General features: G+C 40.9%; 1 protein-coding gene across 3 annotated transcripts; it reads left to right on the top strand.

Moving 5' to 3' along the window:
* The first annotated feature begins 11,063 nt into the window (after window positions 1–11,063).
* On the top strand, window positions 11,064–477,661 carry LOC125885762 (zeta-sarcoglycan). Of its 3 annotated transcripts, none has more exons than XM_049571525.1 (8): window positions 11,064–11,902; window positions 264,960–265,169; window positions 335,272–335,373; window positions 382,147–382,234; window positions 412,601–412,723; window positions 416,899–416,971; window positions 453,187–453,310; window positions 474,930–477,661. In XM_049571525.1, exons 1-8 carry the CDS (start codon window positions 11,864–11,866, stop codon window positions 475,134–475,136), a joined length of 966 nt encoding a protein of 321 aa, XP_049427482.1. In that variant the 5' UTR covers window positions 11,064–11,863; the 3' UTR covers window positions 475,137–477,661. The 3 variants fall into 3 exon arrangements, with proteins under 3 accessions (XP_049427482.1, XP_049427483.1, XP_049427481.1); XM_049571526.1 differs by lacking the exon at window positions 11,064–11,902 and adding an exon at window positions 30,935–31,367; XM_049571524.1 differs by lacking the exon at window positions 11,064–11,902 and adding an exon at window positions 123,799–124,324.
* The last annotated feature ends 2,733 nt before the right edge of the window (window positions 477,662–480,394 follow it).

Below are 480,394 nucleotides of genomic sequence, written 5' to 3'. Positions count from 1 at the left end.
CCTGGTAGGCTTCATGGCTTTCCACATCAGCTGTCAGACAAAAACATTATATGAATATGTTCATCCAAAGTTATTATATAAATTTTCAGTACTATTTTAATCTACATGCTGTCATTTTTAAGTTTATTTCTTCCTTTATTTTATTTTTTTTAACTGGGAATGTGTTTCACTCTCAGAAAACACTGAGTGAATAAGATGGCTGAGTGAAAATTTCCCCCTGATTAAGTTACTGGTCTGCAGCTTGGCCTGCTATTTGTCAAAAGTGTGAACAAATATGATGTCTGAACCAAGGACTGCAGAATTTGTCTCTCTGTTTCTCCCTCTCATATGTTCTGGGAGCGGTGAGATAGTCACACACACTTCATAGAGTTAATTGAGGGGGACAAATGATTTATGTGAAATCACTGGGGGTGACATGTCTCTCTGTCTCGCCATGAAATTACACCTCAGCACTTTGTGACTAATGTAATGCAGTACATTAGCCTCGCAATAAACATTACTATTACCTGTGTAAAACTTCTCATTGGCGGAGCAGTGGTGACTTTTTGTGGGTAGAGTGTATGCAGATGCCATACTCCTTTCAATATAATGGAGTCTAATGCAGCGTCACAGGAAACCACAGCTTTATTATCTTGACACACTTTCAGCAAAAGTTACTTCATGGCCTTACATGGGTCAAAGTTCAGCTTTATTGACATTATGAAATACAGGTTTGTACAATGAAATGTAGCCCCCTCCACACTAAACACAGATTTTCAAATATTCAAATTAGATAAAAACAGTTAAATTGGAAACAAAAAGAACATATATATATAGGCTATAAAAGTATATAAAGTATATAAAAGTTACAATACAGAAAGAAATACAAAGGGAAACTAAATCCTTTTTAAAAGGAAGATATACAGTTACATGGAAAATCTGTAAAATGCAGTACAATATAAGTGATATTTTACTGGACTACACTTCACTGGACATGCGGTTTCTATCGCTTTAGCCAATTGGTGTAATTCTCTGGCTGTAACCCAAAGGTAAGGCAGAGGAAGTAGCTAATTTAGTTTGCACTGTTTCATTCACTCTCTGTGGTGCTAAACAGCTTTCAGTCTGACTCTCTGATTGTATGCCTACTCAGGAGGTACATCCATTACTGATGAAATTCTCTTAAGTAGCCACATGATTTTACTTTCAGGTTGTGAATCGTGCTGAAAATGAATTGATAGACCTTTTTCATCTTAAATTAGAATAAAGAATGCAAACAAAAAAAGGTATTTTCTTTGCGGGCGGGGGGGGGGTTAATGGCCTGATGCCTAAGTGGCTCGTGCAAGTCTAATAACCTGTTAGAAGAAACCAATGCTCTAGGATCTTCTGCTGAATGGTAGTGAGAGCAATACTTTTGAAGTGAGACTGAATGGCATATTAATAAGACAAGCACACAAATGAACACAAGAATTGTCAATTACCAAGGGATAAAGTCAGTATGTATGAAAGAGGGAAGTCTTGTCTCAAACTCTTCCCATTTTTCACCCCCCCCCCAAACACACACACACACACACACACACACACACACACACACACACACAATGCTGAAATGAAACGCATGTTGGAATATTAAAGCCAATGCACCGTGAAACAATCAGTACGTGTTGCAGTCTTGTTAAACCACAGTTCATTCCTGCTATAGCAGCTCAATCACAGAAACATCCCCGGCCTTATTGGGCTCTGTTGCAGAATTTGTCAAATGATTCCCTTGCAATTTCTCCGCACAAGTTCCTGAATTTCTTAATACACAGGTCACATAAGTTCATAAGTGATACTGCAGATTGCATCTGGTAAATATTTTGTTTTGGTGATGGCTATTCAGACTATTTTTTCTCTCTCTCTCTATCTGAAGCAGTTTTTGGTTTATAAGAAAATAATTAAAAATTCCCATCACTAGCTGAGCGTTTTTAGTTTTGCTCTTTAATTTTCGTTTCAATTATTTTTTTTAGAAGTACATTTCCCAAAACCCAAGTCAACATACTGAAATTGCTTGTTTTGCCCAAACCCAAAGATATTGAGTGCAATACAGAGGACTAAGAAAACCAGAAAATATCCACATTAAAGAAGCAATAGGCAGAGAAGTTCAGGCAGTTTTGCTTACTTCAACATTTAATTAATCTTTAAACTTGGTTTTAAATTTAAGATGAAATCATGGATAAATCAACCCAATCATGTACCCATCCATCACGCATAAACTCAAACACTTGATCTAACATTATGAAATCTTGTTATATATTAATGTTGTAGTTGTATTGTTGTTGCTGCAATAACTTGATGTTGTGTTGTCTTGCTATTGATATTGCTGAAACCGTTGTGTCATGAACATGTTCTCTTTTGTAATTGTGTTTTTTAAATGATAGCCTCCTTTAGCAGAGAAACTACTCTCTGTTTCCTGCCCAGGGACTACGGATGAAAATTAGCTTATTGCTAACTCTGGTGCAGCTAAGTAGCTGTGAACTGTCCCTGTTCAATAAATAAATAAACTGTTTAAGATTAGTTCTATGCAAATCAAGAAATCACATAATAGACTTATCATTTCAGTACGATAACTGCTCTGATCATTTTGCTATCATGGAGAAATATCAATGGGGAGACATGCTCAAAGATTTCTATTGATTGTCTGATAATCGTTTGATCAAATCACATCTCTTTTAGGTTATACTTTTAGTTTATGATAAAGTGCTGAAGGAGACTTGTGATCATGATAGTATATCGAAACAGGAACACTAATTGTCCTTGCGTCATGAATGAAATACCAGTGAAATAAACAATTCTTAAGTTAATTGTTGAAACCAGTAACTTCCTCAATGACCCCCTCATCCTTCTTAAATAGCAAGCAAAGCGACTGCCAATGTTGGAGCCCACTGACTATCGTCTGTCGAAGATCCTGTCTTGAAGATTTCAGGAAATCCAGTGTCCCCAATCATCTCTTTCAACAAATATTTGCATTTGAATGTTGATACATTCTTTTTAAAAGCTAATATAAACTTGTCGTCAGACCATAACCAGTAAGTTCCCAGATTTCAGTTCGGCTAATGCGTTCTGCCTCCTCACACGGACTGTTTGTCTGCCTCAAACATGATTGGTCAATACTACTCGGACTACAAACGGGAACCAGAACACTTATGACACCAAAGTTGTCTCCCGTCACCCACAGATTTCGCATACATATGCAGATATACGTTTATAGAGATTAAGGAATCGCTAACTTCCTCATCTCCATTTTCACACGTATCCCCTGTGTTATCTCAGATTAGTTATGGTAACCAGTAAACTTCGAAGTTGTCGTCAAACTTTGTGCTGCAGGGAATTTTTTTTTAAAGTGACCCTCCCATAGGCTTTGCTCTCTCTGTAGCTAGCAAAGCAAACAGCTGCACTTTAAGCAGAAGAATAAAGCTCTTATCTGATCACAGCCTGGAAGAGTGTTGTAAGAGGGAGAGAGCAGAGGGACGGAGAGACAGACAGAGAGGCCTGTTAAAGTCGGTTGCTGCTGCTGCACAGCTGCATCGTGATTCTGTAAAGTGGCGGGGCAGGTAAAATAACACACTGCTGGTTGGGATGGATATTTCAGTATAAAGTTATTAAGTAATGAGGAGAGATACACAGAAAAGAAGAGCCACATGTGCCTGTGTGAAAAATATCCTGTGGGAAATGGTGGCTCACATGCAATAAATCCTTTTGCATTTTCTTTCATGAGTGAAATGACATCAGTATAGTGCTTATAGCTATCTTTGCTTCTGATGAACAGTTGTGAGGTCGTAAGTGAGAGGGATTCTGTGCATTTGCATTTCTGTAAACAGCAGATATATAAAGCCAAGTATAATGAGAAACAGTATGGAGGGGGAGAAAAACTGTTTATGGTGTTTTAAAATGCAGGGGGAAAAGGCAGGGGGAGGATTGGAGGCAGAGGGGGAGGGAGAGAGAAGGAGGGGGGAGATGGGTGATGTCATATCCAGCTGGCACAGGACTGGGTGCCCGTATCTGATGTCAGCCGCTCCCTTATAAAAAATAACGAGTCCTCGGAAAAATGATTAATTGCCCGACAGCACAAAGTTTATAGAAAAGAAAAAAAGAGAGATGGTGGTGGGGAGGTGGAGGTGGCGGGGGTCCCTGAGTTACAGAGGAGCAGAAAATAGCAAAAGAGCACGAGTGAGAGAGAGGTTGGGAGAGTGCAACATCAAAAGAGAAACGGAGAAAGAGAGGGAGAGACGTTGGGGTGGAGGCGGGGTGGTTGGAGGCAAAGCAGTAACAGAGAGACAGTGAGAGGGATGAAGAGGGGAAGTGAGAGAAGAGCGGAGAGAAGAAGAGACTCAGACAAACAGAGAGGGAGGAGCAGAGAGAAGGAGTGAAGCATTCATTAATATGATGTTCGTTATCTCTGACCGACTCCCTCAACAAATGTTCCTCTGTGTTCTCTAGTGTGCTATTCAGTAGGCCTATAGCTGTGTGTGTGTGTGTGTGTGTGTGTGTGTGTGTGTGTGTTTCATTAAGTGTATGAGTTCTGTACAGCACAAGTGTGTGAATGCATGCGTGACCACTCTCGTAGGCAAATCCATTAAGTTGAACACACGCCTATTGCACTTGCAGTCTATAGGACATTGCACTGATGTGAAGTGGAAAGGACTTGAAATTGTCCTTAATATAAAGGTCCTTAATATTAAGGACATTCATTGTCCTTAATAAAAATTGTCCTTAATATAAACATAATGTTGAAACGGAAGAAATACTGTACATTCGGCTCCAAATTCTGATTCTGTCCCTTCACAAACATACTGTACATCTGTAACCATAATTATTTATTACTTAAGTTACTGTGCTATTTAATAATGGGTGCATTATTTATATTTAAAGTTACAATGTGTAATTTACATGGTTGTTTATTAGCAAATATCAACTATTGCTTTCATAAATATATATTTACTAAAGTGTAATGCAATTCACATACAAATGTAAGCTTTCTCATAGGCTTAGAATGATTTCTCTACATATACACAGGCAGGGCGCGGTCTGCTGGAGGCTGCCATCTTGCGTTGCCATATTTGAATACAGTGGCCGAAAGAGATACACGCACTTCGCCTTTCGCATTTACCTAGAACTTGCCGTCACTGGAGACAGAGAAGGTGAAGCTCAATCCGGGGCGCTTCTGCGTGAACCTGCTTTGTACTTTTATGATTCTGTCTCACTTTAAATGGAGGACCACACATATGTTTTGCCCCGTAAGAGGGAAACCACGCCACCAAATAAAAGAAAAAGATCAGATAAGCGAGGACGGGACAAAACACGAGTGAATATCGGCGTTGTTTATTCCAGGTGGAAAGAACTCCTGTAGAAGAACACTCTGGAAACGCATATATTATGCCATGACTATCACATAAACATGTTATTTTAGCATTACTGTGTTAATGTTTGCTCGTGTTACCAAAACAATTAGAGATAAAACACTCCTAACATAACGTTATATCTCACAGATAACCTATATGTCTCTGGTAAGCTGTAACATACTGTGGCGTCCGCCAAGATGTGTGGAAAGGATGATGCAGTTATTCGGCAAACCACTGTTTATTACTGAACAGTACAGGTTACTGTTGGCCGTAACCACGCCAAAACAACCAACAAACAAGAACTTAGCAGTAACTCCAACTGTGCACTGCTGCTCTCTCCTCCAGCTCGCTCCTACACACACCAGCACACGCACTCACACAGCCCTCATCCCCGTCACACTCGCACCCCGCCCCCCTACCTATACTCATTCAATCCCAAACATGCCATTAACTCACAGAACATTGGCATTATAACAGAACATTTACTGCAGGGTCGCTACAATGTCGTAATATGATTTAGATTCCTAAATAAATATTCACCTCATCGCTAGATAGGCCTACTCCTGAGAAACTTGAAAAACTCGTGGATGATGCCATCTCTGTCTGCGCAAGGCTTTCTGTCCTACAAGGCCACCGTCACTTACCCGACGGGAGGGGTGAGCGAGTGAGCACTCTAGAATCTAGAATTGCACTGTTACTCACCATTTTTACACACTGAGGCTTTAAGTAGCAACAGATTCAACATTATTGAGTCACTGGTAAATTATTATTTCATTGTCATTTATTGTGCTTTGTATATTGTTTAATTTGTATTTTCATGTGCAGTGACTAAGTGGAGTCATTGTGTTCCCTTGGTTATGAGCTAATTGGTTCCCACCTGCCCTTGTTTTGTGGGGACAGGTATGAGTGATACACAAAAGAGGATGAGTGCCTCGTGCTTAACAGCAAAGGGAAGCTGCTGTACCCCAAAGTTGGGATGTGTTAGTACTGTCTTGCCATGTTGTAATCCGTTTAAAGAAATAGAATGAAATAAAATAAATAAACAGACAATCATCCATGTACAAAAATACTATATTTGTATATATATATATATATATATACACACACACATATATATACACACACATATATATAAAAGACATAAAATACCCAACAACACATTATACAAGTTCATAATAATGGGCAAAATTCAATAAACTGCACCCAAATACAAGCTGAAGAGCCAGTTGTCCCACAGTTTAGATGAAAACCTGACTGAGCTCAGTGCAAGGTTGATTCTATTTTCTCAGTCAGAGAGTCTGCGCATATATCAATAAATAAGATTTCATATTAAAGCAGGGCAAGTAGGCACATCAACATCTCCAAACATTTGGCTGGCACTACACCTTTGTGAAAGTTTAAGAAATAGCCTTATGCCATCGTTGTGGGCCACATCGAGTCTCTGCATATTGCTCTTCCTTTATTTTTTATTTTTTCTCATTACCCACACACACATGGAAAGAGGGTTTCACACCCATAAGTTTTGGTACATGCTGTGGTCCATTTACTTAACATTAAGCCTGTGCATCTGAGAAATAAATATATGTTCTTTTAATTTTATACTACACTCTGGTATACCAGTCCAGTCACCAGAATAAAATGTTGGCATTACACATTTCTGCAAAGCATTTGTACATTGCGTTCACATTTGGGATTTGAGATATTTGTTCGTAGCTCAGATTGAACTATACCATACCCATTGAGTGCACAGTTGCCCACGTACAGTTTCACATGATGTGTGTTTGGGATACAGGTCATAGGAAACTGCAAACTAAATAGTCAACTGAACCCATTAAGAAGAGCAATGTATTCAGACAGAGTTTTTGTGAATTTGATAGTACGATTGCTTTATTGAAAGTACAGTAGTACCATTGCCAATTAGTAGTTGAGGTAGCACATTGAAAGGCAAATAGTTAAAGTCACTGCCTTATAGAAGCTCAGTTTTAGTAAGTTTTCCAACTTTTGCCAAAAGGGAACTTTAGATATTGGTCCTAGTTCCATGCAGATCGGTCAAACTTCCTAGGAAGAGATCGATATGGGTCGTTATGGCTTCTTGGGGCAAATTTGTTCCTCATGAGGAGAGGCATCTCTGTGCAAAGTTTCATGTCTCTACGACATACGGGGCATGAGATATGCCCATTCAAAGTTTGCAATTTCAATCGGTTGCTATAGCGCCCCCCTTTGGCCAATTGATGTAATATTGCTTCATTCGCATCCTCCCATGACCCTCTACCACTGTGCCAAATTTCACAGCTTATTTCTTATTAATCTCTCAAGACAGATTCTGCAATCTACATTGTAGAATCTGTCGGCAGCCCTGTGTGAAAGACGACTGGGGGGGGGGCTTTGAGTCTGAACATGCTGCGCTTTAGCCAATCACAATGGAGGGGGTGTGGCCGAGACGTGCAGGTGTCCCCAGGAAATGTGTACCTACAGAAACAGCAAGCTCCGCGTCCATAGCGACCGCTCCAGTAATGCAGTCTCGTCAACGTGAAAAAAAATATTTTTTCCAGCAGATGTCTGACTTTCAACATGATTGAGCTAACTGGAGTAGTTTCATGTCGTATCCGGCAACGGGAGGCTTTTAACAGATGATGTCCTGACGTTAGCTTTGCTAACTGTCCCTGTCAGCTGCAGCCACTGATGCTTTCTAGACATCGTGATTTCCCATAACTGAATAAATACCACACATAGCAACACAAAACTGCTTTGCTACCTCAATCATGTTGTAACTAAGATATTCGCTGGATAAAATATTTTATTCACGGACCGTTTATTGAGTTATTACCTTATTTTTATACAGTCTATGGTTATAGACAACACTAACGGCTAACGTTAACAGCTAATGGTTACCCCAGCTAATCTACGATAATCATATTAATAATGTGCACACAGAAATAGTAACATTTGTTCATCATTGTGTTTATAGACTTAACAAACATCAGATTAGTCTACACGGTGATATAGTGACGTGAAAATGTGATATATAACTAAACTCTGCTGGTTTTCTACCCGAAGTATTTGTAAACAACACGGCGATTCCCTGGGGGCACCGCCGGAAGTGAAGGGCGTGAGGCCCCTGCACTTCTGATTAGTCAAAAAACTCCGGGCTGTGCCTCCAGAGGTAAAGGAAGAATTTTTTTTTTCCAATGGATTTCCAGATTGATTTCTTATTGGAAGGGGAGGGGAAGGTGGATTGCATGACACTTACAAAAGACGGCTGCCACACAGCAGACAGCAGCAGACCACTGTTCCAGACCAACAAAAGTGAATATGTTCTAACAACAGATTGAGACATTTCCAGCTGTGTTTGTAGCGGCCAAAGCAGTGTGTTTGTGCCTAAACCTAAATTAAAAAACTGCAAAAAAGAAGTTTCAATAAATCTGCTACATATCTGTGTTTTGAAGAACCATACAATGCCAACATTTATTCTATCGACTGGATTGCCTCTACACTGTTTTTGGAACTAAAAGGTAACTGCAGCTGAACACGCTGCATCTGAGCTTTGCAGACTTACAGAATATTGATCGGTTATAAAACAGATAATAGTTTTTGTGGTTTACATCCTCAGCAGAATGTGATTGGCTGAAGTGATAATCATATCCCTTCTTGTTACAGCGTGGCAAGGTGTTTTCCGCTTGGCTAGCTGAGGAGGTCCGAGTCTATGGGCAGACACTATTCAGCATATCCTACCTGTCTTGTCTCGACTGCAGTCATCACATCTGATACGACAAGTTGGGAGACAGTAGTAAAAGTTTATTTGAGTAAATTGCAACTGATGAAGATCGCAGAGGTCTGCAGATTTGTACACTGTGGCTGGTAATTAAAAAACAACAATTAAATCTCATACTTGTCTTAAAAATACCGCTCTAATCAGTTATTCAAGGACAATGAAAATATGCCCTTCACAGACTAACTAACTAATAACTTATTCTTTGTTTGTTTTTTCACACAATACTCTGAATTGTGTGACATGTTACCACAAAAGTCAGGGCATATACCAGCACTGTAGACCTTGAAGAGAACAATGTGCCATAAAGTGAGGTAATAGACTGTTGTTCAGAACTTGTCTCTATCAGAGAATGACACTAGAAGCTCAGGGTGAGACCTTAACAGTGCCTCCTCTTCTCTCTCTGTCAGCTTGCCATGTTTCTTTTCCTCCTCTGCTCTCCTCTCCTGTTTTGTTACCCTCTCCCCTCCTCCTTTCCTCTCCTTTGCCCTTTTTTTATTGTCTCCTCTCCTACTTTTGTCATCATAGCGTATCTCCTCCCCTCGCTTTTCCTTCTCTTCTCTTCTCTCTACTGCTGTCTTCCCCTTGGTTTGTCTCCTCTCCTCCTTCTGTCAACACGCCTCCTATCATCCTCTCCGACCCACTCTTCTTTTCTCCTCTTTCCCTCGCTGTTCTTTCCTTCATTTGTGACCTCTCCTCTCCACTCCACTGCTATCTTCTCCTTAATGTCTCCTTGCCTCCCTCTGTCAACACACCTCTTCTCATCCTCTCTACCCACTCTTCTCTTCTGCTTCTCCCCACTCCTTTCCTCTCCTCTCCACTGCTATCTTCTCCTTGGTTTGTCTCCTCTCCTCCTCCTCCTGTCAGCACACCTCCTATCATCCTCTCTGACCCACTCTTTTCGTCTCCTTCTCCCCACTGCTCTTCCCTCCTTTATTTGTGACCTCTCCTCTCCTCTCCACTTCTCTGCTATCTCCTCCTTATTTGTCTCCTCTCCTCCTCCTTCTGTCAGCACACCTCCTATCATCCTCTCTGACTCACTCTTTTCTTCTCCTTCTCCCCACTGCTCTTCCCTCCTTTATTTGTGACCTCTCTTCTCCTCTCCACTGCTATCTCCTCCTTAATTTGTCCCCTCTCCTCCTTCTGTCAACACACCTCCTCTCATCCTCTTCTCTTCTCCTCCCCTCTGCTCCTCTCGTCTTCATTTATGATCTCTCCTCTCCTCCTCCTTCTGTCCACACATTTCCCCTTATCCTCTCTAACCCACTCTTCTCCTCCTTCCCACTGCTCTTCTCTCCTTTATTTGTCTCCTCTCCTCTCCTCTGCTCTTCTCCTTATTCAGAAGGTGTGTGACAGATAAAGCCCTGGTGGTCGGCAGGCGGCGACACCTTATTATGCAGGGGAACAAAGAAGACAATTTGCACAATAAAAAAGAAAGAAAGAAAGAGAGAGAGAGAGAGAGAGAAAGAAAGGAAAGTTTTTGTCAGCATTTTAAAGTAAATATGATCTATTTATCTTTATTCTTCACCCACAGTTACAATATGATTATCTTTCTGTAATACTCAGAGGCACACTGTGTCAGTTCAGTGCCTCTCTGTTTGTGTGCACACAGAGAAACACACTATACACACACACACACACACACACACCCACACTGAGGCAGAAACCAGCCAGACTTTCTGCAACAGCCCTCCAACAGCCTCTGCATTTAAATCTCTTTCTTGTCTTCAGTGGCAAAGCAGCATTTTCGATTCATCTACTTGATTAGAAGGAGCCTTTACCTCTCCCCTCCCTCCCTCTCACTCTTTCTCTGTCACACACACAAACACACACACGCACACACACACACACACACACGCACGCACACACACCGGTGCGTCAGTCATTGGAATAATATACAGCATAAACCTTCCTTCCCTCTCTCCTCTCGTCTCAACTCTCGCAGCTCTCCTCATCTTCTCTCTTCAGCATTTCTCCCACCACGTCTCTCTCTCTCTCTCTCTCTCTCTCTCTCTCTCTCCATCTCACCCTCCCTCTTTCTCTCTCTGACCCCCCCCTCTCTCTCTCTCTTTCCCTTTTCTTTCGGGGAGAGCTGATATCTCTGGCGGTTTGCCGCATGGAAGTCGCCCAGGCAAGGCAGAATATCATCTGTCTGATCCGGACTCCTTCTCTCCAGTTGCCGACCACTGCGCGAGCAGACACAACATCACATTCACATTTACTGGGATCCAACGGGATATAACGGCATTTATCCGCTGACCGACTGACAGGAGAGTCTTAAGCCCGGCTTCATTCCTGCAGTGTGGGGGAATATTTCTTACTCAGATGTAGCAACAGCAACTAAAAAAAGACGTACCGGATCGTCAAGTGTGCAAAAGCCGCAGCTTGAAACATTACGCACAGCTAAGTCTGTTCTATTTCTGTGTATTTGTTTTTATTCTCTCCATCCCCTGCACGGACTAACCGGGGACCGGAGGTGGGGGGGGACTTCTACGGTATGGAGTCCTGATTTTACCAAGCGACCCACCGGGAGGAATGAAACTGAGAAAATCCGTCGCCGTGGTGGAATATTAATAACCTAATCCTGACAATAATTCAAGGGATGTTGCGGCAGAGTTTGGGACTCTAGAGAGCATTCCAACTTTTTTTGGTCGTTTTTAATCTCTTTCCCTGTCATCTTCCTCGCCTGTGGGACTTCTATTTTCGTGACTGATTTGCAGCACTTCACTTCTCCATCATGGACCGGTCGACGTCTTTGGATATAGAGGCGCTCAAGGTAAGACGCTCCGCAGCCGGTGCAGCGCGCACTTTCTCCAGGGGGGTGAGTTGCGATCTTCCGCTGGGTGGGTGGATGACTGGGTGGCCTGCTGGGTGACTGGGTATGATGATGGGTGGCTGGTCGGAGGACTGTTATCACTGGGTGGCAGGTTGGATTAATCCGCGGCAGAGTGGCTGGTGATGGAGGGGAGGGCGACTGCTTGGTTAGCTGGGTGACCGGCTGACTGGCTGGGTGACCCAGTGGCTTTAAGATGCTGGGAGGGCAGCCGGATGTTGGACGTCTCGAAGTGCAATAATCAGATGGGGTTTACCACTGTCGGGGTACCCAGCTCTGGGTTGTTGCAACACGATCCAAGAGCATCTCTCCCGCTCTGTCTCTCCATCACACACACATGCATAAATACACTCTTTCTATATCGGTTAGGGAATAAAGAGAGGAGGAGAGAGAGGGGGAGTGTGTATGTCAGTATTCGGAGCGTGGGGTGAATTTCAATATGCTTTGCTTGCATGGAGAGTTGTTGCAGAGAGCTGTTGTGGGCGTCGGTGGGACGCTCGATAGACGGGACGGATTTTCCCGACGGGGCGGCATCTTCGTGCAGAGGGTCTGGGTAAAAATTAAAAGGAGAGCAGAGAGTGGAGGAGGATATAGGACGCCACCCCTCTCTGAATTTATTTCCCCTTCATTTTAATTTACCAGCTCAGTCTAATTTGTAGCCTATCACCTGCCTAAAAGTGAAGTCTGTTTTCGAACTGTCAAGACAAAAATAAACATTCGACGACCTGTGCGCTTGTGCCCTTCGGCTTGTGTATAGGCTACGTGCCTGTGTGCGTATTCCTGAGTGTGTGTGTAGACGCTGGGGGGTCTGGGTCGCTGTTAATACAGATCTTCTCTCTCTATCCGGAATGAAGTTTTTCCCCCATCTCCTAACACCCCCATGTGGATGTCATATCAATGTGTAGAGGATAAATGCGCAAATCCATTCCATGTCACCAATGATCTGTGGGCCAAATGATGTACAGGTGAAGATATAGCCTATGCACAGGTGTGTATGTATGTGCGTGGTTATCTTGCACAAACACTGTAAAATCCATTTGGAAGTGGGTGCACCAGGGGAGCCATTTAGCACCTGTTTCCTCTGTAACCAATAGTTTCGAAATGTATGCAAATCACTCATTCATTGCTCAAATTTTCTTGTAGACTTAAGATATACAAGTGTTTGGTGTTCATGTGTGTTGTATTTGTGTGCGTGCACATGTCACTGGAAGCAAATCAAAGCTTGGTGTTAACATTTGAGCACAGTAATGAAAACAGCAGAAAAACGATAGGACCCTATAGGAATAGAATAAGGAGCACACACTGTGGAAATATTTCAGTGATGCAATTATAAATAATAAGCCAACAAGTTCCAGCAGGTCACTATTAGTACAGGCGTTAAAGCCACAGGCGTACTGTAAGAATGTCACACTTCCATCAGGGAACAGGATATGTAGGTGGAAATGTCCGTTTCCTATGTGTTGCTGCTGTTACTGATAACCAGTGATTGGATAAATCAGCAAATCAATGAGATACCCCGGGGTGTTTGACATTTCAAGTAGCATTTTATGTGATCACATCTCAGAGAAGGAAGCCTCCGTACTGCCATCATGCAGAGCTCCAAATTGACTTTGACATTCTGATTTAAAAAATTACCTTCGCTGTAAGCCAATGAGCTTGACCTGTAGAACTGTTGGAGTATTGATGTTTTTGTCCCAGGTATGAGCCGTATGGTCTTTTCTGATGTCATGTTTGGTACAACCAGTAGACTGTAATTACAATTGCAACATACTGTATCAGAGAGTAACACACAAATATGAAAGTAAACATCTTGTATTTAGTCCAACATAACTTATGTTACCATGAATAATATATTATGACTTTAAAATGAGGCACTATTGGAGTTCTCTCTTAATCAAAGCTGTGTTATCCACACATTTGTCATCTCCAAAGCTCTTCATGCTTGTGTCATGTTTGAGTAGACTACATAAGGCAGCATTAGGATCACTAAGTTTTGCTGCTGTATCTTGTTGGTTGGTTTTTGGCAGTTTGTCATAAGCTTCAAGGAGACCAAGTCGTGAGCGAGAGAGAGAAAATCACTTACTGTGTTTGGTCATGAATTCAGTGTGTACGCAGCACCAGCCTCAGGTTACCAGCTGAAAGAAGACAGGTTACCGCGAGGCAAAAGAGCCTATCATGGGAGTGAAGTGAAGAAAATAAATAAATGAACAGAATTACGTTAGTTTTAAACAGTTGTCATGTATGAAAGGACCCAAAAATGAAGACTGCAAGTGGTATACTTGATGACTACAAGCACATTTTTTAAAACCGCACATATATACATATGGGAATGATTCTCTGCTGTTTTGATCACTACAAGCAGTTATATAATATGAGACTAAACCCTCTGTTGAAAAATGAATTATTAAGTGTTGGTGTTACCTGGGTACACACCTTCTACCAAGTTGACTGATTCATCTGGCATTGTGACATGAAACAGCAATGACTGCTGGGGAGGGGGGACTACAGCAGGGCAGCACCAAAGGCGGGACTAATGTCATTGTCAGGCTTTTGTCAAGCAGTGCACCAGCCAAGATAGACAGTACTATCAGGGCTGTTCTAAATCAACATGCCTTCTATCTGTCTATCTATTTATTTCATCTTTTGCCGAGCATCATAGTTTGTTTTTACTTTGCTCCTCTACACTCTTAAAAAAATAGGTATGCTGGCATGGCTATATATCAGTGTGGACATAAAATGACGTTGCAGCAAATGCAGAATGGCAAATACGTGGGTCTCTAACAATTGGTTAGGGATAATCTAAATGAAAATCAGCCACAGTGGACTCATTGTCAGACTGAAGATGGAAACAGTGTAATGAGCTGACAGTTCTGTCTGATATCAGGCAACTGTTGATGGGTTATAGCTCCAAATTTGGAGAACATTGCCATCGCCACTTCTTTTTAATAAGTAAGTAGTCAATATGATTGTGCGAAATCTCCTGCTTTGGGCCCCAAGAACTACCTTTCACCCCCCCAGATGTCAGCACTGGGTGTCCACCAATCCAGTCCTAACCCTGGCAGTATTAATCCATCGCTCTGCCCGTTGAGTTTAAAGAATTTCCATCCACTTCCACCAGTCCATCTATCCATCCATCTGCTGGTTGTTTTTTGCAGAGCTGGTGTCATATCCTTGGCAGTGCAGACAATCCCTGAGTCCTAGTTCATTGGTAGTTGGCACTCAAATGCATGCGTACACACACACACACACACACACACACACAGTCTCCTGCTGCAGTGTTCACCATTTGAAGGTCGCAAATGTGTGTGTTTGCCATGTTCATCTATACTCTTGAGCATCAATCCTTCACAACCAGCCCTACTTTTAAATATTAATGTAAGTCAATACAATTTCCTTTCAAAAATAGCAAAACTGCGTGTGTGTGTGTGTGTGTGTGTGTGTGTGAGAGAGAGAGAGAGAGAGAGAGAGAGAGAGAGAGAGAGAGTGAGTACAGGTTTAGGTTTGTTGGCCAGCTGGCCTCTCAAACTTTGGAAGTAAACTGGAGACAAACAGACACACTCACAGCAATCCAATCTAATGGAAAGCCATTTTTTTTTTCAGTCAGTCAAGTGTGTGTGTCTGAGTGTGTGTGGGTGTGTGTGCCTCCAAGAGCAATCACAGGAAATGAACAGCGAACAAGGACAACATTGGGACATTGGGAAGTCACTGCATTATATCAAATATACAAGTGGTATGAGTGTGTGTGTGTGTGTGTTTGTGTGTGTGTTTGTGTATGTGTGTGTGTGGATTTGACCAAAGACCTATCTGCTTGTAAATCAGTGCAGGTTTCAATATCAATGGAGCAGTTTAAGTGCTATTGATCTTTAGTAATAGCTGCACCATAAATTATATGCAGTATAATAAAGGCAGTCAGATTGAATTTGACCCTCTAGATCAGAGGCTCTCAACTTGTAACAGGGACAGGTACTCGGAAAACCAAGAGTAGTTTAATTTGGGGAGTGCTAGATCAAAAGTATTATTTAACCCTGATGTAACCAGACAAGACCAAACAAAAGGAGTCCATACCTAATGGCACCACCGTGTGATAGCAGGACACAAATGTTTTGGTGACTGGTCACTGTGATGGGCAAAAATGTCACAAAATACAAGGCCCTTAGCCAAATGAAAATGAAAGACCCTGTATTAGAATAAGACCTCTAAATGACGGTTGGCTACCTGACAATGTGGCTGCTAGTCCAGACATATTTTTCAGATCCTTTGTTATACACAAGCCAACTAGATTTTCAAAATAGAGCAGAACCTCCGATTGATGGTTAGTTACCTGCCAAAGTGGCTGGCAAAGTAAACCAACTTATGGTACAAGTCTCAGCCAGAATGAACCGGCATTTGCATGGTGGCTGCTTTCCCACCCTGGTTGCACTCTTTCACACAACCCCATTTGGTAACCACCCAGTGCAGCCACAGTTTTGCATTTCTGGCCACTGAGCAGCTCAATTGGAGCAATTGGGGGTTCAGTGCCTCTTCCAAGGGCACTTCAACAGTAGCTGCTGAGGGATGGGAGAACATTACTCATTCATTTAAGGCAGCCAGCCCCAAGCCTGCCTCTCTAACCTTCAGGCAAGCACAATTCCTCATCTGTGTATTAGCAGGCACCCGTTCAGCTTAACCATCTAACACACACGCACAGGCATAAACCACGTTTGAACTGATGACTTAGCGTGCTGCAGTATTAAATATATTATATTTTGGTGACAGTTATGTTTGTTAAAGCTTCCAATGTGGCAGCTGCACAAATTGAAAAGTGGGCGCCTCACTCGGAGCCAAACAGACTTCATTCCTGTTACGGTGGAGCTTTCCCAAACATCTGCATGTGAAAGCCATGGCAGATAGGCCATGATGTATTGAGTTTACTGAGGGTGATATCTCATTAATAACAAAGCCTCCAGAGTGCCAAATGATTCTACAGCTGTGTATTTATAAACAGTCACATGTGAGTTTAACTGCTTGGCAGTTTCTCAACGGTTTGGATTGGGACCCCATATGGGATCACCTAATATGCAAATAAGCTGTAGAAAACTTCTAGGACTGATATACTGATGCATGTCTGTGTTAGTTATTGTTTAAAATGAATAAATTGAACATTCATAATTCATTTTGAGGTCCCTCAATCCTTTTGCTAAAAGTATGGTCAAGAATGCCATATCCAAACTAATAACATATTTAAAATTAAATATACATGGCTGTGATCATGAAAATATTGGGACTTAGTAAAGACCAAGACCAACATCACACCTTATGCCATTAATTTGCATGTAGTAATGTAACATCACTTGAGAGGACTCTGATGAACAGTGTTTTAAAGGCCACAGGCCCATGTTTAAAGGTGCAGGAGAAAGACAGTTGATTTTTGAGTCTCATTCTCAGGTTGTCAAATACAGATGCTTTGGGCTGGCACTTTGGTCCAACTACTAACCCAAACCAACAAACACTGACACACTGAAAGACCATTGTTTGAACATCCAATCAAGATGTCCATCCTGTCATGGTTCAAAAATAGTTCTGCAATGAAAGTTGTGCCAATGTTGCAAAGTTACCTGGCCATCAGCTGGCTGTCTTTCTTGAGTGTCGCAGCAATAGCCCAGTCTCCTGGTTGAAAGCCCTGTGCTGAACCCATTCATCCACCACAACTGTCTATCTATGTCGACTTTGTCGCTCTTTATAATACATCACCAGACTTTCTGGTAGAGATCCCAGCTCCTTCTGCCATGTGCAATCAAAAACAGCTTGGAAAAAGACTTGTGGCTCTTCATTTATTCATTCAATGGGGGTCGCGGGGGGGCTGGAGCCTATCCCAGCTGACATTGGGTGAGAGGCAGGGTACCCCCTGGACAGGCTGCCAGATTATCACAGGGCTAACACAGAGACAGACAACCATTCACACTTACATTCACAACTATGACCAATTTAGACTCATCAGTGAACCTAATTTGCAAGTTTTTGGACTGTGGCAGGAAGCCAGAAAACCTGGAGAAAACCCACACTGACATGGGGAGAACATGCAAACTCTGCACAGAAGGGCTCCCCCACCCCGAGGTTCAAACAGCAATATAACGTTGTTGTACATATATATATATATATATATATATATATATATATATAAATGGCATAAATGTCATTTGAATGTTTAAAAAAAGGGGTGTTGAGTAGCTAATACTAGTCTTTGGGAGTGGTGGGGAGGACACAGTACGACTGTCTGATCACGGCCACCTTACAACCAACAAATGAACTGTTAATACAGTGTTGTTGTATTTAAAAAAACAAAACAGACCAAAACAAAAAGAAATACACATGCATTTGCTTTTTACATAGTAATATTATTAGTTGTGGATACATTGTCACCATTTGACCTTTGTGCCTCATAACCACGTTACAGGTTTTGGTGTCCAGGCAGGACCATTATTGGCCAGGGACAAAATGTCACCGTGTTCCATGTTTGCTGGGAAGGTTGCCGATATTTGATGACCTGAGAATGAGACTCAACCATCAGCTATCTTTCTCCAGAACTGTATATTGAACTTTTAAGTTACAGTATGATTTCATTTCATTTTATAACATTAGGGCAGCTGTTAGTCGCCAGCTAGAGTAGTTAGCTAATGGTTGCAATATAAAGTTGATTTAGTCTGTTATCACTGTAACAGTTTTATTCCCTTTGTCATCCAGGATGAAACAAACATCTCAATCAGGCTGATTAACATTCTGCCCATCCCTACAACAGCTTTCAGCTGATATCCTCTCTTCATTTCTTTTATCATTTAAACTGAAAATCTTTGGCTTCACCAAAGTAAAACTCAGAGAAAAAGAGATTAAACACATTCCCTCGCAAGCAGCACTTGTTACTGTCACTAGTGCATTTATCATAGGCACTACTGGCAGAAATCTGAAATTTAAGAAGCCGGTCCTTCGATTTGTCACGCAAAAGTGCATCCTCATCCAGATGTCTAGGCTGAGCAAATGTAACATTCTAGGGTTTTACTATGCTGAAGAGGCAGTGCAAGGAAGCGCTGAGAATGTTTGATCTTGTTTTGATCACACCCCCTTGAGAGCTGCAAAACAGCCCGAACTTGATTTTGAACAAGTTAGGAACGTTGAAGTGGACAGACAAAATGTCTTTACTGTAAAGGCAAGGTTGAAAAGGAAGCCGTCCTTTCCTCTAGGCTCTCTTATACTTTCCCTTACTTTCTCAACCACACACACACACACACACACACACACATGCAGCCTGGAGCGTGAACATACAGTACTCAAGGTAAGTTGCAATGTCCAGGAGTCAGTCACCTTCTTCATCCACATCGGTCCACTTTACAGGTAATTAGCTGTTCCTTGCAGAAAGGCCACCTCCATTACACAGTGGTGTGTGTGTGTGCTTTTATTTAATGAGAAAAACAAAGTATAAGATTTTTTACTTTGGAGCACTTCCTGTATTTATGTGTGTCTTATGTGTGTGCGCGTGCTGCTCAAGTAGCATTGTTTAAAGGTCTAATAGCTAGCGGGCTACTGTTGGCCTTCTAAAGGTTAACTTACAGTATTTAGTCTGTGTGTATGTGTGTGTGTGTGTGTGTGCCTAAATATGTGCGTGATAGCAATTTTGTTATGTTTGCTGAGCAACAGAGTGAAGTAATTCACACTGTGGGACCCCTCACCTCCGCACTGCCTGCAAGTGTATGTTTACTTTCTGTGTGTGAGCTCCACACCACTCCAAATAATGAAGTGGCTGTAGGTTAACTTAACCACAACATTTTGGAAAGTAATATTATGGGCTCTCTTTGTGGGAGTCAGTTTGAAATCAATTTCCTCTCTGTGCGTTTCCTGCAGAAGTTTCTCTGTGATATGTTTAGCTTAGCTTACCCCAAATGGTGGAAACAGAGGGCAAGAGCTAACCTAGCTCCATCAAAAGAGCCCTCACTGTTGTCTTATGTGTGTGTTGTTTCTGTATTAAACACGGGTAGAAACAAGACAAAGTGCATTAGTGAGTGGTTAGTGGGCCATATTTACTAATACGTGCATAGAAACGTTCTTACACTGCACATAAAATAATGCGAAATCACCATTAGATTCCTGACACGTGCACACCAGCTGATTTGGTTCTAACCACCATGCATATGTTGGTGAATCACCATCATTCTAAATTGATAGGTGTGTGCCTGCTATCTGCAATCAGCATACAGCCCAGAGGTGAATCATGGAGAAAGCAGTGACGATGTTTCTACGCATATCTTAAGGCCCTGGCACACCAGTATCCGACCATCAGTCAGCAGCTGTGAATGTGAAGGCAGTCAGAAACAGCTTATAAGCCATTTGTTACTCTCATCAAATATGTTCAAACATGTCTGTCTCTGATGCGCTCTCTCCTAAAGGCACAGACTGCAAAATCCAGCAACATTAGATATGCCATCTTAATAGCTGCATGGCGGTAAAACAGAATCTTTAATATATCTAATCATGCCTGTTAATAGGCTACCAATTAACCAGTTGGCTACAAATGAACATATGTGTCATTTCTATAAAATAAAAACGAGGACACTCTGTTTTCACTGATGAATTTAATGGATGAGGATGAAAGGGTGTCAAGTTCATAGTTAGTTAATACATTTGACCAAAACATTTGTAAATGAATTAACAAGTAAACTTAAAATATTGTCTATTAAAGTCTTTTAGATAATTACAAGTTTTTGGCGATTCTAAGATGTATTTCTGGCTAGCTTGCTCCATAACGAGATACCTAATGTAAAAACAAAATCCTCAGCCTGACTGAAAGTGTACCTTTTTGTGTTTTGGTGAAGGCTAGCTTTTTCTCTCTTTCCAAACTGTGGTAAACTAAGCCTAAACATAGCCTGGACCCGTTGTACACTCTGTATACTGAAAGCACAAAGTCAATCTTTTCATCCAACTCTTGGCACAGCAACAAACCAGTGTATTTCCCAAAATGTTCCAAAAAGCTGTTGTAGGCTTGTGACAGGCACGCATGCACACTAATACACAAACACACAAAAGAAATACATCTTTTTCCAGCCCACCGTCATTCCCAGAGCGCCAAATACTGATGCTTTGTCGCACCCCTTGGCATGTGATATCAACATCAAAGGCACCTTTTAGTGTCTTGATGAGACGCACTGGGCTTTGTAATAACTCCATGTAAATCCATCCGTGAAAATATTTGACACTGATAGCAACTGATGTAGTATAAAGAGGAAGCAGGGCATAAGCGAGAGGAGATGGATGGGTCAAACAATCTTTCACCCTGGTGGCCACAGTTTGTGTCCCACGTAAAACCAAAAGTCAAAAGTACAGTCGTTGAGCACTGACGCCATATTCACTTCACGTTACAATATGTTATGTAACAAAGTATTTATTTTAACTTAAAACATGATCTTTTTCTAAACCTAATGAGGTAGTTTTGTTGTCTAAACCCAACCACACAGCATTAACCATGTGTTACAATGTGTTCTGGATGTGCATTACACAGATGCACTAATGAGTGCCCTATGAGTCACTATTAAACACAAAGTGGCATGACAAAGTGTTGGTATTTGACAACCTGGGAGCTAGAACAGATTGCTTTTTTGTCAAACGCACATGTCAGTGTAAAAATCAGAATAACAATAAAACGTATGTCAATTAATTGTTGGATTGATGCATTAACTTCCTTCCACATGTCAGTCAGTACATTACAAGATAAATGAGTGCAAGCTGACAAAGAGCCCTTTCAATTATTTCTTTTTGTTTTTAGGGCCTCTGCATCCATGGAATTAATTTCTTGAAACTTGCCTTAGGCGGCATACAATATTAAATGTGAGTTTTAGAGTGTGTGTGTGTGTGTTGGGGTGCACTGAATATTTTTTTTTTGGTATTTTATAGTGTTTATCCCACAACTGACTGTAGTTGTGTTTAACTAGTTTATCTACTATTAACTCTAGAAAGGGCTGTGGATGGTTGTTGTCTAAGAGAAAAACACCCAGCTGTCATATGCAAAGGGTTAGTATAACCCTGAAATACATTTTTAACCTGATGATATGGCTTCTGCACAGAGGGGATCATTGAAGAATTAGATGGGCAATCATGTTGTTTTGGAGGGCTGGATAGCCTACTGTTTGTGTGGCATACTGTAGCTCACCACCCACAGAACAGATGCTTAATGTGGCATCAGCTGGTTACATCTTTAAGACACCCAAACAGCATGTTTTATCCCATACCAATGCCCTTACAACTCTTCAAATTCTGACAGTCAAAATTTATTTGGTGAAATTTGATGATAACTGGCAGAGAATGCAGATTCCCAGCTCACTTGGTCGAATGGATTATGGACCAGATGGGTGCTTTGAAAATCCTATGGATGCAGGCAGGTGGTGAATAAAGCAGCAGGTGTACAGGGGGGTGTGATGTTGAGAAAAGGGGCCCGTGCAGACCACTAACCTACATGCCATCTATTACCATTATTAGTATAACGTCCAAAAGACTTTGGGGGTCAAAGTGAAGGTTAATGAGCTGCGGGCTGAATAGGGCAAATTTAATTATTTTCAAGAAACACTGGCACTGCCAGGCCAATGTTTTACAGAAACCAGCAAGTGCTGCCAGTTAGGCTGTGTGCTCCGCAAGTAAATGGTGTTGGAAGCTAAACACACTTTGCATGACATTACACGGTGGACAATGGCTACATTCAAGTAGAATTTACTCGACCATCTGAGATGTTTTGGGGATGCAGGCAGCATCCTCTGAGTCACAGTTACTGATATAGAGAACTTTATCATTTAATTGTGGACAGGGTATGTGTGTGTATGTGTGTGTGTGTGTGGGGGGGGGGGACTGGAAGTGAGGGCAGAGTGGACTGTAGAGGTGTTTTGTGAGAGGAGAGAAAACATGATGGTGTTGAACTTGGCCCTGGGGAAGCTTCAGGGTCCACATCGCTGCACAGTGGTATAGTTACACACACACATACACACACAGCCCTGCAGACCATCACTTAATGCTAATAATACCTTGTGGGGAGAAATGCTTGTGGATGCATTAACATATAACCCTCTGCGTTCAAAAAAAGATGCAGAGACAAACACAAACACGTTTGCCTCAGGCATATTTACTTTGCACCTTGGCCTGAGATTGCCACTCATGGCAGTCATCACACACACACACACACGCACACACACACACACACACACACACACACACACACATTCCCAGTCTTAACAGTGACTGATGCTTCACCTCACTACCTGCCACTCAACCTTTCCTCTGTAAGCCTCAGGGTGTGTGTGACCGGTGTGCATGTGTTTCTATGTATGTGTGCCTTTTATTTCCCATGTTAGCTAACCTTGATTTGACGCTTTGTCCGTTCTGACGTACTGTTGCAGCTACATAGTCCCTCCTGCATTGCAATCATTTTGACACGTGTATGTGTGTGCTTGGGAGCAAGCAAATATATGTGTTCCCAGAGCTAATGTACTGTATGAGCGTCTCCATGTATATACAGTAATTCAACTGCAAATCATATGGCACTATACTCTCTCTGCAGCAAATTTGAGCCTATATAAAGCATTCAGTGCTCTGCTCCTGCTCCATTTTCACATGATGATTGTTCTGCTTGTTATCTGCACAGTCCTGTTTTGACTTTCCTTGCTGTCACTCAGTATGCTAGTTTTTCCTGTTCTGACAGTGTATGTGGGTGGGCTCAGCACCAACCCTTTAAGTGGCATCTCCTTACTCTCTGTCCCGGCAAAAGCAAAATAGCTACAACCACAACAATAATAATAAACTGGTTTACATGTTTGGAGAGGATATGAGTTTCCCTCCATGACCTGGGTGAAATGTCTGCTGAAGTGCCGACTGGAGGTGTATGTATTATTGCTTTAATAAACCAGTTACCCAAATCTGTCATTTCAGCTTGGCATTTGGAGGAAATGTGGATGAAGTTGGCCTATGGTTACAGCTGCAGTCGGCAAGATTTTGATATGCAATTACAGCCACTCTGCTTGCCTAAATCACAACGTAGAGCTGCAACAGAGAATAGCTGAATGAATAAAAACTTGAGAGGAAAATACAAGCCGTCACTGTGCTCACAGCAGTGAGAAAGCACTCCAAACAGAGAAAAGGATGGCTCAGCAGCACTAGATCTGTTCCCTTGTTTCTTTGGTATTCTGGGCTGGATGCAGTTTACCTAAATCATCAGCAATCCTGGGTACATGTAGTTTAAAGTAGTCTGCCACCACTTGGAGCTTAGAGTCATCCAGTTGGAATCCAGATAGAGTATACAAACAGTATCGTTCATCTGCCACTATTCTTACACACCATTTTATCATGTTACAACAAGAAATATTGTATGTGCTTAATCTGGTTTGCTGCTTGTTAAAAACATATTACAGGGATCATATAAAATGCTATCTTGATTCATATATTTCAGGGATGCGGGATATACAGAGATGCTAGGCTGCTAAATGCTTCCAACAGCATGACAACATAGGATCATTCGTAGGATCAGTCATTAGCACATGCCTTAGGTCCTGCGTCACCAGTCAGCATTTGTATGTGGGGCCCATGAGGGTAGTAAATAGGCTGAAAAATGGGCCCTATATGGGATTGTCCATGGGCTCCAGATAAGATGCCCATTTTGGGCACATACCCACTTGGTGCCCAGACAGCCCTGGGATAACCCATCTCTAACCATATGGGCCCCACATACAAATGTTGGCTGCACATGTTGATTGGCTCACAGTGGGTCATCTCTTCACTTTTCTGATAATCTAGCAAAACCTTAAATTTTGTTCATTAACCTAAACATTGCCTTGACCTGAAAATATAACCCAGAGAATACATTATTCAACTTCAAATTGAGATTTTTGTTTGTTTGTTTTAGCAGTCATTGATTTACTAAGATACCTTCAGATTTTTGGTTCTTGTGGCGCTGGTATGGCTGGCTGTGGTGAACGTTAGACTTCCCTGCAGATATTTAAAGGGCTTTTACATGACTCCTTATAAATTCTCAAATTCACCATCATAAGGTTATACTAAAAATATGTACAAATAAACAGTGCTAAAATATATCAACACTGAGATTAAATACATTTTGCCCATAACCAAAATCTACTCAGGTGGAGGGGTGTCTGTATTCTGATATCACTGTAGTATTTGGCATCATGCCCGGCTCAAACAGGCTTACAAGGCAGACATCAGTTTCCATGTATATTAGCGTGAGACCAAATATACTAGTTATAGGAAAACATGAATATTATATTTTGTATGCCTTTATACATCAAATTAATTGACCTCTATTGTATATGTGTATTATCCAGTCTAGTTTGCCTTATTTTCCAAGCTTTAGAAGTAAAACTAGTCCATACTGTGCCACACAGTCAAACTTCTCAGTTTCAATCATCCAAAAAAACATAAATAATTCAGGATTTTTGTTCTGCCTTCTAACAAAGTTGCACACAGGTTATATAAAGTAGGAGGCATGCACTGATGCGTCCTGCAAAACCACACCCTTCTGTGCCAGGGGATCACCAAAGTCAGTAGAATTTATCCCACAGGGACTATTACTGTCTCTACAAACTTTCATGTCTGGACCAAAGTGATCGACCAACCCGGCACTGCTACACCAAAAGCTGTGCTGCTAGGATGACTAACAAACCTTCGCTTTATCTGCCTGAATGAATCAACAAGTTGCCATAAATAAATGAGACCATACAAGAACTGTCCTTGCTTATCAATGGGTGGGATATTTTAGAAATCAAACTTTTCTTTTCTGGTGAACTAGCTTAATGAGGAGCAATATCTGTGTGCTGATTCAGGCAGTCTGCACTGGAATGGCACATTAATGAGATTTCAATATTAGTGATCAAGGCTCCTGGCAACAGTCATCCTTGATATGTGAAATTGGTTGATTGCTTGCAGGCGATTTAACATCAGCACAATCTATTGCTCTGATTCTGGCATTGACAGTCAAATGCTTATATCAGCTTGCGTGCCACCGACGTGATGCATAAATTGTTAATATTGCAACTTCAAGCTATATTTGCTGACAGTCTGTCTATACCTTATGTATGACATTTCAGAGAAAGATTTCAGCTGCAGGTTTTGGGTTACATCTACATGAGCTTTTCCTCCTGCCTCCCTTTAAGTCCTTTCACAGCAAGGTAATAATTTTGTTCCTGTCCATAAGACTCCATTTCATTCGCTGCCCAAATCCATGCCCCTGCCACAATCCTGTTCACTATATATGGAGTATTAGACTTTAATATGAGGTGTATCCCACCATGAAGGAACATTTACATTTGTCATTATGTGCACTGCCGCAGGCTATGTCCCCCTGTCCAGCAGTGACAAGTTAATAGACTGCTTTGCCCCAGGGCTAAACAGGGACTTACATTCATTATTAATCTCAGTCATTTAACTCTGCCCAAATTGCCATGATCATTTGGAGATTATTGCAATATGACTCAATTTGTCAACAACATTATAGGTTGAAATTAAATTATGCTACAATGACAAGGTAATCATGATCCGGTAATTATTACCTGATCCTGCTATGACAGGTTAATGATCACCTGTGTTTTTGTCAGTTACACAGATCAATGCCTCTTTATTGTGGCTTTATTGCAAACAGAGCCTGATTAAGCATTTTTTTAACTGAATTATAAATTAAGGTGAATGTTTTTAGCTGCAGAGGCACATTTGCTTTTCTGTTCATTATGATTCACATCATGTGTACCGTCTGTAAACTTAATTATTTATTTGAAATAAAGGTATGTTTAGGTTTGGGAGCTTTTTATAAACCAAATGAAATTATGATAGCATTGCTTTCTTGTGCATTGACTCTGTACAGTATTTTACTCATTTCTAACCAAAGACCTTGAAGATCCAAAGTGCTCTTCCCAGATTTATGTTAATGACATGGGAGATGCACATTACTCAAAGCCGAAAAGGGGCTCGTTGTACCTTTTTCATTCCCCCGTTTCTTCAACCTCCACCTCACATGTGTGGTACTTTATTCCCCTGATAACATTTAGTTTGTCATTTCCCTGCAGCAAGCCAGCTATCATGTGCCCCCAGCCCAGCTATCAGTTACAGAGACTGTGGAAGTGACACCGGAATGACAGGCTAATATTCGTCTTTTCAGCCGCCATCTTGTCCTGTCTCTCACCATCCAAGCCACAGCCTCTGCTGCCACTCATGACATGAACTCAACTCAAGATCACAGTCAGAGAAACTACTAGGGTGGCAGAATGTTTTGCATTGGTGATAATTAACTATGTTTCCACAGTCAACAAGGAAGAAAAAACAAACTAGTCCAGCACAGTTGTGTTCATTTCAGAACAGAACGCCACTGCAGTGCAAATTCAGATTTATACACTCAGAGCCGGACCTAGCTCATTCGTCGCCCTTGGCAAGCTTCCCCTTGTCTTCCCCAGGAAATATAGAAATAAGCTAATGAGAAATCAATGAAATCAAGACAAATTAACAACACCTTTACTACACACTGACTATTAGCATTACATCTTTGGATCATTTTTTATTAGTAGGATTCCCCATTGGAGTCACTCTTGATCAATTGGCAACCTCAGGGGCTGAAAACGTGAAGCCAATGCATAAGTGCCCAAAACTGCAGTTCCTCTAATGGCCACTTGAGGCTGATTCCAGCAGCTAATCAATCTGCCCATCTTAACAGCAGAAATAAACATGTTTACAGCCTGATAGAAAAAGTCCGTTTTGGTCTCTATAGCTAATTCCTCCCTTCATGACAACTGTGCACGTCCACAAATCCACGGATGATGTCATGAAAGTTACGTCCATTAGTTTAACAGTCTATGTTCTTGATCCACTAATGTTCAAGTTGAGCTTGTTTATCTAGTTTAATTACAAGCATAATGCATTCACCGGGTTTCTCTGAATCAATGACATTATTTTCACAGAATAAATAAAAAAAAGATCTCATGAAATAAAAAACAGCTCTTTTTTCTGAATTAATGAGATACTTGTAAGTTTAGAAAAACAAGATTGGAAATTGTGTCTCCCATGAAAAATGTTCTCATAATTCTGAGGTAATAATCTCATTAATTAAACAAAATGACAATTGTACATTTCTGTTAAGTCCAGCCAGTTTATTCAGTCCTGTTCTGTCCAGGCAAGGTTAGATCAGACCAGGCCAGTTTAGGTCTTCATAACAGTCCAGTCCAGTTTAGTGTTAATAGTACTTCAGCTTTATTTGACATTGTGCAATGAGTACTTTCAGCCAAGCATCATACCACATGATCATTTGAGAATACCTCTCCAGGGACGAGAGTGAAATACAGACAGAAATACCAGAGAGACAAGGGGGTGACATGATGTGAGTCCTGATAAAACAAACATGTGTCCGAGTTCACTCTGCTTCAATGGTCCTTCACACTATACAGTATATGTCCCAGCAGTGTACCTAGCATCTTTACATTATCCCATCAGCGGCACAGTGCATTTATCTGTACGCTGTATCTGCCTTCCTGTCCCTCAGCCCCCTGACAAGTAAATCATCTCTTCTCCTGCTGTGACAGCACAATCCTGATGTCTGTCACTTCCACGGCCCAGGCTGGGCCACACACATGCTGAACATACAGATATACAGCGCCGCACAGGAACAGGCAATCACTTTACACACGCGCCGGCATCCGCACGCACACACAGATACTTTTTTGTCAGAGGGGATTCTCGCCCACTCAAGGGCAGAGCGGTGACACCTCATCATGAGCCAAATGAAGCAAGAGTGGCAAGGGGAGGAGGAGGAGAAGAGGAGAGATGGAGGGATGTATGGAGCGGAACGATGGAGCAATATGGAGGGGGATGAGTGGAGCTATATGCCAGCGAGGCGACCGGCGCCAGGCGACAGATTTCAGGGGCATGAAATAGGCTCTGGAAAACATGGAGGGACAGACAGAGAGTGTGAGGGTGGGGAGCTGGGAGGGGTGGGGGATTAATAGGGTTGAAAAGTAAAGGAAAAAAACCTTTGTAAAATCTAAATCATAGTTAATAAACAAAACCTTTCCTCGAAAGCATTAGGTGATTTGAGGGGGACTGAGGGGGCATGGCATCCCCCTTGTTAGCTAAATGACCAGAATGTGTCAGCCTTGTTTTATATGCATTCCTTTCCATCCCCGCAGCATTTATAACCTTCACAGTACTGGTTTAGTGGCCCAGGAAACTCTCAGAGCAAGCATGCATCGGAAATCATCTCACGTGATCCTACTTAGCAAACCAGACACCAAAATAAATGTTGGCTTTGTACATTTCTGTAAACTGTGGATACATTACTATGTAGTGGATACAGGGAAACTTTACATTTCTTTACATTTCAAGAATGCAATGGCTAATGTTTGGTAAGGTTTAGACACAAAAAACCCTGGTTATGGCCAAGAAAACATCACATTTTGGTGGCATCAATGACTCGCTAAATAACAATTGGTTGTGTAGTTTGTCCGTTTCAAACAGTGGTGTGCAGGAGTTTGTAGCTTGAACTAATGAACTAATCTAATATGGTCTCATGCCAACTCGTCATATACCACCGTTTTGTCAGTGGACCCACATATCAAAATTTGATGCACTTGGTACTCTGCTGCGTCCATATTGGATGTTCAGGGACAGCGTGTCAATTTACAGTCATTCTGTCTTTTCAGAATACACTTTCACTTTCCAGGAAATGTGCAGTCTCTGCTCACTAAATCTATACAGGCTTTTTCCAAAATATACAAGGAAGGTTAAATACAGGTTTTTAGGTTTACTCACGTAAGTTTAGGCAACAAAAGTCCATGGTTAGTTTCTTGTAAAAAACATCATGGTTTGGCCTAAAGTAAGTACAATTGTTACAAACATCATGTAACGTCACGTGACATGCATGACATTCGTCACAGCGTAGCATGGTACACATACTAGCACACTGTGTTGTTATTAAAAAACTTGATTGACCTTTGGTTTTACATGACTTAAAGAGTAACAAACAGCTGGTTCCCGCATAAAAGTCTGGAGTTTATTCAACCTATCCATCTCCTTTCCTGTCTGACCTATTAGGACTTTCTTGCTACTCATACTATGGTAGTTACTTATAGAGTCAGAAACAGCCGCGGTACAGTGAGTGTCATACCGCTGCAAAGGGTGCCTCTGTGCGTTGGTGTCCGCCACCAAGGTCCACTGACAAAGCGATGGTATCTGACGAGTTGGTGATGAGAACGGGCTGACAAATCGCCTACTGCTCCATTGCATGAAAGTATCTTACAAGTATAGTCTCCAAGCACGTATCAACATCTTTGCTGGGTATAAATAACATATGGGAGTGAAGTAAGATGTACTGAGCAGTAACTGATCAAGCGATCATCTGGTGTGACATTTTGAACCATTCTGTTATTAACATGACACTGTCAAGGTTGCCGTCTATCTGGTTTAATCATCTGTCGCGTGTTTCTGTTTTTGCTTTTACAGTGATTTGAACAGATTTCATGCCAGCAAACTATAATTGACTTTAATCGAGAGCGAGTGGGTGGAAGCATAAAAGAAAATAGGGGATAACATCATTTCATATGTGTGTGAGGCAGACAACCAGACTGTGAGAAAGAGAGCAAGAGAAAAGATAGGTTGGTGTCTCTTCCCAGCTCACATTAACATGCTTTCCACACTGCGCTTCTCCTTTAATTCATTTGGATTACATTCACACCTGACATTAAAATATGCTTCTTGTATACACAATGAATTGGATTTCTTTTTCCTTCGCTAAAATGCAGATGTCACTTCCTTTCTAACACTCTCATCATGTAAAAGTGATTATAAGCATATCTCTTCTGCTCGTGCATGTACTGATATCCTGACTATCCATTCTGACAAGTGGGCTGCCTGATGCCTGTCTGAATTGCATTAGTGTTTTGATTGAATATGTGCATAAAGACTGATATTTTTCACAGTCTATACGTGGAGTGGGTTTTTAATATGCCCAAATGCTCCTGTGATTACGCTCAGATGCTGTTTAGCTCTGAAATGCATTTTAGAGACATTTAAATCTGCATTTATAATGATTACACTTTGATCTTGGAGGATCTTGAGATGGAGGAACTGAAAATATTAATTGTCAAAATGAAGAGCAAAATGCTTAAAAAGAGGCAAAGTGAATGTGTAAGAGAAATGAAGCAGAATGGGACAAGGTCCTTGTCAACGCCTGTCCCCGTCATTCCGAAAAGAGAGAGTGAGGGATCGGGAGAGATGGAGTGATGGAGAGGAGGACAGAGGGCTGTGTTGCGCCTCAGAGAGCCACAGATGGAGACTGATGATATTGCAGCAATAGACAGAGAGGACAGAGAGAAGAGGAGAGAGGGGTGAGGAGAAGGAAGAAGATGGAGAGAAAGAGGTGAGCACAGAGAGGTTTAGATAATGCAGGTGGAGAGACAGAGCCGAATTCAAGGTAAGTAAAAAAACAGTGAAGGCCAGAATGAATAGACTAGAGCAGGTGTCCAAAGCAATGAAAACAGGACACAGACAATATAGCTTGAAAAAGCGACACAAAACCCACAGCTATCATCAGAATCATCATCCTTGGCAATCTGTTAAACTTAGTGGATTGTTTGCCATATTTAAGCCTGATTCTAGCAGGTAAATTGACAAAGACTTTGTAAACTAACTTGCATAACCATGTGTCTCATCTCTATCTAGTTTGATACCTGATTTATTGCTTGTATGAAGATACAATCTGTTTTCACATATGTTATTTGGATAATGATCAGTCCGATCATTACTGTTGCATTGAAAGCTGGTATTTATTAGCAATCTCCTTACAGTCCGGTAGCTGTGCATTCTGTGTGTGAGCTGAAAAAAATATCTACCTAATTTTTTGGAGTGTTGACTTCAAATATCAACAAATGTCAACTTTCTCAAGAATCCCATTATCACCTTTAATTGTGTATATCTTCATCCTGATCGCCAGACTAAAGGTTGCAATTGTGCGTTTCTGCAAACCATGGATATGTTGAATTTGTTTCTTTATGTGGTTAATGTGTGGTTAAGTTTAAGCACAAAAACCAATTGGTTAGGTTTAGTAAAACATTATGTGTTGGTTTAAAGTACGCTGTTTGGTCCATGCAAACAGTGGAAATGTCCTTAAAAAGATGCAGTTTCACCTGCTGCTGCTGCTACTGCTGCTTGGCAGCCATGTCACCTACGTCATGCCATTCACCATCCTCTCTTCATATTCATGAGAAACTTCATATACATTTAATCTGAACTACGTCACTTTAGAAACTGTGATATGAAGCCTGCAAATGTAATACGTCCGTAGTTTGCAGAAACATATAATGGCAACATTTTATTCTGGTGACAGGGCTGGTGTTATGCGGGAAAATGAAGGCACCATGATCTGTAACGAACACAGCAGGTGTAGGGCGCAGAGATGGGAGATTGAAGCCTTAATCAAATCTTCATTTGAAATGGGCAGAGTCATGTTTTATCATTCTTTTGAAGGAGGCAACAGAAATGATGAACACAGCTACACTTTCCCCATTGAGGATGAGGGAAATGAGTAATGACTGATGGGAACAGATCGTGCATGAGCTCTTCAGCGAGTGGCTGGCAAACTTCAGAGTGAGGCTTCTACCCAGAGGGCAGGACTCTCTCGCAAATGAGAACATCGAGTACTGAGTGCACACACTCCTGGCTGAGATCTGACCACCCACAGAGGTGGTCTGGCATCACATCCCTTCGTATTTTGATTGTGGATGGAGCCATGTGTGTGTGTGTGTGTGTGTGTGTGTGTGTTCACACCTCGTATGTACTTCTTTTTAATTTGAGATATCCAACTGCTAATACAGATACACATTCTGTACATTTTAATAGCATGTTTGATGTTATGGATGGATTGACACAAATTTACCTCACCATGAAATCATATTTTAGTCACTACCTGCCTTTTAGTACCTAAAAGTTTTTAATGCAGACAAATGTCCGACCTGAGAGTTGTATTTAGTCATTATTACAGATGCATTAAGTGGACGTAGCATTTTAAATTTTGAATATTTTGAAAACTATTTGATCTGTGATAGTCATTACTTGATGATGTTATTTTTTTGTGTGTAATACCTTAATTTGTAAGGTAACCAGTAACTATGGCTGTTTATGTAGTTGTGTAAAATGTACAGTATTTCCTTCTGAAATCCAGTGGGGTATAAAGTATAAAGTGGCACAGAAAGGAAACTCTCAAAAGCTCTGAAATTTTGAGGTTTTTAAAAAATCGGCACAGTGGTGTAGTGATTAGCACTGTCGCCTCACAGCAAGAGGGTTCCTGGTTGGAGGGGGGCATCTGTGTGGAGTTTGCATGTTCTCCCCGTGTCAGCGTGGGTTTTCTCCTGGTACTCCAGCTTCCTCCCACAGTCCAAAGACATGCAGGTTAATTGGTGACTCTAAACTGCCCATAGGTGTGAATGTGAGTGTGAATGGTTGTCTGTCTCTATGTGTCAACCCTGCGATAGTGTAGCGTCCTATCCAGGGTGTACCCTGCCTCTCACCCAATGTCAGCTGGGATAGGCTCCAGCCCCGCCCATGACCCTCAAGAGGATAAGTGGTTCCGGAAAATGAATGAATGAATGAATGTTGTTTATCCTCCTATGTTATTCCCTAAAGAAATCTAATGTAATTGAATAAATGTTCTGCTGTTGGCCAGTACTCAGTTCAGAACACATTTACTCGGCTTTGTTGGCGATCTTTGATTTGCAGTTAGAGCAGCCCAGATTATTATGGCTTTGATTCAAATGTGGCAGATTGTCCACTGAACATTAATTCTGTGAACTCTACTCCAGCATAGTAAAACAAAAATAGGTTCAATAAGACAAGATGAGTATGCTGTTTTGTTAATGATAGTAACAACAGACAATTTTTGCCTCTTTTCAGCTTGCAAGAGTGAAAATTAAGCATCCTAAACATTTGTTGTGTTATGGTTTCAGAATGATGAAGAAAGGTGGAGAACAAATAGATACAAGATAGGATGGCATGGGAAAAAAGTGCATACAGTTGCTGTAAATGACCCTGTCTTGCTCCGCCCTTGCTGCAAGATAAATTTATAGTCAGAGAAAAATAAACCTAAAGCATATGTGTAAGTGACCGCACACTTAGCCTGTGAAAGTATATGATCAAGGGACTTCTATGAGTAATGATGCGACGGTCACATGAAGAAGCTCCCATGTTTGATGTCCTCCATGACCCTAAAAGCAGCAGTGTCCACCCCAGCTCTAGGGATTATTTCATGTTGCTCCCATTGTGTCATTATGTGTACAGTATGTGTGCGTGGGGGGGGTCTGTTCCAAGGAACTGGAGGATTAATCTTCCCTTTAGAGATCAATTGAGTAAGATGTAAAGAGAAGAATAACAAAGCAGGAACACACACAGTATGGGGAACCACCATGGTGGTTGTAGTGTAAGATTTGAGTTTGATCCATGTGCTTCTGCTCAATCTTATTACTTCTGCACTTGTTTGCTCTAAAATAGCTCTACATATTGTTTTTGCCACAAAAGAGGATGGGCAGTTCATGTGCCTTTCATTCTTGGAATCGAAAAGTGCATTGTGGGAAAATAACTTATTCCCTTTTCTTCTTGACATGAAAGAGACTTATTTTGATATTGTGTTGCTGATGTTATTTCATTTTTTTTCATGTCAAGATTCTCTTGATCTTGTCCTCATACCTGCTTTTGATGCTTTGTGTGCATTTGTCTGCGCAGTGTGTGTGTGTGTGTGTGTGTGTGTGTGTGTGTGTGTATATTTATGAATTTGCGGGCATATGCCTGTATTTGAATGGTTTGATGTCAGCTGTTTGTTCTGTTGTATGGGTTGAGCTGTTTCTATTCCTTCTACCCTTTCCATCCCTTCCCAGCATGCCGCAAATAAATGTGAACTTGTAAAGACTGCAGGCGTTCTCAAATCAAAATCTCCAGTCATCTTTGAGAGTGGTGTGCTGCAGCCTACCTCTCTGTCCCAAAGTCACCCCGACTTGTCTACAAAGAGAGCCCCTTAACAAGGGGATTGTTCCCTCTCAGCGGCAAACAACCGCCTCTTGGAATAACAAGCCTCTATCAAGATGTACAGCTGAACAACACCTGCCGTTGCTGGTTGTGATTGTGCTGACAAACAGCACCATTGCAGAAAAAGCCAGTGCAATATATAAATATATATTTATATGTATATATCTCCCATTTTTCTTCCAATTACCAACCATCACACAGACATGAGCGTGGGATGGTGCTTATAGCTTTTGCACATGAGCCAAGTGTCACTTTCCATCTCCATTTCATCCTCATTACATTTCATTCCAAATATGGCTAACGATGGTTTTCTACTAGGCTGGACTGTAAAAAAAAAAATGTTGGCATGAGGCATGGCAGATATATCCTACAGAATCCAGCAGTAATGTGGGCTCAGTCTGTCTCTCAAGCTGCAGAAAGACGTGACACACAGTTTAAAAGCTTAAAAGGTGACCATACAGAGAATGAAAGATGTGAAACTCTCTAAATCCATATTTATTAGAGTTTGCAATTCAGTTCTCATTTAAGAGCATGTAAGGTTGAGCGTCGGCTAAGCCTTTATGTCTGCGTGCATGCCCTCAGAGCTACATGTGTTCCAGCCTATTTATGTTCATGTTATACTTAATGCGCCAGAGAAATAATCCATCAGAGTTGTAAGTGCACCACCGTGTGTCTCTCCCCGTTCCCACCACGACTCTCCGCCACATTCTCCCCCTCCCTGCCTTTTATTCCTTTCATTGCCAGTTTCAAACCTATTCTCTTTATTGGAGGCAAACAGAGCAAAGAGAGAGAAAAGAGGGTGAAATGGCTTTGATGTGTAATAGATACTCTACTATTCCTTTTGAGGGGCAGCTCCTTAGAAATGGTGCTTTTTTCATTCTTCCTTCCTTCCGTTCTGTCTTTCTTTCTTTCCTTCTCTCCTCTTGCATACTTTTTGTCTGTATTGATTTTTCCTCAGACATGAAAGCCGGTGCAGATAGCGTCGGTATTGGATGGGTTTGATGTGTGTGTGTGCCTCTACGCGTGTGTGTGTTTGACTTTCAGTTTGCATCTGTGTGTACGTGTGTGTCTCGCATCCCTACACTTCTGCCTGATTCCTTTCAAGGGCATTATGCATACAACGCTTGTAATTTTACCAAGAAGAGGCAGTCTTTACCGTCCTCCTTCCATTTGAAAGTGATGCCACAAGAAAGAAGTGGCTTCTTTGAAAAAGCCTAAAGAGTTTTCCTTTTTTTTTAACCTTCGCAGTCATGAAGGGGCATTCATTCAGCGGTATGCTTTTACTTGCCTCTCAGAGGCCGAGGTCTGGGAACAAAATAGTGCTGATGACTTTAGATGTGTCTGGGAGGATAGTGGAGGGGGGGGCTGCCTCAGAGCAAAATAAAAGCAGAACAGTAGAGTGGTCTGCCCCGCTTGTGTTGGTTGAAAAGGAACTTGTGATTTTTGCTCTGTCTATTGATCTGTCTTTGTAACAGCATTAAACTCACACACAAAAACCACACACACACACACACACACACACACACACACATACACACACACACACACACACACTGTTTTTGAGTATGCCTACTAGCTAACTAGCACATGTATTAAAAACTCCTGACACACAGCATGTACATGCACATGAAAACTCCACTTTACCTCAGTCACATATGAGTATTTGGAGGTGTCACACTATTGTTCCGAAAAGCCAAAATTCTTAAGCCCCATTACTCCAAAAAATGTCCCAGTGAACCAAAGCCCATTCTTCTACAGTTAGTTCCACTTTCCCAGCAGCGTTTTAGCCACCAATTCGGGGTGTTTTTTGACTGACCCCTTCCTGCTTTTCTAATGGCTTTTGTGCCACCACATTTGGGTGTGTTAAGCCAAAACATGATCTTTTCCTAATTATAACCAAGTGGTTGGTGGCTCAAATGCCACCGGGTAACTGGAACTAACTAAAGGGAGTGTGTATTTTCAAAAATAATGGGACCCTTGAGCAATGGTCATTTATTTTTTGGGATAACGGGCTAATAGAGGATTGGGCTTTGGTCGACTGGGACATTGGGACTAATGTGGCCTTAACCAAACCACGCATTGACCACAGCATCGCTGAAAAACATAAAACCATAAACTTATCCACTACAAAATAATGTACAAATGTAATGTTTGCATGGTGGACAGAAATGTATGTACGAATGACAACTCTATGTGTGGTGATTGGGTTGTGTAACTGCAGGAAGTGTGTATTTTTGGAGAAACAGGACTTTGGAGCAATGGGCCTTTTGAGATAACAGGCTGTCAGAGAAATGGATTTTCAGTTCGATGGGACATTTGTCGGACCAACAGGGCTTCAGAAATTTGCTCCGTCTAAACAAAGGGCAGTCCCCTCTTTGTCATGGTACATTACTTTGATGCAATGAGACTTCCATATTTAGTATACACATACAAACACACCCACCCACACACACAAACACACACATAGGTGATACTAGGTTTAGAACATATTACGTTGATGTAGAAAGATTCAAGGTATTCACCTGATCACACACAGAAGCAAAGCGTCCAACAATGCCAGGCAATCTCAAAAATGATGGTAACATGAAAGAAAGTAAATTAAAGAGACAGTGAAGATGCAACGATGAAGGGATAGAGGATTGTGTGTATAGATTAAGAGAGGAGAAAGAGAAAGCCCTGTATGGGAGCGAAGGAGTGCTGTATGCAAGCCACGAAACAGTGACACATTTCTGTGGGATATACATAAAGTGTGTGTGTGTGTGTGTGTGTGTGTGTGTGTGTGTGTGTGTGTGTGTGGAGGTGGTCAGGCAGTCAGGAACAGTGTCATCCTGTTGCTATGAGACAGCTGGTCTCACCAGAGGGGGCGAGAGAGAGGGAGTGAGAGATAGAGGGAGAGACAATGGCAGGGAGAGAGCGGGAGGTTTGGCAGGACCAGCTGAACACTTTTAGAGCCCCTCGGCTAGATTTTCTTTGGAGGCCAACTTTGGGTTAGAATTTACCAATTACCATTCAGTAAACATGGTGTTTAAAGCATTGTGTTTGTACAATGACAGATTTAGAGAACAAACAGGTACATTTGAAACCTGACTGGTTTGCTGCAGTGCTGTGACACAGATATGCCACTTTTTTCCTTGTTGTCAGAGTCACTGACAGCTTATTTTTTTCACTCTGACATACATGCTCTATAGCATGTACTGTATATGTTTCATAACCCAGAACTATGACCCAAATATTCTGTGTTTCCTTATCAGCACCAAACAAAAGGACTGAGATATCTCACAGCATATTTTTTTAACATTAAAGCCCCTACAAGGAACTTTCATTTTGAGTTGATTTTGGCGACCCTGTAGACAAAAGCGGTAGTGTTTTGCCGGAATGAAGCCTACATTTCCCATGAACTCTAGTGTGTATTGTCGTAAAGAAGCTTACCTGGCTCGCGCATGTGTTTGTTTTGGGGATGAATGAAACAACAAGACTGAAAAACTTTGCCCCCGCTCCTATCGCGGATCCCAGCTCCACCTCTCCGGCGTAAGCGCCACCACCGCCGGGGTAAACGCAGCGGTCGGCTGGTAAGGCTGAAAGCCTGTTTGGCGAGCACTTCCACGGTTTCTTGGACTGAGTATGGAGCAGTGCCTCGCCTCTTTATTTCTCGGCACTCACTGGACCCTGTCAACGCCTGGCTGGTACCTGTCATCAGCCCGGATGCGGTGTTCAGCCCTGCAGGCCCTGCTCTCCTCATCCCCGCTGGCGCGGTGAATCTGCGCAACCTGCGGCCTCTGTGTGTGGCTCCTCAAACAACTAACGCCGTGGACCCGCTGGCTCCTGCCAGGATTGCGCTGGTAAATGCTAGATCGCTAGCGAACAAAACGTTTATCCTGAAGGATTTCCTGACTTCCCGAGGATTGGATTTTCTCTGTGTGACTGAGACATGGCTGACTGTTGGTGAGTCCAGTGCTTTCACAGAACTTTTACCCGATGATTGCTGCTATTTTAACTCCCCGCGGACGTCGGGTTGAGGAGGAGGAGTAGCGACTATTTATAAGAGTCACTATAAATGTAAGCAGCTAGGTAAGATGACGTGTGCCGTCTGAGTGCCGTAAATCGTTTCGTCCTGGAAGTGACCTTGGGCAGACTCGGAGACAGTTTCCTAAAGGTACGGATATACAATATATAGAAATAGCTTATCTTCACACGATGCTCTCATTTGCTGTTGTAGGTCACACACAGACATCAGCAGAAACGAGAGACTTTTGCATATCCAGTTAAAAGTTCCTTGTAGCGGCTTTAATGTAACATTACCCATTGTATGGTAATGTGATAACAATGTGCGTGATTCAACCAAACACTTTCAGATTGGTACCCTTGGAACCAAAAGTAACCCTTCAGTCAGGGCACCTAGAACAAAGGTCAGCCTAATGTGAACATTACTCTTTCATGTGGGCGGGGCTGTTGTTACTCACTGCTCCCTCCAGCACTCAGTGTATTTCCTCCGAATGATGTCCGGTTGCACATTTTCAGAACATGCAGTTCACGTAACCTGGTCAAAATTGATGAATATTTTTAGACATTTGAAAATCCACTCATTACTGGTATTACACTCATAAGTGTCTGTCATCCGAGAGAGAGAGAATAAAAACTAACGGTCAAAGTTATCATATTGAAATTTTAGGTTTGCTGACGGATTATTCCCCCGTCAACTCATACGCTGAGCAACATAAGTAATTTTCAATTTTTTTTTTATATACTTTATTAATCAACTTTTTCACTCTTTTGTCATTAACACACAGGTCCGAAATACACACACATGCACAAACAGGACCTATACATGCACAAAGTGGAGAGATGTCAGAGTGAGGGAGCTGCCTTGGTCAGGTGCCCCGAGCGGTTGCTCAACGGCACCTCGGCAGTGCCCAGGAGGTGAACTGGTGCCTCTCCAGCCACCAGTCCACGCTTCATAGTTTGTCCAGACGGGGACTTGAACAGGCGACCCTCCGGTTCCCAACCCAAGTCCCTATGGACTGAGCTTAACTTTTTCTGCTACAGTACAATGGTTTTAACTCTGTTTATCACTTGTGTATAATTACCATTAGCATTATCACAGTTAACCACAGCTGTAAATGCATCATGCTAACCAAGCTAGCAGCTAGCATGAGCCTTAGCTCCACTCTCATCCAAATATGGTCACTTCTGGCTCCAAAAATCTCACATGGCGTCCAAAATGCTACACAAACCAGTTGGTGGCTATGTCCCTTAAGCTATATTTTACAGCCTACCTGTTGAATCAGTGCTGTTTATTGGTATGATATTCATAGTATTTTTAAAGAAATCAATAATGTGCTTATGATTATATTCCAGTAAAGCTCACTGAAGTCAGCCTGTATTTTTTTAACATAACCAACAAGAGTAAGACAAACATGGGAGCCATTCCCTTTCTCTTCTCACCCATGCACCACCCACCTCCTGCTTCTGCCGAGCCCCGCTGTCATCAGTTGTTGCTACTGTAGTTCTTGCAAATGTCTGAAGTGGGTGGGTTGAATTTGAGTTCAAATTCTAGAAGGGACTGATAATAAAAGTTCATATTTAAAGTGGGTGTTAAAAAAAAGAGCAGAACAGTTGGATGGTGGGACAAAATTATGAAAGCAGCCAAAAGACGAGAAGGGAGGAGGGAGAGGGAGATGGTGGGGGGGTAGACGGCAAGTAAATGGGAAGTGTATTCGAGGATTTAAGGAAGGGAGAGTGTGCGTCTGGGTGTGTGTATGTGTGTGTTTGAGGGAGAGAGAGAGAGAGAGAGAGAGAGAGAGAGGCCGTTAAACTGTTTTGTTCATATCTCCCTCTCTCTTTCATCTCGAGCTGAAGGCAATAATATGATGATTGGGATATGATCTATATAGGTTTGGCCTTGAGCAGGGATTGCTGTCTGGTTAGACTGCACACGCACACACACACACACACACACACACACACACACACACACACACACACACACACACACACACACACACACACAGAGGTCTCTCTTTAATCTAGCATGCATTTAGACGAGACAGACGATTTTGTCTTGTCCTGTAAATATGTCAGCCGGTGCTTCTCTCTCCTCCGTTTCTCTCATTTACTTTTCTGTCCATTCTTCCTCTCCATTTTGCATCCCTCTCTTCCTCCATCCTTCACTGATTTTTTTCCCTTCCTCTCTTGCCTAGTTCACCCTTGTGACTGCTGTGCACCCACACCATCTTCACCTTCTCTCCCACCTTTCCGCCCCTTCCTCCTTTTTCCATCTAATCTCTTCTTCCCTTCCACCACCTTTTTGCCGTCCTGTCATCCATTTATCTTCCTACCCCCACCTTGTGCACACCACATGTACCCATGCACACACACACACACACACACACACACACACACACACACACACACACACACAGAAGTGATGAGAAGGCCAAGAGTGTGCATGTGTGCGTGTATGTCTAAGCTTGTGTGAGCCAAGATTCTGTCACAGCTTGAGCGGTCTGACTTTTCTTGCCGTGGATCAATGAACACAAAGAATGGTGTCCCACACTGCCCCTAGGAATCTGTGTGTGTCAGTGTGTGTGTGTGTGTGTGTGTGCATGTGCGTGTTTGCTTCTTGTTTGGATTGAACTCCCCAAACAAGTATATCTAACATATTTCCTGTCAACACTGCTGTAGTTAGAATTGCCGTTGTGGGTTTTTTTGGTGTGTGTGTGCCCATATGTTTGTGTGTGTTTGTGTGACCAGTGACCTATGTGGTTTGAGGCCTGTAGCAGTAATCCATGCTGGGGGCTGGAGGAAGAAGTGGGAGGGTGGTCACTATATGGATCAATATGTCAGCAGTGCACTGTTGTTCTCTGCCTCTCTCTTTCCTTCCATCATGTCTGCCTCAGTCCGACTTTCCCCTCTCCGTCGCCATCTCTTACTTTTCTGCATCCCACCTATTCCCTCATTTGAATTCTCTTTTTTATTTCACTTCCTTTCTACTCCTCCTCTCTCCTCTCATTTTTCAGTCCCGCCCTCCCTCCCCCCCTTCACTTATCTTTCTTCGATGCCAGCTTCCTTCCCCACATTCCTCTCCCATGGCCACTTGCCATTCCGTAAATCTATTTATCTCACTCTAAATCACTGTCTTCATCACCTCTTGCCATCCTCCATCTCTCCTTCTTTCTTCTAAGCTAGCCAGCCTCCGTCTTTCCTCCTCACTCCCTCCCTCTCTCTCTCTCCTGCTCTCTTTCGAAGGCGTGAGTCTATTTCTGTGCATTACCAATCTGTCATTGCTGTCCTCTGACAAAAAGACATATTCCAGTTTTTGCTCTCTCTTTCCCTCTCTCAGCTCACTTCCACAACTTTATTGGCACGACTGTACAAAATGAAAATGAGTGTCTCTCCTCATATTCTCTATCTTCTTTAATAAACTGGTCCAACAGCGTCACCACAGTCCTATGATGTCTCTATGTGGACTTCAGGTGTGTCTCTGGTTCTTTCAAAGTGTTTTTAATGGTGAGCTATGATGACATTTCTTATCTCATCCTTGTCTCTCATCCTTATCAAGACTGTCCTTTAAAGAAACCTCCCCCCTCGCTTAAATAATCGAAAATAATTGGAGGGCTCTCTGTGGTGCTTTTAAAATTGAGAGGGCTTGTTCCAAGTAAATAGCTTGTTCCTTACAATCAATGTACCAAAGTTGTATATTTGTCTTTTAAAGAAAAGGACAACCAGACTATTTGATGAACTTTAACAATAGGTGTAGTAGATCAAAAACAATCATATGAATCATACCTTTAAAAGGGGATTCACAATGTTATTGGTAGGAGGTGCAGGTTCTTGTGAAAGGACTTACACATGGATTTTAACATCAGACTTAAAGATGGGAAACAACTGTTTCCTGTTTCGAACCAACACTCAGTGCTGCTTTTCATTTTTCAAAGATGCCCAAACCTAACAAAATTGTCCTTAATAAAATAATGATTTACCATAACTTGACAGGACATGCTTAGAAGCCACAGGTTATAGTGGACCTCCCCAAAATAAAATAACATAGAATAAAATAAAGTAAAATAAAAATGAAACAAAATAAAATAACAATAATACATCAATTGCAATAACATCAATTGATAAGAAAAGAGGTAGAAAATAGGAGACAGATTGTATAAAAAGAGAAAAAAAGATTTGAACGCAGGAGAATAAAGTAACCCCATAACAAATTGAATTATTGACCATTTTCTTTTGCGCCATGAACACTGTGTATGTCTGGCTTCACGGAAAATAAGAAGCACATAGTTTGTGACTAGGGCAATGAATTTGAGAATTACAGTAAATTTGAAGTTACCAAATGGTGATGAGATAGTGACAATAAGTGGCAATAATATATAATTATACATATAAATTCTTGTCATTATTATTTTTTTTTTCACAAACCATTGACAATGCATTGTAGAAAACCTTACCCGCTAATTCCTCTGTTGTTTTCACCTCATTCGCTCTCTCCACCTCTCCTTCCCTCCTTGCTCTCCCCTTTGCTGCGGCCCTCCATTTAAAGTGCTTTTGAGGAAAGAGTGAAAAAGAAGAGATGTTTGATCAAAGGAATATTTTGGATAAGACATGACAACCCAAATCACTGATGACTGGTGCATGCACACACGGGGCAGGTGCATATGAACAAGTGTAATGCACTTACACACTCTTTCACGTCTCACATTCTCCCTTTTTTTTGTTGGAGGCAGATTCAAAGATTCGCCCGAGGCACTTTCTCTCCTTCAGCACCCCTAGCCTCTAGTCTTCTCTCTCTTCCCCATCCTATCTCTCTCTCGGAGACTATGATAGTCATTATTTAACTCCGTGCTCTGAGAATCTGACACTCACATCTGTGCTCATGAACACGTGCACATGCCTTAACACCCCGCGTGAGTCTACATGTTTGCTATATGACACCAAATGATCATGCAGTCTGAGATATGGCATCTCTGGGGCTCCTCTCATACATTTTGACTTTCATCTGCCTCCTCTGCTCTTCTCTCTCCTTTTGTTCCTCAGGGACAGAGCTGCTTATGCTTTTCTAATTCCAATAAGCCCCGAGCAATGTTTTCTGAATTAATTACTCTTTCTGACATGCAACATGAAGACAATGTCCCTTAAAGAGACATTTTAAATATACATGTTTTTTAATTTTGTTTTTAATTAAAAGATACTAATAATTTCTATAAGGCATTCAGTCAACCCCTGATATTAACCACTCTAGAGAGCCACAGTCAGTATGGCTAAGACTGTTTGCATTCTAAATATCATATTTCTATCTCATATATAAACATCTCCAGGTCTTGTATGTGCTTCCGTGCCTTTGGGCTCTATGTTGAAGCATTTCTTCACGAGAATCACGAAAACATGCAGCAGAAACATTGAAGTAATGAATCCAGAACTATCCGTCATCTTGGTCTTGTCTCCAGTCCTCCATCCTGATTAATATTCTGCTCACTTCAGCTACAGAAACACACACAGTAACCTCCACTCACAGTATAGATGCTCCAAATACCAACAAAATCAGCTAGCTGGCTGCACAGCATACACACATATGGAAAGCTCCTGTCTGATGTCTTCAGGCTAGCCCCAAACTACTATAGCTTCTGTAAGTCTTATGTTGAAAATTTCTTTTCATTGTCTTTCTCATTTACTTTTCATATTCAGAACATTAGTTGTGGATTCATTACTTCAATATTTCTGTTATGTGTTTCCGTGATTCTCGTAAATGAACATCTTTTACAGCACATCCTATGAACAATAAACAGTTAACTTGTTTGCATACAAAAAACTACAGCGCCAAAGAAAATGTACTTCTATAGCACTATGCATACTTACAACATTTTTATATAACTACAGACCCATTTGCTAGCTTTATATTCAAGCTAAGGTTCTCGGAGGGCTGGTAAATGACCAAATCTACTAATGACCAAAGGAATACTCGTGCTTGGACATTTTATCTAAAAAAAATGTATTGCCTTTCATATTGCTTTGTTGATCATGGTATTTTATGCCAGAGATAATCAGACACAGGCCTTTGACACCAAGCTGTTAAGTGGTTCTCAAATGACCTCTTCAACCGTGAGTGATGTGTGTAGTTCACCAAGGGTGTGCCACAAGGCTCAGTTTTAAGACCCACCCTTTTTTAAGAACCAAGAGACATGATAACATCATTACAGTTTTAATCTCTTAACAGTGGCTCCCTGTATATTTTTAAACAGATTTTAAGTTTAGTTTAGTTTAATTTACTTTATTAATCCCCCTGAGGGGAAATTCAGTGTTTTCACTCTTGCTTGTCAATTACACACAGGTCCGAAAGACACACACATGCACAAATTGGAGAGATGTCAGAGTGAGGGGGCTGCCCTTGGTGAGGCGCCCCAAGTGGTTGGAGGGTTCGGTACCTTGCTCAAGGGCACCTCGGCAGTGCCCAGGAGGTGAACTGGCACCTCTCCAGCCACCAGTCCATGCTCCATATTTTGGTCCGGACGGAGACTCGAACACGCGACCCTCCGGTTCCCAACCCAAGTCCCTATGGACTGAGCCACTGCCGCTTAGGTTTTGCTAATTACTTTTAAGGCTCATTCATGGTCTCTCTCACAGCAATGTCTCCGACCTCTGAGTACCATAAACGCCAGGACGTACTTTGAGGTCCTTGGCCAGAGGTCTTTTGTCTGTTCCAGAGGCCCGGCTGAAAAAACTAAAGGGGACAGAGCATTTGCTGTCAGGGCCCCGAGGCTTTGCAACAGTCTGTCTGAGGAAATCAGGCCGGCTGAGTCAGTGATCTCTTTTAAGTCCCTTCTTGAAACATACTTTTTTCTAATAGCCTTTCCTGATTTTACTTGAATTTTAAGTTTATTTAAACTGTCTTTTGTTTCCTTAGTTTTCATATATATAAATGTTTTATCAGTTCTTTAAAAAGTTGTTTTCATGTCTGTTTTAATTATTGGCATGTAAAGCACTTTGTAACTGTTTTGAAAAGCACTTTATTATTTTCATTATTTATTTAAATAATGTCAGTCAAAATATTAATGCAACTGTACATCTTTATGCCAATGATGTCATTGTTTATTTGAGTGCAAGCACCATCCTGGTATTATAACATCTACAGCCTGTATTTGACACTGTTCATTCGCACCTGTCACCCCTCAGACGAATGTTAAATACAGATGAAACCAAGGCTATGTTCTTCTCTAACAAAAAGAAGATACCCGCTGTTCGTCCCTGCTTCATGTCTTCACAAGGCAAAGTTCCAAAACCTGATGTGTAATAACGTGTGATATTTCACATACCATTGTTATTTCTTAATGAGGTCTTCTTACTTTTGGAAAAGATCTGTATTTAGGTCTACATAGCAGCCGTTTAGACATCCAGTTCCTCAGCAGCATAGGTAAATGAGATTGGCCCATTTCTGGATCAACCTGGGCCTCATACTGAGAATCTGTGTCTCATTGCTAATTCTGAAGTAGGACACGCATGTTAAAAACAAATGCGAAGAAAGATATTATTCATTTTGATGTGGTGAACTACTTTGTACCGACAGCGGAATGTGGTCCGACTTGATGTTCATTAGGAAGCGTAAGTTGACGTGGCAGATGCTGCATCCTCTCTGGCCTTCATCCGATTAAGACAGCTGAGTCTGTGGTGTAAAAAAGGGACACGGGGGAACCGTGTAACTCAGCTGCTGACTAAGGTCTTCGGCTACAAGGAACTGTTTTAGAAGACACATTAATTCAGACTCCTTCAGCTGTAGTTCATGAGGAGGTGAGTACATTTATAATGAAATGCTTTCTTTTTAATTAGCTGTACAAACTGCGTGTCAGCATGCCTTTGTTTCCGGTCGCTATAGCTTATCAAGCGCGGCCCGAGCCTCGTCCTGTTTTGTCACAGGAAATGGAACCCAGGCACCGACCCCATCGCTTTTTTTTTTTGAGTTGTCAAACTAATTTCAAGCATTTGAAGACAAAGGGGATCAATTTGTTTGTGAGAATGGGCTCATCGCTGTCAGCAGGGTGCTATTTCAGGGGTAATGAAGAAGGATATGGCTTCCAATGATAAAGTGAATCCTCCTCTCATTAAAATGACATCTCTCTATACTGGAAGGAAGTAGTCTCTCTACAGCCGGCACACTTCATTGAAGTTTGGGATCAGGGGAAGCATGACATAAAGCTTGTCTGAATTAAAATCCATTATCTACTCACACTGCTATTTCTCTGCTACCATAGATGTTTCCCCTTCTTGTACAGCTTCTTCTGTCCCACCATTGCTATCTCCTTTTCCATCTCACCATCCCTCCATCCCTCCCACTCTCTGGCCTGGTTTGCAGTCCCTCTCGCCATCTCCCTGTGAAAACAGTAGCAAGGCCCTCCTCCCACACACTCTTTCACACACACACATATGTTCTTTTGGAGAGAGGGAAGAGGAGGAAGAGAGAGATGAAAATGAATTGTGAAGAAGCAGAACATTATGTGTCTGCACAGGTTAGTAAAGTCTTGAGATTTCCATCACCTGCCCATCAACTCACGTTTTCAGCACTGTGATGTCTTTTTATGGTGTTTATCTGCTGATGATATCTGAGTTGCTGCAGGTGGCCCTTTTTTCTTTGTCCGTTCAGCCATGATGAGCGTCGCTGCTGAATACCCAGCTCTTCTTTTATTCATTCCAAACAAACCAAAAAATAGAAACACATCACTACCTGCACACCCGACTCCCAGACACCAGGCACTTGTCAATAATGGAAAGGTATCGCGTTGAGAGGACCAGTCATCTCACAATGGTGCTAGCTGAAATTGAAAGGATTTTTTTAGGTTGAGATATTTCTGGATTTAAGGAAATATTTATGCAAGCATGGAAATGGATGTCTACAAAAAGTAAACCCGGTGAGGCAAAATGTTCATTTAAAAAAGAACAGAAAATAACCGATGCATTGGCATATATTATTAGATGGAGATTAACAAGAAATATTTAGAGAGATACCCTTTTGCCCTCAGAACTGCCTTAATTCTAGGTGACACAGATGCAACAAGGTGCTGGAAACATTCCTCAGAGATTTTGGTCCATATTGACATGATAGCATCACACAGTTGCTGCAGATTTGTCGGCAAAGGTGTTCTATTGGATTGAGATCTGGTGACTGTGGAGGCCATTGGAGTACAGTGAACTCATTGTTATGTTCAAGAAACCAGTCTGACATGATTTGAGCTTTGTGACATGGTGCGTTATCCTGCTGGAAGTAGCCATCAGAAGATGGGTACACTGTGGTCATAAAGGGATGGACACGGTCGGCAACAATACTCAGGTAGGCTGTGGTGTTTGAACCATGCTCAGTTGGTACTAAGGGGCCCAAAGTGTGCCAAGAAAATATCCCCCACACCATTACACCACCAGCAGCCTGAACCGTTGATACAAGGCAGGATGGATCCATGCTTTTCATTTTTCCAGTTTTGGTGAATCTATGTGAATTGTGGCTTCAGTTTCCTGTTGTTAGCTGACAGGAGTGGCACCCAGTGTGGTCTTCTGCTGCTGTATCTGCTTCCAGGTTCAGTGTGTTGTTGGTTCAGAGATGGTCTTCTGCAGACCTTGGTTGTAACGAGTGGTTATTTGAGTTACTGTTGCCTTTCCATCATCTTGAACCAGACTGGCCATTCTCCTCTGACCTCTGGCATCAACGAGGCATTTTCACCCAGAGAACTGCTGCTCACTGGGTATTTTCTCTTTTTCGGACCATCCTCTGTAAACACTAGAGATGGTTGTGTGTGAAAATCCCAGTGGATCAGCAGTTTCTGAAATACTCAGACCAGCCCGTCTGGCAACAACAACCATGCCATGTTCAAAGTCACTTAAATCACCTTTCTTCCCCATTCTGATGCTCAGTTTTGACCTTCAGCAGGTTGTGTTGACCATGTCTACATGCCAAGATGCATTGAGTTGCTGCCACGTCTGTTGCTGCAGATTTGTCGACTGCACATTCATGATTGGCATCTCCTGTTCTACCACATCCCAAAGGTGCTCTATTGGATTGAGATCTAGTGACTGTTGTAGTGATCATGTCTACATGCCTAAATGTATTGAGTTGCTGCCACATGATTGGCTGATTAGACATCTGTGTTAATGAGCAGTTGAACAGGTGTAATTAATAAAGTGGCCGGTGAGTGTATTTTGCACACACTGACAAGTGTATCATTCATCTTTAAAATGCTCTACTCAGTATAATGTTCATAGTTACCAAATATTGATAAATCACTTCATTTAAGTGATAGAGAAAGAATACCAACAGGACCACTATCTGATTTACTTTTAGGTCTCAAATATCTATATTGGTGTCAGTCTCAAAAATCGCGCACTTGTCTGGCTCTACGAAACAGTCAGAGTATTTATTAATGTAGTTTATGGCTATATTATAGCCATGATTGATGGACCAGATTTAGCCAACAATGTGTCTGTTATCATAGCACTCCAATAACAGTGCTGGATGTTTTTTTGTTTGTTTGTTTATTTGTTTGTTTTTTGTTCCATGCATTCCTCTTCCTTATCAAAACCTGACACCTTCCCACAACGCAACCATGAGTGTGGAGATTTGGGCTATGTGCTATGGTAGCAGCAGTTAATGTAGCCTTGAGCCTCTAGCCTTAAGCGGAGAGAAGAAGCAAGCTACACAGGAGCATAATTCATGTGTTTGTGTGATGTGCGCTTTGAGCGTTTCTTGGTTTGATATTGCTTGTGTGTGCGCTTGAATATTGTGTGCACACATGAGAGTGTCTCTAAAACTGTGAGTGTCTGTGTAGCAGATTATAGTTTTTCACCCATCTCTGAGCACACAGCACCCGTGGGCGCAGTTACTCATCTCGGTTCTTTCCCCAGTTTAGCTGGTAACGCACCACGGTTGCCAGTTTGTCAATACTTATCTTACAGTAGCAAAAACCTGCCAGTCACACACACTCATTCACACCTCTTACAAATGTTGTCACATAAATGTTCTATATTTTCCATCATACACTACTCAGGACTGTATTCTTTTCCTGCAATGAGTCCATTTCCAGTCTCAGGTGCAGATTCTGTAATTTTGTCAATTTAGAAATATGTTCCTGAGATAACTGTGTGAGACAAAATGTTACTGACTTTGTGCAGCTCTGTGGCCAACAGCAGATCTTTAGATGCAATACAGAGCTCCCAGATGTCTTTCATGTTACAATCTAAATTGCCTGACCTCCAAAGTTCAAAACACAGGATTTAACACTGGCAACAATCTCAAATGATTTAGAGCTTCCTTAAAAACAGCAGTAACACACGACAAGGCCTTAAACCTCGGTAATAATGTTTGATAGTTTTGAAGCAGAACCCATTTCCAATCATAATAAATAACGAAAAGTGTCAATCAGTCTTATGGAAATTCAGCTCAAAAAAATAACCATGTGCGTTCTCACTGTCTGAACATGAAGGACATTAAGAACACAGCTCCCTGGATAAATCCATGGTACTGAAAAAGACAGCATAAAGGAACTGCTGTTCAATAAATATTTATAAAGTATATAAACTTGTTAAAAATTCTATTTGTAGCAGACCATTATCTCCCCAATTACTGTCTGGCACAACAAGCATCAATAAACCTGACTTTGTGTTGTAACTCGAGCTGAAATGACACACTTCATTACTGTATATCATTTACAGTACACTTCAACAAATGCCCATTAAATGTGTGAATATAGTGCCCCAAATCTTACCCGAGTCACTGGTTCACAGTACATACAGAGAGTAATTAATGCAAAGACATGACCGAAATTCATTAAGTTGCCTTTGCTGATCTAATTAACAGGTATATATTTCGGAGTTTGTAGCATCTGAAATCAAAAGGTCAATACATGAAATGATCATGACCTCTTAACACCACATTATGTTTTGCAGGCAGGTAATGTGTTGAAGTTACGTGTGGGCACCACAGAGACAATGCCAATGGAAAGTCAAGTATGATCCTTTGTCCAGGAGGACACAAGAATTAACTGGTTCAACAACTTTGTTATGACCCCACAGATCAGGGGTAGGCAACCTGTGGCTCCTGAGCCAAATGCAGCTCTTGCAGAAAAATAATGAATAAAAAAGAATAACTGTTTTGTTTTTTTGTTTTGTTTTGGGTTTTTTTTTTTTTCAATTTTTATTCGTGATTGTTGTAGGCCTAAAGTGACTCTCTTATTCTCCTAATGTAAAAATGTGGATCCTATACACAGGGGGAAAAAAGTTTTAACATTTCATCATCCACAATGTGTGTATTAAGCTTTGACAAGCCTCAGTAGTGGTGACTAGTACTGAGTCTCACGGGAAAATAGAGAATTTAACTCTGTGTAGACGGATTCATTTGCTTTCACCGCAAATGTAGCAAAGTTAAAGTGCCAAATAATCATAAATAGCCTACTGCTCAGTAGCCACCATGTGGTAAAACATATTCATAAATGCTGATTTAGACCTATTGCTAATGTTGATTGGTTAATTTAGAATTAATGGGCCGTGTTACCTTCATTATAAGGCTCAATATATTTTGCTGCTTAATACCGTTTTTTTAATTTATTTTTTTCATTTCATTTTATGAGGGAGAGAGGTTGGCCAAACAAACATAGGACTTTTACCCATGAGACAGGTTTGTTTGTGTCCCACCAAAAGTCAAAAGTTATTTTTTTTTAACTTTACATGCATACGTCCTTTACATTGTTTTGCCACACTACATGATGTAACTTACATCATTTAAACAACCTAACAAACATACTTATTTTACCTGAAACCATAATCTTTCTCTGAAACTAACCAAGTAGTTGTAATAAATACTACATGCCACCACCGTGTGATGGGGTATTAAGAGGTCATAGTCTTTCTCTGTATATCTGTGAGATCAGTTTGAAAAAGGTAGACTTTCCCAGCAAACAGAGACACACTATGGTGATCAGCATGGTTGTTTAACTACACCTTGACACATAGGAAGATTGAAAAAAGGGAGGAAAAGAAAAATATGTAGGTTGCCTAACAGAGTCTTTCAAATCAAATGACAATATTTATGTTGGTCCATGTACTCCAGAAGAACACATAAAAGCGTTTCCTTATTTGACGCAACCTATTGCGTCATCTGTCCAAGCCTTTCAAAGCTGCTAAAAATAAAAAATAATTCTGTTTGGTTAGGTTGAGACACCAATACGACTTGGTAAGGTTTGGGTTAAAATCAATGAAGCAAATAGGGGGACATGAAGTTGAAAAAAAATACCAACACAAATAGAACAAATCAGGATCATTTGAGCATGTACACTATCAGAGTCAATTACACATGGACATGTTATATTAACCAGAACAAATTAGTTGAAAGTACATACATAGATCATGAGATAACTATGATACCATCACCATGACGATCGAGCAACTCTATCCACCGAGAAAGGCGGTGAAACATGCTTACGTGCTTTGAAGACGTCAATTTGTCTTGAGTGTTTCTTTTCCAAGCTTTGGTTTCTAAGGTCAAGAATGAACGTACAAAGTCAACATATCCTTATTTTGTTCTGAAAGAGGAATTTGCCACATACTGCAGTATGTAAGTGCTGTACAGCAGACTGCACGTCAGGCAATTCATACACATCAAGACATCATAAGAACAGGTTGAGTTCTGCTCATAGACACTCTAAGCTTGGTATGACCATTTTGATGACATGAACTCAACATTGCATTGTGCTTTCTGCATCAGTCTGGACTCAGTGCCACCTTAAATTCTTTCCATAAATTAAAATCCAATTGGAGCCAATCAGGGATCCCCACTGTAGTTGACAACATAAGCAGCCAATCAGGGATTGCACTGTAGCTAATGAAGTAAAATGCAGGCCGAATCTTGCAGAACAGCAATAGTGCCTCTCGAAACAACAAGTGCTCGTTTTAAAGTTGTTAGACCAAATAGCGATAAGTAGAGTTATTGTTCTAGAGTTTCTCGGAGGAAAAGACATTTTCGCCGTTCTTATGACTGGATTTGGCAAAAGCTTGATTTGTCAACTGGCACTGTTGATGGCGAAGAAGATGTTTCCCAGTGTTTGGCTGAAGGAGTTTGTCTGTCAAGGTGAGTACTCCACTGAAAGTGTTTGGGATGGCACTGAGTCCAGACTGAAACAGAATGTTGAGCTCAGGTCATCGGGATGGTCTTAACCAGGTAACACAGTCTGTAATGCTAAGAAGACGCAGTGGATTCCCACACTGTCATAATATAGGTACTCAGATAAGGAGGTGGATTCGTTCATCATAAGGTGTTTGGTAGTTGAAACCCTATTGTACGCTACTGATTGTCAAATAGAAAGCATAAACTAAACAAGGTTGCAGGATCAGTCTGTAGTGATGTGTTATGGAACTCAGTTAAGTACATGACTTCATAATTTACACATTTCCAACTGTCATACCCATGATAATATGTTATAAAGGCACATTATTTATGAATGTAATCAGTTCCTGGTTGCACTTTAAATTGATTTTTATTTTAAATTGATTGAATTGACCCCCAGACCCAGCGGAGACAGACACTGACTTGATGATGTAAGCGAGGGTCCAAATAGCAATCAGTCAGTGTCTATCTCAATCAGACCATATCCTGCCCATACGCTGACTCCAGGAACTTCTCCTTTCAACTTATCTCTTCACTTCCCCTTGTCTGCCTGCCAGACTGGAAGAAAGAGCATTGGACTGGGCAAATGCCTCAGCCTCTACAGGGTATTCAGACGTACAGTACACAAACACACACGCGCGCACACACACGCACGCACGCACGCACACAACGTGTTTTTTGTTCGGAAACGGTTTCATCTCCAGCCTATTATTTACAGTCTGCTGGTGACAGCTCGCTACACTGTATACAGATCTGGAGCGTGTGTGTGTGTGTGTGTGTGTGTGTGTGTGTGTGTGTGTGTGTGTGTGATGTGGCACTCAGCACCTTGACTCCGAGTATTGATGTAAGCTTTCTATCTCTTTCTACACCAGAGACTGGGGAAAGTGCTCTTGGTTAAAAACTTTCTGTTACAAACATGCAGAGTTGTGCATATGTGTGTGTGTGTGTTAGTGGACTAACAATGGTGTAGTAGAAGTTGGTGAGGTGAGTGGAGCTACTCAGTAGAGGTTACCAAGCAGTGAGTGGGTATACTCCCCTATGTTATTCTGATAGGTGGGTATACTGTAAGCAACCAAAGGAAAAAAAGTAGAATAACATGAAGAACATGTGTTGCTGGCAAACAATATATATTATATTATGATATTATATATAGCCTCTATTCTGATCTGCTGATACGAACAAAGCACACTGAGTAAAAGATGATCTTGCGGTGAGAGACAGATGTTTCTTATCGATTCATGCACATAAGAGGCTCTAAAAGATATCTCTGGTTTTCTCAAGCGATTTACTTCCAATGTTCCCTGTGATTATGTGATCTCTGCGGGCCCCTTTGAAGTACTTTTCTCTCACTGTATGTTTCATGCTTACTTTAGTGGATCAAAATGAAGCTGAATGCACGCACATTACACCACTGAAGATAACAGCTTCACTGGGAGATTTTCAGAGCTAGAATCGTGTTCTGAAGCAACGCATCTGTCATTATCTAAGGAGGGAGTATTTCATGTTCCGTGGAGTTGAAATGAATTTCCCCACCAGTTTGGGTATTCAGACACCCTACATAAACCTCACTTGTGGATTGCCGCAATTGCAATTCTATCAGGTTGTCAAACATAAAATCAAGACCGTGTATTTCATTCGTGACTCACGGATCCTTGGATTATTCTGTCTCCTAGTGCATGTCAGGCTCACAAAGACAGAATGACACCAAAGTCATGATGAAAATAGCTTTGTTAGCAAGTTTAGAAGAAGAGCAGGTGCTGCAAACCTATTTCATGGCAGCCAACTGGTGTATTGACAGCTTAATGCTTTAAAGCCATTACTGTCCTCTTACAGTAATAAGGAACTGCACAACAGCTGCTTTTACTGTGTTTTTGTCTCTATGGTGAAATACAGTTGTTTTAAAGTCCTGCTTGGGGCGTCGGTAGCATAGTGGATAGTGCTGGTGCCCCATGTACAGAGGTGATGCCTTGCTGCAGCGGTCGCAGGTTCATTTCAATCTGTCCTGTCCATTAAAGGCAAAAAGCCCAAAAAAAAGTCCTGGCTTGTGCTTGAGCCTAAAGCATGGACTGGATTGATGATGTCATCTCGAACATGGCCAGCATCCAGCATATCCTCCTTATGGATTGTGTCAGATTAAAGACGCTGTCTGTTTAACAGATCCAGATGTTCTTGTCTTACCATGAAGTCGCACATTTGTATGTCACATATTGTTAATTACAGAAATGTGTGAATGTGTGAGCTTGTTAGTGCAGGGGTCGATTGCACACATCTGTGGGAGAGAAAATAACAGGAACTGAAGTTGAAACCAAGGTATGCAAACACAGTAGCTCGTAGATTCGCCCTGAATACAAGCAGCGTCGGATCACAGTTGTATGGAGCTGGTCCAGCCGTGGATGAGCTGGTTTTCATTGGTGATCTAATTCAGCTTATTCAAGTATTGATCAAGTGCGTACTTGAAATACACCTTTGCCTTTACAAATCCCCTCCCTGAGCACCTCAAGGCAGCCTCATCTGTCTATGTATTAGGCTGCCCGAAGGTCATGGGTTCAGAAAACTGTTTTTTAAATGCAACTGTGAAGATGTAAATGTAATGTCCCTTTGAGGCTCATGCAGTCTGCCAGGATAGGGGCAATAATGTAAATGGTAGACCTATCAATCAGCTTAATTAGGATTATACAACATTTCTATCCATTTGATTTCTATCACCGACTTAATGTTACTGGGCTCTTTGGCCGTCATCTTTCTACATCATCTCCATTAGTCCAGCAACACAGACACATAACGAGCGCACTATATTTGCCTCTTCTGACTGTTGCAGCCAATTAGAAACTTCCGTCCTGGCCTCAATGCAGTATCGTTGTCAGTCAATAGTGTATTTAAATGTAACTCGGGGCACTGCAAGCAGTTTGTTAAATTTAAGTTATTTTTTTAAAAAACAGTACCGAATGTACTGTAGAAAACATGAGGACTGTAGAGAGAGTCTGAGTCTCTCTTTCCTTCTTTCCTCGTGATCATTGTTTCTATTGATGAGCGAAGTGAGTCAGTACGTCAATAAGATCTCCAGTAAGAACTCTTCTATCGATTACACCGCCTGGATGAGAGGGTTGCTGAACAAGTGCAAGGATGGAGGGACGCAGTTAGACAGGGAAAGAAAGAGACAGGAGGACAGTCTGAGGCTGGCAGAGCTCATAGCTCGTCTCCTCTGAAGAGAGCAGTGAACAAGTAATAACTCCACTCCCTCTAGTTGTCACTCCCTTTCCTCCCTTCCATTTTTTACTTTGTGAGGGGAAAGACAGACCTTATCAAGTACATCAAAGGCCATCCAGGATTTTGCCTTTTTCGCTGCACTTTAATTAAAGTAAATGAGGAGAGAGGAGAACAGGTGATGAAGGGACAAAGAAAGGAGATGGGAGGAGGGAATGAGGTTGGAAGGAGGGGGAGAGGGAATTGGAAGAAAGATGATGAAGAAGGGAGGCGGGGTGAGAAGAGAAGACAGGTGAGGATGAGACAGATAGGGAAGGAGACTGACATTTCTTTTTCCTTTGTACCAGGACTGTAAATGCATCTGCACCTGATTTGTGTTATCAGCCCATTAAATACTCATTATCTGTGTTTTTTAGCCTCACAGATATGGGTAAGAAGGGGTCTGCCACACATACCACTAGGCTGAAAGTACATTATTTGCCCATTAAATGGCTGCTTGCATATCAAACAAGGAGCAATGAAACAGGAGCGGTTTTGTTAGGTTTGGGTGCATGTGCTCCTTTGCTCCTGTTATAACTATTAAAACTACGATAAAACTACTGCCTGATAAAAGAAAACAGCAATTTCATGGCCTGACAACAGCCTTCTGAACCCAATAGTAGGAGTGGCAGGCCTATTCAAACTCTAGCTATGACATTTATAACTGCTGATAACAGCCATTTAATGGCCTGATAACAGCCGAACCAGCAAGTAAATCTAAACTAAAACAACATACAGACACGATGCCTACATTATGCAAATTAGGGCAGCTAACACTTCCCCCAAAAAACTCTTTACTGTCTGTTAGTTGTCTGTGCACCAAAACAACTAACTAGTACATTGCATACAGGAACTGCTCACTAATTTGGCATACTTTTAATGGTTCCAGTTTTCCAAAATGTTGAACAATAAAAAACAGAACAAATATAGTTGTAGTCCTCAGCTAACTCTAAAACTAAATCCATGGCAGCATTATACTGCTTAAATACATCACCCAAAGCATTATGGGAACAGCAGTTCCAAAACATGATTGTCTCTCAAATAGAAGTAAGACACAGAAATACAAGGAGTGACAAAAGTTGTCTGCCTGGCTTCGACAATGACTCTTAAAATTAAAACAAATAAAAGTCTGCGCTCATTTAGTAACTGTACCTGATCGTCTGACTGAGTAAAAGTTAGAAATAAAAAAACTAACAATAAATATTTGCTAGGACTACTGGCTTTTCCTCTCTCTGGGGTCTTTATGCTTACATGGCTGCTGAGTAAAGTACATCCTCGAAGACCACTAAAATAACTTATATGGCTGCCATCCTATATCCCCATATCATGTGGTTTATGTGGATAAATGTGTGTATGTGTGTTTGTCTATGTGTGTGTGTGTGTGTGATACTGGAGATACAGTATATAGATCTTATTTACTTGCTCCCACTCACTGGCCTTCATAACAGTATTATGAGCGTGTAGTCAGAAAAAGGTGCTGGATATATTGATAATCCTGCTGCTGTCCTTTATGTTTCCTTTTTTTTGTTTATGTAATGTATTTGTAATGTATTGCATGTAATTTGCAGCTGACATCATCTGTCATGTCTGCAGAGTGCTTCAGCACCCTGGGAGACTGAAGCAAATCATCAGTAATGTATTGTGGATGCCAGAGATGTAGCACCACAGGGAGCATTTACTAGATTTTCTGAACATCACATTGTCTTGTTAACTGCAATACCTTGGTATAATTACTTCCAACAAATGAGACCACTGTGAAGACGATTTGTAGGTTCTTTCAAAAGCATTAACATTGCTACGGCAGAGATAATTGACAAATCTGGCTCCTTCATATTTTTCAAATGAACATGCTTCCTGGTGCCCATCCTCCAGTTATTTCTTTGACAAGATCAGTGATCAAGTGCAGAGCGTTTGAGGCACAGTCACCAAGGACTTTCCACGTCCAGATACGACATGAAAGGTACCCTGGGTGTGTTGGTGTGTTCTGGGATGCCGTGTCAAGTTCTGTCTGTTACATGCATTGTCTTCTTTCAAAATACACTTCAGTTTTCACAGGAAATTTAACGTTTACGTACAGTCTCTTTTGAGTTAAACACACTACAAACACATGGTTGGGTTTAGGCAACAAAACAAGACAAAAATATTTATTTTGGCTTTATATTCTCATGGGGCATGAACATCGCTCTCCTGATTGAAAGTTGGTGTTGGTTGGACCCATCTACCACCACCTGGACTTTTGCCGCCTTATTTTCCTCCTTGTCCAGCGGTGTCTCCCTCTGACACCGCTGGATGCCGTGAAACTAGAACGGCCAATGTCTGCCTATCATGCCAATGTTTAGGGACAGCTTTTTTCATTGGTGTCTGACACTACAAGCCACTGCCAAAGCGCTGGATTTCGGTAACTTTGGACTGAGACCTAGTTGGGCAGCACAATTGTGGCTGGAAATTCTGCCAATGCCTTGGCATAAAGCAACCAGTGTCATGTCATCTCCTGTCCGCTCCACTTCCAGATGACAAAGTCAGCTCATACACAGGTATTTAGAGTTACGTCTCTTTAGAAATGTTGATATGATGCGAATGAAGCAAACAGATATTGACATAACTGTTATTTCAGCATGTGTGTTTTCCTGCTATACCTGGACACATCTGAAGATCAAGAATGGAAGTCAGTTTCCAAGAAAAGTCTTCCACATTAAATGACAAAATATGCTGTTGGTCCATGCACTTCAAAATGCATAGACATGTTTCCTGCTTTGATGCAACCTTTCAGCAGAATGACATCACTGTTTGCGCCTACGACAACTGCTAAAAATTACTGTTGTAAAATAAAACTGCTTGGTTGGGTCGAGGCACAAAAACAACTTGGTTAGGTTTGGGTTAAAATCAATGAAGTAAATAGCTGGACTTAAAAACATGAGAGAAATCACCAACTAAAAGGTCAATCAATGAAACAAATTAGTATAATTTGAGCATGTATCACCATCAAACACACATGGAAATACACTTTTTTTTTCAACCAGAAAAAATTAGATGGAGCATTGCGCTTCTACCAGTGCTATCAAATCCTAGTTTAAAACAGACCCGCCAGAGGGTCCAATCTGGCCCTCTAGATGACTTTACACACCCAATGTTGATGCACATGTGACGGCTGAGAGGTTTCAGGAGCATTTTAAACAGTGAGCAGATACTTCATGTAACACACTGCCTTAGAGGCTTTTCCACTCTGACCAGAATACAGCTCTCTGAAATAACAATAAGTACTTTCTATGGTCATATTTAAAGATTTTGAACACTGTGCAAAATATAAAATATATAACAGCAGCAGCTTCAGTACAAAAGAATCTGTATCAGACTTCTGTCTTAAAACAGTATGTGAACAGTGGAACCCTGCTGCTGAGGCACTGACAAAACTTCAGATTGTAAATGGTTTGTAAGGCAACGGATGACTTAACCTGCTTCTTCAGTAGCTTCCACTTTAAAAGAAAAACTTATGTAAAAGTCACATGTAATGAAAGTGAGTAGACTGGCTGAATGTGGAAAGACTAAGACATGCTGTTGAATTTGCACATCATTTTTCTTTCTTCTTTGTTTGGTAAATGGATTGATGTTTTTAGAATGGAAGAAAAATTTGAAGGTCTTGATATTTATAGGTTATTATGCAGTGGTTTCAGGGGTCATGTCCACTCGAGACCAAATTAGCTCTCCTAGTTTAAATGTTGATATCATGAACCATAATAACACCGTTTCAGAAAACGCAGATTGACCACCTCCTGTAAATAATCTGATTTTTGTTACTTGCTGTTTTGAATGGGGAAAGAAACCTTACCCATGTGCATTTGAGAAAGTTGTCCCACCAGCAGCTGCCGGTATGTTTGTTTCATTTCTCATAATTGCCATATTTCAAATACAGAATCCCAACCAAAGGCTAATCAGGCTGCAGGAGCATGAAGTAAAATAAATGACTCTTTCCTTTGCTGCATTTCTGCTTAGCTGTGCTTTACTGTTCATCAAGCATGATAGCAATCTTGCTTTGTGTGACTAATAGACGCTTGAAACCCCAGTTAATACATCAGTTCCAAAAAACGATGACGTACAAGAAAGAAAGATGATTGCTTTTCATTTTTGCATAATTGTGCACTATTGTTAAAGAACCACAGTTTTGTTGATGAACTTTTTTTCCCATATATGCAAATGAAGTCATTCAGGAAAGCCATCATATTTGTATTGCTGCTGTAGTTCATATAAAAGAACAAATAATTTTTTTTTCATCTCAGATTTATTCTACTTGATTGTTCAGGAAGCGTGACAGTGCATTCACTTGAAGACAAACAGACAAACACAAGCCTTCCGTGCTGCTGTGAAGTCCTAGATATGTTGCCATGACGTCGACGTGAGAAAGACTTTTGTTTTATCTCCGCTTAATTGCTCGGTATTTATATTTCATGATGCCTAATGGGGCTCCCACTGATCTAATAACACTTGTTTGACACATTAATAAACACATCCGTCTTACCAATGTGACCACGGGGATGCTTCAGAGTCTACAGTAAAGATCCTGATTCTATTTTGTTTTACGTAATTACTTCTGCTTCATGGTTCACAAAGCCTGATAGCACACAAACTGGTTGATTGTTGAGGCACAGTACAGTGAATCATGACCTTTAGTATTCTGTTTCTTCATATCCATCAGAATAACAAGTGCGTTACATTCTTTATGAACAATTAATAGCTGTTTGTAGACAAGAAACGGAAATGATTTATTTGCAAATGTGATATAAATACCTACTTCCTCTCCTCTGTTCCTTTAGTATTCTTGCCCATCATCTGCTACATGGTTAAATGCATGATTCAGCAGTCGCACTCGTCGTGATTACTTTGTCGTTATTGCACATCTGTCAGCCACAGAAGAACTAATTCCATCTAATGTTTCCCGATACGTTTTAATTATTAATGCAGCTCTATGACATTCTTGCATTCTTGATATTGACAATTAGAGACAGTTGCTGAGGGGTGCTTTCGGTAGCATTGCACTGAACAGCAGTAGCACAGGTTTTCATTCCTAGAAAGACTGCAGGATCAGATGTTTTCAGGGCTTTTGGCAAAACTAAATTCTCTCTTTATGACTGACAAGCATATCTTCTGAATTTTTTTTTTTTTTTTTTTTTTTTTTTACCGTGGGGTAAAGATTATGGGTTGATTCTCAGCGCATTAGGATGCTTAAAGTAAAGTCTTCAACATCAGACTTGAGTAAATATCACTCTGAGAGCTGACGTCTATTTGGCTCAGGCATCAGACATAAAGGTAATAATGCAGAAATCACATATCTTTGAATCATAGTTCCTGAATACACGACAATGAGATTTAGAAAGAGAGAAGGAGATGAGGAGGAATAGAAGGGTTGTGCGTCTTTTGAGAATGCACTTAAAGCATTTAGAAATGGAGTGAAACATATCCTTTGGGTGCAGGACCTCACCAATGAAACCACATAACTAACATTGAGTATCATTGAATTTGACTGCCTGTCCCTTTGACCTGATTATAAGAGCAGCAATGATTGCTTTTAGGAAAGGAGTCGTAATAATGGAAGCTCTTGGAAGTGGAAGCACTGCATCAAACTACTAATAAGGTGGTATTCATCCTGGCAGCCATTTTTGGTTTCATTTGTCTAAAATGTTGGGAGCTTTGGGTTACATCCAGTTTCATCCACTTTAGTTTTACGATTTATGGGGATGGTCTTAGCCCGTAGCCTTAAAACTCCTCTTTTCTTAATAACAATAAATATGACTAGAGTCAAGGACAAAGTCTGCCTCAAATAGATGTAACTTCACATGGATGCATAAAGTCTCTCAAGACTCTTTATATGCAAATAAGGGTTTCATAACCTTTTTTGTCTTCAAAATCCAACATCAACAGTTTCCTGCAAATCTAAGTTGTATAAATTATGAACTTTGTGTGAAAAACAAACATGACGTTATGTTTTTCTGTAACTGTAATTGATCTGTCTTTCTATGTTTGCTCCAGGATTTTGCATCATTTTTCATTCAGGGAAATGTGCGACTTTTTTTAACCTTAAAATAACAGTACAGGTAGGATCAACTGGGAGAAGAGCTTAAAGCTTAACGTGACTACGGTTCAAGTTGTACAGAAAGTGCTGTAAAGTTGTTGTATAATTGTATTGAAAAGGTTGCTTAAAGAGTAACTAAACCCTAAAACCATTTTTTTCAGCTGATAATCATTGTTTCTGGTTGTATAGTGTTACTGACTGATCCTGCTCAAAATCTTGACAGTTTAGTGCAAACTGTTGAAAATCTACATTTTATTTTAAAAATGTGCTATGGAGTGCCCTCTACAGCTTGAAACCTGGTTACTACATTTGAATTTACATTACATTACATTGGGGGCGAATGACATCACTAACCGTCCATGCTAAAGCCTGCCCTCCTCCCTTTACTCCTCCCCTTACTATAAAACCATTCTGTCAGCAGTTATCAAACTGATAGCGAGTAGGTTGGATCAGAGCAGAGAGAGTAGTAGAGCAGAGAGAATAGCTAGTAATTTGTCGAATTGTATTGTTAGCATAGTGTATTTTAGTGTACGTTTACAGTTAGTAGTGTGTTTATAGTATTTAGGTTAGTTGGTCAAGGAGGGGCACTGAGGCTCAGGAGTATATGTGCGGGGCTGCGAGGGAGGGATGGATGGATGGATGGATGGATGGATGGATGGATGGATGGATGGATGGATGGATGGATGGATGCGGTGGGCTGCTGTGCGGTGAGCCCAGGCTCCCAGAGAGGGTGAAATAGAACCAAGTAGGATAAAATAAGTCAAAGTGTGGAGAAGGGGACCGGCTGAGCTCCGGCCGCCTTCCCTTCTGCCCGTGTGACACAGTTAGGGGCGGTTTTCCAAGCCACCATTGGCACAATGAAAATAAGTCGAAGTGTGGAGGAGAGAGACCGGGTAAAGAGGCCAATCTCCGGGGAAGCCCTCTCCTCTCTCCCCACAGCGAGGGACAATCTTCACTCCCCCCCCTCTTAGGCTGTAACTATATTGGTGTCATCCCAGCCTCACTAAGTTTTGTAGTCTTTTGTAGTTTCAGATATTTAGCAAACTATGTATATGGGCTGAAAACACCAGCAGTATTTCAGAAAAACTACAACTTTCTGTCAGTCTCTTATGTTATTCAGTTTCTTTAGATTTGTTCTACAGTGTCACAATAAATAAAACTATGCAGAGGCATATTTGTTTAAAATCCTGTAACATTACTTTACCCTGTCAGTGGACTACATTCTTTGTCTTATGACGTCATATTCAGCGCTTCAAAATCCTTCAGCTTGTCAGCAAAGGTTAAGGTAAGGTTACAGCCCATGTCGCAATCTGTCATGAATGATATTGGCAGGAACGTACTCTCTGCTGTTGGATCATCCTTTTTCCTCTTAGCCATGAGACAGATCACTAAAGCTTATGTCAGGACAGTTTAAACAAACTGCAACCTGCAGGCACAATTTGTATATATTGCAGTGGTGTACCACTCTGAAACTGTAGGGGCGCCAAATTGCAAAATACCAAATCTTGTATTTTAATGTTGGAGTGAGGAGTCACTACAGCAAATGTTAGTTTTCACCCCAGCACAGAGGAACAGCTTAGAAGTTATACTGGACCTAATCCATGATTTTTTTTTTTTTTTTTAATCAAGGATTTCTGTACTCTTTCTCTTACTTTGAACTTAAGAGTGGATGCATGTGTCACACACACACACACACATGCTCACATTTATACTCACACATACACTAACTTTCAGGGTAGTGGAGTCCTAGAGGGTGTGGAACGATGACAGTCAGAGGATGAATGACCCAGCGGAGTATCACAGAGCTGACACTCTGATAATTACATGCCAATCTCACACACTCTCATTTCCGCCATCGACACACACACTAACACGCACAAATGCACTATGTATGTATGCCTGGGTTCACAGATGTAACACAGACACACACACACACAGATCCCAGACAGCCACGGTCGCTTGTGCTCCGACTCATGTAACACACAAGCACTCATTCTGCACTGACAAACAAATAGCATTCAGTGTGTTTTTGGTCGGAGCAAATTTTGACAGCATGGCACACACACACACACAGACTTGATGTATTTTCCGCATTGCGTCTCTCCAAATTCCTAACTGTGTTCATTTACAAGCAGAGGTCTCATCAAACTTTAACCAGGCAGCATAAACAGCTTCAAATGGAATAAAACACCACAGCCGGTTACACTGGGACTACAGACACGCACATTACACACAGAAGCACATACTGTATGACACACAAACTGTAGCTTTATACACTACGTAAATAGTAACACGCACACACAAATATGCGCAGAGGAGCACAGTATGAGATAATAAGGAAATGTAGGCAGGAGAATATATTCAGAGTAGTCTGTCTCATATCAGCTGTTAATGTTGCTTTGTGTGTGTGTGTGTGTGTGTGTGTGTGTGTGTCATGGAAAGACAAACTGAAGCAGCTGAGAGGATGTCTCTCATCAGCCTGTGTGCATTTGAATTGTTTTATTTCCAACATTGCTCGCTATTATTTGGTGCCACACTCACAGCTCGAGCTCTTATTGTTTCCGTCTCTTATTTTCCCTCAAAAAGCCTCCGTTTTGTTCTCCCTATCTCCTCCACTCTATCTTTCTGACTCACCCGTGTCTTATCAGAGGAGGAGTTGAGACTGAGTACCCACAATCCTGCGCTGTGATTGGTGTTTTCCTGTCTTACGTTCAACCAATGGCGTGTCAGCATAACCATTAAGGGTCCGTCTCATTAATCACAGCTAAACTCATTCACCCGGAGGCCTACCTCATGACTTTATTGATGCTTGGCTCTTTAGAAGCCCATTGGCCCCCCTTTGTGACTCAGAGGAGAACATATGATTGGTTGTCCCAGAGGTGAAGGTGGATATCCATTGGCTGTCATGATCAATGCAGGATGTCTCTGAAAATGAATGACTGCGTTCACCTGTCAAATCACTCTTGCTCACTGGTTGAGGCGCCTGCTGGAAACGTGATATACCAGTTGGAGGCAGTTTACATTCATATTAATGCTTTATTCCATTCAAGTGGCATAAATCACAGACTGTATAAAAATAATGGAGGTATCCATTGTTCTGTGGACTCCCATTGATTTCAGCAATTTGGTCACGGCCATTTTGCAAAATTGACCATATCTGTAAGAAAGGGTGGAGCAGTAGAGGAGCGAGGAGTCGATCTGACTTAGAACCTTAGGTGACCTTAGGCTGTCTCACAGTGCCCACGCTCTTAATTATACGTAACTTGAAGCCCCAACAATATTATATATACTTTATAAACAGGTGGGTGGGGAAATTAGCTATAGAGACCAAAGCCTTTTATGTGCCAGACTGTAAACATATTTATTTCTGCTGTAAAGCTGGGCATTTTTACATGGGGGTCTATGGAGACTGGCTTGGTTTTGAAGCCAGCCTCAAATGGCCCTTGGGGAGCTGCAGTTTTTGGCACTTGTATGTTGGCTTCCTTTTTTCCTTCCTGGAGGTTACCGCTTAGTCTAGACTGGCATCAAGCCACAACCCTACATGAAATCAGCTTTTTCAAACAATGAAAGCATTGCACAATTGGAGTTGTCTTTACATTTTTTTGTTACTTTTAATCCAGCCAACATTCATTACATACATGCCAGCTGCATGGACCTAACCTAACCATAAAGTCTAGCCTTGTGGTCCTGAATCATGGAAGTAGATCCCAAAACAATATTGTTTGGTCTTCTTGACAATATTTAATATAATAATCCAGTGCATTTCCTTGTTGGTGACATCACAAGACCTCCAGAAACGTCAGGTGTTTATCAGTTAACCCATGTGATAATTTTTACATGGAGTACATTTGCATCATAAAAAAAAGTTGATGCAGAAGAGTAATATTGCTATCAATCCAATGAGTTAAGCTATGGGCTACAACTTGAGGCCCATCTTTTTTTAGTCAGTATTTTTTTATATTTTGGCAATAAAAGTATGCAAAATTAACTATTATAATTTCCTGTCTGTAGTGTACCCATGATTGTATAGACACACATTACTAAATTACTTTGAAACTGAAGAAAATGTTAAAACATTATGATTCACAGTCAAATTTTAGTGGTACAACTATAATTTCTAAGCATCTCATGGATGTGTAATGACTCACAGAAGTACAAGTTGTGATGCAAATTGCAGCATTTAGGTGCTAAGGGTCGTAAAGTACCTCAAATGCCACAATGAATTGTGCGCCAAACTCACTGCTGCTGCTTTTACTGCTGACCATGTTGGTGAATGAGTCAAATCATTGGTCAGAACTACAATGACAAACTTTATGTTGGCTGGCCGTCCTTTCAACCTCTTGCAATATCTTTACTTTCCCATGCGCCTGCAACCCTCCCACACACCTCTGAGAAGGTGGGCCTCACAGTTTGAAAACCTCCCTCTAAGCAGTGGTTCCCATATTGGGTGCTACAACACCCTTTGGTGTCTTGAGGACAGGCGAAAGGCACGGCAAGATTTGTTCAGTTCATTTATTTTGCATTTCTAATAATGTTTCACCACATTAAAAAACAAGGGGGCATTCACATAAACCACAAATCACTGTATTTAAAACCCTGTTAAATATGCAGCTATACCCCAGCTAACAACCTGACAGCTCACGACTGCCAGTTGTCATGGCAACAGAACACGTTTTGTGCTCTGGATCGAACATGAGTCAGCCAAAAGAACTTAAATCAGGCTGCACAGTGGAACAAATTTCTGTGAAGGGATGCCGTGGTTTAAAATAGTTTGGGAACCACTGGTCTACAGTATGTGCCTCCTCACACAGTACATAAACAGACTTTATACCACATTGATTACTGAATTCATTCTCTGCTCACTGAGCTGGTTTATTAAATGACTGTGAGCGCATGTTATTATTTTAAGCTGACACAAAATTCCTTTTTACCAAACCATCTTTTTGAATGATAAAAACGGCTAATGACAACCAGCTGCTGGCAGCTCCACTTTAGTTTAGCATATTGTCTTTAATGTTATATTAATACAACTGCCTCCTCTCTTATCATTTGTCATGCTTAACAGTGGCCTCATATTGCAGGTTTATTGGACTGAATTACTGCCACTGCGAGAGTCAGGTCGGTCGTCTAACAGGGAAAAGTGCGCTCTTTCTTTGGCGAATGGAAGCTCTGCAGTGTGGTAGGACACGTAAAGGTTACTAGACAAATGTCCTACAGTGTGCAAGGAGAAACAGAAGAAGGGAAAGCTGAGTGTTGTGATCTGCTGAGGTAATTTAGCCAGGTCTGAAAATAAAAAGAAAATAGGTATCATTATGGCACCATGCCGAGAAGGGGCATACCATCTTCTTTTATGTCCCCAGCTCGAGCCTGTATTGTGGAAGGACCAATTGACAATGTCATATGTCACAGAGACAACAACTCCAAAACACTTCACACTTTTTGCCTTCGTAACTGGAATCTTCATATCACTATGTTTTTCACCCACCATCTGCCACTTTCTGTACCTGAAATGCATTTCACATGATTCAACAAGGCTTTTAAGTTCAGTACTGCACTCATACGTCTTCATTCTGATCTGTATTCTATATGATAGGAATGTCCAAACATGACCAAGTTCAAATGGCTTCACTGCTTCCTAAATGTCTGCTGTTTAATCCATTCACTTCCTGGGCTGAAATTACTGGTTGTATAATTCAGTTTATCGTTTGGCAGAGTCCCACAATATGAAGTCAGTGTTTGTTTTCAGTCCAGCTGGCTCACTGGTTTGGCTTACCTGTCTGATGTAACTCACTGTAACCACTGACTTCACTGTGCCACCATATGGCACTCAGGTGCATTTGTGGCATGACGTAATGAAATATTCACCTTTGCCAAAACCAAATGTGTGCAGGTGACTAAATATGACTCATATCACCGTAGGTATCTTTGTCTTTATTTCTCTGTCTTTTAGCAGTTATGACCACGTGGCTGGCTGTAAACTGACTTACTGTGTTTGTCTGGAAGAGTGCTCAGAGTGAAGTTTGGAGAAAAGGTCAGGGGAGTTGGTTTGCGTGTGAAGAAATCTGTTAAAGCAGACATGAATCCATTTCTACACTATTGCTTTGGCATATGAGGTAAAGAGGCAGCCTTGCCCATAGAGAGAAGGTAAGCTGCAGTGTTTTGTCAAGCAGCAAATTTGTTGAAATCTCAGGGTTAGTGCTGTGTGACTCAGCTGGGCCCTGAGGAGGAAAGTATGAGGGCCAGTACACCCATGCAGATTTTATCTTCTGTCTCCAGCAGCTTGGAGAGCAAGAAAAAAACTACTCTGTAACAAAGTAAAAACTGTTTTATTGTTGGTCTTCTTTTATGTGTCATCTCCCAGGCAGACAACACATTTTCATTCCTAACTCTACAAATACAGCGGCTTGGTCAGTGGCCCTACACTTCAAACCATGGCATCATATGTACTCCTCTAGCATCAGTTTTGGATGTGTTAGTTTACACTCACTTAGGTTTAGGCAAAAAAAACCTACTTGGTAAGGTTTAGAAAAAGATCATGGTTTAGGTCAGTGTATCCTCAGACAATGGTTCGTATGATATCTTATAAATTAGTGCCCTACAAGTGATGTTACATACTTAATGTAAAGTTACATATTTGACATAAAGTTATGTAGATTATGTTTAGAAAAAGAAACAAGGTGGCGACATACCTTAAAAAGACTCAGTATTCATATGATTTCACACAGTCCCAAACACCAGTCTCCTGGGGGAAAGTCTTATGTTTGTTTGACCCATTCACCACCCTAACCTACCTCCTTACACCCTGATCACACAGAAAGCTTTTGGCAGGTTGCAAAACTCGAGGCACACAGCACTGCCTTTTTGTTTAAATTGAAGGCCACTAGTGAAAAAAAAACAAAAAAAAAACAGGCAAGGCTTGCTGCGCCTTTTTATTGTTGCCAGGCAACCACACCAACGCGTCCTGACACTAACCTTCCCATGTAATCAAGCTACCATTTCCTAAAATGTTCAGGCAGAGGGAACCTGCTGTAGCTCTGGTTGAGAATGAGAGGCTGTCAGCAAATACTTTGTTGGGCACAGGGAACCTGAGATCTTTGTGGGTACATGAGACCCTAAAAAAGAGGGTGGATCACGGGGAGTACCCCCAGTTGGTCCAGGAGCTTCACCTCCATGATTGCTGTTTCCGGGCATATTTTAGGAGGACTCAGGGGCAGTTTGACAACCTGCTGTTTATCGTCAGGCCGTATAGCTCTGGGTATCCAGCAACCCCTGCCGCCAGTTTCTCCTCCATTGTTTACCAACTGTAAACTTCTTGCTATGACCATGAAGAAAAAGAGATGATGTGAGGTTTTTTTCTACTCTGAGTTGAAGTTTTTTCAGTCACTTGAGTTAAGGATACTGATGGCACTTAGGATGAAGGACTTCTTAAATACACTTTTATATAGCGCCGCCCAGAGCTAAGAGCCCAAATGGGTTAAAACTTACTCTTTATACTACCTAATTCTTAACTCGCATCAGCACAGTGGTCACATGATCACAGCCTTCTCTCTGACATGGGTTTAATACAAATTGCAGTGCATTTCTTTTTATATGTATACATGCAAACAGTGCATAAGAACTGTCTGTTTGGGTTAAAATGACATTGACTTTTGCTTTCACACAAGGCAAGAACAGGTGTCAACTGGGTTAAAATCCTATGTTTCTTTGACCCATCCTTTCACCCCAACCTCCTCCCTGCGCAGACTCTTTATACTACATCAGTTGTTCTGAGCATCTAATATTGCCACTTTTAAATACCTTGGAGTTAGCTGAAAGCATGGTGCATTAGACACTAAAGGTGTATCAGATGTCGAGGACGAGCTGCCATATTTGATGACTTGGAAATTAGAACAGGTTGAAGCAGACCAGGGGGTCTAGGATGCTGTGTTAATGCAGGGATTCAAGGTGAAACCATGGCGATTGAGTGAGTTAAGTCTTTTGATTATGTCCAGTTTATCCTTACTTTGAATTAACCTATTTTGGTTCAGTATAATTGCTCATTCTAAATGGTAAATGGACTCTCATGCCACTTATTCACAGCCATGCAAGGCTCTGCCAATCTGGAGGAACCTGTTCAGTGCCTTGTCCTTGCTCAAGGACGCTTGGACAAGTGAACGGAAGAAGGAGAGGATTTAATGACCACCCCTGTGTTCAAGGGATGACCTCGCTCTACTTTCACGAGCCGCAGTGGCCACCGCTAATGCAACTTCGCATTTCAATGTTGTCCTCCCTGGAAAGGCTTTGTTTTACACATGAAAGAGTTCAACTTAAGCTCACAAATTCTGGGTGTATGTCGTGGAAACCAATGAACACACTCTGCATTTGCATTATTTACCAGCCCATTAGTTAGAAACCTCACATGTCTAAGCACATCACAGCCGTGGAAAGTGATGGATGAATTTGCTGCTCTCTTCAACCACTTAAAGTAATGCTTTTGTTTCTTCTTTTTTTAAGCGACCCAAAATAGACGCTAATCTATTAAAAATCTGGGATTGTGTGGTGGTTATTTTTATGCTGCCTTTGTGGAGGTAATATTTCACTTGTAGTTTAGAGCTGTTTCCATTTATTCCTCACCCTCAGCTCAAATATCACATTTGTAAATGTGCAAATACTCCTGTCTGCAGTCTGTGTTGCAGTTAGATTGCAAGTGTGTCTGTTTGCCTAGAGACACACACACCCTCGATCCCCGTATCAAATGTCACATCTGCCTGTTTAAATGGCACTGACTTCACTTAACACAGAGACACTGCTGGGTACCACTTCTACTTTAATACGATTGGTGCTGTGTGTCGGGAGGAAAAGCACACACACTCTCAAATATACTGACACGGACATGTACGACAGAAGCCACTGATAGCTTCATTTTTAGTTCTTCTTCCCTTTTCTCTTTTTCTTGACACGTAGACGCACACACACCTACACACACACACACACACACACACACACACACCAGCGTGGCATGTCTTTCTGTGTTAAAGCTTAGGTCCACTTGGTCTAAAGTGAGTCTTTCTCAGCAGCTGCTCAGGTCTCCATCAAAATCAATACAGAGAATTGGTCTCCTGAATCCTCTGGGGAAAGTTACAATATAGGAGTGTGTCTAGGTGTATGTGTGTATATGTGCTCGAAGACATGGTATTGAGTCCAGGAGGCAGGAGTGAAGAGAGTAAGCTTACTGGATGCCATAATGGATTCCTGTTCACACTCCCCCTCCTCCTTACTCTCTCACACACACTTTCTCTCTGTCTCCGCTCTCTCACCATGCAACTCTTGAGATGACCTCACCTCCTCAGACTCCAGTCTTAAGACCTTAAGCTGTCTAATCTCCTCCTCTCCTCACTCTCATCTTCCTCCTCTCCTCCCGTCCCCATCCTCCTTGCTCTACTCCCCGTACTCCCTCCTCTTGTACCTCTCTCCACGTCTGACCTCCTGGAGATGTCAAATGCAAAGTACCAGGGATGGCTTTATCCTTTGTTGAGAGACCCACATCCTACTTAGAGGCTCCTTTTGTGTCTGGATAGGCAATTCAAGTGCAACACAAGTGGTTCATTTATTAAGAACTACTATAGGTGTTCCCAAGACATAGAGTAAAGTATCCCATTACGAGCCTCTTTTAAGAAAATAAGCCCGTAATTCATCATTCCATATGGGCCCCTTTAGTATTGCTGCACACTGAGTGTCCCTCTTAGGACTGACACTAATCTGATGGTGCTTACATGATTCCAGTGGGAGAGTGTGTTATTGCAGCAACTGCAGGAATATATGATAAGAAACGAACACATGAAGAGTGTTTACGTTTGTGCAATAGGTAGTTAAAATAAAGGCTAATGAGCTAAAAGAAGTCAAAGTATCCTTGCTGATACATTTACAGGTTAAAGGCTCTGAAAAAAATACACCTTGTAAGGACTACAGTTCCCCTTCATGAAACATCTGGCCAATAATGACATGCTCTAATGAGAAAGAGTCTGGTGTAGAAACTGCATCAGTGTCTGCTTTTTGTGTAGGAACCCAGTCAATCTTTCTGATAGGCAACAAACATTTATTACAATAGGTCATCAATGTGTTGACACCAAGAGCCTTTTACATATCAATAAATACGACGCTGTCATTGTTGAGTCAGTGTGAGTCAGTGTAACAATGCACAATGATGATATCGTCTCATCTCGTCTCGTCTTCACCCACAGAATGACCATTTGATTATCAATAACTCAGCTTGTTATCCTTGAATTGATGAAGAAACCTTAGTTTTTCCTGCACGTCTCCACAGTGAATGGAGAATACAACAAAGGCAAACAGGTAAAACTTAAATTAAAAACCTAGTCCCAATTATATGCCCAGTCCTTTGTACTAGCCTGGTGTGGCCACACATTTTGACAAATGAACACCTGTCTCAATTAGAGGTCTGGTCTGGTTGCCAAGCAGTTTTATTTTGTTTATAGAGGTTCTCCGGACGTATAAAAGTGGGGTGTGGGCTACCTCAAATTACCCTGCAAATTATTTATATTCTGTTTGTCCATAAGAGTCCTCAGATCAAAAGAATCAAAAGGGTTTTCATTAAAATTAATCCAAGTTGTGAGTATTGTTTTAACAGGATGCAGTGGTGTTGTGTTGGTATGCCAGGCGCCGTAATCCTCATTTGATCTGACTGGGAACTAGATCAAATGAAGGATTCATAACTGATATATTATCTGCAGCCCAATTTAAAAACAAGTAAAATTCAAACTGGTTTAACTAAACAATTTGATTATAATTCCCCATTTGTTGAGCAACAGTTTTGTGTGAAAGGCCTCCCATATAGACACCCGTCCCAGATATAGGCCCTTAGATTTCAGTGATTTAAGCAAATAATAGCCTGGGCTACTAATTGAAGTTTTACTGTATTCATAACTTGAACACAACTTGTGCAGTATAATCCAAGCCTCATTTATCCAGTTGTATGCTCAGTACTTCCCAAACACATGCATTTTCACTCAAAAGTTACAATAAAAAAACACTTCCACCGACAAGTATTGCACCCTGGGTGTGCCTGAGCACTAACATGCATATAAGCTCCATTTGAGCAGAGTTTAAATGCGTGCCCAGGCACACTACTCCGCCCTGCATGAGACTGTTTGTACTGACTTGTTTCAAATTGGAATGTTTCGGTAAAAATGCATGTGGGAAATACTGAGTGTACAAATGGATAAGTGAGGGGCGCCGGTGGCTTAGTGGTAGAGCAGGCGCCCCATGTATAAGGCTGTTGCCACGGCGGCCCAGGTTCGACTCCAGCCTGTGGCCCTTTGCTGCATGTCACTCCCTCTCTCTCTCCCCCTTTCACACTTGTCTGTCCTATCCATTAAAGGCTAAAAAGCCCCAAAAAATATCAAAAAAAAAAAAAATGGATAAGTGAGACTCCGATTATACTGCACGAGTTGTGTGAGAGCTTGTAAATGGAGGTTTTGCGGGGCGCCACAAGTTCACCTGGTAGAGCAGGCACCCCATGTACAAAGGCTGTGTCCCTGCCGTAGCAGCCGCAGGCTCAGTTCTGACCCATGGCCCCTTACTGCATGTAATTCCTCCTCTCTTTACCCCCTCCACACTGTAGCTGTCCTATCAAATAAGGCAAAAGGCGCCAAAAATATCTTTAAAAAAAGGGAGGTTTTGTTTTGCTGATGTTAAATGCGGCCCATGTTTGCTTTCTATTATGAAGAATGAAGAATGTCCGCCATGTTGGATATTCCGTTCACCACATGCAAGGAAAATAAGTTTTAGTAGATGCTATAAAAATGGTCATTTTGCACGTTAAGTATTCCATTAAAGAAGAAATGTGCCATGTGTCCAAAATGTATTCCTCAATTTTTGGTTATATGGTAATATTTTTCAGTATGAGCAAATGTAAGCAAAAGGCTCAACTCAAACAGATTTCAGTATCACCACAGTCAACAGATACATGCCAGAGTCATCCGTGATAATTATCAATATTTTGAAAAAATGCTCATTACTTTTCAAAGGAAACCTTCATATTTTTTAATTAAACAGCATCTGCCTGCTCTGTGGGTTGATATTGATTAAGTGAGCCAATACACTTGAGAAAAACCAATATCAACTTAATTATTTCTGCCAAAGAGGTTATGTTTTCACATAACCTTTGTTAATATTTCTGTCTGTCAGTATTAATGGATTTCCAAAGTGTCTGCTGGGCAGACAGCCTTTGGGCCAAGATGCAACTGATTAGATTTTAATACTGATATGGATTTGGGATTTTTACCATCATCAACTTTTAGTAGTAATTATGACTCTAATGAGATAGCAACTTTGTACTAAATGTTTAAGGTATGTTGTCAGGGGAAAGAATTACATTTCTTAGAGAACTATTCGCTGCTCTGTTTACCGAGGTTTGTGTTCTCTAAGCACTTCTAATTTCACACTAATTAAATGCACTACATGAGGAAGAGCATCTGTGTCAACCATCGGGAATTTAAACCTGGCATCATTTGAGCTCGGAAGCTTCCATCGGACACGGTGCAATGGGCAGTGCAACAGCTTTTATGGATTTCACAGTGAGCATTTCCTCAGTGGCTGTAGTGGAATTTGTGGTTAATGCTCTGACTGTCCTCCAGGTTTGCCTTCCAGAAAGCGCTCGTGTTGGTTTCAATACGTCAAGACTTACTGGAAGGGAGCTTAAGATATAGCTTCCCAGAAGTGAGTTCAGATGTCTTAATGTGGCGCCTGAAGTTTATGTGGTGAGGTGTAAATGCTGGATGGGCCATTTGTGGGCAGTAAATGTACAGTTCCTTTCTGCAGTAGGTGTTGTAAATTTGTCATTATTATTCTCTGTCTCTTGTGCTGCTCCTTCTCCCACTTGTACTTCTCTCTCTTTTTTCTGTCACTTCCTAAAACACACCCAAAGGATGCTATTCGCCCATTAAAAGGCCCGAGTACCAATCAGCTTCACTCAGCTCGAGTGATGTGTTGATGAACACACTAATGAGCATTCTCCACATGTCGGACCTTGAGCATTCACCTTATGTTCTGGTGCTGGGTGGTGATGAAAGAAGAGGGTGCCATCACTGCTTCGCACCAACTTCCCTTCGAACGCCATAGCACTGGCCAAACACACACCTCCTTCTGAGGTCTGTGTTCAAGGCCATTGCCCTTGCAATCCTGACCCATACTGCCATGTTGCCCCGGCGACCCAGCTCCAGATGTCTGTCTCTGTTGGACTCCGTAGTAACCAGCCGTCGTAGCTGGCAACAAACACAGCCAACGCTAATCACTAACAACATGGAAGCTGTGGGGTAGCTAGACTGTCAGCAGGGTGGGCTGAAAGGTCCATGAACTATTAGACTGAGTCTTCATCTGCAGGCGCAACTTGTTGGCTAACATGGGATGAGCCATGTTTGAGTTCTGCCATTATTTCCAAATATTAGACCACAGTGATTTTGAGGCATGCATAAATGTAAAATAAAATAAAATAAAATAAAATGAACCAGTAAAAAAAAACAAAAAAGCACTTTTCTTTCTAGTTCCATTATACCATCTCAAAAAGACTCATGAGTAAATTCAGCTCAGTCTGCTAATGGACATTCCTTTATGAGGTTATTGGTCACTTCACACACTCTTCACACACTTCACACACTTTGCACACTGAGGGCTCAGATGCAAACGATTTTGTCAGTTCTGCAGTACTTTGAAGACTCTGTGTTTGGGCTTGCATTCTTCTCTCATCTGAAATTTTGTGACACCTTTTTTTTGCCACTTAGTAAGTTACATGATTCCTTTATTGCCGTGATCTTAAAATAGCTGTGATAACTATGTCGAGCCATGGTTAACTTGGACTCCATCTGAGCAATGGAGTCTAATTGCACAGTAGCTTGACTGGATGTGCAGTATTATATTATTATTGGCTTTATTTCCTATGGTAAGCACGAAAAACGATTCAGAAAGACATCCTGTTATTGTCAAATAACCTTGATGATTTTGTGGCCAATCACTTTTCAGGCAGGCTAGTCATGTCCTCCTGAAAATTGCATGTCATGTGTTTCAACCCTCTGATAGTTAAAGTGTTCCAAGCGTGTCCTTGGAAAGTTTAAAAAGAGGCCATTAAAAATGAAATAAAAGTCCTCAGATGCTGCCCAAATTTACTGCTGTGTGCAGTGGGCGCAGTAAAAAGTTGCGCCCGTTAAACGGCAACACCTGTGCACAGACAGGAGAACACGTGTGTCGACTTTATTGTTAACTAATTTGCTAATGGGGATTATAAAGGTTGAGTTACTCGGCACTGACACCATTCGACATTTAGATTACCTAATGAATGTGACTCTTTATAATACCCCACAGGTAATTTATTAAGCATATTCTGTTTTCTGGTGCACTACTCTGCAAGGAGGTCACAGGTTACGATGAACGACAGAGCAGCACCCAGGAGCTGGAGCTGGCTCAGTGTTCTGTTCGAGGATAGTTCATCAGGGTGGATGCTTGCCAAAACATTAGCTTGAATCTGGATCCTCTTGAACCTGCATGATGCACACACACACTCACAAACACTCTGAAGGGACTGTTAGTAAGGTTGATCATGGGTAGATTATTAGACAATGGGCCCCTGGGCACAGGCATGCAAAGATACACAGGAGCAAGACACTTTGTGTTGGTTTAGCCACTTTTTGTTTTTGTTTTGCGTCTGTTTGTAGTCATTTTGTGTCTCCTTGTGATGATTTTCATAGACGATTTGTGTCTCTTGAGTATCCTTTTGTAGACTTTTTGTGTCACTTTGTAGTCGTTTTCATGCTTCTTTGTAGGCTTTTTGAGTCTCTTGCTGCTTGGTATGTGTCTCTTTATCCCTGTTTCCATCAAACACTTTCGGTATGGTGTCTTCAGAAAAAGTAACCCAAAAGTAGCCCTTCAGAAATGGTACCTAGACCCTAGCATTTCCACCGCAAACAGTACTCTTAAATGTGGGCGGGGTTGTTGTCACTCACTGCTCCATCCAGCACTCACTATACTTCCTCATTACCGGTGACACAGATGGAAGTCTGCACCTCATTCATCGTCCACAGAACGAGGCTGCATGCCAACATTTTCAGAACAAAATAGAACAGGCTGCAGTGAGAGTCTCTCTCCATGGGATATTCAACAATAGTGGGTTTGTGCATTTAGTCCTTTTGAGGCAAGCTCAGGGGTTTAGTCTTGCTGGAGTCAACAGGAACGACGGGCAGCAAAACATCCTTTTATTCTTTTAGTTACAGTTTACTAATAAAAGTGTGTGACCATCCGCTACTGACCAATGAGAACAGACTGAAGTGTTCACAGCTCCACCTTTTAGTACCAGATCTGTGTGCTAGGTGCCCCAACAGAGGGGGGACCAACAATGAGTATGGTACGGAACCGTTCCATTGTTACCATCCACAACTTTTCACAGTGGATAGTGGACACTGAAAAAAAAAGCATGCCGAACTGAACTGTACTGTACTGCTTGGTGAAACTGAGCTTTTGAGTGACATTTTGCATTTGAAGACCCAGGGGCCCTTGACACTTTGGGCCCCTAGGCCTGTGCCCAGTAGGCCTATTCAGTAATCCATCAATGGATGCTAAAAAAAATCTAACATGCAAGCCACATTTTGCAAAAAAATTAAAACCAATCCAAATTAACTTTATTCAGGATTGGTGACAGAAGCCCCTGACAAGTCAGCTCAACCCTAGCATTCAGTTTCAGTGCAATTACCGCCTTACTCACAAAAAGCACAGGTTGCACACTGAGATGAGCGCTGATAGCTGTCGCGCTAGCCGTTAAAATGGTTAAAGCCTCAGCAAGCAGCAAACATACGCACACACATTCACACGCTATGAGGCAGCTCGAGGCCTTTCTGTGGTTTTGACATGGGCTCTTGTGATGTGTAACAGTATGCCAGCTAGCTGGGTGGGAGGATAGAGATGTGTTTTTCTACGCCTCAGAAAGGCTGTAATCCATGACTCACACTGCGTGTGTGCGCGCGTGTCGTGAGATAAACAATAAAGTAGCAGCTTGTGTGAAGGTAAACTTATCTCTTACCACTTATGTGTGTGCCTAAACACACACTGGAGGGTGACAAAGTGTAGAACACTGACAACAGTAATGAAACGGTAGCTCTGCTTCTCTACTGTTGTCGGCGGTGTCACGTTGTTTACAGCACAGTCGCTTCTCCGAACTTCCTTCTTCATTAAGGTCACATGTCATTCTACTTGACAGCAACATATATTTAGCTCCATGTATCCATCATTTGCACATGTTCCTGTTAGAACTACTACAGTGTGTATCTGTCAGACTGAATATGTCAGCGTGCTTTGGTTTGGTAAGTGATGTAAAAACACGAAAGAGAGAAAGATGAAAATGTATTATTTTTAAACAGTGGATGCTTGTGTTTCTTATTACCAAGGGATGGTCAACTGTGCTGGCAGTTTTGAAGCAGTGCTGCTTCAAATTCATACAACTAAACACCCACTCACCTTGAAGCAGCCCAACACAACAGGAGGTCTCTATTTGTTGGACTCTGTTTGGGGGGGGGGGGGCTTGCTCAAGGGCACCCACACAGTTTTTGTTAAGGAAGGAGTGAGTTACACTTATTTCTCTGTTGAGAAATTGAACTGGATATCTTTCTCATAAGCTTGCTCATCTTCTGCTGTTAATTATTTGTCTGTAATCAACAATAAGGAGGATCTTTAATCAGGCACAATAGTGTGTATTAAGTTCACAGAACAGTACGTTTGCTGCTGAACGTTATCACACATATTTAAAGGTTCAGAAATAAACTATGGTTTTATCTTGGCAGCAAAATAATAAAACTTGTGAACAAAGAGTCTTGACCTCCACCTCCATATAAACAGATAAAAGAGATGAAGAGATGATGAAGTAAAAGAATAGAGTAGAATGGATTGAATGATAAAAGGCAGGATAGTAGGAAGCATAATGGTTTACAGCAGCAATATATTATCAGTTGACTTCTTTCCTCAGTAAAATCCAAAGACAAAGAAGGAAAGGGAGCCACAAGATTGGGGGGATGACAAAGGGGAACAACAGGATTAATAAATTAGAAGAGGGTGTGATGAAGTAAATTGTGAGAAAATTATGTCTGACCCTAGAAATAGCTCTCACATAATCAACTGGAAAAGTACACTCAGTAGAGTGCAGATCATGGTCAGGCGGCCGCCCAAGCTGATCGCAGCCACTTGAGACAAGTCTTGTAATTCCGGCAGATGCACTGCAGTGTCTTTCAAAATTATCCCAGAAGCTAATAAAAAATACACACCTTGCCTACTTTCAACAGAGCAGCAGCACGTTGCACAGAGCAGGTCTATTTATTCTGCAAACAGACACTGTATGTGATGTAGATCTCCTACAATATAGCTGTGAGGATGGATGGATTTTTAAACAGTAAAATACAAAGCTTTGATCCATGTTGTTCATAACTGGACTTTGAAGGGTATTAGCTTTGTCTGTGGGGTACAGCACAACATAACAACCAATAAATATAGTGAATGTGTGTGGCTAGTCGGACAGGAGTCATACTGAATAGGCGATTTGAAAGAGGTGAGTTCTGAGGCGGGATTTGTAAGTGGAGAGAGAGTTGATGCTTGAATGTCCGATGGGAGGGAGTTCCAGAAGCGGGGAGCAGAGTAGCTGTAGGCACTAGACTCCATGGTGGTCAGGTGGGCTGGTAGGACAGCGAGGTGGATGGAAAAGGAAGACCTGAGAGTGAGGGCGGGGGTGTGGATGGCCTTAAAGGTGAGGAGTAAGAAGTCAATGGGGTATTTAACTGGGAGTCAGTGAAGCTGCTGAAGGACAGGAGTGATGTGATTGATGGAGGGGGTTCTGGTGATGATGCGAGTGGCAGAGTTCAGGACCAGCAGAAGTTTGTGGATGGATTCGAGAGGAAGACCAAAAAGGAGCGAGTTACAGTAATCAGCTATAGCCAGGTATGTAACCAAATCTGCAAGTCTACAAAAAGCTCCACTTAATGCATTCGGAGATGCCATATTTCAGACAGAACAAAAGCGGGTCAAAGGCGAACTGCTGAGAGTTGCAGCTGGTGGAATTGTTCCACCCAGCTCCCTTACAGTTTAGATGGTGGCAAAGATAACAAAAACAGGGACTAATTCATCTGGTATCATGCTCATGTCAGTGGACGATAACATATTGGATAAGGAATTCATCTGCAGATGCTCCAGTTCAAAATAAGTCTAGATTTTTCAAGGGGTGTCAGTTAAACCACAATGACAGCCAAAATATCTCTCTCAGCAGACAGTAAGGCTAGTTATTTTTAGCTGAGCTGGTTCCCAGAAAATTTGAGGCCCCTACTGGCAGGTTGAACTCTTAAGGAGTGAGGTGTCAGCAGTCAATGACAGTTTGAAACAACTGTGAATCACTGTAACCCCAAGAGATCCTTGAGCATACAGTCATAAATGTGCCCACAAAATATTAGGCTGATTGGTCCAGTAGTTTGGCAGATTAGCTGCTGACAGACAGATAAACAGACTTTCTCACACACATATACACAACCAAAGGCATGATCCCCTCCAGGTTTACGCCCAGTGGAGATAATAAGGAAAGGCAGCAACAAGACTGGGGAGAGACAAAGGGAAAAGACAGTGGTAGTTAAATGGAGGAGGCTGTGATGAAGTAATTTTAAGAAAATGATGTCCGACCCCCAGAACAGTTCTCACATACTAAAAAAGAAAGGAAAGAAAAAGAAGGGAATGCAATAGGTAAAGGGATGGATGGATGATGGAAAGCACAGAATCTAAAGGGAACGTAAAGTCAGTACAGCATAACTCAGGTTAAAAAAAAAATCATATTTTATTTTTAGTTTTCTGACTCACTTTATTGGTTTGTTTCATAATTTATTGCGCTCATATTTTTTCCCTCTCTGGAGGTTATTTTGTGACTTAACAGCACAGTCAGTGCGTTACAAGTATTTTTTGAACCACCTGATCAAAATTGTTCTATTTTAAATGTGAGCTTTATAAAACAATATCCAATCTGTATGTTGAAGAGCAGATGTGACAACCATCAAACACTAATGAAGGACGGCTAATAGTGTTAAAAGTATGACTCAGAGGAACAAAAGGAAATAGAATGTAATAAAACCAAAATATAAAGTAGGAAAGGAATTGCAACAGAAAGATCAGAGGCATGCAGAAGCTTACGGGTGTGACTTGAATAGTAATAATCCAAGAGACAAAAAGCAGAGTGAAGGGACAGAGAGATGAGGGTAGTTTGACTCTGGCCCTCAGTAACAACAGACAAAGGCACAGAAAGGGAAATCCATGAATAGGAATGTTATCCAATGACTGTGGTTTCTCTTCCTGCACGTTGCGAGCTCTATAATCATATGACGATGTGCTGAATCCACTGCAGCGAACATTATCTGACTAACTGCACTTCCTCTCGCTGTTGATGATATTACAGCATCACTCCGGTGTGTTAATCATACACTGTAACTGCATTTCCACTGGTTTTAGACTCAAAAGCTGTGCTGAGGTGAGCCGAAAATGTGCACGCTCAGAAAATGAATGAACGTAATACAACGCATATGCAACACGGGCAGGGAAGCAGGTGCCGTTCATTTCAAAAGAGGTATTCCCTATGGGGAGAGAGACTGATGGATGGAGAGACAGAAACGCACACACACACACACACACACACACACACACACACACACACAAAAGAGAGAGAAATTCATCCGTAACCTTGCAGTATTCCCTCTCAGGCATTTTTTTTTTCTCTTTTCATTGTCAATAAATTCTATTAAAATCTGGCTGAGGGTGTCTGATCTGCTGATTCCACTTCTATAGAGGCTCTTCTCATTTTTTTTTATCCCACCAAAGGCTCAAGTGATTGGGCACTGATAATTAATTGTAAAAGTGAAATTGGTGGCTCTCAAATAGTTATTTCATTTAACTCGTTAAAATTTCATTTAATGAACTCATAATCAGCGGTTTCCCCTCCCTGCTGTCATTAAGGCAGTCCATCAGCACAACCTCTCTTGTATGACCACAGAAAAAATGAGTGTGACACTTTTTAGGCATTTAATTTAGCTTGCTGTGGAATTCCTGTTGATTTAAATCAGTTAATCGCTCTAAATAGCTGAGACCCTGCCTCGTCATATACAGTATATAGTATAGGAAGCCCTTGGCGGAAGTGTCTGGTGTGTTGAGTAATGAGACTCAGCCAGTAATGTTTACTGTAGGAGGGTAATTTTTATCAGTGACATGCTGAGGTTTGCCTCTGTAGCAACAACAAAATGTCTCGTTTAATCAATGTCACATAGTTTTCCATTGCGTTAAAGTAATGCCAACACTGTAGCATTGTGGTGATGCTTCTACTCAGAGCGACTTCAGAGGGGATATGGAGATATTTTTTCTTTCCACAGCCACGCTTTCTAGCCTGGCGTGATGCCTCCCTGACCTCATCCATACATGCAGAGGACAAAAGTCCTCTTTCTTTTATCCGTTCAGCTGGCCTGTAAAGAAAGAAAAAATCTGATTTCCATAGTCTCTACAGTTCAGTGGACAGGAGTAGAGGCATTTATATTGAGGGTGTTTTCCCATTTTCCCATGCAGATGAGGAATTTGACACACTTGAAGATCTCTGACAGGTGTGTGTGTGTGTGTGTGTGTGTGAGTGTGTGTATGTGTGCATCTATGACGGAGCTCCATCTGTGTGTGGACACACATCATTCACCATGCCACCAGCTGAAGCAGAACATGGAGGAAATTTTAATCAAGGCTCTCAGCGAGCCTGGTGGGCCTGTAGAGGTGCATGTGTGTGTGCGAGTGTGTGTGTACGAGTGTGTGTGTGTGTGTGTGTGTGTGTGTGTGTGTGTGTGTGTGTGTGTGTGTGTGTGTGTGCGCGCGTGCAGGTGGGCGCAGGTATATTAGAAATTGTGTCTGGGGTATTGTGATGAAACATTAAGACTACACCCACCAATGATAAAGAAGCAGATAGTCCTGTGTGACCTCAGAGTGGCTTCTTGTTAGAGTAAAGAATAGAGTCTGGTTCACTTCTGATAGTTACAAGATATATATGCATGTTGGGGGACTTCTGCCACGACCACCTCTGTGGATCACATCCAAATTTTTAGTTTTACAAGCTCTCCTTAACCTTGTGATAAAAACCTCTTATGGTTAAGTCAGAAAAAAAGCCCCTCGATCTCTCCCAGTGGGCTTTTAATTCTCCTTTTCTTCTCAAAAAGCTCTCAATTTAACAGGAATATTGTCAGGGCACACTGGCTCTGACTCCTACATTATTGATTTTTACAAGGTTACTTGTCTCTCTACGGATTTAGGAATTCACAATTTTTGTTTTCTTACTTACTTTACAGGCTGTTAAGCAAACATTGGCCTCATATATGAAAAAGTGGCTTCCCTAAGGTGTGGGGGTAATAAAAGTCACATGAGGAGACACATTCATTTTCTATTTGGCGTGTTGTTTAGTTCTAGCTGACTGTAGTAAGTTCTCTCTCCCGAGGAAGTGCGCTGGGCTTTGAAGCCAATTTTCGTAGTGGCCAAACAGTGGTACTGCAATTTTAGGGGTCCGTCACGTGATGCCCTTGGCCCCAAAAAGACTCATCTCATAGACGTACACTGAGAAAGAGATGAGAATTTTTTAATGTCACAACCCTAGCAAAATGATTCATTCCACCGTCAAGATTAAATCCATTTGGAATGATAACATTTTGTAGGTCTGAAAGAGCTGCAAGATTTGATTACTTTATCCCCATTCAAGTTAGCAGAGCGCTAAATCTGGAAGTTGGCTCAATGGCCACAAGTCTCGAGTGCAACTGCTCTATGGGTGCAATGATGGACAGGCAGAGGCAATTATCTGAGATATTTCATACCACCAAAAGAACCACTGAGCAGCTTGCATAGAAATAAATGGGAGCCAGTCACCAATGCTGTATCCAGGTCTCTTAATACATCCATGCATTTGCCCCAGTTTAGGATTTTGCCTAAGCCAGTGTTGCCCCAAGCACTCTCGGGGCCATATTCGGAGCTCAAAAAGACATGGAGCAGGGACCCCCTCCAACATATGTTGTATAAATTAAGTTGCACTGGAGATAATTCTTTGAATATTTTTGGGTCTTCTTTCATTTGTGCTTGCCTTTAGCATTAGAGGCAGCTGTAGCATGTCTAAGTGTATTAGCCTCAGCCTCTGCCTTTCATTGGTGGATTCAGAGGTGGATGGTATGTTAGAGTCTCTTTCTCGAAAAGTTAACCAAATGATCCATTGTGCTTCACAAGAATGTCTACGCACTTGTAATAATAATACAGCTAATTGGCCAGTATGTTTCAATAGTACATAAATGCAAACTTACTTACTTACGCCTTTTCATCCCCTATGGGACATAAGCTTCAGGGAGCTCTTTCCATTGCATTTGATCCATGGCAGCATGTTGCGCCTCTCCCCCATTTACAGCTCTAGTGTCACAGTCCTGCACCAGGTGGTTTTGGCCTCCCAGGTTTTCTTTTGCCCGGTGGTGTTCATCTTAAGACGACTCTCATGACCCAGCTCATTCCATTCTCAGCACATGACTTAGCCATCTCAAACATCTGTATGTCATGTCCTTGGTGATGCTTCAGCTGTTTCTTTTCTTGTACAGTTGAAGGTTGGAGATTTTGTTTGGCCATAAGAGCTGACATATTTATCTGAGGCTCTTCCACTCTCCTCATGTCTGTTTGGACCACTTGTCAACTCTCCAACTCGGCACTCGCCACTTACCACTTTAGTGGTTTAGCATTAGCTGACTCACATGATTGCACAAGCATTCATGGATAACAGTTAGCCAATCATTTATTATTTTTGTGAATAATTAGACTGATCTATTTTTGGTGATAATATGTTGGATTCATGTTGAAGTGTACTTTTAGACATTTTAATTTAAAAAAAAAAATAAATAAACTGAAGTAAATTATTAAGCAATAATAAACTGAGTTTTGTGTGTCTGTAATTAAAGAGTTAAATTTAGTGGGTAGCTTGGATGGGAACAGGCATTAAAATGCTATTCAAGTCTGTAGTGGAAATTTTCTCTCCATTCGAATTCTGTGAACTCCATCATGACAACTATCCCAGCAGTCATGGCTGCGGATCTTCATCCACTGCTCGCTTGTTCTGGTGGCAGTGAAAGTGAAACTGGACAAAGTTGAGGACCTGAGTAAAATTTCCTGTCCTCATCCTCCATTGCTGACAATCAGGTGAAGAAGCCAAGTCCACAGCACTCTGTTGGCATTTAGTAGCGCTAAGCCCGATAAAAGCGAAAGCTGATTCATTTTAGCCAGAGTCAAACGGTTACAAAATTGGTAGCTTGTTTTGCCCCTGCTCAAATAGAATGCAGTAATCAGTAACGGGGACAGTAGTATTTATCATGTACTGTATAGGGGGAATATGAATAACCTCATTTCTCTGCGCTCATGTAAACACCATATCTGGAATATGACTGTGACCAGGAAAAGCCTACAGTACATGGGTTGGTCACATGCATGTAAACGCACTTTATGATGATCTAGATGGACTACAGGTGGTACTCCTACTATAGGCCAACCGCTACTATTAGATCTTTAGATCATTTTTCCCTTATGTTCAGTTTCCTACAAGGCGCCCTATAGACAGCCTCCAGTGTCATTTACAGGAAAATCCTGGCTGCTGCTGCGGTAACTCCTGCTGCACTTATGAAAAAGGTGCATAAAGATAAACTCCAAAGGTTGAAGCTTCATTCTGTATCCTGCCATGTTTAAAGATGAACTGGCCTTTAAACTCCTTACTATTAGTTGCTTATAAAACTGGAGATATCACGCGCTTTTAGCCTTTGAATACAGAGGGTACCCTCTGATGTTTTATGTTTCCCTCCATTCAGCTCAGATAAAATGCTCTCACCTTGACCTTTGTGCTCTGTAGCATCTTTTATCTGACTCTCAACTGATGCGGGCCAACTCACTGAAGTAGAGATGTCAGCCGTCGTCATTGAAGAATCTGTCAAGGTCAGCACTACTGGGAAGAGGGTTTTTACAGCTTATCAGATTAATTTTGGTCCTTTTTAATCTCTCTCCAGGGAGTGAGGAGCAGAGTGCTTTTACTCAAGGGCTTCGAGTCTTAATATGTAGTACTCATCAAGTCAAAGTTTACAAATCATCAGTGTGTCCAAAGTAAGTGTACGGGACACACAAACACACACAACCATGTTTGAAAGGACGAAGCTGCCAATGTACAAACTTGCTTTTCTTTTATGATTTTATTCTCAATTCACGGTGACTTGACAGTCAACTTTCAAACTGTGGAGAGAGTCCTTGAAGGTTTCTGCTTTGCTGCTTTACTACAAAACAGCAATGAAGCTTTGACATTCATAACATTAATAATGGCTCAAAATATACCTTGTCTTTGCTTGTTATTGTATTATCGTATTGTAACGCTTCTATGAAAGTTAGAAATCAATTTAAAAACTTGTGTGCTTCGGTAAATGGTTGGCAACAATTAATCTACAGAATATTTCATTTGTAAAAGGCTAAAAATGCAAAACCAACAGCATGGTCCGTTAAATGGCATCAAATGCCAGTTAACACAAATTACTTTTTTTTTTAATTCTCATGCACTTGGGCATACACAAGCAGAACCCTCCAAACATATGCACACACATACACAAAATACAATTATTTCTCCATCAGCGTTGCCAAGAGGAATAATTTGCAAGCTGTGCTTTTTTTTTTTTTTTTTTTTTTTAACCACTTGGTTTTGTGCAATTAACATTTTGAGATGGCCCCGTTCCACGCTCTGGTTCATCCCAGTCGGCTGTGTGAGGACACAAGTTGCAATTCCCTTGGACCTTGTGTTGGGCTTGTTACCTATAACTAAGCTCTCAAAAGTTTAATTTTATAATCTGCCCTCATGTATGTTGGCTACCTTTTTTCTTAACGGCAGTATGTAATGAATTTCACGTTCAGTCTCCCAGAATGGAAAAGCCACGTTTTGGAGTTAGGAGGTTTTCACACCTCCTTCACTCCCTCCTTATTAACTCATGCTCGGTCGACGCTAACCTCCTACCCCCTGCCGTCTGTATTAATTATGCTCCTGTGTGGATCAGGGAGGATTTATTAGATAGAGGAAGGCTTAGGGTTGCTGGCATTTTGCTTATTAATGATGATCATGATAATCCCCTTTTCTACTAGACTGGGATTTAGTGTCTGAGGACATGAGGCCTGTTTTCATACTGTTCGAGGTAAACTGATGTCTTCTTGCAACTTCCGATGTTTTGACTGTGTCTCCATCTTTCTGTCCCTCCTTTGTTTTATCAGGTAGTTTAGACTCCTCCCTGGCTGTCTCACTCCTCTTCTTATTTTGGCCCTTCTTTCTTTCCTGCCACCTGTTCCTCTTTCATGATTTCTTGTGTTCTTGCATTTCCTCCTTACCACTGAGCTCTACATCCTTGAGGCATCGTTTCAGGCTTTGGATTGTAGTTCCTTCCATGGCTCCTTCCTTCCTGCAGCCCTCTTTCCTCCTCATTATCTTTGACAGGTGAAGCTTTACAGCTTATTCCTTCAGTCCTTCCTTCACTGTCTCCTTCCTTCCCTTCATACAGGCATGTTTTATCACTCTTTCCAGCCCCATGTGGTCAAACATACAGAGTAGTTAAAAGCAACATGCCTTTTGCTTTCTCTTAATTCCTCCATCCTTCCATCGCTCCAATTCTTACCTTCACTCTCCCCATGCAGTGCTTTGTTTGCTGGCTTCACAATGTCAGTCCCTCTCCTTCGCTCCTTCCTTCCCTCCCCCTAGCTATGCCCTCCCTCATCCTCACATTTGCTCCCACCGTCCCCATCCCTTCTTTCCTTCATCGATTTCTTCATTCTCTCAATGTCAGCCCTTCTGCTTCCCTCTCCCCTTGTCACCCCCACATCTATCTACACCGTCCCTTCTTCTTCCACAGCTTCCCTTCATTTATTCCTCTCCCCCCACCCCCCCACCCCCATTTCTTCCTCCTTACCAGAAGTCCTTGCCACTGGGCCAAGCATGCCTATTTACATTGGAATAAATCTACCTCATCACACGGCCGCTTCTCAGTTGTTTCTTTTTTTCAACCACTGCAATCCTTTTAGCCACCAGCCTGAAGAATTAATAAAACACAGCTATAAACTCTCCCTCCCTCTTTTCTCCACCCTCTCCTTCTCTTTCCCCCCTCTGCCTCAATGTCAAATGATGGATGGCTGGTAGAAGTGGGTGCCAGCTGTGATGTAATGACACTACAGCTATGTCCTTATTTTAACTCTGGCCTCCATCAGAGTATTTGTCAACATGGGGCTCCTTCAAAGACACAAATAACAGTGAAAGCTAATAAAGGGGGAGCGAAATAGCAAAATTATACAGAGACTGTAATAAGTAATCAAAAATGACAGTTAATTGGACGCAGCTCTAACGTCTCCTACAGGGACATAATGAAAAAAAGAAATGAAATGAATGTAGTTTAAAGAGAAGTGAACACTGTTTCTAAACAAGCAAAAGATTTCCCAGCAGCCCTGCTTTACTGCTGCAGTTTTTCAGTGGCACAATGTTACGTCCAGGTTTTCCTGCTCTGCCTTCAAATATTTCTGTAAGAAAAGTCTGGGCTATTGTTGTTTCTCTGTAACAAACATTGCCCTGAACTCTCTCTGTTAAAGCTACATTGGAAGTTTTTCGTCAACACTGAATCAAGGAGGGACTGAATGTGTTGTTTTTGGAAAGTGATGAACAGAAAAAGACCTTGTAATGTCAAAGTGAAAACAGACAATAGCACCCTCAAGAAGAGGCCAGGTGGGTTACATGAATTCCTTGAATTCAGCGATGGCCTTTGATATTTGTGTGCCACCCCAAGATTTTCAGTGGTCCCATCAAGCCACCCTTGTAAAAAAATTGTAATGTAATAACTTAAATGGAGATCAAATGTGTGTAGTTTCACTGGGATTTCAATTGATTGTGCTGTAATTACACCTGCACCTGGAAGGCCCAATTTTAGTGAGTCTGTATCGTGGCAAAATCTGCATCATAAAAGGTGGGGAAAAAATCTACTCAAATCAGACCAGCCTTCACGAGAAAAAAGGAAACAGTGTCCACTCTCAATATCAACAAAGGAAACTTTGGACAACAGGAAGCGTGTGGTCAGGTTATGTGTTCCTTCTCTTGTAAGCAGCAGACCTTTGTCGCTGCAGGTATTTTGACTCGTCATAGCCCGAAAAGCACAGGTGAAACCAATCTTATTATTGATGGCTCACTTCCATCAAGTGTCCCAGTAAGCCATGGCAATGAGCCAGTGTGAAGGATACTAGGACCCTGAAACTAGCTTACCCCAAATGAATGCTGTCACTTTTAATGTATCAGTTACACATGTGCTTTTTCCCACCACGACAAGCCAAAATGTCTGCTGTGGAAAAAAAAGCTCTACTGACATCGGCTTTTCTTAGTAGTTAATCATGGCATTGATCTTTCCCTAACTAAATGTTGGAGTTGCCTTAGCATTACCGAAGCTCAACCTTCCTGCAGCTTCTATGTGTGGCAACAACTGTAAAATGAAATAAAAATTCCTTCAAGGAGTTTTCAAATATGTCAAGGTGAATGTGTAGTTTTAGGTGTTTGAAAACTTTCTCTACAATCAGACATAAAAGCACACACAGTGCACTATCTCACATACACAAATACACCTGCTTATACACAAAAATTAAATGGAAACTTGCAGCGCACGCATCCTGTCGCAATGGGAAGGATGCACACTTTCAGACAATCACACACACACACACACACACACACATACAACAACTACTCTGTGCCCAGCACTTCGGCTCATTAGTCATGTACAGCAGGAGCAGTTGACACTTTATACTCTTGTAATAAAGAAGTGGGGTTATGTGCGTGTGTGTGTGTGTGTGTGTGTGTCTCTCACCCGTGGAGTAATTAGATCTAGGAAAAACGAGCAAGCCTTATCTCTCACACATGCACATGCGAACACAAAGAGAATAAGAGAGTGAGAAACACCCTGAAAAGTACACAGCATTTGTGCATTTCCTGTGACACGTGGTTTTACTGTTATTCCACTCTGAGGCAGACTCTGAGTGTAACACTGACGTTCGCTGTGGATCCAAAATCAAATGTCAGTACCACCTGCTGATGATTCGAGCAAATGGGCCAACAGCATCCGCAGCTTTCATCTAACGTTTTGCGCGGTCACGTAAGGAGTCGGCCTTGTTAATGCAGAGAGCGAACGACGCAGTCGACCTGTACGTCTGGTGCAGACGTTCTGGAAGGCGGCGGAGGCTTTGGTATTCAAATGACAGATGATAGAGAATTCACAAGCAGGAGACGAGCGGAGCAGCCCTGTACTTGAGGTAGATGAGACAGGGCGACCTTTTCAAACCACTGTGACTCTGCCGCCATCGAATGCTCATTTGTCATACTTTGCTGACTCTACTTTGAAATGACACGGATCAGCATCAGGCTGAGAAAGGGTACCGCTGAGTTTCACATTTGTAATGTCTTACTCTTCTGCTGTGAGGCAATTTGTATGTGTAGGACTTTTTAAACTCGATCCCTATCCACTTATAAATGTTCTTAAAGGGTCTTTTCGCCCACCTGCGTCTGTTAGTGCCTGTGTTACTCTGGATAATAGACAGGGGGTTTGTTTCTTTGATAGAAAGTAGTTCCTATAAAAACTCATCACTGTAGAGTATGAAAAAAATTAATGTTTGGTAGAATGAAGATAAAGAAACAAATAAAGAGCAGTGTGTTTGATTTTGTGACATCTATCAGTGAGGACTGCACATTGTAAGAAGCTGAAACTTCTCCAGTGCACCAAACATGAGCTCCTGGTTAGGATTCCTTCACTGTTTACTGTTAATGGGTTTTTACCGGGAGCCGAATGATCCACAGAGGTCTCCTCCACTCCAAAACAAACAAACCAGGTGACTGAAACGAGTAAAAACACTGAATAAGTTAGTTTCATGTTAAAAATCAATGTTTCTCTGACACTGCTCAGATTGTTGCAGATGGGCCACTAGCGCAGCAACTGTGCTCACCTTTATTCTCTGATAACTCAAAAACCAGAGGTTCAGGAAGTTTTTACCAGGAGCTGAATTATCCACAGAGGTCTCTTTCTCTCCAAAATAAATTGATCCGGTGTTTTAAACCAGTAAAATGCCTAAATCAAGCAATTTCATGTTAAAAATCAGTGGTTTTCTAAGGCTGTTCGGCCTATCGTGGACAAGAACCGGCTCTGTCTGTACATATAAATGGCTCTTTCTGAGGTAACAAAAACAGAGCTTTTCTTATTTTCAGTTGATTATATACTAAAAAAAATGTACTTATTATGTTATATTCCATTTGTGCCATTTTATCCCCCTAAATCCGACACACTGGACCTTTAACTGCTCTCAGCCACACCCCACCCATCCCAGAGAAAAGATGAAGTTTATTAGACTCTCCACCTCTTGTCTGCCATCTCTCTCTTTCACTCTTTCTCCTTCTTTCTGTCAGCAGGGAAAACAAATTGAATATGCTGAATGGGTTTGCTTGACCCTGTAAATGGAGACCTGTCAGGCCAATCCAATTTGCACACATTCCAACCCTTACGCACACACACAAATGTACACGCATCGAATAGAAGATGTACCGTATTGAGCAGCGAGTGTTCGTGTGAGTCTCTGAGCGCATCTCTCTGTGCATGTGACCTTGAGAGAGCGCCTGGCTTCTGTTGAGTGATGCATATGCGGCTGTGTTACCATAGCCGTTAACCTCACCGTATGTTGATGCGCAGAGTCAGATTAAAGGGGATTATAGGAGCTCAAATGTAGCGCCCCGACACCCCTCCTTCCCCGCTTCCAATGCGGGCCATTCATCACGGATTCCTGTGTGTGATCTTGTGATTACCCAGCGGAGGCTGCATGGTGATGGGCATGTCTCGATTCCAGACGTTCGCCGAACAAGGCAGACAGGTTACATTCACGAAACAAAGCAGATGTGATTCACTCATCAAATAAAGTAGGCGGGTGACATTCACTTAACAAAGCCTTTGGGTAAGATTCAGCAACAGGATGGGCGGGTTGCATTCACTAAAGAGACAGGTGTGCTACATTCATTTAAAAGGATGGTTGTATTGCCATTAACAAACAAGATGGCTGTGTGATGTTTATGAAGTGCTAGTGGAAAAAAACAGAAAAGGAGACATGAGGAATACTCATAGAGTGCATTTCCATTTGTTATCTCTGGTGTCCAAGATCCACATGAAATGCAGATGCAATTTAATACACTTTCATTTACACTTAGCCACATATTGTGTATGTGTCTCCACATCACAAATCTTGATTGCAATCTGTCTTGGTTTTCCTGAGCTACATGTAAATTAGGGTAAGTTGCATTCCAGCCTAATGGGTTGATGGTAATGCACCTGAGGCTGTTTAAAGGGAGGAATATAAATTGTGTTTAGTTACAACGATAACATTTTAGCAATCAATAAAAAAAGAACTCAGGAAGTAACACAAACACATGGATCATTTAAGGTTTAATCAGTGTCACATAAGATGCCTTTATCACGAGGGTTCCAGTTTCCAGAGCCAAGTATATATTGCATATCATGGTAAACAACCACCTATCCACTCATTTTCCATGTCTGCTCTTTCTGTGCAGGGGTGGGAGGTGGGGGTAAATGTTAGACAAGATGTTAGTCCATCACAAGGTTAAAGCCGTAGTATAGTATGTAAAAAAAAAAAAAAAAAAAAAAAAAAATGGATGTTGCCACCATGATGCCACCCACTGGTTTGTGATCTCCCATTTTGATGCTACCAGTTTGGCATTTTGGCTTTGGCCATCTTGGATTATTAGACCAAGAAGTGGCCATATTTGGACTGAACATCATGTTGGAAGACGTTTGGAAGACCAACAAAATTCCATTATCTTTCGTCAGTATTCTACGTCAATTGGCGCTGGCATTAGATGCTGTCCTGCCATTGAATTTTGGTTACCTGACAATGTAAATTCAACCAAACATCGACATCTAATGACGTGGGTGGTTAGCTGGGGTGGACTGTTTTGGGGCCTCGCATACAGCCTGTCAATAAAACCAGCTACCCACTTAATTATGTGTAACTTTAAGCCATAATAGAATTGATAAATAAAAAATTATCACGTACAATTGTCAAAAAGGTTGACATTAGTTAGAGACCAAAACCATGTTTTGTACCAGGCTGTCAACATGTTTATTTCTGCTGTAAAGCTGAGCATTTTAGCATGGGGGTCTATGGCGATCAACCTGCTTTTGAAGCCAGCATCAAGTAGCTATTCAAGGAATGGCAGTTTCTGGCACCTCATTTTCCAGCCCTGGTTGCTGCTTGGTTTAGCCTTTTCTCAGACTGGGTAGCTATCAGCATGAAGACCCATAAAGCAGTGTAACTGGGATGATTATGACCCAGTTATAGCTATGGTGTATAACCTCACGTGTATAACAGTCAAATGCTTGCCATTTTTTTGATGAGCATAAAAAAGGGTGGTCTTATCTCAGAGAGCAAAATGCTAATCTGTTCTTTGAGACCGCAATGGACATTTAATGCATCTACTTATCCCTCAGGTAAGATTCAAACACTTTATTCTTCTTCTGACTGAAAGCTATAGCACTTAGCGTATACCTCAGCCTGTGAGTGGCTGGTAAGAGCAGCTGCAAGGCTGAGTGCTCTTTTCCCTACATGTAAAAAAATCTTTACTCCAGTTCTACTAGCTGTGACACCAGTCACATGACATCAAAAGGGACTTCTTCAGGATGACTTTGGTGTCCCACCTCTAGGTTTAGATCCACTATTTGAAAAGCAGAGTGGTGCCACAGTGCAATAGGATCATAATCCTGTAGTTCTAAAAATATACAGTATAGTGGTTTATATTTATACTTTGCATAAGAGTGGGTCAACTTTACCAGCTGCTATTCTAAAGTAGTTCATTATGGTGTAATGTTGTGACTGTAATTAATGAGCTCATTTTAATGTTGTTGTGACCTTGCTTTAGGTCCCAGTGCAGACTGATGGTAAATATATACGTTTTTTTTTTTTTTTTTAAAGGCCTGCTGATGCTGTGTTGTTTAGTTGCTCCGAGCTGCGGCTGGTGATTAATTACTCCAAAGACAACATGGATGGCATTGTGCAAATTACACGCACTCAAATATGTGCACACATACACACAAACATGCTGGCATTCGCACATATTTGCTCTCAAGTGGGCACACATATGTTCCATCATCATTCCTTTCCTGTGGGTGTTTATATGTCCGACTGTGTGTGTGTGTGTGTGTGTGTGTGTGTGTGTGTGTGTGTGTGTGTGCGCGGGTATATCTGGGGAGGGGTGACATTTCCTGTATCACGTACCACCGCTTGTTTGATCTTCCCCCTTTCATCTTCTCAGCAAAGAAACCTGACATTACAGGGTCTCTCTCTACTCTCCTCTCGCTTCATCTGAAGTCTTAAGTGTAGTTGACCGTGTGTGTGTGTGTGTGTGTGTGTGAAAGCTAAGTAGAGGGATAAATAAGTGTGTCCTCTCCACCTTAGGGTGAAAAAGAGTAAGGTGTACATTCCCTCCTTCTCCACACAACCTGCATTAGTAAAGGTAAGGGATGTAGTGGTGTGTGGTAGGTGTGAACGTTCTCTGCAGATAGCGTAGCCACTTTGAGAGTGTGTGTGCATATGTACAGTATGTGTGTTATCAGTAGCTATATTATTCTGTCTGATTCCATTGCTGATTGTCTAACCTCACGACTATGGTGGAACATTGAAGGAAATTCAGGTGACTTGCCAGGGGAAAAAAGCCTCCTAACCTTGGGAGTTTCTGAGAATAAACAGTTACAATGTAAAACTGTAACCTTGAAATTCCTTAACAATGGAGTGAAACAGACATTTGTAAACAACTCCTCATTATTATAGTAATTGCTCAGTGCGCTGGGGCTTTTATATCAGTTGGACAAGATAAATACAAGGTAGCATATGCAGCAGAGCAGAGAATTGTTCTGCAGAGCTGAATATGCAGCCGCATTGGTGCTTCATTAGCAGTAGCTTGGGAGGATGTTTGTGTTTGCCTTCACAAATCAAAGGTCCCTGACATGAAACCTCTCTCTCAGTGTAGTGATTCGGAAATTGCCTTTTCACTTAAAGGACACAGCTTTAAGTCCCCGTGTCAGCAGCCATTCACCTTTCTTTAATGTCCTTAAGTATGACATTGAATCAGTGCCAGCTGCAGTGGTGCTATTCTGGAAATGACACTGACCTCTGACCTCCATGTGGACTCGCCAGAGATAAAGAAAAAAGAATTTCTCTACAGGGAGCAATTAAGTATCAAAATACAACCAGGAAGAGATGGGAATAGTGTAATGACTTCAGCATAAATACAACTGTGGCCTTCATTATGCTCAGTATAAAGTACAAACATTTTACCTTCTTTTTTTAAATTTTGACATTGGTGAGGAAGCAGCGTGTTTGAATAAGCTTTATTTGAGGTGTTACTGGACACTTCGACACGGTGCTTATGTTCAGTGTAAGCAGCCACCAGTGGCTGGTTAATAGATCCACACAGCATGAGCATAAAAGTCATTCTGGCTGTGCTGAAAGGCTGACTAAAATGTGTAGTGTGAGTTAATACAACATAAAAGATCAATAAAAATGCACACTGTTTGCCTAGCTTTATGTAAACAGGTTAATATTTTAGTCTTTGGGATCTCTATGTAGAGTATTAAGTACTCTGCCAATAATAAGTCCCAATGTCCAATTCACACTGCTCAAAAAATGAAGGGAAGACTTAATCGTCACAGTATAACACCAAGTCAGTTAAACTACAGTGATATCAATCTGTCCGTGTAGGAAGCACAAGTGATTGTGAATCAGTCTCACCTGCTTTGGTGCAAATAAAAGTGACAGCAGGTGCAATGGAGAGGCAAACACAAGACAACCCCCAGAAACGGAATGGTTTTACGTGTGGTGGCCACAGACAGTTGCTCTCTCCTTATCCCTCCTGAATCTAGTTTTGTGTTCTGCTGGTGTCCCTGTCACTGCTGGTAGCATGAGGCAGTACCTGCAGCCTAATCAGGTTGCACAAGTAGTCCAGCTCCTCCAGGGTGGCAAATCCATACGTGTAGTCGTGAGAAGGTTTGCTGTGTCTCCCAGCACAGTCTCAAGAGCATGGAGGAGATACCAGGAGACCGGGCCGTACACGAGGAGAAGCAGTATCTGCTCCTTTGTGTGAGGAGTAACAGGAGGAGCACTGCCAGAGCCCTACATGTTTCTGACCCAACTGTCAGAAACAGACTCCATGAGGGTGGCATGACGGCCTGACGTCCTCTAGTGGGACTTGTGCTCACAGCCCAGCACCATGCAGCTGGATTGGCATTGGCCAGAGAACACCAGAATTTGGTAGGTCCGTGACTGGTTCCCTGTTCTCTTCACAGATGAGAGCAGGTTCATACTGAGCACATGTGACAGGCGTGAAAGAGTCTAGAGACGTTGTGGTGAATGTTATGCTGCCTGTAACATCATCCAGCATGACAGGTTTGGTAGTGGGTCAGTGATGGTCTGGGGAGGCATATCCTTGGAGGGTCACAGCCTGACTGCTGTTAGGCTAGTGACTAGTTTTAATTAATTTCTTTTGCAAATTCCTGCCTTACAAGGTATCAGGCAATAAAAATCTCAAAAATAGCTTTGTGAACTGGTTGTATGCACAACCATCTGTTAATGCCATTGGCAGTGGCATCGCAGACGTTGCAGGTGGCTGTTTAGACTGATTTAATTTGCCAATTTAGACCAATTCCACGCTGTAGAAACCAGTGTGGAATTTAGCAGCTTATTAACTTTCAAAAACACATGTCTGAATGTTGCATCTCATGAATACTGTCAGTTTGTGACACATATGACAGCTAGGATTAACTTAAGACAGTGGGGTGAAATATATATAAAACAGGATCATAATTTGATCAGTCTCACACACATCAAGTGAAATATGTCGCCTTCTTCTGCTGGCTCTGATACCAGCTTTTCCTGGCTTCTCTTTAGAGTTACAAAGTGGGAAGGGCCACTTGTTCACGAAGTGTTTCTCTCCTTTCTGTATTGCAATTATTGCTTTTTTTCTTTAGGCAATATCCTGTCTAATAATGCAGGAGTCAGTGTAATGAAACAGTGATATAGATTTACATTGGGACCACTATTTATAATTATTTTAACTTTGTTTCTGAGATATCATGTTTTATCTATAATTCTGGCATGACAGATAGCTCTTCACATTACACTGTATCAAAGCACCATGAGACTCATCCACTGTTGCCAATGAGCAGGGGCTTGATCAAGATGACAGCAAGTTTGAAATGCTTCATTGGCGTAGTTCTTAACAAAATAAGGTGCAGTAGTTGCTGAATTCAACCACAATTGACTCAAAAATCATAAGTTAACCTGTTTAAGCTGCATACTGTGAAACCAGTTTGGTCAAAAGTTCAGTCTTTAGCCTCCGCCTCCCAGAATTTTAAGCCCAATGACTGGAAGTTTGTTGCAGTTTCTTGCCTGTACCTTTGAGTTTTTATTAAAGAAGATATTTTACAATGCAGTTATTAATATTTTGGACATATTTCTGATTCAGTTTGTCAGTCAATCTTATTACTTTCTTCTATCTTCTTATTTTAGTATCTCTTTTTCTGGGTGATATATATACTCATTTCATACAAAATCAGAGATATAATGAACACTTATTGTTTCTGGTTCAGTACTATTACTTTTAGCAGACTTCTGCATTTCCTCTACATTGACTGTATCCCATGATTTCTCATTCCTCTCAATAGTCTCTTCTTCTCCCTCAGAAACACTGTAGAAAAGAGAGACATTATGTAATGCACACACACGAAAACAAAACCACCCCTGCAGGCATCTCCCGAAAAAAAAACCCTTACAATAATGATGCTAATATTTTGTGTATTCACAGCAAGTAGTCATGGAGGTGAGAGACACAGGCTTGATTGCATGCACACACACAGACAGTGTGAAACACACACACCCAGTATGAAGCAGACACACAGCTATCATGCTGTGAAAGGCTGTTGTCAGGGTGTTGTTAGTGTCATAATGCTGTTTGTATCTCTGCACACGCAGCAAAATGAAAACACTACTTAGGTGACAGGGCTGTGCCTCTGTTTCTTTATCACTCTCCCTTTTTTCTCTCCACCCTTCACTGTTTTTACCCGATATTCTTCTCCTCCCTCTGTGCCCCGTCAATCTCTTATTACACCGTGCCTGTCGTTCTTTACTCATCTCAATCCCCCTCTGTCTCCCTCTCTCCCTTTGTCCTGGCTGAATGTCATTTTGTCAGCCAGTTGTCATTTCCGCCTGCTGTCTCTCTCTCACCCTCTTTCTCTTTTTGCAACCCTGCTGAAAGACTAATGAGTGACTGCATGCGGAGGGATGGGAGGTTAAAACAGGAGAAAGAGGGTAATCAGAGGTAAGCTGTGAACAGGGACAGAGGACAGGAATTTGCTAAAAGATGAATTGAATGGAAATGAAAGCAGAAATGAGTATGATGTGAAAATAGCATTAGAATTAGAAGAGCAAGACCAATACACAATCAGCTCTACACTATTTTGGAATTATTAAAGCTGGCCATCATAATGTACGTGACATTCCCGAACAATAAAGGCTAAAAACTAACTTGCACAGCAAATAAATGGTTTTAGACACATTAACACACAAGTTTAAAATGATCACATGCCAATTAAGTTTCATTAATCAAACAGGAGTCTAGAAGAATATCGTTAGGCCATTCACATTTAACAGCACTCATGAACAAAGACAGTGGTGCTGATCACTCTGCTACACTCAGTCACTTGTCACTTCATGACCATGTTCAATAGTTTCATATTTTGGTCGTGAATGCAAGTCAACGTAAACACAAGTTAAACCTGCTTTAATAGATTCTTTGTTCACTTTGGCTGTTGAATCGTAACACTGGCATATTATCACCTTATAAGTTGTTAGGATGCATTTGTTAGCAACAGTTACACATGTAGCAGACACAGCGCAACATTAAGCGTTCATCGTCAACATAAATGTGATATTAACTGTTGTTTAAGCTCTGGTTTTGGCCTCCACCCACTCCTGAGAAATACATCTGGTATTTCAGCTGCTGTAGTCGCTAACTGTGTCTCTCTGCTGTTTGGTGTTTGACAAGTGAGTTTTAAAGTCATACTTCACCCACACAACCACCATTTTTATATCAGTTATTCACCCTATTTTACACTGAATTTGAGAAGAAAACTTTTTCTTTTTCTCGTATGCCTCCACCGTGACCGAAGAATCTATAAATGGAGAAAAGCCTTGATGGATTGGAGTAGAAGCAGACTGCCTTTAACAACAGCACAAATAAATCAAAATGCCTGTTTACAAACTCTCATGCAGTATAATCCAAGTCTCATTCCTCCAGTCGTATGCTCAGTGCTTCCCAAACCCATGCATCTTCCCTAAATCCTTACTGTTTAAAACACCTTCACATTATGACACAGGGACGAGCAGTGTGCCTGGGCAAGAATGTGTGTTTGAACTCTGCTCAATGGAATGCACAAGCAGAGTGTTTTGAAAGATACAGACACAATAATGGATATGGATATTTTGTTTGCAGTTGTTAAATGCAGCCTCTTTTACTCTGTCAAGCACTTCCTATAAATTATCATTTTGTGGTATCCTTTTAAGACATTTGACCTATAACCAGCCAGCTGCTGTGGCTAAAAATGTGCAACCACTTTTACATACGCATGATTGACAATATAAAAATATTCATGATAACCCCTCTGAGATGTAACACACACTAACTAGGTGCACTCAGGCAAGAACCTCCACCCCATGAGAGGTAAGAGACTAACTTAATCACATCCAGTTAGCAATAAATCACCAGTATTGGTTTTGTTGTTTTCCAAATGTAAACACCTTCCCAAAGCATAATGGGGAAGCCATATTCATTTTTATATCCAGCCTGTATATTAACGAGTGTGTGTATAAGACAGGAAGTACAATAGCTGTAATCTGGCGCTTAGCTACCTCATTTTATTCAATTTTATTGTTTATTGGCAGCCAAAATATTGCTTTTCTCTGCATTGCTAAAGCCATAACATTGGCATTAAAAACCCATTTTACACACACAAGCATTGTCACACAAAAAGCACTTGCCCTCTTACTCATACTGCCGTCTCTGTCTCATACTCGTAAACACACGCACACATACAAAAACACACACACAGACACACACTCCAGGGAGTGTGTTGGCATTTCACTACAGCTCATTCTGTCATGACGGCGTTACGGAGCCTTCCAGACACCTCTCAGACAGATTGGCTTCTCATCTTTAAGACAGCTGATAATGAATTTAAAGCACGGCCCTTGGCTTTGGCATACCTGTGGAAAAGCACAATCCCAGACGATGAAAGAGGCAGACAGACACTATGTGCCTTGGCAAGACATCATAGCGGAAATGAAAATAACTTGTGCTGGTGTGAGGGTAAATTGGCAGGTTTCATAAAAGGCAGCCTTTTCTCCATTGCAAGGTGCCCCGAGGAATGAATGAGATTTGCCTTTCAGCGTTGTCCTGCAGAAACGTGGAATCTGTGAAATGACAGCTCGGTTAGAAAACACAATATCTGGTTGACTTTTCCATCCTCTGTGTGTGTTTTGACAATCTCCAGTGAGATTCAGTTATTTGGCGTGGTGTGGTCTCAAAGCTTTTCATATGGAAGACAAATTCAGCTGTTATTTATATTATGAGAGACTGGAGACAACGTATACAGCTTCTCCAGGCAACAGAGAATAAGGACCAATCTCGGTATTTTTAAGTACCGCTGTGTATGGTAGGGCGTCCTGTTTCTTTTTGGGTGGTAGCAGGGTAGTGGTCATCCAGCCCTCCTCCGTTTGGCCCTCCAAACAAAGTGTTCTTAGATGCAAACAGAGAGGTAAGAGAAAATTCCCAGAATGCTTTGCTAACTCAGCCTTGCTTCTAAACTTTCCCAATCGCCACTGAAGGTATTGCAGTGAAAATGTCCCCTGCAGCCCAGAAAGCATTTTCTCCATAGAAATGGATTGTAAAAGACACCTTGAAGAGCGAGCAAGGTAAACTATGACTCTTTCCATAATGAATTTTTGATCCATGGAAGTTTTACATTAGTACATTTCCTTGAGCCAAGAAAAAGAATTGGAGCTGAGTGGGAAATTGTGGGTGGGGAAAGCAGGAGAAACACTACTGTGCATATTCAGGGGAAGTAAACCTGAATGCTAGAACATTTTTGGCATATGATGAGCAATTGCATAGCACTAAATAGGCACCATCTTGGCATCCAGTGTCTTGGAATTATTGTAGATCTATGACCTAGATCTAAACAAGCAACATGGCTGCTACTGGTGCTGGGAAAGAAAGCCCATACTTGTAAGTATATATTTCCAAATAATCCTGTAAAAATTTTAAAATCCATCAGGAGATCTTAGTTGAACTTGAAGACAAAGGAATAAGTAATTTGATTGTGATAACAAGTATTCCAGAAAAATCGCTATTGTATAAACAGTTAGATGTTTCAACTGTTGATCTGTTACATTAATCTAACTATTTCAACATTTATTCATTACTTCCAGTTAACTAAAGCTAAAGTTACTTTTAGCTAACTGTAAAAAAGGTTCTTCATTACTTTAAGCTAGCCAATCCTATTACAATGGTTTATTTGGTACTTTTAGCCAACAATTTCAACCGTTAACTTGCTCCCCATTTTTTTGCCAGTAGATTAATTTGTCTTGTTCCATCCTGCAAATCTGGTCAGATGATGATGTAACGAGTGGCGTCCCAGTTCTTACATTAAGATTTCAAACCTTGCCTTCTGTGGCTCCATTCTGAATGGCCACCGCTCAGATGAGGGTACTCAAACACTCCAACGCCTTCCCATTGCCAACGGGGGAGAACTGACCTTTTGCTAAATCCTGCCCCTGGACGCCGACTGGCCAATCATAACGTAGCATCGGGCTGGCTCAGACGAAGGTCAGACAGTAACATAGCAGTGCTTCATTGACTGTAATACAATCAGATTTTCTTCATTTTCAGGCTGGTTTTGTGGATTTGGAGCTAAATGTTGTGCCTGGGGCACATCGTGTATTAATGATACTCATTACCTGGAGAGGTTGGAGAAAGATACACATTTCTTCCCTGTTCCAAAACCAAAATCAAACCCTGAAAGGTGTAGGGTTACCTAGCTAGCTACTGAAGATATAGTCTAATGAATGTATACACATGCTAATTTTGCTTCTTAATGATTATAACAGTGGAAAAAAAGAACCAGTGAAGGGAAGCAGGGAAACTTTGCAATGTTGTTTGACCTTCCCTGGAGAGCCCTGCCTGTCTTGCGGCAGAGGTCCAGGTGCTGGTTGTGGCACGGGGGCGAAGCCAAACATCGTTCATCTGCACACACTGCGATGCCACACAGCTGGTTCACTTTTACACTGTGATCTGTAGCCTATAGTTCGGCTTTAGCTTCTAGCTATCTTTGTTTTTTTTTAACCTGTTGTTGCTGCTGAGTCAGTTTGACTGGATATATCCTTTAATCACAGACCGTATACCCCTCTGTCTGCTTCTCTCTGGAATCACTATTTCATTTCATTTTTCATTAGTTACAGTGTGGGCTCAATGCTTACTCCGACAGTTTGTCGGACCACCTCAAGGGGTGGGGCTAAGTGAAAAGTCAATTAGACTGGATCTATGTCTTTATATTTGACTGATGCAGATGTGGCAATACCACTTGAACTGCGAGAGGCAGATCTGGAGAATTAGCACCAACAACGCCACCTTAGGACTTGCACCTAAAGAATCTACTTTTCACTTTAATTTCTCAGAGGGTTTCCCAAAAATCACCCATACACAGGTAAGTTACACAAATGAATACAGGCACGATGTAAGAAGTTTAACAAGTTTTATTACTCCCAATAAAATAATTTCTTTATTAAGTTATTTCTCTTTTTAAAAAACAGTTATATAGTTATTTTTTTTTCCAAAGGGTACAATATTAATCTGTACCAGTGACTCAAAAGTTAGAAAGAGAGAGTCAACAACTTTAGCTGTTTTTGAGGTCAACTGCGCAAATAAACAAAAAGAAAGAAAAGAAACCAAACAAAATATCTATATACAAAACAACTGCAAACTCAAATCAAAACGAAAGAAAAACAAAAATATACATGCTACATGCATAAATTTAGCAGGTCCTCAATGCTGTGTTAACTTCCCACCCCCAACTAAGGAGTCACGGTCTGAGGTCAGTCTTGAACTACAGTACACTACTTTAAAAAAAGGGCTTTTAAAGGACGAAGGCAGAGCGGCAGAGCGGCTGTCTAAGTGAGCCAGGCAAAACAAAAAGAAAACAAATATGGAGGTAAGAGGCAAGGCAGGGCAAAACAGCAGCCTAACGCCAGGCAAACTTTAAAAGAGACACAGAGTGAGCGTTAGTAACCAATACATAAGCTACATAAGCACTAGCAGACAAAATAACATTGGGCTTGTGGCACTGTTTACCTGCGTGGTCAGCTGTAGCCTGCACAAATCAATAATCTAGCTGTTAGAAGCTAACGGCGGCAGCGGCGGCTAACCGGAAGGACACACACACACACATACACCTCGGCTCAACACGCCAACCTACGACAGAGAACTGTCAACATGGCACCTCATAACATCTTCACAGCATCATGAGACTGTGCTACACATACCTGGAGAACGAACACACAGCACATACTATGCCGGGAAACCACGGCTCGGCGGAGCTGCATGCCAGCCAGCACTGCTTCAGCAGGGGAGAGAGGTGACTAAACGACAGCGGGGGGTATATGAACAGGTCTGCATTAGCAGCCAATAACGCAGCTGCACTACAGGTGCCGGTAAGGGCCGCGACACACACCTGCCACGATTGCCATGCCTGCTGCAACATAAACAGGCTGAGGGACACAGAAGAGAAATGCAATATATACACTGTAAATAACCACCCGGTTACACAGAGACATGTTGACAAAGCAAAATCCCATTGAAGAGGCAATGAACTGATCAAAATGTACTGAATCGTAGAACAGATGTCTTTGTGGGCAAGGTTGTAGTAACCAATGTACTGCCAGTTCCTAAAATTTAGCATGCAGGCAGCAATGCACCGTAACTTATGTTAATGAACGTCTAAGTGTTTTTCTAATACGCTCTTATGATAATTGTGACTGCATGGGGTGCAAAGCCTTTACCAGCAATTTTAATGATAACTAGTTGCAAGCTTTTAAATCCCCTGGATTATTTGTGTTGCACTTGTAAAGCATTATTTTCCATTTTTCCTCCAGAAGGAGTATTAACTTTTGTATCCAGGTCAGAAGCATGCAGGTGTGATCCGCTTTATACCCCAATCATGGTGTTGTTATGCTTATTTGGCTGCGTCTAAGTGTTTGAAACCAAGCAAAAAACAAACATCTCACTTTACCGTTCATCCTGCTTGTGTTAAAGTAAGAGGATATTTTCTTTCTGATTTATTTATGATGAATCTTAATTCAACCGAGTGTGTCAACTGAGAACAAATGATTATTAACAACAGCTGCATCTTTGCATGACAACAAGATGCTGTTCCAACCCCTGGCTCACCTAGTATTTTATAGCTGGAACTTAAATGGATAGTGATTAATTTACCAAACATTTCATGGCATCTAAACTAACTAATCAGTGGAGAAAGAGTGAACCTAACCCCCTGATAGAATACATTTTTTAGACAATGGATTAGAGAAATAAAAACCTTTCAGTAGGCTGGTCTATTTGGTAAATGAGTTAGCATTAGTGCAGATTGTGTAATGAAGCTGCCTGCTACTGTAGAGAGAGGACATTAATAACATGCAATTGGCTTCAGGCAGTGGTAGCCATGAGTAGTCATAGCATTTACACATTCATTTACTTAACATCAGGCCATTCAATCACAAATTCAATTAGGCCTGATTTTAAAAACCAGGAATTGTAAATGGGACATTTTTTGCTTGTGGTGATGACAACTTTTAAACAAATGCAAAGGAATGTAGCATAAATAAATGTCAGTGTTTTACTGGCATTTATTCATTTCATTTTACTTTTGACATAGAAAAGTAAATATATTTGGTCACATTTCTGAGCAAGGCATGCAACAAAGTGCAGAAAGAGAATACAATAGATCCATGCGTTCTATAAAAGCACAGGACCATAACAAGTGGTAAAAACAATAACCAATAATACACACTGTCTCTCCCTACCCATATCTCTCTCCCATCTTCTCCTCTCTCTGCCCCACACACGGACACACACCTTACCTCATGATGATTTCCATCAAGGTCATGGAGAGTGTTTAGGAAAAGACATAGCACACATTATTCTGAATATTCGACCACAGCCCAGATGTTCTGAGAAGTCACCATGCGTGGTCAGAGCTCCATCACATGAGAAAATGTTTTGTTAGAAATATGATTTGTGATGTCACAATACCAAGCTATACATCGTGCCCAGGAAGGAAGCAAGAAATCTCACTCGTTAGCTACTTCCAAACACTACATGTATTTAACATATTTTATCATACGAGTAAATCAGATTTATGTATGAATGTATGAATAGGCCTGCTTTACATACTTAAAACCGGCACAACCATTCTGTCATTGTTGGCAGCCAGTGTAGCGACAAGGACAAGTGGTTTTCTCAAAGGCGCAGCAAGACTATGTGATGATAAGGAGGAGAATGAAAAGTATCATCTGTTGTAACTTGATTGCGGATTCACACTAGCATCCTTCAGGTCACAGGTCTTTTGAATTATGTGTTTTTATTGGCTCTTTAGCCACCTCCTGCACAAGTATCTGAGGATAGAGAGGCTACCACACATCTACCAGCCTTCTTGGACTTATTAAAATCAGTGTAATCAATGACAGTCTCAATGGGAGTCTCATGCTAAGTAGCTTCAATTAAGCCATTCATTCATTCATTTTCCGGAATGACTTATCCTGTTGGGGGTCGCAGGGGGGCTGGAGCCTATCCCAGCTGACACTGGGCAAGAGGCAGGGTACACCTTGGACAGGTCGCCAGACTATTGCAGGGCTAACGCATAGAGACAAACAACCATTCATGCTCACACTCACACCTATGGGCAATTTAGAGTCACCAATTAACCTGCATGTCTTTGGACTGTGGGAGGAAGCTGGAGTACCTGGAGAAAACCCACACTGACATGGGAGAACATACAAACCCTGCACAGAGGGGCTCCCCCCATCCCAGATTTGAACTCCCCGCCCTGGGTTCAAACCAGGAACCCTCTTGCTTTGAGGCAACAGTGCTAGCCACTGCACCACTGTGCCTCCACATCAATTAAGCCAACCATTATTTTATTCTATTTAACCTCTATTTAACCAGCAAAACTTATTGAGATAAAAATCTGTTTTACAAGACTGTCCTGGCCAAGACAGGCAGCAACATAAATTACAGACAGACGACACAGAACACAAATTCATATATAAAATTGTAAAGCTCTAAAACAAACACTATAAAACACAAAATAAGATTACTACAAAGAAAAGCCAAAAAAATATGTTAATATATAAAAGAAATGAACCATAAAAACGCAGAAATGACAGCTACACTTGGTGCCAAAGCCCAGCTAAGACACACCTTAACATTGGCATACGGAAGACTGTGTACAAAAATCCTGCAACAGTGCTTTCAAACAGCCGAGAGGAACCAATGAGTGCGTTATAGATGAGTATAGATTCTGGTTGGCAGATTCTTTTAACTTTGGTCAGAACCAGGTTAGTTGTTTCCCACTGTTTGCGGTCTTTAAGCTAAGTTAACCATTTCCATGCTGTAGCTTCGTAATTAGCATACGAGTGTGGTATCAATCAAGAATGCAAATACCTACCTTATGGTATCACTAACTGTGTGTTATGATTTTTCTTTGATCAGGTAAGTAAGTTAAGTTTGACAGGTTCCTGCCACTGACGTTATTTCCACCTCTGTCAAATGCTGCTCTGCTCATAGTACATTAACTTTGACATTTTATAGTTTAAATTACAGAAGAGGATTGTGGAGGAGGGTGATTTTTTTGAAAATGTAAAATAAAAAAGTTAGTGTCCGCAATAGCTCAACTTTTACTGCCTTTAATTAGCCTGATTCGGCTCTATATAGAGCAGACATGATTTGCAGAAAAGTGTTTCAAGTGCTGCAAGTAATGTAAGGTATGGAGAAGTGAACTGTCTCAACTCTGACTGACCTGAAAGTTCTGGAAAATTGTCTGAATGATAACTTCCTGCTTAATTAGTTCAAAGAAAGTGCAATAACTTGGTACATTTATCCCCCTCTAAATCTAATGGCGTACTGTGTGTTGTGATGATAGAAAGACCAGAGGGAAATCAGAAATGGGTTGAGTGAGAGGCACAGACACAGAGAATGCGACACTTACTTAGTCCAAGAAAGAAAAAATAACCGATATATTGGAGTAGAGAGTCAAAGAGAGATTTAAATGAGATTTCCATGGGATGAAAGGCAGCTCTCAGATAATGAAGTGCCCTCTTTGACCAGTCGCCAGAATAAAAAGGGACACAAAGGCACACACACGCTCTCTGACATACACACACACTGTATGAGGACTAGAACCATAAACAAGCATACACCATTATCAAGTGGATACTGGCTTTTACACACTAATCCCAGTCAAATCCCCTTGGAAAGCAATGAGACTGGCACCATCACACAGCATGTGTGTGTGTGTGTGTGTGTTTGTGTGTTTGTGTCTGTGTGGGATAAAGCGGCAAAGTGATCATGCAGAGTGTAAATCCCGGAGTTGAGTGTTAACCATCCCCGAGGTTGTGTTAGTCTGTTGGAACAGCATTTCACAAACTCCTGGGAACCAAAAGCAGTAAATTTAGTCTATCCCCAGGGGTGGTGAGCGAGGGAGGTGAGGGAGGGAGGAGCATGTGGTGGCGGGCTGGTGAGCCTCTGAAAGCATACAGCTCAATTGTGAAGTGAGGAGACACTAGAAAATAGCCTGCCACACACACTTCATACACGCTGTGCCATTTTAGAACAGGGAGTCTCGAACATCCCTTTTAGCCTGAGATCAAAGTGGATCAAAATATGGGTAATTTGAAAACATACAGTATGTGCGCTTATTTTTGGATACATCAGCAAGATCCTCAGAACACAGGACAGATTCTGAAAACTGAGGGATCTAATCGATACGGTCGCTAAAAACACTGATGCAGCATCAAATCATCAAAAGCAACACATAGGAGGGATGCTTAATGGCTGTTTAAGAAAATAAAAGTAATTACAGCAACCAATCATGTTGAAGACAATACAGCACACATTAAGTAAAGACACTGGGTCTCACTCACTAATATCTTCCTAAGTTTGTTTCTTAAAGTTGTTCTTAAGAAAAGTTCTAAGAAAAGTCTACGTCAGACTCATGATGCGTCCATAAACCCCAGAGTTGTTCGCATCTGTGTTCTAATCACGATAAATCCCATTGTCCTCATAAACTGACAGCGCATGCCAGTTGATCCTAATAAGCATAGGTAAACATCCTGCAAATCCCCTTAAAGGGGCATGAGACTGCACACAAACAGATTGAAGATGAAGAAAAGTTGAGAGAATCAAGTCAAGAATGCACAAGTCTAAACAGGTAGGAGGACCGGACTCACAACATAGTAAGGTAAGGTAAGGTAAAACTTTAATGTCCCCGAAAGGGCAATTTGGGATACATACAGTAGTCATAAGTAAAACAAAACAGACAGTACAATACATAACACACAGAATCCAGAATCACACACTGTCAGAGGTAAATCATGGACAATAAGTGGTCACTGCAGTTAAGATAAGCAATAGCAGATGAGACAAAGGACAATCTGTGGCGCTTAGTGCTAGGGAGGCAAAACTCCACCCCGATGGAAGCATCTAAAATCTCAACATGGAGAGGATGTTGAGAGTCTTAAGCCCCTTTTACACTGCCAGATTTTCCGCAAATGTTGGGCCGTTGTGCCGGCAAGCTGCGAGCGTTTAGACACACGGAGGCGGAATGGCGAGTTGATCCGAGGTGCCCAATTTTCCGTCTCATAGGGTAGTCATATAGGCAGAACCCTTTTAGTTTAAACAGACCAAGGCGGCCTTCCGCAATGGTAGGGGCTGTTGAAGACTTGTGGGAGGAGCTGTTGATGACGCTGCACATGTGAGCCACTGGTGGTGGATAAACAGGAAACAGCTGATAGCAGGAATTAGCGAGCAGCTCGTAGCAAGAGGGAAACACAAACCTGAAAGACACTCTAAAGATGAGCAACTGGGGAGACAAGGAATTGTGCGCCTTCCTTGCTCTCGCAAACAAAGAGGCCATTGACTGTCAGATGTCGGGAACGGTGAAGAACAGGCCGACTTACGAGAGAATCGCCGAAGGACTGACCAGCCGCGGCTTCGCTCCCACGTCACTGTTTACGTCACACGCTGAGCTACACATTTTGTCACTTGCTCACGCCCCCATTGCCCCAAAAATGGCACATTCTGTATGAACAAAAGTAGGCAGGCGGCACTTTGCTGCACTCCCTGATTTTGTTTTTATACTGACAATGCTGAAAAAAGACTGATTGGGCTTTCCTGCAAATTTGCACAATTCCTATCCAAAAAGGGCTTTAGACAAGAGGTGGCCCTCTCTTCATACAGATGCTGTAGGTTATTAAAAATAACACCACCACATAAAAAAAGAAAACTTTTGTTTTGAAGTGGAGGAGCTTCTGCAGAGTGAACAGTGAGCTGTCATATTAAGCAGTGGCAGGAGTAGATTTAAAATAATACAAACAGATACATTGGATGCTAATAATACCTATTAATCAACCGCCTGACCCCCTAACTGCAAACTTTATGCATTATAGTAGCACAAATGTCAGGACAGAGGACAGAGAGAGGCGGCGAGCAGGTGAAGGTAGACACACGCTAGGTTCCTGTAGGCTAAGTCAACCTATTAATATAATAACTTACACGGAACGCTGCTTTGTCTTTTTTTGTCCTGCCTGCCTGACCCACCAGTGATACTTTCTGGTGTGATCAGCCACTATTCTATGGCTTGGTTCCTATAACTTCCCATAACTGATATGATGAGTTAGTGCAGTGTTCATTTTAAAAGGCCAGAATGCTTTTGTAAAATATTTTTAAAATATTAAATATCAAAAATATAAAAATTTCAAAATATTTTAAAAATACAGTTTAAAAAAAACATTTTAAATATATTAAATAAATAACCAATTATTCTGTACCGCACAAAATTTGTGTAAGAGTGCTCTTGAGTGCACGCATTCCGTTCTTACCTAAGAACAAATCCCAGATAAGAAAACATTGGTGAATGTCAGAAGCTTCTTGAAAACTGCATGGGTGGATTTTAAGAAGAAAATTCTTCTCAAGAACATTTGGTGAATGAGACCCATATTACCTTTCTTCCCTGAAGCTGAAGGGCTGCTCATATTCTGTAAGACCCAGATGAAATGATAGGAAAGTGAAATAAGAGTTACTGGAGGAGAGCAAGAAGGGAGAGCAAAGTTAATGCAAATGAGTAAAGAGGGGGAAAACCAAAGAAAACTTGAGTAAAATTAAAGAAAAAAGTTTTCAGGTCAAAGAGGGCTAACGCTGCCCCGCAAGCATGCAGGGGAAAGGAGAATGAGAAGGAGGAGAGGAACAAGGGAGGAGATGGATGCATAAAAAGCAAGTCCTGTCTGCTTGTGCCGCTCCCCCCTCGCCCTCCCCCCAGAGGATGGTGTGATGGGGTGGAGATGAAAGAGAGACTTTGAAGAAGGAGTGATCCTTCCCTCGCTCCCTCGAAGGAGGAGGAGAGGGATCAGAGCAGAGGCCCCTGACACAGCGAGAGATGTCAAGATACGCGCACACACAGTACTTTTCGCATTATGCACTTGACTTCTTTCAGAAGTACTTTCGAAGGTGACTTCACAGTCCATTTTATTTTGCCTCTCGCACAGCTTTCTGAAACTGACCATATGGGCTACCTTTTTTCACGCTTTCTCAGTGCTGACAGCACTGAACTGCTGACAAAAGTCATCTCTACTTGCGGCAGGATGGCAGCTAAAGCTAAGATCTTCGGCTTCCCCTGAATTTGAAAATATTTGACAATGACAGAAGTTACTCCCTCTTTGTCATAAATAACCTGCTTCATATTATTTGAACAGTCACACCTCTGAGCTACATTGTGCAACCACAGCCTTTGAACACAAGTGGCTATTTAGGTCTTCTTTCACTGGGTATGAGTGTGAAGAAGAATGATTAGCCTTGAGCTTTTCTGTAGCTTGTGGGGCATGTTCAATAAGTTGACAAGATAAGAGAACTTGGAGAAGTATGACACAAAGAGCTCTGCTTCACCCCAGATACAATGAGCTTGACAAGTTTTGGCAATAATGGATTTTTACATGACTTCTGCCTCAATGTGATTACATATTCTGACTTGACATGTTTGTGATGTGCTATGATGATTATCCAAAACAGACCTTTTTACTTTAACAACTTCTCAGTTGATTTTATCAGAAAAAAATACATTTTAGGGAGCATCAATCAAGACCATACAGGGGTGTTTTTCTGGCTAAGAGCAGACCCTTTTCACAGCAGACATTTTGGCCTGTCATAGTAGGAAAAACACAAGTGCTGTCTAATGAGACTAGATGGTCCTGTTCTATTCAATAGTCCTAATGTGACAGTGAGCAAGCCTGCAACACCAGGACCCTAAAATAAAAGCAGCTAAGTGGAATTCAGCCCTTCATTTCTTTCATTATTTACACCTGTGCTTTTCCTAAAATGCTTTTTGTTAAAAAGGTCAATGAGTAGGAAGTGGTGCCATCCTGATCATGTGCGTATACATGCCTTCAACTGGCTCAAGGAAACACTTTGTCAACCAACGTGTCTTAGGAATTGACATTGACATCAGTTAGCAGCCTCTCTGAGCTAAACAGTGTAGGAAAAACACTTTGTAAGTTAAACTGTTTTATTTATTGTTTTTTACCAGTTTAAATCACAAGATCTGTTTGTTTCGAGAGGAAGAGTCCTCCATGTATGATTCGGCTCTCAGGAAAAACCTCCTGAGCACCTGGATCTTAAGTCATCAGAGAAAAAAAAGCTGAGCACACATTAAATTATCAGAGAAAAAAGCTGAGCACACATTAGCAGGTGCTGGGCTAGCAGCATGTTTGCAACAGCCCAACAGCATCAGAGAGACTGACCTGTAACGTAAAGCAGGATTTATACTTGTGCGTCAGCTCTATGCAGAGCCTACGCCGTCGCCTGCGCATGTCGCCTTTGCTGTTGCAAGAATTCATACTTGTGCAGTGGTGTGTCTGGGTCACTCTGCAGTTACACCTCCAAAACACTAATCAGGGTTTGGGTTCCTGTGAAGTGCTGTAAAGTTTAGTTGATTCAAAACACACCCCAAACACACATCAAACATGGCTTCAAGACAATTTCATACACAAGTACATCAGCGTCACTAAAACTTGCAGCATTCACAGACAAAGCTCTTGTCTTTATCTGGATAGATTTTCCCCTCAAATCCAACATGCTAATGTAATTAGCACAAGCCTATGGCATTTTACATTCTATAAATTAGCCTAGCAGCTTGTGGACATTTCCTCTGCTCATATGAAGCCAGGGACAACAGCTACATTTAAAAAAAGGTAACTTTACAAAATTGGGTTCCACTACAACTCACAAGGTTCACTGACAAAACAAATGTCTTTTACTAAACACGTTTTCCAAACACATATAAAATGCTAACATTATTAGCACAAGCCTGTGGCATTTTACATTGTAGAAATTAGCCTAGTGACTAGCACACTTTTCCTTTACTCATATGAAACCCGGATAAAATGCTTAAAATACTATTTTTGGAGGCTTTATTGTCTTTACAATTCATTGTTTCTTATCTGTGAAATTAAGGTAAATAAATGTTTCCTTTCCACTGAGGGAAATAGTTTTCATCTTACAAAAATAGACAGGGGGTCTGCCTTGCTGCAACGTATAGTTACATTTCTGGGGAGGTGCACGTCAGGCTATGGTGTAGACTCTACGTCAGTGCAGAGCCTACTCTGTAGAAATGGCATCGATTCGACACAGAAGTATAAATCCTGCTTTAAACTGCTTCATGCAGTGTTCATTAACAGTTTTAACAACTTGGTTTGTTTGCTATGGAGAGGAAGAGGCCTCTGCGGATAATTCAGCTCCCGGTAAAAACATCCTGAACAACAACAGTGAATAAATCTTTACGGGGAGCCCAAGCTTGGCAGTTTCAGCTGGTTGCAATTTGCAGCCCTCAGCACTAGATGCCTCTAAGTCCCACACACCGCTCTTTCAAGACCACTCTTTAAATTAAGCATAATACTAGGTTGTGGCTGCAGTGCACCATCATCTGTAATTTCACTTTGTCAAATCCTGGACGATAATCATTGCTTTATCTAGAGCATGTATCCTTTATGTTTACGGGAACAGTGAGTTGAAGGTTTGCAGGAACAAAGGCTGTTTCCTGGGTAGTCAGTTCCGACAGCTCCACACACAACAAATACTTTCAAATCCCTGCTGGTGTCCTCATATTTTTACACATTTCCTCCAAATAGCTCAATCATTTTATGTATCCTACCTCAGAAATGTCCTCTTCAATCTTACAGTCAGTTTGTCTGTCAGCATGTGAATTCCTCCAATCATCCAGCCACCCATCCAAAAATCTAACTATTGATTTCATTTTCAACTCATCCCTTTTTATGCCCGGCCCTCTTAATGTCTCTGTCATTTTGTGCTGTCAGCATGCAGTTTCATTTAATCTAACTCTCTTCTATTGATTCGGCCGTGTGTGGCCTTTCTCTGGTGCTGCCACTGAGAAAATTCCATGCTCTGTGATTCCATCCTTTAACTCAGAGTCAATGATGAATCAGTCCAAGATCCCATACACACCTTTTCAAACACATTCTCCTTTCATAATATCACTCATTTCAATCTAGCCTTAATTGCTTAGCCTTTCCACGTTTCACTTGAAGACCTTAGTATTCACACTCATGCTATTCACAGTGGCAATCAGCCTTTCTGATGTGCTCACAGCAGTGATGGTGTGGCAAGTTCTAAAATTCTAAGGTAAGCCAAATTTTTAATTGCTCTGAAGTGTCACAGTAAAAATGAGAAGGAAAAAAAAGCCCCTGTGGGAACACCCAAGAGGGTCGGCAAATACAAAGGGCTGATGGATTGGAATTGAGGAAAATATGATTTTAAGCACATTTAATTAAATCTGAATAGAATTAAATTGGATTTTTAGTGTTAAATGAGATTTGATGTTCCATTTGCTACAAGAGGCCCAGTGATTAGAGAGATTGTCCTTAAAGGTTTTGTGTTCAGTGTCCTGTGCTAGAGGACATCAACCCCTTTGTATTTATTTTCAGCAGAACTCTGAGAGTGGTCTGTGGTTGACCATGACCTCTGACCTTTTAGTGTAGGAAAGCAGAACAACTCCCATATGGGAGTAATTATCATTGGAGATTTTCCACGTGGAGCATCTCCAAAAATGACCATTATCTCATGAACTCTAGTACATTTAGTATAAGTAGCGAAAACCATTATCCAGATGCCTAGAAACCTGCACCACATTGCAATTTACAATGTGTATACATGCTTAGACTTTCTATTGAATCAAGTAAATTGCTTTACAGCACAAAGGTAAATTGCTACAAGGCACAAAAGACAAACAGGATTGCTCATGGTACTATGAAAAGGGTTCAGGTATTCACGAATTATGAGTGTTTGCTCAAGAGTTGTGACTTATGCTGTTTTACTTGTATGTCTTTGTTGAGAATTTAATTTTTGTATCACTTTTATTTTGTCTAGTCTTACCATTTCTAAACATGACTTGTATAAAAAAAAATACTTGAAAGGAGTATTAGACTTTGCATTTCAAAACACAACCTCACCAGTTTTATTGCGATAAGTCATGGTTATGTGATTACGGTGCGGTGGTGCAGTGGTTAGCACTGTTCCAACCCTGGGTTGGGGGAGCCCTTTTGTGTGGAGTTTGCATGCTCTCCCTGTGTCAGCGTGGTTTATTCCCACAATCCAAAGACATGCAGGTATAGGCTCTAGCCTTCCCCATGACCCCCAACAGGATAAGCGGTTACGGAAAATGAATGAATGAATGAGTAATGACTAGTGTAAGAAGTTAGTGTAAGTTGTAAAATTCCAATTGTTTTTTTTGTCAGCAAGATTTTGCACAAATCAAAACAAAAAAAAACTACTTGCCCAGTTCTGATAAGTCTTGGTGGAGCGGTGTAGCATGGGCCAAGGAAGAACCCATGACATTTTAGAGTGGGTCCAAATCACAATGCAGATACACGGCTTATTTTTCCACTTTTGTGAACATTGGGAGATCGGGCATTTGGCCTCGGTGGACATCTGTACTCTCCAAGTGCTCTTCTAGTTACATTAAATTATTAATTGTCCCAGTCAGGCTCTTTAACTTTAAAATATTGGGACTAGACTTGTTGGCTACCTCACGTTCTTCCTCCATTGTATTGACTGACGTCCAGTGTGACCAGTGCTAATGTGTTTGGATGTATCCTAGATGACTGATTCACATTCTGTAAGAAGCCACATGATTTCTTTAAGCATCTATGGGTTCCCTCACAGGCTGGTCCTTCTTCTTCCTCAGTTTCACATAGTTTTCCATTATAAAACCTCCGTTGCTGTGAGAAGATTGGATGGGAACAAGTATTGTATGTATCTGGAACCAGAGATGACTGTGAGATTATATATTCTGCATCAGTACATATACACCAATGCTGGTTCTGCCATTAAGCTGATGATTAGCCCTCATAACACCGTTATCTCATCCAATAATTATTGTTTGATGCTGCTTTTCCTGACATTTAAGCAGCAACTGATGTCACGCTTCCAGCTCCCTCCATGTTAAGTGTCCCACTGCATATTGATTGAGAACCTGTTACACTGCAAAGCCTTTGAATCCCAATCAAGGGAGCTGCAAGTGAGTGTGTGTGTGATGAGATGGATGTTGAAAAGTCCATGTTGATATATCACCATGAAAACCATAGCTAAACTGACTTTATATGCAGTAGGTTTTGATCCATAAAGATAGCACAAAGCCTGCTGATTAAGGTTTGTGACTCCTTCCGTGATGAAAGACAGCACACAGCAGGTAGCGAGGACAGATAACGGCCTTGCTTTTATTATTTTGCAGACACACACACACACACACACACACACACACACACACACAAGCAAGCTTGGGGAATAGATGAATAGGGTGTCAGTAACAGGGGGTCGATAAGTCTACAGATAATCACAGCTGGGCTTGTTATGTATTGGTGTGTTGGGGTGGATTGAGATTAAAGGGAACTATGGATGATTGTATTTTGGGAGGAAGATTATGTTTTGCTCCAATTGAGATGTTACATGTCAGTGTGTGTGTGTGTGTGTGTGTGTATATGTGTGTTGGGTGCATGGCTTCAGTTAGATCCCATGGGAAGGCAGGGGGGAAGAATGAATGTAGGGAAGCAGAAAGGCCGTAGATTAAAAAATATAACTTACTCTTCTCTTAGACTCTCTTGTCTTCTCTTCTCTTCTTTCACACTGCTTTTTCTACTTTCCCGTCTTGACATTTCTGAAGTCTTGGTCATATTGCCACAAAGATGTGCATGGAAACATACTTTCACTGAGGGGTATTCACAGTATAAGTGCACGCACAATTACACTACAGCTACAGGAAAACTGCTCAGACATCAGTGCTTCTATCAGCCTTTAATCCCCAAAATTGTACGCTGGCTCGCCTCAGACACAACTTCTCTCGTCTGCATGTGCCAAAATTTTCACTATTTAATTTTGAATGGTGTCTGACATCAAGTTGTCTCTTGCTGAAGCCACTCGCATGCCTTGGTCAAATCATAAGTCAGCTCGTCACTCGCTCCACTGCCATAAAACTCCATCCTATTGGCTATGCCCCTGCAGTGTAGGTCCCTCCAGTCCAAGGAATTTTATGGATCTAAAAAGCAGCTCCAAAACTGTCCTGGCAATTTTCCGGTCTTTCTCTGCCTGTTCAGTGTGTCTGCACTATTGATTATTTTCCACTATGGCAAATTTCTCCCCAAGTTTAGCTGACCTATGAGGTACCCCAACCCTTTTACTTCGGCCTGATGTAATGAAGCTGTCACATCAGATCAGAGGAATTATTTAAATTTGCACATTTAAACATCTTTTTTTTCATAAATTTTCCAACAGGCACCTTATCATATGCATTTCAGTAAATATATGTTCAGACAGCACATTAGTTATAGTAAAATAGCTTGTGTACAAAGATATAATTTTCCTGGGAAAGTAAGGAAATATCAGTGGGCAGACAACATCACAGAGTAGTCGTTAGATGTCTAAAAACTTAAATTAAAACCAAATAATAACTCTTACTATGCTAAGAATTAACAAAAAATAATTGACAAAGCCCATTTAAAACTGTATAAAGTAAAAAAAAAATAGAACCCCCCAAAAAATAATGTGTTTTTCTTCTAGATTTTCAACTTATAATTTTGACTTTGTTGGATCATTTGAAGTGTGCTCATTAATTAGTTCAGATATTTGCACCAGGATTTGAAGGCAGCACACTGACTTTAAGGAGAGGTCATTAACAGAACAATGCTACATCAGAACAAAGGAAAATCCACTGTCTTTGCCAGCGACAATTGTTTCTCATTAAAATATCTTCATATGTCACATTGATTCTACTTTGATGTGGACTTTGAGTTACACAAAGTAAACAGTCAGTCTGCATGTCTGTGTCTTTCTGCAACTTTCTCTCTCTCTCTCTCTCTCTCTCTCTCTCTCTCAGGGGCCACATACAGACCACTTTCATCTCAAGTGGGCCAGACCAGTAAAACCATTACATAATCTATTAGGTCTACTAGAAGCTATTAACGAAGCAGATTAAGTAATTCGCTGCCTTACAAACCATTTACAATCTTAAGTTTTGTCAGTGTAATGTGTTCGCACTGCAACACTGCATTACTTGCGTGAGTTTGAATGCCAGAATATTTTATACTGACTTGCTTCACACATGTAAATAACTTGTGTCATACATGCATGACATCGCTGAATCAATGACTGTCCTTCCGCCGGTATGTCCTCACTGTCATATGTCCTCGGAGGATCTCAATGCTGATAGACATTACATGTAATTCACTTATGGGAATTGTTTTAACCGTGCTTGGTGTGAACACATCAGGCACTGAACAGGGCTCTACCCATATCATTTTAGGACAGAAGTCTGACACAAATTCTTTTGTACTGAAGCTGCTGATTGACAATATTTCACACAATTTTCAATCTGTTTAACTCTGACCACAGGAAGTGTTCATTGTTATTTCAGAGAGTTATATTCTGGTTGGGGTGAAAAAGCCTCTGAGGCAGCATTTTACATTATGTATCTACTCACTGTTTAAACCTGACACCTCTTAGCCTTCAATATGAGGTGTGCAAAGTCATCTAGTGGGCCAGATTGGACTCTTTGGCAGGCCAGTTCTGGAGCCTGGGCTGTATGTTTGACACCCCTGCTGTACGATATTGGATAGTAATAGTGAAAACATCAGTAAAATGAAGAAAGCATAACATTATTGGCAGCGGAGTGGGGGAAAATTGTGTCTTTGAACATTTTTGGTCTGATTTATTAAAAATGTGACTCTGGAGTAATACACATAAGAACATTCATTTACCACATGAGCCTGCTGCACATTCATGTAATCCGAGTCTCTCTCAGTGACTCTGTTTTGCTTTGTGTGTGTGAATGTGTGTGTGTGCGCACTGCAGTAGCTACCGCAGCCCAACTGAAAGCTGAACACACGGTGGATTCCTTCCTGCGAATGTAGTGAATACATCCAAAAAGAGGGAGAGGGAGAGAGAGAGAGAGAGAGAGAGAGAGAGAGTGCTGATTTATTCAGTGGAACAGCAGGAGGTAGGGAGTGTGAAAGTCAATAATTTCAAAGTTTATTTGCTTATTCAACAGCTCCACACTCTGATCTTCATCATCCTTCAAACTTGGTTCAGTATGAAACCTACAGACTGCGGGCCTGTAAGTTTTGTTGTGTGAATGCTATGTTGTTGTTCCTGCCTAAGTGTGTCTTTTTGTATGCGATCCAATATATGTGCTTTGTTGTGTGTGTGAATATGTATGTGTGTGTGTCTTTGAGGTGAATAATAACTTTTTTCTTATTACCCTGGATACGGCACGGTGCTTCCAAGCTTCGCTCACTGGAGTTCAATTACTGGGTTCCCTCTGGCTCGCCTTTTATCACTGAATAAGTAGCTCCCCGATACTGTGTGTGTGTGTGTGTGTGTGTGTGTGTGTGTGTGTGTGTGTGTGTGTGTGTGTCTGTGTGGTCAAAGTCACACAGTTGCATAAGAAAGTGTGAAAACATGCAGCGAGGTTTCTTCACACAGCATGTACAAAAACAGCCAGCCATGCCAGGAACACACAGGTTTGTGAAGAGGTTGTCAGGGTACACTGACACATTCATGCAGATAAGCACAGGTACCGGTAGTCACACATATGCAAAACACAGATGCACACTCATTATTTTTTTTTTTTTAGTTCTCTCCCTTGGTGAAAAGCATTAGTTTTTCTCCCCCCTTCAGTTTAAAAGCACAGTGTTCACCTCACAAACACACACACAGGCACGCAAAGCACACGCACACACACACACACACACACACACACACACACACACACACACACATACACACACGCACAAGCACTGCAATGGCTCTGAACTGTGGGGACTTAGATTTGGGTCATCAACTCCACAATGAATGCCTGCAAAAGAGAGATAAATAGTGTCTTACTTGTTTTCACCTATTGTGATGTTGGTACACTGATTGTCCTATTAAAATGAATAGAGCATTTTCACAGAGCAACCTGCTGGGTAGAAGTAATGAGCAGAGCCAGAAGCACAAATGGGGAAAAACACTACACTTTACTCTCAGTCGGGTGACATTTATAGATACATCTGTCTGAATAGTTTGAAGTGTTGCTGCCGTAAGTACAGTATATTTGTCTAGTAAAGTACCTGTAAGAAGTAACACTTGAAGGGATTTACTCTTTATGAGTGACATTTATTGAAAATTCCATGGTCTGAATAAATGTCAGGCAATCGAGAGATAAGGTTGGGCAGCTGCGTTTTAAAAAAAAGCTTTCACGCTTTATCTTTCTCTTCAAACACACTTACATATAACCTTGTAAATTTAATATGATTGGCTGGCTGGAAATCCAAACAGTGACTGTCATTTAAAATGGTAACATTTAAAGTCCACCATTGTTCGATATTCATTGTCATTCATCTTCTGCAGTAATTTTATCCTTAAACTCCATTTACCAGCAATATTATTTTGACAGTAAAGGTGCAACATTCAGAGCATTAACATAGCAGTAAAACACTATTTGCTTTGTAAATATATATTAGAGAAACGGTGTCCTGAGCCGAGAATGAACTCATGCTGCCTATGTATGTGTGTCATAATCCGATCTCCTCTGTGGTTTGTAAGGGTAGGCATGTGAGGTTGTTATTAATGCACTGGCTAGCTCATCGCTGATGCTTTGCACTGTGCTAACACCGTGTAAGAACCAGGTCATTCTGACTTTCATAAAGAGCCCATTATAGTTTGGATTATATATTATTATGCAAAGAAAACATTGCTCGTAAAGGTAACAGAATAAGTGCTAACAGGAGTTTATATCTGAATAGCCATGTTATATTACTTATTTATTCTTGAGTATTCTTAGTCATGTCCTTGCTCCCATTATTAGCATAAAGATGATGCTTATCTTTACATATGAAGTACATTTTCACAGGGAACTATGTCACTGCAGAAAAAAAAAAACAGATGCTACATGTGCATTACTTACACTGCTAACAGCTACTGCACAAAGCTCAAAATGAACCTATTGACATTTCCATAGATACAGTGCCTCATGCTCCATAATGAACTGCGGCTATGGAAGTGTGGCAACGTTTACAATAACAAATATTAAGCGAAAAGACTAAGCAAGGAAGAAATCAGAAAGATGAGGCAAGAAGTAGGGGAGGAATGGTGGGAAGAAAAGATAGAGAGGAAAAAGGAAACAAGCTAGACGAGGAAAGAGATGAAGGGAAACGTATGAGAGATAAAAGAGAATCCATACCCTGACCCTATAGATTGGAGCTTTCTGTTGCACATATTATTCTGCTCTGCATGTGCAGTGCATATAATAGGATAATAAAGAACTCACAGTATAACTCCACATGTAAAGAAATAGCTCACCCATTGGCTATGGAAAACCTCCTTCCATCCTTATGAAGGACTTGTGTCAAAGGTTAATATTAAAGGGAAAACCACCAAAATGAATAATTACAATATGTTATTTCCATGACCTAGGAAAGTTCAATTGACTGTTTGGTAAGCTATGCCCTTTTGTGATGGTCCAACAAGCTGTCAGAGTAAGCATTGAGCCCACACTGTAACTAACTGCGCTCCCTGAAGAAATATTATCATATTTTTTGAAAAAATGAAACAGTGATCCCAGAGAGAAGCAGACACTTTCTTCACTTTCTTTGCTGATATTGAACCAGCTGTGTGGTATCCCAGTGTGTGCAGATGAACAGTGTTTGGCTTCGCCTCCGTGCCGGTGCCAGTGGCCGGACCACCGCCGCTGGACGGGCAGGGATCGCCGGGGGAAGTCAAACAATGTTCATCTGTACACAATGTGATGACACACTGCTGGTTGAATATCAATAAAGTTTCCCTGCTTCCCTTCACTGGTTCCTGTACAGCAGGGTAGGTTGTTTTTTCACTGTTATAATCATAAAAAAGCCAAAGCAGCATGTGTATACATTCAGTATGCTATATCTTCAGTAGCTAGCTAGCTAGCCCCACACTTTTCAGGGTCTGATTTTGGTTTCCGAACAGGGAAGAAATGTGTATCTCTTTCTAACTTCTCCAGGTGATGAGTACCATTAATACACGACATGCCCCACAGCTGTGTTGTTGACGGACCCTGGTCTGAGCCAGCCCAATGCTGTTATTAATGACCAGTCTGCGTCAGGGGACATGACTTAGTGAAGGGCCAATTAATAGTTGTGTACATCAGTTACTCTCTCTCAAAGCTAGAAACTGGGGAGGCAAGTCTCAGACCAGTTCAAGTTTTCAAGTTTAAGACGAAATGAAAATTCAGTTCACACATCAAAAAGTTTAAATTGACTGGGCAGTTAGCCAATTATCATAGGGTGGCACCTGAGGTAGCCAATCAGATTTTAGTGGTGGCTCGGGCCACCCCAAGCCACTCCCTAGACCTGCCCCTGATGGGAGCCTGATTTTGTGGACTGACAGAATATTTCCTCGCTTTTTCCCCCCCCCAAATTAGCCTAATTCTGTTGTTGGGTTCTCAGTTTTAAAAAATAGAAAATGTACCCATATCCTGAGAACATTCCCCTGGGTGCTGTCAGTATCATCTAGAACAGTGGTTCCCAACTGGTGCAGCCACGGGGAAAGATTATTTTCTTAAGGTCCACATAGTTTAATATATTCAGCATCACACTTGTGTTTGGCCATGCCATCGAGCTGGATTGCTGTCTGTCAGGAAGTTGTCCATTATTCACCAACTCTACAGCAGGAACTCTACAACTGCCCTTTGAAATAAAAGCTTGGTGCCAGTAAATCACTGTACTTCAAAAAAAGTGTGTTAGTTATAAAAATTTGACACCTTTGCAAGTCACTTACGGTCCATTCAGAATAGACCCACGACCCAATTTTGGACCGGGACCCACCAGTTGGGAACCACTGATATAGAACATCTTTCCCAGTTAATTAACTATAGAGCAGCTCCAGACTTTATACCCTATGACATCACAAATTTGAGATTTAGCACTCATCACTAATTTTTGGATTTGGGAGGGAGTTGCTCATGTATACTCACATTTTTTGGACTGTTTTAGATAATAGTAATAACATGTATGAATTTTGAATTTTAGCGTAGTTTCCCTGAAAGCATTAAGTAATTTGACTGGCAATGTTTTATTTACATATATACATTAACATAGTTTATATTAGGTCATAGCAATAAAAATTAAAATGCCATAATGGTTGTAATGCTGTTTTCCATAAAATGCAGCCTACTTTATTTTTATTATTGTCAAATATATTTCATTATTTACATTGTCTAGCCTACATTATTATGCACTCCACATTCCCTTACTGTACTTCGGGCTCTGAGCGGCACAGCTGCACTCAATAACTCAGTAATTAGACGGACCCCGTTAGCGCGAGGACGACACGCCTGGTAAACCAGAAGGAGAAGAAGAAACGGACTACAACGATGATAAACCGGAGCACGGTGGGAGGATAGACTTGGGCGAAACTACAAGGCACTAGGAGGAAAGTTAATATACTCTGCAACTCTGGAGCTGACATTTATGGTAGCGTTTTTATACCTCCGCTGTAGCCGTGGCTGGAGGTAACGTGTTTTCGGGGTGTAGTCCGGTCCGTCCCTCCCTTTTTCGTCGACGCCATATTTGAGGAGCACCGTTAGGAACACCCATTTTCCCCCAAAACATACTCTTAATATTTTTAATTAACGTGCGGTATTCAAAATCTTCATGGAGTGACAAGAATGTAAACTGCAACTTGCTCAACCCAGCTAGCTTAACTGTTAAACTTTTGAAGAAGTTGCTGTAACCAATATTTGGATGGATGCCTCTATGCAGAAAGCAAAGAACAAACACCTTGTTGAAGGTAAGACTGCTGACTGTGTTATTGTGTGTTTGTATTTAACTGTGACGCAGATTTAATGCGTGGTGCTGTTAGCTAACTCAGGTGTGATAGAGTTGGCATATTGATTGATTTTGATGCGAGGTACAGCATTTTGTCATGATTTATCAGAGAAAGTCACCAACAGATGTACTGAGTGATTTACTTGTGAAGACAGCACAGGTCTCCTTTTCTGTAACAGCTGCAGCTGATTTCACTGATTAGGTATATTGAGCATACAGGTGTTCACGAGTAAAGCTTTGCCTTTACACTGTGCAGCCATCTAGACATTTGATTTGTAGCTGTTTTCTTGTTGGCAAGCAGCATACATTTTATATAGGCTTCATGGGCTGTCTCCACTTTTTGTTGGCTGACAGGTTTTTGTGTGTTTAATCTGTGATTTGATGGCAAACATTTTTATTGCATTAAAATTATTCATGTTTCCTGCTTTATATGTCATATACACACACCAGCCACTTTATAAGGTACACCATGCTAGTACCAGGTTGGACCCCCTTTTGCCTTTAGAACTGTCTTAATTCTTCATGGCATAGATTCAACAAGGTGCTGGAAACATTCCTCAGAGATTTTGGTCCACACTTACATGATAGCATCACGCTGTAGCTGCTGATTTGTCAGCTGCCCGTTCCACCACATCCCAAAAGTGCTTTACTGGATTGAGATCTGGTGACTGTGGAGGCCGTTGGAGTACAGTGAAGTCATTGTCATGTTCAAGAAACCAGTTTGAGATGATTTGAGCTTTGTGTCATGGTGCGTTATCCTGCTGGAAGTAGTCATCAGAAGATGGGTACACTGTGGTCATAAAGGGATGGACACGGTCGGCAACAATACTCAGGTAGGCTGTGGTGTTTGAACCATGCTCAGTTGGTACTAAGGGGCCCAAAGTGTGCCAAGAAAATATCCCCCACACCATTACACCACCAGCAGCCTGAACCGTTGATACAAGGCAGGATGGATCCATGCTGTCATGTTGTTTACACCAAATTCTGACCCTACCATCTGAATGTTGCAGCAGAAATCCAGACTCATCAGTCCAGGCAACATTTTCCAATCTTCTATTGTCCAGTTTTGGTGAGTCTATGTGAACTGTAGCCTCAGTTTCCAGTTGTTAGCTGACAGGAGTGGCACCTGGTGTGGTCTTCTACTGCTGTAGCCCATCTGCTTCAAGGTTCAATGTGTTGTTGGTTCAGAGATGGTCTTCTGCAGACCTTGGTTGTAACACCAGGTGGTCTTGACCATGTCTACATGCCTAAATGCACTGATTTGCTGCCATGTGATTAGCTGATTATCCATTTGCGTTAATGAGCAGTTGAACAGGTGTGCCTAATAGCGTGGCCCGTGAGTGTATTGAGCAGTTGCAGTTATTTGTGTTTCAGAGTTGTGCAGACACTCTCTGGGGTTTTAGTTTAACTTTTAAGGGGCATTATTTAAAAGTAGCATGAAGAGCCCAATTTAAATTTATTTTTCAACTTCTCCAAAGCAGCCTTATCAACACAACAGATCTAACTCTTGTAGAAAGGAAAAGGGGAGACATTGTGGCTGACCCAGGGAGAAAAAAAAGTGGGGTACAGAATGTGCTGTGAGGAGGTTGCGTTTCAGTCAGTTGGTGGACATTTTGCTATGACACATTTAGCTCTCCTCAATAATACATAAAAGTATTAGTCATTATCTATGTTGGAGATTTTTAAATAGGCTGAATAACAGAAAGATTTTAGTCACTGACGAGTTAAAAGGAACAGAGGAGCCATATGAGGGAAGGAATCAATAGAGGAGAGAGTGAATAAAGGTGAACAACAAAAGGAAAGACAGAGGGAGGTTAGTAGAGGGGAGGACAGGAGCATGCAGGAGAGGAGGAAGAGGAGCAGGAAAGGGATGAGAAGGTAGACTGGAGTGGAAGGAGAAAGACAAATGAGAGGGAATGGCTAAGAAAAGAGAGACCCTGATTCATGTCAGCTGGGCTACTCTGCATCATCCTGTATTCACCAGCTCATGATCTACCACTGCCTCAGACAAGTGTGTGTGTGTGTGTGTGTGTGTGTGTGTGTGTGTGTTGGGGTGGTTGTGAGAGAGTGTACACACTTTATATTGTGTCTACTCTCTGAGGAAATGGTGCCAAGGTTTGGATAAGGATACAGATAAAGACAGGGGAGATGGGGTTGTAAATCACACACACACACACACACACACACACACACACGCACACACCACACGCAGTTCGACCTTGACTTCGGCTGCTACCCTCCACCTCTCATGAACATGTTGTGTATTATTCTCCCTCTCCTCCCGCTGCTGGAAACTGATGTTTATCTACTTTACAGAAGATAACGGAGAGCACACGAGAGAGAGAGGGGGAGAGAGAGAGAGATAGAGAGAGAGTGAGCGAGCAAAAAAGCAAAAAAGACGAAGAGATACGGAGTGTGTGTGTGTGTGTGAGTGTGTGAGAGAGAGAGAGAGAGAGAGAGAGAGAGAGAGAGAGAGAAATGTAGAAGGAGAAATGAGAGGGGTTGCAGCTAGAGAGTGAGAGAGGAGGAAAGATATAGGAATGAAACAGAGAGGGGTCTAAATAATAGATAATATTCCCAAATAATAGATAGAGAGACAGGCAAAACTGATGTGCTGCTGAGTGTGTCCTACATTTGTTCATTTGCTGAAGGAAAGGCAGAAATGAAAATCGAGTGTGTGTGTGTGTGCGTGCGTGCGTGCGTGCGTGCTTCCCTGTGAGTTCTCATAGGCATAAAATGGGGAAAATCCATTGCAGGGCTGGGTGTCCAGTCTCACGATCAACGGTATCAATGGAAATGTGCCTATAGCAATGACTATTAAAAATGGTCAGATACTGAAAATTGGCATTGCTTGACTAGTCTGATTCATAATCCTGTTTACTTATTCTTTGATGGGTCACATTTAAAAGCGCCACAATTTTGGTTCTGGAGGCAGCTTTCCAAGTATGAAAAACTAACCCTGATGATGTTCAGACTTAAGAACTTTTAATAAAAAACCTGCATTGTAATGCGCATGAGCGTGAGTGACGTAAATGTTTACAGGCAGGCAGGGAAGGGTCTAATGAAAGTCATCTCGGCTTCTGCTGCTTTGATTTTGACCTATTTCCATTTGCAGTCTGTCTCCCTCAACTTTATGGAAGTGTCATACTGACTTTCCTGCATTTCTTTAAAGTTTTTCATGTTGGGTATGAATGATTCGTACCGTTTCAGAGTGCGATTGCCGCCCCTCTTCACTCCCCTGCCACTCAGCTTTCACATTCACATTCATAATGTTGTTTGGTACCCTAGTACACATGCATCATCATCATCTTAGTGACATTTTATTGTGCCACAGTGTAGAAAATGGCACTGCAGACAGACTCTTTGCCCCAGGGGCTGTCATCAGCAAGGCAAGGCTCTGCTCCTGGCCGGAGGAGGGGCTGCTGCTATCGGGCGTGGGGCTCTCTGCCTCCCCCGAAGCCCCAACTGCAGATTTAAGGCAGCAGCAAAGCTGGATCTAAGTTGGTCCATAATAGCTTGCGCTGGTGTCTGATACAGAGGTAGAGCTTAGATTCTGTGCCTGAGCCCGAGTCCGGCCTGACCCGGCCCGTGGGCCCAAGCCGGGTTGGGCCGGGAGCCCCCCTCCCTCTGACGGGCCCAGGCCGGGCCGGTCAGATATGTCGTTTTTTTTTTTTTTAAAGCTATGATTTGATAATGTTATAGGCTATGTATTGTAGCGACCCTGCAGTAAATGTTCTGTTATAATGTCAATGTTCTGTGAGTTAGTGGCATGTTTGGGATTGAATGAGGTGTGGGGTGCGAGTGTGACGGGGATGAGGAGGGCTGTGTGAGTGCGCGTGCTGGTGTGTGTATGAGCGAGCTGGAGGAGAGAGCAGGAGTGCACAGATGGAGTTACAGCTAAGTTGTTGTTTGTTGGTTGTTTTGGCGTGGTTACGGCCAACAGTAACCTGTACTGTTCAGTAATAAACGGTGGTTTAATTGCCGAATAACTGCGTCATCCTTTCCACATGTCCAATGTTGCAACATTGTGCGCGCACAGCCCTTCACCACCTGGATCCTAAAATAGCCTAAACACCTGTTTTATTGTGTTGCGCCATTCATTAAGATCCTATATTTCTGTCATTCAGATAACAAGAATTGTGGTTTAATACTCTTAATTATAACAGCCAACTTATTGAAAAATGTCAGGTTTAAATCGGGCTTGGGCTCATAATTACAGTTAATTGGACGGGCCGGGCCGGTTCCCGACATAATGTGCACGGGCTCGGGCCGGGTCGGGCTGGATTTTTTGGGCCCGATCTAAGCTCTATACAGAGGCATCAGTATTAAACTGAGACTGTTTCATAACTGGTTAAAACTCCTCTTAGTCATGTTAAACAGCAGGCCACTTCCATGATTTGGTACAGCTGGTGTTCACACCTGATGTGTACCATACCAGAGCACACACCAATCATACTCGAGACATTCTTTTCAAGCAGACTTGGGCACAGATCGGCGTACTGTTCCCAGTTACAGTGCACAGTGTTACTGAATTATTTCTAACCCTACCCTGCCCCACACAGCAAAGATGATATCTAACTTGTCCACAGACTATACTTCGCACATGGTGTGTGTCCTTTCTATGTCCTTCCCAGGCTAATGCCATGAACACACTTAGCTTCTTGTCGTCTGCTCTATTCATCATTGCTGGAGAGATCCCATAGCCATGTTTTTTTTTTTTTTTTAACCAACCCCAATGATAACACATTAGTGTGAAGTACAGTATGTCCTGGTTAAAAGTCAGTGTGTCTTTGAGCCTGGAAGGCAGCGTACAGTGTTTGAGGTATGCACCATTGTTGTATTCTTGTTGGAAAGACATTTGGAATTAAATTTGTTCATGCCTGTTCTCCTCCACTGTGCAGTGTTTGAATAGGTTATCATGCTCACCGCAGTGTTACCTCAGTGCTGTTCTGTATGCAGCCGGGTGCATTCAAGTGCCCAATTATTTAAAACGTACAAAATTACTAACAATAGTGAGCATGATATGGCAATCAAATTTATTTTAATTGTGTTTGCACTGCTGTATATGCATGTGTGTGCATATGTATGTGACCAGCTGCCTCCCACACTGGATCTATTAATAAAAGTATTATCCATTGTGACTCATTCTAACGCCAACTCTGGCATGCTGACTCACACATATCATACTCCACTGGCACAAGTTGTTCCTCACTTTCAAACATTAGTAGCTTCTTTTGACCTTGTGCAATAGTCCCTCTTCCAAAGGTAGTGTGGTTTTTCTCAAAGTGGACTGAGACTAATTAATCAGGAAGTCAATAGTCCCTTGGCTAACGTAAACCTGGGTTTTCTCAGAATAGTACTAATTTGCAAGGAGTTCAACAGTCCCTTGGTCTTCTCCAGATAAAATAGTGCAACTCATTAGGACTTCAATAGTCCCCTGGCTAGAGTTTCCTCGCGATAAAATGAGACAAATTTGTTCAGACTTGAGAGTGTTCCCTTGGCCAAAGCGGTATAATTTCTTCAACTGAAATGCTACTAATTCATTAAGATTTCAGTAGTCCCTTAGCTAAAGAAGATCTGGCTTTCGTTGGAATGAAGTAGCACTGATTTATGACAACACAGCCAAAGCCAAACTGTTTTTACTGCAATGAAAATAAACTAAATGGTCACTAATAATGTCCCAAGTACAGGCTTCATTTGAAACACAAGATTTGTTAATGTAGCCAATAAATACTGAGGAAAGATGGGATGAACAGCAGCCTGTTAGCAACAAGAGAACATTTATGCAGCCTACAGGATAAGGGAAGCATGGTTTAAGTATAACTATGTGTCATCTCATACAGTTTTTTCCTTTTATTGGTTCTTCTGAATTTACTCATTTGTTACATCTTACATCACTTGATGACAATGACAATCAATCATTGCAGTGTCTTGAGTTATTTTCAACTTCTCATAGTGACAAACGTCTGCTATTTAAACAGAAAATGCTCATTCTTCACTTCAAAATACTCTCATTGTTAGTTCCTTCTCTGTTTTAATGTTTTATTTTCTTTCAAGGTGAAAAAACAGAATATAATCACTAAATAAACAGACATGGCTGCACAGAAACATACACAGACACCACTTAAATGAAGACACACACATACACATACACACACACACACACACACACACACACACACACACACACACACACACACACACAGACGGTGTGGTGCTGACTCATGGAGATTAGAGGAGAATAATAATCCTATTATCCTGTTGTCTTTCCCCCATGTCTTCTATTACACTTGACAACAGCAGAATGGATGTGTTTGTGTGTGAGTGTGTGTGATAGGCAAAGAGTGAGAGGCACAGTGTGCCAGCGCATCTTTGAGTGTTTGCTGTCTGTAGACATACACATGGCACATGGCATGTTTGTGCGTTTAGAGTGTGAGCTATGGTGACCCTTCCTGTTTGTGCACATTCAGCTGCGAGTACACTCAGAACGGAATGCATGCTGACAGGGATACAGAGTGACGTAAAACAACATAATTTTGTTCTGCTCCTTACTGAGTTAAGTTTGACTGCTGGTGTCTGTGTGTGTGTGTGGCCCAGAAGCTAATGGTTTAATGGTTATAGATGAATATATAGGGCCCATAATGTCCATTAGAGTCAATGGAAAATCAATAGTTGTCATATGATGGACTTTAATGTGAGCTCTAAAAGCATTCAAATGTTTTCTTCTCTCTAGCTCTCCTGATGTCCACGTCTTTGCTTCACTCACCCTCCTTCCCCCATCACTTTTTCATGTCTCACCCTCCCCCTTTCACTCTGTCCATCTCTTTGATTTATGCCTCTAGCCCTCCTCTATACTCCTTTCTTTATTGTCAAGTCATTTGTTTGTAATTCTACGGCCTCTTCTTAACAACCATCCTCACTCCCCTCCTTTTTTCTCCGTTCTCCATCTTGTTCCCCATCCTTCTTGCTCCTTCCTCCACCATCAAGGTGTTTAAGTATGTGTTTATCTCTATCCATTGCTCAGTGTCCACAAAATAAATATCATCAATAGCCCTTTAAAATATATGGCAAAGGCACAGGCGGCAATGGCAGCTAAATTGCTTCATTTTACACACTCCAACACACACACACACACACACACACACACACACACACACACACACACACACACAGTACAATTACCCGTGAAGGTGCAAATGGTGATGGCAGACTACTTGACACTTGCAGCTAAGTGTTGACCTCTTGACCTAGAGCTTCGTGCTATAGCTGCTTTCTAATGATTTTATCTTCCAGTCTCCCCCTCTCCCTCACTCAACCTGTCAATATCTCTCTCTCTATTTCTATCAATTCTGACCTCCATCTTCCTTTCTCTCCCTCTTTGTCTTATCCAGACAGCAGTATATGTCTTGTTTCCCCCACCTGCCTACAACCAAAGCATAAACCGATTATCATGTCATCTATCTGTTAGTGTGCACACATGTACACTCACACAGTAACTCAAATAACCACTCACACTGACACCTACTGTGGCAGCACACATATTTTTACCAGAAACATATAGTAAAGATCAGTCATTTATGCTGCATGCAGTGTCTGTCCCACATCATTCAGATCCTCGTACCATCACAAGAGTCAGACAAAGTGTGTGTTTTACTCGGGAGCATCAGCAGGGTCGACCTCTTGTCTTTCACGCAAGCAGGAGCCTCTCAACATAAAACAGGCTAAGTGCGAAGGCAGTGATGCTTCATAGGTCAACTACTGCAATGCACAAATCAAGCATTTCTTTATGACCCAAAAGTCAATCACACTCCTCACACTCATCCTCTAATCCACCTGTAAGCTCCCGGTCAGGCATACTTTGCATATACACTCAGAACCAAGCAAGTAGGTTGTCGGCCACTGAACCAGACAGGACACTGCATTTCCTGTGAGTTCCATCGATACTGTTTTCTTTGTTTTGATTCCCATGATAATATGCCTTTGATGGAGACAGTAATGGCAACCATAGCAATTTAGCACTAATCCTTCACCTTGTGTCTGTGTTTCAGTGTTTCATTCAGTAGTTGGTTTGTACAGAACAGGTTTTGTGTGCATCTGCTTTAGTTTATGTAAACTACATGTCTCTTCCTGTGTAATTTCCTTTGTCTTTATTTTTATGCTAAACATTTAGTCAATGTGGACTAGGAAATAACCACCTATTCTCTTCTGCACTCACTGTGTATATTGCTGCTTAGCTATACAGCGAGCTTCAAATAATAGTGCGCTTTTCAGGTAGCAGTTGTAAACTGTATTGGATGAAACACAACAAATTCATTAACATCAATCACAGAAAAGATGAGGTTCCATAACAACCGTTAGAACACACGTATCATAAAAAAATACTTGATGAATACTAATGAAGTAACAAGAAAACGTACGGAGTATAGACAAGCTGTCTGATTAGTTCGATTATTCTTCCCAGGAAGGAACAAATTAATTATCAGTTAAAAGATAGCCCCGAGTCACCATAGGAAGAGCAATACTGTAATTTAGCTAGTAAACATATATAGAGACCACAAGAGTAAAATTACAGTAATGTTATCAATTTAAATTATTTTTAATTTTATTAGACACATGCAGCTGCCTTAGTTAGCATTAAGATAAGATAAAATATAGGATACACCTTTATTAATCCCACAATTGAGAAATTCCAGTGTTGTAGCAGTCAAGAAGAGAAAGAGTCAGATTAAGAATTTAAATAAACTAGGCATACAAAAGATACAAAAAATACAAGAAACAGCAGTAAATAATATTACGCATAAGCAGTGGCCTGAAAGAGAGAGAGCTAAACTGTTAAGAGAAAAACTGAGTTAAGAAAATTTCAAATCTATAGAACCGTAATGCATTCATTTGAAAAAAACAATCTGCTCTGTTTTTCTAAATTAGTAAGATTATTATCTCAGAATTCTGAGAAAGTTTTAATGGCCGAAAAATGCTCTTGTTTTTTTTGAATTAACGAGATAGTAATCTTGATTATTCCAAAAAATAGAATGTATGAGATTATGATCTTGTTAATTTAGAAAAAGAGACATTTTTTCTGGGAAAACTTATCTCTTAATGTTGAGATTATTATCTCATTATTAAAAAAGAAAAAAGGCATTTTTTTTTCGGAGTGGGGGGTGGGGGGGGGGGGGGTCAGTGTGGTGGTGCAGTAGTTATCACTGTCACCTAACAGCAAGAGGTTTCTGGGTTCTAACCCGCTGGCTGTTTTGCACGTCCTCCTTGTGTCCATGTGGCTTTTATCCAGGTTCTCTGGCTCCCCAAACACTCCAAAGAAGTGCAGGTTAGATTAATTGGCCACTTTAAATTGCCTGTAGGTGTAAATGTGAGTGTAAATGGTTGTCTTAATGTTTCAGCCCTGTAATAGTCTGGTGACCTTTCCAGAGTGTAACCCGCCTCTCGTCGTGTCAGCTGGGATAGGCTCTAGCCCCCTGTGACCCTTAACAGAATAAGCGGTTATGGATAATGAATGAATAAATAAATGAATTAATTTTTTCTCAAGTGCATGCATAACATTTTACAATGACCACAACACAGCTATAGTAACAGAATCAATGGATCTACAGTACTTATAATTAACTAAGTGAGTAGAAGCTAAGTAAGATGCTCGTCAGTGTTTGGCGCTCACAGATCTGACAAATGGTTGGATGTTAGTTAAACAGCAACTCCAGTGGATCTGTGCCAGTAGGGGTTGCTACTAGCAACAGAGTGTTTCACAGAAACAAGCTGCTGCTGACAGAACATATTCATTCAATCAGTCATTTACTCACACACAGTTAGCCTATAGATGAATTCGGCGAGCGATTTTTGTATGCTGCCATCTTGCTGCGGCGCCATTGCTGCGGTGACATGTATCAGTCATCAATTCATTATGCTGTCATTGTGAACTGACTCTCTACAGTGACAGCATCATGATTAGCTGGATTGATGATGTTAGACAGTGGCCTCCAGTAACTGATGAAGGCATCTTAAATGAGCACCGATATTAATTTAGAAATTAATCATTTGTTTGAGCAATAAGCAGGAAAGATTATAGTAATAGGGAGATAACAGACTGTATCATTAAACACTGTGTAATATAACATTAGCATACGTTACGTGCGCTGACGTTAGCAAGCTAGCAGCGTGACATTTAATCATTATGGACAGGCTACGTGACTAAAAACAACAACAACAACAACACGTGGTTGTAGTTTGTTTTAGGTATTCAAGAATATTTTATTGATTGCCTGGCCTCCAATGACCAGAAAAAGGGCAATTACAGGTCTCTGATTGAGGGTCAAAATCACCTGAGCTCTGGAAGGGTCGGGCAAATTTTATACCACCTTTTAGATGACCATCACATCATATTGAAAGCGATCAATATTGATCGCCTTCAATATGATGTGATGGTCACGTAGCCTGTCCATAATGATTAAATGTCACGCTGCTAGCTTGCTAACGTCAGCACACGTAACGTATGCTAACGTTATATTACACAGTGTTTAATGATACAGTCTGTTATCTCCCTATTACTCTAATCTTTCCTGCTCATCGCTCAAACAAATGATTAATTTCTATAATAATATCGGTACTCATTTAAGATACCTTCATCAGTTACTGGAGGCCACTGTCTAACATCATCAATCCAGCTATACATGATGCTGTCACTGTAGAGAGTCAGTTCACAATGACAGCATAATGAATTGATGACTGACATATGTCACTGCAGCAATGGCGCCGCCGCAAGATGGCGGCATACACAAATCGCTCGCCGAATTCGTCTATAGAAATGTCAACAGATGGCCAGGATCATTTATTCTGTCCCTCTGTGTGTAGTTACCATCTCTGAACATGTGTCCTTGGCATTATTAGGTGTGTTCAGGTGTTAGTTGACTCATCCTTAAACTTGCCATCACTGAATGTATCTGGTCATTTTTGTCTGTGTATGTTTGCTTGTATATTAAAATCAGCTTCAGTGCTAGCATTTGACTTGTGCAGTATATAGGCCTATATATGAGTATGTGTATGGCATGTGTGTGTAGCAGTTGATTAAACAGACAATGCCCAACATGGTGAGCTGTCCCTAATGAGAGAGCAACCTGGCAACAGGGGCTAATGTTGGCCACAGAGAGCCTGCATGTTGCTTTGCCTCAGTTGTTTAATGCTACAGATCTAATAGGCCAACACACATGACGGGTGCCGGGGCTGGACTGGGGCAGAGGAGAAGGCAGATAACAGCCTCCCCTGCTGCCTACCATGGTTAAAAGTCTGGACATTACAAATGGTTTGAACTTGCATTGAAGGAATTACAAGGTTTTATGGACCTGCCTGCTTGTGTGTGTATGCGTGTCTATGTGTGTTTAGTACAAGGTAAGATTTTATAGTACCATCTAGTGCTTGTAAAAGGAGGCAGTTTTATCTTCACACCTTCTTGGAACGTGTTCACACTGTCTCCTTTGTCCTATCTGCGTGTCCTTCCTCCTCCTCTCTCTCTCTGATCCCACTTGTTTTTTTCCTTAACCTCTTCCTCTGTTTCACTGAATAAAAGCAGATGTTGACCCTCTAGTTGTGCATTCACACATCGACATCACAAAATGTATGTTTGTTTTTTTCCCTGGCAACATTGAATTCTCTTAGAGTGAATGAGCTAGGATAGTTTCAGTTTATTACAACTTGGATCTTATTTTTGCAGGACTGGCTATCGTGTATAGCTAGATTTATGGTCGACTTGTTTGCAGGTCCCAAGTTGTTCATTGCTGAGATCTGGAAATGTGGCAAGATTGCTAAAAACAAGCCGAATGGGGCATTGAGTGCAGAGCCAGTGGACCATCCAGGCTGAAAAAAAAGCTGCAGGTTAGCTGAACTTATTTGAAGAGAAAATAAAGGCAAACTGTAAAGTCAGTAGTTTTCTGTAGTTTCAAGCACATTTTTCCTGTGCATTGAGGGACAGTTAGCAGTTTTTCATATTATTGGTTCACAGTTTGTAAGATTAAATGGACTCTAATGTTTTCATTTTCTATTAGCAATGTTGCTGTGTTCCTAGATCTCAATAACTACTTGGCTGAATACAATGTTATCATAACCAACGATAAAAACAGCTACAAATTCAAGATCCAAATTGTCATAAACAACAATTAACCTTTAAATCAGAGCACTTTGACACACAGTGTAATAAGGGATGAAGTTGCGGACATACTTGTCATCTTTTTGACTCTAGTTCTTTCAGCAGATGAAGTTGGTAGTCCTTCATTCATTTATTCCAATGGGAATTTTCCAACTTACACTAACTTCTTACACTAGTCATTACTCATTCATTCATTCATTCATTTTCTGTAACCTGTTGGGGGTCGCGGGGGGGCTGGAGCCTATCCCATATGACATTGGGCGAAAGGCAGGGTACATTCTGGACAGGTCTCCAGACTATCATAGGGCTGACATATAGAGACAGACAACGATTCACACCTACGTCCAATTTAAAGTCACCAGTTAACCTGCATGTCTTTGGACTGTGGCAGTACACTAGGGCACGTTATCATCTAAAAAATACCAGTACCCTTAAAGTGATACTGATTCCAAAAGAGTTAATCATTCGTTGCCTTTTTTCCATCTTTATCTTGTGTAAATTGAAGCATTCAGTTGTATTAAAAAAAAACAGCATAGCCATAATAACAACCAGTTTTTTGCCATATTGGCTTGCAGAACAGCCAACCCTACCAACATCCCGCTGGACTTCACCAGATCACAGACTGTATGGGTTGCAGCTGATGCGGTCACATTTTGCACTATATCGAAGAATGCTTGGGGTGATTGGTTGCACGTTAAACTACATAAACAGCCTTTTTTTGTAGTGAGTACAAAAAGAATCAAATACAGGTATCATTTGACTGGAGAAGTTACAAAACTACTTGGTTCTGGGTTATTTTGGTCAGTACTTTAAAGGTCAAATACCATCACCCAACCTTACAACACACAGACACAAGATGAAAGTGAGGCACAGCCACAATTACACTTAAGCTTTACAAACATAAATCCACATGGTTTTGTTCTGAGTGCATTATGAAGTGGTTGCATAGAAAGTGTCTTGTCTGGGATAATTGATGGTTATACTTTGTCTACCTTTTATATTAACACTATGCCGGAGAAAGAGAGAAGATGATGGAGAAAGAAAAACAAGTTTAGATCTAAAATCAGTCAAACCAGCCACATGACCTGAATTCTACGAAGGCCTGTATTCACTTCATGTATTATAGATTGAGTCTGTTATATAGAAAACACCAGGTGGGCCAGTATCATTACCTACCGCAGAGGCAGACAGCAAACATGTATCTGCTGAGTAAATATTAGGCTGCTTGGATGGGCATGCAGTGGTTGTCATGGTAACTGACCCATATGGGATGTTGGAAACTGGATGCCATATTTAGAGTTGCGAGCCAGACGTTTTTGCCTGCTGTAGCGGGTGACTGAGAAATTGATGGTACCTCAAGTTGTGTGTGTGTCTGTGTGTGTGTGTGTGTGTGTGTGTGGTTGGATAATTGTGTGTCTGTTCACCATGTATAAATGCACCTGAGTGCATATTGGTGTGGGTTTGTGCTGACATTTTAGTATTGTTGTATCACGTGAACACAAAGCATTTTTTTTAGGGTGTGTGTGTGTTTGACAGAGAACTGTGTATAAACTGTAGATCTGCTGAATCTCTTTTTCTTGCCTCCATACTGTAAGAGCAGTGCAGAAACTGGGCCAGGGCTACAGGGGCAGAACAGATGGACTGTCAAGGCTCTAAGTCTCTTTTCCTCAAGTCACTCTCCTTTATTAGCATGCATGTTAAATGAGCACTAATGACAAAGCATGTAAATACTGTTAAATAAAGTTGTAAACCTGTATAGTAGTAATATGTGCTAAAATAATGTTTTAAGTCTCTGTTTACTCAGTGAGTAAAACACAGTGCATACAGTAAGTGTATTTTCTACAAACTGCAGCGTCAGACGTATAAAGAGAGAGACCAGGAGGAGGCTAACATGGCAAGTCTGGCAGAGAGAAGGGGATGGGAGGGAGGAACAGTAGTATTGTGAAGGTTGGAAACCAATTATCTACTAACAGTGGATTCTCCTTAGGGACCACTCGAAGACCAGCATGAGAAGCTTTGTGTGTGTGTGTGTGTGTGTGTGTGTGTGTGTGTGCGCGCGCGCGTGTCTGTGTGGGTCTTGTTCTGAATCGGTGTCTGGACAGGGCAGCTGAGGCAATTATAAGTTAAAAGTTCCCATTCAGGGCTGTTGTTTAAGATCACGTCTGGGGAGAGAGAGAGAGAGGGAGATGAAGTGAGTGTGCATTAAAGGACAAGGCTGCCAATTCTCTGTATTTCTCTTATAGTCAACCAATCCCATGAAGAGTCCCAAAACAAAGCCACCATACCTCAGACTTTTTCTCCTTTCCCCATCACCTGACTGCCCCACCCATCTACACACCTGTTCCCACTTTCCTCATTTGCTTTCATGCTCTGCTTTCTTGACCTATGGTCTCATCAGCACTCATTTCCTGTGCCTCTTTCATTGTTTGCCAGCCCGCCTGTCTGTATGCTACAGTATGTTTTTACAGTATACCACTGAAATTGTCCCGCTGCCTCGACTGTCAGCTTTTGGATCCTTCGCTCCCACACAATCATGACATACCCTTATTTTTACCTTCCATATAACACATCTCGCCTTGGTCAAGATAAAAAGACAAACACCCTATTTCTTTTCCATACAGTCATGTTACTTCAATCTTATTGTAGTGTGTTTTCAGATCTGAAAGATTATAGCATATTGAACTATTACAGCCAAGGCTCCATGTTGCAACAGCATAACTCGAGGTTCCTTCTAAAACGTGACGACTAGTGAAATATATACTTTAAAATACATTCAACATAAATTCCTATACCGAAACATGTGTTCTTCCAAAAATGATTAGCTACAGTGATTACAACTTGTTTCCCCAACATTGTCCCATATAGATATAAAGCACCTTTTGAGGGAAACACCTAAAGAGCACTTGGCTGTTACAGTTGCTCAGAGTGGTGTGAGGAGAGGGTGTTTACAGAGATTTTTACAGTCATATTGACAATCTGGAGTTGTGAGTAGAGGACACAGTGTACCAGACACAGTCGGCCATATTGACTATATAAAACGCGTTTATGAGCCCTGTAAACGTACTTGAAAATAACAGTGGGGGGATGACGGAGAAGGTTTCTGTCTGCATGTGAATGGAGCGTAGGCTCTTTGTGTGTATGGGAAACAGAAGGTGGCTTTATTTGTTTGTGCGCTTGGGCAGTTAGGTGCAGTTGTATGTGTTGAAGATTATGTCTTTGTTTATATGTGTGTGTGCGGCTGTGTGAAACTGTAAAATTAAAAAGGGAGCTGTGTGTGTGCAAATGAGCATGAAGCACAGGTGGTGAAGTCTGTATCTCCACAGCCACCCTTACTTGCAGGCAAGAGGGAGGGATGCAAGGATGACAGAGGAAGCAAGATGTTTTTGCCCAATGAGAGATGCTTGTACAGTCTAGTCATGTACTCATGATGCACAACAGTCACTTGACTTTAGCTTGGTTTACCTCAAGTGTCGTGATGGGGACCTACATTCTTGTCAGCTGGATATTCGGGGTTTCCCCCGAAAAGTTGTTAGGCCAGGTGGCAAGTAGCTTTTGACGGGGCCGGTGGCAGACTTTGTTTTGATTCTAATGTTAATAATGCAGTTAAGTTAAATGATCTTTTTTTTAATTTGTAAAAAAAAATGCATATGGAATATGATGCAGATTTGGGTGTATACATGAGTGATTGAAATAGGAGGGCAAAACAATACCCTGCATCAGATCCTCAAAAAGCTAGAAACAGCCCTGCTAGATTGTTTGTATACAGGACAAGATGTAGGTGCAGCATGTAGCCAAAGACAAAATGAATTTTCCATTAGCTGCGGTTGTTATGGGGTTAGAGGCTGGTGGCCCTATGCTGCGTGCGTTTGCTTGTGTGTGCAGTCAGTTTCATTATTATCGCTGCTCATTGTAAAGTTAGCAGGGTGTGTTTCTTAACTCTGTGGGCTACTGTAGTTTTAAACCATCTTAAAATCCCTGATGCTTACATCAGTCCTGCGTCACCTTAGGCTGGTTGGGCCGCCCGGCTTGTAGTATGATGGCGGAAACCCTGATGTTATTGGTTAAGGTTGATGACAGTTTACTCCCGCTACAATTCTCTGTTGACTTGTAAAGTCCACAACTTACACTTGTTAAATGAAAAGTCTACAGGATAAATTTCCTGTAATAGGATCATTAATTATTTAATTAATATGTTGATTTGTTTATTAATTTGCTCAGTCATTCATTCATGGAGGAGAGAAGTTATGTGATTCACCTCAGTGAAAGTCATTGAGAGAGACAACTTCTCTTTATAGAACCAGCTTTTATTTAAAAGTATGTGTGCAGACATGTACACATGCATGACTTCTGTCCTTTTTGTCTAAGTTTTTCCTGTATGCAACTATCTGTGTCTATGTGTGTACTCGATCCTGTGAGAGGTGCATCTGCAGTGTGTCTGTCTCTGACTGTGGGGCTTCATGTTTACCTAAAGGAGAAGTGATAATCAGGCCATGCATATGTATGAGGGTTTGCGAAAGCTCCTCTAAACGTTGCAGAGGCGTTACCAGGACATTGTGGATCAGGGTCTCTGAATGTTATGCCTCGCTGCCTCGTCACTGGCATGCTAATGTTTAGAAATGAGGTTACGATGTATGGAGTACATTTGTGTGTGTGCGTGTGTATATATATACATATATATATATATATATATATATATATATATATATATATATATATCTATATCTATATATGTATATATATATATATATATATACTTATATATATATAGATATATATATAGATATATCTATATATATATATATATGTATATATATAGATATATATATATATATATATATATATATAGATATATATATAGATATATATATAGATATATAGATACACACACACACACACAGTACAGGCCCAAAGTTTGGACACACCTTCTCATTCAATGCGTTTTCTTTATTTTCATGACTATTTACATTGTAGATTCTCACTGAAGGCATCAAAACTATGAATGAACACATGTGGAGTTATGTACTTAACAACACAAGGTGAAATAACTGAAAACATGTTTTATATTCTAGTTTCTTCAAAATAGCCACCCTTTGCTCTGATTACTGCTTTGCACACTCTTGGCATTCTCTCCATGAGCTTCAAGAGGTAGTCACCTGAAATGGTTTTCCAACAGTCTTGAAGGAGTTCCCAGAGGTGTTTAGCACTTGTTGGCCCCTTTGCCTTCACTCTGCGGTCCAGCTCACCCCAAACCATCTCGATTGGGTTCAGGTCCGGTGACTGTGGAGGCCACGTCATCTGCCGCAGCACTCCATCACTCTCCTTCATGGCCAAATAGCCCTTACACAGCCTGGAGGTGTGTTTGGGGTCATTGTCCTGTTGAAAAATAAATGATCGTCCAACAAAACGCAAACCGGATGGGATGGCATGTCGCTGCAGGATGCTGTGGTAGCCATGCTGGTTCAGTGTGCCTTCAATTTTGAATAAATCCCCAACAGTGTCACCAGCAAAACACCCCCACACCATCACACCTCCTCCTCCATGCTTCACAGTGGGAACCAGGCATGTGGAATCCATCCGTTCACCTTTTCTGCGTCTCACAAAGACACTCAAATTTGGACTCATCAGACCAAAGCACAGATTTCCACTGGTCTAATGTCCATTCCTTGTGTTTCTTGGCCCAAACAAATCTCTTCTGCTTGTTGCCTCTCCTTAGCAGTGGTTTCCTAGCAGCTATTTGACCATGAAGGCCTGATTCGCGCAGTCTCCTCTTAACAGTTGTTCTAGAGATGGGTCTGCTGCTAGAACTCTGTGTGGCATTCATCTGGTCTCTGATCTGAGCTGCTGTTAACTTGCGATTTCTGAGGCTGGTGACTCGGATGAACTTATCCTCAGAAGCAGAGGTGACTCTTGGTCTTCCTTTCCTGGGTCGGTCCTCATGTGTGCCAGTTTCGTTGTAGCGCTTGATGGTTTTTGCGACTCCAGTTGGGGACACATTTAAAGTTTTTGCAATTTTCCGGACTGACTGACCTTCATTTCTTAAAGTAATGATGGCCACTCGTTTTTCTTTAGTTAGCTGATTGGTTCTTGCCATAATATGAATTTTAACAGTTGTCCAATAGGGCTGTCGGCTGTGTATTAACCTGACTTCTGCACAACACAACTGATGGTCCCAACCCCATTGATAAAGCAAGAAATTCCACTAATTAACCCTGATAAGGCACACCTGAAGTGGAAACCATTTCAGGTGACTACCTCTTGAAGCTCATGGAGAGAATGCCAAGAGTGTGCAAAGCAGTAATCAGAGCAAAGGGTGGCTATTTTGAAGAAACTAGAATATAAAACATGTTTTCAGTTATTTCACCTTTTTTGTTAAGTACATAACTCCACATGTGTTCATTCATAGTTTTGATGCCTTCAGTGAGAATCTACAATGTAAATAGTCATGAAAATAAAGAAAACGCATTGAATGAGAAGGTGTGTCCAAACTTTTGGCCTGTACTGTATATATACAGCGCTCGACAGTGCGAGCGTTTCACTCGCATTTGCGACTAAAAATAGGTGTGTGCGAACTGTAAAAAATATTTAGGGGCACATGTGCGCATAAAAAAATCAGCCGAAGCAGCCTATATTTTTGTCAATAAAAAAAAATATGATAATCTAACCGCAACTGTTGGAGGAACTCCAGCCGCCTTCCCTCTTCCCTCTTCCCTGTGTGACACGGTTATGGGCGGTTTTCCAAGCAACTGTTGGCACAATGAATATCGTGCGCGACGCCAAGGGTAGCGGTGCCGCTTTGTCAGGCGTTGCGGCGCGCGCTGCCAGCCTGCGCTCGAATTGGATATTAATAACATTATATAAGATAATCATATTACAAAGATAATATATATAAGATAATAACATTAAAGACAAAATTAAATTGCAATACTTTTTCAAAACTTGATGATTTTACCTTTCTGTACATTTTGTATACAAATTCATTAAATAATTTTGCTTGTAAATGTCTATTTGCATCACGTTTATTACGGAAAACACATTATTTGATCAATTTACATTGTGCCCCTAAAGTTCTTTGTGCGCTCCTTACTTTTTCAACTTAGGAGCACATGTGCTTCTTGGGGAAAAAAGTCAAGCCCTGATATATATATATATATATATATATATATATATATATATATATATAAACAGGCACATGAGTGCGTTAATAGACTCGCAGGTTGATCAGGAGCGCTAAAGAGAGACAGAGCGAAAGAGAGAGAGAGAGACTGCGAGAGCACTGTGTTCTTGAGTGGAAAAACAGATAAGATGTGAGTCAGGATAATAGCTTCATGTCTATATATGTGTGTGTGAGAGAGAATACAGTGTGCAGACTTGGCGAGGTCTGATTATCATTGTCAAGTTAATAATACCTCATCTTTCTCTGTTTAAATGTCTGTCTGGCTACAAGCAACATGGCCACGTTGGAATAAATGAGTGTCACCCACACGTACACATCCAGAAATTAAGTGAGAATCGTTGGCGGTTGCTATAATGAAAAGCTGATGTTTGTGATTTAAACACTCCTTTGTTTTGGAGGGGAGGGCTCGTACGTCTGCTTCACAGCTTCTCGGCTCTGTTCTCCTCCTTCTTTTCCTTTTTTGAATAAGACAGAGTTCATTAGGAAATGTGTTGACCATATCAAAGGGTAAAATATTGAGAGAAAATTGAAGGCATTGAAATTCCAAGACAAAGTGCAGCAGAAACATAAAATCATTCTGTTCTGTTAGACAATAAAAAATAGCCACTGTTCATCTGTGTGGTCTGATTGTGTTTTAAAGATCCTTTCAGGGTCTCTCAGGTTACTTAATTTCTTTTCTCAATACATGTTGTGACAAAGGCAGTATTTAAAATCTACTTTGTCTTTCAGCTGCACACCTCTCATTTGACATATTACCAGTTTTGTGTCTTAGAAGACAAAACCTATCTCTGGTTTTCCCAAGCAGTATATGGAGAAAGATATTTGGGGGAAAAATTAGCACAAAATCCTAAAGATGTGCATGTGAATCCACGAGTGAATGGAATTGGCTCTGAACTCAACAGCATGAGCTGACAGGAAGAAGCTAGAGAAACAGCTTGTGCTACAGGAGCTTCCCAGAGGTCAGTGAAGGAGGGGATGCCCCCGCTTTCTTGGAAGGAGAAGAACTCCCTCTGAGAACCCTTGTTTCTGACCTCCTATGATGCTCAGTGTATTTTGGCTGCTGCCAGGGAGAAGAACATGTATACGCCTATTTTGGGACTTTATTAATTATTATTAAACTTCAGAGTGCAAGAATGAACTTCATGAACAAGGAACTAGGTTTCCCCTCAGTTATCCTGCTGTTCTGCAGATTCTCATGGAAAAAGGAGAAAAAATGAGACAGCAATGCAATTAATTTCCCCCCTGTGACAATCTAGATTGGATACCATGGAGGTATAATTGAGCTTACTATAAGACGTCTGAGATGACTTAAAATTAAATTTTGCTGCCCCTTATTAAAAGCTCATAGTGTAAGCGTGTGCTCTAGATCTTATCTTTACAGATCCTGACCTCAAATGTTCTCTTATTGCAGATTTTGGGCCTATCAGGAGCATAACAGGGCTTTGTTATATCAAGCAAACTATAGACCCCATGTGGTTTTTTTTAACGCAATTCACGTTAGAAATTGACTGGGGCGACTTCAGTTGTGAATTTTTAACTACTTCTTTGTTTGGATTGAATGGAATAATAAATGTTGCCATTGTTTTGCAAATCAATTATATAGACTGTATGCCAGTTATATGGACATTTTATGTTTACAGTTTAGTTTAATGCGGTACCACCAACTGGAGCCAGGAAAATGGAGTTTCACAGACCTTTTTTTTTTTGACCTTTTTTTTTTTTTTTTTTTGTTTGGAATACCATGGGGAGGATGTTGTTCCTCACCTAGGGGTGGCTTTTTTGTATTTATTTAGTTAATGGGTAAAACAAATTGTAAGGAACTGAGCTTTATCGTTGGAATGTATGGGGGAAAATGAAGGTACTAGTAAGAAAAACTGCCAAGCTCAAGGAAGTGTGATGTGGTGCTATATTCCTGTAAGAGGCCCACGTCACTGATAATGACATCTCTAAGCGTCATTGATATGACATGGATAGGGCATGTTTTTGTCTCTTCCAGTAGCAGTAGGGGTGTTACAATCTTAGCTCATAGAAACCTGCAATTCAAGATTAATTAACTATTTAAAGATCTTAGTGGCAGATTGTTCTTAGTGGCAGATTGTTAATCATTCATTTTGAGATTCAGGGATTGTTCTTAAACCTGGCTAATATCACACCTAATGTAGATGTTTTTAGAAAATTAGAGGTCAGAGTGTAGGAAACGGCAGATGGTGGCAGTTACCCTATAAATGCTGGTGGAGGTTGATAATATATTAGACAGAAGCTCCTCCTTTTCTGTCACAGCATAATGTGACACTGTTTTTTATCCATCTGTAATCTGTAAAACTCAGTATTTTTTAAAAAGTCAGCTTATCTGGCTGCCACAGTGTTTAAGTCAGCTGACTTGTTTTTCACAACTTTCAATGGTATTATCAGGTTTCACAGATAAGGAGGAGAATCTTGATAAAGTGGTATCTCTTCTGAAACTTTGGTCATCTGTGGAAAAACTTCCATGGAAACAATCACAGATCTTTCATCAGTCCTGAAGTGTCTCTTACCAAAACACTGCTTCCTTACACTGGCTGCAGTGGTGCTGATCTGCAGCTGACCCTGACCTGTGCAAGGATCGATAATGTTGTGCATTATTTAAGCTAACCGTGTGTCACTGAAGTGAAAATTGCTCACTTGTTCTGTTATCTTTGTCACATACGTTAATGCCTCACACTGTCTGTACCAAAAGCACAGCTTCTACAGACAATTTGGTCCCTAACTGAACACTAATGTTCGTGTTTTTCGGCTCTTCTGTCTTCTTCACCTTTTTTTTTTATGTGACAACAAAGTAACTTCTAAAAGGAGCAAACCTTTTGCCTGACTTCACCTGACTTGATTTCTCAACAGGGAATGTTTTAACCATTATGTGGGACCTAGATGTGCCTGTCTGCTGTATTTTAGCGTAACATGGTTTAAAAGTAGCTTTTATACAGTTTGTCAGTTTAGTTGTCATTTACCACAGTTAAGTGCAGTTAATACTGAGCATTGTTTCTATGGTTACAGAAATCCTGCCTTTGTTTGCAGCATCTGCAGTGCATTTAAGAAAGCAAGTTTTGGAAACAAGTGCATTTCTCATTAGTGTAAACCCAAATCTGTACTTGAAGACATATTTTGGGGTGTGTGTGCGCGCGTTCGTGCGTGCGTGCGTGCGTGTATGTGAGAGAGAGAGAGAGAGAATATACTTGATTGACTGAGGTGATTGTTGTTGATGTTGTTGTTTCATAGCACTGTGTCCTTTCACATCACACTGGATGCTCTCTGTCCACTCTGAATCAGTTAAGTATCCATAAATGTTACATTGTGTGAACAAACCAAGTACCTTCCGGCTGTGTGCTCGATGATTAGACTAGAGGCGGATGAGAATCACTCAAAAGATGGTTGAGTAAGAAGAGCAGGGTCGGTTGGGACACTTTTTTTTATCAACATAAGGTAACCTCCCATTAATTAAGGACTGCTTGAACAGCTGGTTGCTCAGACTTACAGCTTGTCGTCTACTAACCAGAAGATTGGCGGTTCGATCCCCGGCTCCGCCAGTCTGCATATTGAAGTATCCTTGAGCAAGATACTGAACCCAAAGTTGCTCCCGATGGCTGTTCCATTGGTGTGTGAGTGTGTGTGAATGGTTACTGAGTAGCAGGTGATGCCGTGTATGGTAGCCTTGGCCACCAGTGTGTGACTGTGTGAGTGGATGGGTGAATGTGTTAAGTATGTGTTAATAAGTTAAGTATTGTAAAAACGTGGTTGGGAGACGAGAAAAAGTGCCATACAAGTGCAGACCATTTGTCATTTACCATAATGAAAAGAATTTGCCATCACCCTCCTCCATAGGATTTTGTAGTGAAATGAAGACGAATGTGTACATTGCGTCATTTCGATTTCACTAATCAGCCGTTTGTTGTCCATTGCAGTGCTTTTAACCCAAGTGACAGGAATGTGAATAAACGTGGCATCCAAAAAGATTTCAGTTCAAAACGGCATACTGTGCAATGCTGCATCAATTGTGGCCAGTTAGAACATTCAAATAGAAAACGATGCAGTCAAACTGATTTTGTAGCCGACAGTCAATCACATCGCATTCAGTTCGGACACAGTGTAAGACAGCTGCTATTGCTTTCTTTGTCGCAAGACTGATGTTGCATAATGTCTGTGTTTCCATTTTTGTCCCAAGAGATTTGACTTGTGCTTTAATCCTCTATTGTTGAAAAAATTATCCAAGACATCAGCATCAAAAACACAATAAAGTATATTTTACTTATCTACTGCTTTCAATAGTTTGCAGTTTATGTAATGCATAAGTCATCTCATAAAGAGATGTCATTTTATGGTCATGTGGTTTGTACTTAATTTTTATATGTTGTTTTTCTTTGGTCATCTTAAATTATGTAAATTTATCGCCCAGTTTTACGTAAAATCATGAGGATTTTGACCAAAAACATGAACTGGAGTCCAAGTGCTAGTTTTTCTGTTTTTGTTGGCTCTTTTCAAGTCAAATAATTCTCAAAAGTGCTTATACTGTAACCACTGTAAAAAAAAACCCCACAATGTCAATAATTTTAATTAACCTCCCCTGACTGAAGCAGCAACATAGTTTCAGTTGAAAAGTTTCAGATAAATCTGTGTGCAGTGTATACCTTGCATTTATTTCCATTTGAGTTGTGAATCAAACAGAACATAATCATCTGCGTGACTTTTAATGCCACAAATTCAACCGGAGCTTTTCATTGTGTGATGAGCTTTTAATGTTTATCCAAGTTATTGTACTCTATTGTGTTACAGACCTCAGACAATAACACAAATTTCATTATACACTCAGTATAAGTGAATTATACTTTATTTTCCCTTTTGAAAAATGGGCTGCAGCTATGTTGTATCATAGAAAGAAATAACAAAAACCCAATAAGTCACCATCACAAGGAATTTAATCTCATTCTACATTTGAACTGGAGCACTTAAAACTTTCTCTTTTTTCAGCCTGGGGAAAGGAATTGAGCAAATTAATCCTCTCCTGAGACCCACACACTTTAAATCATGCTAATACCTTTTGTCAAGCGGATACCCATCAGAAAAAAGCCTGGTTCTATTAAACTACATGCTGAATTCTATAATAAAGGAAGGCAAGCAGTTCAGAGTGTTTTGATGATGACGTATTGAACTGCAGTGTACTTTAGGAATTAAAAAAAAAAAAGCTCCCATCCAGCTTCTTATTTTGTGGTTCAGCTCTATCAGGAAACCCATTACAAGGCAGCTTTTTTAGGGGGCAAATACAGAAGGTCCACAGTGACTTCTTAATCGCTGGTTACACAGCACTCCTTATTGATAACTTCTCCTTTTAAGTTGTTCCCCTGAGTATGGCTTATCATCCGCTTATGTAAGCCATTATGGCTTCCTCAACAATTCAGTTCTGTGGGTGCAGCACTGCTAGTCAATAACCAATAAAACCAGATCAATTCAGCTTACAGAGCAATCTAGCACTCTGAAGGCCTTGTCTGAATCATTACTGTGAGAAACCAGGTGTGCCTATTTTTAGAATATGGCTGCACCCTAAAGCTCAGTGAGGTTGTGTTTGTCACGGGTAGGATGGCCTGTTGAACCTCCGGACTGACTTCAGGAATGGTTGTCAGGGGATTCATGGTGCTATACACTGAGCAACGTATTGAATTCATTGACTGTGAAATGAATGTTTAAGCAAGAGCACCCTAGTTTTGCCTTACTGTATTGAGATATTCACTCTTGACTGTGGTCAGTATAGCTTATGCACTCTTTGACTACCAGCTACAAGCATTTAAGTTGACAATGATGACTATTTCTGATTACACTGTATTGATTATATTCAATGAGCATGGAGGCGAGATATCTACTTGGCAAGTGGTTAAGTAATGACTGTGGCAATTAAAGTCAGCTGGTTAAAATCGATGACTCCTCATAGGAAAGGCCATAGTTCACTGTGCCCATTACTGAGCATGGATGAAGATAAAGAAATGAAGACGTTTAAGAGGTGGGATGGAACCCGATTAAATATAAAAATATTAATGGGATCAGTGTTGATGATAATGCTTAAAAAGCAATCAATTATTCTTTACTCAAATACCATAACATTCAGGCAAATATATATTTATTTTTTTCAACACATTTTTTATTTCATGAGGCATCTTCAGAAATAATATTACAATTAGTGAAGCATTTAGGCTGTTAGCATTTTAAAGCGTTAACCTCATTAGCATTAGCCTAATATCTACCAATACCTTTCAGTTCTGTCTATCAATCTATCAGAGGATGCAGGCCTTACTTGAAGTGGACTCAACTAGCTCTACACTGTCCCTCGATTCGTTTCCTGGAGTGCTACTCATTTGACTGTTTGGTCAGACTGGTCCACTCTGGCAATGTGCTCGGCGTTGGGTTCAGTTCAGTTATGTTAACCAATGGATGCTGACAAAAACTAAACCAAATAGTTCAAGGATGTGCTCCACCACGCTCTAAACAAACAGTTTCCTTTATGTCTATCTGCAACACACAACTCTCCATGTCACTCCTGCCCTGGCATCTGCTTTCAGACTGGCTCATATTACCTGTAGGCCTGTAAGACCTGTAAAAGAGTTTTCATATCAAGCAGCAGTACCACACAATGATAAAATTAAAAGGAGAAAAAAAAAATACATTTCATGTGATGAACTGCACATCTTGAGCATTAGCTGCTAATAGGTTTTCCTGGTGTATGGGCTATAAATTGAAACCCATGGCTGGGAAACGTACATCCAAAATTGTACAGCACGCATTCAAAAATGGCTAGAAAAAATACTAAGTGTATATAATTTGTAGTTGAGGAGCTGCAAGTTGCAGACATACTGGAATAGTCATTTTCCTCCTATAGTACTGACTAAAATAACTGTTACAGGATGTGGTTCAAAAGTAATATCACCAAGGTAACTCCTTAGCTGTCTCGTTATTAAAGAGTAAAGCAATTATACTTTCAAGAAGAGTCATGTGTTCACTCACTGTGAGCCAGTGTTCCTACCTACATTATCATAAACGATACATGGCCACAGTCACAGCAGCTGCTTTTATCTCCTGTTAGTGCTATGATCAATGCAAATGTTTCCATAAACCATGTAGCATGTTCTCCGCTTGTCTCTGACATTGATGTGTGTTTGCTTTTATCTTTGACTTAATTTACCAGACCTCACACATTGGGAATTATGTATTCCATCCGTTCTCCACGTGTTCAACCATCTGCCATTACCAGAAACTCTTAAATCTTTAGCTCTGTCAGCGCCTCCAGGACAGCACTCTGTTCCCGTGTTGTGGCGTAAAGCAATTAAGATCCCCAGTCATTTCATTTTTGTCATCAAACAAATGTCTCAGAATGAATGTTGCAACGATTGCTTGATTTTTAAACTCTGCATGAAGTGCCTGTAAAATAATGCAGCAGATTGTTTGGCAAAAGAGTATTTGCATATCAGTGTTATATAATGAGAGGAGGAGCTTTGGTCTCAGCCTTGTGACACATACAGTCACACATAAAGGCTGATATGCCAAAACTGTATTTCTTTTAAGCTTTTGGGAACTAGTCTATTTGGCTACCATGAACTGTATATAGCCTGTTAACAAACCTCCAATAAAATTCTGATCAACTTTTCTGAGGAAAGTTTAAGACTGGTCAGAATACACAGATGTGGTCAGAGAGGTCAGTTCAGTATCATCAAGGTCAGACTATCTGAGTTCTTAACCTTTTTGAGTCGTGACCCCTCCGAATCAGGTTGGTGTTTGCGTGTTTTAGCCCCACATATACCAGTAGATACACTGTATGTTTGCAAAGGGTTAAATGGGTTTGGTGTGTAAAAATTTTGGCATATGATTATTGTAAGCCCCATAGCTAAGCAAGTGGGTGTTTGTGCTGTGACATGAGTATCACTAAACACAACAGAGCTGTACCTAGTGGGCTACTGAAATGGACCACAGATCAATAGACAGACATACAGACAGAGCATGTTACTGTTTCTTTTGGCTATGCATGTAAGTCCCACCTTGCAGAAAGTCAGGCTGATATTTTTGAAGCTTGTTGGGAGCTTGGGGCTCTGTTGGCAATGTCTTGTGTTTCTCAGTTGATGGTGCTGCTGTCAGGCTTTCAGGCTGGAGACACCTCTGTTTTGCCTGAGTCGTGAACCGGATTAATTTTGTGAAGCTATCGCTCCGAGGTCATTTAATGTGATAGCTAGCAGAACTGGCCATGGCTGCTTGATTAAGCACAATACTGTGGCACAAAAGCAGCAAAATAAAAGAGTTTCTTTTGTTGTTTTTTGTGTGCCTAATCAGAACTTCATGTGCACACACCCAGACAGTCAGTAAATTGTATTAACGGTGCAGTGATGTAATTTAAAAACTGTTCCACAGTCTAAAATATGTTATATTATTTTTGATGTTATTTTTTTTCCTACACAACCATTTGGTGACCCCTGAAAATGATCTTGTGACACCCCTTGGGGTTCAGGACGGCCAGGTTAAAAACCACTGGTTAATAGAGAGGCTAAGAGTCATTTAAAGTATTGATGTATGTCAAGGCTCTGCATCTGGTCATCTGGTCTGTGTGTGTGTGTGTGTGTGTGTGTGTGTGTGTGTGTGTGTGTGTGTGAGATTTTGCTGAGTGTCACAGAAAGACAATGACAAACACATGCTTGTTAGCATACAGTACACCCACACATATATGTGCAGAGACAGTGAGAGACTGACTCACCCACCCACACATGCGCACACACATGCGCACACACACACACACACACGCACACACACACACACACACACACACACATACACGGCATCATACAGAGGTCTGCCTGGAGTCTCCCAATAATGGCAGATGGTCTTTTTGCTCTACCATCTTTCTCTCTCTGTCTCTCTGTTGCTCACTCCACCAATCTCTTTCCTGTCTTTCTCCCTCTCTGTTTTCCTCTCTCTGTCCATCTGTTGCTGTATTGCTCACTCTACCAATCTTTTTGCTGTCCCTCTCCCGGGCTCATCCTCTTGCTTTGTTGGTCTTGTCTCTGCCTTCTTCCTCCCTCTTTTTGTTTTACTTCCTCTGTCTCTGTATGCCTCTCTGTCCCCCAAAAATTCACTCTGGCTCTCGTTCCATTCCCTCTCCTGCATATGATCTGTGCTTTTGGGGCTGTATGTCTGTGTGTTTCCTGTGGGAGGTTACTTGAGTTGACAAGGCCACTAGCAGTGCCTTGCCATGCCACCTTGATGCTGTGCCAGTGAGTGTGTTTGTGTGTATGTGTGTGCCCTCTGGACTAAGAAAACATCAGAAGTGTGTGTGTGTTTTAGTGTTTGTGCGTGTCTATGTGTGTGAGTGTAGTGTGTGTGTGTGTGTGTGTGTGTGTGTAATCGGGTTGACAGGGTTGGCAGCAGGCCCTTGCCACCTTGTCTGCATGCCAGTGTGGCTCAGCCTTTTTCAGTGTATTATTTTCAGGCTGCATTTGATGAATCTGAATTTAATATGAAGACTGTTTCATCTATCTGCCTATCTGCCTATCTATCTGCATGTCTATCTGTGCCCCTCATGTTTCGATAAATGTGTAATTAATCCCAAAAATTCAGCACATGACACGCTGATAATTAGATTTTTGATAAATTGCCAATTTTATCCTGATATATTGGCCTAGCAGTGTCAGCCTCACCTCAGTTTACTTTATTCCTCAGCAGTCTTTATTCCATATTCAACCAATTTCAACACTCTCACAGTAGAAATTACCGCAATTGTTCTGAATGCCTAAAAAACAGAGGCGCAGCAGCAGAAAATATTGGAAAATGAGGTGTTAAATGCCGGAGCTGGTATTCACACTGCTGTAATGTCAAACTGCATTTTCTCTGCTCTCACATTCTGTCTCGTCACGCTTTCCTAAAATATAGCACAAGGAGTGAACCAACCAAAATGGCTTGGAGCTAAGAAGAAAAAAAAACTCTAAGGCTTCCTCTTTTCCTCTGCCACTTTATTCCCCATCAGCCTCTCTCCCTCTGCTTATTCATCTTTCCATTCCTCCCCTCTGCTCTCTGTCGTCCCCCCTTTTTCTTTTCTCCCTATCTTTGTCTTCTCCTTTGCCTCCCACCTGGCATCTTTTCTCTCTATCTGCCTCCTTTACTCTTTTCATCCCTCTCCCTCTGAATCATTAATGCCTGCCATGTCATGATCTGTGTGGATGTGAGCTGCGTTCAGAATGATGATTATTCCTTCTTACTGTGTTCACTTGATCTCCCACTTGCTGCTGCACACAGGCAGCAAACTCCCGACTTCTAACACAGCTTATCATCAAATATTCACTAAAAGGCTCAAATTAACATAAAATGACATAAACGTGTAGATGTGGTTGCATGCACGCTCTTGCTGTGTCTCTCTCTTCATTAAACAACTGCTTAGTATCATTTCATGTGTATTTTGTTGGAGCAAATTTAAAGGCTTCACCAAGTCAGTCACTGAACAACCTTATATGACAGTAACCACACCATCACTAAACATTGTTCTGTTTTTTGTGTGTGTGTCTGTGTGTGTCTGTGTGTCACTAAGCCTCGCCTCAAGTGAACCATTTTCAGATTTTACTGCAGCACATTATGCAACAGCCTACATTATCTGAAGTGACTTTTTCAATCAGACAATCTTTCTTTTCTCATTTTCTTGGTGAATCATGGTCACAACACTTGCACATACAGTATCTGGTTGATACACTATGTTTATTTAGAAACAACAATACCCTACTTCAGTGCCCTTATTAAGCATGAAAAAAGGACACACTCCATTATGTCTTTCTGTGACATTGTTCAGTGGGACTGTAGGTCAGGCACACACAGTGTGAAGCATTAGAAACTCTAACAACAAGTGTTACACCTAAATAAAAATCACAAGCACAAATCAGTATGGAAAAGCATGATATGGATATTTCTTATGGTTACATTTAGGCTGTGACAACTTCTTGATTTGGTACTGAATGTGAACCAAGTCCCCAGGAACAATGGCAGACATTGAAGCCAATCTAACATTGTGGCCAGACTGTGGAATTACAACCTTCAGGTCCGTCACGTCATGCCATTTGGCCCAAAAAGTATTACCCACAGACTTGCACTGTGAAACAGACGCCTGTAAATTAGAAGACACATTTTTTTGAGCATCATAACCCAATGTGAAATGACTCATTTCACTTTTCCATTAGTTCCAATAACATTCCGAAGGTCTAGAAGTGCTGCACCGTTAAATTATTTTATCCTTATTTAAGTTAACGTATACTGTATAACTGTATCCAGTTCTTGTTCTACATCCATGATGTCAACATGAGCCATTTGAAGCAGTTTGGAGTCCGAAATATAAACAATTTCCTCATGAATTTGACGACAACAAAATAAATGGTAGTAAAACAGTGGTACCTTAATGAGCAATCAATTCATGCAGAAATAATCTTACATTTACTGTTAGCTGGTTGCAGGGGTGTATATTCAAATCAGCTGTTGCACACATTCACACCAGAAGTCGTACAGTATGCAGAGTCAGGTTGAGCTGCAGTCTTATATAAGAGCTTAAAACATCTAAAAAACCTGTGCTGCTCTGCCAGTACGAGTGGCTGGGGAAGGAAGACGGACAGAATTAAGGAGGAAAAACGGGGGATGCATAAGACAGAACGAGGCAGAAAGGGACAGAAATAACAGACTGATAATCAGTGAGAGGAGGAGGAAGTATTTCGTCAGAAAAGACAAGATGAAAAGAAAAGAAGAGGAGTGATGAAGGAGGGACTCTGGAGGGAGGAGGTCTGCGGTATGCTGCTAGATGGGCATTTAACTGCAGTAACAAACTGATAAATTTGACAAACAAGAGGACTGACCAGGTCATTCATTAAAGACATTACAAATATCCTTTTTTTAGATAGCATTGTGAGACGTCAGTTTTTCCTGTTAAAATGTCAATTTCAGGTTATAATTCAGGAGGAAGCAAATATGTGAAATGGCTCAATCAAACCAGAATTTGTCTGTAAAATATGCCCTCCCAGATGCCATTGTTCAATCATAGGATCAGATGGTTGTTGCTCATTTCGCCCTTAACTTTAATTAAGGAGCAGTGCCAAGACAAAATTAAACATCTGGTTGCCTTTGCCACGGAAAAAGAAAGCAAAGTTATCCAAAAGTCATTTTGGTGTCTACAGATGCAGTAGGCGTCACTTTACAGCAGCACTGATGGATTTACTGCCGCTCTACTCTTGACAACAGTGAACATCAGGTAAACTTTCTACCATCTACAAACACAGTGTCAATGCAACATTGGTGAGAGTCATAAATAAGATGGATGGGGATCCAGGGGTGGAGAGGAGAGGGCGAGAAGGGGAGGAGGGAGGGAGACTAAGATGATAAAATGATCACATTCAAAGCTGAAAAACAGCGGAAGAAAGAGGCAGAAGGCTGGCTGGAAAATGGGAATAAGAAGGTGGCGGAGAGTGACAAAAGGAATGGAGGTATCTGAAATACAAAGAGGAGAAGAATGCAAAAGGAAAAGTTTTGGACAGTAGGAGGGGTGATATGTTGAGGATTAGAAAGGTAGAGAAGCAGAGACAGAACAATAAAACAGAAAAAAGAATGTAGTCTTAGTAAGTAACAATCACTTGAAAGTACAATTTATCCTTGCTTTTATCAGTGAGCTGAAGGAGAACACTATTGATCACCTCAAATCACAAAGAACACCTTGTCCTCTTTGCATTAATAAGAATCCATTGTTTAGTATACACAGACTGATAGACTGCCTGACTGATCATTTATATGTAAGAATCTTTAGAATTGATATCATTCTTCAAAGGAGGAAAGTTGTGGTGTGTGCATCTTTGTGTGTGCGCGCTCAGTGTGTTGCCGCAACTCCTTCAAAGTTGATTTTTAGTCTTCTGAAAAGTTGTGCTCAGTGATTTCACAGCCCTTGCCAGTGTCTTTTGTTGAAAAGTCAGCTGAATGTCAGCTTAATGTGTTACTTTTTTGAGATGAATAAAGAAAAAAAAAATCGCTTTAACAGCAGTAGTAGCTGCATCTTAAGGTGCCATATGCATGTCTTTGTGTGTGTCAGTGTGTCTGTGTGTGTGTATATGTGTCTCTGCGCCTGGCTTGCTGTCTGTCTGCCCAATTAAGCGGCTGTGTTTTTTTCTACACTCTGGTCTTAAGGCACACTTTGTTGTCAAACTTCCTATAATCCCTTTCAGGCTGCATCTCATGACAGCAGCTGACCAGAAATCTCTCTCTTTCTCTCCAGCTTTCTTTTTGATCCCCTCATCTCTCTCAAATTCCTACACCCTCCTCTTCTTCCACTCACACATCCACACACACACACACACACACACACACACACACACACACACACACCCCCTCCCTCTCCGCTGCCTAAATCACTTGCTGTGTTTTTATGTTTCACACAATAACAGCACTTTGTGTTGTTTCCTTTCCCTTTCATTGCTTTTCATATCTCCTGAGTGGACAATTAATGTCTGGGAAGTTATGATCGGTCTTGACATGGGAACTGAACCAGGGAGAACATCATCATTTATTAAAAATGCAGCCTCCCCCGACCTTTTGTTTGCATTTTGAAAACAACATGTCGCAAACTACTTCACCTGAAATCTATCTTTACACCCTAATGTGAAAATGGGTCTTGACGCAGAAAATGAGCTGCATTCAAAATAATTTATCGCAGCGCAGCTCCTCTGACCTCCTGTTTGGTTATCATTACAGCAGCTCTGCGTGAAACAAACTGTTTCATCCGAAAACATTCTTCTCTCTCTTTGTCTCTCTTTTGAGATAATGACACATGGGCGGCAATTTTCAGCGTGTACAGAATATTGCCAAATGGCCACAGTGTAGATAGTGGAGCACGCTGTACAGAAGCAAAGTAATAATAGAGAGAATAGCTACATAATTTGCATTATTGATTAATATGTTGATTATTTTTCCAGTAACTGACAAATTATTCACTCTATAAAATGTCACAAAATTGTGAAGTCACACTCTCCCAGGGTGCAAATTGATGTTTTGTAACTGCTTATTTTCTCTGATTAACAGTGCAAAGATATTTAATTTACAAAGATATAAAACAAGCAGCAAAACCTTCAATATGAGGCTTAAACCATCTAGGGGATTTGTAATGCTTTAACTTTATTAATCCCTTGGAGGATATTAAATTCTTTAACTCTTTGTTTTTTTACATGAACACACAGGCGTGAAAAACACTAACACATAGGACTCATAAACATGTAGTTTGAGAGATGTTAGGGGCTCAGGGCCTCGCTCATGGGCACCTCGGCAGTGCCCAGAACGTGAACTGACACCTCTCCAGCTATCAGTCCACAGTTGATAAGTTATCAGTAATGTAAATATAATGACTACGTGGGTAAAGGCAGATGCTAGAATAGCTGAAACTGGTATGTCTGGTAAGTTCAGAACAGTACGTAACTTTACTGTAATGTAGCCTTTAAAACCAGGAAAAGACGACACTTCCAGTAATATGATATCACAAATTGAAGATAACATCTAGGCCTCTAGTTTCCCGGTGCAGCGCAGGTGGTGCAGGGTAGCAAACCCTGCGCAGAGCTAGTTTCGAGCAGCGCAACCCGAGGCGCGCTCAGTATGGTAGTTTGGCAGACTGAGGTGCGCTGAGATGGGTGTGGCGGCGCAGCAGGGGGAGGTGTCGACAGATCCAGCTTGCTGCAGTGACAGTTTCGTGCCAAAAGGCTTCGCTGAAGGTGTGCTAAAAGCTCGCCAGCTGAAACCAGGTCTACTGTCAGCGCAGGCGGAGCGTAGCTGGTGTAAGTGGAAGTTTGGCTGACCGGCAGACAGTGCGCACACGTCACCAAAGCCTCACAGGCAGGTTTCCAGAATATCAGGCACATTAACGATGCAATAAATAGCCAGAAAACCACTATTCAACGCAACTATCTGCAATCAGCACATAAATGTATCTCTGTATCGACTGTCCCGTCACATCTGATGTCAGATCAAAGGGGATTGTCACGCGTAATGGAAACCCAACCTGATGTGATTAACACAGCTGCAAACTTTGTTCACATCCCTCTCAGCCAACCACAAACAGCCACAGCATCAGATACGGAGTATATATTCAGCATCTGTCATCTTAGAAAAGTCAAAAGAAAAGAAACAGAGTGAGAGTGCGAGAGAGAAAGAGAGAGCGCGCGCACGCACGCACGCATGAGAGAAATGCAACATTGATTTACAATTGTGCATCATCAGCCCGTGGAGGTCTACTCGCAGTTCCGTATATTCGGACACTGCGAGCTTGGACCTCCCGGACCAAAACATCAGTTTCCTCCTGGGAGAAGTTTGGCTGTCTGACGCTGCTGCTCTCTTCTGCCATGGCAAATTGAGTAAACTCTCATTACGTCTTTGCGCGGCGCATTTAAGGGCGAGGAGAGGGGCTCATTTGATTGGTGTGATGTGTGTAAAACCCACTCCACGCCTTCTCTCCTCCCTCTTTCCGACTTGCGCAGGTAGGAGGGACAGAGGTGGGAAAGAGGAGTAGCTGCGCCAGTGCGCATGGTGTGCCAAACTTGCAAAATCCGCCTGGCCACACCCAGTTGGCGAAGTGCAGGTACGCTGCGCCCCCGCCTCGCCCGGTCTGCGAAACTAGAGCCCTTAGTCTCATATCATGTTATCGATATTATATCAATATATTGCCCAGCCTTAGATCGAACCCATTTTGCTGCTTTTGGCCACATGGAACTTCCAGCACCGATGGAACAAATGAGACTGTGGCTGCCCTTGGACTAGCTCTGTTTCAGACAGATGTTTGTGTAACTACACCTCTGACACAGTCACCAGCAACCTTTTTCTCCGTCCTCTTACTCATCCTTGCTCTGAGGACATCTCTCAGTTGATATGTACTAACACAATTGCACAATTATTGTGATTCGTATTCATCGCCTGTCTTGGCTCACTCACCCTTCCACTAGAAAGGCTAATGTATGGCTTTAGTTCCATCTCCTAGAATTAACTTCCACTGTGAATGCTGTTGCCTTGCCCCTACCTGACATTTCCATCGTTTCCTTTCGTATTCGCTCGCTCTCATCATTTGATTGTTGTGTATTTATGTGACGGGGTACTACTCTCAGAGTTGTGGCTACTCACCCTTACAATATGGAAGATAATGTGCAAGTTTGAATCTTTCAACCAGGATTTACTTTTCTTCCTCTTCACCCCACTGGCTCATTCATTCTATCTTTCTCTTTTGGGCCCCTTGCTGTGTTTCTCTCCTTTACTGCCATATTTAAAGTGCCCGAAGATAGATTTTCCTTGACTCTATTGCGGTCACTTTATTACTAAATGGTTGAAAGCTTTCAATACTTTTCAATACTCAGTACCTTTTTTTTAATAATAATTGCTTGTGATATAGATATTTCCAGTCACTTAATGGGCAAATTCAACCCAGAAAAGTCCCAAATGAGTCTTAAAGGATCTTCAGGGCTAGAGTTGCAAACACAGACAGTTTGCCACTACTTTAATGTGTCAGTCGTCGTAATTTCACAGTGATTTATAAATGAGGGGAATCTACAGATAGCATTTTTAATGTGACAGTAACATCCCAATGTGCTGTGTGGCAGTCCGCCCATTTTCTTAGTTTAATGTGGGGATTTTGAATTCTTCACTCCCTTGCATTTGCTCCTTCTCCACTCCACCTCTCTAAAATATTCTTATTCTTTTCAGTCCCTTGTCTATCTTCTGTTTTATGTCTTACATACTAATGTGATGAGGCTGTTGCTCTGTTTTGTGTCTGATCACCCATGTACAAAAGGGTGCAATGGAGGAGTTTAACAACTTAGTAGAACTTTTTTTCTTTTCATCTCAACTAAGTTTAAGCCTAACTCAAGATGTGTTTATGTCATCTTCCTACAAGAAACTTTTATCCAGTTACAGTGATGAATATTTTAAATACTCAGCTTTCTTGTCACATGTCAGCAACTCTCAAATGGACTGCACTATGGCTTAATCTGTTGATGGAGGACTGATGGTAATATCATAATTATTTAGACCATGGTATCAAGTTTCATGCCAGTGCACAGACAGTAGGGATCAGTAATTCTGTAGCAGTGTGTGTATTCCTGTTTGCACTTGGGTGCAGTGGCGATCATGATGCATTTCAAATAGCATCTGTGACAGTACTAAAAATACTTGTCCCTTCTTGGGAGAATCTGAACAGGATGCGCAGACTGACTTATGATGTATGATATTATACTCTTATCATTAGGGCTGCAACCAACAAGTTTTTTTCTATTATTGATTAGTTTGTTCTATAAAATGTCAGAAAACAGAGAAACATCCCCTCCAGAATTTTCTGAACCCATTGTGATTACAACAAGGTATTCAGTTTACATGTATGAGACAAGGTAAATCTTTAAATTCTCACATCTGAAAAGTGTAAAACTGGGGGGAAAGTTTGACATTTTTGCTTGGCAGATTGACCAGATTGAAATTAATCAATTATCCAAATAGTTGGCGATTCATTTCTGATTGATGAGAGTGGTAGCCACCAAACTCCAAGGCTGAAAAGTAAAGCCAATGGTACCAAAAACTGCAGTTCCTTGAATGGCCACAAAAAAAAAATTGCTCATAACAACTCTCCTGTGGGTACATAGGGCTGGGCAATATAGCTTAAAAATAATATCCTGATATTTTTAGGCTATATCACAGGTGTCGGCAGCCTCGGGCACATGTGCCACCGTTGGCATGCTTTAGCTTAACTGATGGCACACTAGCAATAAGCAGGGTCCAAAACTAACACTCGCCAATTACGGGTAGATTTTGTCTCTGGCTGGTAAATTTTTAAGACCACTCGCCACTCTGGCGAGATATTTTTTTACCAGCAAAAAATGCATTTTTTTGTTACTGTAGAACGGTGCTGGTATCGGCTGGTTTCCTGGCAGAGTAATGTGTATTTCAGGCAGAGACGATCTTTGGTCACGTAACGCCAGGGCCACACCGCCCGCGGAAGCACTGTGAATAGCCTCGAAGCGAAGCCAGTTTCCTTTCGGCGCCCATGTTAACCGATTGTGTCATCCACACCGGCCGCAGAGCTGCCCTGCAGTGATCGTTTCGGTGTCTGGTCTATTTACTGCGCGAGCCGCAAGCGAATGTGTTAAGCTGGGCAGTTATCCATGATGGAAAAACAGCCCCAAAGGTGACGGAGACAACAGCTGGGAGCAGATCCGCTTGTCGACTGGCGTGGAGAAATGCGCTTCTGATGTGAACGGGCTTGCGCAAGAATTTCAGTGCGCTGCGATCGCTGCCCAAACGTACCTGAACAGCCGAGCACACAGGTATGTGTTGTGTCAGAGGAGAAACGTTCACATTTCTGTCTTTGTGGCAGGTAACCATCCACAAACTTCACCGCACTTTAGGGACTGTTCTTTACTTATGAAGGCACTGTTCTTTACTTGTATGTTAATCAGTTGATGCAGTTTCACTTAAGTAAAAAAAAAAAAAAAAAAAAAAAAAAAAGACTGAACAACTTTCACTTGTATTGGAGTAATATTTGACCAAGAGTATCTTTACTTTCACTCAAGTCATGTCGTTTAATACTTTGTCCACCACTGGTCAGACATTCATGTTTATATAGGGCAGGCCCTGCTGTTGCAGTCTGGTCGAGCTAAAATCTTATGTCTCAACTGTCCAAAGGAGACTGAAGTCAGTGATTCATGTAAAATTCCTTAATGAAAGATTCTTTTTGCACTGTAGTAAGAATATTACAGAATTTATTAACCCAAATATTACACTTAACTGTTGAAACAGTTATTCATATTTTAGCATACATTATTACTAATATTAGTGCACACTATTAAAATATTGATTGAGAATTGCATACAAGACCCAAATGACATACTAAATAATACTGATAGCAAATTACAACACTTAAAAGCAATTTTTATTTGGTTGGCTGGTAAAATATGTGCCTGGCTGGTAAAAAATTTCACTTACCAGTCAGCCTGGCTGGTAAGTGACCCTGGCAATAAGTATGCACAATAGTTTTTTGAAATGTTTTAGTGCAGGGTTTCCTACACATTTTTTTTATTTGAGGCGTCCCGTCACAATAACAACATCTGCTGCCATGTATTGATTTTCTATTTTAGGGGTTGGACTATTCATTAGGAGCACTGTTGCAATATATAAAGCCTACCGTTCGGTTGTTCATTGTACGTGTACTCAGGTGGACAGATGGATTAGCAGAATGCCTAGTGTAATGACAGTGAAACTTAACCGTCCATTGTGTTGGTTCTAAAAATTTGCTTTTACTCACAAACAGCTGCTCCTCTCATCCATCGATCTGATCTGATCAGCATTGATCGACTGATCTCTTATTCACCCTGCGATTCAAACTTGTCATTATATCGATATGGCACACTGATTAACAAGAAAATTGATAGTACTGTATATCAAAAGGTTGCTGATCTCTGCTACATCACGATACACGATATATATCTAGATATTTTGACATCTCTTCTAAACTACTGTAAGCTACTAGAATGCTACATTATTAAGTACACTACAGTTACAGTAAAGTTAGATAAGTAGCAACTTTTGTAATAAAGTTAAATAAAATACTGTCATAATAAACATCAATAAAGTATTGTTGTAGCTAAATAAATCAAAGAGGAACCCCTTGTGCTTTTATTTTGAAGCACCCGGCTTGTCTTTTTCTGGAAGTGTTGATGATTTTGCTGTGGACTTGAAGCTTTGGGTCAACAGATGTTGTTAACAGTCAGCAGAAAGTTAAGGTTGCCTCTGCACCTTTAAATGTGAGGATTTATTCACTTTGAGCTGGAAACACATCAACAGCTCTCCAGTTCATAAATTAGTAGTATTTGTCCAAATATGGTCACTTCTGGCTCTAAAAATCTAAGATAGCAAAGGCTAAAATGTCAGACCCGGAGCTTCAAAACAAGACTCCACAAACCGGTGGGTGATGTATGGTGGCTATATATGTCCATTATTTTAATACAGTCTATGACAGCTAGTATATACAACCTTCATAACGCAGGGTTTTACAAAGGAAACTGTAATCTTATCAAAATGCAGGAGTGGCAACTGTCTGTGTTTTTTTTCCTCAGAAGTTTTGTGCATTCAGATAAAAAAAAGAAAAAAGAAACAGCAGAGAATTAATAGAGTATTTTTGTTTTTCTCCCTGTCGTTTCTTTTTCACTCTCCTTATGGGAGGATTGTTGATTTGGACAGTCAGGGATGTTGGGATTGTTCTGTTGACTTGATAGCAATATTGCTTTCTGTGACAGCAAATTGAGGGCCAATTGTTCTATTCTTTTTGTTTTTTGTATGTTGAGCCCCCCCAACCCATACATACACACACAAATCCACACAAACACTTTTTTCTCCTTATTTGTAACGCTCTGTTTTTCTTTTCTTTTCTCCATTGTTCAGCTGAAAGAGGGCCTGCTACAAAATGTGCCTGCGGCTGTACTATCAGCACTTAAGGACAGGAAAAGGCTTTTATGTTTGTTTTTTACCCTTACATTTAACACAGGGATTGGATCAGAGCTCCATGTGAATTGCCCTTAAATCTGAGAATACATTCGAAAACTGAGGTTTGCTGATATTGCGTAAAATTTTGTGGATAAAAAAAAAGGTCTTCATTTTTTATGACAAAGCCCTCATCACAAGTCTTTTTCATACAATAAAACACGCAGCGATATGTCACAAACCTGTGCATAGTGACGTACCAACAGGGACGCACACATGCATAGCTGTATCTATATCAAGAAATGCAAATGCACAAATGCTCATACAAAACACTCAAACACATCACACACAAATGAGGAATCGCACAACAAAAACACAATCTTGCACGTCAGATTTTTCTTAAGGTAGAGCACATTATGAAAAAGTCACGCACTTTCTCCTCTAACGAAGCAGCACACACTTACCCTGCACACAAACCAAACACATACACACACACACACACACACACACACACATTATTCAAATCAGCTCCAGTTGATTAAACCCGTCACATCAGACCTGTCTAAACAGAGAAAGTATGAAGGGAGTGAAAAAAGAGGTGAAACATAATCAAAGGGAGAAAGAGAGAAGAATATGACAAGCTGTCCTTCACATCTTTTAGTGATTGAAGAGATCAGAGAGGCAAAGGCCATGCACAAACAGCCACTCCAGCTCACTTTGGCTTTAAAACCTTGAAGGTAATTGCTTCACTCTGAAAAAATGAAGTTGTGAACAGCTAAGGCTGAAACGTCTAATGTCTCCGCTGTCTCAGTCACTAAGCCTTTCAGTCATAAGTCATTAATAGCAGTAAATATCAAATGTAATGGTTGTATCACCCAAACATATCATCAGAATTACAGACACTACCTGTTTTTTATGTCATAGTTTTTAGCCAGAGTGCCCCCATAAGTCAGACTCTGCCAGCCATCCCATATCTTCAAATCGTAATACAAGAAATGGTTGGGAAGTGGGTAAACTCTTACAGCACATCCTCTCATTCTCCCTTGCTTTGTCTTTCTGTCATATCAACACAGCCACACACACTCAAGTAAACAACAATGGGCAGGCCGATGCAGGGACATTGAGTAAGAAATATTAGCTTTGTGGTCCCCATCCTTTGTGCAGTCAATATACATTGTTCCCTGGCCCCAGTCTTGGGACACATTTGTCATCTGTTACCTCTAACTTTGTCAAACAACATTATATTTCTTTTTCTCTGCTTTTCTAAATGTCTACAAGTCCCAAAAAGAGTTTGTAAGGTGAAATGTGGAATCTTGTTTCATGCGTGTCATTTTTTGGTTGTTTGGCTGCTATCTTCTGAGGGCCATATGTCAGCAGAATGGAAAGAAAAAATATTTTTAGATGTTTTTATATGTCAGGAGGAAAACTGTTTGTGCATGTGGTGGCAGAAGCCCTGGCAGACAAGCAGACTGACCAAGAGTTAAACAGGAGACAGTTGGGAAGATAAAGCGGCAAGTCTGAGGGCAGATAAAGAGCGAGATCAAGGTGCACTGACATTTGATAACAGATCCGAGGCTGATGGCATCTGACTCCGACTGACAGAATTGCTCTTATTATCCCTCATTAGACAGGTGAGGAGTGAATGGCAAACAAGTTAGAAACTCAGTAGACCAAAACAGATGTAATCTCTGACACAATCAGATTATATAAACTTTAAAATAAATTATATAAAGTTACAGCTCTCTGTAGCTTATTAGATTAGATCAAGTTAGTAACTATCAGCCTTCCCTAATACAGCAACACATTTCCTGCAAAGAATTTTGATTAAAAAAGTTTGATCCAGTGTTTGAACAAAAATGTGGAACAAACTTCAGATTGGAAATCGCTTTGCTTTCAAAAAAGGTCTCCACTCGTATGGAAGTTTGAGTCAGCATGGACTTACGGTGCAGCATAGTAAATCAGGCGTTAGAGAAAGTATTGTTATTAGACCATATTTTGACGGCAACGTAGTATTTACAGCCACATATTTCACTTTAAAATGTATACCCTTTGAGAAAACATTTTGTCAAGGCCTACATTGCCGCACGCTCTCTATGACAGTTCGCGGTTGCCTGGCTCTGTAGGACGAGGTCCAGGATCTTTTTTGCAGATCCATTATGCACAGTCATGCGCTCCTTGGTCTGGGTCAATTATTGGATTTTATAGAAATATCATAACAATATCAATATTATGTAACAAATGGGCTAATATTATTAATGTAGGCCAGCGGTTAGTACTAACATTCCAATCTTGTGTTTGATTGTTCACTGCAATGCTAGTGACTGCAGCACGTTAGATTAATAAATGAGGGCCAATGTGATGTGTTGTTGTGGATGTCTTAAGATAGGTAACAGTGAGACAGTTCAATGAGATTAGGAACTTCGGTTTGATCCAAAGTTATGTAGCAGCCTATTAGTAGAGCTGTGAAGTTTTGATCGGTTGGTCGATTGTTTGGTCATTAAGCTCTTGTCCGACCTAATTCTCATTGGTAGGACAATCACTGCCGTTACTTTAATAAGGCTTTGTGTCCACTAAAGTGTTTCTTTACCCAGCTGAAAAATGCCAGCTGTTGTTGATTAGCACTTGTATTTGTCCTCTGTGACGGATGGTCTTTGCTATGTTTCTCCCGCCCTTTCTCCACAATGATTGGACAGCTGGTGACAGTGATGAGCGCAGCAGTTTACCCAAAGTCAAACATTTTTCACATCTTTTCTTAAATTGGAAAATAGATAAATCATCACAGAAGACATTCGGTGTCAGATTTATCATTATGGATTTATTTTACTAAGTCTCCAAAAAGACTCTGCATTATAAAGCTCCTGAAAGGAATACAATCACACCGGAGCCCTTGTTGGAGTGGCAGGATGGCTAATGTTAGCTTCTTGGCTAAAAATAAAGAGTCTCTCTCTCATGTGCAGCGTTACAGATACATTTAACATTAGTAATGTTGTGTTGTTTATGACATTGTCAATCCCAGAGTTAACTTCTGTAGTGTCCATTAAGTCAGATTTTTCTCGTCAGTCCTGATCAGCACCCCTGATCAAACATTATTACATTGAGATCACATTTATGTTTCACTCAGGACATTCCAGAGTTTACTTGCCTTGAGCAAATGTTAATGTGGAGCCATTTGGCATGAAAAAAAAAAACCCTTTGGTGGACACGCAATTCTACCAGGTAGAGCACCCAGTGCAGTATGGTGATTTAGTTAATAGATAAACCGTGCAGTTTTTTTCCGCTATCAACCAATCGATTGGTCGAAGAGTAGGTACAATTTCAGTCAACCCAGATTGACTTTGGTTGATTACAGCCCTACTTATTAGACAATAAACTTCTGTACAGATGTTTATGATACTTGCACATAAATGATTGGCCAATGCAGTGCAAAATGATGTTGCACAAAAAGTTAAGATCAGCATATTTGGTAGACATCCCAGTTTGAGACTTGAGCTGCTCTTTCAGGGGATAACATTTGGCACCACCGGCCACTTTATTTGATCGACCAGAGATGTCTGGGAAGGTGCAATAAGCAGCAATAAGTGCTTGCACCAAAAACCAGATAAACCTAGAGCTACCACTTTAACACTTTGTCACTACATTTTCACTCTGGTACTAGGAGCCTTTGCACCCAAGAGCCTGAAATCATTGCAGTCCATTTCTACACTTGCATAAACAGTTTAATCCAAAGCCACAAGGTACATTCTTCTTAAATATATGAGCTCGCTCTATTTCTGTCTATTTCTCTGGGCTGTTTTTTAAAGCGTCAACTTATTTTTGACCAATTCCTGAATGTGTCTGAGACAATAAATTGAGCCTTGGGGCATTTTCCGCCATTCTGCTGTGCTGCTTCTTGTCCATATTTGACTAAGGGGATTCGGTAATGGCTTCTCCCCGTGTCCCAGAACCAAATACAGTTTCCAACAGTGGCTGGCACATAGCATGACTGGGTATGCAACCGAGACGCAGTTATGGCCTTAACACAATGCCATTATCGCTGTAACACAGTGCTAATGCTCTCTCTTGCTTGTTCTCTCTTTCTCTCACACACACACACGCACACACACACACAAACACACTTTTTTTACACACTAAAGCTGTGTCTCTCTGGAAACTAATGGGTTGTGCTCCTAGAAAGACACGGATACTTAAGAGCTGGTTAGGGGCTGAACACAGATGGTGTGTGTATGCATGTGTATGAAAGAGAAAGAGAGACATATTTAAGTCCTGTTGTTTGTTTGTTTGTAGTTTTTCTTCGGTAGGTCTGATTGCTTGTGCATGTGAATGGCTAACTTGCACTTGGGTTTGTATGTGTGTGGCTGAATGTCTGCCTAAACAACACTGTGATCTTATATCCACAAACAGCTACACATCTTGTGCTAATTGTTATTTCTTTCTGTTTGTGTGTGTCCATGTTTCTTTGTGTGTGTTTCCTAAGCTGCTTCTCTGCCCTTGCTTTACCCCCACAACACCATGTGTGTTTGTGTGTGTGTACCTTCTATGTAAATAGATGTTTCCAAGTTATGTGCTCTGGCATGAAATGCACACGAGTCCAGACACACAATCAGGCCCAGTTGACAGCAGTGCAGTCATCCATCCATTCTAAACACTGGGCTCAGGGCAGCATGGGGACCCTTACTAGAGATGATAAAGCACGGACACACACAGGCAGACACAATTACAAGTGTAAGTATACAAAATGTAGACACATAAACACACAGAGGCGGCATATTATATCCTCACTATACATCCCTATTCCACAGTTTGCATTAGTTTAAATGGGCTCTGGTGTGCATTTAATGTTTAAATAGAGGACTGGGACCAGGCACTGGGACCAGCTGTATAGCCTGAATCTCTCCTCTCGACTCTGATGACTCTACTCATGGTGGTTAAAAGAGCAAAGAAGAGGATGACAAGAGAGAGTATTGAAGAAGAATTGTCCAGAGAGTGAGAGGTGTTTTTTGTCATCATCTCACCGGTGCATGTACAAATGGCTCCGCAGTAGTCCAGCCCTGGGTGATATACAGTATCGTATGTCCTTGTAAAACAGTAATTCAGTGATGGGAATCTAATTTGAATGTTGCAGCTTCCATCTGTTTGCAGTCTGTATTTGCATTCTGATACCAATTTAACATAAAATGCGGTTGCTTGGGAACTTGAGCAAGTTTAACTGACTGTTTCATTGCTAATCTTGTTCTGTGCACCAATGGCTCCACATTTGGCTTTCAAACAGAACGATTTGGCTCGTGTGGCTCACTTCCCACTATAGCTAGAAGACCTGTGGTTCACTGGGTTTCTATATTCTCCCCATGTTCACGTGGGTTTCCTCTGGGTCATCCAGATTCCACACACGGTCCAAAGACATGTAAGTGCAAAAGGATTTGAGGAAATGAATTGCCCATAGGTGTGACTCTGAGTGTGAGTGCTTTTCTGTCCATTGGTGTTACCTGTGACAGACGACAGGCGCTCTGTCCTGGGTGTATTTGTGTCTTCTACTCAGTGCATGCTTGAGTACACTCTAAATCCTTGTGAGGCTGAATAACAAAATGCAGGTAAAGAAACTGAATTCACAAGTTACCTTTATTTTCTCTTTGGTTTTGATTTATTTATTAATATTTTTTGGAGTTTAGTATTCTCAGTCACACAATCTCTTTACGGATATAGGAATAAAATCCTGACCACAGACTTGGGCTGAAATTTCACAGTACTGTGAGCCAATCTTACCAGATAATGAAGTGATACAACAGCTGCTCGTTGACTGGATTTAGCATTAAAGACCAACTGTCACACACTGAGGAGGAAATAAGCATGGCTTGCCTTGGATATTTGTGTGTGCATGGAGAAAATTGGCACAGCATAGAAACAGAATGAATAGAAAAGATTTTGAACTGTTTTCATTTGGCTAGTTTAAAAGATCAGTCTCTGGAGTGGGGAACCCCTTCTGTGCAGAGTTAGCATGTTCTCCCTCTGTCAGCGTGGGTACTCCAGCTTCCTCCCACAGTCCAAAGACATGCAGGTTAACGGGTGACTCTAATTTGGCTGTAGGTGTGAATGTGAGTGTGAATGGTTGTCTGTCTCTCTGTGTCAGCCCTGTGATAGTCTGGTGACCTGTCCAGGGTGTACCCTGCCTCTCACCCAATGTCAGCTGGGATAGGCTCCAGCCCCCCATAACACCTAACAGGATAAGCCATTATGGAAAATGAATGGATGAATGAATTGTTCAAAAGAATATAGCTGTTATTCCAACTTGCTATGGTGACAACACTTAAGTGCAATGTAGCAATCCTGCTACGCTGATATGACCGAGAATGTCCATTCTACTGTCATTTTGTTTCTATGGGGCAGACACACTAACACATCATTGCTCTGAGTGTATATTGGTTTGAGAGGCATCACCACCACCTGCCACACTTTGCCTGATCGGTGGAGGAAAGACAGAGAGACTTAAATGAAAAAGACACAGATTGTGGATGGCAGCGGGGATTCATGCACGATTCCATTTGCCTTCAAATAATGCTCAATTCTGATGGAGATATTGACAGTTTATCACATTAATAAATAAAGGGAGTGGACAATAAGATGGAAATGACAGTACTACAGCACTATGACACAGAGCCAGGATGGCAAAGAGAGATGAGAGCCGTGGAAAAGGAGTGGGTGGATGACACGGTAAAAAGAAAAGGGCAGATGACTGTATCAACTATATAGAAACACATCTGTGGATAGACTTTGTTTTATAATTGAGTATATTTTGTAATCTAGCCTAGCAGTGTGGTCTTGTAGTATCTACAGTAGTTAAGTATAAGAAGGCATGGTCTTGTAAATTTATGTGTATGTGAAAGTCAGGGTAATTCAGTGTGCAGAAGCAAAATGTCAGACTTTAAACAGACCATAAATCAAGCAAAAGCATTGACTTCACTGCAAGATTTCTTTATGACAAAAAAGAGATTCTTTCATGGTACAAAACAGGAGTGTGCCCTTTGCTGCGTGAACATGGTTTAAGTTTTTAGAGATGTTGTTGATGGCAGATGGTGGAGGTGGATTGAAAGTATTTATCCTAATCCTTCAAGACACAGAAAATGAATGCACCCGGAGATGTCAGCAGGAACATACTGTTTGCTGCAGGATGGATCAAGATTTATGGGAAATATGAACTTAGTTTTCTTGAGCCTTTGCAGCACTTGTGTGAGCTCTAGCCTACCACTGTTTGCCGCGATTGTTATTTTGTTGTAGTATTTTGCAAATGGTATATCTTGGCAGATGTAGGCTGTATGTAGGCTGTAAATATCAACCAGGGTGCATGAGGAATGGTGCTATAGTGGCCCTTCTAGAAGTCAGGCCCTTTTTGTTCTGTTTTGGGTGAGGTTAGACACTTGTGATTCATTTTCTTCTTAGTGAATTGACTAATCCCTGTAGCTTTAGGCCAGAGCACTTGATTCTTATCACTTTCATTAAATCATTCAGTTACCCCTCGTTTGGAGGCATCAGCATTTGTTATGTTTCTCTAGTAATTTGTTTTGGGGTTTTCCTTTAATATGTCAAATAATGAATGTGCAACCCTTGATCATCATAGCAATTTGTATCGTCAGCTAAGAAGACACTTTAAGTCGTGTAAATGCTGTGAAAACACTCAAGAGACGCCTGCTTTCTCTGCAGTGCACACCAATAAAGCCTCCCACTGTTAACAGCACTTGAAGCTAATTTTGAAACTAAAAGAGTTATTGCTGTCATGAAAGAATATTAAGAACTTAAGGAGTAAAACAACTTTGATCCACTGCTGTGAATGATTTAGGGTATGAGGGGAATGGCATCCATTTCAATATTTAAAAAAAAAAAAAAAAAAAAAAAAAGACATGCAGCTCCTTGTTAACTCTAGACCTCCGAAGCCAAAATGTGTCAAGAAATGATAATTAACCTCCTCCCTGTCCTCCTTATTAAATTTCAACAAAGCATCTACTGGTAATATCCCAGAGTTCACTGGGGGAGGGACAGAATGGTTGATGGGATACGAAAGAGGGAAGCACATCTGGTGTTAGAATACACCCACTGAGATGCTGAGAGGTTTATGGGGCTACACTGATTAGGAAACACACACACACTCGCACATGCACACACTGTCACCAACACACACACACACACACACAAACACACACGCACACGCACAAACAATCAAATTTGAACCCAGATGCCGACAGGAAGAGTGTACATCATAAATAACTTTGTGTGTATCGACTTACTGCTGTACCGTATCTGCAAGTGTATGCACTTGGACTGAAATGTGTGTGTGATTATGTTTTCCTGCCTTTGTGCATATACTGTATGTACAGATGGGACAAATTAAAGGGAAAAACCTTAAATCCCTTCAACAGGAACAGTGAAAGTGGCTCTGTTGTGCTGTGGGGGCATTTTGCTGGCATAGTTTGGTTCCACTTGTCTCTTTAGGGAAAGGTCACTGCAAATCAATACAATGTTGCTGCGAGTGATCACCTTAAAGGCCCTGACACACCAAGCTGACGGTTGGCCATCGACCAAAGTCGGCCCGTTGGTGAGCATCTGTCGGCCTAGTTTTTGCAGTGTGTCCTGCACCGTTGGCCCTTTGGTGTCGGCAGCTTTTCAGCTGATTGAGTATGTTGAATTGGCGGCGGAGCTAGTCGGTGAAAGATATCACTCTGATCGGCTGTTCAGGTTTTATTCCCTTGCCCCTGTAGCAAGTGAATCTGCCTGTAGTGAAACCGGGGCTAACCGGTGCTTCCTCCTCAGGCTCCACTTCACTCAACTGCCTGACAGACCCGCTGCTTCTGCCCACTTTAACCTAGTTAAAGGTTAAAGTGGCCCTGCAGGCGCAGAACATACGTGCCACTTGGCCGTCGGATGTAGTCCGTGTAGTGTGTTCAAATGCAACTGACACAGTGCGACGTAGATGACACAACAGTTGGCTTTCGTCACTGCTAGTTCTTGGATGTCGGTTTGGTGTGTCCGCACCTTTATACCATGATGGAGCACTTCTTTCCTTACGGGAGTGGTCTCTTCCAGGAGCACAATGCCCTCAAATGTAGGGCACAAGGGGTCACTGAAAGGTTTGAGTATGAAAATGATGTCAAGTCATATAATGTAGCCGTTGCCATCAGCAACCCAATATCCAATATCTGTTGGTTGAATGGTGTTCATCCCTCCGGCAGAGGTCCAGAGATTCAATGCCAAGCTATATTGAAGCTCTTCTGGTGACCCAACACTTTACTAAGACACTATACTGTATGTTGTTGTTTTCACTTTAATTTGCCATTCATATGTAAATATGTTAATGTAAGGATGGTTAATATGAAGAAGATCAAGTATCAGAGCATTTTTGACTAAATACTTCGTTATCGATATTAAGACAATAATGTACGGTTGACTGTTGGTGCTTCACAAAATATTTACACAGTAAGACCTTTGAAAATAAACATAATTAATTTGGATATAATGACTAAATAAGTAAAGGCAAATAAAAGAACAACTAAAACAGTCTGGTAAGTTCAGAAAATGACATCACTTTATTGTAATGCAGCCTTTAAAACAGAAAAAAGACAAGTGTTTATGACATTACAATATGCAAAATCTAAGTCGATATGTAGTCTCTTATTACAATTTCAATATAATATCAATAAATTGTGTGTGTGCTGTGTTCACATGCATGAATTTGCATGTGTGTGCAAGTGTGTGAGGGTGAAAAAAGCTCCTACTGCAATTCTTATTACAATAGCAGATTGCAGATCATGAAAATTCCTCCTGTCTTAATCATTAAATCATTAAACACTGAAAAAGAACCAGTGGATGCAATGTGTGTCTACACCTTAACAATTTAGCTCAGATCTTTTGAAGTGATGTTGTATGAGGTACTCATCCATAGTCAGTGTATCATGTACAGTAGATGTAAGTCGGCACGCCCCCACTTTGGAGAAGCAGGCATTACCACCACAGGAGCTAAGCAATATATTGCTAAAATCAATAGCAGTTTAAGTGCATGCTATACTGAGAATATTTCACTGCTTTGTGCAACACAGACAGCCTGTTCCATCAGGGAAGCCATTAACAGCTTGAGCTCCTCATCTATGCTCTCGACAAAGCCACCAGACTCCATTGTCAAAAACAATAATCTTAGTTTAGTGAACACAGGGGCTGCTGGTCTACCGCTGCTTCAATCAGTTAGTTTGTGTCATTGTGTGACTTTGGTGAATCCAAACTAACCCCTTTAAATGCCAAAGTCACACAATAACACAAACAAGCTAACTGATTGAAGCAATGGCAAACCAGCGGCTCCTGTGTTCAGTAACGTTTAATTACTGTTTATCTCAGTGGAGTCTGGCTTTGAAGAGACAAATGTATTAGCTTCAGTTCCCTGTTGGAAATTGCTGTCTGTATCAAGGTAAAGTGGAGAAAGAATTCTACATTTACCGCACACTTACACTGATATTGTTTTTTTTTTTTAGGTGTCTGAAATAAGTTTTGTTGCTGACCCCTCCACACCAGTTCATATTTTATCTTTTGTGTTGGTACTCCTGCCTGCTGCTTCAAACTGACAGTGGGCTGAGCAACATCAGCTGTATCTAATACAGTGACTACAGACAACCGCCGTCCAAACTTCTTTAATAGAACATACAGTCATTGTGTGTGCCTCAGTTCTGACTCAGTTTGTAACCTTGAAATGGATCCAGACTCTATAAGTTACTGTGTGTTTTCCCCACACATTTAAATCATGTATATGGCATTGTGTCTCCAGTCTCACTCCAGCAGACATTTGTGTATTCCCAGTTTATAGCATGAGTGGGAGATCAGTGAGCTGAAGCTAATATGGCTTTTTAATATATTTTACAAAGCTTGACATGAAGGACAATGATTCACCCAAGATCAAATGCTTGTCACATTATGTTTTCTTGTGCTTCATAATCATTTGTTACAGCCATATTGCAGTGAGTCAACTACAGGGACTGAGTTGAGCCCACTGTCCCAATTCTTTAACTTTTGACTGCAGCTGGGAAACACTCCCGGGGTAGCCATTAGTGGCTGGAGAGGCTGTAATGAAAAGCTGGAGGGGGTCCCAAAAAGTCTAGATGAAGCACTTGCCACTTTACACTGCATAGGCGTGAAATAATAGCTTCCTGTAATTGCCCCGGATACTTTATGGGGGTGCGGGACGAGGTCTGAGAGCTTTAATGATACAGCTGGAGTATTGAATCCATTGCTGCTCTTCACTGGGTTTGTCTTGGATCCTTTTTTCATGTTTGTGTAAGGTTATGCAAAATTGAGATCCTTCAAAGATTCCTTTGAGGTTGAAGTAGGTGATGCTTGTTAAACTTTTAGGCTATCCAGGGAAAGTCAAGTGAGTGCACTTTGTCTCGGAACACTTCCTGCTGCTCCACATTCAAACACATTCATACTCGTTAGCTACTGAGTACAGTGATCCGTTTCTTTTTTTAAGGAAAGGGATAGTGTCACTGTCGGTTGTCCCAGCACACACGCTGTCCAGCTGGTCTCGGCCTTTCTGCCGCCACCAACTTTACAGTATGTTTGTAAAATCTGCTAGATAAAAAAGTATCATGTGTTCACAATTTGAACTTGAGAAGTAAGTCACGATACAGGAAAACACATTCAGTTGTTATATAAGTTGTATTAAAGCTTCATCCTACAGAACAACAGGCTGCCAAATAATAAGCTGGAGTTGCAGTTTGCGTGGGAGTATATGCATAATGTGTGCTGGTGCCTTGTTCTCTTTTTTGATCTTAAACACACACACAAATGACTCCAGATTACATAAAAATGAGCTCAAAAGGCAGCGTAAGATGAACAGCCCAATTAATGAGGTTTATTAATGACGCTTTAGAAATGGAGACGGAGACAAAAATGATCGTGTTTATCTTTTGATTCCTGGAGGGCACATTTTTTTTCTTTTCTATCTGTCTTCTTTTTAATTTTTGCTTCTGCTACTTAATTTTAATGGGAAGTTGCTCTGCCTCTGAGTCACGGCCTGTCTGTCTATCTGTGTGCCTTCCCTGTTTCACCTGTCTTCTCTCATCCGTCTTTGTCTCACTCTGTTGTTACATAAATTATATTAGCGCTTGGTGCTTTGTTCTCCAGCAGATACCTGATGAGAAAAGATGCAGCGTATCCTCCACAATCCTCTAAAGGCTCCACACAGCCATGGTTTTCTAACACTCTGGTTTGTAAACCCATAGAGGTCCAGATAACAAACTGAGGCTTCAACAACATTCATCCCATTTGCCCGCTGCTGGTCCCCAGACCCATTAGTTTACTAACAGCATCTGACATTAATTCCAGTTAATTAAGTACCTCCAAATTTCTAGAAATTCACTCTTTCCAAACTGCAGTCCCTTGTACGTATAGTTATTTTCAGTTGCTGACATTTGCTTGTTCTGTCTCTACACCAGCGAGGTATAAAGGTTGCAATGTACTATTTTTGCAGAAGTTTATGCAGGAAGACAAAGCAGCAGCTGCATACATGTCAGACAATATATATATTACTGCATAAATTAAGCAACATGTGAATATAAAATACAAATGTATTGTAAATCCCTCACTTGAACAGAGAGACTGCCAGTAACACCTTTTGCATGAATAGCTATTGTATATTCCTCAGGGAAATCAAATCATGTAGTTGCGGTATGGGCAGTGCCACAAAAGCAATTTAAAATGTAACATACATCTATATATAGAGAACAACAAAATGATGAAATGTTACAATCTATTTTTTATGAAGACTGACAAGTATCGGCAGCTGCTGACTTTTTATGCATCAGGTTCTCAGTAGAATTTCACAAAGCAGTACATTCTTGATATGACAGCGGGCGTGATAAAATATTGAACTGTTCATCTGGATAGGTTGTCTATTTGAACGAGACAGATAGTCATGCAGATAGACAGATCTGCACAGCCACAGATTTGTGTTGAGGGATTTCTGTGGGTACAGCGCGAGTGATGTAAAGTGATGCGCTAACACACTGAAATGTCATAGAAAGCCACAACAAAGTGATAAAGTAAATTACAAAAGCTGCTCAGACGTTGAAATGCCACTTTCCTGCATGAGCGACTCGATATATGACTTGTAATCGTAAAACTCTGTGACAGCTCATTCCCAGTGTATTGTCAGTAGCCTGAATTTTTTTTTTCCCCCAGTTTTGTGTTTTTTAATTGTATTTGATAGCAGACACTATCTAACATGTCTAGATGCATGTAATATGACACCACCCAAAGCAAATGCTGTCAGAACCACTTGATCATCAGTTGGAGAGATATATTTAATATACTGTACATTTAAAATCAATTCATGCATGAAAGCTACAGCAGTGACTGCCAAAGACAAAGCATACATTATTAACTCGCTGGAGGCAGAGAGTGAATGTTTGATTACTATTGGACATGAGAGAAGTTGGGAATATGCTGAGGTGTTGTAAAATGTTAATGTTTGCCGGGACAGAAAGACACTGCATTGTTCAACACATCAGACTGATGCAGCATGATGTCAGTGTCCTCTCGAAACCTTGTACATCCATGCGTTTCTTTGTTTAACTTTCCGAGGCAGAGACAGCAGAGAGGAGAGCGATGATATAATGTCCTGTGGTTAAAAGATGTTTGAAGCTATTGGAACAAAGTACTGATCATGTGGTATGAATGAATTATTTAAAAATGAGCCCTTGAAATTAAACACAGAGAATTTAGATGAAAGAACACACTTAGCCTGATACTGTGTTACAAAATGCAGATTTTGGAAAACTGGACAGACGGTGGCCAACTGGGTATGCTCAGGCCAAATTCCATCTTTTGTAGGCAGTCTTGATGTGGTTGTTTTGTCTGCATCAGACTTGAAAAAGACAATGTTCTGAACAATTTACATAAAAAAACGGACCACACGGGAAAACTGACCAGAGTGTGCTTGAACTGCACCAACAGTTTAGGAGTGACACAGTCTACATCCAAATAAATGGATGGACTGCACCCTTCAGTGTTAGTGGGTATGTAACATGACAGCATTTAAAAAATTGCAGGTGTTGTACAGGATAGGATTATTACAAATAAAAGGACTGTGAGCACATTGAGTTGTTTGTTGAACTGCCGCCCGTTTGAACAAAAACAAGGCAGACGTGCACAGCACATTTTTCCCGTCTAAGCAGGCACAGTCGCACAGTGGGACGGCAATGTCAAAACACAGATGACTTTGTTATCAAAGTGTTGACATGATGTGATGCAGTGTGATTGTCAGTGAACTGCGGCGGAGTCTGGGTGAAAATGAATCACAGCCGGAGACAGACGCAGCGGTTGGTCTGAGCGGAAGCAGCATGGACGACACTTAATGACTGTACTGTATGTATTATTTACAGGCGGTGGACTAAATACCAGCAGCAGCTTAAACTGTCAGGCGATCTTGTTTTAGTGTAACAGAGGTGTATTAAGCTTTATGGTCATTTTTGAGGCTGCAGATTGTAGTGTTGATTGCCTTATATTTTAAATTGGGCTTGAAGTTTTGTCTGGAAACAGAAATGCAGTTTGAAGTCTGTGCTGGCGAGAGAAAACCCTGGAATAACTGCAAGAAGAAAGAAAACCAGCTTACTTTAAGGCCTGATTACTTTAAGATGACTGGTATAGGTAATCTGTCAGCGTTTGGGCATCATATGGTTTTGATTTATGTTTACTGTAATATTGTACTGTATATTAGTGTATAGAGATATAACGATGGATTGATCCAATTGATGCGCTGATTCAGTAATCAGCGATCCAACATTATCAATGCAAAGTGAAAACATTGATTAATACTGTCATCTTTAAGATGTGTCACTATTTCTGTCTTTCCCAAACATTAAAATAGAGCTAATGGCCAAGCACCAAGCAGACAATGGTAAGTAGCCAAGAAGTAGACAATGAGTATATTTACTGATAGAGTGTCATATTGATCACAGGCCTCTGAATCTAATGAAATCGAAATCATATTGTGACTGACTTTGTGATAACATCTAATTTTGTATTATAGTCCAAAGAATCATTATGATATTGTAATGTGGTGAAACTAGGGTTAGGGTTAGCACATTGTTCACAAATACTAATAATCCCTCCAACCATCTGGGATAAATTAACAAGAACACTTAAGTTTAAAGCAAGATTCATAACAGTAAAACTAAAATCATTTCGAAATGAAATCATTAAGGACCATGAGAACAATAATTTCAACAGGTTTCTGCATTTACAACTAACTAACTAAACTAACCAACCCAACCATACTAGCCTGTTAGAGGAGGAGTAGGGCGAGTCATACCTTTGCTATCCTAGGAAGGGCAAATTTGCACCGTCAATAGCTCCGGGGGTAGAAGTGGTATTGTTAGATCTCTACCAATGGCAGAGGCTGGCTAGTTTTACGCCCTGGGCGAATGATGCTTCTTTGGACAAAATGAAAGGGAGGATGGATTTTAAACTGGGTTTCTATAATGCTTTGCTTTGCGATAAAACAGGTACAATGGAAACACACACACACACACACACACACACACACACACACCTACTTCACATAAGTAAGACATTGATTACGTTTTACAATTAGCAAGCCACAAGTGCGGACAGCATAAACACACGCACATACCAACACACGTACACACACACACACACACACACACATGCACACCTCACTTATAGATGACTGCCAAAGAATGCTTGGAGCACACAGACAGATCAATGAACACGGGTTTTTACACACCTGTAAACAAATCTCTTTCATGAGTTTAACACAGCAGTGAAAGCAGGCGGGGCTGTGCTCCCATTCCTTAAGCTGTTGATTTTACAATTATTAAGGCGCTAACAGGAGAGGAGGGGGAGGAGAGGGAGGGAAAATTGATGGATGTGTTCATATTTGAGATGGTGTTTGCTTTTGAAATTGTGCTTTCATGTAGAAGTCAAAACACATTAATTTGCGGCAGAATTAAGAGACAGAGTGAGAGAGAGCTTTTAGCAATGGGATTTACTTTGTTTATTCGAAGGCTCTGACTCCAACTGTGGCCTCAAACCTGACCAAACTTAACTTTGATCTTAAGTATTTTAGGGTCTTGTTGAGGGCAGTGTGAGGTTCAGTTTAAGGAATGCATTTCTTTACCAACACCACCACAATTTAAAGTACATAAAACAAAGTATAGTGGGAAAAAGATTGTCGTTTCCAGATTTGTACATCTCCCTTAATTTGAATTGCCCATAATGTTCCAGAAGTCCACAATATATTGTGTGTATTGTAGCAGTCTCTTGTTGGTGATGGCTGTAGGCAGAATGGGTTAACACAATAATAGGGACATAATGAGAATTCATTATAAGATTACATTTTTTTCCAGGTGTAAACAAAAACACCTTAGAAGCTGCACCAATAAAGCTACTTAGAAAAAGGATGCATATGTGTGTGTGCGTGTGTGTGTGTGTGTGTGTGTGTGTGTGTGTGTGTGTGTGTGTGTGTGTGAGTGAAAGTGTGAAAGAGAGGGATCAACACAGTCCCACAATGTCATTTAAACAGGATTATTTAGCGTGTGGTTTAGAGCTGCATCACAACCCTTCGTCTTGTCTATTCATTTTTTCACACACACGTGCGCACACACACACACACACACACACACACACACACACACACACAGAGTATTTTCAGTATGTTTTTATTCTGGGAACAAATGGCAATGATGGATATCCCAAAGTAGTGTTCCTGTGTGAATGAAATAGAAAGATTTATGTAATCTGTGAGATATGTAATCTGCTTTTGAACATACACAATATACATAGACACATGCAGCCACAGAATTATGACATATGTGACACTATTTAGGGAAGTGGATTTAAAATACTGCGACACAAAGTGTTCTTCTAATCTATTGTAAAAATCCATGTTAACTCTCCAAGTATACTTTTACTTCTTTATTCCTTGCTTGCTTGAGTGGGCAAGACCACCTCCTCCACTAATTACATTACTAAACTCAGAAATCGGATATTACTAAAAATTAAATAAAAGGGAACGCCATTTTGTATCCATCAGATTATTCCAGTTTAATTAATGAAAGTGCACGGAATACACAATAAAGAAAGAGCGCTAAAAAGTGGGATTTGATGTGGGATTGTGAATGCATGCATAAATACAAAAAAACCCTTACATCTCTGTAGGTCCCCTTACTTCTTTATATTTTGATGTCTATTGTTTTATTATATTCTCTCCTGATTCCCTGTGTATTTCACAGACGCTGATTCTTTACTTTTTTGTATATAACCCCGTGTTTACTTATTCTGCAGTTGAAAATCCCCAGCTGGATTTTCAAGATACTATATACACTTTGGAGCGGCTGAACAGTTATATGCATTTAAATAGTTCATGCATTTAAATGCACTTAAACTGGTTTTGACATGCAGTTCATGCATTTATAAGAGAACAGCTCCGTGGTGCTGATGGTAGGCTGAGGCTTTTTACTTCCACCCAAGGCCAATGCAAATGATATCCCACGAACAGATAGCTGGTATGATCTTAATAAAGTGCTTCCTAACCATTCATTACCCCACTGACTGTTTACCCTGGTAACCCTGACACCGCTCTTAATACTGCTCAGTGATATTTCCCACGCTGTATTATTCTTCTACTGTTACACATGTGCTTAGATAAATGTGGGCTCACGTGTTTCAATTTTACAACTATTGCCAATTTGACAAGCCACACACACGTCAGGCTGGATGCCACTGCTCACAGAGGAAGCAGCATAAACAGTCCCCAGGCGTAAAATATTAGCCTTACTTCTAAAGCTTGCACTGCGAAGCTGTTTAAACTCTAAAATATGCCAGTCTCCATTACCAGCTGTCTGCACTGGCATCTCGCACTTCTCTGACAATTTCTCCAAATGCCACTCTTTAAGCTATCAGTACGCCTATCAGTAAACTGGGCTGATAACTAGATGGGCAATCAGTCTTTTTTTGTCTACTCCCGTCTCTGTTTCAATCAGTCTTAAAGTTGCCGGGCCAAGTAAGTCATGGTACACAAGATAATTAGTGTCTTTCCATATATCTCTGCAACTGAGCATCATGGCTGGTACACCCAGAGATCACCTCCAAAACAGCAGCTGTCTTTCTTAATTAGTGGTTTGAGAAAACAAATTCACCAGCCATCTCGCACCAATATTTGGCTGCAGCGACTGCCGCTCTTGTCGGAAGGTAAACATTGCCAGGATCTGTTGTCATTTGCAGTGCTGTGTTGCCTATTTAAATCAGTTTTGCTGTGTGCATTTTGTATCTTTCTCAGAAGCGATTCAGTTTGATTCCTGTGAGGGTGCAATATGGCATGAACGAACAGTCCCGTTAGGCAAGCGGAGCCGACACCAGCTACTAAAATGGTCCAAAGACAGTTGGCAGAAAAAAATATATAATCATAATAAAAATAGGATCTCCAAAGGCAGTGCTTGTTGCAGTTTGCTGATGTCAAATGTGACACTTCTGCAGATCACATCAGATGATGCCACTACATGTTGCCATCTAAAACCAGTGCACACAATTCACAGCTTATAACCAGTGCACACACCTGACTAATATAAGTTGTTGTGGGAAGCAGATTGCTTCTTTTGCTGTAACCGTTCTTTAAACAGAAGGGCAAACAGCTTTATCCTTGTTAAACTGGAACAAATCACCCCATGACCAGTCCTCATCAGTATGGATCCACACAGTTAAACTTCCTCTCCCGACCCTTTGGCAGAGTGCTTTGTCAGTCCAATTCTTTAGCAAGACAGTTGGCAGCGGTGTCTAAATTCAGGATGGGACTGCTTGTTCTCCATCAGGTTTTTCACATATTCCTATTGATCGTAATTCCTGTGACTCCAGCTGTGGAGAATTAGCATAAATATATTCCAAAACATTTTCTTTCTTGCCTGAAACAGTGCCAATAAAGAGAGAGTGAATGTTTGAAGTATTTTGGGGATTTGGCTCGGGTACAGAATTGGAGAGGGGGGGATTTCTCAGAGGAATGACTCTGTTTTAATGATTTTTGCATCTTTCCAGAATACTCAGTCACACACAGTCAGGCATGGCCCAGTGTTGGGAATACACATCCACATAATGTATAAATGCACCCACCCTTGTGTGCTCACTACGTTCAAGATGAACTATCCAACCCTCAGACATACATACTACATCTTAATATGCGTTGTTCATTGAACAGTAGTTAACACAATTGTGTATTCTGTGGTTTACCAAAGTAACTGTGATTGAAGGGGTGTCTTTGTATATCACATACAGAAAATGGCCACACATCACATTTGGATTCAATGCCAACAAATGCACTAAAAAAACAAACAAAAAAGCAAGTGAAATCAACTGAAAATGTAGAAGACTGCTTTCCCATTGAACTGAAGATGCTGTAAGGGCCACAGACCCCCCACTACCGCCAGCTAATGAGAGCAATGACTCATGTTCTTTACTTTGAATTATTAAAAGTAATCTAAAACATTTATAATGAAGCAAAAAACTCACCAAAATGTTTTATAAATGCTAAAAAAATTACATGACATTGCTGAAAAAAACTTGATATTTAAAAAAAAAAAAAAAAAGATATTTTGAACTCGCTAATTATCAGTCTAGATTTTTTTTGGTGGAAGTTCACAAGTGTTGGAGATATTGGCCCCAGATTTGGCTGCCTTCTCTGGAATATAATGGAACCAAATGGCACTCGGCACAGAAAAAACACAGAAAAACTTAACAGTCCTTTTCCTGAACTCATGACCCAGTTACTAAAAATAGCCCACAGACCTTGTTGCAAGCAGATTCATGTAGGAACTGTTTTCTTTCTATCAAGCTACACCCACAAACCATATCACCACACAGAAGGAGGCGCTCATCTACTGTCAGCTCTCCTAGCACCTCTGAGCTAGCTAACGTCACAGCTCAGCTGAGGAGGATGCCATTGATGTTTTAATTTTAATCTCGCCTATGAATAGATGTGCGCATCCTTTTGTGTGGTGATATGGTCGGCAGGTGCGGGTCAGTAGAAAGAAAATAGTTTCTACATAAAACTGCTCACAACAAGGTTTGTGTCTTCTGGAAAGAGACATTGCTGTTGAGTTTTTTAAATGTATTTTTTGGGTACCTTGACCACCATCAGCCATAAGTGCCAACTAGTTCAATTATATGAGAGAAGACTGACATCTCTGTGGCTGATATCTACAACACTCAGCAACTCACACCGAAACAAATAGCACCACAGGTAAGAAGATAATTATAGTTTTTGATTTGGAGGTTAATTGTCCCGTTGATTTTATGTAAAAGTACCCATATCAAAATCAGAGAGCTCCCATGAAAACCCTCACATTCAAATTATGGAGCTTAAACACAATCACAGTAATGCAAATCCACATGCATGTATGTGCACTCACGTTTAGATGGATTCATGTCTTAACACAATGCTCCTTTGTTAATGTGAATTATTCAATGCAAATCGCATTATTGTAACTGTAGAACCATCTTTTATCTGTTTGTCTCCTCTGACTTTTTTTTATTTTTAAGATGGCCTTATCCCTGTGCAAACACACATACTGTACATATACACCCACACACACACACACACACACACACACACACGTCACTCATATATTAAATATGGATAAGACAGACTTGACATGCATTGGTTATCCATGCTGGCACATGTGGATGGTTGTTAGATAGATTGCAGTAACTGGAGGAATGAGGAGATGTCACTGCTCTTCAGCACTTTAGCACCTCTTGCGCATGGATGAATAAAACATAACACGTTGCCACACACTCAGACATGCTAGCAAGCACATACACATAGAGTGATTAATAAAACATTAATCCATCTATTGCATACTCATTGTAGTTATCTGGATCAGCATGTACAGTATATGGTTTAGGAGACTGTTAAAGAGTCAAATGCAGCTGGATGCTGCTGTGTGTGTTGTGTTGCGGTATCAGAGGAAGAGAGTGTGTGTTTGTGTGTGTGTGTGTGTTTGTGTGTGTGGTATTTAGAGACAGGTCTTAGAATTGAAAAATTGATGAACTTAACCTACTAATTGCAGCCTTGCCTTGGGGCAACACTTCAAATTGCACTTTCTTTCCCTCTACATCTGTCTAATTTTCTCTTCCACCCTCGCTGCCTTTTTACTCTTGTCTCCACATCCTTCTTTGTATCCATCGGATACACTGACTTTGTGTTTTGTATGCACATATCTCATTTACAGTGTGTTCCATCCCCTCTTTCTCGCTTCCAAACAAATGGCTATACAAGGTTTTGAGCATTCATGATTTGTTGTCTGCTCTCAGTAGTCTGATGGATACAAGATGTAGTTTGGCCTAAAGTGCTGCTTTGCAAATTGTGCTTTACAAACACTGGATAAACAAGAGGTGGAGCGGAGCCTGTTTGCTTTTGAAGGATGGGACTTGAGATGGTGCTGCTCTTCATATCATCTTGTTTGAGCAGGGTTACATGTCTTATTAAAGAGGCCCTGCAATACAAAACCAGTCTTCATTTCACCTCATTTGAGCAGTGTGCCAGTCTGGAGGCAAAGAGAGGCCGGGGCCCAGAGATAATAAAATCGAAAGAGCACTTGTGTTGCTGCAACAAATCCCCCGTCTGATGTTGCAGTTACAGCTGCTGTGGGGAAGCTTAAATGACCTCAATGCAATCTATCTGTTTTTACCTGCATTCAGAGTCTGAGCATGTTTTGATTGCCTTTGCACTTTCACGGGATGCAATGATTGAGCGAAGATCAAGGTGTGGCTGTGGCAGTAGATTTGACTTCTTAGCAGTAGATTGTTGTAATTCTCCTTAAAAACACCTCTTGAGTCAAATTTGTTTGAACAAATCAATAAGGACGTGCTGTTATATGTAATTATTATTCTAGTATGACTTAGAGGAATATTTTTGTGTGTGGTGATTTGGTTTTGAAGTGGGAGCAGTTAATTGGACAATGAGTCAGGAATTTGAAAGAAAAAAAAAGGAATGAAGGCAGCAAACATTTCAGCTTTGTATTTGTCACCAGTTAGTGAAATATGCAGATGGAGTTGCTGAAAGTAGGGCTGGGCAAAATCAGACTGGATATCGTCTTCGATTTTGGATATCATAATGTCGTTAAGTGTTGTCCTTTCATGGTTTTAGAGGCTGCATTACAGTAAAGTGATGTCATTTTCTGAGCTTAGCAGACTGTTCTAGCTGTTCTATTATTTGCCTTTATTTACATAGTCATATTATCCACATTGGTTTTTTTTCAACCCTGCAATGTCTTCACAATACTGACTTTGAGATCCATCCATCCATCCATTTTCGTAACCGCTTCATCCTCTTGAGGGTCGCGGGGGGGCTGGAGCCTATCCCAGCTGACATTGGGTGAGAGGCAGGGTACACCCTGGACAGGTCGCCAGACTATCACAGGGCTGACACATAGAGACAGACAACCATTCACGCTCACATTCACACCTACGGACAATTTAGAGTCACCAATGAACCTGCATGTCTTTGGACTGTGGGAGGAAGCCGGAGTACCCGGAGAGAACCCATGCTGACATGGGGAGAACATGCAAACTCCGCACAGAAGGGCTCCCTCCTGGGATCGAACCAGGAACCCCCTTGCTGTGAGGCGACAGTGCTAACCAACACACCACCGTGCCGCCCTTGATTTTGAGATATTTGGTAAAAATATTGTGACATTTAAGTTTAAGTTTAATTTGATTTTCTTCATATCACCCACCCCTAGCTGAAAGCATCTTCTCCTGACTGTACTTTATATAGCATGCACACCTTTGTGAATGAATAAGTTGAAGGCTCAATGAATTTTACATTCAGTTCAATAATGGCAGGAGATTTTAAAGGCTAGGCTAGATTTCCTGCCCCTGACCTCTCAAAGTCCTCTTTTATATGTGTGAAATTCTGTACTTCCATTTTACATTTTTCATGAAAGGAGAAGTGCCCTGAAGAGAAAACTTTTTCTCTGATCACCTTCTTCACCTATCATTTCTCTTTTCTTTCCTCATCTTATTTCCCTTTCCGTGACAGTACAATCAGGTTAAAATCATGCTGTTCTCCACTGTCTCTGACTGAACCTTAAGCACTTCCTCTACTCTACATATGTGTTTTAAGTGTTATATTCTATTTATCTCTCTGTGTCAATTCTGCTATAAATTTTTAAAAAGGTCTTCCCACTAGATTTTCTGGATTTTTCCAACTACATCTTGCGGTCTTTTTCAGTACACAGAGTTTGCTCAGCTTTCATGGGAATAGCTCAGTTGTCAGGAATGCTATATAAATATGATTTAGATCTGCCTTTGAACATCAGATACTCACTTTGTGGCAGCACTGTACACACATACAGAGACATATACAGTACAAAGGCATAAACGTGCTACACACACATACACACACACATACAGGCTAGAGCTTAACAGCTCCACAGGTGAGCCTCGTCTCTTGGGTCAGTGCACACACACACTGGCAGTCATACTGACACTGCCCATTAGCAGGAGATGAACTCCTGTGGCAAGAGAGAAAAAGAGGGCGAGCACAGTGGGGAAAAAGTTAAGAGTCACGGGGGGAGAGAGAGAGGGGGACTCTATCTGAATGATTGATGCTGATCCCTGATGTGCCATCCATAGCTGGTAGTTGGCAGATGGAAACACACACACACACACACACACACACACACATGCACACACAGCTGGTGTCAGCGCGGTTTCAGGCTGATTGGCAGTTATTTCTCAGGCTGTATCTAATGGCTAATTAGCATGCAGTTAATGATCTCCAGCTCTCAGTAGCTCCCTCTTTCTCTCCTTCTCTCCTCTGTAGAAGATGGAGGGAGGGTTTCCTCCAAAGGGCAGGAGGGGGTCAGGAAGCTTACCAAGACTTCCACTCTGTGTTTCTTTCAGAAACAGATGGGTAGACAAAGATGGAAGGGAATTGCAGCTGCTCCGAATTCTCTTCACTTTGAAGGTGGAGGGATGAATGGATAGAGTGGCACTGTTTGGAAAGATGTTCCACCTGGCAACTGTTTCGGCAGTATGCTGTCCAAATGAGGGTTTAGCTTTTTAGAGAGGTCCCTATGTTGTAAACAACATTTTACATGGGTTGTTCTTTCACAGCACAGAGGAATTGGATTTTGATGTCATGGAGACGCTCATCTTCTTTTAAAAAACTCAAACATGCACACGGCAATATGAGAATAAATTGCTGATTTAAACCCTACTTGTATTTGACTATTGAACAAAATGGCATCACTTTGGTAGCAAGAGAAAAAAATCTGTTTAAAAGAAGTTATTTTTTATGGTAGTTGTTCACAATAACGTCCAGCCAGCTTTCATTTGCTAAAAAGCAGAAATATGTGAACAAGCCCTTATTGTTCGGCTGCACTATGCTTCAAACATAAATGCAGCATAATGTGAAATGGATCCCATACTCCCCCGTGACTTGCTCCCTTCTGTAGAGTCTAGAAGAGCAACAGAGAGGTTAGGAAGCAGAGCTGAAAAAGGAGTCGACTCGTTTATTTCAGACTATACCACAGCCTTTTTGATCTGTTTTTCTAGCTTACTTGGATAGTGGCTATAGTATCATATTTTTTTCTCATACAAACAGTATAAATAAAATGTTTGAGAAATATAAAGGTGGATTTGTTGTAGCAGTAGTTTGACAAACAGCAGCGGCACTGGCAGTTACTATATATTAACAATTGCATTTACCATGGTTTAGGTTTGCTTAAAAGGCCAGACATGAGGACACATTTACTGTACTGCTCTTTCCTCGTGCAGCTCTGATGTAGAAGCGTCTTGCAATTGCTAGGTGACCCATTAATCTTCTGACTTGTGTGCAAGCGAGCCACACACAATGACTCTCAATAGCAACAATGTTTAGGCAATGAGGAACACACTGGTTAGCCTACATTACCTGCACCACTGATGTTCCAACAAGCTTTTTATGCTAATTTTTGCATGCAAGATTGAATAACTGGGTTTATGATTTTACAATTTTTAATTTTCATTACTTACCCGGGCTCCTTTGATAGCGTAGAGAAAAAGTCATAGAGAGATAGACCATTTTGCCGCTCAGATGTAAACATTTTTCACCTTGAACCACTCAGACGACTATCCCTAAAAATGGAAGTGGATTAGTGACATGTAAAATGCTCCAAACCCTTTGAGAACAATGAGGAAAAAGACACTTTTGGGTCTTGAAATGTGTCCAGTCTTTATAGAATTACACCTGTTTGCAGGATAATAGTAGATGGACTGGAAGGAAAAAAAAACACAAGACATGAAAGACGAAGGAAAAAGTAAAGTAAACGAGAACTAGAGCGACCAGGCCTTGGCAGGAGGTAGTGATTAAGATAATAACAGTCGACCAAGATGTGAATCATTTTTGTCTTGTGAAAGATCCACTGACTGGATCACTGACACATAAAATTGCTGCTATTCCCCTTAAAAAGTTAAACCGAGACAATCCTTTTATCTCACTGGCAGTACTCTCTATGTCTTACTGTACTCTTTATATCAATCACTTTCTGCACTCTTCACTTTCTCCTGCCTCCACCCTCCTCTGCTTCTGTGTGTCCCTCTTTATCACTTTCTGCCACAATCTACCAATCTTTCTCAGCCTTTCAACTCCCAAACGCTTCACCATCTTTTTGTGAATAAAAACTTGTCATCTTTGAGGTGAGAAAGGTGCAGGAGGGAGCTCAAAAAGAACCCCCCTAAGTCCGGCTGCTGGGGAATAGAGGCCGATAAGGTGGGAGGTGAGGTAAAGAACAGACGAGGGAGCGAGAGAGAGCGGGAGTGAGAGAGAGGTGAGGACTCAGGAGGTCCTAAAAGAGGCCAGAGCAGTGGTGGAACAATTGGCTGAGTTTCTGAGAACCAAAATGTTGAACTGAGTCATCCTCACATCATTCTTTCACACAGTTGCTGACACTGTCCATATGTGGACATTAATGATATTCTCAGCATTTCATGGGCGCCTGCGGGAAAGGTTTGGCTTTTTGATTGTATCAAGTTCTGGCAGCTCCCAGAACTAATTTTGCTTTTTGCAAGAACCACCAGGTGCAGTGCATATGGTTGAATCCCAGTGCATTTAATTTGGCTTTCAATCAGAACTCAAACAGCTTTCTGTGATGTTATTTTTACCCATAGAATTGTCACAGGTGTGTGTGTGTCTCTGTGTGTGTGTGTGTGTGTGTGTGTGTGTGTGTGTGTGTGTGTGTGTGTGTTTAAATTTGTGCGTGCATGCTGGTAAGCTGTCAGTTTGATGCAGGGGTAATCAGCCCGGCTAATGGAGTCCTCGGGCAATTAATGAGTGTCTTAACTCTAAGATGGAGACATACCGAACACACACACCCACACAAACAAGCGTAAACACACATAAACTAATCACACAGGAACGTCTGCACACACAATAACCACCACACTAAACTTCTCAAACCACCCAAGTCAGCATTTCCATTTAAAACCAATTACTGAAGCCATATTTCATTTTCTAGTAGATCTCCACTCGCTACACAGAACAAGAAAACAACTCATTGCAGCCATCAGTTATCAATGACAATTAATCAATACAATAATGCAACCCGGTATAGGGAGTTGGTGAACGCACCCATGGGGAACATGCGGGGACACATAGCACACATACACAAACACAGTGGTACACACATGGACACACACACACACACACGCTGATGGATTAATGGACACAGTATATAGAGAACATTTAATGAGATTCAAACACACACATGCTTTTACCATGAGAAGTGCATTAATGTATGTTTCAGATACATTTAATAATGTCCCTGAGCGTGACCTCTTTGGTATTCTGTACTATCTTTCCTTTTTTCTCCTTTTCCTCCCCCTCCCCACATCACAGAATTGATAGCTGATACGTTTTTAATTACTTCCCCTGACAGTTTGACAATAAGACATGTACAGTCTGTCAGTTGCCTCTGCTGCCTCTTACTTCCACTTTCTTCAATTACAGATTCACCTCAGTTCATTTCCACAGTCGGCTTCTTCCCAGTCCTGTCTTCATTTGCTTTCTTATTGGTGGTTGGGATACTGCAATACTCATAGGGTCAATATCTTCACAGTTGCCTTGTTTCAAACAAATGCAAATTTCTGCAAATGTGTCATGTTTCTTTTTTGAAGCTGGTATTCATGAGGGAATGGCAAATTAGTTTTTTTGTTAAGTGTCATCTTATAGAAAAAAAGACCTGCAATGTGACAGAAAGCCACAGGAGCCTCTTTAGGTGCCAAAAGGGATCAATTTATTTCATTTTCATTGTGTGAAAAATGTGAAATGATAGTGAATGTTTTGGCTACGGGACTAAGGTCAGAACAGCTTACAGACCATGCACGTAGAAGTCTTAAATGGAACAAACCTAAATTGCCAGTCAGGAGAAAATTTGTTGAAGGCACAACCTGCTGGTCAAGCCTGGTATCTGAATTAATGTATGATGTCTGATGATGTATGTAGCTGTGAGTCACATCAACTTGATGCAAGTATGGTTAGCAAACAGGACCTATACATGAACAATATACAGTAAGATGGAGCACACAGGACAGTCTTAGAAAGTCTGCAATAATGAGGGTTGCACGCACAAAGAGCTCTTAGACGATAATCTCCATGTAATTTAGTGATGTTTTGGATCAAATGAAATTAAAGTGCTCTCAGAATCAAAATAGCAGCTTGAACAGACTTCAAGACAGTTTTCAAGATCCTTTTAAAACTTTACTGAGCAAGTTAAAAATGCATTCTAGACAGCTTGAGATGAGAGTTGTTTCTAGTTCCTCTGAAAAATATTCCTTTGGATGAGGGAGATTTTCTTCTGATAGCATAGACTGTGTGTCCTGAATTGAAATCCAATGAGACCTGTTTATTCTGTCATTCATTCTTCTTGCCTTTCCCTTTTCCTCATACCAACTATAGATTAAACAAAAGCTGTTCTCCGTGCTTTGTGTCTTAGTTTCTCTGAAGTTGGTGTCATAGTCACATAGTCTATCAAGGCATTGGATGAACTTCACATTACCCCTTAAATATTTAATTTGTTCAGTTTACAACAGAATGTAGAAATAACAATCATCAGTGTGGTGCTAAGTTCAGATATTCACACATTTTATACTGTATGAGAAACTCTCAGCACAGCTACAATGGCAAACTATTGGTTCTGCCAAACACACACATTTTGATGTCTTCGAAGCCTAATCCACCATTTCTCACCTATTAGAGTCACACAGTGACTGCAGGGAGTAAAAAAGTAATAAAAAGGATATAACCCAGATGAAAATACTGTATGCATGAGTTTCAGAATGTAAGACAATCGAGGGAACTCTTTTTACGCCTCCTCTGGAGCATAAAGATGAGCTGATTCTGCTGTAAACATTATTCCAAAGTATGCTGATACAGTGTTGTTTTTTTTCTGATGCTGCACATACACACACTGTCACATTACCTTTGTTCTGTACACAAGCTGTCTCTACAGACACACATACAACCTGTGATACCCTGTTTTTGCTCAGAGACAACCATTTGCACTTTCATGTTAACTCATGCTGACACATGCCTTTGGTTATTTTTTTTTTTTTGGACACAACTCAGATTTACAGAAAGCTTATGTATTATTTCCATTTATAAACTCACTGCAAAGGGTGTTAGACAGATACTGTACACTTGACTACACATGTTTTGTTACTATAGTTTGTATGTCTAAGGGTTAGAGTTTAAGCTAAAGCCTCGACATCATTGAATATATGTTAACTGAAAACTCCACAGCTACAGAGCAGCATTATTACTTTGCCAATAGGTGAGGAACAAATGTGAGTACATCCAAATTTGCATTCTTTGAGCAAATTTATTGCCCTGAGTAAAGCAAGGTATTAACACTGTGGTTAGAAGGTCAGTTTCCACTGGGAGCCACCCGTATTGAAATACAGGGTCCGACGTTAAGGTTTTTTCCTACTTGCCCTGCCAGGCAAGTACTTCTCAACTCTACTTGCCCCATCTACATTCTTACTTGCCCTGCTTAAGAGGTTCTTTTTCTGGCTGTGTGGTGCATATTTTCGCTCATGACTTATATCTTACATCAGCAGAGACGCTCAGCCAATGGAGGCAGCAGCACTTAAAAAAGCAGCACACTGCAACTGGCCCTTCTGAGGACAGAAACAGGAGAGGAAATACACGATTACAGGCCTGGAATTAAGTCATTTTTAGGGCAAGGCCACTTTGGCCTTTGATAAATACAAATTTATTGGGGCATCACAGCCAAAATGTGGGGCACTAAGGCCAAAACCAATGGCGCAATAACAATATGTGCTAACTACACTGAATGAAGACAAAACAATATATGTGTTGAAAAACAGTACTGAGTTTATTAAAACTGGGTGTGCATGACTGGGGATATATCTCGTTTCTTGTTGTTTTGATTCATGTCCCTTATTTTTTAAATCTTTGAAATCTCTTTACTCTTTTGTTATCTCCTAGTTATTCTTTATTGTCCTTTCTCAGCACATTACATCCATTTGACCTCTGCATTTGACCCATCCTACTGTATACACTAGGAGCAGTGGGCAGCCGCAGTGCAGCGTCCGGGGACCAACTCCAGTTCTTTTGCCAATGCCAGTGGTCAGGGTCACTGACAGGAGTATTCACCTAACATAGCCTACATATCTTTAATTTTATAATTATTTATATGTCTCTATGTATATTTTTACATAAATCCACAATATTTAATTTGCCTTTAAAAAACCCCTCTTCCTTCATTTAATTTGACAGTGTTTATTGTATTGTATTATGTGTATTAATTCTCTACAGGATCTTGTATGTTCTTTAATGTGTGTTCAATTTATTAAAAGAAAAAAAACAAAAAAACATTTTGGTGAACCCTGCAGCAAAGTGAACCCTCTTCCTCAGAGAGGATCTTTGCCTCCCAGTTTGTTCCTGGCGGCAGAGCAGAGTGAACCGTCTTCCTTCTCAGAGGATCTTTGTCCCATGAGAGCAGGCACAAATGGCCGTTCTCCGTGTCCGCATTTTAAACATCTTTCACTGGCGATGTGACAGTCACTAGAAGCACATTATGACCCTTTGTAAAAGTTTCTGTGTGGTGCCTGTGTTGTGCATGAGCTAACATTAGCGGGTAAGGACTGAGAGGCTGTCCAGTATGTGTGTGTGTGTGTGTGTGTGTGTGTGTGTGTCCGAGTCGGTGCTGCTTGCCCAAATGGGCATGTCTGCGCAGGGTCTGCTGGCCAGCCGGCTATTTTTACTTGCCCCGGGCATTCGGGCAACCGTTAATGTCGGACCCTGAAATATATGCTTTATTTGAATACAGGTGACCAATAAATGCACCTGTACAAGGTTTCCTGTTTGAGTGTCAGACCAACTGGGAATATCCAAGGAAAAGGAATGAGCATCAGTTTCTCATGTCAAAATACTCTGTAGGTCCTGGCAATTATATAAACCCAATCTCCAGAATAAATGTTGGTATTGTACATTTATGCAAACTAGGGCTGCAACGATTAGTCGACTAATCGATGACTAATCGACTATTAAAATAATCTGTGACTATTTTAGTATGACGGTGAACAAAAACCCTTTGGCGTAAGTACGAAACAAGACATTAGATAACATAATTTTGGGGTTTGGGAGAGACAGACCGACATTTTTCAACATTTTAACACATTTTTCGATAAAATGATTCGTCGACTAATCGAAGAAATAATGGTCAGATTAGTCGACAATGAAAATAATCGTTAGTTGCAGCCCTAATGCAAACCACAAATTCTTTACTTGTCGGTGAAGATTCTCAGTCATCCAAGTCATGGTAATTGTAAGTGCTATGTCGTAGGCAACCGGACCTGCTTGTGTTTCTTGACACAACACAGATTCTTTACTTTTTTAGATTAGTATGTAATGGATACGTTTAATTTACATTGAAACTTTACATTTCAACAACCCTGGTTAAGGAGTGGTTAGGTTTCGGCAAGAGCACCACTTAGTTATGGTTCGGAAAAGACCTTATTGGTGCTTAAAATACCTTCTTTCTGTGGCACTATTCTGGCAGGAAACGCAGTGATGTCCCTGTGAAAAACAACTGTTTTTGTGGCACTATCCCCAGTAGAAACACAGCGACAGGACGCTTAAAAATACCTTTGTTTGGTGGCTAAAAACCTGCTAGGAGACACAGCAATGATTTCCTAAGAAACAACCAGTTTTGCTGTTTGTTGGTCTGGAACAGTGGTGTGCAGCTTAGAAGGCATCTTGTCTAGGTGCAGTGCTATCCACCATTCTCTCCACCTCCCAATGACAGAGCCAGCTCATATACTACATCACTTTGTAAACGCTGATATGATGTGTATAATACATACAAATGTAATGTAACTGTTGTTGAGAGCCACCATTTTCTCCTGACCACTGGGCTGATTATACCCAAGCAGCTGTAGAAAAGTGTTTGTACCTATCGGCCATTGTAAATGTATTTAACAATGTGCATATGAAGCAGGGCTTTTCTACAAATGCTAGCCTTAGTAAATCTCATTAAATTAATTAAATTCACAAGTATTTTGTGCTTGTACTTTTAACGCTGCTCTATATAGTGTACTTACTTGCAAGATGTAATCACAAAGTGACGTTAATGGTGGCACTGGAGATTATTTTCAGCATATGCTTCCATATTCAGAAGAATATTATGGATCCTTACACCCGCACTACTTCCTATTGTGAGCGATGGCCTCATCACCAAGCAAGTGGTGTGTATTTACCAAGAGCTATTATCCACCCTACTAGAGTGTGAATTTTACACCAGCCGTGTGACTTGTACACTGGTGGAGTAATTACTCATCGTGCTCACCGTGAACTGAAGAGGATAATGAGATTTGTAAACAAAAGGCAGCCATTTTGGCAGCAGCCGACTCACTTACCATCCTCAATGGTCTCCTTTGACAGGTGTGTGTGTGTGAGTGGATGTGTGTTAGTGTGCGCTGGCGTTATGTGTCTGCGTGCTTTGAGCTTCCCTCAAAGCAACAATGGAAGGAGATAAAGAGCAAGTTAGCAATAGGGACTTGCCATTAATCCTCTCTTGCTCGTTTTCTCCCTCCCTGTCTTTCTTCCTCTCTCTGACCAGATTAACTCTCACCAAGGGGGTTTCAACAATCATCAAACAAATAGGTGTGGTGGATAGAGGCCAGGGTCACAGGTGTGCTTTTATGTATGTATGTGTGTGTTACCTTTTCACATGTTGAAACTGTTCCCAGTTATTACTTCCTCTGAACTGATCTGTGAGTGCAGTGGTGTTTTTTTTAAACTCCATTCTTGCCAGCTAAAAATTCTTAATGTTGAATATTTAACACATATTGGGTTACATATATTTGTAATCCCCTGCTCAGCTCTGCATGTTTTCATTCCGACCCTCCAATTTCTTTCTACCAGCTGTTTTCCTCCTCTCATTCGCCTTCGCCCTCGCCACAAGCTGGGTTACTCCATTGTCAGAAACAGCTTGAACAAAAGGGTGACTATGGAATAAAAAGATTAGGGAAAAAAAAAAAAAAAAACCTACAAAAAACTAGGAGAAAAAATTAGCCTAAAAATAGGGCCTCCATTTATGGATGATGAGGTGTCCTGTGAAGTGTCTGACTGTAATCAGCACTTTGGAGAAGGAAGAAAAATCATCTGGCATCAGCAGGGACGACTATGGATAATAAGAATGAGTGGGAGGCGTTCAGATTAATAGGATATTTTAGTGCTGTGAGATTCTTCTAACAAAAGTAGTATAGACAAAATCTGTGCACTCTATGCATGTAAATACAGTCATCCTCGTCGAATTGCTGTGCTACAGTAGATGAGTTCAAGCTTTGGGTATTCAGCATTGTTAATACTGCAGTGTGAGGGAGTACATGGTCATCTGGATTTGGAGGAAATTGCCAGACTTTGTTTGAAAGCAGAGGAACCAGACTTAAACCTTTGGCAGCCCTCTGCATTACTCTAGAAAAGACAGCTGATGGGATTCTAACTCTGAATGTTTAAAACCAGTGTATCGTCTTCAGTGATTCTTGAGGTTGTGTCATGTTTACTCTGAAATAATAGGCTCAAAAAGTACTGTGTGCTGCTTAAAGCTTACTGTGCATTCACACCAAAAGCGTCATGAGCGTCATAAGCGGCCGGCAGCCATTCATTTTCAATGTACGCTTGCTACAAAGGGTGTCAGGGGCGTCGGCTGCAGCGAGCGGCGCGATGCCAGCGACCGGAGCGTCAAGTAGAAGTTGAGAGAAGCTGAACTTTATGCAAATGAGCAGCGCCGCTGCCGAAGCAGCAGCCAATTGTAGACCGGGATTCGGGTACGGAGGTCTGGGCTCTCCCGGAGCTGTACGAGCCGGTGAAATTCACCGTGGAGTTGCCGGGTTTGCAGGACTCTGTGGACCCAGACAGCCCGACGGCTCCGGTCCCTGTGTTTCCTCAGCAAATACGCCGATGCAGTACAAAGCAGGCTTCCGAAAGTGCGATTAAAGAGCTCCCACTTATTTACCACCAATTACATTTCTCAGTGGTCCTACGTGCCAACAGAAGAGTAAAATCATAATTATAAAGGACTCTATATTGACTGTGTTTATTAGCGTTATTTTAATTGTGTAATGAAAGTCATGGATAATACAAAGTGAAGACATATATGATATATTTGTTCATCCTTGTAAAGTGAACAGCCGTGTCAGCCTTGATGGACACATCTGCAGCAGCCGGCCCCGCCCCTTTGGCCGCTGCAAGCGCCTGCTGGAGCTGCTGCCAAGCAGCGCGATGCCAGCGACCTGAGCGACCGCTGGCGCTCAGGTCGCTTTTGGTGTGAATGTACCATTAGTCCACGAATAGGATTCTGTCGGCCTTATTCATGATTCCATCTCAGGCTTACTTGGACTTATGACTTGTCTGGGTTCAGTCTTGGATGGTTTTGTTTGTATTTATTTGCAGTAGGGCTGAGCAGTTATAATGTATTGCATATTACTTTATGGTTCTTAAGGAGGACCTATTATGCTAATTTTCAGCTTTATGCTTGTATTTAAGGTTTCTAATAGATTTTCCTCACACTGTCTGTGCTGGAACACCTGTATTTACCCTCTGTCTGAAACGCTCATTTTTAGCACCTGTCTCTTTAACTCCTCCTCCCTAAAAAGCCCAGTCTGCTCTGACTAGTCAGTGTTTTCAGGTCTACCGTATCTCAGAGTCTCTGTACCATCAATGCAGCTGGGGTAGGACTGTAACTGAGAATAAGGCTACTCTCTATCATGAAAAACAATCAATACAAGCTTCAAAGCCAAAATCTCCACAACCAGACATGTTCCAGCAAGAATATGACCCAAATTCAAGGAGAAATTTACAACATCAGCAACCTTATATGGTTCACTGACACTAGCACGTAGCTTCATGTAACAGTGAAGGCTACGTAATGTTAGCACTTGCAGGAGTGTGCCTGGAGCAAATGACCATATAAAGAAATCCAACACACTGTGATGTTGTAAAGAGGATGGGTCTTCAGGATGGTAGGAAACCTGAGGTTTTTGCTCAAAGGTATTATTTCTGCATTAGTTTACCTCATTATTTGAAACGTTGGCTATGTTTAGTATGAGCATCCTTCAGTGCAACACTATGTAGAAGACAGAAAATATTGAAAAGCATAATAGGTCTTGGAAAGGACATCATAATGAGTGACCCCCTGTCACAATGTCACATTGTCCTGATACATTGTAATTATAAAATTACTGATTTTAGGCTTCAAGAAAACCAAAGTTGACCGTAGACATGCTGCAATCCGCAGTCAGGTTTAGGTGACATGCTTTGCAGTCTCCACCACTCACCCCAACCACCTCTTCAAGCCATATCACTTGCACCTTTGCTGCTCAGACTGGCCTTTCATTATTCACACAACGCTTTTCAGGAGAAGGTAAGCTCATTTTTCTTGTGAGCAAACTCTCCAGTGTGTGTTGTGGACCCAGTCATGGCTCATTTGCCATCCCATGTCCCTCTGTGGGTTTCTGTCCTCTGGAAATCACCTGACCTGATCACCTGCCTGCTCAGCCGTCTCTCATTCCATCTACCAGCCTTCTATTGTGGACAGTTTTCACCAGTAGTTTACCAGATTGCCCATTGTTCTTTGCCAAGCTGCTGTAGTGTTCCAGACTTTTCTTTTACCTTCAACTGTTTGCCTGTTACCTGCCCATGATCTGTTTCCTGCTTTTCTACTGGTTGCCAATATCCAACTGGCAGACTGATTACATGCTTGCCTCATCCACTTTGGAGTTGTTTGCCTGATTTAATTTTTGGCACTTGGCCAAATGCTCTACTTTTTATAGGTTACTTTGGAACTTGCGAATGAAGTATGCATTTAGGTCCAGTAACCTGTTGCCATGCAGCAACATGCAAAGTATGACACATAGAGCTTGTATATGTTTTTCTGCAATTATCCATACAGAGTATACCTTTCATTGCCTAATCCTAATGTTGATCAAAGCATCCTTTGGCATTTTTCAGCTGGACCCCCAGGCAACGATGAAGGGCATAATGCATATTTGTTGTTCTCATCAATATACTGCATATAAATATTTCCACACTGTTGCTGTAAAAACAGCAGGATGACTCAGGTTTGGTAACACAAGAAAGCTGAGAGAGGATATTAGAGAATGTCCTTGCTTTGTGGTCTAGTAACTTTATTTTTTAAATTGCTTACGAAAACATGAAAAAAAAAAGTCAGATTCAAACTTGGAGTCTGTTCAAAGCGGCCTTCAGCAGAAATACCTTGGGATAAACCACTACTCTCACAATGCTTCCTCCTGTTTATTGAAAGATGGGTTCATAATTTTTGCCAGTTGGTGTTTTGAACATTTTCACAAATATAAATCAGATCCAGTTCAAAGTTTTTACTCTAGAAACTTGTCTGAAAGTTGTGCAACTTTGAAAAGCAAACTTAAGGATGCGCCACAACCTTTTTGTGTGTTTCTACCTCATGCCGCCACATTAGGTGTGTGCATGGATCTTCAGAATGTTTATAGACAGGATCACAAAGTACAAAGAAGCTTGTGTCTAAATACCAGCTGTCATGACTACCTGTCTATGCACACATCCTCCTTTCTGTCTGCCTCCTTTCCTTCCTGCTTGGGCTTTTGATTCCTGAACAGTGCATTCTGTCCATTTTTAAATTTCCTCCAGCTCACTGGGCCCCTTCGTCTTTATGTTGCATTTCTGAAGCTGATTTCATGTTACATTTTGAGGTGCATTGCAGACTGGAAGTCTGTTTTCAGTATGATTATCCACTTTTTGGAGACTGCTGTTCAGTTTGGTTGATTTGCAAATACAAGTTGGAAGTTGAAGTTTTGCAACTTTTGCAAATAAAACTACTGATTTAGTTTTACTGCATTGGTGGAGATAAATCATAAGAATGTTGCAGAATCAATTATGTGTTTTCAAATAAAGCAAATAAAACCTAAACTGAGCTGATGGATTTAACTCCAGACACCTGAAACTACAGGTGGTAACTTGTGTATAAAAACAAGAAGGTTTTTGACCCGGCTACTATATTTGAAACAGTTAAATGGAAGTACCAAGCATCGCCTGCCAGCTGGACCAGCTTTCTCATTTTACAGCTAAACAGTACACTAAAATATGTCTCTGAAAACATCTGAGGTGAGAAACAGGCAATGAAGTAACAGAATCTGGATTCATCTTTTAGCAGCCCTGCCTAGTTGGACAATTTGACTGCAGTTCACAGAGTGATTGACAATGTTGACAGCTGAGTTAGAGGCTCCTGGGCTGTGATTGGTTGTTTGAGTGTGGCGAATGCCATTTTTAGGACTGGCTATCTGACTCATGTACTTCTCTCAGAATATAGTCACAATTTCAGCAAACATGACAAGTTATTTTCATACAAGTTATTAACCATAGTTTTTTTTAATCTGTTTCAATTGCCTGACTAGGTGCCCTTCCGTAAAATGCACCATATTAGAGTAATGTTAAATGACACTGTTAAAGCATTTTCCCAAGATGCTCCGTGAGTCCACATTTGATATCATCATGTTGCTTAGAAACATTTGATTTGACTTTTCAGCTGTCTCCTGCTGAGCTATCTTTTCTTTCAGTTGTCTTGGCAAAAGTAACTGTTCAAATCATCTTGTTACCAAGGTGATTTTGGGCTCGTGATCACCTTTTGACCACTTTTACAGTTTACAGTTATTTGCTCAATTTCATTCTTGCTGCATGAAATACACTCTTACGTAGATATGATAAAGTAATGCAGCAGAGAATACAAGTGTTTCATCTTGTGTCGAACCCTGATGAAACTGGGCATAATCATGTTTGACATGACCATCAGACATTGGTCAGAACAGTATACAGAATAGAAATTTACATTTTACAAATTCTTTTATTTATAGTGGTTTTCTGTCATCCACTCCTGCTTCCTCCCATTCTATAAGTCTATAAATTTTACTTACGTCATTCGTCTTGTGTTGATCCCTTTGCCTGTCTTCTGTCTCTATTCTCTCCCCATCATCCCTTTTTTCATAACTTTAGTTCGTGCACTGGGATTTTCTCTGCCCTATTTTCTCTCTCTCTCTTTCTCCCCTGTTCCGTTTCTCTCCTTCCCACATTATGAGGCTTTATGTGCACTTCAGTACAACAGTGTGAGGGCTTGATATATTTACACACAGTCATGCAGGAACTCCTTGTCTGTGATCAATGCCAGGCCAAGACCAACAAAAGAGAAATGGTCATTTGTATGAAGAATGCCCACTGGTTAGTAACTGATGCTGATGAATGAACACTCCTCTTTGGGGTTTGTTTTTCTTGTGGTCACGATGAAGGCCAGACCAGTGTTTTATTTGCTCAGCTGCCCGTGGGATTTTCTCTTTCTGTTGGCATGTTAAACTCTGGTGAACCCCAAAACAGGTCAGTAGTAGTCAGCCATCTTGACTCAACATCTCCAGGGAATGGGTGCTATTATTCATCAAGTATGCTCCAAATTCTTGCCGACTTACATACACACCCACCCACAACCACCCACACATATAGACAGAAATGTTTTTCCTCTCTCTGTTTTAGTGTTGTTACCGACCAAACTGCCTTTAAAAATCTGTTATTTGTTGTAGTTTGTTGGGTGTACAGTCGTGATTCAGGTAATGAGTCATTGTGGTGATGCATCTTGGCGCAGTTTCCTGATAACAACCAATCGTAGAGACCAAGTGGTTTCTAAAGGCGTTTGTGTGAGTGCTCCTAAATTTTTACACTGTTTTACCAAAACAGAGCTTTCAGTTGGAGTAAGTGGACACACAAGAGTTAAGAGCATCCTTATGTTTACTGGTTTGGTATGAAAGTACCTCAACGGGTCTAACTGCCTGTAAGCAATGTTAGAAATATGTGCTCATATAGTATATACCTTTATCAAATTCCCCAGTGAGACAAAGCTCAGTTATTAGCTTAACTGCAGCTAAGGTTTTAAATGTTTTGTTTGCGACAAATTACATCTCTTAAATGACTTCACGAATCACATTTTAACTGCGCTTCTTGCTTCTGTCTGATGGAAATCATTTGAGTCCCATAGAGCTTGCTGTATCTGGGGTTACAGTAATCCTTGTGCACATGTGGTTGGGTTTTTAGATCACAAGGCTTAAAAAAACTGTTTCAGGGGAAATTTATATGGCTCAGTTGAATTTATTAATTTGCACCATTTAGGCTAATATCTTCCACCTCCTGTAACCTCATACATAAAGCAAGTTTGAACCAAATGGAAGTGTGTAACTACATCTGATTGTGTTACATTTGCCCAGGGGTGTAGTGCTGTAAGTGCAAGAGCACACCTCTGACATACACACATGTGCATAGTTAAGTTGTGGCTAGTTTCCATGGTTATATCTTCCTCTCTATCTATAAAATGAAAGGATGTTTTGCTGACTTTTAATATTCACTAGTACTATTTAAGTATTTTGGTTTTTTGGCATTTTTGTCATTATTGTTAGGACAGCCAGACAGGAAAGGTCAATGTGTGAGTTGATGTGAATCAGTCAACACACCTTAAATGTCAATATGTCAACTCTGATCATTCCATTTGTTTATATTCTCTCTACTGTATGATACACACTTTAGTGATGAATGGATTTTCAAGGGCTTAAAAATGTACATGAATTTCAACCGTACTATGCAAACTACAGGCAATACACTGGAAAAGATGGCACTGAGAGCACCCAGGGGAATGTTATGAGTGTTGTGGGGTGCATTTTCTGTTTGAGAACTCTCTATGGAGCAGTTCCACGCTTTAAACTTAATGACATCACAAGTCTGAGACTTACTTATGTGGTCTCTGGCTTTGAGAGAGAGAGTAGCTCATGTTCACAAATATTGATTAGACTTTCCTATACCATAGAAATACATTATTTGAAATTCTTAATTTAGGAGAAGTTCCCCAGTAAGTCTTGGCTTCAATCCACTTGTTGCTCCCTCCACAAACCATACTCAGTTGCCTGTTCATTAGGTACGCCTAGCTGAAACTAGGTAGAAAGGTGCTATACAAGTGCAAGTCCATTTACCTCTTTGAAGTTTACCATATCTTTTTCTTCATCTGGTGCAAGTTGCTGAAAGTTTAAGTCATGTTAATCTATATAGCCCAACATTTTCAATGGGCTTGTCTCCCCTTTATTGTCTATGAAGTAACTCCACACTTTATACCCTATGACATTAGTTTTACACTCACTTCTCTGGTCTCTGGCTTTGAGAGAGTAGCTCACAAATATTGATTTAACTGTTCTAGGCCATGGAAATAACATGTTGAAATTCTTGTTGGTGTTCCCCTTTAACGAATGCACAATCACAAGACCATACATGCAAATGGCATTCAGTGTTTACAGGAAATATAGACAGGTGAGCCATTTATGAGCTTTTAGGTGACCTGAAGCTCTGCATAAGTTATGAACACCCAGCTACTCACACATACACACCAAAAATAACAAATGCATTGTTAGGTTAATGCAGCTGACCAACTATTGATAGAAGTATATTGTAACAAGAATGGCTCCTGTGAGATTCATTCATTCATTCATCTTCTAAGCGCTTCATCCTCTTGAGGGTCGCGGGGGGGCTGGAGCCTATCCCAGCTAACATCGGGCAAGAGGCAGGGTACACCCTGGACAGGTCGCCAGACTATCGCAGGGCTGACACATAGAGACAAACAACCATTCACGCTCACATTCACACCTATGGACAATTTAGAGTTATCAATTAACCTGGTCCCCAATCTGCATGTCTTTGGACTGTGGGAGGAAGCCGGAGTGCCCGGAGAGAACCCACGCTGACACAGGGAGAACATGCAAACTCCGCACAGAAGGGCTCCCACACCCGGGATCGAACAGGCAACCCTCTTGCTGTGAGGCGAGAGTGCTAACCACCACACCACCGTGCCGCCCCCTGTGAGATTCAGTGCCAGATTTTTCAGCTGGATATTGTTATGCTGTACCAGCTCCCCCTCAATCATACGCACATGATATAGAGAGCTAGAATGTTTACAGGACAATAGCAGAGTGCTGTTGTGTTTGCAAGAGAAATGGAGAGGCAGGGAATGAGACAGAAAGTCAGTAAGTAAGCAGAGATAGTGCTGAAAAATGTTCAGACCTGTACATTTTTTTTACTGCAGCACTTTCACAGTTACTAAAACGTATCTGCATATCTGGGCTCCTTGCAGAGAAGGAGAAATAGACTAAGGCAGACGGAAATCAAGACAGAAAGTGGGAGAGAGAGGGAGACAAAGAGAGATAAGAGAGGTCAGTGTGTATTTAAAGTGATTCGAAGTTATTTTGTCCTTCAGAACAACACAAGCTCAGCGAGTTCACTCCAAAGACCTTAATCTAAAAGTTTTTGCTGTTCTTCTAAGCCTCCTAATAGTTACAATTCAATCATTCATTCAACAACACTCTAATTTTACTTCCTGTTTACTTCCTCTCCGCATCTACCTCTTTACATATCTCCTACTCGCTGAACTTGGTCTTTTTTTAAAACCTGAAGCGTGTCCTTTCCCTCTGTGTTTGCACTGAGGTGAGACAGCTGCAAAGCTGTGTGTAGCCTGTGTGTGTCTTTTCATGGCACAGGTGGAGCTGACAGCAGGCACTGGCAGAAAAACAAGGTTTAACAGTTGGCAGGGCTCGAGAATTCTGTACCAAACACTCACCATGCTCTTAAAGAACACACATACACACTGATTTACACGCACTCATTGATGCACTACTGCTCGCCCCGTTTCTAAAATACACACTCGCATGCACAACACGCCCACTTGTAAGTACATACTCTTAAACACTGCCAGAGTCGTGCCCACACACACTGTTCGGGTCGGCAGAAGCTGTGTCATAAGAATCTGATTTCTGATTCTTATATAAGACTGTGGACTAAATACACTTCATATTTTTTATGGTAACATTTTAGTTGCATTTGTATTTCATTATTAAAACATGCAGCCATGCCTCACTTACTGTGTGGCCTTCCTGTTTGTATATTCCGTTGAAATGATATGAGAGACTATAAATCTCCTTGTAGCATTGGGACAGCATTAGGTTTGTCTTACCTGTGCATTTGCTGTGATGTACGGGCCCAATCTCCTCTCACACACTCCCACATAGCAACTTGAGACCCCTATTTATTCTCCCTCTCTCCCTCTGCCTTTTTATTGTAGTGAAGTCATGAGAGATGACTTGATTACAGTATCAGTCAACTATGATTCATACAGAAAATAAGCATGCATCAGGCTCTAAAGGTGGCTGGACAGCAGCACATTATATCTGATGTTGTTTTGTACTGGAGTGATCATTATGTTGGTTGTTGGAATAGCTCAGTGTCTGAGAGTTTAAATGGCTGTCTGTCGAAATGTTAAGATATTTCCTGTCTTATCAAAACAAGTGTGGTGTGTGAATATTTTGCACAATCAGACAGGTCGAGTGTTTGATTTGTTGTACTGTTTTTTGGGGACACTGCCCCATTTATTACATTCTGCAACTCTGGTTTATGCATTACAGACAATAGGCCTCAAGCAAGGAGCGATGAAGGAGCAAATTTTCTCTTCCTTTTGTTCTTATCAACAGTTCTTATTTTCTTACTACCCATCAATTTCTAGGAATCACCAAAGTTTGTATTTTTGCTTGTTTTTTTAGGTAAGATAAGATTTTACATGTGGTTGACAGCACGGGTCCATGTCATTGGTTCGACATCCCATTAGTCCGACTGTCCGCGGTGCTGAACGGCTCGCGGTGGGCGTATGGTGCGCTGCGACCGGCTTGAGGCGGAGCAGGCTCACAGCTTATGTGTATGCCACTTTCTTTTTCATTTTAACCCACACCATGATCTTTTCCTGACCCTAACCAAGTGGTTTTTGTGCCTAAACCTAACCAGACCTTAACCACAGGGCATCATGATGATTTCGGAAAGGACTTCGGAACAATAAGTTTAATATGGTTGGAACAATGGGCTGTTGAACCAATGGGCAATTCCCGACAGCACTCTTACAAAGAGAAACAAGATGAGAGAGACATGTTAACACAGATTGAAAACCAATGTGACTAAACACAAGTTTTTAATTTAAGGAACATTAAATAAATAAATAAAATAAAATGCATGAATACTGTATTATCAAGTTTATATTATGTGTTTTAGAGTAATTTTCGTGATATTATTATTATTGTCTTTATGGCCTAAAGAAAGGCTATTGGGCCACTGATCCCAATTTTCTTGTAACACTGATGCCCTGGAGAATCATGTTGACTTTAAGTTAATTTAACAGTATGTTGATTTCACTATTGCAGAAGTTCTTCGTCTTCGTACAGCCTTCTTTTACTAGCATATCTCCAATTCTTGGCCATGTACCTGAGTATTTCCACACAGCACAACACCTGCCCTTATACAGTGGTTATGGGGTGTTACCTATGCTAATAATTCACTTATGATCGAGTGGGACTCATTGTTCAGCAAACCCAGGTACAAGCAGATGTGGATGGTCAAGAGCATTTGGTGCATCTGGAGTTGCCGTCTTTAATGTTTTCGCTTTACCAGAAAGTCAAGAGAAACCATAGGAGAAATTTAAGAGGATGCTACATAAGGCTCAATGTATGTAGCATACATTTAGTAAGAATAGTGACCTTCAAGTAATGACAAGTTTATTAGTGTATTTTTCTTACAGATGGCATTTATGGCTTATTTTTAAAGCTGTTTATGGTATTATAGTTTATTTTTTCATTTTATTTCCATTTGATTTTCACCTTTAGTTCCAACATGAGCAGACTGGTTGATAAGCTATTTTAAGATGAATCTAATGTATGTGTGTGTTTTGAAGGATACAAGAGTGCTTGTGCGTGCTGTTTGTCAGTAGATTATGTGTAAAGTTGTGGCATAGATGGAATGAAATGACATTTGTTTTTAAAGTTTATGATAAATTTTTGCACAGAGCCTATGCATCTGCTGCCTTTAACGTAGATGTGACATGTAGAGACATGCCAAGGATTTGAGTTAACTTCTAAATCTCCCTAAATGGTAGGGTGGCAATCATCAGAGGCCCCACAAATCCGATATTATCACAATACTCTAGTCATGATACAAGATTTTTGTCATTTCAAATATTTTGTGATATACCCAGTTTTGCGAGAACATATATTGAAATTCATTAATAGACCTACCTTTTTTCAACTAAATTAACTTAACGACTAAATTATGCCAAAGGTTAAATGTGTAGACATCTGTTTTATCTAACAAGATGAAGTTTAAAAGATAAAGTTAGATCTTTTTTTTCAGCAAAATGTATCTAGTAGACTGCTATTCTAGTAGGCCACCAAAGGTTTAATCTGAATTTGCAATATTAATGATTTATACAATTAAAAGAAAGATAGCAGGCATCCATGTATCAATAATGTTGCCCCCCCCCCCCCCCCACGCCTACAAAATGGCATTTCTGTAGTTTTTTTATACTCTTACATTTCACTTTCTGAATTGCTCCCGCTACGTGGCTTCAAGCTAAAAATGGATCTGTGTGTTTCTTCTTTCCCAACAGACTGCAGTGGATAAATTAGTTAATTGATTTCCTGTGTAATATTTGACAATGTTTTGCTGTTAATGTCTGCCATAATGTTGACATTAACTGATGCTGTTCATTCCCCATATGTGCTTGCGTGTGTATGTCAATCTGTATATGCTTCCGTCTGCATTTGTGAAGTACTAAGCATGACTTTATGGAAATGAATCCACTGCGTATGCGCATACATGTTATTCCATCTCGATGAGGTTGTATGACAACGTGCTCTCCGGGGAGTGTGTGTGTTGATGTGTGCTATCTAAAGCTTGTTAGCCTCTGATTGCTGCCTAATCACAACACTGGCATTGTGGTGCAGCCTATTACCTACACACAAACACACACACACATGCACAAAGACATGCTGATGGCAGAAACACACACACACACACACACACACGCACACGCAGACACTCACACACACACACATCCATACACAGCTGCGTGCGCTTAGACACAGACACGGTTGCCCACTCATGCACTTTCCCACACTCATATGCCTCATGTGGAAGCTGCTATTATGCCATATTACAGGTAATGAACCAGTCCATATGTCTCCAGTCAGTTTGAAAGTGAGGGAGAGGGAGAGACAGAGAGCTCCACTGCAGCATCACTGCTGCTCTGCTGAGGCTGTGCTACTCTGTCTGCTCATACCTCCAGTTTTCTCCACTGTTTTATCCTATGCAGCAACTCCCTGTATTAAAGACTATGAGGCTGTCCTGGCTTTAAGGCATTTAGTCGAATGTTTTCACAACCATTAAATATGTAAAACACTCATAGCCTCCCTGTCCATTCAAGGCTGCATGCTCTTAAAGGGGAACTACGCCCATTTTTAAAAATCGAAATGTTATGACTATAACTTCTGTTCCCTGAAGGAGAGGAACGAGGTACAACACATATAGTATGGGATATCACGCCCCCGCGTGGCCTGACTGAAGAAACCTCTATTCACGCCTTTAAGGCAGATGATCTGTGGTGACGCATGTGAGGCCCCACCCGCACATATATACCTGCGTCGCCACAGTCATTCTTCAGTTCGATAGCCGCTCTTCACCGAGCCCAGCTGCGCAGCGGGGCAACCTAGTGTTGTACCTCGTTCCTCTCCTTCAGGGAACAGAAGTTATAACATTTCGTCATTCGTCATAACATTTCGTTCCCTTTCAGTCGATTCACTCGGTACAACACATATAGTATGGGACATGTATACACGCCCCGCAGAGCAGCTACCGAACCGGAGTCCACTTCCAGCACTTCAGTGCATCGTGGACCCAGCAGAAAGGACAGAGTGAGCCACCGAAGGGGCTGTCACATCCAAACGATAAAACTGGACAAAAGTGTGCGGTGATGACCAACTGGCTGCAGCACAGATATCACTCACAGATACCCCTTTAAATAAAGCCCATGATGCTGCCATGCCCCTGGTCGAATGTGCCCTCACACCGAGAGGCATTGAAAGACCCCTGCTGTTGTATGCTAGGGAGATAGCCTCCACAATCCAGTGAGAAAGCCGCTGCTTAGACAGAGCTTTACCCTTAGCCGGATTAGCAAAACAGACAAACAATTGGTCACATAAACGCACACTCTGTGTGTGGTCTATGTAAAATGCGTAGCGCACGCACGGGGCACAAGAAATGTAACCTCCTCTGCTCCTCAGAAGCAAACGGAGGGGAACAGAAGCTCAAAAGCTCAAACGACATAGAGCTATAGGCTGCAGGGATAATTTTAGGCAAATACGCTGCATTTGGGCGCAACGTAACCTTAGAGCCATCCGAAGTGAACTGAGTACACGAGGGTTGTACAGATAACGCATGAAGGTCGCCCACCCGCTTTGCAGAAGCCAAAGCGAGAAGTAGTGCTGTCTTATATGAAAGAAACTTCATATCTGCAGACTCAATAGGCTCAAATGGGGGTCCACATAGCGCCTCAAGCACCAAAGCTAAATCCCATGAGGGAACGCTGGGTTTAATCACAGGCCTCAGGCTGCGGACTCCCTTTAGGAAACGCATGGCAAGAGGATGAGCGCCTGGTGTCACTCCATCAAAACCAACATGGCAAGCAGATATAGCGGCCAAATAAACCTTAATTGTGGAGAAAGAGAGACCCTTATCCAGCAGTTCCTGGAGGAATGTCAAAACATCCACAACAGAGCACTGAAATGGGAGTACATTTCGGTCTTGACACCACTGCTCGAACGCCCGCCATTTGTAAGCATACAAACCCCTCGTTGACGACGCCCTCGCACTCTGGATCGTTGCCACCACACTTGGGGGCAGACCCTTAGCTATTAGATTGGACCTTTCAACAGGTAGGCATGCAACCGCCACAGCAGTGGGTATTTGCTCTGGAGGCAAAAAGGTCCACTTCCGCCCTGCCAAACCGGTCCCATATTTGAGTCACCACCAATGGGTGCAACCTCCACTCCCTCACAAGAGGACCTCCCCTGGAGAGGAGGTCCGGTCCCAGGTTCAGGTGGCCCGGGACATGGGTGGCTCTGAGAGACAGAAAATGAGCACTGCACCATAGCAACAGAGAGCGAGCCAGTTTCAACAGGGGAAGTGAGCGGGTCCCTCCCTGCCTGTTTATGTAGGAAACCACCGTTGTATTGTCTGTCCTGATCAGAACATGATGGCCTGTCAGAACCGGACGAAAATGCCTTAGAGCTAAGAAAGTTGCTAACAGGTCCAGGTGGTTGATGTGGAGCCTGCATTGTACCGACGTCCACACCCCTCTCACTGCTGCACCTTCGCACAGAGCCCCCCACCCCCTCAGGGAGGCATCTGTGGACACCACCTTGCGAAAAGACACTCTCCCTATAGGGGAGCCCTGTTGTAATAAACCGGGTTCCCTCCACGGGAGGAGCGCCGAAGGAGAAGGAGATATCGTCAGCCTCCTCTGGAGAAGACGCGGTGCGCACAGCCGATGAGATTGAGTCCAGCGTTGCAACGCTCGCATCTTTAACAGCCCGAGAGGCACTACAGCGATCACAGATGCCATCATGCCTAACAGCTGTAAGACCGTCCGAAAACATAGTTTGCGTCCCAACTGAAACTGAGCGAGGCAGCGGTGAAACGCAGCCACCCTGTGCTCTGACAGACGCGCTTGGTTTGAAACCGAACATATTTCCAGCCCGAGAAAAGAAAACTGCTGACTTGGGATCAGTGAACTTTTCCGTAAATTCACCGAGAAGCCCAGTGCTTGGACGTGCGACAGAGTCAGCGACGGGTGCGCCGCTGTCCTCTCTCTGGAGCTTGCGATCAAAGCCCAGTCGTCTAGATAGGCTAATATGCGAACACCTTTCTCCCGGAGCGGAGCTAACGCCGCCTCGACACATTTTGTGAAGGTGCAGGGGGCGAGTGACAAGCCGAACGGCAGCACCAGGTATTCGTAGGCCGTGCCCTTGAATGCAAACCTTAGAAACTGCCTGTGGTCTGGGTGTATCGCTTTGTGAAAGTAAGCGTCCGTAAGATCGATAGTTGTAAACCAATCTCCCGGTCCGATCGCGCTCAGTAGCTGTCTGAGTGTTAGTATTTTGAACCTGTAAGTTCGTAGATACTTGTTTAACACTTGCAGGTCTAAAATAGGACGAAGTCCCCCCCCCTTTCTTCGGAACAACGAAATAGCGGCTGTACCAACCTTTGTTCGCCTCCGAAGCGGGAACAACTCGTATTGCTCTCTTGTTCAACAAGTTGTTTATTTCTTCACTCAGTACTGCAGCTGCCTCGTCCCCTACAACTGTGTTTGTTATAGAGTGGAAACGGGGTGGCCGGGCACTGAACTGTAACCGGTAACCCATGGCAACAGTCCTCTCTACCCACGGTGAGACTGCGCATGCACGCCATTGAGGGAGCTGGACAGCTAGCCGACTGACCTGCAGCACTGTAGGGAATGGGCTGTCGCCCCCTGGCGTGCCAGAGGGGAACGGCACCACCAGTTTGACCTGGTTTATTTGTTTGGTATTGTTTTGGGTTAGGGTTAGAGTTAGAGTTAGAGTTCAATAAATGCACATTTACAACATTCACACAGTGAACAGAAGGCACCAACACTGGGGCACTTGTGTGTGTGGGGGGGGTTGTGCTTGGGAGACTGTGTCAGGGGAGTGCAATGCTTCTCGCCCAGAACTAAACATGAACGCGGCCTCTTTGGCGGCAACAGATAAGGGGCAGCAGTGTCTCCCTGCTGCTGGAGCCCCTCTCGGCCCACTCCCGGAGCTAGGATGAGTGTGGCTTCTTCCTCCTAGGCGCTGAACCCTTCTGGAGGCCTGGTGGCGGACCCTTGCTCCAAGCCGACTGGCATGGGGTTTGGCCCGGCGCTTGCTGCTTCACCGGCTGGGAGCCCAAACTCGCAGGCGGCGCTGCCCTCTTGGGGGGAGGCGGCGGTGTTGGCTTGGCAAGCCGCCGCTGTTTCGCATCACGTCTGGGGATGATGCTGCGCAGGGCTTCTGTCTGCTTCTTTCTCAGCTCAAATTTTGTCTGAATAGCGTCGAGCGACTGTCCAAACAGGCCTTCAGCAGACACTGGCTCGTCCAAATAAACAGCCCTGTCCCTCTCCGGAACGTCGGAAAGAGTCAGCCACAGGTGCCTCTGCGCAACCACTGTAGAAGCCATCCCTCTGCCCAGGGAGAGCGCTGCACAGCAGGACACGCGGAGGATGTAATCCGTAGCGACTCTAACCTCGTTGAGAAGAGGGGCCAGTGGACTGTCGGAAGGCATGAGTGACCCAAGCTCCGCCAGACATGTGGCTTGATATGTCTGGAGCATAGTGACCGAGCTCAGCGCACGGGCCGTGCCTGCCTGTGCCCGATAAATCTTCTCCAGCTGCGGAGAACCTGCAGTGGTTGGATGGGAGCGTAGTGGGGCCGCCGACACCGTGGTTTTGGGCCGGGGCCAGATAGGCAGCCAGGGACGGCTCCATAGGCGGAGGGTTGACCAGACCCGCTTTTTCAGCTCCATCCAGGTCCAAATACTATCCATAGCCGGGCACCGTGACGCGGGTAGACAGCGGCTTGTTCCACGTCGAGGTTAGCTTCGCGACAAAATCAGGGAACAAGGGCAGACTATTTTTAATAGTCGTCGGCTCGAGGGGAAGGAAAAATCCCGCAAACCGCGACGGTTTCTGAGCCGGTGGGGGAGAGGGCCACTCCACCTCCAGCTTCTCGGCTGCACGGCGGTACAGCGAGAGGAAGGATGTGTCGTCCTGGTCAACCGACGCAGCAGCGGCGGCGTACTGGCCCGACGATAAAGCCTCCTGTTCATCCTCCGACAAGCTGTGCACGTCCAAACCGATGTCCAGCACGTCATTGTCATCATGGCAAGCGGCTAGCTGAAGCGGCGGCTGGCTAGCGCCCTCGGAGGGATCCGTTTCACACTCGGCTAACCCGTCAACATACTCCATTTGGTCCACCCAGTCACCAGCAGGGACTTCGGCCAAAAACTCCTCGCCGCCGGACTCAGACGAAGCTGGGTCCCTCGACTCGGAGAGGAGGGGGTCCTGCCGTGAAACGGTTGTCTTCCCCAGCACTTTCTCCACAAACGTGACCCGCCTCTCCAGGGTTGAGCTCCGGAGCTGGCGACAAGACGCACAAGACCCGGGCTCAATCAACGCCCTCCTAGCATGGAGGACTCCCAGACAGACGGGATACGCTTCATGCTGGTCCTTGTCGTGCAAAGAGAAGCCGCACCCCTGAGGACAGGGGCGAACAGAAAACTTCTTCTTCGCCTGTTTAGGCTTGGTGCTCATACCGAGACACAAAACCCTTCGATGAATAGCACTCGAAAATACACACGAAATTAGCGCTTTGCGGGTAGCTGATGGCTAACACCAACAGGGGCTGTTAAGCTAATCTCGCATTGGCAGTAGCCTATAGAACAGAGTTAACTAGCAGCAGCTAGCTAACCCACTTGGTAGAGGTGTTCTTAGCGAGATGAAGAGCGTAAGAACTGAAGAATGACTGTGGCGACGCAGGTATAGATGTGCGGGCGGGGCCTCACAAGCGTCACCACACATCATCTGCCTTAAAGGCGTTTCTTCAGTCAGGCCATGCGGGGGCGTGATATCCCATACTATATGTGTTGTACCGAGTGAATCGACTGAAAGGGAACATGTTACAACTCTTCAAAACTAAGGCAGTCCAGAAACATCAATGTGCTAAAACAAAATTTGTGCAGGGCTTGACGCTAACTTTGTTCCCAAGGAGTGCACTCCTAAGTTGAAAAAGTAAAAAGTGCACAAAGAACTTTAGGAGCAAAATGTAAATTGATCAAATAATGTGTTTTCCGTAATAAACGTGATGCAAATAGACATTTACAAGCAAAATTATTTAATGAATTTGTATACAAAATGTACAGAAAGGTAAAATCATCAAGTTTTGAAAAAGTATTCCAATTTAATTTTGTCTTTAATATTATTATCTTATATATATTATCTTTGCAATATGATTATCTTATATAATGTTATTACTATCCTAAAACATTCTCCAGGTCCTCTGAAACTCTGCAGGACTTAAGCCTCTTTCACACAGAGCTTTCGCGGCGCCCACCGCGGGGTAGGGCGCAGAGGACAGGATTTGGGGGAGCAGAGGCTCGTTCAGGAGCTACAGCTCCATGGTGACCACTTCCGGGTCTACTTCAGGCTCTTCTCTGCTATTGGATGTGCGGCGCCGAGGTGTCGTCACAGCGCGCAGACGCCACGACATGCGCCCTCTCGCACGCCGCTCAGCTCGGCGGCAGAGCGGTGTGCACTTGCGGCAAGGTAGCACATACACTATGAATGGGTTCGTCGGCGGAGGTCTGCGCTTTGCACGCTCTGTGTGAAAAGGGCTTTATTTGCACCCTGCCCAGCAGCGGTACCGTGGCGAACGGTCCCTAAAGGCCTCTACACATGATCAGCTGTAAAACCGCTTTGCGCTGGCTTTCCCATTGTTTTTCTATGGAGAGGGCGTCGCGCACCGCTCTGATTTTCCGCCCGAGGGCTGCGCTCAGAGTTGAAATTATTTGAATTACGGGGAGAACGGAGCAGGCTTCCCTGGAGATCCGCCGCCTAACCCGGTCCATCTCCTCCGCACTTTGACTTATTTCCATGCTGCCGACAGTGGGACTTAAGCCCTTTTCACGCAGAGCGCGCAAAGCGCAGACCTCCGCTGACGAACCCATTCATTGTGTGTGTGCTACCGCGGCGCAAGAGTGCATTGTGCCGACAGTGGCTTGGAAAACCGCCCATAACCATGTCACACAGGGAAGAGGGAAGGCGGCTGGAGTTCCTCCAACATTTGCGGTTAGATTATCATATTTTTTTATTGACAAAAATATAGGCTGCTTCGGCTGATTTTTTTTATGCGCACGTGCCCCTAAATATTTTTTACAGTTCGCACACACCTATTTTTAGTCGCAAATGCGAGTGAAAAGCTCGCACTGTCGAGCCCTGTTGTGATGTCACAACTATCATGTCAGAAACTGCTCTATAGGCAATGAATTGGAAACTGGTAAAAGGGAAATGGACTTGCATTTATATAGTGTTTTTCTAGTCTTCCAACCACTCAAAGTGCTTTAACACCACATGCCACATTCACCCATCCACACCCATTTATTCACTGGTGGCCAAGGCTATCATACAAGGTACTTCTTTATACTAAGTAAAACATTTGTCGGTAGGTATTTGGGGTTTAGTATCTTGCTCAAGAACACTTCAGCATGTAGGCTAGAGGAGCTGGGGATCAATCTGCCGCTGGACAACAACCCTCTGAGCCACAGCCATCACTGACAGTGACACTGAGAGCACTCAGGGAAATGTTCTTAGTATAGGTGTGCATTTTTTGTTTCAGAACTGAGAACACTACAATAGGATGAAGCTTGTTTGAGTATACATAGGAGAACAAGCAGGCTCTCATTTACCGTGTATGGAGCAGCTCCAGACTTCATAGTTATCCCTCATCACATCACAAGTTTGAGATGTCTGTGGTGTCTGACTTTGGAAGACAGAAGCTCACGTTCACAAATATTAATTTAACTTTCCTTTGCCATGGAAATTAACTATTTGAAATTCTTAATTTAGGTGGAGTTCCCCTTTAAGTCTCGGCTTCAGTCCACTTTGACGTTTATCACATCTTTTTCCTAATTTGAAGCAAGTTGCTCTGGTCTCTCTAACTTTAAGTCAAGTCAATATATTTATATAGCCCGACATTACCAGTGTGCCTTGAGGGGCTTTAACCACCTGGTCTTCAAATCGACTTTGACTTCAATACAGCTGCAATTATGTCAAAAAGTAAAAGCAGCACATGGTCAGGATCAGTGATGCACAGGTCAATAGCAGGGTGGGTTAGCTGTAATTTCTAGTATTTAAGGCGAGCAGCCAAGTACAAATAAAATTCACATTTTCAGAAAATCTTACACTTTGTCTACACAACATATCTCTCAATAATGCATTAGGCAATGGTTCAAAGTGTACCGGACTTGAAACACAAGTACAAGTGCCCCAAGACAAAATTTAGAGGCACTTATTGAATAAAAGCAAAAACAAAGAGAAAGTTTTATTGCACCTTAATTCTAGTTTGCAAAGTTCTACTCAGGGAGTTTAGTTAAAATGTCGAAAATTGAATTGGAAGCAACTTTTCCTTTACCTTAATAAAACGATAAGACTGCAAAATTAGACTGCATCATTAATTATAGATCATTACCTGACTAGACTACGAAGTCTGCAATAGGGCTGCAAAGCTGAACACACACACACACACACACTCTCTCTCTCTCTCTCTCTCTCTCTCTCTCTCTCTCTCTCTCTCACACACACACACGCATGCACACACACGCACACACCCATCAACATGCTATGTGAGGAACCCTGGGAGCCCTGAACACCGCCAGTGCTTGTTAGGTATAGGTAATTAATCATGTAAATTACCTCCTCCTCACTCGCCCCAGGGACAGATGGAGGGTCCTATGTTTGCATTTAAGTAGGTGTTCGGCATCACATTCCTGGTGATTAGCATATAGCTCGGCATATTAAAATCCAGTATATCCTAGATTAGTCAAGCATAGGTTGGTTTAACTCCGCCATGATGTTTTTACCTTGGGGGGGAGAAAAAGTAGGACTAGTGAGAGTTTCAATATAGGAGAGTGAAATGGACAGGAGAAGCAAAGGATGGAAACAGATTACTGAGCAGCAGGATGACATGGAGAGCACAATTTTCTTATTCAGTCTATTATATGCATTAGTCAGGGAAAAACAATTAAACACTAATTGGTCTATACCTGCTAAGACAAGTTCCCAATGTGGTGACCACGCTGCATTTTTTATCCTCTTGGCCTGAAGTGTTTTCCATCAAAACTGTGAACATATGGAAGTGAACATATGGCAGGGAGTCACTGCCTTGATACATAATTTTGTTCACTGTGTAAGATTTTAAATATATGTTCACACAGGTTTGTAAAGATGATGAAAAGGGTTTTTTTTTTTCTTATTTTTGCTTTACAATTAACAAAACTTACTTACAGATCTTAATATTTAAATTGACATTCATTCTGTAGCCCGCCTGTATCTAGCCTTTCAAAGTTCACATCCGTAGTCTTGCAACAAAAAAACATCAGAATCAGTCACAAATCTCTCTTTAATCCAAGGATGCACCAAATGAATCTCTCCACAAATATCTCCATTTATCTCACATTGAATAAGCCTTTGTACTTTCATCCCTGCTGCCAACTATAGAGAGATCCTGCCATTTAATTCCTTTGCTATTGTGTGTGTGACATGCTCATATTGTCCCACCTTTTTTGTCACATTTGTCATTTTCGAGAAGAAAGTAATAATTCCATCCTCTCTTCCCTTTCTGCTAAGTGAACATTTGGCATCAGTGTCTCTGACTCTCTTCTGTGAGGACAGAATAAAGCTAAATCCTTATGGTGGCTGGGCATGTTGCCCTCTTTGCCGCTCCATTCATGGTTTTGATGCTTTGTGCTACAACCTGTCCTACCACCAAATCATTTGGCAGAGAGGTCTTCATGTAATTATCACTTTTGCCAGCAGCAAACTGTGTACCAGTGTGGTGTGGGTAATCAGCAGGAAAAAACAAAAGAAAGAAAATAAATAAAAAAAACTAACTAACAAAAAACAAATGTGCAGCTTTACTATATTTCCTCGCAATCAACAACTTTTCCATTGTCAAATCTTAAAGGTCCAGTGTGTGGGATTTAGTGGCATCTAGTGGTGGCACATTGCAACCATCTGTAACTTCTCTCGTATGGCAAGTGTGTAGAAGAACTATGGTGGAGGACGTGAAAACGCAAATGGCAATATCTCAACCAGTATTTAGTTTGTCTTTACTGGCCTACTGTAGAGGCAATATGGCAGACTCTATATATATGTATATATTTAATGTTAATAAAACACACAACAGTTCTTAGTTTCAGGTGATAACACAATAATAAAAATAGGGATGCACCGAAATGAAAATTTGTGGCCGAAGCCGAATAATATTAAACGCTTGGCCGAATACCGAATGCCGTTTTTTTAGTTTTTCATTAGTTTTTGCAGATGAACACCCTCCAGATTAGCATTGTCACGGTACCAAAATTGGGACCCACTGTGTGATACCAGTGAAAGTATCACGGTTCTGAGTAGTATCAGGATACCACAGCAAAAATGAGGCAGATGTGCCTTTTGTCATTTATAAAAAGATAAATCACTTTTCTACAATACATCAATGATATTTCAATGGAATAAGTTACTTACTGATTTATTCATACTTCAAAAACAGCATCAATAAGTGATTAACATAGGGGGGATCAAAATAAAATAAATAAATAAAATAAAAATCAACCAGCCACCCTCCTCCCCTGACAAGTCCCTTCGTAAGTAAAGAACAGTCCCTAAAGTGCGGTGAGGTTTGTGGACCGTTACTGCCACAAAGAGAGAAATGTGAACGGCTCGTTTCTCCTCTGATACGCCACATACCTGTGTGCTGCCATGGCTCGGCTGTTCAGGTACTTTTGGGCAGTCATGACAATGAGTTATTCACCTGGAGCCGGACCTCTCCGTCGCCGGTAAGCCGTTATCATGTGTCGCCGTATTTGACAGGAATACGTATTCCTGTCTGTGTCTGTGACCCCCGTTCAACCCACAACCGGCGGGATTCGCCATTTCGTTTCTGCTGCTGGTTGAAATCTGTACTCACAATATCGGCACACTGCCAACATTTTAATCCGTCCATCACTGCACGCTGTCTGATTGCGTTATCAAAACACGCCGCTATTATTCGGCCTTGCTTTTCACTTATTCCACCGAATACCGGATATATTCGGTTACCTAATATTCGGTGCATCCCTAAATAAAAACATGTACTACATTTCTGCCCATAGATACTTCTAAATCTCAACATTGGACCCTTAACTTGTTCTGGTCCTTTCATGGACACAAAGTTTTTCTTTTTGATCCTAGAAAGGCCATAAATTACTGCACAGACAGTCATCATCAAATTATTAGTATGTCAAAGTAGTATGGAGCGTCATTACTGGCTTCCAAAAACAGTTGCAAATGTCACCAGTGGACTAAGGGCTAAGGTGGAACGGTATTTATTGTGAAAGACCAGAATATTTTGTTTTGTATGTTTGCCCTGTAGCTGTAGATCATAAATTAGATGCAGCATGTAGTTTTCTGTCATATTTTCTCTGTGAAAAAATATGAAAGCGTATCAAGGCTTTTTCATTGCAGGGAGAAACTTCTCATTAACAGATAAATAGTTCTTACATTGAAAGGGTCAGGGTGCATAACAAAAGAATAACTTAGACTGGAGGAATGCATGTGGAGTCAGTTTATTATGGGACTAGTAATTAGCTCGGTCCTTTACCATTGAATGATTTACTGTATAAACAGCAGAGGTCGTACTCCAAAATAAATTCTGTGATGTAATAATTGAAGGCCAGTGCTTCGTTTTCTTATGTTGTTAGGACTCAAACAACAGCTGTCTGAATGAGCTGTAGCTTCCTGTCAGCTTTTTTTGAAGGACCCTTAAAATGTCCTAGCTTTCGCCAATGAAGCCATTTTCTTCCTTATATGTTTTCTCAGCTGAATTATATAACTTGCATGAATATTTGTAACTGGTGGTGTTTTTCAGGTGGTTTAACAAGTTAGGCGTTTTACTTTGTGGCGCAGACACAAGCCTCATGCACTCGTTGAGAATGATTTCTTCTCTCTTAAATCTGAAGTGCTTCTAAACAACAGATGATGATGGTTGAAGAACGGATGATTTTAGTTAGCCCGTCTGCAGTCACAATATTCATTTAGGGTTTTCTCAGGCTGCCGCTGCATGGTGCGAGCGCAGTGGCATCACAGCTCTTTAAAAGTGGAGACTGTCTTTTCATTTTGGAAGCTCTTGATTTGTTTCTCGGGAGTCTTCTATGTGGGGAGCATGCATTTTAAACGTCAGTATCGCAGCTGATCATGTTCATTTAATTGCGGTGAACAAAATCGTGATTGCAGTTAATATTCGATTAATGATGAAGCACTGGTGACAGGCTGATCTTTTTATTATCATTCTGCCATTATAACTTTTCTGAGGTTCTAGAGCTACGATTGCACAAAGTTTTTATTTTGAGTTTTAGCCTTGGGGAGCCAAGCTGAGCAGTGACTTTCAGCCTTTCTTCATTCCTAACAACAAAGATATATTCTCAACTTGGAGTTCGTTAAATGGAGGGAGAGATATTTCAGCACATCTACTCATTGATTTTCCTCATAGAAAACAAAAGGTCCAGTGTTGCAGTGTTGCGAGAGTAGTTTTTATAATTGCAATGCAAAACAAAAAGTTATTAAGAGACCTTCAAAAATCACCTCCACAAAAAAGGGGAAAAAAGTGGAGTAAATTCCTCATACCTTAGAGTTTAAAAAGTTGATGCCCTTGGTAAAAACAATAATAATTGCTACTTGCTATACTCATGGAGTCTATTCATAAAGTCTGATTCTTACACACCTTTGCAGTTTCACCCTTCTTCTGGGAATCTTTTATTCTGAAATGACTTCTGCTTCTTTTGTGTTAAATGTTAAATCCCAACAGTATCTAGTGTTTTATATGAATAATACTCTAACTTTTAGCTGCTGCGCTTCACACACATTCTTATTAGTCTCATAGCATTAGCAGGAGCTGTTACTGTAGCAGCAATCTCCCCGAGCATCTGTTTAGTGCTGCTGGCTAAAAAGAAGAACCTGGTGGGTACATGGGTACCAATACACCAAAGCACAGTCCTGGTGTGTGAAAACCTAGCGGGCAATAAACCATATTCTGAGTCTTGTTATCTACCACATCCATTTCAAAACATGAGGAAATATGGATAATTTGGTTTAAATGTGGTGTTTAATCAGGGGAGGACGAGCAAGGGAGGGATGATACGGAGAGAGGATGCGAGCAAGCAAACAGGAAGCGGAGAACTGAGGAAGGAAGGAAAAGAGGATATAAAGGACATGTCTCAAGGCTTGCATCAGCATCCATGAGGGTGCTTTCCCCTCGCTCTCTTTACAGCGCCAGATGGCCTTGGTCTTTAATCACGGTGTGCGTGTGTGTGTGTGTGTGTGTGTGTGTGTGTGTGTGTGTGTGTGTGTGTGTGACTGTCTCAGAGAAGTGTGTGGCTGACGCATCTTGGTATCTGTATGTGTGTGCGTCTGTCTACCTGGGCGCAAAGTCTAATTAAGTGCATGTGTTTGTGTGTCAGGACTTGGTTTTATGTTGTTTTCATTTAAGACCTAAGAGAATCCCTTTTCACCAGTAACAGTGCCAATGGAGCTGTTAATATGGTGGCACTTAAAAAAACAAAAAAAAACAAAACGAGATGTGATCTTTTTTATTAGTTGTCTGCTTTTGACCATTAACCTGTGAAAATGGCAATGCAGCAGGCAGGTCTGGTTACAAACTAGCAGTTGGATTGACAGTGTTAACAGCTGCTTTATATTGTTTTGACTCTCGTATCCATTAAGTGGTTTAATGTGTGTTTGATTGTGTCTGGACTGTTATGGCCACTGTGACAGCGGGAGTGTGTCTGGTCTGTTGTGATTGTCACGGCTGGAATACCAGCAATGCACATTAAAGACCTGGAAGAATAAGCGACTCAAATTGTTCTTTATCAGATGCATGCTGAAGGGCAATATAATGCAAGTGAATGATGCACAAATGGACCACTGTCATTGATGGTCAATAAAAACAGTGAAGCACACGTTGACTACATTGTGTGCTTACATTAAATGAGTCTACAACTGGAAGACACAGAGGTGGGAAACGAGAATGGTCAACCATAGTCTGTGAGATTTAAGGAGTGGAAAGACAAATATTTAACCCAAACTAGTTATTGCAAATTCATAGAAAGATACCTTCTGTTTTGTTTCAGGCTGTCTGTGTATATATACCTACAAAAAGTAATGTTCCAGAGTTTGTACATAACCCTCGTAATCATGAGCCAGTGATTTGTGTATAACCCTTGTATTTGTTGCCATCACGTGACTGATACACTGGCGGGAGTGAAGAAGGAAGTAGTATTAAGAGTGAAAGTCCATGAAAGGAGGTGGATTGGGCTGGTGGATGAGTCGAATAATCCCATGCAATACTTTACCTTAGGAGACCAGTGTTCATGCCCCATGTGAATCTGAGTGAACTTTGAGTTATTTTAACGTACATCGTGGCATTATGTTAAGTATGTAATGTGTGTGTGCTTGACCATATTTCTTCTCTTAAACCTAACCTATGCAACTTTGTTAAGTGTGTAACATTACAATGTCCAACCATGATTCTTTTCCTAAACCTAACCTACGCAAGTTTAGTCTCCTAAACCCAACCTTTATAACTTTATTTTCCTAAAACATACTTATGTAACTGAAGTTTCCTAAACCTAATCTACGTAACTTTAGCTTCCCAAAACCTAACCTACGTAACTTAAGTTTCCAAAACCTAACTTGCGTAACTTTAGTTTCTTAAACCTAACCTACGTAACTTAAATCTCCTGAACCTAACCTACGCAAGTTTAGTTTCCTAAACCCAACCTTTGTAACTTTATTTTCCTAAATCTAACCAACATAACTTAAGTTTCCTAAACCTAACTTACGTAACTTTAGTTTCCTAAACCTTACCTACATAACTTAAGTTTGCAAAACCTAGCCTACGTAACTTTAGTTTCTTAAACCTAACCTACATAACTTTAGTTTCCTAAATCTAACCTACATAACTTTAGCTTCCTAAACCTAACCCACATCACTTCAGTTTCCTGAACCCAACCTACGTAACTTTAGTTTCCTGAACCTGAGCTAAGTAACTTTAGTTTCCTAAACCTTACCTACATAACTTAAGTTTCCAAAACCTAACCTACCTAACTTTAGTTTCTTAAACCTAACCTTCATAACTTTAGTTTCCTAAACCTAACCTACATAACTTTAGTTTCCTAAACCTAACCCACATCACTTCAGTTTCCTGAACCCAACCTATGTAACTTTAGTTTCCTGAACCTGACCTAAGTAACTTTAGTTTCCTCAACCCAACCTACGTAAATTAAGTTTCTTAAACATAACCTACGTAACTTTAGTTCCCTAAACCTAACCTACATAACTTTAGCTCCCGAAACGTAACCTACATAATTTTAGTTTCCTAAACCTAATCTTTGTAACTTTAGTTTCCTAAACCTTACCTACGTAACTTTAGTTTCCTGAACCCAACCTGCGTAACTTTAGTTTCCTAAACCTAACCTACCTAACTTTAGTTTCCTGAACCTGACCTATTTACTTTGCAAAGCCTAACCTATGCAAGTTTAGTTTCCTAATCCTAACCTACGTGACTATGTTATGTATGTAACTTCCAGTCAAGTATGTAATGTGATGATGCTCAGCCATGATTCTTTTCCTAAACCTTACCTAACTGAACAGGCGCTAATTTATTGGGCTAATACACTAGATATCATACAAGCCATTATATGAAGATATATTGTTTATATTGTTTTTTATGTATTTATTACATAAAAAAAGACAATACAGACTACAGAACACACACACACACACACACACACACGTTCCTTCCATGCAGAGAGTCTACAGCTGGTTAACTGGCATCTCTCGTATGTTATGTGACATTTTATATATGAAACTGACACAGGAATTGCACACACATATACTACAGATGTCGACTATGTAATGAATGAAAGTCTATGTAATGAAGCAACCTCCCCCGCATTACGTGCACACACACACACACACACACACACACACTCTTATACGCACACCTGCCAGACTGGTGGATGCCAGCATGTTTTAACCCTAGGGCTCTGCTGGCGAGTAGACAGAACAGAAGGAGGGAGGGAGGGAGGGAGAGAGAGGGAGAGAGAGAGAGAGAGAGAGAGAGAGAGAGAGAGAGAGAGGCCAATACAGGTAGAGTGAGGGGGAGAACAAGAGGGCAAGAAACACATAGCAGAGTGTAAGGGATGATGGTGCGCAACAAAAAAAATAAAGATAAGAGATGGGGAACAGGAGAGAAGTGAGTCAGAGAGACAGAGGCAGAGAGGAGAGCATGCAGCTGACCCTGAGCTGGGCTGCATTTGTAGTCAGAGATACAGAAAGGAGGAGACAGCGGCTGGGAAAGACAGATGGAGGAAGAGCGAGGGCTGATGGAGCACAGAGAGAGAGATAGAGAGAGGTTTATGATGTATTGTATGTTGCTGACCCTGGGCTGGGCTGAGCTGGTCCAGTCTGGCACATTTTGACCACAGAAAGACAGATGTCTGGGATGACTGCCAACTACGTACATCTGATAGGAGAGTGTGTGTGTGTGTGTGTGTGTGTGTGTGTGTGTGTGTGTGTGTGTGTGCGTGCGTGCGTGCGTGCGTGCGTGTGTGTGAGAGTTTGTGTTTGTGGGTATGAAGGGCTGGAGGAGAGTTAGGTGTAGACGGGCAAGGTCTTACCTGAGAAATATCTTTTGCTGCACTGGAAGTTTAATGTTTTCTTAACTTTTTTTTTTTTTTTTTGCTTGGAGTAAATATAAGACAGCTAGCACCTGTAATAAAGCACTGCATAAAATAAAGAACTTGAATAACAGTGCCACTTCATTAATGAAGATTTATCACTCACCTTTCCCACCCCAAAATCCTATTTCAAAATAACGCAAAAATAAAGCTGCTGGATACAGTAGTTTAACATTAATAATGGATGAAATTGATAAGACACTCCTTTTTTTTTTTTCTTCTTTTTTTTTTCACAACTTGTCTGCATTGGTCTTCATAGCTTAGCACCACAAAAGGGTGTAAGCTTCTTGTGAAGATTGATGCACTGTTAATCTTGCAGTCAAGTATTTTATACCCATAATGCGTGGTTGTGACCGCCACCCACCCTCCCTGGAGACTAGCCTAACAGCCTTTACTGGAAAAACTTCCTAATATGAGTCAGAGAGGGCTGTGATACACCAAAGTGTGTCAAGGGGGAAGTAAGGAAACAAGCAAGGGGGAGGGGGCAGGTGCTTAAGTCCTGAGTTGTATAGTGACAGTGCATGCGGAGAAGAAGGAGGAAAAACAAACAAACAAATAAACAAACAAACAAACAAAAAAATAGAGGAGAAACAGGCAGTGTAGCTGATGTATTGTGGCCTTGAGGTGGTTGTGCTCCATGCAGATTATCAAAAATAAACATATACATGTCTACTATACTGTACTGAAAAACAAAAGAGAAGTCTATACTGAACACCAAAAATGTGAAAGTCTTGGTGGAGGGGGAAAGCCCGATTGTAGAGAAGAGCTGCCAGCACGGTGTGGTAGGTTTGAGACACAAGTGGGCCCCTTTGGAGTGATCCCATCGGTTCTTTGCGATGCGTCACGGAGCTGAAGTATCAAACATGCATGCGTGTATTTGAACCCTCCCAATGTGTTTATGAAAACCATCACCAGGGTCCAGGGCCAGCCCTACGGGAGAAGGGGAGCGGTATGGCACCCCAAGCCCGCAGGAGCGCCCAGACCCCAAGACCAGGGAGCCACAGAGGCTGCAGGACACCACGCAGGCCCAGGGACCCGGGGCGGCAATGGCCGGCACCCCCAGAGAGACAGAGACACGCCCCAGACAGGTGGGGCAGGAGGGCCCACCCACCCACCACCCGACGTGGACCGCCCCCCCATGGTGGCATGATGGCTGCTTGCGTAGGCTACCACAGAGCTCACATCCGCCTCCTAAATTATTTAACTACACATTAGGGTGTGGTGTTGTGGTGTTGACAGAGGTACCACGTGGGGACTGCTGCTTGTGTTTCCCCCTAAACGTTTGTCATGTCTGTTGAGCTTATTGAGACATATCTATTAAAGCTATTACCATGTAAACTTCCTGCACACTGCTATCAATGCTCTGTATGAATCAGCGAACGTAAAGACAGTGTTGCACAGTGTCTCCTATTCAGCAACAAGACACAGCAAAATGTTATGAGTTATAAATTATTTATTGTAAATCACAGTCGCCCTGTAATGCTAAGTAATTTAAATACTGTAAACACAGTTACTGTGGGGACTATAAAGCATGGTACAACCCAGTCATATACAACGCATGCTTCCAGCATACGTGATAACAATGCGTGAAATCCATTGCTCAGTTCAGCTGTTGTACATAGTGGAGCATGGAGCAGCTAGAGCCAGATTTCTATCAAGATTTTAGGGGAAGTGAATATTGGACTTCTATTCATGTGTTCACAGCTTGTTGCGCTGCTCCCAAGTAGCAGAGAAATCAATAAATACACGTTGACGTAATGATGCCATACTGTGGGACATTTCAAAATCTAAGACACAAGTCTAATCTGAGAGAATGTCCTCAAACATGCTGCCATATTCTTTCAGTTGATTGCTAAATGAGCACAGAACAGAAATAGGTGGGGGGTGGATGGATGGGAGAAGAAAGGCTGTTGTGAATGGATTCGGCAGGATCAGAGAGAAAGAAAGAAATAACAAAGGTGCAAGATTTTTGCCTCCTGCCTCCTGACTTTGTCCATTCCTGCGTCTCTTTTGTGCCTAAGAATCCTTCTTTGATGAAAAACGAGCGGTCAGCAGAGAGTAACAGGGGTGTACCCATCTGCTACCCATCCCCTCTATCCATTTCTCTTTCTCTCTCCCTCTTTTCACCCTCCATAACTCTTTCAGCCCAATCAGTTTCACTTTTATCCAGCCAATAGCTCTATTCTGCCCAGCTGAAGTCTCATCATCGTTATCCCTTTCTCTTCCTCCCTCCAGCCCTCTATTTCATTTTACCCTCCATCTGTCCATCTCCTATTTTTCCTTCTTTCTCAATCTCCTCTTTTCTCTGCTCTTTTTTGACTTGTGCCAGGTCCTCATCCAGGGTACCAGCTGCGACCCCTGCAGCCCTACCTCCTCTCCGCTCTGCCAAGCTTTGGGTCTTTTTTCTAATGAGAGATGGAGGGACAGGGAGAGAATAGGGATGGCTGAAAGAGGAGAGGAGGCAAATGAATCAAAGATCACATTTCCATTTGGCAACACCAAATACTGTGTGAAAATCCCCATGTTCACATGAGGGGGACCAAGCTGTAGTGAAATTGTGAATGTTTGGAATGATGATTCAAATACCTAGCTTTGTTTGTACTCCTGACAATTTCGAATTGAAGGATGCAGGAGAGAGGAAGATGAATAACAAAGACTGTGCTGATTTGAATGAAATGGACCAAAGTGCTAAAGACACTGTTTTGCTGTGCACTACTTAATGGTATACCATGCAGGAATTGTTGTGATGTGTAAACTGTATCGCCAGTGAAAGTGAAAGTCAACCCTAGATTCACTATATTTGCATTTTCTTTTGCGCTTCATGCACGATTTTTGTAGCTTCCTTTTTGATGCAAGCTGCTTGGAGTCTTGCACCTGGTTGCTACCTTTTTATTAAGTTCTGACCTCACATGCCTGTGTGCACATGAATGTCCCGACTACAGCATAAAAACAAAATAAGAAAATACAGGCAGAGGGAAGGTCCCTGCAGATAAATACACCGCAACCCACTTCTGGTGGGTCATAAGTGGTGATTGAGAGAGCCTACTATTGTATGAGTCTATACTTATGTTAGTGACATGGTGAAGAAGGGAACATAAAAATTCAGTGATTTCGATGAACAGAAATCACACTTAGTCATCCCTTTTTGTAGGTAAGAATATTTCCAGCAACTTTTCTTTTTTTCTGAATGTGTTAAAAGTTATCATTTTCAAAGGGAAGAATAAAGATATTTCGGGAAATATCAGAAGTACTCTTTTTTTGTCTGAGCTGGTTGGAGGGCATATCTGAGTTTAACTGACAGCAGCTGGCAGGCTGGAGAGTACCAGTGTTACACCATAATGAACGGGAGACAGAGTAAACAAACTTGTAGCTTAGCCTTCATGTTTTGGGAGGGTGTGTTGTTAGTAGTATTGTAAGGCAAGGCACACCAGCGTCTAACCGAAGTGACCTTTACAGGTACGTTTAAATGCTGTTTACTGCACTGAAGGTCAGCAGCTAACTGACTACCTAGCCTGCAAACTATTAGCAGTCCACTTTATCGGAAATGTTTAGTTTGGTCACTTGTTGAAGAAGTGAAGTTGCAGGTCAAGATCTGTATTCACTTGTAAGTTAGATCAGAAGGACACTTGCTGGAAATGAATGTGTTTGTTGTTCAGAGTCTGTGGCTCTTGTGCTGTGTAACAGGCTGCTGTCTGGCTCATTGTGACCATCTGCTCAGCCTATCAGCAGTAACGTCAGCTTTATGCAATAAGGTTTCCATATATGTAGGAAGAGAACTATTTTCTTTTAATGCAAAACCAGGGGGCTACATCAGGGAATCAAAGAACAGTCACAGCAGGAGGCTGTTCCTGCAGACAAAGAATATGCAAAGCTCTACTGACATCAGTAGTTGACATTGACGTTTAATTGTTTTTTTGAACAATAAACCAATACAAGCCCATTTTCCACATTTTCACCGTTTCACATTAATGTCCCATACGTCAGAAATGTGTTAATTTCAACTTTCTAGTTGTCAAAGGGACAGAAAACACTCAGCTTGTTTCCATCGAGGATTTTGTTTGTTCCTTCAGCAATATGAGATTTTTGATAAGCAGCAAAGCTGCTCTGCACTGATCCATCACCCCAAAATCAACTGTATGTAATCAACTGTGTCACTGTAACTGATAAGGACCCCAGGGTGATAAACCAGAACATTGTCAGTCCTGAAAACAAACATTAAGTGATGTAGAAGAGCAGCCCTAAGGACAGACTACTCCAGTAAATCTGAAAAATGTAATTGTAATATGGTAAACAAGATTTTACCAGTGACACAAAATGACACAATAAACAATTACCAGAGGGGGATCCTGCTGATCTGAACTTTCTTGGACGGCCCAAACAAACTCTAAAAATCAATAAGCAAGCTCGGCCAAGGCCAGACTGTATCTTTAACAAAGAGCTGAAAGGAGTCTGAGATTAGTTTAAAACGTCTTGACCCCTGAGATGTGACAGCCATAGATAGGGTTGATAAAAATTGAAATAATGACAGAAGGAAAATGAGTCTGTTTAGAAAACAGTTGAAGAAAAATGGAGTGGAATAAAAACAGGAACTGCATTTAAACTGAGGGATAGGGGGACGGCTGGAGACAGTGGAGGCCAGCTGTTTGCTAGCCAGGACAAAAGGGTGAGGGACAAGCAGCTCAAATAAAACACCCAGATGCACATTTCAGTTGCAGTGAGGTATCAAAACTGTGTAAAATTAAGGTAAGCAAGCAAAATGCTGTAGATTGATTGGCACTAAAACTGCAAAGCTTGCGGTTGCGATCTCTGCTGGAGCCACCCTCGCTGAAAACAGGCACTCATGAAAGTTCTTTGGATAAATGCATCCATAAAATTATGTGTGCCAAATTATGTGCATACACAAAAAAACATTAGAGGCAAATTAGAGCTGATGGACCATGCATGTCTCCACTGACCTAGTAAGAGGTCATTGCTTTGATTATGGCCCGGCTGTCTCGTTCTCTCCCTCACACACAGAGAAAAGTTTGTGTTTCGGGCCAGAGTTGCAAGAAAATTGGCTTTTTGATTTTGTTTCCCATGGCTGTGAAACCAGTATGAGACCAGACACTTCTGAAGCTTCTCTGTTGTCAGATGATGTTGTGCTGAAATGAGCCGGAACATTGGACTACTGTGTGTGTGTGTGTGTGTGTGTGTGTGTGTGTGTGTGTGTGCGCGCCATGCATTCTACATCTCTGTCCTGGTCCAGCCCTCATCCCCTCTCCCCCCTGCCTTCATTGTATATTCTCATATCTCTCAAAGCCTTGCTTGTTGTTCTGCACTGCAATATCCATCTCTTGCAGTGTAGCCATCCCTCTGCCATGCTTGTATCTGACAAGACAGAGACCAGCTGAAATGGGATGACACTGGCCCCCAGCATGTCACTTTGTTTGGGAAAGCAGCCATTTTGCCTCCAAACTAATAATTCATTTTGAGTTAAAGAGAGGGTGTTTCAAGGCAAATAGACGCCAGGACAATGGCGCCATGTTTAACCTCATTAATTACAATGTTTATGTGGAGCAGGGCACTCGGGCAGTGGGACTGGACATTATCTTTCTTATTCACAGCCAAGAAGCCGCTGTTGCTTGTGAGTAATTATATGAGGGTATTTCTGTTTAGTCAGGTGTCTCCAAGCAAAGCTGGTCTATAGCGATAGCAACACAACCCAGTAGTTGTTTGTATTTTGTTTATTTTAAAACTACTCACTTTTAATAAAACACAGCTTTGTATAACAGATTAAGCAGCGCCTCTTTCATGGGACCGTGTTTATTAATATTGGGGATTATGAAGCTCTGTCTTCCAATGCAAGAAAAACACAGATCGAGGACTTTCATCACCAGCGAGAGATGCTCTGTTGACAGCGACCTCTGATGAGGATTCATACAATGAATGCAAAATATCTGGTATTGCCTTACATGCTCAAGCGCTCGTCAGAATTAGTTTGGCACTTCAGTGATCTCAGGGACTGGCAGAGAAAATGATTTTCATTATAGCCATCTCAACCATGTTAATTAAGCAAATAACTTGGGTGATTATGGCCTTTTGGCTGCACGCTACTGAGCCCTGCATATTATGAACCATAGGTAAACTTGTCCCTTCGGTAAAGGTATCTCATGGAGCCTGTCATGCTGCATTTGGCCAACATCTTTAATAAACATACAGTACAGGCCAAAAGTTTGGACACACCTTCTCATTCAATGCGTTTTCTTTATTTTCATGACTATTTACATTGTAGATTCTCACTGAAGGCATCAAAACTATGAATGAACACATGTGGAGTTATGTACTTAACAAAAAAAGGTGAAATAACTGAAAACATGTTTTATATTCTAGTTTCTTCAAAATAGCCACCCTTTGCTCTGATTACTGCTTTGCACACTCTTGGCATTCTCTCCATGAGCTTCAAGAGGTAGTCACCTGAAATGGTTTTCCAACAGTCTTGAAGGAGTTCCCAGAGGTGTTTAGCACTTGTTGGCCCCTTTGCCTTCACTCTGCGGTCCAGCTCACCCCAAACCATCTCGATTGGGTTCAGGTCCGGTGACTGTGGAGGCCAGGTCATCTGCCGCAGCACTCCATCACTCTCCTTCTTGGTCAAATAGCCCTTACACAGCCTGGAGGTGTGTTTGGGGTCATTGTCCTGTTGAAAAATAAATGATCGTCCAACTAAACGCAAACCGGATGGGATGGCATATCACTGCAGGATGCTGTGGTAGCCATGCTGGTTCAGTGTGCCTTCAATTTTCAATAAATCCCCAACAGTGTCACCAGCAAAACACCCCCACACCATCACACCTCCTCCATGCTTCACAGTGGGGACCAGGCATGTGGAATCCATCCGTTCACCTTTTCTGCGTCTCACAAAGACACGGCGGTTGGAACCAAAGATCTCAAATTTGGACTCATCAGACCAAAGCACAGATTTCCACTGGTCTAATGTCCATTCCTTGTGTTTCTTGGCCCAAATAAATCTCTTCTGCTTGTTGCCTCTCCTTAGCAGTGGTTTCCTAGCAGCTATTTGACCATGAAGGCCTGATTCGCGCAGTCTCCTCTTAACAGTTGTTCTAGAGATGGGTCTGCTGCTAGAACTCTGTGTGGCATTCATCTGGTCTCTGATCTGAGCTGCTGTTAACTTGCCATTTCTGAGGCTGGTGACTCGGATGAACTTATCCTCAAAGTAGAGGTGACTCTTGGTCTTCCTTTCCTGGGTCGGTCCTCATGTGTGCCAGTTTGTAGCGCTTGATGGTTTCGACTCCACTTGGGGACACATTTAAAGTTTTGCAATTTTCCGGACTGACTGACCTTCATTTCTTAAAGTAATGATGGCCACTCGTTTTTCTTTAGTTAGCTGATTGGTTCTTGCCATAATATGAATTTTAACAGTTGTCCAATAGGGCTGTCGGCTGTGTATTAACCTGACTTCTGCACAACACAACTGATGGTCCCAACCCCATTGATAAAGCAAGAAATTCCACTAATTAACCCTGATAAGGCACACCTGTGAAGTGGAAACCATTTCAGGTGACTACCTCTTGAAGCTCATGGAGAGAATGCCAAGAGTGTGCAAAGCAGTAATCAGAGCAAAGGTTGGCTATTTTGAAGAAACTAGAATATAAAACATGTTTTCAGTTATTTCACCTTTTTTTGTTAAGTACATAACTCCACATGTGTTCATTCATAGTTTTGATGCCTTCAGTGAGAATCTACAATGTAAATAGTCATGAAAATAAAGAAAACGCATTGAATGAGAAGGTGTGTCCAAACTTTTGGCCTGTACTGTACCTAATAATTACATATAATAGTAATCATAGGACAGCGGAATATACGTAGCACAGGGTAATATTCAGTGTCGTACACTTAACATCAATATCTCTAATGAGTGGGAGCTTGCCAGAAGGTTCCCTGCTGCCATAAAATTATAAGGGAACTGAACTAGTAATCTTCATCATCATTAGCAGCGCTTTCTTTTCATCAGAGAAAATCCCTGCGACTCATCATAAAATGTATGTAAAAAAGAAAAGACACATAGCAAGGCTCTGTGATGTAGCGTTATTCAAACTAGAGGAGGAAAAGTTGACTGTGGAAGTGTGTGGAATTTTATTATTTGATCTGATACCTGACCCCAAGATGGTGCCTATTCAGTCCGGTGAGAATTGCTCGCCTGGGGCACAAGATAAAAAAGTTTCTAGCTTCTGGGTTTACTTGCAGGGCATGCAGCCTACTTAATGTTAGAACAGTAGAGTTTCTCCCACTGGCCCAGCCTGTGAGTTTGAGCTTGGTCCATAGACTTAACATTGTGGTGACTTCACTGATATTTTATCACTTTTCTTGGCTCTAGACATGTTTTACAAATATAACACATCGATGGATCAAAAAATCATAATAGAAAGAGTCATAATTGATCTTCACTGCAATTTGAGGTGTTCTCTCAACAGGTGCACAGTTGTTTGTGTATAATGGCGGCTGTTGGTGGCAATATTGATGTTAGAGCTAATGCATTTTGGACCACAGATGATTTTTGTCACTGCAATACACAAAATGGCCACTGGGATTAGTTGGAAGCAAAGCTGCGTGGCATTCCTGGGGGCCTAAGTTTAACTTACAGACTGTATATGAAATTGCAGGAGGCGTCCCACTCACTGTCACTCAATGGAGCCAAAATATCCTGGATACAGCCACTGCTATCTTGCGCGTCATTTTGAGCCAGAGTCTGTGCAGTAGCAATCTGTGTGGTATTGAATTCAAATTGTTTTGCCTCTACGTTTGGGTCATGTCATCCATCTTTATTGTAAAGTCTCTGGTCTTGGCATGTTGAATGGACATGGAAAGAAATGCCCACTAGAGAAAGTGTACTAACCAATGTAATTTTGGCGCCAGTTTGCAAGTCTGTAGCAGTCTGTAGCAGTCTGGCTGTGAGGAGCTGAAATATCTTGCAGATATCAAGATCACACAGATCTTTTCAGTCTTTTCAACAGCACTGCTAACGTTACACCGTCTGTTCCTCATCTTGTAAACCCCAGTGAGAGAGAGTGGCTTTATGTTGTTTGTCCATACCCCTGCTGGCTCAGCTGTCAGTCAAACATCCTCACCAGCCTGAGCCCTTCAGAGGCCCAGCTTCTACAGGGATATTTTTGAATGTCTTTCTTTCTTTCGTCCAATAAGTTAACTTTGATGTGATTTTTGCAAAAATATCTACCTATTGATAGACTGTCTTCCACTGTAGGCTTGTAAAATACACAACATCTGTGATTTCATTTGGTTCTGTGTGCATGTGTGTGTGTGTGTATTTGTAAGTTGTGTGATAAATGCCCCTTCTAAGGACACCAAATCACTCCTTCTCTCCCTTTGGTCTCTCTGTCGTTCTGTTCTTGTCTCTGGTGTTATGCCAATAGCCCTCTCAGCACTCAATCAATTCTGTGTGTGTGTGTGTGTGTGTGTGTGTGTGCTTCCTTACTGTACGATTAAGTGTTGTTGGTCTTTACCAGCTGTCTCAAGGTTTTTGTTCTTTTTGTGTAACCCCGTTTTGTTTATCTACCTAGTTGTTGGTGCTCTGGACAGAGATACACAACAAACACACTGTAACTATATCGCACATGCAAGGACACGAAAGCATATGAAAATGCAGTGAGTCATGAATGCACACTGATGTAGCCATATTTGTTTTCATTAAAACAACATGAACATGAAAGGGCCATAATTAACACAATCATAACAGATGCACACTGAGGCAAAACAGCAGATTTTGTGTTGGATCATATTTAGTCCCATTTTTCTCTCTGCAGTGACTTGTAGGCTGTGGTAACCAATAAATTTACTTATGAAGAAGATAGCACTTCTAGGATATTTTAAAGGCTATTTAATCGGAGATCTCACTGCAATTTTTCTGTGTTTTGATTTATAACAGCTAAATACTATCACAGTGTGAAAGTGTCCAATTTTGTATTTTATAATTAGATCTCCAAAATCTATCCGCCAATTTGTCCCAAAGCCAGTCACCAGAAAAAAAAAATAGTTTTTGTTGTGTTGTGCATCTCTAAAACCACGCATACATTACATTTGCTTGGTATTTTAAACTTAATATTTCCACAACATTGTTAACATGTGGTAAGGTAACCAAAAAACACTTGGCTATGATTAGGAAAAGCTCATGAATCATGGATCATGGATCATGGATCATGGAACTTCCTGTCTACAACGGGCTTGAGATGCGCCCTTGTTTTTGAGGACTTGGCTCAAATTCTGACATTACTCCTTAAGGAATCTGATCCTGTTTGATTCGAGGGTTGGAGCCTCTTGCGACCACATGACTTTGCTGACGTTGACCCCAGCAGGGTTCGGACCCTGGGCCTTCTGTATGGAATACGAGTGTTGTAACCACTACACTAGGGAGGCCCCCTGGGAAAAGATCATGCTTGGGCTTAATATACCAGGTTTTGGGGGCACAATCCCAGTGGAAAAAGCAGCCATGTCTCAGTAAAAAAAACAACTGCTTTTGTGCCACTATCCTGACAGGAAAAGCAGTAATGTCTTGGTAGAAAAACAACCCCTTTTAGTGACACTATCCCCACTGGAAAAATGGCAATGGGTCACTACAAAACACTGACGATTGGTGCCTCAGAGGCCAATGGAAACACAGCAATGGCTAAATCATAATGGGTTTTGCTGATCATTGGTCTTGAACATTGGTCCTTAACTTTGTGGATGTCTCCCCGAGGTGACGTGCAATTCAGCCATCTTCTCCACCTCCCAGTGACAGAGTCAGCTCATATACTACATCACTTGAGAAATGTTGAGATACAGATGAAGCATGCAGATGTTACGTATTCCTGGTTTGCAGAAACATACAATGCCAACAGTTTCTTCTGGTGACTGGGCTGATCATCTCACATGTTTTTTAGTTTGTAATTACAGTTACGCAACAACACATTGTAGCAAAAAGGTTGGCGTCCAGTTCAGTTCTCAGCACTTGTTCCTTTTTTTTGTGGCGTTCTAGTGTACTTGCACAGTGTGCCATGATCAAACGACATGCAATTCATCTGCCAATGTGATGTTGAATACCACAGCTGATCACAAAATGCTGCTTTCAATAAACATCTCAGAAATAAATGATATAACATTTGACTTCATTTTAGAGTCTCAACTTTTAAAACCTAAGCGTGTGAGACCTACTGGATTTTTCATTTGTGATCAAAGTTGAAACATTTGGTTTTCTGTACAGCATGACTCACAGGGTGGACGTCTCTGAAGTGTGTAACTGCACACCTAACCCTGAATCTTAAAACTTCTTTAAACAAATACTTAAGTCATTTTGGATGACCTCAAGTTTATTTATTTTTTATTTTTTGTTTTACTGACAAGTCATTCTGAGAGTTATTCCAAATATAATTTGAGGGTATCATCAGTCTGCTGGAGAAAACCTACAGATGATGCACTTGGCACATTTATAACTTAAGTTTGGGATTTGGACTCTACTTAAAGTTATGGCAATTTCATGTAATTATCATGTAATATGGTACTCTGTTGTCTATATATGGCCATATTTGTTTGCTTTTATTATTATCTGTTGTTGGAGTAACCTATTTCTTAACATGGTCATGGGGATAAATAAAAATAGCCTGTTAAACCATGACCCCAGCTGATGCTCCTTTTCTAGTAAATGTTTTTTACAGATATGTGTGTTTGGATAAAAGCCTGTTACCATGAGGACACAGGAAGCTGCTGTATCCATTCACATTGCATGCTGGGAACATGCAGTTATCCCAATGCTACCAGTGGTACTCAAAGGTCCTAAAAATTGTAGGGTTGCTGCATCCTTAATCACCCATAGGCCAATGTGTTTCAATTATTAATCTCCTAAACATTTTATAATGCAAGTAAAGCTGCTACACCAGGTTCACGAGTTCACTCCAGTGTTTTTTCTTGCCTTAAACATTTTAAAAGGACACTGTTTTTAATTAAAAGGTGATGATCTCTGCGTTATTAAGAGTGCTTTAAATAGGTTTGCAAAACCAGTGTTTGGACTGACCTGGAATGACCTATACACATGAGAGAATCTACTTTGCAATGTTTTTACTCTCGTACTAACAACCAAGTTGGCCTTTTTTTTAAAAAATAAAACACATGAATAAATGTGCAAAGATCCCTTGTTTCTATTTCAGTTTAGAGATTTTACTTAAAATAAGGTAAATTTGACCAACAAAACAACAAGAAGCTTCATAATGAGATATATTTTAGAGTGTTTGTAGTACACTCATACAGTAGAGGTGCTTCTGTTGTAGATCTAATATGTGTAGCATCATTCCAGCTATTAGTGTCAGAGTAACCTCAGCCAGAATTATATTTTTTTTTCTGTAATTGACATAGGTATTCTGGCATTTCCTCCCAGTACACCACAGCTTAAGATTCTTCCTAACAACCTCCCCAGTTGGATCAGGCTGCGGTGGTTAGTGCAAGGTTTAAACGCAGCTTTGCCCTCCTGCAAGTGGCTATATCAGCTGAGAGCTGACACCTGAGTTCTCTACTTGTTACTTACCATTAGGTTTCTAAGTAGAGGTAACAGGACAAACCCAGTGGAACCTCTCCTTACAGTGCAGTTTCAGCTTCTCATCCACCAAGGTCAAGTTCTTTACACCTCGGACAACTCAGAGCTCTTCCTGTTCTCTTCCTCTAATACCAACTCCCCCTTGGATGCCACCTCTTACATCGGTTTCCTCTTAGATTGGTGCTGGTTTCATTTGGTACCCTATGTGCCCCACATGGTTCACATTGACATGTTGACCAGACTCACAATTTCCCTGTTAGTGCTTTGAGAGGTGTGGACTTTTCTGATTTTCACCCCTGGCTTCGTGCTCATTTACAGCTTGGCAGTCTTTCCCAGGGACATAGTGCTCATTGTCTTCCTTTCACACACCCGATGCTACATAGTTTGGGTTTGAGAGAAGCTCAATGTCGTTGGAGGCCATTTCTCTTATGGTCCAGGGATTTGTTGTCCTCACTTAAATCAGGTCAGAGCTGTAGAGGAATTGTCCCTTTTCCCAAAGTACAGCAGAAGAAAACCCCTGCTTCATAGTTTATTGTTATTACTGAGTGAGGCAGAGCTTAGGTTTTGGAAGCGGCTTTATATAGAATGATGATGATGATGGTAATAATTATTACTGTTATCAATCTTAATAATAGTAGTTCCTTCTTTTAGATATTTACTTGGCACCTTACTGCATTCTATTTTCGCCAGACAGTAGTGTGTGTTGTGCCTGTGTGTGTGTATCAGGGTTTGCGTGTTTATTCATGTAATGTATGTTATGCTCTATCATTAGATTATTAATGAACAGAAGGAGAGAAGCAGGCAGGTTGGCTCAAAAGGGACGGCTAGAAGGGTAATTTTGGATGGATTGACTTGATGGAGTAAAAGGGACGAAGAGAATCAAACTAAGAGGAGACAAGAAAACAGAGAGAAACAAGAAGAACAACAACAAAAATAAATGATCATCAGAGACAGGTTGGAGGGATAGAGGGCACAAAGGTAGTAGGGAGGCAACGATAACAAATTCAGGATGTAGTTTGTGTGTGTCCGTCTGTGCGTGCATGCGTGTGATTGCATGTGTGTGTGTGCGTGCACGCGTGTGTGTTGTTGCAAGGGCACCAGATGCTTGGATGATGAATGGGTTGCTATCACAGCACAGGCAGTGTAGTGACACTGAAGACCTTAGATCACATGGCTGTTACGCACACACATTCACACATGCGTGTGCACAGTTTCTGCCCTGACAGTGCAGGAAAAGAGCTGAAGTTAGTCCTCATCTTTCATCTCGCCGGCTTTTTTCCAATCCTCAGTCTTCCTTTTCTCTTCCCCATTTTGTTTTTTCCTTCCAACTCTTTACCTCTTTTATGTTCCCTCTTCTTGTCGCCTCTCCACTTGTGTCCTCTCCTTTAGTCTTCTCTTTTGCACTTGACATCTTTCCTTTCTTACCTCCTCTGTCTTTGTCTCCGTACCTGTACATCCTTCATTGTTCACTCTCCTTTTAGTTCATCCCCTACCTGCCACTTACCTTATCCCTTTCTTTATCTTTTGTGTTTCTGTCACTTTTCAGCATGTCACAACTTCTTCCCTCCCTTCCTCTTTTCTCCTTGAGTCTCTGTCCTCTCTGCCTTTTGTTTTACTGTCAACTGCTCTTGTCTTTCTCTACCTCCTTCTCCATTTCTCCTCTCAGTTGGGGACCAATTTAATTAAAAGAACTGACAATAAGCCTTGCTAGACATAACGCTCATGCAAGATTTTTTTTTTTTTTTTTTTTTTTGGCAACACATTCACACATCCTCCTGGGGTATACACATACAGGAAGAATGCAGATATACACAGATACACAAATACACCCTCACATGCAGATTTGTGTACCCTAATACGTACACTGAGCCTGTGTATCTGGTCAATGGCTGGCATGCAGAGTGTATTCACACTCGCCTACACAGAAACCACACGTTCTCACAGTGGGAGAGAACAAAACCATGTCGGGTTGTTTTTTATTTGTTAATTTTTATTTTTGCTAAATCCCAACATGTCTCTGGCCACTAGAGAAAGTGGGGAAATGCCAAACAAGCTATTAAGATTCAACAGCCACTCATTGAAATCAGCATTTTGATACTCAGAGGGCAGCACGGGGAATCACATAATGTGTGTATGTGTGTATGTATGTATTTGTATGTATATGAGGCAGATAGAATGCTTTTCTATGTGTGCAGCAACGATGAAAAGTAAAAGCTGTCTGTGGTTTGAGGAGGTCAAAGATGAAGAAGTAGATGGATGATGAAGAAGCGAGGAGCAAAGAAAAAGAGGAGGAATGTATAGTAGCTTGAAAGTGTTTGAATGGTTTCAAAGTAACTGATTGACCCTAACCTTCACCTTCTCGCTTGTCTCAAACTTTGTCTCTCAAATAAGAGACAGACATTTTATAGAAATAGTACAAGATGATCTCATATCAGCTACTGACTAAATGAAAGGAACTGATTGTGGTTGTATTTCTTTCGGCGCTTTTAAGTGATGTGTGGGCTTATGCTTGATTTTGATATTTGAAATTGCAAATGTAGTGTGAAATGAGTCACTTTCAGTGCATTGGCTCAGTTTTGAGCAGAATGCATTGTCACCCACCTCGGATTCCATTGAACAAGCATGAAACACGATACTTCATTCACACAAATGATAGATTTTCTTGATTAAGAAACAGCAATACCAGTTTCATTTGTATGCTATATTGTAAGGTCACAATGTCACTAAAATCTACAATTGTCACCACATATTTTTGCTGTCCAGTGAAAGCCACGTGCCTCAAAATTTGGAGATTAAATTATTTGATGATTGGCTGGATTGGACTGCAGTGGTACACATTCCTTTGTGGGTTGAGAAAAAAAACTATACTTTTTAAGCAAAATAAATCATTAAAAAATTCAGTAAAAAATAAAACATAATGTCAGAAAACATAAAGTTTCTGGTTGTTACATGCATAGAGTGTCTTTTTCAAAATAAACTTCCTTAGTTAGGCAATAAAAGTACTTGGTTAGGTTTGGGAAATAGATTGTGGTTTTGGTTAAAATGACATTGACTATTGGTTTCACATGGGACACAAACAGCGACCTCCTGAGTTCAAGTCCTTTGTTTAATCTATCCATCTGCCCCCATCTTTCCCTACGCAGGCTTTCTGGCTGTTTATATTGTGTGAGATGCTTTGATGCTGTGAATCTGTTTAGATTGGAGTTAGTTGTAAGCCCGAGGCATCTCAGATGCATTGTGCGTCTGTTTCAGATGTCGCACTGGGATTTGATGCCATGGGAATGAAAAGGATTGTTTTTTTCAGTCACTGTAACTTACCATCACAAACCTGTATTTACCTTGAAGCTGCAACCTTTTTCTTGAAAGTCTTAAAAATACTAAAAAACTGACTGCAGCACCTCAAAAAGGGTCAGTTTTTGCAAAATTCTTCATGTGTGAGTCTTGTTGATGCTACAGTGCAGTTCACTATCTTCCTCAGCCAACTGTTGCTGGTTCATTATTTCTAAATAGTTGGTCTGACTGGGCCAGATCATGTTGTAGGTACACACCTGGGGCACCTGCTGCGACCCCACAGCTGAAACGGGAGCACCTTGTCCATGTTGAGGGTCAACGCTGTTGGAGTGGAATGTTAAATGAGTGTTGCATGTGTGACTCTGCGAATGTGTGTGTTCGTGTCTACAGGCCCCTCATCTGTGTGTATTGCTGGGGTGATTGGCGTCAGTGATAAATCACTTCCACCTCTCTCATCTACAAGTACCTCATTAGATTTGTCCTTTAACAAGCCAATCAAACAGCAGACTAATTAATAAATCATATCACCACGGTAACAGCAGGCACAGGTCAACGCTGCATGCTGGGAAAGAGGCATCTGTTTGTTGTTTTTAGTAGCAGGTGTATTTGTGTGTGCATGTTAGTGGTGTTGGTGTGTTTGTTTGGGATTTTTTTTTAGGTGAAATTAGGGATGCACAAGATGCCATTTAAACACACTAAGCTTTGGGACATTGGCATGTTTTGAAAGGGTATAGTGAAGTAGGCAAAAACTGTCTCAGTCACATGTTTCGTATTAGCCCTGGTGCTACAAGCTAACAGCTTGTCACATTAAGGGCTATTAGAAAAGTGATGGGGGCACTAACAATCGGCAGCTATTTCGATAATCCATTGATTCATTAATTGTCCGTAATCACTTATCTGGTCAGGGTTGTGGGTGTGGTGGAGCCTGTCCCGGCTGACACTGGGGGAGAGGCGATGTACATCCTGGACAGGTCACCAGACTGTCGCAGGGCCGATTCAGAATTTATTAATATTTAAGATTATTGTTATAGAAAAAAGCCCAAGGTTGTGATGGTTTAAGCTTCTGCACCTTGATTGTTTGCCCTTTTTGAATGTTTTGGGGTTTTTGACTATTGACCCGACGACAAAACAAGACATTTGGTGGCATCATCTTGGACTATTTACATAGTTTTCAGATGTTTTGTAGACCAAACACTTACTTGATTAATGGAGAAAATAATCAGTTGATGATTGATAATCGCACTAATTGTTAGTTGCAGCCCAAAATGATACTGCAGTCGGTGCTGGCATTGCTCACAGGTGAGGAAATGAAATTGTTGCAACCTTGATAATAAGATAATGGCAGCTGTTCATCAGAGACAACACAGCTGGGTAGTAGATGTGGCAAAGTGTATGTACATCTTGCATAAATCTGTTTTAGCTGTATCCACTTTATTGAGTTTATGTTTGTGGATTAATCAATACGGAAGGCCAAACAAAAAGTCTCTGTCTGACAATAATGATCTACCACCTGATCTGTGCTCCTAAAATTAATATATGAATTGGATATTGTGCCAAATGCTTGTAGTTCATTTTAGTGCAAATAAATATTAATCACTAGATTTAGTAAGTGGTGTGCCTTCTTATGTTTATAACTTTATAATGAAGAAAATGGCACAGTACTCAAGCTTCTGTCCACACTAGGTTTCTCTTGACCTCTGTTTTAGCTAATTTATTTCCGTCCATCTGGCCATACGCCCATGTCAGCTTTTAAACCAGCAACTCAGCTCTGACTGCTTTGCTGACACACACACTAGCAACCCATGTAATGTGTGTATGCAGCAATTGAGTTTTCAGCAATGCCATTCATCAGTGTGTGTGTGTGTGGGTGTGTGTGTGTGTGTGTGTTTGTGTGTGTGTGTGTAATGCCCATGTCCTTTCAACCTGATGTACTATTCCTATACACTGTCGGTATTCAAGATGCAGGGGAACACAAAAAGCTTTAAGTCAAAGTGGCTGAAAGCCAATACGGCGGTAGAGGCCAGGATGTCCTTGAAGAAGACAGTATATAAAGGGTGGGTACACATGCTGTTGCCAAAAATCCACTGAAACACATCATCAGAGCTGCACACACTTAACCCAACACATGTTTGCTCTCCTTTATATCTAAAAGAAAGAGAGAAATAAAGAAAATAAATTACATCAGACAGGACGGGGAGAAGTGATAGCAAGAGGAAATAGCTGTTTGACACCTACAAGCTTTGGCATTTCCATAGCTTCACAGCACCAACTCAGGGGATAGAAAAAGGGGGAAGATGTGGAGAAAGTGAGTGTCCATCAGACACACTTATTGATTGTAATTAAATCCTTGATGTTAATTTATGCTTACAGAGTTCCTATGGTCATGGTGAACCTGGGAAAATCATGGAATTTCACAATCTTGTTTTTCAGGCTTGGAAGAGTCACAAAATTAGTGAAGTTCTTGAAAGTTTTTGAAAGGTCATGGCATTTGGTTGTGTGTAGTGATCTGTGGATAACCATCCATGTAATGTAACATAACAGCTAATGAATTTATGTAGCTGTTGATGTGATGTAACTCGAAAATGCACTGATGTGTGACAGCATTGTGGTTACCATGATTCGCTCCATGTATGCCAGCTAGCTGGAGTTCACATGTAGGGTCATGAATCCAAAAGTTTCCATACCTATGCTATTCCCCAATGATACTTTTAAACTGCACTGCAGTTCTGAGATGGAGCAATGTTCGTGTGATACATTGTGAACGATCATGCACATTTTGTAATGGGTCCTTGAAAAGTCTAATATGTGTAGGAACCCTGTGCTTAGATTTTATTGGTGTTTGCTCAAACATAGGTTATTTACATTTCCATGATGATGAAGCATTATAATGTCTGTCAGTGTTTGTGGTTGAGTTTGGATGAGGGACAAACTGTGCTGCAAGGTAGAATTTTAAAATGGAGTTTAATGTTGCATTTCAGTAGTAAGCATTTTGATTTGTTTGGTACATTACTCTCCTAGAGGGAAATATTTCTGTTTGCAAAGCACATATTACTACTGTGTTTGTTTTGGCCCAAATTTTGAAGGGGAACTGGTCATTAATTTTTATGTCAGCTGGCATTAAAATCTGATGAAAAGCCTCAGAATTAGATTCCAGTAGAAATTAGACAGATATAAAGAGAGAGACCCTTTTTAAAGCATGTCAATGTGGGGCTGAAAAGGTAAACAGCAAGTTCAGAGACTTGGAGTATAGCCACAGTCAGATCATTCTAAAGGTTATGAGTGAAAAGATTTTTAAGTTTGTATGTGTGGAATATTTCTTCCGAAATGAAGGACGTAATTCTCATAATGACAAGCATGACGTTAGACAGAATTGGCTGGAGTAGCCATTTTAAAGGAAAAGGCATTTCAGAGAGGAGCTGGGCGGTGCTTTGTGGGTGGAATGTGGAAGGTGACAATGGCAGGAAAAAAGATGAATGAAATAGAGGGGGCTGTGAATACCTCGAGTCACATGCAATCAATTGGCTGTCTCACTGTCACTAATTTCCTTATCTCCCAGCACTTTCCCCTTTCTCTCTTTCATCCCCCCTTTGTCAGCCAGCCTCTGCTCATTCCATTACATTGTGCAGGGCTCAGGGGTTGATATATGAGTGCTCCATAGAGGGACTTGGACATGAGTGACTGCTGGACATACATCACACACATCACTCACACATACACTCTTTGGTCAGAGCCATGAAAGGGAGCTTTGAGTAGGGCTGCTGGACTGACAACACACAACTCAATTAGAAGTCAGAAAGAAATGCAAGTAGAGTGAGTGATGCCAATACAGATAGAGGGAGGAAGGGGGGAGGGGAGTGGGTGAGAGGAAAGGAGAGGTGTAGGTAATGCTAAAGACAGGGATACACTATTAGTGCAAGGTGGGATGGAAAGTGCTTCCTGCTAAAGAATCTATTGTAGATTGTGCTGTATATAAAAGCAAATGATTGTCTTATGTCTTTGCATTGCACTGCCCCCGACTAAGAATTTTCCTTGTCGACCAACAGTCGTCATTTAGGGCCATCAGTCGACTAGTCGCCTTTATGTTTACGATGTCAATTTAATTATTAAATTATATATTTTGGGTGGGGCAACACAATGATTTGAGCTCAAGGTCTGAGAAGGAATAGTATCGCTAATACTAATGAACACTAATGCTAATGAACCTACTGGCATGAAAGCAGCAAGAATACTTATTGAAATTCAAGACCCTAATGGGTGGAGTCAAAACAAGACCAAGTTTTCTGCTTTACTTTGATCCGACGCAAGTATATATGCCAAATTTGCCAACTTGGCTAGGCAAATGGTGGAGAACAGCTACAGCTGCGATCAGATCTCAGTGGACATTGGAGAGGCCATTAAATACCAGGCGTACATGTAAACAGGTCACATCATATCTAGGTACAGTCTGGATACAAGATGCAGTTTAACACCAGAGATGTCTTTAAGTCTTTTAATGCTTTGCTCAAAGGGTCAGACAATCACACAGAGTGGCAGGCAGTCTGCAGAGTGTGGACAAAAAGGTATCCTTGCTGGGACTCGTTTATAGACAAGTTAGGGAGGAGACTGTTAAGAAGGGACATGAGGCTGCAAGGACGTCAACCGGCTAGGACCGGTTCTGTGGTTAACAAGTCGACTTAGCCTTGAACAAATGTCAGAACAAAATATCAGAGGAGAATGAAACAAACATAACAAATCATGTATGGTATTTGATTGTGTAAGCATTTGGACATGGAAGATAGTCATTGACGAGTTCTATCAGTGAGCAACTTACAAAAGGCATTGGAGCAAAGTTGATGCAAGTGAAGGGTTATACAGTTATATATCAGTTTCCCATTACAGAAGTGAAAAGACATTTGGAGAAATGGGGGCAGAAAACTGTTAAAGTAACATGAAGACAATAAAATAAAGCAGCTTGATGGAAAATAATAATGTTCAAAGAGAATAGGTTAATGTGCCAATGCAAGTGGGGCAAATTGCATGTTTGTGTGTGTCTTGGTGACTAATCCTTTGAGGCATGCAGCCGCAAGGGTAAGGTTCATTATTAACACACCCAAGCTTTTTTGTATTGTACACTCATTTTTGAAAGATAATTGGGGACATTTTACCAGAATCCAATTTATATGGTAGATATTTTAACCACTACCAAACCAGGATGACTCCTTTTAACTGCCAGTGTTAAAGTTTTGTGTGCATGTGTATGTTTCAACTCTAGAGTGAAAGGCACATGCCAAAAGAGTAAGCATGAAGACAGGAGAAAATGAGGCACAAACATTGTGTGTGTGTGTGTGTGTGTGTGTGTGTGTGTGTGTGTGTGTGTGATAATGTGTGCTGGGGGTTGGTGGTGATGATGAAGGAGGCCAGCTCACTGAGCAGGGTCATAAAGCCTGTGTGCTGATTCTGTCACCAGGAAAGATTTACTTACTCTCTCTCTCTCTCTCTCTCTCTCTCTCTCTCTCTCACACACACACGCACACACAAAATACACACACACAAAATCATATGTACACACACATACACACATTCACGAGCATGTGACGCACTTACAGCAGGCGTCCATCACATCTCTCACAGCGTGTCTGCCCTTGGAAATCGTCTTTCTTCCCCTCTCCATGTGATTCCTCAATGCATTTCCCTCTCAAGTGTCACTGTCTCCTACACACACACACACACACACACACTCACACACTCACACACATAAACACATGCCGGCGTCTATACCATTGTTTCACCCCCCCTAAGAAATAACACAGTAGGAGAGAGAGACGGTTATTTTCTCGTCCTCTTTTCAAAGTCACAGCGCTTATCTTCTCTACAGTAACAACCCCCACACACACAAATTCCTCAGTATAACTTCTGTTCCTGCTCTCACTTCCAGCCTTTCTGCCGATCTCCGTGTTCCCGGGTCTGTAAGTGAAGTATGACGTCCCTTGTTGAAACACTGTCACCACATCACTAGCTTTATTTACACAGTGATTTAGCATAGTGAAGACTTCTTCTGCACGCCAAGCGTTTTGTAATAGGCTTTCAATACAAGAGTTGACTGTGTGTGACAATGGAGATAGGAGTTGACATGTTTTTGTGGTTGAAAATGGGTTGCATAACTTCGATAAAAAGGCCTGTGTTTGGAGGATTTCTCAAGGAACTTTCTAAACAGGTTATGTGTCTCAAATGAAGTAGCAGATGGTGGCATGTGTCAACCTTCAAGAGATGAATTTATTTAACAATCTATTTATGTCAGCAGTTATTGTAGCTCCTTTAAAGCCATTTTTGTCTTGCAGGTTATGACATGGAGGTTCTCCATCACCAATAGGATTTCATAAGAAGCACCATTATATTAATCAGTGATAAGTGACTCCTACAGTGGTAATGGAATGAACACTTCCTATTTTCCTATTTGCTGTAATTGTGACCAATTATATGCACACAACAGACAACTTCTGATTGTTTAGTGAGTGAAGCATTGATGTTTTAATTGGGAAATATGTTTTTCATGAATGATGAATCGCCTTTATGTTGTGCAATCGGATGTGATACCACCTACACACCACACCAACAAACGACATACTCACTCATCAGCTTTTGTTGTGAGTTTCAAAGAGCTGTAAGAAAAAAAAAAGCAGACTGCATCGCCAGCAAACTCTCTTTCCATGATGCTTTCCATCTATCTCTTCAGGAGGAGGAAAAACCCGAGCTCGAGTCTGTTGTTGTTGTTGGCGGTGTTTAACAGTGCCGGCTTTTTGATTGACAGATACTGACTCAGCGGGAGGCAGCATGCCAGAGAGAAGGAGAGGGAGGGAGGGAGGCTGAGGAAAAGAAGTCAATGATATTGGAAGAACAAGAATGGGGCTGAAACAGAATTCAAGGAGAGAGAGACAAACAAACATAATGACAGAGAGAGAAACAGAAAGAGAGGGAAAGAGGAGAGAGAAACTGCTAACCCCAGGAAGGCTCAACATCTATTTGAGGCAGCACTGAACAGCAGTGTTGCTTTGCAGATCTTACGCACACAGACCCACACATAATGACAAGCAAACTAGAACCAGTTTGCCTTATTATTTTACAGACTCACCCTGCACTGCATGTGTACATGAACGTATGTGACTCTGTTGGTACTGTGCCAATACAATACTGCTGCCATTGTGTTGTTTTATACCTATGTGTGATGCAGAAAAGAATTACAGCACGTTGTAGCAACTGGAGACTCAGGCTGTATTCCAAATCCCATACAAACATACTATTCATGCTAACACTACACAACATTTTTGTCTATTCCGATGCTCACTATGTCAGATTAGATGATAGCAGAGTCATAAAATCATGCTGTGGCTTGGCCTACAGGCATGACACACTACACAGTGATCCACACCAATCATCCCCAGTCATCTTTCACGACGTGTGTGATGTCATCGGGTTATTCTTTTATATTATTACACTGTGGCTGTTCATGTGCCAGCTGAAATGTTATTGTAGTAACGTTAAAACCGTGCTACAATAAAAATTTGTTTCGAAAAGAGATTCTCTCACTTGAAATTATAATCAGCTTTTAATTTTATACAGCTACAGGAAGTTTTGAGTTTGAGATGATGGCATGATGTGTTAAATTTAACTCGACAAATGGGAGCGGATTAAAAGTAAAAATATAAAAAACACAGAGGGAATAAGACTTTCTTTCGGGACGTCATGAGGTGCCCCAGACATGGCGACAGTTGTCATCTACTACGACACACTACACAAGATGAAACAATGGATTATCACATACAAGACTCATTGTCGTTCACGATCCAAGCCGACACCGTATGATGCTGCGACACAGCATCGGGCTGTAGTGTGTACCCGGCATAAATATATTTAGTGTATGTGCGAAAAGCCTGGGTGTATACTACATTAGCAAGAATATCAGAGTATGAGACATGAGCTTAATGGACATACTGAACTGCCCCATAATGCATTGCATCTCTTCAGACTGACAAACAGCGAGCTAGGCTTAGATTTTGTGCAAGGCAAAAACTTTTCTACACTTTCACTGAAGTCTTAATATTTTTGCAAGTGGGAAACTATTTATATCCCCAATGTGTAGTCAATGCATCCAAATAGCACCTGTAGTTCTTCCAGTGTTAACAGCATACTTAACTGTTCATTTGGTGGGCAGTATGCAGCACACACAGACTGAGTGTGTAGTAGGCCGTACTGTACATTAGTGTGTGATTCCAAACACAGCCTCAGTGTGGCTGCATGGCTTCTGTAAAACAAAGGCTGACTGTGTCACAGCACTGCACATCTAAGAAGCACATAAACAAGGTCTGTCACTTTGTGAACATGTGAGAAAGTGTTGACAACCACATCCTCTCAATATTCCAACAGTAGATGCTGCTTCAGCACTATGGAGAGCTCCTTGTCCAGTACTGTGTCGACTACAGAGCTGTCCACGGTCCTGAAATACTGCTGTGAACCAGCACTGGTTATGTTGGGCAGAATTAATCATTGTGACTCCATGCACTGTTTAAGCAAGTGCTACAAATTAACACTCACTAAAGCAAAGGAACCACAATGAAAATTCAGTTTAAGCTTTTGAAATGAAGTGTTTAACATATGATCTGCTTATTGTACTCATACTGAACTAATTACCAATACACCACCACACCATCCTTTTTTTAACTGGTTACAGAAATAGAAGAGATACATGCTCAAAATATTATTATGAATGTTCAACAGTAGAAATGTCACGGTGCGTCATGATGAATAGGCCGTAGCGTGTGGGGAAACCACTGAGTCTTTACCAGCTACGAATGAACAAGAGAGAAGCATGATGAATGTCAAGCCTCCGTAACTAGAATTCATAGCCACGGCCCATCCAGGAACTGGAGTTGCTGAGTCCAGCCATCAGTCTCACTTTGTTCCTGCTAGCATTACGAAACTGTCATCCCTTAATAATTTACAGGCAGGTGGCAGCAGACACTGCAGAACAGTCTGTATAAACTGGGATTGGAAGGCTGTAGGTGTAGTGATATCATTATTTTGACAGCCAGGCGGACATGGAGTACTTTATATCCTTTCAAATATTTAAGAAAACATGGACTTTCAAAAGTGATGATGAGTTAGTGGCTACCTCAGTTTGTAAGAACACTAAAACTCAAAGCTCACAGATTTGCTGGTAGGGATATATTTTTCTTTTTGTATGTTTTTTTGTTGGTTTTTTTTTTTTTTTTTTTAGCTTAGCTCTACCTCCATACTGATAAAACAGTGCCCTATTGTCCATCTTTTGTGTCGTTGGCTAAACGTTTTCCTCTGATAGTAGCTATAACCGCATGCCTGCCAAGATGCACCCAAACCTGCTGCTGGAAAGTGGCAAAATATAGCACTTTCAACCACCAATTTTCAACCACTTTTAGCAACTAGGCAATTCAAAAAACCTTTATTCCTTCAACTACCTGCTAAGGCAAATGTCATTTATAGCAGCATGTAATTGGATAGTGCCATGAGATGACAACTGGTCCAAAGCGGGGAAGCTTCCCTACTGACCACGTTCGGGACTGATCTGGGCAGTGAACCTGCCAATCAAACATCAACATCATGATCTCTATTCTCCCTTTGCTTTACCTGCTGTTTTTTCCCCAGTCTTTATACTGTATTTGTCTCTCATCTGGCCTCTCTCGTTTTCCCTCTCCATTTCCATCATCCACTAATTAGTCTCGGGGGTCCTAGAAAAACGAAAGACATCATTGGATGGAGATAAATCTAGACGGAGACAAATGAGAACAACTTTTCACTCCGGAGCCTCTATAAATAGAGGCGGCAGTAGAAAGCAGCCCCTTTAGCACCAAAGCAGACTTTCAACAAACATCACCAACATCAGATGAACGTGAGAACACACCGATGAAGGAGGCTGTACTCCTCAGAAAGGCCGCAGTGTGGCTTGTTTTTTAAACAGCTTAAAGACATTGCGTGTTTTAGTTTGGTGCCAAATCATGAAGCCAAAAGTGTGTGGAGGTGGGGTTGGACGGATGGTTGTACAAAGCATTAGACTTCAAAAGGTAAAGGAGACCAGGGCCTCCCTGCCTCTCACCAACAGTCAACTTGGTTTCCTTTAAACATGAAAGCAATCTTCCTCCTGCCTTAACCATGCAAGCTTACTTTATGTGCTCTTTCTAGAAGTTGGACAGTGAGCTTTATTTTAAGAAGCTGTACACGACCTTTAGGGCATCAGTATAGCAGCAAAGCACTATTTGCCATGTAAAGATATAGTATAGTAATGGCATCCAAAGAAGGATGGAATCCTGCTCCCTCTGTGTGTAGCAGTTACTGCTGATATTGGGATAGCAGCATTGCGGAAGCTTAGCGCACACCCTCCAGTTTCCCCCTGGTTAACACTGTTAGCTCTGTCAGCACTGTTGCAGATGTTTAGCACTAATTATAGTGTCAGCACCATTAGCTTCTATCTGCTAGCTCAGCCACCTCCATGTTAAGAGCTGTGTGCAGACAACTCATATGCTCAGACTTTCAAATAGGGACTCTTCAAAAAGAACAATAATTTAATATGAAATATGGAATTCAAAGATTCACCAAAACAGGAGATAGGATAAATATGAAGTACTGTTATCATTTCTGTTATTTAGTATATTTAAATAAGAATAAAGGTTTCTCTATTATTCTGAAAGCCTGTGGTTGTAGTAATGGGACAAGTATCACCACATTGTTAGGCCAGAACAGTTTATATTAAAAACTAGGCATGTCCCGATCCGATCACGTGATCAGAAATCGGGGCCGATCACGTGGTTTCAGACTCGATCGGAATTGGAAGTTACATCCCGATCAGGGATCGGATATAGGCCTATGACATATCAGATACATGTCAGGGTTTTCCCTATTTGTCTAAAGCAAGACGGGCCGCATGGGGGCGTTCAGATGTAGCTCTTTTGCACTCTCAAACCCATTACTTTTACTGTAGACGTGCGTCATGTGCGCTCATAACCCAAAGCGACGCCAGCGGCGCGCCTTCGGTGCAACGCGCTTGTTTTTCGTGCACGTCCGTGTGTATGTGGCTGCGTTGTCGCGGACATGTAACGATATGAAATGACGGCACTTGCGAGAGTGTGAGAGACGATCGTCCGTGTCACCGTGTCAGCTGACTGTTTAGTACGTGTGTGTGGCTGAATTGTTTCACTGCTGACTTCCAAGCAGCTGTTGTTGTTGATGTTTGAGCGCTACAGACCCCAGCAGCAACAACAGTCACTGCAGCTTCTACTGAGAGCGAGTCAGACGTAATGCACGTGAGACAGACACACGGACAGACTGCGCAGATGTCGCGGACATCGTTAAACTTCTCATACTGTTGTGTGACGGCAGATACAGAACCAGGTATTTAGGAGTGAGTGAGGTGGGGGCAGACAGGCAGGTGAGGGAGGGATAAAGGGAAAGAGGCTGGTGATTGAGAAAGGCATTATAAGCTATTTTATTTTTGACCAAATGTTCTTGTTGTTGACTAATGGATAATGGAATTAATATTATACCGTGGAGCTACTGTACTATTATCATACAGTGAGGTTTTGATATCATGACATGTCTTACAATACTGCAATAAATGTCATGGGCTTGTTATTGGGGTACAGTATTGTAATATTGTGATATTGTTACATCCCTAGTAGAGCACAAAGAACAGAAAAATAGTGGGATGATACAGTTAATCTACAGTAAAAAATTTTACTGCATTGCCAAAGTATCGGATCGGGACTCGGTATCGGCAGATACTCAAAATCAAATGACTTGGACTCGGACTCGGGGGCAAAAAAACGTGATCGGGACATCCCTATTAAAAACCTAGGCTTCACTGAAGCATGGGTTGTCCTACTGAGGGTTATATAGGCACAAAGGCCACCACACCACTCCCAAAATACAGCAGCACAAGTCATACAGTGACCTTTCCTTCATCCACTATTATACCTCTTTGTTTACTTACTTTGTTTACTCTTTGCTTTTTTGGTTTCTGTCCTTCTCTCTAATGCTGCTATGCCTTTTGTCCTCTCTGTCTGTCTGGTGCAGGTTGTTTATATGGGGACAGCTGTTGTGCTTTTGGCTTAGTTATAGCTTTGGCTTGTGCGTGTATGTGTTTGTGTGTGTGTGTGTGTGTGAGAGAGAGAGAGAGAGAGAGAGAGAGAGAGAGATAGAGAGGAAGAGCGACAGGGAGCAAGAGAGAGAGCGAGCAAGAGTTATCCTTTTAAGTCTTCTCTTTTTACACTAGGCCTGCAGCAGAACCTCGTAAATCTGTTGGAATAGTGAACGCCTCACCGCACAGGAACCCTGTTTGTGTGTGCGTGCGCCTGTGTGTGTTCAAGTGTGTACACTTGCTTTGTTTGCCGATGTTCCTGTGTGTTTGCCGGTGCATGTAGCTGCAGTGTGATTTTGCCTGTCCATACGTGTGTTTGCTTGTTGCTTGTGTGCTTTTTTTTTTTGTTTTTGTGCATGTGCGTTCGAATTCCTCGGACTTTGTGCACGAGTGTGAGTGTGAGTGTGCGAGTGTGTGTGATCCATCCACTGGCTGAACACCTGAGTGCCCACAGTGACAGAGAGGGATGGCATGCTGTCCAAACCAACAACCTACAGCCAACACAGAGCGCTCCCAATTCGGCTGGCTTAGTGTTTTATCACGCTGGCACAAACACACACACACACACACACACACACACACACACACACACACGCCAACGTACACACACATATATGAAAAACAAATGTACATGCCTGGAAACACCAACACTTTGTTGCATGTGTAAGTATTTGACATGAAATCCCTTGTTGAGTTTTCCGTCACGCAAATGCTCACCTGCTCTCGTACGGTGTTGCAAGTGTTGTTTTTATTCATGTATCTTAACACTTATCTGACCCAGAGAACTGACTGTCTCTACATAGAATAAGGTGACATGATGCATGTTAATACAGAATTTGACTAAATATGATTGAAAACGTTTATGAAATCCCTCACAAAGAATATAAGTAGACAATCAGTATTGAGAAAGTTAAATAGGGTTGAGAGAGGGATATTTCATCTGTCATTACAGTTAATATTAGAAGTAATAACGGATGATTGTCCCTTCATCTGAGAGAGATTTGATGGCTGTGCCACTGCCTCATTTGAAAGCAGAGGGCGTAAACAGTTGGAGTAAATATTATAAATTATGAATGATTATTAATTTCAATCAGAAGCACACCATGTAGACATTAAAACCTTGAACTGATATAATAGGCGAATGAAAAGTGTGTGCAGCAATTACACAGATGAGATGGGCAGAAATTATAAAACAACACACACACACACACACACACACACACACATATATATATATATATATATATATATATATATATATATATGTGTGTGTGTATATATGTATATGTATAGCATAGAAACACTAGCTTGGTGACTTTGGACTGGTCAGTCCCATTCTGTACACATAAACACAACATTATTGATTGTTAAACATATTTTGTGAACAGTGCAAAATTATTAAATCCATTGTAGTGTATAAACCCCCCCCCCCATGTCCACGCTTGGCTACAGCCTCATGTTTCACCTAATGCTCAGTATGGCACCACATAGTGACATGACACAGCTCAATGAGTGTTTTGCTTTATTTAAAATTGGTTGACTGAGTCATTATTAAATTGCTGGCACATGTGACTCACCACAGGTGAGCTCGGGGTTAACCATCTGCTTGAAAACCAATTATTCCGTGCAACTTCTAAAAAGGTGCCAATTACATAAGCCAGTCCATTTTTGGATTTTTGTCTTTTTTTTTTTTTGTCCTTTTTTTTTAATTTTTAAAGGGTGGACACTCCTAAACGTAATAATCCAGCAACAGTTTTTGAAGTTGTAAAGTTTTTGAAAGTTCATGAAGTTGTTAGGATTAGCAGCTAAAGCCACCGTGGCCAGCAAATAGCTAAATAAAACCCCGTAAACAGAAAGTCCATGTCACAGTAATGGCCTCACTGTCTGATTGACAGGATGTTCAGTTCAAGAACAAAACACACTTTACAGCAAGGCAAGTAACTTTAGTGGAGGTACATCTAAATAAGGAAAACCTAATTCTCCTGCAGTTATTTCAGGAGCCTCGCTCAACATTTGCAGCACTTATGTTTACACTTATGTTCATTTTTAGGCATTTTGGGCATTTGGTTTTAAATTTGTTTTAATGGGTGCACAACAGAATAATTATCCCTGGGAAAAATCTAAATCTTTTGATAATATTTCAGCCCAATAACATTCTAGCAACTATTGTGGAGATAAGAAAGAAGGGCCTCTGAGCCAGTGCATTTTTCACCACACTATTTAAAGCTAGTTAATAAGTATAGAAAGGGAACATCCAACACTCATAACTAACAATTGTCCCAAGGTCACAATACTTTCCCAATAGCTTCAATGTGTCTACATTTTCTCTGTTCTTCTCTCTGCAGTAATCTGTCTCTATGTCTGTCTGAATAATATAATATAATATATCATATCAATCCCACATGGTGAAGTAGTGTCACATAACAGTCTGACTGGGTGAAACAGTAGGATTCGACTAACACCACCTGCATTTCCTATAATATGTTAAAGAAGTTCATATTTGATGAAACAGCATTGAATATCGATACAAAGTGTTGGCTTCCTCCACCTTAAATCTAAATATCATGCTCGCTCTTAAAAACCCCCACAGTGGTTGATCTTTACCACTCTGCTATGTATAGTAAATGCTCTCCTTGGGAGCTTGCATTAAAGAGGCTGATAGAAAGAGAAACAGAGAAAGAATGTCAAGGCCATCAGACGTGGAGAGATATTGAAGCGGTGGTATTGATTGAGTATAAGCAGATGAGAGGAGAGCCGGGCCGTGTGATGCTGCCTGACAGATACATTGGATTGCCCCCAGCGCTGCACATATAGCAGCAGCACCAATCGGCCGTGCGCGCATACTGATTACACTTTGATACGCATTTCAGCCATGAAGCGCGATCTTAAGCTGTCTGACTTTCTGCTTACAAGTCCTTCTATCCATCCTTTTATTCATTATCCACCCCTGTGTCCACGTCAAATCCATCCACATCCACCCGTCCGTCAATTTATCAAGCTTTCACATACATTATCCAACAGCACACGTGTATATCTGTTTCCCCTCTCCTCGCCTCTTGCCTTTTGGCAACGTCCACCAGGCTGAATATGACTTGACACAAACTTCACATCCCACATGCATTAACATTCATGTAGTTGCATAATGCGGGTGGATGACACTGTGCATCAGGGTGCGATTTTTATACCGGACATGTAGGCTTCATTTTACATCAGAAAAAGGAGATGCCCACGGAAATGCAATCACAGCAGGCGACTGAAACACAATTTATAATGAAGTTTTACATATCCGTCATTATAATGATATCCAGACTCATATTGCTTCCAGCCTGAACCAAACCATCATCTCTTATCTACTGCAAGGAACCCCTGTGACTCATCATATGGGGGCAAATGTGTGATTGATTTGTCATGATGAATTTGAAAACCTTTGTGTGTGTGTGTGTGTGTGTGTGTGTGAGGGAGAGATGGAGCTGCCTTGAAGATAAAAGACAATGTCACACAACATCTCCTGTCCTCTCATCTCCTGTTATTAGCTTTTATTAAAGTAATGCAGTTTATTTTGCATTTCTTCGAGGAGTTGCAGTGGATAAGTCACATGTACTTATCAAGATCATATATTTTTCTCCCTACTTCATGTCTCTCATCTGCCTTTTTCTTCTTTCCCCTGCTCTTCTTCATCTTCTCTCATCTCACCATCTGATCCTCAAAGTAAAGAGCTGAGCTTCAGTATGGTGTCACATGGGGATACTGTGTATGAGTGTGTTATGGTGTCTACTTATCTAGATTTGTCATACAGATGTGTGTCCACTACCTGATGTTGACAGACTGTTAACCAATTTGTCATGTTGACATTTGATTTAATGTGACAGTGCATATGTGCCACCCTCAAACGGTAATGTTACAAAATATTTAAAAGGATCTAAGGTGTTATAAATTCACAAATGTTGCATTTTGGCCCTAATCCTAGTTTATGGGGCATTTTTTATGTCTTAATGTGCTGCTTTCCGTTTTGCCAAGTTACACATAGTTAGGCAAAAAAAATTGCTCTAAGTTTTATCTTGTACAGTATAAGAGGCTATTTATCTTTTGATTGAGAAGTCACAGTTTACCGACTTCTACCTGTACCGCCATTACCGAACATGAGAAATCATGCCATTTATATGCTGTATACAGTCTAGTTGAGAGTATTGGCTCTGCTGAGGTCATTGTTCGATCACAGTTGACAGTATGCTGTAATGGTTTCCATGGTGACGTGGCTCCTATAGCTGTTGTTTTTATGGCTGTCAAGACATTATGATGTTAATAAAGTTGGGTCATGCTGTGCAGGGCCTCCAGGCTGTGGTGCACCATGGGATTGATTGATGATTCTGTTGTCAGTTCAATCTCAGAAATGCATTGGAAGAGGGAGGGAGGGAGTGTGGGATAGAGGAAGGGAGGGAGGAAAAGAGGGGGAACAAAATGGCTTGGTTAAAGGGAAATTTCGGTTTATTTCAACCTGTCTCCTATCGTCCTAAATTTATTTCAAGTGACTAGTGACATAAAAAATAATAGTTAGCATGTTAGCCGTTAGCCTAGATACAGCTGGGGCGCATAGTAGCGTCAGACCTGTTAAAGTGTAAGTGAACGGGCATACCTTCAAGTGCAAAGTTAGTCCACTAAACAAGCTTTTTTTCCACAAAGACCACCTCATATTGTTAGGATAAATGTCAGAGAACATATAGAAAACGACATGTAAACGTGTTGTCTTACCTTACTGGTGTGCTGCCATGTTTGTTTACCATCTAGCTCTGCTTTCCAAAGCGTGACCAAAATATTGCGAGAACAAGCAGCGATCTCATACCCTGCCTGAAATCTCGCGAGAACAAGCAGCAACAGCTGGAAGGCAGAACCGGACAGTAGTCTGAAAAGTTCATTCATTTATTTTATGAAAGATTTATAGAATAATGGCTGACTTTTTGCCAGACTTCGACTTTGTGGAGGAGGAATTTGATTTTGCAGAGTTTGATGGCCGCCCTTATTTATTTGAGCCAGAATACACTGACGAAGAGCTTCGTGAAATTGAAGAATGGAGGAGGGGGGAGAGAAAGGCGCAACAGGTAGAGGACGAGAGAGGAGGAATGGCTGCTGCAAGGCTGCGTAGCTCTGGAGATTGGTGGTGTACCTGTGAATGCTGTGCCCCAGTGCCCACAGAAGAGGAGTGCCTCTGTTGCAAGGAATGGGACCGGTTACAGCCTTATTTTCAAGGTCTGGATGTGACCAAGGATGAGACACCTCCACCTGGAGTAACGTTAGTATCCAGCTATGCTTTATCTAGAGCTCGCGAGATTTATTTCGGCCGCGTTTTGGAAAGCAGAGCTAGATGGTAAACAAACATGGCAGCACACCAGTAAGGTAAGACAACACGTTTACATGTCGTTTTCTATATGTTCTCTGACATTTATCCTAACGATATAAGGGGGTCTTTGTGGAAAAAAAGCTTGTTTAGTGGACTAACTTTGCACTTGAAGTATGCCCGTTCACTTAGGTTTTAACAGGTCTGATGCCACTGTGCACCCCGGCTGTATCTAGGCTAACGGCTAACATGCTAACTATAATTTTTATGTCACTAGTCACTTGAAACAAATTTAGGACGATAGGAGACGTGTTGAAATACACCGAAATTTCCCTTTAAGAACAGAGAGTGGAAAGAAAGACATGAAGTGAGTGAGGAAAGCTGGAGTAGACAGAAAATAAAAATGGAGAAAAGCATAAAGTTAATAAAGGGAAAACAGTGGACGTGTGATGGGTGAGGGGGAGATTGAGGGCAAGGACAGAAAAATGCTTTTAATTTGAATTAAGGGGGAAGGAAATGACTGAAGAGTTTGAGAAATGCCAAATAAAGAAGAAAATACGAATGAATGAAGGGATAGGGAGAAGGAAAGCATAAAGCTCAGGGAAGGAGTGCTACGTATGGAAAGGGTGACAAAGGGCAGGAGGTGGAGCATTTTCTGTGACAAAAGCTGTGTGAAAAAGTAAGACAAATACTGCACACAGAATAGGGGAACTATGGGGGTGGAGAAAATTTTGTCAGGATGTTGAGTTGAGTTGATAACCATGCATAGCTGTGAGTTAAATGAGACACAAGAAACAAATACACACTCAAGGCAATGGCTGAGTCAGCGACAGCATAAATGAAGATTCAAATCACAATGTAACTGAGAAATTGAAAAAGTCACAAAAGTGACCACACACAATCTCAGTGCCACTTGTGGATATTTCTTAACATTTAAAGGTGCCCTGTGTAGGATTTAGTGGCATTGAACGCTGGGTAAGGACAAAAATTCATATCTCGGTATTCTTACGCTGACTGGCGATACACAATTAATATATTTTGGTATGGGCCAAATGTTTCCAGTTGCAAGTCAGAGCCACATTTGAGATGTCACAAGCACTTTTATTAAAACAGACTGTGATGAAAAAACAATGCAAAGACAGGGATTATACTCCTCTGTTTAAAAAATATGTGGCTGCACAAGTAAAAATTATATAAAATAAATAGCAGGGCTGTACATTAGAGTTTTTGCCCATAGCACTGGAGCTACAGAGGTTTAAAGGTTTGCAGCACAGCACTCAAAACTATAACATTATTATTAAAGTATCAAGTAGGCCTAAATCTACTGAAGTATGAACAATGAAAAATCTTTGTGGGGGGAGTTAAAAATCATTTTCCATGGCCTTTTAAATAAATCTAGTGCTGGAAAATATCTGAATCTTTTTATTTATTTAAGCAGTCAGTCTTATTTAAATAGATCTGTCGCCTGCATCCAGACACTATCTCCAGGTCACACAATAGACTACAACTACCAAGAAAAAGGTGACGCGCTGTGGTCCACTTCACACACAAACTAGCAGCGCAGTGCTGTACTGCACGTGTGCTGCAGTAATTTCATTGATCTCACAGACTGATTTAGCATAGCCAGGGCTCAACAGTAACGACTGCCCGATTGCCCGGGGCAAGTAAAACTCAAGGTTGGGCATGTAAACTAACAACTCACTTGCCCGATCGGGCAAGTTGCTAAAAAAAGTAAAAGTTAATAACTAATTGATAAAATAAATGTATTTTAAAACGTGCTCTTCGGCTCTGATGCAGCGGTCTCTCTGCCTGAAGTCACAGGCACAGCTGTGTAACAATGTCCTGCCCACAGCCCCCATTGATATTATTTTGCGCGACGGACGCTTCATATAATAACATAAAAATATACTATTTATGGTGTTATGTCATCGTGTCATTTCTGTTTCTACATGGTCACACGTTAACATTTCTCCTCTGCTCTCTGTATCGCGCACGGCGGAGTTCCGCCACACACACAGGTGAGCATACTAGAGCGGCTCGGGCCGCATTTTCCTGACCAAACCTGACCCCGAACCCGGTGCAGTTTGTCAGCTGACAAAGTTATTGTTGTGGACAGTGCGTAAATAACCAGCAACAGACTGCTGTTACGCACAGACGAACAGCTGCTTGCACAGCAGCACAGCACGGCCCTCTTGCTGAGCTTGTGTTGCGTTCAGGTGTTGTCACGTAAATAACAACTTCCAACACTTAAATAGGTCATAGCACAAAACAGCGGCATGTCATGTGACTTTTTACTTTTATCATATTCAATAAAATTGTATGTTCCTAAATCTTGAGACACCTCATATTTAAGCCAGACAGACATTTCACCTGCTCATACTGTGCACACATGTACTGTATGTACTTCGTCCTAAAGAGCCCTTCTGGTGCCAGTAGATACATAGAAACATTCCAGCAGGCTGTGCTTTGCAAGCATACAAAAAAGTTTCACATATGTGAATTTTTTTTTTCATATGTGTGCTTCATCTCCGCTGCTTCAACTCCATCCTAGAGGAAACTCTCTCTCTTAGTGTTGCTGGAGAACTTGTGAGTGAATGAGTGGGACGGAGCTGTCCAGAGTGTGTGATAAAGGACACACTCTGGTATGCGTTATGTAACTTAACTTGACCCTACATCAGTATAAATTATGTTTAAATTTATATTTTGCATGAAAAGGGAAGATGGTGAAGATGCAGAACTGAAACTTCTCCTGTATGCCGAGTATGCAGGAGAACATTGGTAGCTAATGTGAAATGCGAATGGCCCTATCTAGAGACAGTGATTGATCTGTCCGTTCTGGATAACTGTAAACCACAAGGCAGACTCTGTGGCAGAGGACCCACTCCATATGTACTGTACATAAAACAGCTCATTGTAAGGTAACTAAAACACAAGGTGATTTACAAGGTTTTAGGTGATTATCAATTTATGAAAATGTAGTTGTATTACCATATTCTGTTTCTGCTCATAGGTGCCCCTGACTGGACCTTTGAATAATGCAACAAAATACCATGTCAAATTCTTTGTATGTGCAAACCTACTTGGCAATAAAACTGTTTCTGATTTTAATTCAGCGGGGGAAAATAAAAACTACAAAAACCCCCAAAACATTACATTGCATTGATCCTTGGCTGATTGACATGCTTGTCCTTGAGAAATGCCCATTCAAATACATACACCCACACTCACAGATATGTGTGCACCTATTGATTCCAACTGTTGATACATGCAGGGGGAAAAAAAAAAAAAAGATTGCCATTCCAGGGCACTTGAGAAAACTCCAGCACGCAGGTATGCACACACACGCACGCACGCACGCACGCACACATACACACACACACACACACACACACACACTCCTATTGATTCACGCTGAATACTGAGATACAATTATCACCAGCCCATTCCAGTGCTCTACTCCACAACAATGCTATCAGTTCATATGCATTGTGTCTGCGCAGACTGAACAGATGCACCCGACAAGTGCAACAGATGAACCAGCTGAGAATATTGCAGGAGAATTTCTTCACTGTGAAAAGGAAAAACAACATCAATGCATTTACCACATTAAGCCCTTTCCAGTTGGCATTAATATGAGACTCATATCCAGCTTGTGCCTAAATTAATTGGATTGCATTGAGACCAAATATTAAATGCATATTTAGTATGCACATTAAAAGGAGCTCCATCCTCTCTTTGCCAGAAAAGCAGATTGTGATATATATATCATATTCTTTCATCACCTCCTTTCAGTCTGGTATTAAATGCTGTGTTTTTCTTGTTCTCCATTTTTAACAAATATATTGCCCTGGTAAAGTTTTAATAATAGCTACACCTAGACTCACTGAATTCACTCTTCATAGTAAATGCAACCAAACGTGTGTCTGTGTATCTCCGAAGATGTTTTGGTTGATTGGTCTTCATTGCATCTGGGTGCATTTCCGTTTGGATTTAATGTGTTTTTGCTCTGTCTTATCAAAGTTCAGTCACCCAGTATCTCTGTTAATTCAGGTGGAAAATGGCTCCTGAAATGTAAAGGAAAACACACCACTGAGTTAGGGTCTGTAACACATCATCACACCATGGGACTGGTTAGACTGGTATTGTAGACTGGTATTGTAGCGAGAACACTGGCTTCGTTTTGGTTTGCCTATAACAGGTTTTTTGCAAAGTGAAATGCTGTTAATATTCCATCCATCCATCCATCCATCCATCCATTTTCATCTGCTTTTGCGGGGCCAGATCATAGGGGCAGCAGGCCAAGCAAAGCCCCCCCAGATGTCCCTCACCCCAGCGACACTTTCCAGCTCCTCCTGGGGGACCCCAAGTTCCCAAGAGTTCCCAGGCCAGATGAGATATGTAATCCCTCCCCTTAACGCGAAGCTGTAGCAGCTTTACTCTGAGCTCCTTATGGTTGTCTGAGCTCCTCACCCCAGCCACCCCACGCACCTGTATCCGCAACCTCGTTCTATCGGTCATTACCCAGAACTCATGACCATAGGTGAGGGTTGGGACATAGATGGACCAGTAAATCAAAAGCCCTTTTCACCACGACAGTGCGGCGCAGTGCCTGCATCACTGCAAAAGCCGCACCAAACCGCCGATCCATCTCATGCTCCATTCTACCCTCACTCTTGAAAAAAAACCCAAGATAATTGAACTCCCTCGCTTGAGGCAGTAACTCTCCCCAACCTGGAGGAAGCAATTCACCGGTTTCTGGCAGAGAACCATGACTCTCAACCTGACCGCTTCACACTTGGCTGCAAACCGCCCCAGTACATGCTGAGGGTCATGGTGTGATCAAGCCAACAGAACCACATCGTCTGCAAAAAGCAGAGATGCAATTCTGAGTTCCCCAGCCCGGATCCCTTTCCTCCCCCCAGCTGCGCCTGGAGATCCTATCCATGAAAATCACAAACTGGATCAGTGACAAGTGACAAGCCTGGCCAAGGCCAATACCCACTGGCCAATACCCCCACCCCCCCCACCCCTTTATATCCACACAAAATCTATGCATACCAATCTCATAACTTCTTGCAACAGAGGCATTTTTAAGATTTAAAAGTGTTTATGCATTGTCATAACATCAGTGGCTCTATGAGACCTTGGGCTTTGCTTTTCTGTGTATGAGAAACAGGGCCCATGTGGAGACACAGATTACAGATTGATATTTGCTTCTGAGACTCTTCCACTGAAAAAGCCAACAAAAGTTAAACAGGCCAAGTCTGCATTTTCTTTTCTGTTCTTTTTTTTTCCCTGCAGGCAAAGCAAGAGTCAGCATTTTTGTTTCCCATCAAGGCTTGTTGGTATCATCATGTGAGACTATATGGAGAAAAAGCATTGCAGGGAGGGGGGGAATCAACAGTCAGTGAGGTGTTAAGGTCATGCAGCCTCAGCAAATAAAGACATAATGTGTGTGTGAGAGAGAGACTGATAAAGAGGGAGAGAGGTGCAGAAGCGAGATAGGAAGTGAATTAGAGAGCGAGAGAGGGAGAATTTGAGGTAGAGAGAGCAAGGTGAAGAGAGTAAGAGGACTTAGAGAGTCAGAGATGGACTGAGATAGTAGTGCCTTGCAGCTAGTGTCCATATCTCTTGCCACCAATGACTCCTCCTGCTGCACTACAACTAATGGACTCTGTCCTCCTCTGCCATCTTATCTGCCCCTTCTCACTCTTTCTCTCTCTCTTACTCCATCCTCCGTTTCTATCTCTTACTACTTGGTGCCGTGCTATCTCTCCACTTCACCGCTCCACCTCTATCTTGTTTTTATCATGCTTCGGTCTTTCCCTCCTCTGCGCTACGCCCTGCTCTCTCACTTCCAAACTTCTGCTCTTTCTCCCATCTTTTCTCTGTTCTGCGTTTCTTCTTTATTTTCACCTGTTTAATGCCGTTTCCATCCTCCCCACCACGACTGAAATGTAAAAGTTCACCCTCTCCTCCTCCTGCCTTATCTTTGTCTGCACTGCATGGATGAGAAAGGGCAGGAATAAACATGCCGTTTCTATCTTCTTTCTCCCTTTTTGGCCCTGAAATCAAGCGATGCTTGTCTAGTATCTGCACAGAGCAGATTTTCATTCCAGAATGAAAAATATATAGAGAGAGAAATGAAAAAAGGAAGAAGTGATCTGTGAATGAAGCTACTATGTAACTTTGGTTGATAAATGGCAATAATTCAGGTGAATCTAGCCTCTGTTTTCAGAATTAATTAATGATTTCAGGAAAGGTATTTCCTCAAAATCCATGCACAGATGTAACTCTCAGAAAAATATCTAACAAAAATCAGCAATTCTTACATATATTCTACATATTTGTATCCCTTTCAGATGACCCAGGAGCAGTATATCCTCGCAGCACAGCCCAACCCGCTCCACCAGCGGGGGGCGTCAGTGTGTGGCACCCAGGTTTACCCAGCAGTGGGAATCTATGGCTGGAGGAAGAGATGCTTGTACTTTTTCATCCTCCTCCTCCTTGTCACCATGATCGTCAACCTGGCACTGACCATCTGGATCCTCAAAGTCATGAACTTCACTCCGGTAAGAGGCGTGCTTGTGTATATGTCACTTAAATGTCAGGGTGTTATACGGTTTAGTGCTCAGTTTTATGTGAGAAAGCTATAAGAGGTGGTTTAAAAGGTTTGCTGTAATGTAATGCAACATGAGAGTGATGATAAAATCAACAGAGGTTCAACTGGAGTGCACGTATGTGTGTTCACACACCTACACATATGCCTGTATGTATACCATGGCAGCACTAACATATTAAGTGGATGTCCTTTGATTTCAAATGATCTCATCCAATTAGTGGTGTCCACTGTTGATGAACATGCAGTTGCATATTATTAATTCATTAGCAATCCAGAATTTAAACTTACTTCAGCAGTAATATCCTCAAACACAGTATGTATTAAGGTGTTTTGCCTGGCTTTATTTTTCTTCATGTGTTTTTGTGCGCCCATTCAAATATGTTTTCAGAAATAATTTGTTGGAGGAAAATGTTGATGATTTTCAACATGGCAGTGTGTTGAGATGACTGGTGTTTGGCTTCCCCTTGTGTCGAGAGCTCCTATAACCCCCAACGTCTTTGCTATTGGACTTTGATGAGGCATTTTAAGTCAGATGGCAGACTTCTGCCAGCAAGTGGGCAGGGAGCATAGGGCTGCAACACCAAACTGTGATGACACAGAGCTGGTTAAACATCTGCGAAGTTTCCATTTAATATATGTAATGCTTACATGCTTACAAGTTCTTTGGTCAACAAGGAGATTTGCACATTGTTCATGCCGCCAGGCTGCTTTGCTCAATCACTTACAGTCTCTAGTGCCCTTGGTATAGTATAGTCTTTATTGTTCCAATCCTCAGTATAGCCTACACTTACATTTAACCAATAAGAACCTCTAGTAGTTTTTATTTGTATTCATTTATTCTCCGTAGTAACTCATTTGATTCATTTGTGTAACCATCTGTTGCAAAGCATGCATTTCTTTGGAAGGCAGCGACAAAGGACATACTGGTTCAGTTTAGTTTGGTGGTCTTGGTTGATACAGGTGGTTAAAGGCCATTTGCAATGACTGCGTTTTGGAATCAACATCTATGAAACACTGAAAATTGCTGAATTAGTCCAAATATTAAAAACTCATCTCAAAGCCTCTTTTGATTCATTGGCTTTTCAATGTGGCTGACATCCTTTTTTATGCTCTAATGCTCTTATTTTGTGAATTTAACTACATCCTTTTTTTCAAAATGTTTTGTTATTGCTTTAGATGTCCAGCCGGTGCTTCTTTTCCACCCACATTGTAAGCACCTTGTTTTTTGGAAGCACTGTGATATAAAATGATTTTATACTTTTAAAATGCTTTAGGACACAAAGTACATTTGACTTGACTGATTGAGGGAAGAGCTGTGAAGCAGCCACTGTAGAAAACATTAAAATGTTGTTTTGATCTGAGAAAATACGAACCAAGAGCACAAAATAGTAGCAACAGGCACTTTTCAGCTAAAAACATGTCTAGCCACTGCTAAGCTTTCCATGTGTTTATACATCTCTTTTCACACTAGGTATTCTGAGCATGTCATCCAGGGGTTACAGCATTGATACATCTAATATCCCATATTGCCTTGGGGCTGAAGGAAGTACACTGTGATAGTATATATGCAAATGAAGCAGAATCTGACCCCTGGAAACCTCTAGTAAAGCCTCCCCACATCATGCCTTATGTTTCAATAAGGGGCTTCACAATATAGGAGAGGTGGGGGGAAAGAAGAGGGAAAGACAGCTAAGTATGCCTGAGGGGAGGCAGCCAGCACTAAGCATGAAAGAGCAAAAGATATTTCAAAGGCCATATACTGTGTGTGAAAACAGACAGTGTGAGGGACCAAGAGACATGAGGAGTTATAAAGGCAGGGTGGGAGGGAGTTAAAAGAATATGAAACTGTGCAGAAGTACTGTAAATAAGTTAAGTGTTTCTGCGCTATTCAAAGTGAGTGAGTGTGATACATAAAACAATGATTATAAAGGCTATGCATATGATTAAAGCTCATACATTTTTCATAAATCCATCTGGCAGTTAAAAGAATTGCTGAAATTATGTTATATGAACACTTCTGTCTCTTGCATGCATTCATCAGTAATATGGAGGTCAAGGCGATTGTTGGGTTTAGGGCTGCCCCTGACAAGAATTTTCCTAGTCGACCTATAGTCATCATTTAGGGCCATTAGTCAACTAGTCGCCTGCATGTTTACGATATCAATTTAATTATTAAATGATATATTTTGGGCGGGGCAACACAATGGTTTTAGTTCAAGGTCTGAGAAAGAGTAGTATCAGTAACATTTTTAACACTGTGCTACATTACAAGGAAATACAAAACTGTACTAACTGTACTTTTATCAAGTACAAGTGGCCTACCTATTGTAGTGGTTTGAGCACTCGACTTCCATGCAGAAGGTCCAGGGTTCGAATCCTGTTGGGGTCAGCATCAGCAAAAGCGTGCGGTCGCAAGAGGGTTCCCACCGCCAAATCACATGTGATCAGATTCCTTAAGGAGGCTTCAGGATAAGAGAGAAATCCTGGATTGTGAGCCAAGTCCTCAAAACGAGGGCGCCTCTCAAGCCTGTTGTAGATGGGAGGTTGCAGATGTAAAAAGGGATTCATTCATTTTTTCAAGTGCAAGTCACACCTGTTAATGACGCTGTCGGCAAAGCAGTAATGATTGTACTAAGTGGCTAATGGGCATGTAGCTACTTACACGTTTCAGATGACACATCGTGTGTAGTCGACGAATGATCAGCAAATGTTTGCCTGCAGAGTTTACATATCACCTTGGGTTCGTCCTTCACCTTCTCAGAATGATCCCACACTTTGGATTTCCTGCCTGACATGTTATTAACTAGCCTGTGTAATAACTGCAGGTACCAGCCCTGGAAATTAGGAGCTGTACGCATGCTATATTTAACCAAGTGGAAAACACGAGGACGGGAGCTGGGCGCTACTCTTGTGACTTTATTGGGCCAGTTTTCAAGAGCATGGCGGCAGGTTGTGTCTGAGGTTGCTAATCTTCTGATCTTCTTCCAGGCATTGTTTATAAGTGTGTAGACCTATTGTCCATGGGACAGATGTAAAGCTCTGGGTAGCCCTGTGCTAAAATAATCAACTTTTCCGTATCCATCAGACTGATCAGACAGATCTTCCACATGGTCCAGTCATATAGGTTTTGAAGGCACAGCTCCTTCTACAATTTCATGTTTGTTTGTTTTTGTTTTTTTCTGCGACTAAGCGGCTAATGAAATCTTGCCGACTAATGACCTTTCTGGTCGACTAACATTTGGTCGACTATTGGGGGGCAGCCCTAGTTGGGTTCATAATCATTTGCGTCCCGTCTTGTACAAGTAGTCGTCTTTAACATTTTTATTATTTCAACTGGACCAAATGTCTCTTTAATCTAAATCAAGTGCTTTTCAGTAAATGAAAAATGTTTTCAAATGCAGAAAGTGAGTATTTTACAGATGATAATAAGGAAATGAGAACTTTCTTTGTTGATTCTTAAATGAAACACACAATCTAAGTAGCACTTCATTTCCACTGATATATGAAAACACATTTGTTCATTTTTGTTACACTGAAAGGAATATGAGAGACGATGTGTCAAGACAGAAACAAATAACTGTAGTACAAATTAAGCCTGCAGATGTGAAAATGGACTTCTGAGATGGCAAAAAAGAACAATCACAATATTCTAGATTTTTTTTTTCTGCATGCACATAAAATCAGGATAGTGAGAAAACCAAACAAAACAAACAAAAAATGTGTCAGGAGAGGTCAAGAAGCCACTGGCTTTTACAACGGACCTCCCCTCAACTTAAGGAGGAAAACAAACAATAACAAAAAAAAGAGACAAAAGTTAAAAAAACAGCTAAGCTAACAAAATTCATTCCAAATATAACAAAAGATAACAAGACAGACAACAAGAAGCAGACTGAGCTGAAAAACTAACCGATGAGTGGAGAAGAATCCAATAAAAACAAAGAAACACATAAAACAAACTGCACAATAGAAGACAAAGCAACATTAAAAAAACCAAACATTTATTTAAAGAAATGCAGATGACCTCTGTTGTGCCCTGTCTTCTGTCAGCTGTCAGAGTTTTAAGTGCTCTTGATATAGGTGTTGTGGAGATTAATATCCTGTGTGTTATCCTGCAACAGCATCTCCTCAGTCCCTCAGCCTAATCTAGTCCCGAGCAGTGCTACATGTTGCTGTTTGAAGTAGCTAGTGGCGCAGACATCAGTATGGTTGACGGAGAAGGGTAAAACAAAGCCAGACAAAACAAAAACAAAAACAAAAACAAGCAAAAAATAATAAGTAAGATGAGCAGAGAAAGATTGAGAAAGACTGGATTATTGTGGAGGCCTGGAGGAAGGAACAGCATGGGGTGGTGGATGATGCGCTGAAGAAGAGTGAGTGATGAATACAGGAAAGGACTGAGAGGGCTGATAAGGTTGAGAAAGTGTCTGTCTACATGTGGCTTAAATATAGTGTCTGAAGATCCACACTGAGCTCCCTCCTGTCCTCTTCCTCTTAGGTCCTCAGAGACCTGGAGAGGTGTCTATATCACTGCCTCATGGAGGGGAAGTCAGGGGATGATTTGACAGAGACAGTCTGGAGTGCCTATCACCCAAAAATATTTTCCTCAAACATATTCCTAACCTGTACACTGTTTGTAGGGAACATCAGATAGAACATATACAGTATTTACGAGAGCAACAGTATCCATTTATAGTTCAGAGTAAGTGTCCCAAATACCCACAGTCAATATAACAGTGGAAAACACTATCAGACGCTCCATATGTCATAGGACAAAGGTTTTTTGAACCAACTGTGACCCCACACTTGCTTCTGCACTCGTTAAACAAGCATGCAATACATTCTCAGTACACACACGTGGTGATATTTGGTAGAAGCTTCATCAAAAATGTCACATAGCAACAGTATTAGCATTTCAAAGAATGTTTACAGCTCGTGTTTGACTTCATTAAGCTGTAAAATCGACCTGTGGAAGAAGTAAAGAAAAGATCACAAGAGTGAGAAAAGTGGTGTTCCCTCCAGCAGAGATATGTTGGTGAGGGCAGAAGTGTTCATAGTCAATCAGCAGTTAGCATAATTAGGAATTCTGCTGCATAATGATTAAAAATTGAAACAAAGGTAGTCTTAATTAAACTAGTGTAACCTTTATGTGTTTGTATCACAAATACGAATAAAAAAAAAATCCAGGTAGATAGACCTTTGTTTGCACGGCGGACATTTTGAGAGGGACAGGTTTGTAACTTAAAACATTAATTGGATTGGAATAATGACTGAAATAGAGCCACAATTCATTTTTTTATTAATTGGACTTGTAGAGGAGTAGAGGATGGATGGATTTTGACAGGCAAGAAACAAACAAGCAAGCAAACACACAGGTGACACGCATCCAGCAAACATTTGACTTAATTCCAAAATTTGACTATCTGGTTCCTATTTCACGACCGATTTATTGACTTTATCTTAGTTTAACTTGCATTTTTGATTTAAACAACAGAAACCAAAAAGTACTTGGTAAAAGAACTTGAACTTGGCTCCTTTGTCCTTTTTCCCACTCTCATTATGCTTCTGTAACTTTTAAGAAGAGAAGGGGCAAAGCATACTTTTATCTAGAGTCTTGTGATGTGCACAATACAGAGCAAAGTACTGGAGACTGAAAGCATCCGTCCTGTTATCATGTACCATCATGATTAATTGACCGAAGTTCCTCGGAGACCTCTAATTGAGCATTCACATACGGATACAAAAAAAGACAGGCTGTCTCTCGCCTTTCACTGTCACTATCTGTATCTTTCGGGCATGTTTGTGCTCAGCATATAATTGACAGATTCAGATCCAATCGCACAATTGGGCTTTTCATTTGTACTTTACTGCATGTTTGTTTTCAGTCGCAATCAACGCAAGTATATTTGTTTCATCCGAGGTGTCAGTCTTTTCTCAATTTACTGTTGTCGTGCTGCTTGTTGCTGCTTTGCACCTTCACACCTCTGATGCATGAGCCTCCTCGTAGAGCAGATTTCCATCAGAAGCCTCCAGCTGCTCTCTGAGTCTGTGCGGTTGTATATTTGAACATTACCTATGGCTCATCATTATTATGAGTCTTAACTTAAAAGCAAGGAACATCAAAAAGTAAAATCTCTCACTCCTTCAAACGCACACTTCTTCATCATTTCTCATTTCAGATCCACTATAGGGAGTCGCTGCTTCTATGGCTCCGAGATTTGTCATTTCCATTTATCGTCATTCAAATCACGTCGAACCGGCTGCAGCATAATGGAGGCCTTTCTCAAACTTTTTGTTTTGTTTGGAGTTGCCAGATGCGATTCTCATTGTGATGGTGTGGAAAGAAAAAGAGATTTGCTTTTGAAGCGACAGCTCTGGCAGTAAATTGGAGAGGAGGGACTTGTGGGAAAAGGAGTTTACGTGTGTGTGTGTGTGTGTGTGTGACAGACAGACAGACAGAGAGAGGGAAACAGATAGAGAGTCTACGTGTACTGTATGTGCCAGCAATTATTCAGCAAATGGTCATGCTGATGTGTGTGTGTGTGTGTGTGTGTGTGTGTGTGTGTGTGTGTGCGTTTGAGAGTATGGGCCTTTTCATGCTTGAGTGTGTGTCTGTACCCACATTTGTATGTCTGTGTGTGTGTGTGTGTGTGTGTGTGTGTGTGTGTGCACGCGCGTCCCCTCCCCTGAGTCCTTTGGGCTTTCACTGCAGAGAAATTCAATTTCAGTTGTCACTCACCAATCAGCCTGCCTAATTCCTGGTCTGGACTAGACTGTGGTGTGTGTGTGTGTGTGTGTGTGTGTGTGTGTGTGTGTGTGTGTGTGTGTGTGTGCGCTTGTGTGTTTGTGTGTTAGAGTGTGCAATTTGTTCACTGTGTTTGTCATCTCAGTACCTGCTTAATCCACGAGGTTGTGTCTCTGTGTCCCGGTTTGTAGTGCGCTGCCCTGCATGCTGGCATAATGGCCTCTTACAATATGTGCATAACATTTTTTGAATGCTCCTCTTGCACACTGATGTCATAAACCAGATGTGATTTATTAACATCCAGATTTTTATTTCCACTACAATGAACTCTGGCTCCACTAACACAATATGGGTGTCAAAATGTCCTCAGTGCTCAGGACGGTAAAATATCAGTATCTGTCTTTATAGCGACATTTAAAAACTCAAAGAAGAAAGATTCACGTTTATACCTTTGTGCACTTTTAATTCCTAACCACATCAAACTGATAAATACCACATCAATGTGATTAATGACAGAGGAATGACAATAAAGCTGCCGTTGGCCTTTCAGCAGGCTCACACATAGATGATGACAGTAAACTTTTACTGGCACTGTGCGATTGTGCTTTTTTATTTTTTAATGTTGATTGGCTGCCAATCAGAGTGAGGCTACAGTAAAACTTTATTCTTTTGGTACTTTTGAGATGATATTAAAACAACAATCGGAAAATCAATAAAAATGACCAACATTAATTAGAGAAGGGGTTATGGCTGCATAAAATAGGGATGCAACAGGGGAATATAACTAGAATAAAAACAGATCAGCTTATGAGAAGCTCATAAAATGGAGGCAAGCGAGACAGACAGAGTTCATGTCGACAGGTCAGTGTCTCACAGGTTTCTATAAAAATGAACAGTGTTAATTTGCTCCTCAATCCACTGGTCCACTCTGAATTTCAGAATGGATGAAATAAAGTGAATTTTTCATGGACATCATACCACATCTAGCATGATTTACGTTAGTCTTAAACCTCATGTGCAGGGTTATATAGGTACACAGAGACAGAGCATGAATAAGTCCAAACATGTACTTGATTGCTGTGGGATAAAGTAAGGACGGGAAATAGAGTTGTTAAGGTTGTAAGCATTAACTCTTGGTGCTAGCAGACTAACAATGGTATTCTACAGGTTTCAAATTGTACAGCTTCTTATAAAACACTTGACTTTTATTAACATCTGTTTCTGTCCTTACATTCTGTGCACCTAGGCAGCATTCGTGTATTATTTGAGTGTTCAGTTACATGAATAACTAGAAGAGCACTCAGAGAACGCCGACCTTGTCGAGGACAATAGTCTAGTTCTCTATGAAACACAAATCTGCAAGCGCAACCACTGTACATGTGTGGATATATTTTCAAAACTACAGTATTAGAATGATGTCAAACTAGTGCTTTATAACCATTGCTTTGTGTATGAGGTTTTTGCAGCTAAATGTGTAGGTCTCAGAGGTACCTTTGAATGGAGATTGTGAGACAGAGTCATTGTATTTCGATAATTGGATGTGAACTATTCTACCACCGACTGGATTTTAAAATGTATGGCATTTTTTCTTTCAGCCAAGGCTAAATGCCTTATCTCGCAATACCAAAAGTGAATAATAATTCGAGTATCTGCCCAGTGATTCAAATCCACTTTAGAATTTATTGGGTTCTTCCTATGGCCCATGTTACACCCTTCACCAAGATTCCTGAAACTCAGGCCAGCAGTTTTTCTGCAACCCAGCTTACAAACAGACAAATTAACCAAACCAATAACATAACCTGCTTGGTGAAGGGAATTGTATCCTCCTGAGACCTGAACTTTTGTTTGGTATGCATTTTTAATTTCTCCTAGCTATTTGGGATCAGTAAGACGATAAGTATAAAAAACTGAAGACTGTCAACAATAATTAGGTCCCAATGTCTTCAAATGAGACGATAATAAAGGTAAGGTAAAATAAGGTAAGATAAAACTTTAATGTCCCCATAGGGAACATTTGGTTTGCAGTCAGTAAAGGGAGACATAACAATACAATATGACAATACAGCTTACATACAGAACACCAAGACCACACACAGGACAAAAAACAACAACATGACCTGGCGTCAGTGACTATTAAGGGCAACGATTGCAGATGGGACAAAGGAATATCTGTACCTATTGGTAGAGCATTTTGGAAGGATAAACCTCCGCCCTGAAGGAAGCAGCTGAAACTCAGCATGTAAAGGATGGACAGGATGGACTGAGCCCTTGACATGCGCCTCTCCTCATAAAGCTGTGTAAGATTTTTTAAGTTTAACCCCAGAGATCTTAGAACACAGGTTGACCATCTTTTCCAATTTGTTTTTTGGTTTTTCAGACTAAAATGGCCGAACCAACAAATGACATTAAAAGAAAGAACCGATTCAATAAAAGCAGAGAAAAACATTCTCATCAGAGTCACAAAGTTCACAAAAGTCCCAGTGTCCTCAAACAAGTCAGTAATTAAGTCCCAATGTCTTGAAACAATTACTTCCAAATTAACAGTGTCTTAGTGTGTTACTGTTGCTAACATTGGTCAAATTTGTTGCCATATCAGATATAAACATATTAAACATAATAATTCAGCCATAAAATGTGATCAGGTTTTGGACTTTGTCCACTTTATTGCCAGGATCGGCTGTAGACTGACTTGGCAGAGATGGTTGCCATCGTGTTTTTACATCAATTAGTGTAGTGTGCTCATACTATCACAAGATGGCTCAAAAAAGCGTCCACGAACAAGGACAACAGGTCTAAGTTAAAGCCTTTGGAAACACAGCTTGAAATAGTAAAAATGCATATATTATATCAAAGTCGAGTGTCTAATTAATCATCCACAAAAGTCTGAGTGAAAATAACCATTAATAACTATTAGAAAACCTGGTTTAAAAACAGCTCATGTTGCTGTTTAGACCACTTGCCAGGACAGAGTGGACGTGGCAGATAACGCTCTGATTGACAGCTCCCACGTTTTGATTGACATCTCCCTGGCTCAGCAATGGCTGCCACAAATTAATCCAGCCGTACATGTTTGAGCCCTCTGATGATTCAGAGGACGAAGCAGAAGCTGAAAATGATTCCTTCCAGGTGGTCACTGAATGGTAAGTTTCAAAATGTTTTGTGATTCATATTAATGTTACTTCGTAGAATAGTTAGCATAACTTTTACATGCAATGTTATGGCCAGGCTCCACCGGCTGCAAACGTACAGCGTAGCGTCGCGGCGTATTCATTTGGGCTCCACTGACTGCGTACGGAAGTGACACGTAGAGAAGCCAGCAGGGTTGTTTACCGTTTGCTGAGCCGAGAGGCTGCATGTAGGCTGCATGAAATGTTAAAGCATTTTCCACCTAAGTTATTACATATATTTGAGTTATCTACAAGTTTACTGTACTGTTTGTCATCTACTCGCTTTCAAATGTCCGCCATGGACACAGTGTCACGGATAAACAATGGAAGAGCCGCGTAAAATAGAGTTGTCGCGCTGCTCTCGTTGCCGGTGGAGCCGCTGTAATTGATTAACAGGGGGGCGAGCTGCTATGGGGCTCGCGCTGCAGACGTGCCCGGTTGAGCCCGGCCGTTAGCTGAGATGAATGACAACAGGAGGCTAGCGCTTTGCCTTTCTTCATTGAGATACTTTTTCATTGAAAACATAAATCTGCTCCGTTTTTCTGATAATAGCCTTTTTCATTCAAACACATCCAGTCTTAATAGATTAAATATGTCTTCACTCTGACACACACACCGACCCTCAAAGCGGGAGAGACCGGTACCGGCCGGCCGTCTCTCTCGATTTAGCTGGAGCAGAAAGGTTTTGTTGCACTGCCACTGGGGGGCGGGATGAGACAACTGACTGATGATTTATGATTGGTTTGGAATTTATTGCGTAATAAATCTGAGCGATAACCATGGCCAAATCAAACCCAATTTCAAGAATGTACAAAAACTTAAAAGACAGATATTTCGAATTTGGATGGAAACAGATTTCTAATTGTTTTACATGTTTAATATTATGTACATAAGACCCTAAATTACATAGTTAGAAGGCTATTGTGGATTTGGGTTTCCAGAGGCTTTAAGTAGAATGAAGTATAAGGTCAGGTAAACCCAAAATGTGATGTCCTCACATGAGGACACGGTCTCAGGAGGATATAGGCTATTTCAGTCAGATTAAATTAGGGAGGGTGCAGCACCTTTACCTAGCTACATGCCCACACCCTGCAAGCTCTTCCTTGTATTTGAAGACCCAGGTTCCTTTCTCTTCTTAGCCTTGCTGTCTGTTTTTCCTGTCAGTATGCTGTTTTGCTGATTTGGCTTGCCGAACAGACTACAGAGTGGAACATGGGTACATGTGGGTGAATGTGCATGGGGATGTTTGTATGGCTGTTATTTTTCATTTCTAAAAAATATACTTTTTGGGTTTGCACTTAGAGTATAATGGTGACAGGTTTTTTGTTTGTTTGGTTTTGTTTGCTGTTTCATACCCACCTACCAACAGGAGATGGATGAACAGTCAGCTTGCTTGATGCTCAGGTCCTTATGGTACCTTGTTGAGTTTTGGAGGTGTGTACATCAGCTCCTCTGTGAGCCTGTGCAACCTACAGTTACCCATAACACACAGACCCATGTAAACTTTTATGTTTAAATCTAGCGTAACTTTTTGTAATCTCCTCTGTTGACAAAACTTTGCATCTTTGTCCTCTAGGGTGAGCTTGAATATTTGCCTCCATTGACTGCCTTTTTATATCTTTACACTTAATTTTACATTGCATATAAACACACCATAGGAATACAGAAATGCTTTGAGAAAACTGGCACCAAAGAAGCAATTTACTTTAGTTTTGATTTGGATTAAATCATACAAAATCCCAGTTAATTTCACTGCATTTACTATAGCTTTAACATTGTAAATGCCATTGCATTAATTCAAAGTGAACTGTTGTTAAAGTGCACTTACAAATCTGTGTAAGTGACTTCAGATTTATCTGAAAATGGTACTATCTTAAAATGTCAATGTGATTTTATTCAATACATTTCTTACTTGTTTGTTAAAGGAAGTACAAATTGAGCTGAATAAAATAAAGATGCTTTATACCAAAGGATTTTAAAGGGAAGCTAGCGAGGAGGAAGATCCTGCTTTCTCTATGTTTAGCATTTATTCACTGCTGTTTAGCAGACAGTTTGAATTTGTCATTTCCTTCAGGCAAATAGGGCAATAGGTACATGATCTCAATTAGCGGGCAAGGTGCTCTTTGCTGTCACGGGTTTTCTTGTGATTTATGTTTAAGAGATATGTGTGTGAGTTTTTTCTCCATTAAAGCCCTGCCTGTTATAGCTTTACATTTCTTTAGAAATAAGCTAATCTGAGAGATGAGTGTGGTAAAGACAGAAAGAGAAAGATTGGAGTGAGGGAGGCGAGCAGGCAGGATGGTGTTGAATGATGCATGGAAGAAGACAGATAGGAAAACGGAGAGTCGTGTGTGTGTGTGTGTGTGTGTGTGTGTGTGTGTGTGTGTGTGTGTGTGTGTGCGTGCGCGTGTACGTGCGCATGTGCGTGGTTTAAATAGAGTGTCCCATCATCCACGCTCAGCTTCTCCCTCCTGTCCTCTGCCTCTGGGGTCCTTAGGGACTTGGAGAGGTGTCTGTTTCACTGCCTCATGGAGTGGAAGTGAGTGGATGAAGGGCTGGCAGAGACAGGCAGTGTGGAGTGTGATGTGTGGCTGTGTGAGTGTTACAGTGTTCATCAAGGTAACGTCACCTTCACTATCTTTTAGTTTAGGATCCCTTCAAACCTGTAGTCTGTGAGCTCTTGTTTTGTTTTGTCCACACATTGGTCCATTTTTGTGTGTGTTTTTAACCACAATTCATCAGCCATATTACACATTTGGTTTAAGTTTTTTGTTTGGAGTAGTAGTTGTGTTTAACAACTTCAAAAGGTTACAGATCTGTTTTAGTTTAATTAGTGTATCTGACCTCTGACTCTGAAATTATCAGGCACCCTAAATAGCTTTTCATTAGCACCTAAAACGATTGAATCAAAATAAGGAAAAATAATTTGCCCATGCTGTTAAAATCTTGCATTTTGTTTATTATTCCATCATCTGTTATTATTATCATTATTAACATCTAGAATTATTTATTATAAATTACAGGGAATTATGCACTCTACATTATCATGTACTGAATATGAGGTCTGTGATTAATTTGATGGTAATGACCAAAAGTGCAACAACAAAAAACTCTGTTGTAATTTAATGCTCAGAAGTGCATCATAAGTATGCCAAAATTCACCTGGAAAAAATTCAACCATAACTCAAAGTCTGATAGAAATGAAATCTATCGTTATAATAGATTTCATATGACCAAGAATGTCACCTCTGCATGTACTAGGTTAAAGAGCGTGACTGTGTTTTGTTTTGTTTTGTTGTTGTTGGTTTTTGCTTGGATGTTGGTTTTGTTTGCTTATAATTTGCTACTTGTCTCACTTGTCATTTTTGTCAGGGATTGTGTTTGTGGAATTATTATTATTATTAGTAGTATTTTTTTTAATTTAATTTTATTTATTTATTTATTTATTTTTTTTCTGTAAAAAAAACCCCCAGAGGAAACGTAACTGTCGATTGTCAATTTCACTGTTTATTGACTGGTTTTCCAATAAACATATTTGAAAGAGAAAGAGCGTGACTGTAATAGTGTGACAGGTCACCGTTTCTTTTCTTTTCTTTTTTTTTTCAGTGTGTATGTGTTTATTTGTTTGTGTGCATGCTGGGGTGCCAGTGTTTGTGTGTGAGAGGGTAAAATGTGCTGCTGAAGACAGTATGTGCTCCCAAACCTGCTGTACTCAGCTCCTCGTCTAGACCAGCCACTGTCATTATGGCTGTTCACACCTGCACCGTGTAATTTATCGCACACACACACACACACACACACACACACACACACACACATTTTTCTCACTTTGTCAGTAACAGTGCTGACCTCAGGTAATGGGAGAGTCCAGCGTGAAATACTCTGTCCTCCTGTGTCACACACGCACCCACACACACGCACTCGTATACACACAAACACTCACACACACACAGTGGAGATGGGTTAATGTGACATATCCATCAGACTTAGAGTGCTGACACACCTGATGTTAATCGCTTGAATAGTCAGTGGGCACGCGCGCACACACAGACGCACACACGCGCACACACACGCACGCACGCACACACACACACACACACACACACGTACACACACACATGCGTACACTCACACACAGCATACAAAGACAATAGAAATGTTTGATAATATTTGCAGGATATGTGGTGGGAATGAGAGTTATACATGATTGAGTTTATGTCTCCCTCAATGATAAAGCTTTGTTTTCACTAATATAGAGCGGGGAAATGTAACAATAATCTGTTAGTTATGATGTCTGGATTATATTATTGCAGGGGAATCCATATGGTACCTAAGAGATGATGAAACGCGTCTGCAAGTCGTTCAACATGCTACAGATCTCTTAAGCAGCTTATATTTCAATTAGATGTCAACTATCTCACTATGGGGGGGGGGGGGGCTATAAGATTTAATTTGAAACAGATTATCTGACTTATATATCAAACCACATTTGTATAGTTATGCCGAATGGCCATGTGGGTCTCACTTATTCTTATACTTTATGTAATTGATCATGTTTTTACAAGAACATACAGTAGGCTGTACGATACCCATGGGAGCATCGGATTTTGAACTATTGCCCATTTTCCCATAGATTAAACCACTGAACTCAGTGAATCTCCCTCTTCCCTTCTATTGGACTTGGCTTGTACAGTGTAATTTGCTTGACATGTTGAATAACTATAATAACTATAAATATCCTGTCATATTTCTTTGTAAGATGAATGGAATTATTATTGTGGCTACAAAAAATGTTCAGTAATCATGTAAGCAGGTGGCATTTGCATTGTTGACAGCACACAGGTGAACATTTTTGCACGATTTTGCTGATAAGAAGTATTCCATAGTGTCTCTGCTTTTCTTCTGCTGTTAAAGTGTTAACCTTTTTTATACTTTTGATGTTTTAATGAGTTATGCTCGGTCCACACTGCCTGTGTAAGCAGCGCATGACAGCTACCTTGCTGAAGACCTGTGACGTGTATGCATGCATTGTTACATAGACAGCATTGTTGCTTCAAAGCTGCCTGCCAGCACTATCCTTCCTCAATGAGTTTCCTTGATAATGGCTGCAATGACTATTGTATTTTCACAATTATAAGCCCGTACTTTACTAATTTACGGAGCCGTGCAAGCCACTAGATTTCGAACAACACGGTCCTGCAAATATTTAAAACAAACAAACAGTAAGCCAAAAAGCCTTGTGTTAAGAAATGAAGGGATTCTCTCCACAGAAACATTGTCAGATGTTTTGTTATTTTGAAACAGACACAGGAAGTGTTGAGGTAAAATAGATATTTATGTTTTTCATGTGTGTGACAGACACAAACATTGAAACTTTAGAGAAAGGTGGTATGATGTCAATATGATTATTAAAACATGTGAGGTGCCACAAATAGGCGAGACTCAGAATCTTTAGATGTTCTGCAGCTGAGGAGCAGCTGGCCTGCGCCTGACCTGCTGTGCTCATGCTGGGAGTGTGGCTGCACTGAAAAATCTCCCCCCCAAAAAACAAAAGGTTCTGCAATGCAAATACACTGCTATTGCAGGCAGTGTGGCCTGGGCGTTAATCTTCATGTTGTTTGTATTTTTTCGCACACATGCACACACGCTAGAAGCATGACGGCAATTAAGAAGGCATTTTCACTGTCTGCACATGGCGGCAGTTTGCTTACTTTTTGTTAAGCCCCATGGGTAGCATTTACAATATTAAAAATAAACCAAATTGTTTACAGTGAAAATCCCAAGGTTTTCCCTTAGGCTTTAATGTCCTCCACGCCAGGCCAAAACCACCTCAGCAGTGAATTTATATCAACAAAGAATAGATTTTTTAAGGAAAAAAGGAAAACAAATCTTTATGATCACCACTTTAAATCTCTGTCTGCACAAAACAAAGATGTCTTTTGATAGAGTCAGCAACTTTTTCCAGTTTAAAGTCACTGAGAGAGGCAAGAACTTTAACATTTAATCACTTTGATGTGTATTTTCATGCATTGACCCAAGGGTATTTTTGTGTGTGTGTGTGTGTGTGTGTGTGTGTGTGTGTGTGTGTGTGTGTGTAAGACAACCAAGTAGTGTCTGGGTAAATATGTGACACCTAAATCTGAATCAGTCAGCACTTTACTCCCATTATTTTCAGTGGCAATATGTCAGACAATGATGAATAAGAAACACACACCAAAACACACACAGCTGACCCCTTACTTGTTTGTACAGCTCTATAAGCTCAGTGTGCATGTGTGCATGTGTGTGCGTGTGTGTGTGTGTGTGTGTAGCAGGGGGATGTTCCATCGAGCGTGTAAGTGTGTCCATACTGTATATGTGTGAAGGCAAAATATCCATCAGTCAGCAGTTTTAGCCTTGTTATCTCCGCTGGCACTCTATCAAAGATATAAACAATGATAAATAATGAACACACACACTCATCTTAATGGAGTCTGTGTGTGTGTGTGTGTGTGTGTGTGTGTGTGTGTGTGTGTGTGTGCATGCCTGTTGGGTGGAGACTATACTGTTTGTGCCTAGACAATCAAATGGAACATTCATTTGTGTGAGTGTCCTCAGGGATATGGGGGTTTGCTGTTGCTGTTACGCTCCCCTGCGTGTGTGTGTGTACATGCGTGTTAGTAAATGTGCGGAGGTTTCATGAGACAGGAAGTCTTAAAGAAACTTAAATCACAAACCAAACACAATCCCTGCTGCGTGGGCATCTTCTTTGCATGATTACCCACATTTACAGTGCATGTTTACACTTTTGCATAAGTCTCTGTTTATTCCACACGTTATATATTCCCTGTTTGCTCGCTTCTTTTGAAATATAAAGGACTAAAAGAGTGTTTGTTGCAGCAAGTGAAGCAAAGGTGGTCACACATTAAAAGAGAAAAGTGGATGAGATGATCTTGTGCTGAACTTTTTTCTCTTGCACAAGCAATCGCTCTGTATTTACTCTGTTGTACTGATGTGGATAATGATTGCAGTGAAGACCAGGGTTGTCTGAACGTTCAAGCACGCATGCTGTATCGGCCTTCTGACTGAAGTTACATAGATAGAAGCTACCTTATAGTTGACCTCAAAGAGTCTCTTAGTGATGACCCATAGTTCAATGCATTCAGCTGTTACTCTGATTCTGCCACATTGCACCACTGAGTAATTCAGTCAGGTAGACCCTTGTCTCAAACTTCTTTAAGCTTCCATACTGCTTCAAACCTATAAGAAACATGAATGGGTATGTGTTGTGATTTCGTATAATGGAATAGCACGAGAAAAGCTTTCACAAAAAAAAAACAAAAAAAAACATTAACTGTAGAGAATATCTTCATTAGTTTGCTAACGGGCATTGATTGTCAACACTGAAGGCAGATATAGATATTTTACGACACTATGTCAGACCACTAATGTTTTTCAGTCTTTTTTACATAACCTTTAGGTGTCAAAGAAAAATAGTGCTCATATTTCATCAAAATAAATTATTTCAGGGCCTACTGTCTTATACCTTCAGTTAGTGCTAGTCTTTTCCCAAAATGTGCTGCCATTTTTGAGCTTGTTTAATATTTTGGCAACCTGTTTTCCAAATGAAATGTTTAGGTTAGGGTTGGGCGATGTTTACTGAATCAGTACATGACAATATTCACGATCAAAATACCCCAGAGGGGAGGGTGACACAAAAATTTGTGTTAATCAACCAACCAAACTGGACCCGACCAGTTTAGAGAAGTTAGTAGAACAATTGTCAGGACTAGGGGGGCTGTGGCTCAGAGATAGAGGGGGTCGTCCACCAATCGGAAGATCACCGGTTCGATCCCCGACTCTTCCAGTCTGCATATCTAAGTATCCTTGAGCAAGATACTGAACAAGATCCTGATGATGCTTCCGTCGGTGTGTGAGTGTGAAAAAAACTGAATAGTAGGTGCCACCTTGTATGGTAGCCTCAGCCACCAGTGTATGAATGTGTGTTTAAATGGGTGAATGTGACTCGGATGACTAGAAGGGTGCTATACAAATGTAGGTTACAGTCCATTTACTTAGGACTGAGACAAGGACAGAGAGAGAGAGACAGAGACACTTGAGACTGAGACTTGAGACTGAGCTCTCTCCACAGTGTGTGTGTGTGTGTGTGTGTGTTTGGCGTCAACATGACCTTCGAAATGTCCCATTCATAGCAGCAAAAATACTGTTGCTGCATGTCTTAAAACTCCACCAACTGCTGCCGTCTGTTGGTCCCAATGTTTTGATTGATCTGATGATGTAGCAGCAGTGTCCCCTAGGGATGCATGATAATATCAGCACAACAACAGTATTGGCAGCTAAAGGCTTCAAAATGAAATATCACATTGGTTGAAATGAACATTTCTGCCAATATGACAGGCCAGTAAGATGATCCTTTAATTATGTACGTGTAGTTATTTGAAATAGGTCTAGAAGGGACTTGATGTTCTCTGCAGTAAGGTCAGAAAAATGATGTGCATATATTGGTATCGGCAACAGCAATTACCCAAAATGAAGTATGAAAGTATCGCGATTTTGGATATTGGCACACATCCAATTTTGTACACCCCTAGTGTTCTCTCTTCCTACCTGTTCACAGTCCACGGGCACCATTTCCTTGTCTGTAAACTGTGGCTCAAAGGGATGCGGTACAACATTCGTTCAGTAGAAAGTGTGATCGTCCTCTTGTTGGAGCTCAACGTCATGATAGTTGCTGTCTGACATTTTCTTGTGATTGTGTCACTACTGTGCAGAGTTACTTTTTAGTTTACTACCTTTATTTTTTATAGTGTGCAGGATCGCTGTTATCCAGTGATTGTAAACATCTGAGTTTGACGTAGAGGAACATTGTGTTGTAAAACTGTTCCTAAACTCAGCTAAATAGCTTCATAAACTATGCAATACAGCTTGCAGTCAAAGTCTTGACAATATTCATGTCAATGAAAAGGCTGCCGAATGTGGCACCTGATTGATGAAGCTCTATTGTCACAACGTCACTTATCACCAGGAAGAATTAATTGATCATCCCCAGATTTTAACACTATCAAAACTCTAAAATTAAATAAGTTTAACTAAAGTCAGTACCAACTGTTTCATGGTATAGCTCGGCTATGTTGAGCAAGTTGCAAGATTCTGCAAGTAGATTTTAATAGGGCACTAAAGCCAATTGGCCCAATGGAAGGCAGGGGAAATGGATCCAAAAATTACAGCACCACTTGCATGAAGTGGGAAATGGTTGTCAGTCATGCAAGCTGTAAACACATGGGATTTACTGGTGCTGATTATCCAAAATCACTGGAATGGTACATTAACAGATGTCTACATGTTGCACAAGGACACTATAGCAGGCTGGATGCCACCTGACAAGTGAGCTGCACCCTGATTGTCTCTTTACAGTAAACTCTTTAACCACCAGTGCACTCCAACACTATTAGCAGTATATAAGCACTGGAAAACTGGATAGCCTCTTTGGGCTTTAGATTAAGCCATCTGAAACCAACGGTGAGCTCAAGTCCTTTGTTGTTTGGACAGCCGTTACACATCAGATGTATTCCACAAAGAGTTAAAAGATCCATTCTCTGTTCCATTGTGCATTAAATGATTTCCAGAGGAGATGAAACTCTAATGACCCCCGTGGGGAAATTGGATCGTTGCAGCGGCAAATAAGATACAGCGAAGGAAAAGACCAGGTTATAAATAAAAATAGAGCAAATGAGGTGATATGAGACATAACAAAGCATACAATTACAACACTACAGCATGTTGGGTGAAGTCAGATGTATCAGGTGGTGTATGTAATGTAACGGCATAATACGAAGTCTATAAATAAACAACACGTTATTAAAATATATGTAGAAAATTTGCAGTAGAAAAAAATCAAAGTGTCTTTTATGCAATATGTATCAGGCAGGTAGCATTAATTTGAAGAATAAATCGCAAATAAGCAGGTCCAAGGCTGCAGATCCTCTAAAATGCATGAATCAATATGAGCTGAAAGAATGAAAGAATTAGGCAACAGACGAAGCTTTAATGTTACAAATCAGTGCTTTTCCACTGAAATAGTCTTCATCCTGTTAACTGAATTGCTTGCATAGGTTAAAAAAAAAAACAAAAAACATATTCTCTAATCGTGACGGAAGACAAGTGTATGGGCCCTGAGGTGACAATTTTATATGTTATGGTACATACTTCAACGTCAACTGTGGATGCAATACTGAAGGCTATCATAGCAGACACCAATGCTCTATTTCCTAAGGGTAGCATTTTTCTTTTCTTCCACTCTTAACTGTAGATTATATACAACTGCATGAAATGAATGTCTTGCTTTATAAACATCCTGTAATACATATATTTTGTGTAGGTTTGAATGTGTGCATTTGCGGCTGTTTACGTGTAGCTGTCTGCAAAATTCTAACCATATGTATTGAAAATGGTTGCACAAGATTTATACTGACTTGAAAGAGTACACTTAAATATCTGAAGTTTAAATATCAAATCACACAGAATAAAGATGTCCAAAGTGGGTCCTTAATATTGTTAGTGTAGTGAGGCTAAATTGGCATATTTTGAAGTATCGCTAACAGCTAAATTAAAGCCAGTCAATATCGGTATTTTAGTGTTTCCCACTTTAGCCTGCTAGTGCTGCAATGCTGCTTACTCTTACCATAGCTGGACTTCACAGTGCAAATGTGAATGTGAATGCATTTTTGTGTATTGGCATGAATTACACAGAGTTCCAACGTTCAGATTGGCAAAATACACAGATTTAGTAAGCTCCTGCATCCAACCTTATACCTAACACGAACCTGACCATGACCTATAACCCAAGCTCTAAACCCAACTGCGAAGGTGGGCACTATGATAAACGTAATTGTAATGGAATGTAAACGCTGTTCTAGAGGGGGACAGACTTCGACACAGGACCTGCTTGTGTCTGTACTCCTTAGGCAATCAGAGTGGACTGTGTTGCTGTATTTCCATCTTCTCCTTTAACATCAGTGATACATCTTCTTTCCTCTGTCACATCTATTTCAGGTGTAACATCACCCAGATATATTTTCCTTCACATCAACTATTTACGCTAATAAATTTAATAGATCTGGAACAGATTAAAATAGAATCCCCCAATGCCTTCTGAAAAAGGCATTTTCTTTAAGCTGAAGCAGCATTACGACTTTTTATTTAATCTTTTATTATTTCATGTTGAGTATTATTTTTCTCCTTTCTCTAATCCATTAGGGAGCTTACCTGTAGCATGAAAAAAGTTGTTACTAAAATTAAGCTATGGTAGGATCAATTATTTGTTGACCCTGAAGCCCATAAAAGCAATAACTGTAAACAATGTATTATTTGAATCAAACATCTTCACTGTTATCAGAAGTCAACGTGATTCTCCAGTGCTGAGAATCTGCAAAACTGTTTAAAACTTTTAAATGTACTTTGATGTACTTTGTTGCACTCTCGGTGCTGTTGGTGCTGGTACAAATTATGACTGAGTGGTTAGTAAGATCAGTGATTGTGTTAACACACTTGCAGATTCTGTACTTTTATATTTATTTCATGTCTTGCCCTGTATGATCTTTTATTCATGTTGTCTTTTGATTTCTCTCTTTATTCTGTGCAATGAGGAGACTTCCAAAATGATCCTTGGAAAAAAGTTTGGACCCTTGACAAGTGTATAACTATTTGTAATTTAGCTCTCTTTGATTTAGGAGAATAAGAGGTTTGTGCCTGCACCTTGGTTGGTGTCATAATGCTGTGATACATGAAGGTCGTTCTATGAAAATGTGTGAAGCCGGGTTAGCAAATACACCCAGTAGTCCTGTTTGTCTCAGTAATACTGTACCTTTGAGATGCCTTTGCTGTGTGTTAAAGGACATTTCTATTTAAAAGCACTCTGTTGAAGTTTTAGAAACCATAATAGCTTTCACTGTAGTTTTATGAGTTTAGAGGTTATGAAACAATATGCAGCCCTAATGCACCGTTATTGTGCTGCTGAGGTGGATGAAAGAAAATGTTAAAAATTCATTAAGGCTTGTAAATGAAACTTTTTATTTTAGTCAAGAGAAGACTTTACATCACATTTGTTTACATTCAACTCAATTATCACCCTGACTTTGTTTTTTCCTAACGACAAACCAGTTGTTGGCTTTGGATCTCACCAGTAACCTATGGCCCTGTGCACATATGATATTAACATGTGTCTTGGTTAATTAGACCACAAGGGGACAGCACTAAAAATGAAAGTGTAAACCACCACCAAGACGCCTGGAGATCTGGTCACTCAGACCACTTTCCGAGGTGGTATCTTTTGTACTGTAAATGCAAATGTGTTCTGATGTTGCCCCATGACTATGACATTAATGCAGGACATGGTGGTTGTTTTGGTAACAACAGGCCAGCGCTCTATAATTTGCCCATTTTACAAGTTGGAGGAAGTGTTGCATGACCTTCCATCGTTTTACCCAGTGGAAAGAGACGTGTTAATTCTGCTGATAGGGATAACTCCAGCTGACCGAGGGCACTGGGTTAATGGGTTGGTGTGTGTGTGTGTGTGTGTGTGTGTGTGTGTGTGTGTGTTTCACCCAACCACACAACAACGCGTCACTTGCGCCTACTTAGGACACATCAGATCTAATCAAACCGCGTGAGCGCACGCCTACATTTTACATAGGGTTACTAGGGAGACACGAGTGTTACACACACGCCCGCTACATGACGCGCAGGCGTTGTTCGCTCCACTCACATGACGCGCTCACACGTCTTTTCAGGACGCGTGCCCAATGTGTTACAAACGCCGCACATACACTACACCTGCGTGTGCGTGTGAATCTTGCACACACACACTGCATGTACACATCATTAACACCTGAACGTGTCAAATTACTTTGGCAAACTGTCTGTCTCTATAGTTTACACGTACAGGCAGGCGTGTGTGTGTGTGCTTCGCAAGAGTGGAATGAATGAATGTATGAATCAAGTCGCTGCAGACATACGCCTGCATATACACACTCATGATTTTTTTTAAATTTTTATTTTATCCTCACAAATCAGAGCTACTGACCACCCTCGATGTCTGGCTGTGATTTAAAAATATTTAACTAAGATAATATATAGGCTACAACAGCCTAATTGTGAATATATAGCCTATTATTGAATTGGATCCTAAATGCTGCAAACCTCCATCTGTATGTTTTTAACATTGTTGATGTTCATGCTGATGTCTTGTCAAGTCCTTCCTTACTTGTAAAATCTAGATTTATATTTTATTCCTGTTTGCTGTAATAAGCCTATATGCCTGAGGGACATTCAGTTTTGGGATGACGTAAAGAAGCTAGAGAGATTCCGGATATCCACGGATTTGGGTCATTCAGTTTTAATTATTAGGCTAATTAATAGTGGATAGGGTACGGGCGGATTAAAACTAGCAGACCTCTGTGTTATACTTTCCCAAACTATAGGCTTTATTGTGTGTAGGACCACTTTCTACAGGTGGCGGCTGGCTTAACTCGCCAATAATGTGCTGAGAAAAATGTTCAAAATCAAAAAAAAAAAGTAATTTATTACAAAAAAAGTCAACAAAACAGGTTTCAAAATTCAAATTAAATTTTGTTCAAACGAAATCTTCAATATGACACCTTATCTTTGGTTACTTTTCTGTCAAACATTTTTTTTTAAAGATGTGCACTCCACAGACAGAAAGCACCGCACAGAGCGAGGTTTTTGAGCACGCTTGGTTTTCAGTTATAACTGACAGGACTGCAAATATAACACAAACACTTAAGATGTCATACTTTAAAACAAACTCTTAACTGGCCGGATCAACAAGACCCTCCCTCGGGGTCTAGACTTGTGGTGCTGGTCTGACCCAGCTGTATGCAGTGGAGGTTCCAGCGCTGGAACACCGAGCAGCTGACAGCGTGACAGATGCCCGCACACACAAAGCTGGAAAGCGGGAGGACACTCCTAATTCCCCGGTCCTTAACTAACCTCCACCCTAACCCCGGAACTTCTCCACCTACGCTGGCTGTCTTCGCCCCCTCCTCCCAGCCGTGAATGCGATAAAGGTGGCTTCGTCGGGCACTTTACAGCAGCTCAGCTTCCCAGAGCCAAACTGTCGCTCGCTCGGATCTCCTTTCTCAGTTCGTGCCCTGCAATCAAGTCCAGCTGTGTATGATCAGTCCAGAGTATCTGTCAGATCCACAGGTGAACGCATTGTCTTTGATTACTTGTCGCCATGGCAACCGGTCTGCTCAACCCCATTTCATTAGCCTGCAGTATGAATAAATATTTGACGGTGATTAGAAATTCCTCCAACATGGTGCAGGGAAACTATTTTTCGGGTCGACCCAGGAGAGAGAGACTAGGATTTTTTTCCCCTTGATGTAAAGCTGTGAGTATCTTATTGTTATAACAAATGATCTGATGTAGAATTGTTAAAAATAGTGCCTGAACAAGGAAAGAAAATAAAATGATAGATAGATAGAGAGATAGATAGATATTGTGTAAAAATATAGATACACTACTACCTAGCATAGCGATGTTATGTGTCACACGTCCATCACACAACACGTTGTTGTTTCACTTTTGACACTTTTGACCCCTTTGATCACATGACGTGTCTACGCACGCACGTCTGATTAGCAGAGTTAGCATTGCAAGCTAGTTAGCATAGCGTTGCTATGTGTCACACATCCGTAACACGAAGTGTTGTTGCTTCAAGAGCTGACACTTTTGACCCCTGCGATCACATGACGTGTCAACGCATGCACGTCTAATAACCACACGTCTAGGCGTGTGCAGGCATTGCACGCGCATTGCATGTGTAACAAGTACACGATGAGTGCACGCGCAGTGCACGCGAAGCAAGTACACGGTGATGGTTGCACACGCAATGTACACGTATCAAGTACGCAGTGAATGCACTGTGTGTGTGTGTTCGCTGATACGTTTCACCCCTCATAATCAGTGTACTGGTGTTTACAAGATCATCTGTGTGTGTGTGTGTGTGTGTGTGTGTGTGTGTGTGTGTCTCAAGCATACACACACACACACAAGGCCCACCAAGGTCTCCAGTCTCATGCCCTGTCTTCGCCCCTGTCATCTAGTGTGTGTGTGTGTGTGTGTGTGTGTGTGTGTGTGTGTGTGTGTGTGCGCGCGTGCGTGCGTGTGTGTAGAACTTTACTCTCAGCAGCAGTGTCTCCGCTCTTCATGCAGCAGTGATGTTCTTCTGAGTCCAGTAATCTTTACGTCAAGAGCAATTGAAAAATTTTATTCAAAATGCTGTGCATTCATTTTTGAAAAAATATTGCCTGATGTTCATTTCACAGTATTTCATTGAGGTGAGTAATTGCGTTCTCCCAGAAGTCATTACAAAGTGACGGTCTCAAGATAGAAAATAACTTAACACTCCTGCACAGACTGTTTTTTGACAGCGTGCATTCTGCCAGATTTCAATATCTGAGCATACTCTTTTACAATACACTTTAAAACAAAACTTTTCACAAATCTTGGAATCACTAATCTTTCCACTGTAAATAGTGGTTAAAAGATTGTTTACGTGTTGCCCCAACATTATGTTCCAACTCGTTAATTATCCTACAGTCAACTACAGCCAAAAGTTCATCTGCAGCTTTTTTGATGAACGATTTATCAAGTCATTTATATTTTATGGTTTTCTTATTTTCCTGTAAAGTAAATTTACTTTATCTATGTTTGATCTGTCAAAGCAAGCAATTTGCAAAGGTCATCTTGGGCTGTGGCGAATGTGATGGACATCAATTAGCTAAATAAATAGATAATGAAATAAATAGATAATGAAATAAATCATTTGTTGAAGCCTCTGTTGTACTGTTGTGATGTGTAGTAGTTTTTAACCTTAGCAGGAACATCATGAAAACGAGCCAGGTAAAGTTTATATATAAGTAAACCCACTTGGTGCTTTGAATTTAGTGTGTATTAGGAGTATCACCCAATTTAAAGCTGAATAAAAAGCAAAAAATCTAAGATTTTGTTGACATATAAAAATTTAATGTAACAATCTTCAGTTCTTACAATTCATTCATTCATTCAAATTTTGCTTTTACAAGGCTTTTAATTTCCATAAAAACCAAATACCAGTTAAATGAAACGTAAAATCATTTGTTAACTTTAAACAAACACACACACACCAAGGCAGAGAGATTGATTATTTTTGAGCGACCTTCAAAAAGCAGATAAAGTATTTTTCATTACTGTGGTGTAGGGCTATTATTGTGGCATCCACAACACTCACAATAGTTTTCCCCCTTTACAAAACCTTTCTATTGACAAAATATAATTAGAAGCATGGCTAAGTGGGTGACTTGGTTGTAAAGATGCACGGTACTGATTTTAAACACAGCGCACATAATAGTTAATCTATCTCTGCACAATAGAGCCTGCTTTGACATTGTTGCTGTGGTATATTACACTGAAAGAATATGTGCTGTTGCCATGCGTGGGATAATAACCATTTATATTTACATAAAAGTATATACAGAAATACACACAAGCACTGGAACAAAGATGTTTTTCCCTTCCATGTGTAAGACAAAAGCGTCGGCTGCGGTCATGATCATTTTGTATTGAGCATGATTATATGCTTTCACTGTCTTTTGTCACTTTTATTGTCCTATTGCATTTTTCATCGCTCCTCTTGCACCCGGCAACTTTACTCCCCCTATTTTGCCTCATCTCACCCTATTCTTGTCTCCTCATTCCTCCTCCTCTTCCTCTCCTACCTCTCCTTCCTCCCCCTTTCTTCCCTATTTCTCTTCTTCTCCTGCTTCCGTCCCCTCCAGGGCCCTCATGGCAGATTCCCCTCATCTTCCTTTCATGCTTAATCTTTTCTTGTCTTTTATCCCTCAGCCCTCTGCTTTTCCTCCCCTCTACATTCTTGTCTTTGGAGGCTACTCAGTCTCTGTGGAAAATCTGTGTGTGTGTGTGTGTGTGTGTGTGTGTGTGTGTGTGTGTGTGTGTGTGTGTGTGTGTGGGACAGATTGCCAGACTTCCTGCCTGAAAACAGAGGGGATCAAAATAGATCAGTTTGATTTCCCGGTCCTCCTCCTGTTTTTACTCCTCCATTCTCTGCGTGGAAGAAGAGGAGGAGACAGGAGTGTTGTGTTTTCCCTGTGAGATGCCCTCTTCTGGTGGAGGAGAAGACTGAAAGATGAGGGAACACATAGGTGATGGATGATGTACAAGAGGAAAATAAAGACAAAGAGAAAAGAGCAGGGTTTTGGATTGGAGGAGGCATGGGGAAAGGAATGAGGGCAGAATGTGAGGAACAGAAGAAACGATATGATTGGAGGTAAGAGAGAGGAATAAAGAAAGAAGATGATAATACAGAAGGAAATGGAGAACACAGGAAGTGAAGAGAACAAATTATGATTGTGGGTGAGGGAAGAAGAGAGACGATGGCGAGACAGTGTAAGATGAAGTGATTAGGGAAAAGGAAAAAAAGTTGTACAAGTGATGATCTGATTGCATCTATTGTATCAATGGAACAAAACTGAAAAGACTGCAAAGCATTTGATTTCAGCTGGCTCTGTAGTCAATTTCCTCTCCTTTGTTTTTCTCACAAAACACACACACATACAGTACCCACACACACACTCAGGTCCCAGGTGCATTATTGCTGATCAGCAGCATATTATTGCCATTATTATGTTCCCCACATTGTGTGACATTAATTTTTAAAAGGGAAGTTGTCCTGTATTGGCTACTGTGTAAATCCAATAAAGAATTGATCGCGGTGCAGGGCCCCTTTAACATGGCAATTTTGTTCAAAGTGGAAAGAAGCCAGGCTTTTTAAAAGAGGCAAAACAATAGCCTGCACTTGATGAAGGAGTATTCTTATTAAAATGTTCTCCTGTGTGTTTGTCTTTGATTATAGATGTGTTTCTTTGAACACACAAGTATGGACTGTATTTTGCCTGCAATTACAATTTGATCAAACCCAAGTGCTGCCGGGGAACAAGCCAGGACACAGACACTTACTTATGCAGACTCAAACACTGACCTCCACTTTGACTATCAGCACTTTAATATTTCATTTTCATTATTTTCCAATCCCTTACCCAGTTTACCATTCCCTGGTTCCAATAATTGGCCATTGCAAAAAATCTCTTACATTATTATGCTCAATCAAGACAAAAAAAAAAAAAAAGACAGACCTAGACCGAGAGACAGATATGGTAGAGAGAATGAACAGAGATGGATGGGTTGAAAGATTGAAGGGAAGGATGGGGAAGTGCTGTGCAGAGAATTTGCCCTGCAAAGTGCACCTTTAAAATTTACTTTAGGCCTCTCCAGTCCAGTTTCCAGTTTAGAGCAGAGCTTTCGGTAGGACCCGGTGCTCAATTAAATGCCCAGTATACTGAATGATAGGCAGTATTCTAATTTTCATACTTAGGAGCTACCTACTGTACGTATCCATCATGTGGCTCTTGAATATAGCAAAAATCCAACTAACTTGCAGAAATCCCTGAAAAAAACAACCAGAAATGCGCAACGTTTCTTTTTCAGCATTTTGATACTCAGTGCATTTGCATGTTTTTTAATTTACACTAAAGATATGACCTGAAAGATTTCACAAATCATTTAGCACCACACTTTGCATGTAGACAGTTAGTAATGTGTGAACAAAGATGTGGTGAGTGAGTGTTGGAGGTGGCATCAACACATAGGAAAAAGCAGAGCTAAGTTAAGTTTCATTGACATCTTCCCAATGGCATACCTCATAAAAGCAATACTGAAATTGTGAGCCAATTGACTTGCTATACTTTTATGCTGTACTGAAGCAGTTCATTAGGTTTTTAGTTGTTGCTATATGATCTAACTACACACCTAAATGGTAGAAAGCAGATGGGAGAAATGCTTTAAGCTATGACGCCCAATACCAGAAGAAAAGTACTTGATTTATCAATGACTTGATTTTCAGCATGACAGTGTGAATTTTGTTCTATAATAGGAAAAACAGACAGATGCAGGGGCTTTGCCATGGTTTAGAGGTTAGTGGATTTATCTCCTGACTACCAATTCATTTGTAGATTGTGACATTTTACAAGGCATGTTTAGTGTTTGGATTTGGTCCAGTGGTTGTATAAATCTTTTTTTGTAAATGTGGTGGACAAATTTATTTACTTGACATTTAAAATAAAGATGGAGAACAAACAGCTTGATGGCAGAAGACAGGAGATTGCTAGATACAGATGATAAATGATGATAGATGGTGAGAAGAATTAAGGCATTGTGTTATCGAGGGGAATTCCTCTTCTTCTTTTGTCTTTGTGTAGGACGGCAGGTTGACATTTATTGTCTATTGCTGTCTAATGGGGATACCCTTCATTTGTTGGGAAGCTGTATTCAATCACAGTCGCTGTGGCGTAAAGGGAAGGGAGGTTATGCCCCATGGACTGAATGTGAGCACATTAATCTTCCAATCTCCTTATGATTTATTCCATCTCAGGTAATACCCAATCTCCAATTCTATATGTTTAAGTTTGGTGGATATGCCCATCACAGATCCCTGCACAACAAGAGAGTTACTGTCACTTAAAAGAGCTGTATGAAGCTCTCAGAGCAGCAAACCACTATTTGCTATGAAAAGGTATAGTTGAGTAATGGCGTCCAGAGCAGAGAAAGAAGTCAGGCTTCTTCTGTGTGTGCTGTGAGCCAAGCTTCTCTGTTTCTTGTTGTGGTGGACGGTCCAGCAGTGCATGAATGCTAGTGTATGTGAGCCCCTGTGTGTGTATCCCACTGACAAGCTAATTGCCACCACTCTACACTGTGCTTATACGACAGTCACTGCTGATAAAGCTGTCCCGACCCAAGGTGCCAGAACAGTATTATCAAAGAAGCATAACGCCAACCCTTTGGTTAGCTCAACAGCACTTACTGTTGTTAGCACTATTTGTGCTGTTAGCACAGTTAGCTCTGACTCAGCCACCTCCATGTTGAGAGCCATTTGTAGACAATTCCGGCTCAGACTCTTAATCACAAATGATGCTTGTATACAGATCCTTTAATTAGTTAGAATGACATTACGTGGACTTATCTAGGTTGAGCTTAATCAATTTGCAGCACTACCAATGAGGACAATGTACAGCCTGAGTTTATGGGTATGAATGTGGCGAAAGTCTGTAATGTCTGTAGTGACAAATAATACAAAGAGAAAACATGACTCATCAGTGGATGGCATAGCAACCAATAAACACAGCAAGCTATGAATTATGAGGTATGGGAACATGTGCATCACCTATCAAATGACTTTTGTAGAACTACCTGTTGTATAACACAAGGTAAATGCGGGTTTATAGATCTGTTACAGCTAAATGTCTTAGGTAATAGTGGACGCAGAAGGTCAAGTTGAAAATGACTGTTTACAGGGTAGGGGGCTGCTTGTGTTATTAACAGGAGAATCCTCCTCTCTCTGTCTCAAAGTCATCTCAGTTTCACATTGTCACAGAGGCTTGATGGTGAATTTCAAAAAGAAAATTGCTCTAACCTTTACGACGCAAACTTGGTACAACAAACTTTGAAAGCAAAGCAGAGACAATACAGGGGAAATCAGGATAATGAGGCCAAATGGCCTTCTTTGAAATGGAAATGGGAAATATAAACCAGCCTAATGAGTAGTCTTTATTTTTGATCTGTTATTGGGGACCAATCTATTCTAGTATGGTCCTGTATTGGAAAAAGATGAGCCCCTTTTCATCTTCTATGGAAACCAGGCAATGAGTAGCCCTGTTTAATTCTGCAGTGCAGCACTTGTTAAATCTGTCCTCAAGTGACACCTGTCCTGCTTTTTTGCTCCAGCCGTGTTCTTACACATCTGACTGAATTTAGGGCTGCACAGTCCAGTTACTACAGACAGCTGGGCTTCAAAACACTGTAATGGAGACCAGGCAAAACATGTGTCGTGTTAAAGTGGCAACCAGGCTGGTTCTCTTTGCATCTGTGTTGGAGAAGAGGCATGCTTGTCTTGCCTGTGAGGCATTGGTCCTGTAATAAATAGCAGACAGCAATAGCACTACAAAGCCTGAGTGACTGTTGAGTTTAGCCCCGTTTAAACAGGATTCTCCAACATGGTAGCTCGCAGTGAATAAAGTTTTTGAGCTGTCCCCGCTTCTGAAATGGCCTGTACAGCTCTGACTTCCCTCCAAAACAATGCAGTATAGGGCAAACAGCATATTCGCCATTTGGAAAGGACCTTGGAGACCAGACATTTTCATTTGACAGATACAGATGATAAAAATACTCCCCTCTGACGCCCAACAGGGAGCAACTTGCCATCCAATTTCTTACCATTTCAGACAGAGAGAGAGAGGAAGGAGAATCCCTCTTGACACCTGCTGGCATCATATTTATTTTCTTTTATGTCAGATAGAGAGGGATACTGTCAGAGTGAGGGATTGATGGAGGTTATGGGGGGAAAAAGACGAGAATCATCGGCACAAACTTTGCAAGGTCAGACCAAAAAAAGGGAAAAACAGCTTTGCAACAGACGCAGCAGGAGGCCTTTGTACACACATCCACTGCTGACTGGAGTTCCTGAGTGAGGCTGACTTTGACTATGGCACAGGACCAATATACAAGTGGTGAGATAACAAACCACTAGGACTAAACTTCAAATTTACATTTTACACAATCACTTTAAAATCATTAAGATCTGATACTTTAAATAAGTGTGTAGCCAAATTCAAATCTACATAATAATACAATTTAAAATGCTTGTGGGTATATTATTTAGATGCTTTTAAAGTTTGTATATAATAAGAAAAAGTAACAGTAGTTCTGCATGAGTTGGCTTTCTCTCCAGGTGTACAGCGTTATTAATTAACATATTCTGTGTCTCTCGATAGTGGCTGCTGTTCTGAACACCTGCATTACTGACACCTTCTATTTGGTATTTATATGTCAGACACCTGTTGTTTGCCTATCTGGACAGAGTCACCGTTGAATACCATCAGTACCTCAGAGAGAATCTCCACTGAAAACAATAAACAGTGTTAGATTCGCATTTAAACACCAAGGGCAGGAATTCCCATGGAAAAAGAAAGAAAATGATATTGTTGCCCTGCAAGAGGAGAGACTAGATATCTCCATTGGCTACATAGTTCTTTACGCTGGGTTTGAATATGAATCTTCTTGGTATCATTTTATTTTCACAGCCATTCTTCAGTAGCCAGTGAAGAGTGACAGGGAAAGTGGGAAAAGAGGGATGTTATGCTGCAGAAGTCATGAACCGCTTTATAAACTTTGGTGTCATCAATCTGTATTATGTGCCTTTTAGGGAAGTCACAGCAGCAGAATCGAAAAAAAAGCCATCCTGCTCAGTCTGGCATCACATTCTGCTAAGCCTGCAAGGCTGCACATTTTTACACAGCACACATTTTAACCAGCATCGCTTCAATTCAGCATCATTATTTTTTTTTTTTTTTACTATTTTTTTTACAGACATCATCAGACTACTCTGGAAGTTAAAGATTACCGATCACTACATTAGTATATCAAAGCTATTACCTTGGATTGTCAGGCAGCTGCCGCCGAAGAGATAGCAGATTTTCTAATGAAGAGCTGGGTTTTAATAGAAATATATCAGAGGTGGGACACTGGAAACTGGCAGAAAGCTCCCTTATCTTTTGCAGTCAGTGTCACATTTTACTGTGATCCAACATTGACAGTCAGTAAATATTACTTGATTTGCCAGCTGCAATTTCATGCACCAGTCCGAAAAATCAAAGGTTAGCTTATGAAGTAGTTTATGGATAAATGCATAATGTAACACCAAGTGATGCATTTAGCTGATATGACTTATTTGAAGCCCTTTCATAAAACTCTCCTGTACAGTGGGAAAACACATACCGATAATGAACCTATTAATCCTACTCATATCAGACCTTTGTCATAGGTTACTGCAAAACCATATCCTTATAAGGCTGAATTGCTATTTTGTTGTACTTAACTTAACAAGGGACCTCCCACCAACACATACCTTGCTAGCAGTCAACTTTAAGGGACAGTTCATCCCCAAATCAAAAATACATCTGTTTTGTCTTACCTGAAGTGCTGTTTATCCATCTAGATTGTTTTGGTGTGAGTTGCAGAGTGTTGGAAATATCGGCTGTTGAGATGTCTGCCTTCTCTTGAATATAATGGAACTAGATGGCACTCAGCTTGTGGTGTTCAAACGCTAAAAAAATACATTTGAAAAACTCAACAGCAATGTCTCTTTCCAGAAATCATGACCTGGTTACTCAAGATAATCCACAGACCTTGTTGTGAGCAGTTTCATGTGAGAACTATTTTCTTTCTACTGAACTACACCTGCTGATGGTATCACCACGCAGAAGGAAGTGGGTATTTACCCAATGACAAGAGGCTTGTGCTCATGACAGACTGAAATGTATTTATTCATGGCATCCTCCTTGGATTTACTTTTAATCAATCTCAATTCAATTTCAATTCCTGCCATGGCAGTGAGGCCATGTCAGGGCTAAACGTGGGCCTGAGAGCACTACAGGTAAGAGGAAAAATAGTTATCTCTGATTTTGTGGTCAAGAGTCTCTTTACTGTTATTATATCCAGATTAAAGATTACAACAAACTTAAAGACTGTGTCACTGTCATCCATGCTTATCATTTTTGTGATTGATATACTGTAGCTAGGTAGCAAGCTACCATTAAAAACAATTATATCATCATTCTTCTCTCATCTCAAAGGTTGCCAATTGACATTCAACATAAAAAAAATGTGATTATGATATTTCAAAAGTGAAATTTCTTTGATGTGGCGTAAACATTATTTATTTTCTTGCCCTTGTATGTTTTTTACTGCTGAGTCATAGGACACATGGATCTAGTTGTCACACAAACATCAACAGACTGCAAAGGTAATCTTCCAATTTGCAATAATAGACAACAGCCTTCATCCTGTTCCATCAGTCTAGAGGGATTACTGCAGGTTAATTGAACATGTTAAGGCCAGATGAAGCTCATACTTCTGCCCAAAGTATGCTGATAACAGCCATCACTCAATCTGCATGTGTATGCCAGCTTGTGTGTTAGGAAAGGAGAGCGATTAAGTGATAAAAGAAAGGGAGAGAGAATGTGACATCTCTTGTCTCCTCTATGAACAACCTCCTCATTATTGCTGTAAAGGTCCTCTCGGTTGTTTTGTTGGTTCATTGTCACCGGAACAGACTCCGGGCTGGATTACACCACCCACCGCCTCCAAGAGGAAAATTACATGCCGCCACTGTTTTGTTATACAATCACACCAAGGGACAAAATAGATACGGCTAGAAATTTAATACCAGCCTCCAATTGTTTTCCATTTGTCGGAGGAATCTCTTTTAAATGTCCACAAGACTGTGTGTTCCAATAGATTTACTCCTTCTACAGTATTTCTTTTATTGCCATCTGGGCCTAACGAGCGGAGAAAAGATGAGTTTTGTTTTCTCTGTGACAAGTAATGTAATTGATTTTTGTTTTCAGGGAGTAGACAGTGTGTTAATAGGATATGAGAAGTGTTTGATTTGTATTTATTTGAAAGTAAGTAAAGATTCTAGCTATGAAACAACTTCTGTGCCTTTGGGGGAGGTGACATACTGTATAATATGCCATTTCCCAGTTGTAATGAGTGTTTCGGTCTAAATGTGCCTGTTGTCTCAAGCTGTTGTTTAAGTAAAATTAAGTAGAACTCATATCCACTGGTAATATGTCTTGGGACGCAGCGTTAGATCTAAGGCCAGCAATTTGTTCAAGGGTAATGGCAGTACAGTGTGATCCTTGCATGCAGAGCAGTTCTGGGAAAAACAGAAAGAAAACAGAGATAATATAAAAAGTCTACATGTAAAGGACTGCAGATGGGGCTTGATCCAGGGCCCTCTATGAGCTATTGTGGCAGCAAGAGCCCAGGCAGATATATCTGTTTTTGTAAATTAAGAATAAGATTATCAATATATAAGAGTAACCTATTGTCTATAACAAAAGCTTTCATTTTGCCAGGATCAGACATGTCTCCATTATTTTAATGGTGTAACATAAAAGGGGGAAAATGGTACAAGCTAGTATAAACACAGCGAATTGAAACCAGAGACCATCGATATGTCAAACTGCTAGTTATTGTTTGCCAATTTATTGATGACACTTTGGATAATATATTTGTGGGGCTGGGGTTTTAGTATGGCACTATTTGAAGAGGCATAGCTCTCTTTATTTAAAAGTATGGTTCATACACAGTAGTATAATCGTATAAAGTCGCAGATAATGGAAATACTCAAAGTAAAGTACACATACCACAAAATTATAGTTAAGTGCAGTACTTATTCAACTTTGCCAGGGCCTGTTACACAACATCACCCCTGGGGCTGATACGGGCTTTGTGTTGTGGTCAAGAATACTTGAAGTCTACCTACAGTACTTTCTAGACTGCTCTGCTGTACCCTTTTAAATTAGAGGGGGATCAAGTTATGTGAAGCCCCTTGTGCCAGTTACTCTCAGGAAAGAACCAAAATGTTCTGGATTCATAATCTTTACTAAAATGGCTGCAGTTTCAAGCCTTCAGTAGTATTTTGATAGACTGATAGAACCAGAACTACCAATAGCAGTCAAGCTGCAAGGTTTCTTTTGAAGGTGTGCTAGTCATAAACCATAGTAGGAGCTTTTTACCTGCAGCCCCTTTCAGCTCACTGTTACTGTTCATACCATTTCTCCCTGCAGTATATTAAACTGATCCTCTGACCAAATAGTGCAAAATAAGGCCTTATGGTTTATTAGACCTGTTTTATGTAACAGTAGCATTACTAATGAAGCTCTGCTAACTTAGTGACAAACGTACTGCATTTTCTTCAACTTCTTCTTAAAGCATCCCGCCATATCATCACTGCTTGGCTTGGCACACCTCGGCCAAAATGGACAGACCGGGGCCCATGGAGGAACACTTAAAAAATTGTAACTCTGCAACTTGACTTGAGTTCAGATTTGTCATGGTCAAACAGAACACTTGATATTAAAGAGGCAGTGTGTAGGATCTAGAGCCATCTAGTGGTGGAGATGGCAGATTGCAAAGAGCTGAAACTTCTCAAAGATTTCTTCAGTATTTTTACTGGGAGCCCATTTATCCACTTGGGGGTGGCAGTAGCTCAGTCCATAGGGACTTAGCTTGGGCACTTGCTTGTTCAGGTCCCTGTATGGATCAAGCCTGGAGTCTGGACTGGTAGCTGGAGAGGTGCCAGTTTGCCCCCTGGTTACCGCAAAGGTGCTCCTGAGCAAGGCACTGAACCTCCAGTGGCTCAGGGTGCCTGTCCAAGGCAGTCCCCCCACTCTGACATATCTCCATTTAATGCACGTTTATGAATTTCCCCTCCATCATTAATAAAGTCTTCTTCTTCTATCTCTTCCTCTCCAATACAAACTGACCAGGTGATTAAAGCCCATAAAACACAGAATAAAAGAGTTTCATATCACAATTCACTACTTCTGCAATGTTGTTCAGCTCGTCATAGACAGGTCACTAGCCCAGCTAATGACCACTAATGTGTACTTACCTCTGTGATAGCAGCTTCACATAAAAAAGTGTTTTTTCAGTGCTGCATGTCACAAAGGGACAGCTAATTAAGGTGGCCAATGCTAAAACATGAATAGCCCTATCGAGAGCCAGGGTTTGGTTTATCCATACTGGGCTACATGGCGGTGCAACATGGAAGACTCCATGGACAAGGACCTGTACCTTATGTAGATATAAACCGCTCATTCAAAGATAATGAAAACATGACAATTCTTCTTTTCATGTGATTATACATTAAAGATAAAAATACTTATATTCCATTTCAGCCAGTATATCCCCCTAAACCCTACACACTGGACCTTCACTGTGTGTATGCTCTGTGTAAATTGCCACCTTTGACCATTTTTTTTATTTTTTCCGCTATAAAAGAAAAATATCAGAGAATCTGCTCTCTCTGAAATCACTTTTGTTTTTAATGCATGCTCTATGTTCATAGGCTGCACTCAGATGTTGATGACCTTTTATTCAGTTATTGTATATCGTGCAAAAGCCTTGAATTTGGTGCACAATTTTTCCAGCTATTGGCTGACTTGCACCAGCTTATGTGACAGCTTTACACTGAAGCACACCTCTTGTAAAGAGACAAGTAGACCTTGGGGAAAGAGGCTTACAGCACCAAGGTGACTCTATATATGCGTGTGTGTGTGTGTATGTGCATGTGTCTTCAATGCTCATGACTCATCCCTCATAATGTACGGAGCCTGCACCCTTGAGGAACCCCCCTCGCCCCCCTCACCCGCCACACAGAGACACTCTGTCTCTCTTTTTAAGTTCCTGCCATTGTTGCCCTCTCTTTCTCTCTGTCTCTCACAGCTCTCTCAATCTGTCTCCAACTTCCTTTGTCTCATTTTTTTTCTCTTCCTCCTTTCTCCCATGTGTATATCTCCCCACTTTCTTTCATCTCGCCTTCCTTCCTACCACTTCTCTCTCCATCTCTCTCAATACCTCTCTCTCGTGTTGTTTAGCCAATGGCTGTCTGCAGTGACTGACAGCATACAAACAAGACTCTTGGGTTGTAGGCTAGAGGCGTACACACACACACACACGCAAACACACACACTCACTTAGTCTCACTTACCGAGATGATTATACAAGTCATATAGGAAATTTGAACACACAAAAGCATTCATGTGCACTTCAACTCACATGGAGTATTTAATACACACGCCATGTCACTGCTGTGCATTGGCAAACGCTCTTTCACACACAGGCGTACACCACATACACAGACACACATTTTCCCATCTGTCTACACACTGCCATGTACACACTGCACTGATGGCTTGCCCAGAGGCGCACACACACACACACACACACACACACACACACACAAACAAACACACACCCACAAATACCCACCACATAAAAGAGACTCAAACATAAGCCACATTAACACTTTTGTATTCAGACAAGTAAACACACAAACACACACACATACACACTTTCCCTATCTGTATGGCAGGCCATTTTAACATTTAATCGCTAAGTTTGACTATCCGGAATTACCATTATAGATATCAACAACGTCATTTTGGCTAGTAGCAATGTCATTGTGACTAGTATGAATTTTAATTGAAGACATCTATAACGTCATTTTGACTAGTCAAAAGTGAATGACAGATATCTATGACGTCATTCTGACTAGTCAAAACTACAGTTACAGATATCTGTAATTCAGTTTTGACTAGTAAGATTCAAACTATTTTTGCCATTCATGTGTATGGGGTTTGTCATTATAGATATCTCCAATTACATTATGACTATCTATAATTCCAGTTTGAGATATCTACAACGTCATTTTGACTAGTTGTAATTCAGTTGCGGATATCTACAACGTCATTTTGACTAGTAATAATTCAGATGCAGATATCCACAATGTCATTTTGACTAGTCATAATTCAGTTGTAGATATCTACAACGTCATTTTGACTAGTCATAATTCAGATGGAGATATCCACAATGTCATTTTGACTATCTGAAACTCAATTCAAGATATCTAGAAAGGACCATGTAGATATCTTCAATTGATGATAATTAAAGATATCTTGAACTTGAATTATGACTAGTCAAAATGACGTTGTAGATATCTCAAACTGGAATTACAGATATCCACAATTCAGTTGCAGATATCTGCAATAAGAATTGCAGATATCTGCAACTACATTGGAGATATCTATAATGACAAACCCCATACACATGAATGGCAAAAGTAGTTTGAATCTTACTAGTCAAAACTGAATTACAGATATCTGTAATTAGAGTTTTGACTAATCAAAATCTAATTAGGGATATCTTGAATAAGAGTTTTGACGAGGCAAAATTATGTTGCAGATATCAGTAATGAATATCCAGTCTAGCGATTAAATGTTAAAACGGCTTGCCATATATCTGCACATAGTGCTGCCACACATACTTGTGCTGATGGATGGACATGGATCTGATAACCTCATCACCTGATGTCACTCAAGTCAAGTTTTTTTACACACACACACACACACACACACACACACACACACACACACACACACACACACGCGCACACACACACACACACACACTCGCACACACTCGCACTACTTTACTACACTCAGAGAAATTCCTTTTCAGTTGCTTGTCTGCCTCTTTTTGTTAACCGTTTGTACTGCATGTCAAACAACTCAGCTTATCTTGTTCCAATAGGCTTAACTTGCTTAAGAGGTCATTGTAGTTAATTTGTTTTTGCTTGATATCTGTGAAGTGCTCGTTCAAAAACGACATCTCGACCACACTGCGATAAAAGACGTTAAGATCTAATCTAATGTTATGACCGACACCCAAACACTTCTATTCATTATTGAAGTCTATTTTAAATTTCTCACATACAGAAAAAAAGAAAACATGAGAAACCAGATCCAAATTCAACTCTCTATCAAATCTTATAAATACAGCCTGTCACACTTGTACAGTGATGTTAAGTACCCCAAACAAAGAATATTTCACTTAAGCACTGATTCTGTTTTGACTACATATTTGTTATGAACCTAATCTGACAAGTAAACACTGTTGGCTTCCATTCACATTATAAAAAAGACAACAAATAAACAAAACTCTACACTTAAATATGCTGAGAGGGTTAAAAAAAAAAAAAAGCATTTGGCATTGCCATATGATTTGATGAGTAAAAAAACAATGCTTTGGCCATGTGGTCACCAACTTAACACCTATGGGGCATTTTTGAGTTTAAAAATGTACAAATGTTGCCAGTGAACATTTTCCTAATAGGTTTAGTATCATTATTTTTTTTAAACTTGCCAGTTTGATTTGATTTAATTGATTTCATATTTTTGTGTCATGCACTCAGACGTGGTTTACAAGACACCATTACAACATTGTAGTAGTGATCAATCTAAAATACATGGTATCTCTCAGTCCCAAAGAAAGTGCTTTGCCCTCTCAGGCCTGGTAAACAAAGTGTGCCACAAAAAAAAGTTCTCTTTCTGAAACATAACATAAACATAACAAAAGGAATTAACTTAAATGAAGGTAATTTTACTAAAAAGTACATCCCTTATGTCTTAGTAGGCAGGGCAGTGGACATAAAAATGAACCCCATTCTTAGTTTCATCTATCTTACAAAACAAACAGAGTCTGTCCCCTTTTGTGGTGTGGCGTTAAACCTTCTGGTCTCTAAGGGTAATGGTAATGTTTCTGATTGTAACTGTGCACATAGGAATCTTTGTCTTTTGTTAGATCATACCTCACATAAGGGTCTTTACTGTAGCTGTTAATGAGACAGTAAGTTTGTAATATTGGTTTATACCATATCTCAACAGGTGATTATTCTCTATACCGAGGAAACCTTTTGCTCCTAATTGTTGGAATATCATAAAGTAACCTTGTTCAAAATAAATAAAGATTTCAGCTCATTAGCCCGGGGATGAGGATGCAAAATGATCCAATTAAATATCTGTTTCATGAGTCTCTGATCATAGATCTTTGCAAGTCTATTGCCAGATATGTTAATGAACAGCATTTCCCAATTCTTAATTCCAGCATTATCTTCCTTCAAAACATCAAACATCAAATATCTTCTGTTGCAGTTTTGATGTATATAAATGTAGTCTGTATTAGACAGGGCTGGCCATCTTATGACCACTTCTATATCCCTGATCCAGGACATACATCCACAATGTGCTGTCACTTTAGATGGGTTCTCATCTGTCCATAACACAAGATGAAGGACACATGCACGGAAAAGTTATGCACCCTGATATTAACATGGACAGGCACACCCAAACATCTACCGTAACTTGTCCGTCAGCAGTGTAGCCAGTCATGATATTTTCCACTCTGTTTGGTATTCAGGTCACATCAGTTCCAAGCAGACAAGTGACCAAGTAGTTGGCATGGGATTCATAAAAACAGAAGCAGTCACTTGTCCCTCAAGAGGGCCACTGTCACATGTCGTACTTGTTATTGTGTGTTACCTTTAGGGTGATAGCAGAAGTTAGTATTTAGCATATATTTTTACACACCTATACACATTTTACAACACAAACTCTTCTGTTTTCTCATCCTTGTCCTTTTCACTTACACCATTTATGAACAGTATAAAACATCAGTGATAAGTTATGGCGTGGAGTTTCATCTTATCAGACAGGCAGGAAAAAATACACATTCTTGGCAGTTCCAAACAGTAGGCAGAAATAACTGACAGAAATGAATACGTGATGGATGAAGCCAGACATGTTTTGTCACTTGTTACTCAGTGTGTCACTCAAAAATTTTGAAGCATCACAGACACTTAAGATAGTTAACGCCATCCCTTTATTTTCTGCCTGTTCTGTAGCTGTGGATCAATATAGACCCTATAGATGAAAGTAGATGTATTTTTGTTATGCCTGTCACTCAGAAACAGTCCCAACAGTTGAAGAAGACATGCTCTCTGTGTGGGTGCTCTTCGGAGGCGAGTGATTGGCAGACGGGGGAGCTGGTGGCCACAGCATCCAGCAATGATGATACTGTCACCTACTACCCATTACACCAGTCACATATTTGGTGGCAGGGACGGGATGGATGCTCGGTCACCTGGTTTATTTTTCTGCTCTGTGCATGAGCGATGCAGACAGACACACACTGGCTCTGCGAGCATAAGTCAGGCATCATGACACGCCAGTCTTTAATGATATATCCGAAGTGGTGGGGCAGATAAAATGCAGCAGTTGTTATTGTTATACAAACACAGTTAAAATGTGCTTGAAGTATGCATAGTTTAGTTATGATCTTAAATGCACAACATGATATTTTGTTGCATTTCCGTCTGCTCAGTGGTGATCATGTTCTAGCAATGCATCTCAGTGCACCAAAATATACATTTATACAGTCAACAGCATGACAAATCATAAATAATTGCATTCTAAATTATCCTTGGCATAGGTATAAAAAGGAATAAAATCCAAGCATATTATGTGAAACATTCAAATCTAAAATAAGTAAAACCTCCAACTAAATTTTTGAATTGCCCTATTGATTTCAGAGCTTAGAGTTTCAGTCTACTCTATAATTTATTCCTTTATTCCATACAAATGGGGTGAAATATCTGACGTCTGCTGTTCCAAGGTTAGTATTTACTGCAGGAATACTGTATTATAGTCTTACCCACTTTTCACTCTAAAGCCATAGAAACAAAAACAGTGTGTTTTTCCCCGTAGTCTGCATCTTGACAGTGAGTGTGTGAGAGAATGGACTGGATATAAGACAGGGGTTGAATAGATGGAGTCTTTGCAGTTCCAGTGGGATAGTTATAATGCATGGCATACAGCACCGCATCACACATGCACCATGTGTGTTGTCAAGCCATCAGTCACCTGCTACCTAGCCAATGATGACTCTATATTGAGCTGTATTATTAGTCTCCACAGGTGATGGTGGAGAGGGATCAAGGTCATGGAAACTGATTCAAGAGTAGACTTTGCCCCTGCCTGGCCCCTTTGTTTAAGCTTACACTCTTGACTAAGTTGAAGAGGAAATAAGCGTTCAGTTGGATGGTTTAAAGGAAGAAGCGAGGAAGCAATCAAGAAAGAAACTCCCTTGCTCACTGAGCTCAGCTTTACGTACCATTTTAGCCACGTTTCCACCTTAAACTTTAATATAGTACCCTTACAACCGTACATAACCTGAATCGATATGTACTGTACATCCACCCTAGATTTGTTTAGCCTTTTTACTGCAGACAGTACTTTTAAATGTGGGCAGTGTTGTTGTTACTCACTGCTTCATCCAGCTCTTATTTCCTCTTCACCAGTGATGCAAAGGAATGCCTTCACCTTGTTTACTGGAGACAAATGGATTGTTCAAAGTAACACCTGCTCACTCTGACCTCGTCACATACTGATGTTTTGGTCATGGATTTTCCACGTCCACATATGGCATGCAAGGTACCCTGGGTGCATTGGTTTTTGACGTTCTGGGACACTGTGTCAAGTTCTCTTCTTTAAAGATACACTTCCATTTTCACAGGAAATGTAACATTTACATACAGTCTCTTTCAAAAATAAACGCACTGTCGGTACAACACCGCAAATTGACATTTTTTTTTTCCTTCAACAACAAACACACATGGTTGGGTTTAGGAAAAAAAGAACAGGGTTTGGTTTTCTTATGGGATGCAAACACGGCTCTCTCGGGTGAAAGTTGGTGTCACTTGGACCCACTGACCACCCCTCCCGCCTGCCCCACTCGGACTTTCTCCACCTTAACTTTCATCCTTGTCCTGACATGTTTCCCCTTAATGCCGCCCGGCACCATTGAACTATAACGGCAACTGAATGCATATCATGCCAACATTAACGGACGCCTTTTTTCGCTGGTTACAGGCAAGCAAGATTGGTACACGTAAGGCAATAATATCTGGCAGAGGTACAAAAGGGCTAGGCTAGAGGCAAACACAGGAAGGCAAAAAAGGTCTTACATGGACGATCTGATCACAGGAAAGAATGCTGGAAACGCTGGACACGGGACACAAGACGATCTGGCAACAGGACACATGAGGGAGGGTGCTTATATGCACACAGAGGGATGATTAGACAGTGAGACACAGGTGAGGCACACGGGGGAGGGGACCCAGGTGAGTTTTTGGAGGGAATCAGACAAAGACAGGAAGTGAAGTCACCTGAAACAAGACACAACAGTGAGTACCAAAGCAAGACAGGAAGTGAATGAAAATAATGAAACACAAGACAGGGGAATGATAAACACAAACTTGACTAATAACTGGGAGAGGCAGAGCGGCTGAGAGGCCTGACAAAGAGTGCACATTCTCTACTGACCAATCAACAGACTGCAGTGTTTCTAGCTCCACTTTTTAGTATCGGATCAGCGTGCTACTATAGGTACCTCAACAGAGGGGTGAAGAAAAATGGGAACAGCATGGAATGGTTCTCTTGGTATCATCCATGACTTTTAACGATGGAAACAGAAAAGTGACTGTTCTAATGTGTACCAGACTGAACTCAGCTGAACCAGACTGTTTTGTGGAAACGAGCCTATAGAGGTGATTGTGAGCAATACCAGAAACCTGTTACAAGGTTATAATGAACTAAGGTCCCTGAAATGTTTTAAATAAAAGTCAGAGATGTCTGGCTGCCAGGGTTCAATCACAGTTGCAGTGAATATATGAGTCTCCAAACAAAGTTGTTTTTTTTGGGGTTTTTTTTTTTTTTTCAATAAAAATGCACTACTGTTACTTTTTTTTTGTTGTGGATGCACTGTTGTAATGAAAAGTATGCAGGTGACTTTCCATGTTACAGTGCATTGGGGTGGGGGTGGGGAAAAGTAATTTAATCTACTTTTGAATTGCATCTTTGTTGCAAAAACGTGTGACCACAGTCAGATTCGATACAGTTATACCTTGGAAATGTTACAGTTGAGCTGAGTATTAATATGCCTGTGCTGCAGAATCCTTGTGTGGCACACTGCACGCAATTTTCAGCGACACAAATGCATTATGGATTAAATGTGATCCTTGTGTTAGGAAGGCAAATAAATGACTGCAGCCGTACTGAATATCAGCAAGTCAATATTAGCAGTCTCACTTATCACCTTTTAAATAGTCCCTGTTCAGACTGTTAAGCTAATGCAGAACATGGATGTGTGGGCTGAAACGCTGTTGGGATTTGTGTGTTGCTTTCTTAATGTCTACCCTTGAAACTAGAGAAACTAGAGGAGTCACTGCAGACTCAGACAGTACATGTCTGACACTTCCTCAGTTGGCTTTTTTTCTGATTATGCATGCTACTCCATAAAAAAAATAAACAGATATAACTGTGAATGTAAAGTAACACAAAGTAATCATATTGTCTTTTATTCTGGCATTACTCAGTGTGTGCCTTCAACCATGGATCTAACTCTAACCCACATTATACTTGTCTCTTATTTAAAAACGCATTCAACCTCAGCTGTTTTTACATTATAGAGATGTAACTTTAGCATCCACAGCTACATCATTTTCACAAGTAAGAGGTCAGTACTGATTTATCACCAGACTATGCCTAACGTAAGTAAGGAGTTTAATACCAGAGTTTGCATTGAAGGCAGAGTGTAAGTTTGATCCAACAGACATGAAACTGCTCCGTTTCTCCTCCCGACATCAGTGTTTCAGCCTGTTTACAATTTTGTCTTAGACCATGTTTTGCAGCTCAGATGGGCTGAAGAGGAAGCACTGAAGTGTGAGGACAGAAAGATACTGATAAAGAACCTGTCACTGTTTCCTGAGACTAGTCGTGTCACTCTTACAATCACTTAAAGCAGGCAGAGGACATCCAAGCTCTCTTTCTATCTGTGCCAAGAATTAAGTCAGTAACTTACTACAGGCAGCAACGTGTTTCTCTGAATTAAAAACAAATTTAAAGTGACTTGTAGCGAACATGCTTCTTTTAAGGGTACAGACTGGATTACATTGGTAGTGCTGAGTGCCGATTCACATCAAATATCAGTGCCAAATTTTGGTACCTGAGAACGCAGTGTGTTGTGTGTGTGGGTAAGTAGTGTGTTGGGCGAGAGAGAGAGATGGACAGTGGCTGCACTCACAGCAGGCAGATGTTGATGACTGGAGCAGGGGGTGAGGTTAGCAGTGAAGTTGTCTTGTGACAGTAAATGTACAGTAAAGGTTACAGTTTGCCCATGAATAAACACTGCAGCTCCTCAATACCCAGGATGTTCCCGTGTCTTGCTTCCAAGCTTCTGGGCGAAGCTCTGGGAAACTGTACTGCTCTCCGGCTATGCTCCCACATAGCACACTCTCCTCCACCTTGGTTGCAAAATGTAGATAAATATATTGATCAGGGGCGTTTCTTGGGACTGAGAACATTGGGGGCTGAGCCCAGAACCTTATAGGGAAGTCTAGGGGATCCTACCTGGGAAAAAAGCTCTATGCTTTCTTGAGCCTTATTGCGTCTTGTCTACAGCCAAATACTGCCAACATGTACTTCAAAATGTGTCAAAATAAAATTATATTATATTGATAGAAACAGGATGATGCACTTATAGATAACACAGGAATTAAAGCCAAAAAAATAAATATTTTGTAAATATTTTGACTGAAGCCAAGTCATATTCCCCCTCAATTTTTAAAAAATGTTAGAGGTTACATGATTTGCGATTTTTAGTTTGCTTTTTTTTTTTAACACCAGACCATGTGAAAAAGTTGAGTGATGATGCCTACAGACTATATCAGGAGCCATATTTTCCCCAAAAAATGCACATTACATGAGTCAGTTTAATTTTTGGTATTTTATTTTTCCTTCCTTGCTAAAGTGGCACTCACTGGGCTCAATTATATTGTTTTAATTATGAAATACAAGAGATGGTAGTAAAGAGTTTAAATGTTGCAACAATATATGAGTAGCCTAATCAATAACAACATTGACAAATATCTACATGAATAACTGTATACATGCAGGCAAAATGAGATAGAGGTGCTCGGCAGCCCTTCGGAAGTCCTCGGGAGTTTTATTGTGAAAGCTCAGCTTTCACAATAAAAAGAAAAAGGCCAACACTTCAACCCACACAGCAACGTTAGAAGGACATAACAACAGTTACGTAGTTGTGTGCGGTATCTTTGGTAACTTATGTGAGAAAAATATCACTGAATTTATGTGTGGGAAAAGTCGCCAGCCGTACCGAGCCTTCATTGATTTTCAGCCCGCCTAAGACCTTCTATCACCGGGGAGGACTGTCCCGCAGCTCCGCCGGCACGCCCCCCTAACACTACACGTTTCACATAATTTTGAAGGAATAAACAGAATTTAAATTATTCATTTACCTGTTTCTGGTAACGGCTCCCCGGAGACGTGAGCCTCAGCCGAGTCAGCCTCCTTGTTTTTGAAAAAACGTCTTATATCCATGATCTTTCATGTTGTTGCTAAAACGTCTCCCTCCAGCACGCCAACGGTTTAGATACCGGAAGAGCCTGGTGACGCGAGGCTATCAGCCAATAAAACACGGATGCTTCACGCAACCCCTCTCTCTGATTAACCAGTCTCGACGTCATCCTGTGTTGCATTCACTGAAAATGGAAAACTACAACTTATTTAGTGGCTCGTTAATGTACAGTTATCATTATTTCTTCTGAAGTTGAATTATCCGGGGCTTAAGAAAAAACGTTCGGGGCTAAAGCCCCGGATGCCCAGGCCAGGCGACGCCACTGATATTGATACTGTGCTTTTATATTGGGCATCAACATTGTGTTGCTGCATGTATTGTTGAAAAATAGACTTAAAGTTTAGTTTAGTTTATTTAGTTTGTCAAGGGACAGTGTGCAATAGCATTAATCATTTACAAGAGATGAGGAGATGGTTGCACCAGATTTAGCAATAACTGCTATTTTCCATCTGTAGTCCCAACATATATTTTACAGTATACACAGACCACAATCTAAAAAACAAAGAAACCTAAAATACAAATGAACAGAGGACAGCACAGAGACAATACAGACATACAATTTCCACATTTAAAATACCCAAGTTGTTACAGTGCAGGGAGGAACAACTTACAAAACACTAAAAGGCAGTCCAAGTAGCAAATAAAGCATAATAAATGCTTCAGGTGGTGGTTACATCTGTGAGTAAGTTAAGTATGCACGTGTGAGAGAGAACGCTTCTGACTTCAACTATATTTTCATATTTCCAGCAGAAATTAAATGTGTTGCACCAGAGTTAGCTACATGTCATTCTTGACTGTGTAAGACGTGTGAGTGAAAAACGCATCCAAAATGCTTGCAGTGCAGAAACAGAGGACAGTGGTGATCCAAAAGTGCTCACAAGTGTGGTTACACATGTCAAAACTTGATGCAGATAGCGCTTGCTGCAATGTTTGTACAGCAAATAGCAAAGCTTGCCAACTTAAGGGAAAATATTCTAAATAAATGAAAAAGGATCTAAACAAAGAGCAGTTTTTGAATTCAGAAATGTGGACTTATTGCTTAACAACAGATATAACATTTTTGTTATTACAGGGAGAGTAAAGTACAGAAAAAACAGAGTCAGTGATGCATTTCTGAAGATATGCTTAGGACTTAAATATACAGAAGAGTATTCTGTGATGTAAATAGTATCACTGCTTGAATATGTACTCCAAATATCTTGAGGGTCATTGGGAAGCCTTGCAGGATTCCTTCCTTAGTCTCCCCATCGATCTAACATTTTAGATTTTTTTTTTTTTTTTTTTTTTACGACAACAGAGAGAGAGAGAGACAGGGGTGACAGCACTGAGGCAAGCAGACAAACACCAGTGTGAAGAGGCATTAGACCTTTGCTGTCATTTGTCACTCAGACTGTGTCTGCGGCTGTAGAGGTGAAGTGGGACACAGCTGTTGGTGAAAGCCAGGTGATGTTAACTGCACTTGTCAACTTGTTCCTTTGTGATTTTGTGTGTGATTTGAGCGGGTGAGAGGTTTGTGCGAAACAAGCGAAGCAGCGGGAAACTCTTCTGTCATTTGTCAGTCAGAGGTGATTCAGGACGCAGGTGCTGGGCTCGTAGAGTGGAGACAAGTGTGTGTTTGTGGACATTGAGGGCTGTCTGTTCATGTATAGCCACGGTCAAACACAGAGCACAGCACAGTGCTTTGGAAAGGTTCATATCTGTCCTCTTGGGAAAGCTGACACATCATATAGTATCTCCCCTGAGCTACATTATTTTCACTGATCCTACAAATGCAGACATCATTGAGAAAATCCTGTTAGGTGTGTACAGAAGTTGGATTTACACTTTTAGATAAAAAAAATCCAAAATGAGACAAACTGTCACATAACAGATAAACATATAGCATATCAATACACATATACTGTACTTTACAAAAGTTCTCATTGCTGGCAAAATAGAGGGTTGGGTTTGCCTTAACCACGATACGTTCTGGAAAAACCTGTTCTGTAACTTTTTTAATTCATTCATATAAGTGTCAGTGTGTAGAATTGAGGGTGTTATAGTGGCAGAAATAGACGTTTTTTGTTTTGTTTTGTTTTGTTTTTTTTATCTAGGGTTGTAACAATGCACATATTTGTATTGAACCATTCGGTACAAGGCTTTTGGTTTGGTACACATTACAAACCGAACAACCTTTAAAACTATCCTTTTACATTTGGAAAATAAAATATACAGCTTAAATTGTGTTTAATATAGTGTTCTCAGTGCCGTTGGGCTCAACAAGGAATCCCACATGACCGAACAGACAACATGTTGTCTGCCCCTCCCACCCCAAACCAAAACACTCCATTGAGACACACTGGGGTGCAGCTATGCTGACCTGGCTCGTTGAAAGATGGTTAATAATGCCATTACCATAAAAAAAAGATCCTCCCAATAAGCTACAGGTCTGGCATGGGGAGCCACTTTGGTTTTGCTGTGACTTTTGGGGACGATGGAGAGTGTTGTGGATTAAAAAAAAAACAAAAACAACTGTTTGTCACATCTGCTTCATGACAGTTGGTTACATCAGTGGGAATACTTAAAACATGTCAACTGATTTACACCGCCACCACCCCAGTTTGTCAGTCAGTGGAACTAGATGAAAATGAGGGGCAACACAAGCTACAAGCAAGCTTTATCCCTGCAGCATTTAGGCAGCCATTACTGATTCAAACTGAGAAAAAGAAACTGACCCAGGGACTGTTATATTTAAAGCTGCAGATATGAGACTCTTCTCTGCCGTGGAAAATACAGGCTTTACAAGAATGCTTATTATACAACAGTTAGTTCCGGCCCCGCAATCTGATTGGTCGAGAGACAGTAAAACTGTGACGATATTGGAGTACAACATCACGGTTATTTCACTGTGTATGTATCACTCCGCCTCACAGCTGATTACAATCAACAATCAAATCAAAACTGACGGTTAGTGTCAGTTAGGTCAGCAGTTGCGTTGTAGGCTAATTAATTCATCCACTGTCAAACAGCCAAAAATATGGATTTATTTCCTGAAATAAGTTTTGAATTGAACTATGAATGGTCATCAGAGGAAGATGAGGGAGAGGAGAAGCTGAATCCATCTGAGCACACATCCAGGTTTGTCAGTGTTTCATCAGTGGAGCTCAATGACTTGGAGAAAAGCAACATACTGTCAGATCAGAAGGCAGAGTCGGCTGTGCCTGTGAAGCGACAGTCCACTATGCAGTCACTAGATACTTATTTCACCGGCTGCACAATTAATGGAAATGTGCACATAAATGTGTATAAAGAGTAAGTGCCTGGCGCACCATGTCTGCGTTACATAGCAACGGTGACAGCGGAGTCCTGAGGGAACTATTTTTGTTGGCGGAAGACAAATAAAATGCTTAAATTATCTATTTTGTCCTCATTTTTCAACATTTCTTAATCAGCCTTGCTTATTTAACTGTTGAACTGTTGTATAAAAGCAATATCACACTCGAGCTCGTGATGTTATACTCGTATATCGTCACGGCTGTGATTGTCTTCGGCACGAGGCCGCAGACCGAGTGCCTATGACCGAATCACAGCCGTGACGATATCACAGTACAACATCACTCCCTCTCGTGTGATATTGCTTAAATGAAACCCCTGTTACAATATCCCCTCACAAAACCTTTTCAGACCGACTCAGCTGTTTTGTTTTTACTATATAATATTAGTATACATTAAAAGGTTAAAAGTCAAGGCAATTTCTCTGGCATTTCTACTTTTTTAAGCTGTATCCAAATTGTATAAAACAGTGACACCACCATATCGCTTTGGACTGAACTGTAAATTTTGTGGACCGATCTGCAGCAATAGTTTACGTGTCTGGTCAGTGTTTTCTCTGAGCCACTAGTGAATCCGGCAAAAAAACACACAAACACTTTTATGAATAATATAAAAGATTTATTAGATATGAATTATCTGAATCTGATAAATATGCATCCAGTGCTTCCACATATTTGTCAGTTGTGTCAAAACAGAGCAAGAGAGATGAGCAGACACACACACACACACACACACGTAAACAAATACACACCCACAAATACCCACCACATAAAAGAGACTCATACATAAGTCACATTACCACTTTTGCACAGGCAGACAGAGACAGAAATGTATGTGTGATGACCCGCCCAGAAAAATTGGCTTCTAGTGTGATCGCACAGGCAGCTCCTGACGGGCAGCTGTGTGACAGCCTTCCATCCAGTGTGAACATGGTGTAGCTGTGATCTCAAACATGGACTTGCTCCAGAATTCACTGCCATTGTCTCATAAGCAAATGTAGCCTGTAGAGGTGAGACTGGTGCCATGAGTTAGTCTACTCATCGGTTGTGCTGCTGCAAGAATATCAGAGTGAAGTGAGCACATATCAGAGGTAGTGGGAGCAGCACCATGTTTATGCCCGGGACAGATTACCTGATCTAACTAAGTCAGCATTCAAAACACTTTCTCATTTATGTAATGGCTAATATACAGTAGTTATAATTTAGATTTTTTTGTGTTGAGTTTTTACTTATTGGGTTTTGTTCATTTATAGAAGTAGAACAGAATCACATCAACCTAACTTAGCTAAGGTTAAGCTTAGAGGACATAAGGTATGAAATGCATTTATGTAATTTTTGACAAGAAAATACAAGAGTTTATGCATGGTGTCTTTCTCAGTATACAGAAAAGCCTGTCAAATTCTTATTAACCTAATCTAATAATTTGTCTGCTGTTGCTACTTTAGCTGTCCTTTAATAAAAAGCTCCAGATGGACGCACCATGTGTGCAGAAAAGAGACTGTTGTCAAAGCACATTTGGTTTGTTGTCTGTTCTTACACTTACTATCATTTGAACAAATATCTAAATAGAAGAAGAAAACAGTTAGAGAATAAGACAATATATGTGCCAAGTTAAAACAGATCAAGCCAAGACATATGATCAGTGAGAATCCATATGAGCAAATGTCAAGTGGGGACACTTTGGTGCTCATCACGAAAAAATGTGCTATCATTGCTATAACAGAGCATCAGAGACATCAGCGTATGCTGTTGGGGTCAGAGCATACAAAACATACGCAAAGGTGCCGATTGCTTATGTAGTTTTTAGTTTAAGGTCTAAAAACCTAGATCCTAATGAAGGAAGGTCACAGTTAAATTATTATTTTTGAGGAGTTCAGTCAAGGACAGATGAAACTGGTGTCTTTACAGACTTCTCAAACTATATTCAAAGCTTGAATTTGCACATTTAGTCTTTTACGCAGGAAGTGTGCTGATAGTTTTGTCGTGTTCCCACTCAGTGGGTCAAGTTCATGTTTGAGCACTTGTCTGTCATCTCGATGAGACATCTGTCTTATTTGATCCAATGCTGAGGAAGCAGACTGTGATCACAGCAAGTCTGTTCACTGCTGGTGGCCATATTTGTGATTTGACTTGTTTATTGCGAGGTTATTTTTTCCATCTTGTGTCTTTATACGTTTTGCCATTGCCCCCTTCTTTCCTGCTTTTGGCTGCTAACTCATATTATTTAGCCATTAGTGTCTCACTGCTGGCCTCACAGGGAGGTGAAGGAATTCTACCCCCTGAACTTCTTCAAGTGTTTTAATGTGAAACAGATGAAGGAAGTGCTGAGTTTGCTTAAACAGCAAATGGCAGCAACAGCAAATTAACACAGCTTATAGGAGCAGATCAACAGTGTCTACTTTTAAAACATCGGTAACTCGAAATAAAGGCATGTCTCTAAAAATGAAGGCCTGTGCTCTCTGCAGTAGTTGAGATTTGAAGCTATTACAGCTTTTACTCTTGCTTAATTTGAGATCTGAAATCTTTTTTTAACCTACCTTAAACTCTTGGTACAGGAAATTACTTTAGCTATATGACTTGCTGCAGCATACCACACTTGCTTTAATTTTTGAACATGGTTTAGCAGAGTTAGAGCTTAATCCAACTTTGGCAGCATCAGTGCCATGCCAGAGCACCACAAGATCGAGGAAGTTGTGCAATTTGAGGAAAGAGCGAAGAGGAAAGATAAGAAGTGCAGTGGAAGAGGGAGAGAGGTAGAGAGGAGAAAGATAAAGAAAAAGATGCTATACATGCACTGGCTGTTGGCCTACAGCCCTGAGGGAGCCGTTAAGGTAGCTTGACTTTCTGAGAAAACTGCCTCTTGTGAGGCAGTCAATAATTTCAATAAGGTGGTTTCCTCTAAAATGGATTTTGGGGACATGCAGTATGAGGTTGAAATTTCCAGATTGACCTAATTCAAGTCACTCCTCATCCTACATACAACAAACTACATTCTGAATAGTAAGTGATACAGGAAATATTTAAAAATAGAGTTTGTATCATGATAAATAAATAATAAGGTGAACTACAAGTTAATGAAGCATGAAAGATCACATAGAGAAGGTTGATTAGGTATGCTATAGATTTTGTCCTCACTTTGTACTTGCAAGAGAACTCACACAGTTTCACACAACCCATGCAGTATAACTTAAGTCTCATTTGTCCAGTTGTAAGCTCAGTACTTCCGAAATATGCATTTTCAGTAAAACGGTAATTTTACCTGGCACAACACAGGAGCTGCTTGTTTATCTCTGCTTCAACTGGTGAGTTTGTTTGTGTAAATATGACTTTGGTGTTAGAAATGATGAATTTGGATTCACCAAAGTCAGACAATAACACAAAAAACTAACAGATAGAGACAATATGAGACACAATATTATATTTGGCGGTATGCCTCTTTTCTGGGGCCTCTCTGACTTTCCTAGAGCCTCTGCAGAAAGCCTCTTTCACATGCCTACGTGGAAAGCGTAAGGTGGGGAGAGCACACCTCTCTGCCCTTCCATGTGCAAACGAGGAAAGCCTGAGGCAGAGAGAGCAAACCTCCCTGCCCTTCCACGCACCTGCATAGAAAGTCTAAGGCAGGGAGAGCAGCAGCAAAGACCCAAAGGGAACAGAACAGAGCAGCATCAATGACAAACAGAAATGACAATGATAAGTCAGACACAGCATGAAAAGGAGGAGCTGGGGTGGAGGTGGGTTGTAAAGCTGCTTGCAGAGGACGCAGCAACAGTAGACAGACCAGAGCAGTTTAAATAGGGTGCCCTGGATGAGATTCACCAATTGGTTGCATAGAAAGGAATCATGTGATCTATCAGCTTACTCCCTTCCATCAATCAGCTGATCCATCAGTTGAATTGCTGTTTAAGATCAGCTGTTGTAGCTGGGATGTGAGCTGAGCTTGACACCATGAACGGCCTGAATAACACTGTGCTCAATTTTGTTGAATTTCATACACTAATAATTTAACATGCTATTTGCCCAAAGGACCATGTGAAATGCACTGGCTTAAGGAAAAGTTGTAAAAAAGCAACTCAAAGTCATTTCTTTCTCAGCCAGGACCTTCAGAAACAGTAGTGTCTGTAAATGGTCAAACAGGCAAAGGATGACCAAAGCACTTTCTGAGTTTCCTAATTTGTGCATCCCTTCAGCCATTTCCTCACCTGTTTTCCCTCCACAAAGGTGACACTGCTCCCTCCCTCCTTTCTTCCCTCCCTTGCTGACATAAAAGGTTGTGTGAAAAATTACAAGAGACCTTAATATTAGAAATGCCTGCAAAATAGTTTCCCAACCTATCCATCACCACAGGGACACATGGGTTTATTATCTGTGTGTGTGTCCGTGTTTATGTACATCGGTATTTTGTGTATAACAAAAAACTCTGTCATGAATATGCATTCTTTTTGTCACTGGCATTAAGATGTTTTCATCTGGATCTGGATCATCCGGTCTAGATGTGATTTAGATGTATAGTGTGCATGGTAATACTGCCATTTCACCCATTTACACTGCAGATCGATTCCTGGTCATATTCAGATCTTTTTTTTTTTCTTCTTCTTTTTTTGAATTGAAAGTATTAAAAATACCTCATCTTGCTCAACTGTAGGCCTCCCAAAAGATCTCTATGGAAACATACTTTGCCACTGAGTTGTCAAAAATAACTCCCCAATTATTTGAGCACCAGAAAGCAAATGCTGTTTACTTACATTTCTTCCATGGAGTGGGGTCCCAGTCTGCTTTCATGAATGACTGTGTTTTTCATTTTGGACGTATGGCGTAGTCTTTTTCATTATTGAAGACAGTGCTGTTGCTGCTAGGCAACCTGTTATCCAGAGGGCAAATTTATTTGTTTGGCACCTTTCAACAACAAGGCACAAGGTACATGTAATACAAAAACACAGGAAGAGACACTCATGAAAAATATTTTTAAAAGAGTGAAGATCAAAGATAATAAGATAAGTCAAACAGTACAATAAAAATCACAGTGCAGCTACAGTGCAGTGTAATATATAGTCTCAAGGTTTACTTGATAAAAGACACTGGCACACAGAATAAAATTAAATAAAAAATATAATAAAAAATAAAATAAGCACCGATTTTAAAGTCCTCTGGGAGTATGTTCCAGATGTATGGTGCATAAAAACAAAATGTTGCATTTCCATGTTTGGTTTTGTTTCAGACAATCTGAGAGGTCTGGATGGTTCATTACAGAGCAGCAGATCATAAAATGTACTTTGGCCCAAAACCATTCATTGCTTCATAAACCAACAGGAGTATTTAAAATCAATTATTTGATATTGAAGTGTTCCTATTTATTAAGTGTGTGGGTGCATGTGATCTTTAAAGATGAGTTTTTATCCGTGGTAGTATTTCTTGTTATATTTTTCTATTTGTCTTTCACTGCTCTCTCTGTTGCTCTAAAGTAAGTAGTATTACTGTGTTCTAACTTAACCCCGAGGTCCTTTGTATTTCAAGGTTTATTGTTTCTGAAAATCTCCCTCAAGTGCTTTTCAGTATGTGCCAGGAGATGTGGGCGAGTGGGGTAGAATGATATAGGGAGATGGAGAAAATGACTACCGCCTATGGAGGAAAAAGAAACATGGTCCATAATTTAGGCCGCATGGAATTTGTTCCAGTCAATTAGTTTGTTCTACAGCTGTCTGCAGTTTCCACAACAGGTCTCTGTTGGTGTTTGATTGTGTTTGGGATTACAATGTATCTGCATGCCCATTGTATGCGTCGTCGGAGTGTGTATGTGCCGCTGTGCATGCTTTCATTCAGTGCACCAGATGGGCCATTCTATATTTTTTCAATATTGCATACAAACAAATATATGTGTGGATAGCATACACCTTGTAATACACCAAAAAAATAACCTGCAATGGATGGACTGATATTGTTACTGGTAACTTCAGCACTGCAGCCATTTATCATAATAGACTTTAGAAAAGAAAGTCAAACCAATGCTTCTTTAAAACTTTGTGAGACTAGGGCAATCTACCAGCCAAGAGTTATGACTCCTTTGACCCACTTCTAAAACCTCTTGGAGGCAAATTGTTGGTCCAATTTATCTGACATGTGCAGCAAAGTCTGTGTTGATCACCCTAATTCATTTCAGATTAACTTTTTTTGTCTTTAACATAAACTGCTGTCTTTTTTTTGTCTTTTTTGCTGATAAATGGGGGCCAGGGTTCTGTTGGAGAAGAGTTTGACACTCACTGTGACCTACAGGTCCACACATTGTAAGTGCCACAGGTATAAAATATATCTCACACACTCACTTACAGACATACAACATCAAAAGAACATTTACACAGTTCAGTGCATAAATATGCAAGATATGCAGAAGCTTGCTGAATGCAAATCGACACTGACTCAAACTTGCGGACAAGTGGAGACCTGATGTGAGATTTGATCATAGCCTCCGCTCACATCCACATTGATAAATGCCGAGTTTTGCGTGGAAATGACCGAACGCCCAGTTTTCTGTCTGTAAATGAGGGCCATTGTGTAATGTGTGTGTCATTAGCATTGTGCTGGGAGTTCTTTGGCAAACACTTGTAGAGTTTATATCAACAAGGCACATTTCAGCTGGCAGAGAAGGAGAAACACACACACTGTACAGACAAAGCCAAGCAGAAGATTGTTTGTTTTCTGATTAGTTATTGTTATTGGTGCCAAACTGACTGATTCACCAGCATTACGCTGATTATTTATATTTGTTGATTTTGCATTATTACAAAGAAATACGTGATTGTTGCCAATAGAGCCAAACTAAAATGTTAAAAGAGAAAATGCACAGGAGAAAAAAAAGTGTGTGTGTGTGTGTGTGTGTGTGTGTGTGGCCTTTCTGTATTGTATTACATCTCCCCATCTATCTAAAATGCCCCCAGCAATGGAGCCCCTGTGTGTTTTTGGTACACACAGTGTTGCATGTATAGTAAATCATTATATCACCATAAAATCCGACAAAATTTATCAGGGTCAAGCCTGATTTTGTCAAAGTGCCGGCTTTGTTTCTTAAACAACAGCTCAACTTCAGGCTGACAACAAAGAGAGCGGTCCTGACCAATACTGAGATTCATACTCAGCTCAGTAGCTTCTTCTTAAAATGTGTAAAGACATTTTTCAAAAATGTAGAGTCTGAATTTGTGCAGGAGCATAAAGGTAATTAGAAATAACATCAGCAAAAAAGCAAGCACTTGCACCACTCACATTTTGACCTAGACAGTTTAAAAAGAATTTATAAGAATAGAGGTCCCATGTCTGATCCCTGGGGCACACCAATACATAGTGTCAGGAAACAGGTGATGCTGTTGGTTTGTGTACACACTGCTTAATATTTGATATCAAACAGTATGTTTCATAATTGTATGGTTACTGCCTCACAAATCAAAAGCTGCTCAGTGAAGCCTAACATCTAAATGATGAACCTAATCATTACCTACTTTAAAGACAGCTGTGCTAGTGCCGTTTTTTTTCCCTCATAAAACAGATTGATTACCACATAGAAAGTCAATAGTGAATAGAAAATGCTTTTAGCTGCTCACAAAGGATTTGAGATTTTAGGTAGGGATGACAGTTTGGAAATTAGCCTATTATGTTTCAACAATGTAGAGCTACCATCTTTTAGCAGTGGTAGGACAAAAACAGACTTCCAGATAAGAGGGATGTAATTTTAGGCTAAAGATATATTAAAAACGATATGTCAGTGGAGGTGCAGCATCACCTGCTAACTGTAATAAGTAAGGCTAAGGATTGTGAAGACCTGCCAGTTTGCCAGTGTCTAAAAGCTTAAGTACTTTCTGTACCTCCATTGCAGTGAACACTTCTAAATTATAGGCTGCCAGATAGTAATAGGGGAACTGACAGGTGGTTGTGATGTTAAAAGAGAAAAAGGTAGACGTTTCAAATAAAGTCAGTGACGTGGATGTTAAAATATTGATAAACCTTGTAACTGCTATTATCCATAAACTGTTGACTAAATAGGGTGGGAGCACAACATTTGATATGTTTACTGATTCAAGGCCATTTTGAAATTTGATCATCAAAAGTATTAATGTTAAAATACAACAGCTTTTCAGAACAATGTACTGCTTGTATCCCAGTAGATAGTATGAGATATACACTTGCAAAACAATAGATATAGCGTTATAGCAACCGACTGAAATTGCATACTTTGAATGGGCATATGTCATGTCCCTTATGTTGTAGAGACATGAAACTTTGAGCGGAACAGAGATGCCTCTCCTCATGAGGAACAAATTTGCCTAGAACCCATAACTTCTGGTTATATAGATTTTCTGCCATTTTGAATTTTTTGAAAAACACATAAAATCGATCTAGTCCTAGAGAGTTTGACCGATCTGCATGAAACTCGGTGAACATAATCCAGGGACCAATCTCTCAAGTTCCCTTTTGGCAAAAGTTGGAAAACTTACTAAAACTGAGCTTCTACAAGGCAATGAATATTGCAGAGGGCGTGGCTCATCACATAAAGGTATATAACATCTCAAGGGTTTCACCAATCACCACGCAACTTTGTAGGCATATGACCACACATAATCTGAGAGGACCCCTCCATTATTGACCCGAACAAACAAAATGGGGGCGCTAGAGAGCTAATTTCTTACCTAGGCCTAGCTGCCATATCGATTTTTACTACACCTGGTAGATATGTAGAACAGGACGCCTCAAGGTGACTGGAGAAATTTAACTCTAATTGGCAACTGGGTGGCGCTATAACAACAGAAAAATGCTTAAAAATGGCTAAAATACGACCGATTGCTGTGGCTCCCCCTGTGGCCAAATGTTTTTTTTTTTCTTTTTCTAATTTTTGGTATGACTAAGTCATGGTATGGTATGCTGTACATAATCACAGAAACTGTCAGTGTGTCAGTCAGTCAGTCATTCTACCAGCGCGCCCCACTTTTAAGTCAATACAACATATAAACACTATCTACTAACTATCTGCCTTTCAGCGTGCTACCTCAACTACTAATGTACAGTTTTAGCCCACTAACTATCCCACTATTGGCAATGGTACTACTGTACTTTCAATAAAGCAATCGTACTATCACATTCACAAAAACTCTGTCTGAATACATTGCTCTTCGTAATGGGTTCAGTTGACTATTTAATCTGCAATCTTCTATGACCTGTATCCCAAACACACACCATGTGAAACTGTGCATGAGCAACTGTGCACTCAGTGGGTATGGACTAGTAGATAGATATTCATATCACAGTATATAACTACAAATAACCCACCACAAGCAAACAGGTAGTCACAACAACAAACCAAGAAGCCTGAAAGGCACAACTGTAGACGGACCATGACCCCACCAGGCTGCAGTAGTTCACCAGGGAGGTAAAACAGTCTCCAGTGATCTTAGTAAAATAAAACATCTGCTGACATCTAAATGGGAAAAGCCTGAAGAGAGATACAGAGGGACAATCGATATTTGTAAGATCTCAAGAAAAACACTAAGTATGAACACTGTTAAGGTGCTTTCACAGAGAATTAATAAACAGTATAATTTTAAAAAAACATTAACACATATTTGACCAACCTTAAAATTATTCTAAGTCTTTTGCAGCATAACACATAAAGTATTGATACAAAGGGCCAGTTGTCTTCTTACCTTGGCTTTGTAAAACTACAATTACCTATGGGCTGAAAATATTTAACTTAAATATATTTTAAAAATCCTGCTGTATTTATTTCATCCTTTACTTGCCCTGAATTCCAGGTGGCTGAAATGAATTAAAGTCAGCGTTTGTAACTTTTAATTATGAATAATAAAAGGGTTTATTATCAATTATAAATGCCTTTCCACATGATTACCAGAGTCTGCTTTAAATTCAAGAAGAACGAAGCCCTGCTGAAAGGCACATTACAACCTCTGATCTGTTTTCCAAAACTAATTTACAATTGAGAAAGGGAGATGAAGAGATGGGTGGAAAGAAGTGGGACAAAACCAAGACTCAACAAACAGATTTAAGGAGAGAGAGAGAGAGCTGAACAATGAATGGAAAGATTTCCTCATTTTCTTGTGTTTGTTGATGAATTCCCATTGTATTCAGGGCTTTGGCAATAATGTTCATGTACCATTCATGCCAATAATGCATACTGGATTGAAAATGAAACAAAAAGATGAGCGGTGTGCAAGATGCAGCGAAAGAGGGAGAGCTGTCGTGTTCAATCAGAATGTGGCTTCAGTGTTGGACGGTGGAGCAGTGAGGTGGAATAAAAACCACCTGATTAATTTTAACATCAGCGTCTTCATGTTTTTGGAATTGAGAGACAGAGAGTGTGACTGAGAGAGGGAGGGCTGGAGAGGTATTGTAGGGAATGTGTGGATGTGTTCAACATCAGTGTGTGCACCAGTGTGTGTGTGTGTGTGTGTGTGTGTGTGTGTGTGTGTTCCACAATAGTATCTGTGTTTCTATATATGAAGGTATACACTGGTGTTTTTGTGTACTGAAATTTGTGTATTTTTATATTCCAGTGAGTGAACGACTTTGTGATTCCCCAGGCCTGTGGTGTTACGGCTTATTGAATAAGCTCCATGCTCCACTGTATATTCAGTGTAATGACTATAGATCTGACAACAACACTGGAAACCTCTGGCTGGTTTAAGTTATCGATCTGACACTCTTACCGCTTTTGCTATGCTCCCATTTGTAAGTTTGTGCGTGTGAGTGGATTACATATAGACCAATATATGGGGTTAGAATTTGCCTTTTGTTAAAAATCACATAGATGTCAAGGGTGCATGGATCAATGCTGATCATATGTGAAGAACCATCACCCTGAACTGTTTCTAATTCAAACTTTTGTGTTGAGGTCACACAAATATCCACAAATAAAGTATTTTGCATTTGATATTATTGTTTTAGAATTCACAGTTTTAGTGTTGTGACTGCTATTGTCTTAAACTTTGGTTTCTCTTAAAAAAATCCAACTAATTTGCTTTACATTTAGCACATATAGCTTTTAGTAAGATTTATTTGTTGCGCACTAGTAATCCATGCATGTAAAGCTAACCAGTTTGGGAGTTATTCAAAATCAAGTGGTAAACTTCAGGATACTGCCAGAAATCAGTAGCATTAGCATTAGCATTAGAGTGACAATCTGAAATACATCTTTTATTAAAGTCACAGGCTGCAACCATCAGTCAAGACAGGAGTCAAATTACAAGTTACTGTGGCACTGTGAGAGTGTTATCAATAATTGATAAGACGAGCCAGTTGTCTCAAGATGTATACTCCCAAAAGAAACCAAGAAATACAAAGACAGTATTTATAAAGAAAGAAAATATTTACAAAAGTTGAAGTAAACTTTTTCTTAGCTTAACAGTTTAAAAAAAAAAAAGTGAAATACAAAAGCATACACATCACGCATCTAGGTGCAATGCAATATCAATAGCAGCAGAAGGAAACTGCATTAGCTTATTTTTTTAGTATGGCATTTATGTTGTTCCTGCTTTCTCCTTACAAGATGATATGTTTTTTTGTTTTTGTAAAATGCCTTTAGGAAGGAGACAAAAGAGGAGAGGTTGGTGTGAGAGACTTGTAATTCACTCCTCCATAAGTTTTGTATTTCCCAAGCTGTACTTCCTTTGCCTTCTCTTCCATCTCCTCCTTTGCTCTCCTCATTGTCTTTCTCTCTCTCGCTGCCTCTTCCCTCTCATGCCTTGAGTACATTTCTAATTTGAAAGGCTTTGTTGGTTTGTTGCACCTAACAATTAATGATAATCCGCTGCAGCACTCGGAACAGAATTCCTATCTTCACGGACAGTTTCATCAATATTTGTGAACATGAAAAGAAAGCTGGGAACCAGGGAAGCAAGACTAATTTGTTGTCATCGAGCGAAGCATTCTGTGGGAGAGTTACTCCAATTGAAGGCTAAATTAGTTCAATCCACATTGTTTGTTTGAGGTTTTGCCCCCAAATATAACTTTCTCATACTGGTAACAACTTCTTGAGCCTGAAAATGTTTTACCTCAGTAAGGTTATTTCAGAATAACCTGGACGCACCTGCCATGCTTGTTTCTATTAATACCTTAAAGAATAAGGTTATGATTATTATACTCACATTGTTTACAGTTTTGTAACCCACAATATATCACAGTACTCTTTTGGTTAACTAAAACATTAAACTGTCTTACTGTCATGGTTTTCGCCTTAAATGTTAATCATCCAACTCCTTTCTGTTGCTGATGCAGCTAAACTGTTATCAGCTCAGCTAATTATATAAATAAGGCAATAATATCAGTGTCTATGAAACTTCTGTTGAAGAATTTGGTTTATCAACAGACATATGTTTCCTATACCCATAAGCCTCATCAAAATCTGACCGAGCACATGATCGCAGCAGCTGTTGCAGTGCTGCCTCTCCTAAGCACAGATTTGACATGGTACAGTAGCTGCTTCTTCGCTCTGTAAAAGCCCCCACTATCCTAATACCCTGCATGGCTGTTTGAAAGGAATTTAATCTTACCATGTAAGTCTGAGCCAACAATCTTTCAAGCATTCACTCATGTGGAATCTGTAAAATGTGACACTAGTGATTACAAACCGACACAAAGCCATTTTTATCACATCAGGCTGGTCAGCTGATCAGATCAGTGCTGTAATGTAAAGCACAGGATGTAAATGTGTTTACAGGGCTCACTGTCTCATATTGATATTTCTGTGTCTCCGCAACGGTGACAGCCGTGGCCAGAGTTATTGCTTTTGGTATCTCCGCCCATCCCTCTGTTTGTCTGCCATCTGTCCCAGTCTCGTTAACACAATATCTCAGGAATGCCTTCAGGTTATTTCTTTAAATTTGGCACAAACATCCACTTGAATGCAAGGATGAACTGATTAAAATTAGGGGGTCAAAAGTCAAGGTCACTGTGACCTCACGTCCGTCCCATTCTCTTGTAGTTGATATCTCAAGAACTCCTGAAGGGACTTTCCTAAAATCTGGCACAAATGTCCATTTGGACTGAAGGATTAGCTAATTAGATTAAGGTGGTCAAAGGTCATTGTGACTTCACAAAACATGTTTTGGCAAGAACCCAAGAATTATATGCTAATTATGACAAAACACTAGGATAAAATAATTAGGGGTGAAAATGGACATCCAAAAGGTCAAAGGTTAATAACTCTGTGACACCATAATGCTTTCTGGCCATTATTTAATATCGTAACTCAGGAACAGAAGGGGAGACATTTGCTCAGACACTGAATTGGTGACACTAATTTTGAGTGCCCATCTTAAAACTGTGATGATTGTATAGATCGTCTTTTAGAGTACGTAGTTCTTTGTGGCAACATCCATATTTGAAGCACTGTCAACTGTCATGGCTACGGCCTTGTGCTCTACCCTGTTCCTCTTGTAGTCCACTACAGGCTTATAGACCTTTTTCACAGCAGACATTTTGACTACTCATCGGAGGAAAAGCACGGGTGAAACTGATAACATTAACATTGGCTGAGTTCCAATTAGTGTCCCAGTAAGCTATTCCAGTGTGCCAGCATGCACAGTGTCAAAGCCCGTCATGAGTGGAATGCAGCCATCATTGATGCCATTTAATACACCTGTGCTTTTCCTACAATGACGAGGCAAAATGTCTGCTGTAAAAAAGGTCTATAGGATTTGCTGATATTATGTATTGTCTTTTGTACCATATGACTCATGTAGTTCTCTATTAGTCCTCTGTAAATATAGCCTCTAAGTAAAGGCAGCATGTTACTCACTGAGAATTATTAAGTAGAATCATGTGTGTCAATACAGTGATAACTTCCATATTATTTAAAAACACACACCACCTTTTATTGAATTCCTTTAAAGTCTTCACTACATAGATTGTATGAGTCTGGACAGACATGTTAGCATGCAACTTGACTGGTTGGTGGAGGCATACAACTGCAGGGTTGGAATTTTAATTTTCCTTTATTTTTTTTGTGACTAAGTATTTGATGAAATGCTCTGTGATTAATAAATCTAAATTAATGGAATACATCAACTTTTGCTGTGAAATTATTTTGAAAATTGTAATTGAAATGAATTTTCGCAGAGTTGTCATAAAGCTGCTGGATTTTGGACAAAATTGTCCCCCTATCCTCTACCACAAAAAACTGAAATCCATCCCCTTCAGCTGGCTTGGTCACCACAAATGCAATGGAGCAACACCAAATTTATGCATTCTGCCCACGAGACATTTTCGCCCTGTTGGCTTTGTTTTTTTTCTACCCAAACGAACCAAACTATCCGTGGAAGCGGACCAGGGTTTGTTTAAAGTGTACCAAATAGCGCCAGTGTGAATTAGATTAGATTAGATTAACTTTATTGTCCACCTTAGTGGAAAATTGTCTTTGGCTCCTCCAACATTAAGTTACATTACAAACAAAGTCACAAGACACTTCCCATCATACATCACGTACCACCATACAATGCATCCTAAATGTAAATGTTTGATTCACAGGGCCAAGCAGCATCGTCTCGTCTGCTTTCATCATGTGACAAAGCCACTGTGGCCTTCAATGACGCACCAGGTCAAAGGCCACCATGCCATCAATCGGCGTTAATTTTTTAACACATTTTTCTGTGATAAAGTCATCGAAATTAACGTGCTATTTTGACACCTCTAGTCTAAACATGTATTTTTTTGACCATTCAGTGATCCAATGAGGCTGAGAGAAAGATAAAGAATAAACCAGTTTCAGTCCTCACCATCACACTTTTTTCATTTTGGTTACTTTGAGTGTTGATGAATAAGGAAATGAAGAATATTTGTTAATAATTCAGAGTCATTGCAAATTGAGACCAAAGCTCCAAAGAATAAAGACAAATGAATTCATATGTAAAACCTGTCAGAGCTTCAGACTTGTCTGATGTAACTAAGACTTTTATTTCAAATTGTGTAATTTGTGATTTTAGTGCATTGACCTTTGTTTGAAGAGGCGCCCCGCTGAGAGCCAAATCCTCCCCCTTTCCCCAACCAACCCCTGTTCCAGTCTCTTCTGTAACTCAATTGGTTTTCTCGGCAGGGTTTTTTTACATCTGTCTTTCTGACAAGCTGAAATGTGTTCCTGGGGTTTTTCTCTCTGAATTGTAGGCTAAATGGTTTTCTAAAATTTCAGCACCCTGACAAAGATACAACAGCAATTGTGTTAGGATTTCAAAACTACAGCTCTAATGAGGCTTTGACAGTGTGCCGATGGCTAAGACCCCTGGGATATGTTGTGGCTGAATGATATCAAAGCAAGCACAACATGTACATCAAGTGTAACTTGTTATTTTCCTCCTGTTGCCTGTCCTTTCTGTTTTGTTTTTTTTCTTTGAGTGGTTGTTGTATGATACTCTTTGATGTGGAATATATATATATTAATAATCACATGCTTACATAAAAAATATATTCGTAGACGGTTAAGAATGTTCTCTGTGAAAAAGGATCTGACTGTGGATGAAGCAGACCTGTGTGGATACCTGATGTTTCCATCTCTCATCTTATCTTACTATATAATGACAAAAACTCTGTCTGTGGGTGTATCTGTGTGTCTGTTCCACGTTTTTCTCCTGACTGACTTGGTCAATCTATGTAGAATTTGGCACAGTGGTAGAGGGTCATGGAAGGATGCGAATGAAGCAATATTATGTCAATTGGCCAAAGGGGGGCGCTCTAGCAACCGATTGAAATTGCAAACTTTGAATGGGCATATCTCATGCCCCGTATGTCGTATAACTTCCGGTTATATAGATTTTCTGCCATTTTGAATTTTTTGAAAAACACTTAAAATCAATCTCTTCCTAGGAAGTTTGACCGATCTGCATGAAACTCGGTGACCATAATCTAGGGACCAATATCTAAAGTTCCCTCTTGGCAAAAGTTGGAAAACTAACTAAAACTGAGCTTCTACAAGGCAATGAATATTGAAGAGGGCGTGGCTCATCACATAAAGGTGTATAACATCTCAAGGGTTTCACTGATCACCACGCAACTTTGTAGGCATATGACCACACATAATCTGAGGGGACCCCTCCATTATTGACCCCATCAAACAAAATGGGGGCGCTAGAGAGCTAATTTCTTATCTAGGCCTAGCTGCCATATCGATTTTTATTACACTTGGTAGATATGTAGAACAGGACGCCTCAAGGTGAATGGAGAAGTTTAACTCTAATTGGCAACTGGGTGGCGCTATAACAACAGAAAAATGCTTAAAAATGGCTAAAATGCGACCGATCGCTGTGGCTCCCCCTGTGGCCAAATGTTTGGGGGTTTTTTTGTAATTTTTGGTATGACTAAGTCATGGTATGGTATGCTGTACATAATCACGGAGACCGGTAAAAATGGAGCAAACAGATACCGTCTAATTCACAAAGCACGCACAGATGGTGAAATGCTCCACTAACTGCGCTGCCAAGCAGATTGCGTCTCGGTGCTCTGGTGTTATTTGCACGTATTTAAATGAGGTAATATGCATATATTTGGCATAAAAATTGCCCCTTTCTATGCAAATGAGCCTCATTGATAAACAACGTCTAATTCACTAACACCAGCGCTAATAGCCACACGCAGTTTGAGTGAAGTAAATAACGTCTTTAGAAAGCTGGTGCAAACTGGGCGCTCCTGTGTGGAAGCCTCTCGCCCAGACTTTCCAGTGATCGTGGCAGCAGTGATCGTCTGTTAAATCAGTCTGTAAATAATATTTTGACATTATTATTATATTATATTATTATTATTACATTATTATTATTACTTTAATGGCATCCGAAGATATTTATGCGTTGAACAGGTGACAGTCTGCAGTCATTCTCAAAACGCACTTCTGTCACACACTTCAAAAGCAACTTTAAGTAATTTATTTTACGAAACGGGGGAAACAAACGTGAACAAAAACGGTTCCATAATTCATATTAAATTCAAAAGATAACGAAAAAACAGCTACAAGTGAGAGGGAATAGTGATAAAGTGGTCAAACTTGGTCAAATCCACAGCCTCAACCCATCCGACACTGTTAGACTGACTCACCAGCAGACATCACTACATGAGGGTAGGCCGATACAGTTTTCAGTACTTTGCCAGACAAAGTCTGCCATTGTTCTGCCACAGTGTTCTTGGTGCAAAGCCAGCATTTATACTTTGCCATGTGGCTAATTGCAGTCAGGGGCAAATCAGGGGCAAACTGCACTCAGCTGCCAAACTTTGTGGGCATCTTTGCGCTGGTATATCATTAGCGCAATATCCTTTGTGAATAGGACGTTAAGACGGAGCAAACTGCGGGTGCAAGTGAAGTGCAATTCAAGGTGCTATCAGTGGCCGCAGTTCATTCTTTGTGAATTCGGCCCTTAGTGTGTCATTCTATCTGTCCCACATTTTTCTACTTACTGACGTGGTCAATCTATGTGAAACTGCACATAGGCATTGAGGATTGGCATAGATAGAAGGTGACAAAGCTACCAATGGGTCAATATAACACTGCTCATCAGTGACTCATTTTAACTACTGCTGAGTCGGGGCATTGGTGGCATAGTGGTAGAGCAGGCACCCCATGTACAAGGCTGTTGCCGCAGCGGCCCGGGTTCAACTCCAGCCTGCGGCCATGCTCCATGTCACTCCCTCTCTCTCTCTCCCCCCTTCACGCTTGTGTGTCCTGTCAAATAAAGGCTAAAAATGCCCAAAAATATCTTAAAAAAAAAAAAAAAAAAAAACTAGTGCTGAGTATCTGGAGGTCCTTAAAAGCTCTGAACTCTGTCTCGAATGGTCTAAACCTAAGACATTAAATAGTGTAGATGTCTTAAAGACAACATTTAGTTAAGGCACATTTGCAAGAGGAACGCCATTCGTTTTGTATTTTCTTACTGTAAGATGTGAATTGGACAGACAGCAGTAAAATTGTTCCAAAATTAAATTTTCTGAAATGAAGCCACTTTTGATGGGTCAATACTCTGATGGGTTGAGTTTTGACAACTTTGTGTCCTTACTCTGGTTCTGTCATTTTAATTTAATTTACTTTTACTTTATAATTGTACTTTGTAATTGGCTTCAATTCCAGGTAGCACTTACAAATTTTTATCTTAAAAGTCACAGTGAAATGATACAGAGCTGTGATGAGATAAGCCTTGTTTCCAGCAGGTAGTCAGGTTCAGATCAGTTAGTTACACATTGGAAATTTTATTTTTGCGTTTTCGTTGTTCAAAGCTGCGGATGGTACCAACAGAACCGTTCCATTCTGTACCGTTTTTTGTCACCCCTCTGTTGAGAGAACCTAGTACACTAATCTGATACTGAAAGTTGGAGCTAGAAATACTACAGTCTGTTAATTGGTCAGAAGGACCACAGTGAACTGTAACTATTGTTCCTACAGTGGCAAGTTTACACACATTAGTCAACAGTAACTGTAAAATGAAAGGATATTTTGCTGCCTGTTCATCTTTACCAGTTAACAGTTAGCAAGCTATAGACTTAGAAGATATAATAAAATCCACTGTAAAGTTTACCGTAGGCAGCTATCAGCAACTTTTTCAAGGTGAAATTTTGCATGTTTGCTTGTTTTCATTGGCTCTCTTACATGACATACACTTTAGTGATGGTTGCTTTAAGTGCTTAATCGGGAATATGCAAACTGCTTTTCCTCACATAGAGAGGCAGCAGAACATTGTTTCTTTGCACTACACCCCTGTTCTGCTCCAAACACTCAAGCCTGTTCTTATTGTGCTGAAAATGACATAAAACCCCACTCCACGTAGGATCGGCGAGGTGCAGCTGTTCTTCCGCATCATCAGTGAAGAGGAAGGCTACTGTATCACCATCTGCTAACCCTGCCTACATTTAAAACCCCTGTCTGCAGTGTAAAAAAAAACACTAGTTCTACAGTTTAGACACGTTTCTGTACAGGTTACATCCGGTTCTGAGGATACTATATGGAAAGTGTTTGGTGGAAACGCAGCTATACAGAGCTGTAAGGGGCTGTTGGCCTTCACCCACACATTGATGGTTACAATGACAGATTAAATGAGTACATTTTTCAACTAACATTCAAATACACAACTCCGACCCATGACGTAAGCTTATGGTCAAGTGTGGCTTTATTTGACGGACAGGGTTAGCTGTTTGTCCCAAATAACATTTGATTGGGTAATTATTTGCATAAAGACATATATTTACACACACATACACACACCTGGGTTCAAGATGGGTTATCATTTTACATGGGAAGAAAAAAGATGGATATTGTTATAAAAGCACTCAAACGGGATATTTTTTAACATGTGTTTGGCTTGAAAAAAAAAACAAAACAACTGAGTATTTAATGCACACACACGCACACAGACACACACAGGAGTAGAACTTGCAAAATGTATTTTAGGCTGTACAAAACCCCAGAGATATATTAATCATAATGTATCTTCTTCTATAACTGATTCCAAGTCTGTTTCACCTGCAACCTCAGGTGTACTTGAGTGAATAACTGATTAACATCGCAACTGTGTCTTACCGGTGTTTTCTGCCTCGTCTGTAAGTATCAGCAATGTAATAATATTCATGCAGTTATATATTTTTGAATCATTTCTAAATATGACTTACAGAAAACTCATCAGAATATAGATGAGCAGAGCAAATCAGTGGATTCTCTGACTCCGTAGAAATGAGGAAACTATTTGCGGGCAAAATCATTTTGACTGTTTCCACTTGACTCGTCATTTATTGTGTGAATAACACCAATGTGCTCTCTGTCTGTCTCTGCATGTATCTCCATCTTTTCAGGATGGCATGGGCAATCTGCGGGTGACCAAGGAAGGTGTCAGATTGGAGGGAGTGTCCGAATTCTTATTGCCTCTATACGTCAAAGAGATCCAGTCTCGCAGGGTAAGATAAGTTGATATGTGTTTGTGTGTTTGTGTGTGTGTTTGTGTGTGCTTCTGTAGCTTCTATAGCTCATAAGAAGGCCATGCTGTGATATGGAACAAAATACCCATGGATCATCATAGTTATCCTTCAATCAGTTCAATCAGTCAGTCTCTTCATGTTAAACTGCTTTTATTTTTTCAGTATGTGTTGTACTGAATATTGCATGAATTCTCTGTAAAGTTTTGTGGTGAGGATGTACACGTGTGTGTGTGTGTGTGTGTGTGTGTGTGTGTGTGAGCACCTACACTCCAACCCCTATAATGAACAGAAATTAGATGTTGTCCCCAGCAGTCAGGGTCTATTTGTCATGTATGTGACACACTATGGCACTGCATATAATCCGGCACACTTCCATATCACCATTCATCACACAGAATCATCATTGATCCCGTCATCTGAGGCAACACAGACACTATGTCACTCTATATAGGACAATCCATGAGACACTGTGTGTGTGTGTGTGTGTGTGTGTGTGTGTGTGTGTGTGTGTGTGTGTGTGCTTGATTTTGTGCATATATGTGTTCATATGTATGAGTAGTGAGCAGAGTGAGGGGTGTAATTGTGCTCATGCTCTCACAAACACATTGTGTGTGGGTGTGTGTGTGTGTGTGTATTGTGGCGGGGAGTGGAATTTCAGTTGCACAGCAAGAGATTAATGGCGTGGGAGTAGGATAGAACGGTATCTGACAATTGATAGACAGCAAATTTATGAAAGATGTAGTCCACCACTCAGGTGTGGTTTTGTTTTCCATTATTGTAAAACTAAAAAAAAGGGTGAAGAGAAATGTGTGTAATATCGAAATCTGACATTTCTTGTAAAAGTTCTATCCCTCCTGTCTTTGGACCAACTTTTTTATGAAACCAAAAATAACAAATCAGTCCCTCTAGGGCTTTGGGGGATTGGTTTTCTGATAGTTGCCGCTCAAAATGCTTGATTGATGAGCATATTATTATAAGCATTCAGTGTTTCCTACAGAATTAAAATGTATATCTGATGGTAGGGAGGTGAAAGGGTCTTACGTGTTCAAAGCTCACACAGCGGTAGCAACAAACATTGAGCCATAAACTGTCCCAACAATCTCACACCAACACCAAAATGGCTCAACTCTGTTGTAAAAACTCATTAATAAATGAAGGGTACTGTTTGATGCTAACAGTTATACCTATCAATGTGTGTCACTCTGACCCAAGTGCAGCAGTAGGCTCATTATAAAAAGAGAGATGTGGGCAAGGAGGGCCTCAGCCAATCAATATACTGTACAGAGATCTACAATGAAATAAGATTTTACCTGTTTTAGAAGAGCTGCAGTGGTTGGACAAAGTTGCAAGGTCATGTAGAAATCTCAGAGATTGGTTGAATTTGTGTTAATTGTTGCGATCACAACATCCTGGAGGTACTGACAAATCATACAGCAATCATACAGCATGTGGCACCCTCTATCCTTGTTAAAACCAAATGAATTAATTTAAAACTAATGAGCACTCCAGCAGTAACAGGTTACAGTGATTGGAGGATGTGTTCATATCACTAATTTCAGAGAAATTGGAGCCAATATCCTCATTCCCATCTTACTATCCATCATCTGAAAGTGGATTTTAATGGTATTCCCATGTAGGAAGTGCCTCTCACTACACAGGTATTTCCAGTGGGACATAAATTTAGATCACACTCACATCAACATAATTAAACATGAAGCAGTCGCATCACATTGAATTTCTTTCCAGATGACAGTGAATCAAATGCAACTCTCTGGCTTTAAACTATTACATTATTCAACTGAGAATAACATGACACAACAGTAGGGTTGTGTGAATGTGTGTCACATCTGATCACCACAAAGTGTCTTCAGAAACTTTCATTTTTATGTCATGCAGATCATCTCCCCCTGTTAAGAGGAACAGGTTTAAGAACTCCTTCATTCCCTACTGCCATTTCTCTCTTGAATGCAGGGCAGAGGAAGAGTCCACCTCAGTACTGAGGCTGCTCTCTTGGCTGGTTGTTATTGTTGTTGTAATTATGTGATGATTGATGATGACAATGACAATGGTGATGATAATGATGGTAGTGAAGGTTGTTGCTGACCACGTTTTTATAGATGTTTATGGATACCTAGGTTTTTTAATGTTGGAAACAGCGTCATGATGGACAGCTGGTGATCTAACCCCATTGCAATGCCTATATTCACCCAAATAAAGTTGAGGCTGATCTCTGCACTGCTCACCTGAAAACATGGACAGAACCAAACCATTGCTTCAGACAACTTGAAGATGTGACAATAAATTTGCTAAAAACTATTAAATACAAGACAGACGGGAGCGTAAGTGCTAGATAGTAAACCATAAGTAATAGTTCCAGTAAATCTATGAATAGAAACCTCTGTGGTAGGTCTACACTGTAGTTACAGTGATGGAAGAGTGGCACACAAAAAGATGAGAAACTACTCTTTTTTTATCACATTGTGCTTTTATGCTGTGTGATAACAGCTCGAGTGTGCGCTTGTCTGTCTTTGTATACTGTATGTGTGTATCCGTCAAGTGTGATTGTCAGCCATTGTGTTTTTGGGTCTGTGTGAAAATTTGTGCGAGGGTTGCATGTGCCTGTCTAAGTATCTATTGATATTTTGCTTTCCAAACTTCATTTTTTTACTTTATTGTGAGCAGATATTGAAGTTTGGTGCCTGTGTGGAAACCAGTGCATATTTGTGTATGTGCAAGTTTGAGAGCATTTGAGTGTGTGTATGAGGCAGAGCTTATCTTCTTACATGAAAGCAAACAGCAGGTCGCCCTCACATTTTCTAAACAGCAGGCATGCTCTTATTTTGATATTGACAGTCGCTGCACTTTTACTGTGAAGTGTGGTTGAATTGGGGTGGGAGCATGCTGAATCAGAAGTATCCATTGAACTTCCCGAGGACACGATAGTCTACTGCTTGTTTTGTGAAGAAATACTGTAGAGAGATGGGGCATTGAAAGACAGTACCATAGAGAAGAAAAGGGGGGAAGAAGAAGATATAGAAAAATCAGGGTTGTGAAAAGGGAAATTAGCACAGTTAATTCTCTAAAATGCAAATGTTTTTGCACCTCACATCATTTGTTACCTAGTGGACAACACACACATTTGTATTTATCACAATTCAGAGCACCAAACTAAGCACAGCAAAACCTTTCATAGGCACATAGAAAACACAGAGGCAGTAACTCTGCACCTGGCCAAAGTTACGGCTGAGATTAGTCCTGATCAGGGCCATCGTCTCATGGTCCTGGACAGCTGCTTAAGTGAAGCACCCTTTTCTGATATTTTATGCTCCTTAAAGGTTCTGTATATCACCATAAAACTTCAATTAAAAGTCTAGTCCTAAGTAAACGCCCAGTCCCTTTCACTAGCCCAGTGTGGCTACACATTTTGACAAATAGGAGTATTGTTTTAACAGGATAAAGTGGTGTTGTGTCAGTGTGCCATGTGTAATATTCCTCTAGAATATTATAGAGAGAGAGAGACTCCCTCTCTCTCTCTCTCTCTCTCTCTCTCTCTCTCTCTCTCTCTCTCTCTCTCTCTCTCTCTCTCTGATGCGCTGTCTGTTGGAGCTAGATCAAATGAATAATTCATGATTCATAACTGATATATAATCTGAAGCCTAATTTTTATACAAAAAAATATTCTTATTGACTTAAATAGAAAATTTGATTATATTCCCCGATCTTTACTGAGCAACAGTTTTGTGTGAAAGGAATTAAAGGCCTGTCCCATATATAGGCTGTTATTTCTGTGATTTTAGCAAATACTAGCCCAGGCTATTAATTTAAGTTTTACGGTAAATTTTGAGTGTTAGTATAGCAGCAAACAACTTACTGCTTTGTAAAGATATAGTGGCAAAATAACGTTTTGAGCACAGAAGAAAGTCATGGTCCCTCTGTATGTTTTGTAGCCCAAGCATGCAAGTTAGTGCGTGTGAGTCCCTCCTTTCATTTTCCACTGGCTAGCTAATTGTGGCAGCTCTGCACTACACTGATACAGCGGTTACTGATGATAACGTTGTCCGACCCACTGCAGTGGGACAGCGTAATATTGCGGATAATACCTAGGGATGCACAATAACTTTTCTTTTAAACCAATACCGATAACCGATAACTTTCAGCTCCTAACGGCCGATAACTGATAACCGATAACCGATAACACATAATATATACCGAAGATCATGACGTCAATACTATGAACAAAACCAAAACAGTTTTGACTCTTTAAATGAAGAGGTATTTATTTAAATAAGGTGCATTAGTTACTGACAGTTCATTCAAGAAGTTCAAAAAAATAAATATAGATAGAAAATTATTGCACTGACACAAGTTAGATTCAAACATTTCTTTGTAAACACTGAAAAAGTGCATTCCTCAATAACAATAATAATGCACTGAACAAGTTAGACTTGTCTGTGTTAACAAATTAAAGAAAGTGCATTCCTCAATAACAATAAAAAATACTGACAAGTTAGACTTTTCTATGTAAACAAACTGAAAGGTGTGTGTGCGAGAGAGAGAGTGCGTGTCTGTGTGTGAGAGAGAGAAAAAGAGAGAGGGTTCTGACCTGGTATCGCACTGTATTCTCAACACTCAAACTTTTGGTTCCTTTAAGACTTAGAGGGGAACTATTTATCTACCCTTCTACCTCTTGATGGATCAGGGGAAGATTTTTTTTTAATGAAAAGCAGCATCTCCGCCTTTTCGCATGCAAGTCTGTTTCTTTCCTCGGTCATCACGTGTCCAGCAGCAGAAAACAAGTGCTCGCTGTCAACGCTAGTGCAAGGCGCTGACAGATATTTCCGAGCAAGCTGGGCCATGCACTCAAAACGGGACTGGTTGCTCCTCCAGTATTCCAGTGGGCAACGGCTCACGTGAAGCGTTGGCTCCGACAGATATGACTGGAGCTAAAAGTTAACAAAACAGCAAAAATACAAAAAAAATACAGAAAAATACAATCTTATTATGATGGTGTTCTGACCATTAACGCGAGTTATAAGTTGTGCCTTCAGAAAATGTTAAATCTATACACTTACTTCTGCATCCACTCTGCTGTCTTCCTGGTGAATGGCAGCTTCAGTGTTTTCTTCCAGTATTGCCTCAAACATTCCCAACAATGAGTTATTCCCGTCTTCCCTGCTCCTCTTTTCTGGTGGCTCCTCTGGCTGGGGAGTGCCAGCTGTGGCACCATCAGTCTCCTCCAGCAACTTTTCCCGCAGCATACCTGTTGCTTGCCGTTTTGATACGAGGGTGAAGTAGCGGTCCTTATACCTTGGGTCCAGTATTGTTGCCAGATAGTACAGGTGCTGCTCCTCGATGTGACCAAAACGTGATTGCACTGCATTTAACAGGGTGTCCTTTGATGTCTTCACTCCTTGGTCTGTTGGAAGAGTTTGCTTAAGCAGACACGTCAAAGCTTGGATGGAGGGGATAACATCTGCAGCTGTGGCCTTGCTGATGTTTCTAGTCAGCTGTTCACCTGGATTGAGGATGGTCAGCATGTTTTCGACCAGGGTCCATTGGTGGGCGTTGAGTGTTGCGGGCAAATGGTGTCCAGCTGCATATGCTGCAATAGCTTGCTTCTGTGCCACTAGACTCTTAAGCATGTAAAACGTGCTGTTCCATCGCATAGCTATGTCTTGTTGGAGTCGTGTTTGTGGCACTTGCAGCCGTTCTTGTAACTTCCTCAGGGTGGAGGACGCTACTTGAGACTGTCTAAAATGTCCAACAGTCAGACACAGCTCTTTGACTTAACACAGCCTCGTTCATAGCAAGTTGTAAAGAGTGGGCCATGCAGCCCAGGCTTGCAACACCGCACTCATTCATTGCCTTTTCCATATTACGCACATTATCTCGTAAGACAACATGCACCATCTCCTTCTTAATATTCCACCGCTGTAGCATAGTTTCAAAAGTCTGGTGAATCATTGTACCTGTGTGTGAGCCGGGCAGCTCCTGGGACTGCAACACTGCTCTGTATAGTTTGAAGTCTGTATTTAACCACTGTGCGGTCAGACTCATCATGCTTACAGCGCTGACATCACAAGTCCATATATCCATGGTGAAGCTTATGTCTTTCACGTTGTTATCAATCAATGTGTGAATACATTTGGTGATCGCATCATACTTAGCTGGAAGGCACACATCAGAAAAGTAGCGGCAGCTCGGCACTGTAAACCGTGGCTCCAAGTGATTAATCAGACGAGAAAAGCCTCTGTCCTCAACGAGGGTGAAGGGCTGGTCGTCAAGCGCCATCATTTCTATGACTAAATCTTCAATAGCCTTAGCCCATGGGTCATTTCTGGCAAATTTCTTGGATTTTTTGAAAGCCTTGCCGATGTGTGTAAGTCCCGGTGGCTGCTTTGCGGCTGGCTTTAAGTTGCTAGCGTCTTTAGCAGCCCGGCGTCCTCATATGCTTTCAATACTCCGTTGAAGTGATGGGTATGTTTCAGGTGACTGATCATGTTTGAAGTATTGAAGCTCGTGCTACTTTTCCCTCCTCGTGGAACTTGCCTGGAACATTTGTTACAAATAACCAGCGAACTGTCTTGTTCGGAAACTTTGAAGAAGTCCCACACAATCGACGCCATATTCTCTGTTTTCAAACGTAAGCACGCTGACGCTGTGCTTTGTGCTCGTTGTGCTGCATTCACGGTGTGACGGAAATTCCCCGTTCCCACGTTTGTTAGTCGTTCTTTCGGCCTTTTTAAGTCCATGTTTCTATTGCTGATGTGTAATGTGGAAAAATATTTGTGGATATCAATTCAAGTCAGCAACTACCAAAATTATGACCGAGTTAATGAGTTGTTTTCAGACATGAGGGGGTATTCTTGAATTTTCCCAGTCAGAAAGAGTTTTTCTGATTATGCCGACGTCACTTGAACGCATGTTATCGAGGCTATTCGTCCTGATATTGGACTTATCGGAATGACGTATAATTTCCTGTTATCTGCCCGATAATTATCGGCCCGATAGTTATCGTGCACCCTTAACCTTTAAATTCTGCTTTGATCTAAGTTACAAATGCAGATTCACCAAAGGGAAAGTCAACTTTTAGCTACAGTTCAGGAAAAATGACCTTGCTGCAGAGGTGGTGACTAGAAATCTTAACTACACTTTATATGTCCTTGGATTTTACTTGAGCTCTCATACAAACAGTGTCAGAAGATATTTGTCTTTTTCATCAGAGAAAACATAAAAGAAATAGATCCATGAAATAAACACAGTCATCTTGCAGTGTCGGCTCCAAAAGCTTTTGGTAAACTGGCCTGGACTGTGGTGGGAATAGACTTACAGCTTAACCAGAAACCTAATTGCATGGACACACACCAAGAACCCATTGAAATGATACCATGTCATTAGCCAAGACACATCTGAAAAAAGAGAGACACAAACATACTCACCAATCTAAAGAGGATCCCTTGGGCCTGGATAACTAGAGGAGATAAGAGTACTTCAGCATGGAGAGTGATAGTGAAGTGGAAAATAGAGATATGGACCAAACATTGCACGAGGAAGAGAAACCTACAAAGGCAGGAAGCAATGACAGACAGAATACTAGAATGAAAAGAAGGGAGAGAAAAGACACAATATGTTGATACATGTTTGAGGCATCAGTACAGACAGTGAAGCAGCACAAGAAAGGGGGAAGAGAAGAGGGAGAGAGATGAGAAGAGGAAGGATTTTAATGCCTGATGCAGTGAAGAGGAGACAGAGGTTAAATCTGTTTTTCAGACACACATTTTTCAGTAAATAAGGTGATATAAGTGATGTAGGGGTAAACAACGAGATTGCAGAACTACAACAACAACTTAAAGTTTGTTGTGGTTCCCGGCCTCAGGGAGCCACGATGAGCCAATTACAGTTTGGCACACCTCAACAAGGCGAAGAAGACGCCGCACTAGAACACATACTTGGACAAGTTACACAAAGGTGAGATTTATGCTTTACAGGGAATGTTTTCAAACAGTATTTTTTTGATTTTCTAAGAGAAAAGTCTGATGAAGACGAACCGGTTTGTTTTGTGAATGTTTGTCTGGCCTGCTTTCCTGAGCTTTTCTATGGGACCCTCAGGGACTGTCTCCCACACATTGGATGAGAGGGTCCTACCTAACTTTTATGTACAGCCTTTAACATCTCTCCTGTCAGCCCGTTCTTATTCCCAGGGCGTCACATACACTTGGTCAGTGGCCTTCGGCATCTGATTTCGACACACAAGGCACCTTTACCATCTGTGTGAGACTTTTTTTGTTAAATTATAATGTAAACCCATTTCCAACAATGACTTAGTATAAAGAGCAAGAAAGTCCAAGTAGGGCGGGGGGGTGTGGTGAATGGGTCAAACAAAGACAGGACTTTTAACCAGGAGCCCAGCTTTTGTTTCCAGTGTGAAACTTCATGAGGCATACTCGTTATCTTACTTAAGTTATGAAACAGACGTACTTATTTTAATTCAAACTATGATCCTTTTTCTGAACCTAACCATGTAGTTTTGGTGACAAAACCTTTTTCTGTGAACACAGAAGTTTATTTTGAAAAGACTGCATGGAGTGAGGAAAAATTGACATGCCACCCACCCAAAACTGATGCTAGAGGGGTACCTAAAGTGTTTGTGTGTGTGTGCTTTGTGTGTGATGATTGAGTGTTATAACTCAACACCCCTGAATTCACTACTTGTCGTATCTTTACGCTTGAGAGGCCATTATTGCATTCACTCTATGATCCCTTACGACGACAAAAAAGGAAACTTTCCAAATTCAACACTTGTTTTTTTTTTTAAACTTTCTTTGGCTGATGTTGTGAGTTTGTTTTAACAATCCATGCAATTGCTGATGTTCATTCATTCATTCATTCATTCATTCATTCATTTCCTGTAACAGCTTATCCTGTTGGTAGTTGCAGGGGGGGCTGGAGCCTATCCCACCTGACGTTGGGCGAGAGGCAGGGTACACCCTGGACAGGTCGCCAGACTATCACAGGGTGACATGTAGAGACTGACAACCATTCACACTCACATTCACATCTATGGCTAATTTAGAGTCACCAATTAACCTATCCCCAACCTGCATGTCTTTGGACTGTGGGAGGAAGCTGGAGCACCTGGAGAAAACTGACGCTGACTCGGGGAGAACATGCACACTCTGCACTGAAGGGCAATTGCTGATGTGATATTTTTAGGCATCTCAGATTTTAACACCTGGCAACTAATTAGTGTGTTCTGCTAAAATTGTAATAACACAAAACAAGATTGTTTTGTAATAGTTTAGTTTATAGTTTGTTTGGGGTTTTTTTGCACTTTTTAAGTACAAAAAAGGCAACAAAAATTAATAATGAAATACAGTGCAGGGCTGGCAAAAACAAACAAAAAAAAAAAAAACAGAGGGCTTATTTAAAGCCTCCACCTAATGAAATTTTCACAAAGTTATTAAGAACTCAAAAGTACAAAAAGGTAAAGAACAATACATAAAATAATATGTGGTGACAAACTATGTATGCAGAATGTATGCTATTTGCTATTTTCTGCTGTCTGAAAATACCTCATACGCATTGGAACTTACCTCAGTTTCATGCCACACAGCAAGATTCACAGCCATTAAGATTTCCGAAAGATAAACTTTGTTGTGCAAATGGTGAGGAAGCTGAAGATAAGTTAGATGGGTTTACCTACCCTACCAGGGTCCTTGTCACAAACCTGATTGCTTGGGATGATGGTTTGCTGTCTCAGTAGCAAGAGTGCACAAACATTGCTGTAGAAAAAATAAAAAAAAGAACCATTTAAGCTCTCTTTAATCAAATTTTTGAGAAAATAAATTTGAGATGTAGGAGAACGGAGGAGAAGATGAAGATGACATCCCTCCCACGCAGCTGTATTATGCGTTATTCAAAAATATCACATACACACATATCCAAATTTTGCATAATCGGGGCCATCCCCCAGCAGTGCATTGTGGTATAGGTAAATGGAACATTGTGACTCCCGGAGAGAGCTAAATACAGAACTCTGCACATAAACCACACACTAACAACAACCACGACACACTGAGAAATTAGATTGGCTGGGTGGGAGGGAAAAAGACAGGGTGCAGGAGAGAGAAAGATAACTCTGGAGAGGAAGTGAAGGTACAACGATAAAGCAAAGAGGTCTGTAGGCAGTAAAGAGGTCAGAGGGTGGAGAAAAAGGTGGAGAAAAGGTCTAAATACCTGATAAGTGAGAGTGCAAAGAGAAACAAAGGAAAACAGGAAGGGTGAGGAGACATAGAGATAGAGAAACTAACTGGTGGAATAAAGACAGGTTTAACACCTCAACAAATTTTGGTTTTTTATGTTCTTAGAGTCAGAGTTGTTTTTCACATTTTTTACATGGTGGCCTTAATTTCCCTATCTGCTTGAAGGGTCAAACGGTTTAATTATGGCCTTGTTTTATTTTGTTTTACCTGCCTCGCAGGTAAAAAGATATTACCGGGATGTTTGAGAGTGAGGTCAAATACATCAACATTTGCTAGTAAATCTTGCCACAAATGTGTTTGGATTTGTTGTAAAATTGGCTCAGATTTTTTTAATGCATAGTACCTGTGAGAGTTAGTGCTTGGCTGCTTGCGTTTCATAATCTATGAATTTCTCTTGATTCTCCAGTAAGCATGGATGACAGATGAATACCTTCCCATATAGAAGGGAACACAGCAGATGCAGCAGTGTATAAAAATTAAATCTACAGTAGTCAAACAACCACAGGATAACTGAACCAGTACAAAATAATTTGATCTCATTTTGCTAAGCACTGCAAACTAATAATATCAGAATCAGGCAGCAGGTTTGAGTCAGATGATCAAACACAAAATCATTCAGGCAGAACATCAGCAAAATGTAGGGAGGATTTTTAATGCAACCATCCAGCAAACACATAGCAGATAGCAGGCAGGTGTATAGCTTGTGCTTTTGGCAGCCAGGCAACATAGATGATCTGGCAAGGAAGTACTACTAGGCACCGGGCAGCAACAGGAAGGCAGTGGAGTACTCGACAGGCATTTGGAGGCACCAGGGAAGCTTTGATAGACACAGAACCTGGAGCTATGACAGTGTGGCCACAGAATAAAGCCAAAAATCTCTGCCAGCCCTGGGAGAAACATCACAAGCCATTGCTTGGAGGATACCGTACACAGCACACTACACGCCTTCTGACAATACGTGTAATTTGTGACAAGTTCACTCACATTTGCCATGGAAAATCCAGGGTGCAGAGCATTGATGGATCATATTGAAATAAATGTGGTAGAGATCAACAAGAAAGGTGTAGCTGCAGACATAACAATAGGGCTGTAGTCAGCCAAAGAAAATCTTGGTCAATTGAAATTCTACTTACTCTTCAACCAATCAGGCTCAACATTAAGATTTGCCATGGGCAAGTAAACTTTGTGTTAAGGCAAGTGGAATGCTTCAAGTTAAAAATTAATCTCATCTCCAATGTAATATTATTCAAAAATAAATTGTGCACTGTATTGCTTTTCCAACTGAGCTTCATGCGAGAGTGTTTCTCACCACTAGCCATTGAACGTGACTAATGGGAAGAATCTGACATATTGGACACTATAGAAATTAACTTTGAGGTTGATGATGACATATACAACATAACATTAAAAACGCTAAGTATCCCTGTAATGCTGCACGTGAGAGAAAGAGACGTACTTTTTTTAGCCCAGAAGCTAACGTTAGCTATCCTGCCTCTCCAACAAGGGTTCTGGTGTGATCGTATCCCTTTCAGAAGCTTTATAATCCGGCCTTGAACTGCTCTGTCTTTTTTGGGACTTAGGAAAATAAATCCATAGTGATAAATCCAACACCGAATGTCTTCTGTGATTATTTAGCTGTTTTTCCAGTTAAAAATGAGAGTTGAAAAATGTTTAGCATTGGATTAAACACTACGTTCATCCCTGTCACCAGCTGTCAAATCACAGTAGAAAAGGGGCAGGACAAACACCACAAAGACCAAGCATCACAGAGGACATCTATAAATGCTGAACAACAGCAACTGCCATTCTCAGCTGGGAAAAGGAACACCTTGGTGAACATGTGGCCTTTTTAAAATAACACCAGCAATTGCCCGACCAGTGAGGATTTGGTTGGACGAGAGCATACTGACCAACCAACTGACCAATTGATCAGAGGGTGGCAGCTCTACAGAACAGGCTGGGTGAAAGGTGCTTAACTGACTGATCTTATAGGCTGGTTGATCAGTTATATCAATTCGTATATGTTTTATTTGATTTTTTTTTTTTTTTTTGGTGAAAATTATTGCTTTGTTGAGTTTATTGTCATGGTTACAGTAATAAACATGGTTAAGGTCAGGAGCTGACTGAGGAATGGAAACGAGACACAGTCTATTAAACTGTGATGATTTGCTGACCCACCCATCTACCCTTACCTCCTCTCTCTGTGGACTTTGTCACTGTATGAAAACCTTTCCTGCCTCCCTTTTTTTGCTTCTGTCATAATTCATATGGCCGCCAGAAGGCTTTGTTGCTTGAAGGTGAACATGTCGTTTAGGCAAAGCAACATTGATTATCTGGCAAATATTACATGACAATCAGCAAATGAGCTGCACATCTATGGGATCCAAAGAGGAGGGTTATTCACTGCCATCTGGTGGGCAGGTATGGTATTATTGAGTTTAACAATTTCCAGAGCTCCTTACATTTGTTACTGATGATTTTCAGTAATTTTTTTAAAGCCTTTGCACCAGAGATATTATGTTTTTGGGATGTCTGTCCATCCAACACATTTTCATGAATGCGAAATTTCCTCAACTCTGCCACAATCATCCTCTTGGACTCAAAACAGAACTGATAGATTTTAGTGGTCAAAAGTCAAAGGTCAAGGTCACTGTGACCTCATCTGTCTCATTCTCTTGAATGAGATATCTCAAGAAGGCCTTAAGAAAGTTTCAACAAATTTGCCACTTACATCCACTTGGATTTTAAATTTTTAGATTTTGGCAGTTAAAGGTCAAGGTCATTGTGACCTCATCTGTCTCAAACATGATAGCTCAAGAAGGCCTTAAGGGAGTTTCCTCAAATTTGGCACAAACGTCCACTTAAACTCAAGGATAAACTGTGTGGTTTTTGGTGGTCAGAGGTCACTGTGATCTAACATAGCATGTGTTTGGCCATAACTTAAGAATTTACGTACTGATTATGACACAATTTGACACAAATGTCTAATCAGATAAAATTATGGCTATATGGCATTTTTTTATCCAAATGGTCATAATTCAATGTCATAACCCAGGAACAGAAGGGCAAACGTTTTGTTGGATACTGAAGTGGTGACACTAATCTTGGATGCCAACCTTGAAACTGTGTTGACTGTGTAGATTCTCTGTGCTGATAGGTTGAAGATGTGTGTGAAGCATCAGTGTTTTAGAATATGTAGCTTATTTGCAGCTACATCCATATCGTATATGAAGCACTGTTAACAGTCATGGCTACATATGAGTCTGGACAGACATTTTTTTACAGTCTGTAAACATGGGGGATTTACATAGTTTATGTCCTGTATGTAAAAGTATGCATTTACTTGGAAGATGATTGCGTTGTAAGCCAGTGACTGTAGGATTATCTTCAGAGCAGCAGGAATTTTAAGGTATTTCAAGCTGTGTTGGTGTATTTTGCACACCATGGATGCAATGTTCTCTCTGTGTCTCGCCCTCGCTGTTCTAGTCCCACAAAGGCCTGTCTTCAGTAGCACACACACACACACACACAAACACTGACTCTTGCCACTAGGCCCTGTAATTGTCCCCATAGGGACCCCATGACGACCTATCACCACCACAGGAGGCACAAAGAAAACTTCATTTATTCTGCTCTCTTGCTGTCTCTCTCCATCTTTTTGATTTGACTTTTCTTTTTATGTGGCTTTTTTCCCTTTTATTAGGGCTTTTCTTCCTCTACCCCCTGTCTATGACATTTCTTTCTCACACTCTATATCGGCTTCTTTCTATGTTGTTTTTGTTCTGTCTTTCTCTCTCACCCCTGTAGTGATACCCGCTCCCCGGAGAGAGGCCTAGTTATGTGCAGTAGACTGCCTGGATAAGGGCTTCACTTCCTAGGGAGAGGGAAAAAAAAACCAAAAAACATAGGCACACACAGTGGAGATAGTGTAGATGTATGAATGTAAAGGGAGATGGTTAATGTATAAAATAAGGCATGTGGTAGTAGGTGAAGCTCAGCAAAAGAATAATTAAAACTGCAAAAAATAGTGAGGCTGAAAAGCAAAACTAAACGTATAGGGGACGTAATGAAAAAGTTAAAAGCAGCAATAATTGAAGAACTCCTCTCATCCATACCACAACCTAAACAAAGACTGAAAAATATGGGTGGGTGGGTGAAGGTGGTAGGATGCCATAACTTTATTTTTGCTGTTTGTCAGTTTTAGATTTATTACTCCCTCTGTCTGCCTCATACTTTCTCTGTGCTTCTCCTCTGGGGACCTGAGCTAGCTGAAACTTCTCCAACTCTGGAGCTGTAATTGAATAGCAGAGAGTTCTAATGGAACATTAGGCTGTTCCCGTCTTGGCAGGCCCTATTGATTTTGACTTTGCAGCATTGTAAACAATCTGGGGTAAATGTAACTGAACGGATGCAGACCTTGGTATAGACTATAATTCCAGGGCTATTGCTGTGGAACTGTTGCGCTGTGGCAAGTAACTGTTACAGTGTGGTTTTGTTTGACTCTAATAGCATGTTACCCGGGGTGGCTTAGCGCCTGCGACTTTCCTTAAAGAAGAATAGCAGGTAATTTTTGTTTGTTTGACTTTCCACCCATGACTTTTCTTTGCAATAAAGAAAAGGATGCCTCAAAGTCCAACTGTCAAGCACGCTTGATTTTAATTGCGTGTCACCTGAGGTGCGTGATGCTGGAGGGTTACTCCACAGAATAATAGCTATTTTTTAATGTTATTTTCTTTTGTTTGTGGCTGTGTCTTGAATAGAGTGGCATGTTTTATTGTCCATGACACTTTTCATCTTTGTGAAGGCGATACCCTTCATGTAAAGAAATCCTAAGCTATTTCCTGGACATACTGTCAACAGGAAGTCCAATAGCTAGGAACGTTAGAGTCGAATCGTGTGTCATCCTCAGTGGATGTGATTTGCTACATAAATAGTCTCTTGTGGGGAGGGGCTCAGATGCAATTTAAGTGATATTACCTACTGTCAATGTATCAGTATGTGTGCTGAATTATCTTACACAAAGAAAACATTCTCTTCACTATTGAGATGAGATATGTATAAATGCTGCTTGGTGCATTTGGCGGCACTTGACCTGGCTGATAACGGCAATAAAATCTGTTCAAAACAAGTCGAGCACACTCACAGTAACACTTTTACGCCAGGCCTTTATGTTTTTCTTTTGCCTCTCTTGTGAATAACATTCTACTGTGCTACAGCTACTTGTAATCTGCCGCTGATCTTTCTGCTACAGCTATGCTCACTACAAACAGCTTTAATGTAACGCAGTGGGCGACAATGTTATATTTTGAAACTGTTAAGGAAAGCCTCTAAAGGTTGAAGCTCAGTGTTTGAAAGCTTGAAATCTAATAAAAAATGTTTTGAAAGATTGAAACTAAGTTTTGAAGGCTGACAACTTTTTGAAAGTCTAAACAAAAAAAAAATCTCAACAAAATGTTGGTATATCAGTTTTTCTTGTTCACAAGTGCAGCTCTCTTTGGTCCCTTTGGTTTCAAAATCCGTGGTCTCCCTATGTATGTATTTATCTTTTTCTTTCAAGGATTGAAACCTTGCAAATGCTGGTCTAATATCTGGTGAGCATAGGTAGGGAAACAAGTTTCAAAGCATTGGTACTTGAGTTTTTAAATCCTTTTCTTTTTTTTCTTTTGAAAATTTGCAGATGTACATTTGCACTTTTATTCCAGAGCTGAGTTTACAGCACACACTCTTTTAGAGATCTGCCAACACAGTTGCACAGCTCTGGTCTGAAACGCCAAAACAGACAGTCTATGGGCATTTGCTCTTTACCTAGTGTTTGCTCTCTGCTGAAGAACAGAAACTCAAGTTGCAACGTTGCAAACTTTTTTCTCCCAATATATGCACACCAGTTTTCAGTTACCACTGACATGGTTTCAGACCTTGAAAATAAATTTGAAACACTGAAAATGTGTTGGAGGTGCACTGCATAGAGTGCTGCATTCATGAGGAAGGTAAAATTCAAAGACAACAGTAATGACAAAGTTTGCAGGCCTTTTAAAATTATGTTCAGTCTATCAAAACATTATGCAAACCTTCAAAGCTTAGTTTAAATCATGCAAAACCCTTTTTATGCTTTAAAACAGTGCTTTTTCTTCAGTTCATGCTCATCCCATTAGTTAGAGGCACCGGGGGATATTGTACTTACTGTGTAACAGTTCATTACACTAGTCTAGTAACACATCTGTCAAAAGTTATCCCCTTATTGCTGACATCATTTCCATAATTGGTCATGGCTTAGTTCTTTGTTGTGCTAGAAAGTGACATGGCTGCACCAGAAGGACATAAATTGTTGACACTTTAACCAGTTCACTTGTTTGTATCACAAAGTCACCCTTGACTTTTGATACTGAATTCATGCTCTCACCTAGCATGTATTCACAATGCTTTAAGTTAAAATGAGCTGCTGCTTTCTTTCACCATATTTTATTATTCCTCTACCCTATTGCTTATAAGTGTAACTCACAGTGTACCATAAGAGAACACTCAACGTGTGGCATCTGCGAGTCCAACAAATGTAAAGTGTATTGATTTAAACAGCGTGTCACCTTTAGCGGGTGGTGCTCGCTACATGAGAATTTCTCTAGCCTTCAGCCTGTGGAAAGGAATGACTAAGACACGCTGTCGGTGATAATAAGTGTCGACGTCAGAAGATGAGAGCTCCACCATGCAGACACATGCAGAGGGCTTGTCAGATGTCTACGCTTTTCCCGTGTCCCCCACAACATTAAAAAAGATATCAAATAAGAAGTCTACGCTGCGAGTGAAGTTAAATTGAAGATAATAGAAAAAAAGAAGAAAGAAAAGTTTGAGGTTTGCAGAGGTTAGCGGGGTGAGGGAGAGTGGTGGTTATTTAATCATTTTTCTGGAAGCAAAAATACAGTCACTCTTTTTTTTATTCAAGATTGAGAGTGTATGAATGGTGTGTAGTCGAGCCTGTGGGTGTGTACCTGTGTGTGTGTGTGTGTGTGTGTGTGTGTGTGTGTGTGTGTGTGTGTGTGTGTGTGTGCATGGGTCTACATGTTTATCTGTCTGCGTGGGCAAATGTCCAAAGTTCTTGTGTGTCCGGTTTGCGAGTATCCGGACATGCGGGTATGTGTTCCAGACGTGGTCGCGACCCATGTAAAAATAGTCTCCATTAACATTTAACAGCATTTTTCAGAATGTCAGGAGAATGAAAGTCACATTGGCCCTGAAAGGGGGAGAGGAAACGAGACAAAATGAATGAGAATATTAATCCCTTGTTTCAAAAGATCATTCCATCCCTCCCTCCAGCTGCTGTCTCGGAGGTCACATCACCCCAAAAGCCACAACAAATCCCCTCATCACAAAACTTGACCGAAGAAAAAGGGCATGCCATGCCACACCATGTTAAATCCAAGACTTTTGTTAATGCTGTCATGAAGATGGATATTGCTTTACCAAAAGTCAATCAAAAATAAGCTTGTGACTTCCAAATATTGCCTCTACCTTTAAGAGTTTCTCGCACCGAACTGAGAGTACAATCGTTGGCCAACAGTGGAGCAGGACGCATCTCATTACATTCTTGTAGTGTGGACAACCTCAGAATAGATTAACCCCCTTCAAGCCATGTGTCATAAATGCAACATCGATTGTACGTTTCTCCGATTTAGCAAAGCGCACCTTCTAACAGGAGGTAGCATGTTGCACGTGTGCTGTTTTCTCAACCACAGAGGCTGTCAGGATGAATTTAATCTAAAAGAAAATACTGGTACGTGATTCATTATTTGTATAGTGAGGTTTCTTTGCTTTATGGTGTTCAGCCTCTGCTATTTTAAACCTATACCAACAGAAATAAAATGTGTAGTCATTTATTTTTAAGAATTTTTCTCCTCCTGTCTTACAAAACCCCATGGGGATGCCCGAGAGATGATACGCCTTTCTTAATAAACTATTTTTAAAAAAAGCAATACCTGCTCTTGAACACCGTACCCTCCCCGTAACTAATCCTGGCTCTAGGCAGTATATATTCCCCCACATCCATAAATGCTGCATTGCTGGCATAAAGACAGTAGTAACCGTTGAGCACAAGGCCATCAGCTGTGTGCCAACACTCCATTTAACATTTGATTTAGTGAACTACACACACTCAGGGTCGTTGATAGTTGGCTGGGTTTCTTCTTGAGTGCAGTTTTATTTTAGACTTTATTACCTAAACCTGAAGTTACTGTGTACTTTTTAGCTCAATATAGCACCGTGTTTGTGCTATGCCTCTGTAACATGGCTTCAGCATTAATATGACAGCCACAGTTTAAAGCAAAAAGGATTGTGATGCTTTGCTTTAAAGCGTGCAAAGCTGAGTACCCTCTGTATATTCAAGTTTAAACACCTCCCCCTCCAAATCCTGGTTTCTGCGCAGTAATTGGCATAATGATTAGGCGAGCAGATAGCTTTGTACAGACAAATTTATCTTTTAGCCCACAGCTAGTTTCAGTAATAGCATCAGTGGGAAAATGAGGGCCTATATTAGGTAAAGGGACAGTCAAGACAGAGATGTTTCATTCCACAGACAGCTATACTGAAGAGCGTTAAAGCATTTGTTCAGTGTAATCACCATGTCACCAAATTAAGTGTGTAGAATGTATGCTCTAACATGAGAGGGATTCATGTTAACTACTCTGGCTTAAACCCATTACATGAATCACAGTGTAATTGAAGACACATTTAAAGTGTTGTATGACCAAAGCCAGTCTAGCACAGCCCCTCATCTGCGTACATCCCTCCTACTACAGACGTACACTTAAACACACACAACTATGAAAGACAGAACAAAGTAATATGTAAATTGATATAATACACTTAACAGCTCACCCTGGTAATATAAAGCTCCCTTTACACACACACTAACAGACACGTTTTTACACAAATATCTGCCTTCTCACATAAACGAAAAGATGAGATGCATTCACAACCTGCACTGTACGCAGACAGTGAATTGTCTCTTTCTTCCACATGTTAACACGCACAAATATCCCTCCCTTTGTGTTTATACAAAATATACTATGCATTTAATTATGTTCATTTAAATGCATATAAGCAATAGACATGTTGATGTCCTCCTGTTGAAAACACTCTCACTTACATGCAAAAATACCCCGAATGTCACTGACGGTGCATTTTCACACAGCCCAGCACACACCTTGTCATTGCCGCTATTATGTATTCACAGGTTGTTTCCAGGGGAACGGTCACAATCCACTGTGTGAAATTAATTAAGGGTGGACATTTGAATTAATTAACTGGACGGGAGTGTGGCATTACACTTCTCTGACCTTATGACATTAAACACACACTCATGCACACACGCACGCAAAGACACACATGTTTGCACTGAGGGAGACACACAGATTAGATTTAATTACCAGTGTGTAGATCACTGGTACAATGTGGTTCAGCCTTAATTACATATTGTACTGTTCCTCTCTATGTGTGTGTGCGTATGAGAGGAAGTGCATGACAAAAAGGAGACAGAAAGTGGATCAGTTGCATTTCAGTTACATGACCGTGAGTGCAAAGTAAGCAGGTTTAATTTTTCTGCTGCTCTGGTGTAACATCCACATATTGGCAATTGTTACTTCTTATGCTAACTCAGCTGGAAAGGCAAGCCTTCACAGTTGCAATACTTGTCTCCACTGAAACAAACAAAATTCCCAAACGGCATATTTTATCAAACACCTGTGTTTTGAGAATAATGCTCTCACCCCCTGTAGGCTTAAAAGGTGTCACTAAAAAGTTGGTAGTTTGCTGCCTCACAAAGGATGGCAGCTGGAGTCTGCTGGGATTCACATCAGTTACAATACATGGCAAATGTGAACCAGTTTCACAGCAAAAAAATGTCCTCCAATGTACATAGAAATCTCTCAACACTCCTACAGTGAAACCTACTATAATCCACTTTCCACTTGGGATATTCAAAACACAGTTTGGTATTCAAATTGAATTAGCATTTGCCACATAGTTACACAGTTTCTGAGACAATATCACAATGTCCAAGCTATATGGCAGTCAAACAGAGAAAAGCCATATGGTCACTCTTAGGTGCCAAAGTGAATGGGAAGCTCTTGTAATAGTTAAAGACGAATTTGCTGGGAAGGTGGTCTTTTTGACTAATAGGTAGATATACTGTAAAAAGACAGAAAAACAGGTGTTTGTTCCTAGTATACCTGGGTATACTGTCCACTACACCACTGGCTATATGACCAAAGCAAAAAAATGGATGTGGCATTTGCTTTTGTTCACAAGGTAGAAAACCTGCAACTATCAGAAAGCACTGATCCGCATGGGGCCAATGAACACTCTCACTGTTGGGTGACATAATGTGAGTTGCTCAGCTTATTACAGAACTGTATTACAGTTGAACAGTAAGCTAAACTATATTTTAAAACACTTTACGTGAGAAATGGGCATTGCAGTAACAGAACCTTGTTTCATATTTGATCAGCACTACCCAGTTTTACCGTTTGAGACAGAGAGAGAGGGCAGATCTCTCTCCACCAGCTTCAGTGCTCTTGTGTCCATGGTGGTGGCAGCCATACAAAAATCAAGGAGGTATAATCTCTAGTACAAGCAACAGCCCAAGAGCCAATGAAAATTTGAGCACGGAAATCTTGGTGCTGGAAAGATATGTTATTATACAAAGCTGGTTGAAAATCAGCATAGTGTTCCTTTAACAAGTGTAAATTTTGCAACAGCTGCGACTACATAGGCATGTGCACTCATGTACTATCCATTTTTGCCCGTTAGCATGAACAGTTAATCAGCTGTCCTTTGGCTCATAAACAATATCCTAAAAATATTGGTTAAGTCTGTAAAAACATTTAAACTGTATGCGCCTTTTGTGATAGACCACTTCCATTGTCACGTCTCCTTTTAGCCAACTGCATGAACACAAACACACCTTCACAAACACACACACACTTGACCTCCAAGCCCAATGTCAGCCTCCTGGCCGCCAAAAGGTGGTGAAATTTTCTGAGGCCAATCAACCGACCCACTGACAGAGCAAGCTAAAGAGCTGCTGGTCACATCTAAAAAGCAAATTTTCCAAAGTTTTATTAGCGTAGGGCAGGAAGTGGTTGATAAGATTTTGATGAGTCCTTGTTAAAAGTACAGTATGCAAGTTCCCTGCCATGGTGAAAAACAACCTCAGGATGAGTATCCCTGTGCATTTATAATCTGCATGTTTAATCGCAGAGCAGAACTCCTGTAATAAATTGAAGGGACAACACCCAGTGGTTAAGTGCTCCAGGTCTGGTGAATAATTTGAGTAAAGTACTGTGACAGCAGTGCACCAGATTTGTTGATTAAGTAGCACACTCTTCCACTCTGGTGGTGGCCTACATGTGGCTTCTTTCTACTGAAGCTGCCAAAACGGTGAAACTGTTGTGTCTGGAGTGTTGGGTTGTCGCCATTTTTCTGTACAAACAGTTGGCAGATGAGGCAGCGTGTGCAGTTCACTTTGCTTGTAGTCTGTGGACACATATCTAACCATAGAACCAGCAATAGTCTCGATGCATTCAACCATTACTTCTTTCTGCCTGTATCAGAAGAAATCTGCAAAAACTATTTGAGCTCCAGAGACACATCCAAAGAGGAGAAAAATAAAAGTGGGTTGAGCAGTGGATGGGAAAATGATAGGCCCTGCAGATATGTATGAGCAGGGTTCACACAATCCCTGGAGTAGCTACAGTTTTCCTATTCCACCCTGCCAACCCCAGCACTTTTAAATGAGGATGAATTTCTTACCGTGATTTGCTAGAATTCAAAAAGCTACTTCTTTTCATTAAAAACTGGGGGAGTTAGTGAATAGGTTTTCATCTGTTCCTAAGTTTTGGTCATAAACTATTTGTTTTATCCTTCATTATTAATTCCAGTATGTGTTTAAAGAATGAGTCTTATTTTTGATAGCTGCTGGTGGTTTTGAATGTATGAAATGAAGTCAGGCACTTGGTTTTATATTCAAGTGAAATGGGTAACTGAATTTTTGCTTTTCTTGATGATGAATGACTCTATATGGAGCATACAATCTGACTGGAGAGCAACAACAGTTGTTGTCAAGGCATCGCAGCCTTTACATAAAGGAACTTGTACTGTATGAGAAAATTGCTTCCAGCACTTGGACTGCCTCTGCTTCTTTCTTAAAGCACGAAGTGCAGCAATATTCAGGCATGTTTCCCTCCTTGATTACCTTGATGAGGTGTTCTTCCTGGTAAACTCATTAAGGATTAAGGTTGCCTAGATTTGAAGGTCTACTTTCTCTGAGGCCAGCACAATGACAGCAATAGATCTGCCACTGAGAGTATCCCAGTGCTATACTCAAATATCAGCTTGGCACAGCTAAGGTGATAACTGAAGATCCTTTTCTCCCCTAAGATGTTGGAGCCTGGCATAACTGTAGCACAGAAAAGCCCAGTATCATACCGAAACAATGGGAAGCTTTGACAATGCACTGTTCCAAAGATCATGTCTGTGGAAGCCAGCATTTCAGACAAAAGGCTCCAATCTAAATTGAAACCTGCAAGCAGTTGCTTAGGTCTTTGGTCCTACCATATGCAGCAACATACACAACTTTAACCAGTGTACTAAAATCACAAAACACGTGACATGTGGCAGTCCTTGATGACCAAATGCATCCTGTCAAAGTATGTGAGGCAGGTGGCAAATTTGAGTTGATGGAACTCCTCTACAGCCATCCTCCATTGTTGATTTGGGTGTTATTATCAATTGTAGTAAAGCTACCAATCACATCTGGGACAAATGTACCATTGGTTTTCTTGCCAAAACAGTAGCTGTGGCAATTCAAGTTATGTTAAGGAGCTGTCTGTAACATTCAGAGCACTGGCAATTACCCAGCAGCAGCAGCCAATGTAAAAAGAGGCAAAAGGACTAAACTTTCTGCTTCCGACTTTCTTACAGTGCAGACGCTCTGCTGCTTGCGTTCCGCTTACATTCTTTTGTGGATATACTTGTTTTTTTCCTGCTAAAAGCTACAGAAATTAGATCCTGGATACTTATAAAGCACTGGGACTTTAATTTGTGAAAGATACAGAGGACTTCTGCCATATTTTCACCACTTTTTCACCACTTTAGTACTGTGTGAGCAGGGCTGAGGCACAGTGCAAGCCTTTTGCTGTGTCTGTGACTGGAAACCTGTGATTAGGACAAGTACAAGATGGCAAAATATGTGAGCTGCACAGAGTGTGAGCGACTAACCGAGACGATAAGGCAGCTTCAAAAGAAGAATGAAACGCTACAACAGATTCATGAGAGTGAGCAATTCATTGACTCTGTGGCAGCTAACATACAAGGTGCTGATTGACACACTGTTATATATGGAAATACAACAAATGTGGAGCATACCATCTCTGACTTGGCTGACACAATCCCATGGATATGTCCTAACACCACTGGATCAGCTGCAGAGGCTCCCAAACTGGCCTTCCCTAATGACCCTTCCTACTGGCACAGGACTGGTGCTTGACCAAAAGCATCAACTCCAGCCAGGACTTGGGCTGATGTCACTAGACGCAAAGGCAAATCCAGCAGGAAATCAGTCAAGAGAGCCCCAGCACTCACCCCTCCACTTGAACTCTCTCTGCAGAACAGGTACGATGCACTGGCTCCAAATGAAATGTGTGACAATACCAACTACACTGAACCCAGGCAGGCCAATCACACTTATGGTATTAAGGCTATCCAAAATGCAAGCAATAGCCCCAAAACCACTGCTAGACCCAGGGCCAGAAAAAAACTATGGTAACTCCACACCTGAGAAGCCAAGGGCCAGGAGAAGTATCGCTAACATCACACCTGATCAGCCAGACACCATCCTGATCGGGGACTCAATAACCAAGCTTGTAAGAATGGCAAAGACTGAAAATCTAACAGTGTCTGACAGGTCTGTCAGGGACCTAACCACTGTTGCCAGTGATCCCCTCTACACACCCAAGTAGCATGAGGATTATCATCCATGCTGGGTCTTTTGACATTCTACGACGAAAAACTGGCTCTGAGATCCTGAAGAAACTGAGTGACTGTCAGTCACAAAATGTGTTCATTTCGGGCCCCATTCCAACCCTGGGGAAAGGAATCGAGTCTTTTACCAGACTCCTTGCCCTGAATACTTGGCTGACATCGGCATGCTTCACTCATGGGATAAAGTTTATTGACAATTTTAACATCTTTTGGAACTGTAAGGATCGCTTTCAGCGTGATGGGATTCATCCGAACATCACTGGATGCAGACTACTCGGGGCCAACCTACATCATGCTCTTGGAATGCCATACCAAAACAAGAATGGACAGATAAGAGCCAAGGACAAGTATGGGGCACAGAGACAGACAGCCTATATCTCTCCCCCTTCACCTGACCCTTTGCTCCACATCACCCAAGGCATTCAGAGGATGTCCCTGTCCCAGTCAGGGATCCAACAACTTAGCTTTATTAAATATCAGATCTCTGGCTGGCAAGTCACTATTAATTAATGATTTTATTATCAAGAGAAACCTTGATTTTATGTTTTTAACTGAAACTTGGTTAAATGAAAACAACAGTGCAGCAGTACTAATTGAATCAGCCCCCCCAAACTTCCATTTTATCAGCTCAGTTAGAGAACTTAGGAAAGGAGGTGGAGTAGCCACTTTATTTAAGGATGTTTACCAGTGCAAACAGTTGTCATATGGGAAGTTTGAGTCTTTTGAATATGTTGCACTGCAGTTGACATCCTCCTGTCAAGCAGTATTAGTAACCATTTACAGGCCTCCAAAATATAGTGTACACTTTGTTGATGACTTTTCTAAACTATTGTCTGTTGTCTGTATTGATTTTGACTGTGTTGTTATAGTAGGTGATTTTAATATTCATATTGATAATCCCAAAGATGGCAGTGTGAAAGAACTTTTCTACATCCTGGACAATTTTGAACTTTCCCAGCATGTAACAGAGCCAACACACAATAAGGGACATATTTTAGATCTAATTATCTCCAAAGGGCTCAACATTTCTGAGGTTGTGGTGACTGATGTTGCCTTTTCCGATCATTACTGTGTTTTCTTTAAAATGGCTATCTCCGCTGACACCAGTAAAATTACAACAGAGGTAATCAGGAAACGCTATATCAACAAAAACACCTGCACACTATTCACCCAGGATTTTATACCCACACCAGCTCTGCCCCCAGTCTCTGTCAGTGATCTGGTTCATAGTTTCAGCTCTAAAGCTATGAATATTATGGACAACATTGCCCCCATGAAGGTCAAAGTTGTCTCTGGTAAGAAAAAAACACCAGGGAGGAACGCCACACAGCTAAAAGCTCAAAAAAGAGCATTTAGAAAAGCAGAACGCAGGTGGCGAAAAACCAAACTCCAGGTTCATTATGACATCTATAAGGAAAGTCTGCACATCTATAGCTTGGAGCTAAAAAGGGCGCGGCAGTCCTTTTTCTCTGAGATTATCAACAAAAATAACAACAATGCACGGACCTTATTTACTGTTGTTGACAGACTGACAAACCCATCAGCGTCAGTCCCTCCTGAACTGCTATCCACCAAGGCATGCAATGACTTTGCTTCTTTTTTCACAGACAAGATTTTAAAGATAAGACAGACAGTCTGTAACTGCAACACAGTGGCTATTTCAATTTGGCACTTTTTCACCCATTAAATTATGCTACTTTGACAGACATAGTTAGAAATCTTAGGTCCACTACCTGCTGCCTTGACACTCTGCCTACAAGCTTTTTTAAAGATGTTTTTAACTGCATAGCATCAGATATACTACAGATAGTCAACTGTTCTCTTCAGTCAGGACTTTTTCCAACGGCCCTGAAGACCGCAGTCATTAAACCTCTCTTAAAAAAGCCTAATCTGGATGCCTCAGTAATAAATAACTACAGGCCCATATCAAACCTACCATTTTTAGGAAAGATCATTGAAAAGGTTGTTTTTCAGCAACTTAACACCTTCTTGGAGCAAAACAATTCCTTTGATGCCTTTCAGTCTGGATTTCGAGCACGTGACAGCACTGAGACTGCATTTGTAAAAGTTTTAAATGACATTCATCTGAGCAGTGATGCATCAAAGATTTCGGTTCTGGTATTACTGGACCTCAGTGCTGCATTCGACACAGTCGACCATAAGATACTGCTTGACAGACTAGAAAAGACTGTGGGACTTTCTGGCACTGTGCTAAATTGGTTTAAATCTTATTTACAAGACAGGGATTTCTTTGTGTCACTTGGCAATTATGAATCTGCGCGAACAAAAATTACATGTGGAGTTCCTCAAGGGTCCATTCTTGGGCCTCTTCTGTTCAACATCTATGTGCTCCCTCTTGCTCAGATTATGGAATATCATAACATCTCCTACCATACTTATGCAGATGACACACAACTTTACATAACAGTGTCTCCAGATGACTACAGTCCCCTACATCTGCTAAATAAGTGCACTGACGAAATCAGTACGTGGATGTGCCAGAATTTTCTACAACTAAACACAGACAAAACTGAGATAGTTGTTTTTGGCCCCAAAGAACAAAGATCAGTAGTCAGTGCTCACCTTGATGCCATGACACTAAAACCTATAAATCAAGCCAGAAATCTTGGAGTAGTTCTGGACTCAGACCTAAATTTCAATAGTCACATTAAGACAATTACTAAATCAGCCTACTACCACCTTAAAAACATAGCAAGAATAAAAGAATTTCTGTCTAAACAGATACAGAAAAACTTGTTCATGCTTTCATTTTCAGCAGGTTGGACCATTGTAACGGTGTCTTCACAGGCCTGAGTAAAAAATCAATCAGACAACTGCAGCTCGTCCAGAACACTGCTGCCAGAGTCTTCACCAACACCAAGAGAGTGGAGCACATCACACCAGTGCTTAAGTCACTGCACTGGCTTCCTGTGTGTCAAAGGATAGACTTTAAAATCTTGTTACTTGTCTATAAAGCACTAAATGGTCTCGGGCCTAAATACATCTCTGATATACTTGTACGTTATGAAGCATCCAGACACCTCAGATCATCTGGAACAGGTTTACTTAGTGTTCCCAGGATCAAAACCAAATAAGGTGAAGCAGCCTTTAGTTTCTATGCTCCCCGGCTGTGGAACAAGCTTCCAGGATATCTGAGGTTGGCTGAAACTGTCAAATCATTTAAATCAGGGCTTAAAACATTACTATTTACTGCAGCTTACCAGTGAACTAGATATGTAACTTATTGTTAGGATAATCTGTAGCTATTGTTTTTATATTTGTCTGCTGTTGCTTTTGCTTTATGTTTGCTTTTTAAATGCATTTTCTGCACTGTTTTTAACTATTTATTTTCTTGCTTTTAGCTCTTGTTTTTAATGATCTATTGTTTTTAATGTATTTCTCTTGTAAAGCACATTGAAATGCCTTGTGTATGAATGGTGCTATATAAATAAAATTGCCTTGCCTTGCCGAAACTGATATGCACAGTTTAAAGGATCTGATGGAATCGCACCTCACTGTCGTATGTACTGCACAGAAGACCATCTTTCAGGATAATGTCCTTGAACAGAAATACCATGGGTAGAATGCAATGTAGAGAAACAGATTTGCAAGATAGAATCAAATACTTTCAATGTCCAAAATTACAAGAGTATAACCTTCTGAGACCCCGCTTACTAATACGAGGACATTTCATTTTGGGCTTGCTACATCTTATACTTCATTCTGCGTAACTGAGACCTGTTGTCCTCGTTTATGGACACTTTTATGCTCAGTCTATAGCTTATCCAACACAAAAGTGGGCATGGCGCAAAACCTGATCAAATATTATGGTTGAAACTTGTTTAGTTTAATATTGCATACAAATGTCACCAAATTGTAGCAATTTTAACAAGTTTAAATGCTGTCTATTAAAAAAATTCTCACTTGAGGACATTGGGACTTATTTACCATTTTGTGTGAGGACACTAGGACTTTATTATTGTATTATTGCAGCATTTTATAAAGGCCAGTAAGGTGTGACAGACTAGCTTGGAGTGGAGCAAGGAGAATTCATTCAGAGCTACAAAGTGAACAAATTACAGGACTTTTAGAAATGTTACATTATTTGCAATTTGTTTTGTACAGCCATGTTCAGGTATTGAAGTGAACAGTTTTAGACTTCAACAGTGACCCCCTAACCCATATAGTTACAAAATGTTGCATTGTTTTCAGGCACTGAAATAAACTGTTTTATAGTTCATTACACACTTCTGACTATTAAAAATACATCTTTGCCAGATCCTACTAATCCCAAAAAGCTAGGAGAAATTGAAAGTCCATACCAAACAAAAGCTGTAGTCTCAGGGGGACAAAGTAAATGAGGTACAATATAGTACTAACAAAGCAATAAACCTACCACTAAAGACTTTTAACTGTATTAAGTTGCAATGTGGTATGTATTTGTCTATGGACTGAAGAAAATGGTTCAATAACAGGGCTTCCAGCAAACTGGAACTGCTGGTAGTATGTACAGTGTGTGTGGCAATGGCCACAAAACCAGCTCCATTACACACATTGAAGGAGGATAGACATATGGTACATATAAGAGGCAAACTCAGTGATATACCATTCACATAGAGGGAGAACAAAGAGATTAGAGGTGCTGAGAGTGGGTGCTGCAGTTTGTCATTAACAACACACAATGCAAAAACAGCCATGGAGAAAGACCAAAAAAAAAAAAAAAAAGAAAAGAAAAACGGCAAACACTGGCTGAGTCTCAAGGAGGATAAAGACCCAGATCAAAGGACAGTGGATGAAACACAGACAGGAACCATGAACCAAAACTGACGGGCAGTCCTGAGAAAAAAAGAGAGGAAAAGTGAAAAGGGGATAGAGGGAGAGGGAGGACTTGAAATCCCAAGACAACAGCCAGTAGAGCTATTCACAGCTAAAACAAATTGCTGCAAAGGAGTCTCCCAGTTGGAGATCTCTGCAACCAAAAGATCATAAAAACTGAATTCTCACACCATATCCACTCTTCACACATCAGTCTGACAGCATAGTTCAGACTGCAAATACAATATGATCTGCATTAATTTTGTATAGAGTTTATCACTTTGAGATGCTTTTGTTGTCCAAAATCATACTTGGAAAAAATTAATGACTGACTGGCAGATCTTTCAGAGGGAGTCGCAATGTGTAGAAGGGAAGTATAGGAAGGTAAGTAACACTGCAGAGGGAACTAAGATTAAGGATAGAGAACTGGATGGAGATCAAAGGAAGATATAACAAGAATGTAAATAAGCAGGGGGTCTTCAGTTGCTTGGAAACCTGAGCGTTGAATATTAATTGAAGACAGTCAAAAGAGACATCAAGGAAAAAGTAAAAAGAAAAATTGATAAAAAGAGAGATGAAAGAAGTGATTTTGTGATTTATCCTTAGAGAAAATACTGCATGCTTTCCCTGTCCCATCCTTGGATACTGTTTACTTTGTAGAAATAGCACCATTTTGAAAGTTAGCACTCTATTAAATAGATGTCAATAGTGGTTATCAGTGTTATAAATAAAGGCCAAAAGGATCTTGCTACACAGAATAGCATCTTCAGAATGCTATTATAACCTGCCAAAACTTTGTTTCTTTATGTTTTAACAACACTATGGTTAACGTGTGGTTATATTTGGGCACAAACGTACATGGTTATAGTTAGGAAAAGATTATGTTTTGACTTAAAATACCCATGTTTGGTAGCACAAAAACAGGTAGCTGAAAAACACATTTGGGGGCAGAAACACTGCTGTAAATGCAACAACAGGATGTCATGCATAATGACAGACTCGACCATTTAATAGTTGTTAAGAGCATTCTTAACATGCTTTTTGGTGTGGCAGGAGCCTTCTGTCTTATATCTTTAATGCTGATAACTCCTGCCAACACCTTTGGGAAGTCCAAAATTATAGCCTATCAATGGCAGAGAAATAGTAGTCAACAGCTCTACACTGAAGGACCTAAATTTTATTGTGATTCTGCAGCAGTAGCTGTGCTCCTTATGGTAGTATATATACAGGATGTTTAGGCAAATAAACAACTTGAGGTACTGCAGGCTTGTGTTCTGTGTATTTTGCAGTTTATTATATTCAAACATTAAACCCTCTAAAAGTGTCTATAATCAGTATTTTCAATAGTTATGTATCAAATGTCATCGTGAAAACAATGTGACCGTGTGAAAGGGGCCACTTGTGCCTGAACTTCAGATCATTGTTTAGCTGCACAGCCTGCAACTTTACTGTTTTGATTCACTATCACCGCTCTCACAGCAGGCAGTTGTTTTCAGTAAATAAAGCTCTTAAATCCACTGAGCACTTCACATTGAGGAGCATTTAGTAGCTGAAAATGGATACCTCCCTCAGGAGTTGGTATATGTGACCAAAACATCAGTTATTGCAAGTTTATGATCATGTGTGTGATCATTATCAAATCCTTTGCTTTCTTATTTGTGGCACGTGGTAAAGAATAATTAAATGGCCTCTTGTATGTGGCTCTTGCCTTCTGTCTAGTGTTAACTTCAAATATCATCAATTCTTTTTTTTTTCTGAGAAAAATATTGTATTTCCAAGATTATTATTATTTTACATGCTTGAAAACCAGTTCTAGCTCACTCATGTGTCTCTCTCTGCTCTCAATGTCTCAGGGGCCATTTAAAGTTATTCCAAGGCCTCTTCATGGCCTTTGCCCCATTTTTGAAAACTGTTATTGTTGAGTTGAACCTTTCCATTCGGGTTGAGAATGGAAATCTTTCAAAAGAATACGGTAGATGTTGTTTCGTGCATATGCAGACAAAGAATCCAGGGCCAGATGCATAAAACTCTGTGTAGATTCACGACTATAACTGTGTGTATGCACAAAGACGGACATATGCATACACATTATTTTCATCAGATTCATGAAGTTGTGCATATGCCTGGTTCCATTTTATAAATCTTGATCGTAACACAATTGTGAAATTGGCAAACAGCCTGTTATTCGTCTCTCACCAGAGTCTGTATTTAAGGTTGTACCTGTCATGTCACCTGCAGCTATCTCAGTTGAAAGAGTGCGCATGTCTGGTCTTAAGAGTGCGTGAGGTGCAGACATTGTCACTGCACATTCTTGGCAAACACATGTTTTGTTGTGCGTACACATTGTTAATGCATCTGCCCCCTGGTCTTAATCATTTCAGTGTCTTTCATATCTTACTGTACCACTTAAACTCCTCATTGTGGACTAGTGGTGACAAAGTCATCTCTCTGGTCTCTCTAGTCCCTTGGCTGCTGTTGTGTATTGTCAAACAGAAATTCAATGCGAATATGCATTCCAATAGGTTCATTTAGCTCCATGGGTTGAAACCACTCTCTGTCCCTTCTATCTCCATCATGTCTTATCTCTTAGATCAATTCTCAGCTGTCTCTCCCACACTCTCCTCTCATCTCCGTCAACCATTCCCATGTCCCATTTTATGCAACGTTTCCCCATCAAGAGAATCCACTTCATCTCTCTCATGTCCCGTCCTTGTAAACCATTCCTAGTAATTATGGAGGCAAGCTACTCGACTGGGGATTTCATCACATGGCTGAGAGCTCTGCAGAGATGCCAACATCAGGAAATCCTTGTCACAGCAGTGAGACACTAACAGACCGCAAGACATACTGAACTGCTAGAAAATGAGCCAAAAAGCCCAGAGGACCTTTGATTAAAGCCCCAGTTCGGAGACCCAAATGCAAACACAAAGGTTGCCCCTCTAAAGAACATAAGAAATGAGGTTTGGAAAAAAAACAACAACAATTATTTCCCTCCTTGATTGTCTTTATGCAAATAGTGATAAAATTGCACCAAATTTGCACGGCTAAACAAGCTTAGTGATTTATCATCTCACAGCAAATGAGCTAATTGTTACACTTGATTGGCTTTTGGCATAGCATAAATTCTCAAGGATCCTGTGCGACAAACACTCAAACTTTTAGTTCATCTGAAAAACTTGTGAAAAATCTGCTTGATTCCCTCTTCAAAGTGTTTCTTAGCAGACAAAGAATTATGCATTTTTTTTCTTGTGCTATTAAACAGGATTGGGTTTTAATAGAAAATAAGAACGTGAAAACTCCCACCAGCCACAAGCCCCCAGTGAATCACAGTATTCAGTTTGAAGCAGCCACTTCCCTTCCAACATTGCTCCTTTGGGATACATTATTCAATAGCTATGACTATGGGATAACAAGCTGGTGAGGCTGAGCTGGATAAAAGACACATGAGTAAGTGTCGAGAGGAGAGAGAAAGAGATCTATATAATTGACCGGTCACTTAGGGAGCACAACATATTTTGGTGCATTTAGGTACTCAGCATGACATTACTCCCTCTCCTCTGTGCATCTGTAACTGGTAGAACAAGAGCTGTCTGTGTTGAAAGCTATATCCTTGTCAATTCTGATGTTGTTTTTCCCCCTCTCTTTCGTTTGTTTTCTTTTTAACTACAGCCGCACTGTCTGTGATGTAGATCAGGTTTGAAACCGATAACCTTGAGGCAGAAGATAAGCCAGTGCATTCCTGTGTTATATTTCCCCTAGCAATGATAAGTGTGATCTAGATTAGCTCTGGAACCTACAGCATTTAGGCTAGTAATAGACCAGTAATGTAAGTGTTATTTATCTCTGCTAGCTATGATAGCTATTTGATCTCCCTTGCTTTTGATTGTCCTGACTTTGTAGAGGTGACAGGGTTAAAGAGAAAAAGTCTGTATCACCATTAAATGAAAGTGGGCTTTAAACACACACATATACACACACTAGCACCCGTACATGGCTGGTTCAGTACAAATGAAAAAGGATCTGTTATGATCCCCCGGGGAATTGGATGGAACAGAGACAGCAAAGAAACTACAGGACAAAAGAGGGATACCGGAGCAATAAAACACATATAAGGATGTATCAGATTTTAAATGAATTTTGAAATACGCAATATCAATCCAAAGATTGCTATTTGGAATCCATGACTCTGCAGGACCCGTCTCAAAGCCAATGTGCCAACGGAAGTGATGTTTGAGTGATGAGGAAGAGAGAAACAAACAAAAACTAATTTTGGAAGTAGTTGTCTTAAGTTGTTTTCAATAAAGGTATACTGGAGACTGCAAGCCTTGGGTGTGTGTGTGTGTGTGTGTGTGTGTGTGTGTGTGTGTGTGTGTGTGTGTGTGTGTGTGCGTGCGTGCGTGCATGCGTGCCAGTACAGATCTCGGGAACTGACCCTGATCAATAATCTATTAGCAGCAAGGCATGTCTGCTTGGGCAGGCGTAAATACACACCCACAACACAAGCACACATACATTTTGACACACACAGGTCAACAGGGTCAACTATTGTCACATTTTTAATGTACACATACATTACATACACCTATTATCTCAGACAACGGGCATTCTCCTTCCACAGTTGCACACCTACACACACACACACAAACTCTCCCCTTCACACGTACACACAAACTTCTCCAGAGTTAACTTATTCCTCTTTCACCTCAAGTATTTGTACCACGGGGGAATATTTCATGGCAAATGGAGCATTGCAACTTTATCTGCTCCGCTCTGCTCTACTCCTCCGTCCTCTCCACTTATCTTGTCTCTTCTCCTCTCCTCAAGCATGCCACAGGACACAGGACTTGAGGGAAAATTTGCTCCTATAGAGACAAATATGGCCGTTATGTAGCCATAGACGTTTCTCCACGTGGTTCCTGTCTATGCGTGTGCTTAAATGAGAATTCTGTATGAACACAAGCTACAGATCTAATAACGTTTTACATTAAAGTATATTGACCTTGAGTGTGTTATGCAGATCAGTGGGTGCGGTATCTTGAGGTTGAGCGTGCATGTCTGCATATGTGTTTTACATCACAGATCAGTTCTTCTGGTTTATATTGCAGACCCACAGTGCAGTATCATGATTCAACACCTCACTGCTTCATTGCCATAACAACAGGATTGATTTCACTTTGCCTTCATGCAAGTTTAAAACAGACACAGCCAGGGTAGATATATGGTGTTCAAGAATACTGAGTCACATATATGCATTTACATTTTTCATGGCTGGATCTGCTCTGTATGTATGCAGGGGCTAATGTACACTAATGTACAGGTTATATGCTGGTGGTTATGCTGTTGGAAGTCCCTTTAGATTAGCATTTAAGCTAACCCTGCTTGACTAGAAAAAAATGATGTTACTGGCTATGATTTGATATGTTTGTTAAGCTCATTAGTCAGCGGTTCAGTGGTGAGACTCGAATGCCTCATAGCAAGAAAGTGTGTTTGGGTTTTTTCAGCTTATAGAATTGCCCATAAAATGTTTTCCATAAATGTAAATGTGTTGTGCTTTAATCAAACGGCGAACCCCAGGGCTGAAAAATGAAGCCAGCATGAAAGTGCCAAAAACTGCCATTTCCTTGAATGACCATTTGAGGCTGCCTCTAAAAATGCTCAACTACAGCATGGTACAGAAAGACAGTTTTGGTCTCTATAACTAATTTCCCCATTCATGACAACTGTAGAGGGGTAGACCAGGGTGTCCTACATATTCATTATTTTTGGTGGCCCACAGTATCAGCATTTGTGGACAGATTTCTAAGAGCTGGTGGAATATATATACCATCAAAGCTTTTCAAAGCACCACACTCTCAGAGCGCAAAGTGTACTCTGGGCACAGACAAAGCAGAAGAACGGCAGGCACAGTGAAAGTATAGCTTAACCGTCCATTTATTCATACAGAAATAGAACACTTACAACAACAGCATTCTCATTTTAGATTTGTCTAGCATTTTTTCAGCCTACTCTACAGTAAATGACATGTTTCCATGGAAAAAGCACACCACATGGTCCAGTCCTGGGTCTTAAAAGTTTGTTTTCACCTGCCTCCGCAGCAGCTGCTCCTCTTATCTAATCCATCAACTTGATCTGATAAGCGCTGATCAATCCGACCACAAACCAGTTCTAAACACCGTGACTCAAACTCAACAATGTGCTGCTGAGGGAGAAAAACAAAGGAGAAAAAAAAAAAAAAAAGCCTGTGCTGCGTTCACCACCAAAACCTCTAAATTCAGCTTGCTTCTTTTTCAGCTACTGCCAGACATAAACTCTAGTTCTGTGGTACTTTTTATAAAAGTCAACCAGTTAAATTTGTCAAACTGTGGTCATCCTGTGTCACTACTGGCTCCAAAAATCCATGATGTCGACAGCCAATATGCCACACTCAATGTTTCAAAGTGGGAGTCCACTGCAGTGTGATATCTAAGTGGCTACATCCATTATTTTTATACAGTCTATGGCTTTAACCCTATGAAGGACTACTGGCGACTTGAGCATATTAAATATGAATGGATTGGTGGTTGTCTATCAAAACTTGTAATATATACTTAGCTCTTGAAATATCATTCTTAAAACAAAAAATGTTTTAAAATTGCTAAATATTTGAGTTTATTTTACTAATTTCCAAAGGACTTAAAATATTTAAGTTTAGACATCAAACATAAACAGCCCATCAAACATTGCAGATATCTTTCAGTGTATATGTGGAGTACACCAAAAGTTACATGCAGTTGCTAGCTTTGCATCTTATTCTTTCTACTGTTTCTTATCCTCTGTCCTGACAGGTTTTGTTCAGCCTCAGCAGAAACTGACAAAAATATTTGACTAACAGGACCAACAGTATCCTCAGACTGTGTGCATAAGACCATTGTATGAAGATGTATTCCTGAGCGCTAATCTGAAACGTTACGTAAAAATCCCTCAGATGTATTTTATCTCTAAGCCCTCAGGTTGGAAGGTATCATTTGTAAAACCTCACTTGCAGGATAGTTTTTGCAAAGCTCTGGAATATGAAATACATGGGTAGAAAGTCGATAAGCATTATTACCGGAGGCTACAGCAGTATGCTCCTTTCACCACTGATCAGATGTACTGTATTTATAGAAACGCATTAATATAGGCTACTTAATTTTAGTTTTAACCAGATGTCATTTAGATGTTGGAGTGAACAAGGCAAGTCAAATCGTTTGGTGAGAGCAGCCACACCCTGTATCAAATAACCATGCACAAATACCAGATTTAGCAAGGGTAGCTGTCTGAATTCTGCATAGTAATAATATTTTGACACAAATAATCTCCAATTTGTGGTGCGATAGAGCAAAGGTGGATCATCTAAATTCAATCTCCTTGAGTATTTCTTTCCAGCTGGCATTTTTTCCTCGAGCTGTGTGACTTTGTTGACTGCTCCCTTAAGCACCATACATTATCGTGGAGAAGCAGAAAGTAGAGGGCTGACGTGGCGGCTTCTGTTTATAGATCTATTTGGTGTATCTATCTCTAAAACAAATGTTCTGCGGTTTACCCTCCTCTGCTTTCCATCTCTATCTTGCTCTACCCTCCTTTTTTCCTCTCCACTCATTTCAAGATTTATCGCTCTGCAATCCTGAAGCCGGGAGGTCCCTGCTTATACCTCTGCCTCCCGTTCCCGCCCTCCAACTCTCTCTTTCTATACCCCTGTACCTACATTCTTCCCTTCGATCAACCTCTTTTTACCCTAAGCCTTCCACCTCCACCTCTCCATCTCTCCATCCTCTCTATCTTTATGTGTCCATTTCCACCTCCCCCCCCCTCTGGTAAAGAACAATCCATTCTTTGGGTGTTGGTCTGGCAGAAAGAGAAATGGGGCTTGGTGGCACAGCAGAGCCTGTCACCCCCCAAAAAAACACTACTAGAACATCCATTAAATTGATTTGTCATTGTCTTGCCAAAAAGCTGTATCTCCGCTCAGTAAACTTTCCAGGAATAGGAACAAAAGCAGCAGTTTATTCTATCTTTGTAGGACATGTAGTTGGATTACAGTAAAAAACGCATGTTTCTACAGGATTTTACAACACTGCAGTTCAAGTCTATAAATTTTTAGGTGAATCATGAAGAGATCACCTGAAAAGTGTGAAAAGACAGCAGATTATTTGTCATCTAGCTGGAGAGCGGGATTAATGGTTTCACTTGTTTTATGATGGTGTCTGGAGAGCTGCAAATAGCACACACCTGTACTTGTTGTGGCAAAATAGTAGCTTACTGTGCTGTATATGTAAATATAAAAAGCATTAGCATGTGTTGGCAGAAAAGCACACACACAAGCTAATGAATGTTTTCTTAAGGATGCTGAAAAACTCAAACTATGACCTCATACAAAAGCAAGATGCTCAAGTACACAAAGTACAGTATTAGTTCTTTGCTGACATGTTTTCACCAAAATTTTGAGGGGTTAGCTGGGATGATGTTTGAATCTGATTTTGAAAGGCACTAGACGCACCTCTTGTAATGCTGTTTTTATTGCCCAGCCTTAATTTGGATATGCCTTTAAGCTACATTTGGTAATTTTCATAAATAATAACTTTAAATATTTGCTTAAATTGTCTCTATATTTACACAGCACCAAATGAGATAGATAGTCTTTGGAAAAAAAAATCTAAATTCTGTTATTGCCTTATTCTCACCTCAAATGTTTTCAGAAACATTTTTTAGTGTACTGTTTAGTTGTAAAATGAGAACATTTGTCACATGGCTGCCATGTTGGATACAGTTAAACAGGAGAACCTTGCACCACCCACAGCTGCACAAACGTTCTCATTTTACAGCTAAACAGTACACTACACGTCTTGGCTTTGATTGGTTGTTATCGTCTGCAACACACTCAGACTAGAGGCAGTAGGAGCGAAGGAGGGACATCATTTGTTATTTCCACAGACTGTCTAATGTCCTTTTTCAGAATACAGTGACAGTTTCAACAAATATGACACAAAGTTAATTTCATAAAAATTACCAACTGTATATTTACGACAGGCTTATCACACTTCTGATTATCTGAGATGTTTTCGGTTCTTGATTCAGACCTCAGCGTTCCTGAGACAGCTCTGCCCAAAGTAATAAACCTTTTCACCTCAATGTTCTTGACTGTAATGCAGCCATTGACGTTATTAATTACACATCCAACTTGACGGTTCAGAAAATCTTTATGCAGTGCTACTGTTACCTCATTTCCTTTATGTTTACCTAAGAATTTGATTGGTTATCCTACATCTAGCTGCCTGATTCAAGTTGAAACAGAGTCTTGTTTATTCATAAACTCACTCATCCCCAAATGGACCAAAAAATAAATAAAAAAACCCTCATCTGATCCACAGAAAAGTTACATACAACACAGAGACTCCTAATGAGGTGAGAGGATGAGAAGTCAACGCCTAACACTGCAGTCCTAGAGGGCCCCTGAGGTACAAGGGCCCTGAAATTAGCAATCTCAGTTCATACTTTTTTTTAGCCAGCAATCTGCTTGCTAAATCTCCAGCAACTCTGAACCTTGCTAGCCAGAGCCATCCACCTTGCTTACCAGTTATAGGGCTTTAACCACAGTTCCCAGCAGCAGCCTTAAGATAAACCAGAAAGAGCCAGTGTAGTTGCTCAACAAGATTAATTAATTCAGTTTTGGAGAAGATCTTACCGTGACACTGGAGACAATGACATTAGACTATTTGGCCATGGAATAGTAATTAAAGCTGGAATTCAAATTATGGTTTGAATTGCGTAATTTAACATCCTAGATCAATATAACTCAATTTCAAATGATTTTGTTAAGAAACCATGAATAGACTTTATATTCAGCAATTCAATCAGGCAGTACCATGACTTGTGTTATTGTTTCTGACACAGAGATCCACAGTAATTGCAGTAATTTACGCAGGGCCCTGACCTTCAATCATAGGCTTGGGCCTTGAAAATTTGTACTATGCCATTTCACAGACACACACACACACGCACACACACACACACACACACACACACACACACACACACACACACTCCCACAGATAAACAATGATCTGACACATCTTGACCGGCTCAGTCTTCTGCCAGCTGTCACTTTTCTATTTAAATGGATTAAAATTGATCTCAAAACTGTTGACACAAGGCTTTTACCGGTCACAGATGACATGCTAAATAGATGATAAGGCCCCCGAGCGCGCGGGAAGACCCTTGAACATATTAAATCCAAGTACCCAGGGAGTAAGATTGTGAGCAACTCTGGTTTATTTTCTGTTGTTACATGGCCGTGGGGACTGAAAACAACAAATTAGCACCGCACACCAACAAACACATCACTTATTTAATAGTCCTTGCTAATTAGCTGAATTAAAGTCGAAAGAGGAATTGGGGGGGGGGGGGGGGTGGGCACTTTATCACACACTGTTTGATTGGTATTCTGTTTTAGCTTGGACTATATACTATGTACTGGCCTTTACTGATTAATTACAACAACTTTCTCTGTCTGTCTTACTGACTTATTCACCACTTCTCTGAACATTTCTTACCACTATCTCTCTATCGTCGCGGTCTAGCTGTTGTTGTTCAGAGTATCTTTCTAGTACCAGATAATTATCTTCAACGATGGGACTCTAACGAATGAACAAAATGCAATATATAGGTGCGGCGGCAGTGGGTCAGTCTGTGGGCACTGAACTGAAGAGTCATCGGTTCAAGTCCCCATATGGACCAAGCACAGAATGCGGACTGGTAGCTGGAGAGGTGCCAGTTCCCCTCATGGGCACTGCTGATGTGCCCTTGAGCAAGGCGCTGAACCCTCAACTGCTCAGGACACATCTCCAAAAGCAGATCAGGAGCCAGAGCCTTTAGCTATCAGGCTCCTCTCCTGTGGAATCATCTTCCTGTTGCGGTCCGGGAGGCAGACACCGTCTTCACATTTAAGACTAGACTTAAGACTTTCCTCTTTGATAAAGCTTATAGTTAGGGCTGGCTCAGGCTTGCCCTGTACCAGCCCCTAGTTAGGCTGACTTAGGCCTAGTCTGCCGGAGGACCCCCCTATAATACACCGGGCACCTTCTCTCCTTCTCTCTCTCTCTCGTATCCTATTACTGCATCTTGCTAACTCGGCCATTCTGGATGTCACTAACTCGGCTTCTTCTCCGGAGCCTTTGTGCTCCACTGTCTCTCAGGTTAACTTATATCGCAGCGGTGCCTGGACAGCGTGACGTGTGTGGTTGTGCTGCTTCCGTGGTCCTGCCAGATGCCTCCTGCTGCTGCTGCCATCATTAGTCATTAGTCATACTTCTACTGTTATTATACACATATGACTATTGTCACACATGTATACTGCCAGGTATTAATACATACTTTCAACATATTGTACCACAGTAGCCAGAACTATAACTATAATATTATTACTTTCAATAATGTTGTTGTAAGCTACTGTCATTACCTGCATCTCTCTCTCTCTCTCTCTCTCTCTCTCTCTCTCTGTGTCACATTGTGTCATATGGATTACTGTTAATTTATTATGCTGATCTGTTCTGTACGACATCTATTGCACGTCTGTCCGTCCTGGAAGAGGGATCCCTCCTCAGTTGCTCTTCCTGAGGTTTCTACCGTTTTTTTTTCCCGTTAAAGGGTTTTTTTTGGGGAGTTTTTCCTTATCGGCTGAGAGGGTCTTAAGGACAGAGGGATGTTGTATGCTGTAAAGCCCTGTGAGGCAAATTGTGATTTGTGATATTGGGCTTTATAAATAAAATTGATTGATTGATTGATGGGCAGCCCCCTCACTTTGACATCACTTCATTTAATGCATGGCCGTGTTTGGGCGTGTGTGTTTTGTGTTAAAATAAAGTAACATAAGAGTAAAAAAAAAAAAAAAGAAGAAGAATTTTCCCAGGAGGGACTAATGACATGCTTTCTTCTTTCTTAGGTACCTGAAGTTCTGCTGTTCACTTAAACTAAGATTTTAATCCTCTCTCAAACAGCCTCCAGTTTAAATGTCAGGTGAATCACGACATTGGCCTTTTATTGAAGTCTGTACTTCATTTGGTTGTGTAAAAGCTTCAGGCTACGAAGTCTAGATTTCCATCTTTTGAAGTAGCCACTGGTTCCTTTTCATGTTTGCACACAGTGATGAAATCAGGCTGTAGAGACTTAAAGTGGTTATAATCAATATTTTTTATAGTTTATCAAGTGGCCATGCAAAAACAACTTGACAGTGTGATATAGGTCACAACAATGAGCTCTGTGTTACTGACCTTTATAATGAGTTTTGGCTCATTTTTAGCTGCCTGCTCCACATCTTCACCATTTTAGTTTACTCTTTACGCTGTCATGGTGTCAGTGAGAAAGCTCTGGTAAAATTGCTGTGCACTATCTGCTCAAAAGGCAGACAGGCAGTTAGAGACTAGCTGGTGAACAGAGAATGAATATTAGACTTACACTTGTTGGGTGGCCAGAAACACAACTCCAAATGCTTCATAGCTGCCGGATGTGTAAATAAGCAATGATTTCATAACAAGTTCGTCACATCAACTTGAAAGGGTGTCTTGTAATGTGCCACCCACCCATGGTGCTCCAGATCCACTGAGTGACGGCACAAGACTTTGGACCAAAACAGACTTCGCCTAGGGCTTCAGAAATGCTAGAGCCGGCCCTGGTGACATATTTGATTTCTCTAACCACAGAGTCAGATCTGCAGAGTTGCCAACAGGCAGGCAGACTGGCTAAAGAGGTGGTGGCTTTTTGGACCGTCAGAGAGACAGGCGGGGAATAAGACAGATCGGAGATAGGAGAGCTGAAAGCTTTTGGATTAATTGACATCTCCTGTTAAGTGCATGTCCATGTCTTTTACAGGTAGATAGACAAATAGACAGTCAGTGAGACAGGCGATTGCAGAGATATAGTCAGGAAAACTAAAAGGAGTTATTAGGCTGATGGCAAAGATGAATCAACCAAATGTATCTTGTATGAGGCTCGGGTACATTGCTGCCGAGATGGATACGATGTTAGACAGCCAGTGAGACAGACAGGAGAGCTGAAAGCTGTTATTAGAGTGATGACTAAACACAAATAACCAATCAGATCACTTATGAACCATCAGTCCAGACCTGTTAAGGGTGTCAGTCAGACAGGCGGTCAGTTAGTGAGACAGCCAGTGAGACAGGCGAGCTGTAAGCTGTTATTAGGACCCATCTGTACTGGTGGCTGGAGGCTGTGATGATGAGCTACCAGTCCACAGCTTATTATTACCTGACTAATTACACTGGCTACCTCAGGCTGGCAGCTCTGTGCCTGTATTTATAATCAAAGTGAAATTAAACTATTAACTGAATTAATGGCACCGTGGTGTATGTTGTGTCAGCTCACAAGAGAGAGCATGATGCGTGAGCCTTTAGTGTATTTATTTGTGCCTCTATGCACATGTCACACGATGAGGGGAGATTTATGAGCCAGACTCTGAACACAAAAGCCAGAGGGACAATGCAGGGAGCGGGAGAGGGAGATAAAGAGAGATGTGAACTGAGCACAAAGTAAACATCACAAATGATATATGGTACATGTGAGGAAATGCTGCATGTGCTCACCAAACCATATTTTGACATTTTTCTTACAACCATCTGTTGGTCCTACCAGCACCACCCCGGTACCAGATGTCTCTCACTTATCCAAGGATTTGGATTTTCAGGTGTATTTCTCTACATGGGGATTGGCTAGCTGTGCAGAGCTAAGAGAGGAGCCAGGGTTTGAATTTCTTTCTCAGGCTCTGAGTTTTTGTTGTTTACACAACTGCTTCTGTCACTTTTTATGTGCACAACCAAGTGCAACACTGTGAAAACCTTCCAGGAAAGGTAAATCCCTGTATTTCATTTCACCCCTCTCTATGACAGCTGGCTTCTCACCCCATCTTTGAGTGTGGCCTTTTGGAACAGCTGTAACCACTTCTGTCTTCCCACGACATACTAACTGGTTCCTTTTGAGCACACCCCTGCCTCAAATCTTACACTGCTGTACTTGAATCTGCTGCAGCAAAATTGTCCTGCAAACCTAATCTAATCTAATTGTATCATATATCTTGACAAATGAAGCCAAAATAAATGGTTTTGAATGTGATTTGAATATGCTTTTGTATCTAGTTTACTGTTGCTCGTTGTTATTCCATTGTTAAACTTTAATTGTTTTCTTTAAATTTCTAAATGGGCTCGCTTTAATCATCTCCCTGTGGCTGCCCGAGGATATTTACCCGCCGCGACAGCCAGGCTGTTGTTGTTTTCACATTGTGAGTCTGTGTGTGTGTGTGTGTGTGTGTGTGTGTGTGTGTGTGTGTGTGTGTGTGTGTGTGATCATGGCAAAATATGGTCCTGGAGACACTTTTTGTTGCGGGAACTACCACAGAAGCAATTCTGAATACTTTGCCAGGTGTTTATATTTCTGTCTGTCTGTAGGCAGGTTTTGTCAAAGCAATAGTGTCACAACCATGTAAGATGCAGTCACGAAATTTTACAGGCGTGTAGTTGAGATCACAATGAACACTGACTTTGAGGATAGGTGTTGTCCGTATATGGAGGCCAGAAGCAGGGGGGTAGGAAGTACCCCTCTACACACACACACACACACTTTACGCTCCTGGCTCACATTCATTTTAAGCTGTGAATCAGCTTCGCAGCTGCTGTGATCCCATCGCAGGATGGGCTCTGGCTCTGTCTGTAGACAGAATATGAATCATGTTACTATGATGCATATAGCTGGTGTAGAAATATGTGGTGTGTTTTATGTGGAAATGCTGCAGGGTGCTTTCATATTGTACTGTTTAATCAGTGCTCTTATGCATAATTTTAGTGTGTGAGCAGGGTGTTGGATGGAGTCGAAGCTTATCTGAGGTGGACGTATCTGTAATCATTGTTAGCCTGCCACAAATTGGCCACATAAAGATTTGTTGGCAGTCAATATAAGAGTGTATGTGTATGTGTTCATCATTGGCACGTGGGCACACTGCAGCTGTGGTCTGCCATTGGCATGAAAAAGTGGCAATGCCATATTGTCATTTATCATATGTCAGTGTCAATGCAAATAAGTAAGAATACTAGACACACAGTAGAAACGTTGCCTTCATACACACACACTACACTGAGTGTTCTGGTATTTCATCACAGACTGGATTTCTAACATCAAACAATGTTACAGATGATGAATGCATCACCTGATGGATTCATGTCTAAGACATGAAATGATTACAGCAGTGCAAAAAAGTTTTCAGTATAACTCTTAAAGGATGAACATCAAACTAATATTAAAATGAGAAAAACATCAAACCATCATCAAACATCACGCAGACCTCACTGAAGATCAGAGCTTTCATGGATAGAAATGATCCTTTAATGTCACAGAACACTAACACTTTCATATAAGCAGCAGCTCATCTACAAGTCACTTTTAACAAATATGTATCTTGTCAGTTTACATGTGGATTTTTCTGGTAATATGAAGCCACTGTCTATGGTCCAGTCTTTAAACTGTGTGATCGACTCCCAGCGCCCAGCTCGTTGGTGCAGTGCCCGTTGATTGATGCAGAGTATGCATCACAAAAGCTCTCCACGTCTCTTTATTTTCCACAATCATCGTAAAGACTACACACTCGAGAATGATGGATTCTATAACCGAGTTATTAATAGTATCTGCAATGCCTGAATGGATTTCATCGGGGCATCGTGTGCCAGCATGAGTCTAAACCAAACAAGCACAGGCGCTGTCCATTCTTTGCAGTTGTGTATGATGACATATAGTTAGTTCTGAATGCAATACGTGTGTATATGTTAAAATTCTTAATTAAAATTATAAGTAGCCTCCCAGTAGAACTGACTATTTCCTCATCAAGAAGGACCGATATTGTTACCTGCTCCTATGTTTCACTCAGTCAGATTGTTTGTCTTCAATCAGCTGTTGTATAAATAGACATTAGCAGCTGTTTAATATGCAGCAATTATTTACAGCCCTTATTTCCATGCATTTGCATATGAGTGCTTAATCAAATATGATTTTCCCATCTATGGATGTACTTCTGAATGACGGAGTCCTGCAGTAAATGAATGGGATCGGGCCTGCTCATGCACGCTGCCCACTGAGCTGGAATGATTCAGAGCACATTACATCTGCCATGCTTTACAAAGCGCCCATCCCTTTAAACAGAGTGGAAAGATAATATAGTGAAGCCTATCACACGCCCCGCTGACAAGGATCCATCCAGCATACATGCGTTAGGAGGCAGATGAGAGAGGCAATGCACAGTAAACCGTGAGGAGCACTCATTTGTTGTTTAGCAAATTTGTTACCTGGCTGTGTAAGTGGGTGGTGTCTGTGTGTCTGTGTGTATGTGGCATGTGTGTGACTTTGGGTATTGGTGTGTCCACATGTAAAATATGTGTATGTGTACATTACCCACATGTAGTCACACACTCCAGGCACTCATGTCTTGTTTGTTGCCTCTTTTGTTGTGTTTGTGTGTGGTTTTTTTTATTGCTTGTGTGTTTACTGTGCGTCCCTCACGCTTGTGCGCCGGTTCGTGTTTGTGTTTTTGATCAGCTCATCCCCAGCAGTCTCTGGACGCTCCAAAATAGAGAACAGACAGGTGTGACATATTAGAAATTCGGTCTCGATTCGAGTAAGCAGACCACAAAACAATGAACATCCATCCATAACAAATAGCAAAACACAGAGAGGGGGGTGAGGGAGGGAGATTGAGAGTGAGAAGGAAGGAAAGTGGGGTAAAAAAAAAAAGAGGATTTTTCCATTTCAACGGATCAACGACTTTCCAATTTTAACACAATTCTCATTTGGAATTCAGACCAGAATGCAGCAAGATATTAATTTGGGGAAATCAACAGAGAAATTGGGTCACCTGTGAGCCATTCATTTCACGCCGCCAAAACAAATAAGCAATTTAAAAGAGAGAGGGAGAGAGAAGTGAAGGGAAAGAGAATAAAAAAAAAATAATGTAAGTGTAAAGGTATAATGAAAGTGGGAAGGAGAACGGCAAAGAAAGTTGGTAAAGGCTGTGAGTGGGAAGATGCTGCTCACTGGGAGGAAGGTGGGACAGAGAGAGAGTGAGATGTTAGATTGAGTTTGGAACTTAATGAAGATGGCAGACATGGGGTTAGCATTCATCGCAGCACACATCCACTGGGTGTGAGCCGATGTGGGCAGCGTGTCGCTCAATCAGAGTAAAGAGGGGAGCAGAGGTCGGGGTCACAGTTGCATTCAGCTAATTTATGTTGGGAATAATTGCCTTTTTGCGCACACAGACACACGTGGAAACAAGCAAATACACTCACAGACACGATGCTGTCTCGAAGAGAATATGTAAATAAGATGCAGCATTTGTTCAGTTGGCAAAAGAAAGGATGTTAAGTTTGAAGTGTCAGGGTTGATACAGACTAAGGCAACATTGGTTTTACAGGTTAATTGCGTGAGGGTAGGTGCTTCAGAGGGGATAAAGAAACCATAAAGCACGTGTGTGTGAGTATGGGAGGTATATAGGTATACAAGGATTTGTTTTTTGAGAGTGTAAGAAATATGTGACTTGCTGTGATCTTAATTATCTTTCTCCTTCTTCGTCTCTCTTTAGGACAGTCCATTGATCCTTCAGTCGGACAGAAATGTGACTGTCAATGCTAGGAATGATCAGGGACAACTGACCGGTCAGCTAACCGTGGGTAAGACACACACACACTGCACACACAAACTGCTCTGGCAGTAAACATTTTCCTCCAAAACAACATCCAAACCAGATCATTTTTCCAGAAGAGTCAGTTATATTGCTTTGTTTGTGCTTGAATTCCTTAATGCATTTTACCTCCGTCTGTTTACCAAACTAAATGCTATCTTTTTCCATTAGTGTATCTCACTGAAGCTGACAGCTGTGTTGTTTACCTCAGCTAAATCATTTTTCCAGGCTCTTATTGGATTAGTGAGGGCCCAGTGTCTTACAGAAGACGTCATTTAGAGGACATATGATATATATAATGTGACATATTCTCAAAGGACTCTGTAGCTGGAAACAAGTTCAGGAAAATGAATAAAAAGATTTTAAACTAATCAAATTTTGTAAAATTTGCACATGGAAATCCTTAGTGAAGAATAAGGGAAGAAAATCTGTGTTTACAGTTTGGATTTATTACTTTTTCCCTGTCATGTCGTGTTTATTGTCCTTTGGCTTACCAGTGAAGAGAGATCTGGGTCAGTGTGTTGTGTTATAATCTCTTGGCTTGTTATTATACCAGTGGGTTCTGTACAAGTTTTAGGTTTTTGGTGAATCAGTGAGGTAGAATAGAGAAGAGGTCATTACAGTGACAGTGTTTTGGTCGATTTACAGGTAGCTGAGTGTTATCAGTGCACAGGAAAGAAGGTTTTAGTTCAACATCCGGGCTCACTAGTTGAACTGACACATAAAACTGCAAACTGTTAGCGTCACACTAACATGAACACCATATTTACTGATGTAAGTGGTAACATGCAGTAAAAATGCATTACATTTACATGTATTTTACTAAGCAGAGTACAGAGAGTAGAGAAACCAGGTCAGGCTTGTAATATGAAAATTCATTTACATGACAATTAGGAAAGCAGTTCACTGGAGAAAAAGCCAGCTGAAATATGTTTCCTTAACTGCATGTAAATGCTTTGATGGACAAGAGAACAGGACCTACAATAGTACCTTGACGAACATCAAACCATGCTGGTGAATTATGCCAAATTGTATTGTTTTACACAGACTGATCAACAGTGGCATCACTGAGATCAAGAAGGAATACAAAATAAAGAAAACGATATTGTCACCCTGGCACTCATCAGAGTACGATGACAGTAGATAACAGCTACATCTGGGTGGAACTTAAAACTTTGCTTTCGATAGTATAGAGTCTAAGTTGTCATTTTAAGCATCACAGTGTTTTTCTATCTCTTTTTTTGTTACCTTAAAAGGCTTTAATGCAGTAGTGTGCCTTTGTGCTTCAGTTTATATAACCATGGCACAGATCGTTGTGGAGGAGTCTTTTAGTTTTTAGATGAGCTATTGAGTCAATCGTACTGGACAGAATATTAAAGCTTTTACGGGTATCAAGGGTGCAAGCATGAGCAGGAAGAGTGGAAAGATTGACCAGTAGTTGTGCAGGGAGAGAGGTGATGGTGGAGGCATTAATATGTTGGCTGGTGTAGTTGTCATTGGAAACAAGAGAAAGACCTAACTTTACTCCTAACAGGATAGTTGAGTGATCGTTCAGAGATGGTCTTGAGGAGATAGATAAGCCATAGTTACTTCAAGATAGTTAAATTCAAGGTAGTTACAGTGACATGAAAGGAGTATTTTTTTCTAAGTTTTACAAAATACAAGAATAGTGTTTGATTATTTCCGATAAACCCAAATTTAAAAGCCAAGTATAGAGGATAGGCACAGATGTAAGAATAGTGTGTACTAAAAGCTGGGCAGTGGCATTTATTGCTTCTCAGTGAGGCAAGTTGCAGAGATAAAGGGTTAGTGACAGAGGCCCCAAGATTATAGGAGCAATGGTTAGAGTTCAGAGCAGGTTAAATATAAAATGGAGTTAGCTGTGAACTTCAGTTCCTTTCTTGTTGAGATTTCATATTGTCTCTTTTTTCACCTCTTTATTACAGAGGTTCAGTAGCCATCAGTCAGCACTAAAAAGCCCTCTGAACATTTCCTTAGGGTTGGAACACAAAGATTGTGATTTCCTCAGGCTATCGTGTATCACAATGAGGACGATCTCATTAACTCGCTCAGAATATGACTGGACATGTGCAATTAAGGCTGAACATACATGGGAAAGTGATTGAAGCAAGTTTGAGTAAGTTTAGTAATCAGGTCCTGCATTGGCTCATGTATTATTATGGACTGTAGAGACATCAATGTTTTTGTGTTCTATGAGCATGCAGCTATTACTAATACATGATACGTGGACAACAGTCATGGTTAGTATGATTTAAAGAGGAACTTCACAACTGGAAAGATGGCCTTTTAATAAAACTAGACTGTCTATGCAGTAGAAAGACACAAATACTTTTGAAATTGGTGCCACAGAAACCTTTGCTCAAGAGAGAGAAAACCTAGAAACCTACCAGAATGCACTGCACTGAACTGCACAAGACCACACACGCTGGTGGGTAACATAATGCGAACACATTTGTTCGAAACAATGGTGGCCGGCAGGCAAGAAATGATCTCGATTTCTTACAATTAAACAGTGAATTAAAACATGTTTCTGAAAACATAAGTTGGCAACTCAGTAACAGAATCTTGGTTTATATTTGATCAGCACGGCCTAGTTTGATCTCAGTTTTTTCGTTTTTTCGTTTTATAGTGTGATCCAGTTTCGATTTGAGTTTAAGAGATAGGGGTGGGTCTGTCTCTTGATCTGCTTCTATACTCTTTGTGTTCACGGTGGCAGCATGGGTAATGGGCAGTTCAAAAATGCAGAAGTACAACCTGTAGTTAGACCAACAGTCCAAGAGCCAGCGAAACTCTAAACTAAATTACCTCACTGGCAGAGTTTTGCCAGGGTGCAAGAAGGGATATCTAGGCACTGGTTAGTTTCATGGAAGTTTACTACAGTTGGTACCAACATTGTTTTGACAGAAAGATGGTTAAGATGTGCAGAATATCTTCTAATGAGAGCTGGTTGTTCTTTTGAACCAGCTAGAAACCATGACCGTTGACCATTCACAATTCTTGTAGGCTTTAATGACTTCTAAATCTGATGAGCTTTTTCATACTGGTGATACATTTATGTAATCTCTTCAAGGAAACCAGACACTGTGATGTCAACAGTAAGTGAAAAATTATTTTAAAGGCCAGTTTGACATAATTAGAATTCCTGCTGTTTATCTGCTTTTAAAATCTTGCACATAAGTGCATGTGACATAACTGCCCAGTGCTTTAGTTGTGTCATGGGGTATTTGCAGACAACAATTATGTTTTGTATCATGGTTGACTTAACAGCCATTTTATCGTACACTGGCAATTCTGTCCCATAACAAATGGATCAAGTGGTTACAGTAGCTATTTTTGTCTTTTGTCTGTGATAAAATGTGGCAAGTTTGGATGAAACTGCCGTTGAGATTTGGCTTCTTATCAGTGCTGTCAGGAACATTTCAGGCGGGATTTGATGAACCGTGAAATGTTAGCAGTGTGTGACTGGATGATGGAAAGTGTGGTTGCATTTAGAAAATAAAAATGACATGCATCACATTACTTCTCAGTGCATTTCAACTTTTCACTGCTTTCTTACTCAAAACATTTGCATATTTAGAATTAATTATTCACTTCCCATTTTACTCCTTGAACACTTGAGGAAGCAGACGTTCGTGTTACAAAACTAAAATGCTTTGAATTAACAATGAAAATAGTATCCATCATCATCACTGGATCCAGCCCTGTCTCCTAGAAATTGAAGTGAATTAATTTATTTATTAAGACTGAGAAAATGTTACTAATTTATATACCTGGAGAACTGCAAAAATAGTGATACTGAACAAATTTCAGCTCAGCCAGAGAGGACGCCATAAATGTTTTGATGAATAGAGGGCTGCTTCCTTTTGCAGGGTGATACAGTTAGTGAGTGTAGTTTGGTAGAGAGAAAGTTGTTCTTACGTGAAACTGCTTACAACAAGGTCTATGGATTATCTTGAGTAACTGGGTTATTATTTCTGGAAAGAGACATTGCTGTTGAGTTTCTCAAATGCATTTTTGTTGCTGTGAGCACCACAGGCTGAGAGCCATCTAGTTCTTTTATATTCAAGAGAAGGCAGACATCTCGACAGCAGATATCTCCAACATTCTGCAACTCACACCAAAACAATGTAGACTGGTAGATAGCACTATAGGTAAGAGGGAAAATATGTATTTTTGATTTTAGGGTTAATTGGCTCTTTATTAATTAACTGAAATCACAGTCTTTCCCTAACCTTAACCCAAGTGCGTTTGTTGCCTGAGCCTATCCACAGACAAGAATCTGGACGCAAACCTGCGGTTCTGATGTCACAGTCCTACACTCTGTATGCCTGTTTGTACGTTTCATTAACTCAAAGTAACGTTGTCTAAACCAGGCACCAATTACGTTGTCACCACAATCTAATTATTAGGGCTGTAGTCTCCTGGTCGACTAGTCGATTATTTGGTCGATATGCTCTCGTCCGGCCAAATTCTCATTGGTCGACTAATCGCCGTGTTACTTTCATAAGGAGAAAAGTGCTACATCAATAGCTTTCCAGGATTAATCCATTATTTCCTGTGGCGGGGGGACAGGCTAAGTCACCTGTGAAAATGGGGGTGTTTTCAAAACACCTCCGTTGTTGATAGAAAGTTTAACTCGCCCACCCTAACGCTCAGCGTCGCGGTGACACAGACCTTTGTCTGTTTCTGTTAACTGACACAGTTTCCCTCAGTAGAAACGAAGCTTGTATTTACTTGTATTTCACAGATAAGAGACAATAAATTGTGAAGACCGTTAAAACCTCCACTAAAATACCATTTTAAGTCTTGTGTGTGATATGCTTCAGGGATTTATACTTCGGGATTTATCCTGGCTTCATAGGAACAGAGGAAATCTCAGCTCGTCGCTAGGCTAATTCATACAATGTAAAACACCATAGGCTGGCGCTAATAACGTTAGCATGTTGTATTTGTTTGGAAAACGTGCTTAGTATTAGCCAGTTGTTTTGTCGGTGAATCTTGTGAGTTGTAACGGAGCCAAATTATGTGCCATTACCTTTGTTAAATGTTGATGTTGTCCCTGGTTTTATATGAGAAGAGGAAAAGATCACTAGATGCTAGGCTAATTTATACAATGTAAAATGCCATAGACTTGTGCTAATAACATTAGCATGTTGTATTGGTGGGGGAAATGTGTCCAGATAAAGACAAGTGTTTGTCTGTCAATTCTGCGATTTATAGTGAAGCTGATTTACGTACTTGTGTTTGGAATTGTGTCTGTTAAGCCATGTTTAATGTGTGTGTTTTGAATCAACTCAACTTTACAGCACTTAACACAGTCCTCCACCGCCGACTAGTGTTTTGGAGGTGTAACTGCAGAGTGACACAGACACACCACCGCAGAAGTAAAAATAACGTGCAGATTTTTTTCCCCACGACTAATCGATTAGTTGAAAATTATGTGCGACTTCAGTCGACCAAGATTTTCTTTGGTTGACTACAGCCCTAATAATTATGAATGCAGTTTAGTGATACACACATGCAATTTCAGCATTCAAGATGCTTCAGAGATGGAGGATCATTGTCAACCAGACAGGTGAGGTAAATGGTATTTTCTGGTAGAAGGCTCCACTTCACTGTCTTTCCGCTTGATGCAAATGAAACATATAGATATTCATCTCCTGTAGGCTGGCCAGGCACTTCTAGTGTCTTTGTGCGCACACACAGTCTCTCCCCTTCTGACACTTTGAAGGTTGGAAATCCCTGACAGCTCACCTCCTGCCATTAAAACTCCCTAAAGCCTCTTTCCTCACCAAGAAAAGCACTTTAATGCTTACGTGTGTCTGGGCGAGTGTGTGTCTGCATGCCTATCTTGCAGTCAGCTGAATCAGTCTGTTTTAAAACTCGACAGCCAGACAGCCTACTGCAGCCAACTTAGTCAGGCTGCTAGAGGATGACATGAGGAGTGCTGTGACCTCGCTTGTGCAGTCACACACGCAGTCATGCTCTAGTGACTGCACGCATGTTAAAGTTGGACTCGCACATAAATACTGAATCCTCTCACTGATATTCCCTGCGTGTCACACTCGCACATAAACACAAATTACACACAAACCCTTACTTTGTCACACACACACTCACACAGCAGCTACAACTTTGTGCAGAGATTCCCCAGACACAGGGAAACCTGCCAAGCAAGTAGGAGTTCCATCAATAACCACTTTGTGACATACAAACACACGCGCGCACACACACACACTAAAGACCTCAGGGTCTGGCTGATGGGATGGAATGGGACAGAATGAATCCTCCCAAGGAGCTTCTTCTACTGGGCTCCGGAAATCCCTTGGTCTCCTCCTGCCGCTGCCTCCTGTTGCCTCTGTGCTGACTCAGCAGCACATTTAGCACACACACACACAGACACACACACACACACACAAAGGAAAACACACACATACACACGCACTCCTCCTGTCTCTTTCTTCAGTATCCTCACGGGGATACTGCGAAATCCTGAAAGTAAGACGGTTATTTCTCCTCACCAGACACTTGCCACATCGGAAGCAGGAAAGTTCCACCTCAGTAAACCCCTCATTAGTATTCACCACTGAAACCCACCAGAGGAACAGCTCGTACTGCTCGTAGCTTGTACAAGAGGTGCAGGATCACGGTCAGTGGTATGGAAAGGTAAAATGCCCACAAACGTGTGCATTAACATAGAATACCAAGACACAGGTGTACTGACACGTTATTACATATTGGATTGTTAGGAAGGTACTAACTGGAGCTGCATGGAAATGGAGTGGAGGAAGGAGAGAAAGAACCCAATGTTGTGGTAAAAGCATGATTAAAATGACTTATTAGAGAATGTTTCACACATTTCCACACACAACTGAATGCCATAAGACAGATAGAAACACATCCACATATGCAGTCCCCTATATGTAACTCGTGTCCTCCTGAGGGCCCATCTTTGGATAGAGGGTCTGAATACATGTGTTGGCCTTGGGCCTCCCATCTCTGTTTTATTGCTCTCTCTCTCTCTCTCTCTCTCTCTCTCTCTCTCTCTCTTTCTCTTTCATCCCCCCATCCCTTCTCTTCCTCTCCATCCACTCTGTCGCTGTCAGCTCGTTAATGTGAGTGAGAACCTGTCATCTTTGTCTTCCGAATGGCCGACCATAAAGATGATGAGTGAACTTGGAGTTTTGAAGCCATACCCTTTCACCCGCCTAGGTGATGATATCTCAGCATTAGAGGCAGTTCAGTGGTGTCAAAGCTGCGTCCGCTGGAGGGAAGTGCAGCACACAGAGTCATTATTATAATGAGAGGAACAGATATGTTGCGTCAGTTCTGATTAGCTGAGCAAGCTTTTAAAATGACATGTAAAATACTGATATAACTGACACAAATCTTATAATCACAAGTTAAAGTGTTACTTTAAGTTGTCTTCTTTTTTCAGCTCCTGTAAAAAGTCTGTAAAACATTAACCACTGTGTTTTGCAATAGACCGTTTTACTCTTAGTAAACAGTATGATGTTTTTTGGTGGGCGGGGCTTAGCTGGAGGCAAAACAATTCTCTACAGACTTTAGCTAGCACTAGCTTGAGAATTCTGTTGGCTTGTTTTAGATAATAGAGGAAGATGATGCAAGTGGTGCGTTCAGAAATATTAATTCCAAGTGCTGGAGCGACTCTGGCACAAACTGGACTGTTCATAAATTCGGGGCCCTGTCGGAATGTACCGTTCAGTTATCCAGAGCCCACGCTCTTGGAGTGGCTCATTACTCTATCTGGGGAAATGGAGCAGCAGAGCGCTAACCATTCGTTAATTTATGTAGAAACATAAAGCTCCATTTCTTCGACCAACAGGGCTCTCATTTTAGTGTAGAGCATCAGACTGAATTTACAAACGCACCATGTCTGGTCACTCACTCTCTGGGACCACAAGTGTTACTTGATAAATTAAACACTGACCAGTGGGACCCGACTGGCCGACCCGTATGCTCTCACTCAGTGGATGGATGATTTGACAGGACTGCTGAGGGTGTAATGGCTGGCTTTGTGGTTGGTTACTATGCCAGTCTTACAAAGGAGGACGACACTTGAATGGTTTCCTCTGGTTTGTTTTGCTATCGAAGCTAAGGTTAGCTAATGTGCTAAAAAGTTAGGGTTACGGAGAAATCCAATATTCCTCTTAACACCTCCCCAATTTCTGATTAGGTAGACATGATAACCCTTAATACATGTAACGTTATTCATCCCTACAACAGTAAATACTTTTTCCCTAACCTGATATGAAGTGTGTGCTGCACACACAAGCATTTTTGATGATCAAGCTCCATCCAGTCCTTTTGTGTCATCTCATTTAACCATTGTTGTCTTCATCTTTGTTGACAGGCAGTGGCAGCTGGTATGTGATAAAATTTAAGTTTTGAGCCATGACTCCTTCTATTCTGGCTCCTAATAACACAACAAAATGACATTTTAAGACTCCTATATAGCCTACAGCTCTGTGGTGGTGAGTTGTGTTTTGCCTCCAGCTAACAAACTGACATCATTGCGACATCGGCCCTAAAAGTGTCTATAAATAGTACAACTATGTGTTGGACTAACAGATAATCTTGAACATCACTGGAGAACAAAAGATGGTGGCATTATTTAATTGTTTATGTGTCATACAGCACTCCTCAGTATTTCATCTCAGAAACACTGTGCATTAGTAATCTACTTAAATGTCCAACCCAGTCGCCCGTTTAGATGCTGGCATTGTATGTTTCTGCAAACCATGGATACTTAAAATTTGCACGTAATTATGTAGCGGATGCATTGAGACTTTAACTTTCAACAAAACTATGGTTAACGTGGTTAGGTCCAGGCACAAAAACCAATGGCTTAGTGTTAGAAAAAGATGTTTTTCGCTTTTAGTTTTTGTGGCACAGTCATGCAGCAATGTTTCATAGAAAACAACTGCTTTTGGTGGCACTATCCGGCTGGAAACACAGGAATGGGTCACTAAAAAACACCCACATTTGGTGGCTAATAAACCACAGGAAACTCAGCAGTGACTTGCAAAAAACAACATTTTTTGTTGTTTGCTGGTCTCTAACAATGATTCCCAGTGGTCTGCAGCTTAGCAGCTGTCATACCTAGGTGTCACACCGTCCACCAACTCATATACTAAGTCACTTTAGGAATGTTGATAATGATACAAATGAAACATACAAATGTCAGTGGCTTGCAGAAACATAAAATGCCGACATTTCCTCCCAGTGACTGGGCTGAAATATCTGTTAGTAAAGCCATAAATGCCTGTTTTCACTTATAGTGCAGAAAGCAAAAATACAGTAATAACAGGTGAATTTTATGTTTGATGTCTAAACAGAAGTAAAGCTGTTCACTCAGAATACCACAGAGCATAATATTGACAAGTGCTTAAACTGGCCAGCTCAATTACTGTTCACTGTTTGTTTCCCATTCCCAGTCTCCTCACCTGTGCGTCTGTCTCTTGGCAAAAGCCGACAGTCATTACAGCCTGTGTGAGTGTGTGTTTATGTTCTGGCTGTCTTATTGACTTTTCATTTTTCTAAGTGGTGCTGATAATGAATGCTCTTTCTCCCCAAGCAGGAGAGGTATTGGTAGCACTCATTACCCCTGTGTATGGGTGTGTGTTATTTTATGGGTTTAGTTTTTTAAAAAACAAAGTGTAGCCGCAGTAGCCAAATGCTCTTGGGGAGGAGTGAAGACAAGTGCTTGTGGGTGTGCCTGCCTGTGCATGTGTGTTTGAAAAGTTTGATTTTGGGGAAGGGAGTGACAGAGGGTCAGTCACACGTACAGTACCTGCCATTAAAACAACCCCACCAACTTTAAAAGTGACTTTCAGCACTCAACCTTTCCCTCTCTCCCATTTTCATCTTTCATTCAACATGCTCACACACTTTCTCTTGCCCTTTTCCTTATCTTTTTGTCTTTGCCCCCTTTCTCATCCTCTCTTCCTTTATTCTGTTGTGTCATTTTTACCTTTCACTCCCTCTTTTTTAATCATGCATGGACCTCATCTCTTATTAAACCTATGAATTCCCCGCTGACCTTGTTACCTCCTCCTAAACTCGGGATTACATTTATCACTTCATTATCTTTACCTTCTTACACTAATTATGTTCCCTTTTATCTAGGTGGAATCAGTCACCTCATTTCTCTGGCATTCGGCTGATGTAGCTCAAAAAGTGGATTATCAAGAGCAGCGACATTAGGGAACCGAAAGGCAAAGGCCACGAAGAATAATAGATGGTTAATGATTTGTGGAGACTTTCCCAAGAGGAAGTCTGTTGTGTTGTAGTGAAGACTTTTTATGGGCAGATTTATAGCTTTGGGAATGTAAGAATATACAGAATTTAATCATATTTTGTTTTCACTCATTCTGGGAAACATGGTGTCACTCGAGCAGTTAAACAGCTGAATGTCGGCTAAAATTGGTTTCTGATTAGTGTGCGGAGTGAGCACTTGCAAAGCCTTGCATAAAATTCAATTGTTCCATTACACACAGCCTAATTATGAATCTACATCTTTGCAAATCCCCCTCTGAGAAACAAATGATGTACATAACAATCATATTTCGCAGTGATCACATTTTCAGCGAGAGTGAGATCTTCCTGGCTTGATTTGGCTGGCTGAGATACACAGAGACACTAAGTAGTCTAATTTTATCTCCCTCCCTCATCCAATCAGCGTAGTTCAGACGGCACGTCTTCCTCATTTTATACTGCCTCTCTATGATCAAATCAATGGTTTTAATGAGGCAATTAAAAATACATAGAGCTGAGCATTAACAAACTGGGATACACTTAAGGGGCCATCAAGGACTCAATAAAGGCATGGATTTACTGCCATTGTTGTCAGTTATCCTTATGATTGCACTTTAATTGCACAAAGGCTAATTGTCGTCATACTGTTTTGGCTGCAATATGGCAAACATTGTTTTCATCACTTGCTCATATGTGTGGGTATGTTTGTGGTAAGGGGCAGATTTAATAGGCCATATGAAGTCATCCTTCTGCACCGGTGAACTATAGGCTTCATACTGTTTGCTGGTGGTTGGACACAATAATAAAATGACAGATATACAGTACTTCAGGCATGAGAGCACTCTCCTTGCCTCTGGTATTGCAGGCATTTACAATAAAGGATGTTTAGCATAGGCTGTGATGGTTTTCACTGGAATAAGGTGGATAGTATTTCCATTTTTTATTTTTTTTTTCCTTTTAATAAAGCAGCTTCATACGCAACCTGATTCAACTGCATTACAAATGTCCATCATTTGAAGTGCACTAAAGATACCTCTCATACTCTCCATTCCTCTAACAGCACAGTCTGTGTACACACACCTAATGGCACAAGATTGAGACATGTATAAAAAAAAAAAAAAAAGACAAATATGACCACATAGCGCAAATGAATATTGTAGCTCACAATGTTTGGTTTTCCTTAAGAGCATTTTATATTTTTATCCCTACCCATTGTCTATGAGTGCCCCTTTGCCCCTCGTTACTGAGTTATAAGGGGTAGTGGATGAAATTTCCTCCTTTGAAATGGTACAACTCTTTAAGACTTTGATAAGTAATCATCAATGGCGTTTACGTACACAAGACACGACAAACTTGTTGCCTGACATTTTGAACATGTCACCTTCAGCAGCAGTGTTTTCTCTTGCATGAAAATGCGGGACTTCCATGTAAAAATCGGCAATTATGTTCTTTTTATTCTTGTAACATTTGGGGTTCTTTTTGTTCTTGTAACATTTGCTTTCAAGTGTACCTTCGAAAGCCTCTGTTTGGAACGGTCAACCCCTCTTTAACAAGAAGCTGACACCATACCCCTAGGCAAGAATGCCCAAAGCCAAGGGTTAGGACTAAGTGGTAGGGGCAAGGGGTATATTGGGATTGGGCCTTTGTCCTAGAGGTGTTGATCCAGCTTTGCATGTAGTAGTTTGTGGTGTTGTTTTTATTGGATTGCATTATATTGCACGGCATAACTTGTATTTTGTCCACCGTCTGTGTCTGCACTGCCTTATGGGCACTGGAAAATGTTTTATCTGTTGATAAAGTATGTCTTGAATAGAACATTGTAAAAGCTACAAGATTATTTTACTGTTTATGCATTGGGAGGAGTTATATGACCGTGAGCAATAACCATCTGTTTTTTCTGTGTTTAATAAAAGGACATTAAAACATCAGAAAAATGCTGCTCAGTGACGCAAGTCAAATAAGAACACTGTCGCCTTCGGGCAATAAGGAACACTTTATGTGTCTTTATGAGCTTGGAATGTTTATTGCAAAGAAAGCAGAAAATGCGCCTTTTACTGTTTGCCATAAAGCAACAACGCAGTGTCAGTTTCTCTCACCATCCAGCCTCACATCTGCACAAAATTGCATCAGTAAGTGAGAAACATTGTGGTTTGTCCATGCAGTTATGCAACCATCCAACCCAACCAACCAACTTGCCCCAGAGCCCAATCAAAATAGTTATTGGTTAGTTATGATGAAGTGTTTAAGTCAAGCTTGATAGTCAAACAGTTTACAGTTTACAACCAACAATAGTGCAAGCTGACAAAAGGTTTTCTATGGGACACACTAATAATGTTGAATAGCATTTTCTTTTTCTGCATTGTCTGTGTTGAAAACATGAATAATGCAGAGTGCACTGTGGTTGAAGAATCCACCACAAGGTCAGAGCAATGACTCAGTATTCCTTTAGGCATGCTTTGAAAGCAAACATTTATAACTGTGTGCATTTTAGATAAAAGGATAGAATGCCCAAGCTCCCTTCCAGACTTGCATTCAGTTTTGTGCACCACTACGGCCCCTTAGGCACTATTGCCATGTCACATTTACATTGTAGGCACCAGGCTGGCATCCAGGGGGGTTTTCAATAACTGCAAATACTGGAGTATCTTAAATCAATCTTTGTAATTGCAAGTTGCGGAGTAATAAAGGAGTGCAAGGAACATTCATGTCGTGAGTTAAGTCAGACATCATCTATGCTCTGCAAAAACCATTTAATGTGAGCACCGCACTGCCTAAAAGCAGGTACTGTAAGTTGGCACTAGGCTTTTATTGCAAATGTAAAAGGTCAATTAATAAAATGTCTGTTAAGGCTCACTAACTCATATTTAAATGCAAGATTATTATCTCTTGCAGCTTGCATTTGCCATGACTTCAGGATATTAATGTAATTATGTTCACAGAGGCATGTAAGTCACTACAAAGCTTTACAGATCAGATATACCCTGGGCCACAAGTTCTTCAACTTTTCCAACAAGGGAAACAACTCCAGATTCTCTACTGTGCATTCAAATAGAAACTTTTTTTATGTCTTGTTCTTAAGTCAGGTGATGTGATATAAGATGATTGCCTGAGGGTTTAAAGACACACAGACATTGACTGGGAAAGTGAGTGAGGAACATTCTTTCTTTCATCAAGTTTTTTTTTTCTGCCACATTAGTGACATACCATAATGTGCATGACTTGGCCTACACACTTTGAAAGTTACCAGCCCAGCAACTGTTTCCATTCATTTATTTTTATTATATTTTACTAAAGACGGATACGACAAGCGGTGCAATCCCCTTTTCACATTTCATGCCAACACATTGATTAGTGAACAATTTCTTTTTTTTTTTTTTTAAATCAGATTTTTTTTGTTTGTTTGTTAAGCTTACCATTTAGAGAGGCTTACTTTTTTTTTACATTGGGCATATTTTCATATAAGTCTGTTACATAATGCAGGTACAATAAGTTCAACTTGAGCTACCATGCATCTGTCCAGATAAGCCTGTTAACCAGTAACCACTAATAACCAGTTTTGTTTTCAGGCCTAGCTTCACCTTAAAAGGAAACGCATACTGTATACTTGTTTTTTTTTTTAGCCTGAACCCCATTTTGCCATGTTTTATTTTACCTTTTTTTGTTTTGTTTTGTTTTGTTTTAAAAATAGGTCCAGTATTGAGTGGGAGCACTGCAACCACAGTGGCACAAGGCTGCAATCTAACTCCTTTGGGCAGTTGGCACTCTCATATATGTTCATTTAAAGTGCTCATTTTTGCCACTGACATGCTCAGATTATTATAATATGTGTCTGACAACATTATGGAAAGGTCCCTACAGAGAAATTTTCTTTACCTTTCACTTGATCCAGTCTGTTTATTATTGTGTGTAACCAAGTCTTCCTCTAGGAGAAGTCTCGTTCTGAAATCTTTTAAGACGTGACTGGTTGCAGCAAGACAATGGTGGAAATGTTAATGAGACCTGAGGAATGGGGGGCAAGGAAGAGTGTGGTCTACTGGAGTACAGAAAGCTCAGTGTTATGTAAAGGTTTCAAGTTCATGGCTGAATATTCAGCTGATTTCAACAGAGTAGAGAGGTCTGCAAGATTTCAGAGTGAGATCTCCTCTTGAACGAGATTTGATTACACATAATAAACAGACAGGATTGAGTGAAAGGTAAAGAAAGATTTAATTTATCTGTAGGGTCCTTTCCAGAATGGTGATAGACACTAAGAACAACATTCCAAGTCTGCCAGTGACAAAAACAAGCACTTGTAGTGGACGTTAATTGACGGCCAAAACCCAGAGTGGTTACACTGAAACCTGTTTTGCTGCTGCTGGTTGCAGCACTTAATACTGGGCCAGACATGGGGAGATAGGGTCCAGGTTACCCAAATACCAAATACCCTTTAAGCTTAGCTAATCAGTGTTACAATCTAGCAGTGCAATACAACTTTCCTTCCAGTAGTACTCTGTAGTTGTTGCAGCTCCTGTCAAATGTATCAGAGTAAGCTGCAGTTATTTCCCACTTAAAATACAGAGCTCAGACCTGCACCAGGCTAAAGTACAGTGTGTGCACCGTGTTCACAGAAGTCAACATCCGTGCTCTTAAATGTACTAGAAAAATGCATCCTCTTGCTTTAGGCCACTTGAGTATTTTATTCATGTACTCTAACCCAAGGTGGCACAATTTCAAGGTGTGCACTGTAAAAACCTGAGGTACATGTGACTGGGGAGATCAGCAGCGTGGAGATCATCTCTACTTGTGTTGAACTGAGTCACTCTATTCTCACTGGAGATCTCTAATATGCTGCCAAAGGTTCTGCTTGGCTTTTCTTATGTTCTTATGTTTTCTCCTACATTCTGTATAGTATGCGCTGCTCTGTAGCCATAAACCTCTTACTTCTCTCTTCACTTCCCATCTTCCTTATTGTGAACTGATAGATCAGATCATCAATAGATCACACTTAATTCAGTCTAATCACATTAGCTCTGAGATGTCTAAATAAAACAGCCTCAGACTTTTAATGATAAGCTTGGCCTTTGTCGCCCTCCTTTAAACACCCATTTGTTTTACTAACTTGCATAAACATGTCTCAACACTAGGATGAGTCTTGCCCTGCTTTCTACAGAACACTCAAAATAACTGATTATAACAGCAACTGTCTGCATGCAGAAATATTCTCTGTGATAACTGAGCTGCACATCAGAGACAATACAATACATAACAAAGACAAAGAATGGCGGCAGGTTAATTATGTACTGGATGCACAATACAAGACTGAATGAATCACCTCAACTCTTTTATTAAGATTTAATTTTAAAGGAAAATCTTCAGTTGACCTTGAGCTATAATTAAATGAAATTAATTTTAGTTTACGGAACATAGTTTCCTGTTGTCACTGAAAGTAGGCCCTTAGCTTGGAATATTACTAATTGTGTTAACGCTGGCAGTGGTAGTTTGGTTGTGTTTCACTTTTCTATTCTATAGGAATATGTAGAGCTGCATGGTACACCCTTTGCCTGTCTTTTCATTTGCACCTCCCACCATTTCATCTTCCCTCCATCCCACAGCCCTGACTCCAGAGATCAAGTTGATTAATGTAGATGACAAACAGCACTCATTTATCTCTCCCTCTGTCTCTTTCTCTCCTCCCTTACTATATTAATGACTGTAATCAACTCTAAATAAATAATTTGTGTCCCTCAGTGCATGAATCTCACCCTCCCACCTGTGGCAAATTCAAAAAGTTGAATTCAAAAGTGCGTTGCAGTGCAGTTTCTCCCTTTCACCTCAGTATTTTCCTCTCCTCCCTTTTCCCATCTTTTCCCTCATTTATCTTTGTCTGTTTCTTTTGAGAGACACCTTGAGGAGATTAAAGGTGTGCTGTGGCGCAGCAGAGGGCCTGTCTCTCTCTTTGACGGGTAGGAACACAACAACGCGGTGACCCTCTTGTTTCCTGCTGTTGCATCATGGACACGTTGCATGCTGTTTACTTTCAAAGGGCCAAAATAATACAGTTGCTTTCTCTTTCGCCCTCCTCTCTCTCTCCTTTATTCTCTTGCTCCTCGAACGGTGCCGTGCAGCACTTTTCTCTCAAAGTTACAGTGGCTCACTTTGAACTCTAGTCAACTCATTTTGCAAGGTTGTCTCATAACTTGACCCTTAACTGTGGGCCTGTGGTGTTTCTTTATGCATGAGGAAGGAGGGTTGTTCAGTGGCTGAGGTTTTTACCAAGGACTGTGGTCCATTTTCTACTGTCAGTGTATGGACAGCTTGGTGTATGCATGATCTAAGTGGAAGCATTTAACAAACAACAGCATGGAAACTCTTTAAAAATACATTTCAATAAATTCATTGAAAAAAGAACGTTGTCAAACAAACATAAAGGCAACATCCCTTGTACCTTGTAAAGGAATCAGACAGAGACATTTTCTGGCACCTTTGCAGTGTCAGTAAGACACAGAGCTGTGATTCTCACTTTTCACACTTCTCAGCTGAAAAGCAGTAACATTCAATCAGATAGGACTTAAGTGACAAAAAATGCCAACAAAGACACTTTGAGGGAACTGCAGTGTGCTTCATCAAGTGATCTATGGCATATAAAACAAGTTACAGAGATAAACATGACAAATACCAGCATTCATATAAGATTTTATTGCAGCAATGACAATCAGGGCTGCTGCTATGAAAGAGCATTGTATTTCTTTGTTGTTTCAGCTTTGTGCTGCTCATGTATATAAAAAGAAGTTTTCATGGGATGTTCTGGTGACCAAGTAGTTAATATGCATACCCAGCGTGATCTCGTCCAGCCATTTTTTCCCTCTTGGACAGAAGCCCCAGCATTACTATATGACGCCAGAGACAGCCCTTTGCTTTGTATCTTGATGCAGAAATGGTGATGATAAGAAGGGGTTGGCAGTTACATGTAGGCAAAAAAACAACAACTTGGTAATGGTTAGGAAAAAAATGTGGTTGAGGTTAGTCACATGAGTCAACTTACTGTATGTAAGCGCTTAGCTCTTTAGGTTTAGGCCAAAAACTACTTGGATATGGTTAGGATAAAATGACAGATTTTGCTAAAAAACAAAACAAAAAAAAACAAAAAAACACCTGGCTTTGAGTGGTACAAACATCACAGCAGGAGTTGTTTGCTGACCTTAATCCCTGGTTTCCTGGGTCAAAGACCTGTGCTTGTTTGAACCATCGACCTCCCTTCCAACTCACCCTAAGCCAGGCGTAGGCAACATGCGGCTCCGAAGCCACATGTGGCTCCTTAGCCCTCTCCAGTGGTTCCCTGTAGCTTTTACCAGAAAATATATGGAAATGACCAACAGTTGTTTTTTTTTTTTCAACATTTTAATTTTCATCTATCAATGTTGTAGGCCTGTAGATATTCTTACATTCTCAAATTGTACAAATGTGAGGCCTATATAACTAAAAAAAAAATAAAAAACAATTGTTTTAACATGTCAGCAACTGAAAACTGCGTAATACATCTACTGCCTGGCAGCTTTTCCTCAAAATTTTGCCAAATCTTGATAGCAGTGGCTAGTCTTGAGTCTCCCTAGCTGGTTAGCTATGGATGCCAAACTTAAAAAAGTCAAAGGCTTGGACACCATGTTTGCTTTCATTGCCAGCTCTACAAGATGAATTTACCAAAGAATTATGAATAGTGCCCTGCACAGTAGCCACCTTGTGAGAAAACATATCAATGACTACTAGTTCAGGCTAATTTAGAATTAATAGGCTATGTTACCCTTATTATAAGGCTCAAATATGTTTTGCATCTCCACACATAATTTTCTTTTTATTATTTTTGGTCAAAAATGGTTCTGTAGATAGTAAAGGTTGCTGACCCATGCCCTGAGCAGACTTTTACACGCTTTAAACTACGTCCGTTACACTGAGTGTCTAATTATGCCTCAGATGAGTTTACACTAGAACTTGTGAAAATCCCAGTGCTTCTCACGCAGATGCTAAAGGATGCCCCACACTGCCCAGGCTGCATATTTTGATACACTGCACTGGGAGTGAGACCAGCCTGGCATGACATCCCTGATTTAATTAGAGCGAGACCTTTGTTGCATGTCACACCTCTTGGTCTCCCCATGTCTCCTATCTACCTGTACACTTGCAAAAAGAAAAAAAAAGAAATCAAAGTATACAGTGTCGTGTAGGCTGCTTTTAACTCTGGTGTACCTTTTATTAATGCTTCTGAGAACATTTGATGTGTCTGAAAAGTAATTTTTGTCCACATTTACAGCAAATGAATACCACATGTCTATTTCAGATGCCTTTTAGCCTCCACTGACAGGACTGAAGTGTAGAAGCCTTTGCTGGTGGGGAAATGATGAGTAGGAAAACTCTCACCTTTGGGCTAAATAACACCTCTGGTACTAAACATGGTCTATGTGGACTTAATAAAAACTGCTGACTGTTACTGTCTGGAACATTTAAGGTTGCAAGAGATTACAATATACATTTCTTTTTATGTTTGGTGTTTATTTACATTCAGGGGCCCATAACAAGTAAAACACCAATACAATAAAACATAAAGGTTCATTTATGCATCTAGCAGTGGTGATTTGTCATTAGAGTGCACATAATGAAATAATTGTGCATTTTGTATCTTCTACATCAAATGTTTGCTCCGGCACACTGTTTCACATCGATAGAGCAACAGTTTAGTTGTTAATTGTTGATCCCTTGCCCTTGTTTCTTTGCTCAGAACCACAAGGGCTCACTTTATAATGTGGAACTAAATGCAGCCAATCATTTGCTCTGTGGGACTGAAGAAAAAAAAAATGGATGGAGAAACATTTTACTCCACATTTCATTAAATATTTCCACACACGTGAAATGCCTTGCGTAATGGTGGTTTGCACAAATTCCCCTTAGGAACATTTTCCCTTGCAGAACACACAAAAGAGCCCAGTGGGCTTTTGAATATTCATTAAATTTGACATTCGAAACAGGAGGGGAACTGACAAGCATATCAGCCTGACTCACTCAACAGAATGCTCATCTTAATCCACTGATAAGCCTCGTCATGTTTGAATAACTAATCAGGAAGTTTAGGGAGTGAAATCCAGTCAAAGACAGATTTATTCACCTGACATAGAAAGTTATTTTGCATTGTTTTGCACCGTTTAACTGTAGATATTTAAAGAGATTTTTTTTCTCTGCTATTCCCCCTCTACATCTTGTTGTATATTCGATAGCTAATAGAACTTTGTAACATTATTTACAAGAAGGACACAGCATGGTCTGGCTTCTCTCCAACCCTGAAATGTTATATAACATTCAAAGCTGTAGTAGTGTTTCTGCTACATACTTAATTGCTCTTTGTCTGCATAATTATTAATAAACATACATATAATATGCACATTCACATTTGATTTGTTTGCATACATGAAAAAGAAAACCGTCCTTGTGGCCACATCACTAAGAAGCAGAGTCAGTTTGGCAAGTGTGTTTGTACAGTATGTGTATGCGCGGGTTGATGATCACTGGAGCATAGCCAGAGAGAGGCTTAATGCCAATAGAATCTAAGGGGAGAGTTTGCTACTTGTGTTGAGTTGACAGAACTTTCAAAAACACTGCTACCAAACTTTCTTTCCAAGGCAGCACACACAAATCCGTGTCTGCCTGAAGTCTTTCAGTGTCTGATTTGGTGGATTTTTTTGGTGTCAGGAAACTTTTTTGGTTTATGTATGTGCATGTTGCAGAGAGAGAGGTTGAGCTGATATATCTTCAGCTTTAATTGTGCATGTTTGCGTGCTGGTGTGAATGTGTGGGCACAGACACCAAGGCATTTGCACCCCAGGTTGCATCTTTGGATGCTGTAGCACAGCGTCTGTTAAACTGGCCGATGATTAATTCATGCTCATAGTTCTCAACACATTTTGCCATCCGGCTCTCAGACGCACATACTCACACACACACATATACTCATGTACATATACACATAATGTAAAAATATTTAATCCTCTGTGTCTATTTTTCTGTTTGTAGACACCCTGCAAGCAACACAATGTTCATATCCAAAGACAAAGTCTGTACAGCTTTACATTGAGTGTTCATAAGTTGCATAAATGTTTAAATTTAGGCCATTGGTCTGTATGACAAAGCTACTGTAATTTCTCACTAGAAAATTGGCATGCCAGGTAAGCGCTATAGTTCATGGGGAAAGAACCAGAGGGGCATTTGAGACTTGAGACTTTAGTTCAGTGTGTTCAGTGCTAGGTCTTTTAGCTTTTGAATAATAGCTCTTGAGCTTTCATATGATGTATATATAACATGTCTTTATATCATGATTTGTAAATCCATGAAACTTGATTTGAAATACTCTTCTAAAGCCACCTGTGGTCATCCAGGCTTTGTGACTTTAATTATATGTAATTAAAGAACTACTTCACCCCTGGAAAGAAGGACACAAATACTTTTAAAATCAGTGGTATATGGCCAGAGATAACACAAGAAAACGGCTGTGGCATTTGCTTTTGTTAAAGAGGTAGAAAACCTTCAACTACCAGAATGCACTGCACCATCCATCCATTTTCATAACCGCATATCCTCCTGAGGATCGCAGGGGGGGGGCTGGAGCCTATCCCAGCTGACATTGGGCGAGAGGCAGGGTACACCCTGGACAGGTCGGCAGACTATTGCAGGGCTGACACATAGAGACAGACAACCATTCATGCACACATTCACACCTACAGACAATTTAGAGTCACCAATTAACCTGCATGTCTTTGTACTGTGGGAGGAAGCTGGAATACCCAGAGAAAACCCACACTGACACGACTGAGACAGTCCTAACCACTACACCACGGCTGCACTGCACCACAACCAACCAAAAAACACTCCTGCTGGTGGATTAAGTAATGCAAGCTTGGCCAATTTTTCACAGGAAATGATATAGCAACCGACTGGTTACAAATGCTCTCAGATTACAGCTAAACTGTAACCTAAAAAATGTTTCTGAAAACATTTGAGGCAATAAATAAACAAAGCAGTAACAGAATTTTGGTTCATATGTAATCAGTGCTGCATAGTTTTGCTGTTTAATGTCAGTTTTTTCTGCCTTTGTGTTTACAATACAGGAAACAGTATGGTGCCTACTTCTTGTTCACAAATTCTTGTATTACAGCCAAACAGTACACTATAATGTGTTTCTGAAGACATTTTAGGTGAGGAATAGGCAATACAGGTACAGAATCTTGATTTATATTTGATCAGCACTGCCTACTGTTTGATCTGAGATGGTCTGTGTTTGAGTCAGAAGGACTGCTCTCTCTCAATCAGCTTCTGTACTCTTTGTGTCCATGGTGCTGGGCTTATGAAGATGCAGAAGCACAGTCTGTAGTTTGAGCAACAGCCCTTAAGCCAGTTGAGCAATGTCCAGTTTAGCCACCACAGTGTAATATCTCTCTTATCCTACAGTACAGGACAGAGTATGTCACAGTCACTTTTTTGGAGAGGTGAAGCTTTAAAGATGCCCTTGCACCTTCTTTTATTGGACAAATCTTTTCAGGCCAACTATTATGGCTCTAGTTATAGAAAGCAGATTTTGCTGCTGCTGCCACAGAAGAGGCCCGAAGTCCCCCTAACCTTTTTTAGTCTAGACTGTGGTGCTCTTGAATTGGCCCTGCATGGAGATCCCAGGCACTACTCCAATTCATAAAAGGTGAAAAGTGATTCAGCCAATGGCCAGACCCAGCCAAGCATTAAAAGCAGCCAGAGAAATCTTAAAAACAGTCATAAAATCCACATCTAACAGTACAAGGACACCCAAAGTTTGAGTTATATAACCCCATCTTTCACATAAAAGCCTTAATGCTACATTTAGCATATTGCCAGAATTTTGACCTAAGGAAAACTATAGAGTGATTTAAATGAGACAAAATATGGTTGACTTTCTCTCCATAGCCAAAGGACACAAACGGCCTAATTTTAGAAGTGTTGCTTTGCCGGAGAATATATTAGCATTCACATATGCAAATACGCATGGCCGGGGATGTACGCAAAAACTTTGCAAGGCCGGACACAGATGTAGAGAACAAATATTTACATGAATGTCACATAGTGTTTCACCCACTTGTCTGATCTCTCATCTCCGGGAGCGTGAGAGAAGGATGCTGAGGGGAAAGAAAGGTGAGGGTGCTGGGGAGGCATAATCACAAGGCACATTTCAGCTGATTTTAATTAAAATTCATCTAGACCTGTTTGGGAAAATCAACCATGCATGCAGTGTTTACTTGGCTTAGCCACACTCTTCTTTGTACCCAATCCTTTTACAGTGTATCCTTGCGTCATATCCCATCATTGCTAGAAGCCCTAATTTAAAGCCTTGAATTAAAACTCCAGGATAGCAAACCCATATAATTTTATTATGGCCTCAATGCTTTAATGTGCAGTAGTAAAAAAGTTACACAGGCACCATTTTAATGCCCTCTTTTTCATTAATTACTTGAATTCAAATTGGAGAACTCGGAATCCCATTGAAGTATATGAAGAGTTTAATAAATAATTTCTTTTGTTTTACCCTATTCAGAATTTGAGTTGCAGGAACAAGAGAAGGATCTGCAGGGTTTTTGAAGGAGGCAGAGTTATTTGAAAGTTGGGAACTTATAAATACATGAGTGACCATCACAGGCTGGCTAGTTTAGGGAATTGTGTTTCTGGCGGACAATGTTGAGTTGGAGATGTGAATTAGAAGTACTTTCTCTAGCCTCAGCATCCAAAGTATTGTTGATATGCCCTTGAACAAGTAATAGTAACCTCTTTTGTTTGAATGGAGCTTTTGCAGGCCAACAGTACGAGGCTGTAATAGCCTGGTCCTAGCTGTGCATCGATAGATCTCCTTGCAACAAACCAAAATTAGCAGTCATATAAAGCCATATTTCTGGCCACCAGATGAATGCAAATCCAATATATTTACTCTCATATAATCTCTGTTTTGCTGTCCAAGTTGCTAACATTGTCAGATGCAGTTTGGTGCTGGGCAGGTAGAGTGCAGTGGGTGTATCAGAGCTTTTTTACTAAAAACAGCTGCCTGGAACTGAAACAAAGCTGATTGCAGCAGTGAGCCTGGATCAGAGCAGTGTAGCTGTCAGCCATGAAACCAAAACAGTGAGTTAAAAGATGGTATAATAAAGAGAACAGCAGGGTTGGTTGATAGTTCTCTGATGGTTCACTGTGACTGAACTCTTTTGCATTTCACATAGTCCTCTCATCTAACCCACTGTTAATGTGAAAATATTGGTTGGGTACGATTTCTTCTGATGTGCTTTATGCTACTTTTTGTCTCCGGTAGAGACTACTGTAGGTGCTTCTCTCACATCTACTGAAACTTCACAACACATTGCAGTTCTTTACGAACTTGTTGATTGAAGGGTAACTCCAATATTTTTCAACCTAGACCCTGTTTTCCCATGTTTTTGTGTCTAAATGGAGACAACATGTAAACAACATTTTTTTTTTTAAATTAGTCCAGTATTGAGAGAGAGTGCTGCATGCAGCAGCTGCAAATCAGGCTGCAATATAACCACTCAGGCCATGCGTGCATGTACGCACTGTCAATTTACATCCATCAAGCATGCTTGTTTTTGCCACTGACAGGCTGAGAATATTTGTCTATGTCTCTGACAACATTATGGAAAGGAGTGCTACAGAGAACTACAACTTTCTTCTTACCTTGTGCTTGTGTCTGTCTGTCCATTTTGTGTCCAAGTTTCGCTAAAGGAGAAGTCATGTTCTGAGATCTCATGAGGGGTGAGTTGTTGCAGGAAGAAAAGGTTTGAAATTGCTCTGTGTGCTTCAACACAACAAACTATGGCACTTCCAACTCTCATGTGCGTGCCGCCATTGCCTTCCTGCAACAAGTCACCTATTGTGAGATTTCACAACCAGACTTTTCTTTTAGTGAGAAAAGGATACTTAACCGACTGAAACAAGCTTAAGATAAGGATCAAGTTTTTATTTCTCAGCCTTCTCTGTTCTTCCCATAATGTTGACAGGCACTTAAAATAACAATCTGAGCCTGTTTGTGTCAAAAACATGCACAGGTTTACACTGCAGCCTGTTTCAGGGATGCTGGCTGTGTCTTAATCAAGGACCAGTTTCAACGATTGTTGTTCCTATGATTCACTTGCATGGGAAAATGGGGTTGAAAAATACCAGACTTAGCCTTCAAGTAAAGGATGACTTGGTGAAACAGCAAGTTGTAGAGCTAATCAGTGTTGTTGGAAGCTGTGTGCATTGAGTGCTGTCTAGGTCTTTTTGAATGTGAGGTTAGAATGGGGACTGAAAAAGCACAACCGTCACATAAAATTTCATAGGCACAGTGACATTTTCATAATAATACACACCATATTTCATGTTCCTTTAAAGCTGCACAGAGGCACACACTTTGAAAACAGTAGCTTTCATATTGTGATAAAGTTTAATGGACATTATTGTCTTGTTTGGTATATCTATTTCAGATAAAAGCATATTGTAGAATAACCGTTTTTGCATTAACTTCTGATAAGATGACCAAATAAAGAAAGTAAGTCTCACACAATGTCATAAGAATATGCAAGTATTGCAGAAATTGCTGCTTGTGATCCCGACGTCGACAAATGTTAGTTTCTACAAATTCTGCTGTAACCACATTGTTAATCAGAGATGTGTGTGGAGCCCTAGTTGCCAACAGGGGTTTTGTGTGAACCATGACAACCAGAAATTAACTTGTGACAGCAGGCTGGTATGAATAGGCAAAAGTGAGCGGAGCATGCATTCATTATCTCAAATTAAATGCAGTGTTTGTGTTTGAGAGTGGTGATAAACAGAGCACGGTGCTCTAGCACCATGGTTAAAACATTAAAATGCCTGTGGTATCTGCAGGGCACCCTAATGGCTCAGCAGACTGAAGCTCATGTCACACGCTTGAGATGTTCAGCTCAGATCTGACTCAGGACCTCAGTCGCATGCACTGTACTGTAATGCGTCTTTCCCTCGCACGTCTCTTCATCAGTGAGATATTCAAAAAGCTTTATTATTACTGAAGGTTCCTGCTGAGGGAGGCACTTGTGACAACAGAGGAGATCCTGTCAGGAAGTGATTATTTAAATCAGTGCATCAATTAACATGTCTGCCTAACGAGGAGTCCTGTTGTTATTGGTGACAGCAGAATTACTTTGGTGTTATCAGTGGGAGAGACATTTGCAGGAGCAAATTAATTGACCAAAACCTCTTAATTTACACAGAATTAACATTAGCTACCTGCAGATTGCTAACAAGACAAAGCTAAAAGATCAGATAGTTATTATTGGATCAACCACTCCTGATATCATTGACTACTAAACACTAAACTACTAAACAGTGACAGGAGACATTTGATACAATTAGGTTATGTCATTTCGAAGTATCTACATTTCATCAGGTTTGCTGTGGAGAGCCTCCATTTTCCATGCTTTTTATTCTTTATTCTTTTCACTGTTGTCAGTGTTAACAGACATTCTGAACAAACATTTCACAAGTGACTACAGCTATAATAAGCCTTTCTTCCATTTCTCAGTTTAGAGGATTACTGACTGACACATCAATTACAACTAAACTCAAAAAAAAGTTTTACAGTATTTAAAAAAAAAGAAACATAAAATGAACACATCTACCGTTTATTTTTTTTTTTCCATTGCCACATCGCATCATTGTTCCTTTGCCTAAAGTAAAAACTGCTCAGCAGCCACCGCTCCCTCTCTGTCAGTCCTCTCCTCGGAGCGATCATTTGAAACAAAACACTTCCAGCTACTTTGTCTCATCTTGCTGCCGCTGGTGTAAGCAGCACATATGGGACACCAAATTGCTGTTTGTTCATATCATAAACTTTATTTTTTACCTTCCCACGTTCATTTCAATTTAGTGTTAAAGCCACTGGCACAATTCTTGAGTATACACACATAACACTCCCAGTGCAAAAACAAGATAGAGTCGTAATACTGCAGTTAGAGACTAGATCATTTTATCAGCAGTTGTCTCCTCTCTGTAAACAAGCAAGAAATTATGAACAGTCATATATTGTCTTTTATAACCCCTTTATCTGATGCCACTCTTCATCTTCTGAAATAAAACTTTATTTCATATATGAGAACTTCCATTTCCCTGAGACTTAAGTTTTTCCAAGTTCTCACTATCGTTGAAGCTGCCCATCTCCTGCTGTTTCAGGATCTTTTATACACCCCTACTAAAAAGACAAGAGGAGGAAATTCTGTGAATAAACCACAAATCTTTGGAAATATGCTGACCTGCACCCATGTTGGAAATCTGCACTACACAGCCAAAGAGAACTAGCTAAATGTCTGAGACAGCAACTAGCACAGCACATCTCCAATTTAAACCAGCTTCACTTTCTTTTTATCGCTCCTTCTGAAACTTAAACCCCTTATTTTTTCTTTCTTTCATTTCCCTCTCACCACTTTCCCCATCTCTAACTGTCAAACCCCCCCCCCCCCCCCCCCCTCCTCCTCCTCCTAAGTCTTTGCATACATTCGTAACACACATACACACACACCTTGCTTTAGGGCGAGCCTTTCACAACACAAATCTCAATTGCTTTTTCACACAGTCGGTGGAGGAGTGAGAGGCTTAAGGAGGGAGAGATAGACAGGATAAAGACAGTGAGAGAGAGATGAGAAAAAGAGCTTAATCCCAGATTGATGGCTGCTAATAAAGTTTGATTATTACTGACAAGGCACTCTGGGTTTCTAATTGACACTTGTAATAGCCTGGGAGACCAGACAGTGAAGAAAGGGGGATAGAGAGTGAGGGAAAGAGAGAGTTTTTCTTTAGGCTCAGCAGGGTTGGCATGGCAGCACATCACAGTCCAAATCACAAAATGAAGGGAAACATTCATGAACAAAATGAAGGAAAGGAAAACTGCCACAGTGACCACTGTTGGTGATTTGGCAAATTTGTCAGCAGATTCATTAACTTTTTCAAATCTCACTGCCAACATTTTCTTGACAAGGCACCAGCTACAGCTTTTCAATCAGGAGTGACTTGTTTTTCTGTAGTAAAAAGAATATTTATTAACATGAGCACAAAAAAATGAAAAATGTGAAAAGTCTTTGGCGATTAGACCCCGTAGAGATGGTATGATTTAAGGAAGGTGATGAATCCATAGTCGAACAGGGAACCACCCCTCTAGACGCTGGTGGTGGTAGAGGTGGTGAAGATGAGATGAGAATAAGATGAAGAAGTGCTGGTGATCTGGATGAGTAGAGGAATGAGCCTTTGTTGAGCTTGTCCTGGACTCTAGATGTGATGGCTGGAGGTGAAGGGGGTGGTGAAGGGTGTTACAGTTCTGCCTAAAATGATGGCTGACAGCAGCAGAAAAGAGAGCAGATTTAGAATTTTGCAGTAGCATTCTGATTGCCTGATGGAGATCATGGCTAAGTTTGATTGGGTAACCAGAAGAGTGAACACCCATGGTCAGCTGATTAGAGGAAGCAGTGGGAGTGGGAGGGAGAGAACTGTGAATGGATGAGCACAAAGAAAGTCTTCCTGATTGAACTTACACTGAGCTTCATTTTTTAGTTGCAGCAGTCACCAACAAATAGTAAGTGACTTGCTATTGGATAACCATAGACAATGGCCACGTACTTCGGCTAAGAATGAAAATATTAGCAACTACATTAATGTGCAAATTCTGCTGATGTGAGCTTTTTGACCTGCGTAGTTACTTTCCATAGAAAAAGTGTAACTGAAAGTTGTCTAGACCCATGTTTAAGTATTTGTGCCCATTCTGAATATTATCAGCCCATGAAATGCCCGTTATCAGTTGTTAACACCATTTTATTGCTTCAGATGAGGCAGACGGTACCAGCCAATGGACCAGATATCTAACGTTGTTTCACTTTTGTTAGATTTTGCTTTTGTTGAGTTCAGGTGGAAAAAATAATTGGTTAGGTTTAGAAAAAGACTGTGGTTTGGATCAAAATAAGTACACTTGTTGTGTGACTTAAGTTATATACTTGATGTAAGTACAAATAAATAAATTAATGTTGACTTTTGGATTCACACAGGGCATGAACAGTGATCTCCATGGTGAAAGTCCAGTGTTTGTTTGACCCATCCATCCAACCTGACCTCCTCCCTGCACGGACTTTGCCGCTCTTTGTACTATGTCATATGACTTCCTCCTTCGCTCCTGTCAAAATTAGTACAACTATTTGAGGTCAGGGCCAAACAATAGATGGAAATATAGGAGGTAGAGTAGGGCCATAAAGCTATGCTCTCGATGACAACTGATAATGGCCATTTAATGTACTGATAACATTCGAACCAGTTGGTATTTCATCATATGTTTCTTGGCATGACAACATGAAACATGGCTTGGACGCTAGTGTCGCTCTGTGTGTCCTCTCAGAAGGCATTTGTTTGTTAACATATAAGCAGAAACATGTCAGCTTGTTTTCAAGTTGTACAGTGATTTGGTTTCTTTTGGTATCAAAGATGTTGCAGAGATAGAAGCAAATTCTTAAATGGGGAGAAAAAAATCTAGACCCTCAATTTTTTGGTGCTAACACTGTGCTTCCTGCAGGTTACCAAAGCACCACCTTTCCTTGTGAACTGAACTATCAAATAAATCATTTCAGCTCAAGTTAGGGGAGATTTTATCATAACAAATTGGTTGTAATTATTCCAAAGAGAACTATTTTGTACGGAGAAAGGGGTTTAAATTCACCCTTTGTTTCGCTGTAATGCAGTCATCCATCCTCCCTTTTTAACTCTCTGTCCACTTAATTTTTAATGCATTTGTGTTGTACATCTTAGAACACACACTGTGTACACAGAATAGAAATGAGTGTATTACTATTAAAAGGTCATTTCTTTTGACAGAAACTTGGCAACCAAAATATGAGTTCCTTAATGTCCTTTAGAATGCAAACTTCCACATGAGTTAGGAACTGTGTAATTTGCCCAAAGTATTGTCTTTAACATATTAGAAATTTGCTTTGTCACACCCTGCATTACTCTTCAAAGGATATTTTTTTTCCTCAAGGCAAAATCATAAAGGGAAATGTTATAATTATAATATAATATAATTTTATAATATAAAAGTTATAATTCTTAAGTTTTACAGAGACTGTACGAACTCCAGACACAAGGCAGTTGTGTCTGACTGTTAACTTTTATTTGTCACATTTGACTTTTGAGGTCCAATCTTATACTATTCATCTCTTCTGTGACAGTGTGAGTATAACTGTACTTACAGATACACTATTTAGCCTCCAAAGAGTAAAGGTAATTTGTGGGATAATAATCTGTAATATTTTCATATTAGTTAAAATGGGTCTTACTAGTATCAATTGCTGAAGTGAAGTTATTTTACCTAAACATCTCATGAAAGCAGCTTAAAGGCATCACAACATCCAAGTGACAAAACACATTTGTCTCTCCAGTAGAAGTAATTCGCCATGCAGATGATGGTCTTATGTACTAAGGTTTTTAGATGATCTCTCTGACATGTTGGTGCCACCCCAGCACAACTGCAGGAAATGGAATTCATTGTGTGACACATGAAGCAATAAAAAGAAAATCCTTTCCAGAAAAATGTCCCCCCTTTTCTTTAAATAATCCTTATAGCACACCGTCATTTACCATTGATTCTGTAGGAAGCAGTTCTAACGAGTACTGTTGTGCTGTAGATTATCCAGACCATATTATTTTTCAGTATGTTCCTAGTGATTACATTTCACAACAGCATGGATCGCGTTAGTGTTACTAGTATCTGTGCTGATATTGCACCAGTGTCACAGCAAGACAACACTTAGAGATGCAGGGGTTCAGAGTTCAAATCCCTCTGTGGTCGTTCAAGATAAACCTTCCATGCACTAATGGTTCTGTAAGGAGCTTTGGATAAAAACATCTACCAGATGGCCGGTTTTATGTGCTTTGAATGTTGCTCTGCTATACATTTTAACCCCTCTGTCTCTCTCTCTCTCTCTCTCTCTCTCTCTCTTTCTCTTTCTCTGTCTCCCTTTCACAGGTTCAGAAATGGTAGAAGCTCAGTGTCAGAGATTTGAGGTGAGGAGTACAGATGGAGAGAGAGTTCTGTTCTCCGCAGATGAAGAGGAGATCAGCATTGGCACTGAGAAACTTAGAGTCACAGGTAGGGGTAAACACAAAAAGCACAACAGCAACAAATGACCAACATTGTGTTTTTTGAGTACAGCTTTTCACGTCTCACACCTGTGACAGCCATGACTGGGGGCATTATGTCTATAGGTCGTCCGTCCATTCATCCATTTCACTCTGGTGAATGCGATATCTCAGGAACATGTTGAGGGAATTTTCTCAAATTTGGCTCAAACATCCACTTAGCTTTTGGTGGTCAAAGGTCACAGGGACCTCACAAAACATGTTTTTGGCCATAACTCAATAATCAATACATTAATTATGACAAAATTTCACACAAATGTCCAATAGGATAAAATGATGAAGTGGTGACATTCTGTGTCCAAAAAGTCAAAGGTCAGCTTCTCTGAGACAACATGATGTTCTGCAAAAACACTTTTCTGGCAATTACTCAATGTCGTAACTCAGGAACAGAAGGGGAGACATTTGGTCGGATAGGTTTTAGATTAGCTATAGCGTGAAAGAAAGAGGGGATATGACATGCAGGAAGGGGCCATGGATTGGAATCAAACTACAGTCCTGCCAGTGGTTAAACACTATTCTCCTGGTTCACAGGTGCAAGTACCACGCCAAGACATGCAGTAGACCCAAGTAAACATGAATGTAAACTGATCTGGATTTAAAGCATTTAAATGTTTTATGAGGAAAATGCATTCCATGCATACTTCTGTAAGACCTTAAGGATACACTCAATGCCTTATAGTGAGTCACACTGAATGTAATCATAACTTTTGTTTGTTTACAAGAAAACTCCACAGGGTGCCTTTAATATTAGGAAATTCCCATGTGCCCAAAATTGTGTGCAGCACAGATTTATTGGTTAGGATTTCCATCAAATAGAGTGGGACAGGTTCGTTGTCTGAAACCCAGGACGCTCTACTAGACTGAAATTAATTTTGCATCCAGATATCTGACATGTAATCATATTAATGGCACTACCATGACTTGTTGCTGCCTGAACTGTAATTAAAAGGGCAGTATCAATCACGGTATCATGGTAGATCTATACATGCATGGAAGTGATTACACATACATGTATAGATCATTCTAGAGGTCACAGTTTTTACGAGCTCCCACGCTCATTTTCCACATGCATGAGGGACTGATAGGAATATTTTTCATGATTCATGAAGGGGTAGACAGCAGAGAGGCCAACAGTGGGCTCAGACTAATTTGTGTAACAAGGTTACTTGAGGACGCACTCGACTTACAGTACGTACACACCCTGTAAGCTGTTAAACAGAGTGCTCTTGATGAGTGCAGCCAAACAAGACTTGGGTTAGCAAGCAGAGCATTTTTTGCTGATTTGAAAAAGAAAGGTTAGAAGAGCAAGATACAGTAGGGACAGACAGGAAGTAAATAAGAGATGGATGGATGAAAGGTCTGAGCAAAGCCAGATGTGTATATAATTGCAGAGGAAAATAGACAAAGCAATTTATGTGAAATGAAAAGAAAAACTAAGGAGTGGGGGAGGGACATAGCCCCTTGGTGCACCACAGTATCTGTTTTTTTCTCATTACTCATTTACTCTAATTAAATGAGAGCGAGAAAATCAAGCAGAGCTGTGAATCTGTGTGTGTATGTCTCTATTTGCCTGCATGTTTGAATATGTCATTAAATCAAGTTATTTTCCAGGAACATGCTAAAATGCTTTTACACAAACACACAAATTCAACTTTCAAGGTAAACTACACAAACACAAGGCCTGGGTAACTGGGGAGATGTGTCCATTAGAGGTACTCTGAAAGAATGTTGCCATAATTTGCTGTTTGATGGAGGTCAGAGATAAGAAACTGAACTGTGGACAGAATGCAAATATGAACACATCCATTCAGCTCATGCACCGGGGTCCAGTGGAGACATGCTATGCCACTGATTGCTTAGTATTTAGATATATTTTATTATTTTAAATTTAAAATGAACAGTGTTTCCACACACTGCTGCCCTCTGCAGTGGCGAGAGGTGTACAGCAAAGCCTGCATAGCTTATATGGAAGGCTCCATTTAAGCCTGTTGTTTATGAGAATCAGCCAATGTAAACCAGTGCCATGGCAGCCAGTGGGGTGAGATACTAGTGGGCTTACGGTTGATTTCCACTTTTGAAAATACAAACCCAGTGTGAATTGTGTTGGTTCCAATGTACTGGCTTTGAAAGCACTTCATGGGTATTGTGTACCAGGACGGGTGCCACCCAGAAAGGCTGTGACAAGCTCATAAACATTTCATGTACCCAGCAGAGTGCTCAGGAGAGTATGGCACACCATTTTAAATATAGAGGTGTAATCAAAAGTAACACAGTTAGAAGCTGGAACAAATATGGCCTGTGGCTGACAAAATGAGAAACATCATTGTACAGAGTGGCAATCAAACATAACACAGAGACCTGTAACTGCCATCTCCACCATTGTTTAGAGAACTGGGAGCATTTTCCTTCTTGTTTCCTCCTGTTGGCAGTTGCACAGACACACAGTTGTGCAGTGTTCAATGGGCCTTGGAATAAACCTCAGAAAACTGAAAAAAAAGCAACAGTGCCCTCCAAGTTTTGGGTCCCTTTAGAGGTACAGCTGCACCTTTATGGAGATGTGGTCCTTGGTTTCAAACGACAATTCAAGTAGCCTTTTGTTATCGGCGGGCTTGCCAATGGGCAAAGTAGCCTTGTGCGGTGTAAGATTTGTAGCAGTGCAGAGTTTCCAACATGCTTTCTACGATCTCAGCAGGAGCTGCGGCCAGCTCTCCCCCCAAGCATCTGTTCAGGGGCTGCGGGCTAAAGCAGAGGTGCTTGCTGCACATGGGGGGTTAAACACTGCATTATATCAGAGGCAACCTTTTCTACGGACAATTATGTCCATACTTCATGCAACTGTTTTGCATTACTAGAATATTTTTGGGGGGAAATATTATGCCACCAAGAAAAATACTGAACAGAGTCGGCAAAAAATTGTAATTAAGGTGTGGTTAACTACTTTAAACCACTTTGTTAAGGTTAGGGAAAGATTATGCCTTTGTTTAATTATTTTAAAAATCAAGAGGAGACACTACAGGTGAGATTTTGGGCTGCTTTGCTTCCATAACATGTCTGTTTTCAGAATAGTTGAAAGAAAACATCCAAAATACACAATTAGGTGTTTATTTTAGTTGAGGTTTCTGTTCTCAAATTTATGCAAGTAGTGAACATTGAATTAGATAATGCCTTATTTGTACATTTAAACAAACAGTTTCAGAAAACCTGTAACTGGGTATCATGGTGATATATATGAGATAGAAGTTTTACCCTGTTCACCTGCAGTGTCTTCCCTTTTGTCTAATAATATATGGGATTTTACAGTACATATCTTTAAAGGCCGTTTTCTCAAAATGACTTTTTTTCTCATACTCTAAGCTAGTAATCTCCACTTCAGTAGCGCTGACATACACCAAACTCTACAGTTTTATCCCTGTCTACATTCTGAAGGTTTTCACAGTGGGTTTTGTTCATATATCATTCATAGACCGATTTATTTAACATTTTATTCCTAAAAACATGGCAAAATGGATGTTTTATGGCTGCTGACAGTATTTTCTGATTTATGGAGTGATGAAAAGAGAAATCCAAAATTCCCTCTGTAAAAAAAACTGACTTTTAATATGTCAGCAAAATGTTCAGATTTCTGTTTTTGAAATGTATGCAAATAAGTGCATATTTAGTGAGATAATTTAATTCCAGAAAACTCATAACACAGAAAATAATTGCCCTAATGCAGGTAATCAACTGGAGAAGTTTCATGGTGATATCTGTGTGTAAAAAGTTTTACCCTATTCACCTATAGTGTCTCCCCTCAAGTCAAAGCTGACTTTGTTGTTGTTTGTTTGACAGGACATAAACCCCTGTCTTTAATGCCAAAGTGAAACACTATCCAGGTCCCCATCCTCCCTATCTTCATGGTATTGTTACTACATGTTAAGTAAATGTATATATGGCTATACTGGAGGTACTGTCATACTCAAACAGAATTTGCATGACACACAGAAGATCTTAGCACTGAGCTGTGCATTTTAAGTGTCTGCCTCCGTTCCAAGAACAGAGGTGTGATGCAATAGTGTGCAGGCTTTCACACAGAGGATGGATGTGTTTTCTTTTCCTTCCTTTAATCCACTCTTACCCTCTCTATAGGGAATGAAGGTGTGGTGTTCAGCCATTCTGTAGAGACATCACATGTAAGGGCAGAACCCTTCCAGGACCTAAAGTAAGTACTGTAAATTCTTTTGTGAATATTCATTAATATATGTATGTATGTGTGTGTGTGTGTGTGTGTGTGTGTGTGTGTGTGTGTGTGTGTGTGTGTGTGTGTGTGTGTGTAAGACAAGCAGTCTGGCACATTGCCTTGCTTTACAAGTTCCCCTTGTTGTTAATATTTTAGTTGTGGTAGAATATTTATGAAGTGTGTGTTCTTGTGAATAATTGCTAAGATAGTAACACCACAAATAACAATTTTGGGAAAAAATATGTTATGTAAAAATTCAAGCTGCTGAGTTAGCTAACTAGCCAGTCCAGTGGCACAGTGCGCTCATGACTTCTAATCAGCTCACTGCAGAAAGAGGTGTTTGGGTGAGTGGCAGTCTGACAGGCCTGGCAGAGGAACAAAAGTCCTCTGGGCTAAGGTGAACAAGGGTCAAGCTGTCACCAAGTGGAGCCGTCCACTGATACACGCACTTGAACACATGTAGTGCACGGTGTACGCTCAGTTTCTTCTCACCAGGAGAGTTAATTAGCTTTTTAGGTGTTAAGACATAGTTTGCATCAGACTCATTTAGAACTGATGTGAGCTAATGAGGGCAGATCTTGTCAAGATGACAACTAATGAAACGTTTCAGTTTATCTTTTGTTTATACAAATAGGGTAGGAAAAAGGACTGCAGTAAATGGAGTACTTGTGACCACAGGCGGCTCCTCAATAACGCTTACGCAACGCAGGCTCAGCTTAGTCGCATCTAAAGTTGTTTACAATATAAACGGGTCGGACTGCTGGTTCCCTCTGTAACTGCATCAGGGTGGATTGCGTCAGCTAAATGTGTGTATCTTCTCCCCATCTTCTCTCCTGAAGTGTGTGGTATGTCTTTCAGGCACGTATGACATTCCTTCATTACTAATGTCTCAACTTCAAACGGGCATTATCAGATAGGATTTAGCCGAAGTGGCTTTTGGCCAGAGGGGAAAACACAAACACAGACCGAGGAGGAGACACGGATGGAGGCAGGAAGGTAGAAAAAGTGATGTTGGAAACCAAGATGCATAGAATGCCTTGTGCAAGGGAAAAGGTGAAAAGGGGAGGATGAGATATAATTGACTGGACAGAGGGAGAGGAAGCAGGGCTAGGGTAAGGGTGATGAAGAGGACAATCAAAAGATAGAAGAAAAAGAAGACAGAGGGCAGATGAGGGTGACAGAGGGAAAGAGTTCAGGAGAAGCGGATGGAAGTTAGTGTATAGAAGAATAGATTAAATCGAACCGGCTCCTGCAGGGAGATTGAGTCGTACTGTAGCAGCAGCACATAATGGGATACCGCAAAAAAGATGACGGCATTCAGGGTGTACAAAATAGCCAGAGTTCCTGTCTTTTGTTGAAAAATTGAGAAGTTTAAGATATTGAACCAAAGTATAGGATCAGTTGGAAACTAAAAAACTTGGATGATCTGTGTGTTATTTTCATTGACTGGCTTTAAAAAGAAGCAGAGAATTTGGCAAGGCGATGTTCGGGGAGGCTGATGACACCACACGACATGCCAGCCATAATGAATTTTTTAATGTGTGGAATTGGAGGACAATGCCGGTTGCTTGATACTCTTCTTAAGCATTTCATTTCTTTATTCAATCATGCATTTAATCAGCTTGCATCGAGCTTGGCAGCCGCACCATCAATGGCTTATCCCTCTCTCAAACATTTACAGGCACCTTAATAGAGTCCCTGTTGAAGCTAATATTCTTTTCACTTTATTGCACTGAGTAAATTGCCTGCTCAAGTCAATGTTGAATTTTAGCTCACTCAAGTGGTTGTTTGACTTAGTTAGCGTTGCCTGAACCAAGGCTGTCTACCTCCCTTTGTGCAGTATTTTTAATTTGCATGTATTCACACTCTACCTTAAACCCTTTGCCCCTATTTTGTATGTAGTTGGCTGAATGAAGAGTCCAAGATGAGTATAGAAAGTAAGCACATGGGGTGCCTCGGTTGCTTGGTGATCGTAGGAATGTGTTTGCCTAATCCTGGGTTTGAGTCCAGTGTGGGAAATCTGTAGCAATGGTAAAATTAAAAGGGAAGCTATTTACACTATGAAACATTTAAATTTCACCACCTCTAAATGGATATGGCACTTTGCCTTTGCCTTTGACTCACTGAGTCAGTGGAGCACTGGACTAAAAGGAAAAGGCTCTAGTATTCATGTCATTGTGTGTGTGTGTGTGTGTGTGTGTGTGTGTGTGTGTGTGTGTGTGTAATTATTTTTCTTCAAAATTAACCTGTTAGATACTGGTTAATGGGTGTCAGGCTGTCTGAAGCGAAATTAACCAAACTTGACATCCCTAATCAAATATCTTCATTATTTTCCTTTCCTCAGTATTTCCCTTTCTCCTCTCACAGTACAATTTAAAAGAAAAATGTGTCAGACAAAACAAGATTCAGAAACAGGGAGAAATTGAAATTATTTGACACAGAGGTTTGAGATGGGTGGACAGACAGAGACAAAAGAATGGTTGAAAGCAAAGCAAAATGGATAGTAGAGGAAATAGGACCTCATACATGCTGAGGGATCAAAGAAGAACAGAGGGAGGAGGCATTTCGAGGGGTGGGGGAACTAGACGGAGTTAGATTAGTTGAAGGGAACTGAGTTAGGTGGGGATGGAAAAGATACAGAGAAGAGGAGGAGCAAGAACATTGGGTCAATGTACGGGTCAGTGCAGATAAGCAAGGCGTTGAAACCTGCGGTGAAGGTGAGGAAAGAAGGAAGGAAGCACTCCAGTTAGTGTGGTTATAAACATATAGGCTGTTTTATTGTTTAGGTTTAACACAGTTTGACATCAAAAACACTCCTGTGGAGTTACAGTACACGGAACAAAATATTGCTGTTAAAAAGCACTTAGTGCATCAGTTTTGCGTGAGGTGCCCTTGTCATCAGCAGCATCGTCAAACACAACACTGCCACCATTTAAAGGGGAATTACGCCCATTTTCAAAAAAATATATATATATATACAGTACAGGCCAAAAGTTTGGACACACCTTCTCATTCAATGCGTTTTCTTTATTTTCATGACTATTTACATTGTAGATTCTCACTGAAGGCATCAAAACTATGAATGAACACATGTGGAGTTATGTACTTAACAAAAAAAGGTGAAATAACTGAAAACATGTTTTATATTCTAGTTTCTTCAAAATAGCCACCCTTTGCTCTGATTACTGCTTTGCACACTCTTGGCATTCTCTCCATGAGCTTCAAGAGGTAGTCACCTGAAATGGTTTCCACTTCACAGGTGTGCCTTATCAGGGTTAATTAGTGGAATTTCTTGCTTTATCAATGGGGTTGGGACCATCAGTTGTGTTGTGCAGAAGTCAGGTTAATACACAGCCGACAGCCCTATTGGACAACTGTTAAAATTCATATTATGGCAAGAACCAATCCTTTCCAATCAGGAAAGGAAGACCAAGAGTCACCTCTGCTTCTGAGGATAAGTTCATCCGAGTCACCAGCCTCAGAAATCGCAAGTTAACAGCAGCTCAGATCAGAGACCAGATGAATGGCACACAGAGTTCTAGCAGCAGACCCATCTCTAGAACAACTGTTAAGAGGAGACTGCGCGAATCAGGCCTTCATGGTCAAATAGCTGCTAGGAAACCACTGCTAAGGAGAGGCAACAAGCAGAAGAGATTTGTTTGGGCCAAGAAACACAAGGAATGGACATTAGACCAGTGGAAATCTGTGCTTTGGTCTGATGAGTCCAAATTTGAGATCTTTGGTTCCAACCGCCGTGTCTTTGTGAGACGCAGAAAAGGTGAATGGATGGATTCCACATGCCTGGTTCCCACTGTGAAGCATGGAGGAGGAGGTGTGATGGTGTGGGGGTGTTTTGCTGGTGACACTGTTGGGGATTTATTCAAAATTGAAGGCACACTGAACCAGCATGGCTACCACAGCATCCTGCAGCGACATGCCATCCCATCAGGTTTGCGTTTAGTTGGACGATCATTTATTTTTCAACAGGACAATGACCCCAAACACACCTCCAGGCTGTGTAAGGGCTATTTGGCCATGAAGGAGAGTGATGGAGTGCTGCGGCAGATGACCTGGCCTCCACAGTCACCGGACCTGAACCCAATCGAGATGGTTTGGGGTGAGCTGGACCGCAGAGTGAAGGCAAAGGGGCCAACAAGTGCTAAACACCTCTGGGAACTCCTTCAAGACTGTTGGAAAACCATTTCAGGTGACTACCTCTTGAAGCTCATGGAGAGAATGCCAAGAGTGTGCAAAGCAGTAATCAGAGCAAAGGGTGGCTATTTTGAAGAAACTAGAATGTAAAACATGTTTTCAGTTATTTCACCTTTTTTTGTTAAGTACATAACTCCACATGTGTTCATTCATAGTTTTGATGCCTTCAGTGAGAATCTACAATGTAAATAGTCATGAAAATAAAGAAAACGCATTGAATGAGAAGGTGTGTCCAAACTTTTGGCCTGTCCTGTATATATATATATATATATATATATATATATATATATATATATATATGTGTGTGTGTGTGTATATATATACATATATATATATATATATATAAATATATGTTATTATATCTTATTCCTTTGGTCTGAAAAGGTCCAAAGAAATATTGGTAAACATGAACAACTCTCCCCCAAATCCAAAAATTAAGTGCTAAAACTCAAATTTGTGGCGTCATAGGGTATAAAGTCTGGAGCCTGGTGGAGCCTATCCCAGCTGACATTGGGTGAGAGGCAGAGTACACCCTGGACAGGTTGCCAGAAGACTATTGCAGGGCTGACCCACAGAGACAGACAACCATTCACACTCACATTCACACCTATGGGAAATTTAGAGTCACAAATTGATCTAACCTGCATGTGTTTGTACTGTGGGAGGAAGCTAGAGTACCCGAAGAAAAACCCATGCTGACACGGGGAGAACATGCAAACTTAGCACAGAAGGGTGCTCTTACCCTGGGGCCTCTTGTCATGAGGTGACAATGCTAACCACTGCCCACTGTGCCGCCTGGAGCTGCTCCATAGACAGTAAATCAGGAATGGTGTTATATTGAGAGCACCCAGAGGATTTTTCTCAGTACATGGGTACATTTTCTGTTTTAGAACTGACACTCTTACCCTTTTCCCTCCAAAATGGCCGACTCGCTGTTAATGACAACACACTACCATTCCCTATAGAATAAAGCTCTTTTGGGTATAAAAAAACGAAAACATTCTGTGGGTTCACAAAATCAGCCTCCCATTTAGTAAAGCAGCTCCAGTTTTCATACTTGATGATGTCACACATTTGAGATTTCCTTCTCTGGTTTCTGGCTTCGAGAAAGAGCAGTTCATGTTCTCTAATATTGATTGAACTTTACTGGGCCATGAAAATAACAAATTGCAATTCTTAATTTAGGTGGTGTTCCCCTTTAAAAGCATGAATATATGAACATAGAAAACATATATTAACACATACTTAACAATGCATGCACACCAAACACATCTACACAAACAGACAAACATCTATAGTGACACTTTCATAAAACAAACACATGCCTGCTGTTGAAAACACAGCATAAAAGTACTGACACACCTAGTGCACCTTAAGTGCAGCCCGCCCATTAAAGTGCCCAAGCACACACACACACAGAGTGAAACCACTTACCACCCCACACACAGCTCTGTCAGTGTAACCATATGAATACATCAGGAACAGCAAGTGACGTTCATAAAATGCAATCTTCACGCACACTAACGCGCATTGTGCTGACCTCTCCACTGCATCACCTACTGCAGGGTTAATGTAAACCACAGAAAAATAACTGATAAAAAGGCGATTACATGCTTCAGATAGTTCCCCCTCGCTGTCGTCAGTCATTAGCTGTTAAATGGTAGGGAAAGAAACAACGAACTGAAGCATAGTTATTATCACGAGGATTTTTTACGTTTCTTTAATTGAGGTGTATATGAATAGATATTTCATGCTACTAGTTGAGATTGTATCAACACGAAAAGAAAGTACAGGTTCTCTCCTCTTTTTGTAATTCACAGGATTTTCTTTTACTCAAGATTATAATCTCCCTCTCCGTTTGGAACGTTCTATCTTCCTATCTGTCTTTTTCTTGTGGTATCTTTGTCCTCATCTCTCTGCTTCCTAACTCTCTTGTTGACTAACTCTCTTACACCACTTTTGTCTTTGTCGCTCTCATTCTGTCTCGATCTTCCCACGTGTGCGTTCCCTTCTTCCTGCCTCCGTCTCCCCCTCTTTTTCTGTCTCGTTATGAAAAGTAGAGCGTTATGCAGTGAAGGTAAATGGGACATGTAATGAGCGGATTGAAGTCCATTTAAAGCTAATGATCTATCTTACAGTTTAACAGTGAGTGAGGGGAGAGAGGAAAAGAGGGAAACACAGAAAGATAGATGGTACACACTTTACAAGATAACTTATAGGTCAAGAAATTCCAATCAGGAAAGATAAAGTCGAGGTCAATTTGTATCTTGCATACTGCAGTGCGCATTTTTTAGTGTTGTGCAGCCATTTGTGAGTAATTTGGCTTCATTGTAGGCTGGAAGAAAGAATGAACGATGCATTAGAATGAAAAGAGCAGATGAAAGATTGGATCAGACACTTTACGTCAAGATATATTTGAGCAAACAAAATCCTGATGGCAAGTTGAACAAGCACTTGACAAGTTAAAGGATCAAACACTACTTCAGTCTTGTATACTTCAGTGCCGCAATCTTATAAAAATAAGAGCGCTTGCACCACCACAAACTGCAGCAAAAACAAACATTGAAGCATTTGTTTTTGTCCATGTGACTGAGCCAAAGTAAAGGTAAGGCTTGAAGTTGTGCAATGTGCCAGCCACATTGACCAGAGAGGGATGCAGAGAAGATTTCTACCAGTGTTGTTTAAAAGGCTTCAGGAGTCTTGACGTGGTTAGCAGATGTGACTGAAGCTAAAGAGACATGAATGCACAACACAGTGCTGGAACTGGGTTATGCTAGCAGCACAGAAACAAAATGCTCAGCAGCCTGCTTTTCAGAGAACACTCCAGGAACACTACGCCGTTCCTTTTCAAAGCCTCTAGTGTGATCGCCACTGTAAGTCGTGTTCACGCTATTCTGCTTTTTTTTTTTTTTTTTTTTTTTTTTTTTTCCCTTCAAAACTGCTTTTCCACTTTAAAGTGAACGGGGAGCGGCCGGGAGGCAGACAGAAAGCAGTCGCTTTGGAAAAAAAGTGCTGTGCCTGGCATCTTTTTTAAAGCAGCACAGTTCGACATTTTAAAGAAGCATTCATGATAGTGACTGACTAAATAACATGAAAAAAGAAGCGGGGATTGACAAAATGCAGGCAGCCAACGACGACAACAACAACAACAACAACACCAAACAGATGGAAAATGGAGGAAGTAGATGTAGAAAAGTTGGTGGTGGATGTTTCTCTGGCTGGAGCACATTGGTTGTTGAGGCTGGTACATCTTACTGATAGAAGCAGCGACTCCAGTTGAGTCTCTGTGATAACAAAAGGTGCTTTTCATTATCAGTACAACTTGTGGCTGAGGCAGAAAACCACCACTGTGTGAATGCAGCCTTAGGTAGATGAGAAAAATTCCCACATGCAAAGGTGACAATATTCTGGACATACTGTTTAAATGGAAAAACTGGCTTATCTCAAAGGACTACTTGGCATTTTTAGTCTCAGTTAGGCTTGGGTACATGACTGTCAATTTGCTGAAAATGGGCATTTCATAGTTAGTTGTTTAAATACATTAATTTATGAACAATTGCACACAGGTGCATATATGATATATGATATATATTTTCAGGATTGTATCCTCAACAGTTGAATTTTTGTAGATATTTAGTTTTGTGACCTCCCTCTCTCTGCCCTCTGCTTCTGAGGCTGGTTTAGTGTCCTGGCCTTGGAGCTGGTGGGCGGGGTTTGAAGAGGTTGTCAGGAAACTACCTGCACTTTAGTAAATTTCCTGTTTCTGCCCATCTGTTGTGAACTCTTGTGATTTAAATGTTGACATGCCATATCCTGTGCTATTTTATGAATTTCCAAACTAAAATTCCCAATCCTGAGCAAAAGAAAATGCAATACAAATGTAGTAGTGTGAAATACATTTTCACAGAAGGTCATAAGCTCCATCAGATGTTTCTGAAAATAGATGTATACTAGTCCATACCCACTGGTAGCTTTGTCACCTTCTACCTATGCCAATCCTCAATGCCTATGTGCAGTTTCACATAGATTGACCACGTCAGTGAGTAGAAAAACGTGGGACAGACAGAATGACACACTGACAGTTTTCGTGATTATGTACAGCATACCATACCATGACTTAGTCATACCAAAAATTAGAAAAAACAAACAAACATTTGGCCACAGGGGGAGCCACAAGCAATCGGTCACATTTTTGCCATTTTTAAGCATTTTTTTGTTGTTATAGCGCCACCCAGTTTCCAATTAGAGTTAAGTTTCTCCAGTCACCTTGAGGCGTCCTGTTCTACATATCTACCAAGTTTAGTAAAAATTGATAAGGCGGTTAGGCCTAGATAAGAAATTAGCTCTCTAGCGCCCCCATTTTGTTTGATGGGGTCAATAATGGAGGAGTCCCCTCAGATTATGTGTGGTCATATGCCTACAAAGTTGCGTGGTGATCGGTGAAACCCTTGAGATGTTATACACCTTTATGTGATGAGCCACGCCCTCTGCAATATTCATTGCCTTATAGAAGCTCAGTTTTAGTAAGTTTTCCAACTTTTGCCAAGAGGGAAATTTAGATATTGGTCCCTAGATTATGGTCACCGAGTTTCATGCAGATCGGTCAAACTTCCTAGGAAGAGATCGATTTTAAGTGTTTTTCTAAAAATTCAAAATGGCAGAAAGCTATATCACCGAAAGTTGTGGGTTCTTGTCGCAAATTTGTTCCTCATGAGGAGAGGCGTCTCTGTGCAAAGTTTCATGTCTCTGTGACTTACGGGGCATGAGATATGCCCATTCAAAGTTTGTAATTTCTATCGGTTGTTATAGCACCCCCCTTTGGCCAATTGATGTAATATTGCTTCATTCGCATCCTCCCATGACCCTCTACCACTGTGCCAAATTTCACCTGACCAAGTCAGTGAGGAGAAAAACGTGGAACAGACACACCCACAGAGTGTTCATCATTTAAGCAATATCACACGAGAGGGAGTGATATCGTCACGGCTGTGATTCGGTCGTAGGCACAAGGCCGCAGTACAACATCACGAGCTCGAGTTTTTATACAACAGTTCAACAGTTAAATAAGCAAAGCTGATTAAGAAATGTTGAAAAATGAGGACAAAATAGATAATTTAAGCAAATAACCGTGATGTTGTACTCCAATATCATCACGGTTTTACTGTTTCTCAACCAATCAGATTACAGGGCCAGAACTAACTGTTGTATAATATATAGTAAGATATGCCAAAAGAGCACTTAAACACAACATCAGAACACATTAAAATACATCAAGAGTTTTGCTTCTTGTCAATTAAAAAAGAAACAAGCAATCAAGTGCTTGCAATCTAATTCGACCTGTTCCTGGAATCTGCTGGAGCCACCAGTTCAGGGGTCACAGCTCCAATCGCTCTGATTACCACCAGCACCACTGTTGCCTTTACTCCCCACACCTTTTCTAGCTCTTCTTTCAGCCCGTGGTATTTTTCCAGCCTCTTGTGGTCTGTCTTCCTGATGTTGCTGTCAATCAGGATTGCTACGTCTGTCACCACTGCCTTCTTCTGCTGTTTGTCAATCAACACGATGTCTGGTTGGGTAGCGATCACCACTTTGTCAGTCTGGATCTCGAAGTCCCACAGGATCTCAGCTCTGTCATTCTCAACCACCCCAGAAGATATCTTCCATTCCATATTCCAGCCCATACAGATGCAGATGTTCCTGTACACTTTGCCAGCCACTTGGTTATGGCGTTCCATGTACGCTGTTCCCGCCTGCCTCTTGCATCCTGCTATTATGTGCTAAACTATCTAAGGAGCATCTTTGCACAGCCTGCACCTGGGGTCATGTCTCCTGTGGTAGACCCCTGCCTCTATTGATCTCGTACTAAGTGCCTGTTCTTGTATGTATATATATTTCTTGGGCTGCAGTTAACTCAGGAACTGTTAACTCTTAACAGAAAGAGCACCTAGGAGCTTCTTACATCATTTTACATCCTGATATTTCAAATATCAGCGATGTCTGTGACTCATTGTCAGTAAGCATTTAGTCCAAGGATAGATGCTTTTTGCATGAAGAAAACAATGCAAGGGGCATCTGGCATCAGGATACAAGTGATAGGGTAAAATAAAAATGAAGAGGTTTAGTGTTTAGGGCTTTTCAGACACAAATACACTGCATTGTAGTTTCTACTCCTCTGAGGCAGGATTGGAAATGTTCCACAGTGCCAATACAGTTGAAATCAATGAGAAGCCTATGTTTCTTCCATGCAGTGCTGTTGTCACGACCTTAATCAAACCACAGATGAACCCTGAGTGACACCAATCAAGACCAAAAACATTTTTTCCCAAGCCATAAACAGACTTTCAAACATGTTGCCTGTTATCTTAAGTGGTTCCATGATTGAGTGTGTGTGTGTGTGTGTGTGTGTGTGTGTGTGTGTGTGTGTGGCTCCAAATTCAAGCTTTCAAAATTTACAGTCTTACTTCATAAATAAACCCTAATTTCTGTTGTTTCGAGGGTTTTGGAATATTTTTGTTTTCTCTCTCCCTCTCCCAACATGTTTGCTTTTAAACCCCCCTTTGTTTTTTTTATGATGCAGCTCACTCATGGCACTGATAGATTGACAGTCCTTACTGACAACATTTTTTTGATAAACCACATTATCTGTTGGTCACCTTCTTTCCACCGCTCCCTTTTCACCCATATTCTGTGATTTGCCCACAACATTTTACTCAGATGGGACTATTGTTATAGGGATGACAACACTAAACTTGTTGCTGTTGTACTTATTGTCAGGGTGGACATCACTTCCTGTCCCCACATTTTGAGATTAAAGAGAAAGAGGGCAGAGACGAGAGAAGAGTGTCACACTGAAATGCACCCGAGACGTGGAATGGAAAGGAGAATGTGTTGGTGGTTTTAAAAAATACAAGTAACATTTGTGGCAAAATGAGTGACATGAGCCCTGAAATCGCTCAATATACACTGACAGCAAGTTGCCAAACGTGTGGACAGAGATTGAGGTAAAGAGGGAAGAACTTCAATCAGCCTATAAAACACACAGGACAGCAAAAGGGACAGATGAGTGGCTAGAAAAGCTAGATTGACAGTCAGGCAGACAGACAGCCTTGATGGAGCTGTAATCTGCATACTTTTAATTTAAATCCTGTTTTAGTTCTATCTAGGTCCTAATCCCTATGGTTCTGTTTTATTTATTTTTTTAAATTCATTCAATCAGTTTTGCGTGACATTTTACTTGAAATATGTTATAAACTTTTCACACTGAAAAGTACATGTACACAGATATATTTATTTTATTTATCATTAAATAAGGTATTAACCTGTCACAGGTTACAGATATATTGCACATGACTTATTGCGACCCCTGCAAAAGTGATAACACATCATCATTACTTTGATTACGTTAAACTGACCACGTAAGAAAAAGCTACATTCTCATACATGTGACATGATCATACTAAAAAATTACAACACTTACAATCACATAATTTCCGTGTGTGTGTGTATGTGTGTGTTTGTGTCTGTAGCCTTTGTGAGCATGTATGTCTATCTATGCATCTGTTCCTCTGTGTGCATGATCAGAGATCGGTGATTTCAGGTTTGGATTTGTTTCAGCCAGTGTTTCACTTTGCCTTTAACGTTTTCAAATCAGTTTGTGTATTTATTTGTATATAGACTCAACGGACCTGTTAGATCATTTTACTGCCTGCTTAGTTACTGAATGGGCAAATGAATGATAGAATATCACAAAGTAGCAGGTTAAATAAAGAAACTGAATGGAGCTGAGTAAACACACTCAAGCAGAGTCTTTCAGTTGATAGTGCAGCAATCACCTTGATAACAACAGGCATAGCAAAGCATAATCCAGTGGATGACTTCAGTGTGCGCCTGCGTCATAGGGGCAGCACCACTGCAAAACACAACCACAAGGAAAAGCACTGCTTTGACATAGACACAAAAATCAATCAACAATTAACTGACCCGGAAAGTTTGAGGAGTCTCACCCAGTAGCATCACCGTGCTGACGCTCACGGACAGTGGGTTACCTCAGGTCTCTAACTTCATCTGATGCTTGGCTCCACTGCAGAGAGAAAAAGCTGCTGCACAGTCAATATCTCCCTGTTTCTATCCACTCTTTCATCCTCTTATCCCTCCCTTGGTGCCTTCTCCTCCTCTATCCAAGTCCTGGGGTCATGAGAAGGCTCCCTGGGGAGAGTTAGCCCTAACACAGGCAAGGGCATCGGAGAAGGATTTGTGCTCTGTGCCCCCTTCCCCCCCATCCCTCACTCTATTTCCATGCACCTATCTATCCTTCCATCCAAGAAAGTTAAAGAGGACTGCAGAGGAGCTCAGAGCCCTATCAGAATCAGGGGCATGGGAAAGGATTTTATTTAGAAAGGGTAGAACTCTTGGGGGTAATGGTTTAAAAAGTGGGTTCGGGACAGTAAGTTCCTCAGATACAGAACTAGATATAAAATGTGTCTTTATAAAGGATGAACACACACGCACACACACACACACACACACACACACACACACACACCATTCTCCACACAAAAGATAATAATTAAAAACAAAGTGCAGAGTGTGCACTATCAGTCTTTTTCATTGACTTTAGTTTCATATTATGTCTGAAAAGAGTTTCATAGGAGAATTACATCATTATTGTAATACTTCAGAGTAGCTGTTCTTATGCTGAATATGTTGGAGGATGTTACTGATACAAATTTGCTTCTCATTTATTTCTATGTGGAACAGACTGAGACACATTAGTCTCCTAAATTGACATGCCTCCTTCGCTTTGCTACAGAGTTCAGTCAGATTGAACTTCAATATGCAAAATCCTGACGATCCCAGTGTCCAGTAGGATCTCACTGGATCTGTGTGCGCTACAAAAAACTCTTCAAAATCGCGTTCAGAGTCGTCCATTGCAGCTACTATAGTCCGGAGATATTGCTAGGCTAAATAAACAGCTGAGCTCTGTTTACAGGCTACGCTGTCAGTCAGTGTGCGGGCTGGAGATTGGTGGAGCAGAGAGGGGAGGGGGTACCCGCTAGGTAATGTAAACGAGTATGTGTGTATGAACTGTGTGTGTTACGCTAGAAGAGTCAGAGTTTGGGACGGAGTCTTTTACACCCTGGAGTGTTACCGGAGTTTTTGGAGTGCTCAAATAAACAGGCCTTTTTCCTGAACGCTACTCTGGTCTCCTGCTCGTGAGGGATTCATTACAATATCGTAACATGGTTTACATTTCTAAATAAACATTTACCTTGTCGCTAGATAGACCTACTCCTGAAAAACTCGTGTCTGCGCAAGGCTTTTTGTCCCTATGAGGCCACCGTCATTTACCCGACAGGAGGGGTGAGCGAATGAGCCCTGCAGTCTAGAATTTGACCACTGATGTCACTGTTTTCAACCAATTTTACATACTGGCCCTTTAAAAACTTTCAATTTCTGTGAAAAACAAACTTGTTCCCCTTGATTTTTTTTTTTACCCCACAACTATTCATATTTATATTCTTATCCATGGGTATATAGACGTAGTCTAAAATAACAAAAAGATGCTGCTACCACACAAATAACAGCCCTAGGTTACATAAGTTGCACATTACGATTCTGCATGTGAATGTGTACTTTGGGTGCAGATCATTATCCTGACAATTGTTGCTTAATATCTAGTCTACACAAAGTTTAATGCGTCTTCCTTAAATTCTCAAACGTTTATGGATTTCCTCAAGGTAAGTCATAAAAAAGCAGACTTATTTTACTTTAAAATATTAGTGAACTTTATGAGTTTCTAATTTTCTTTGGGATTTAGGGATCCTCAGTTGAAGCATTGATGATCCCTAAACCCCAGTTTGACCAGCACTACATCAAACCCCATAATCAACTGGGGAGAACTACTGGATCCATCCATCCTTTCCCAAGTGGAAACCCAAAGCAATTTATAAGACTGGGGATGTATTTAACCCTCCTTCCCCTCAACAACTACTCCCTTAGGGTGTTACTCTTAATGAGAGTTTTACTTTCACTTTTGTGGTTTATATTTTATACCTCTGTAGCTCTTTTTCTAACTACCTGTGCTCAGATAGCTTTGCATTGGAACATAAAACCCTCACAGTGTCAAAGGTGAATTTGTTCTTGTTTTGTGTCTTTGTGTCAATCCTTCTGCAATATGTTTCTATCCAAATTAAACCAGATCCCATGGTGAGGTCAACTCCTGAAAGTAGCTTTGGGGGAGTCAGTTGTTCTATCTTCGTCCCTTTGGTTTGTCCCTCTCATTGTCTAATCCAGTGGTTTTTGATCCTGGTTCTCAAGAGTGCTGCTGGTTTCTCTTTGTGGGCAGGTAATTGCTGTCAATTGCATTAACCTGGTGTAGAACAGCAGCTGATTGAATACCAGAGAATGACAGCCAGCAGGGCTCTGAGTCCTGAATGCCGAGAGAGATCTATTGCTTAAAACAAAATAAAGTGCTCTGCCCTCACTTCTGCCATTCATCTCTCCATCGCAGCAAGTAAAAGAGAGACCTCTATGTTTAGTTTAAAGCATTTAGAGAAAACTCACACTGCCTTTGTTTAAGCCACTTGTTTCAACTTCCTTTACATTGTCTTCTTCTTCTTAACCTTACATGTAATGATGGCACAGCTGTAGTTTTTGATTCTTTGTTGGGACCAAAAGTTGTTTTACATGTTTCTCTGTAGTGGGTCCCTAAATGACAAGAGTGCTAATGTGACTTAATGGCCCCTTGGTCCTAGGGGGTACGTCCAATTTAACCCAATTACTGACTATAAAGTTTTATGAGTCCTTGAAGTAGGGATTGGGGAAAGGATTCACCCTGTGGCCTCCATTTTCCCTCCTGCCTCACCCACACATCCAACAGTTCAGTCAACTCTGAATAAGTTTCCAAACAACTTAAGCTGATGTTGGGTTAGAAAATATTTTTAAATTAGTTAAGCTCCTTTCCCACCACACAGAAACCCAAGAACCACTGCTAACATTTGACTTTTGTACTTAAAGGGACAGGTTACAAATTGTAGTCACACCCAGGACAGTAGTCAAAGGTATTTAGCTGTCATCGGCAATGAAAAAAATGCAACACCCAGGTGAACGTGCCAATTGTAGCCCCTTTGCCGGTGAGATGCAATTGCAGGCTGCTTGACCATCGATTTAAATTTACCACCAAGTTTGAACGAGAATAAGAAAGAGATATAAAAAAAGAAATCACCACTGTAACATATTCACGAGCCTCCATGCTGCTTTACTATTTACTGACCTGTTTTCCAGCCCATTCATAATGTGCTACATAATACACCAGTGAAAACAAAAAGGCAAACTTGTCCTCGGCAGAGCCGTGAATATGGCTCTGGTCTACTGGCAATGGGAAAGCAGTCTATCACCTATCTCTAGAAAGTGTTTCCGTGTTTGATAAACCTGCATACATGCACTAATTTGGATGGAGAAAGGCTACCGGTGTTTCTATGAAAATAGCATCCCTCACTTGAATAGACTAAAAATCATCTCTGTTTTGTTTTGTTTCATTTTTAACTACTTGATGTTTCGGAAATCTGTGTATATATATTTTTTTTAGGATGGCAGAGGAGATACCCACACACCAATGCAACTGGGCTGGACAGCCACAAAAAGGTCCACCGGCTGAGATCAGTGCAAAAAATAGTCAATTTATTCAGGACATCTGTGCACAAACAGAATGGTGTTCAAAGTGCAAAAAACAATAAAAAGTGAATAAAAACAGTAGCAAACGTTGCAGTCCTTGACATTCATCAGTAGTATTTTTTTTTAGACATCATGGACTCATTTTTTCTGGGAGTCCACTGACCTTTCAGTCACTAGATAAATATAACAATACTGTTTTCCTCTTCTCAAAGAACTTAGATGTACTCTAACATCTGTTCTTGCCCTTTTCTATGTCGAAATATTCTTATGATGTACTGTAAAGAGATTCATGCTTTCCTAGCTAGTGATTTTTAGAACAGCTTAAAGTAACTTGTAGTTCAGGATCTCGGCAGTGCTCCAACCTCAATCCTTGTTTGGCTGACTGTTCATTATACTGGCAATATTTTAAAATGCATGTTGTCTTAATGTTGTAAAAATTCCTTAAACAAACTGCCACTTACCTTGATGGGAATGATGGACGTGACCTGTGTTTGTCTTTTGATAATGTGTATCTGTGAATAATATGATGTTTATGAGACTGATCATGTTTATTTCAACATATTGTTTTGCTCAACATTGTAATCAGTCATTACGATTACGTAATTTTGGAGTTTCTGCTTAGAATCTGCAGCTCTGGATTTTCATCCTCAAGTATCAAACTTTTGTGTGCACTTCAGGACAATACAACATAATTGTGCATATTTATGTTGCTTTTCATAGGTGGAAAGGTGAGCAGAAACTAGTTTAAGTATTGCTTAAACTAGTTTAAACTAAACTCAGTAGATAAACAGAAAATGTTTTGGTCTCTGTATTATTTATTGTCTGTCTGTTACTTATATAGGTCTGGTTTTGAAATAAATAATATTGCCATCAAAGAAAGGACAAAGGACGAAGAGAAAAATACAAGTGATTCTGAGCACATAGCATGTCCATTATCTGACTATTTAAATGGCCTAAAGCTAGAGGTTTAACAATTTAACAATCCCCAGTGGCTTGAACCTTCACATTGGAGAAGTATACTCCACAGTTACGTCTTGATTGAGGTTACAGTCCTCAAGTGCCTGGTAGAAACAACAATGTGATCTGAATTAGGCCCACTTCCCACGCGAATTTTGAAGGAGTCTCAAAGCATAGTTGATTTAACCAGGTTTTTCTGTGAAGCAGCCAGATGGAGGGGCATGGTGTGGGATGGCAAAGTACACCACCTAATTAGCTCCACAAAAACTCAGAGAGTGAGCCCGCCCCTAGCTGTTTTTTGATTAAAAAGTTGGGGTTTGTGTCAAAGTAATTGGAAATCATTAAAATTTAGAAAGAGGCACATTCTCTTTGAACTATGCCTTTGGGAAAAGCTTCTCTTCACAGTAGAGTTCCCATTAAAGAATAGCAGTTCACTTGGATGATGGTTTTTGAACAATGCCTCTTTCTTTCTTTCGTTCTTTTTTTTGTTTAATGCTTAGGGTTAAATTGATACAGTGATTGATTGCAAGTCCCCCCACCCACACACACACACACACACACACACACACACACACACACACACACACACAACTTGAGCTTGGTTTTTATCTTTTGGTCTTCTCTTCATTCCTTTCATGAGCTCCACAGTGATCAGAACAAGCAGTGTTGTCTTAGAAATTCATACTGTTTGTCTCCAGCCATTATAATGCTGATTGTAGATCAAAGTCCTTACATAACAGCGAAATTCACTATCCATTCACTTTTTCTACAACTTTTTCTATCAGACACTAGAATTGTCAACAATTGGGACCCAAACCACACTTGAGCTCCTTAAAAAAGCACATTAACTTTCCAACAATTTACTGTCCTGTGATTGGATTTTGGATGCATCTAACACCTCCCTTTTTCCTTGGTACAACAAGGACAATCAGTCCTGCCCTGCTCTGTTCTGTCTCTCATCGATTAGACACACAGGGAAATCATTGAAAACAAAGAGAGAGGGGGAAGGTAGGCCGAATAACAAGTGAGCTCAGTTATGGGAACAATCCATAATGTATCTGAATTTCTGTGTGTGTTTTTGTGTATTTGTTGAATTGCCATGTTCTACAAATTAAAGTAGTACTTTTTTTTTTTTTTTTTTTTTTTTTTTTACAAATGTCGACATTTGGAAATAATAGTCCAACATTTTAGGGAGACAAGCTGACGCGATAACAATGTAACCATTTGGGATATCCAGATCAAATTTCATGTCCACTGTCCTGATAGTGATCGGTTACAAATGAGCATCTTAATTTGATATTTCTATATTTCTATATTATACAGCTGTGTCATACATAATTTAGGTACAAGTTAATAAACTGTTTTAATTGAAGTAAGATATACTTGGCAATTTACTGTCTGCATAGCCTGCAGATATTAGATTTTCTTTTTTTCTTCTCCTTTTTTCTTAATGACCATGACTCTCTGGAACTTTTTGCAGGGAGTTAGCAAGGACAAAACCGATTGTATCTCAGACAAAGCACAAAGAAGCAGCACATCAGAAACCAAATTATATCTTATGATGAACAAGTAACTTTAAGCAAGAAAAGAAGAATACAAAAATACAACAAAGGGGCTATCTACTTATTAAGTTAAGTTTTGGTTTGTGAGCAAAAAGGAGAAAAAGATGAAGCCACACATTGTTGAAGTGGTTAGATGAAGAGGTGCAGAAGCTTCTAACAGTTTGGGCAAACTTCCAACATTAAGATTAGTGAAGGTTTTTCCATTATGGACCTGTCCGAAGGACAAACTAACCCTGTCTCCTTGAAATCATTTCATGTAATACTCATTTGTTCTTGTCAAATTACGTTTTAAGGAAACAGAATTGTTGACTGGGTTATATTCACTGGCTACTTTTTCCAAGTGCAGGAAGTGCTGCCTTTTAGTATAGAATGCAAGTTTGAGGCAGGTGGCCAGGGTGAATGGTAGGCTTACAAAGTGTAGGACTTTGATGCCAGAGATTGGGGTTTGCACCTTTAGTCCTTCTGATGTTAGGAGAAGATTGGGATTTTAGTTAAACGTTAATAAAGTAAACACATCTTGTCTCGTGGTTGAAGTCACCATTACTTTATCTAAATATTCAGCCAAAACCAATATTTCCCAAACCAAGTTGTTCTAAAATTTAACACTAATAGGGGAATTATGTGTGATATAGTACACAGTGCTTGCTGTAAATATGTGCAGTGCACACCAGACCATGTTACACCAGGGCCACACTGTGTACGCGTGGAACGCGGCTGTGCTGTGGATTCTAAGTCAATCGTGATTTGCAGCAAAAAATAAACAGTGAAAATGATCAGTTGATAGTCATACTGACATCATACCAGCAACATAACACCTTTCACTACAGTTGCTGTGTCTATACCTGTAGAATACGTCTGTGTATTAGTATAAATACTTATTTTTAAATCAACACTTTATGTTCATTTAAAATAAAAGCCCTCTGCGAACGGAATCCCTCCATTTGTAAACACAAAGTTTTGGGCCGGCAGCAGTTCTGCAGCAGCTACACTGTCCATGTGAACACCATATGCGTGTGAGCTGCCGCAGTGAGCAGCAAGGTAGCCGTCATGCACAGGTAGAGGTAGAGCAGTGTGGCCCAGGCATTACTGTTGATGGCTCCTTTCCTATGTTAAAAAAAAAAAAAAAACCTGCTCCCACAAGTCATCCTGTGATTGCGGTAATTTTTTATTTTTTTAATTAGTTCACAGAGCATTAAAACAACGCCTCAGTAAACTGTATTATTGTTATGTCATTGTTTGTCTTTGTTGATTGTTGTTTATCTTTGACAGTTATTGTTTATCAACTGCTGTTTATCATTGGATGCTGTTGTACACATCTTGAGGGGGAATATGTGAAAACAACAACACCCAGTTAATATTCAACAGTCTCGCCATATTGCCACGCATCTGTTCCTTGTGTAGATGTAAGTGTGTAAGTGTGTGTGTGTGTGTGTGTGTGTGTGTGTGTGTGTGTGTGTATGCGAGCTCAGCTGTTGGGTGTTTCTGTGTGTGGGTTGCAAAGATAGACGGCTGTTAATATCAGATTTTGCGACAGAGCCAAATGTTCCACTGTGGATAAAGACTATTACAAATGGCTGGAGGCAGTTTCGGCGAGACACTGAAATCACAGCAGATAAATAACATTAGAAAACACAGAATTCGCTTTCTCACACACACACACAGATAGACAGACACACTCGCAAGTATTCACCTTGTATGCATGCACGCACATGCTCCTAATCCAAACACAGCGCCAGGCAGCTGTATTGTGTTGCAGACTATTATGAGAAAATCTGACTTCATGGTAGAAACCCAAGGAAGGGAGGTAAAAAGAGACATTGAGAATATGCAGTAAAACATATTGAGACCAGCCTCAGGGTTGTTACTCGAAAAAGCCACCATCACTCTTTTATTTCATTTGGAAACAGAAAATGTACCTCTGACTGGTAGCTTTGTTACACAACTTGTTATTGGTCATAAATTGTGTTACTGGCTCCGATAATAATGATAAAGTCTGGTACTGTTCCCTGGGGATACCACACAGTTTTGTACCTGCTGACTCGGGGTAATACTGTAGTTAAGGTAAAAGGGTCACTGACTACCAAAGGCCCCAAAAGATTTAGGATCAGGCCCTTTGTGGCCTACCAGTGTGCATTTCTTATTAATGATTATTATCAAATTGTCATTCCTCTCATATTTTCAAGTGTTTGCATGAGATATGCAAAACATCAAACTGAGAAAAGGACAAAGAAACTCTTTTCTTTGACCAGCTAGAACATTTTGGAACAAAATTTGGATACTTATTCTGTGTAGATGAATATAAATTGCCCCCAGCAGCAGAAAAAGTGTCAAAATAAAATTAATAAGAAATGATTTAATAAAAACAGGGCATATTTCTGACAGCAGTTTAAGAGCAACATTTAAATTAAAGACATATCCAGTGACTGTCAAGTAGAGGAAATGTTAGGTTTGTTTTCAGTTGATGATGGGTAGACACCTTTTGCCCGACAAGAGGCATTTTTAGACCTAAGGAGCTTTTTCATAGTTGTAATAACCCTCCATTTTATTACATCAGCACCGCAGGAGCTCAGAATGATCAGAGTTCTTGGAACGCTGTTTTGAAGGACTCCTTTAGCTCCTATTTCAAAGTAGGTACTCTCCGAGCACAAGAGGAACCATGATTGATTTAACTGCATGGTGACTGGTCTAAAGCCCAGCTCAGACCCAAGGTTTCCAACAAGACAAGTTGAAGCATGCAACTCTTTGCAATGCACCATTCTGCAACATTCTAAAATCCTGCCAGTTCACACCAATATAAGTACTGTAGATGAGCCAGTGTATCATCTCTAAGCAACAACTCTCTGTACCCTCACTCTGTTTGCAGTTTTTCAGGTTTATTTTGTGGCTGAATGTATTTTGTAGCTTCTTAAAATATGAATGAGGATAGTGATAGTGAGATACAGGCTACAGTTGCATTTGTAGTGGTGAAGAAAGCCAGAGCCTTTGTGCTCCACTGTCTCTCAGATTAACTCATATCGCAGCGGTGCCTGGACAGCGTGACGTGTGTGGTTGTGCTGCTGCCGTGGTCCTGCCAGATGCCTCCTGCTGCTGCTGCTGCCATCATTAGTCATTAGTCATACTTCTACTGTTATTATACATGACTATTGTCACATATGTATACTGCCAGATATTAATACACACTTTCAACATATTGTACCACAGTAGCCAGAACTATAACTATAATATTATTACTTTCAATAATGTTGTTGTAAGCTACTGTCATTACCTGCATCTCTCTCTCTCTCTCTCTCTCTCTCTCTCTCTCTGTCTCATTGTGTCATGTGGATTACTGTTAATTTATTATGCTGATCTGTTCTGTACGACATCTATTGCACGTCTGTCCGTCCTGGAAGAGGGATCCCTCCTCAGTTGCTCTTCCTGAGGTTTCTACCGTTTTTTTCCCCGTTAAAGGGTTTTTTTTGGGGGAGTTTTTCCTTATCCGCTGTGAGGGTCATAAGGACAGAGGGATGTCGTATGCTGTAAAGCCCTGTGAGGCAAATTGTGATTTGTGATATTGGGCTGTATAAATAAAATTGAATTGAATTGAATTGAAAGAAATGGCAGGAAAAAAAAAACAGGCATCAGATAGACTGTATTCTTAATAAATACGCCGGCTGAGTTGCATGTGACCCCATTAGCCGGCTTGAGTCAAGCTCAGACAGAAAGTTCACACCACTGCACCCTTTCTGTGCAACATTCTAAAATGGTTTCGCCTCATTACAAATCTTTGGTCTGAACTAGGCTTTACATGGCTTTACAAGAACAGATCATGATGAAAGAATGGAAGAAAATACAGAGAAATGGACAGACAGTCCAGGCTTCTCTGAGCACATGCAGTGATGAAAGTACAACGTGATTTTGACTTGTTGAAGTGAAATGTCAGAATCTTTGAACGCTGGCTTACATCACTTAAGCATTACTACTGGTTGACAGGAATAAAAGCCCTTGAAAGTATGCAGTTCTTGGGGGAGCTCTCCAGTGAGCAGTTCCTCTCAGTCCCCAGTACTGTTTGGTCTCAAAACACCTACAATGACTAATCGTTCTGGTGATCAGATGTCACTGTGAGACAATGTAACGGTGTTATCATCAGGTTTTACTTGTTTTAGTTGGATTTTATTATGTGTTCTTGTAATTTACCCTAACTTACATTACGTCAGACATTGTGGACTTCACTGGGTTTCAGTCATTGCAAACTTCACTTGTTTAATATCTATCACAGCAATATGTTTTGTTAACAGAACAGTGTTGTCAGACCAGTAGAATTAAGAAAGGGTATTTCCTGTTTCCTTCCAATTATCATGGCTATTTGTTTAAAATTTATGAAGACGCTTTAGAAAGATGGCTGTCTTGCAGCTGATCTTAAGATATCACCAAGGAAATCTCTACAACTCAATATTCAACTAACCTCGTCAAAGGTCACATTTTTGTCGTGATGAGACGACATAGAAAGAGAGTGGAGAAAGCTAAAGAGAGAGTGAAATGGAGAGAAGTAGACTTAAAAAAATATCTTTAATCTGATGTGGGAGACATTTGAGAGAGAGCATGAAAGGAGATGGGGTGAAAAAGAAAACAAAAATGTAAAAGCAGAAGAGAGGGAGATAAGGAAAGAGAGAAAAGGCAAGCACAGCCAGAATCCGGCCAGGAGGTGAGGGTCGAGGAGGCGGAGGAGGAACACTGATAGGATGACTGTGGGAGGGCAGGCAATGAGGCAGTGAAAGAGAGGAAAGCACAGTGTTGATCCTTTGATTGTCTTTGTCTCTACATTGGCTTTCTTTTTCCCCACTGTCAACACAATCTTTCTGCTCCCCCTCTTTTTCTGACGATCCTTTGTTCTGTGGCTTCACCATGTCTCTTTCTTTCCTGCACTGTGTGTCCACTAGGGGGAGGGTATGAACTACCCTATAGTATCTGTCATTGTATCTGCTATCCCTGTGTTTGCTTTCTTATCTTCCTTCTCTTAAGTGGTCTACAGTACATGTTTCAGGAATATAAATTCTTCCACTCCTGCAGTATGTTTTTTCAATTCATTTGTACACTTTTGTATCACAGATGACATCTCTCTTAAATCAGGTTCGAATGATACCTAAAAGAGTGATGCATCTTTCCACCGACATTCACTGCATCTAGAGCTTAGAAGTAAATAGTCACATCTGCCTGCGCCTCATTTTTCAAAGATGTGAAAGACGAGGTATTTTGAAACACACTTTTCCCGTCACTAATTAAACTTGAGCCTGTCCTCACTTACCCTAAAAATAAATCACAGATTTATTCATTTGCATGCTCAACCCACACTTACACAAGGTCCAAAAAGTAGAGACTAAACTTCTTTACTCACAAATACATTTGCACGGTAAGATCTTAAATTTTGTTTTTAATCCAAATGGTGGTTGTGTTTTTTACAGTCACTGCAAGGTGAATGTGAGGTGCCACAAATGCCAGAAAGCAAGGAGACAGCCAATGCAAGTAGCCCTGCAAAACATAGCCGTACCAGTACACATCTTATATTTTTCTGATTTATTATTAACAAATTCTGTCTGTATTATTAGTGGAGGTGAGGTGGTTTAAAGTAGTAACCAAATTTTAAATAAAAGGCAAAGATGAGTGATCTAGAAGATGCTGTTTTGAGCAGTGCAGCTCTTTTTGTCTCTAGGAAAAATGTGATTTCTTTATAATATTAAAAAAAAAGTTGTTTCATTTTAAATTTGGACTGACCAGTTGGCACGTAGAGGAGTTGAGATTTCATGTATTAAAAGCCACAGATATTGGAAAAGCACCTGACAAGGGGTATTCGTTCTGTCTCGGTAATGAAATAAATAGATAAATAGAAAATACAAAAAGAGAAAACCCTCATAAAAGACATAAACCTGTGCTGAATGCAACATACAGCACATTCACTCTATTTCTCTTTGGTTTACGCCTCCTGTTGTTGATTCATGTTGCCTGTTTTTCATATTATCAGCACAAAATGCAGTCAAGGCGGAGGTTTCTGTACATTAAGGTGCAACAGTGGGGTTAGGTGCCTTTCCCAGGGGCACTTTATCAGTTTTTATGGGAGCATAGTGACATTCACAATCTCATTTCCCAACATATGTTCTTCCATCTGTGTAACCAGTAACGTGAACAGCTAAAGTTGCACACTTGCAGATATACGCCTCTAACCTGTAAAACTCTGGTGCGAGGACACGCCGCCTTTGTATTTTTTATCTGTTGTGTTAATCCCGGTAGGTTCTGCTGTGGCAATTACTTATCGAATTATCTTCACTACTCTGTATTTGGTCTATTCTTATCTATATCCTTCTCTCTGCTGCTGCAAATACCCATCGTCCTCACAGGGATCATTAAAGTTTCATCCAATCTTTAGAAAAATACAAGATAGCACTGCATTTGCAAGGCATATTAAATGACAAGGAGCGTAATACAGTCGGTACAGATGTCGTTAATGCAGCGGGGGCCTTTTGCTGCCTCTTAAGATGATGTCTGTTTCCAGTGGCACATTGAGCCTCAAGTCTGCCAGAGTAATTGATCGCGAGGCAAGCAACTGTTCAAAAGTGTCCTTTTGAGTTAGCTGGATATTCTTCCTTTTAAATTAATATGTTCATATCTGACTTCTTACTCCCCAAAAAGGTTAGTTTCTCAGCTTTCTGAAACCTGCCTGCACCTTAGCACATCATTAAAAAAAGCTGTGTTGCATTACAGAAGGCGTGAGCCGCAGATGGGTAAAGGCAACACACACCACACAGACTAAACGCACTGTGGTCTTTTTATTGTCTTTGTGAGGGAGCTCTAATGTTTCTCTGCTCAGATGTGTCTTCTGTCAGGCTCGGCTATATGGAATACTGAGACAATGTTAATGAAGCAAAGCATAGACCGTCCCGCTGTTTTTCTGACCTCGTATCTACAATTGGGAGCAAAGCGAATACACATATATACCTTTCCTCTGTTTGCCTGTATTTGTTCATGTGTGAAAGCATCAAGACAAACAAGAAACTTTGTCTCTTTATCTTTCTTTTCTTCTGTTTGAAAGCAGAGAGCAACTCTGTGTCTTGGTGTTGAAATAGTTCAGTGGTGTAACTCTTTTCCTCATGGGGCAAATTAGTTTAGGGCCTTCAAAAATATGTGGATAAGACTGTAGCAGTTACACAAGGAAGAAAGTTTTGCTTCGGTTGTTAAAAGTTGAGGCAGAGTGAGAGATTAATGCGCTTTTATGTGGAGGTGTTTTATCTGATTTTATTTGTTTATATATTTTCATTCTCATTTTGTACATTCCAGACATTTTAAGTTAAATACATACATTAACATTACGAGGGAATAATTAGCCAGAAGTGACACTATTAAATCTCATCAAGGTCTTCAAATGTGTACCTTAAGAATAATAAGACGCAGGCAACTGAACAAGTTTGATCTGACCAGAGTAACCAAGTGTACTATGCATTCACCATATTCAATATTAGACTAGATGCAATATTGTCAACTTTAAATTTTTTTTTTATCTCCAACCCATCTATTCTCTTCTCACACACTTTCTTATCTATGTAAATCCTTGTCCCCAACTTTGTCTCTTTTCTTGCAAAAACCAGTCAGTGAACATCGCATGAAGCGGCTGAAGTTGCGGAGGAGTGAAGCTTTCTAGTCTTTCACTACTGATTAAATTATCAGCTTGGCGCCCCATCGGAGGCACAAAGGCATGAAATTGCTTGACATTTTTTCTCCTTACGCACTCCTCCATTAGCCATTTCCTCGGCTACATTTCACAGCGAGGAGGACAGCGAGAGCCTCCGAAAGTCGTTTTGGAGTACCTCAAGGATTTGTCAAGCAGTGTGTTGTGTAAAGGTGAACAGACATTGAACGTCACAGCGAGACACAAACACAGATTGTAGAGAAGTGTGCAATAAAGTTACCGCTGGTGAACATGCTGTCTGAAAATAGATATTTTAATATCTAAGGCTACATCTTTGTGCATATATAAACACACACTATGATCCTTACACATACACATAGCACATACTCACACATACCCACATTCCATGTTTGAAATTCAAATTTAAGCACCCAGAGTTGCTGAGGTACAACATTTACTCTTCAGTGGTCATAACCTCCTCTTTAACACCTGCACACACACACACACACACACACACACTCTTCTGTCTCTTGCTCTTTCTGGCACACACAAACATACACACATTCTTTCCACAAAGACAAACCTCTAATGTACCTTGACTCTCTCCTGTCCCACCTCAGTAACTCAGTGGGGACTTTTATAACTTTTTAAAACAGCCCAAGGCTTTCTCTTTTCATTCTTCTTTTTCTTTTTTTTTTCTTACACCTGCAGGATTCATGGGGCGATTTAAACACACTGCAGCACCCTCCCTCAGCCAGACACGGACTCACTGCAAAAGTCAGGAGGCTTTAGAAATGCCATATTTCTGCATTCTGTCTTGATTTAACTCTCTAAAAGTCAAAGGCTGTCGCTTCTCCTGTCTTCAGTCTTGTTTCAATGCATCGCTCAGCACCACTTTTTGAAATTGAAGAAGTTGTTAAAGTGCCTCTCGGATGGGGTTGGACGGTGGTGGCACGGGCACTGAGGCAGATGACGGAGCATTTAGCGTGAAAAGGTTAAAGGTTTGCGTCCCAAATGGCAAGGTGGCGATAAGGTGGTGTGGCTTTCAGTGGTTCGGAAGAGGAAAAGGGCAGGATGAATGTCAGCCAAGTCTTCTGGGAAATATAAATCACACTAAAAAGCCCCAATTTGAACATTTGCAGCTACATTTTTTGCACAACTTCCCACACTGCTTTCAAAAATACACCAAATGAAGTTATTTCTAATGAAAGAATGCAGTTTCATCGCACAGCAAAAGGAGCAAGCTCGTAGAATGTACAACCTCAGGGGAAATTTGATCGAGTCAGCCTTCATTCGCAAATGAAATTCATGTTTTCTGTTTCTTCCTTTGACATTTAAAAAATCTTGTGTTAAATATTCCTGATATCACTGAAATGCTGAAATGTATGTAAGTTTCATGCACCCATAACAGCATGCACTGATATCTTTAAAAGTCTAGAAAATGTGACTCTGGTTATCATCCTTGTATTACACAAGAGAAATTCAGTGTCTGTACGCAAAGGCATTAGCTTCTCAAAATTAAAGAGGACCTATGATACTTAATTTCATATTTTTATTTTAGCTTTTTAGTAGAACATGTTTACATGCTTTAATGTTCAAAAACACTTTTTCTTCATTCTTTTTGTACTAAAACACCTGTATTAACCCTCTGTCTGAGATGTTCATTTTTAGCACCTGTCTCTTTAAGCCCCCCTTCCAAAAATAGCCCAGTGTGCATTACATGTGTCAGTGTTTCCGGGTCTTCTACATCTGCCCTCGTGGCAAATTCAATGAATGACTGTAGCAGAGTATAGTGCCTCTTTCTGTCTTGAAAAATCACCAGTGACAGGTTTGAAACCAAAATGCTCACAAACTTACATGTTCCAGCAGGAATATGATCCAAAATCAGGGCAAAATTAACAATATTGGCACTTACGTTACACGTTGTCCTTATGTTAGCGTGTAGCTACATGTAGCAGTACATGTAATGTACACAGTTGCAGTAATGTGCCTGGAACAGATGACTGTATAAAGATGATGATGTCAGCTTGTCTCAAAATTAGAGAAAAAAAACATGTTCAGAACAGCCTAAAGCCTGAGGTTTTTGCTGGTGGGGATTACTTTTACACACATGTACTTCATTATTTGAAGCTAGTATGAGTAGTAGTCCAACAGTGTAACATTAAATCACAGAAATAAGCAGAGTAAAAATGAGACACTACATAAAATCCCTTATCTAATTCTAAGCTGATTTTGAGACCATGCGGAGCAAGCTGATGTTTTGGATATACAGTATTTATTTAAAATGTCACAAGCCACTATTTTCAAAATGCATGCTTGGCCTTTGCAGCCAAAATGCCACATAGGGAGCTGGGAAATAGCAATTCAAGTACAAAGGGCCTCATAATGTGCTTTACAAAAAAATAATGTTTCTCCAAATTTTTGTAACAGAATTTGAGTGATGAATGCTCAGGATGCAAGGAAACTCAAAATGCCTGTGTTTCAATATGCATTGGAAAAAGCTCAGGTGTAAATGATAAAATTAATGATGGCTGAATTCCATTTAGCTGCTTCATTTTCAGGGCCCTGGTATTGTGCGGGCTGACTTGCTGTTACACTGTCATGACCCACTAGGACACTTGAATATCTCTGATCTTATCTGCACTCTTCTCTTTTAAAGTTCATTTTATAATGATTATTTATGTTTTTATTTTGTATTGTGATTTTAATGCATTTTCTTGTTCTGTAAAGCACTTTGAATTACTTTGTGTACGAATTGTGCTCTACAAATAAACTTGCCTTGCCTTGCCTTGAATATAACGGAGCCATCGTTAATGTTAGAAGTAACACGTGTGCTTTTCCTGCTATAACAAGGTAAATGTCTGCTCTGAAAAGGCCTTTGGTAGTCTGAGCTTGGAGAGCTGGTTTTATGAGGCAGTGAGGCAGAAGCAGAAGTCAGACTTCTCAGAAACATTTTTTAGCAGTCCCCAGATAAATGCATATTGAACAGATAATTTTTCATGCTGAGGCAGGAGTGACTGACAAAATTGAAATAAGTTTACTTCAGATTAGTTCCAATGTCAGGCCCTCCACGAGTATATTTGACAAGCTACTGTCAATTGGGCACAGTAATTATTTGAGCTCTTCAAACTGACCCCCAATGCCCTGCCATGCCTCCTAGGCAAGACATGGAGTCATTATTTTAATATAATGGAAATTAGGAATACATTCAGTGAATATGGGCAGTAGCAGAAAAGACGGATTTAAACCAAGATATAAAATGTTAACATGGAAATATACAAATGGGATTGCTGATTGTACTGTAGCTCCCTATTTATATTTCCGACAGATGCATATCTGAGGATTCTTAGATAACATTTCCTAAAATGTGCATAAATTAGTCTCTTCCCCTCATCTTTTCTATCCTTCTTTTTGAATATCTAAGACCCTCCCCTCCACTTCATCCTCTGTTTTCCCCCAGAAATGAATTAAGATAAAAACCATTTCATTTTGATGTATTCCTGTCCTGCTTATCTTGTCAGGTTGGACAAATATGGCGCTGTATAAAATGGCCTTGTCGCAACTGAAGGTCAAAACAGATCTATGAGAGAGACGAGGGCGGGAGGGATGGTTGGCGTGAGAGAGAGAGAAAGGGAGGAATAATGTAAGAACTGGAAGCGGAGAAGGAGGCAAGACAGTTTTCTCTAATAATAATGAATTGCAAAGATAACGGCTTAGCTGCAGACTCCTGCTATCTGCACCATGAAAAAACACAACCATGCAGAGGCCTGACCAGAAACTTTATGTGGCAGTGTGTATGTCCATATATATGTTTGTTTATGAGAGTCATTGAGTGACTTACAGGGGCTGTAGACATGAGACTGAGCATCTGTGTCCGTGAAAGAGGACGTTATTTGTTTTACTTTGATAACTTATGGTCACGACTGATCCTCAATTCACTGCTATGAGATGGAAGGAGACTGTGAAGATACTGGTATTTTTGTGTGGGAGAAAGTTTAACATGTCAAAGAGTCTACAGCAATGCTGGCGGCTCTGTGGGATTCCACTAGCTAAAAGCTAACACCAGCATGCTAACATGTTCAAAATGACAATGTCACCATACTGATACTAAGCAAATATAATGTCTGTCATGCTCACCATCTTGGTTAACACGTTAGCATGCTTATGTTTGTCACTAAGGACAATGTACAGTGCCAGTGCCATTCATTTTTTCCAAGTATTTGTCAGACTAAAGTATTGGGCAGATTAGAATTTGACCAGATGATTGCACTAGATAAAAAAGTCGGGAGATCATCAAAATCATTAGTTTATGACGACATGGATGTGTGTACCAATTTCCATCATAATACATTTAATAATTGTGGAGACATTTAACTTGAAGCCACAAGTGAACCTCAACTGGGGGATCACCAAAATCACACGGATTCATCCTCGGGGGAACATGAATATTTGTACAAATTTTCATGGCAATTCAACTGATAGTTATTGAGAGTTTTTAGTCCGAATCAAAGTGGTACACTGAACAGCAGGACATCTCTCAAGCCATAACAAGCATGGCTATGAATAAGACCATATTATTATAGAGGGAATTCATTAAAAATGCACTTTAACTTTTAACTTCTCAGTTTTACGTATTTTAATGTAAACTATAATGCATCAAATTAGAGGTACAGTATGTTTTTTCAAGTACCAACATGACTTTGAGGGTAGTGGAGAGCATAGCAACATGTTCACAATTACAAATAATATTTAGCAGGTATAATGTTTACCATCTTATGCTGGCTTTACACCAAATGACTTCTCAAGAGATTTCACTGTCGCCACGTCTTGGCTCTCTTGTACTGTGGAAAGACTGCTGGACGTGTGGAGTGAGCAAGAGTCTGTGTTTATTTCAGCATGTATCTTCAACCGGCACACATTTTAGTGAGAAGTCTTAATTTTTAAAACTGTTTACTTCTCATTTCCAAAGTCTTATTCCACTTGTTTTGAAGTGATGCAACAAAATCCAAATTTTAAAGGTTGTGCACATATACAGTTTATTTTCAAGAGTTATTTTTATGCCAGATTGCCAAGAATATTGTCAACATATGACACCTTTTATCTTGTGTTTCTAGAGTTATGTGTTTTGCAGACACGTCAGGAATTGTTAATATTAATAAGTCATATTTCTTAAAGGGAGTTTAGGGCAATATTTTTCTGAATAGATTTTATTTCTGGATAAAAAAGAAAAGAAAAAGATGACAAAAAATCAATCAAAATAAATTAATTAATAACAATAAAAATAGTAGTAATAATAATAATGATGACAAGAAATTATAAGATATACGAAAATACACTGCCAACTAAAGAAAAAACAGTACAATACATGCCAGTCCATAATGTGTCCATAGGAAGGTTGAGACGGAGAGATAGCATCCATGGAGTAAAGACAATGAGTGGTCAGGGAAGGTCCAACAGAGACATAGTGTCCTGGTAGATCGACGCACAGTGTACAGTCCAATGCAAGGATATAGTCCAATGTGGTTAGTCAGCTTGACTCCTCATCCTTTTGACATATTCAGTAAAGGATACCCAGATTTTAGAAAACTTGATGAGGGAGTTAGAGTATACCGAATTTCTTCAAGATGTAGACCAAAAAACATGTCAACCATGTCTTAAAAGCATTGTGGTAGTTCAGCAAATAGTGACCCTGCAAGATCCCCAGTCTTTGCTAAAATGTATAGTGTGTGATTAAAAACTCACATTGTCTTTAGATGTGCGGGAGTGTCAGACTTAAATCTATATTATATTGTATTTTCAAAGTCTTTTTAGAGTCTTCTGGTGTATGGCAGGTATCAGTTGAGTGTGTTGGCATGCTAACACTGGCTAACTAGAGCTGAACACATAACATGAGTACAGCTAAAGCTACCCGTTCTTTGTCAAAACATTTTTAAGACATTAGTTCCCCAAATTCACAACTTAACAAGTAGTTCTGAGGCCCACATGAGAATGCTGATGCAGTACCTTAAGTACATGAGCACAAGACACATTCATAAATTAAGAACATCATCATTCACAGAACAGCAATAAAACACACAGCATTAACACTGGCCTCCAGACTGTCCTCTAACACATAAATTATCCAAAGTTAATCAAGTTGAAACTTGTATGAAACCTCAAACCCAATTTTTCAGCTGTTAATCGATGTTCATGGCAATTTTATTATGAAACCCATTCATCCTGGTCATACTCACCATAATGCATCACACAGCAGCTTTTTCTGGAGGTTTCTGTTGCCAGCGACTGACAGTGACAGAATTGATTTGTTCTTGCGGTTTAAGAATTGAACAAATCATCATACAAGTTACTGAGTCTCCCACTCGGACACTCTTCCATTTCCCTCCGGCTCCTCATTACATTATTCCTTAAGTGTCAGTGTTGTGCCACTTTATGCCAGATGAAATTTTAAAAAGTTTGTGTTGGTCAAAATGTGTAACTCAATAGTTGACATCTTGGAGATGTGAGTTTTTTTTCCACTTGGCAAAAGTGAAAGAAAGTAATAAATGGCATGTTTGTGAAGGAAACAGACAGGTGAGTTAAAACAGTGGTGAAAGCAAACAGGGAGTGTGATGGTGAGATGGAGAGAGGGGTGAAAGGCATAGAGTGATAGATAGTCAGTATGTATGTGTGTGCCTGCCCATCAAGAGCTGGTTTCAGCCTGCAGCAGCGTCACTGTAATTGCTTCAACTGTCAAACCAGCCCAAGATCCTCACATCACTGCTGTTGACTAGGCCTGCACCCACCCCCCCGCCTCCTCTCTCTGTCTCTCTTCCTCGATTGCACATGCTAAATAATACGATAATGAATTTTAGGATGAGTTTTCCTGTTTTCATTCTGTCAAAATCTCTCTTAATCTGTCATCTGTCTGTTTGGTTATCTGTCTGTCTCCCTCTGTTTCTCTCGTTCTTAACCTTTGACTGCTGCAGCACACACTCTGTTTTTACAGATCAATAAGTCAGGCCCAATGTGAAGCGTCTGCTTCCAACACTTATTATATCACTCGGATGCTCAGCACAGCACAGCAGCGATCCTTGCCTCACCTTTAATCCACCTCACGATTCCTCTGCACCTCAGATACCTTTACCTTCAACCCAGAATAAATACCGCAGTTAGCTCCGACAAGCAGCAAGCTCAGACATGCTGACAGAGGAAATGGTTTGATTTGTAAAGGTCTTTTTCATTACACCAAACAAAGCATGCGGCGCAGCGTAAGTCATTTAGTCTGATCCGCACTCATAAACTCCCATTTTCATTGAAATAAGAGTAGCAATTTAGTCAGGCGAGATGACTCCATTCTGATGCAAACCCGCCTGCTTGAAGCATTGTCTTGAATCAAGTGACATTATCTCGACACTAGTAATCTACCCTACTTCAGCTTGATGCAATTTAATGAGGGAATGGTATAAAGTCCAATGAATCTGCATTTGTAATTAATGTAATTAACTCATGTCAATTAGTTGAAATTTTTATTCTCTCGTATTTTATAAACGCAACACTCTGCTGAATGGCTTCTCAAGGTGAATCTTTTTTTTTTTTTTGCAATAGTATGAAACACCCAACTAATAAAGTGTAAACACCCTGAAAGAAAAAGCAGCAAAAAAGAAGCGATGTTTCAACAGAAATATCTTTCAAAGTGCATGTTCATTATGAGGGTGCAACCAAACAAAGAAAACCACTGCTAAAGGAGCTTTTTTCTGTCTGCTAATGTTTCGCTCTTCAGATCGAAACCCTGAAATGTAGAATTATTCCCCACCAAAGGGTCTGTGAGGAGAATGTACATTTTCTCTATCCTGTGGACTCTAGTGAAGTGAAGGTCATTAACAGAGGAAGATTGGTACAATCACTAACAGCCAGAGTGCCTTTGGCCGAGGCACTGATGCTTGTTTATGTCTCTCTGTTGTTTGGCCATAGACTGGACGCACGTCATAAGTTCAGTTAATCTACCCTTTGGCTTGAATACTTAATCCCTTCAACCTCTCAATAGGGATTGGGAAACCAACCTTCCGAAGTGCCCTTGAGCAAAGCTCGTCTGGAAGAGTGCCCTTATAGCGAAGCATTTTTTTCTCATTTGATCTTTGTTGTGAGCGTGCTGTTTAATTTGTTATGCTCACACTTCATAAACTGTAATTCTCTCTGCTTTGCCGAAAGCACTCTTTATTTAATTTCACTTGCCAGCATGCCCTTGAGCGAGGCACTGTGCTTATCTAACACCACCACACTGTTTAATCATCTCATATTGTTTTCAAGTTTGAGTCGCAGACTTAGCTACTGACCCCTTACGCTCCAAGGGGAGTGACGCCAACCATGGCCAGAGCACTTTGGAGTGGTGCAGTATAACAATTCTTCATATTCATTCTTGTAGGTTTTCTCAAAGACAAAGTAAAGAGTTACTGCACAGTTATAAATTAAACAAAACTAAACAGAAAGTGAGCATGTCAGGTGACTCGACATGCAACTATTCATTGGCAACACAGTGAGCTAAAATGCAGGATGTGATGGCACATGTGTAATTTCTTTAAAGGTGCACCGAACAATTCACCAAATGACTTTATGTTGCTGAGCCAGAAACCCTTAGAGGCTCCATCGTGTCACTGAGCATTTAGTAAGCTGATTATTTATGCAGCTGTGGTTTAGTATTGACAAGTTTAATAATTTTATCAAGTCTTATTTAATTAGTATAGAACATGGCAGTGGTGATGTCTTCAGTCAGGCTCAGACTGCAGGAGTTTTGGGTTGATTTATCCCTGGTTTCGTAGAAGTCCTGTCTGGGACCTTGGTTGGTGCCAGTGTTCGGCCCAGATTATCTGGTAATGTGATCACAGATACTGTCATAAACCTCCTCAGGGCAGCCGAGGTTTAAATATCAAACATGTTTGATATTTGAGATTTAAAATCCGGTTGATCATGATTATATCATTACAGATGAGGACGGTGTTGCCAAGCAGCTGTAAACATTCTACCTCTTGAGGCTAATGTTAGCCAGTATACTACTGTTGACAGATATTGAAGCTGACAGTTTAAATCTTACCTCCATTTCTCACTGTAGAACATAACCTGTGTTCACCGTTTTCTCATCCAGACCTATTTAGCCTTCTGCTTTTGTTTTTCTTAATGCAAAGCATTGTTAACATTAAAGCAAGTTGTAGCACCTTGTCAGCCTCCGTTTTGTTTACATCTACTTTCCCATGACATAATTCCCTGTTCTGAGACACTGGGATCATATGTGCTGAAGGTCAGACTTGCCAATTCAATATGGTGGCAACACTTATGTATTGCAGCAATGAGCCGAAGCAGTCAACGTGGTGTCTCTGTGTGGCAAAATGAGGGAGCAGCGTTCTGAGTAAGTTATTGATAACTTACAAAAACACTGCATAGTCCTAGTGGTGTATTTATGCTCTCTCTAGCACAATAATCTTAATAGTATCATGTACTGTGTGAAGAGCCGTTGTTGCCAATTCTTGTAGTGTGTGCATGTTTGAAAGCAGAGTGAACAACATCTGTAAAGTTTCTCCTTTTGTGCCTAATGCAACCTGATTTCAAAATCAGTTAGGATTTTAAAGCTCCTGTATACTGAGCCCGCCATAACTTGTTTTCTATCCATTAAATGCATGTCCTTTTTTGGGTTTTTTGTAGAAGCTACAGTAATTGCAATTACAGTCTTCACCAATATGCTCATCTTGAGCTATCCAAATCCAACAGGAAGTTAAAAAAGGTACAATTTTAACAAAAGAGCATTCCTCAGTTTCAAGTTGTGTATTTAAGAGTCAGCGTGTCGTTTAATGTTCGACTTTGTGTAACTCCAGGGGGTTTTACGCCACAGAGGTCTTTAATCAAGACTAAACATTGAATTAGTGAGTCTTTATTTTTCCTTTGTTATATTAGCTTTACCAGTACAACCATGGTCTCCTGCTGCTTTTGGCTGAGCAGCTGGGGAATTGAGAACTCAACTCCAAGTCAACTCATATTGATCCTGTGGTAATAGTCTAATGGTAGCCACAGTGCCAGAGAACAAAAAACCCTGTCTGTTTATACTGTATGTTTCTACAGGTGTGTTTCCGCAGCTTCCACCATGGTTTAATTGTGTTTATGGTTCTCAGGCTGGAGTCGCCGACTCGGACCCTGACCCTGGAGGCCCCCAGAGGAGTGGAGGTCAATGCTGGAGTGGGAGACTTCACAGCGTCCTGTAGGAAAGACCTCCTCTTGCAGTCCTCAGAAGGAGAGGTGAGTGTGTTTCCATCTGTTGCTTTGTGTGTGTGTGTGTGTGTGTGTGTGTGTGTGTGTGTGTGTGTGTGTGAAAATGTCTGTGAGAATGCATTGATCAGTATGTTTTTGTATGTCTTGAATACAGTTCATGTATGTGTGTGAGAGTGTGTGTGTGTCTGTGCTGTGGTGCATTTGTGTCCAAATTAGACAAAAATAGTTATGTTCATGCGTAAATACAAGGGACAACACAAACTGGCAAAACCAGTGAGGTGTGTGTGTGTGTGTGTGTGTGTGTGTGTGTGTGTGCGTCTTTCAACTCTATGGCACTCTATAGTGTTGGGCCCGCTTCATTAAAGTACCTTATTAGGCTAATGAGCGTCATCAATCCAGGCGACCTTGTCCTCCTTTTCTCCCCTCCTCCTCTCATCCCTCCTTTCTTCCCCTCTTCTATTTGGGAGAAGTGACTTCATTAAAGCTGGTTTGATGAGGTTCCCTGTCACTTGCTGCTGCTGGTGTGTGTGTGTGTGTGTGTGTGTGTGTGTGTGTGTTTGTATGTGTGTGTATCATTGCTAGCCTGCTATCTCACTGTCAAGCTCTTTGCATAGCAGCCTGCCACGTTGCGTGAGCACAGAAGCAGACTTAGCCATTATCCTTGTGAGTGTGTGTGTGTGTGTGTGTGTGTGTGTTTGCATCAGCCTGCCATGTTGCATGTCCGCTGGAGCATAGTGTGTCATTAACTCAGTAATTAACAGAAGAATGGCCCCCTCTCGTTCGTCGCACTCACTGTCATTGTCAGTCACACAAACACACACACACACACACAGAGATACCAGAAGTCTCTGAAAACAACAGTAGAAGTTTGATGCTCCTCTTCAAAACTCATTTCTCATTTCCTCTCCTCTATCACAATCTTTTTTTCTCCTCCTCTCCGTCTGCTTTTCTTTTCTCCTCCCTTTTCCCTCTCATTTCCTTATCTTGTTCCCATCCACTGGGCCTTACTTTTGAAAAGTATACAACTTCATCCATATGACCAGACGCTTGGGGTTTGAGTTAAATTAAGCACACAGAGGTCACCAAACTCTTGGGACATGTCTGGCATATTGGTAACAAAATAATAAGACAGAATATCAGATATACAATAGATGCTGGACTTTTCAAATATATTATTAATATGTGCAGCCAGGCAGTGCCAGTGGAGTTGTTTTACAGAGAGTTGTGTAGACAGCTTGGAAAAGTTTGTTATAGTGAGGTAGTTGTATTAAATAAAATCAAATGTCTGAGCAAAATATTACACAGCTCACTTTGAATCAGGCCTCAAAAATGTCTCACTCAAGTCAAAGTACTTTTATTTGTGCTAAATTTCACCAGTGTTTATGAAGCACAACAGGTTATGGCTTGGTTGATCTGCCTGCACTGTGCTTTCATTTCATTATTATTGAATATCCAAGTAGCTCAGACACAAATAATATGTCGGGTGGATTGATGCTACAGTGGATCAGTCAAAGTGTTTTAGAGTTAGTAAACCTTAGTCCCACGTGCCTGGTAAAGTCCAGGTGAAATCAAAACTGATTTGTTTCTCAACACATTACACATGTTAGAAGATACTTGTTGAAAACATGTGAAAAGACTGCATTTTTATACGCCTTTTCGACAGTCATGGGCTGGCTTGGCTTGGCTTGGCTTGGCTTGGTTTGGTTTGGGCCATCAGCCCAGCACAGGAGGGATTTACATTTCCACTACAACAGGGCTACCCTCTTGAAGGTGTGTCTTAAAATGATGATGGCTTGTCTTGAGTGATGACGTTTAAAAGCAGCAGGCTGATCTATGGCTAAAGTCCCCTGTTATCTTTGTTGCATGTGTTTTCCACAGCATGGCAGGTTTACCTGTTGGAGGTGAGCTGTTTGCAGAGGTGCAGTAAGAGCCTGTTGTCTGCAGCTCTTCATCAACATCTCACTATGGCTGTTTCTGCTTTTACTCCTCTTCCCTGCCTTATTATTAGACTTGTCTTAATTGAAGAAAAGCAGCTGATAAAGTTCCACTAACTCAGTAATAACAAATTTAATTTCCTATAGATTCTTCACAATAAAAGTCTCCCGTTATTTTATGTGTAAACTTTTATTGTGAAGCAGCAAAATAACGACATCAGTTTTTGAGCAGCAACTTCATACAATTTCTAATATGGATGATAGCAAACATGTAAAGTAAAATAAAGCAGATATCTAAAGTAAAAACAGGACGCAGGAGAGAAACTACAGAGATTTAGTTAGAAGCTACAAAAGTACTGAGAGCTGAACACACAGAGACTTTTAAGGACACCTTTCTCTCTGGTCTCCTGCAGACAAAGGTGAGGAGAGTCTCACAACATATATGCTTGTTTGTGGGGGAGAAGCAGGGTCGTCTGTGGTTGGGGAGACGTCGCTGCTACCCGCCTGAGGACAGGTGGCCGGTTTTTGGACCTACTCCTGAGAGGGTCCATCTCCGGCAGCTTGCTGTGGCACAGCGCATCTAAACTGACAATGGAAACACAAATTGGCGTGGCATGGCTTTACTCATCGCAGCCAAGAGTGAAAATGGAAAAAGGGTATTATAGTATTGAATAATTGAGTTAAAATGTTAGACTGTTTTCTGACGTTTTTCATGTTCAGGATTTTTTGGCCAGGCCTAAAATCATGTCTTATGATGCACTGGAGCCATCCTTATCATAACCCCTCCCCTACACTATATTAACACTAGAGTGCATAGCATCAGTGGTTCTTCCACTCAATCACTTCCTTACAGTGCCACAGCCTGCAGTTTGCTAGCTATGAGATATTATTAATACCCGCGCCCACCCAACCTATTATGAGGGCCAAGCCACATAATTATGGGTTGATCAACCACCGGAACCTGACCCCACCAGCAAACCACTGACTTTATGCATTATATTAGCGCAGTTGTCAGGACTGACGACTGAGCCAGACAGAGACATGACTGAGCGCCATGGCGCACGTGTGTGTGTTGAGAGACTGATGGCAAGAGGAGAAGAAAAGGTGAAAGGAGGACTATTGCATGCGGTGCTTTTGTAAGAAACTTGTAAACTTACACAAAATGTTGCTCCCTCACTCTGCAACACATAGACACTATACTGACTGCTTTGGCTAGTTGCTGCAATGCATCAGTGTTGCCACAAAACTGGACAGGCAAGACTGACCTTCAGCACATATGATCCCAGTGTGTCAGAACAGAGAATACTGCTTAAATTTTCATGGTTGCCAAACCTCATTTTATGTACATGGTATTTTTTTAATTATATATATGTTTGACTGAGCTATTTAGACACATTTTTTTGTTGTGTGCCAAACTCAGAATACATTTTTATTTTTGCTTTATGTGGACTTTCTGCAGTTCCTTCACCTTAATGTAATATTGCAGAACCTTTCCAGTACCTGAGTAGAACCAAAACTACTGTCTACTGTCACAGTAACAACATCTGTTTTTACATCCATCTTCTGCCATGAGGTACTCCAGAACCTTGAAACTGTTTTCATATGAACTGGATGATTTACCATCCAGATGAATAAACCTTTTAACCCTGTGTATGCTGGGGTAGACGTCTGCTTACTGTGACCCTGAACAAGAAGACAAACTGTCTAGAAAATTAATGTATTGATTATTGTTTTTATTTAAAGGCACAAATGACGTATTTGGGGAGTTTCTGCCTGACAATAACAGGCTCTGTCAACCATAATGGATGACACAGAGGTTAAGTAGGTTGAGTTAAGTAACTTCAGAAGTGCTAGAATCCCAAGGCTAGTCTTGGTTCCAGTGAGTGCATTCTGACTTCCAGTGAAACAGTTTTGGGGGCAGATAGTTGCCTGAGTGTGAAGGTTCTGATGTCATTTGTTTTTTCATCCTCTTCTTTTGGTCTGTGTCATGCATTTTGCTGATGGAGGGCAGTCGTGCAATCACCTGCTCAGCAGTGCATATGACATGTTAAAGTGCGTCCTTGAGCCAAGCACAAGGGGTGCCATTGTCAGAGAGAGACCCAAGCTGTTGTAATAATTTATGTTGTGGATTTTACCCATGGTACCCTTCCTGCATTGTGGCACATGTGTCTGTCATATTGTTATGGCTGCATTTGAGTGTCAGGGCAAAACAGAAAAAAGTACAAGGCCATTTGCCTCTTATTTAAACTTCCCCTCTACCCCTTATCATGGCCTTCCTTCTTTTACATTCCCCTATTACCTCTTTCCTTGTCAGTTCTCTCTCCCTCCTTCCCCTATTTTCTACTTTCTTTCCTGACTCATCTCACTCACTCACATTTCTCACTATCGTCCTTTCTATTCTTCTCTTTTGTGCTTTTGTCTTTTTATTTTTACTTTCTTCTTCCACATCTTCTTCTCATCCCCCGCCTCCCTCCTTTCCTTCTCAGCCTCTCAGTCCTTCATCTCTAAGTAACCCAGCCTATCTAATTAACTTTCCACTGCCAGGGTTATACATCACTGTGGCTGTCACTTCCCAGGGAAAGGGGAGGGGAGGGAGGATTATAATTTTTTACCTCTTTTCTGTCATCATTTCTCTCTCTCTCTCTCTCTCTCTCTCTCTCTCTCTCTCTCTCTGTTTCATGTATTCTTTTGTCTCTTTCCGTTATTTGTTCATCCATTATCTTTCTCTCTCACACTCTCTTTCTCTCCCTCTCACTCTCACTCTCTGTCATTCCTGCATAAATAGATGTCTTCTTATTGATGGTGAACAATAGCATGAAGCAGGGTGTAACAAGGATTGAGGTGTGGGCCCTTGGCAAGGCTTGAGAAAATGAAAGAACAACCTTGTCAGCCTTACTATGGCACCCGTTTGTGAGATATACAGATAAAAACCTTGGTTCACTAAGGTACAGCTCAGTAAGTACCACTGAGAGCCTCATCACCACGTGTAAATGTGTTCAGAAAGGCTAAAATCCTCAGATAATCTCCTACAATGTCCTAAATAGGAAGTGTTTGTGTCAGCTTGAGACTCCCATTGATGTGATTAACTAATACAATCAAACTGTCAAATTCAATTAAGACTTGATGTGAAACTTTCTTAAACAGCAAAGAGTAAGAGCTCTGTCAAGCTGCACTGACCAATAAAAACAAGCCTTTTCAGACACCAAACTAGAAAGGTGCATTCAGTACAGTGCAGACCACCGCCAGGGGGCAACTCGAGCAGTTCTGTGCCACAGCAAATTTCAGAGGCATCACAGAAGCTGTTAAAGATAGGCGTCTCGTCTATTTTTGATGGAGCCGCAGCATGTTGCACAGAGCAGATCAACTTCTGTGGTTCACAGGCATGACAACAATTAACACAAAAGGAAAACCATTTGACTACCTAGTCTACTGACATACTTATGGTAGAAGCACAAATATCAAGGAAAAGTGACCAACTCAACAAAATCTGCAAGTCTACAAACTCTGGGCAGGCAAAATGCTCTGCTTCTGAAACACTCCTGGTGTGGTATGACACCATGTGGCGGACGGTTCATGACTAGATCAAAGCTGCACCAGGTGGAATTGTCCCTCCCAGTTCCTTTACAGTCAAGATGGTGGCAAAGATGACAAAAACAGGGACTACTTAATTTTGGATCGTGCCTAACTTCAGCCAATCATATGGCGTATGGAATTCATCTGCAGATGTTCCACTTCCAAATGAGACCAAACTTTTCCAAGGGTGTCAGTTTTTGAACAAAAGTCAAAGTGTGGCCTGCAACAGACTGTTAGGCTTTTTGTGTTTAGCCAAGCTGATTTATGGGAAAACCTACGCCCCCCCTGGCTGCTTAAAAGGAGTGAGAAGAAGAAGAGTCAGACACAGTATAAAAATTTTATAAACTGTGAATCATCGCAACCAAGAAAGGGCCTTGAGCATACAGTTATTAATGGGCACACAAAATATTAGTCTGATTGGTCCTGTTGTATCTGATATTAGCTGTGGACAGACGGATACACACATTCACCTACACACACACTAGACCAGACGCTTAATCCCCTCCAGGCTCACGCCTGGCAGCGATAAAAAGAAGAATGTATTTGCTTTGTTTAGCACCGCCTCATATGAATTATTGCCAGTTGGATACCCCACTATTCAAAACTTTTAATTTAAAGTGTTGCATTTAAAACATCTAATTCAACCAGAACATCTCTCAGACTTTAAAGAGTACTTCAAAAGTTCATCAGTTTGCCATTAGATAAGTAAAATAGTTGATATCTGATTTCATAATGTTGGCTTTGCATTGCAAATGAATTTGCTTCTCACCTTTCTCACAACCATACCAAACTAATTATTTAAAAGTTGTTATCAGAAGGGACACACACTTTCAAAACACTTTTCTCTCACTTATCTTTGCAAAAACACACCCTCAAATATTTACTTTTTCATGTCATGTTTTGCATTAGGTTTAAGGGTTGTTGTTTTTTAATTAATTTCTGCCCAGACCTTGATTTTCCTTCCCTGTAACCATTCTTATTTATATGCTTATTTATGGATATAAAGCAGAAATTCTAAATTGCCGAAAAGGTGCTGTGACCACAGAAAGAGCAGCTCTGGATACACTGTTTGCACATTATGATTCTACATCTAATTGTGCACTTTAGATACACATCATTATCCTGAAAATTGTTGCCTAATGTCTGTAAAAAAAAATATATAATTCACCCATTAGAAGAGCTGATAGTTCTTATGGGACATCAGTAAAGATACTGTATGGGGAGAGTAAGGCAAAGACAGGTGAAGTGACATGAAGAGGTAGTAGGAGACGTAACCTGAAAGGCAAATACTGTAAATCAGTTCAACAAATAGATGCTGTCATACAGGCAGGATAGTACCCACCTCAGCCAGATACAGAACATCACAACTACAGCATTGTGTTTCTGCAATGTTATTTACTCTCCCATCTGTCTACATGCCCAGGCCCTGTGCTGGCTCTTCTCTAGAGATCACACTGTACCACGAAACCATTTCATGACCGTAGTGCCTAATGACGCAATGTCTAGCACAGTCTCGTCATCAGGCAATCCATTTTACAAGGCTGCATTTTATATGAGGACATTTTATCCTTGAGCTTAGAGACACACATTTGATTGCTACCGACGTGACAAATTCGACTCCACAGCCAGTTTTTCTCCTGACATTTATTGAAAATATATTATAATAATGTGGGACAAATTCCTATATGTTTTTACATATAATTTTGATTCACTCTCACTCTGTGATTTATGACTGACAGTTGAAGAAAGCTTTCACATTCCACATCACCTCTTGCATCTCTGTTAGCCCCACCCAGCTCAGTGAGCCCGTGCTAATAATAATAAAGATTGGTCTAGACTATAACTTGAAAAGCTAGGGGAATTACCCACAGTGCACTTTCCCCACACTATTAATTCGAAATATGTTTAACAGACATTGTGATTGTCCATTTACAAGCTGTTGGAGAACTGTGTTCATATTTCCACAAATGTCAAAGATTATTTTGTGATTTTATTTCTTTAGCAGCAACTTCTCTAACCTGAATTAATGTTTTAAGATAGTAAAGTTTTTTTTAAATCTATCGACTGATCATTCTGCAGTCTAGAGCATCACCCTGCTTACCTGTTCAGCTCAAGTGGATTATTTATAATGTCTGTTGTGACTGCTGTCCAAGACTCTGATCCTGGGACCACTGGGGTTGTGGGAGATATCCAATTATGCACCTGCCTTTGTCGATCAGCTTAAAGGTGGGCAGTATTCCCACTGCTTACTCTAAAGCTAGTGTTGTTTTTTGCCCAGTTGCAGAACATTTCTTTTAATCTTCCACATCTGATGATTTGCCAACTCTTAATGACTTCAATTTGCTGCTGTGTTTGTCAAAGTAACCAAAGGGCACTGACAAATAACATTCCCAGCAAAGGAAAATACAGTGTGTCCTCTCAAGGTTACACTTTTTTTGTCAGGTCAAAGTCAAAATGTTGTAGGACAATGAGTACGTTGAGCTGATTGGTCAAAATCACCTAAAAATTACGTCTTTTTTTATGTTTTCCAGAGATAAAGACATGATTTGATGTCTGTCTTGTTTAGTTTAGATGTTATTTTTGTCCAACTCACCTCAGCAGTCAACACTTACTGGCAGAGTTTAAGTGAGATTAAACTTGTGAATGACGCATCACCGCTCCCTCACTTGTAACCTTCCGTTCATACTCTTGGTGCTGAACATTGAGCTGCAACACCACAACACCACGTCATTGTCTTTATGTGTAGCTCGTCCCCAAAAAACATCTTACCCACAATCTGCAAAGGAAGTATCAACCCTCTGTCTACCAACCCAGCCTGTTTGAAATAAGCAGCATGAAAATACCTATATACACCCCTAAAAAGAACAGCTTATCCAAATAGCGTTCCTTTTCATCCATTCTCATACGAGCTTTCCCTCGACCGCTGACACCATCAAATGAACAGAGGAGAGCAGATGAAGGGAGGATAGAAGGAGGATCGGATGAGTAGGAGGTGGAGGAGGATGGCAGAAAATAGATGTTTCTGTCGATTTTGCAGGAGAAAATAAAGGCGTGCAGGACAGCAAGGCTTAAAGCCAAATCAATGTTGTCAGCAGCTGGCACTTAAGAAGGGGCCATTAAAGTTTAAAAAGTTTGGAAAGCAGTGCTGGAATTAGGGCCAAATGGGTTAGAGGTAGGGGAGCGCTGGCTTCCATTAAAATCAAAGCCAACGAGAGCTGACAGATCCTCTCAGGATTCCTGCAGTCCTCCTGGCTTTTTTTTATCAACTCCCTTCCTCTCTTTCTCCCTCCATCTCTCTTTCTATCCTACATTAATTCACTGTCTTTCTTTCTCTTCCATCTATTTTCCTCTCTCTTCGTTTGTTCACCCTCTCCCTGCCTCTGTACTCGCCTCTTTGTTGATTATTTCTGTGTTAACTTTCCATCAATCTATCCCTTCTTCTACTCGTCTCATGATATGCGCTTTATGCACCCACAGCTCTTGTCAGCAACTTTTGTGCATCACTCATTCTCATCCTCTTTCTGTCTTTATACTGGAGATGTTTTGCTCCACTCACCATTCATTTCAACAGACAACTCCTTAGAGAATAGACGCCCTCACAAAACTTAAACATGGAACCTACATTTGCTGAAAATGAGTCATTTTCAAGTTGACTGACTTAATTCACTGAAGTTAACTTTTATTTCCACTGACAACTCAAAGATTCTGTTGGATTATAACTTCATTATTCAACAGGATCCTTGTCATAGGGTTAGAAATCTAACAATCTCCTCCTTAATACACTTACAGTGTCAGAGAGGCTACTTGTGCAGTCAAGCGGAGAGGTCCAGTCCAGTGGGATCAACTAGAGCACCAATTAGTGTGCAAAATGGTAACATTTTGATGTTTGTTTGCTGTTTGTTGAGAAGCAGACAGCACATAAATGGTCTCCAGGGAGTGATATACAACACACTCAGCAAATACTGTCTAAATGCCCTCGAGTAGGGCACATAAGTTCCAACAGTTTGTTTTTCACTCAGGAAACCCCCGAGTTTAAATTGTATTTATGCAGACCAGACATGATTCTGTCACTTTCTGATGATGTCTGGAGACTACACTGTAATACTTTGGTAGTAAGTGGTGGCAAAATCCACTGCTGACAGAGCTTCATCCAGTCAAAACTTGAATTCTTCCCAAATGCACATGCTGGGCAGGCTCGCCCATTATCAGGGTATTACGGTATACAGGGGTATTTAGTAATCCTGATGGCATGATTTTTAATACCAATACCAACGCTTCTCCTATTAAACTGATACGGAGATGCTGTATCAAGGCGATGTATTGTAGTGCACAACACCCGTCACCAGAGGTCAGTCTTTTCTGGTGGCAACACGCAGCTGAGCTGAGAAAGATGGGTGTGGGATAACGTTACGGGACTAGTGAAGAAGAGCAAAGCCTCTACTGCTGTTTGAAGAGTATTGCCACATGTAACTTTATCCTGAGATGACTTCTTCTGACTACAAAAGCAGCTAATATACCACATGATTTTATTCAACACATCATTTCCATTCAGCCCAGTGATGTGTCGGTATCCACAGCAGCAACAAGTGTCATTGGGTCCTCAAGAGACAAGGATGCTTATTTCCTGTCTAATTATTATTCTATGAGCCATAACTGTTTAAACCCTGCAAGACTTGTCTAAGTAGGCCAATTGCATATTAGAAAGAAAGCACTGTAGGCTAGACGATGACATACATGAGTCTTCTTCTTTTTAACACAAATACTGTCATATACTGTATACCCCGGTGAAATGTCAGCAGTGTATGAAGATGTGAAAAATAGATACTGCCCAAGCTTAATGCTGGTTGTGACAAGGGGCCTGTTTCACAAAAGCAATACATGTAGATGCTCGTGCATGAGTTGTGAAAGGGAGCCTGTAAGTTCTAGACTACATGCATGCTTTTGTCTACAGAGCACAGATTGCCTTTAGAAATTACCAAGCTTAAAAACCCTGATATATACACAATATAAAGTTTTGTAGAAAATATTTTCATAAAAGGATGATTAAATACTTTAAAAAAAAAAAAAAAAAAGATAATTTCCTGTTTTCTCTTTATTAGAGATAAGATGATACATTCATACTGCTGTCTATACAGAGCTCAAAAGATGGTGCACATCATTTGACACCACTTCCATCAATAGGAAGCGGTGCAGCACATCACCAGTGTTATATTATATATAGCACAGATTGCTGCTACGGCCTCAAGCGTGTTCTTTGAGTTTGATTTCACTTGACTACTCACCTGAGGAGCCAGCCTCCCCAGCTATGGCTCACCAGACAATGTCTCTGTTAATAACAGCATTTGTTCTTGAAGTAAGGGTTGTCGAGGTCCAAGTATTTTCTCACCTCAGAAACAACAGAAGAAGACTGATCACCTCACAAGAGAAGAATGGTCGGTACAGTAGTCAGGATGTGCCACTTAAAGCAGGGAATCTAAATACAGTGCAGCATTTATGAGATGTTTATACTGGAAAATGGGACAGTAGCATATCCTTCATAAAAAAAAAAATTGTGTTACCAGTAGCTTGTTTGGCAAAGTGTCATCCTTACCCTAAAATCTCCTCAGACATGTAGAGAAACTTGAATGCCCTGTGTGACACATTTGCTTCTTTGTGTTCATGCACAGAAGTAATAAATGGCTTCACTCTGCAGTTCACAGCAACGAGGTGAAATCGGGTTAACTACAGAAACTTTTACAAAGTTAGGTTACCATGGAGTTTTATTGTTTGTTGACACAATGCTAGGGTTTATTAACACGCTGTAGCCTGGAGGTGTTATTGGGCTGGTACGCTGGGACTAGCTTTTTTGTTTTTTCTTCGCTGCTTGTTGTTTTACCTGCGGGTAAGGCAGAATGGTGAGTGAATTAGAATGCTGGCAGGGGGTAACTCCCTGTCGTACCCACTAATGCTGTGGAAGCCTCGCAAATGCATAAACACACACATGTCCCCATAAACGGCCACGAAATAAGCACCCAAAAATGCACACACTCAAAGAAATAGATGTAATACACTGGATCTGTACATGCACATATACATAGCAACCAGCACCATGCACATCTAAAATCACAGGAAAACACACAACCTGGACCCCAGAGAAAACACACATATACGTATATGCAGAGACACACACACACACACACACACACACACACACACACACAGCACACTGCCACGGCTGTCCCCTCCTCACTCAGTCTCTAGAGCCTCTCTGTTTACTTCCAAAACTTGTTTTCATCATCCAGCTCCACTCTTTGAGAGTCTGCACCTACAGTACGTGTGAGTGTGTGTGTTTATGAGAGAGAGATAACAGATTAACAGATACCTGCCAATAGCTGCGAGAAGTGGATGTTTTTCAAAAGGTGTGATTAACGTCGGAAAATTCATTAGCCCATACTTCACACTGCCCGAGGCGATCATCATAGGTGTGTGTGTGTGTGTGTGTGTGTGTGTGTGTGTGTGTGTGTGTGTGTGATATTCCTTCAGTCTGATGTAACTCCGTCTTAGTCTTTCGATGTGTGTGGGAGTTTTTATCTGTTTTTCTCTCTCTCTCTTATTTGTGTTACCGTCCATCACAGCGTGCGTTTGTGTTATTATGCAGCTGCTTGTCTGTCTGTGTGTTGTGTTTATAAGTGTGTTACTCTTACTGTCTTTGTCTACCTGTGGATGTTTGCGTGAATGCATTTGTCTGTGTCTGCAGTTGTGTATGTGTGTGTGTGTGTGTGTGTATGGTACAGTAGAGCAGACTGATATCGTTTTATGTCCCTGCTACATCTGGGTTACTACACTCTCAGTCTCTCTCTCCAGCCTCTGTCATTTAGTCCATTGTCAGCTCCCATTCCAGCGTCTGTCCATTCAACACGCCTAATGGTCTGTGTAATACACTCAGATTGCTTCACAACCTCCCACCTATTTTTGTTGTGGGAGTGTGCGTGCGTGTGTGTGTGTGTGTGTGTGTGTGTGTGTGTGTGTGTGTGTGTTCCATGTTTGAGTGCAGGGGGAGTAAGAGACAGAAAGAAAAGTGGAATGGGAGGCAAGGTGAGCCGAAGCCAGGCAAACATAGAGGTTGAAGTGTGTGTGTTTGTGTGTGCAAAACTGTTTGTGTTACTGAGTGAGTGTGTGTGTGCGTGCCGGTGAAATTGTACTGTTATTGTCCTTTCAACCTCTGTCACACCTCTCTCCCTCCACTCCTCTACTCCTCCATCCTCTCAGGTAAAGACTTAAAGTTGACACTTTCTAGTTCACTTCGGCTCCAGGTCAGAATAATTTAAACTGCTGCAAGCCTCGAGTCCAAAGTTGAGCCTGTATGTGACTGTGATTGTCCTTAAAGAGCACTGTATTTTTGTTTATTTAGATAATTTCACCCTGAGCATTTTATATATATTGTTATTTTGCAGTCTTGGCTGTTTTCTCCAAACTGTTCCGGGACAAGGGATGGGCTGGCTATTGGGAGGTTTGGGAAGACTCCCTAACACCCAGTCCATTCCAGGCTCAACTGGTCAGTGGTGTTCATGATGTTGGTAGCAGCTCTATGGTCCTTTTTCTGATATTCTGAATTCTGGCTCAGAAGTGGCTCAGTCAGTTCGTCATAAAAAGTTTCCAGTTGTCTGAAGTTTTGTGGTAAACATAAAAGAGAGAAAGGAGACAGGAGATGAAAAAGAAATGGAGAAAAACTACGAGCTAAGAAGTGAAAAATGTTGGTGCAAGATGCAGCTAAATGCACCAGCCTGACAGATCTTTTCTGTGACGGGAGGGCCAAGGTTGCTGTGGCCACCCTCAGCCAGGCCACTGAATGAAGCAGAGTCACAGAGACGAGTGGACTGCTCTAATCTTGCTGGTGATGTGAGCTAATGTTAGGACAGTCTCCATTTGTGTCAGGGTTTTGAGATGGTATAGGCCTGTATACCGTAGAGGTTGGTTGTTTCTGGCCCCAAATATTTGCCTTGATTTTATGATAAGCTGCTTGTTTTTATGTCATTACAAACACATATACACACACACTATTTATTTACTCTTATTTATATGTAACTGAAGAGTAGTTGACTCAGTGCAGTGGTGATATGCTTTTACAAACTGAGGAGGCAGGTGCCTTAGGCTTTCCATGTAGGTGCATGGAAGGGCAGGGAGGTTTGCTCTCTCTGCCTCAGGCTTTCCTGGTTTGCACATGGAAGGGCAGAGAGGTGTGCTTTCATGCGTGGAAGTGGCTTTCTGTGTGGGCTTGAGGAAAGACAGAGAGGCCCCAGAACAGAGCCATACCACAAAATGCCTCAGTGCTGTTTTAACACATACTGACCGATGACTTGTTTGTACAGTGCTATTGACACACATGTGGTGTAGAAAAAACATCACAGAGAGCTGCCATGAAGTCAGAGCTTTAGCTAAAGTTAATTGAGGGTAACTGTAACCAATAAAATATGCATAAAATATTTGGAAAGATATGACACTGCTGATGTGATAGTAGACATGGTAAATATTAAACTGTGGCATAAATATAGCTTTGTGTCCTCTTTTTACTGTTTCATCCACATTTCAGTACCCCCTTTATCCTTCATACATCTCTTCCTCTGTTGTCAACCCAGACTAGACTCCTACTCCTCCCAGTCTCCTCCTAAACAGATTCATACACTCCTTTATCCTCCTAAACTACTCCTCGACTCACTCCCGACACTCTTCCTCCTTATCTCCCCCTGAAGACACTTTAACCCTCCTATCTCCTCTGCTGTCTTTTTCCCTCCACCTCCCTCCCCCCTTTCATCCCAGGAAAAGCTCGTCCTTTCATCGCCGCCTTCCCTCCTCTCTCGCAGCACATTTGCCTCCCACCCTCTTTTGCCTGTTCCTCAGCTGTGCCAAAGGAAATCATCCATGAAAAATGTTTTGACCCTCCATAATTGCCGCTTCCCGCATGTTTCCCTTCTCCTTGACGCAAGGGCCACGTGCTTGCTAAACTGATGTCGGAAAGAGATGGGCTCAGACACACATACGCTTATGCTGCATGCACACACACTCAGCCACCCACGCAGACTTTCAAATGCATAAGGGAGATATACATATAGAGACAGATATACACCTTTTCTCATTCTATATCTATGCAGGGAGTAGAAAAGATAATATGAACACCTCCACAGTCTTGCAATAAAGTGTCACTGTGAGGTTTAAATTCAACTCCATGATCATTGGTGAGGTCAGGGTTTGTCCTGTTTTGTAAGGTGTTCTGTTATTTTGTATACTGCCTGTATCTTTTCAAATGTGCACAGACATGGTGGATCAGAGTTATTCATTAGCATACATATACATGTCAAATGCAAATTATCAACAATAATTATGATTTTCATGTTTCATTTTACATGAAAGATTTAATGTCTCTGTTTTCAAAACCCATCTGATAAAACGTTTTATCATGTCAGGCTGGAAATAGACCTCTTTTTCTTAGATCCTCTAACATAGACAGTGTACAGATAAATTACAAAGCTGCTTCTTTTTATTAGATAATTAGCAATACTGCACTATATACATCGACGTTTGGGCTCTGCATTCCTCTGCATATGTATGTTTACCAGGTCTCTGGTGAAGATGCCGGTGACTATATTGACTCCAAACGGTGATGGCGGTGAATTCAGGTGTGTTGGCCAGTGAACTTTTGTTTTCATTTGTTGTCTTCGTATTTGTTTCTGGAAGAAGGAAGCAAGGTATTAGATTAAGTGCTGCAGACCTTGAGACAGTCACTGCCCACAGCATCTACCGACCACCAGACCAGCCAGGTAAAGCACCACCAAGGGCAAGGAGAGCCGGAAGAGCTGGGATAAGAACTAGGTTGATCCAGCTTGGACCTCAGGCTGTTCCACTACCCAGCCTTCCTCTGGCTGATGTCCTGTCACAGGAAAGAGAAATTGCTGAAATAGGACTGGGGCTGGCCCAGCAACGGCAGATTAGAGAGTGGGTGCCCATATCTTTGCAGAGACCTAGCTCCATCGCGGCATCCTTGATCACAACGTTGCACTTGATGTGCCGGCTGTGCTGTGCGCCTACAGAGCACAGGACTCTGATTGGACGAGGGGAGGCAGACTCAGTGTTTGCATTGGTGATGCCTGGTGCTCAAACAGTCAAAATTGATGGGCTTTTTTTTTTCTTTTTTTTGCTGATGTTTACTATCCCAAAAAAGGCACTTGAGGAATTTTAGCCTGGGAACCAGACAAATCTCCGAGCTGATGTTTAATGTTCTCTGATAGTTACACCTGGTCCCCCTTCCATTCAGACAGATTTCCAGCTGGCCTAGCCTGGGTCGGGCAAATCATAACTGTTTATCTAGATAGGTAGATAGAAAGAACTTTATTCATCCCCGAAGGGAAATTCAACTGTCCAGTAGCTCTAATATGGAGCGATTTTAATACACTTTTTGACGGAGGAACATCACTGGTCCAGATTTGAAATGTCATACATTTCGCTGCTCTTATTGAATGTAATTGCATCTATTCAATTTCATCCAGAGAAACGCTCCAGGATCATGAGACTTAGATCAGACTGTCAAAATAGACACTGCTGATCATATATGAATCAAGATGCTGTTACTGCATCGGCTATTTCCCGCCTCATATTTTCAGAAACACATTTTAGTGTACTGTAAAGCTGTAACTTGAAGAAGTCTGTGACCAGGCCATCATTTTTTCCTGCTTAAAAATGCACGAAGGACCACCACAACTTGTGTGTGCCACTCAGCGTAATATGAATTCGCTACTGTTTTTGTTTTGTATGTTTGTTTGTTTTATCATGGGTAGCATGAATGGACTAGAGCTTCATTTCACCGTGCAAAGCTATGTTGTACAATCACAACAAACTGAACCTTGAAAAATCTAGTTTTATTTTCTGTTATTCCACTTATTAAATAATTCATTATTGTGGCTTTTATCGATGGTTGAGGCATGGAGTCAAGGTTAATACAATCACTGATACCAGAGCCCTGGTTAGCTCAGTCATGCTGAGGAAGGCAGAGCCCAGAACATCCATGTGTGTAGTGGACTGCTGCTTTTGATAAAAATAAAAGATAAAATGTGAGATAAAAATTAGTAATGCATTTTTGATCCTGGCTGGTATACCATGAAAGATTTCAGGAAAAATATGCTAAAGTCAACAATCGAGCCTGGTCCTTCCTTTGATTTGCTCGTACATTGAAAGCTATAGGAGAACATTTTGTAGGTATGTCAGTGCAGTCATACAAATGCATAAAATGCAGGCATGTCACTGAATATGAGTAGCACAATGCACTCAGCAACAAGCACTCCTTCATTCCTATTCCCAGACACCATTATATTCACAGACACATGTCCTTGCACACAGAGTCACTCTCGATGCACATTCACATGTACAGACCCTCACGTACTGCTAACAACAGACCGACCTAATACTTACAGACACTTTCATTTGGGATGAATGTCATCGCTAATCCGACCCTGAGCTACAACAAATGACTTCCACTCCCATTCCTCTTTTTACCTTCCTTCTTTCCATCCATCCATCTATCTGTCCATCCACCACCTTTCCTCTGCTGCTCTTATTGCCTGCTACCTAGCGTTCATCCTTTTCTATCCCTCTTTCCCTCCGCCTTCCTGTCACCTCTCACCTCACAGCTCCTTTCTCTCGACCTCTTCCTCACTCCATCCTGCCTTCTAAGTCTCTCATTTCCACTAATCGCCTTCTCCTCTTTCCAATCTTATAATAAGCACCCTCTCCCTCCCTCCTTGCTTGTTTCTCCATCCATCCCCACTCTCCACTGCCTTTTCCTCCATCTTCACATTCTCATCCCTCCCTCTCTCCCTCCCTCCTTCCTCTGTTCCCCAGCCCATCAGTTTGTTTTCGTGATGTTTCCAATATTATGGAAGAGAAACCAGTAATTTCATTGGTGTTTCCTCACATAACACGCGCCCATCTCTCCTCGTTTTCCCATCCCTGTTGCCATGCCCAAGTTCATTTTAGGTTTTCATTGCTATGGCAAGCAGTCTGTTGGAATTAGATTTGGGTTATGTTGCCAACCGTGACTGAGTCCTTTCCTCTATAAGGCTATAACTGAACCCTGGCAGCTTTTATTGGGGAGCCAAAGGGAAGATGACAGGTGTGCACCAGGGACCTGTTAAAGGCATACCTTGACATTTAGAGATGTAGTGTGGTATTTTCCTTTGTTGGGCACATGGGGAGAAAAGTGCACATATTCGTTTTTCACCAGCTCTTAAAGAGTCTTGTTGTCATTGTTACTATGTCTTATTAAAACCAATGAGGCATGGCCGGCTAATGAGATAGCTGTACACAGTAGCTTCCCAGTGACTCACCAGTCTGTCTCCTTTGTTTTTAATTTAATTTTATTTTTAAAAGAACTAAAACAAATCTTTTTCTTTTTTCATATTCTGGAAACTATGAAGATAACTGACAATTACCCAGCTTTTATTTATATCTTGAGTAACATGAGCTCTGTGGCATTTACTCTTATAAGTGAACAGCTACAGAGTCATTTTTATATTCCTATATGGACTATTGTATTATCCTAACTTTTTTTTTTTTTTTTTTTTTTTTTGTCTGTGAGGAATCATTTATTTGTAGGGTAAAATGGCAAATTATCCTAAAGGAAAATTCAAGTATTTTTCAACCAGAGTCTTATTGTCATTGGTAATTGTGGCCAAACTAATAAGTTCTTGCTAACTTTGCACCGACCAACATTCGGGAAAGTTGACTCCAGCAAAACAACGTAAATCAGAGCAAGTAGCGTATGCCACCTAAAGTTTTCCAAATAAACCATAATTTTAAATAAATCATCTCACCATCCTGCTGAAACACGTCAGTAGTTTGGTCAGTGCATTAGTTGAAAATCCTATAAAAAAAAAAACCCAAACTGATCAAGACATGAGGTGATTGTTTTCCCACTGGAGCTATTGTGCTAATTCTCCAACAAAAAATAAGTAATGTGCCTTTAAGACCAAAGATGTTTTGAATAGGATTTATTGCCCTAGGGGAGGTTGAGTGATTTCAATTTTGCATGCTCTGTTTGGTGACATTAATCCCGTCTGGGGAGCATATGTCGACACCAAAATTCAAAACACAGGATTAGCACCTGATATCACGCCCCACGTCACCTCCTCAGTTGTACAGTAGAAATCATCATACCTTTAATTTACAGAGTAAGATAAGTGTGGATCGGACCTTTTCCTCCTTTTCCATTAAAATGTTTTTCAATTAGTTAATTACCATCAATCAGACTATGAATTAATGGACTAAGTGTCTCACCAATAATATATTTAAAACACCAAGGACCCTTTAGGTGGGAGAATGGAAATTAATAATACAGATCTTGTAGAGTTTGAGTATATCACTGAGTGAAGACCTCCAGGCTATTTGGGATGACACCGTCTCTACCCCGGTGTGTTACCTGCCTATCTGTCTCCAGGCTAATGGCTAATAGATGTACTGCTTTTAGCCGCACAGATATTTAAAGGCAACATGAGCACACCTCTCCTCAGCTCCATCATGCAGACTGTGTGTGTTTGTGTGTGTGTGTGTGTGTGTGTGTGTGTGTGTGTGTGTGTGTGTATGTACTGCATGTGCGGATGTTGTTTATACAGATGGAGATGTGCCCTGTCAGCCAAAGTGAAATCATTAGTTATACTAATTGGTTCCTAGCTGTTGGGATATGTGAATCCCTCATTCCTCTCCTCTCCTTTTTTTCTTTCGTTCATCTTATCTCCCTCTCTTTATGTCCCCCATCCTCTCCCAGCCACTTTTGATGTGACATTTTCTCTCTGTCATCCCTCCCTCATCCTTTCATCTGCCTCTCATCCCCCACTTTTGCTCTTTTCCCTCTGTCTTTTTGCACTCATAGCTATTTTCCGCACACTTTTTCCCCTATCCTCATTTCTAAAATGAAGAACATGAATAATGGGGATACAGATGTCTGCTGAGATTATCACCCCGGCCTTGGGGTGGGTGTGGGTGTGGGTGTGTGTGTGTGTGTGAGTGAGAGGGAGGAGGAGTGGGGGGGCAACAGAGTAGTGCTTCCTTGAAGATTGCAGAGTAAATAAATAAGCAGGCATAGCAGTCAATAGAAACCAAGATTGTGCAATGATTCTCATTTGAAACTCTGCTTGTATTAATCTGAAGATGAGAGGAGTGGACTGAAGGAACGCAGGAAGAAGTAAGGGTCAGGAAGGATGAAGGCCAATAGGGAAGGGCGGTGGGGGTAGAAATGGGGGAAAGAAAGAGAGCAAAAGGAAAAGAGAAGTTCTTGTCTTTGCAGAATAAGGAAATCACTTCTGTCTCTTGGGGTCTCTGTTCACATCTCTCTCGTTCATTTAGCTGTCCATCTTTTTATTGGACAGTCTCTTACTCTCACTGACAGTTAACTCAGTCTTAAGAAGTAACTCGTTCGGTCTCTTTCCTCTCTGGATCAGATGTACTGTGTCTGCCTCTGCTTCTCTCATATTCACTCTCTTCTGGATGCTTCTCATCTTCCCATGACTGGATTAACAGAATCCAACAGAGGGATAATGAGTTTTAGGCCCCCGCTGACCCCACACTCTTCCTGCTCTCTGTACATTGTGTATCTAACCAGTTGTGTGGTAACTACTCTGCATTCTACCATTTTGGCCAGGTCTGTCTTGTGAAAGAGATAGTCAAGAGAAGTCCTTGACAATTTTGTAGGAGACTACATCTGCCAGCCTAATTATATTTTACCAAAATATCATCACTGTAATGCTCTTCAGTTGACATTGTGATTTACTGGCGCCTATTCCAAAACTGATTTGCATTAAGCTGCAAACCATCTGACGTGCAGTAAACCGATAATCAAGGTGTGGGACTGCAAGGTAGTTTCCCACTTTGCCTACTCTGTTTTGGTAATCCAGCCTTGCATCAGTGTGTCATTACTGTTGCAAAGTTAGAATGAGTTTAGCTTTTTCTATCGTCTTCAGCAAGTGACCTTTTCTCATTGTTTGTTTGTGCATTGCAGGTGTTTTCTTGCAATAATTTAAGATAAACTTGACAGGGCACATGATCTGTTAAATTCATTGGCCGCTATCAACAAGCAAAGCTCCTGACCTGCCCTTCAGGCTGAACTGATTGAAACGCCTCCAAGTAAAGGTCTACTTGCATCGGAAATCATTTAAGAAACCCTCTTTGCAAGTTTCCTTATTCCCAATAATTTGGCGCCAAGTCTGTGAAAGCTGCACTCAAAATTTCAAGTCCAAACACTGCAAAAATGACCAAAGAGACAACTTTACTTGTCTGTGTAGAAAAACAAACTGTGTCTCATATCAGGTGATTTTATCTTCACACTTGTTTTATCTTAATACTAATAAGCTGCTTGATTTCATCTGAGGGATGATGTCTTCTTTGTGCCTTTTTCTTAAATGTAGCCACTTGTTTTTAGGAAAATATCCGCAGAAATTGAAACGGCTTTTTTCAAATGAGTAGAGGGATCCCATTTTGGCAGATTCTTTTTACTTGTTTGGATAAAAACACAATCGTAACAGTGATACTGAAGCAAATTAGCTGATGTAAAAAGTTGGCTTTGTTTGCAGTGTGTGTTTTTTCTTTAGTCATGCTTTTCCTTGAGTCTGTCTTTTCCCGTCTCTTTTGTCTTCCCCTCACTCCTCTCCCACTGATTCCCTTGCCTTTCCCTTCACGTACCTTGCCCTTTGCCTTGTTCACTCCCACTCTACCTTTTCATCAAAAGAAACCTGTTCTAAATAGAAATTCCCTCTCTGTCTCCGTAGATCTTTCTTGATGACAACCCCAGTCGACCACAGAGAGTATAGTCATCCCCTACGGCAACATGCTCTCTCTTGCTTTGTATCCACAACCCCAGTTTCTTTTCTTTTTTCTTTCTTTTTTTCTGAAAACATAACTTTTCCCCTTCCTTCTTTCTGTCTGTATTTTAGGCACCAGGTCAGTCCATGTGAGCTCAGTCCCTACAGTATTAACATCAACTTCTGTGTGTCCATGTTCATGTTTTATACATCAATTTTTTTGTCTTTCATCTTTCCTTTTGTTGTGTTTGTTCTTTCTTTTCTTCTATATCTCTTGCTCTGAAATCAAAGTTCTCAATCATTTCTCTTCTGTGTTCACAGATCTTTCTAGACGCCAACACCATCAGGCTGGGCAACATTCCCCTCGGCAGCGCTGTGGACCCCCTGGAGGGGGCGCCAGCAGGCACCACCTACACCAAACAGACTGTGTACGAGCTTTGTGCCTGCGCTAACGGCAAGCTCTACCTGTCCCCGGCTGAGAAAGGCTCTACCTGCCAAACCACCAGTAACTTTTGCCTCTGGAGCTGAAAGTGGGAGGACGACAGACACCCGGGACATATGGACCATTAGAGTTTGAAGCTAATGCTAGCCAACTGACTGAATCAACACGGGTTATGGCTTGGTGGGAAGCTAATGCCTGCTTACAGACCGAATCAACGTGGATTGTAGCATGGCAAGAAGTACATGTCTGTTTAACAATCGAATTATATGGATTACAGCTTGGCAGGAAGCTAATGCTTGCTAACAGACCAAATTAACATGGACTGTGGCTTGGTGTGAAGCTAATGCCAGCTAAAGGACTGAGTCAAGGTGGACTAAAGCTTGGTGAGAAGCTATTGTCAGCTTGCCAACCAAATATGGATTGGTCAGTTGCTAATGCTAGTCAAGAGGATGGATGACTTGGCGGGAGTCGAAAGCAAAGGTTAGCTGGTGGGTATTATGCTATGACGACTCATGGACGTGGAGGGACAGTCTCCCCCTTGGGCTGTCATTGGCTTTCTTCGCCACCGTTGAATTGCTGCCAAGACGGATTGTGAATGTCACAAGAATTGCATTTGGAGGTTTCCTGTGAACAGCAAACTCACCTACACTAAAAGTTGAGTCGTGTGTTCACTGTATGACCAAATCATCCTGGAAAACCTGCTCCTGCTTTTGAAGGATATACAAATATGGTGAAGGACTGCAACCCGCCAGCAGGGACTTGGGCAAGGACTCAGATGGATAACAGACATCAGTGTGGACTTTGGTTTAGCCCTGCGGGTAGCTAACAAATAGATCAGACAACGGTTTAGTCTAGTGGGAAGCTAAGGCTAGCTAACGGACCAATCTATACCAGAAAGGCCTTCCCCCTCCTCCCCCTCTAGTCTTTCAACCCAAACGTTGATGTGTGACCCTTCTGCATTAATCTGCACCTGACAGTGAATATTCTCTCCGACCCCACTTTTATTAGGATAACTAATGCAAATAATTGTGCTTCAACCTTGCATTCACCAGCTTTTTCCCTCATCTATTTTCAGATTTTTCACTTCTGCCTTTATTTTCTTTTAGTTTCTTTTCCTCGGATCAAATATTTTACTTGTTACTTCTTTGTATCCCTTTCTTGTAATTCTTCATTTTTCTATATTTTCCTGCTGCTCTTGTTTAGCTTTGTTTCATGCTCCATTTATTTTGTTCTGTCTATGCACCTACATGCAGTGGACTGGTAAAGAAAACGTCATCTTATCCACCTATCCACTCTCTTCCACCGGTCTGGTTAACAAAAGAAAATATTGTTCTATCTGCTTTCTTCCAGTGGACTGGTTAAAAAAACATTTTACTACCCATCAGTATCAGATGCAGGGTTTCTCCCCCTCACAGTTTGTTCCCACACCTTTTGGTTTCTCCGGAGTCATTCTATCTGGGCATGATGCTCTCTCATCAGAGACAGAAAGCAAATGGAAAAGGAAGAGGAAAGTGAGTGAAGTCTTACGTTAAATTAAGGCTCAGGTAGGTGCTATAGCAGACCGACCATTTTATGGTATGAGGCCAAACCTCCAGTCAGGCAGAGGCAGCAGTCAGACGACGGGCAGACCAATTTTGTCCTTGTTATGGAGCATTATACATCATCCTGCGTTCCATGTCTGTCAGACTTTTTTTTTTTACTCTTTTTGCATGACCTTTCTGCTCTTCTTGCCGAGCCCTCTTCCTTCTCAGTCATGTCGCTTTTCTGTGTCATTGAAAAAGGTTCTGCTCTTTGCTCTCACTTTCCTTTTTTGTTCCTTCTTCAGCTTCTCTTTACTGCAGTATTTTTACTTCCCATCACTCCTCTATTTTATTTTATTTTCAGTAGTTCAGTTTCTGGATATTGTCTTATCTTGTCTTTTGTCTCTTTCCCATCACTCCACAAATGACATGTCCTGATGTTTTCTCCACATCTTGTTATTTCTGCACTCCTTTAATCTCCTTTGGCCATCCCAAACTCAAATATCAGGAAAAATGTCCCTTCACTATGCCCCCTTTCAAAAGTTCTGCAACCTAAGCAAGAAAAGTCAAGAAGGTCCAAAATATTATTTAAGGGGTTATTTTGATATTTTAAATCAGTCTCAGATGGGGGGATGTGAATGGCCTCGAGCTCGCTAACCTAGCGCCCAACCTCTGCGATGGCTGGAAATCAGCAGATTTGTGTGGCAGAAATCCCCCTGGAAGAAATTGTGGATGGATTTGGTTGTGTGTGTATGAACTCAACTGGATTAAGGCCCTGAGGCGTACTTTCTTTTTTTTTTTTTTTTAAAACAAAGTGATACACAGGTGCCTTTGCTGCTGTTGGTAAAAGCACATCACAGTCTGAACGTTCACACTACCCTCAGTGGACCATCTGCAAGTGTCTCTGGAAAAAAACTATATATTTATCAATCTACCTATCTATCTATTTAGTTTTCTGTCTTTTTTCCTCCCCTTCTCTCCTGGTTTTGTAGAACTCTCAGTATATCCAGCTGAAAAAAAGAACAATTCAATCCTGGTTTAAAGTTTAATTTTCTGATGTGTTCCCTTCTGGTTTTATTCTTGATAATAAAAAAAGCACAAATTATGCCATGTATATAACAATACCAATAAAATACAAAATAAAATAATATTGTTTTTAAAAAGAATCTCTGGAGTCTTAAGTGTTGTGAAAATTGTAATTAGCACTTTAATGTTTCTGTGTTCCTAAGAGGAAGGAAAAATGCTTCCCCGATGATCATAAATCTAAATAGCTTTACATGTTACAGACAACCCCATATTTTTTTTTTTACATGATTTAATTTCATTTTTAATACTTTGTTGGCTTTTGAGTTGTCCTGACATGATTACAATTAAAGCTCCAGTAGGCAACATTGTCTTGGTATAACTGAGTAAAAATATCCTCTAAGCATAATGTAAATCAAGTGGTCTGAGACAAACAGTCGGTTTCTACACCTCACCATTTCTCTGTGTTCAGCCTCTAAAGAAACAGTATCGTGCCGATGTGCATCAACCAATCAAAGGTCAGCTCAGACCACTGCATTCCTATTGGCTGTTCTACTGCATATGCACGTTCCCGTGCCGCCGGCAGAAGGGGAGAGCAAGCGGCAATGGCGAACAGTGCACCAGGTAAAATAGCTATTCCAGCATTTAGCAGCATGGCTAAACAACCCAAAAAAAGGAAGACAGAACTTGGTTCCCTGGAGCCCCAGAGGGAGGGGAAGGGTGAGGTGGGGCCGGGCCCGGCCGGAGGGCATGAGGGTCGGCCGTGGGAGCGGAGCCAAGGGCTCTCCGTGGAGAGAGAGAGCCGAACCCGGGGGTATGTGCGGGGCGGGCTGCTGCGCGGTGAGGGAGAGCTGAGGCTCCCAGATAGAGAGAAATAGAACCAAGTAGGATAAAATACTCGTGTGCTCGTCTGGTAGGAGGGGCACAGGGCGGAGACAAACGAAACCTAACTCAGATGAGACTCAAAAATCAATCGTTTTCAGGCTTTCTACCTACTGCAGCTTTAACAGACAAAACATTCTAAATATTAGATTTCCCTTTTAGTATAACAGTTATTATTGTATCTACGAATATGAACACCAGGCTGATACCGACCCACTGTGTCCTCCATACAGTCATTAAAAGTAGAAACAGAACATCTGAGCACATCACAGACCCAGCCAACACTGTTCTTTAGATCATTTTATATATTTGCCATCCCCCTGGTGTTCATTCTATAATGTGTGTATGTCCCACTGACATGGATGGGTGAATACTGCTTGTATATTTTACTATATAGTTTTAGCAAAAGCATTTTTGAGGAGATGTAATTGCACCCTACATTGTATTAAGTGGCAGCTTTTTTATGCTTCCACGCTGGTGTTAGCCATGGCGACACGGTGACACGGTGGTCCATCTGTCCATCCCGTTTTTGTGAACCTGATATGTCAAAGACACCTTGAGGGAATTTCTTCAGATCTGGCACAAACCTCAGGCTGAACTCAAGGACAAACTGATTAGATTTTAGAGGTCACCGGTCAAAGGCCAAGGTCACTGTGACCTTATCTGTGTCATTTTCATGAACATGATAACTCAGGAACACCTTGAGGGAATCTATTCAGATTTGGCTTAACGTCCACCTGGACCCAGCAATGAACTGAATTGATTTTTGTGGTCAAAGGTCACTTTGACCTCACAATACATGTTTTTGGCCAAAACTCATAAATCTTTCACATAAATGTCTAATAGAATAAAATGATGAAGTGATAGCATTTCATATCAAAAGGTCAAAGGTCAGCAGTGACATCATAATGTTCTGCAAAAACAGTTTTCTGGCCATTATTCAGCCCCATAACTCAGGAACAGAAGAACAGACATTCAGTCAAATACTGAATTGGTGACACTAATTTTGGGTGCCCATTTTGACACTGGTGACTGTACTGTATAGAGTCTCTGTGCTGTCAGCTTGAAGGTGCGTGTGAAGGAACCACATTTTGGAATACAAAGCGTCCTTGCAGCAACATTCATATTTGAAGAATTGTCAGCTGTCATAGCTACATGTGGGTCTGCACAGACATGTGTACAAACTGTAACTGCAACTTGATTGGTTCTTGCAGGCATACAATTGCAAGCCTGTAATTCTAGTTTTCTTATGAAGGAGGTGATATATATGTTCAAATGCCACAGTCTGGCAGATATTAAGCAAGCAACATGCAGAACTTTGACATCAGAGAGCAGCATTTGCATCCTGAGTCCTGCATGTGGTTCAGTTTGGGCTACAAAAGCAGTTTTGTTCAGGTCAGGGAAAGATAGTGGCTTTTGTTAAATCTTAAGTGAACATGTCGTGGCTCTTGCTTCCAGACAGTGTTGACTTTTTCAGTAGTTAACAGCAATATTTACCTAACCTTAACCAAATGCTTTAAATTCTAAAGCTAACCATTAAAACTGTCGATAATGTTTTTGTTGCTTTGAGCAGATGATGTACTGCGTGAAATGGTGCGTCATTTCAGGGTGACAGTTGACTGATGCAATAACAGGTGGTGACAGTTTCTCTACTTCCATTTGATAACCCTAGCTTCTTCACTTTGCTTCCTATACAGCTCACAGGTCAGCTATAGCACATGGATCTGCTGGTGCATGAACACAAAGCAGCCTCCAACAACTATTGTTCCAAAAAGCAACAATCTGCCCCTGAACATCCCAGAATGCAAGCATTGATTGCCATGACCTTACTGTACCTATCATAACAGATCTCACATGGCCAAAAATGTAAGAGATCAAACATCTTTGACTCAAGTGGGTGACTGAGAAAAGAAACATAT

Source organism: Epinephelus fuscoguttatus, linkage group LG3 (assembly GCF_011397635.1).
Source record: "Epinephelus fuscoguttatus linkage group LG3, E.fuscoguttatus.final_Chr_v1".
Classification (NCBI taxonomy): domain Eukaryota; kingdom Metazoa; phylum Chordata; class Actinopteri; order Perciformes; family Serranidae; genus Epinephelus; species Epinephelus fuscoguttatus.
Note: the sequence above shows the minus strand (reverse complement) of the source record. Positions and strands in the feature narration are given on the sequence as shown.

What these genes read in the sequence shown, in the direction of transcription:
- LOC125885762 (XM_049571524.1), top strand. Translation starts at nt 124,283, where the DNA reads ATGCCTCTATGCAGAAAGCAAAGAACAAACACCTTGTTGAAG. An exon ending in AAGTCATGAACTTCACTCCG is followed by an intron (nt 265,170 to 335,271) that starts GTAAGAGGCGTG and finishes CCATCTTTTCAG; the next exon opens with GATGGCATGGGCAATCTGCG. An exon ending in TGCAGTCCTCAGAAGGAGAG is followed by an intron (nt 453,311 to 474,929) that starts GTGAGTGTGTTT and finishes CTGTGTTCACAG; the next exon opens with ATCTTTCTAGACGCCAACAC.